This window comes from Oryctolagus cuniculus, chromosome 12 (genome assembly GCF_051225735.1).
Source record: "Oryctolagus cuniculus isolate XC-2025 breed Fujian yellow rabbit chromosome 12, ASM5122573v1, whole genome shotgun sequence".
Taxonomy (NCBI): domain Eukaryota; kingdom Metazoa; phylum Chordata; class Mammalia; order Lagomorpha; family Leporidae; genus Oryctolagus; species Oryctolagus cuniculus.
The window spans coordinates 111213571-111619886 of record NC_142878.1 but is presented as its reverse complement, the minus strand read 5'-3'; the positions used below and the strand labels follow the sequence as shown (position 1 = coordinate 111619886).

The window sequence follows — 406316 nt, the reverse complement described above, 5'->3', positions numbered from 1 at the left end:
TCTAAACTTGAACTTGGCTTCACATATGATCTCTTTGGTTCTGCTGGCACAGAACCAGGTAACCAGCGCGGACTCGTGCTCTGGCCTGTGAGGCCGTGAGCAGCTGACGCAGGTGTGGCCCGCTCACTCATCGTCCACCTCCCCCCTGCCCCCAGTTGCTCTCGCCTACCCCCATGCAGGACCACCCTGGAGCTCGGCCACCTGCGGCCATCCAGAGAGAACAGTGAGTGCTCAGCCTGCACCTGCTGCCCAGAGTAGGGGGAAGCCACTTGTCACGGGCCCAGGCAGCGTGGAGATGCGGAGGTTTCTGAGCCGGATGGGCCCATTGTCCATGTCCACTCCCACAGCAGCCACAGAGGACAGCAGACAGGTGAGGAAGAGGCGCAGGAGCCACGTGTGCCAAGAGGAGGGCATTCTTGGTCGTCTGGGAGACACGGTGCGTCTGTAACCTGACACGGAGTCCCCTCTGCCTGGGGGTCTGTAGTCCTCAGAACTCCCGGGGTCTGGCGGCCCCACAGAGGCCAGAGGGGTGGATGTGGGGATCCCGAGTGTGGGTGTGGGATCCTGAGTGCAGGTGTGGGATCCCTAGTATGAGTGTGGGATCCCGAGTGCGGGTGTAGGATCCTGAGTGTGGGTGTGGGATCCTGAGTGTGGGCGTGGGCAGAATGAGGAAGGGGAGTACCCCGTGATCCTTGACCATGGGGCCATGCAGGGAGAGGCAGCTCTTGAGGTACTGGAGCGGCCCCCCAGAGCTTCTCACTTCTCATTCAATGTCTTTCATCCTCACTGAGCAGTGCGTGGGGTCAGAGAGCACTCATGACGGCTGGCCCAGTGTGGACCCCTCGTGGGTTACAGGTGAGCTGCCGGCTTCGCGTGCAAAGTGAGAAACCACCCGACATGGGCCCTGCCTCTCTCGGATTGGCAGGCCGGGGCGAGACTTTCAGGAGAGGCACTGCCCGCCCCTCCCACACATGGGCTTGTTAGAACCATAGGAAAATGTCTGTTAACACTGCAGGAAGTGCAATGACTGAGCACCAGGGGAATGTTCTAGAACTCCAGGCCTGCAAGATGGAAGCTTTTCCTCACGTGCTTTAAAAGTCTTCGTCTCAGTGAGAAGCCTCAGGGGACGCGATGTGGAACGTGCCCCTTGTCTGTCCAGGGCGTGGAGCCCTGCAGTCGGGTGAGAAAGGTCGGCAGGTGGAGCCCAGAGGTGCCGTGGCCTGAGCGGGCGCAGGTCCAGGGACCCCACTGTGCTGAGGTGGGCAGCTCTGGCCCCGCGTCCTTCCCAGCTGTCCGGATGGAGGCGGCGTCTTCTCTCCTCAGAATCGAGGTTCCCAAAGTTCCAGTCCATGCAGCGTTTATGGGAGGTCTTCAGAGACGGCATTGGCCATGAAGCCCCCACCCCTGCCTGGCAGGCAGCACAGGGCCTGGAGCCCTGGCCGAGCCGTTCAGTGGCTGGACCTTCTGGGCACGTTCCAGGGCCGTGTGGTGCGGCTGTGCCCCTGTGCTCTGCTGCAAGGACGACCCCTCAGCCTCAGCCCGGCCACTCACCTCCCTCCCGTGCAAGATGGCGCAGCTTTCCCGGGCCATCCGTTTCGCACTGGTAGTGGTCTTCCCACCAGCACAGTCCCCCTGGTCATGGCCCTTACTATTCACAAAACTGGCCAATAGACGAATCAACCGCTCCTGACCACTGATCGCCATCCCTGCCCTCTGCCGCCCAGCTCCACTCCCCTCCCCCGCAGCCAGCCACGCGCGGCTGTGTCCTCAGGGTCTGCCCGTAGCTCACCCCCATCCTCTCTCGCCATCTCCCGCCCTGCCCACTTCTCCTTCCTCTCCCGTCCTCGTCTGTCACTCCCCGGCCTTCTTATCCGGCTCTGCCCACAAGCCTTGTCCTTACTCATGGTGGCCGCCAGGCTGCTGACCCCAGGACCTTGGTGCCCTCTCCTGGCATGATTTAAATTGCTGCCCAAGCGCTTCATACTGCCTGAAATTCTAATGGTTGGTATTTTCTTCTTATTTTTATTGAGTGCCTGTCTCTCAGGAAAACAGAATCTAAATCCCGTGGCAAGAATGCCGTCTCTCTTGTTCACAGATGAATCACCGGTGCCTGAAACAGGGCCTGGCACGTGGAATAGACCCGATAAATATTTGCCGAGTGAGTGAGAACTGAGCGCAGCTAGAACGTATTGTTTCTTCTGTGCCAGATACTGTGGCAAGGGCACGCTCTCGGCAGACTCTGCCCATGACCCTGAGGGAAGTTGGCTCTTGTTTTACCCAGTTGTGTAGCATATAACATGGCAGCGTGACAGGGCGAAGCCGCTGGCCTGCAGCCAGGAGCTTAGCAAGGGGTGCATGTGGCCTGAGCCCAGTCAGCGCTCAGTCCGAAGCCCGTGCCTGCCCTGGGGGTCCCCTGGGGGTCCCCTCCCACCCCGTGCCTGCCCTGGGGGTCACCTGGGGGTCCCCTCCCACCCCGTGCCTGCCCTGGGGGTCCCCTGGGGGTCCCTGCCCCGTGCCTGCCCTGGGGGTCATCTGGGGGTCCCCGCCCCATGCCTGCCCTGGGGGTCACCTGGGGGTCCCCTCCCGCCCTGTGCCTGCCCTGGGTATCACCTGGGGGTCCCCTCCCACCCCGTGCCTGCTCTGGGGGTCACCTGGGGGTCCCCGCCCCGTGCCTGCCCTGGGGGTCACCTGCAGATGTCTGTAAGCACTCTGGGGGGGTCCTGTATCCACAGAGGCTGGTGTTGGTGGGCAGCCATGCGAAGCCTGGGGAGTGACGTGCATGGGAGCCCTCAGCTCAGGATCTGCCTAAGGGGAAACCGAGGCGGCCTCCCTCTGGGCTGCACGGCCCGATGAACTTACCGCGCCAGCTGCAGCCCTGCACATCGCCATGCTGCAATGCGGGAGGGAATGACACTGTTGAGCTGGGCTCAGGGTGGTGGAGGGCCCAGCCACAGAGACTCCAGGTGAGCTCATCTGTATCCTGCACCTGGAAGAGAGCCCGGCTCCTGGCAGGGGTTCCGCCCACTGAGGCTCTTTTTTCTCTCTTGGGTTTGATTACGCAGTAAATACTGGTCGTGAAGTCATCTCAGGTGTGGAGTCGGTATTTGCCCGTCAGTCCTGTGGACCGCTGAGCATGTCCTCCAGGGGAGCAGGTGCACGTGGGACTCGGCCTTCTCTCCTTGAGGCACAGGGCGTTGCACCTGCCATGCTGACTCCAGACAAGGGCCCGTCCCAGGCGGGGGCGACCGTGACCTCCAGCGTCTCCCTCGCAGCACGGACACTGCAGCCCCTCACTGCCAGGTAGGACCCCGGGTCTCTCGAGGATAAGACGGGAGCCACACAGCCTCCAGTGGGCGCCCTGACGTCCCAGAGAGGAGTCCACCTGCGGCTTGTGGGTCAAGGTCCTGAACGCAGGCATCCTGGTGCCCACTCTGCAAGGGTCGGCGAGAGCACTGTGTTCCGTGCACCCCTGGGACTCCTGAGCAAGGCCCAGGGCACCACCCACGCTCTTTCCCTTCTCAGCACAGTGTTTCTGTAAGGAACACACCTCCAGGGTGGAATTTTGGGAGCGATTCCTAGATGATTTCCAGAGGAGCCCTAGCAACCAGGGCAAAAACCTTCTCTTTCCCTGTGCAGGGACGTGCGCTGCCTGTCTCTGTCCCATGCAGGGGTCAGGCTCAGCAAGTACTCAGGGGTCACTTGGCTGGGCACAGGGAGGGCGGTGGGAAGGAACCAGCACAACACCTGTGCAGAGATTGCATGCTTAGGGATCAGAGACAGAGCGAGGTCTACACTGGTTTCCTGAGCAAGCAGCTTGCCCCCTCCCCCCAGCCCCCTCCTGGCAAACGTGGGGCCAGGGACATGCAGGGCCACCCACGCTCTGGGCAGAGGCACTGTGGGGAAGCTGGTAGCCATGTCTCGGGCTACAGTCAGATAATCCAGTCAGCTACAGTTCTGTGCCCGTGTTGCAGACCAGACCCAGGAGTCCTGCCCGGTGGCTCCTGGGAGCCAGGCCACAGTGCCCGTCCAGGGAACCGAGTTGTTCTCCAGGAAGCAACCAGATCCCAAGCTGGTTATGTTCAGGTCAGATCCACCCTCCCAGGTCTAGGCAGACAAAGCCGGCCCGAAGGATCAAAACCAGCTGTTCAGGGCAGACCGTGCTGGCTGGGGCCGGGGGTGGGGGCGCGGGGTCCAGCAGGGGACGCTGCTGTCCTCGGGGGAAAGCAGAGCAAAGATTCTAAGAGCAAGCCACTCTCAGGTCGCGTTTGTCAGAGCGGGCCGTTCACACAGCGTCCAATCAGTTCTAACTTCAGTGGCTTCACCTTTGATGACTAAAACCAGTTTGGGCCAGCTCAAACCAGTCAATCTGGGAACACTGCCGGACGGCTTTAAGAATATGTTATTAGCTTTTCATTCTTTGATTTTTTTTATTTTTTAAAAAGATTTATGTTGATTTATTTGAAAGGCAGAATTACAGAGAGGGAGAGAGACCTTTCATCCATGGGTTCACTCCTCAAATGATGGCAACAGCTGGGGCGGGGCCAGGCTGAAGCCAGGAGCCGGGAGCTTCATCCGGGGCCCAAGCACGTGGGCCGTGTTGCACTGCTTCCCCAAGTGCGTTAGCAGGCAGCTGGACGGATCCAGAAGCAGAACAACCGAGACACAAAGGGGACACACAGGGCACGCCAGCCTCGCAGGCCCACTGTGCCCCTGTGAGCTTACTTTTAAGGAGAAAGCATTTTTTGTTTTTAAACTATTTTTTCTTTATTCTATTTGTAGTATTCAAAGCACTTGTACTTTTCCTCCCTCCCTCCCTTCCATCCTTCCTTCTTCCCTTCCCCTCTCTGAGAGAGAGGGGTGTGGGGAGAGGAATCCTCCATCCTTCCCAGATGCTTGCACAGACAGGGCTGGGCGGGGCTGCAGCCAGGAGCTGGAGCCGGGAGCTCAGTCTTGGGCTCTCATGTGGGTGACAAGGGTCCAAATGCTTGGGCCATCCTCTGCTGCCTTCTCAGGTGCATTAGCAGGGAGCAAGACTGGAAGAGGAGCAGGCAAGACTCAGGCACTCCCATACGGGATTCAGTTCTTGCCACATACCAGCCCCTACTTGTATATTTTTATAACTCCAAGGTAAAACCTAGGCTGCTTCAGCACACAACCTGTAATGCTCATTGGCTTGGAGATTACTCTTGGCATGAAAAATAATTCTTGCACTGTTGACTGTCCTCTGAGTTTTGATCAAATTGGGGCAAGTGTCTGCCAAAAATAATTTTTCTCCTCAGGTACCTAGAGATGAACTTCCTTTGGTCCAGGTGCTGCCCTTTCTCACCACTGTGTTTGGGAACCTCTTTGTCCACAGGGAAATGCCCTGGTGTTGGTCACCTCATGGAGCAGAGCTTTGCAGTGGTCAGCACTGCTCCAGGCTACCCAAAGCAGGTGACCTACAGACACTGTTAGTGCCTTGAGTGAGTCCACATCTGGTCACTGTCACAGAACACCTGAGAAAGGCTATTACAGAGACACAGTGCACCTGTGTTGGTCTACATCTTGATACTGTCACAGAACACCCAGGCAGGCTACTACAGAGACACATTTGGTGCACCTGCAATGGGCTACATCTTGTTACTGTACCAGAATCCCCTAGGCAGGCTACTGTGAAGAACAGAGGTTTGCTTGGTTCGCAGTTCTGGCGATGGCCCCCACTGCTGCGGGCTGTGAGGTGGTGCAGGGCATCATGTGGCAGGGGAAGGCAGTGTTGTACCCCCCACCTTTCCTGTACAGCCTCGGAGAGTCGGCCATGAGGGCTCCTCTCTAATCCTAGTCACCTCCTGAGGTGCCATGTCCCCTCCAAACATCTTGGCTGGGTGCATTTCAGCACATGAACCCCTGGGGACACAAACCACACCCAGTGCAGTGCTACGAGCAGGTTGCTGCGCAGGGCCCAGGTGCACACCTGTGCAGCTACAGACCTCTCTGACCCACCCCCCATGAAGCCCCCTGCCCTACAGAAGACTCAAGACGCTGGCAAAGAAAAAGCTGGGATCCACCCCCTCACCAACCCCTAAGGAAACCTAAACCTGTGAAAATGTGTTTCCCTCCCTATCTGCAATACACTGCTGACTTTTAACAAAGGAAAGACAAGGAAAAGACAAAAGGGCCCCAGGCCTGTGTGCTGCTCTGCTCCCCACACAGGCCACGGGTCAGCGTGATCAGCGCTTTCCCCTGTGTGCTGGTGGCCGCTCCCGCTGGGTCAGGAGCAGCGTGCGCCTTTGTCTCCACGCTTGTTCTTGTTCTGTTTGTTCTCTGCCCGACCCGGTCCCCTTCATCCGTCCTCCGGAGAGCTCCTGTGACAGCAGGGCGGCCACACTGCCAGCAGGCCCAAGGGACACAGCCAGCCCAGGCACCACCGCACTCCCAGGCTGCGGGCAGGTGAAGCCGTCTGTCCAGTTCCCCACTGGCCAGGAGCGGGTGTCAGGTCAGCTCTGCAGAGGCAGACGCTGCGGGCTCAGCGGGGCTAAGACGTGGGCAGAGCCCGCGTAACCCAGCTGCCCTCCTGCTCTGAGGCATTCTGCCCCTGAAGGGTGGCACGGGGCGGGGCTCACAGAGACAGCACTGAGCCCACGTCACACCCTGCGCGTCCCGCGCGCTCACGGCTTTTCTGGACCTCCAGCTCGTCACTGAGTAAGAGGATGCTCTTGATTCTTTCACCTCCGGAACTCCGGGGTCTTACACAGAGAAGGAGGCCTTAGGCAGAAGCTGGCCGGGGACACCGGTCCTGTCGCTTCGGGGCTGACAGCAGGTTCAGGGGCAGCGAGCCTGGAGCCACGCCAGGGCCAGCCGCAGGGGCGCGCATCCTCCCGGATCAGGGAGCGCGGCTGCTCTGCCAGTGTGTCCCGGGGACCAGGGACACGGGCGGGCAGCTTTGGAGGCCGGGGTGAGGCCCGGGGTTGCACGGTGCTTCTCGGCATCACAGGAAGTGAGGGGGACGCTGTTCAAACACAGCTCGAGACCCAAAGAAGCTGCATATTTCTCCGCGCGTGTCATCCGTCCCCAGATGGGTGCCAACGGCTGCTGCTGCTCCCTGAAGCGGAGTTTCTGAGCGACTCCTAGAAGTGGGGCTGCAGGGGGCTTCAGGGAGGAGGCGACCCACCCCTGTCCCTCCAGCAGGTATGATGACCGCCTTCCCATTTGGCCTGGTGGGGTGGCTGGGGGCCTGACTGCCTCCTGACTGTACAGAACTGCCCCCCACAGCCAGCAAAAGTTCCCACCCTCCTGGACACATTCAGGACACACAGAGAAACGAAGACACTGGCCGCGTCCCAGCACAGTGCGGTGCGGCGTGCGGTCAGGGCTGGGCCAGGCCAGCTGGGCCTCACAGCCCGGGCCCACAGGCTTCATACAGAAGTGGTAGCGGGTGGCGGCCGCTGGGTATTTGGCCACGCCGAATCTCTGAATGCAATCCATGACAGCGGGTTCACTGGAGGAGGAGAAGGCCACGGAGGCCGAGGTGACAGCAATTTCAGGCACAGCAGGAGCCGATTAGCTTCCCACAGAAGGACGGCTTCCCGCTGGGCCCCTGCCCCTGGCTGTCTTGGAGACTCCGAGTGCCGGTCACAGACGGAGAGCAGCGCTGAGCAGTGAGGCGGAGACGTGTGTGCCTGGGAGGGACAGGCGGGGAGGCCGACCCGGGGCAGCGCTTCCCACCAATGCTCGGTTTTATTTTGCACTTGTTTCATGACAAGACAACACAGGGTGATGCTTCCTTGTTACCTGTTCCCCCCCAGCCCCCCAATCAAGAAGGCACTGTTTTTTTTCTTCTCCCGTGGGAAGGCACACATCTACTCCTGTCATCTACTCTGCTCCACCTGCCCGAAACAGACACGGCCGCAAGCTGCCCCCCACCCCACTTCTTCTACGCTATGAACCCTGGAACTCTTGCAAACCCAGCACCCAGGGGCCCTGGGCCAGCCAGAATGGAGCTTCTGAGCCCACGGGGGTGTCAAATGATGGGCAGCCATGCCTGGAGGTCTGCACGGTCGAGCCCCAGCCGAGCCCAGCCTGGCTTCCTGCCTTTCTCGGATTGTGAGCCGTCCCCATACAGCCTCCTTATTCTGCCTTTGCGAGTGGCCTTTTCTGTCCCCTTCCACTTAGGGTGAGTCTCCTCCCCCTCCTCCAAGTCCCTTGCGGGTGCTGCCCATGAGCGCAGGGTGCACAGGGACCGAGGGACCGCTCGGTCACGCTGGAGAGAGGCGCTTCCCACAGACGGTCCCAGTCCTGGCCACCCCGCTGCTCCGGCAGGGGGGTGCAGCCCGCGGTGTCCTCCTCCTGGCTCCCTCCGCTCCAGGGCCCTGCAGAGAAGCGGCTGAGATCCCTGCGATGCCTCCTGGCCCTGGGCATCACCACTTTCCGAGAGGGAAAAGCAGAATGATTTGAATATTTGGGATTCCAGACCTGGTGCTGTACCAGGTAGCAGGAGCTCTCCTATCTCCAGACAGGATGTGGGGTGAGAGTGGCTGACCCGAGGGTGAAGATTAGCTGACCGGAGACTCCCGGGCCGTCCATCCAAACCGCCTTCCCCGCGTCCTCAGAGCTGGGGCTGCGGAAGCATCTCTAGCCTGGCTGTGGGCTCCAGGTCAGGTGGGGGGGGGGTCCCAGGCTGGGCTCGGGAACTGAACTGGTGGCCAACACCTTGGACTCCCTGGCTAGGGAAGAAAGAGCCCGGTGAAGGAGGCTGGGGAGGGTGGTGGTGGGGGTTGTCCCAGGTCCACAGGAACAGCTGAAAGTGACACAAGAAGCCCATAGCATCTGCTCACTGTGTTTCCTTGATTCCTTAGTGACCACCCACTGGGCATGAGCTTGCAATACCTCTGAGGTCCACTGATGACTTGCACAGCCAAGAGAGTGACAGGGACGCTTGCACCGGCCCTGGCACGCGGGGAGCCCCGGCTGAGGGCTGGGGGTGTGTGTCTGCGCCCTCCCCAGCAGAGTCAAGGCAAGGCGGGGCTTTCCTTTGCAGCCGGGACACAGCCCCCTGAAACGCCATTAGGAGGAAGACACTAGCGTCTGTCAAGACCTTAGTGTTTTTCGAAGCGCGGTGTTTGGAATTCTAGCCCCGAGCCATGTCCTGTTAGAGGAAGGATTCACGGGTCAGAGAACCTGGCAAAGCCACAGCATCCGGCCCCTCCCGGGAAAACTCGGTGCTCATGGGAAAAGTGAGGCAGCACCTCCCGTGCTGCCTTCTGGGACCCCAGGAAGTCACTCCCGGTATTTGCTGTTCATTCGCCGAACATCTGGGACACTGAGCTCCAGCCCGGCGCCGTGGCACAGCGGCAGTGGCAGGCTCTGTGGGTGTGGCTCCAGGCTGAGGGCAGACTTGGTGGGGTGGGGCTGTGACAGCTGGTGCTTACCAGGACTGTCCTACACACTTGACAGAGGGTATTTTTAGGTCTTTGTGGGTCATCATTGAGCCACCTCCAGGGCCAGTGCCGAGTCAGGGGGCTGGGAGTTGTCCCTGTGGATGCAAAGCTGGCACCCCGTCCCTGGACACTGTGTATGTGTCCGGGAGACACCTGGGCCAGGCCACCACGGACGGCCCTGGGCAGATCCCAGGCACCCACTCTGGGCTGCTTACTATGCACACGCGGGCCAAGCCCTGCTGGTCTGTGTTGCACCCCCATTGAAATCTCAGGGGCTAAAAGGTTGCTCCTTCAGCACAGTGAATACATGTGATACAAATATCTCTGTGCTTGCAATGAGCGGGGCTCCATCCCATCATGCAAGGTGACGTCGAGAAGAAGGCTGATGGTGGCAGCTCAGGTGACCTCTAAGGCTAAAAATGCAGCGCCCCCTGCAGGGGCCCTGTCTTCCCTAGAGGGGCCGGCAGACACTCCCCACCCGCTGTGTGTCCCAGGAACGCCCTAGGTCCTCGTTAGGGTCACAGAGCCCACTGGTGGCGACAGAGCGGTGGCCCAGCGTGGTTCAGCTCCGCCGTGTGCCTTGATGTCCTCCGCTGCAGCTGTGCCGCCGACGCTGTGGAGCCACGGCAAAAACGGTCCAGGTCGCTCTGTGGGCTGTGCGCAGAAAAGCATTGAAACAGCAAGCCGGAGGGGGGCCAGAAGCAGCTCTGAAGGCCAGTCTGGGGCGGGCGGCAGGCCTGGCCAGCAGCCACTGGGCTTCGGCTGTGCAGGACGCCGGCATCAGAGAAGGTGGAGACCAGAAGCTCATTCTGTGAGAGCAGAGCAGGTGAAGCTGCTGCCTGGAGTCCCGACTGCCCACTTCCCATCCAGCTCCCTGCTGACGTGCCTCGAAAAGCAGCGCAGACGGCCCAAGGCCTGGGAACCCTGCCACCCACGTGGGGGACCCAGATGAAGCTCCTGGCTTCGCCTGGCCCAGCCGCTGGCAGTTGAGGCCATTTGGGGAGTGAACCAGCTGATGGAAGATCTCTGTAACTCTGCCTCAAAGAAAAAAAACAATTCTTTGTATTATGTCTGTAACTTTAAAGTCTAAAATCAGTGCAAAAAAACAAACAAACAAAAAACCTCACAGCACGTGCCAAGCCCCGTGCAGGTGAGCTCGCCTGGCCCTGTGAGCCCCAGCTCCACAGAGTGCACTCCTACCCGGTCCGTACCCGCCCCCAGCAGGGTGGCTTCCATCGACCACGCACCCCGACCTCCGCATCCCTCTCCCAGCCTCAGGGACCCCTGCCCACTTATCCTCACCTCCCAACGCAAGTCGTATCCCGCATGCATGGAACCCATCAGTGCTGTAGAAACGCGTTCTGTAAGTTTCGCTTTTTCTAACGGTGTGGTCCAAGGCATGTCACCTAAGTGGTTTCATTCAGCGGCACGCGCCTCCTGGGGGCTCACCGACCCTGGGGGCGCGCAATGATTCTCCCAGGTTGAGCCGCTCCAAATGCCAGCCTGGAGACGAGACCGCAGCGCCCTCTCCCGGGGTGCCGCCTTCCCTCCGGCGAACCTTTCCCTTTCTTTCGCCCGGCCCCGGGCGAGGCTAGGCGTGGGTCCCACCTATGCACCTGCCTGGCACGCACTCGGAACGCCTCTCATCACCAGGTCGGCCTGGTGCGGCGAGGATGGGGGCGTCTTCTTGTCGTCCCCGCCAGGGGGCGCAAGCGGGGCCCGGGGGCGGGGCTCGGGGCGGGGCCGGGCGCCCTCGGATCGCGAACCCGAGCCCGAGCCGCCCGCAGCCCGACGCTGACCGGGGCGCTGGGCTGCCGGCGGCGGGGACCACGCGCGGCGCGGAGGCGGCCCCGGACGCGGACGCCAGGTGAGCCGACGGCGTGCCCCGGCCTGCGCTCTGCGCCCCCTCGCTGCGCGGGGCGGGGGAGGGGGGTGTGTCCGGGCGCCCCTTCTCCCTCCTGCCGGTCCCCGGAGTCTGGCTGCGTCCCGGCTCCGGCCCTCGCCCCTGCAACCCCGGACTCGGACGAAGCCCCCGGCTGGGGGTGGCGGTGCCTTGTGCCGTCCCGGGGCCTAAGAGGAACGGCGGAGCGCGCCCCCCAGCTCCTGCGCCCTCGCCTGGCGTGCCCGCGCCCTGGCCCCTGCGCCGGAGCCTCGCCTTCACTCCGCCGGGGGCCGGGAGCGGGTGGGTCCCGGCCCGCGCGGCTGCAGCGCCGCGGCCTGGGCCCTCGGACCCGCGCGCGCGCGTGTGTGCGGCCGCCGAGCCGCTGCGCGCGGCGGCCCCCGGAGCCCGAGCGCGGGACGAGCGCCTCCCCGGCTCGGACCTGCGTGCGGCTGCTTGGCGCGCTTTGCCGAACGGGCTTTGGCACAGCTCGCTCACCTTGGCGCTTTACAGATGTGCGAGTGAAGTTTATATATATATATTTGGAATAACATCAGCGCTGACTTGGGAAAGGCAAGTCCGCGCGCTCTTGGGCCTGCCTAGCCTCAGTCTGTTGGGTCTCGTGGTTTTTAATTTTAAATTTTTATTTTTTATTTTTTTAAGTCCGTGCGCTCCTTCCAGGGCCGCTGTTCCAGCGGTGCTCGCCTCCGCCTCGCCCCTGGCGGGCAGAGCAACTGAAGCCTTGGGCCCCGCTGGATGCCCGCTGGGATGCCCAGCGCGCGCAGTGGCCGCCGGAGCGAGGTCCTGGCTTCCAAGCGGATGCAGCCGGGCACCGCGATCCTCCGTGGTGGCGGGTCCTGCGCATCTGCGCTGCAGAGAGGGTCCTTGCGGGGGGTGGGGGTGGGGTGCCCTACCCAGTGAGGCAAACATTTAAAAAATGTGATTTAAAATGCAGCACGACTCAGTTCCTATAGATTTTTGTTGGCACCGAAGTTAAATTCCTTTGGAAAACAACAGGAACAAAAAATCCTAGCCCCAAAATTAATGCGAAGGAGCAGATGGGAGGCGGGGGACGGTCGCCGGGAGCCTCTGCAGGGCTGGGCCGTGGAGTCTGGGTGATGGCAGGACCCCCGGGTGGCCGCACCTGCTGCACAGTGCCTCCTGCCCGCTGAGGAGATGTTCTGGCTGGCAGCCGAGTGTGGGGTTGGGGTGAAGGTCAGGGCTGCAGATTCTGACTTGGAAGCGTGTGTGGCTGGCTGTTGCCACCTGGCTCCCTGTCCCCTACACGTCTCTCTCCAGCCCATTCCAGTGCCCCAGCAGCCCCGTCCCGGGCCCCCACGTTTATAGCTCATTCATCACAAAGTCCTTTCCACATTCTTCTGTGATGTCTCCGGGAATTATTTCCCTGTCTCTGCTCCCTCTGCCCCCCCGCCCCCCTTAAGCCCTGTCCAGATTACAGTAATCATCTCTCCTCCCCGACTCCTGGCCAGGAGTGGCTGGCTTGATTTTAATCCATCATCGTTCATGCTGACAGATTAATATTCCTCAGGTTCTGATTTCACCGCGTCATTCCTCTCCAGAAGTCACAATGGCGCCCCGGTATTCACTTCCATTTAACTTCTCTAGAACGTGTTCTGGGAGCGGGACTCCGAGTGCCAGGGACTGGCGCTGCGTGCCGGGGCTTCCACCGTGATGGGTGCAGGGTGCGTGCGCGCGCACAGCACACCCAGGACACGGACGAGGGAGAAGTTCATTCTGTGTGGGAGGAGCCAGGACAGAGCTGGGCTTGGGTGCCCCAGGAGGGGTTCAAGGACATGGGTGGGCTTGGGGACTGGGGTTGGGGGGGGGCGCCGATACCAGGCAGAGGGTGGAGAAGGTGCGGGAGGGAGGTGCCTGCGCCAGGACCCTCCTTTCTCTGGGCATCGGGACCGTTTGGTAATGCTGGTTGCTTTGCTGGTTGTTCCTTGCCTGGCACCTTCGTCTGCCCACTCAGCCACCTTGTCCTGGAGTGGGCTGCCCCCTGCTCTCCCTCCCTGTCCGCCGCTCCGCTGCGTGCTGTACACCCGTGTGTCCTCCTGGCTCAGCCTGCAGGCGCCCCAGTGGACAAGCCTCCATCCTGGAGTCCTGGCCGCCAAGCCTCGCAGACTCCCCCTGGGCCTCTCCCCTGCCCAGGCAGCGGAGACTTGGAACCAGGTGACCGTCTCCCTCCTCACCTCCCCCACCCTTCCTCTTGCTTTCTGTGATGCAGGATTGCCGTGTTTCACTACCGGGGGGCCGAGGCGCAGAGAGAAAGGGTGCCTGTGTTGAGAGAGCGTGCGCTCTGAGAATGATGACTCAGACTTTTCTGCTGGGAGCTGGCGCGTGCATGACCCAGCGTAGGTTTGGGACAGACCCCGGCTGCCGGATGCTTCCCCACGTACATCTCCCCCACCCCGGGTCCCGTTCTCCCTCCTCCTGGCCTGCACAGCCCCTGTCCTGTGCTGGTGTCCCGGCCTCCCTCTGGCCTGGGCCAGTGAGCGCTGGTTGTGCAGTGGCAGGTGCCGCTGGCTGTGTGTTCCTTCACTCCCTGGTACCCCACACCCTGTGACAGAGACGTGGCTGCGCGCTGGGCTGACTCAGGCTGTGCGCCAGGGTCTCAGGAGCCCGTCCGTAAGTCGGTGTTATTTTCTGAGTCCAGTTCCTTGCTGGAAGGCAGAGTTGGGCTCTGGAGGAGGAAGTGCAGATGCTGGGGTGAGGCAGGGCTCCTGTGACATTCCTGTGAATGCAGGTGCGTGGACGCACCTGCTCTGACCCTGCGTGGCCCCTTCCATCTTGGCCTTGGCTTTGACTCCAAGGAGTGAGTGGACCGAGCATGGGGGCTGAGGCCAGGAGCAGAATCCTCCGTGGGTCAGGGGGTCTGAGAGCCCCTGCTCCTGACCCTGACTGCTCAGGGCCCCAGCCCCGCCTCGGCCTCGCTGTGCCTTCCTCAGGACTTGAACAGGTGCTTCGAGGGGAGGAGGGAGGGTTCCAGGGCCCCAGGTGCCAGGAGTAAGAAATGTCCCCTCCTCAAATGAGGAGGAAGTCATAGGAGAGCCCAGCCCCCTCCCTGAGTGAGGCTGGGTTGGGGAAAGAAGCCCTTCAAAGAGCAGGCCGTGGGCCCCGCCCATCCCAGCCTCAGTTTCCTTCTGTCACTCAAAGCCTGGAGGGCTGGTGTGGGGACCAGTGCAGGAGTCAGCTGGGCACTGGGCCAAGCCTGGGAGGTAGGAGCCCAGCGTCACTTCCTGTCCATCTGTGCTCAGAGCTGTGTGGGTACCCAGTGTCACGTGTGTCCCATGTGTGCTCTGAGCCTGGTGGCTGTCACTCCCTGTCCCATCTGTGCTCTGAGCCTGTGGGTACCCAGTGTCACTCCTTGCCCCTTCAGTCCTGTGTGCCTGGTGGGTACCCAGTGTCACTCCCTGTCCCATCTGTGCTCTGAGCTTGGTGGTTGTCACTCCCTGTCCCATGTGTACTGTGTGCCTGGTGAGTACCTGCTGTCACTTCCTGTCCCGTCTGTGCTCTGAGCTGGGTGAGTGCCCAGTGTCACTTCCTGTCCCATGTGTACTATGTGCCTGGTGGTGCCTGGTGTCACTTCCTGTCCCATCTGTGCTCTGAGTCTGGTGGGTGCCTGGTGTCACTTCCTGTCCCATGTGTGTGCTCTGAGACTGGTGGTACCCAGGGCCACTTCCTGTCTTATCAGTCCTGTGTGCCCAGTGGTGCCTGTTGTCACTTCCTGGCCCATCTGTGCTCTGAGCCTGGTGTCACTTCCTGTCCCGTCTGTACTGTGTACCTTGGTGGGTACCCGGTGTCACTTCCTGTCCCGTCTGTACCGTGTACCTGGTGGGTACCCGGTGTCACTTCCTGTCCCGTCTGTACCGTGTACCTGGTGGGTACCCGGTGTCACTTCCTGTCCCGTCTGTACCGTGTACCTGGTGGGTGTCCTGAAGGCAGCTCGTGCTCCAGGTCTGTGTTCTGGAAGTCTGTGTAGGATCACAGGCCCTGAGGGCCAGTGCGCAGTGTGTGTGTCAAGGGCTGAGTGATGTAACCTCATCTCCAAACCAGGACCCCCACCCCTCAGCTGTGCTGTGCCAGTAACAACGCATTCCCCACCCCAGGGTCCCCTTCTGTCTCCCCCCACATCGAGCCTGTAGGGCAGAGTGCAGCCGTCCCCTGTGTTCAAGTCGGCTGTCCTGAGAAGGTGGTCCCGTCTCTGCCTTTGCCCTGTGCCGGGTCTTCTGGCCCAGCGTCCGTCTCTTCCTGCCGCCTCTTGGCAGCGGATCACCCGTGCCTCCCAGGCCGAGTGTGCCTGAGCCTGCTCCGCCGGACGGGGCCCGCGGCCGTGAGCCAGACTTGTGCTGCCGCGTCCTGTCTCAGAAGGGTGGCAGCGCGCGGCCGGCCCCGTCCTCCCGGACCTTGGCCGGCTGCCCGAGGCCCGGCCAGCAGCGAGGGCCGGGGACTCATGGCTGCCCATCTGATCTGCTGCCAGGGGAGTAGAGGGCAGCCCGGGCTCCAGTCCTGACCTGCTCCAGGTGGGCTTGGAATGCTCCCAGCTCGGGTAGGGATTAGGGCCTGAAAGGAGAGGAAATGAGATGTTAACCCTTCGGGCCGGCCAGCCCCGTCTGTCTTACCAGGAGAGGGCAGAGGGTTCACTTCTCTGAGGGGGGTGGGGTGGGTACAGGGGCCGCACACCCTCTCTCTGGGGAGGCTTCTGCAAGTGACCAGGTCCTGGCCGCTGTCCTGGTCCCCTGGGATGGAGCGCCTCTGACTGCGTGGCGCAGCCGCCTGGCCGTGGGGTGGGTGGGGCCTCCCCCTCTCCCAGGTCAGGCTACAGTGTGCCCCTGACCCCGCTGGCCGAGGTCTTGACCTCAGGTTGCTTGCTGAATGGTGGTGAAGCTGAGGACCCGCCGCAGCCCCTGCCCACCGTGGGACCTCCTGCAGGCCCGGCGGCTGTCCCCAGGGCTGCAGGTCTTTCTGCACTGGCTGTGACCCAGCAGCCCCAAGAGCAGGGCCCGGGGGTGGACGCAGCCTGGCTGGGACACCGCCCCGCTCCGCCACTCTCTGGGTTCCTCTGCGCTCCGTTGCCTCGCCCGTGATTGGGGCTGACCATAGTTCCCTCTGCCCTGCCCTGGGAGCTGGCAGGGGGCCTGGCCACCCCGAGAAGAGGAGGCTGCCTGTGGGTTCTACCAGGAGCCCGGGGCATGGGTGCGTCTCCATGGCGGAGGTCCATTGCAGGCTGCACACTGGCCGCACCGCCCTTCCCTGCCTGGTGTTAGCCGTGTGTTGCTCAGGCCCGGCAGGGTGCTCCAGGAATTTGTGGGCAATGGAGCTGAAAGATGGGTTTGTTGAGCTCTGAGCGTGGTGTTTTCATTAGGCGAGGTTTCCATGAGCATTTTGGAGACCTGTCGTGGGTGTCGGAGTGAGGATCCAATGTTTGAGTTCCAAGTCATCTGACTCCACTGGCAGACCGCTTAGTGAGAGCCTGGGCGACAACCTCTCTCTCTCTCTCTCTCTCTCCCTCTCATCTGCAAACACACGTGCATAAAATACCCACAGCACTGGGCGGAGCTGTCTTCTCCTAGGCACCCATTTGTGTTTTCTTGTTAGATTTACTTATTGTTTATTTGAAAGGCAGAGTGTCAGACACAGAGGCACGCACACACACACACACACACACACACACAGAGGTCTTCCATCCACTGGTTCAGTCCCCAAATGGCTGCCACAGCCAGGGCTGGGCTGGGCCAAAGGCAGGAGCCAGGAGCTCCAGCTGGGTGTCCCACACGGGTGGCCAGAGCCTGGGCACTGGGCTGCCATCCGCTGCCTTCCCAGGTGCGTTGGCAGGGAGCTGGATGGGAAGTGAAGCAGCCGGATCTGGAACGGGTGCTCGGATGCTGGCGTCACCAGTGGTGGCGGAATCCACTGAGCCATAACGCCACCCACCTGCTTATGTTTTTTATGTAGCTTGTACACATTTGCCTGCCAAATACAATTTTGTGCAACCATCTCCCTGCTGTGGGCTGCAGCTTGGACTCCTGCTGCGGGGCTGTGTGCAGCCTTCATTTCCCTATCTGTGAAATGGGCTTGTACCTTCTGTGATGGAGGGGGCGGCATGTGGATGTGTTCACTCCCATGAGGACAGGAAGGGCCCCCGCATCCCGGCAGCCCCCGTGTTGGACGGCCTCTGGTGATTCAGATCTCCTCATGGGATGAACGGGCCGGGGTCCGTGCACTTGGCGCCCCTGTGGGGTCTCACTCCCACATCGTCCTGTCCCTGGCCCTTGGGGCTCCCTCCTGCGTTGCCCGCAGGTCACGCGCCACAGAGTGTTCTGCTCTTGGTGTTTGCTCAGCCAGCGGCGGCTGTGACGGAAGAGGTGGAGGCTTGGGGTTGGCTCGCTGGCTGGGCTTGGCTGACCCTTGGTCCAGATGCTTGCAGTGTTGGACATCGTTTTAAATGATAGGAAGAATGATTATTAAAATATCACAGTCATTCCAGAACTCCCGTATAGTGTTCCCACAGGGCCTAATTCACAAGTCCTCTCAAAACATCGTGGGTGGAGCTGGCGCTGTGGTGCAGTGGGGTAACACCCTGGCCTGAAGCACTGGCATCCCATACGGGCACTGGTTCGAGACCCCGCTGCTCCACTTCCGATCCAGCTCTCTGCTATGGCCTGGGAAAGCAGTGGAAGATGGCCCAAGTGCTTGGCCCCTGCACCTTCGTGGGAGACCTGGAAGAAGCTCCTGGCTCCTGGCTTCAGCCTGGCTCAGCCCTGGCCGTTGTGGCCAATTGGGGAGTGAACCAGCGGATGGAATCTCTCTCTCCTTCTCCCTTTGTAGCTCTTTCAAATAAAGAAATAAGATCGTTAAAAAAAGCAAAAGATCGTGGCTGTTTGTTAGCCTGGGTGGCACGACACAGATGATTACTTAACGCAGATTGTGACTAAGTGGTCGCTCTAATGAATGAAAACGTTTAAGTCTTGCTGTTTAAAGATCCGGGGTCCACCGGCCTCATTAACGCAGTGGCCTCTGTGTCTGCAGCTTCCATCTCCCCCAACTGTGGGGCGAGATTATTTGGAAAACAACCCAAACATGGCATCCGTACTGAGCACGTGCAGAATCCCCCCTCGTCCTCCCCCAGACAGCACCGAGAGCGGACGATGCAGGCGGCCTGACCCCTCTGCGCGCTCCACCCTGGCCGCCCTCCGTGGTCTCCCCCATCTCGGGCTGACATAGGCCCCTTCCCTCGTGAGACGCCCGTCTGGGGAGCTTAGCTGTGGAAAGTGAGGGTGCGATGAGGGGCCGCCAAGCTGACGCGGGGGTGACGTGGGCTGTGCGCACACGCGGCGCCGGGGTTCCTGGGTCTGCCCTGTGCACAGGCTGAGCCCCGTTCTGAAGTCGTCGTTGCGGTTTTTCCACACGCAGTGGCGTCACTGCCCTTTCAAACAGAAACAGAAACAGACGTCAGAGAGCAGCTTCCCTCCCGGTCACCAGCTCTCCCCTTGCTGTGCAGAGTCTGCCGCCCAGAGCCAGGCCGAGGGCCCAGGGCCCAGGACGGCGCCGCCAGCTGGGTGCAGACCCCGCTCGCCAGCCGGGAGCCGGGAGCCGGGCGCCTGGCCTGCCGGCTGCTCTGCCATCCAGGGCTCCTGGGTGTGTCTTGGTTTGGGGGATTGCAGCGGTCAGGAAGCCAGGCCGCCTCCAGGTGGACGCTCCGTAGTCTGAGGGAGCGGGTACTGCTGCAGGGGTGTGGAGCACAGTTTGTGTTGTCCAGGGGTGCAGTAGCTGCGTGAGTCTCTGTCCCCGAGTCTGGCTGGCTGGCCAAGCAGGCGAGGCTGTCCTTTGGCCGCTTGGAGTTTCCATGATTGCACTGGGTGGGCGGGCCTGGCACCCTCCCCGCGTGCTGGGGGCTCCCAGGTCTGTGGGGCAGTGGTCTTGGAGCCAAAAGCATGGGTGTCGAGTGGTGACTTTGCCACTGTCCCCCAGTCCTCACTGGGTCTGCGTTCCCAAGTGGGGACCACAGGGTGTCCCAGGGCCTGTTCCTCAGCTGGGCTGTGGGGGCGATGGACGTCCACTCAGCTCCGTGGACAGGGAGGGAGGACCTGTTGGTGTGGAGCCACATAGGCGCAGTCACAGGGCATCCAGGAGCCGGGACTCCCACTCCTGCCAGAAGCAGTGGTGGCCCCTCCCCCGTGGGTGTGTCCACGGAGGTGGAGTTCTGGCCATCGAGCCCCGCCCCCACCCCGCCTGGCTGGGGAAGCAGTGCAGGGAGGGGTTCGAGGAGCCCCAGATGCCCAGTTTGCATTGGGAAATCACCTACTCGTGAGAACCAGGAGGAGCTCAGAGTGCAGGGCAGGCCGACCCCGTGACCCCGTGACCCTGGTGACCCCGGTGAGGACCATCCCACCGAGGTTTCACAGACGCTTGCGTGGTGGCCGTGCCTGTGATCAGAGGCACAGAGAACCTCAGCCAAGAAATGGACAACACCGAGAGCCAGAGTGGACAGTTCAGTGGATTTTTTAAAAAGATTGTACTTATTTATTTGAAAGGCAGCATTACAGAGAGGCAGAGGCAGAGAGAGAGGGAGGTCTTCCATCCGCTGGTTCACTCCCCAGATGGCTACAACAGCCGGAGCTGAGCCAATCCAAAGCCAGGAGCCAGGAGCTTCTTCTGGGTCTCCCATGCAGGTGCAGGGGCCCAAGGACTTGGGCCATCCTCCACTGCTATCCCAGGCCACAGCAGAGAGCTGGATCGGAAGTGGCGCAGCTGGGACTTGAACCAGTGCCCATATGGGATGCCAGCACCGCAGGCGGAGGGAGGCTCTGCCCGCTACCCCGCAGTGCTGGCCCCCAACGTCAGTGTAATTTTTAAAAAATTTTGTTGGGGCTTCTGGCGCTGTGGCACAGTGGGTTAAGCTGCCACCTGTGGTGCCGGCATCCCATATCAGAATGCCGGTTGGAGTCCTGGCTGCTCTGCTTCTGATCCAGCTCCCTGCCAGTGTGCGGGGGAAGGCAGTAGGTGATGACCCAAGTACTTGGGATCCTGCCCCCGTGAGGGAGACCTGGCGGCAGTCTGGCCCAACCCATCTGGGGAGTGAACCAGCAGATAGAATCTCAATCTCTCTCTGTCTCTCTCTGTCTGTCTCTGTCTCTGTCTCTAGAAAAGGGATTATTGGACAATTGTGTGTACTTAAAATTGATGCTATGATTTCTGAACACGTGTGAAATAGTTATGCCTAGCTATGAGCCCGTCCTGAAACACTCAGGTTCCATAGTGAGAATGCCTGGCGTTTCTTCTCAGTGGCGCTGGCATTAACTGCCTTCACCGTGCCAAGTGGCAGGTGACGTGTGACGTGCCCCTGCAGTCTGCCCCTGGGACCCCCGTCTGCCGCCCGCCCCCAGCACCATGGTCCCCTCTGTCCCGTGATGTGTTGTTACATTTTCACAGTGTCATAGTTTTAGGTTGCACACACAGGCGCCAGCGTGCGGGCTTTGTGGCCGTGCCTTAGTGTGCGTTGGCCGGTTCCATTCACGCTTTCGCCGGGACAGGGCTCCTGGCCTGGGGAGGCAGCCCGTGGACACACAGGCTGGCACCCTGCCTCGTCTGTTGTGGGCGGGGCAGCAGTGAGCGTGGGGGTTCCAGATCTTGGGTAAGTCCTCCAGGGTGGGGTGTGAGTCCCGTGGCAGCTCTGTGTGTAGCTGCTTGAAGAGCTCTGTCCAGTGAGGGGCCAGCCTTGTGGTGCAGTGGGTAAGCGATCACCTGCAGTACCAGCATCCCACATGGGCGCCGGGTCATGTGCCGCCTGCCCTGCTTCCAAGCCAGCTCCCTGCTTATGCCCTGGGAAAGCAGTGGAAGATGACCCACGTCCTTGGGCCCTGCACCGCATGGGAGACCCAGAAGAGGCTCCTGGCTCCTGGCTTTGGCCTGGCCCAGCCCTGGCCATTGCAGACATTTGGGGAGTGAACCAGTGCATGGAAATCTCTTTCTCTTTCTCTCTTTCTTTCTCTGTCTCTTTCTCTTTCCCCCTCTCGAGAGTAGCCTGAGTTTGCATCCCCCTGTGATTTGGCGCTGAGCGTGTTCCCTGCGTCTGTCGGCTTCTCCACGTCTTCCTTCGAGAAACGTCTGTCAGGTCCCCTGCCCGCTCTTGCCTGGGGGTTTCGTTGTCCTGCTCTTGAGTCTCTCCTCGAGTGTTTGGGACGTCAGCCCTCACTGGTCGTTGGATCCACGCGTCCTCTCCCAGGCTGTGCGCCTCAGCCCTCACTGGTCGTTGGATCCACGCGTCCTCTCCCAGGCTGTGCGCTGTGCCTCTGCCCTGCTGACTGCTCGCTTTGCTCTACAGAAGTTTTTTGCTTTGCTGTGATCCCGTGTGACTGCATTCTGTGTCTGTTGCTTGCACATTTGGGGTCCAGAACAAAATAGTTTTGCCCCAGACAGTGCTGTGTGCTGCTTTCCTATGTGCTTTTCTGTGGTTTTACCCTTTCCGTTCTTAGGTCTAAGACTTTAACCCTAAGTGGAAATTTCAGAACTGAACATGCAATAAGTAACTGAATTCTCAGTGGGTGGATTACCGAGCAGAGACGAGACGAGAGGGTAGAGTCGTTGCATGAGGAGGTGAAGCAGTAGAAATGCCTTAGCCAGCCCAGCAGAGAGGACGAGGACGGAGACGGGGCCTGAGGGACTCCGTTTAGGGTCCCGAGGAGCAGAGAGGTCTGGGGGCATCAGCCTGCCCCACTTCCCGGCTTCCGTGGCCAGATGGTTAGGATGGTGTAGTGTTGGATGGAGGGGCAGCAGGTTGGCCACTGGAACAGGAGTCTAGGTTCATCTGATTTTTCAATTTTTTTAAATAAAAGATTCATTTTATTTTGAAAGTCACACACACACACACACACATAGATCTTCCACTTGCTGGTTCACTCCCAAATGGCCACAATGGCCAGCACTGGACCAAGCCGAAGCCAGGAGCCAGGAGCTTCGTCTAGGTCTCCCGTGTGGGTGGCAGGGGTCCAAGCACCTGGGCCATCATCTGCTGCTTTTCCCAGGGCATTAGCGGGGAGCTGAATTGGAAGTGGAGCCGTTGAGACTTGAACTGGCGGCCATATGGGATGCCGGCATCTCAGTGGTGGCTTTACCTGCTATGCCACAATGCTGGCCTCTCATCTGATTTTTGATAAAGTGTATGAAGGTACTTTGAAAAGCTCCCGGAAAAATGGAATTAAGGTACATTTATTTTGGGGGCCAAAAAAAATCTGGAATCCAGGCATAGTTTTTTCATAATACACGTTTTCTGTGAACTTTTGAAGGCCCTTTGCGTGCATGGGTCCCGGAACCGTTTGCATCCAAATGCACCCATCGTGTACTGTCATGCCGCAGGAGCTCCTTGCAGCGCCGGGTGCAGGATCCGAGCAGTCCCCTCCCGGCTGCAGATGTTGGGTGAAGCTGGCGAGAGGACGTGGCCGTGGCGCTCGCAGGAGGGCTGCGAGGAGCCGGGTTCCAGAGTCGCCGGGGCCGCGCCTGTGCTGCAGGCTGGGCGGCTGCTGCTCTGCTGCTCCTGGGGGGGCGAGGGGGCAGCACTTGTGTGGGGGCGGGTCTCGACACCTGGGTGGGAGATCGACAGGGCAGAAGGCACCTAGGACCAGAACACAGTGGGTTGCTGGGGGCCTGTGTCTGAGTTAGAGGCGGAACCAGTGGGGGCACACCGGGGAGAGAGCAGCCGAGTGGGGCCACAGCCCAAGTGCCCTTCAGTGTCCTTGCAGACATTCCGGATCTGGCGCCGGCGGGCTGTTTCCTGTTACACTCTTCATCACGCTCCGAGTTCTGCTCTCCGCACTCAGGCCTGGGCAGGGGACTGTCAGGGAGGTGGCAGGGCGTCCCTGTCACTCACCCGCCTAGCAGCTCGCACACCGGCCAGAGCCGCAGGGCAATGCAGGTGATTCACAAGCTCCCAGCGCAGAGTGCGGCGCTGACCCCCAGTGGCTGAGGCACACGGGGCCAGGGTGCGTCCCCGCGGAGCAGGTGCCTGGGAAGAGAGGAATGTCCTGGACTCTAGGTTGGAGCTAACCCAGAGCGAAGTGGGCAGAGCTGGCCAGTCAGATGCCCTGCGGGCAGGGACCCTGGCTTCAGCCTGCATGCTGGCCACCAGGCTGATTTTCTCCTGAAGCGAGCACAGGTGTGTGGTCAGGAGACCCCGAGGCAGGCTAATGTCCCAGGAGGATGAGCCATCGGCAGAGGGCAGCAACCTACCTCCCAGCCTCAGTTTCCTTCTCTATAAAATGGGCACAGCAGTGGCCGCTGCCTCGGAGAGCTGCCTTTGTGATTTGATTTAAAAAGTTAGCAAAACTTTTCAGCTTTATTGTATTTATTTGAAAGGCAAGATGTCAGAGAAGGAGAGAGAAAAGGATCTTATGTCTTCTGGTTCATTTCGCAAATAACCTCATAGTCTGGGGCTGGGCCAGGCTGAGGCCAGGAGCTCCATCCGGGTCTCCCAGGTGCCTGGCAGGGGCCCAAGTCCTTGGAGCATCATCTGCTGCGTCCCAGGTGCGGTAGCAGGCAAAGCGGAGCGTCAGGGCGCAGACCAGTCTCGTACAGGACGCCGACGCCACCAGCCGCAGCTTAACCCACTGTGCCACAGGTCGGCCCCGGACAGTGTCAGCTCAGTGGGTCAGTATGTGGTGTACACGTAGTGGGTGTTACCTTTTAAACCCCTGGTTCTAACTTCCTCTCTAATTAGCTGCCGCACCTTCTACAAAAAACCTTCTTACAAGGAGTCGTCACAAAATTTATGGAGAATGCATATGATGAGGAAAAAAACAGTGGATTTTAAATAATTTTTTCTGCTTTTTTTAAACAAGATTTATTTATTTATTTGAAAGGCAGAGTTACAGAGAGAGGGGGAGAGACAGAAATAGAGATTTGGCCGCTGGTTCTCTTCCCCAAATGGCCACAACAACCAGGGCTGGGCCAGGCTAAAACCAGGAGCCTGGAGCTTCCTCCAGGTCTCCCGCATGGGCTCAGGAGCCTAAGCACTTGGGTCATCCTCCGCTGCTTTCCCAGGCACTGAGCAGGGAGCGGGATCAGAAGTGGAGCAGCCGGGACTCGAACTGGTGCCCGTGTGGGATGCCGGCGCTGCAGGCGGTGGTTTTACTCGCTAAGGCTACTACGCCAGCCTTTAAAATTGATCTTGAACATTGCTGAGGAGATGCTTATGATTTCAAGTGAAAAAAAAAAGCAAACTAAAGTTGAACGTGCAGTTTCGTTTTGGTAGAAACAGCGTGTGTAAAACGCGCAGATGGCGTGTGTAAGCATCACACATGGAAAACAGCAGCCAGATGTGGCTCGGGAGACAGTGAGCTGCCACATGTCTTCCTGCAGTCTTCTGTGCTTTGCAGATCTCCCCGGTGGGCGCCCGCAGTTTCATGGCGAGATCCCCTCACCGTCCCAGAATGCACACCGCCTTTGCTCGGCTCCCATCAGCGCGAGTCCTGCGTGGCTCTCTCTGTGGAGTGGACACCGTGCTTGGCTGCGTGCATTTGTTCCTTTGCTGTGGGCGCACCTGGCGCTCCTTCCGCTCCCAGCACACCTGTGCACGTGTCAGGTACACGGATGGAGCGAGAGCCCGTGTGTGGGTGCACCTGGCGCTCCTTCTGCTCCCAGCACTCCTGTACACGTGCACAGGTACACGGACGGAGTGAGAGCCCGTGTGTGGGCGCACCTGGAGCATCTTCTGCTCCCAGCACTCCTGTGCACGTGTCAGGTACACGGATGGAGCGAGAGCCCGTGTGTGGGTGCACCTGGCGCTCCTTCTGCTCCCAGTACACCTGTGCACGTGTCCGGTACACGGATGGAGCGAGAGCCCGTCTGCTGGGGGGAGGGAGGGAAGGAGGCCTGGGCCTCTGTTGCCGTCTGGCCATGGGTGCTTGCGTCCAGCCAGGGTGGCCGGAGGAGCCTGTGTTGGCGTTGGAATGAGATGGATCCGCGTCCTGAGATGGATCCCGAGGCTGGGCAGCTCATCAGAGCGCCTCCGTCCCCCACTCGGCTCAGCTGTGCTTGTCTGGTCTTCCCTCCTTTGATGGTCATAAGCCGGGATCACAGACTGCCCTGGGCAGAGGGCACGCCCACCACTGAGTCCATGGGTTGAAAGGCTGCACTGGGGCCCTGGCTGTCTCTCCCCTCGGCAGGTCGTCTGTGTCCCAGTGCCGCTGTTTCTCTGGGGGATGTGGGAGTGGGGTGGGCGATGTCATCTTCGGTGTTTATTTCAGGAACAGTGAGCAGCTTCTGCTGCAGAGTCAAATTGCCGTTCAGATGCCCGGCTGGGCGACAGTGCAACCCAGGCAAGGAGGGTGGGAGGCCCTGCTGTCGTCTGCGACACCTGCGGCTGAGCTGGCGCCATGAGGATAGATGCCAATTGTTTTTTAAAAAAGATTTATTTATTTGTTTGAAAGACAGAGTTACAGAGAGGATGAGGCAGAGAGAGAGAGGGAGAGAGAGAGAAAGAGAAAGAGAGAGAGAGAGAGAGAGAGAGAGTTAGTTTTCCATCCAATGGTTCACTCTCCAAATGGCCTCAATGGCCAGAGCTGGGCTGATCTGAAGCCAGGAGCCAGGAGCTTCTTCTAGGTCTCCCACGCAGGTGCAGGGGCCCAAGGACTTGGGCCTTCTTGCACTGCTTTCCCAGGCCATAAGAGAGAGCTGGATCGGAGGTGGAGCAGCTGGGACTTGAACCGGCGTGCATATGGGATGCGGGCACTGCAGGCAGAGGCTTTACCCATTGTGCCATAGTGCCGCCCAGATGTCAGGTTTTTATTTTGTTTTTAATAATTTTGGTTATCTAGTTTGTTTATTTGAGAGACAGAGAAGAGCAGAGAGGTCCCACCCACTGGTTCACTCCCCAAATGCCTGCAACAGCCAGGAACTCCGCCCAGGGCTCCCATGTGGGTGGCAGGGCTCAGCAACTTGAGCCCTCACCTGTGGCCTCCCAGGGTGCACCTTAGCAGGAAGCTGGGGTTGGAAGCAGCGTCGGGACTCGCAGCAGGCACTCTAGTGGGAGGCAGGCATCTCCGTGCTACACCAACACCCTGAGGAAGAGGTCCCTGTTGCGAGGGAGGAGGAGACGCTGGGACAGCTGCCAGGTCAGAGGTCAGCATCCCGCGGCGTCACGGGAGAGACCAACCCGGGCCTGTCAGATGCCGTGAGTCCGTTAGCCCTTGGCCCGGACCTGGGGAAGCGACGGGGCTTCCTCTAGCACTTTTTGCGCTTTTCGTCTGCAGAACTGTGTCGTCCCAGCTGGGAAAGCCCATGCAGGGAAGCTGGAACAGGCGGCTCGTTGCCTCCTGCATCTGCCTGCCTGATCGTTCTCCCCCGAATGTTTGCCCTGGTTACCTGGGCAACGTTTTCCAGGACTGGAAACAAAGATGGAGCGCACCCATGTTAATGACCTTGAAAGTGATGCAACAGCCGTGGAAATCCTTGACTAATCTGTGCTGATTACCTAATTTCCTCAGGTGAGGGAGGAGGCCACGCCGGCTCAGACAGCTTGGGCTTGTTGCTGGATCACATGCTTGTGGTTCCCTGCGTGGGGAGAGACGAGGCAAGGTGGGGCTCTGAGGCGCCCGGGCAGAGACCCTGAGCCCAGCACCCGTGGGGAACCTGGCAGCGCTGCCCCCAGCACGGTGAGCAGGCAGCTCCCCCGGTCCTCCATGCCCAGGGCAGCGTCTCCTGCATGGCTGCGTTGATTGACAGCTGCCCCAGAGGCCCTGGGGTTGGACCCTCCGTGGAGCAGCACCCACGGGCACTGTTCCTGGGTCGGGGTTTCTCCATGTCTCCTGAGCGCAGCAGAGGCGGATGGAGACAGACGAGAGCCAGCCCTGCCGTGTGAAGGCGGAAGTCCGAAGGCTGTGCACCTGTTTGTCCAGCTGTGTGAGCAGCCGCCTGGTGCGCCTGCATGGAGGGGTGGCGCCCGGTGCCTGTGGAGGGGAGGAGCAGAAGCGCCCCACCCCCACCGCAGCCCTCGCAGGCTGACTCCCCATGCCCGTGGGCCCTCAGCCCATTCCCGTGGGGCCTGGTTTGTGGCAGCACCTGCACCCCGAGAGCCACTTCCTGCACTTTCTTCCCCTGCCCTCGGTGATGGGAGACAGAGGGTGCTTGGAATCCTGAAGCTGGGAGCCTGTGTCGCCATCCCCGTGTCTACAAGCAGTGAGAATGTCCAGCGTGGGTGGGAGTGGGCAGGCCCCTGAGAAGAAGGTGGGGCCAGGAGGGCATGCGGGGGTGCAGGGGCTGCCTGGTCAGGGCCCCAGGGGCGGCTTTCCCAGGGTCTGGCGCTTCCATGTCCGTCCACAGCAGGTGCGGCTGGGGCTGGCTTCAGCCGGGCACTGCCTGCTCCGACACCTCTGGCCCTGTGTGCGGCTGGTGAGTCACTTCCCTCCTCCGGGGCAGCAGCTCCTGTTTGCCAGGGTGGGTGCTTACAGTGTAGGAGGGAGGCAGAGGGCAGCTGCCCGCCTGCCTGAGGGAGGAGGCGGAGCTGGCGCCCCTTGGGCCTGTCTGAGTCTGGGTGTGAGAGGCCGAGCAGGCTCTTCTCTTGGGAGTCAGCTGGGGTCTTCCGTGAGGGGTGGGCAGCAGAGGCCTTGTCCCTCAGGGCCCGGTGTCACCCACTCTGCCCTCCGCACTGCCCTCAGTTCCCCAGAGCCAAAGTCACGCCCTTAGCGCTTCCCTTCCTGCGTCTGTCTGCTGGGGTGGCCTTTGGTGCCTCTTCCTCTCCCCTCGCCCGTCACTCACCGTGTTCTGGGGACTCGGCGCCTCTCCCATGCCCTGGGCCCTGCCCCTGCCCGCTTCCTCCGTGGGTCCCCCGATCTCTCCCTCTGCCCAGGGCACTCTCCACGGAGCCCGGGACCCGGGCTGCTCTCCCCACCGTTGTATTCGATGCTGTGCAGCAGGACCGCTGCGTGCTCTGGGTGTGGCCAGTGCCCAGATCAGGTCTCAGTGGACGCCCAGGGCCCCTCCCGCAGCCTGCCTGCACCTGGCCGACAGGTGTGGGGTCTGCCCTGCACCAAGTCCCTCGGGTCGCAGTGTGCCGACACCGCTGGGTGGCTCTTTGGTCACCGGTGAAGGCAGACGCCCAAAGCTGCGTCCTGTCTTCTCTGTGTCACCCGACCAGTCCTCCATGGCCATTCCCCATCTCAGATCCACGCGGACCTGCTGAGCCCACACTGATCTCGATGACATGGCTCTCCCTGTGGGCTGGGGCCCCATGTCTCATTCCCCGCCCCAGCTGGACTGTGGGGGCCCAGCCGGCACGGACTGCCCCTTGCCCTGAAGTCTCAGACGCCCCGAGATGTCCTGAGCCTTCATTGGCCTTCCTCCCGGGGATCCCAGCCCAGCCGCCGGCCCAGAGCTGCGTGTTGGGGTCCTCAGCCCCCTGGGGGCAGTTTCTTGAGGACAGGTGCTTCGTCTTCTGCTGGCCATGACCCGTGGACTCTGGGTTCCATCCCCTGCGAGTGACTCGTCCCATTCTGTGGCTCCGCTCCCGCACCCTCGTCTTGTCACCCCAGCTCTCTCTCCCAGGAACGGAGGGCTGGGAATTCAGAGCCGCCGGCCCCAGCAAACCCTGCCTCCATCCCTGGGACCCCGTGCACCTGCGTGTGCTGGCTTTTCAGAACTCACCCTGCTGCTGCCTGTGTGTGCCGGGTCTTTGTGTCCCTTCCTGGGAAGGCTGAGGGCGGACCCGCCGTGGCTGAGTCCCCCGTGAGCCGTGGAGCTGGGTCTCTGTGCGGCTCTGCCTCACGCCAGCTGCCCTGGGCACGGGGTCTGACACCTTCCATGGGCAGGCCCTGTGCGGTGTCCCGAGGACTTGTCGCATGCTCATGTTTCAGCCGCGGAAACTCTGCCAGCCGTTAACCGGGCTCTGACATTTTTGTCTTCATATCTTCCATTTGCTCACTTCTGGTTCCACTGACCTGGTTGGAATCTAGAATCTTCTCCATGCAGAGATGCTAAAAATAGCCCTGCTCTTTCCTGTAGGCGTCGACACCGCTCGGGACCACAGAGCATCGGCAGCACCTCCCAGGAGCCCGGCTTGCCGGGGACGCGGCATCATGGTCTCCCGCTTCACGAGGGCTCTCAGGTGGGTGAGCAGTTGAAAGAGAAGGTGCAAGAGTAAGAAAGTGGATATCTGTGTTTGACTGTTTCGATTCTTAAAAAATTATTTGAAGGCAGAACAAAAGGGAGCGAGAGACACACACATACACGTACACACAGAGAGATCGTCCATCCGTTGGTTCTCTCGCCCAATGGCTGCAACAGCCAGGGCTGGGCCAGGCTGAAGCCAGGAGCCTGGAACTCCATCCGGGTCTCCCAGGTGGGTGGCAGGAACTTGGTTACTTGGGCCCCCATCTGCTGTTTCCTGGTGCCTGAGCAGAAATGCTGGATTGGAAGTGGAGCAGCTGGGACTCAAACCCAGGCTCTGCGATCTGGGACGCGGGCGTCCTACGTGGAGGCTTAACCTGCTGTGCCACAACGCACCGTCTTCAAATGCTCTTCAAAAAGTTGACCCGAAGTCTGGAAAGAGGAGGAAGCAGGTTTTGCTCAGAGTTGCATCGTTGGAGCCGGCTTGTAGGGTAGCCTCCCCTGCCCCGTAACTGTCCAGCAGCCCAAGGCCGGGAGTGCCCAGTGAAGGCGGCGTGCTCCGTAAGGGGTGAGCAGGACAGGGCCATGTGGGACTGCCCAGCCAGGCCGGGAGCCCTCCCCGCTCGGGCCCACGCCAGGCGCATGCCTGGGTAGAGTGTGTGTGTGTGTGTGTGTGTGTGCATGTGTGTGGAGTTGCCTAGGGAACCTGAAACAAGCAGATGCCTACAGGCTTACAGTCCCAAGACACACCCACAGCCACGGGTCTTCACCTGTGGCGTGCACACAGCGTGTCCGGTCCGAGCGGACTCCAAGGGGCTCCAGGAAAATGGTGACGATCGTGTCAGTTTGCCGGTGCTCAGCAGGTCTGGGGGTCGAGGCATAGGCTTTGCTGCTGTTGTTTGTTATTTTTGTTTTTTCCATTACGTGTTTTCCACGAGTTACCAGAGAGGGTGGGAGAGGCTTGGTTCTGTGGCCTCCTGTGGCCTGTGTGACCCAGTCACTCCGGGATCAGCCTAGGTGGTGTCTGGGGCACTCCCGAGGGAAGGCATTGTGCCTAATGTGAGTGAGTGTGTGTGCATTTCCATTTTCATGTATTTGTTATTTTTTAAAAGTGATTTATTTATTTGAAAATCAGAGGCACAGACAGAGAGGGACAGACAGACAGACACACACACACACACACACACACACACAGAGATCTTCCATCTGCTGGCTCACTCCCTAGGTGGCCACAATGGCCAGTACTGGGCCAGGCAGGAGCCAGGAGCTTCATCTGGGTCTCCCATGTGGGTGCAGGGGCCCAAACACTTGGGCCATCGGCTGCTGCTTTTTCCAGGCCATTAGCAGGGAGCTGGATCAGAAGTGGAGTGGCAGGGTCTTGAACTGGTGCCCGTATGGGGTGCCGGTGTCGTAGGTGGTAGCCTTACCTGGTACGTCACAACGCCAGCCCCCGGTTTGTGTGTTTCTGAACCGTGACGTACCAAAGAGTTGAAGAGCCAATTCTGGATATGAAAGCTGTGGAAGCTTTGAAACTCTTACAAGACCAGTGAGGGCAATGAGGGCGGCGGCAGCTGGCCCCGTGGGTCCCCTCCAGAGCATGTGGTTGGGCACTAGGACCCGATGGGAGACCTGGTCAGAACGGGATGGCTGCAGCCCCAGAGTCCCGGGGACCCTCAGAGCCCAGCGGGGTTTCTTGGGAGAAGTCGCTGCACACAGCTTTCCCGTGGTGCCCTGTGTCCCAGCTGCCGCCTGCTGCTCACCGGGACATCTCCCCAGGAGCCCTGCTGCCCACACGTGGGAAAGAGAAGTGGGAATTTGGGGAGTGGGAGATCCCCAGGCAATCGACTGGGGGTTTCTGTGCAATCCTGTTTTCCTAAACCGGGCTCACCCACGCACCAGTGTGCGTCTGGTTCCAGGGCCCCGTGAGTGTTTTTCAGCCGCAAACCAAACACGCTGTCTGCAGTGTTTGGTTGGTTGGCTGTTTGTGTAAATGCTTCTCCAACTGCTCTGGGGCAGAGGGCCCCAAGAGCAAGAGGTCTTGGACCTCACTGGTGGACGAGAAGTGCATGCGCACACACACACACACACACACACACACGGATGTCGGAAGTGCGTGCACACACACACACGCACACACACAGATGTCGGAAGTGCACACACACACAGACGTCGGAAGTGCATGCACACACACACACAGATGTCGGAAGTGCACACACACACAGACGTCGGAAGTGCATGCACACACACACAGACACACACAGACGTCAGAAGTGCACACACACACAGATGTCGGAAGTGCATGCACACACACACAGACACACACAGACGTCAGAAGTGCACACACACACAGACGTCGGAAGTGCATGCACACACACACAGACACACAGACGTCAGAAGTGCACACACACACAGACGTCGGAAGTGCATGCACACACACAGACGTCGGAAGTGCACACACACGCACACACACAGACGTCGGAAGTGCATGCACACACACAGACGTCGGAAGTGCACACACACGCACACACACAGATGTCGGAAGTGCACACACACACAGACGTCGGAAGTGCACACACATGCACTCACACAGACATCGGAAGTGCACACACACACACAGATGTCGGAAGTGCACACACACGCACACACACAGATGTCGGAAGTGCACACACACAGATGTCGGAAGTGCACACACACACAGACGTCGGAAGTGCACACACACGCACACACACAGATGTCGGAAGTGCATGCACACACACACAGATGTCGGAAGTGCACACACACACAGACGTCGGAAGTGCACACACACACATGCACTACACACAGACGTCGGAAGTGCACACACACACAGACGTCGGAAGTGCACACACACGCACACACACAGATGTCAGAAGTGCACACACACACAGACGTCGGAAGTGCACACACATGCACTCACACAGACGTCGGAAGTGCACACACACACAGACGTCGGAAGTGCACACACACACAGACGTCGGAAGTGCACACACATGCACTCACACAGACGTCGGAAGTGCACGCACACATACACACAGACGTCAGAAGTGCATGCACACACACACACTCAACACAAAGACGTCAGAAGTGCATGCACACACACACAGATGTCGGAAGTGCACACACACACACAGACGTCGGAAGTGCACACACACACACAGACGTCGGAAGTGCACGCACACATACACACAGACGTCAGAAGTGCATGCACACACACACACTCAACACAAAGACGTCAGAAGTGCATGCACACACACACAGATGTCGGAAGTGCACACACACACACAGACGTCGGAAGTGCACACACACACACAGACGTCGGAAGTGCATGCACACACACACACTCAACACAAAGACGTCGGAAGTGCACACACACACAGACGTCGGAAGTGCACACACACACATGCACTACACACAGACGTCGGAAGTGCACACACACACAGACGTCGGAAGTGCACACACATGCACTCACACAGACGTCGGAAGTGCACGCACACATACACACAGACGTCAGAAGTGCATGCACACACACACACTCAACACAAAGACGTCAGAAGTGCATGCACACACACACAGATGTCGGAAGTGCACACACACACACAGACGTCGGAAGTGCACACACACACACAGACGTCGGAAGTGCACGCACACATACACACAGACGTCAGAAGTGCATGCACACACACACACTCAACACAAAGACGTCAGAAGTGCATGCACACACACACAGATGTCGGAAGTGCACACACACACACAGACGTCGGAAGTGCACACACACACACAGACGTCGGAAGTGCATGCACACACACACACTCAACACAAAGACGTCGGAAGTGCACACACACACAGACGTCGGAAGTGCACACACACACATGCACTACACACAGACGTCGGAAGTGCACACACATGCACTCACACAGACGTCGGAAGTGCACACACACACAGACGTCGGAAGTGCACACACACACAGACGTCGGAAGTGCACACACATGCACTCACACAGACGTCGGAAGTGCACGCACACATACACACAGACGTCAGAAGTGCATGCACACACACACACTCAACACAAAGACGTCGGAAGTGCATGCACACACACACACTCAACACAAAGACGTCGGAAGTGCACACACACACAGACGTCGGAAGTGCACACACACACATGCACTACACACAGACGTCGGAAGTGCACACACACGCACACACACAGACGTCGGAAGTGCACACACACGCACACACACAGATGTCAGAAGTGCATGCACACACACGCACACACAGACGTTGGAAGTGCATGCACACACACACGCACACACACACAGACGTTGGAAAATGCACTGCAGAGGGTTCACAAAGTGGACATTCCATTGTCTCTAACAGTTACTCTGGGGTTCTGCGTGTCGCCCTGGAGAGACACAGAGCCGCTGCCCTTTGTTGAGAGGCTGGAGGGGCCTGTGTGCTCACCCGGCGTGGGGGCTGGGGAGGGGCTCTGGGGCAGGGAGAGTCACGGGGGAACCCAGGAGCTGTGGGCACAGTCAGGTTGGCCCCTCAGTGGCCCTGGTCGGTGGGTTGTCCTTGAACCTTGGGCACCGTGAAAAATGCAGGGCAGATGAAATATTTTTTGGATTGAGCGATAACCCAAGGCTAGATCAATGGGAAGGCCAAGGCTAGACCATTGGGTAGGCCAAAGCTAGATGAAAGTGTAAGCCAAGGGTAGACTAGTGGGTAGACCAAGGCTAGATGAAAGTGTAGGCCAAGGCTAGACCAAAGGGTAGGCCACGGTTAGACCAAGGCATGCTTGCTACCATTACAAATTATTGAGTGAGAGCTTTTGAGGAGACACGTGTATTGTTAGGGATGGTGGTTTCACAGCTCTTACGGAGGCGAGCTCTGGGTCTTCTTATAGGCTTGACAGGTGGCTGGCCCTGGGTCACGAGTCTGGTTTCGGTCATAGAAAAAGTAACATTTTTCATTTCCTTGGTAGACCTCACTCAAATGTGATCACTTTAACGTCTGCAGCTCTGCCGTTCTTTTGTTTTTTTTAAAGACTTATTTTATTTATTTGAAAGGCAGAGTGGAGGTGGGGGGGGGAGAGGGAGAGAGAGGGAGAGAGAGAGAGAACGCCCCAAGCATAGACTGCACAGGTGCACAGGTGCCTGAAGGGAGCGAATGGGAATCGCTCCGTGGAGAACCCTGTGATGGCCCAGAAGGGCCCAGTTCATGTCCCTGTGCAGGGATGAGCAAGTGGGGAAGGAGGGAGAGGCCAGGCCTGGACCCTGTGGTCTGACACCTGTTGGTGCTCATCAGGTGGGGCATCTGGCTCGCACACCACTGCCCGCTGATGCTTGGTCAATACGTGTGGGACGCGGAGTGAATCCCTCCACAGTGGTCAGTGCAGAAGTGACCGGCTCTGAGTTCTATCTTTCTGAGCAGGGTGCCGTAGTTCATTGCTGAAGTGGGCCAGGGCGTGGCCTCACATGCACTCTGCACGCATACCTTGAACACTTCATTCGTAGCTTTAAACGCATGCACATCCGCGTACCAAGGTTTTAACATGGGGTGGAGGGAGTTCCTCCGCACACGGCCGGATGGCATGTCTCCTCCACGCAGCACTCCCACACGGCCCTGTCTGGGGGTTCCCCGTGGGCTGTTCACGAGTGCAGTGATCTGCAGACACAGCCGTTCTAGGTAGCTGTTTGTGCCACCATCACCTGCAGTTGTCTCGACCATGCCTTAATCTGCAGCAGTTTTTAGATTTCCCCTTGGCTGCCTGCCTCCTGTGAGCCTTCCGCGGGTGTGCGGCTCTGCTTCTGTAGCGACATCCAACATGGTCCCTTGCTTGTAGGCCCCTAGTTCTTGTTGGGCTTGGGTGTGAATAGAATGTTGGGTGTTTTTACAGAGCGACAGCAACAGGTGTGGGCAGGCCAGCAAGAGTTGTCGTCAGGGATAGTGGGAGTGTGCAGAGCCCCATCTTTCTGCTTTCTCAGGCCATAGCAGAGAGCTGGATCGGAAGTGGAGCAGCTGGGACTCGAACTGGCACCCATATGGGATGCTGGCACTGCAGGTGGCAGCTTTACCTGTTATTCCACAATGCCAGCCCCACAGCTTTGATTTTTCTCTGTGCCTGGCACAGCCAGCCTGTCCCTGTCACTGACTCCTTGCTGGAACATTCAGCACCCAATTTGGGCTCAGTGGAGTTAAGGTGTGATTGCAGGTGCTGTGTACACTGTGCCTCTGAGGGGTGAGAAGCTACTCCTATGTGAACTGTCCCCAGGGGACCATCTCGCTCTTCCGGCTCCTCTGTGTCTCCACAGGGAGACTGCCTGGGAAATACTGCTGTGGTACAGGCAGGCTGTGCCCACTGCTGTCCCAGCTGGGGGTGGAGGAGCCGTGCCCACTGCTGTCCTCTCTGGGGATGGAGCAGCCGTGCCCACTGCTGTCCCAGCTGGGGATGGAGGAGCCGTGCCCACTGCTGTCCCAGCTGGGGATGGAGGAGCCGTGCCCACTGCTGTCCCAGCTGGGGACGGAGCAGCCGTGCCCACTGCTGTCCTAGCTGGGGGTGGAGGAGCCGTGCCCACTGCTGTCCTAGCTGGGGGTGGAGGAGCCGTGCCCACTGCTGTCCCAGCTGGGGATGGAGGAGCCGTGCCCACTGCTGTCCTAGCTGAGGATGGAGGAGCCATGCCCACTGCTGTCCCGGCTGGGGGTGGAGCAGCCGTGCCCACTGCTGTCCTAGCTGGGGATGGAGGAGCCGTGCCCACTGTGCCCCTCCCTGGGGGTGGAGGAGCCGTGCCCATTGCACACTTGCCCTAGAAAGTACCTTTCCCAGGAAGGGGAACTGGCTGACCGGTGCTCTGCGGGACGATGCTCACGGGTCCCGGGAGGAAGCTACGAGAATACGTGTGTGGTTCCAAGGGTGCGTTTACATGCGTGCAGGCCAGGCGAGGCTTCCCCTGAGCCTGCGTGGTCTGGCCAAGTTGTGCTTCACTGTCAGTGCCAAGGCCAAGGCAGACCGGGTTATGAGGACGCAGGCTCCTAGGTGGAGCAGGCCAGAGACGGGCCTGGTGCCCGTTGGGTTCAGAACACCCCCAGGGTCCAAGCACCATGAGCCTCTGCGTGTACCATGTGGTCCTTCCTCGTGTGGTGTTCTCGCTGGGGCCTCTGGCCTGATGGAGGCCACTTAGGTGCAGCATCGTGCCTCTGCAGAAGCAGGGAAGAGGACAGATGGTGTGTTTTAAAAGCGTAGGGTTTATGCGATCCGCTTCGTTTTGAAGGTCAGAATTCCTCTTGTGAGGCTGTCTTTTTCTTAGCGGCCCCCCGAGGAAGGAGGAACGCTGCACTGAATCGGCAAAATGCAGGCTCGGCGGGAGTTTCTTCTCCGCAGGCCACGCGGGTGGGGAGGTCGCTGCGGCCCTGAGACTGTGGCCCTGGCTGAGCTTGCTGTGGTCTTATCCGCGCCAGGTTGCTCCCGGAGCCTCTCCCGGTGCAGGTGTGGCCTTCACAGTGAAGGTTGCACAGAGGCTGGGACAGGGGGGTGCATGGGCAGCAGAGGGGAGTCCTAGGCCCCAAGTCTGCTCTGTGTGCGTGCTCTCGTGGCCCCAGGCTGGGCAGGGATGCCCCGGGTGTGGGTGCGGGGAGCGAGGCATGTGCACGAGCAGACAGGGTGTCCCGATCAGGATGTGTGCGGGGTGGTGAGCTCAGCCTGGCAGGCGCTCAGTGCTTGCGGTCCGTGTTGCTCTGACTGCTGCCCCTGCAGAGCAGAGCACAGGTCACGACTAAGGGTTCATCCTGGAAGGAGTTCTCCCGGGCACCCGGGGCAGTTCAGCTTCCCCAGGGCTAGGTGGAGGGAAGCAGCGTTTCCACATTGGAACTGACGTGTGGCAGGTGTAGGACACGATGGAAGTGTGAGGTAGGGATGTGGTGCTAAGTAATGTGTGAGGCAGCTGTGTGGCCATACGTGTCACGTGTGGCAGGTTGTGACACTAGATGTAACCTGTGTGGCAGGCGTGTGACACTAGATATAACCTGTGTGGCATGTGTGTGGCACTGGTTGTAACGTGGGAGGCAGCTGTGCAGCACTACATGTGTCTGGCAGCTGTGTGGCCATACATGTCACGTGTGAGCAGGTGTGCAGCACTACATGTGTCTGGCAGCTGTGTGACCATATGTGTCACGTGTGAGCAGGAGTGCAGCACTACATGTGTCTGGCAGCTGTGTGGCCATACGTGTCACGTGTGAGCAGGTGTGCAGCACTACATGTGTCTGACAGCTGTGTGACCATATGTGTCACGTGTGAGCAGGTGTGCAGCACTACATGTGTCTGGCAGCTGTGTGGCCATATGTGTCACGTGTGGGCAGGTGTGCAGCACTACATGTGTCTGGCAGCTGTGTGGCCATACGTGTCATGCGTGAGCAGGTGTGCAGCACTACATGTGTCTGGCAGCTGTGTGACCATACGTGTTGCATGTGAGCAGGTGTTCAGCACTACATGTGTCTGGCAGCTGTGTGGCCATACATGTCACGTGTGGCAGGTGTGCAGCACTACATGTGTCTGGCAGCTGTGTGGCCATACATGTCACGTGTGAGCAGGTGTGCAGCACTACATGTGTCTGGCAGCTGTGTGACCATATGTGTCACGTGTGAGCAGGAGTGCAGCACTACATGTGTCTGGCAGCTGTGTGGCCATACGTGTCACGTGTGAGCAGGTGTGCAGCACTACATGTGTCTGACAGCTGTGTGACCATATGTGTCACGTGTGAGCAGGTGTGCAGCACTACATGTGTCTGGCAGCTGTGTGGCCATATGTGTCACGTGTGGGCAGGTGTGCAGCACTACATGTGTCTGGCAGCTGTGTGGCCATACGTGTCATGCGTGAGCAGGTGTGCAGCACTACATGTGTCTGGCAGCTGTGTGACCATACGTGTTGCATGTGAGCAGGTGTGCAGCACTACATGTGTCTGGCAGCTGTGTGGCCATATGTGTCACGTGTGGCAGGTGTGCAGCACTACATGTGTCTGGCAGCTGTGTGGCCATATGTGTCACGTGTGGCAGGTGTGCAGCACTACATGTGTCTGGCAGCTGTGTGACCATACGTGTTGCATGTGAGCAGGTGTGCAGCACTACATGTGTCTGGCAACTGTGTGATCATACATGTCACATGTGGCAGGAGTGCAGCACTACATGTGTCTGGCAGCTGTGTGACCATATGTGTCATGTGTGAGCAGGAGTGCAGCACTACATGTGTCTGGCAGCTGTGTGGCCATATGTGTCACGTGTGGCAGGTGTGCAGCACTACATGTGTCTGGCAGCTGTGTGGCCATATGTGTCATGTGTGAGCAGGTGTTCAGCACTACATGTGTCTGGCAGCTGTGTGGCCATACATGTCACGTGTGGCAGGTGTGCAGCACTACATGTGTCTGGCAGCTGTGTGGCCATATGTGTCACGTGTGAGCAGGTGTTCAGCACTACATGTGTCTGGCAGCTGTGTGACCATACGTGTCACGTGTGGCAGGTGTGCGGCACTACATGTATCTGACAGCTGTGTGACAAGAGCCACCATCACACGGTGTGTCCGCCTCCTCACGTGAGTCCTATGAGGGTGCATGTAGTGAGGGACACGTGGCAGTGATGTGTGTGGGACACATGTGGCAGTGATGTGTGTGGGAGGGACACATGTGGCAGTGATGTGTGTGGGAGAGACCCATGTGGGAGGGACACATGTCAGACACATATGTGGGAGGGACACACCTGAAGGACATGTGTGGCAATGGTGTGTGTGGGAGAGACCCATGTGGGAGGGACACGTGTGAGGGACACATGTGGCAGTGGTGTGTGTGGCAGTGACATGCGTGGCAGTGTCATGCATGGGAGGGAGCTGCATGGAGGAAGTAGGTGCTGTGAAGGAGGAGAGGCGGGCAGAAGAGAGGACATGGTTCAGGTCGGGTCAGGTGGGCCTGGGGAGACCGGAGCCCTGAGGACCACGGAGCAAATCTGGCAGCCCGGCGTGCAGGTGCTGAGGTCGGTAGCCTCCCGGCCTGCTGCCAGGCCACCTGGGGTGCTCAGTTCCGCAGTGCTGCTTCCCACGGCAGCACAGCGTGTGGGAGGCCGAGGGGACGCGTGCCTCCAGGCTGCCAGGTGTGAGCTTAACAAAACCACAGCGCTTGGCTTTCCTGGAAGGGGCTGGCCATGCCCACAGGGCTGTAGGCGACTCCCACCTGCAGGCCCCAGCTCCTGCCTGGGTCTCTGCATCTCCTCTGGCTTGCAGCAGTGGGGCAGGTTCCTCTGCACCCCTTTTACAGATGAGGAGACTGAGGCCGGGGGAGGTGGTGATCGGCCCGAGGCCCTGCAGCCAAGGAGCCGTGGTGCTGATGGAGGGCTGGGGACCTCGTTTCCTGCCAGGGCCTGTTTGGGTATGGATAGCATCACTCCTGGGCCGTGCGGAGTTACCGACTTAGAAATCAGCCTGCTGTAGTGTGGTTGGATTTTGAATCCCGCCTGAGGTTGCCTTGGCAGGGCCTGACCCAGTGATGTCCAGGCCTTCATGGGCACCCCAGGAAGAGGATAGACTGGGTCTGGCCAGGGCACTCGGGGGAAGCAGCCTCCTCTCCCAGCATTGTCCGGAGACCCTGCTGTCCTCAAGGCTCCTGCCCAGATGTGGGGGGACGGGTCTGGGGCAGCTTCTGTGGCCCCATGCCGGTTTGACCAACGGTGTCATTTTTAAGCTAAGCCCTCCAAAAGCATGTGTCACTGTGGGTGTCGGGGTAGGGTTACTGGTGCTGTCCTGGGCCGGCAGGCATCCGCGTCCGGGTTCTCCTCTCCTGCTGGTCCTTGGGGTATGTCCCCATCACGGAGGGTCTCCCGCGTGGCTGTGCCTGAGCTGCCTGGCCCCTGGCGGCCCCTGCCCCCAGCTCCTGCACAGCAGGGCAGAGGCCACGCATCTGCCTCGTGGGGGTGGCCTCTCCCTGGTGAGCAGCCTGCCTGGGTGGGGTTCTTCCTGGAGAGGCCGAGGCCAGCGTGCTGCCCTTGTTCCTGGGGAACAAGGAGCTCAAGAAATACTGGCGCTCCCTCCCGCCCACCCACCTCGTTCAGTGCCCCCAGCAGACACCCAGCCAGCTGGGTCTCCAAACACCAGCAAGCCCTCCAGGCGCGAACCAGGAATGATGCCCTCTGCATGGTGTGCGGAACCTCCCCCTGTCCTTCCCATAGGGTCCTGCCTGGCACCCCACCTCTCCAAGGACATCTCTGCCTTGCAAACTTCTGCCCTGGTCCAGCCCCCGTGCGACAGGTGGGAGGAGGTGTGGGCTGGAGCACCCACTGCAGGTCTACCCTAGGTCTGTGACGGCCGCTGTGGTCCCCAGCTCTGTGGCAGCCCACGCGTTTGCACCTCAGGACACGTGGGTCCCTGGGCTCCAGGTCTCATCACGTGCAGGCTCTCTAGGCCTGCTGGGGGCACCTGCTCATTAGCATCAACATGGGGTAGGGCGGGTCCTGGGATCTTCAGATGGGAGGGGGAAGCCTCAGATGTCTGTGGGCTCTCCTCCTCGTCACCCCTCCTGTGTCCTCCCTGGGTGGGGGCGATTTCATGTCTCTCAGTTGTGCTAGAGGCCTCAAAAAGTTTGAGAGCTGGGTGTTGTCTGCAGGATAAGATGCCGCCTAAGGGGCAGGTGTGGGGTGCAGCAGTCACATCTCCTCCTGGGCCTTGCATGATCCATGGAGGAGTATCCTGTGTGAGTCCCACTTCCGAGTCCAGCTTCCTGCTCATGCACACCCTGGAGGCTCGAGCAGTTGGGTCCCCACAACCCATGTGGCAGCCCCAGGTTGGACTCCAGCCTGGCCCCGTCCTGGCTGTTGTGGGCATTTGGGGAGTGAAGCAGCAGACGGAAAGTCTCTTCATCGGCCTGTTTCTCTGTCTCTTCCTCCCCGTCTTCCAAATTAAAATGAAAAAGAAATGAACATTTTAGAAGATGCTGATCGGGACACCACGTCCCCACATCCGAGTGCCTGGGTTCGCTTCCCGGCCCTGCTAATGCACACTCTGGGAAGCACCACTGACGGCCCGAGTAATTGGGTCCCTGCCGCCACCCGTGTGGGAGACCTGGACTGAGCGCTGGGCTCCCTGCTTGGCTTGGCTCAGTCCCAGCTGTTGTAGGTATTTGGGGAGTGAACCAGCAGAAGGGAGTTCTCTCTCTGCCTTTCAAAACCACCACAAACCAGATGTGGACTTCCGCATTCCTGAGGTTAGCTGTGGACAAAGGTCAGAAGCTGTGGGCCTCTTTGCAGGAGGCCCTCAGTAAGGCGCTGCTGATCGGAGGCCAGGTCTTAGGCAGCATCCGCTCACCTGAGCGGTCCTCCCGGAGCCTGGGGCGTGGCCGCTCCGGGAGCCAAAGTCACCCAGGGCCGCTCTGTGTGGCGCTGGGATCCCAAGGTCGCATGTCCTCTCCAGCACGCGCTGCTGTCCTGGGCCCGCTGCTCCCACCCACGCCGTCCCTGGATTTGGTGACAGGCCTCAGTCAGGGCTGGGGCCAGCAGGGCTCCACGCAGCTGTGCCACCCACGGGGGACCGTGGAGGGTGGAGGGGCAGTGACCATCACCCCCAGGACTTACTCTTGTCAAGCACAGGGGGTGGCCTGCCCTGTCTTCCCCTACCTACTCTCTAGCATCTGTTGCTGTCCCCACTCCCGGGGAGGGGGACTGGGCTCCTAGAGAATGATTGTCCTGACTTGGATGCCCTGTGGGGAAAGGTGTGGAGACGGCAGCCAGGTCTGTCCCGTGGCCAGTCCTCCACGCAACGGCCTCCTGTGGGTGACCAGCCCTCCACGTGATGGCCTCCTGTGGGTGACCAGCCCTCCATGTGACGGCCTCCTGTGGGGTCTCCACCATGTCTGTGCCGTGGCCAGCCCTCCATGTGACGGCCTCCTATGAATGGCCAGCCCTCCACGTGACGGCTTCCTGTGGGTGACCAGTCCTCCACATGACGGCCACCTGTGGGGTCTCCACCACGTCTGTCCCGTGGCCAGCCCTCCACATGACAGCCTCCTGTTGGGGCTCCACCACGTCTGTCCAGGGCTGGCTCGGACCCTTCTCCCGTGGTCGTGACTGGGCAGTGCGCCTCCTGCTGGGCGACACGCTCACGGCCCCGCCTGCTGTGCTTCCTCCTCAGAGTCCTGGGCTCCCTCCTGCTGCTTGGGCTCCCGCTCATCTGTTCGCAGCCCTCCACGGACCACAGAAAGGTAAGCGGCCGCCTAGAGCCGGCTCCTGCAGCCACCGCCAGTTCTGGGGGAGGGGGTGTACGGGGGCCACCTGGACAGTACCTTCCCATCCCGCCTTGGCCTTGGACTTAAAGATGAAGCTGTGCCCACAGTGAGGCTCTGCCCCGTGTCCCTGTAGAGCGGCAGCTGAGGCAAGGTTGGGAGCAGACTCCACAAAGGCCTGGGCAGGACTCAGAGAAGGCACTGTGCAAGGGGGCATCAGTGTGGAGTTTTGACCCCCTCCAAGGGTACCATCAAGGTCAAGGGGAGGGGTGGTGAGAGAAGAGAGCCCCTACAGGGGACTAAGGCCAGTGATTGCAGGACAGCCACTGCCAGTGGCAGTCAGGCAGGGAGGGGGGCAAGGAGGGGTCAGGGAGGGGGAACGTGGGCCCATCCTTCCTCCCACGCCCATCTCCTGTTGGGAACTCCCTTTGGCTGAACCCAACCAGGAGACAAAAGACAAGAAGCCTTGGCTCAGTCCCCACAGGCCACACTCCTGGGCCACTGGTTGAGGGGAGAAAGATGCAAAGGGCATTGGGAGGGGTGGGTACACAGTAGCCATGGTCCTCCTTGGCTGTGTGTGGGTTACAGCAGGGAACCGTCCAGCCCTGTGTAGGGCAAGTGCATAGCTCCAGCCATGGTGTCCCTGGGGCTGTGTGGGTCACAGCAGGGACTGTCCACCCGTGTGTAGGGCAGGTGCACAGCTCCAGCCATGTCCCCCTCGGGCTGTGTGGGTCACAGCAGGGACCATGCACCTGTGTATAGGGCAGGTGCCCAGCTCCAGCCATGTCCCCCTTGGGCTGTGTGGGGGTCACAGCAGGGACCGTCCACCTGTGTGTAGGGAAGGTGCACAGCTCCAGCCATGGTCCCCCTGGGGCTGTGTGGGTCACAGCAGGGACCGTCCACCTGTGTGTAGGGCAGGTGCACAGCTCCAGCCATGGTGTCCCTGGGGCTGTGTGGGTCACAGCAGGGACCGTCCACCTGTGTGTAGGGCAGGTGCACAGCTCCAGCCATGGTGTCCCTGGGGCTGTGTGGGTCACAGCAGGGACCGTGCACCTGTGTATAGGACAGGTGCACAGCCCCAGCCATGGTCCCCCTTGGGCTGTGTGGGTCACAGCAGGGACCGTGCACCCGTGTGTAGGGCAGGTGCACAGCTCCAGCCATGGTCCCCCTTGGGCTGTGTGGGTCACAGCAGGGACCGTCCAGCCCTGAGCCTCATGCTGACCTGCAGTGGGGCAGGTGCCTGAGCAGCGTTTCCTTAGACACAGATGCAGGAAGTGACTGAGTAGCCCCCACCTCACCGACTGCTACCCGGGAGCCCCTGGTGTCTCCCTGTGTGACATTCGGGCTCCCAGGAGGAAGGCAGAGGCTTGCTCCTCAGTGCGACAGAGTTGCTCAGGGCCAGAGAGGGGCGTCTGAGAAGAGAGGTGCGTGGCTTTGCCCACCCAGGGTCCTTCCTGGAAGGGTCTCTGCCTTCTCCTGTGATGGGTCTGTTTCTTGTGTTCCTGCCTCTTGGCCTGCATCCCCAGCTCAGCTGTCTGTTCTGTGAGTGTGGGGTCTTGCCGGTCCCACCATGCTCCCAGCTCCATGGCCTGCGAGTGGCAGGTGCACAGTGAAATGCTTGTTGATTGACTGGCAGATGGAATGCAAAGCCTGGCTGAGACCTGAGCATCATGTTGTTGGGTTTGCTTGGAGTTTTACACCTGGTCGCCTCACTGCATCACCGCGTCGCAGCACAGCAGGGACCGCTGCGGGTCTGTGCTGTGAAGTTGCATCATTTATTCACATCTGGAGGGATAGGGTCGTTGATCCCAATACCAGTTCCTCCTCCCGCCTGCTGCTGCTGTCCCCTCGCTCTGGTGGGTGCCATCATCGTAACTGAAGCTAATTCACAGGCGACCATTTTACTTTGCTCGCTCTCTCTCGCTCGCTCTCTCTCATTTTTCCAGCTGACCTGGATACGAACGCACAGCCTGGGATTGGTCCCCAGATGGGTTCCACCTTCCTCTTTCTTAAGGTGTTCTGAGAGGTGGAGGGAAGGGGGGTTTCTGAGCTGCTCTGAGTATCCTGTCCAGATGGTACCCCCTTTATCAAGCCAGTATTAAGAACTTTGCGGTAGAAAGAAAGGTCGAGTTTCATGTATTTGTGTGTGTGTGTGTGTTTATCCATTCCTTGACTTGGAGGATGTGCATTTGAGTGTGCCAGATACACGTGCGTTGGCTGCCAGTGTCACCGCTGTTTGCCCAGGAGGAGGGGGTGGGTGCACACTCTGGATGCCTCACCGGAGCTTGTGAGCCCCTGGCTGCCATCCGGGGCCTGTTCTGCAGCCCCTGGTGGCAGCACCGTGCCGGCGGCGATGGCATCCGTTCCTTCCTGCAAGGCCGGAAACTCAGCAGTGCTCATGAAAACCCGGGTCGGCCGCCTCTCTTCTAAGGGGCACTGTGAGCACTCTGGGGTTTTTCAGCCGCAAAGCCTACCGCAGTAACTGCTTCTGTGGCCTGAATGCAGAGGTAGGTGGTATGTAGGTGGCTGAGTGTGGCCCTGTTCCAGTACAGCTGATGTATAAGAACATCTGTTGAGCTAGGTGTGGCCGCCCTGTGCTGTGGACGGGCTAGGAGGGGCTTAGTCGTGTGCGTCTCTGGAGCTTGGTCTCCTCCTGGAAACGCAAAGAATTTGGGAGGGAAAAAAAAGTCCGTTTCTCCTGATCCGAGCACAAGACGTAGGGTTGCTATCACCTGTTTTCACGACTTAGAGAGATCAGGACTGAATTGTTGCCGACCCCAGCTCCTCTCCCCGTCTTCAGCAGCGAACCTTCAGCAGCGAGCAGCCGAAAGATTAGACCACCATGTTCAGTGAGTTCCCCAGGGACAGCGCCGTTAATCTGCGCGTGGCAGCCTCGTGTGTGTGTGTGCACAGGGCTGCCGAGGCTGGCTGCCGGCCCCTCTGACGGGCGTGCACAGGGCTGCATGATGGCTGCCGGGCGTGCGGATGCTGAGGCTGGCCGCTGGCCTCTCCCGACGGGCGTGCGGAAGCCGAGGCTGGCCGCTGGCCTCTCTGACGGGCGTGCGGAAGCCGAGGCTGGCCGCTGGCCTCTCTGACGGGCGTGCACAGGGCTGCCGAGGCTGGCCGCTGGCCTCTGTGACGGGCGTGCACAGGGCTGCCGAGGCTGGCCGCTGGCCTCTCTGACGGGCATGCGGATGCCGAGGCTGGCCGCTGGCCTCTGTGACGGGCGTGCACAGGGCTGCCGAGGCTGGCCGCTGGCCTCTCTGACGGCCATGGGGATGCCGAGACTGGCCGCTGGCCTCTCTGACGGTTGTGCGGATGCCGAGGCTGGCTGCGGGCCTCTCCGAGGAGCCTGTGGTGGACGCATTGTGTGTGCCACTTACTCTGCGGCGCAGGGGGCAGATGTGAATCCCGAGAGCACCGCGTTTCTGAGCCTGCTCCGGCGCTGGGCTGCGGCTCTGCCGGAACTACCCAATATAGTCGGAAGACAGGGTCCCGGCTGCGGAGCGTGAGTGGCTCTTTCCAGATGGTTCTATCCAGACGGGCTCCCCTTGCTCCTACAACACGCGTCACGGGAGCATTTGCTCAGCCTCCACCCACCCCTGCGACGTGGCAAATGATTGTATTTTAGAAGCTCCCTTGGTTTCACTCGTGGATAAGGTGAGACAAAGGGCAGGAAACCCTTGGCCGTCTTTAGCAGAAAGAGTAAGATACGCATGCGCGTAGGTTGCAGGCAGCTCTTCAGTGAAGGAGACCCTGCCGCCTGCCCAGCGCAGGTGCACTGGGTCCCTCCGCCCCTGCTCTACTCAGGAAGCGCTAGGAGGCTGCAGATGGACGGACAGACGTGGGCGTGACTCACAGCCGCTTAACTTCATTGGGGTTCATATTTTTATTAAGAACACGCATGTGTAGAGTTGGAAACGACAAGCAGGAAGTCAAGACTCCCCGCCAGGGCCGCCGGCCGAAGGGAACTCCAGCCTGTTATTTATAAACTTTCGAACAACGAGAGCAGTGACACTGCAGAGCGGGGAAGGGGCCGAAGGCTGTTTGTGCTGCTGGCCGATAAGCTGGTCTCAGGGCGGCGGGAGGGGCCTCCAGGCGGGTCAGAGCTGCCGCGGTGCCCTGCCCTGGAGCCGGGACTAAGGGTCCCTCGGCAGTGCCTGGCGGCTGGATGGGGATCGGACACCTGCATGGGAGCCAGGAGGAGCTTCAGGTTTCACAGAGCATCTCACGGCACCGCCGCTGCTCTGACGAAGAGGAAGGAACAGGGAGCCTTTGGGAGAGGCATTAGGGAATCTCTCGTGTGAAGTCGGCATGGCTTTCTTTTTAATTTTTTAAGATTTGGTTTATTTATTTGAAAGGAAGAGTTGGAGTAGGAGGGGGGAGAGGGGGATCTTCCATCCACTAGTTCACTCCAAAAGTGCCTGCTGCAGCCAGGGCTGGGCTGGGCTGGGCTGGAGCCTGGAACTCCATCTGGGTGTCTCATGTGGGTGGCAGGGACACGAGTACTGGGAGCATCTGCTGCTGCTTCCCAGGTGCCTCTCTCTCTCTCTCTCTCTCTCTCTTTTAAAGATTTATTTATTTTTTGAAAGGCAGAGTTAGAGAGAGAGAGAGAGGGAGGGAGGGAGGAAGAGGTCTTCCATCTGCTGGTTCACTCCCTAATTAGCCGCAATGGCCAGAGCTGGGCCGATCTGAAGCAGGAGCCAGGAGCTTCATCCAGGTCTCCCACGTGGGTGCAGGGGCCCAAGGACTTGGGCCATCTTCCACTGCTTTCCCAGGTCATAGCAGAGAGCTGGATTGGAAGTGGAGCAGCCAGGACTCAAACAGGTGCCCATCTGGGATGCCAGCACTGCAGGTGGTGGCTTTGCCCGCGGCGCCACAGCACTGGCCCCAGGTGCGTCTCTGGAGCTGAGCACTCAAGTGGCTCCTCTGCCCCTAGGTATTCATCACACAAGATGGACCACACAGCGGCCAAAACACGCACACAGCAGTGTTCATAGCAGCTCCATTTGCAGTTACCTCAAACTGGCAGCAAGAGAATGGGTGGATATAGTCTACATGAAGAATAAAAACAAATGAAACTGATGCTGGTATAATCATGAGAACAGCAAATGGAAATGTAAACCGATGCTGTCTCCAGGCTCACACCTGCAAGCACAGAGCACCACACAAGATAAGGGAAGGCGACGAGATTTGCCGTCCCACCTGAAACGCACACGACACAGTCGTCCTGCAGAACCCTGGGCTTGGGAACAGGAGCCCAGGGTCCCTCAGACGTGAACAGAATCCCAGGGTTTCCCCGCTTCCTGCCCTGAGAGGGTTTCCCGGCCGCAGTGCCGGGAGACGGGCACCAGGCAGCACCTCTGGGGCTCCTTGAGTTCAGAGGGCGCCTGGGTCAGCCAGGGCAGAGTCCCAGAGGGGAGAGGACGCGGCATGGTGCTGGTGAGCCCTTGCCTCTGAAGCCGGGGATGGGAACGGTGGAGAGAATGAAGGGAGCAGCACCTAGGGTGTGCGCAGGGCCAGGAGTGGTGACGCTTCCAGCAGCCGGAGCTCATGGTCACCACCCAGGAGCCGCCGAGGGGAGGACACGGCATGCTCCAGCCTCAGGCTGCGCCTGCGCTGCACCTGCCAACAAGTCCTAGACGCAACCATGGGAAGATGGAACCGCCTCTAAATTAGCCGTGTCCCAGGGCCAACCTGGGGGGGTAGGAGTACAGAGACCCAGGGTCAATGCAAGACGGCCAGCACTCAGAGGTTGCCAGGCAACATCGAGGCAGAAAGACAGAAACATTTTCTCAACAGGGAGAAGAAAAATCACCTGTGTCCAAGCAACTCAGAACTCGCCCATTTCAGAATTAATAAAATACTGTTAAAGGTTAGTAAAACTGTATTCCATACAGACACACAGTTCTGTAGAGCTTTGGGAAATATAAAAAAACCCAGAGATCAAACTGCCTGAGCTGTGCCCGTGGGGTTTGGGATGGAAGGTGGCTGGGGTGAGGTTGTTGGTGGACTAGAAGCTGGAGGAGAGAAGACACGTGAACATGAAGCTGTAATAATGGAAACTCTCCACAAGGAAGCACAGAAGGAAAAAAAAATTTTTTAAAGATTTTATGTATGTATTTGAGAGGCAGAGTTACAGACAGGAGAGAGGAGACAGAGAGATCTTCCATCTGCTGATTCATTTCCTAAATGGCCACAATGGCTGGAACTGAGCCTATCTGCAGCCGGGAGCCAGGAGCTTCCCCCTGGTCTTCCACGTGGGTGCAGGGGCCCAAGGGCTTGGGCCATCTTCCACTGCTTTCCCAGGCCACAGCAGAGAGCTGGATTGGAAATGGAGCAGCCGGGACTAGAACCCACACCCATATGGGATGCTGGTCTTGCAGGTGGAGACTTAGCCTACTGCGCCACAGTGCTGGTTCCAGAAAAGAGAAGTTTTAAAAGATGAACTGAACGTCAGTGAGCTCTGTGGACTCCCAGTGCCAGCAACGTGGAACAAATGGCCGGATGTCCTGTCATGGTCAAACTGCTTCCAACCAGCGATGGGCAGAAAAATGTAAAATTCGCTCGGGAGGAAAGACACCTTTTGTACACAGGGACAGAGGCTGGTATGACAGGTGAATCCTTGACTCTGTCACACGTGTGGGAGGTGCGGCCCCTTTAAAGTGCTGGAAGTTCAGCCATCAGCTTGGGTTCTTTCCAGATGAAGGTAGAATGAAGACGTCTCGAGACACAGATGCTGCACCACACCCGCCCCCGGAGCTGTCAAAGGGAGTTCAGAGGCAACACGGTCTGCACGAGGGAACCATGTGGGTCCATGTAGAAGGATTTTTCTGACTATTTAAATTTCTTTTAAATAAAAATCGCAATATGGGGGCCAACATTGTGGTATAGCCGGTAAAGTCACTACCTCTGATGGTGACATCCCATATGGGCACCTGTTTGATCTCAGGTGCTCCACTTCTGATCCAGCTCCCTGCTAATGCCCCTGGGAAAGCAGTGGAGGATGGCCCGAGTGCTTGGGCCCTTGTACCCAGATGGGAAACCTGGAAGAAACTCCTGGCTCCTGGCTTTGTCCCGGCCCAGCCCTGGCTGTTGTGCCCATCTGGGGAACGAAGCAGGGGATGGAAGATTGAGCTCTGTCTCTCCCTCTCTCTCTGTAACTCTGCCTTTCAAATAAATAAATATTGTTTAAAATATGCATATGAATCTGCAACAATGATTAGTAAAATATACGACAACAATGGCATAAGTTCCAGAAACGGTTGTAAGGTTCTTCTTATATGTAAAATGGTATTCTGTTATTTAAAGGAATGCTGTGATAAATTAAAAATGTAAGCTATAACCCCAAAGCAGCCACCAAAGTAACAGAGAATTTTAGCCCAAAATGCCAGAAAAAGAAAATAAAGCAGAATCCTAAAAGTACTCAGTTAAATGGGATAGATTCTCTGTGTGTATGTCAGGAACCTCAGTATCTAAGAAAACCATTTTCCCCAAATCAATCTATAGATTTGACACAATTCCAATAAAATACTGGGAAGTAGACATTTTTTGCAGGAATGGATAAATATTAAAAAATCCCTATCGAGGGGCAGGTGCTTGGTGTGGTGGTTGGGACACTGCTCGAGACGGCCACGTACCACATCAGAGTGCCTGGGCTTGAGCCGCTCCAGCTTCCTGCTAATGCACACCTCGGGAGGCAGCAGGTGATGGGAGCCCTGGACTGAGCGTCCAGCTCCTGGCTCGCCCAGCTGCTGTGGGGCATTTGGGGAGTGGACCAGCAGATGGGAGAGAGCAGTCTCCCCGTGTGAGATGGCTGTGTGCACCTGTGCCGAGAGACTGAGCGCGTCCCTGTGAGGTTGAGAACAGCTGCACACTGTTCTGCAGGATCCAGGAAGGACGCTTAGTCACCCACGCTGGAAAGTCAGACGGCAGGTTATGCTCTTGTGTGTCAAACACCCCGCAGAATCCACAAGAAGACTGTCAGCCCAGCAAAGCTGCAGGATCCAGAAATCAATGTGGAGAGTCAGTTGCCTGTGTGTACACTAAGTATGACCAATCTGAATGGGAAATTAGGGGAGCACTGCCATCCACAGTAACATCAGAGGGAGAAAAGTGCTTGGGAATTAACCAAGGAGGTAAAGACTTGAGCAGTGAAAGCATTAAAATGCTGCTGAGAGAAAAGAAAGAAGATACAGACAAACGTAAGACATCCCATGTTCATGGATGGCAAGACTTGATACTGTTAGGATGTCTGTATGTCTGTGCTACCCACAGTGACTCGTGCATGGATTGCTGCCCCTGTCGAAATCCCAATGACATTTTCTGTGGAGACAGGGAAAAAAAACTCCCTAAAGCTCAGGCGAAATTTTAGGAAACCCCAAGTTGCCAAAAATAATCTTGAAGAAGGGGAACAGGGGCTGGTGCTGTGGTGTTGTGGGTAAAGCCACTTCCTGCAGTGCTGGCATCCCATTGGACACCAGTTTGAGTCCTGGCTGCTCCACTTCCAATCCTGCTCTCTGCTGTGGCCTAGGAAAGCAGTAGAACATGACCCAAATCCTTGGGCCCTGCCCCACATGGGAGACCCAGAAGAAGCTCCTGGCTTCAGATCAGCCCAGGTCTGACTGTTGTGGCCATTTGGGGAGTGAACCAGCCGATCGAAGAACTCTCTCTCTCTGCTTCTCTGTAACTCTGCCTTTCAAATAAATAAATAATAAATCTTAAAAAAACCAATTTGCATTCCTGCCAACAGTGCATAAGATTGCTCTATAAAAAGGGGTGGGGGACAAAGCCGGAGGACTCACACTTTCTGGTATTAAAACTGACTACAAAGCCACAGTAACACAAAGAGTGTGGTACTTACAGAGAGACGGACATGTCAGTCAGCTGAATAAAAGACCCCAGACAACAGCTCTAGCATTTGTGGCCAATGATTTTGACCAAGGCCATTTGATGGGTAAGGGTAGTGTTTTTTTTTGTTTGTTTGTTTGTTTTAACAAATGATGCTGAGAAAATTAAATATCCACATATAAAAGAACGAAAGCCACTTGGGCCTCCTGCTTTCTACATCAGAGGGCATGGTCTGAGTCCAGGCTGCTCTGCTTCCAGGCCAGCTTCCTGCTAATGTGCACCCTGGGAGGCAGTGGGGATGGCTTGCATGGTTGTGTCCCTAGTGCCACTTGTCCTTGTCAGTATCCACCCCAGAACCACAGCGTGAGGGAAGTGGATCCCAGCAGGTGTCGGCCAGGGCGCTTTCTAATGAAAGATAGAACTGAGGAGCCACGGGCGTTTCTGCATACGAGGACTGGAGAAGGTGAGAGACCTCTGGCTGAGGCTGCCCGCATCTCCTGGATTCAGACCCAGCGGCAGGAAGATCCGCCTTGCTTCCATGAGGAGTGGAGCTGTAGGTTGCAACCCTCGCGGTGCTGCAGGAAGAAAACCACCTGTGTGTTTGACTTGGGAATAGTGAGGAAGACCTGGCCGTGAGGCTGCTTCTTTGTTGGGGTCCCGACTCCCCTCCAAATTGTAGATTTCCTCTCTGTGGGTAGGCAGCCCAGCAGGGAACACACAGCTCCACCCTTGCTTGCTGGCTCTGCACACCCTGCCCTTTGGGCTCTCTCTCTCTCTCTCTCTCTCTCTGTCTCTCTGTCTCTCTCTCTCTCCCCAGCCGGGCTGAGCCGCCTTGATGTGGCTCTCCATCCTCCCAGCTCGTGCAGTCTCCCAGGGCTACAGAAGGAAGCCCTGGCCGGCTCCCTCCCCTGCTATGGCTCCTTTTGCTAACGCTGTGTCTGCTGTGGGTCCCTCAGTCTCCAGACTGAACAGAGACGTGGACGACCTGGAGAAACGGGGCCTCATACTCCATGTCAGGACGCCCCGAGCCATGCTAAGGACCCTCAGAGGAGGCAGAGGCAGGCTCTGGGCCTCCAGTGGGGGAGCCTGCGAAGCGGGGGCCAGCACCCCACATTTTTCATACAAAAATGGAACGCGTTGAGGTTGGAGCGTTCCTGCTCTGTGACACCCTCTGCTCTGATTTCTTACTCTTTTTTTGGTATTTAATTGCTACTAAGTTTAGGGGCAAGAAATCTTTGTTTTTCTGTATGTAAATATTTCTTTTTTCTCCCAAGTATTTTGCTGTCTCACAGAAACAGGCCCACAGCGCACGAGTATAAATTCCTTCTTTGGAAGTTTACAGTCTCGTCTGTAACAGTATTTCAAAGTAAATGCAGCCTGAGTTTGTTTTTCTTGTCCGAACAAACTGTCCCTAATGTTTGTGCCTCAATCACAAGCAGAGAAGCCAGACTGGAAGAGTTCACGGTTCCGTGCGTTCCCACCTCAGCACAGTGACCCTGGGGCAGTCCATGGTTCTAGGAAAAAGGGTATTTTGCGGCTTTCATTTTTTTCTCCAAATCTCCATTCCCTCCCATGCCTATACACACAAAACTCAAACCATAAAAGGTATTTTTAAAATAACTCTTAAATTCCCCACTGTGTTCTTGTTCCAGGCCAGGATGCAGTCAGAACAAGGTTCTGAGAGACAGAGGACTTAGCACTTGGCCACGAATCTTAGTGTTTGGGCAAGAAATGGAGCCTGCTTGCTAAGGCCCACCTTCTCCCGGGAGGTGCGGTCTGATTCTTTAAGAAATAATGTCTCTTATTGTTTTTAATCTACTTGAAAGGCAGAGTGACAGTGAGAGGGAAAGCAAGAGAGGGAGAGAAGGGGGGTAATCTTCCATCCATGGGTTCACTCCCCAAATGCCAGCAATACACAGGGCTGTGCTAGGTTTGGATCGGGAGCTTAGAACGCCATCCAGTCTCCCACATGGGTGGCAGGGACCTGGGCCATCATCGGCCTCCCAGCATGCATTAGCAAGGAGCTGGATCAGAAGCGGAAGAGCTGCAACTCGGATGTGGGATGTGGGTGTTCCGAGTAACTGCCTAAACCACCTCTCCAACATGTCCACCCTTGATTCTTTATAAAAAGTTTTAAAAATGTATTTTTAGGGAGGGAGGGGGGAAGGAGGAAGGAGAGAGAGAGAGAGAGAGAGAGAGAGAGATGCCCCCGTCTGCTGGTTTCCTTTCTAAACACAGCAGGGCTGAAGCTGGGAACCTGGAACTCAATCCAGATGCCCCACGTGGGCAGCAGGGACCCAACTATTGAGCTAACACCTGCTGCCTCCTTTAGGCTGCGCATTAGCAGGAAACTAGAGTCAGAGGCCAGAGCTGGGATTCGAACCCAGGTCATCTGCTGTGGGGTACTGTTGTCTTAACTGTGAGGCTAAACCCCCTGCCCTGGAGGGTGGAGGAAGTATGCCAGCTGTGGGAGACGGGGTTGAATTCCTGGCTCCTGGCTGCAACGTGGCCCAGCCCTGGCCCTTGCAGGCATTTGGACGGTCAGCCAGTGCATGGGGGCTCTCTCTCTCTCTCTCTCTCTTTCTGCTTCTCAAATAAACTTTTTGTAAGTTCATGGAAAAAGGGAATTAAAGAGCAATTTCTGTTGCTGTAGTTGTTGCTTGTCGTTGCTGTGCCTAGGGCTGGCTCTGCTGTACAAGCCGGACACAAGCCCTGCTCATCAAAGCCGTCCCTTGGGCTGTCGCCGGCTCCTCTGTCCAGCCCCAGCTGCGGCCGGGTCTCAGCCTGGTGCTGTCGGGTTCTTTCCTGCAGGGCTGCCCTGTGCACTGTCAAGTGGCCAGCGGCCTCGCTGGTCTGTCTGCCGGTGACGACGACCGGGACGTCGCCAGGCATTGCTGGGCGTCCCTCAAGGCGGCCCCGTGGCCGCCCTGCTGTCCAGGGAGGCTGCTGGCCGCCTGCCCTCTCGTCAGGCTGGGGCTGCCTCCTTGTGAGTCGCACTGTGAGTGCCTCCTAAACCGTATGTGGGTCACTCGGCCTGCTCTAGACGGAGGTCTCCCTGGTGGAAGTGGACCCTCCTCTGCTGCAGAAAGCAGGAGGAGGGTCCCTCCCAGGGCTTCTGGGCCAGCTGCCCTCGAGACAGCCCAGCCTCGGCAGCTTCAGCATTTCGCCCTCCTCGCTGTAGAGAAGCCAGGGGCGCGTAGGGCTCTGGCTGTGTGGCCGGGGCACCATGGACTCCGGCCAGGTTTCTGCTGTCACCGCTGAGCTCTGCTGGGTAGCATGGACCCCATGTGTGCTGGGGGCGCGGGGGCGCTGACTCTCGGGCCAACACTTGTATCTGTGCAGCACGGATGAGGGGACACCTCAGGTTGGAGACAGTGAGTCCACTGCTCCCCTGTGGCTTCCAGCCTGGGCACCTGCCCGCTGTGCCCTCGCCCTGCCTGCCCGCAGCCTGCCCGGCTCGCAGAGGGCTTCTCCCGGCTGTGTTCTAAGCAGAGCCGGCTCCCGTGCTCCAGCCAGGTCCCTGACGGCTGCCCACTCGTCACTCTCCCCGCCGCACGAGGAAAGGGGCAGCTTTGCTTCTGTTCTGTTTTCCCGGCCGTGAGGTCCCGGCGGAGAGCCCTTGCCTCTGTTTCTTCCCTGGATTTGGGCTGCCCTGACAGACAAAGCTCATGGAGAGGTGTAAACTGGACTTCTAAAGTGGATTAAATCCTGAGGCCAGCTGCAGGTGTGTTCCCTGGGACAGCAAGTTGTCTGCTGAGACAGTGCAGGCTGCACAAAGCTACCCCTATTACGGGGCCCCATGGGAATCTTACTGCTGGGAACATTGTTCACAGTGTGTCAGCCACCAGGAGGTGTGGCAACTTTTTCCCATGACATCGAAAGACAGTGGTGTTGGGTCCTGACTCGGACCAAATCCCACGCACTGGGGCTGGCACTGTGGCGTAGAGGGTTAACCTCCTCCTGCGGTGCCAGCATCCCACGTGGGCATCGGTTCAAGTCCTAGCTGCTCCAGTTCTGATCTAGTTCTCTACTATGGCCTGGGAAAGCAGTAGAAGATGGCCCAGCACCTGTCCCACGTGGGAGACCTGGAGGAAGCTCCTGGCTCCTGGCTTTGGATTGACCCAGCTCCGGCTGTTGCAGCCATCTGGGGAGCAGACCAGTGGATGCAAGACCTATCTCTCTCTGTCTGTAACTCTGCTTCTCAAATAAATAAACCTGCAAAACAAACAAACAAACAGATAAACCACGGGTTACCTGAGTTCTCTTTCGCCTGCGCTGGCTTCCTTCTGCCAGGGTCCTGTGGCTCTTCCTTTAATATTCAACTTTGTATCAATACCCTGGCCTTCCAGAGGGTTGGCCCTGTAGTTTTGTTTTCTTTTTCTATCTTTCTTCAAACATTTATTTAATTGAAAGGCAGAGTTATAGGCCGGGGTTGCGGGGAGAGACAGAAAAAGAGGTCTTCCATCCTCTGGTTTACTTCCCAAATGGCCTTAACAGCCAGGGCTGGGCCAGGCTGAAGCTAGGAGCCAGGAGCTTCTTCTGGGTCTCCCACGTGAGTGCAGGGGCCCAAGGACTTGGACCATCTTCTGCTGCTTTCCCAGACCACAGCAGAGAGCTGGATCAGAAGTGGAGCAGCTGGGACTTGAAGCAGCGCCCATATGGGTTGCTGGCACCGCAGGCAGCGGCTTCACCTGCTACACCACAGTGCGGGCCCCTATTTTTGTGTTCTTTAACCACGCATCTTTAGGTAGCACTCGGAGAAGATGAAGGGCCTGGCACATCAGCGCGGGTGAAGTATGTTTGATCTTTGTGGTTGTTCCTGAGTGCCACAGAGAACATCCTGTCCTCTCCTTTGTTCTGCTCCGGTGCTCACGTGGGAAGCACACAGGACGCGGACACGTGGCCTGCGCAGGGCAGGCCTCCGGTTCAGTCTGGATTTGTTCTTGGACTTTGCTGGGATGTGTTTGCTGTAGGCGCCGGCCCCTCCTGACGAGGTGCAGGGCCTGGCCAGAGTCTGGGAACACAGGGGAGGGGACGGTGAGGACACCATGGTGGTGAGGTGGTGACAGCCGTGTGTCGCCCGCCTCTCCGTGCCATGCTGTGCTGTCTACAGTCTGTTTCCTGGCCCTGCAGTGACCTTCCGTGGCAGAAGCCACCACTGTACCCATGTCACAGATGCAAGGGAGCACCAAGAGAGGATCTCTAAGTTAGTGCTTAAAAGCCTGGCGTAATCACTCAGGGGGCTGCTTGAATAACTGGTTTAAAATGCAGTGTGGGCCGGTGCCATGGCTCACTTGGTTAATCCTTCACCTGTGGCGCTGGCATCCCATATGGGTGCCGGTTCTAGTCCCGGTTGCTCCTCTTCCAGTCCAGACCTCTGCTGTGGCCCAGGAGTGCAGTGGAGGATGGCCCAAGTGCTTGGGCCCTGCACCCGCATGGGAGACCAGGAGAAGCACCTGGCTCCTGGCTTCGGATCGGCATAGTTCCGGCTGTAGCAGCCATTTTGGGGGTGACCAACGGAGGGAAGACCTTTGTCTCTCTATCTCACTGTCTGTAACTCTACCTGTCAAATAAAAAAAAAATGCAGTGTGGAGAAAAATGGAGAGGTGGGGTCTTAGGGATGGGAAACGGCAAACAGGGAGCTGGAGCAAGGCTGGAGGTGTGCTCTGTGGCCGGCAGTGGGAGCCGTGTTCTGTGCAGGGTCCGGCTCTGGCTGGGGGAACTGTCCCACAGAGCAGCGACTTACGGGGCCCTTCATCAGGTTCACGGGAAGTGGAATGAGATGTTCGTTTTAGTGCAGAAAGTTCTCGAAATCCATGCATGGCGTTTGCTAATGCACGTTTTCCATCAGCTTTGTTTTTGAGAGGCTGAGAGATGGAAACCGAGACCCCGAGAAAGAGAGGGACAGACAGACAGCTCCCAGCCTCTCCCCAGGTGCCCTGAACAGCAGAGGCAGGGCTGCGGCTGAAGCCTGGAGCTGGCTGCTCAGTCTGCGTCCCCCACATGCGGCTGGGACCCGACCACTTGACCATCAGCACTGCCTCCCAGGTGCACGGACGATTAGCAGGAAGCTGGAGCCAGCAGCCAGAGCTGGGATTCAAATCCAGACGCTGCAGGATGGGACACGGGACCCCGACAGGTGTCTCAACCCCACATCCCTCTCACAGTTCTAGTGGCCGCTGAGTTACCTAAGACTCCCCCCCCCCCCCCCCGCCCCTGCAGCTGGATGGGCAGTCCCGCCCCCAAGTGGCTGTTTGCGTGACTTTGAGTTCAAGCTCCCAAGGGCAAGTTAGCAGGGCTGGCAGGGCCCGAGGTACTGGGTTCTCAGCCTTCAAGGCTGTATTCCCAGAGCCTCGCACAAGTCCCTTGACCCTGTGACCTGTGCCCTGACCGTCAGATCCCGGGGAGAGAGCAGCGGTGAGTGAGACGGCAAGGTGTTTGGGGTAGGGCATCTGTGAGAACGGATGGGCACCTCTCCAGACAGAGCCTGAGTGCCCAGTCACTCAGAATGGGGGAAGCAAGGCTGCTTGGTTACATGGAGCGAATACGCCCGGCAGGCCAGGCAGGCGGCTCAGCAGAGCTGAGAACTTTGTTCAGACTGGGGTTCCTAAGGGGGTGGGTCCAGTTCTCTCTCCCCCCGCCCCCTTCTCCTCCAGGACAAAGCGGGTTTGCTGGGTATAAATTGGGAATTCCCCCCGGGTTTTACGACCCAGGGCTATCAGATGCCCACCTGGCGCAGGGCAGAGGAGCCTCCCCGGGGGCCTGCCTCGGAGGAAGGCTGTGAAGGTTTTCTTGCTCCGTGCCATCAGGCGGGGGAGAGGATCGTCCCGGGAGCTGCCCCAAGGGAAGGGCCGAGACCCCCTGGAACGCGGCAGGGCCTGGGCAGGACTTGGAACGGGAGGTCCTGGGCTGCAGCCGACGGAAGCCTGTGCAGGCACTGCCTGCCTCCGGCCCCGCTCTCTCACCCAGAGGCTGACTCTAACTTTCCACCTGCCATGTCCAGCCCCGTCCCCCAACCCAGCCGCGCAGCCTGGGGCAGCGGGGACACCAGCAAACGCCAGCCCCTCCCTGAGGTCAGGGGCTCTGTTGGACCAGGCCTCTGCCCCAGACCCTGGAATTCACGGCAGGCGGGCACAGAGGGTGGCAAACCAGAGGCAGAGGGTTTTCCACACGTGGGACACGCCTCGTGGACACGCAGCCTGTCCACCAGGGCGGGCAGCAGGATGGGAAGCCGGCTGGTGCCCTTTTTGTGCAAGCTGATGAGCTGGGTGCAGGGTGGGGGTTGCACTGAAACACCTGCCCACAGGTGAGTCCCGCCCCTTCTCCCGTGCTAAAGGCGGAGTGAGGACGAGCAGCCCCCCCCCCCCCCCCCCCGCTCAGCGCACGCGGGTGGCTGTCGGGTGTGTGCTCCCTGCTCTGGGGCTCTCTGGACCGACTGGTGCATCTGTCGTCCTTCTGCTGGGGCTACAAACAGGGCCGGAGAAGCTGCCGTGTGGCCAGGGGTGGCCGAGTGCCGCTGCTTTCCCGGCGCTGGACGCCGGCCGGTGCTCGCTGAGAAGCTGGATCCAAAGGCAGCGGCTTTGACAGCTCCCGGGCCGTGGAATTGGAGACAGATGCTCGGCTGGCTGCGAGTGGAGGTCAAGTTGTCAAACTGTGCAACCCGCTTTTCTCGTGCAAGGCCTCTCAAGCTTACATCAGCCCGAGTCCCTCATTCGTTTCTATTCTCGACCGTGAGCTAGGGCTGCTTTTGCCTCCCCTCTGCCCTCCAGGGCGTGGCTACGTCGACCTGCCACAAGGAGCCAGGTTCCTGGCATTTGACTTGTGGGCCTTGGTTTGCCGGGGAAGGTGCTGAGATGGGGCCGATGTCCTTGGGGCAGCGCTTGTGCTTGTCACTGACCGTGGCCCCTGCTCAGGCCTGTCGAGTGCTGAGAAGCTGGAAGGGGCGGGAGCTTGGGTGTGGGCAGGGGAAGAGCCCGCCCGCCTGGGCTGAGGTCAGCATGGGAGGGCGAGGACCAGGAGGGGAGGAGGCTGCAGCGGGAGCCTCGGACCTGGTGTGGCCGGGGTCTGCAGGCACAGAGTGGGCCTGGGACGTGGGGAGACAGGTGTGGGGGTGCGGCAGCAGGTGGGACTCCCGCCTGCCACACCCTGGGGGCTGGCGTGGGCAGCCCAGGTGACCAAGGAGCTCCCAGGCCCCCGTCCATGTCCCCTCGCCCCCTGCTGCCCACCGCCCCGTGGATGGAGGCCGTCCAGCGGTGCTTGTCTAGCTCCTCGGCTGAGTCTGCACATGGCACCAGGGTTCCCTGCACACAGCGCTAGAACCCCCACACTGCACACGGCACCAGGGCTGTCATACTGCACACGGTACCGGGGCTCCCACACTGCACAGGGCACTGGGGCCCCTGTACTGCACATGGCACCGGGGCTCCCGCACTGCACACGGTACCAGGGCTCCCACACTGCACACGGCACCTGGGCTTGCACACCACCAGGGCCCCTACACTGCACCCGGTACCGGGGTCCCCACACTGCACGTGGCACCAAGGCTCCCGCAGTGCACATGGTACTGGGGCTCCCCCACTGCACACGGCACCGGGGCTCCCACTCTGTACATGGCACCAAAGCTCCCGCACTGCACACGGTACTGAGGCTCCCACACTGCACGTGGCACCAAGGCTCCCGCACTGCACATGGCACCAGGGCCCCCGCACTGCACACGGCACCGGGGCCCCTGCACTGCACACGGCACTGGGGCTCCCACACTGCACGTGGCACCAAGGCTCCCGCACTGCACATGGCACCGGGGCCCCCGCACTGCACACGGCACCAAGGCTCCTGCACTGCACACAGCACCGGGGCCCCCGCACTGCACACGGCACTGGGGCCCCCACACTGCACACGGCACCAAAGCTCCTGCACTGCACACGGTACCGGGGCCCCCACACTGCACACGGTACCAGGGCCCCCACACTGCACACGGTACCGGGGCCTTCACACTGCACATGGCACCAGGGCTCCCACACTGCACACGGCACCTGGGCTTGCACACCACCAGGGCCCCCACACTGCACATGGTACCGGGGCCCTCACACTGCATGTGGCACCAAGGCTTCCGCAGTGCACATGGTACTGGGGCTCCCACACTGCACATGGCACCAAGGCTCCCGCACTGCACACGGTACTGGGGCTCCCACACTGCACATGGCACCAAGGCTCTTGCACTGCACACGGTACTGGGGCTCCCACACTGCACACGGCACCAGGGTCCCCACACTGCACACAGCACCGGGGCCCCCGCACTGCACACGGCACTGGGGCCCCCACACTGCACATGGCACCGGGGCCCCCGCACTGCACACGGCACTGGGGCCCCCACACTGCACATGGCACCGGGGCCCCCGCACTGCACACGGCACCAGGGCCCCCTCACTGCACACGGCACCAAGGCCCCCACTCTGCACATGGCACCGGGGCCCCTGCACTGCACATGGCACCGGGGCCCCCACTCTGCACACGGCACCAGGGCCCCTGCACTGCACACGGCACGGCCAGGCAGCTGCTCTGGTGTCCAGGTTTATCTGAGCGGATGCCTGCAGCCGCAGTCGACAGCAAGGATGCATTTCGCAGAGTGCGCAGTCAGGACCAGGCGGGGTCCTCTGGGCCCCCGGGGAGTTCCTGTGCGCCGCGTGTGAGGCCGCCTGCCCCTGGAATCAGAGCAGCGGGGCCCCACGGGCGCAGCCCCTCGGTGCCTTTGATCTCCTGCCTGCTTCTTTCTCCTCCTTTCCTGTTTTCTTTTCTTCAACTGAAATCATGGAGGGCCCAGCCCGGGCCACGCCCTGAGCCAGAGGCTGTCATTTCCTTGTCCCCAGGCAGCCCAGTGGCGTGTGATCCGAGTGGCAGGTGAAGGTCGGGAAGGCTGAGAACAGCCGGAGAGGCTGCCTGTGTGTGCTGAGCTGTGCAGGGCTCAGAGCCGGTGGCTGTCGACGGAAGGAAACATCGCAGGGGCAGTGGCCCTAGCTGGGGGCACCCAGGCCTGGCTCAGCCGGGTGCTACCTGAGCACTGCCTGCAAAGACTGGGTGGGTGGGTGCTGGTGCAGTGCCCTGCCTGCAGACTGGGTGGGTGGGTGGGTGCTGGTGGGGCCCTGGCGTCGGGAGGCTTTTTCCCAGTGGGCAGGTCTCAGCCTGGGCTGGGGCGCTCACGGACTGCAGTCTGTGCTCCAGAGGCCATGACAGGCTCAGAGACGTGAAGCCAGGGCGGCCCCTTCCAGCCACCCCTCCGCCCAGCCTGGGCATTGTCATCAGCTGATCCCTGTGCTGTCCCGGCACAGGGCTCCTCTGCCTCTCTGCAGCCCACCAGTGCCAGTCAGACGGGGGCAGCTCACAGCCCACCAGTCCACCAGTGCCAGTCAGACGGGGGCGGCTCAGCCCACCAGCGCCAGTCAGACGGGGTGGCTCACAGCCCACCAGTGCCAGTCAGATGGGGGCGGCTCAGCCCACCAGCGCCAGTCAGATGGGGGCAGCTCACAGCCCACCAGCGCCAGTCAGATGGGGGCAGCTCACAGCCCACCAGTGCCAGTCAGACGGGGGCAGCTCACAGCCCACCAGTCCACCAGTGCCAGTCAGACGGGGGCGGCTCAGCCCACCAGCGCCAGTCAGACGGGGTGGCTCACAGCCCACCAGTGCCAGTCAGATGGGGGTGGCTCAGCCCACCAGTGCCAGTCAGACAGGGGTGGCTCAGCCCACCAGCGCCAGTCAGACAGGGGTGGCTCACAGCCCACCAGTGCCAGTCAGACGGGGGTGGCTCAGCCCACCAGCGTCAGTCAGACGGGGCGGCTCACAGCCCACCAGCGCCAGTCAGACGGGGGCGGCTCACAGCCCACCAGCGCCAGTCGGACGGGGGCGGCTCACAGCCCACCAGTGCCAGTCGGACGGGGGCGGCTCACAGCCCACCAGCGCCAGTCAGACAGGGGCGGCTCAGCCCACCAGCGCCAGTCAGGCCTCTTGACCAGCAAGGAAGCCAGGGCTTAGCTCTGTCGAGCGGCCCACTGGGGACACTGAGCTTGTAAGTGGCGGCACCGGCACCGGCGCCGGCATCGAGGACCAGCTGCTTCTGCAGCCCAGGCTACGTTGTTGGGAGGAGGAGTGCTCCACTATGAACCCGAGATCCGAACTAGGAGAGAGATTGCTGGGGAACCAGAAGACGGGGTGACTGCCAGGCGTGGGTGCAGTGACCCACAGAGCGTGAAAATCAGTGCACCTGTGGAGAGACGGTGGCGCGGCCGCCAGCTGTGCCTTGGGCCCATGGAGGAAGTGACCTGGAGGGGTCGGGGAGGAGCGTGGAGCTGAGGGTCAGTGGCCCTCAGGATGGCGGCAGGGCCGCCAGGTGGGCCCTGTGGGTCGCGCTCCGTGGCTTCTCTGCTGGTGGAACCCGAGCGTGGATGAGCAGGCATGAGGGAGCGAGGAGGCATCTCACATCCAGGGTAGACGCTGGAGGGGACCAGACGAGGGACAGGGACACAGGAGCGGGGGAGACGGCGTCGGAAGCCAGTGTGGGAGCTGGTCCCGGCGGTGGCAGACACCGAGGCTCAGGTCCCCACGGGAACTCTGGCGGGTGCCGTCAGATATGCACACACCCAGGGGATGCATCCACGGGTCTGGGGTGGAGAAGGCTGAGTTCCTGCTCTTGAAGCTTTCCTCGGACAGACTGGAGCCAAGACGCAGCCGTCACAGTGAGCTCGGGGCCTCCGCCTCCTCCTCCGAGCTGGGCACCGTCACTCCTGGCTCAGGGCTGGTGCTGGGAGCGGAGCTGTGGCGCGTGGAGCCCTCCACACCCGCAGAGTTTAATGCCCAGGGGCTAGAGCAGAGACAGGCACTGGCTGTGAACCCTGCCTTCTTCGGGAGTGGGTCCCCCACACCCCCCCTTTCTGCAGCATCACATGACTTCCAAAGGATCTCCTGCTTCTAGAAGCTTCCATCCCCAGTGTGCTTTTCGGCCCAGCTGTTTCACCAGGTCTCGCTCTGTCCCCCCAGAATCCCTGGCCACACCACAGGGAGGCCCCTGGTGAACTCTGTGGTTAAGGCGGCTCAGCTTGCTGCTCCGTGGGCCGACTGGGCAGGCCTTTGTCCTCCTGGGGCCGCTGGGAAAATGGCTGCACCTGCTGGGACCTGGAGATGGGGAGTGGTCATGGGGTGCTGGCACCGTGTGAGACCGGGACGTGGACGGCAGGTGGATGCCGCCCAGGGGAAAGCTGGTGAGGCCAACACGAGCTGGACGTGGTGATGGGGAAAGAGATCTCAGCAGGGGTGGGGAAAGGCCCCGTGGTGTGGCCCTTGAGGCAGCATGGAAAGCCTGCCCCGACGCCCCTCCGTCCCCTCCGTCCGCAGCCCCTCCTGGCACGCGGCTCTGCTGCGGTCCTTTGGGGTGGGTCTGATCCAAGTCCATGTCCAGGGCACTGGGGATCCCAGGGTGTCAGGCTGGTGGGACCTCTAGGCTCACCTGTCTCTCTCTGTTTCCCCCTCTCCCTCAGTGCACCACAGGGGTGTTAGCGTCACTTCCTAGGGTGGCTTTCTTTCTTTTTCTTTCTTTCTTTTTTTTTTTGACAGGCAAAGTTAGACAGTGAGAGAGAGAGAGACAGAGAGAAAGGTCTTCCTTCCATTGGTTTACCCCCCAAATGGCTGCTACAGCTGGTGCTGCGCCGACCCAAAGCCAGGAGCCAGGTGTCTCTCCTGGTCTCCCATGGGGTGCAGGGCCCAAGGACTTGGGCCATCCTCCACTGCACTCCTGGGCCACCTCTCTTGGTCTCCCATGGGGTGCAGGGCCCAAGGACTTGGGCCATCCTCCACTGCACTCCCGGGCCACAGCAGAGAGCTGGCCTGGAAGAGGGGCAACCAGGACAGAATCCAGCGCCCAACTGGGACTAGAACCCGGGTGCTGGCACCACAGGCAGAGGATTAGTCCAGTGAGCCGGCCTCCCAGGGTAGCTTTCAACACAGAGGCAGTCTTGTCTTGCCTCGATCTCCCTGCCTGTTGACTGTGTCTGCCTGGGAGGTGGCCCCCGAATCCAGGTATGCTGCTGAGCTATGTGGGCTCCGAGTGGAGTGAGCTTCTCCGGCCGGGCCGCCCGCTGTAGGGGTGGCCCCTGAGCCTTGGGATAAAAGTTCACGTCTGTCCCGTGTAGTGCAGGGCCAGCCTCCAGTGCCTCGTGAGCCAGAGCCACATTCCTTTCTCCCAGCTGGCCGTGGCTTAACCTCAGCAGTAGCAAGTTGAAGCCACTGGCCTGAGAGGTCCTTCTATGAATAGATTCCCTGGGAATCCCCTGCTGTATAATTTTATTCCAGGCCTTGTTCAAAAACAGCCCACGTCGCCATCCACCAGTGGTGGATCAAGAAGCAAACTGGCCTCAAGGACTCTGCACAGGCGCCATGGGAGGCCGGCCAGCCTCAGCTCAGGCCCCGCATGCACCCCACATTCCTGTCCCCCAGCCTTCCCTTGGGGGTGTTTGCTGGCTCCTGCTTCCCCACCCTCCTCTCAGCCCCATGCCAGCGCCCTCGGGGCCTACATCCCTAGAGTCCTCTCCTCTGCACCTCCGACTGGGCTCTGCAGAGGAGACAGCCCAGAGCCGTGGAGGATGTCTGTGGGCCACTGAGGAACAGATTTCTCTTGCTCGGTGCTTTGAACATGGGGGGCCAGCAGTGCGCCCTTGCCACAAGTGTCCTTGGACATGGCCCAGAGCCCCGTGCTGGGCACAGCTGCCCCTGGCTGCCCCCATCGTTCAGGAAGCAGCAGCAACAGCAGTGGCAGGTTTCCCAGAAGCCTTTGGACCCCTCGCCAGGTTTCTCCTTCAGTCAGGAGGCTCACAGGCAGCTCCCCGGGGGCGGGGCTGCCTTCCCGGGCACCCCCACATTCCTGGGGCTGCGTGCGTCTCTGTCATTCCTGCCTGTGTTTTTGCAGCCAGAGGCCGCACCCCTGCTTCCGCCCGCTGCTCACCCGGTCCCTGCTTTCCCAGGCTGGCCAGTCTGGGCCTCTCCAGCTGTCGGTGAAGTCCTGTGGGTTCTGGCTGCTGCGGGACCTGGCTTCTCCCTGGCTGTGTCACGTTAGCACTGAGTCCTGGTGACAGCATCACGTTAGTGACGGCAGCGTGACCAGGGACCCTGAAGTGCCCGAATCCTGCCCGTGGGATCCCCAGGACCTCCTGGAGAGACTCCCGGAACAGCGGCGGGTGGAAGTAGGGTGTGTCTGGTGTGAACCTGTCAGCTGAGTTCTAAACATCAGGTGTTGGAGCGTCTTCTGTTTGCAAAAACCAAGTAATGTTTCCCTGTGACAGTTTGGAGGTAAAATCCCTAGGAGCCGCACGGTGGTTTTTGGTGGAACCTGCAGGCTTTTGTGGGCCTAAGCCATTGTTTATGATCAGCAAAGCACAGGCCTGCACCTGTGTCCCGCTGGTGGCGGCTCTGCTCCCTCGAACCGCTCCTTATGACCAAGAAAGACGACGTAGTGGAGAAGCAGCAGTCTGGAAACACCCAGTGACGCCCAACGCACAGGTGCATCGAAGGCCAAGTGCAATGGATAGCCTGGACTTGAGGCTTTGTAAATGGCGCCTCTGTCTCCTTCCAGCCCGAGGCAGTGGAAACCTCACGTGGCTGTGAACAGGGAAGTGAAGGAGAAAGGGCGGCGATGGGCCAGGCCTCGAACCCTTGCCTGTTAGCCCCTGGCCCGTGGGGGCAGGGCGGGGCTGGAGTGCACAGGCCCAGGGCGTGGAGTGAACGGCCGTGCGGGTGCCCTCCAGGACTTGGGAGAACAGGTCTGTCCAGGCAGAACCTCCGCCCGCACCGTGGGCCTCGCGCGTGATCCGCTGCGAGCGCTGGAAATAGCTGTGGTTTTCACGCAGCGACATTTCCTCCTTGGGGACTCCTGCCCCCAGTCCAGCTTCAACACCTGCTCACCGGGCCCCAGGACGGCTTCCAGGTTCTTCCTCGTCCAGCGGAGCGAGTGTTTGCTTTTGCACTGGCCTTGTCACGGGCTGTAAGCTGCTGGCTCTGAGAGCAGTTCTTGGCCCCGAGCCAGCGTGACCGGGATCGTTGAGTGAGCCCAAGGGTGTGGCGCACGTGGACCACGTGGGTATGGTCGGGTGGGCAGGAAGGGGCACTTGGCTCCTTGCCTGAGCATGGCGGGGGGGCAGCAGCCTTGTGTGCAGGTGCCCAGGGCCAGCAGCTTCAGATCCAGCCCGCAACAATGGCTGCCAGGCACCCCTTGTTCTCGTTCCAGAAACGACGCTAGGAGCTCCCGGATTGGCTTTCGCGGGTGGTCTGGGCTGTGGGTTTCTCTTGGTAGAAGTAATTTCCCCAGATTTTCTCTTTTAAACGAGACCACTGCTGAGCCACCCCAGAAAGAAAACTCGGCCTTGTGAACTCTAGGAAGGAACTGTGTAACCACCCCAGTCTGTTTTTCTTTTTTTTTTTTTAACATGTATGTATTTATCAGAGAGGGAGCCATCTCCCACACGCTGGTTTTCCGCCCAAATGCCTGCAACAGCCAGGGCTGCGCTGGACTGAAGCCATGAGCTCAGAACTCAGTCCAGGTACCTGAGCCTCCGCCGCTGCCTCCCTGTGTCTGCGTCAGCACGGAGCTGGGGTCGAGCGCAGCTGGGACTTGAACCCACGTATTCCACCGTGGGGTGCAGGCATCTTACCTGTAGGCTCAGTTCTGGCTCCTTCTGCAGACTATTCTAGCTGAGGCCTGGTGACTGTTCTGTCTCTGAAGAAGTGCTTCTGACCAGTCCAGGGCAGGGCATCTCCAGGGTGCCCCACCCCCGATAGCCAAGTGCACATGCACACGCACACAGCAGGTGCGCACACAGCCCACAGAAGGCTCAAAGCTGCCTTGAATCCATTGTCAAACCCACACTCACCAAAATGTGTCATCACATTTCGAAATGTAACCAGTTCTTATAATCTTAAAATTTTTATTTATTTACTTCATTTATTTGAGGGGCAGAGAGAGAGAGAGAGAGAGGGAGTGAGCACCTGCCTGCTGGTTCCCTCCCCTAATGCCTGCAATGATTGAGGCTGGGCCAGGCTGAAGCGAGGTGCCAGGAACTCCATCTAGGTCTCCTATGTGGGAGGCAAGGACCCCACTACTTGAGCCATTCCAGTTTTCTCCCAGGATTCACAGCAGTAGGAAGCTGGATCAGAAGCAGAGCTGACTCATACAAGAGACTTTGATAAGGGATGCAATCACCATGTTTTGAGTGACTTAATAGCAGGAAAAGGTTCCGTCATCTCATACTCTTAAAAAAAAAAAAACAATGCTTGAGAAAATTGGAGTTTGGGAAGACGCCTGCTGTGCCCTGATGCACTGCTCCACCCAGTAGTGGGCAGCTCCTCCTCCTGTGACAGGGAGGTCTGAGTGTCAGTCCTGGTAGCTGCACTTCCTAGAGCTGGCCTTGGGCAGGGGCCACTGCCCCCACCTGGCAGGTGCAGGCTTTGGACGGCCACAGAGCACCTGCTGTGTGCCAGGTTCTGCTGTGTGGCTAGGAACAGAGCCCAGCGAGAGACGCAGGGTCCTTGAAGTGTGAAATGAGGGAGGGACCGACAGGAAAACGGAGGCTTTAGACTGAAAGTCACCACGCAGAGAAGGACACGTGGCAGTGTGGTTGTGAGTGTGCGGCCATGGGGGGGTGACCCAGTGAATGGAAGATCTTTCTCTCTCTCATTGTCTCTCCCTCTGTCTCTGTGACTCTTTCAAATAAATAAATAAATCTTAAAGAAAAGAACCCAAGAACAGCACAAGTAGATGAAGTTTCAAGATAGCAGCTTTGGTGTCGTGAGCGGGCAGGAGCCAGGCTGGGTCCACCTGAGTCCACCTGCGGCCTCGCCTGTACCTGCCATTTGCTCTACTCCACCCTGGAGGAAGGCTCTCGCTCACCTTTCTCTAGGGAGAGTCTGATCCCAGCGGCTCCCTGGGGAGCGCTGACTGCCAGCTGGGTGCTCATGGCCGCAGCAGCAGGCTGCACTCAGGCCTGGAAGCCCCCCGTGTGTCCCGAGTGTTCCTCGTTATCCTCACCACCCTGCTCGGCCTGGGATGGATGCAGATGGGCGGGGCTGCTGTTGAGAGTGCAGGGCCGAGGGGATGATGCCGGCGCCCGGTTGTGCCCTGGGATTCCTTCTAGTGAGGAGCTCAGTCCAGTCCGGTTTCCCTGTGGCTGAGAATGGAAGAGCCAGGCCACCTCAGAAGCAGGTGTTCCAGGCACACGCAGCCTGGTGGCTCCCTCTGGCCCGCCCTGCCTGGGCCCTGCCTCTGAGTGTCGTGGACAGCACTCAGGTCTCCTTTGCCCTGCGGGTCAGAAAGGCCTCCTGTGCTTGGAGCTTCTTCCTGCTGTGACACATGGGGGGCCTGGCTGTACCCTGGGGTCCTGGCTGCTGGTGTGGGACTTGAAGCAGGCAGTGGCAAGGGCCAGAAGCCCGGACCCAGGAGAAATGAGGGCGCTGGGGGGCTCGGCCCCACCACGTGCAGCTGGACGTGCAGCCGGCTCGTTTCCCTGGAAGCTAAGGTCAGAGCCGCAGATTGACGGCCTATGTCGCGTAGGGAGTGCAGCTGTGGCGTCCCATCCAGAGCTCCCTGACACACCTGCCCTCTCCTCCCTCTCCCCCACACCCTGCCCGTCTGCTGCTGCACCTGTGGATTCCCAGCAGGCACCGCTCCGCAGAGCCACCAGCTTTGGTAGGTATCATTCCACGAATCCTCGCCGGGCTGCTGGCAGAGGAGTTGGCTTCAACTTGAGTGGCAGAAGCAGAAGGGACAGGACTTGGGGAGTGGAGGAAGTGGCAGCCTGGGGCGGGGGGTGGAGTCCACACCCTGAGGGTCCGCTCTGTTTAACCCTTTCTTCCCCAAGTCTCAGCGGCCTGAGGCTGGGACATTGGCTGTGCAGTTCTGCACTAGTTCACGCCGAGGGGCAGGGCTAGGGGCCACTTGGGGGACAGCGTCAGTGTGGACACAGGCGAGTGGGGCCACTTGGGGGACAGCGTCAGTGTGGACACAGGCAATGGGATGCATCCCTGGCCCTGCAGGGTCCAGGGTCACGGGCATCCTCCCCACGTGTCCTGGTTGTTCCCACTCCCACCTGCTCGCAGCTTTCCACAGCCAAGCCCTCTGCCGCCACCACACAGATATATTTTCACTTGATTTTCTGCAGCTAAAACCAAACCCAGGCTTCCCAGCTACCCTTAGAGCATGACGCAGGAATTTCTCCCCTGGCCTGTGGCTCCTGTTGTAGGCTGAGCAGGAGGCAGATTCAGTTTTGTCGGGAGAGAATCAGAAGCCACGAGTCTTATGTGATTCCACATCAGTCCGGAAACCAAAGGTGTTGGAACACCACGAGCTGTGCCTGGCTGTGCTGGTGCCACCCTGTGCCAAGCACCTCCCAGCCCCCACAGTCGGGTCTGAATGGCTCTGCCTTTAATCTGTTTACTTAATGAGCAAGCAGCGCTGTAACTGTGAGTGAAATTTGTTAAATCACGAGGCGGCTTACCCGGCCCCGCCTCGGGGATGGACCGTGCGTTCTCCTTGCTCCAGCCTGTTCCTGCATGTTCTGTGATCCCGGTGCAGCCACGCTGAAGTTGCATTACCAGGCTGCTTGCGTACTGTGCTGTGTCACTCACGACGGCGATGCACGGTGGGGTCGTTAGACCCTCGCTCACGTTTCCGTCCGTCTTGCTGAGTCAGCTATGTGTGCTCAGCCCTAGGTTGGGATGGAAGCTCACCGGCTCTGTGGCCAGCGGTGCACCTGGTGAGCCCAGCGCATCCCCGGGAGTCGTGGCTCTCTGCTTACTCTGCCCATGGTCAGGGACGGCCCCTGCACGACTGCTCCAGCCCTGGGTGCCCCTGGTCCTCAGGCTTCTGCCAGGTCTGGACCACCCTCCCAGCCTCTGTGACCCTGGGAGCAGGGCCGTCACAGCTGCTCCAGCGTTATCTTGGTCACTTCTTCACGAGGATGTAATAGTTCCTGCAGCCCTGGTTCTTCGCTGTAAGCAACAGAAGCTAACATGGGCCTCAGGGGGTTTGTGGAACGACCCTGGACAGAGGTGGGCAGGAGGCTGCGGGGCGCACACAGCATTCAGAGCTGCGCCGCCGTCACAGGAGCCGAGGACACCGGGTTGTTTTGTCCCTTTGCTGCGTGTTCAGAATCCAGGGAGGAGGGGTCTTGCTGGCCTGGCCACCTTGTGAAGCCGAGCGTCAGCCAGGGGTCCCTGAAGCGTACTCCCTGCACTTTGCACAGTGTGGAGAGTGACCCCTCCAGGACCCAAGGAGAGGGGCGTGGTGACAGGGCCGCCCCATGGGCGCATCTGCCCGTGGGTGTACATGTCACAGCACGCTTGCTCTCGGTGGTAACCAGTACTTCTGTGATCTGGTCCCAGCATTGTCGGTTACGGCGTCCAGTTCCCAAACCAGTCTCTGGGGGGTGGGTTTCAGTCCCCCTCCCCGTGCCATCCCCATCTCCACCCTCACACAGCCCGGCCCTGTGCTGTGGGAAGTGACGCCCAGCCTCTGTGGCTTCTCTAAGGGCTGTGCCTGTGTCCTGCTCTGGCTCTCGCCCCTTGGTGACAGCTTAGACGTTGAGCAGATTTTAAGTGAGGGGGTTCGTGAAGGCTTGGAGGATTGCATCCAAAATATACAAAGTACTCCTGGACTCCCACCCCCGAGGGAAGGCCACAGCGTGGAGTCTGTGTACGTGTACAGGCGGCCCTGGGATTCTGTCATCTGTCCCCTCGTTAAATGAGATGCTGATGTGCAGAGAGCCGCGAGCTCTCTGTGCTAAGCAAAGGGCAGTTGTTATTGGTGTTGAGGGCTACGCCTCTGCCGATCGGCGTGGCATTGGGCACGTGGCTGGCCAGGGAAGGTGGCAGCTGGCGGGCGAGCGGTGTGGCCTCATTGTACCTGCTTTCCCGTTCCTGCTGCCTGTGCTATTACGGAGAGCTTTCTGTTCCAGCTTTCAGCCCAGTAGCCCATGGCTGGGTGCCTTGGGTCTCGTTAGCTAAGCTCGTAGGAGGGCGCTTCAGAAAGTTTGTGGAAGAGTGGCCTTGAAAGGTCAGCGCATCTTGCTGTGAGCTTTTTTGAAGTCCTTGCATTTTTTCATGATATGTAAATTCTGTGAATTTTCAGGATATGTGAATTCTGTAAAGTCCCCGAGGATTCCCCGCCTGGGTATATTCGTGGGTGTCTGGGGTGTTCCAGGTTTCGTTGTTGAAGGGAGCAGGTTGCAAACCTCTAAACCTGTGCATGCACAGCTCCACGCGTGGTTCTGAGCGCGTCTGTCTGGGAGCGGCAGAGGCAGAGCTGAGCTGGGGGCCTGCACTTGAAGCTGATGGGCCCTGCAGAGCCCCCTAGGAGCAGCCACCAGCCCCGTTCAGGTCCCCGGGCAGGAAGCGAGCTCGCCCGTTGATACTGCCGACTTTGTCGTCTTTGCCAGTCTGGGTATGACGTAGAGTTGTGGTGCTTGTTATCTGGTGTTTGTGTTACTCTGTGATGTCATTTGTTTTGCAATACACCACTCAGCGCAGGTTTCCATTACAAAATACATTGAGCCTGGCGGCCTCAGCAACAGGAATCCGTTGCTCACAGCCCTGGAGTCCGGGGATTCCAAGGCCGAGGTGCCAGCTGGTGGGGCTCCCTGGGAGAGCTGTGTCCCTGCTCTTTGGCAGGGGCGTCCCTTCTTGGGCACCACCTCCAAGTGCGATGCTGCCAGGGCTTTCTGGGTGTCGTGGGTGTTGGGGGGAGGGGCAGGATGCCCCGGGTTGGAGAGGGGGCTTGGGGATGTCGTTTGCCCATGTCCCCAGCTGGGATGTACCGTGTATGGGACCTGGTCTTGTCACAGCACCCTTGCCGGGTTCAGACTGTGGAGTTAGAGGTGCGTGCTGCACGGGTGGGTGGCCTCGGAAGGAGTGGGCTGCGCAGGTGGGCGTGTACAAGTTCACCTACCCACGATGCATGTCCAGCGGCAGCCGCAGCTCAGCCCAGCCCTCAGCAGGCCTCCCACTGCTGAGCCACGCCGGACTGGCTTCGTCTTGGTCCCAGACAGCTCCCAGACAGACATGTCCATCTTTGGTTTCTCCTTTGCCACCGACTGACAGCGGTCCTGTTGGTTAGTGCTAATGCAGGCACGTTCTGTCTCAGAGCCCTAAACGGTCTCCCCAGGCTTCCTCCCCAGAAGACCCTCGCCTGCCGGCAGAGCAGGCGCAGGTGGTGACGTGGCCAGGACGGCGAGTGGCGCAGGCCAGAGGCTGACTCACAGCTGGAGGCTGCCCCCGACCATCCTCCCCTTGTTTTCCCTTCGATTTGTTTTTCCTTTCTCTGTTTTTCTCCTTCCTTTCTGTTTTTCCAGTTTTCCTCTGTTCCTGGCCGGGCGCTCTAAAAACACGACTCTGGAGCCTGCGGTTGGACTCCCGCCCAGGGGACCCAGATGGAATTTCAAGTCACTGCCCGTAGCTCAGCTCCCACTGAGAGAGTTCTTGCGACTACAGCAGGGGGGATGTGGCTTTGTGTTTTCTGTCCTCACTTCGGCAGCAGGAGGCTGGACTCAGGGTGGGATTAGCTGTAGGAAGGGATTTGCAGTGTAGCTGTGTGTCTAACCCACACGCGACAGCTGTGTCCCCGTGCTCTGCAGAGCAAGAGCAGGAGCAGGCGGGCGTCCCCAGACGGGACCGAAACTCATGCTTCCGTCTTTGGTCGTCTACGCAGATCTCCTGCCACCAGAACGCCACCCCGGGTGAGCTGGTTTCTCCTCAGTCTGCGCTTCCCTTTGCCACCAATAGCGTGAGCAGAGACGGCCTGTGAAGTGGAAGCAGGGGTCCCGGAGCCGGGGCGGCTCAATCTGGTGCTGTCGCTGCCTCTTGCTGGCCTGAGACCACACAGGCTCTGTCTACTCCCTGTGGCAGGAGCAAAATAACACCCCCACACACACCCAGGATGGCCGGGCAGGTGGGCAGAGGGGCGCTGGGGAGTGTGGCTAGTGCCAGCTCTCCCCCTGCCGCCCAGGAGCCAGTCCACGTGCACCTGTGCCCTCAGAAGGCACAGCCAGCCACAGTTCTTCCTCGTCCTGGCACATGTGAGGTGGTCAGGCTGCCGGAGAGGGGCCCTGGGACAGCAGGGACATCTTCCCTCAGGATTTCCGAGCCCCACGGTCCAGACCCGGTGTGGCCAGGCCCGTGTCACTTCCAGCCTCTTTCAGCTTCCGGCGGCTGCGTGGCTGCGGTCTCTGCCCTGGCGACCCCGTGGCCCTCTCCGCATGTGCACCTGTTCTTTGGGGCCTCACGAGGACTCGGCCATCAGATTCAAGGCAGCCCCCTCCATGCCTGCTCTGCCAGTTTGGGGTTAATGAGCCAGGGCATGTTGAGGAGGAGGAGGAACAAAGGCCTGAGTTTTGTTTGGTTGTTTTGTTTTTTGGATCAGCAGGCAAAATGCCCCTCTCCTGGTGCCTGGCCCAGTGAGATGAGCTGAGTGCACCTGCTCACCAGGCTGTGCTGTGCCCACGCCCCAGCTGCCCTGCCAGGGGTCACCACACCCTCCCCCTCTCTTCCCACTCTCACCCACTCCTGCAGGCTGGCCCAGTATCACCTGGCACTCACCTGGCTCAGCTCAGGGCCCCCACTGACTTCAGCCTGCAGGGGTCCCTACACCTCTGGTGTGAGAGCCCGCAGCCATCTTTTACCTGTCTTGCCTCAGGGACTCCCTGAGCCTTCCAGAACCCAAGTGAAGCTGCAGAGGTTGTCCAGAGACCAGTGCATGAGCACTGGGGTGTGGTGGGAGCAAGGTGGCTTCAATCAACAAGGCCATGGCTGTGGGGTGACTGCCTCCCTGGGGCCCCGGGCCATCCCAAGACCGCAGCCCTGGCTGCTGGAGACAACAGCTGCTGCTCCTGGTGACCTGGGTGCCCTCTGAGCCCTGAGCCTTGGCCATCAGTGGCCACAGCAGCAGGTGCAGCAGACCGGTCTCTCTGTTCACCCATGCAGAGGGGAGGTGACCCTGGGTGATCTCGCTGCCCAGGGCACTGTGGGGCTGGAAGGAGAGCACCACGCTACAAGGCTTTTGTGCTCCGGGCGGGGCTGTGCTATGGAGAACAGTGTTGCGTGTCAGATGTAGCCTGTGGTTCTTTGAAAACCCTGCATTCTAAGGAAAGTGATAAAGTCGTTCAGGAACCCACAGGTAAGGACACCCCTGGAGAGCAGCTGGAAGCTGGGGAGTGGGGAGTACTAGAACCTGGGGTTGCACCCTGCTGCCGCCGCGGGATTGGACGGATGCCTGTCTCTGAGGCTGCTCCTTCTGGGTGTGAGACTGGCTGGCAGTGAGCAGCGCTGCTGTGTTGACGCGAGCTGACAGGTGTCGGCTGCCATTGAGAGTTGCCGCTTAATGACAGCTGTGAGCGTGACTGCCCAGGAGGGGCAGCCAGGCCCTGAGAGGAGCCACAGATGCTGCCCAGCACATGGTGGCCGCCGCACAGGGCTTGGTGTGCAGGTGCAGGCTCTGCCGGTCCAGGCCACTGGTGTGGATGGAGGCTGCTTTGCTCCAGGTCCTCAGGGGCCCAGCCCAGGCTGCAGCTGGAGCTGAGAGCAGGTCCCCGCAGGGCAGGGGACACACACCCCTGCTCTGTGTCTGCACCACGGCTCTCTGGGAAAGGAGGCAATCGGTTGGTAACACTGCAGAGTGGACAGGACTTTTAACTTCCTGACACTTTAACCTCTGTGAATTTCCCGTGGAAGCCGGAAATGATGGTTTTAGCTTCTCACACATGTTTATTCAGCTCTGAGCCTGTGCACTCAATAACCTAACTCAAGTGTCCCTGCACCCTGTGGGGTAGCGACCTGCCTGTCCCCAAACACAAGGGACCTCGGAGAGGCCCAGACAACCCCCTCTCCTTGCTGGAATTGGGGCGGGGTAGACCCCAACCCACCTGGCCCTCCTGGAACCTTCACCTTGAAAGGGAAGTCTGACCGGAAGTAAGGGCTGTTCAAGGCTGTGAGGCACAAAGGCCGAGCAGTGTCGGTCCACCCTGCTCTGCTTGTGGAGCACATGGGCCCGGCCCAGAGCCGGGGTGGCACGGAGCAGCCTTGGGTCCCTAATGGCCTCTGTCTCTGCAGGTCCCGCAGCGGATGGCCGCGGCGGCTGAGGCCGCCCCAGAGGACAGCGGCGGCGCCCCGGGCGTGTGGGGAGCCTGGGGTCCCTGGTCCGCCTGCTCGCGCAGTTGCAGCGGCGGCGTGAAGGAGCAGACGCGGCCCTGCCTGCCCAGCCTGGCCCACGCCCCGACGCGTGCCTTCGCGGGCCGCGTGCTGTCGGCCGTGCGCACCTCAGTGCCGCTGCACCGGAGCCGCCAGGAGCTGCGCGCCGCGCCCGGCCCCGACTCCGGCCGCCAGGGACCCGCCGCGCTGCGAGGCAGCCGGCACTCGCAGGCCCCGCGCGGCGGCGGAGCCCCAGCAGAAAGAAGGTACGCGCCCCAGCCCGATGCACCTGCCCTGTGCCTGCGTCCCGCCCGCGCCGCTGCGCCTGCGTGGAGCCCCCTCTGCCTCTGTCCAGTGCCACTGCGCATGCCCGGCGCTCCTACACCTGCACCCCTACCCCTGCCCTTGGCCGCTGTGCCAGCCCTGAGTCCCCGGCGTCTCTACCCGCCCTCTGCCCCGCCCTTGCCTGTGCAGGTGTGCCTGTTCCGCGCCCCTGCCCCTGCCTCAGATGCGCTGCCTCTGCTGGGTGGCGAGGACTCTTGCCACCTATAGCCCCTTTTATCTTGTTTTATTTTGCTTTAAAAGCTTGGTTCCACTTCATCTGCGGATCTGAACACTCTTCAAAGCGACGCTAATTATGAGACACGTTCGGTGTCACCAGGGAAGGGTGTAAGTGGTGGTGGTGGGGGCCTTGTTTCCAGCGCTGGCCTGGCCACAGGCTGTGTGGGGCTGAGCTGACGACACAGGAGGCAGAGCTGTCTGACCCGAGGGCTGTAGAGGTTGCTAGACTTTGGGTAAAGGTGAGTGCAGTCTTGGGTGGGTTCCAGTACCCATGAGCTTTTCTGGAAAGTTCCTCCAGAGTATTTGCGTGCACACTGTTATGAAGATGTGTTTTTTTCTTCTATTTTATTTATTTATTTTTTGACAGGCAGAGTGGACAGTGAGAGAGAGAGAGAGACAGAGAGAAAGGTCTTCCTTTTGCCATTGGTTCACCCTCCAATGGCCGCCGTGGCCGGCACGCTGCGGCCCCGGTGCACTGCGCTGATCCAATGGCAGGAGCCAGGTGCTTATCCTGGTCTCCCATGGGGTGCAGGGCCCAAGCACTTGGGCCATCCTTCACTGTACTCCCGGGCCACAGCAGAGAGCTGGCCTGGAAGAGGGGCAACCGGGACAGAATCTGGTGCCCCGACCGGGACTAGAACCTGGTGTGCCGGCGCCGCTAGGCGGAGGGTTAGCCTAGTGAGCCACGGTGCTGGCCTTTTTCTTCTTCTTTTTTTTTTTTTTATAATCAAGAAAAATACACCCTAGAAATGGCTCCAGAATAGCAGGTGCAGCTCTGGGAGGTGTGAATGTGTGAGCAGGGAGTTCCACAGAAGCAGGAACGTGGGCTGAGAGGGCTCCCCAACGGGTGCCACGAGGGCTCCACGCAGCATTGCCTGTCGGGTCCCTGGTGGGCTCTGAGGAAATCCTTGTCAGAAAAGCAGTAGGAAACAAGGGATACAGAGGACACAGAGAGCCAGGGACACGCCCCGTGCTTGAAGGATACTTGCGTGAGTGTCCGGCCAGGGTCATGCCTGTCCCGAGTGAGGGGCTGCCTCACCCTCGTGTCCAGGTGCAGTTGCGCCACGCTGCCGCACACCTGTCCACTGCACCGGTGGACGGAAGAGAGGAGGAGAGAACAGGGAACTCCAGGGCCTGGCAGGAAGGGTGAAGAGAGAGGCCAGCGGGCAGGGGTGCGGCTGTGTTCTCCTCCTCCTGCGTGGCGAGCCAAGCACCCCAGTCGGCCCGGGCTGGGGCTTCTGCTTCTCCTCCTGTGGCTGGACGTGTGTTTTCCCCATCACCCCAGCCACAGCACTGCAGCCTTCAATTCAGAGCTGTGCCAGTGTTAGGGAGGGAGTCCGGGCATATTCCACAGATTAATGGTATTCTGGCCATGGCATGGAGGCACCCGTAACCAAGCGCATTGTCGCTTCTGCAGTGAGACGAATGGATGAGTGATCACGCCCAGTAGGATTAAAAAAAAAAAGCCATGAATAGCCTTATGTCCGTTAAGGTCAGCTTTACTGCCCAGTGAGTTTTGCAACCAAACTGACAAAAGCGTGGAAACAAAAGGAAAGAGAAGAACCTGGTGATTGATGACAGCTCAGTCTTGGGAATGCCTGTTCTGCGGGGGGACCTCACGCCGTGCACCGGTAGCTCTGTGCTAACATCGTCCTTGCTTTAGCAGTGAGGGGCTGGAGCCCCAGAGAGGTGGCCTCACTGGCCCAACGCCACACAGTCGGGATTCAGACACAGGTGGTCATGGCTCTGGGTGTCCCCCGAGGAACGTGGGGGGCCTAGGTGGTAGCAGAACTGTCTGGAGACCCTGGGAAAGCTGGGATTTGAAGGTGGTGCAGCGGCTCTCAGGTCCCGGCCAGCGCCAGCGTAGGCAGGGCAGGGGCAGGTGGCACTAGTGGTGAGAGCGTGGGAGAGCCACCGGAGGACGAGGCTCCCATTCCAGCCCCTGCTCTGGGACAGCTGGACATTTTTCCCCTCGCTTATTGACAAGGGGCCAGTTACTGTTTACTGTGCAGTTCCTACAAGTCTTTATCCCTGTCCTGGCAATTTGACAGTTTCGGGTGAAGCGATCCAAATACCAGCCTGGGAGGCCTGTGCTTGGACATATGTCCTGTTTCCGGCGGAGGGACCTCACTCACACTTTCTGTGGCCCCATCATTAAGACCTTGCACGGCGGATTAGACCCCAAGAAGCAGTGTCAGCGTGTTCTCCGCATGGCTGTCTGCCTCTCTCTGTTTCTCTTTGAGGTCTGATGCAAGGGCTGTTGGTGTTCGGATGTCTGAGAGAGATGAACTTGCTGTGCTCATGCGCTAGTCAGCTAGCAGGTGATGCTGTTTGACCTTCCTAAGCTTTGCAACTGACCACGTAATTGCAGTCAGCTAATGAGTGGAAGCATTCCACCTTCCAGCTAGGATTTATGGAGCTTCACTACATGGTCAGACTCTGGGATAAATATGTGGGACTCGAGGCTCTTCCTAGCAGTGTGGCGAAGCTGTTTGTAAACTGACGGTTATGTTTTTAAGCCTAAGAATCGATTCTGCATGGTCATAGGTGCAAGCTTGGTGTAACAGGCACCAGCTGGCCTGCTCCGCTGTAGGAGCTGGGGGTTGGATCCAAGTGGAGCAGAGGGTTCCAGCCTTGGCTGACCGCAGGAATCCTTTGCCCTTATTTTAGGGATTCTGCCATCCATGTAACACCCCACACCAACAGTAGCCTCTGGGGTTCTCCCTCAGACAATGGTGGGATCCCAGTCCAGCCAAGTTTGGGGGCCCCTGGTCTTTACAGCCTCAGGTTCCCATAGAAAGAAATGTTGGGGTTGGATACTGGTTGGTAGGGTTTCCCAACTTTGGTGAGCATGTTTCGGGATCTCTCAGGTGGGCATGCACTGGAATCTCCGACAGCACATGTGTGTCAGGGTCTCTTGCAGCGGGTTAGAGCGGCCAAGGTCCCCATCTCTACCCTGCCCAGGGGGATCCTGGTTTGGAGGCTGTGGATGTGTCCCAGGTAGTCTGTTTTACTTGGAAAATTTTAAATTTTCATTTTCTTATGACGGAGAGTGGGGACTGAGCACACTCCCACTGCTGGTTCACTCAAACGCCTGTAGTGCCTGCGGCTGGCAGGCCAAAGCTGGGCGCTCCATGTGGGTCTGCCACTGCCACCTCCCAGGGAGTGCAGTAGCAGGAAGCTGGGCTGCGAGGGGGTCCTTTCACCTGCAACATGAGCATCACCGTCCTGACCTGTGTGGGGCACCTGTGTCACTCCCTATACGAATGACAAACTCCAGAGCAGAGGGCAAATGTCTTCTTCAGGGACAGGCAAGGCAGGCCACATGGTCAGTGTAGACCCAGCTCTGCACTGCTTCCCACTCTCTCGTGCCTGCCCCTCCAGAAAAAGTTAAAGGTAACACTTGCTCATGAAGCCAAACTAGATAAACCAACACCTCTTTATGTGATATGGAAAAGGAAATCTTTCTGGACTCTTAATCCCAAAGCTTTTATGATACATAACCACTCTGAAACTGGCTGTACCATGGGCTCCAATTTCTTGTGGGGAGCTTTTAAGGCCACCTCAGAAACTCAGGGCTTCATTGACAGAGGCAACTCAGGCATTACTTTGTGTTTTTTTTTTGTTTGTTTGTTTGTTTGTTTTTACAGGCAGAGTGGACAGTGAGAGAGAGCGAGACAGAGAGAAAGGTCTTCCTTTGCCGTTGGTTCACCCTCCAATGGCTGCTGCAGCCGGCGCGCTGCGGCCCCGGTGCACCGCGCTGATCCGATGGCAGGAGCCAGGTGCTTCTCCTGGTCTCCCATGGGGTGCAGGGCCCAAGCACTTGGGCCATCCTCCACTGCCTTCCCTGGCCACAGCAGAGAGCTGGCCTGGAAGAGGGGCAACCAGGACAGAATCCGGCGCCCCAACTGGGACTAGAACCCGGTGTGCCGCTGCCACAAGGCAGAGGATTAGCCTATTGAGCCATGGCGCTGGCCTGTTTTTACTTTTTTTTTTTTTAAAGACTTATTTTATTTATTTGAAAGACAGAGTTACAGAGAGAGGTAGAGACCCAGAGAGAGGTCTTCCATCCACTGGTTCACTCCCCAGATGGCTGCAATGGCTGCAGCTGTGCTGATCCAAAGCCAAGATTCAGAAGCTCCTTCTGAGTTCAGGGGCCCAAGGACTTGGGTCGTCTTCCGCTGCTTTCCCAGGCCATTAGCAGGGAGCTGGATCAGAAGTGGAGCAGCTGGGACTCAAACCAATGCCCAACTGCACTCACTGCGCCACAGTGCCAGCTTCTTGATTCTGTTTTTTTTTTTTTTTTCAAAATATTTGTTTATTTTTTTGAAAGACAGAGTTATAGAAAGGTAGAAGCAGAGAGAGAGACAGAGAGACAGAGACAGAAAGAGAAACAGAGAGAGAGAGAGAGAGTCTTCCATTGCTGGTTCACTCCCCAGTTGGCCACACCAGAGCTGGGACAATCTGAAGCCAGGATCCAGGAGCTTCTTCCAGATCTCCCATGAGGGTGCAGGGGCCCAAGGACTTGGGTCATCTCTACTGCTTTCCAGGCCATAGCAGAGAGCTGGATCGGAAGAGGAGCAGCCGGGACTTGAACTGGTGCCCATATGGGATGCTGGCACTGTAGGTGGTGGCTTTACCCGCTATGCCAGCCCCTTGATTCTGTTTTACGTGCATCTGATAGCCACCTGGTGCAGTGTGGTGGGAGTTCTTCCCCGGGGATGAACACAGGCTGCTGTGGACTTGGGTTGGTGCCGTGGCCAGGACACCCCCTAGAAGGGTGGGACTGCACTGTGGGGTTGCGGGTGGCTGGGATTTGGTGGCACAGAGCAGCAGTGAGGCTTTGTTCCTTATCCTCGCAGGCCAAGCTAGAGGGGTGGATGAGGCAGACAGGCAAACCGCCAACACATCCGAGTCCCAGTACCCAGGGCTCTGCTGGAAGCAAGGCCCGGGTGTGGGAAGAGAGGAGAGAGGAAGACGGAGCAGCCAGGGAAAGCGCCACGAGGAAGCACAGGGGGATAACTTTAAGGGGAAGGACTTTAGCTGAGCCTGGGTGAGGAGGGCGCTTCCCGGGGCAAGCCGCCAGGGCCACCCAGACCTCAAGGCATAAAGGGCCTGTCACAGTCTGAGGCTGTCAATGGTCCCAGGGGCTCAGTGAAGGCTGCCGATGAGAGAGTGACCTCAGGAGACAGGGAGTGACCCCAGGAGAAAGGGAGTGACCCCGGGAGACAGGGAGTGACCCCAGGACACAGGGAGTGACCCCGGAAGACAAGGAGTGACCCCGGGAGACAGGGAGTGACCCCAGGACACAGGGAGTGACCCCAGGAGACAGGGAGTGACCCCGGGAGACAGGGAGTGATCCTGGGAGACAGGGAGTGACCCCAGGACACAGGGAGTGACCCCAGGAGACAAGGAGTGAGCCCGGGAGACGGGGAGTGACCCCGGGAGACAGAGAGTGACCCCAGGACACAGGGAGTGACCCCAGGAGACAGGGAGTGACCCCGGGAGACAAGGAGTGACCCCGGGACACAGGGAGTGACCCCGGAAGACAAGGAGTGACCCCAGGACACAGGGAGTGACCCCAGAAGACAGGGAGTGACCCCAGGAGACAAGGAGTGAGCCCGGGAGACAGGGAGTGACCCCGGGAGACAGGGAGTGACCCAGGACACAGGGAGTGACCCTGGGAGACAGGGAGTGATCCTGGGAGACAGGGAGTGACCCCGGGACACAGGGAGTGACCCCAGGAGACAAGGAGTGACCCCAGAAGACAGGGAGTGAGCCCGGGAGACAGAGAGTGACCCCAGGACACAGGGAGTGACCCCAGGAGACAGGGAGTGACCCCGGGAGACAAGGAGTGACCCTGGGACACAGGGAGTGACCCCGGAAGACAAGGAGTGACCCCAGAAGACAGGGAGTGACCCCGGGAGACAGAGAGTGACCCCGGGAGACAGGGAGTAAGCACAGGACACAGGGAGTGACCCCGGGACACAGGGAGTGACCCCAGGACACAGGGAGTGACCCCAGACACAGGGAGTGACCTCAGGAGACAGGGAGTGACCCCGGGAGTCAGGGAGTGACCCCGGGAGACAGGGAGTGACCCCAGGACACAGGGAGTGACCCCAGACACAGGGAGTGACCCCGGGAGACAGGGAGTGACCCCGGGAGACAGGGAGTGAGCACAGGCTGCTTTGGGGATCAGACCAGAAGCCTTTTGAGAAAGCTCATTGCTGAGAGTGTGGTGGCTGGCGTTGCTGTTTAAAGTGAGGGTGCGCAGTGCATCGTCCACTCGTGCTCCCCGATCGATGCCCTGCGAGTGCTGAACGTTTGGCCGTGGCACCAGTGCCCATCCACGTCAGTCTGGGAAGGTGGGATGCCTGGTGGGGGCTGATGCTGCTCCCGTGGTTTGGTTCAGGTGCACAGGGGGACCTCAGAACCTAGTGGAACTACATGGTCGATGCATTCCCGTGCCGACCCCCCCCCCCAAAAAAAAAGATTGAAATCATCACTGAGCAGTCTTCCAGGGACATGCATGTGACGATAAACTACGTGTGGATTTCAAAGTTTTCCCACCAAAGTGAACTTACCTTTTAATTCTGTTTTCTACACCCATTTGGCGTGCCCTTGGGTTAGGTTGCTGGAACCCTTACCAGGAGTTTCATTGCTTAGCGACCTCAGATGTGTTCTCTGGGGTCGTCAGGGCTGTGTGCCTCTCGGGAAGGGGCAACACCCCACCCTGCCTTGGTGTTCTCTTGACCTGACAGTGAGGCTGGAGACAGCCGATGCCTGGGGAGCTGATGCAGAGGGCACAGCTGTGAATCCCAGGCCGGGGCTCCTTCCCCTGCCCTCCGGAGTACTTTGATCCCATGATGGTCAAAGACAAGTGTCCTGTTCTGTCGTAGTCACCGAGGTCTCTCGCCTCGTCCTGATGAGTGATGGGGCCCAGTGTTCGTTCTGAGTGTTCCCCGCGTCGTTCCTGCCAGCCATGCGGTGGAAGGAGACCGAGGGGTGGAGACGCAGCCCCCAGGCGCCTGCTCTCAGATGCACGGGATTGTTTTGCTGCTGACTTCGCAGCTCTCTCCACCCCATCTGCAGACGTGTCTCGTGGTGTGCGTTCCTCCTCGGGGTCTTTCGCCCAACTGCCCTGCTAGTGCTGCTCTGGCCCAGCTGGCGGGAATCCGGGGCCAGAAGGGAGCAGACCCCACCTCCCAGCTGCACGCATTGCCAGCAGGGTGGCCCACGGGGACCCCACAATGTAGCCCATAAAACCCGAGTACTTTTATGTCCTCTGTGTACCACCCAGGCCTCTTGTGGGGGTCAGAGAGGTGACACCTGTGAAAGTACTGGGCCGAGCCGTAAGACTCCGCTCGGGAAGCATGCTTGATCCTTACCCTCACTGATGACCCGTGTCCCTGTCTGTCATTTCTCGCATGCGTGCAAGGCCCTGCAGGAGGTTCCTGAAATGAGGAGTTGAAAGGTGAGTGAAATCCACCCATTCTTTCCTTCCATCATGCATGTTTCCCGTGAACATTCTGAAGACTGCGCATGCGTGTCTGTGCACATCTGTGCGCTGTGCGCTGTGTGTGTGTGTGTGTGTTTTCTTTGAAAGCTTCCAAGTTTCGAATCTCAAGCAGATGGAGTGCGTGGTGTTTACCCACCAATTCCCGCCTCCCTGGGGCACTGTCCGGGTGGCCGTGGGGATCATTTGTTTGCTCAGCTCCTCCCTCCCCTTCCTCGTTGTGGGAGGCCCTTGCGTCTCCTCATGAATGGTTGGGAGCAATGTGTTACTTCTGTCCCGAAGGCCGCTGGAGCCACGGAGGCTCCTTACGATGCCGGAGAGGCAAACTTGGTGTTAGTTACGCCGCATGAAGCCACGTGTGATTTCCCAGCCCTCCATGCTAGTAGGGGAGCCTTGCTCCCCTCCGGGCGGGGGCGGAAGCCACGTGGCAGGGGGAGGGGCCGCCTTTGGTGTCCTGGCACGCTGGAAGGGTGGTGGGGAAAGCAGCGCCCTGGATCTGCGTTCTCCACGCTCCTGGTGTCTCCCGCGCCCCCCGGGAGGAAGTTGAGTCTGAGGCGGGAGTTGCAGAACCCCAAGCTGTCTGGCGTGGCACCGCCTGCTGATGCCATCCGGAGAAGTGGTTTTGTGTGCTCCAGTCCCTCTCGGAAACCCTGGCCGTTCCTGGGAGGGCGTTTGTTGGGGGAGCCTGGGCCGCTGGTTTGTGCGCTTCTGCCTGGAGGTTAGCAAAGCCTGCAGCCAGATGGAGGCTCCGGCGCAGCGCTGCCCTCAGACGGGGCTGCAGAGGGCCTTGCTCGTTCCCGCGGCATTCTGTACTTCGTTCAGTGCGAGGTATTTCATTAGTCATCAGAACAAAGAGCGCATCGACCCCTGACAGCAGCACAGCCTGGAACCCTCTCCAAGCCATCCATGCCTCTGGCTCTGCGCGGGGTTGGGGGGCGGGCATGATGGCTGTGGACATGTGGATCCCAGAAGGGGTCTCACGCTCATGCTGGGACCCTCCCTCGCGCCTGCTGGCGGCCGCGATGCCCTTGTCTGCACGTGGGTGGGGTTTGCAGAGTGCAGTGCACAGTCCGAGGCTCTGGACTAAACTTCCTGGCATTCGTGTGCGTTAACCAACCCTATTGGCCCTTTCCTGATGGGCAGGGTCCCGCGCGTGAGGCACTCGGCAGGCACCTGAGAGTGTGGCCCCGAGCCACCGGGCTTCAGCCTTCACTCCCGCTCGAGTGCCCAGGTCAGGCCCGGCCCTCGGCGCGCGTCTGGTCCTCTTGGTAGCCCGCAGTGCCGTTCGTGGGTCCTGACCACAGCAGCCAGGCCTCGCCTTTCCCTCCATGACTGGAGCACGGCTCGTCTGTGTCGGTGCCGAGAGCTTTTCCGTCCTGGCTTTGGGGGTGAACGGTCGTTCCCCCAGTCCCTCTTCACTCGCAGCAGCCCATGCCTGAGACCCTCCGTGGACGGGGGCTTGGTGTGTGGGCGAGGCGTTGCCTGCCGCTGCTTGGCTGAGCATGAGCCCGCCGTGCACCTGCTGCGCCGAATCCGTTCATGCATGCCGACTAGCCACACTGCCAGTCACTGCGTCAGGCTCAGGCGTAAGGTGGGAGCAGCCACCTGCTCTGCGGTGACAGGTGCAGAGCACTTGGCAGGGGTGGTCGGGGCGGCTGCCTGCATGCCGAGAGGGCTGTTTCGGCACCACGCTAGCCGCCCCTGGGGACCGAGTCAGGCCCTGGAGCCGCCCCTCCTTCTGCGCTTGGCTGTGTGCACAGATTTGCCCTGGAGTGCTTCCTCGGAGGCGGGGAAGACGGCCACGCATCATTCTTCCCACACGGTCATCCCCCTGCGTGTTTCCTGTTTACGACAGAGAGAAATGTCGTGGTGGCGGGGTGGTAGGCGGGTGCCAGGAAAGGGTGGCCCAGGACGGAGCACAAGAGGCAGCTAAGGAAGGGAGAAATCCCGCTGGTTCCTCCGTAAGAGCTCAGGGACTGTGGGCTTGTTAGACCCATCGCCGCTCTGCTGGTGATGAAGCCAGCAGCCTCTTCCCAGCCTTTCAGGCACGGCTGTCTCTGCCGTGGTCCTCACGTGTTGGGGTGGGGATGGGAGGCCCACAGCTCTGACCTGTCAGGTCCTCGCTGTTGTCAGGTGTCAGTCACTGGACGATGGCTCCGGGAGGCTGGCATTGCCATCCCTGTGTCCCTGGCGCACAGGAGACATGGAATGACACCCCTGGGACCACACAGTAGCATGCGGCTACTCTGGTCAGTCTGATGGATACCTGGGCATCGCCTGCCGTCCCCTCTGCCCCTCGCTCTCTTCCCCTCCGGGTCTTCAGGCAGGAAATAGGGCAGGACAGCCCTCTCCTTTGCTCGCCCACTGATCCCTGCTGTCTCGAACGCCCACTCACCCATCCCGTGGCTGGAACGAGGCCCCACTGAACAGGCACCTGGGTGATCCCAGGGGCCAGGCCCGCTGCAGGGTGCAGCAGCGTGAGTGTGGGGGCCCTGTCCTGGAGACCCTGGCCAGACCTGGTCCTAGGAGAGGAGAGAGGGCTGGAGATGCGCCCAGGTTCCTCCCGAGGTCTGGCTACAGATCTCTGCGAGGTTGCCCTGCATTTTATTTTGGGATATGGGTCTGGGGGCCCCATGGTGAGTGGGTCACTGAGGGTGGGGCCTTCCTGGACCTTGGGTTCCTGATGCACAAGGGACTTTACCCTTGGAGTTGCCCCACAACCACCCTTCCGCTCCTGTTGCTTGGGGTCCTCACCTCCTGACTCTTTCCCTTCTCCTTGGTCAGGACAAATCTGTGGCTGCCCCCATGTCTCTGGAAGCCAGTGGGATCCTTTTTCCTGAGGGCTCAGAGCAAAGCAGTCGGCTGCCTCTTCCAGCCAGCCCTTGGCCGCACGGCGCCAGCGGCAGCTACACCTGCAGCTCCACGTGCACGGTGTGTGCCTCGCGGTGGGCTCCGGGGCAGCTCTCCTTCCATCAGCATTGTGTTCTCTTCCCTAGACCATCGGCGCTTTGCTTCTTGGAGTAGACACCACGTACAGTACTGCCCGGAGCAGCCCTGGCAGGGCTCCTGGCTCTCCTGAGTTTCTGGGGTGGTGTCTGCACCCCACCAGACCAGCGGCAGCTGCTTCTGTGAGCTTCACACTCAGCACCCTTGCTCTCCTGGGCAGGCCTCATGATGCACCAGGGCACATGTTAGCAGCCAGGGCTCTCGGTCTGCACAAGGCTGCAGCTGCCTTCTGAACAGCCCTGGGTCTAGGCTCCCTGAACACCCCGCCACTCACACAGACCCCCATTCTCCTTCATGAGGGTCTGTCTGCAGGGTCACTGGCCCCGACCCAATCCCACCAGCTGCCTTCGCTTCCCGCCCAGGTGTGGGGGCTGCTGATGGGGACCTGGGCCGTTTTGCCTCTGCAGCAGCGGGCTTTATGCACCCTTTGGCAGTTAAGTGCTGGTCCCCCAGGTGCGCTATTTCAGCATTCACACAGTGCCTCTGTGTCGGACCCCAGTCTGTCCCCCAGGCGTGAGAAACGCCCTGGAGAGCCGAGACTGGCGAGCCAGCCAGGCCTTTCCTGCACGCTGAGCCCAGCTCCAGTGCCGCCACCTCGGCGGAGGGGTGCAAGCAGCCTCCCCCACTCCCTGCCGCCATGGAGCACTGACCACGTGTGTGTGGGTGGGAAGCACAGGACGAGCCAGCGTGAACATGGCCAACAACTCAGAAACTTCTTGTACACATGAAAGAGCAGCTGGTTTTGATGCAATTCTTTTTTGAATCCTGTGCAAGTTTTTTCATAGCATATACTGTTCTTCAGCTTTCAAAGCCCCCTTGTATGCGGGGATTTCAGTTATTCTTTTACACCAAAATGCACCCAGCTTTTAATTCTGCTTCCCATGAACGTTTAGAGATGTCCTCTCAGTGGGCCTGGAAGTGCAGGTGCATGGGAGGCAGGGAGGAAGAAGGGAAGGTGGGATGCCAGCTGGGGCCTTGGTGCCCAGGAGCCTCCGGCCCCTGGGACAGGGCTGTGTCTGGGGGTTCCTGCAGGGTGGAATCTGGAGAGAGAGACTGAGCCCCGATACACACCGAGCCCTCTGGCTGTGAGCTTCGGTTTCCAGGCATAGGTGAGCCTTTCGGTGTTGGGGACACCTGGGCTGCGCTCAGCAGGTCAACGCAGTGGAGACAGAAGCGCAGGGCCTGCGAGGTTCCGCCCTGGCTCCCCGGCAGGCAGGGACGCTGCTGGCTGTGTTGGTCACCACGGACAGAACCACTGCCCTTCCCTGCAGCCTGCGTGGCCCTGGTGTTCCGCTCTCGGAAGCTTCCTCCTGGGCTGGGGGCTTCCCGCTGCAGGGCAGGGGTGCGCCGTGGGCTGCTCCGTCTCTCAGAGCCCTTCCCACTCCCTGGCGGTGCCCAGTGGTGGGGGCCTCAGCCCACACACAGGCAGGGATGGTGGAGAGTTGGTACCCAGCCCCAGGTGTGCGTGTGTGAGTGTGTGACGGCCCACTGGGTTTCTTGTCTTCTGCATTCTCACGGGAGAGCCTCGCCCCTGCTTCTTAGGGTCTCCCCTGCCCCGTGCATTTAAAACACTGAGCACAGAGCAGCTTGGTGTGTGGCTTTGTAATATCACGGTTGTATCTTGAAAACCTGTGCACACGCACACACACACACACAAACCGAACGCTTTCTTCATGTTGAACCGAAGGCTGAGGAGGGACAGGCGACTCCACCTGTCAGCCGGCCCCTGGGGGCTCTCCATGTCTGGAGTTCCACTTGCGTCCATGCAGAGGGGCACCCTGCATGTCCACGCAGCTGTAGATCTATGTGCTTTTTCCATTTTTTTTCCTCTTTATTTTTTAAAAAGCTATTTATTTATTTGAAAGGTAGAGTGACGGAGGGAGAGACAGATCTCACATTTCCTGGCTTGCTCCCCAATAGCCACCATCTGGGTCTCCCACATGGGTGCCAAGAGCTTGGGGGCCATCTTTTGCTGCTTTCTCAGGCGCGTAGGCAGGGAGCTGGACCGGAAGCGGAGCGGCCGGGACTCAGCAGTGCTCCGATACGGGGTGCCGGTGGCTCAGGCGGAGGTTTAACCGCCACACTCGCTGACCCCTCTTTCTTTTTGTGCAAGTATAAATAGAGGATTCTGTTTAGTCTCCAGTGTGCTTTCTAAATCCGTGTGCCCCCATCTGGCCGTGGCTCCCCCCGACAAAGCAGAAAGTCCCTCTGTTCCTGGGACGTCTGCTGCTTCCACCCCCAGGCCTGACTTCTGCTGAGGGCCTGGAGGCTTCTCCTACTCTGCCTTTGTCTGGACAGGTGGCCGGGGCCCCAGCGCCACCCCAGCCGAGACGCCCCCGACCTGGGTCCTGGACGGGGTCCCAGCGCCACCCCAGCCGAGACGCCCCCGACCTGGGTCCTGGCCGGGGTCCCAGCGCCACCCCAGCTGTGACGCCCCCGACCTGGGTCCTGGCCGGGGCCCCAATGCCACCCCAGCCGAGACTCCCCCGACCTGGTCCTGGCCGGGGTCCCAGCGCCACCCCAGCTGAGACTCCTCCGTCCGCGCCCCAGACCTTGGGTCCTGACCGACAGCGCCCGCTTCCCCAAGGAAGGGCAGTCTCTTGCCGACCTTTGCATCTGTTATCTTCAGGGTCCTTCCAGCACCCTGAGGAGAAGCGATTGCCAGGGGCCAGGGGTGCGCGGGGCTGGATCCTCCAGATATCGTCTTCCTGGGCGGACACTTGGCCTCAGGACACTGACCACAGACACCTGACCACAGAACACTGACCACAGACGTGTGACCACAGGATGGGTGGCCACTGACACCTGACCACAGACGTGTGACCACAGGATGGGTGGCCACAGGATGGGTGGCCACTGACACCTGACCGCAGGATGGGGTGACCACAGGATGGGTGGCCACTGACACCTGACCACAGAGGCGTGACCACAGGATGGGTGGCCACTGACACCTGACCACAGACGTGTGACCACAGGACGGGGTGACCATGGACACCTGACCACAGGATGGGGTGAACACAGACACCTGACCACAGGATGGGTGACCACGGATACCTGACCACAGTATACCTGACATGTGACCACAGATGTGTGATCACAGTTGTGCCACCACAGGACACCTGACCACAGGACATGTGACCACAGGATGGGTGACCACAGCATGCCTGACCACAGATATGTGACTATAGGACGTGTCACCAAAAGATGGGTGACCACAGATGTGTGACCACAGGATGTGTGACCAGAGGACATGTGACCAACCACAAGACATGACCACAGGATGGGTGACAGCAGCATGCGTGACCACAGGAGGCTTGATTATAGAACCTGACTCTGTGCCACCTTCCTCCCTTGCTGGGCTCCTGTCCTGGGGGCCCTCAGGCTGTCCCCTGTGTTGGCTGCTGTGGCCCATGGGTGGCTCCTATTGGCACAGCTGAGAGGGAGGGGCGCTCTCACCAAGCCTTGACTGGGTTCTCGGGGGAGCCAGGTGGAAACCAACGTGGGGAGTCTGCAAGTCCAAGCAGCCTGGGTGGCTCTGGGCCCTGCCCGCCTGCCTGGAGCACCCTTGACCTCTGCATTCCTCCCTGCTGTGGGAACAAAAGCCGGGCCTCTGTTTGTTCTCCAGGTGTTGATGCCAGGAGGGAGGTGGCCCTCGGGGCCCCGCTGTCACCTGGGAGCCTGCTAGAAATGCCAATTCCCAGGCCCCACCCCAGCTCCTCGCAGGTGCAGGCCCAGAGCCTGCAGTGCTGAGTGTTCCAGGAGATTCCGACCCCGCCGTGAGACAGAGGCGGGGAAGCGCCGTGAGGCTGGGCTGCAGTGCAGGCATGTGCAGCTCTGCGGGGGCCCAGGACTGCTGGGTCACGGCCGTGTGGTTTTCACAGGGCCACCAAGCTAGAGGTGTTGGGGACATGGGCCTGATGTGCGGGAGGGGGGAGGCAGGAGAGAGCAGTGGGGGAGTGGGCAGGGCAGGGCCACGCGGAGGGAGCTCAGGTGTGGTGTCTGTGTTGAATCGCCACGCTGAGTGTCCGGCGTCCAGTGCCCGGCTGGCAGCCAGCCTAGGACAGGGACAGGTGCTGCCACAGGCGTCCTCTCCGGAAACAGCAGCTTCCGCGGGCCCTGTTGGGTGAACTGGGGCTGGAACCCTCACCGTAGACGCTTGTCCTTGAGCAACACAGGGGCGTGGGGGGTGGGGGGCAGGGCTGTGCCTTTGTCTGGCATGGAAAAATCACGGGTAAGGGCTTCTCACCCCCACCCGCAGCCCGCCTCTACCCCATCCAGTTTGTCGAGTGTGGCTGGAGCAGACTATGGAGAACAAATGACAAAATCTGCTCCAGGGGGCCGGTGGTGTGGGCTAGTCGGTTAAACTGCCGCCGGTGACACCTGCATCCCATGTGGGTGCTGATTCGAGTCCCGCTGCTCCACTTTAGATCCAGCACCCAGCTAACACACCTGGGAAAGCAGCAGAGGCTGGCCCAAGTGCTTGGGCCCCAGCACCCATGTGGGAGACCCAGAAGAAGCTCCTGGCTCCTGACTTCAGCCTGGCCTAACCCTGGCTGGGAGTGAACCAGTGGATGGAAGGAATCTCCCTTTCTCTGAAACTCTGCCTGTCAAACAAATGAATATTTAAAAAAATCGGCTTCAGACTTAGCCCCATCAGCAGCCCAGCTGGGGCTCCATAACCAAGTTCCTCCTGCTCTCATTTTAAAGAAAAATCAGTTTTATTGAGATAGTTTGCTCGCCTTGTCCAAGTCCACGACCCAGGAGCTTCTGAGCATTCCTGAGGTGTGTGTCCACCCCATGTCTATTTAGAGAACATTTTCCTCTTCTCCCAGAAGGAGACCCTCGGTCTCAGCAGTCGCCCCGCGCCCCCCGCCCCAGCACGTCCCTGCCTCTGGGCTGTTTCTGCAGATGTAGTCCCTGGGCTGTGTCTGAGTTCCTTCATGTGGCTCATCCCCTGTCTGCCAGCCCCCATCCCCAAACCCGATGGTGATACTCTGTATGCCTGCTCCCTGTGCTGGTTGGTTGATGGACAGATGGGTTTCTACCTTTGGCCTGTCGTGGGCGGGGCTTGTTGGAAATGTGGCGCCTCGGCCGGCCCAGGCCCTCTGAGCCGGGGCCTCCCTGCCCTGTCCCATCAGGGAGGACCCTGGAACTCCCTCTCAGCTTTCAGGAGGTCCTCCACGGCCTGCGAGTGACACTGTAGCCCAGGCAGGGACCCTGGCAGCCCCACGTGCACCTGCTTAGGCTGAGCTAACTGCGTCACGGAGTCCCCATTGTTCACAGGGCCCCTGCTGTTGGCCAGATTGAGAAATCCTACAGCAAGACCCGCCCCTGAGCGTTGGCTCTCAAAGCCAGGCTGCTAAGGAGGAGGAGAGCCAGCGGCAGGGATGTCTGTGCTTAGCTGTGCTCCCGGAACTTCTGTGCCGCAGGAAGCAGGTCGTCAGCGTCTCCCTCGATGGCGTTATTAACGCGCACATTTTAATGGGGCCTTCCTGGACGCCTTCCCAAGTTGATGCAAGTACAGAACGAGTCACCCTGAACTCTGGAAAGCATAGTCAGTCTCAGGGACCTTGGGGGCCATTCACCCGACTCAGTCGTTTTACACACAAGTCTGAGGTCGCCTCTCGGCGCGGGAGCCCCGGGGTGGGGGACAGCTGGCCGCACTCCCTCTGTGAGGTTCCCCAGAGGTAGCCTCTCGGCGCGGGACCCCCGGGGTGGGGGACAGCTGGCCACACTCCCTCTGTGAGGTTCCCCAGAGGTCGCCTCTCGGTGCGGGACCCCCAGGGTGGGGGACAGCTGGCCGCACCCCCTCCGGGAGGTTCCCCAGAGGTCGCCTCTCAGCGTGGGACCCCCGGGGTGGGGGACAGCTGGCCGCACCCCTCCGGGAGGTTCCCCAGGTTGCGCTTGCTGGGAGGCGGGCCTCGGCCTCAGCGGCACTGCTGCCCTGGCTGACTCCCTCTCGGGAAAAGCTGTCCGGTGCGGGTGGTAGTGGGAACAGGGTTTGCAGTACTAGGCGTGGTTGAATAACCGGAAAGTAAAAGCCAGTGGGCAGGTGTCTGTGGTTCACGTTACACTCTTACCTCTGTATTTCTTCAAGATCCCCTCTGTGACTTCCGGCCCCCTACACAAATGCCGGACTCTGCGGTCAGAACCCCTGGCCGACCTCGGCTTCCTGTCCCCGCCCCCACGGTCATCGCTGCGCATGCCCTGTGGGCGCCCCTGTTTGCTTGCGCCCTCTGTGGAACCCCTGTCCATTCCAGCCTGCGTGCTGCTCCCTCCCTCCCAGGCCCACTGCAGGCCCCCCAAGCTTTGGGTCCTTCCTGGCCTACACCGGAGCTTTTGGGTTACCGGGAAAGCCACTGACTGCATCTCCCCTGTGTGTGTCTCTCTAGGGGCAGGACGCACGGCGCCATCGGCCCCGGCAGGTACGGCTACGGCAAGGCCCCGTACATCTTCCCGCTGCAGATGGACTCCACGCAGCACCCACCGCAGAGGCTGCGGAGACAGAGGCCCCCTTCCGGCCAGGCCAGGGCCCAGGCCGCGGCGGCTCCTGGGCCTGCCTATGGCCCAGCGCCCCAGCAGGGCCCCCAGCATGCGCCTGGCTACCACGGTGCCCGCAGCCCTCACTTCGGGCTGCAGGCCTCCGAGGCCTCCAGCTACCAGCTGCCTTTGACCCAGGACCAGGGCTTCCCTGCGGCTTCAAGTCTCTTCCAAAGCCCAGACACGAGCAGCAGCCATGCCGCGGGGGCCCCTGGCACAGCTCAGAGCTTCCTGCAGCCTCCCCGCTCCACCGCCATCTCCTGCATCGGCGCCTACCGGCAGTACAAGCTGTGCAACACCAAGGTGAGTGCCGCCCACGGCGTCCTGTGGCGTCCCGTGGCGCAGGGGTCGTGGCCACGTTTGCGCCTTGTCTCTTCTTCCTTCCCGCTCCACGCTCCCGCGTATTCTCCCCGCAGCGGCTGCTGTTTTGTAAGGGTAGTGCTCCAGCAGCTCAGGCGTAGCCTGTTGCATCGCTGGCCCACAGTCGCTCAGCGTCCGTGGGAAACTGTCGCTCCCCGTCTTCGTGGAGGAACGACACAGGACCCTGCGCTGTTCTTTCGTCTGCTCGGCCCTCCCCGGGTTTGCTGCTGGTTCTTCCCGGGTTGGCTACTGTCCCTTCCACCTCCGTGGAAGGGCGGTTCCCCCTGCCACATTCCCCACTTCCGCAGGGGAGCGGCACACCGCCGGCCAGCTCTCTCGGGGGCTGCTCAGATGTTCCCCTTAGATGTTCCTGGTGCATGTTGTCTCTCTCCTCCTTTTTTTTTTTTTTTTTTTTTTTTTTGACAGGCAGAGTGGACAGTGAGAGAGAGAGACAGAGAGAAAGGTCTTCCTTTGCCGTTGGTTCACCCTCCAATGGCTGCCGCGGCCGGCGCGCTGCGGCCGGCGCACCGCGCTGATCTGATGACAGGAGCCAGGAGCCAGGTGCTTTTCCTGGTCTCCCATGGGGTGCAGGGCCCAAGCACCTGGGCCATCCTCCACTGCACTCCCTGGCCACAGCAGAGGGCTGGCCTGGAAGAGGGGCAACCGGGACAGAATCCGGCGCCCCAACCGGGACTAGAACCCGGTGTGCCGGCGCTGCTAGGCGGAGGATTAGCCTAGTGAGCCGCGGCGCCGGCCTCTCTCCTCCTTTATAGTCCTCTTCCACCAATCCCAACTCTGCTACCCACACGCTGAGTACGCTGCTCTCCTCCAATCAGGAGCAAGTCCTACAGTTTATTGGCTGAACTGGAGGCAGCTGTGTAGAAGCTGTTTTCTTCTCTCCCAGCGCCATATTGTGGGAGAGCAGATGCATAGAATAAGTCTTAATTCCAGTAACAGTATAGTCCGAGTTGCTCCCAGTTGCTCCCCACAGATCCCCCTTTCTTTTTATTTTTTGGCATTGATACGCGCCTGTCTTCGGTGTCCCGCGGCACACACTCTGCTCTGCTTGCTAGAGTTGCCACAGGTTCTTACAAGTCCTATCAATCAGGCAAACCGAATCCGGGTCCTCTCTTCGCCATGTTGTGAGGAGGTTTTTAGGCGCTGATGCGTGCCTGTGTTCGGTGCCCTGCAGCGCATGCTCTGCTCTGCCTGCAGGTGCTTACAAGCCCTATCAGGCAAACCGAATCCAAGCCTTCTCATTGCCATATTGTGGGGAGGCTTATTGGTGTTGATTCGTGCCTATCTTCGGTGACCTGCAGCTCATACTCTGGTCGAGCCGCCTGTTGGTGCTTACCGCCTTACTAATCAGGCAGACCGAATCCAAGGTATTGTGGGGAGACTTATTGATGTTAATTCGTGCCTGTCTTTGGTGACCTGTGGCACATAAGCTGCTAGCCACCCGCAGGTGCTCACCGCCTCACTAATCAGGCAGACCGAATCCAAGCTCTCTCATTGCCATGTTGTGGGGTGACTTATTGGTATTGATAACGTGCCTGTCTTCGGTGACCTGTGGCACATAAGCTGCTAGCCACCCGCAGGTGCTCACCGCCTTCCTAATCAGGCAGACCGAATCCAAGCTCTCTCATTGCTGTGTTGTGGGGAGGCCTTTCTATTTCTCTATTTCTCTATCTCCGGGCATTCCTATTTCTCCTGTTTTACTTCTATCTACCAGCATTCCTATTTCTCTCATTTTACTTCTAAACTTCTGTTTCTCTTATCCCTGCGGCTTCCCGGCGCCCGCCCCGAGGCTGCTTCTCGGCGACTTCCCGGCTCTGAGCCGCTCGGCTTCGCATGCACACTCCGCGGTCTCGCACTAGCCCAGCGTTCCCTATCTACTTGTGCCCCGCACGCTCTCTCTGCGCGCGGCGGCTTCCGCGAGTCACACAGCGTAGCTTACGTCTCTGCCACTAGCATTCAATCTAAGTTCCCCGGGCTAACCTGGCGAATTCAACCCAGCTCACGTTTCCGCCCCACGATTTGGCTTCCCGTCCTTTGCTCCCCGGGCTAATCAGACGGATTCCATCCTGGCTTACGTTTCCGCTTCTGGTTTTAACTTTTCGCCCCTTATTCCCGGGCTAACTTGAGAATCCCAAAGTGGCTTTCGTCTCCGCCTCGGCCTGCCCCCCGCGGCTTCAATTTCCCTAACATTTTTCTCTACCCGGTATGTTTCCCCAAGCTTTCTTCCAACAATATTCCTCCCTCATTTCTCCTGGCTTCTCCCCACAGTCCGTATCCAAGTCTGTTTGTTCTAGCTTTCACTTTCGCTTTTGACCTTAGAGATTTCTCCCAGCTTCCCCCCGTAGTGCGTATCCGAGTCTATGCCTAGGCTTTCAATAGCTTTTTCCGGCACCTTTTTCGTCCGGCTTTTCCCTAGGCTGTTTGCTAGTCTCTCTCTCCGAAATTTTCCCGTTTCTTCCCTCCTAAGTTTCCTATCCGTCCTAGGTTTCCTATCCGAGTCACGGCACCATTATGTCGCTCCCCCTCTTCGTGGAGGAACGACACTAAGCCCTGCCTAGGCTTCATATCCGAGTCACGGCACCATTATGTCGCTCCCCCTCTTCGTGGAGGAACGACACAGGACCCTGCGCTGTTCTTTCGTCTGCTCGGCCCTTCCCGGGTTTGCTGCTGGTTCTTCCCGGGTTGGCTACTGTCCCTTCCACCTCCGTGGAAGGGCGGTTCCCCCTGCCACTTTCCCCACTTCCGCAGGGGAGTGGCACACCGCCGGCCGGCTCTCTCGGGGGCTGCTCAGATGTTCCCCTTAGATGTTCCCCTTAGAATTTCCTGGTGCATGCCGTCTCTCTCCTCCTTTATAGTCCTCCTCTGCCAATCCCAACTCGGCTGCCCACACGCCGAGTACACTGCTCTCCTCCAATCAGGAGCAAGTCCTACAGTTTATTGGCTGAACTGGAGGCAGCTGTGTAGAAGCTGTTTTCTTCTCTCCCAGCGCCATATTGTGGGAGAGCAGATGCATAGAATAAGTCTTAATTCCAGTAACTTAGTCTAGTCCGAGTTGCTCCCAGTTGCTCCCCACAGGAAACCCTGGGTATCGGCAGTGTTTATCCCCCATCCCTGCTCACTGGATCCAGGCTCCATAGCGGATGGAGGGTGGCCACTGCTCACTGGATCCAGGCTCTGTAGCGGATGGAGGGTGGCCACTGGTCACTGGATCCAGGCTCCGTAGTGGATGGAGGGTGGCCCTCTGGTGCTGCGAAGGAAGTGGGTGCTTCAGGAGGAGCAGCCCTGTGAGTTTCCAGGTGAAAAACGTCAGGTGTTGAGAAGAAGGGGGCAGTGCAGCCTGAGGATCCGGCTTCAGAGCAGCAGCTGTTGTACCCCCTGTGAGGCTGGTCGGCTTTCTCAGCACCTGTGTCTGTACCGCCATGGACAGGAGAACACGGCCAAGCTGGGTGCACCTGTGTCTGTACCGCCATGGACAGGAGAACACGGCCAAGCTGGGTGCACCTGTGTCTGTACCGCCATGGGCAGGAGAACACGGCCAAGCTGCGTGCACCTGTGTGTGTGCCACTGTGGGCAGAACAGGCCATGCTGGGTGCACCTGCTGGGTACACCTGTGTGTCTACCACTGTGGGCAGGACAGGCCATGCTGGATGCACCTGCTGGGTGCACCTGTGTGTCTACCACTGTGGGCAGAACAGGCCAAGCTGGGTGCAGCTGTGTCTGCTGCACTGTGGACAGAACACGGCGTGCTGGGTGCACCTGTGTGTCTACCACTGTGGGCAGGACAAGCCATGCTGGGTGCACCTGTGTGTGTGCCACTGTGGGCAGGACAGGCCATGCTGGGTGCACCTGCTGGGTACACCTGTGTGTCTACCACTGTGGGCAGAACAGGCCAAGCTGGGTGCAGCTGTGTCTGCTGCACTGTGGACAGAACACGGCGTGCTGGGTGCACCTGTGTCTGCTGGGGGCTGGTGCCTCACACATTCATTGATTTCCTCCCCTGCGTCTTGGTGACACCGGCCGGCCTCCCAGACTCCTCTCCCTGACCTCCTGAGCCCTCCTCCACCTCGGCCTGCTGCCGTTCTCTGCACGTTTGGAAGCCGCAAAGGGAAGCTGAGTCCCCAGCCCAGGCCCTCAAGGCCAGTGAGTCTCGGAGCACCTTGTGAGCACCTTGTGGACTGTGCAAGGGGCCAGATGTCGTTCTAGAAATACTGGCAGGCTGTGCAGGGAGCCAGTGTTTGCTCACTAGCAGCTCAGACAGCCGCGTGCCCTGTTCTCTTCCTGGCTCCAGCGTCTTGCAGCTGAGCACTCTGGGAGGCAGTGGCAACAGCTTCGAGTGCTTGGGTTCCTGCCACCCATGTGGGAGACCGGCATCGAGGTCTCGGTTCCTTGTTCCAGCCATGTGGGCATTTGGGGAGTGAACTACTGGATGGGGCGCTCTCTCCCTCTCCCTCTCTCTCTTCTTCCCTCCCCAAAATAAATATAATTAAAACGTTTAAAGGCTATGTATAATGAGAAAGGAATGAGAGAACGTGAAGAGGTTAAATTTGCAAGCTGCTACATTTTTCATTAATAATTTAATCTGCTTCAGGACGCCGTTACTCAGTAACAGCACAGCTGTTACATATTAGCTTCAATTTCCTCATTAAAAATATATTTCCTGCCATGGAGCCACAGAATGACTCAGTTTGTGATCTGAATGGTTGCTCTGAACGGATTCCCCCGGCGGCCACTCCAGGAGTCACAGCTTGTTTCTGAAGCAGTCCCTGGCGCATCGTTGAGTGTCCCATAAGGGACCAGGGCTGTGGAGTATGGGCGGGACCACCACCGGGTAGTCTGCCTCTTGGGGCTGCTGTGAGACCAGAGCGTGCTTTGTAGATCAGAAAATGAGAAATTCCCTGTGTCCCTGATCAAACTTGGCCCCTGTTCTTGACTGTCTGCTGCTGCTGTTTTGAAGTGAAATTCAGTGTTGATATTACTTATTTGCAATGCAGAGAAACATCTTCCATCCGCTGGTTCACTCCCCAAATGCCCACAATATTGGCTCAGGCCAAAAACGGGAGTCAGGAACTCCCTCCAGGTCTCCTGTGTGGGTGGCAGGGGCGCAGGTGCTTGAAGCCATCACTGCTGCCTCCCAGGGTGCACGTTAGCAGGAAGCCGGATAGGGAGTAGAGCTGGACTTGAGCCCAGGCTCCATGACGCAGGATGATCGCAACCCTCGCAGCAAACACCCATCCCAGAGTCTGTCCCTTTAATGTGGCATGCACTCTCCCGTTGCCTAGCATAGCTCTGCAATGGGAGATCGAGTGAATCACAGAGATGGGGAAAGAGGGCGTTTGGCACACGTGGGCTGATGCCTGCTCAGCGCTTCTCGCTCGGATGCCTGCTCGGGCGTGCGCTGTGTGCCAGCCGTGGGAGCTGCCGCTGCTTCGGGGCACGTGAGCCCCGGCACCACCGAGCAGTGTGGGTTGTGAGGGATCTCAGGAACCCCTCGTGGTCTCGGCACATCTTCTGACGTCTTCGAAGCTGGTAGACCAAGGTCTTCACACAGGGCAGAGGCTGAGTGTGGGCACAGGACACCCAGGGCCCGTCCCCTCTCTGCACTGTGACACCTGAGCCCTGGTGTGAAGACATCGGCCCTTTCCCTCCTGTGGTCGTGGCCAGGAGTGTACCTCGGGCCACACGCGTGAATCCTCTCATGCTGCCTCCCACGGGACGGGGGCTTCGGCCCCTCCTCGGTTGGGTGGTCCCAGGCGGGGAGGGGCACACAGATGCGGCAGATGGCGGTCCACACAGCTGTGTTTATGACAGCAAAAGCAGTGAATAAACACAGCAGAGGGAGAGGAAGGCGGGGCCCGTGCCCGGGAAGCCAGCTTCTGACACTGCGCTGGTGTAGAGCGCTCGGTTCTAAGGGCGTGTGTGTGTGTGTGTGTGTGTGTGTGTCTTCAGAAAGCGCCCAGGAAATGAGTATTAAGAAAGCAATGCACGGATTTCCAGTTTTCCTGCACCAAAGTAAACCCACCATCCGGTTCCCTATTCCACGCACTGTTTCCTGAAGTCCCCCGGTGAGGTGCGGAACGTGAGGGCTGATCTGGATCGGGGCAGGTGTGCTGCAGGCTGAGTCTCTTCACCGGTCGCCGTGCTGGGTGCTGAGGCCCTGGCCGAGGAGGGCAGCCTGGGGCAGGGGTCTCAGGGACTGCGGTGCCTGCTAGGGGGTCAGGAACCTTCTTTCTCCCCCCGATCCACTCGCAGTCATTACAGCCTCCACGAGGGGGTTGTCTTTTACCTCTCTCGGCATGTTAAGAATGGCACGCGGGCCTTGCACACCAATCCTGTGGCAGATGGGCGTGTGAGAAACGCTTCTGTAGACAGCGAGAAGTCAGCGGTTCTCACCAGCTGGCTGCACCGGGTGTGGACCCGCAGGTGGCATGGGACGGCCACTTGGCTTGAGTCGAGGAGGAGGCTCACCTGGCTGCACACCCACACCCACCCCAGGAGCTGGCACTGACACCTGGGCAGTTCCCTTTGCACCTGCACACGTCAAGGTGGCTGATCTGAGCCTCTTCCGGCGAGCGTTCGAGTGCTGACTCACAGCCTCCGTGGCTCCAAGTCCCCTTTGTTCTAGGGGTAGCTGCGATTGATAGGCTGTTCCCTTTATCCAGCAAGCAGACAAGGTTGCTGAGCCATCCACCCGAGGCTTTTGCTTGGGGCCCACAGGCACAGCACGGACCCTGACTGAATGAGTGGGGAACCTGGAGGTTGGGGCAGGCTCCTGCCCTGAGAGGCTGGGAGCCCCGTGGGGCGGCTGGTTGGCGGGTGGACTCAGGAGCCGGCCCGGCACAGGCCACACAGGGCGCCACGCCTGCTGCAGAGGCTCTTGGATGCCCTGGACTGTGCAGAGGGTGGTTGTCCCCGTGAGGCTGGGGGCAGCGGGCGGTTTAGGGAGAGGAAGTTGTGAGTCCTGGAGACCCTGTGAGCTGTTGTCAGGTCCCAGGAGCAAGAAGTTGAGGCTCCCCTCTCCTGCCGGGAGCAGCAGTGCCTGGGGAGAGGCAGGGACCCTCCGGACGCCAGGGGTGCTCTCGGTGTGGCTCCCAGCAGGAGGTGCGGGGGAGGGGGAGAACAGTGAGGGTTAGCCCGAGGTCACGCAGGGCTGCCAGGGCAGTAGTGGCCCAGCACCCCCAGGGTGGGGCAAAGGCGTGCAGTCCAGCGCTCTGCTCTCTGGGGCTGGAGACACCAGGACCCCCTCGCCCCCTGTCCAGACTCCTCCCTGCATTCCTGCAGCTGCCCCTCAGCCGTCCTGCTCAGGTCTGGGGACTCAGCCTAGGGCCCTTCTCCGGGGGCGGGCTGGGGGCTGCTGGGGGAGGCATGGGGCAGGGAAGCGAGCTGGACCCGGAGTTGAGGCTGAGCACATTTAGCGTGAGGGCTGGGAAGCTCCCCAGCTGGAGCAGCTGTCCGGCTGCTGTGAGCACCGCCGAGTTCTGGCGGCTGCGGTTCTCCTCGACGGCCCCATGGTGCAGGGCTGGCTGCTTGCGTGGGCTCGTCCCGCCTCCGAGGGAGCGCAGCTGGCGGGAAGATGGGGCTGCAGCCTCAGCCTGGCCTGGCTTGCTGAGACTGGAGGAGCAGCTGACGGCTTCCTGACTGGGGGGAGGGGGGTGCTGGTCAGTGGTTGTCATCAGAATCCAGGCCACTTGTGCAAGGTGCAAAAGTTTGCTGGGACTGTGGGGCCGGTTACTGCCTGGCTGGCGTGGCGTCCGGCTGGGGCCCAGCCAAAGGAGCCCTTATCCTGAGCTTGTCACCACCCTCCTTATCTGGGCACCACAGCCTTCTGCTGTCCCTCTGTTCATGGAAAGTTTTCTCGCTGACTTTTCCACACACACGAGGGCACTTCACAGAGTCCATGGAAAAGCAGAATTACAAGACAAGTTTATTTTTAAAACGGTGCAGGGAAGTTTGCAGTCTGTGTTTTAAAAGGACATTCAAAACGTTCTTGGAAAATATGTGTTATCTTAAAAATAGGTGTGAATATCAAACTTTTTGTACCAAAATGATTGTTTAATTCCATTTTCTATGTAGTTTTTTTTTTTAAATTTATTTATTTATTTGAAAGAGTTACAGAGAGAGGCGGAGAGGGAGAGGGAGATTTTCATCTCCTGGTTCACTCCCTAGATGGCCGCAGCAGTGGGCTTGGGCTGGGGCTGGACCAGGCAGACACCGGGAGCCGGGAAGTCCAGCCAGGTCTCCCACCTGGGTGCAGGGCCCCAGTGCTAGGGCCATCTTCTGCTTTCCCCGGTGTGTTAGCGGGGAGCTGGATTGGACTGGAGCAGCGGGGATGTTCTGATGTGGGATGCTAGCAGTGGGCAGTGGCTTAACCCGCCGTGTGCCACGCCCGTCCTCCGTGCGCTTTCTGAAACAATCTCGTGCGTGTGTGAATCAGAGCTGTCACAGCTGTCACTTTCCACAGTGACTGGAGTTGTGCCAGTGCATGGTGAGGGCTCTCAGAGTGGCGGGGGCAGGTGCAGTGGGTCGCTTCCGTCTTCAGTCTCTGCCGCCCGGCTCTCCTGCGCCTTACACGCTGTCCTGCTCCCTGCTTCCTGGGAGATCAGCCCCGGGTCTCTCCATCGACGGCTCGCACTGAGAGAGGAAGAGGTGTCTGCTGTCCTCCACCCTGCTGACCCCTGCTGGCCCCAGTTTTATCTCAGTTTTCCTCTGGCAGCACGTGGGAGGTTGTTTGTTTCCTTGATTCCTCACTGCTGGGAGGACCGGTGCGCTAAGCAGACACTTGCTGATTCCTCTGTGATTTCAGGGTCCTGGTTATTTCTCTCACCTGGTGCAAGAGGCAGTCACAGCAGGTTCTTCTCTTCGTCCTTGTACGTACGTCACGGTGCCCGACCCATGGACATGAGTGCTTGCCTTGAGGGAGTCCCCCACGCCCTCCCGGGAGTGGAGGGCAGAGCTGGAGTCGCACACCTGGGAGTGCGGTGTGCACAGGTGCTCTGAGCGAGCAGGAAGCACCTCTCCGGGGGAGGCTGTGGGTGTCTCGCAGGTGGACAGAGCAGTGCTGGGCAAGTGAGGTCCTCAGACGCGTGCCGAGCCCTGACCTGATGCTCTGGACTCCCAGCTGGAGAATCGGGAGAGGTGACCGGAGGGTTTCTGTGGGCCTGGGCTTGTGTGGTGTGACGTGGAGGGGGAGACAGCGGGTATGGATCTCGCGCTGGGCACCGCGTGAGAACCCTGGGTCCACGGCTGTGTGGCGCCTGCCCGGCTGGGAAGAGAAAGGCTGGGAGCGCGTGACCGCGAGCTGGAGAACGTAACATTGCTGCGAGTCGAGTCCTCGCGACCATTCCTGGGGCCTACTGTTCAGATGTCGTTCAGGCTGCAGGTGTGCTCCAGGTCACACAGCCACGTTGTCACCGCGGGGCAGGGATGTTGGCTGGGTTTCTGTTTTTAGAAAGTGCTGTTCCCTGGTGATGTCCAGTACATCGTGCGTTGCTATGGGAACTGATCTTTGCCTGGAAGCCAGGGTGATGCAGAGGATAAAGAATGCGTGTCTGAAGGGTCCCCACCTTCTTCCCGGGGAGGTGGGGAGTCGTCCATTCCGCGCAGGTGAGTGCGTGGTGCCCTCCTGAACAGCGAGGCCAGGCACAGCTGGCTGTCATCACTCGTCAGCTGCAGCTGGCGCCATGACTGTGTGGCTCTTTGTGGCCTGACGCCTGTCTGTGTGGAGCTTCGAGTCTTGCTCATGGTGCTTTCTAAGGACTGGGCCGGTTGTGCTCTCTCACACCTGGATTTCTCCTCCACTGAGAGCCAGGGAAGGGGCCCCGGAAGGCAGCTCGTCTCCCAGGGCGTCTCCGTTGGTCCCCTCCTGAGTGGCCCTGGACTCTCCCCATGTGGCTTTTCTGCCGACTCGGTTTTCATGTCTGTGCTGGTGGAAGGTGTCCGTGGTGTGCCGGAGACGTGCCCCGGGCTAGCTTGCTGTATAATCCACAGAGAGGCACGGGTGCGCCTGACCTCGGGAAGCAGCAGGTATAAGGGAAGTTCAACTTCAGAGAATGTTGGGCGGAGAGCGGAGTGTGTACAGAGGAGAGCGTGACAAGTCCTAATGTACCATCCACACCAGACGCGAAACAGCATTGTGGATGTGGTTCCGTCCTTGTTCCGGAGCTCTCGGCTCGGCTAGCCGCCGCCAGACCTGACCTTGGCCTCCAGGCCCTCCTGTCCAAGGATGCAGCACTCACCAACATTGCATCCCCACAGTCACCAGGGGCCCCGGTGCACAGTTGCTGGCATGGGATCCACACCCAGTGTGTGCAGTAAGAAGTCCTGACTCGCTGCTTGCTTGGCCCACTGAATTTTTCTGCTGCTTCAGTTTCCTCATCTGTAAGATGGGTATAGTGGTGATTGTGAAGAATAAACGAGATCCTATATGTAAGTCACGTGGCGGGGTGCCTGCTTACCTGTGCCTGTCACCACCAGCGTCACCGTCATCACCATGGCCCTTCCTGTGCCAGGATGCTGTCCCAGTCACTCCCATGGCTGGTCCCGGGGGCTCTTGGGTTTCTCTCAAGGAGAGGAAGCTGCCTCTGGCTGCAGCTCACCGGGCATCCTGAGTCGCTGGTGGCCACAGACAGGGCCACACCCACCTTCTGGGCACCTCGTTGCCTCCTGCTGTCCCCCCCACCATTTGCCGAGTGCCGGGGCTGCCTGACACCTGCCCCTGCTGTGTGGGTCAGGTGCCGCACCGAGCCCTCCTGCCTCAGGGGGTACCTGGGCCAGGCTCAGGATACAAAGAACTTGTAGGCAGCCAGAGAATGGGGTGTCCTGCCCGAGGTCTTGTGACCAGCTGGCACGGCAGGAGTGTTCGCGTGTAAGAGCACCAGGCATTAGCCAGCCACGGAAGCACAGGACGATGAGCTGCGAGCAGGCAGGCCTCTGCTCCAGGAAGATGTCTGTACCGACGAGTTGTCACTTTATTATGGAGATGCTGCGTATTGCACAAAAAATAGACAACACAGATTCCTAAAAAATTGTGGAGAGAAGGTTTCTACAACTCTGCCTTTCATGCTTCTGAGTCTCTGTCTACACGAGGCATGCATGCACATGCACGCACACACATGTACAAAGTACACACGAACACAAACGTACGCACATATGTGCACACACGTGTGCATTGTATACTTTGCCCAGGGAGAGAAGGGGTTAAGCACACTGGCTCCGTCTTTGTGGTCTGCAGCTTCCAGCTCTGGCAGCTGCACAGGTTCACCAAGGGCGGCTTCTGGCCAGAGGCCTCACGTAGGGCTGGTGATGGGAGGCCTGGGAGGCTCAGCTGTCAGGAAAACCTGCAGCTCAGAGCTGAGCCGTCAGCATCTCAGAGTCCCCTGGGCAAGCCCTGCCGTCTGTCCAGGCCTCAGTTTCTCCATCTGTAAACGGAGGGGCTGGGTTTGCTCTCTGCTGCTGCAGCTCTCGGTAGCTGCGGGTTGAATAGTCTGGAGTGAGACTGAAGATTGGGCATGGCCCCTGATTGTCCCTGCACAGCCTGGTGAAGGCTGGCAGCTGTGCAGTCCCCAGGAGAGAGTTCAAGCATGTGTCCCTGGGCCCTCACCCCAGCCGCCTCCTGGGCTGAGGCCCGAGAATTTATTTGGGAGGCAGAAAAACACACACACACACACATACCCCTTCCATCAGCTAGTTCACTCCTCAAATGCCCAAAATAGCCAGGGCTAGGCCAGGCAAAGCCAAGAGCCAGGAACCCAACCCAGGTCTCCCATGCGGGTGGCAGGGGCACAAATACTTGAGCCATCACCTGGCGCCTCTCAGAGCTGCACTAACAGGAAGCTGGAGTCAGCAGCCAAAGCTGGGACTGATGTGAGACGCAGGCGTCTCTGCTGCTAGCTCACCAACCGTGCCCCACCCCCAGAACCTGTGTCTTTGACCACCCCGTTCTCAAAGCCAGGTTTGGGCCCGGCTGCAGGGCTGGCAGCTTCTCCACAGTGCTCCACTGGCCACACCCTAATTGGATTTAGCCCTGGCAGGAGGGTGTGGACAGCACTCCCCAACCCCATGCAGGAGACAGCTGGTGTGGCTGGGAGCCTGTGGGGGCCCAGCCCCAGGACACCCAGCAGCCCGGCTTCTGGAGCCCTGGGAGATGGCTCCCTGCTGTCGCCATCCCGCAGGCAGCAGAGCTGGGGCCGCCTGCCTGTCTGCCCCGGCGCTTTCTCCCTGCTGGCTTCTGTCACGTTCTGCCTCACACGGCGGCTTCTTGCTCCATGTGGTTTGGCTCAAGCATGCGAGGGCTCCGACCACCCTGGGCTTGTCCTGGGGACACGAGAGGCCTCTCCCTCCCCTGCGCCGTGTCCTTCCTCCTCTGTTCCTCTGATGCATCCGGGAGATTGCCGCAGGAATCCCCGAGGACTTGGCGCTGTCATAGCAGTGTGCTCTGGAGGCTTTTTTTTTTTTTTTACACTCGGAGCTTTTTTAATGCGTAAGGAGCTGGGTTCCCTTTCCCACGCCAGCACGACGCAGCTGGAAAAGCTACAACATCAGGGCTGGTGTTGTGGTGCAGCGGGTGAAGCTGCCTCCCGCAACGCTGGCATCCCACATGGGCACCAGTTCCTATGCCGGCTGCCCAACTTCTGATCCAGCTCCCTGCTAATCCACCTGGGAAAGCAGCAGAAGAGGGCCCAAGTCCACGGGCCCCTGCCATGCACCTGGGAGACCTGGATGAAGCTCCTGGCTTCAGCTTAACCGAGCCCTGGCCGTTGCAGCCATCTGGGGAGTGAACCAGTAGCTGGAAGATTCTGTCTCTCCCTAACTCTGCCTTTCATATGAAATAAATAAATATGTTTTTTAAAAATAAAAGTTGTGTCATGCTGTATCCACAATGTGGACTAGAGATTCTGATCCTAATCCTTTATATATATATATATATATATATATATATATATATATATATATATATACATAGACAGGCAGAGTGGACAGTGAGAGAGAGAGACAGAGAGAAAGGTCTTCCTTTGCCGTTGGTTCACCCTCCAATGGCCGCCGCGGCTGGCACGCTGTGGCCGGCGCACCTCGCTGATCTGATGGCAGGAGCCAGGTGCTTCTCCTGGTCTCCCATGGGGTGCAGGGCCCAAGCACCTGGGCCATCCTCCACTGCACTCCTGGGCCATAGCAGAGAGCTGGCCTGGAAGAGGGGCAACGGGGACAGAATCCGGTGCCCCGACCGGGACTAGAACCTGGTGTGCTGGCGCTGCAAGGCGGAGGATTAGCCTACTGAGCTGCAGCGCCGGCCATATATTTTTATACTGATGTTTGCCCACATTATTCTATGTAACGCTTGCAAGAATGAAACCAGAGGGGGGAACCCTGCATGTTCTCTGCATCGTCTCACAATCAGCATCCCCTGCAGACTCGATCCCCAGAGCATCACCCCATCTCACTGAACCGCGACCCTCGGGGGCCCAGGGTGCGCGTTTCTAGAAGGATCTCCGGGGAGATTCTTTGTACACTGAAGGGCGTGCCCCTGCTGCAGAGGCTGCGTGGAGTGAGGAGTCAGATGCCATGGGAGGAACAGGCGGGGCAGCTGGAGGGGGCGCAGCCCAGTGTGTCGGGCCAGTGGCCTTTGGATGTTCTCTGTGGACAGTGAGCCCGGGAGCTCGTGCAGTGCTGTGCCCGGGGGCCTGCATTTAAAATCGCTGATCACAAGGCTTCAGGAACCTGGCTTGGGTGCGGGAGGGCTCCTGCCTTCCCCAGCCAGTGCCCGGAGAAGCATGGGCACTAACTCGTGTCTCCTATCTGCTCCGCCCGCCAGGTGTGTCCAGAAAGCAGCAGGAGCATCCGGGAGGTGCAGTGCGCGTCCTACAACAACAAGCCGTTCATGGGCCGGTTTTACGAGTGGGAGCCGTTCGCAGAAGGTAAGGACCCACCTGGCCCTGCCTAGGAACTGTTCAAGGCCGGTCTCCCACCTGCTGGCGGCAGGGCTGTGGTCGCCGGTGCAGTGTGCACAAGGGACAAAATCCGATCCTGAGGCAGGGGGAGCTTGCAGGGGTCATCACGAGAGGCCGCCTAGCTACCTGGACAGCGGGTGGGTAAGGGGAGGATGGACACAAAGAAGCGACGTGCGGGTGGGCAGTGGGTGGGGCTTCTGGGCAGTGGGCGGGGTGATGGGCGGGGCTCCAGGAAGCAGTGGAGCCAGGCTGGAGGATGGAGTGCCCTCTCCTTGGCTCAACTGCGACCAGAGCCGTGTGGGGTGCGGACTCAGAGCTGGTGGCATTCACACGTGGGGGCCTCGCGTGCAGCTTCACAGGACAGGAGGCGTGGGTGGACCTTGTCCCCATCGTCCACCACGGTGGAGGATCCAGTGCCGCGCCTGTGCCCCTAAGACCCAGAGGACTGTGTGGTGTTTCACTGAGTCGGGTCTGAGTCCTCTCTCTCCCATCACGGAGGACACAGGCTCACAGGCAGTGCTGGGACAGGCATGGGGGTGGCTCCTGTTGGCTGCAGGGGAGGAGTCTAGTTGCCTTTGAGGGACCAGAGAGGAGCCCGTCCAGCCCTTGGGAGCCCCATGTGGGCAGCCACCGGGCAGCTGTTGCTGGGAGTGACACAGGTGGGCCTGGAGCAATGTGCCGGTGCTGGGTGTGGAGGGAGAGTGGGGAGAGGGCTCGGTCCTCAGCCCCTGACTGCGCCGCAGGTCACTGCTGGGCAGCCACACGAAGGCCCCGGCCCCGGGGAGGGTGGGCGCCTGCGCCGTGAATTGGATGCAGGGTTGGTTCTGTCGAGGCGTTTTTCCCGGGGAATGGGTGGGTGGGTGAGGAGGAGGTAGCCTGCAGTTTCTGCTAGACTGTCAGCTATCTCAGAGTCGTGAGGAGCTGACTTGCTGGCCAGTCGGCACAGCAGAGCCAGCAGGAGCCGTGTGCAGAGGCCTGTGAGCTGACGGGGTGCAGATGGGAGGCCTGGGAGGGTGAGCCAGGAGGGAGGCTCTGGTTGTCCCGCGAGAGCTTGGCTCCGAGTTTTCCATTCTTACAGGCCTTGTGCTGGACCCGGGGGGCCCTACTGGGGCCCTAGAGCAGAAGAGGGGCGTGATGGGAATGCCGAGGGGCGTGATGGGAATGCCGAGGGGGGCAGTCTCGGCGCTGTGCTGGTGCCTGCCACTTTGCTGTTGCTCGTAGGTCGTGGTTTCATCAGCTGCAGGGAGGGGACACGGCCTCTCGGCCCTGCTTCTGTGACTCTCCCACAAGTCTCGGGATTTCAAAACACAATTTTTTTGACTTATTTATTTGGAAGGCAGAGTTTACGGAGAGAAAGGAAGAGACAGAGAAATCCTCTATCTCCTGGTTCAGTCCCCAGTTAATTGGAGCTGGACTGCTCCACAGCCAGGAGCCAGGAGCTTCCTTAGGTCGCCCACGTGGGTACAGGGGTCCAAGGACTTGGGCCATCCTCCACTGCTTTCCCAGGAGTATTAGCAGGGAGCTGGATGCAGAGTGGAGCAGCCGGGACTAGAACCAGTGCCCATATGGGATGCCAGCATTGCAGTTGGTGGCTTTACCCACCACGGCACAGCGCTGGCCCCAGTACACATGTTTGAGAAGGCACCGAGTGACCCAGGGCACCTGCTGCGTCCGCCCACCTTATGTCCTTCCTGGAGCGTCGAACTTGACCCTGAGTGCAACAGGGTCCCAGCTTAGTTGTGTTGGGTTCATCCTGGAATCTTGAAGGCCTGTGTTCATCACAGGGACAGAGACACACAGGTGGGCGCCCAGCCATGAGGGCAGGGGCTGGGGTGATGCACCTGACTCCCAGTAGCCTGAGGAAGATGCAGGAGGGGTCCTCACCTGGAGCCCCCAGAGTGGCAGGACCCTGCTGGCATCTCACACGTCAGCAGCCTCCACAGCCCTGCGAGCAAATTCCTGAGGTTTTCGGCCGCCTGTCCCTGGTGTTTGTCATAGCAGGGGCAGGGCCGGGCTGGGTTGAGCTACGCCTGTGTGCACAGTTCAGGAAGGGTGTTGGCCTGGGCAGGGCAGCTGTTACCTGGGAGAATGGAGACAGCATCCAGGGTGAGCAGCTGCCTCGCAGGTCAGCGCCTCTACAAGGCCCTGGTTCTTGGCCCCCATTACCCAATGGAGTCACTGGAGAACCTTCTAGACAAACTCCTGCCCAGGCCCAACCGTCAGCGATTGAGATTGAGTTGGCATGGGGTGCAGCCTGGGCACTGGGGTTGCCAGGTGATGTGGCAGCAGCCAGACAGAGGACCCCTAACCCCAGGGGGAGGCAGGGTCCCAGGAGCAGTGGTGCCTCTCACCTGAGTCCTGGGTGACGTAGAGACCACGAACTCTTCTGTGATGTCAGAACAGCTGTACCTGTCAGTTGGTCGGAGCCGTGTCCTGCTTTGTTGTGATTTCCGGGGAGAGGAGGAACTGTGCACTGCCGCACAGCCACCCTGTGCCCCACGCGTGCCCCTATGGCCTGGGGAGCTGGCCCTGCACTCCCAGACCCTGTCTGCACCGGGAGGTCCTCCCCGGCTGGCCGCTGCTGTCCAGGGCCTCAGCAGCAGGTCCCTGCAGGTCTGATGCCGGCAGAGAGAACCTCGTGCTTCTGGCCTCACTTGTTGCACACCTTGGTGGCAGGCACGTCTGGTGTGTGAGGGGCTCTGCCCTTCCTGGTCCTCCCCTGCTCCTCGTGTGTGAGGGACTTGAGCTCAGCTTTGGAAAAGTTGCTTTCCATTGGTGGAGTGGTGGTGGTGGTGGTGGGGTTGACACCTGAGTTAAAGAGAGAATGATAATAGTGGAATAGTGGAAGAATAAGCTCCCCCAAACCCATCCATGAATTTCAGTGGATTGTGGTTGGTGCCATAAACCAGCCTTTTCAAAAAATAACGCCACCCAGATGATGGGAAGTGATTGGAGAGTGTTGTTCATTGGTGGATGCATGGATCAGAACTCTGGGTTCTGACGTGACAGAAACCCAAACCACATACATCCACGGAGACAAGAAAGGTGTTTTGTTGGTTGGGTTGTGGGCTGGGACTGGGGGCTCTGATGTGGCTATAGTCCTCTTTCTGTGTCTCTCTGTCTCACGCATGTACAATTCTTTGCCTTCCTGGTTGGGCAGGTGAGTGGTCTTCCCTGGCTGTGAGCTCGTGGCTGTGTTGGGAATGACCACTGACTCCATCTTCTTTGGTGTTGTGGTCCCTGCCCCCACGACTGTACCCTTCTTGGAAGTATTCTCTGCAGACGTGGTGGGGGTGCACTCTGGAGCAGGGTAGGCCCTGACCACTGGGGCACTCAGAGGCCGCGTGAGGACCCTGCTGGGGAGACCACCTGTGAACAGGATGCGCCAGGCAGTGGCTGTAGGGGTTGCCATGGCTGCCTTCAGAAGCTGGCAGGACGCAAGGAAAGCTGTCTCCCTGGGGACCTGGGGCCCGGCCCTACCGGTGCCCGATGTCACACCTCTTTCCTGTCTACACCTCCCAGCTTATGTCACAGTTTTGGCAGCTGTTGGAGACCACAGCGCCTGGTGCTGGACTTGGTTGTGGCAGTCTTGTCTGGGATCACGTTCCCATCTCTGGGTGGAAGTTCGGGGCAGTGGGTGCCTAGGCTAGCTCAGGTCGTGTGAGGACTTGGGGACACACGTCATAGGAAGTGGAGACAGAGCCGTGGGGACCAGGATGGAAATCTGGGTATGCTCCCTGACTACAAGCCCCCAGCATCCTTAATGAGCCAATGAGAACCCTGGGGTTTTACAAAGTAAAGAAAATACATAGTAGAGAAATCAACTGTGCTGTCCATTGTGTCCCTAGACAACTCAGCATACTTTTTTTTAAGGTTTATTTTATTTGTTTGAAAGCCAGAGTTATAGAAAGAAGGACGTCTTCCATCCGCTGGTTCACTCCCCAAATGGCCCCAATAGCCAGGGCCTGGGCCAGACCAAATCCAGGAGCCAGGAGCTTTATCCAGGTCTCCCACATGGGTGCAGGGGCCTCAGGACTTGGGCCATCTGCTGCTACTTTCCCAGGTGCATTAGCAGGGAGCTGGATCAGAAGTGGAGCAGCCTGGACTTGAACTGGCGCCCATACAGGATCCTGGCGCTGCAGGCAGTGACATCACCGAACGCCAGTTTCATCTGTTGTCCCACAGTGGTGGTCCCAGCAGACTTTTGACGCAGCCACTGGTGCAGGTGCTCATCACTGGTCCAGGAGGGCAGAGGGAGCCGCTGGCGGGGAGTGGAGGGCAGAGGGAGCCGCCGGTGGGGAGCAGGCTGGGTTTAAAGCCTTCCCTGTGCTGCTGGGGTTGCTGGGTGTCCTCTTTCCTGCTAAAGAACCCCCAGACCGACCGAGGGGAGGAAGCACAGCGAATGTTCCTGTAGGTGTTGTTGCTGCTGGAGGCTGGAGTGTACATCGTTGGGTCTGGGATGGCTTTATAGGAACACTCTTGTTTCAATGCTGATGTGGGACAAATTAGTTGAGTCTCTCCCCCGGGGCCAGCGTTGTGGCACAGCAGGTGAAGCTGCCCTTTGTGATGCCAGCATCCCATATCGGAGCACTGGTTCGAGTCCTGGCTGCTCTGTTTCTACCCCAGCTCCCTGCGAATGCACCCGTTCATGCCATGTGCAGGGCCGCGGCTCAGCTCGCACCTCCCCTGCAGGAAGGAGCAGGGACCAGTGAGTCGTGCGTGGGTCCTTGGAGCCTCTGCCACAGTTGGTGCCTGCGGGTTCTGCTCAGCCGTCATTGGGGTCACAGGTCACACCTTCCTGTGTGCTGAGGAGGAGGAGAGGTGGAGTGACTGTGCCGGCCCCGTGACTGGCAGGTGCATGCCTCCCAGGCCCAGGTGAGCTCTGTTAGGTCGTCAGAGGCGCTGTCCAGCCTTTGATAGCCGCGTGGATCCAGTTCTGCCCAGTGTCAGTGCTGATGCCGGGTGCTCCGCCATCCAGCACTCTGCCCCAAAGCAGAATGATAGGATATCCTGGAGTGATAGAATCTTCCAGAATGAAGGAACATACTGGATCATGACTGGCCTGTGTTGTACAGTACAGATGGTCCCCAACATCCATGGGCCCCACAAGAGGTTGAAGATGCCGATGCTGCAGCTCAGGAAGACGCCCTGGGGCTGCAGACCCCTCTTTAAAGCATCTCACGGTGAGACAGCAGGCAGAGGCTCCGCCGTGAGACAGGCAGGGCAGCCCCAGGGCTGGGGAGGGCGCCAGGAGTTCACAGAGGAGGGCGATTGCTGATGTCGGTGAAGGTGGACGTTGCAGTTGCTCAGGTTCCTCTGACTCCACAAGGAGCATCGTGGGCTGAGTGTCTGTGCCCTCCAGTGTTCTCCCGTTGGAGCCCTGCCCCCACACACCATGGGGTTGCTGGGACATAGCGGTGAATGAGGTCATTGCACGGACAGAGCCCTGGTCTGCCCACATTCGATGGATGAGGTCATCGGATGGACGGAGCCCTGGTCTGCCCACATTCGATGGATGAGGTCATTACATGGACAGAGCCCTGGTCTGCCCACATTTGATGGATGAGGTCATCGGATGGATGGAGCCCTGGTCTGCCCACATTCGATGGATGAGGTCATCGCATGGACGGAGCCCTGGTCTGGTCACATTCGATGGATGAGGTCATTGCACGACAGAGCCCTGGTCTGCCCACATTCAATGGATGAGGTCATTGCATGGACAGAACCTTGGTCTAGTCATATTCAATGGATGAGGTCATTGTGTGGACAGAATCCTAGTCTAGGCACATTCGATGGATGAGGTCATTGCATGGATGGAGCCCTGGTCTGCCCACATTCGATGGATGAGGTCATCGCACGGATGGAGCCCTGGTCTGGTTGCATTCGATGGATGAGGTCATTGCGTGGACAGAGTCCTGGTCTACCCACATTTGATGGATGAGGTCATCGCATGGACGGAGCCCTGGTCTGCCCACATTCGATGGATGAGGTCATCGCACGGATGGAGCCCTGGTCTGGTTGCATTCGATGGATGAGGTCATTGCATGGACAGAGTCCTGGTCTGCCCACATTGGATGGATGAGGTCATCGCATGGATGGAGCCCTGGTCTAGGCGCATTCGATGGATGAGGTCATCGCATGGATGGAGCCCTGGTCTGCCCACATTTGATGGATGAGGTCATCGCATGGACGGAGCCCTGGTCTGCCCACATTCGTGTCCTTGCAAGGAGAGGAGCAGACCCCAGAGCACCCAGTGCTGCATGAGGTTGAGGAGGAGGCCTGGAGGGAGAGAAGGCTCTGGATGACTGTAGGCTGCTTTCCCTTTGAAAAGTTGCCATGGAGAAGGCACTTCTGGGCGTTTGCTGAGTTTCAGGGGAAAGAGATGGGCTTGTGGCGTGCAGCTGGCTGGCCACCGAGAACGCAGCCTGACTCCGTGGAGCAGCGGTGGCAGAGGAAACACACAGGTAGGCCTCCCCCAGGGTCTGCACTGCAGCTCCTCGCCAGGTGTGTCAGAAGGCTCTTCCCCAAGCATTGTCACTCAAAAAGACGGACTGAAAATTGTCAATGGCCCCTTTGTTCACGACAGCTGCAGACTGGAAGCAGCCCAAGTGCCCATCAGCGGGAGGTTAAGTCGGCAGCGTGTGCTGCATTCAGACAGCGGAGCAGAGTGAAAGGCGAGCGCCTGGTTGTGTGTGAAGGAGCCCAGATGAATCGCGGAAGCATCCTGCCAGGCAACATGGGCCACATAGAAGGGTACAGACTGTTGGGTTCCACTTAGGTGCTGCTGTGGGGCAGGGAAAACGGGCTCCGGGATCGGAGTCAGAGCGGCGCTGCCTATGCCGAAGGGAGGGGTGGCTGGAAAGGGGCATTGTGGACCCTGCTGGAATATGGGGCCTTTGGCTTGACGGAACATTCTGGAATATGGGGCCTTTGGCTTGACGGAACATTCTGGAATATGGGGCCTTTGGCATGATGGAACGTTCTGGAATATGGGGCCTTCTGGAATGACGGAACATTCTGGAATGGTGAGACCTTTGGCATGATAGAATGATCTGAAATGAGAATATCCTGGAATGATGGGGCCTTCTAGAATGATGGAACATTCCAGAATTATGGGACCCTTGGAGTAACAGAATGTTCTGGAATGATGGGACATACGGGATCATGACTGGTGTATGTTGTTGCTCAGTGTATACAGCTGTCAAAAATCCATGGACCAGCGGCCGGCCCAGTGGTGTAGTGGGCTAAGTGTCGGCATCCTGTATGGGTGCTGGTTCGAGTTCCAGCTGCTCCACTTCCAGTCCAGCTCCCTGGTACAGCCTGGGAAAGCAGCAGAGTTCTTGTTCTTGGGCCCCTGCACCCATGTGGGAGATCAGGAAGAAGCTCTTGGCTCCTGGCTTCAGATTGGCCCAGCTCCAGCCATCGTGGCCATTTGGGGAGTGAACCAATGGATGGAAGACCTCTCTCTCTCTCTCTGTCCCTCCTTCCTCCCTCCCCCTCCGCCTCTGCCTCTCTCTGACTCTGCTTCTCTGTAACTCTTCCTTTCAATAAATGATCTTTAGAACAAAACAGAATCCGAGGACCAGCACAGTTATGATCTGAGCATTTTATTGTGCGTAAATTAGACTTTTGGAAACTCGTTATTTGTGCTCTGCCTCTATTCCTGACGGTGAGGCCTGGGGCCAGAGTGACCAGTTTATTGCGTGGTCTCCCTTCAGCGTGGCGTCTGACCACTAGAGGCAGAACGGAGGGAGCAGGGGCTGAGCGGGCGCCGGCCGTGGTGGGAAACACAGACACAGAGGGCAGGAGGGGTCTGGTCCGGGAGCTGCAGGACTTCTGTGCCTCTTGTCCCCTGCTCCCCGTCTTCCTGGGCTCTGGCAGCCCCCTTGCCACGGAGGCTTCGGTGTGTGCACCACCACCGGACACGCCTGCTTCTGCGTGGCTGTCTGGCTGAGGAGCGGGGAGCACGTGGGCGGAGAAGCCCTCGCACCAACACGGGTCTTCTCACCAGGCAGCGCAGGGAGCGGAGCGGGAGGGATGGAGGTCACAGTGGCTCCTGCTGTGGCGTGTGCGACGCCTGCGCCAGCAGTGCCTGTGCTGGCACCAGGGTTGCTGGCATTCTGGGTGATGAGCAGGGAAGCCCCGGGCTGTATTTCCGCATCGGGTAAGGAGATTGGTCTAAATGGGCGTAAGTGTAAGGATTTGCAGCCGAGCATAGAACTCAGGCCTATTGCAGAATAGCAAATAATGCGGCGTGAGGCCCACCCCTGTCATTGCTGTCTCCCCAGAGCTCAGCTTTCTGCGGAGCCCACCTGGCTCTGCCCTGCCGGGCGGCTGTGAAAATGCTCATACAGCCTTGCCCAGTGTGTGACGTTCCTGTTGCAGATCGGACAGCCCACACTGGGTCAGGGCACGGGGCTCGAGGAGGAGGGTACCTAGGCACAGCCCCACGAGCTGAGGGCGTCAGCGGCCACAGAAGTGACCCACCCACGTATCAAGCCAGGACGGATTCATTGCCTTTCTCACATGGAAACACACCACCCCAGGAAACACTGGGCCTCTGTCAGAATCGTGGGCAGCTCAGTCCCCCAGCCCTGAGCAGAGGTCCCCGCACTGTCCCCTGGTGAGGACCTGTCCTGTTGCACCTTGCACAGAAGTCCAGAAATTAGCACCTGGCCCGCAGGGGTGGGATCTGCAGAGTCAGGGTTTAAGGCTAGACCATGGTGGTGCCTGAGTGCCATTTGCCTTTGCATATTTCTCAAAGGCCTTCCCCTCCCCACAAGCCCCTCCCCAAGCTGTCTGTCTACACTTCTCAGACCTCACCATGGGGACTTGTCGCAAAGAATTAAAGGGGACGTCTGTTGTGTGCCTGTTGTCCGAGGGCGAGCTGGGGAGAGACTGGGCATCCCTGCTTCTCCTGGGTAGGATTTGCCTCTTCACGTTCATAGGGTGCCACGCAGGTCTGCCCTGGGGTGACTATTTTCTGGCTCCTCTTTGGAGCCACGTGCAACGTGCTGTCATCCTGACTGTTCTCTGTGGCATTCAGCACACAGGCCATGACAGGCTCCTTTGCCTGTGCCAGCCCTGCTGGAGCCTGGCTCTGCTGTGCTGGGCTTGGGAACAAGCAGTGTCTCTGGGGTTGATTGGTGATGTCTTGTTTGGCCATAGGAAGGGCACTGCCTCTGTCGCATCTCTGCTTTATGGAGTTCAGTTGTTCACCATAAAAAAGATTTATTTATTCATTTGAAAGCCAGGAACCAGGAGCTCCGTTTGGGTTTCCCACATGTGTGCAAGGGGCCCAAGCACTTGGGCCATCTTCTACTGCTTTCCCAGCCTGTTAGCAGGGAGCTGGATCAGAAGTGGAGCAGCTGGGACTCATCCGGCATCTGTATGGGATGCTGGCATCGCAGGTGACAGCTTAACCTGCTGGCCATAGCACCTGCCTGTAGGTTTCAGTCTGGAATCATGGCTACACAGGGGCCGTGAATTCTGCTAGTTGTCTGGAACTTGTTATGAACCGGGGTGATTCCTCAACGTTCACAGAGTTTGCCAAGCACTGCTGCCGATGCCTGCGATAAAGCTTCTGACTTCTAAAGGACAGATGTGGGTGGCACGCCATTGTTCCTTGTCCCAACATGTTCCTACCTGAAGTTCAATAAAAATCAAACAACACTGTGTCTTTGATTGTAATTTTCCAAGAGAAGGCTTTGGATGGCTGTGATGGTCAGGAGCAGGCCCTGTTTTCTGGGATACTCCTTTAAGGTCAGGATTCTCTCACGGGAGCAGGCGTTTAGCCTAGTGATTAAGACTGGTTAGGATACCAGCGTCCCACATTAGAGTACCAGGGCTGGATTCCAGCTTTGGCTCCTGACTTCACCTTCCTGCTAACGTGCACCCTGGGACACAGCAGGTTATGACCGTAGTAGGTGGGTCCTTGTCACCCACATGGGAAACCTGGTGGGAATTCCTGGCTTCTGGCTTTGGCCTGACCCAGCCCTGGCCATTGTGGGTATCTAGGGGTGTGAACCAGTGAGTGCGAGCTCTGTCTTGTCTATTTATCTCAATGTCTCTGTTAGTTACATCGTTTTAAAAAAATGCTGTGCTAGGGGCTGGCACTGTGACGTAGTGGGTGAAGCCGCTGCCTGCAACGCCAGCATCCCACATGGGCGCTGGTTCGAGTCCCGGCTGCTCCACTTCTGATCCAGCTCCCTGCTAGTGCACCTGGAAAAGCAGCAGAAGACGGCCCAAGTGTTTGGGTCACTGCACTCAAGTGGGAGACCCAGAAGAAGCTCCTGGCTTCAGTCTGGCCCAGCCCCAGCCATTGTAGCCATTTGGGGAGTGAGCCAGCTAATGGAAGACCTCTCTCTCTCTCTCTCTCTCTCTCTCTCTCTCTGTGTGTGTGTATCTGTCTCTCCCTCTCTTTCTCTGTAACTTTTTCCAATAAATAAGATAAATCTTTAAAAATAAATCAAGTGCTGTTCCATCCAACACACACAGAGGAAAATCAGTTTCCATCACGGGCTGACGTCTCCATCATCGCTGGGCTTTGCCCTGCGTTCGGGTTGCACTTCCAGGCTGCATTGGAGGCTGCGTCCACTGCAGTTAAATGACACAGAGGTGGCAGCCCGTGACTCGTGTGTGAGCTACTCTGCTTCCAAACGCCGCCCGTCCACACGCAGATGGGGGCAGTGCTTGCCGGGTGCTGAGGTCATGCGTGCTGTCACCACACCCGACAGCCGAGACACAGGCTTCACCAGCAGCGAGGTCCTTGCCAAACACTTTGTAACTGAGCACGTCGGAGTGCGTTCTTCCCGACCAGGACTAGCTCTGGGTCATTTCACCCGGAACGAGGAAGCCTGTGCCCTCACACCGTCTCTGTCCCCCGGGAGGTGCCCTCACACCGTCTGTCCCCTGGGAGGCACCCTCACACTGTCTCTGTCTCCCCAGGAGGCACCCTCACACCGTCTGTCCCCTGGGAGGCACCCTCACACTGTCTCTGTCTCCCCAGGAGGCACCCTCACACCGTCTGTCCCCCGGGAGGCGCCCTCACACCGTCTGTCTCCCCGGGAGGCACCCTCACACCGTCTTTGTCTCCCCGGGAGGCACCCTCACACCGTCTGTCTCCCCGGGAGGCACCCTCACACCGTCTGTCCCCCGGGAGGCGCCCTCACACCGTCTGTCTCCCCGGGAGGCACCCTCACACCGTCTCTGTCTCCCCGGGAGGCACCCTCACACCGTCTGTCCCCCAGGAGGCGCCCTCACACCGTCTGTCTCCCCGGGAGGCACCCTCACACCGTCTGTCTCCCCGGGAGGCACCCTCACACCGTCTGTCTCCCCGGGAGGCACCCTCACACCGTCTGTCCCCCCGGGAGGCGCCCTCACACCGTCTGTCTCCCCGGGAGGCACCCTCACACCGTCTGTCTCCCCGGGAGGCGCCCTCACACCGTCTGTCTCCCCGGGAGGCGCCCTCACACCGTCTGTCCCCCCGGGAGGCGCCCTCACACTGTCTGTCTCCCCGGGAGGCGCCCTCACACCGTCTGTCTGCCCTGGGAGGCGCCCTCACACCGTCTCTGTCCCCCGGGAGGTGCCCTCACACCGTCTGTCCCCCCGGGAGTCACCAGCGCTTTCTGCTTCCCTTCCATCCCGTGTCCTGTGACCATCGCTGCGGCACCGAGTCCCTCTCATCCCCCCTTCCCTCAATGCTGCCGTGGTGTCCTTGTGGGACACACACACACACACACACACACATACCTTTGCGACGCCTTTGTGGGACACAGTTGGCTCGGATGCCACCCCTGCCCTGTGGGCCAGCAGGAGCCGTCATGGTGGCTGCGTGGTGCATTTTCTCGGGTTCAGCAGCGCCCTGCAGAGGGTCCGCTCAGCTTCCCCTCCGTGGTTCCGTCCTGACTTTGGGGTTGCCAGACACGCGCAGGCACCCCGTCACTGCTCGCTGTCTGACTTTGTGTACAAATATCCACTGGGTTGTTTTTCAGCGGCTCAGAAGTCAAACAGTGAGAGGCCCCCTGGGAATTCTGCTTTTGAACCCGGTGTGCGCAGCTGATCCGTCTCTGGAACTCGCTGCTGGCCGCTTGGCGGCGGAGGCTGGCGGGTGATCTCCTGGCGGGATGGGGTGCTTCCGACCCGGAGAGCCTGAAACCGCAGGGCGGCCGGCAGGTGCCGAAGCTGCCAGGTGCACGCCCGTCCCCAGTGTGGTGAGGCCAGGAGTCAACAAGAGCTGGCAGGGTGGCGCAGATTTCGCACGGCTATTGGATTGATTTATTTTGGCTTCGCAGCTCTGTCAAGTGAGCCGATGTTTGTTGGGCTGAGTTGCAGTTGGTCCAGGGGATTGAGTTGAAGTCTGGATGCGACCCAGGACACGGCTTCCATCTCATCACGCTGTGGCAAATGATGCTGATTTTTTAGATTGAGCAGCCCATTGAAAATAGGTCTTGTTTAGACAGGACGCTGGGGTTTTCGGTCTGGGTGCATCGGTAACTGTTAGAGGCTACCTGTGCCGTGGTCCTGGCCTGCCAGCCAGTAGTCACCAAAGAGTAGGGCTTTGGCATTCCCATCAATCTGTCTGACCTGAAGGTCTTCCACCCACAGAGGCTGGGCTGGGGCAAGAGCAAAGCCAGTAGCTGGGAACTCCATCCAGGTCTCCCCCGAGGGTGGCAGGGGCCCAGTTACCTGAGCCATCGCCTGCTGCCTCCCAGGGTCTGCAGCAGCAGGAAGCTGGGATCAGCAGTCGGAGCTGTGACTCGAACCCCAGGCTAGGCCCTTAGAGATGGGACATGAGCAGCGCTTGGCCATGAGGCCAGAGCGTCGCCCCTGAGTGAGGTCTTGATGCCAAATATCAGGAAAAGAAAGCAGATGAGATGCGTGCAGCCCGGGTTGCGTCTGTGCTGAGGGTCATGCCACGGCTCTCCTTGCCTGCAGTAGCTTGGCCCCTGTCCAGCCAGCGTGTGATATTGGCGGTTCCCCGCCCTTCATAAGACCCCATCAATCAGTCCCGACACCGTGCCCTCTGCCCGGTCACCGTGTTTGTTCAAGCCGGCTTCGGGGGTTGTATAAATAGTGTTAGCAACCTGCCCTCCCGCCCCGGTGATAAATGGCGCCTCTTAAGACCCTTCGGCATGTTTGTTCTCAGAACGGGAAGGAGTCGAGCCTGACATTCGTGGCCGTGTCTGCCTCCCTCTGCGTGTGCTCACGTGGCCTCTCCAGGGAGGGGGCGTGGGGGGACCGCTGGGGGATCTGGTGTCCAGGGCCTCCTCTGCCTTTCTCGTGCCGTGTGCTGCCACGTGTCACCTGGCAAGAGCGGGGGAGGGGAGGGGACTGCCGGATGGAGCACATACAGGAGGGCGCTTCAGGGTCTGTGGGAAATGCAAAGAAAAGAAAAGCTAGGGGCTGGCGCTGTGGCACAGCGGGTAAGGCTTCTGCCTGCAATGCCGGCTTCCCATATGGGCGCAGGTTCATATCTTGGCTGCTCCACTTCCAGTCCAGCTCCCTGCTAATGTGCCTGGGAAAGCAGTGGAAGATGGCCCAAGTGCTTGGGCCCCTGCACCAGTGTGGAAGGCCTGCAGGAAGCTCCTGGCGCCTGGCTCTGACCTGGCCCAGCCCTGGTTGTTGAAACCATTTGGGGAATGAACCAGCTTACGGAAGATTCTCTCTCTCTCTCTCTTTCTTCAGGTCTGATTTTCAAGTAAAAATATCGCGCAAGAAAAGAAACAAGCTTATTGGTGCACAGACTCTGATATCTTGTCTGTGAGGGGTTTCAGGAAGTTACCGGCTAGTGCATGTTAAGAAAACACTATGCATGAGCTGCAACTCATGCAACTGTGCACGTTGCCAGCACTCAAAAATAAACTTAGCTTTCATTGCATTTTTCCCTCGATCTTTTAAAGCCCCTTGTGTTTTTCCCAAAGCCTGCTAAGGGGAGCAGGGCAGGAGAGGGCGGCCTGGGAGTGTGGGACCCAGCCACAGGGGGCCTCAGCGGGGCGGCTGTGGAAATTGGATTGCATGGTGTAGGCGATGGCGAGCTCCTGGGGTCTGGTGGCGGAGGGGACGCGATGGGAGTCAGGCTACAGGAAGGCTCCTGCGGCAGCAGAACATTGCGGACCCAGTGCAGAACAGGAGGAGCACGAGTGATGCCTAACTTGAAGATCTAGTGGTTGCCTATTCAGATAGGTCCCGAGAAGGGTGCGCTGGATGTCTTGCAATGAGAGCGTCAGGGTGCCCTGCACCCCTCCCCCCGCCCAGCTCCTCCTTTCCTCTCCCTGTCTTCCCTGGCCTTTCTTTATTTTTTTAATTATTTATCTATTTGAGAGGCAGAGTTATAGGCAGAAGGGGAGGGAGGGAGGGAGGGAGAGAGAGAGAGGGAGGGAAAGGAGAGAGAAGACTTCGATCTGCTGGCTCACTCCCCAGATGGCCGCAATGGCCAGAGCTGGGCTGATCTGAAGCCAAGAGCCAGGAGCTTCTTCCAGGTCTCTCATGCGGGTGCAGGAGCCCAAGCACTTGGGCCATCTTCTGCTGCTTTCCCAGGCCATAGCAGAGAGCTGGATCAGAAGTGGAGCAGCCGGGGCTTGAACCAGCGCCCATATGGGATGCTGTTGCCGAGGGCGGAGGCTTAGCCTGCCATGCTACGGCGCCGGCCTCCCTGGCCTTTCTTTTCCACGCCTGCTACCCGACCTGCTCTTCCCTTTCCCTTCTTCCTCCCCTCTCACTGGCTCGCACACACTCTGCCTGTCACCTGTGTCTTTCCCGGTTGGTGGTGTTTGCAGGGTGGGGTCGGAGCCCACCTGGAGTTGAGAGTCCAGGGCAGGCTTTAGGCGGTTGCCACCCCCAGGGCTCCGGCCTGGTGTGCCAGCAGTGGCTGCGTTCTGCGATGGACAGCGATGGCATTGCCACTGTCACATGAGGCACAGGTGTGTGGAATGAGTGGCCCAGTGCTGTGGCCCGTGTTTTCACAGTCACACTTTCTAGGCGTGGGTGGGACACCTGCATCCCCCCTTGGGCACCTGGGTTCGAGTTCCAGCTCTGGCTCTGGACCCCGCTAATTGTGCACCCCGCGAGGCAGCAGTGATGGCCCAAGTGCCTGGGTCCCTGCCACCCACGTGGGAGACCCAGATGGAGCTCCAGGCTCCTGGCTTCAGCCTGACCCAGTCCCAGCTGTTGGGGCATTTGGGGAATGAATCAGTGGATGAGATATTTCTCCATCTGTTTGTGTGTGTCTCTCTCTCCCTTCCTCTCAAATAGATTAAAAAAAAAAAAAAAAAGGAGGCCAGGGTGCGGGATTCCTGTGGCTCCCACGCATGGGCCCCCGCTTCTGCCCCACCATCAGCTGCCGTGTGCAGACCTGGGTGTCCATATTTTCAACTCGCAGCTTTGCACACGGTGAGCCCCGAGGGCCTGTGGCACACAACCGTGCCGAGACAGCCATCTGAAAAGTCCATTGCCCTTGACGTTTTGGGGGAGGGGCTGTTCAGCTCTGCTGTCCTCTGCTCATTTGTGCACTGGCAACGGGGCTCGTGAATTCATTCACGAATCGTTTTGTGTCCGGGAAACCCGGCTGTCAAGTGAGAGATGACATTCAGTGAAAACGTTAATTCACAGCGTGTGTGTGAGGCCGTGAGCAGGAAACACACACACACACACACACACACACACACTGCTCCATGGAAATGTGATTCAGGGGAAAGCTGGGCGCCTCTGTAAACCTCTTTGTATTCGGGAATCTGGGAATTCGAGCAGGTTCCGGATGTACGCCTCGGGAATGTTAGGGCCTGCCGTAAATCCAAATTTACAAAACAGATTGTTGAGTGACTGCAGATTGCTGAGCGATGCTGCGTGCTACCCAGCGGTTACCGCACGCTTCCTCTAGAGAGGCCTCTGTAAAGGCATGGTGAGTGTGGGTGCGTGTGTCCTGGTTGAGTGTGGGTGCGTGTGTCCCATGTTGAGTGTGAGTGTGTGTCCCATGTTGAGTGTGAATGTGTGTCCTGGATTGAGTGTGGGTGCGTGTCCTGTGTTGAGTGTGGGTGCGTGTGTCCTGGGTTGAGTGTGGGTATGTGTGTCCCAGGTTGAGTGTGGGGGTGTGTGTCCCATGTTGAGTGTGAGTGTGTGTCCTGGATTGAGTGTGGGTGAGTGCCCCGTGTTGAGTGTGAGTGTGTGTCCTGGATTGAGTGTGGGTGTGTGTCCTGTGTTGAGTGTGGACATGTGTCCTGTGTTGAGTGTGTGTCCCGTGATGAGTGTGGGTGCGTGTCCCGTGTTGAGTGTGTGTGTCCCGTGTTGAGTGTGTGTGTGTGGCCCGTGTTGAGTGTGTGCCCCGTGTTGAGTGTGGGTGCGTGTCCCATGTTGAGTGTGTGTGTCCCATGTTGAGTGTGGGTGTGTGTCCTGTGTTGAGTGTGGCACATGTCCTGTGTTGCATGTGGACATGTGTCCTGTGTTGAGTGCAGATGCCCCTCCCTGTAGCACTGGGAAATCACATGATCTTTGCTCCATTTGCATCTGAGGCGCTTGCTCACTCATCAGATTCATTTTGCCTTACGGGTGGTGGTGAAGTTCCGAAGCAGAGGCCGGGGTTTGTTTGCTTGTCACGTGTTCCCGTGCCTGGGTGTGGGCCCTGGAGGAGCCGCGGAAATCCAGACTCTGCCATTTACTGTGCTGGGGCTGTCGGCCTCCACTCCCCATCTGTAAAATGGGAATACTTGCCGAGTGTTGGCTGGGATGTGACTGTTAGTGATGCTGTTCTTTTTGTCAGTCCCAAAGGGGAGGTCAGTTAACTTCAGGTGTGAAGGGCTTTATTTCCAGAGCACCGTTTCCATGTGATTTGTCGTGTTTTGGTTTTGCCTTCTGTGGGGCTGTTGCATGTTTTCCAGTGTGAGTAAATGTTTGGCCTCCAACTCAGCCACTGGTGTCCAGCAATGTCGGCGACCCTGCCTTGATCCAGCGCCTGTATGAAAAGTATCTTAAAGGTCCGCGGGTTGATTCCCCTGTCCAGCTGTTCCATAGCCTGGTGCTGCCGGGGAGAAGTAGAAAAAGGGAGGGAGGATGGTGCTGTGGTGTAGGCTGCTCCTTGTGACGCCAGCTTCCCCTTACAGAGCGCTGGTTCAAGTTCTGTCCACTCCACTTTGCATCAGCTTCCTGCCACGGCGTGTGGAAAGGCCGTGGAGGGTGGCCCGAGTGCTTGGGCCCCTGCACCCATGTGGGAGACCCTGATGGAGCTCCTGACTCCTGGCATTGGCTTGGCCTAGCCCAGGCTGCTGCTGCCATTTGGAGAGTGAGCAAGTGGATGGAAGATTGTGTGTGTGTGTGTGTGTGTGTGTGTGTCTCCCCCTCTCTCTGTAGCTCTGCCTTTCACATAAATAAATAAATATTTTTTATAAAAAGTAGGAAGGAAAGCAGAAGTAAAAGGGAAGACAGGAAGAAGAGCCCAGTGAGGATCCCCACATTTGTGGCAGTCCCCAGGCACCCCAGGCTCTCAGGGCAGCCGCTAGACCCCATCCCACGCGCATTTGTCATTAATCTCAAAGTGGACGCAGAATTCAGGCCCTGGATTCCAACGCCTGTAAAAAGGCTTCAGCTAACCAAGGGTCGAGGATATGCTTGTGTCTTTCCAGAGAATGTGGGACAGCCCATTTGGGTACCAGCCAGAAACATCAGGCCTGCAACTGACAGCCAGAACCAGCTGAACAAGACAGAGTCCGCCTTGTTAGCGGAAGCACCTGCCCTGTCATCCTACCAGGAGAAACTGCCCATAGCCACATCCGCTACTACTTTATACCCCACTAACTCTGGTCAGCCACTCAAACGGCCCACAGCCTGTGTGTGGTCACGCCATTCCTGATTACCATTGTTCCTCATTCCTACCCCTGTCTGAGCAAGCAATCCTGTGGACTCTCGTTTTGAGTGCTGGTTAGTCGACGACGGGTAAGATCCCCTGGGGGACAACCTAAGACAGGCACAGCCACGTACGGAGACCACATGGAAACGGGGTCAACAATGGTATGGCCAAGAATCAGCTTCCTGTTGCTCAAAAGTAAACGAAAAGGAGGAAATATGGTGGAATGAGAAGGCCGTGCCAAGGTGGCCGCTGGCAGTGGAGCCTGACCAACAACAGGCTGTGATTGGATGGCTTCGGAAACTGCCTGGCAACAGGCTGTGATTGGTTAGGACATAGACTGCCCCTCGACCAGATTGGCTGCCTTGGCTATGTAAACTGCTGTTCCAACTGAAATAAATGAGTCTGCGGGCTGCTCCCCTCAAGCCTGCTTTCACCCGACCCCTGAGGTCTGTGTGGTGACTCTGCGCCTCTTGCCCCCACCACGCTCCTCCTCTCAGAACGAATCCACCTCAGCACAGGCACGTGTCACCTTTCTGTCACTGGGCGCGTGGCGGTGAGTGTGCTCGAGAGTGGACATTGCCTGGACTTCCCCACTCCTGCTCACTTGTCCAAGTCCCCTCTAATCTTCAGAGCCACCCCAAGCCTGCCAGATCCACAGAGCTCCCCCTGCCGCCACCGAGCCGCCTTACCTTGCCCTGTCTTCCTCCTGAGTTCAACTCCTCGGCCGGGCCCTCCCAGCACCCGAGCCCGTGCTGAGTGGGGACAGCAGCCAGGTGACAAGCCTGAGCCCAGGAGCTCCAGTGCGGGGCTGGAGTCCATCTGTAAGTGTCACACCATTTCCTGCCAGCAGCCCTTGAGTTAGGCGGTCAGATGCTTCGAACAGCCGCATTGCCCATGATTATGGGGTCAAGCTCATGGGTCTGGTGGGAGAACCTGGGCTCCCCGAACCTGCCCTGCTTCTGCTTGTCATTGCTTTGTGTTAACGTGGCTTCTACACTAGTCCTAAGATCCCCACTGGCAGCAGCCTCTGCGGGCCGTGACGCAGGCCGCCACTCCCTGTGCATTGGGGCTGGTGCTGGGCTCTGTTGCAGGAGCACCTTGCTGCATGCCGAGGACACGGCTGTAAGTGGGCGCCGCTGTGGGGGCTGGGGTCCATCTGTAAGTGGGCGCCGCTGTGGGGGCTGGGGTCCATCTGTAAGTGGGCACCACTGTGGGGGCTGGGGTCCATCTGTAAGTGGGTGCCGCTGTGGGGGTTGGGGTCCATCTGTAAGTGGGTGCCGCTGTGGGGGCTGGGGTCCATCTGTAAGTGGGTGCCATTGTGGGGTTGGGGTCCATCTGTAAGTGGGCACCACTGTGGGGGCTTGGGTCCATCTGTAAGTGGGTGCCGCTGTGGGGGTTGGGGTCCATCTGTAAGTGGGTGCCGCTGTGGGGGCTGGGGTCCATCTGTAAGTGGGTGCCGCTGTGGGGGCTGGGATCCATCTGTAAGTGGGCACCACTGTGGGGGCTGGGATCCATCTGTAAGTGTGCGCCGCTTGGGGGCTGAGGTCCATCTGTAAGTGGGTGCCGCTGTGGGGGCTGGGGTCCATCTGTAAGTGGGCGCCGCTGTGGGGGCTGGGGTCCATCTGTAAGTGGGCGCCGCTGTGGGGGCTGGGGTCCATCTGTAAGTGGGCGCCGCTGTGGGGGCTGGGGTCCATCTGTAAGTGGGCGCCGCTGTGGGGGCTGGGGTCCATCTGTAAGTGGGCGCCGCTGTGGGGGCTGGGGTCCATCTGTAAGTGGGCACCGCTGTGGGGGCTGGGGTCCATCTGTAAGTGGGCGCCGCTGTGGGTGCTGGGGTCCATCTGTAAGTGGGCGCCACTGTGGGGGCTGAGGTCCATCTATAAGTGGGTGCCACTGTGGGGGCTGGGGTCCATCTGGGTTTAGCAGCCGAGCCCCTACACTCGTCACAAAGGCTGCCTGTCAGTCGGGGCAGGGATTTTTTTGGATTTTCTTTTCTAAACCTGGACTTCTGTGTCTTGGCAGCACGGCCGGGGCTGCCAGGTTGGGGTGAGCTCACTCTGCTCGGAGCCCAGTGCCGGACGTTGCATGTGCGGACTCTGGGTGGGAAGGGGCACTCCCTGTGTCCTGCTCAGGCCCCTCAGGGGTCTCGGCAGTGTCTGCGGTCTGAGCAGCACTGGGCTGGATCAGCGCCGTCGTGTTCTGCTCAGTCCAGAGCTGTGGTGCTGCCGCCGCCTTTTCTCAAGTGCCCTCGGCCACAGACTCATGAGAAACTGGGCACGTGCCCCAGGCCACACCAGGAACGTGTCTGTGGCCTCATCGATGCGCGTGGGGTCTCCCTGTGCACGGCGGCACACACGCGTGATGCTGGTAGAAAATATGCCTTTGGGTGACGGCTGTGGGGCGTTCCACAGGTGCAGCTGTGGGGCGTGCAGCACTCGCGAGGGCAGCTTCCCCAGCCCGTAGCTGCCGTGTGTCCTGGAGGTTAGCATCAGGACAGACTCAGCCGAGTCAGTGTGGGGCGCTGCACAGCGAGGAGTGGCCCAGACCCTCCCCAGAGCCAGAGCCGGGGTGTTCCTGCTGCACTGCCAGGTGCCTGCTACCTCACTGTCTCTCCTCCATCGGCGCTGTGACCCTGAGTCTGCGCTTGGTGGCCTGAGGGTCCTTGAGGGTCCCTGGGAATCAGACTCGTGTCCAACAGCAGTGGAAAGACCATCAGCCTGTTATCCCACCATGCTTTTCTGTGAGCCTGCACGATGTGGGGTTGTACCCATTGCCCCATCTGTAATAAGCATATGGGACCATATCAGTGCTTGAACAGTCCTCCCTGATAGGTGTGAGATATTTTTAATTCATTTATTTGAAAGGCAGAGTTACAGAGAGGCCGAGGTAGAGAGAGAGAGAGAATTTCCATCCACTGGTTCACTCCCGAGATGGCTGCAATGGCTAGAACTGGGCCGATCTGAAGCCCAGAGCTTCATCCAGGTCTCCCAGGTGGGTGCAGGGGCCCAAGCACCTGGGCCATCTTCCACTGCTTTCCCAGGCCATAGCAAAGAGAGCTGATCAGAAGAGGAGCAGCAGGGACTTGAACCGGCGCCCATATGGGAAGCCGGCACTGCAGGTGGTAGCTTTACCCAGTAAGCCACAGTGCCAGCTCCTGAGAATATTTTTTTAAAGGATTTATGTATTTATTTGAAAGGCGGAGTTAGAGAGAGAGAGAGATAAAGAGATCTTCCATCTGCTGGTTCACTCCCCAGATGGCCACAGTGGCCAGAGCTGGACCAGTCTGAAGCCAGGGGCCAGGAGCTTCTTCCGGGTCTCCTTCATGGGTAGCAGGCTCATCTTCCGCTGCTTTTCCCAGGCCACTAGCGGGGAGCTGCATCAGAAGTGGAGCAGCCAGGACAGGAATCTGCACCCATGTGGGATGTCTTTTCTCAAGTGGTGGCTTTACCCACTGTGCCACAGTGACGGCCCCACGGAGATTCTGAGGCGTAGATGCTGGAGGACCAGACAGTCCCAGACGCTTCTGGAGAAAACCATCCAGTCACGTACGGGGAAGAGACACGGGGATTTGTTTTCAGGAACAACCTGAGTCAGCTGGAGGCTGGGAGTCAGAGAAGGTTTTCTTTTATATTTTTATTTTTTAATGATTTATTTATTTATTTGAGAAGCAGAGTTGCAGACAGTGAGAGGGAGAGACAGAGAGAAAGGGCTTCCTTCTGTTAGTTCACTCCCCAGATGGCCACAATGGCCAGAGCTGTGTGATCTGAAGCCAGGAGCCAGGAGCTTCCTCCCAGTCTCCCACATGGGTGCAGGGGCCCAAGCACTTGGGCCATCTTCCACTGCTTTCTCAGGCCATAGCAAAGAGAGCTGGATCAGAAGAGGAGCAGCAGGGACTAGAACCGGCGCCCATATGGGATGCCGGCACTGCAGGCAGAGGATTAACCTACTGTGCCACAGTGCTGGCCCCAGAAGGCTTTCTTCTAGAATAGCCTTGGAGCAGCAGAGAGGACCCTATGTGTGGACAGTGGCCATGGCCATGTCTGAGCTGAGGACCAAACCCTGCCCCCAGGGGTCTAGGGTCTCACTGTGGCTGGGTGCGAAGACCCTCACTTTGGACTGCTAGGTTGGGTGCAGCTGTTTGGGATAAGCTTGACTGGTGGATGTTGAGCGGTGTTTAAGAGTAAATGGCATGGCCAGTGCCGTGGCTCACATGGCTAATCCTCCGCCTGCAGCGCTGGCACCCTGGGTCTAGTCCCAGTTGGGGCGCTGGATTCTGTCCTGGTTGCTCCTCTCCCAGTCCAGCTCTCTGCTGTGGCCTGGGAAGGCAGTGGAGGATGGCCCAAGTGCTTGGGCCCTGCACCCGCATGGGAGACCAGGAGGAAGCACCTGGCTCCTGGCTCAGATAGGCGCAGCACCAGCCGTAGCGGCCATTTGCGGGGTGAACCCATGGAAGGTAGACCTTTCTCTCTGTCTCTCTCACTGTCTAACTCTGCCTGTCAAAAAAAAAAAAAATGACTTGTATGGCTGAGGGCTAACACAGGTCCTAAAGTCAGCTTGGAGAACATGGACTCCTTGCCTCTTTGGGATAACAGGTGGTCCAGGGTGTGTGACACGGGGGCATGTGACTGCTGACCTGCTGCCCCCTCTCCCCTCCCTTTTCCATGCAGTGGGGAGGGGCTCTGCCTCAGGGACCCAGGCTGAGAGAGACCCTGGCCGTGCCGGTGTGAGTCCTTGCGGGAGGCTCAGCTTTCCAAGGAGCTGATGGCCGCTGCCGAGCGAGTGTGGCGCGTCTGTGCACCAGTCAGTGAGGCAGTGGCTCTGCGTCCCTGGGCACCTGTTTGACTCCGAAAACAGGTGGACCTTGGTCTGCAGTAGGAACAGAGGCTCCCCAGAGTGCGGGGTTGTAGCCCAGGGCGTGGGCAGACACAGCACAGCCCTGCTCCTGGCCCAGGGGCTCCTGAGCTGGCTGGAGTGCGGGTTCCGTGAGCTGCCTGATGTCCTTTACCCGTGTTTCCTGCCACGTCTCCCGGGAGCGGGTTCAGCGCATGCAGAGAGCAGTAGGTGCTGCTCAAAGCCTTGGCTGCCACTGCTCTGAAAGTCTCTCCCAAACCCAAGGGTCATTTGCGCGTCGTCGGTTTAGATTTTCCCCTTCTTGGTCCTGTTAGTGCCTTTGGGGTATCCATGACTACCGGCAGATGAGGGTCCTTCTAAAACAGGGTCTTGGGGCCAGCATTGTGTTGCAGCAGAGAAAGCCGCGGCCTGCAGTGGCAGCATCCCCTGTGGGTGCTGGTTGGAGTCCTGGCTGCTCCACTTCCGACTCAGCTCCCTGCAGTTGGGCCTGGGAAAGCAGCAGCAGATGCCCAAGTCCCTGGGCCCCTGTACCCACATGGGAGACCCAGATGCAGCTCTGGGAAGTGAGCCCACAGTGGAAGATCTCTCCAGTCTTTTTGAAAGAATAAAATGCAGTCTTGTTGGTAGTGACAGCCAGCACTTGCGTGAGCTCTTACCTGCCAAGACGGAGCTCGATACCTTGGAATTAGATTGATGCCAGGCTCTGGTGGCTGTGAAGGCCGGGTGAGGCTTTGGTGCCTAACCTAGAGACTTTGTGACCGCGCAGACGCCTGTTTGGGCCGTGCCACAGCAAGTAGCTACCTTTGGGTTCTGCTTGCAGAGCTACTGGATACGTGTAAGCGGCCTTGTCATCGAGTGCTGCGGTGGGTTTGTCCCACCCCCGCCCCCGGCCCCGCCCCCGCCCCCGCCCCCGCCCCAGCCGCCCCACGTTCACACCGTAATTACACCGCCGCGATCCGGCTCCAAGATCTGCTTCCCTTTTGTTGATCTTTTGTAAAATCAAATTTTACTTATGAACACGTGCGTGTAATTTAGAAATCAAATAGTCTTACAAGGCTTCTAATGAAAACAGTATTCCCACGCCCTCCCCAGAGGGAGCCCTGGCCCCTTCTTGGGCTGTTGGTTCGGGTGCCAGCTCTGTGTTTGCAGACACAGCGAGTGCTCCTGGCTAACTCCAGGACGGTCCCACGCACTCGGCCTCGGGTGCCCTGCCTCGTCTCCGCACCCTCCTAGCCGAGTTTCTGCGTGGCCGTTGTGTCTGTTGTTAAGATGGTGGGACACCGCACGATGCTTCCCTCTCAAGTCCCCACAGTTCTTTCCAGATCATTCCGTGTATCCGTGGGATCCAGGTTTCTGCCGAGAGGCAGGACCCGGGGTGTGCATGGCAGTCATGCGTTGGAAGGCAAGGGCTCACGGGGTGCGGAGGCTGCCGTGGGCGGGCCCCAGGCCTGGGAGTGCAGCCCCATGCCCATGTGAGCTCCTGTGGCAAAGCTGCAGACGGAGCACAGCTTGCTATGTGCAGGCCTCCGCCGAGTAGATGAGGCCCCCACGCACGCTGGGGAGGGCCGTGTTCTGCCCTTGGTCACTGACCCCGCGGGCGCTTCTGCCCAGGAGCACCGGGACAGAGCTGTGCTTGCCTGAGCGTCTGGGCACCGTGACCCGGTCTGGTGGATGCCCACAGTCAGGATGCTGCTCCGATGCCTGCGTGACACCTGTCAGCTTTCCCCGTTGCTTAGTGCATGCATGACCTGCCCTTGGCACGTCGCCTTTCCCTGGGGTCCACAGGCCCTTGGTCTCCCACCTCTGCTGCGTCTAGGCTGGGCTGTGCCGTGGCGGTGGCCCCCGTCTGCCACGGCCTGGGCCCTCTGCATTCTTGGTTCCTTCTCCTCCTTGCTGCAGCTCATCTCCCAGGGGCTGCCGGCGGAAGAATGTCGGGGAACAGTTTTCTTTCTCCTTTGCACATCTGAGAAGCACGTCTATGGGGGTGGCTATTGGGGCACAGTGGGCTGCTCCCGCCAGGGAAGGCAGCCTGGCCTCTCCCGCGTGGGGAGGTGAGCATGCAGCCGCTGCTGGGGGCCCTCGCCTCTGCCTCGGCTGCCTGAGCCTGCAGCCCCCCTCGGCTTCCCCGCTGTCCACTTTGGGGGCTCCTGGTGGCCTGTCTGCATGAGGCCGCTTGGGGTCTCCCGCACGACACCCACCACGTCCAGCACGGCCCCGGTGCCTCCCAGGTCTCATTGCTGTTCTATGGCTCGACAGTGCCCTCCGCCTAGCGCCCGAGTTGGCAGGTTGGCAGCCTGGGTTGCTGGCATCTTCCATGTGTAGATGTCTCCAGACTTTCTTCTTTGTGCTCTGGGGTAAATTGTGCGCGCGCGCGTGTGTGTGTGTGTGTGTGTGTTTTAAGGTTCATTTTTTTATTTGAAAGAGTTAGGGAGGGAGGGAGAGACAGAGACAGAGACAGAGACAGAGATGTCTTCCATCTGCTGGTTCACTTTCCAAGTGGTCACAATGGCCAGGGCTAGGCCAGGGCTTGGCCAGGCTGCAGCCAGTAGCCAGAGGTTTTTCTGAGTCTCCTGCAGGGGTGCAGCGGCCCAAGCACTTGGACCATCTTCTGCTGCTTTCCCAAGGGCATTAGCAGGGAGCTGGATTGGAGGCGGAGCAGCTGGGACTCCAGCCAGCCCCCGTGTGGGATGCTGGTGTCACAGGCGGCAGCTCCACCAAACACCAGCCCCAGTAAAGATGTTCTGATTCCTTACCCGGCAGCTGAGCGGGGTTTGGGGAAAGGAGGAGAGCCCGGGGGTGGGGCACTCCTCCAAGTTTCCCTGGAGGTGAACATCCGTGGTCTGCCTTGGGGCCTGGGAGGTGAGAGGGGAGTGTGCCCCTCCCCAGTGGCTGCCTGGGGTCCTGGCTGGGGGAGGGCGGGCAGCTGTGGGTCATGCCACGTGGGCCTCCCTTGTTTGGGGCGTTGTGCTTATGCCCTCCGCTTCCCCTCGTGGTCTCCCAGCCCATGTCCTCTCTCCTCCGACCCCTTCTGCCCCCGTGTGGCTCCCGCTGCTGTGTGAAGCTGTGTCTGCAGCCAGCGCCCCGCGCCTCTCTGAGCTCGAGCCCACACTGCAAGCTTGTCGTTCTGTCTTCCTTTAAAGTGGCCCCTGGCACACGGTACCTGGGAGACCAGCCGCCCCGGGAGCAAGGGCAGCCAGGCCCCCCAGGTCGGGGCAGAACGGGGCTAAGCGAGCAGGGTTGGCCGCCGACCTCCGCGATCGCGAGCCCTGGAGACCCGCCTAGGTAGGTTCGGAGCAGTGTTTACATTTTTCCTTCTTGGCCTCACTGCCCCCGTCCTGACCCAAGCAGCCCGGCTCCCTGCCACATCAGATCTGCCGTGACCCACCCTGCATCTTGCCGCCCTCGCCTGGGGCCGGCCCTCGCGTCTCGGGCTCCCTGATTAGTCGGTAATGTAAACGCCTGGCCCCAAATGTATGGGCTGGGTTTATGCAAGGCCCAAACAGCTAGGGAACATTCCTCCTAGATGGAAGGCAGATTCCTGTCCGTGGGCCGTGGTTTCCTGCTGAGATATGTTACAGGATGCTCTGCATTCTCTGGGTGTTGTCATAACACCACGCCCAGGCCCGCGTTCGGGGCCTCGTCGCTGGCTGCTGGAAGCTCATGCGTTGTTCTCAGTCTGCGGTTTCCATTTCTGTACAAAGTGCAGCCCTGGCTCCTTCTTACCCGCCGTGATGACCCTGGGAGCTGGGATCCAGCCAGAGCTGGGGGCCACGTGTGGGCTGGAGGTGATGTAGGGGGTGTAGCCTTGAGATAAACAGATGGGGCTGCACGTCTGTGGTTTCGGCTGGGGCAGGAATGAGAGATCATCTGGAAGCTTCTCTGGCCTGGTTACTGCTCGTCTACCTGTCTGGCTCTGCAGCCGTTGAGAAGGTGGCGCTAAATCCTCATTTTCAGATGAGTGAAAAACGAGAGGAGGGAGCCGGCACTGTGGCGTAGTGGGTAAAGCCACTACCTGTGGCGTCGGCGTCCCCTGTGGCCACTGGTTCTTGTCCGGCTGCTCCACTTCCGATTCAGCTCCCTGCTAATGTGCCTGGGGAAGCAGCAGAAGGCGGCCCAAGTGCTTGGGCCCCTGCCCCCCACGTCAGAGTCCAGAGTGGAGCTCCTGGCTCCTGGCTTCAGCCTGGCCCAGCCCCAGCCATTGCGGCCGTCTGTGGAATGTGTGAACTCCAGTTCTCACTTTGCCCTGAGCAGCAGTGACCACGTGTTTCATGTCTCCGTAGATTTGCCTCTTGTGGACCTGTCACGCAGACAGAATCACGCAAGGTGTGTTCTCTTGCATGTGGCTTCTTTTTGAGGCGCATTAGTGTTGTAGCGTGTGTCAGCAGGTCCTCATGGGGCGGGCGCTGTGGGCAGCGGGTTGAGCCACAACCCATATTGGAGTGCCAGTTTGAATCCTGGCTGCTCCACTTCCTATGATGTTTCCTGCTAATGCCCCTAGGAAGGCAGCAGAAGATGGCCCAAGTGCTTGGACCCCTGCCACCCTCAGGGGAGACCAGGATGGAGTTGTAGGCTCCTGGCTTCTGCCTGGCCCAGCCCAACCCAGCCATTGCAGCCATTTGGCAAGTGAGCCAGCGAGTGGAGGACCTTTCCTTCTCTGTGTCTGTCTGTCTCTCTCTCTGTCACTCTGCCTTTCAGATACTAAATAAATAAGTAAACTTTACAAAGCAGAGTTTAGTTATCTAGGCTTTAGGGAAAAGCAGCAGGTGGCTGGCCACACTGTGCGCTCGGGAGCACCCCAGGGCACGGTGGGCGGCGTCCTGTCTGCCCACTCATCAGTGATCGGCATTGGTTGTGGCCGATGGGCAGAGCAGACAGTGAACAATGCTACTGAAAATATTCCCAGACAGATTTTTATGAGGAGGTCTGTTTTCATCTCTCTCAGGGTGAAATTGCGAGGTCACAGGGTGACGCAATGGTTGGGGCCAAGCCAGACCGAGGCCAGGAGCTTCATTCTAGTCTCCCATGAGGAGCAAGCAGGAGAAGGTCGCCCGGTGCTTGGGCCCCTGCACCTGTGCAGGAGATGTGGCAGAGGCTCCTGGCTCCTGGCTTTGGCAGGCGCAGCTCCGGCTGTTGTGGCCATTTGGGGAGTGAACCAGTGGATGGAAGACCTCTCTCTGCTTTTGTTCTCCCTCTCTGTAACCCTGCCTTTCAAATAAATAAATCTTTTTTAAAACTCCAAAGCCCCATTTCTGGGATGTCTGAAAGCACCATATTCCCTTAAGTCATTTGTAGAGAAGTCTCGCTGTTGTTTACTGGTGCGTGCGTGAGTGTGTATGTGTGTGTGTGGTGGCTTTACCTGCTACACCACAGTGCCAACCCCAGCCTAACAGCCTTTGACAGTGGATTGTTCTTTGGCAAATTAAGCAACATTATAGATAGTGTGATCTCAGTTTTTGCTAAAAAGTTCAATAACGAGAGGGCTGGCTTTGTGGGGTAGCAGATAAAGCTGCTCCCTGTGATGCCAGCATGCCATGTGGGCCGTGGCTCAAGTCCCAGCTGCTCTGCTTCCAATCCAGCTCCCTGCGTGTGGCCTGGGAAAGCAGCTTGGGTCCCTGCACTCACTTGGGAGGTCTGGAGGAAGCTCCTGGCCCCTGGCTTTGGCCTGGCCCAGCCCTGGCTTTGCTGCCATTGGGAGAGTGAGCCAGCAGCTGGAAGATCTCTTGTTCTCGCCCTCTCTCTGCCCCTGCCTCTCTCTCTCTCTGTGACTCTGCCTCTCAAATAAACATATAAACCTTAAAAAACGAAAAAGACGATGACCCGATGATCGTATTGCTGTCACATTTCTTGCTCATACGTGTGTGTAGTGTGAGAAAACCAATTCTGCCTCAGTAGATATTTTACCATCCCGTCCTACTGCACCCTCCAGAGTGGAATCCACCAGCAGTGACCACAGGTAGCAGTGTAGACAAGTCAGCTTCACCGAACTCATGGAAACTCGAGTTGAAAGATGAGCTTAGGAGTGGGCATTTACACATGGGAGCTGCAGGCTTCCATCCGGCTCTGGCTCCTGACTCCAGTTTCTGCCAGTGCAGACCGGGGAGCAGCAGTGGTTCCCTGTGTCCCACGTGGGAGACAGCGATACTGCTCCTGGCTCCTGGCTCTGGTCCCAGCCCAACCCCAGCTGTTGTGGGCATTTGTAGAGCAAATAAGCAGGTGGGAGATCTCTCTCTCTCTTTCTCTCTCTCCCCCTTCTCTTTCTGCCTCCTGAATACATAAATGAACAATAACAAAAGATATGTTGGCCTTTCTCTTCCTGCTGTCATGTTAGCTACCTTGCGGGGAGTCAATGGCTCCCCTTTGTGTCTGGAGTCAACAGCTCTGAGACTGGGAAGTCTGCAGACACCCTGAGCCGCCACCCGCTGCTTCTGTGCCTCTTCAGCTGCCGCCTGTGGGTCCCACATGCTGGGGACTTTGTCTGCCCCACACTCTCCGCTTTGCTCCCTGAGTGTCCTGAAGCAGGGGGACGGGCTCCCGGGACTTTCCGTGGTATGGGATTCCCCATCTTTATGACTCACCAGGATCTTGAAGAGGTGAGTGTGCAAGTGAAAGGAGAGACAGGAGAGACAGGACATGGAAACTGTTCCTCTGCAAAGTGCTGCCAGACTAACCCGGAATCTGGTGCCATCCTCTCTCACTAAAGACACTGATGACAGCGTGCAGAAGCCGTGTTCAAGATGGGATGGATCACTCTGAAGAAGTCATTGGATGATGCTCTCAGTAGAAGACATGGACTTGTGCCAGGGAAAAGCATCAGAGTTTGAGGATCGTGTGATGATTGCATTTGACGACCTGGCTGTGTACTTTAGCTGGGAGGAGTGGCAGCACATGAACAAAGCTCAGAAAATCCTGTACAGGGATGTGATGCTGGAGACCTACAGCAGCCTGTTCTCCCTGGGGCACTGCATTACCAAACCTGACTTAATCTTCAAGTTGGAGCAAGGAGAAGAGCCATGGATGGTGGACGAATGCTTGCATCAGAGTCTTTCAGGAATTCAAAAAAATCAAAGTTCCAAAGAATTTGAACTTTGATATTTCCATTTGGGTTCCTGGAAATGTCAAAGGATATATGTCTCTCATCTTGGAGAGACACCAGCTAATCAGTCAGGCTATTTGGGTTATATTACAGTTCTAACAGGTCTCACCCCATGGAGAGCCACCAGCAGAGACACTCTGGAGACCTCTCACAGAGATCACTCTGCAGCCTGTGTGTACAGCAGCCTGAAGTGCCAAACCCAGACCCAGTCTCTGAAAGCTGACCCTCTACAAACCAACTTCAGCACCTTTCCCTGAACAAGGCATTCATAGAAAGATCCTCTTCAGATAACCTACAGCTTAGATGGAAGGGACCTTACAAGGTGCTACTGAACATGACTACCTCAGTAAAATTAGGATTAAACATCTACCTCTCAAGTCCTCACAGGTGTACTCAAAAGACATGCCTGATTATTCCTGTAAGCCAGAGATCTTAACCAAAAAGAAAAATAAAGCCTTTGCTTTCCTCACATCAAGAGTGCTGCACCTGAAGGCAGGCATGGTGTACCTGCCTCTTTTGATTCTGTTATTAATAATAAAGCTCCTAATGTGTTTTTCTATTATAAAAAAAAAAGATATGTTGGTGCAGAAGTCCAGAGATGCATGCATAGTTTTATTTGTAACATGCATTTATATTTTTTAAGATTTATTTATTTATTTGAAAGTTAGAGTTATGGAGAGAGAGAGATCTTCTATCCACTAGTTCACAAACGCCGCAACAGTAGGGACTGGGCCAGGCTGAAGCCATGAACCTGGAGCTTTTTCCAGGTCTCCCATGCATGTGCAGGGGCCCAGACACTTGGGCCATCTTCCACTGCTTTCCCAGGCCGTTAGCAGGGAGTTGGACAAGAAGTGGAGCAGCTGAGACTCGAACTTGCGCCCATATGGGATGCCAACAATGCAGGTGGAGGCTTTACCTGCTATACTACAGTGCCGTCCCCCACTGTAGTTTTTGAAGATCTCTCTTGAATGCTCTCTTCTCCCCAGAAGGGAACGCAGGAGGATGGTCAGTCGAGAAGGCGAGGTGGACGTCAGGCCAATCAGAAGTTACAAAGGAAAACGTGGGCAGAGTAGGAAGTGGCAGACAGCTTCAGAGATTCGGAGCAGGTGCCCATCGAGGGCCCGTGGTGTCATCGGAGCGTCCCACGGAGTGGGTGCGAGGAGACTTTGTGTTTGTCTATGTGTCCAGGAAGTGTGGTTTCCTTTGAGATGAACCTGATCGGAAGCGGGGGACCTGTTATGTCATCCTGTGTCTGTTACGTCATCCTGTGTCTGTTATGTCATCCTGTGTCTGTTACGTCATCCTGTGTCTGTTATGTCATCCTGTGTCTGTTACGTCATCCTGTGTCTGTTACGTCATCCTGTGTCTGTTATGTCATCCTGTGTCTGGAGACCACCAGCAGCAGCAGCAGGCCCTGGCTCCTCTCGCTGCAGAGGTGGCCTGCGTCTGCTTCTCCTCCACCTCTGAACCCGGCTCTGCCCTGCCTGTCTCGGTCTGGGCCGCTGCAGGTGCCCTCCCACCTGGCCTTCTTGCTTTCACTCCCACCAGCCCCTCCCCGGGACCCTGCTCCTCGCAGCCCCACAGCTGTCACTAAAACCTGCTTCCAGTCCTCTGCTGTGCACCTGCTGCACTTAGGAAAGATGTCAGGCACCTCCCTCTGGAGTCCATTCCTGTGCTCGTTTGCGGTACTGAAATGAGACCGGCAGGCGTGCTCGAGAGGTGGCTGAGATGAACTGAGGCTTGGCTCGTGAGCCAGGAGGGGGCGTGGCCCCGTAACTTGTGTCACATGGCTGCAGAGCAGGCATCACCACCACTTGGTTGCAGCGAGCCTTGGTGCAGAATTAGTTTCTAAATAACCAGCACAGCTCCTGGAGCGGGTTTAACAGTGACACGGTAGACTTCAGTGAACGGAATTGTTAACTTTTCCAAGCAGCGCTGTAACCGAGTATAATTTGTAGGTTCCCGTTTCCAAAGATGGCAGACTACAGATGGAAGCTTTTACATGCACTCCTGGCTTAAACCCATGGTTTACCAGGGCGTGCTTATCCCGAAGATCGGGATCAAACGCAAGCCCCTGAGGGTAAAGGGCTCTGTGATCTGGCCCCACCCCAGGGTGACCCCAGGACGTGGAGCGTGTTGGTGACACTGTGCGACCCCACCCCAGGGTGACCCCGGGACATGGAGCCCCACCACAGGGTGACCCCGGGACGTGGAACGTGTTGGTGACACTGTGCGGCCCACCCCAGGGTGACCCCGGGACGTGGAGCGTGTTGGTGACACTGTGTGACCCCGGGACGTGGAGTGTGTTGGTGACACTGTGTAACCCTACCCCAGGGTGACCCCGGGACGTGGAGCATGTTGGTGACACTGTGCGGCCCACCCCAGGGTGACCCCAGGATGTGGAACGTGTTGGTGACACTATGTGACCCCACCCCAGGGTGACCCCGGGACGTGGAGCGTGTTGGTGACACCGTGCGACCCCACCCCAGGATGACCCCGGGACGTGGAGCCCCACCCCAGGGTGACCCCGGGACGTGGAGCGTGTTGGTGACACTGTGCGGCCCACCCCAGGGTGATCCCGGGACGTGGAGCGTGTTGGTGACACTGTGTGACCCCGGGACATGGAGCGTGTTGGTGACACTGTGTGACCCCGGGACGTGGAGTGTGTTGGTGACACTGTGTGACCCCGGGACGTGGAGCGTGTTGGTGACACTGTGCTCTGTGTTGGTGACGCTGTGCTCTGGGGTGTGCTTGTGCTCCCAGCTGGGCCTTGGCTGCCTGCCTCACCCTGCTCGTCCCTGGCGACACAGCTGGCCTCTGTGTGGGCCCCACCTGTGTGCAGCTGTGATGGCCCTGCCTGGGCTCAAAGCTGCTCTGTGTCCTCATGGACGTGAACCTGGTCTCCACCTTCCCATAGCCCCTTTGCCTTACCCAGCGGGCAGTGCAGGAGCGCTGGTCCAGGTGGGTGGGGAGCCAAGGCCTGCCTGTCACTCCGCTGTGGCCACCTGAGGCAGGCTCCCCGCACCAGGCCAGATAGGAAGCAGAGTGGGAGGCAGGAGGAGGCTGCCCGGCCCTAGCACCATCCTCTGGGGCCCCTCCAGCCCCGCCTCCCGCAGCTCACGGATGTGCTCTTCTGTCCCCTGCACAGAGCCTGCTTGTTGCTGAGGCCTGGGCAGGGGTTGGGGCTGGCCCTTTAAGACTCAGGGCTCAGCCAGCGCCTCCCCTGCCCGGGCAGCGAAGGAGGACCTGGCCGCTTTGGCTTCAGGAGGTGGAGGTTTGGGGACGTGGGATGCGCCCTGGGGACACAGCAGACGACATTACAGGCCTCATTCTTAGGTTTCACTGTGATGTGACGGAAGTGGCCCCCGCCACTCTCCCAGCTGCAGGAGCCCCCCGGCTCCTGGCTTTGGCCTGGCCCAGTCTTGGCTATTGCAGACATTTGGGAAATGAAGCAGAGATGAGAGGTCTCTGTCTCTTTCCGAGTCTCTGCTTTTATCTAAAAGGGGGGAAATGCTCTTTGTTAATACCCCAGAGTTGATACTAGAGCTTCCAATAGATTTTAAAGGCATTATTTGAGACAGATAGATGGAGCTACAGGCCACCTTCTCAAGGTTGGGGCCAGGTCAGAGGTGGAGCCGGGAGCCACAGTCCTGAGAACTCAGTCCAGTGCTCCCATGTCGGGGCGGGGAACCCCACTATCTGAGCCGTCGTCTCTGCCTCCCAGGGTTCCAGGAGCAGGAAGCTGGAGTCAGGAGCTGCAGCCAAAGGCGGGACCCAGGGGCTCTGAAGTAGAACGTGTGTGGGCATCTCAGCTGCCAGGCCAAACACCTGCCCCCGTGCTTTTTCCTTGTAAGATTCATTTGTTTGAAAGGCAGAGTTACAGAGGAGGGAGGGGAAGAGAGAGGGAGAGAGAGAGATCTTCCACCTGCTGGTTCACTTCCCAAATGACCGCAACAGCTGGGGCTGGACTGGGCCAAAGCCAAGAGCTTCTTCCAGGTCTCCCATGTGGGTGCAGGGGCCCAAGCACTTGGACCATCTTCCACTGCTTTCCCAGGCCATTAGCTGGGAGCTGGATAGCATGTAGAGCATCTAGGATTTGAACTAGCACCCATACTGGATGCCAGCACTGCAGGTGGAGGCTTCACCCACTGTGCCACAACGCCAGACTCCCCCTCCCCAACCGCCCCAGTGGTTTTTTTAAGAGTGAAAGATCAGTGTGCAGGAGGGAGATAGAAGCCGAGAGCTTACAGGTTGAGTTACCTGTTCTATGAAGTCGGACTAGGGAGTACGGAGTTGTGAGACCGTAAAAGGCCTTTGCTTAACCTTGGGAAACGGGAAAGGCCTGCAGCAGAACTGGGCTTCTGCGTCTCCAGCAGCGGTGGCCCCGTGAGGGTGTCAGAGGGACAGTGAGGCCTGCTGCAAACCCTGGAGCCAGCTCCGCCCCTGGAGCCAGGGGGCCCCTGCCAGGTCTGCGCGTGAGCCGCAGGTGTCCTGGGGCTGGGAGGGTCCCCTGCGCTGCGATGGTGTCGGGTCACCTTCACTGACCTTTCCCGCCAGCCTGCTGCTGCGTGTGCACCGTGCCCTCCCTCTGCTGCATGTGCACCGTGCCCTCCCTCTGCTGCGTGTGCACCGTGCCCTCCCTCTGCTGTTGCATCAGCTGTCAGGGCATTTTGAGGTTGAACAGAGGGAAGTTATGGCGTCTGAGGGGAGGCCGTGGAACCACGGGCAGCGCCCCCAGCGTTACTCCGCCTGATGCTCCCCTCTGCAGTGATAAAGTGGGTGTTAGGGCCCCGAGCCCCCTGAGCTGTCGGTTAGGAGTGATTCACACAGTGACCTGGTGGTTGATCTGGGCCCCCAGGGCCGCAGACGCACCAGGGAAGCCGCTTCTTTGCACCTGCAGGGCAGGTGATGTGATGGTGAGTGGCGTGGCCCTGCAGTGCAGGTGATGTGATGGTGAGAGGTGTGGCCGTCGGCTACCAGCTGGACCAGGTGGTCGCTGAGCCCCGTGACCTGCTACGACCCTTCAGCATTCTCTGTGAACCAGGGTGGCGACCAGTGCCTGGTGCTGAGCATGGTGCGCACCACTGGACGCAGCGGCACGGCTGTGTCTCAGGGAGCTTGGTGCGTGCTTCGCAGCCCTCACTCCCGGGCTGTGGCTCCCAAGTGCTCCTGACACCACGGTGTCCTGAGGCTGCCGGGCTTCTCCTGGCGTCGTCCTCCGCCTGCTCCCAGGCTGCCCCCCAGAGGCCGGGTCCCCGGCCTTGCTGACTGTTTCCGTCGACTTTTGTCCTGTGAGGGGGACTGATGGCTTCCGCCGCGCCTGATCTTTGTTTTGAGTGGAACAAGTGCACGCTGGCAAGTGCCGGCTTCAGAATCGCCATGGCAGCGGCTGTGTGGCCTCAGTGTGGTGCTGTGCACAGATAACCTCATTATCTTGCCCTGGCTGCCCCACGGGATCGGGGGTGTCGTCGGCAAACTCGGAATGGCGGAAAGAGGCTTGGAGGGGCGCAGTGACTGCCGGGGACTCACCTGTGGTGCTGTATTTGGTGGCTCTGTGTGTGTGTGTACAGATTTACTTATTTATTTATTTGAAACTCAGAGAGAGGAAGAGACACAGGGAGAGAGGTCTTCCATCCACTGGTTCACTCCCCAGGTGGCTGCAGTGGCCAAAGCCAGGAGTCAGGAGCTTCTTGCAGGTCTCCCACGTGAGTGCAGGGGCCCACGCACCTGGGCCCCTTTCCACTGCTTTCCCCAGGCCATTGGCAGGGAGCTGGGTCGGAAGCGGAGGAGCCAGGTGTGAACCGCAGGGCTGCAGTCACCTCACTCCCGTGGTGGCTCCAGCACCCAGTATGGGGCCTGGCTCACCGTGAGGGGGAAGAGAGATGGAAGGACGTGCAGGGGAGGGAGGAGGCAAGGAAGGGAGTGAGCGACTGCGTGAGAGCCCCGGCACGATGGAGGTGTTTGTTGGAACTCAGTGGCCTCCTGGACTGAGGGTGAGGGGAGCAGTGCTGCGTGGGGCTTGCCTCGGCACAGCCACCCCGAGCCCCCTGCTGTGGGCAGGGGACCCCGCCCCTTGCTTTCCAGGGGCAGAAACCTGGGCTTGAACCTGGGCGGTCCCCTCAGCTCCTGGTGCTGAGCCCCGGACTCCGGCCGGAACATCTCGGGGCGTCTGTGAAGGCACATGGACGGAGGTTAGGACTGAAATCCACGAGCTTCTTCCTGCCTGTCCAGATCTGCCACTTGGGTGGACAGCGGATGGACACGTGGCCCTGCCCCCCCAGACACAGGGACCTCACAGCACCCCCCCCACCGCTGACCTCACCCCGCCAAGTGCTTCGTCAGCAGATGCAGCCTTTGGCAGGTGCTCACGGTCTGTGACCCTCCCTGCTGTCACTGTCACGAAAGGAAGTGGTGAGACTGGGAACTGTCTCCGTGGAGGGGCCACTTCCTGCTCACACTGGTGCTGGGTGCAGGTGGAGGGCAGAGGATTTGGGGAGCGTGGAGCTCTGTGCTCCTCATCTGCCTGGGCTCCCTGGTGGAAGCTCTGGGGACAAGCTCCCCAGGAGGGAAGTGAGCCAGAGAGAAAGCCGAGAGCGGGGACGACGGCCCGAGCCAGCACGGGATGGGGCAGGATCTGTGGCCAGGGGATGCGCGGAGACAGCAGGCAGCGGCGGTGCAGTCGGGATGGGGTGGGGGTGGGGTGGCGTGGGCACGCGGGGGAGTGGGGTTGGTTCTGCGGCCCCTCCCCCTGGGCCGGTTGAGAGGTGGATCTGAATGGGAGGAGCCTGTCCTGTGGTCACGAGGCTTGGGTCCTGGGTGCAGGCTCCTGGAGTGGGAGTCCTCTGGGGAGAGGCGAGTTCTGGGAGGCTGTGAGGTCACTGGTGGGCAGGGGCTGCTTGTGGAGATGCAGATAGAGCCAAGGGCAGACTGTCCCCCCCGCCCAGTGCTCAGCATGTGTCCCCCCTAGTGCTCATCAGGTGTCCCCCCATGTCCTCATGTGTCCCCCAGTCCTCATCATGTGTCCCCCCCCAGTCCTCATGTGTCCCCCTAGTGCTCATCAGGTGTCCCCCCCCAGTCCTCATCATGTGTCCCCCCCAGTCCTCATGTGTCCCCCTAGTGCTCATCAGGTGTCCCCCCCAGTCCTCATGTGTCCCCAAGTATTCATCATGTGTCCCCCCAGTCCTCATCATGTGTCCCCCAGTCCTCATCATGTGTCCCCCCAGTCCTCATCATGTGTCCCCTCCAGTCCTCATCAGGTGTCCCCTCTGGTCCTCATTTGTCCCCCCCACCAGTCCTCAGGTGTCCCCCTAGTGCTCATCAGGTGTCCCTTCCGGTCCTCATGTGTCCCCTCCAGTCCTCATCATGTGTCCTCCCCAGTCCTCATGTGTCCCCCTAGTGCTCATCATGTGTCCCCCAGTCCTCATCATGTGTCCTCCAGTCCTCATCAGGTGTCCCCTCTGGTCCTCTTGTGTCCCCCCACCAGTCCTCATGTGTCCCCTCCAGTCCTCATCATGTGTCCCCCAGTCCTCATCATGTGTCCCCTCCAGTCCTCATCAGGTGTCCCCTCTGGTCCTCTTGTGTCCCCCCACCAGTCCTCAGGTGTCCCCTCCAGTCCTCATCACACGTCACCTCATCCTTTCCAGTGCGCCAGGTCTCAGGAACCCAGCAAGCTGGCATCAGCTTTCAAAAGTGTGGGACTCCCGGTGCTGATGCCTTGACTTCAGGGGGACCAGGAAACCCCCTTAAGCCACACCGAGTCCTAGGATGTGGAGGTCTCTCCCTCTCAGTTCTCTTCCAGCCCCCACACATTGCTGTGTTTTGAAAGTCAAGGGCAATAGCAGTTCTTAAGCTACGCTAGCCTTTGGGTGGGCATCCGGCTTAGATAAAGACACTCGCTCCCCACATTGGAGGGCTCCAGCCCCAGCTCTGCTCCTGGCTCCAGCTTGCTGCCGATGGGCACCCTGTGGGGCAGCCCCGACGGCTCATGCACATGGGTCCCTGTCCTCACAGAGACCTGGCTTTGCCCTGGCCCAGCCCTGGCTATGGCAGCTGTTTGGGGAACAAGTCAGTGCATGGGTGATCTCTCTCTCGCTGTCATATATAAATGAGAAGTTGATAACATTCTTCTCTTTGCTTTTGCATTGATTTGATTCCATCTTTTCACTGGTGGGGAGGCCACGTGGGTTGCCGTGTACCACGGTCAGATGAGAGTTCTTTTGAAAATAACCTCTAAAGCATTGAAACAACTAGAGCCCCTGCTGAAGGTTACAGCCGGCCTGTCACAACCCCAAATCCATGATTCCTCGTTTTGCGGCTGGCTGGGTAGAAGGCTTGTTTGGCTGCGACGGCTGGAGCTGGGCTGATGGGGCTGAGAGCTCCGACTCTGCGCTCTGCTCGTTGGAGGTGCTGTGTGGCCCCTCCTGGGGCGCGTGCGTCCTCTCCCCACAGCGTTTCGAATCGTAATCCAAGAATGGAAGTAAAGAAGTTACTACACAGGCAGAGCTACGCGAGGGAGCGAGCGTGCAGCCCAGCACGGCCGCGTTCCTGAGATGCTGGGACGTCAAGCGGGGATTTTTTCTAAGTTAAAATATTTAACTGGAAAACATCTGGAAAAACCCAAGATGTGTTAAAGCAACAAGCGGGCTAATGCGAGAACCTTAGAATAGTACAGTCAGTTTGATGTGGGCCAAGCAATGCGCTTTGTTAAAGCCCTGAATAATGGCTAAAACAAAAAAATCCAGCGTCCACGACCGCAAACACTAACCAAAGTCAAACTAAAGGAAGAACTTGGAACTGAGAAAGATGCAAACAGACTTTGTCCTGTGTCTGTGGGGCAAGTGAAGTGGCAAGCAGGCTGGGCGCGCGTGCAGTGCACCGACGTGCACCTGATGGTACTTCTAGGACCTGCTGCAGTGGAACTCACGCCCGGCGGGCACTGGTGCTCCGTAGGGACTTTGGGGGAAATGTCCCAGCCCCGATGGCTCCAGGACGCGGCTCTCACGTGGCAGACAGTGGGTGGCCGTGGCTGTGGACAGGTGTGGCCCTTGCTGCAGATGCTTTGTTTATCAGAACTGTGCAGAAGAAGAGACAGGCCAGAATGACCAGTGGGGTTTGTTGGGCCTCTGTGACTCGCTCCTGGTTCATTTCCCAAGCGTGTTAGGAGTCCATGGTTTGTTCTGTGACTGGTGATCCCACAGCTCCGGGATGTAAGGCAGCAGTGCGTGCCACGCTGGTCGCCTCAGAAGGTTGCTGCAAGGCAGGATCTGCCCTCTCTGGGTCTGCGTCTCCCCTGGGGCTTCCTGGTGCGCGGTGCTGGAGGATGCACTGCCAGGGGTCTTGCTCACGGGACTGGCCCTGGTGGAGGCCACAGTTCCACTTTGTTTAGGGACTTGGGCTTCTGGGGGAGGGGTTGCCCTGGGACCAGCCCCCCATGGATACACTGGAGGGAGCTGACCACCACAACCAGAGCTAGAGGTCATTATGAGAGACCCCCATCTGTGCCATGGCTGGCTGTGGGGGAGGAGGAAGTCCAAGAAACAGAGAAGTGGTGGCAGCTTGGGGCAGGGCTGGCTAAGGGTCAGTCCCCTCCTGCCCTGTGGACCTGGGGTGACTTGGGAAGTTGGCGAGGCAGCAAGGAGCGCAGAGCCGGACAGCCTGCAATGAGGAAGGGGAAGCTGCTCTTCAGGTGCCCTGGGCACTGGTACAGAGCTGCGTGCTGGCCTGCTTCTGGAGTGGCCACCTGGGTGGAGGCTACGTCGTGGCAGATCCTTACACGTGTGTGTGCCCTGGTGGGAGGAGCAAGCTGGGGAGGGGAAGGGAGGCTGGAGTGGCTGTCTTCAGGGCTCCCTCGCACAGACACTTCTGCCGTTCAGTTCAGGGAGTGTGGAGTGGATGACAAGGCCCTTCTGTCCCACCCCAAGGGCTGCCCCACCATGGGCCAGCTCCCCGAGGTGCCTCGCTCATGTCTCCATGAGGTTCAGTGCCACAGATGCCCGTTTCTGGACCATGGTTCTCTGCAGGGCCACAGATAAACGGTGGCTGAGACGTTTCACCTGCTGAGAACAAATGCCTGCTGGCGTTGAGAGTGCACGCAGTGTAGCCAGTGTCACACCGTGCACAGCCAGCTTCCGTAACAGTCATAACCTGTGTAGCTGTCATCCATGTGAGTGAGAGGAACTCATTTCTACAGTCGTTTGTGTGACCAGCCATGACTGAAAGCATGGGTTCCGGATTTTACTTGTTACATGTGACCTTGCCACACACTCCTCAGATGTGTCCAGGAGCCACTGCCCTCCCCTGGGAGAGTCCAAGCCTCCTCCGTAGCCTCACTGCTGTCGCTGCTTTCCTGCCAGTTCCAAGGCTGGCATTTTGCCCTTCGCCCCTCGCTCGGTGGCCCCGAGGCGCCACCCAGAGCCAGCCAGTCCCGAGGCTGCTGCTGGTAGCCAGGGGCAGCCCAGGGCTGATCGTGTCTGCAGAGCTCACAGCCCGGTGGGGAGGGAAGCAGCGGGTGAAGGCAGGAAGAGCTGCAGGGAACACCCACCCACGGGCTGCTCGGAGGGGCTGCAGTGGGGGTGTCCAAGCCCAGCCCTCCTGGAAAACGCGGTTAGGCACCAGGTCACGTGATTCGGGATTGGCACAGACTTCCGTTTCCCAGCTGATACTGGCCACACAGGATTTTTTTTTCATAACCTGCTGTGGTTGGGGCTTGGTGGGCGGATCCAAGCCCAGGAGAAGCTGAGCTGGATGGAGCCCAGTCGAATCAGGTATGGCACCAATTAAAGGAGAAAGTCCCCAGGGTCACCAGAGGGTTTGCTCAGGGGACATGGCAGGTTCACGATGACTTCCAAGCCGGAAAGAAATTAAGACTTCTACTGGGAACTGTTTGCTTCTCAGCACTGAGTAACTAATGATATGCGTGTAAAACGCATTAGGGCAGAGCCTCTAACGATCTCCGCCTGTGTGATGACCGCTGCGTTCTGGAAGGGCACGGACATCTGCGTAATAATTCCCGTGTCACTGTCTGTGGGGCTGCCAGCCAGGCTTAGCCTGTGGGGTGCAGCCCGGGGCGGACGGCGTGGGAGGAAGAAAAATGTGGTTTGAACCCGGAGTCAAGCACTAGTGTGACCTGGGGAAAGCGATCCAGCTTCCCCAAGCTTCCTGTTTCTGTTCCACGGTGGGGGACGGGAGCCGTCTGCCTCCTGCAGGTCCTCGGCTCTCAGTGAGCGGGCGCAGGCCCCATGCAGACGTCAGCTGCTGGGCCTCAGTGAACACGCGGTGCGTGGTGGATGGTGGTGATGGTGGTGATGCAGTGGTGATGGTACTGCTGCTGCTGGTGGTGATGTGGAAGACTGTCATGGTAGAGGTGGGTGTGATGGGGTGATGATGGTGATACTGAGGACTGGGATGACGGGTGGATGGTGGTGATGGTGGTCATGTAGTGGTGATGTTAAAGGTTGTTGTGGTAGAGGTGGTGGTGGTGGGTGATGATGGTGATACTGAGGACTGAGATGACGGCTGGATGGTGGTGATGGTGGTGATGCAGTGGTGATGTGGGAGACTGTTGTGGTAGAGGTGGTGGTGATGGGGTGATGATGGTGATACTGAAGACTGGGATGATGGGTGGATGGTGGTGATGCAGTGGTGATGTGGGAGACTGTTGTGGTAGAGGTGGTGGTGGTGGGTGATGATGGTGATACTGAAGACTGGGATGACGGGTGGATGGTGGTGATGGTGGTGATGCAGTGGTGATGTGGAAGGTTGTTGTGGTAGAGGTGGTGGTGATGGGTGATGATGGTGATACTGAAGACTGGGATGACGGGTGGATGGTGGTGATGGTGGTGATGCAGTGGTGATGTGGAAGGTTGTTGTGGTAGAGGTGGTGGTGATGGGTGATGATGGTGATACTGAAGACTGGGATGACGGGTGGATGGTGGTGATGGTGGTGATGCAGTGGTGATGTGGAAGGTTGTTGTGGTAGAGGTGGTGGTGATGGGGTGATGATGGTGATCCTGAAGACTGGGATTGTGGGGAGCAACTGAGACTAGACTAAGTTATTGGAATTAAGACTTATTCTATGCATCTGCTCTCCCACAATATGGTGCTGAGAGAAAGAGACCAAACAACCTCTACGCAGCTGCCTCATCAGTTTGACAAGCTGCAGGAGCTGATCCTGCTCCTGATTGGAGGAGAGCAGCGTGCTCGGCGTGTGGGTAGCAGAGTTGGGATTGGTGGAAGAGGACTATAAAGGAGGAGAGAGACAACATGCACCAGGAACATCCGGATAACATCTGAGCAGCCCCCGAGAGAGCCGGCCGGCGATGTGCCGCTCCTCCGCGGAAGTGGGGAAAGTGGCAGGGGGAGCCGCCCCTCCACGGAGGTGGAAGGTCGGCAGCCAACCCGGGAAGGACCAGCAGCAAACCCGGGAAGGGCTGAACAGACAAAAGAACAGCGCAGGGTCCTGTGTCGTTCCCCCGCGAATGGGGGAGCGACAGGGATGACGGGTGGATGGTGGTGGTGATGGTGATGCAGTGATGATGTTGAAGTGCTGCTGGGGTGATGATATTGTAGATTGTTGTGATGGGGTGGGGGGTGATATTGATGATTTTGATGATAGTGATGACGGTGGTGGTGGAAGATTGTGATGATAGTAGTGATGATGGTGTTGATGATGGTGATATTGAAGACTGATGCTAGGGGTGGACGTGGTGATGATGGTGGTGATGAGAGTGATGATTATGATGGTAGTGATGATGGTGGGGTAGTGATATTGAAGATTGTGTTGGTAGTGATGGTGGGGTGATGATGGTGATAATGATACTGGTGATTATGACAGTGATGTTAGGGGTGGTGATGATGGAGTGATGGTGGTAGTGATGATGGGTGATGGTGGTGGTGGTAGGAGTGATGATGCTTATATTGAAGATTGTGATGGTGGGGGTAGTAGGGGTGGTGATGATATTGATTTTGATGGTAGTGATGATGGAGTGGATGGTGGTGCTGTTGAAGGTTGTGATGGTAGTGATGGTGGGGTGATGATGGTGATAGTGATGGTTATGGTGGTGGTATGATACTGATGATTGTGACGATGGTGATGATAAGGGTGTGGGTGGTGGTGATACTGAGGATTATGATGGTGGTGATGGTGGGGTGGTGGTGGTGAGAATGGTTGTGATGATATTGATTATGATGGTAGTGATGACGGTGATGGTGGTGATACTGTGATGTTGATTATGGTTGTGGTGGTGATGGTGGTACTGATTGACGATGGTGATGATAAGGGTGTTGGTGGTGGTGATACTGAGGATTATGATGGTGGTGATGGTAGGGTGGTGGTGGTGAGAATGATTGTGATGATATTGATTATGATGGTAGTGATGACAGGGGTGATGGTGATGGTGGTGATAGTGTGATGATGATGATGTTGATGGTTATCATGGTGGTGATGATGATACTGATTGACGATGGTGATGATAAGGGTGTGGGTGGTGGTGATACTGAGGATTATGATGGTGGTGATGGTGGGGTGGTGGTGGTGAGAATGGTTGTGATGATATTGATTATGATGGTAGTGATGACGGGTGATGGTGATGGTGGTGATAGTGTGATGATGATGATGTTGATGGTTCTCATGGTGGTGATGATGGTACTGATTGTGACGATGGTGATGATAAGGGTGTTGGTGGTGGTGATACTGAGGATTATGGTGCTAGTGATGGTGGGGTGATGGTGGTGATGGTGATGATGGTAATTGGGTACTTACGCTGCTGCTGCTGAGGATGATGGTGGTCATCATGGTGATGGTGGTGGTGATCATGAGGAAATGGTGATGGTGAAGACAGTGGGAGGTGGTGATGGTGACAGTGGTGGTGGGAGTGTGGAAATCCATGGAGTGATGATGCCTGCTGAGATGTGGTGGCAGTGGGAGAATGTGGGTGACAGGAGACTTTGCAGCAGTGCAGGGAGAGAACGGGTGAGGGCTGGCAGACCCAGAGCTGTGCTTTGTCCCCAGTCCTCCCTGGCCCTGTGCTGTGGAGTCCCAGTGAGCCCTGGCCTCCCCACAGGTTGTGTGGTGACCACGGGAAGTAGAATGTGTGAAGGCAGCTGGTGGTGGGCAGGCGGTGAGGGCGTGACCAAGATGGGGCATTCGGCAGATGGCCCGAGCAGGCCAACAGAGCACCGTCTTCCACCCTCTCTCCTAACAGTTCGCTGCAGCCTTTCTCCCCTGTGAGACAGTCCCATAGTCGTGGGAGGGTCCACACTGTCCTCCTTCCCAGCTCTCTCCACGGCTCTGGCCAGCCTCAGCCTGCTCCCGGCAGGCTCTGGTACCTCCCTCAGGAAGCCTTCCTGACTGATCTGACCCACCTGTAGCATCCTTGCTGGGACTCTGAGCTACAGAATTTGCAAAGCCAACTCTGTTGCTGTATCATGTTTGAGTATGTGTAGCACTTATTTTCTTTTTGTTAAAATTAATTAATTTATTTGAAAGGTAGAGTTACAGAGAGAGAGGTCTTCCATCTCAGGGGTCACTCCCCAAATGGCTGCAACAGCCAGGACTGCGCCAATCCAAAGCCAGGCGCTTCTTCCTGGTCTCCCATGCAGATCCAGGGGCCCAAGGACTTGGGCCATCTTCCACTGCTTTCCCAGGCCGTAGCAGAGAGCTGGATCGGAAGTGGAGTAGCTGGGTCTTGAAACGGCGCCCTTAGGGGATCCAGGCACTGGAGGCGGTGGCTTTACCCGCTGTGCCACAGCACCAGCCCCTGCACTTATTTTCTGTACGAACGTTTCATCATGTCTGTCTTGTCTCCACGATGAATTACAGCTCGGTGAAGCCAAGAATTATATTTAATTTCTAAGACTCATCTCTGTCCTTTTTCCCATTCCCTCCCCTCCCCTGCCTCTACTGCCCAGGGCTGAGCATGCAACTGTGTTCAACCAAGAAAGCTGAACTTGGATTCCTTTCTCATAAATCTTGCTTTTTCTCTTGCCTTTTTTTCCCTCACTGCACTCTCCTTATCATGGGTCTTCAAATATACACAAGTAAAACCTTGTATGTTTTTGTACTCAGTGACCCGCTTGTGAAAACAAATTTGCTGCAGCATGAGACGCGAGACTCACCTTGGAATGCATTCCTTCAGCCTGCGGGAGAATGGTGATTTCTTAATGCAAATGAACTTACTCTAGCAACCATGGCCTCTGCCCACAAAGTCCTTGAGACAAGGAGTGGGACAAAAGCAAGAGCCGGGTGGGCGTTGTGGCACAGGGGATTAAGCTGCCACTCGGGGCACACAAAGCCTACATCAGAGTGCCTGGGTTTGAGTCCCGGCTCTGCCCTGATTCCGGCTTCCTGCTGGGAGGCAGCAGGGGAGGCTCATGTACTTGGGCCCCTGCCACCACCTGGGAGACCCAGATGCAGTTCCTGCTCCAGGCTCTGCCTGCCGCAGCCATACTGCTGTGGGCATCTGGGGAGTGAATCAGTGGGTACGCGTTCTCTCTCCCCCTCTTCCTCTCTCTCTATTGCCCTGTCGTTCAAATAAATAAATAGATCTTTTTTTAAAAAAAAAGGCAAAGCTGCTGTCAGTGGTGTGTGTTCTCCTGTCCCACATCTGGGGGGTGGCCAGGGCCTCATTCTGCTGGGAGACCCCTGGAGACGCCTCTGCCAGTGGCCGGCAGTGTGGCTGGGTGGTTGCCTTTCTGTTTTTGCTTTTTAATTCAGTCTTGAGTGATATGAACAAGCCCTGTATGGATGACCTGGGGGTCTGGGTCTGCCTTTCATGGGGTGACTCGGCGAAACCCTTTCGTCCACTTCCCACAGGCGTCAGTGGCCGTGCGCGGGGGCAATGGTGTGGGAAAGGGGCAGCGTCCTTGTGTTTTTCTTGTAGCTTTGCTCTGTCCCCTGCCTACCCGCGGTCAGCTCAGGCCTGGCAGGTCCCTGCCTCCTGTTCACTCACTGCTTGTTCAGCCACGCTGCTGCTGAATCAGTACTTATCAGGTGGGCCAGGTGCAGGTCCTGGCTCTGAGATGGGACAGCGACTCACACCCATAACGCCCTCGGCCCTGGGAGCCAAAGGAGACCCGGCTAGAGCCCACTTGCAGTTGGAATGTTGTGCAGACTCTGGACCTTGGAGGAAGTGCACTTTCCATGGCTTCGGAGATGCGCGGAATCCAGCACCTGCCACTGCTCACTGGAGACGTGCGTCTGGCAGATTTCAGCCCCGTGGCATGGCAGAGGAAGGCTACGGCCCTTGGCAGTGTCCCAGCTGCTGGGCTCACCTGTGCCCTGGGCCTGGTGGAGCCAGGGAGCGCCAGGATGCACTCTGTGGGCCTTGGACGATGCAAACCAATGGCTCCTGGACCACAGGATCAAGGGCCTACTCCTGACCAGCCGTTTGCCTTATTTCACTGAGGGCAGAGCTGGGACAACTCCATCTGACCTGTCTCGTGCCAATGCCCGCCGCCTCTGCCACAGTGTAGATGAAAATCAGCGAGAAGCTCAGAGACTCCTGGCTTTCCTGACAGGGTGCATCCGTCCCCACGAGAGGGGGACAGAGCCGGCTGCCCCATGCTGCAGGGCAGAGGTCGGCCAGGGCTGGAGTCTCTGCAAGGGCAGAGGTGCTTCCTGGACAGTCAGGTAGACCAGCGAGGTCTCGACCAGACGGAAGTTCAAGTTGGAGAGAAAGGTGGTGGCCTCCCAGCAACCCACGGTGCTTGGGACTTCTAGAAGATTCTGTCAGGGAACCCTGCTTACAGAAGCCCTGGGACTTCTTTCTGCCTCTGTAACTCGCCTTGAAGAGTTCCTGGAGCTGAAGGCAGGTTCAGTGCAGTGGGCGGGAAGGCTGAGCCGTGTGGGTTTCCGTGTAGCTCTGCATGGGCAGGTGTACCTGGGTGACAACGGCAGCTCTGTGCCCACAGTTCAGGTGGCCCTGCCTTCCGGGTCCTGGACAGCTCACGGTGAGACAGGGGAAGCTGCCCACCTGGCGGGCTGTGGGAGCAGTGAACTGGGCTGGCCTGTGCACAGCAGGGCCAGCACACAGGAAATGCTTGTCAGTGTCACGGTCATTGCTGTGGTGTTGTTAGCGTCCTGCATGGCCTCTGGGTGTGCCCGTTTGAGTGGCCCAGACACAGTGTGACCGTTCTCAACCCTGCCTTCATCTCCAAGTTCATCTGTGTGAGTCTCACTGCCCGCGTGCTTTGGAAAGCTCCCGTGGGAATTACTTGAGGTCAGGTGAGGGAAGCACCCGGGGCACAGCAGGTGTTCACTAAAGACGACTCATGGAGTAGGGCCCTGTCACTGCCAGGAGAGGAAGCGCTGCAGCGAGGCCGACTCAGCGGAAATCCAGGAGTGGGAGAGCGTTTGGCGCAGTGGCTCAGTCTCCACATCGGTCGCCCGCATCCTGTGTCTGGTTCAAGTCCTGCCCCCTACCTTCTGATCCAGCTTCCCACAGATATGCACCCTGGGAGGCAGCAGCAGGGCCCCTGCTGTCCCTGTGGGAGACTCAGGTGGAGCTCCAGGGTCCTGGTTCGGCCTGGCATTTGGAGGAAGAATCAGCAGCTGCAAGACTTCTCTCCGTCTTTCAAATAAGCACGAGAACAAATGAATTAATGGCATTTCACAACAAGAAAACCCGGGCTCCAGTTTCTACTGTGCAGCGGAAGCAGCATCAGACTCCTGGGGTCACCGTGAGCATCAGACGACAGAGTGCAGTAAAGCAGTGGGCACAGCACCTGGCACGCAGACGCACCCCTGTAGCCAGCGGCCCTTCCTGCCCACCTCCCGGTGTGCCAGGACCCAATGGGAGGCCACAGTCCCCTGCTGCCCACCTTGTGGACCCCTCTGTGGTTTGTTTTCACTCCCTCCTGACTCTGCTGCCACTGCCACTGGTCCATTGCTCGGTTGCTTGCCAGGAGTAAGAGGGAGCAGCTAGGTGGGTAAGAAACCTCCCATAAAGCAGACGTCAGGTGACAGGGCTTGACACTGCGTGTGCTGCCCCACGGTGTGTGCCCCGCGGGGAGAGCTGAGTCCTGTGGCAGCAGGGATGTCGGTCCCCCTTCTAGGCTGCAGTGTTTGGTTCCCCTGAGGTCCGGAGTGGGCGTCTCCCCCACCTCCCAGGCTCAGAGGGCGGAGTCTGGCTGTGATGGTGATGGAGGAGGTATGGTCGCCCTTCCTCAGGCTCCTCCTCCCAGAGGACAGCAGCTCTGAAATCTCCAGCGGGGAGTAGGTGGAGTGGAGGTGGCTGTGGACGTGGGATGCCTGGTTTGCTCTGAAGGCAACTCCGGGCGCAGGCGCCAGGGTCTGTGGGAAGAAACGTGGTTGCATTTGAACTCCGTGTTTGGGGAGACCTGGAGGCAGAAGGCTTTTCCTACCCTCTGGGTGACACCAGGCTGGGCCTTGTCCCTGAACCGTGGTGAGGCTAGGGGACATTCTGTCTGTCACAGGTTTCCAAGGAGCAGGTGCCCAGGCGGGGTCCAGCGTGCAAGGGTTTTGTCTGCAGGAACCAGGAGGCAGGAACCAGGTCTGAGCTTGAAGGAGAAAGGGGGCAGGGTTGGGGGGAGGCATCAGGGTTGCTGAGGAAGGTCAGCAGGGCCATCATGAGGTCCTCAGGCCAGGCCAGCTGTTGGAGGAATCCCAGGCCTCTGAGCACTTGCCCCTGAGAACAGCAGGGGCCAGCGAAGTGCAGGGCCGGAGCTGCCAGCCCTGGGAACAGTGCAAAGGGTCTACATTCTCACCAGTGCCACAGGTCCCCGCACTGCAGGGGGAGGGCGGCTCTGTGGGCCAGAGACAAGAGACAGGCACTCTGAGGATGGTGTCTGCATGTGCATGGGTGCCTGGTGCAGGAGCAGCAGGCCAGGGGCAGGGAGCAGTCAGCAAGGAGAGAACTCTGCTCAGGGGCTCCAGGTCTCTCCCGAGTGCGACCCTGCTGCCGCCCGGCAGGTCGGCAGCCTGCACCCCCCGTTCCAGTCTGTGATGTCAGCTTTGGCTGACCCTGCTGCTGTCAGAAGGTGGAGGCAGGGGGGATGCAGGTGGCGTCTGTCCTGCTGCAGCTGTGGCACCTGTGCGTCCCTGCCCGCTGTCACTCAGGACCCTGCAATGAACCTGCTGGCTTGGGGTCCGGTCTAGCTCTCTGTATTCTATTGGAGGTTGGAGGTCCCTTCTCCAGATCTCCCCCAAAGACAGTGCTGCCGTGGGGTGACAGCGAGGGACAGAGTGAGCAGGGGGATGAGGTAGTAGCACTTGGGCATGGGCTGGAGAAACGGGTGTGGGGCAGGTGTGCCGTGGTGTGAATGGCTCTTCCCACAAGGGAGCTTCCCTTCTCTGCAGCCTGTGGGCTGGGAGGCCCTGGGCAGCCACAGCCAGGGGCTGGCTTCGAGACGGAGCTTGTGTTCTGTGGGGTGGGTTCCGGGCAGCCCGGGGCCCCTGCGGCTGGGCTTGCACAATGGGTGCGCTGTGGGAGCAGAGAGCTGCCTGTCAAACTCCCCAACAGCTGCCGCCTCCCTCGGGCCGTGTCTGATGTGGGAGCCCCGCAGACATCAGCGTCTCCCCCTCTGCGGGCTCTAATTAGGCCAGGAGCCTTGTCCTTCTGGACAGGAACAATGTGCATTGGCATGGCTGACAGCTGGCATGGTGCAGAGCCACACATGTCAGAGGCGTTCCCGCGGCATCAGCGTGGGGGCTTGCAGTTTTCCCAGGAATCGGCCAGACTGAGGGGTGAGCAGCCGCACCGGCTTTGGGGATGTTTTGAGTCTTTGGCTCATACTTTATCCAATGGCCAAGAATGGCAATATTTGCAGAAAGACTGCCCCCCCCCCCTTTTTTAATTTGGAAGACACAGTTACAGAGAAAGGGAGATTTTCTCTCTGCTGGTTCACTCCCCAAATGGCTGCAATATCCAGGGCTGGGTCAGACTGAAGCCAGGTGCTTCTTCTGGGTCTCTCACGTGGGTGCAGGGCCCCAAGCACTTAGGCCATCGTCCACTGCTTTCCCAGGCCATTAGCAGGGAGCTGGATTGAAAGAGGAGCAGCCGGGACTCGAACCGGCGCCCATATGGGATGCTGAAGCTGCAGATGGCGGCTTTACCCGCTGCGCTACAGCGCTGGTGCCACCAGCAGATAACAGACTTTCTGCGGAGTCCACAGATGGTGTGGCTTCTGCTGTCTCCCTCCCTCCACTCCTTTATCCCCTTCAATCACTTACTGGCAACTGAATCTGTGCCACGCGTGTGGAATTCCACGGTGAGCGAGAGGCGGCCTCCGCCCTCGGGAAGCTGCCCCCCCCCCCCCAGCCTGATGTTGCATTGTGGAGTAGATGACAGTGCTGAGAGCACGCTGTCCTGGAATTCACGGGACGGCATGGCGTGGTAACCCACAGCCAGCAGACAGGAAGCCGGCGCCTCTGCGGCTCTTTCCGCAGCGCCGGCCAGCGTGGGCCCTCGGGGACCGCTCTGTCTCAGGACGTGGAAAGCAGAAGCACACCCTCCTTTCTGCCGTGCATGATAAAGGACTTCTTGAGATTCCAGGGTTAGGGGGCCACGCTCCCTGGCTGCAGACCCTTACTCCAGGAGGTGAACCGGTGCAGCCTCTGTGCGCGCCCTGGTCGTTAGCAGGGTCCACGTGCGTGTGACCGTGGGGCTCACTTCCTGGGTGCTCACCAAACACCCAGCGGATGTGGCCGCCCTGGGGGAGCACGAGGAGGCCGCTTCATGCACCGTCATGGGGGAGAGGGGCGTGGCACCCAGGCTGCTGCCTCTGCGGGGGCAGGCTGTAGCGGGGGCAGGGCTGGGGTGGCTCAGTCGGCTGCGGTCCTGGGGCGGCGACGCTCCTGGCAGTAGCTGTGTGGGGAGACTTGGGCTGTGCTTGTCTGTGAGGCTTGCGGGATCCACAGGTGAGTCTGGGAACCCGGTCCCATGAGTACACGAGATCATAAAGTGAGGGGATCAGAGCAGGGCGCACTGAGGGGTGTGGCATGGATCACGCGAGTGAGGGGACATGGAGCACGTGAAGGACGGGACACGGAGCATGTGAGGGACAGGACACGACACACGTGAGGGACATGACATGGAACACGTGAGGGACGGGACACGGCACACATGAGGGATGGGACATGGAGCACGTGAGGGATGGGACACGGCACACGTGAGGGATGGGACATGGAGCACGTGAGGGATGGGAACGAGCACATGAGGGATGTGACACGGCGCACATGAGGGATGTGACACGGCACACGTGAGGGACGGGACATGGAGCACATGAGGGACGGGACATGGAACACGTGAGGGACAGGACATGGCACACATGAAGGATGTGACACGGCACACGTGAGGGATGGGACATGGAGCACGTGAGGGATGGGACATGGAACACGTGAGGGACAGGTCATGGAGCACATGAGGGACGGGACATGGAGCACGTGAGGGACAGGACATGGCACACATGAGGGATGTGACAAGGCACACGTGAGGGACGGGACACGGAACACGTGAGGGATGGGACACGAGCACGTGAGGGACGGGACATGGAGCACGTGAGGGATGGGACATGGCACACATGAGGGATGGGACATGGAGCACGTGAGGGATGGGACATGAGCACATGAGGGACAGGACACGGCACACGTGAAGGACGGGACATGGAGCACGTGAGGGACGGGTTGGAGCATGTGAGACTGGACATGGAGCACGTGAGGGATGGGACATGGCACACATGAGGGATGGGACATGGAGCACGTGAGGGATGGGACATGGAGCACATGAGGGACGGGACACGGCACACGTGAAGGACGGGACATGGAGCACGTGAGGGACGGGTTGGAGCATGTGAGACTGGACATGGAGCACGTGAGGGATGGGACACGGAGCACATGAGGGATGGGACACGGAGCACGTGAGGGACATGACATGGAGCACGTGAGGGACGGGTTGGAGCACGTGAAGGACGGGACATGGAGCACGTGAGGGATGGGACATGGAGCACGTGAGGGATGGGTCATGGAGCACATGAGGGACAGGACACAGCACACATGAGGGACGGGACACAGAGCATGTGAGGGACAGAACACGACACACGTGAGGGACAGGACATGGAGCACTTGAGGGATGGGATATAGCACATGTGAGGAACATGACACAGCACACACAAGGAATGTGACATGGTACACATGAGGGATGTGGCACGGCACACATGAGGGATGGGACATGGCACACATGAGGGAAGGGACATGGCACACATGAGGGATGGGACATGGAGCATGTGAGGGATGGGACATGGCACACATGACAGATATGACATGGCACACATAAGACATGACATGGTACACGTGAGGGATGGGACATGGCATACCTGAGGGATGTTACATGGCGCACATAAGGGGTGTAGCACGGAGCACGTCAGGGACGTGTCATGGTACATATGAGGAACATGACATGGCACACATGAAGGATGGGACACGGTACATGAGGGGTGGGACACGGCACATATGAGGGACGTGACATGGAACATGTGAGGGACGGGGCATGGCACCTGTGAGGAACACGACATGGTACGTTGGGAACATGACATGGCACACATGAGGGATGTGACATGAGGCATGTGAGGGCTGTGACACTGTACATGTGAGGGACGTGACATGGCACCTCTGAGGAACACGACATGTACATTGGGAACACGACATGGAGTATGTGAGGGCCGTGGCGCGGTGCATGTGGGGGTGTGGCATCTGAGGGGTGTGGCGTGGCACATGTCAAGGATGCTGCACGTGTGGTAGGCCCAGAACAATCCCAAGTGCTGTGCTTGGGGCCTTTGGAGAGGGGGGTGCTGCGCAGAAACAACTTCCTGCTCTGGGTCTTGAAACAAATACACCCTCAGAAAAAGCCAAAACAAACAAAAATCCCCAAAACCCACGCTCCGTGTTGTTGCTGCTGTTTGGGGCAGGATCCATGGTGCAAGGTTTCACGTGGTGTCACCAAGCCCAGCTGGAGGCCTCGCTGGGAACATTGTGGGGCTGACTGAGACTCCCTGGGAGGAGGCTACTGGGATTGATTGGTGATGTCTGTCCCAGACCAAGGAGAGCAGGAGACGTGTGCGCTGCACTTCGACCAGCTGTACCTACACTAAGGGGCCTGAGGCATGCGTCCTCCATGAGGGTGAGCGGCTGGCGTCTCAGCACTGGCGCTGCTGTCGCCACAGCAAACTGGCTGTTTGTCTTCTAAGGTGAGGTCAGTGAGTCCACAGAGGGCGGTAGGGTAGGTGGGTGAGTGAGTGTGTGTGTCTGTGTCTATGTCAGTGTCTGTGTCAGTGTGTGTGTGAGCACTGAGCAGGTGCCAGGGTCCCGCCCCCTGGGTCGCCCCTCCTGCATAGGGCAGGGTATGTGTATCTGTGTCTGTGTGTGTGTGAGCTCTGAGCAGGTACCGGGATCCCACCCCCCCAGGGTTGTGCCTCCTGCGTGGGGCAGGGTGTGTGTGTGTGTGTGTGTGTGTGAGCACTGAGCAGGTGCCGGGGTCCCTCCCTCTGGGGTCATCCCTCCTGCGTGGGGTAGGGTGTGTGTGTCTCTCTGTGTTTGAGCACTGAGCGGGTGCCGGGGTCCCTCCCCCTGGGGTTGTCCCTCCTGCGTGGGGCAGGGTGTGTATGTGTGTGTGTGTGTGTGTGTGTGTGTCTCTGTGTTTGAACACTGAGCAGGTGCCAGGGTCCCATCCCCTGGGGTTGCCCCTCCTGCGTGGGGTAGGGTGTGTGTGTGTGTGTGTGTCTGTCTGTCTGTCTGTCTGTGTTTGAGCACTGAGCAGGTGTCGGGGTCCCTCCCCCTGGGGTTGTCCCTCCTGCGTGGGGCAGGGTGTGTGTGTGAGTGTCTCTGTGTGTGAGCACTGAGCAGGTGCCGGGGTCCCTCCCCCCGGGGTCGCCCCTCCTGCGTGGGGCAGGGGTGAGTGCATGCAGGGGTGGAGCCAGCCAGGAGCAGTAGGACTGCAGCAGTGCACAGGCAGCAGGAGCTCTGCCAGACCCAGTGGGGCACCTCTGTGTCTGTGACCCTGTGGGCAGTGGAGGAACCAAAGCCCTGGCTGCTCCGTCCATCCCCCAGAATGCCCCCCAAAACGTCTCATTCTGAGACCCTGTTAAACAGGGGAAGGGATTTAGATGCGTTGTTCTTTAGCTGTTAAAATGATGCATTATGGGGGCAGGCTAAGCCTCCCACTGGGATGCCCGCATTACCTGTGCCTGGGGTGCAAGTCCACCTCTTCTTCCCACCCAGCTCCCTGCTAATGTGCCTGGGAGGTGGCAGGTGCTGGCCCAAGTCCTTACGTTCCTGCCACCATGTCAGGGACTCAGATGCAGTTCCTGGCTCCTGGCTTTGCCTGACATAGCCTGGCTATCGGGGTTGTTTGGGAAGTGAACCTATAGATGCAAGATCTTTATTCCTCTGTCTTTGCCTCTGTCTCTGTCATTCTGCCTTTCAAATAAGTAATGTTCTGTAGTAATAATGAATTAGGGAGTGGGCCCTTGCAGCAGGTAGGGTACCACTGGGGACACCCGTATCCCGTATCAGATTCCCTGGGTCCAAGTCCCCTCAAGCTCCTAACCACTTTCTGCTAATGCAAACCATGGGAAGCAGCAGGTGATGGCTTAAGTAATTGGGTCCTTGGCATTATCATGGGAGACCTGGCTGGAGTTCTGGGCTCTCAGCTTGGCCTGGCACAGCCCTGGCTGTTGTGAGCATATGGGGAGTAAACCAGCAGATGGAAGATCTCTCTCGCTCTCGCTCTCGCTCTCTCTCTTTCTCTCTCTCTCTCTCTCTCTCTCTCTCTCTCTCTGCCTCCTTTTGAATTAAAAATTAATAATGTAGCTCCCCACCTTGGTCTGGGTGGAGCAGATCTGGGGCTACATGGCACAGTGCGAGGGGATGGATGACATACACAAGGGCCAAACTTTCATGGAAAAATGGAAATAAAAGGTGAACGTATTTCAGTGCAAAAATGTTGTTTGAAATCCATGCATTTTTTTATAACATACTTTTTTCAGGGATGTTTTATTAGTTTTAAATAATATTAATTTATTTGAAATGCAGAGTGATGAGAGGGAGAGATCTTCCATCTCCTGGTTCACTTGCAAGTTGCAACAGCTGGGGCTGGGCGAGGCTGAAGCCAGGAGTTGGGAGCTCCATGCTGTCTCCCAAGTACTTGAGCCATCATCCACTCCCTGGGCAGGTGTTAAGAGGGAGCTGGTACCGAGGCAGGGCGGCCACAGCTCTGAGCAGTGCTGGTACGGGTGCCAGCATTGCAGGCGGTGGCTTAACCCCTTGCACCACAACCCCATCCACTCCATGGATGTCTTCAAGACCCTTCATCTGCATGGATAGGATAAACTTATGTCTTACTCCATTTCCATGGACTTCTGGAAGTATATATATTAATACACAGTATTGCAAGTCTGTAGGATTTTGTTCTGTCATTCAGTGTCCATTTAAACGTGAGAGAAATTCACATTCAAGTTTTTGAAAAGCTGAAATTCCTAGTTGACAGTAAAGATACCTTGCCATCGGACGTTTAGGAAACCAACTAAGGTGGTCATTCAGGTGATTTCTTAAAGATCAGGATCTGGGAAGCTGGGATTGCCGACTTCAGGCTGTCCGCATCTGAGCGTGTTTCGAGATGCCACTAGTGAAAGAATTACTAGTGCTCATGGAATTTGACTTGGCCCATTGGGTTGAAATGTTACATTCCCACAAGATGTGCTTTCAACGCCCAACCTAACGATTCTCTGTTCCCAGGGGCAGTTCTGCCATCCAGGTCCACACACTTACACCTGTGCCTCAGGGAAGCTGAGGGTGTGGGGTGTGTGTGTGTGTGTGTGTGTGCACGCATGGCCAGCAGGTGCCTCTTTGGGTGAGGGCGGGGGATGATGAGGGCTGTGATGACCATGATGGTCCCAGGCTAGCAGGGGGTAGCTGTGCACATGGGCATGGGGCAGGTGGCTGCATTGTAGTCTGGGGAGAGCCAGGTGGAGCGGGCCCAGGAGTGACATGCAGGCCGAGAGCCACGGGCCAGGCCCTCTGTACTCAGTGTGCACCCAGGGAGGAAACAGCCCCATCTGCCCTGTGAGCTCAGCGTGGTTAGGGGATCGGGTGGCCTGGTGGGTGAGCCCTGCCCAGCACACTCTGCCACACAGCGCCACCCGTCTTTATGCGCTCCCAAGGGGCTTCAGCAGGCTGGAAGGTAGGAGTGGGGGTGGGGGAGAGCAGGCGCTGGCGCTGAGACTCCCAGGGGTGGTCCCCAAGGCTTGGGGGTTAGGAAAATTACTTCAGGGGCGCAAGTTTGTCTAGCCATAAAGTCGCCACTCAGGACATCCACATCCTGTATCAGAGGGGCCAGGTTCAAGTCCTGGTCCACTTCCAGTTCCCACTTAATCCTACCCTGACCCTGGGAGACAGCAGCGATGGCCCAGGTACTTGGGCCCCTGCCATCCATGTGGGAGACTGAGGTTGAGTTCCCAGCTCCTTCCTTCAGCCTGGGCCAGCCCAGCCCTGGCTGTTGCAAGCATTTGGGGAGTGAAATGGGAGATCTGTCTCTGTAGGCCTCCTCTCTCTCTCTGAGTGTACCACTTTGCCGTGTGAGACACCACTGGCTACACTCGCGGACTCACCTCTCTGGCTAAGCCACTCTGCCGTGTGGGTGACAACACACCACGGACTACACCCGCAGACTCACAGCTCTGAGGCCGTCACGAAGGCCGTGCCTTCGGCTCTGCAGTGAGCTTCTGTGACTTCAGACAGCGGCAGGTGCGGGGGAGCAGCTGACGGAGCAGCCGCAAGGGTGTCCTCCGCGCACCGGGACGGAGATGTGCTCTTGCGTTGAGCTGGCTCCCTCTTGCTGGGGTCTGGCCCGGAAGCCCAGATTCTTAGAAGGAAAAAGCTCTTGGGGAGCAGACGTGGGAAGTGGTGGGGAAGGGCTTCCGGCCGAACCCACGGAAGCAGCCTGGAAGGATGGGAATCTCCAGTGTGCTGCGGCCAGAAACCAGAGCCGGAGCCCCGAGGCCACCGCTGTGGAGCCCTCAGTTCCAGGGGCAGCCTTGGTTCCTACAGAGCAGGGGTGATGGGATCTGGGGGCCCTTGCAGCCCAGTGCACTTGCCCACAGCAGCCTGGCTGGCCTCCCTGGATCTTCTGCCCGAGTGGTCTTCTCACTCTCAGGGGGCTCTTCCTGCCATCTCACAGTGTTTATTAATGGTCTCCCACCCTGCCCCAGGGCCTCCTGTCCACACTTGGCCACCTGTCCCATGACATGGATCTCAGCACTCCCTGCCCGTGTCGCTGGGGAGGACCATCTCAGATGTACGGTGGAGTAGGCGTGGGGTGTAGCACTGAAGGCATGGATGGCCCGCACTGAAATCCCAGGGCCACCCCGTGAAGTTCTGTGTGACCTGGGGTACGTTCCCGTGCCTCGGTGTCCGGGTAGGTCAAATGGGAGTAGTGAGGCGGCCCCGCTTGGTGGGAGTGAGTAAAGGCACCGCGCTCAGCAGCTCTTCGGTTTTTTATTGATACTCATCAGAGTTTCCAGGCTCCCTGGCAGCCTCAGGAGCTTATTAGCACCTCATCAGCTGACGCGGGTCCCTGGCTGGACCCGGCTCTCCAAGGGCGGCGGCCAGCAAGGCGGGTTTGCCCTTCGCCGTGCTCCCGCTCCGGGTCTGTGCTTTGCTAGGATGGGTCAGAGCGAGCCCGTGCCTTGTCCCAGAGCTTTGCAGACCGAGGTGTGTTGGAGGGCCTGCAGCTCCCAGTGGAAGCCACGCTGGGTCAAGTGCACCACGTGCCCCCGAGGCACAAGGTCCATGCTGCCTGTCCCGCCTGAGCCTGGGGAAGCCACGCGGCGTCTGCCTATGCCCGTGAGCTCATCACCCTTGCCACAGCGCCTGCCCCTCCCCACGCTGTCCCTCGTAGGCTGGTGTCGGGGCCTAGGGAGGCTCAGATGCTGCTCCAGCAGCTTCCCTGGGGGTCACTTGAGAAGTGGGGTGGGGATGGGAGTCTACACTGGTCCCTGGAGCTCCTAAGGTGGCTGACGGCCACAGGGTTTCTGTCTGTCTCTCTGCTCTCTGTCTCTCTCTTCTGTTTTGCTTCCCAGCCCCCTCCCCTCTCTTTCTCTCCCTTGTTTATTTCCACTTGTTGGATGTTTGATTTATTTGAGAATAATAACCAATTTTTAGAGATTTATTTATTTATTTGAAAGCCAGAGTTAGAGAGAGAGAGGAAGAGGCAGAGATCTTCATCCGCTGGTTCACTCCCCAAATGGCTGCAATGGCCAGGGCTGGGCAAGGCAGAAGCCAGGAGCCAGGAGCTTCTTCCGGGTCTCCCATGTGTATGCAGGGGCCCAAGCACTTTCCACTGCTTTCCCAGGTGCATTAGCAGGGAGCTGGACTGGAAGTGGAGCAGCCAGGACTCAAACCGACACCCATATAGGCTACCGGCACCACAGACAGCGGCTTTACCTTCTGCATCACAGTGCTGGCCCTGAGAATAGTGACCCTATAAAACCCTAATAACTTTTTTCTAAAAGTAACCTGTACCCACTATAAAGATTCCAAACAACCCACTTGAGAGCCAAGAAGAGAGATAAAAACTGACCGCACCTCTGCCGCAGAGAGTTGCCTCTCCGGCTCCAGGCATCGCATGCTTGCCAATGGGGTGGTCCATCATTTGATGGACAGGCAGGTGGAGAAGCTGATCCATGGTTTGATTTATTATTTTATTTAATGAGAAAAGGCAGTGGGTGTAGTTTTGTAATATACGGGGCCAAACATTATGCAGCTGGTGAGAGCTTTCGGCTGTCCTAGGGGTCGGGGCAGGGGACCCCGTGTTCCCAGGGCTGCTGGGAAGAGGGGACAGCTGGGTTTATGGGGGAGCCCTGTGCTGGGTCGGGCCTGTTGAACTGTGCTGTGGACATGCGGACAGCCCCAGCTGGGGCAGCCTGGGGAGGGGGAGAAGCAGCGGCAACAGAGGTGCGGTGTTGGTTGGCCATGCCTGCTCTGCCCATACCCTCACTGGCCAGTTGTGTATACAAAAGACTCAGAGCAGCGACCACTCCACATGCTGGAAGCTTCCATTTCTAGAAGGTTCTGTTTCTAGAAGCTTCCGTTTCCAGGAGGTTCTGTTTCTAGAATCTTCCGTTTCCAGGAGGTTCTGTTTCTAGAAGCTTCCTTGGCTTTCTGGCCCTAGGACTTTTGTGCCTCTTGTTCCTGGGCTATCCTAACAAGGAGGGAAAATGAGGCCCAGCCCTGACTGCTAGCCCTGCCCTCTCTGCTGGTTTCTTGGGTGGCCTCAGACAAAGTGGCTTCCCACGGGTCTGGGGGCAGATGTCTGAGACCACTTCTCCTGTAGGCTCCGTGGAGATTGCCGGCCTGCCTGCCTGCCTCTCTCTTCCTCCAGCTCCCCACAGCCCAGCAGTGCTTAGCTTCCCTCTGTGTCCAGGTATCACGTGGCAATCCCCCTGGCGCCCACGATGCCTGGCCTTGGACTGGGGCCACTCCAAACTCAGAGGGGTCTTCATTGTGCTTTCAAAGACTCCATTTGCAAATAAGGCCACATGGGGCTCAGGGTTAGGACTTGGGTGTATTTTAGAGTCTCTCACGTGCACCTTACAGAGAAGCCCTAAGCTACCACTGGCCGCACACAGGCAGGGCACTCCTGTCCTCACAGCACCTGGCGTCATGCACTGGGTGAGGCTTTGGCTGTTTCTTGCCAGAAATGCTAATTTAGGAAAATGGTCAATTACAATTATGTGGGAGGTTTTCCCTGGGCTCAGGGTAGGGTCGTTATTTCATACTCTGAAAAAAATTGGGGCAGCACCAGCGCCAAGCTGCATCCTGTGTCCTGGGACCCCATGTGTGGTGGAATGAGAAGGCCATGCCAAGATGGCTGCTGGCAACAAAAACTGCCTGGCAACAGGTCGTGATTGGATGGCTTCAGAAACCACATGACAACAGAGCCTGCCTGGCAACAGGCTGTGATTGGATGGCTTCGGAAACTGCCTGGCCACAGGGTGTGATTGGTTAAGGCACAGACCACCCCTTGACTGGATTGGCTGCCTTGGCTATATAAGCTGCTGTAGCAACTGAAATAAATGAGTCTGCGGGCTGCTCACCTCTTGCCTGCTTTCACCTGACTCCTGGAGTCTGTGTGGTGACTCCGCGCCTCTTGCCCCCACCACACTCCTCCTCTTAGAACGAATCCACCTCAACACCCATGGGCACTGCTTTGGCACATACAGGTCAGGTTTAGCACACTCCACCTTGGCCACCAGAATCTTGGGGCCCTAGGAAGAGTCTAGAAAATGGTGTGGCATTGAGGTTGGTGCATGAAGTGTACCTCCCAGAGCTGCCCGGGTGGGAGGTGCCCTTCTGTGCTCACATGGGAGGGAGAGCCAGGGTTTCTGAGGATGGGTGTGGTCACGGGGCGGATTGTGGCGGGAAGTGTGCGGGTTTCAGGGGCAAACGTTCATGGCACAAATCAGGAGACAGAATCCAAAAGGGAAACTGTGTCCAGGTTTCTTGCTCTTATCCTCCATCCTTTCTTAGTCTATGATTTTATAGGAGATTTCTCATTTCTGTGTGGTGTGCTCTGTTTCGTTTCTGCATGCAGTTTTGTGTGTGTGCATATGAGCATGTCTGTGCATGTCTGAGCATGTGTGTATGTGTGCCCGTGCATGCATGTGCTTGTTTGTGCATCTGTGTGCGTGTGCATGTGGCATGTGTGTGCATATGTGCCTGCATCTGTGTGCATGAGTTTGAGCATGTGTGTGAGTCTGTGTGCCCATGCATGCATGTGTGTTCTTGAGTGCATATATGTGTGGTACATGTGTCTCGTGTGTGCATGCATGTGCATTTGTGCATATGTGTATGTGTGTATATATTGGGTGAGGGAGGGACTCACTGTGAGGAAGAAGTCAGACACCACAGGTGCCTTGTGGGTGCGGGGAGAGGGAGTAGAGCTGGTGTCAGGGCCATGGCAGGGCTGTGGTGGGAGACCGTGCTGAACCCCGTGGTCCTTCAGTCTCTCAAGTCTTTCAGGTAAACCGTTTGGGTTTGGTAGCTAATCACACAAGAGGAGTCTGCAGATGTCTCCAGCTTGAGGGCTTGGGGACTTAGCAGCTGCACGTGTCGGGTGTCTGGATGGCTTCTCTGAGTTTTAGGGGTGTTTCCCCACTTGCAGGCCGTCTCCAGGGCTGCGGGCTTGGCTCATCCCTGGCCAGGCTCTGTCCAGAGGAAGGCAGTGCACCTGCTCCCCCGGGGCTCAGTCTGCAGGGAAGGGCGTGCCTGAGACTTCCCCTGACAGAGCACTGGGCAGAAACAGGTGAATGTAGTTTTGCTTTTTTAAAGCTTGACGCTGGCTCCGACTAACAGAAAGGTTGAATCCCTGGACCAGGATTTCTTTGTGTTTTTAATAACTATTTGATAGTGCATTCCAGTGTGATTCCATACCCTACCCTACAAGTTCTTTCTCAGACAGAAGACAAAACAGCCCTCAGAATCGGGAAAGTTGGGCAGGCACTCTGTCAAGATGGCACAACCCACGCTGGAGTACCTGGCTTCAGGCACCAGCTCCAGACTCCAGACTCCTGCTAATGCGGACCCTGGGGGACCACAGCGATGGCTCAGTGGTTGGGTCCCTGCCACCACCACCCCCAGTGTGGGAGACCGGGATTGGCCATTGGGAGCATCTGGGGAATGAACCAGTGGACGAGCACTCTGTGTCTGTCTCTCAAGTAGCTAAGTGTTGGTACAGCTGTGGAAGCAGCCATGCAAACCCACATTCACACACATGGGAAAAGTGAGGAGGTGCGTGCTGACGAGTCACTGCCCTCTATTCCCCGACATCTGCATTCCCCGCTTCTCCCCAGCCCGTCTCCCGGGGCAGGTAGCCTGGTCAGAATCACTCGCTGCATGCAGTCTTTGGTTTCCTTCAACTTGGAGCCATTCCTGGGCTTTTCTTGACTTCCTGACCTTGACCTTGAGAAGGCTGTGGGCAGGTCCTCGGGTGGGTGTGTCTGCCGTTTGCTCAGGAGTTACAGATGTGCTGGTGTGTTCTCAGGGTGTCCCTCCTGGTGGTGCAGCCCTTACTCTGTCGTCAGTTACTGTCTGTGAACACGAGGGGCTCCCCGATACACCGTGGGCGGTGACCTGTGTTCCGCCGAGGCTCAGCGGCCCTCTCGTTGGCCAGCGAGAGCCTGTGTCTTCTGGGCGCACCTCCTCACTGTGCCATCCGAGGTATTCTGAGCTGCTTTACCCATCCTGGTCCTGGAATCAGCTGCCTTTCCAAGGAGGCTGGCTCATTCTGGTGGAGACGGGTGTTTAGAAGCCAAGATCTGGCAGTTGGTGTGCTTGTTGCCATTAGGGGCTCCTGCTACTGCCAGGTCCCTCGTGGGACAGAGCTGGGCAGTCCAGGGTGTGCCTGCCCATCTACACCTAGGCTGAGTTCTGTGTCTACCTATGCAGGTGTGGAGAGCAGTGAGACCACACCTGCCTCCACTCCAATCCGACATCGCAAGGTTCACGCTCTCCAAACTTGCAACACTCTTCCCTGGTGATGAGAAATCAGGCCCGGGATCTTCCATATGCAAGGCTGCTTTAGAAAGTTTGTGGAAAGGGGGATAAAGGATCATGATTTATTCTGGTGCGAGTGTTGCAATCCAGGCGTATTTTTTCCCATAAGATGCATTTTCCGTGATTGCTTTGAAAACCCCTGTGTTCAATTTTGGCTTGGCCATCCTCAATGTGGTCACTTTCCCAGGGCCACTGTCGATGCCCACTCGGTGCAGGGTCCCCATGCCCCGGAACAGGTCCTCAGGACCCAGCCCTTGGCATGGGGTCTCCTCCTCCCTGACTAATTCACAGAGAACCACCTGGAACTGCGGTCAGAATGAAGATCCCGCTTCAGTCCAGGTGGGCATGAGCCTCGGCATTTCCTGATTAGCCTCAATGGATGTCCTGATGCTGGTCTGTGGACCACACAGTGCCCTGCACGTCTGCAGGCTGGGGTAGAGTCTGACTCCAGAGGACCACACAGTGCCCCTGCACGTCTGCGAGGTGGGGTAGAGTCTCACTCCAGAGGACCACACAGTGCCCCTGCACGTCTGCGAGGTGGGGTAGAGTCTCACTCCAGAGGACCACACAGTGTCCCTGCACGTCTGCGAGGTGGGGTAGAGTCTCACTCCAGAGGACCACACAGTGTCCCTGCACGTCTGCAGGCTGGGGTAGAGTCTGACTCCAGAGGACCACACAGTGCCCTGCACGTCTGCAGGCTGGGGTAGAGTCTGACTCCAGAGGACCACACAGTGCCCTGCACGTCTGCGGGCTGGGGTAGTCTCACTCCAGAGGACCACAGTGCCCCTGCACGTCTGCGGGGTGGGGTAGTCTCACTCCAGAGGACCACAGTGCCCCTGCACGTCTGCGGGGTGGGGTAGTTTCACTCCCAGAAGACCACACAGTGCCCCTGCACGTCTGCGGGGTGGGGTAGTCTCACTCCCTGAGGACCACACAGTGCCCCTGCACGTCTGTGGGCTGGGGTAGAGTAGGACTCCAGAGGACCACACAGTGCCCTGCACGTCTGCGGCTGGGGTAGAGTCCTCAATCCAGAGGACCACAGTGCCCCTGCATGTCTGTGGGGTGGGGTAGTCTCACTCCAGAGGACCACACAGTGCCCTGCACGTCTGTGGGGTGGGGTAGTCTCACTCCAGAGGACCACACAGTGCCCTGCACATCTGCGGGGTGGGGTAGTCTCACTCCCAGAGGACCACACAGTGCCCCTGCACGTCTGCGGGGTGGGGTAGTCTCACTCCAGAGGACCACACAGTACCCCTGCACGTCTGTGGGCTGGGGTAGTCTCACTCCAGAGGACCACACAGTGCCCTGCACGTCTGCGGGCTGGGGTAGAGTCTGACTCCAGAGGACCACAGTGCCCTGCACGTCTGCGGGGTGGGGAAGTCTCACTCCCAGAGGACCACACAGTGCCCCTGCACATCTGCAGGGCTGGGGTAGTCTCACTCCCAGAGACGGCTGGGACTGCAGCAGATTCAGTCAAGGGCTGGGGACCTGGGGGAACCAGCAGCTCCCTGGCTCTGGAGTGGGTGGAAGATGGCAACCTGGGTTGAGAGGTAGCTCTGTTTCACCAAGGATACAGGGTTCCAGTCCGTGAGTGTTGGTGCAGTGTGCATGGTTTATGGAAGTGCTGACACATTGTCACTTAGATCACCTGAGAAGCAGCATGGTTGAGAACCCTTCTGTATTCTGTTGTAGCACATTTGTGGATGGCACGTTTGTGGTTAGCACTTTTGTAGTTAGCACGTTTGTGGGTAGTACATTTATGGTTAGCACTTTTGTAGTTAGCACATTTATAGGTAGCGCATTTGTGCTTAGCACACTTGTGGTTAGCACTTTCACAGTTAGCACATTTGTAGTTAGCACATTTGTGGTTAGCACTTTTGTAGTTAGCACATTTGTGATTACCACATTTGTAGTTAGCACATTTGTGGTCAGCACATTTATAGTTTGGCCTTGCCCAACTGGGGTGAAAGGTTTCCAGCCTTGAAGTTGCAGGAACTGCAAAGGCCTGAAAGAAAAGGGAATTGTGACTCCAAAACCAAGGTGGACAGATGGGCCTGGGAGCCACTCCTGTAGGCTATGCCCAGTTCTGCCCCTGAGTTTGTCCACATGGGCTCCCTAAAACATCCCGACGCGTTGCTTTCCCGCACTTGAAGGTGGGGTGCTGGTGCCTGGCCAGTGCCTCTTGGACGCCTCCACTTTGAAGTGCAGGCCCTCTCTGGGTCACCCAGGGCCTAGGCCTGGTCCCTGCCAGTGAGGGAAGAGCAGCAGGAAGGTTCCAGGGGCCCAGGGCTGCTGAACTGACCGGGGCCCTCCCCTCTGGCACAGGGGCAGGGGGCAGCTTCTGAGTGAGCGCGCTGTGACCCACGCCCTGTTTTCTCCATCTTCACCCCTGCAGCTGCGACCTCCCAGCATAGCTCCTGCTGCACTCCTTCCATTTCAGAGAAGCTGGGGAGAATGTCCAGGAGGCGTGAGATTTCCATGCAGGGTTAGGAGCGGGGCACCCAGGAGGCAGACGGGAGAAGGGCAGTGGTGTGTGGGTGAGGCGTGGCCACGTGGCTGCACCGCCCACTGCCCCGGGGAGCACTTTGATCACGTTTTGCGTTTTCACCTGCCAGTCTGCCTTGTGCAGGCTTTGCTTTCTTCCCAGCTGGGGGAGCCGCGACCTCTTATGGGAAATGCTTTCAGGGTCAGCCGAGCCCTGGGGTCCAGGTGAGAGGCCGGGCGCCGCCTGGGGTGGAGGGGAGCCAGCTCCCTCCACGGAAAACAGCCATGCGGGGACTGGAGAGCTGCCCGAGGCTTCACAGCTCCTCTGGGCCAAGAGCTGGGCCAAGCCTGTCTTTTCGCAGGACAGAGACCCAGGCCGGGCTGGGGAAGGGGCAGGGCCAGGCAGGTGCCTTGCAGAGCTGAGCTGTCCGCCGTCCAAATAGCACTTTGCTCAATGTCTTCTTCCAAACAGAGGGGAAGCGAAGTCCGCTTTGGGGGAAGGGCGCGTAGGGACGGCAGGTGCACGAGGTCACTGCAGAGTCTGCGGAAGCCCCGAGTGAAAAGCTACATTTGTCTTGATGTGAAATCCCTGCATGGCTTTCTCAGGGCGCGGAAGGACCCTCGGGCCCCAGACCCCTGCTGGCGGGTTCTGCCCTCCGAGCGCTATCTCTGCTGCCACCCTTGCTGCTCCCTCCCTGAAGGCAGACTGAGCAGCCCCTGCCTGGCCTGGAGAGCACGCCCGCACGCCCCTCCCCCTGCCCTGGGTGCTCACTGTCTGTGCTGAGCAGGTGGCAGGTTCTTGGCCACAGCGTTAGCCAGGGTCTTACCAGGACCCTCACCCAGGGAGTGGAGAAGGCAGTGGCCCGGCCCCTCCCTGGGCATGGGGTGCTTCCCCCTGCTGCCAGATTGGGCTGCTGGGATCCGAGCTCTTTGCCGCAGGTGCCTCCCAACTGACCCACGCCCCTGGAGTTGTCCCGACTGCCCTGTGGGCCGGTGGCGTCCCTAGTCAGACACCAGACAGTGCGTCCCATGCTTCTTGCCATGCGGCTTTTAACTCTCCGGGGAGAAATGGCCTGCCCACTTGTTTGTGGCAGGTGCATGATTCAGACGAGCACACGAGCGTTCGTCCCCAGCGGGGACACGCTCAGTGTCCTGGGGAAACGGTGCAGCTTCCAGGGCGGCCAGTCTGGCCTTCTGTCTCCAACAAGACGTGTGGCCGTCACCCGGGGTGGATTCAGTCCAGCCAAGAGCGAGCCCCAGGGGTCAACTACGGGCTGGAAGTGCTCGGCCTACGTGCTCCAGAGCCCGGAGGGCCCCAGCAGAGCCGCCTGAGAAGTGATGTGTTTCTTTCCCGTAGAAACAGCGAGTTTGTGTGCAGACTCTCCCAGACACAGGTGCTGCTGTGTGTGCAGGTCCCTTGTGATGGGGCGGAAAAGAGTGAGCCTCTGAAACCCAGGCGGAGCGGACCACTCTGTGTTTCCCACAGCTCTTACGGGAGCTGTATGGGCATGGAGAGGAGCCTGCACGCTGTTGATGTCCACCTCAGAGCACATTGATTGGAGTCTTCTGTAGCCTGTGATGGATGCAGAGGACAAACACTGTCCAGTCCGCAGGGGCTCAGACCCCAGGGGAGAGGAGCCAGCCATCGTCCCCAGGCTCCTGCCTGCTCTGAGTGAGGCTGATTCTCAGCTGCAGCTGTGGGCTGACAAAGGAAAGCCAAGTGTACAACTGAGTGGTGGAAGGGAACCGTGGGAGAAGGGAACAGCAAGAATGGCGCTCAGAGGCCCCGGGAGATGCTGCTGGTACCTTGCAGGCGGTGACTCTGGTTCCTGGGACGCCTCTGGCTTTTCTGAGCCCAGCACACGCAGCACCCCACGCACGCCCTGGGCACCCACAGAAGCAAAGCCGTGTTTCAGCCAGCAGCCAGGGAGAGGATAACTCTTCATGGGACAGGATGTGTCGGCTTGGTGCAGGCCAGGCGGTGTGGACACCAAATGAACACGCGTGTTGCTCAGCACACACATCCGTCTTCATGGAGTGACACCCAGGCCGCTCTGAGCCACCGGGGGGGACGCCTGCCCCCTGATGCCCTTGCCCGTCCTCCAGCGGCATTTTCTGAGTCATCACAGCTTCCTACACCGGAAGTCCCTGCCCTGGGCGGAGTCATGACCGGTGTGCAGGGGACCGGGGCACTCGGCAACCCTTCCCCAGTGTTCCATTCACAGGTGCAGGCCCGGGCAGGAGGGTCCCTTAGATAGCAGGGTCGTCGCTGGTGGTGTCCAGGAGGCAGCGTCCCCGCTGCATGGTGAAATCCCCACTTGTGCAGGTTGGAGGTGTGGCCTTGAGACAGGCTGTCCCGATGCCCCCCACCAGGCTGCCCCTGCGGGCCCTTTGTTGCTGTGAGCGCTTTACGTGGGGAATGTCGTGTGGGGCGTGGTTCCTAGGTCCTCCTCCTGGCAGGTGCCTTGGCTCCACCTGGAGTTGCTGGAATTCTAGGAGAGGCTGACCGGGCCACGTGCAGGGAGGGCAGACTCTGCTGCTTGCTGTGTAAGGTGGGTGCCAGCCGTGGCCTCTCGTGCCCGGCTCGCCCAGGGGCTCCTCCGCACGCTTCCAGATCTCATGGCTTCCAGATCTCATGGCTTCCTGAGCACGACATGCCTTCCTCCAGCTGGCTTGGGGTTTGCCTCTTGAGAGTGTGTCGTGCGCATGTGTGTGCAAGCCCACCTGTGCATCTGTGGCACATAGTGCACGTGTGTCGTGTTTGGATCCCCGGGAGCCAGGGTCAGGTGTGAAGGGGGTTCCAGGGCACAGAACCGACAGGGAGACCTGCGTGAGCCAGGCAGGGCTGGAGGTGTCGGCACGCAGCCTAAGGAGATGTGTGTGCCGTGACCAGGGTCCAGCTTAGCCCTGGTCCTCATCCCTCCACGCTGTGGCCATGGCCTGGGACATCTGCCCGCAAGGGCTCATGCAGATCGCGTCGTGCTCAGCGTGTGTGTGTGTGTGTGTGTGTGTGTACATGCGCACAGCTCCCAGCCAGCGCCGGCCCTCAGCGCGGGAGAGCAGGGCTGCGGCAGCCAGGAGCAGGCTGCCAGGTTTTGAGAAAGTCTCGGAGGCCCCGGGAAGCTGAGCCAGCCCCACGCCCCCTCCCGCCGGCTCAGAGCAAGGGCGGGGCGGCATGAAGGTCTTGGCAGAGCCCAGCGCGAGGATCCTGTTCCAGGGGCCAGCGGTGGAGACTGGGGAAGGATCGGGGAGAGGGAGTGAGAAAAGTCAGTGTGGCGAGAAATGGATTTTCCCCCTCCGCTGCCGGAAGATAATTGAGTTATGTTCTTTTGTAAAATAATCTGGGTTTTGAGGGTTTTTTTCCGTTCCCGGTCATACTAGCAACCGCGTTTCGGATCCTGGAGGAAAAAGTGCGCATGTCAGCCCCGTGCTGCGGGCCTACTGGATCCCGCGCACGCGGCCCGGATTCCCGGGGTGGGGCTCCCTGCGCAGAGGGGCGCTGGGGCCCTGCCCGGGGAGGGGTGGCCGCGCCCCCGTCCAGGTCCTGGCTGGGTTCCGCCACGCACTCCCAGGCGGTGCCCCGTCCCTCAGCCGCTCCCGGCCGCCCCCTCGCTGGGTGGCAGAGAGGCTGATGTTGGTGCCATTCTGCTCAGACCCTGGAGGAAGGCCGGGGCTCGGCCATGAGGCGACTTTGGCCTCCCTGCCTCCTCTGGCCGTGGCCGGGGTCCCACCCACGGGCCGTGCGATGGTTTAACTGGGAGTTCCCACGTCAGGGCTGCCCTCGCAGTGCAGCCTGTGCTGGCGTCAGCCTGGGAAAATTTTCTGACTGTCAGTTACTGCAGCGTGGGAAGATGGGCGGGCGCCATCCTCCGCCTGTTGCCCCCTGCTCACAGCCTGGCAGGCCCAGCAAGTGTGGGATTTGCCGGATCTCATACACTCACAGGCTGCCTCAACCTGCTTGCCTGCAGCGTTGCTGGCCAGCGTTGTGCCTCGGTTTCCCCTTCTGTGCCACGGGTGCAAAACAGCAGTTCCCTCTGGCTGCTGTGAGGGTTAACCGAAGTCATGCACAGTGGGTGCAAGGACTGGTGCTGCTCCACGCTCAGTTATGTGACCTGGCCCCGTCCCCTGCTCGGCATCGGCGTCCTGGTCAAGGTCCCCCTGCCTGCTTCCACGAGCCTCAGCTGCTTTCTGTGGGTGTAGCCATCATGAGATTGTCAGGAAAATGAAGAAAACTGCTCATGAGTTCTCGTAGCTCAGAGCTTGACATCACTGGAGACATAGCAGAGAAGAGTGGAAGGACCATTTTACCGTCACAAGGGTATGGAATGGCAGGTGCAGCCCTCGTGCTGTCCGTGGCTGGCTGTGGAACAATAGGCTTAGTCCTGTGCTGTCCGTGGCCGGCTGTGGAACTACAGGTGTGGTCCTGTGCCATCTGTGGCCGGCTGTGGAGCCATGAGCATGGTCCTGTGCCATCTGTGGCCGGCTGTGGAGCCATGGGTGATGTGGTCCTGTGCCATCCATGGCTGGCTGTGGAACTACAGGTGTGGTCCTGTGCTGTCCGTGGCTGGCTGTGGAACTACAGCTGTGGTCCTGTGCCGTCCGTGGCTGGCTGTGGAGCCACGGGCATGGTCCTGTGCCGACCATGGCTGGCTGTGGAACTACAGGTGGCCAGTCCTGTGCCATCCGTGGCTGGTTGTGGAGCCACAGGCATAGTCCTGTGCTGTCTGTGGCTGGCTGTACAGCGGCAAGTGCAGTCCTTGTTCCTGGTTTTGATTTAGCCCAGGTTGGCACAATTTCTCCATCTCAGGGGTTACTCTCTCCTTCGCATTTCCTTTCCCCCTGTGACTCACGCAGTTGGTCTCCAGGGCCTTGTCCCTGTCCAGGACAGTTCCAGGAGACCCAGAGGTTCCAGAAACAGTAAGAGCGACTGGCGTTGTGGCGTACCAGGGTAAGCCACCGCCTGGCATTCCACATAGACACTAGTTTTTAAATACCAACTGCTCTGCTTCCAATCCAGCTCCCTGCTCAATGTGCCTGGGAAAGCAACACACGATGACCCAAGGGCTTGCACCTCTGCCACCCATGTAGGAGACCTGGACGGAGTTACAGGCTCCCTCAGCTGGGACCAGCCCCAGTTGTCGTGGCCATTCGGGGCGTGAACCAGCAGATGGAAGATCTCTTTCTCTCCATCCCCCCCCCCCCCCCAGTAACTCTACCTTTCAAATCAATAAAATAAAAAAGCTTTTCTTTTTCTTTAAGACCGTCCTTCTTGGAGAACACAAGCATGTACTTAAGCTATCACTACACTGCCTGCTGCCTCCCTAGGACGTACATTACAGGAAGCTGGATTGGAAGCAGAAGGAGGCCTGAGACCAGGTGTTCAGCGATGGGAGGTGGACATCCCAAGTTCTGTGCCAGACGCACACCCGGGGGAAGAGTTTGGAAGGACTCTTAGCTGCTGGGCTTCTGGTCCCCAGCCCCCACCCTGACCACGATGGAGGACATTGCCCCCCTCATAGAAGACACATTGCCCACGAGAAAACAGACCAGAGTGTTGTTCAGGACCACGTCCACGCAGTATGAGAGATGTGAGGGCACGTTATTACAATAGGAGCGCCCTGGACCACGTCCACGCAGTGTGAGATGTGAGGGCACATTATTACAATAGGAGCGCCCTGGACCACGTCCACACGGTGTGAGATGTGAGGGCACATTATTACAGTAGGAGAGACCTGGACCACGTCCATGCGGTGTGAGATGTGAGGGCACATTATTACAATAGGAGAGACCTGGACCACGTCCACATGGTGTGAGATGTGATGGCACATTATTACAATAGGAGCGCCCTGGACCACGTCCACGCGGTGTGAGATGTGAGGGCACGCTATTACAGGAGGAGCGCCCTGGACCACGTCCACGCGGTGTGAGATGTGAGGGCACGTTATTACAATAGGAGCGCCCTGGACCACGTCCACGTGGTGTGAGATGTGAGGGCACATTATTACAGTAGGAGAGACCTGGACCACGTCCACGCGGTGTGAGATGTGAGGGCACATTATTACAATAGGAGAGACCTGGACCACGTCCACGCGGTGTGAGATGTGAGGGCACATTATTACAATAGGAGCGCCCTGGACCACGTCCACGCAGTGTGAGATGTGAGGGCATGCTATTACAGGAGGAGCGCCCTGGACCATGTCCACGCAGTGTGAGATGTGAGGGCACGCTATTACAGGAGGAGCGCCCTGGACCACGTCCACGCAGTGTGAGATGTGAGGGCACGTTATTACAATAGGAGAGACCTGGACCACCTCCACGCGGTGTGAGATGTGATGGCACATTATTACAATAGGAGCGCCCTGGACCACGTCCACGTGGTGTGAGGTGTGAGTGCACATTATTACAATAGGAGAGACCTGGACCACGTCCACGTGGTGTGAGATGTGAGGGCACATTATTACAATAGGAGCGCCCTGGACCACGTCCACACGGTGTGAGATGTGAGGGCACGCTATTACAGGAGGAGAGTTCTACCTCGGTTGTCATGAGACAGATGCAGCTGAAATGCCCTGCGGCACCATTTGTCACCACTCAGGACACGATTCGGAAGCCTGGAGTTGCCAGTGACAGGCAGGGCCTGGCTCCTCACACCTGGCAGGTGGAAGCATAATTTGGCCGTTTCGTCAGAGTCACAGATGCACGGGCTGTGGAACTGAACCCTGTGCTTCCTAGTCGGCAGCTGCTCTGGTATTTGGAGGAAGCTGGATGTAGGCATCACTCGTTGTAGCCTTGTTTATCACCACAAAGGGCTGGAAGCAGCCTCTACCCATCAGATAGATTCTATGCTGTCCACACAAAGCAGCGCTGTGCAGTCGTGAGAAAGGACTGAGAGAATTTCTATATATGCTGCCCTGGATGCGTGACCACAGGGAGTACTGGGTGAGCCAGAAAGAAGTGTGTGAGAAGGTGGATCAGTAAACACACACACACACACACACACACGCCCACACATGTGTAACTTGTGAATGTTGTGATGAGCAGTTGGGGCGAATTCTTCACCGTCAGCTCCTTTGTCCGATTCGACTTTTGAGCCATGTAAGCAACCACACCAGAAGCCCTGGGAGATCTTCCCCGTCTATGGTAGAGTGAAAAGTTCCCTGCTCCCCTGGTGAGGGAGGACAGGGAAAAACCCAGTCCTGTCTTCCCCACTTAAATTGAAAGAAAATAGGACAGAGCAGTCATGTGAAGTTTGCACTAAGCACAAAAGAGGGATCTTCAGAAAGTTCCATGGAAAATGTGTATTATGAATGAACTGTGTTCATTTGATTTGGGGTACCAAAATAAAATTAGCGTTCAATCCCATTTGTCCACGAACTTTGTGACACGCCTTCGTACGTGGAGACCCGACTTTATTTGATGGCATCTTGTATTTCTGTCTGTGTGCACTCAGTACTTCCCTGCACAGAATCATGAGCTCTGTAAAGGGTAAAGGTCGCATCCAGTTGTGAAGTGTGTTCTGTAGAAGGCCAGGTGGCCAGTATTCCGACTGTCCAGCTAGGCCGCTGACTGGTGAAAGCAGCCACAGGCCACGTTGTGGACGCGTGGACGCGGCTTGTTCCAAGGAGACTTGATTTGGAAATGAAAGCACGTTTGGCCCAGGGTCGCAGCTCTCTGGCCTTGGTGGAGTTCATTGTTTTGCTGTCAGCTCACTTCCCGCCTCTTCCTGCTGCTCCCTGGAGGGAAGCTGGTGTGGGAAGGTGCACCTGCGCTGGTAGGTGTGGATGTGCGCACTGTGCTCCCTGTGGGAGGGGTGTACTGGGAGTAGCTAGGATAGGACAGAACAGGATGGAACAGAACAGAGAACGGGATGGGATAGAATGGAGTGAAATAGAACAGAGTAGGATCAGGTAGAACAGGACAGGATAGCATAGAACAGGACAGAACATAGACCAGGATAGAACCCAGGGGAATAGAATAGAAGAGGATAGGACAGAACAGAGTAGCATAGAATGGGATGAGATAGAAGAAGACAGAGCAGGACAGGATGGAATGGAACAGGACAGAGCACAGCAGGATAGCATAGAACAGGACAGAATAAAATAGCACGTGGCAGGGTAGAAAGGGCTAGACCAGGCAGGACGGGCTAAGGTGAGACAGGGTAGGGACAGGTGGGCTAGCATGCACAGAGCAGAGGCGAGCAGGATCAGGTTCCGCAGAACAGGCGACTGGAATAGAACACAGTGGAACCTCACAATCTGGGGTGACTGGCAGGGGTCTCGGAGGCAGTGGGAAATGGGAAAGAACAATTTTTTTTAAAGATGGTAGTCAGGACTCACTTTCAGACGTCAAACCAACACGTGTCGGAGATTTTAGTTAACCGTTCGCCACCAGGGGCACAGGGAGATGTCTCAGCTGTTGCAGGAGAGGGTTGACAGGTCTCGGGGTGCCCAGGCTGGAAGGGGGTCACTGCCCACACACCGGTGGTGCCTCTGGCCAGCAGGGAGGGGAGCGCCTGCACCTCCAGGGCCACACCCCTTAGCATTCCTGCCCATTCCCTACGGTTTACAGGTTGTAAAGCACCACAGGTAGGTGCAGCTAAAGGCGCAGCCCTGTAGAACCGGGGCTTCAACAGTGGCTCAGAAAGGGTTCCTTAAGCGATGCTAAGGGGTCTGGAAAAAAGACACCGAAGTTGTTGCAAAGTTCTACACAACTCTGTCCAACAGAAGTTGCGCCCGGTGGATTCGTGTTTCAGTCTAGCTGGGAGGAGGTGGGGACAGGCCGCTGAGGAACTTTCTGGAACCTGTGCAGGAATAGCAGTAGGGCACCCTTGCCAGTCACCCTGGTGAGGACCAGGGTTTGGCCTGTGGGTGCAGTGGACGATTCCCAGGACCGTTGCAGGAGAGCAGTGAGGGGACGTAGACGTGCCCTGTGCGTAGTCCGGCTGGCTGCTGGCCCATTCCTGCAGCACTGGCAAGGTGGGGCCGGATTGCCCGTCTTTCCTGGGATGGCAGCCGCCTCACAGGCCCCTGAATGGAATGAGAGAGTGTGTTTCTTAGCAGTGAGCCCTGCACCTGGCCACAGCTCATTTCCCGTCTTCCACCGGGGCACTCGCCGGATGCCAGCTGAGCACCCTGGGCGGGTTCCCGTGCCTCCCCCAGCTTAGGTGTCTGTATCTGTTCGAATGCAGAAGACGACGCCCACCGTGTCTGCCTCACACAGCTGCTGGGGCGCAGACAGTGGTTCCGGGGAACACCAGTGTCCCTCTGTGGGTTCCGGAAGGCTGCGTGGAGGAGGCGACCCCCTGATCAAGCCTTGCTGCACGAGCAGACGTTTTCCATCGTCACCTACTTGTGGGCTGTGTGTGTTTGGAGCCGCTGGGTGGCCCTGGGTGGCTGCCTGTCTTGTGGCGAGGGCGTGCGCTGTGGGCAGGGGAGGTGGGGACCCACAGAGGGTTTGAGATGTGGGTCCTGAAAAGAGCAGACTGCGTGGGCGCCTGTGGTTATTTAACGTTCTTCCAGGCTGCAGGATTTGGGGGCAGCCCTGAGGAGACATTTTGACCCCTTGTCTGCCTCACAGTGAAAAGACCCCAGGAAACCCGGTGTCCTGGCACCTAAAAGACATCTCCCAGGTTTTCTGCTTCTCCCAGAAGTAACCTAAAAGGTCACTTATCAGCACGTTGGGAGTGACACCCCTCTTACACATCATTCACAGGAAAGTGGTTGGTTCTCAGAGAGCAAGGGGTGCTACGGCCGTGGGACTGGGCGTGGGGAGGACTGTGAATGGGCCTGACCAGCTGAGGGCCAGCTGGACCCAGCCAGCTCTCCCTCTGCCAGCCCTGGATTCTGGCCCTGCCCTCGGGAGCCGCCCCAGTCCCCTGGCCTGTCCCTCCCCGTCTCAGGGACAGCCTGGGGCAGCACAGGCTGCTGACCCTGCTGGGGGGCAGGGACGAGGCTTCCTCATGAGCTGTTCGTTCTGCTCCCCTGGGACTCCTTGGAGTCACAGAGCCTGAAGCCATTCTGTTTAATGAGGTCAGGCTTCCGAAAGCAGCCAGCAAATGGACAAGCCACTCGCAGGGTCCCCGGCCTCTCTCTCGCCATCTTCCCGAGAGCCATGTAGCAGGCCAGGGCCCCCCACGCCGGGGGCTGAGCATGCAGGAGGTCCCCTAGTGACTCCCCAAGGTGGCAAGGTCCCTCGGGTGCGCGACTTTCCAGGGCTGGCTCGCTCTGATTACCGGCTGCCCCCTCCCCCAAGCCCCATCCGGTGGAGCTCAGGGTGCACAGAGCGGGCAGAGGGAGAGGCCAGGGCTGTGCTGTGGCAAGAAGTCTTCCCGGAGGGGCTGGAGGTCCCTTCTTCTCTCGGGGATTCTTCTGTGAGTTCCTCTTACTAAAAATTATTGCATTTTATTTATTTGAAAGGTAGACAGAGAGCTAGAGAGACAGAGAACTCCCATCGGCTGATTTGCTCTACAAATGCCCACAGTAGCCAGGGCTGGGCCAGGCCCAAACGGGGAGTTGAGAACTCCATCCGGTCTCCCACATGGGTGGCAGGGACCCGAGTACCTGATCCATCACCTGCTGCCTCCAGTGTGCACGATAGCAGGAAGCTGGCCCTGAGACTTGAGCCCAGGCACTCTGAGGTAGAGTGCAAGTGTCCAAACTGGTGCCTTAAAAAAAGATTTATTTGTGTATTTGAATGTCTGAGTTAGAGAGCGAGAGATCGCCCATTCCCTGGTTCACTCCCCAAGTGGCCTCGATGGCCAGGGCTGAGCCAGGCTGAAGCCAGGCGCTTCATCCAGGGCTCCTACGTGAGTGCAGGGGCCCAAACCCTTGGGCCACCCCCTGATGCTTTTCCCAGGCAATTAGCAGGGAGCTGGATCAGAAGCGGAGCAGCCGGGACAGGAACGAACGTCCTTATGGGAAACAGCATCGCAGGCAGCAGCTTCACCTGCTTGGTCACAGTGTCTCTGGTCTCCACTGCGCACCAGACGCCCACTGCTGAGCCTGGGGATGCTGAACTTGTCCCTGACCCTCCTGCTGTGTCCCCCTGTGGACCGGTTGCCCAGCTGTTTATGCAGTGGTCACTCAGCACAGCTAGGACAGGACAGGGTGAGGTAGACAGTCTGAGCTCCCGTCCAGCTCTCCCAGCTTGGCTCAATCTGCTCTGTAGGAGACATGGTCATCTGCCATGACCAACCCATGACCATCCCCAGAACCGGGCCCTGATGGCCTCTGCGTGGCTGGTGCCACGGGAACATTGGACCTTAGATTCCGCAGGCAGGAATCCGACCCTGAGCTCTGTGTGACCACCGCATGTAGGGAGACGGAATCAAGACATCTGGTGGTCTCGGGGAGCCTCCCTTACCATGGAGGAGAAGGCCCCGCCCCCTCTCACCATGGAGGAGAAGGCCCCGCCCCTTTCACCATGGAGAAGGAGGCCCTGCCCCCTCTCACCATGGAGAAGGAGGCCCCGCCCCCTCTCACCATGGAGGGGAAGGCCCCGCCCCTTTCACCATGGAGAAGGAGGCCCTGCCCCCTCTCACCATGGAGAAGGAGGCCCCGCCCCCTCTCACCATGGAGGGGAAGGCCCCGCCCCTTTCACCATGGAGAAGGAGGCCCCGCCCCCTCTCACCATGGAGGGGAAGGCCCTGCCCTCTTCTTACTGGGGAAAGGTGGACACACCTCTCTCCAGAACAGTCCCATTTCTCAAAGCCATTCCATCCTCGGTGTGAGTCAGGGGTTCAGGGCTCATGTAGACGCTGAAACATCTCAATGAGTGGCTCCCGGCATCTGCACGTCTCTGCCCGGGACGACCCACTGCGACTGCAGGTGCGCAGCTTCCGGTTCCCTGAGCGTACCCCTCCTCCCAAGAGGGCTCCTTTCGGGGCGAAGAAAACTGAGAAGTCGGCCAGGGCATTCAGAGAGGGCTCGGGTGCAGCTGGAAGCCCTCTGAATAGTTGGTGATTTGTCTCAGCCAAGTCTTTTTTTTTTTTTTTTTTTTTTTTTTTTGACAGGCAGAGTGGACAGTGAGAGAGAGAGACAGAGAGAAAGGTCTTCCTTTTGCCGTTGGTTCACCCTCCAATGGCCGCCGCGGCCAGCGCACTGCGGCCGGCGCACCGCGCTGATCCGATGGCAGGAGCCAGGAGCCAGGTGCTTTTTTTTTTTTCCTGGTCTCCCATGGGGTGCAGGGCCCAAGCACCTGGGCCATCCTCCACTGCACTCCCTGGCCACAGCAGAGAGCTGGCCTGGAAGAGGGGCAACCGGGACAGAATCCGGCGCCCCGACCGGGACTAGAACCCGGTGTGCCGGCGCCGCTAGGCGGAGGATTAGCCTAGTGAGCCGTGGCGCTGGCCCTGTCTCAGCCAAGTCTTAGCCACAGGGACTGAGACCGATGTCTGTGCCCTGCAGGCTGGCGGATTGAAATAGGTCTTTATATTAATACCTTTATCCCTTTGCTGGGTGGGAAATCTCGCCCTGAGTGAGCTCCAGCTTGTAGAACGTGCATCGAGGGGACCCCGTGCCTGCTGTCTTCAGGGTGGTGCAGAGTTCAGTGGCCTCACTCAGGGTCTCACACACAGGGTCAGGCCTCGGCAGGGGCACATTAGAAGGGCTACAGCCTGGAGAGCTCATTTCCATGGAACACCTCAGCCTGCCTGAGCCCTACCTGCAGCTGTGGGCTCTCGGTAGGGCCCCGTCCAGCAGGGGTCCCTTCCAGGCCCCTGCGATCAGCGCTGGGTCTGCGCCCTGGAGGCTGAGGCAGGATGCCTGGGTTCTCAGCCTGCGCAGATGGCCATTCCGTGAACACAGTCCAGGCGGAGTCTCCAGGAGCCACCCTGCTTCTTAAGGCTCTGGGTTGCAGGTGGGCAGCTGGCCTTTCAGTCCATGCAGAGGGGCATCTTCCTGCAAGGGGACATTTCTGGACAAAGCTGCACACACGCAAAGGCTGCTGGTCCTTGGGAATTAAAAAAAAAAACCGCCGGCGCCACAGCTCACTAGGCTAATCCTCCGCCCGTGGCACTGGCATCCCAGGTTCTAGTCCTGGGGTCGGGGCACTGGATTCTGTCCTGGTTGCCCCTCTTCCAGGCCAGCTCTCTGCTGTGGCCCGGGAGTGCAGTGGAAGATGGCCCAAGTCCTTGGGCCCTGCACCTGCATGGGAGACCAGGAGGAAGCACCTGGCTCCTGGCTTCAGATCAGCGCAGCGTGCCAGCTGTAGCGGCCATTTTGGGGGATGAACCAAGGGAAGGAAGACCTTTCTCTCTGTCTCTGTCTCTCACTGTCTAACTCTGCCTGTCAAACAAACAAACAAACCACACATTGTTTCCAAAGTGCCAGAACTGCCAGTTTGCACTCCACGGTCTTGGAGGCAGTAGCCCTTCCCCGTGTCTGTGACAGGTGAGGTCCCAGGGCAGACTGGATGTGACTCCTCCCGCCCAGCGGAGCTGCACATAGCCTGGTGTGTGGACGGCTCCCAGGTGCTGCACGTGCGGCCCCAGGTTTGAGAAGGGCGACTTTGCAGGGGTGGTCAGATACCTTATTGTTCCATTCCTTTCCCTCTGGTGAGCATGCACCACACGTCAGGGAGAGGGGGATGGATGAGGGACAGAACGAGCCAGGGGCCTTGGTCACCCCTACCCTTCCGGAAATGACACATGCACGTCCCGGCTCTGTGTGTGAACACAGGGGTGCAGGATGACAAAGTTCATCTGGATTTGCAGGTCGGACAGTGGCTCGGGAAGGAGCCATGCTCCACCAAGTGCAGCGGCTGTGACCGGCTGCTTTGACCTCAGTACAGCCCTGGGCCTCTCCCCGGCTTCCTCGGAAGCTGCTTGCGGGAGACACCTGAGGGTGAGCCAGGCTGCCTGCAGGAGGGAGGTCAGCCCCCCAGGAGGTGCTGAGACGGCAGAGGAACACACCTGAGCGCCTCCGTGCAGAATGCTGTGTGGACACAGCTGTCACTCGGGCGAGAGACTGTTTGCAGATGGCGGCTCGGGCTGGGAGGGGTGCAGAGGCCAGGGCCTGTGGCTCTCTCTTCCCTGCCCACAGCTAGGTCCAAGCAGGTGTTCTGCAGGGGCTTCTGACAGCTCCCCTGGCCTGCAGCGGATGAGAAAAATCTGCACAGCTCCAGAGCTCAGCCAGAGCCAAACTCAGATCTCTTCAGCACCCTCTTTCTTTTCTCCGGCTCCAGTCTGGAGCCAGCATCGTGCCCCAGCAGGTCAAGCCACGGCTCACAGTGCCCACATCCCACATCATTAACCCCTCCCCCCATCCCTCCTCTCCATTCACTTATCGCGCAGGGCCGGCTGCAGTGCTTACAGTGAATGCCGACAGGTGCTGTGCCAGGAGTAACTCACACCGGCAAGGCTCTGCTCCCACAAGTCACAGGATGGAGTGGGCTCAGGGGTGCAGGTTAACAGGTGACTACCCTGCAGGGTAAAGGGTGGCAGAAGGAATGCACAGCCCCTCTAACCACAATGGCCATTCTGGGTTCCATCCAGATCGCCCGTGCGGGTAGCAGGGGCCCAAGTACTTGGACCAGCCCCCATCGGCTGCCTTGCAGAGTGTGTATTAACAGGGAGCTAGATGGAAGTGGAGCAACCAGGACTTGAATCAGGTGCGGAATGCCCACCCCTGTGTGGAACCCTTGTGTGAAGGTTCCTGATGCCGTGACTGCTCAGGGTGGAGAAACGCAGTGACTGATTAGTGATGTCTGCCATGGGTGCAGGCATGGGCAGTCCTCTGTTCCCTGTGCCCTCTCTGATCCGGAGCCTGTCCTGAACCCACATCTGCTGGGCCACATGAATGGGATGCGACAAGGGCCATGCAGGTCCAGAGGCATGATTGTGGCTTCTGTTCCAACCCCAGGACCCAGGCTCCCCTTCCTGTGTCCCAGTTGGTTCTATCCCAGGATCCTGGCCCGGTGGTGCCTGGACCTTTCCTCCCTGACCTGGTCTTGGTGGATGGCCTGCAGTCTCTTTTTTATATTTATTTATTTATTTGAGAGGCAGAATTACAGAGAGAGGGAGAGACAGAGAGAGAGAGGCCTTCTGTCCTTAGGGCACATTCTGGCCGACTTGTGGCTATGGGGACACGGAAGGGTCATTGCATCTGTCTCCACCATTCAGGGCTCTCCGGGGGGAAGGGGAGGATCCTCTCTCTGGGGTTTAGCTGGCTGTGGCCTCTGTGCTCAGGAGCTCTGGAGGCAGTGGATCCTTCTCCAGCCCTAAGAGGAGGGCAGCTTTCTGGTCGACCTGCAACTGCATCAAGTCTGAAGTCTGAAAGAGAAGCTGCCAGGGGACGAGAGGGTCCAGGTTCTCGTCTCCAACACATGGGAGGACTCAAGGGTGAGACACAGAGGAGGGCCAGCAGAGGACTAAGATGACCAGCACGGTGAGAGCCCACAGTCAGGGGGAGCAGAACCACTGGAGTGAGCATTGCCTGCCAGGCTCCGGCCATCCCCTCACCTGGTCTGGAGGCCCGGAGACTTCCAGGGATTTGGCAAAAGCTCATTTCCTGGCCTTTCAGGGAAACCTTGTGATGGCAGGTGCATGATGGGAATGGGAGTGTCAGCGTGGGCATTTTATGATGACGATATCATGGAAAGCTACAGGTCACCTCCGGCTCAGTCAGCAGCCGCGTGGATGTTCCCAGCCAGCGCTGGTTCAGGTTTTGGCCACAGGAGGCGCTGTAGAGGCAGCCCTGGAGACTGGAGGACCTGCACTTCCTGTGCTGTGGCTCTGATCCCTGCTGGCCCTGCGTCTGTAGGGGGCTGGGGGGCAGGGCTTCCTTCTGCTTCTGGGCCTTTGTCATCTGACCTCCTGAATGGCAGGACCTCAGAGCTCCCCAGCCTCCTGCTGTGCAGGTAAAGGGGGGAGCCCTGCACTTGCATGTTTATAGAAACCGCAGAGCCCCTCCCAGCTCCCAGGACAAGGGAAGGAGGAATATCCAGGAAGCTGAAAGGATGGAGAAGCCGCTATGGGCTCCCTGGGGACCCAGGGACCCTGTCCTGCAGGCTGTGGTGTTTCCCTGAGAGGGTTTACTGAGTGCTGGCTCAGCCAGGGTTGAATACAAACCAGCTCCACACAGCAGTGAGGGAGGAGCCCTCACAGCCCTGCCCTTGCGCCCACATGGTGTGGTTTTATTGACTTTAAACATGGGAGATGAAACAAAGTTACTGCGCGGCCCCAGAAAGGCACTCCCTGTAAACTGCTTAGGTCGTGGCCTCAAGCAGAGGGTCCCCCCACCAGGCTCAGGAGGAAGCAGAGGTGGAGGGAGACTGATGGCCGAGGCGCTGTGCAAGCTGTGGGAGAAAGAGCTTCAGTCAGGGACCCAGAGAAACGGGATGGAAACGGAGGTTTACAGCAGGACAGAGCTAACAGCGTGGGCGTAATGCAGTGAGTGGGGTGCTGCCAGGAGCGAGAGAGGCTGCACAGGTAGACACCCCCCCACTCCCCAATTCCCAGGACAGGGGGAGACCCTGGGGCACAGACTCCCTGCAGAGCCTTAAACAAACAGCGCTTTCGCTACAGGAAGCTGTCAGGGTCAGGGAGGTCCCTAATTCTCAGGGTGAGCTTTTCAAAGCATGGAAGAATTAGCCAGTTGTTTCCTTGCTTGGGGAGAACTTGGCAAAAAATCATTTGTTTTCTGAGCCTCCTGTTTGGACCCTGCAGGCAGCAGGGACCCCTTGGCCCTCATCAGTGCCTATTTGCATCACAGTGCAGGAGTCAGTGTTCCCTGTTTGTCCCTCTTCCTCCCCCTTGCGCCGCTCTGGGGGTCCCCGGCAGCCCTGGGCACAGGATCAAGTGCTTTCCACAGCTCCTGGGGGCTGGAGTGGCTGCTTGTGCGGGTGGCTGGAGCTGCCGGCCAGTACGCACTCACATTAAAAACCCAGCCGCGTGTGGCTGTGGACGGAGCCTGTGCTGTCCGGGTAATCCCATGTGTAACAGAAGCACATTTTGCAGATTCGCTCTCTGTCCAAACCAAAAGGTGCCCGGGCATCGGGGCTTGGGTAGGGATGAGCTGTGGGCAGATCAGAGGAGGGGAAGACTTCGTCGCTTGTTTATCTTCTTCGGGGTCTTTTTCCTACTTAGCGGACGCCCATTCGGGAAGCAGAAATGTGTTCTTGGAGATGGTTAGGCTGAGAGCACACTCCGGGAGGAGATGGGTAGGAGGTGGGCCCAGTGCCTGCCTCAGTTTCCCCCAGAAGCTCCCACCAGCTATGCAGACACAGCTTTCATGCCAGACTTCCTCCAGGGACTGTCACTTTAAAAAAGGGCTGTGGGAGGAAGGAAGGAAGAGAGACATCCTCTGGTTAATTGTGAGTGTGTACAGCAAGGGCTTGGAAGGCCCTGTGTGTTGTGGTCTGGTTAGGGAATCTCAGGCATGTGGCTTGGAATCCACGAGCCCCGCCCGGCCCCCGGGAGCCTCTCACGGCTTCTTCTCAGCCCTGGACTCCTTCTGCAGATCCTCAGGGTTCAAGCAGAGGTGACCGTCCCCTGGCCGGCCGGGAGACCCCTTGCTGCCTGCCAGCCCGGAATGTCTGGGTCATCTTCTGAGAGGCACAGGCATTTGCCACTTGGCGCTCGCACACCCAGCAGACCCGTCACCGTCACCCACACTCAGGGTGTCGCTCGTTTGCAGCACCACCCAGCCCTTAGCAAGGACCGAGTCTGCCCCGCTGCATGGAAACTGTCCCTCCAATGTGCAGTCCGTTTGCGTCTCTGACACTCACAAGGGCTGCGCTGTCCTTGGCCCCCCGGAACTGGGCGGTCTGCACACCTGACTTCCACGGGTGCCCATGACGAGAAGGAGGGTGTGTGTGGTGCGGGGGCCCTCGGGGTGCTGAAGGTGAGCGTGGGCCTTCAGTCGGCCTCGTTGGTTGGGCAGTGATGTCATCTGCGTCTCCAAGGACGGCTGTGTTTCTGTCTGAAGGGGTCTGTGTTGTTCAGCTTTTCCTCTCTGCCTGACTTCTGATGAAGACAGGAAGGCAGAGTCACAGAGAGAGGTCTTCCATCCACTGGTTCACTCCCCAACTGGCCACAGCAGCTGCAGCTGGGCCAGGCTGGAGCCAGGAGCCTGGCATTTCATCTGGGCCTCCCACATGGGTGCAGGGGCCCAAGCACTTGGGCCATCTCCCGCTGCTTTCCAGGCACATTGGTAGAGAGCTGGATAGGAAGTGGAGCCCCTGGGACTGGCACCAGTGCCCACACGGGATGCTGGCGTCGCAGGAGGCTGCTTTCCCCGCTGGGCCACAGTGCTGGCCCTGTTGTGACCATTTCTCGCGTGGAGTTCAGCAGTGTTGTGTGCACTCTCCGTGGGGCGTGAACCGTCTCCAGAGTATTTTCCTCCTGCAAAGCTGACACTGTCCACACCCACGGTGACTTCCAGCTCACCCCTCCCCCAGCAGCTGTCACTCTTTCGGCCCCTGCGAACCCGACACTCCATATACGGTCCCTGCAGTAGGGGTTCCTGTTGCTGTATGGGATGCTTGGAGCAGGCTAAGTTTGCAGAGAAAAGAGGTTCGTTTTGCTCACGGGGGCGGGGGCTGGAGGTCCAGGATCAGAACTGGATCAGGTGGGCCCATCTGTTTGGCCTTTGGTTGTGACTCAACCAGAGTGACAGCATTGCTCGCACATGTCACATGCCAAAAGGTGAGAGCCACGCTCTTCTGTGGTGGGCAGGTGAGGAGCGGAGGCTCCAATCCGCTCCCCGCTTGGGCGAGCGAGTTCCAGAAGCCGCCCAGCACAGTGCTGCCTGTTCCGGCCGCTCTCCTGAGGTAGCAGGCGCAGACACTGATCCGCTGGCGCCTCCCTGGCGGCTTCTGCCTTTGGCAGCGTAAAGTTTATGCAGTTGATGTTGCTACCACCAAGGACGTGCAGGTACGTCTCCCAGACTCTGCTTTTGGGACCGGCACGGTGGCATGCTGAGTTTTGCTTCCACATGGATTGTGGGCATCCCGTACTGGAGCGCCAGTTTGAGTCCCTGCTACTCTGCTACTGATCCAGCTCCCTGTTCATGTGCCTGGGGAAGCAGCCGCAGATGGACCAAATGCTTGGGTCCCTGCACCCATGTGAGAGACCTGGATGAAGCTCCTGGCTACTGGCTCCCGGCTTCAGCCTGGCCCAGCCCTGACCTTTGCAACCATTTGGGGAATGAACCAGCAGATGGAAGATGGATGGATGGATAGCTCTCTCTCTCTCTCTCCCTCCCCCACTCTGCTTTCAAATCTCTTATTAATAAAAAGACTCTACTTTTGCCTCCCTGGGGGTGTACATTGAGAAGTGGATTTGCCAGATCCCATGGTAATTCTATCTGATGTTTTGAGGAAGGGTCACTCTGATTTCCATGGCAGCCCCTACCGTTTTACAATCCTCTCCACAGTGTGCGGGGCTTCCACTTTCTCCGTGTTCTTGTCAATATTTGCTATTTTCTTTCTTGTTTTGTTTAAGATTTATTTATTATTTATTTGAAAGGCAGAGTTACAGAGAGTTGGATGCAGAGAGAGAGGTAGGTCTCCATTTGCTGGTTCACTCCCCAAATAGCAGCAATGGCTAGAGCTGGGCTGATCTGAAACTAGGAGCCAGGAGACTCTTCTGGGTCTCGCATGCAGGTGCAGGGGCCCAAGCACTTGGGCCATCTTCCACTGCTTTCCCAGGCTATAGCAGAGAGCTGGATCAGAAGTGGAGCAGCTGGGACTTGAACTGGTGCCCATATGGGATGCTGGCACTGTAGGTGGCTCCACCCGCTATGCCACAACTCCAGCCCCTTTTTTTCCTCTTTGATAGTATCCATCATATGTGAGGTGTTGGCTGCAAATTAGTTTATTTATTTTTTTTTTTTTTTTTTTTTTTGGTTTCTGTTTTTGAAATCTGAGAGGCAGAGAGACAGACAAGACAGGAGCGGTGCTCCACTGGCTGATCACTCCCCAGTCGCCTGCGACAGCTGGCACCAGGCCAGGACCAGGGCCAGAAGCCAGGAACCACATGGGAGCAAGGAGTCCAACCGCTTGAGCCGTCCCTGCTGCCTCCCAGGGTGTGCGTTCCCAGGAAGCTGGCGTCAGGAGCAGGGTTTGGACCGGAACCCGGCTGCTTAACAGGAGGCTAGGTGCCTGCTCCCGTATGCGTTCTGTTTTCAAGGGGAGAGAAAGCAGTCAAGCAGGGTGAACAGCAGCTCCTGACAACGTCTCAGCCAGGCGGGTGTTTGCCTTTACACGCCTGCTGTGGGAAGCCTAATGGAAGCACACAGCAGACAGCTTGCAGGACCGGGCTGAGAGCGTCAGCTGGTGCTGCGTTTCCTCTCTGCTGATGCAGCTCAGCTCGTTTTCCTGGGACCTTCCCCTTTAGGGGGAGCGTTTGTGTGGATTTACCCAGGCATGGAGACCAGGAGGGATTACAGAGAACTTGCAGGGAAGGCTGACTGATTTCTGAACCACGCGGAGGAGCCGGGGGAGGTGGGACTTCTCTTTACCCAAGTCTGCGGTGAATCCGTCCAGTCTGGCACCTCGTGTGTCCCCGTGTCTGCTTGTCCTGGAAAGACCTAGACCATCCTTGCTGCAAACCTGTGCTTGCCCTGCAAACCTCTCCCAGGCTGAGTTACCAGGAACTTTCTTGCAGCCTGATCTATATGATAGAGCCAGCAGGAAGTAGGTGACAGCGGGGACGACTCAGAAGGGTCACAACCTTTCTTCTCTTACCCATCGGGCGTGCAAAGAGATGTCTTCCTTTCTGGGTAGCTGTCGCTGGCCGGGTGTGTCCAGAGGAAAGTGGCTTGGGCTGTGGCTCCGTGGTCCAGTGGCAGGGAGCTCTCCTGGGGAGAGAGCTGGTGTCACAGGGGCGCCTGGCCGGGGCTGATGCATGAGACTTGTGCATGGGTGATGGCGGTGTTCCGGGGACCCCTGCCTCCCATCACACGGCCCTCACTGAGGCCAGCTGTGCTTGTTGGTGGGCACTTCTGCTGGAGACAAAGCAGAGGGAGTCGCCCTGGAGACCGGTGCTTGTCCGTGGCTGCTGGGCGGCTGCAGGAGACTCAGATCACCAGGAGGACCCGGTCACGCAGCAAAGCGTGCAGGTGGCTGTTTGCAGGAACCATAAGGACCGAGGAAGTCATGAGACCCTGCAGAGCGTCCCCAGGGTGGCTGCACTGAGTGGCTGGCGTCTCCGTGCAGCTGGGAAGCGGACGTCAGTGTGGCCACGCTTCTACCGTGATTATCAAGACAGTCAAAGGGGCTGGCAGCTCAGAGGCAGTGCCTTCCACGCCTCTTTACTGCCGAAGGGCAAGGCAAGAACTTCAAGGAAGGCTGCAGGCTGCGGGTGAGCCCGGCTTCCCCCCCCCCACCCCCAGGGCTGCTACCTCCCCAGAGAGGGGGACTCGTTCCAGCCTGCAGGCGCTATAAAGCTTCCGCCTCCCTGGGGTCTGCTCCCAGCGGGGAAGAAATGGACTTAACACTTAACCGAGTGCTGTGGTTTTCCAAGGAATTCACACGCCTTATAATACCCACTTGGACACACACGGAAAGCGTGGCTCACGGCGTGGCTCGCGGCGTGGATCGCGGCATGGTGTGTGGCAGTGCCAGGCCCCCTTTGCTCTTGATGCCTTTCTGTGGCTTCTCTGGGGCTTGGGATTGGGCGAAAGCTCCAAGCTTGTGCATCTTTGCTGTTCTCGAACACAGTTGCCTTGTGAAGCTCTCACGGACCCCAGAGAAGTCACAGACGTGGCCACAGCCAGTTCTGCTCAGTGTCCGGAGCTTGCGACAAGCCTACACCTGCACGGCCGCAGCCAGCTGCCCTGCGGTCAGGGAGCAGGCACTTTCCATGCAGCCTCTGAGCACACCCGGGGTTCTCCTTGCTGTCTTTGCCTGTCTGGCTCCCGAATCCTGCAGTATTCCGCTCCAGCCTGAGCTCCCCCTGAGCTGCCGGAGTGATGTCCTCGAGCCGCGCTGTGTGGCCCCAACCGGGACCCCCCTCCCCAGGGCTGCCTCTGCGAGGGAGCTTCTCACAGGACAAGCCCTCATTATCCTGGGGGACATTAGGCAGCGTCTGCGGGTGCAGTGGGGCAGTGGAGGGGAAGCCCGCTCGGGGTGTTCGTGCCCTGCACCCGTCTGAGCCTTTGGCAGGCGTGCTGGAGGCCGCCCTGCCTCTTTGCGGCTGCCGGCTGTGTGTATTTGGACAGGACGTGCTTTGCCTGCAGAGAGGCCTGAAAGAGATCTCTGAGCGCACAGCTGGGCCTGCCCGGTCCCTTCAGGGTCCCCGTTCCCAGCTCACGCAGCAGTGACCGCTTGTTGTGCTTGTCCATGGCCTCCGTGCCGAGTGGGCTCTCTGAGCCTCTGGGGAGGGGAGCACAGGGCTCCCCGGCTCTGGCAGAATCCCAGGGCAAAGAAAGGCCGGGCCCTGGGGCCCAGCCACTTCCTGGTGTCCTCTGTGTGTGTCCCGTCGTGCCTGTGCGGCTCCAGCTGCGCCTGGCTGCTGTCGGCTGTGGGGGACAGCCTCTGGGTGTGTGGGCCTGTGTCTGTTCAGGCCCCTGTGCTGAGCCGTGCCAATGAGCGTGCTGCTGCCGCTGAGCCGCTGGCGAAGCTGATTTTCATGTGCTGCCCTCGGCACAAGGGAGGCGAGAGGGCAGCCCCCCGGGGTCCCTTGCTGTGACCCTGAGCGGCTCCGAGCGCCTTTCTGAGCTGTGTTTTCTGTCTGTGAAGTTGGAAGCAGCTTAGCTGCTCCCTGAAGGGTGCGTCCTGCTCATGTTCTCCGAGGTGGTCACCCAGTCGGAGGGATGTGGAGCCAGCTAGAAAGGCAGGCCCTCTGTGGTCCGGCATACGACTGAGTCACGGAGAAAAATGGTCACGGAAAACCGAATTACCAGCCACGTTAGCTTTGGTGCAAGGGATTCTGACACCCATGCCATATGTGGGATCTTCAAAAAGCTCACGGAAAATGCATACTAGAAAAAAATATGCGCAGATTTCAAAAATAGTCTGCACCAAAATGAACTCGGCTTTTGGGGCCAGGCGTGGTGGCACAGCGGCTAAGCCACCGCTTGCGACATCCACGTCCCGTGTCAGTGTCTGGGTTTGAGTCTCAGCGTCACTGCTCGTCCTGACTCAGCTGCCTGCGGTCAGCAGGGAGTCCGCAGGTGGTGGCCCACGTACTCGGGTCCCTGGCACCTGTGCGAGACCCGCATGGACTTCCCGGCTGCTTCCTGGTGGGCATGTGGGGAGTGGATCTGCAGTTGGAAGAGTACCTCTCCCTCTCTCCCTCTCCCCCTCTCTCCTGCTCTCCCTCTCTCCCCCTCTCCCCCTCTCCCACTCTCCCTCTCTCTCTCTCTCTCTCTCTCTCTCTCTCTGTGTATCTGTCTGTCTCTGTCACTCTGCCTTTCAAATAAATAAAAATAAATAACAAATGATAAGCTCACCTCTCAATTTCATTTTTTCCACATTCTGATGTCCCCCAAACAAAATTAAAATTTCAGAATTATTTATTATAAGTCTCATGCATTATTTGTATGCTGTATGCTTTGTTTATGTGTTTTAAGTTAGCATTTGTTTTGAAAGGCAAAACTTCAGAGAGGGAAGGAGAGAGGGAGGGAGGGTAGGAGGAAGGGGGCGGGGGTGGGGGGAGAGAGGGAGAGAGAGGGAGAGAGAGGGAGAGAGAGGGAGAGAGAGGGAGAGAGAGAGAGAGAGAGAGAGAGAGATCTTATATCTGCGGGTTCATTCCCCAAATGGTTGCAACAGCTGGGGCTGTGCCAGGCGGAACCCAGGAGCCGGGAACTCCATCCAGGTCTCCCAAGGAGTGGCAGGGGGCAGGTACTTGGCCATCCTCTGCTGCCTCGCAGGTGCGTTGGCAGGAAGCGGAACTGGAAACACAGCAGCCAGCACTGGAAGTGGCATCAGTATGGATGGAGGTGTCCCAGGCAGCAGGTCAGCCTGCTGTGCCACAGCACCCGTCCCTAAGCCTGCTGTGCCACAGCACCCGTCCCTAAGCCTGCGGTGCCACAGCCCCCGTCCCCGAGGTTGTGCATTTGAAATCTCCAGCCGAGCATCCTGCACTTCATCTGGCAGCTGGGCTCTTAGAGGAGGGTCCTCTCCCGGTCACCTTCCTCTCTGCTGTCCAGCCACGCTGGACGGCGTCCACTCCTCCGTCTGCAAGGGGGTCTCTGCACAGCAGGTGCCATTGCCTGCAACACCTTCCTCGCTGCCTCCTCCCTCCCAGAACCAGCTCCCTTCTGCCCATTTCAGTTCTGGTCACTTGCTCGGCCAGACCCTTCCTGGCACCCTGGAGAGCTTCATTTTCTCTGCCCTGGGGAGCAGAGTCCCCCTGAGTGTCCAGGGCCGCGCGGGGCAGGTGGTGGTGTGAGGGTGGCCCAGGTGCAGAGAGCAGCGTTGCCGACACCTGCTTCAGGGTTGACCTTGGCACAGACAGTCTTCAGGCAGAGCAGAGCACAGGGCAGGTCACACTTCAAGATGGTTTACAAAGCCCCCAGATCAGAGCAGAGTCTCCATAATGAGCATTTTTTAGAAGATATGTTTATTCATTTGCTAGAGTTAGAGAGGGAGCGGGAAAACTTCCAGCTGCTGGTGTGCTCCCCAGATGGCCACAACAGCCGGAACTGGGCCCAGCCGAAGACAGGAGCTGCTTCTAGGACTCCCACATGGGTAGCAGGGACCCAAGTACCTCCGCTATCTACTGCTGCCCTTCCCAGACACATCAGTATGGAGCTGGATCGGAAGTGCAGCAGCTGGGACATGAACCGGTGCCAGTATGGGATACCAGTACTGTAGGTGGTGGCCTTACCCCCTACGCCACAATGCCGGCTCCTTCCATGAACATTTTGAAAAGTCCCCTATATAGTGTCAAAAGTTTTTGCACCAAAATAAACTTTCAGTTCTATTTTCCTTGAACTTTTTGAAGTACCCTGTTATACACATCCCAGTGTACACACACACATGCACAGATACCCATGTGCACCCAGGTACACGTGCAGATACATAACTACACACAAACCTACATGCACACACACATATGTGACAAACATGCACATGCAGAAATCCACACACGTCATACGGAACACACACACGTGTGCGTGCGTAGATGGATTCGTGTGATAACAGCCGGGGCTGGGAAGCCAGCCCTCCTCCTCCTCCTCTGGGTGCTCACTGCCTGTCGATGTTCTGCGTGTCCCGTGCCTCAGTTTCCCCGGCTTCTGCGACTCTGGGGGAGGGGGCTGTTTGTGCTGGAGTTCTTGGAGCCCCCGCAGCCCCAGCCGCACCGTTCTCCTGGAGGACGTGTGCACATGTGCCCTCCCACGGAGACAGAAGGACGCGTTCCCGGGCCGTGAGAAACCGGCCCTGACCCCCCGCTCCCCCTGCGGCTGCCAGGCTGCCGGCCGGCTCCTGACAGGACGGCTCTCAGACCTTTGTGTTTTGCTGAATACAGCGTTGTGAGATGGAACGCTCCGTGTCACACGGCTTGAAGGCTGGTGACAGCATTTGTGTGCTCTCGCTTTCCCGGCTTGTGGATTGGCTGTGACACGGGCGAGTGAGACGGCGCGGCGGGAATGGGCCGGGTCACGTAGGCGAGGTGGCCGGAGCCGGTTCCCGTGAGACCTCGTGGCTGGGCACTTCCCACTCCCGCTCCCTGTGCCGTCTGCAGCGGTGCTGAGAACACAGGCCAGCAAGACGGTTCGCTTTCTGCACAAGCACGGGGGTCTTGGGGGCTGGGACTGTTGGGCTGCTTTCCTGGCCTCATCTGGCGTCCATCACCTCTCTTGCTCTCCACGCCAGCTGCGAGGACTCGGTTGGCCCCGTGGACAGTCGTGTTCCTGGCCTCGGGTCTCTGCCCACCGTGCTGTCCTCCCTCCCCTGGCCGGCATGGTAACTGCCCACGTATCTGCCACAGTGTATCTGCCACAGTGTATCTGTCACAGTGTGTCTGCATCACTGTTTTGTAGACACCCGTCTTCTCCCTGAGACTCTGGTTGCGTGGGGGTTAAGGACCTGGTCTCTTGCTTGCCGTGCTGTAGGCACTTACTCAAGCAAGGACTAAGTCGGACTTCGCTCTGTAAACATCACCGTGTGCATGGATTCATAAGGACATGCACGGCGACTGTCCCAGGAGCAGAGGCTCTGATTAACTCTTAGACCCGAGCTTGACACATTGCCTGGCACACACAGGGGCCGGTTGCATTTGCTGGGTGGGTGAACCATGGACTAGCGTCCCCCTGCACGTGGGGCCGTGTGCAGTGCTGCCCGGGGCCACAGGGAGCTGGGTGGGTGAACCGTGGACTAGCGTCCCTCTGCATGTGGGGCCATGTGCAGTGCTGCCTGGGGCCGCAGGGAGCTGGGTGGGTGAACCGTGGACTAGCGTCCCTCTGCATGTGGGGCCATGTGCAGTGCTGCCCAGGGCCGCAGGGAGCTGGGTGGGTGAACCATGGACTAGCGTCCCCCTGCACGTGGGGCTGTGTGCAGTGCTGCCTGGGGCCGCAGGGAGCTGGGTGGGTGAACCGTGGACTAGCGTCCCCCTGCACGTGGGGCCGTGTGCAGTGCTGCCTGGGGCCTCAGGGAGCTGGGCTTCTGCTCAGAGGACAGAGTTAGCGGCTCAGTGGGGATGCTGGGAGTTGGAACTCCTTTTCTGAGTCTGGATTTAAATCCTTTTAGTGATGCCATTTTTGCAAGGTATTTTACTTCTCCAGGCCTCAGTTCCTTGTCTGTGAAATGGGATAATGGTAGCTGTGTGGATGATGTGAGCCCGTGCATACACAGCGTCTCACGCGGTGCTCACCTGCAGCCGTCTGGGGGGCGGGGGAGGTTGCTGGCAAAAGTGTGCTAGGTCTCCGCCCTGTGCCCAGCTGCAGGTTTGTGTAGGATGCTGAGTTAGGCCAGGGCAGGTATTTTCCAGGTGCGATGTCTGCGTGGTGGTGAGAAGCCCCGAGACCAGAGGGAGCCCCTGTGGCAGGAGCAGGTGGGTGGAGTCACACGTAGGGAGCCAGGAAGCCGTGGAATGGGGCTGCGGGGGGCTGAGTCCCAGGCATGAGGTGGTGGAGGGGAAGCTTGGAGCTCAAGGGCCTTGAAGGGTGACCTGAAGAAGGAAGTTGGGGCCACCAAGACCCACGAGGGGGACACCGGCCCTTCCAGCACAGGCTGCTGAGGGCCTGGGGCGGGCTGGGCCCGAGGCAGAGTGGGAGAGGAGAATCCAGGGTGACTGATGGCATCGCTTGTGTTGGGGTCGATGGTGGGGGTGACAGATTTCTGGGATGTTTGCTGCTACTGATGGACTCTTCTCTTGCGTGTGAAGAGGTGGAGCTGTGCCGTAGGAATGTGCCCGTGATTGGTGACCCCACAGGGGAGAGGTGGACGGCAGCCCCCGCCCCGCTCTGGGTGGCATCAGGGAACTGATGGGGAGGCTGGGGCAGGGGACAGGGGCCTGGCACAGAAGGAAACTGCGGCCGGCCGGGGAGTGAGACTGAGGCTTCCTCCACCTGACTGGTCGAGGGCTGCCCAGGAAGGGGGGGATGGAGCAGGATGGGGCTGGTGGGTGAGCCTGGGGGAGAGGCCTGCCTGGAGCACCACAGGGTTCCCGCCGGCAGCCCAGCTCAGCAGTGGTGTCCAGCGCAATGTGCAGGGGGCGGTGTGTGGCACGAACAAGGGCCATGCTCAGAGCTGAGCTGTGCTGCTTCCTGCCCGGCAGGGGGACAGGGCGATGAGCAAATCACTCAGCTTGCCCTGGCCTCCGTGTCCTCGTCCTCCATCCATGCCCGGTCGGCTGAGCCCGTTTACACAGAGACCTGGTGCCCAGCAGGTGCCCAGTGAGCTGCAGACGCGAAAACTGCAGAGGTGCATCCTGGCGAGGCCGCTGCGTCCAAAGGCGGACGCCGGCACGGATACCCGGCGAGGCCGCTGCGTCCAAAGGCGGACGCCGGCACGGATACCCGGCGAGGCCGCTGCGTCCAAAGGCGGACGCCGGCACAGATACCCGGCGAGGCCGCTGCGTCCAAAGGCGGATGCCGGCACAGATCAGTGCCCTTCCCAGAGTGCAGGCTGCGCCTGACCCCTGGAGAGGGGACGTCCCCCATGGCGCCAGGTCTCTGGTGGCCCTGGTCTGGACCAGCCTTGCGTTAGGGAAGCTGAGCATTGTTTGCCGGGGTGTCCGGCAGCGGCCTGCTGGCTGTGAGGTCCCCTTTTGCATCCTGGCTCAATCCACGTCCTCAAGGGGTGATTCTCCGTGTGGCTACTGGACACGTGGCTCCAGCAACGGCCGGAAGCTCAGAAGTGCAGATTCCCGGGGTGCACACCCCTGCTGCAGGAGGCGCTCCCGGGTGGGGAGCACGAGTGGGTGTTGAGAAGAATGTGACACTGTGCGGGCTGCAGCAGGGCTGTGTGTCCGTGAGGGTGAGGCTGGGAGGAGTCTGACATCCATGGGCACCAAGCCAGGGACTGCCAGGGCTTAGGAAACAGCCTTCCGTCGCTTCTGCTCCAGATGCCACCGCCTGCGAGACGCGGCAAGGTGCTGCGTGTTGTGGGTGCACTTGCAGTGTTGCGGGTGTGGGCGCCGGGCCTGGCTCAGCCGCGTGTGTCTGCCTTCAGCTCTCGTAGCGGAAGGCACTGCCCGCAGCTCCCTCCTCGCACGGGAAGAGCTCAGAACGAGACGGCCTCGCCGTCTTCTCTGCTGATTTTCTCAGATCGGTGTCTGATTGCAGAGACGAGTCGGGGCTCTTGCGAGCGCTCTCCTCGTTTTATTTTCCATAACTCTGTCCTTGAAAACGTGGTCTTGGCGAGGGGCTGCGGTGGGGGTGGGGGCGGTGATGCAGTTGAAATAGGAGTCATTGGAGTCCGATCCAGAATTCTGAATCCAAGGACAGACGGATCCTCTGCCGTAGACAAGGAGACGGCTCAGAGACAGCGTCCCACGCCGCCCTGGGCCTGGCTGCCCCTGGATCATTCGGGCCAGCCGCTAGGCTGCAGCTCCATGTCCACTGCTGCTCTGAGCACCCCCGTTTCTCGTCTGTGTCCCCCGGGCGTTCACACCACCCCTGTTTCTCCTCTGTTTCCCCCGGCGTTCACACTGTGGGCTGCAGCCACATGGTTCTCATTTGCTGTGCTTCCCTCATCGGCGTGTGTCGGCTAAAGCACCCCTCAGGCCCCGGGTTCGGAGCCGCCACGTTTATGAGGCTGATCTCCTGGAACCAGGGACACGGGCTGTTCCACCAGCATGTGGAAGCTGAGCCAGGAAGTGAGGGCTTCGGGGTGCACACGGGGCGACGCGGTGCAGCTGGAGCGGCCTGGGTGCCGTGTAGCCTCCAAGGACAGCCTGTACTTACACAGAGCTTCTTCCCCCACCAAAATTCTCCCCACTCGGAGCAGGCTGGTGGGCATGGGGGGTGCGTTTGCGGGGATGGTGGGCCTCCTGCCACCTCGTCCCTTCTGCCCTCTCCTGCTCAGTCTGGGTGGGCGCACAGCAGCAAAGCCCCCTGAACAGCAGACTCACCGCGGAGCAAGCTTGTCCTGTGTATTTTCTTGCCCAGTCATGCCAGCTTGCTAAAAAGACAACAAGGGGTGTTACGGCTTTGTGCTGGCTTTAAATAGAGATGGGGGCCACCGAGGTAGGAGGGGTCCATTTTTTTTTTAAAGATTTATTTGTTTATTTGAAAGTTGGAGTTACACAGAGAGAGGAGAGGCAGAGAGAGAGGTAGAGACAGAGAGAGAGGTCTTCCATCCACTGGTTCACTCCCCCGTTGGCTACAATGGCCAGAGCTGGGCCGATCTGAAGCCAGGAGCCAGGAGCTTCTTCCAGGTCTCCCACATGGGTGCAGGGGCCCAAGGACTTGGGCCATCTTCTGCTGCTTTTCCAGGCCACAGCAGAGAGCTGGGTCGGAAGTGGGGCAGCAGAGACTTAACTGGTGCACATATGGGATGCCGGTACTGCAGGCAATACCTTACCTGCTATGCCACAGCGCCAGCCCCAACAATGACCCAATTTAAAAACGGGCAAGGGCCTCAGGCAGACCCTTCCTCCAACCTGAGACACTCACGGCCAGCGAGCGCACAGAGCTGCTACACCAGCCATCGGGGACACGCACTCCAGGCCGCAGTGCCAGCCGCGAGAGCTGCATTTGTAAGCACCTGAATTGCTGGACTGATTTTTTAAAATTAATTTTGATGTTTAATCCAAGTCATACATGTTTACAGTTAATGGAATTAGTTCCCCAAAGCGTTCCCCTTGCTCATTGTTTGTTCCACTACAAGCAGACTTCGAAAATTCAAGGGAAACAGAACTGCAGGGTGAGTCCGCTGGGGTGCGAACAGCTGTGCGCTCCGTGAGCGGCTGTGTGTCCCCGTCCTTCTGGTGTCTGCGCCAACACGAGAGAGTTGCAGAAAGTTCACGGGAAGTGCGTGTCGAGAAGTCAGCACCTGATTCCAAGATCGTTTTTTCACCAAAATAAACTTACCTTTTCCCTCCATTTCCCACACGCTTTGTGAAGCAGGTGCCTGTGGTAGTTTCTGGGTTTTTCCGCTGACAGGTTTTCTGTTGAAGGTGAAATCTCAAGTCATATTTGTCCCCTCCCGGGCCTCACCTCCACGTGGCTGTCCCAGCCCACACCCGTGCAGCACCATCGTGGCGTGATCTGGGCTGGGGTCAGAACCACAGCTCCAGCCAGCACTGTGCGTGGGGCCCTGCCTTCCGTCCTGGGCAGGGACCTGGGCACCACTTGTATTGGGGTGCAGCCCCCATGAGGACTGTGGGAGGCAGGGAGGGGCAGAGGGAGGACTGGGACCCTCAGCTGGTCCCACAGAGGCTCTGCAGAGCTGCCCACCGGGTAGAAGGTGGGGGGTCCTTTGTACCCTCGTGGAGCTGTTATTCAAAGGGACTGACCCTAGAGAGAAGGCTTCACCTGGAGGCCGAGAGAAAGTTCTGGAAAGATAGGGCTGTGAGCGGATTCCCAGAGACTGGGAGGTCCCTGAGCGTCACACTGAAGCAGCGTCCATTGCACCTGTGCTGTGACCACTTTGCCTGCCCCACAGTCCTCCCCGGCTCTGGTCTTGTGTTCCTGTCACCCTGAGTCCATCACCCCCGTTAACCCAGGCTCCTCGAGGGCTTCCCCCAGTGACTTCACACCTCGAGATCGTAAACATCTTAAGATATGTTGCGGATCTTGTCCATTTCATCCTCCTGAAGAAGTCTCTTCTGGAACCTTCCAAGGCATCCCAGTCCTCCCCCAGCGTGCACACCTGTCCTGTCGGGACTCCTGTTGTAGGAGAGTTCCCGAGAAAAACTCCACCGCTTGCACGGTTTTGGGTGTGTTCACAGTCCTGTGGTCGTTGCCACTGTGCCATTTCAGAGAAAGCCCATGTCCCCGGGTGGGCTCACCACCACCCCACCCACCCCACCCCACGGCCCTGTAGGCTGCACTCTCTCTCTGCATGGGCTGGCCTCTTTGGGAAGTTCCTATAAAAGGAGTTACAGGATCTGTGCCTCTGAGGCCGGCTTCCCTCGCTGGGCGTGGTGCTCTCCTCACACATCCGCGCCACAGCAGGTGTCAGTATCCAGTCTCTCCACTGGCCAGCGGCGTCCCCTCATGTGGATATGTCATGGTCGTTTGTCCATGCGTCAGCCCAGGGACACGTCCTAGCTGTCATGAATACCTCTGCTATTAATACTCCATTAATACAGGTTCTGTGTAGACATGTGCAGCCTTGGTTCCAGCGGATGTACTAGAAGTGGAATTGTAGGGTTGTATGGTGACTCTGTTTTTAATGAATATTTTCAGGAATTATCCAGTGTTTTCCAAAGAGCCTGTCCTGTCAGCACACCACGGAGTTTGGTTTCTCTACGTCCTCACCAGTATTGTTGTCTTCATCTTCTCAGGACAGCCGTCCTAGTGGCTTCTCCCTGTGGACTTAGTTGCATTTCCCTGGCAGCTTCTCCTCTGCTTAGTGGCTGCTTGGGTATCTCTTGGAGAAATATCCGTCCAAACCCTTTGCCCATTTAAGAAATCGAGTTATGTTTTAATGTTGAGTCATATGAGTTCTTTGTAATTCTGGTTACAAGTCCTTTATCTAGTGTATATTTGTACAAAAATCTTGCCCCATTCTGAGCTGTCTTCAGCGGAGTACTGTGGTGAAATACAGTTTCTCTGTTCTCATGCTTTTGATGTCTTAGCATCTAAGAAACTGTTACAAACCTAAGATCATGAGGATTTGTGCTGACATGTTCTAAGAATGTCATGGTCTTGGTTCTTATATTTAGGCTGATCCATTCTGAGTGGGGGTATTTTGTCTATGGCGTGAGGTAGGGGACATTCGTTTGCATAGGTTAACTTGTTGCAGACTGCTCTTTTTTTGTTTTTAAAGATTTATTAATTTGAAAGAGTTACAGGGAGAGAGGGAGAGAGGTCTTCTACCCACTGGTTCATTTCCAAAGTGGCTGCAATGGCCAGGGCTGGGGGTCAGGGGCTTCTTCTGGGTCCCTCACATGGGTGGCAGGGGCCCAGGCACTTGGGCCATCCTCCACTGCTTTGCCCAGGTCATTAGCAGGGAGCTCACTTGGATGTGGAGAAAATAGGACACGGACCAGTGCCCCTTTGGTATGCTGGTGTCAAGTGCAGCAGGTTTACCTGATAGGCCACAATGCCAGCCCCAAGATCAGTCTTTCTGTAATGAAATTGTCTTGTCATAAAGGTAGGGATTTATTTCTGTACTTCCAGTTCTTTTCCCCTGGTCTCTGTGTCTAGCCTAATGTAACACCACACAGGCTGTGATTTTGTAGTCAGTTTTAAATCAGGAGGAGTGAGCCGCCTCATTTTGTTTTTCTCTTTCACAGTTGTTTGGGACACTCTTAGTCCCTTGCATATCCCTATGAATTTTAAGTTCAGCTTGGCAATTTCTGTCTGGCATTTTCATTAGGATTATGTCTAATGTGTATATCAATTTGGGGAGTTTACCAGCCTGACCTCAAATATCCAAGTGCATGAGTATGGAATCCCTTCCTTTCGTTTAAATCTTCCTGAATTTCTTTCAAACCACATTTTATAGTTTCAACGTAGAAATCCGTTGTTAAATTTATTTGTATGTATTTCATTATTTTTGATTATATTATAAATGGAATTGTTTTAATTTCATTTTTAGATTATTGATAGTGAATGGACATATAATGGATTTTTGCCTATTGATCTCATATCCTTATTACTTCACATATTTCTTGGAACGTAAATTTGGATTTTATAGATATAAGCGCTTATGTGCAAATGCAGGTCTTTTTTTTTTTTAGTTTTATTTATTTATTTGAAAGAGTTACACAGAGAGAGAAGGAGAGACAGAGAGAGAGGTCTTCCATCCGCTGGTTCACTCCTCAGTTGGCTCCACCTGCTGGAGCGACTCTGATCTGAAGCCAGGAGCCAGGAGCTTCCTTCAGGACTCCCACGTGGGTGCAGAGGCCCCAGGACTTAGGCCATCTTCCACTGCTTTCCCAGGCCACAGCAGGGAGCTGGATGGGAAGAGGAGCAGCCGGGACTCGAACCAGCACCCATATGGGATGCTGGCGCTTCAGGCGGTGGCTTTACCCGCTACACCACAGCGCCAGCCCCAAATGCAGGTCTTAAAAGTCTTTTTCACTCTGGACCTGTTTGTTTTTCCTGGCCTTCTTGTGCTGGGTACAAGTCTTTTATTTCTGTAAAATTCAGCATATGCCCCCTCTTCATTCCTGGATTTCAGGTCTTTGAGTCTGTTTTCTTGTATTCATGACCAGTCGATCCAGCAGGGGTGAGGGACGGACGGCTGATTACGGCCTGGAAATCATTCTATCCAGCCCTGCACGGCAGCCGGGGGCAGGACTGGATGATCAGTGAGCCCGTAGCAGGCTATGTTTAGGTGCACGATCTGCCCGTGGTGTTCTAAGTACCCAAACGGGCCTTGACAGTTCATCCGTCTTGTTGGTCTTTTCAAATAACCAACTTGTGGTTTCATTGGTTTTCTGTGTTCTCTGTCTATTCTCTACTTATTTCCAGCTTGCTTTTTGTTTTGCTGTTGGCTTTGGGTTTAGTTGACTGTTTATCCAGTATTTAAAATTTATGTATTTGAAAGGCAGAGAAAAGAAGGATAGACCAGGCGTCCGCTAGTTCATTCCCCAAATGGGCGGAAGCCAGGAGCCAGGAGCTCCAGCCAGGCCTCCCGCGTGGGTGGCAGGGGCCCTCACTGCCTGTGGGGCGCATTAGCCAGAAGCTAGAATTGGGCACGGAGGCCTGGCGCCACCCCAGCGCTCTGAGCAGGGGTGCGGACGTCCCGAGTGGGATCTTCGTGGCTGCCCCGACACCTGCCCCGGCACCTGCGTTCACGCTAAGAGTTAGTCCCACGCTCCTAGCCCGTGCTGGCTCCCCTTCTCTAGAACAGGGCTGCTTGGAAGACGGGACACACCGTGGCTCCTCCTGTTCAGGAGGTCTGAGCTTATGGCAATCCCAGGAGGTGCTGAGGGCCCGGGGCCTCCCTGAGCACCCGTGCAGGGGTCCGTCCCCCTCTCCCTCTACCCACCAGGGGGACTCAGGGCAGAGAAAGGTGGAGAAAGCCCCCCATGCCCCTCCCCTCCATGCTGTCTTACACCATGCCCTCTCCCCCCATCATGCTCCCCCTGCCCCCCAGTGCACCCCCTTCAGCCCTTTGCTCCCTTCCCCCACATTCCCCATCATCCACTGCGTTGGCACCGAGGCTGGGGAGTTCCGGAGGGGTAGCATTCTCTGGGGCTCTGTCCCTGCAAGTGGGCAGCCTCACCTGTCCTCAGGTGTGCAAAGGCCACCGAGAAGGAGCTCAGGACCACCCTCGGGCTGTTCACGTGCAGCCCACGGGAGACTGCGGAGCAGCCTGGTGTCTGGCCTCCTCCCCTGCACCCTCTCAGGGTGCCCGCACTGTGACAAAGACAGCGCTCCACCCCCACCCCACTGGAGGCAGGGGTCCATGGAGAGAGCCAGGCCCTGGGGGTCCTGGGAGGTGTCTGCCACGGACACTTGTCTTCCATAGCTGCCTCACACCTGCCGAGCGCCTGGAGCCCTTCAGAGAGCCCGGAGCTGGGAACAGAGGGGTTGGGGCCTTGGCAGGTGCAGTGAGAAGCCATCAGTAGGCTAGAGCCTGCCCCGGTCACTTCTGTCCTGCTGGGACTGTGAAGCCTGGAAACTGACTTGGTGGGGGGTGATCTCCAGGGAGGCTTCCGTCCTGTTGCTGTTTCATTTTCATCCACAGTCACCTCTTCTGTGGGGTGGCCAGGACCCCTGAGTGCTGAGTCAGAGCCCAGAGCACAGGGGAGGGGTCACCATTGCCTAGGATCCTCGCTGTTTCCTGGTAGCCCTTCGTAGTGGCTTAGGAGCCACAGGAAGTGCATTGCTGTGACAGGCAGGCCGGCCGGCAGCCACACCCGGGAAAGTGGGACGTGCCGTGTGGTCCAGTGATCTGTGTCTTAGACAGAGACGGGCCCCGGCGTTGGTCTCTGCTGAGCAGACATTGCTCTCGTGTCCAAAACCAGTTAAAGAACAAACAAATCAGTATGCACTTGGCTCGCCTTTCCCTTTGGGCGTGGCAATGCAGTGCATCTTGCTTGAAAATGGCTCTGCCTTACTTCGGAGGTGGCTATGCTGCTCTGAAGCTGCGATTAACTTAGCATTCGTGCCAGCTCTGCCTAAAGTGATGAAACCCAGAGGAAGACGGAGGCAGGGGAATGGGCCCAGCAGGGGGAGGGGAGGAGGAAGAAGGCCAGAAAGAGGCCAGTGCTCACTGTCTCCCTTCCGTCGTGTGTTCACTTGTCTCCCTTCCGTCGTGCCCTCTTGGGTTTATTGGGCAGTTGCCGTGCGCCTGGCTCTGTGCAGGCAAGTAAGTGAGCAGGTGAATGCTGCAAGAGAGGGTGGGCGGTGGGATTGGGACCCTCCGAAGGTGACCTTGTGACAGAAGCAGAGAATTGAGGGCCAGCCAACTGAGGGAAGGGCAGGTGGGCTGCACAGAGGAAGCACCTGTGGGAGTTGGGCGTGGACGGTGGGAAGAGAGACCATAAAGATAGGCGAGGCTCTTGAAAGCTGTGTCGTGCCTAAAGTGGTGGGAAAAGCCACTTAACTGTCTCATAATAGACGAATTATTGCAGGAAGCAGCGGTCATTTCAAAGAGCATGTTGGTGATAGGACATGGGTTTCTGTGTCTCTGAAAACCACAGAATGGGGCCAGCATTGAGGCTCAGCAGGTTAAGCCGCCACCTGGGACGCCAGCATGCTGTATGAGCAGCAGTTTGAGTCTTGTCTGTTCTGCTTCCTCCAGCTCCCAGCCAATGCACCTGGGAAAGCAGCGGATGATGGGCCAAGGGCCTGGGCTCCTGCCACCCATGTGGGAGACCCAGGCGGAGTTCTAGGCTCCTGGTTCAGCCTGGCCCATCTCTGGGTATTTGGGGAGTGAGCCAGCAGGTGGAAGATCTCCCTGTCTCTCTCTCTCTAACTCTGCCTTTCATGTAAATAAATCTTTTTTTTTTTTTTGGAACCATAAATTCTTTTTTTTTTATTTGACAGGTAGAGTTAGATAGTGAGAGAGAGACAGAGAGAAAGGTCTTCCTTCCGTTGGTTCACCCCCCAAATGGCTGCTACAGCTGGCACGCTGCGCTGATCTGAAGCCAGGAGCCAGGTGCTTCCTCCTGGTCTCCCATGAGGGTGCAGGGGCCCAAGCACTTGGGCCATCCTCCACTGCCCTCCCAGGCCACAGCAGAGAGCTGGACTGGAAGAGGAGCAACCGGGACTAGAATCGGTGCCCATACGGGATGCCGGCACCGCAGGTGGAGGATTAACCAAGTGAGCCACAGCACTGGCCCTCAAATAAATAAATCTTAAAAAAGCAGGGGTGGGGTGGTCTCCCTGGGTCCTCCCATGAAGTTCTCTGTGTGACAGGGGGTGAGGATGCAGCCCCCACTCCCCCCAGCCCCTCACCAGTACGGAGAGCCACTTCCAAGAGGTGTTTGGCCATGAGCTGTCCAGAACGGGCCGATCCAGAGAGGCAGAAGGCAGGCGGGAGCAGAGGGGGGCGTTGAGCAGGCTGCAGCCGTGTGAGTTCAGTGGCTCACCACGTCTGCACGCCGGCTGGAGTGGTTCCTGTTGCATTGCATGAACTGTGTCTGAAAAATAGGGGCTGGGTGTCACTCAGACCTCACGGCCGTTTCTTCTCCCCGCAGCAAAGGGCGACCGCAAGTGTGAGCTCAACTGCCAGGCCATCGGCTACCGCTTCTACGTCCGGCAAGCCGAGAAGGTCATCGATGGCACCCCCTGTGACCAGCACGGCACGGCCATCTGCGTGTCTGGGCAGTGCAAGGTAGGCGCCCAGGCTGGGCCCAGGTGGACTCTGGGGGTCTGGGCTGTGTTACTGGCTCTGCTGTCCTAGGTAGGAGCCCGGGCTGGGCCCAGGTGGACTCTGGGGGTCTGGGCTGTGATGCTGGCTCTGCTGTCCTAGGTAGGAGCCCGGGCTGGGCCCAGGTGGACTCTGGGGGTCTGGGCTGTGATGCAGCCTCTGCTGTCCTAGGTGGGAGCCCGGGCTGGGCCCAGGAGGACTCTGGGAGTCTGGGCTGTGATGCAGCCTCTGCTGTCCTAGGTAGGAGCCCGGGCTGGGCCCAGGTGGACTCTGGGGGTCTGGGCTGTGATGCTGGCTCTGCTCTATGCTGGGCCAGGTGGACTCTGGGAGTCTGGGCTGTGTTACTGGCTCTGCTGTCCTAGGTAGGAGCCCAGGCTGGGCCCAGTGGACTCTGGGAGTCTGGGCTGTGTTACTTACTGGCTCTGCTGTCCTAGGTAGGAGCCCGGGCTGGGCCCAGGAGGACTCTGGGAGTCTGGGCTGTGTTACTTACTGGCTCTGCTGTCCTAGGTAGGAGCCCAGGCTGGGCCCAGGTGGACTCTGGGAGTCTGGGCTGTGATGTTGGCTCTGTCATCCTAGGTAGGAGCCTGGGCTGGGCCCAGGTGGACTCTGGGGGTCTGGGCTGTGATGTTGGCTCTGCTGTCCCTGGTAGGAGCCCGGGCTGGGCCCAGGTGGACTCTGGGGGTCTGGGCTGTGATGCAGGCTCTACTGTCCTAGGTAGGAGCCCGGGCTGGGCCCAGGTGGACTCTGGGGGTCTGGGCTGTGATGCAGGCTCTACTGTCCTAGGTAGGAGCCCGGGCTGGGCCCAGGTGGACTCTGGGGGTCTGGGCTGCGATGCTGGCTCTGCTGTCCTAGGTAGGAGCCCGGGCTGGGCCCAGGTGGACTCTGGGAGTCTGGGCTGTGATGCAGCCTCTGCTGTCCTAGGTGGGAGCCCGGGCTGGGCCCAGGAGGACTCTGGGGGTCTGGGCTGCGATGTTGGCTCTGCTGTCCTAGGTGGGAGCCTCTCCTGCCTTGCATATCACCACATCCTGCTCCGGCCCTGCGGCTCTTAGGTGGTCTGTGTTGACTTCCCAAGGGTGGGCGTGGGGCTCGTCCTTTCCTACAAGGTGAGGGTTAGTGGACAGGGCCCTGCTGGCTGAGTCTCGAGGGGCGGGATGAGGGGCACTGAAGGGTGTGGAGCATCTTAGCCAGAGGAACACAGCTCGGTGCCATTTACACCAAGGTTGCGCTTCCCATGGGGAGCGACTCTGTGGCTTCAGCCTCCGTGGCCTATGCGGGGACCTCCCCGTCTGGGCTCTGCAGCCCCTGGGATGCTCAACCTGGGCAGAAAATCACCATTCAGTTAAAAAACAAAAAATCAAACAAACAGAACCCAGCAGTTCAGATGGGATGGTGCACCCCACAGCCTCGCTCATTTGTGTCGGGGTGCCTGCCTGTTTGCCTTGGGACGCCGTGTGGGCGGGGAGCCCGGCTGGGTTCTGTCACGGTCGGCTTCCAAGCTGTACTGCCTGAGAGTGGCCGGGCGCCTGGGCGTGTGAGCGCCCCTTCCCCCGCCGTTCTGAAGGAGGAGGTCCCCAGCAGGACACGGAGCACCCGCCAGAGCAGGAGGGACACGGTCAGGTTTCCAGGGACAGTTAGCAAGGGAGGACGGCCCTGAGCGGCCAGAGCCCACGGTCTCATTTCCCCAGTGCAGGTGCGTGCCGCAGGCACGTGAGCCAGTGCAAGGGTTGAAAACACAGCCCTGAAGCCCGCTGCCCGGTGCAGTGCCTTGTGGTCTGTGACTGCGGAGGTCGCTAGCACTCTCCATGAGCCTGCAAATCTGAGAGCCTGGGAGCCGGAGACTCATGCCTCGCCCCGCCAGCCAGGGCCCCCTTGGGGTGCGTGCAGCATCTGTTGGGGCTCTGCTGCCCGTGCAGGTATTCTGCGCCCCGGGGCTCGCCGTGCAAAGGTGTCCTTGCATGTGGTTTGCGTTCGTTTGTCGATGGGGCGTTGACTGTGGATTTGTGAGAGTCACGTTGTCTGTCTCGCCAGGGCTCTTGCTGTGCCGTGAGGCCAGGGGATGCCAACTCGGGTCTGGGGGTGCCTGAGAGTCTGTGCTGCTGACCTGACGCTGCTGGTCCCCACATCACACGTTGAGTAGCACGGCTTTGAGGGGCGTTTCGATTAGGAGACAGTGAGCAAACGATCCAGAATGCACACGCGGGGCAGGAGCTGCAGAAGGAAAAGGGGATGTGGGCTGGTTCCCAGGGAGGCGTGTTTCTTAGTGTCACACACAATGTTTCTTTATTTTAATTGATTTATTTATTTGAAAGGAAAAGCCACAGAGGGAAAAAAAGATCCTCTATTCTTTGGTTCACTCCCCAAACAGCCCCAGTGACAGGAGCTGAGCCCATCCAAAGCCAGGAGCCAGAAGCTTCTTCCGGGTCTCCCCCGTGGGTGCAGGGGTCCAAGCACCTGGGCCATCCACCACTGCTTTCCCAAGTGCACCAACAGGGAGCTGGATTGGAAGTGGAGCAGCCAGGACTAGAACCGGTGCCCATAGCAGGCGCCTCACCCACTAAGCCACAGCGCTGGCCCCTCACACAGAGTTGCAGGGCTGTGGCATGAAGGGCAGACGACCCTGCTGCAGGACACAGGTCCCGATGCCTGACTGACACACGTCATCCACACCGCAGGGCCAGGCGTTTGCAGATAATGCTGCCCAGAGGCTGAGGTTGGCATGTGCAGGGTGTGAGGGCTCCACAGGGCCCCGTGTCACAGGGACCACGTGGCCGGGCCCCTGCGCTTACTCCCTGGTCCCTGGTGCTCCGCTGCACCCATTGGCCCGCCCTCTGCATGGATCCCGCCCTCTGCATGGATCTGTTCCCCAGCAGTGGAGTTGGGCTTACTTTGCAGCTTTCTGAGGGTCACGTGTCCTTCCCTGAAGATTAGCTGATGACTCTGCTGCCCGGCTGGGGGCCCCGCAGAGCCGCCTCTCCCAGGGGTGTGTGTCTGCCCGACACGGAACAGCCAGCCCTGCCGCAGAGGTCCCTGAGCGGCGACAGGCACTAAGTAAGGACGTGATAGAAGCCCCCAGAAGGGTAGCCAGGAGGAGCTTGTGAGCCCCAGGCCCAAGCAGGGCAGGCCTGGCCACTCTACCCAGAGCCTGTGTCTGCCCAGTGGCTGCAGCTCCCTGTGCCCCGGACCCAGGAGCGGGGAGGGGCAGGTGGAGGGCAGATTCCCCAGGGCAGGCCCTGTGGAGGTGGGGGCCAGAGGGAGCGGGGTCCGTCTCCCCTCCTTCCGTACTGGGTGATTCGTGGTCTTCACAGGGTGGACCGGGGCACTTGTGCGGGTGCATCCTGGTCCTCGCAGATCCCGCATGTTCCTACCTCGCGAGATCGCTCAGGATAAAGGTGCAGGATTCGGGTTTTGTTTGTTGGTTTAGTTTTCTGGGGTCAGGAAGACTTGGGACTTCCGCCTGTGTTCCTGGGGATTTTGTTCACTTTTGCTGATGTTTAAAACTGTGGACACGGTCAGCTTGGCGGTTTTCCCTTTGTCAATGCTGGATTTTGCTTGGTGGAAATGCCTTCTCCGATTCGGAGTCGTGAAAGAATTCTGACTCCGGTCAGTCCTGCCGGTTCTGTGTTGATGTTTTTACTTGTTTCCCTTCCTCCACTCGGAGTGTACCCCAGTGTGTCTGATGAGGCGTGGGTTTTATAAGATTTATTTTGGTTTATTTGAGAGGCGGAGTGACAGAGAGAGAGAGAGGGAGGGAGGGAGGGAGAAAGGGAGGGAGGGAGGGAGGGAGGGAGGGAGGGAGGTCCAGTCTTCCACCCTCTGGTTCACTCCCAGATGGTGGCAGCAGCCAGGGCTGGGCCAGGCTGAAGCCAGCAGCCTGGAACCTCATCTGGGTTTCCCACGTGGGCGGCAGGTACTTGCTTTTCCCGGAACTTGAACCAGAACTTGCGCCAGCACTCTGATATGGGAAGCCGGCATCCCAGGTGGTGGCCTAACCCGCTGTGCCATGCCAGCCTGCAAGGCCTGGATCTGATTTCGCCTTTCCTCAGGGGGCTTCCAGTGGTGTCTGGAGCACAGCTGAGCGTGTACACCGAGTGCTGCTCCACTCTGTCGTACCCCCCGGGGACGCACACCCCGAGACAGCAGTGACAGCAGCCTCCCTCCTGCGTGGGTGCAGGGAAGCAAGCGCTGGGGCCATCCTCTGCTGCTTCCCCGGGCACCCTAGCAGGGAGCTGGTTTGGAAGAGGAACAGCTGGACCTGGACCAGCGCCCATGTGGGCTGTTGGCACTGCAGGCTGCGGCCTTACCCTCTGTGCCACTGCACCGGCCCCCGGCATTGAAGTCTTAATAGTGAGAGGGTTTCGTCCCAGACTCAGCATGGGAGGATTTGATGGGAAAAGCGAAACGATGCCGCCGCCCCCTGTGCCAACCCAGGCCTGCAGGTGCCGTCCCCGGCACTGCGGCTTCCTTTCGTTTCACGCGAACCACATCGGGTTTCTAGACGCTCATCAGCCTGTCTCCTGATGAACCAAACTTGGCCCGGGTGTTTCCACAATTCCCCGTGATGTCTGGACCACCTTCCTAACCGACCCCCACAGGTACCACGGGCAGAGGTCGCCTTCTTGGTCACTCTCAGCCCAAGGGGCGAGGGCCCTCCGTGGTTTCATCGCCAGGTAAAGAGGTTGTGACTCCGGAGAGCAGACTGCCCCCCCAACCACCCCCGGTGCAGCTCAGGGTGCCTCTGTCTCCTGCAGGGCAGTGACAGCCACCAGCAGGTGGCGCCAGCTCCCGGCAGCCTGACCTGAATACTTGGGGCACACAGTGGGGCTTCAAGCACGTAGTGAGGATCCAGCCCAGGGCTGGCACACCCACTGTGCTCCTGCATCTCTCCCTTGCACCGACCCGGGACCCCTGGGGGGAGGCAGGAGACCCTCTGATACTTCGCAAGTGGAAGTCTTGTAGCACAGCATCAGGTATGCGTGAGACTCAGTACTTGGTTTACAGGTCCTATAACACAGTATGTAGTACCTGTGAGACTCAGTACTTGGTTTACAGATCATGTAACAGTGTCAGGTACCCATGAGACTTAGTACTGCTCAGCATGGCATGAAGTACCCATGAGACTCAGTACTGGTTTTATAGATTGTATAACACAGCATAAAGTAACCATGACTTAGTACTTAACAGATTGTGTCACAGTGTCAAGTACCTATGAGACTTAGTACTTGCCTCACAGGTTGTGTAGCACAGTGTCAAGTTCCCGTGAGACTCAGTACTTGTCTCACAGGTTGTATAACACAGTGTCAGGTACCCGTGAGACTCAGTACTTGTCTCACAGGTTGTGTAGCACAGTGTCAGGTACCCATGAGACTTAGTACTTGTCTCACAGGTTGTGTAGCACAGTGTCAGGTACCCATGAGACACAGTACTTAGTTTGTATAGCACAGTGTCAAGTACCTGTGAGACTCAGTACTTGTCTCACAGGTTGTGTAGCACAGTGTCAGGTACCCATGAGACTCAGTACTTGTCTTACTGGTTGTGTAGCACAGTGTCAGATACCCATGAGACACAGTACTTAGTTTGTGTAGCACTGTGTCAAGCACCTGTGAGACTCAGTACTGGTCTTCCTGGTTGTGTAGCACAGTGTCAGGTACCCGTGAGACTCAGTACTTGTCTCACAGGTTGTGTAGCACAGTGTGAAGTACCTGTGAGACTCAGACTGGTCTTACTGGTTGTGTAGCACAGTGTGAAGTACCTGTGAGACTCACTATTTGTCTTACTGGTTGTGTAGCAGTGTCAGGTACCCATGAGACTCAGTACTTAGTTTGTGTTTGTGTAGCACAGTGTCAGGTACCCGTAAGACTCAGTACTTGTCTCACAGGTTGTGTAGCACAGTGTCAGGTACCCGTGAGACTCAGTACTTGTCTCACAGGTTGTGTAGCACAGTGTCAGGTACCCATGAGACACAGTACTTAGTTTGTGTAGCACAGTGTCAAGTACCTGTGAGACTCAGTACTGGTCTTACTGGTTGTGTAGCGTGGCATCAAGTGCCCAGATTTCATATTCTTGCTGTCTTCAGGAGGGCCAGCACTGGGCGATGGTGACACCTAGTGGTGGGAACTGGAATTGCATGCCCTCTCTGGCTCACACTAAAGGGAAGTTGAGTGGAAGTAAGGTGAGGGCAGGTTGCCCGGGAAGGTGACCCCTGCTTGAGGACGTGGACTGCAGCCACAGCGCTGGGCGGTACCAATGGCGATGCGGAGGAAGCTGCCGTTCACGGTCGGCTCAAACCCGCGCTCCTCGGGCTCCTGCAATCCAGGCGTGGCGTAAGGGCACCTGCCAGGCTCTGTGAGCAGGTGCCATGATTTCTCTGCTGTGGGCCACAGGTGCTGAGTCCACTGGGAGGGCTCCACGAGAGCCACGCGAGACATGGTTTGTGTGGAAGTCTGGCAGCAGGTGCCAGCTCTGCTCTCCCGGGGCCAGCTCTTCTGTCCCTGAGAGGTGACTGATCGTGGTCCCTGCTGGCTCCTGCATTCTCAGAGGTGTGTTGGCCTTTTGCGTTTCTTCTTAGCTCCCTTCCCTGGGCTGTGCAGAAGGCTCTGAGTTTGATGCCGTCTCCTTTGTCCGGTTCCGCAGTGCCTGTCCAGAGGAACTGCTGTGGCTGGGATAGAGTTCAGGTTCTCGCCTTTGACTTGGAGAAGTATCCTAAGTACAGGACAAATAGGACATGCAGCGTGATAAGGTTTATTTAGAAAGTGAGGGGAAGCCACAGGAACATGAGCTTTCTTCAGGGAGAGTGGCCAGGAAGGGGAAAGACGGACCTCTGTACCGTCCTTCCCTGGTCTGCGAGGGGAGAGAGAGAGAGCGCAAGTGAGCAAGCAAAGGTGCCCTCCCTTCACCAAGCTTCTTATCTGCTCCCAAAAGGGGAGTGGCTACATAGTCTGATTGACAGGGCTGAGAGGATTACATGGGGCAGCTGGAGGTGTGCCCTTGACTTCTCCCACATTGGAATGCGCTCAGCCTGTGAGAGAGCCACGTGTGCCCCCATTGTCCATCTCACCTCCGTTCATTGCAGCCAGGATCCGGCGTCAACCCAGCTGTCCATCGGCACACCTGGAATATTACTCAGCCATGAGAGAGTTCAGCTGGAACGGGCAGCTGGACACGGGGCGGCAGAGCCTCGATCTCCCATTTGTGGAACGCAATCTGGACAGACTGGAGACTCCCAGAGGCTGGGAGGGGCTGCAGGGAGGCTGGGCCTTGTGCTCGTTCCCTGTACATTGCTGTTCATCTGAAGTTGTGTTTCCAGAGATGGGGGTGCTGGGGCAGGCGTGGGGTACAGAGGGCTAGGCTTCTGCCTGGGGCTCCCGCATCCTGTCAGAGCGCCCAGGCTCCAGCGTCCTGTCAGAGCACCCGGGCTCCAGCTTCCCCGTCAGAGCCCGGGGCACCCACATCCCCGTCAGAGCGCCTGGGCACCCACATCCCCGTCAGAGCCCGGGGTACCCACATCCCCGTCAGAGCACCCGGGGTACCCACATCCCCGTCAGAGCGCCCGGGCTCCAGCATCCCCGTCAGAGCACCCGGGGTACCCACACCCCCGTCAGAGCCCGGGGTACCCACATCCCCGTCAGAGCGCCCGGGGCACCCACATCCCCGTCAGAGCACCCGGGGCACCCACATCCCCATCAGAGCACCCGGGGTACCCACACCCCCGTCAGAGCACCCGGGGTACCCACATCCCCATCAGAGCACCCGGGGTACCCACATCCCCGTCAGAGCGCCCGGGTACCCACATCCCCGTCAGAGCCCGGGGTACCCACATCCCCGTCAGAGCGCCCGGGGTACCCACATCCCCGTCAGAGCGCCCGGGGTACCCACATCCCCGTCAGAGCACCCGGGGCACCCACATCCCCATCAGAGCCCGGGGCACCCACATCCCCGTCAGAGCCCGGGGTACCCACATCCCCGTCAGAGCGCCCGGGGTACCCACATCCCCGTCAGAGCGCCCGGGGTACCCACATCCCCGTCAGAGCACCCGGGGCACCCACATCCCCATCAGAGCCCGGGGCACCCACATCCCCGTCAGAGCCCGGGGCACCCACATCCCCGTCAGAGCACCCGGGGCACCCACATCCCCGTCAGAGCGCCCGGGGCACCCACATCCCCGTCAGAGCGCCCGGGGTACCCACATCCCCATCAGAGCCCGGGGCACCCACATCCCCGTCAGAGCCCGGGGTACCCACATCCCCGTCAGAGCCCGGGGCACCCACATCCCCATCAGAGCACCCGGGGCACCCACATCCCCGTCAGAGCGCCCGGGGTACCCACATCCCCGTCAGAGCGCCCGGGGTACCCACATCCCCATCAGAGCCCGGGGCACCCACATCCCCGTCAGAGCCCGGGGTACCCACATCCCCGTCAGAGCCCGGGGTACCCACATCCCCGTCAGAGCCCGGGGCACCCACATCCCCGTCAGAGCCCGGGGCACCCACATCCCCGTCAGAGCCCGGGGTACCCACATCCCCGTCAGAGCACAGCCTCACTGCGGATGGTCTTGAGGCCCTGGACTTCTCTGCCAGGTCTCTGCAACCCCTCCTGCGTTCTGCGGGATTTATGCATGGCGGCTGCAGTTACAGCTGTGGCTCCTAGATGGCGCTCACACCCTGGCCTGGGACCCACCTGCTGGAAACCAACTTGTTCTTGAGGCAAGGCAGTGAGAGGTTACCTACAGGTGCCTCCAGGGGTGGTGAAGGGAGAGGGGGTGAGAGCTGGGCATGGGCAGGCTTCAGCGTCCCTGTGACTTCTGTTATTGGCACACAGCAGCCACCGGGCAGACCAGGAGAGAGGCTGAGTCGTACCTGCGTGTGTGCCTGGGGCTCCTAGCGATCCTGCCCCCAGTGACTACACACCCTGCCCCCGGAACTCTGTGTCCTGACCCCAGAGGGGGAGGGTTCATGTGAGAGTTAGGTAGGGGACGTGAACACGTAAGTTCCCGGGCTGGGACTGTGGTGAACTGCTGACCGCAGCGTCCAGTGGGTGCTGGGCTCTGCTTGCCCATGGTGGCACAGTGGCCTGGTGCTGGGGGTGAATTTTGGCTCTAGTCTGGATCCTGTCAGTCAGCTGCATGTGGGACTCCAGGGACAGCCAGCCCGCGGTTCTTCCCTCGTGCCTGGGTAAGGTCACTGCGGTGAGTCGGGTGTGTGTTCCTGTGGCCTCATACGGCCCCCTGACTGGTGCATTGCTGCGCCCAGGAGAAGGGGACACACCTGTCAGCCCTGGGGCAAGAGTGGTGCTGCAGCTGGCGGCTTCTCTCTTGCCCTCATCGTCACCCGAGGCTGTGCCAGCTCCCAGAGGGCAGGGGTGGAACGGAGCAGGGCCCAGCCTATGTCTAGGCCGAGAAGATGCCCATCCGCGCCCAGCTTCTGCATTGCCACAGACAAGCTCCTTCTGCTCTGTCCCTCAGTTTTCTCATCTGCAGAATGGGGGTAACAGTGCAGCACGGCGGGGCCGCAGGTGGAAACTGGTCACAGCGGAGTCTGCAGGCCAGGACCAGGGTGTGGCTCTGTTCCCTGCCGAGCTGAACTTGCCCCGTGAGCTGCCACTGGGCAGAGAGGTGTGGGGACCGGGCGAGGCGGCCTTTGGTCTTCTGGTTGGTTAAAGTTAGGCATCTTGGTTTAGAAGTCTCTCGCGACCAACAGGTCTCATATCCACCCACCCGCCTCGAGGTTCCTGAGCCTCCATCTTGCCCCTGTGTGCCGGGACAGTGTGGGGGAGGGGGCACCCACAGCACTGTGAGCCCAGGAAAGAGGGTTGGTCCCGTCTTTCCCTGCTGTATCTCCCAGCCCCCTGAGCCATAACTTGGTAGCCTGGTCTGTATTGTTTTTTTTTTTTTCCCCCAACTTATTTGAAAGGTAAACAGGCAGTGCGATCTTCCACCTCTCAAATGCCTGCGGTAGCCAGGGCTGAGCCAGGCCCATGCCAGGAGCCCGGGACTCAGCCTGGCAGAGACACAAGCCTGGGACGCATCGCTGGCCGCCTCCCACGGTGCACGGTAGCAGGAGGTGAAGTCAGAAGGGGACTGGACTCAAACCCAGGGCCCCGTGTTAGGATTGGTGCCCGTCCAAGAAGGAGTGCTGGCACTGACTGCTCACTGCCTCCCCCAGCCCCCCCACACCACTGGGAGCCCCCCCACCCACTGGGAGTCCCCCTCACACCCTCCCCCAGCACCCCCACCCTCTGAGAGCTCCCCCCCACTGGGAGCCCCCCTCACACCCTCCCCCAGCCCCCCCACACCACTGGGAGCCCCCCCAACCCACTGGGAGTCCCCCTCACACCCTCCCCCAGAACTCCCCCACTGGGAGTCCCCCCTCACACCCTCCCCCAGCCCCCCCACCCTCTGAGAGCTCCCCCCCACTGGGAGAACGCCCCTCTGGGAGAAGGCAAGAAAGGACCCCTCAGCAGACACCACGTGTGTCAGACCCATATCATGGCTTCGGGGACCATGGAGGGAGGCAGCTCTGGTGCCATGACCCGGTCACTTGTTTATTTTTATTTATTTATTTATTTATTTATTTATTTATTTTGACAGGCACAATGGATAGTGAGAGAGAGAGACAGAGAGAAAGGTCTTCCTTTTTGCCGTTGGTTCACCCTCCAATGGCCACCACAGCTGGCGTGCTGCGGCCGGCGCACCATGCTGATCCGAAGGTAGTAGCCAGGTGCTTCTCCTGGTCTCCCATGGGGTGCAGGGCCCTAGCACTTGGCCCTCCTCCACTGCACTCCCAGGCCACAGCAGAGAGCTGGCCTGGAAGAAGGGCAACTGGGAAAGAATCCGGCGCCCTGACCGGGACTAGAACCCGGTGTGCCGGCGCCGCAGGCGGAGGATTAGCCTAGTGAGCCGCGGCGCCGGCCCGGTCACTTGTTTAGAACCAAGTTCTAAACAGTCTATGCTCGGTGACTTTTGTGGGAATCTTGACTTTGAGTGACAGCTGTGAACTTGGGTGCCCTAAAAAATGAGAAATGAGTCAAACGGTGGTTGGCTGCTTGCTGGTGGCGGTGTGGTCCCAGGTGCCGGTGTTGGGGGTGTTGCCATGCAGACTGCAGGGGCCAGCTCTCCCGCGTCCTCGCTAGCTCGCCCCCTGCTGGCAGCTCCTGGAACTGACCATCCCTGGGCATCTCTGGGGACCCTGCTGTCCGCAGGCAGTGCCCGTCAGAGCGAAAGCAGCCCAGAAGAAACGGGCACTGAAGGTCATTCTCCCACTCTGCTCCTCTAAGAAGGGAGTTGGTTTGTTTTGTGTTTCAGGAATGAGCTCGGGGCTTCTACAAGACAAAGCAGTCTGTGCCATTGATAGAAGCACTGCGCTTTGCAGAAAAGCAGCGTGGGGTCAGCTGACCCTGCCGGTCCAGCAGCCTGGCTGCCCAAGGAAGAGGCGGCCTGACCCCTGTGCTGGCCCAGGCAGCCCGAGGCCCCACGTGTGACCCCTTCTCTGGGGAGCCTCTAATTTATAGCTAACGCCTGTTAAGCAAACAAGAGGGGGATAAAGGCCTGGTTCCTATTAGGGCAGCTTGCAGCAGAGTTCAAAGAGAAAACGTCCCCGGGCAAAGCACGGGTCGGGGATGCTGGGAGCCGGCCGACTCCATGGCTCTGCCGGCCCCTTCTGCCCGATGACAGTGCCTTCCAGAGGGACGGCGTGAGTGCGAATGCATCTCCGGACCAGCTACTGAGTCCCATCCCACAGCCGAGGGCTCAGGCTGGGAGAGAAGACGCCCCGATCTGGACCGGGCGGCTTTGATGTTTACCGTGAGCCCCTGTGGGCTGAGTAGAGGCTGGCTTTGCTCCCTGTGTGTCACCTGGAGCGTGGCATCCCACCGTGAGTCCCTAACCGGTTCATCCTGGCCCAGGCAGCATTTGCGTCTTGCATGTGCTCCGCCCCCCCACCCCCCCCAGCCTTGGGCCCTTCTAGGCTGGGTGGTTTCCATACCGAGGCAGAGACAGGACAACCAAACCAGCAGGGCCTGGGGACGGCAGCAGGTAGATGGTGCCACTGGCTCTTGCGCAGGTGTGGAGCGGGAGCCACGCCCCCACCACCACCTGGGTTCTCTGCAGGTCACCCCGGCACAGTCACAACCCCGCCCATGCTGCCTTGGGGTTCTTGCCACTGCTGTGAGATCTGCCTCGGCCCCAGGGCCTGTGCAGGGGTCACTGCTCGCTCCTGCCACGCACAGGGGGTCTTCTGTGACCTGCACCAAGCTCTGCAGCCATCACCCCACCTGCTCTTCTCCCCAAGGTGTCGCATCCACCCAGCCCCTCTCCCGCCCCGAGTGCAGGCCTGTGAGTGAGGGTCTCACCTCGGGGGCAGTGCCTGGCGCCCGCGTGCTGAGTGAGCAGCAGACCCGGGCGTGTGGCAGCAGCGGCTGGTCCTCCGGAGCTGTTCCCAGATGATGCCAGGTTTCCCCTGCCTCCAATAAATAAGCCGGAGGCGATCCCGTGCACGCGCCGTCTCGAGACGCTCCACCTCTCGCAGGTGCTGGGTTTGCTGCCTCAGTAACCGCGGAGGAATTGTTGGAATTGTCGGCATTGCTCGTTCACAGATGATAACACTGGGGCCCAGGAAAACCCAGTGACTTGTCAAAAACCGCATCTGCTTCGAGCAAGCATTTTATGATACATACGGGAGCAGGATGTGCGTGTCTGTTTTAACCTCATTAGTTAGTTGAGAGGCAGAGAGACGGAGACAGAGATAGACAGACTGTCCGTCTCTTGGGTTGTTCCCCACATGCTCACAACAGCCAGGGCTGGGCTGGGCCGAAGCCAGGAGCTGAGAATTCGCTCCGCGTCTCTTACAGGGACGGCAGGGATCCGTGAGCTTGAGCCGTCACCGCTGCCTCCCAGGTGTGTGCGACCAGCAGCAGAGCTGGGACTTGAACTCAGAGATGGGACGCGGGCGGCATCTTTACCCACTGTGCCAGACGCCTGCCCCTGTGGGGAACAAAGTGGAAATGTTCGCATTTTGTCTTTGGTTGTCTGGCAGTGTTATCACGGGCTCCTCGTGTTTCTAAACCTTAGCGTTCTTATCTGGAGAATGGGCCGACAGGTTGACAGGGCAGAGGCCAGACTTCTGGAGCCCGGAAGTCACCCAGGGCAGGAGGCACTCAGTGAGCCGTGGCCGCTGTGCCCCGGGCGCTCCCCAGGGGGAACGGCCTGCCCCCCTCGGGGCTCCTAAGCTCAAATCAGGAAAGGGGGCAGAAGCACCTCCTCAAGTTTAAGGCACAGCACACATGTCTCCCAAGCAGGTAACGTTCTGGTTTCAAGACGCTGTGACCTGGAGAGACCAATACCTGGGAGAAGAGGTGTCCTGCTCCTGTGTGGGTGTGGCTGCAAGATGGCTCCAGGCTTGCTATCACGGAAGGCAGGCGTCCTGACTCTGGGAGGGTTCTGAAGCTTGTCTTAATCTTACACACACACACACACACACACATTTTTTAAAGATTTATTTATTTATTTGAAAGACAGAGTTACAGACAGAAAGAGTAGGTCTTCCATCCGCTGGTTCACTCTTCAGATGGCTGCAAAAGCAGGAGCTGGGCCAATCCAGAGCCAGGAGCCAGGGGCTTCTGCTGGTCTCCCAGGTGGGTGCAGGGGCCCAAGCACTTGGGCCATCTTCTGCTGCTCTGTCAGGTGCATTAGCAGGGAGCTGGATTGGAACTGGAGCAGCCAGGACTGAAACCGGTACCCATATGCGATACCACTGCTGCAGACGGTGGCTTTACCCACCATGCCATGGCGCTGGCCCCACACATAGGTTTTTAAATCCATATGAACTGTTTACAGACCTTGTCTGATACTCCTTTGCCACGGTGCCCATCACGAGCGTAAGCCACAGGCGCTGTCGTTGGCTGGAGGCACAGGTGCCCCTTCTCTGCTGGAATCCTGAGCTGTGCCAGCGCGAATGTCTCATGTCTGATCTCTCCTGAAAGCTCTTACTGGAAATACTCGGGGCTCGGAGCTGTGGGAACTGAGAGGTGCGCGTGGCACGGCTGTGTCGGGAGGCCTGGCCCTGCAGCCTGCTCGCTCTGTGTGTTACTATGTATCTGTATCTATCTATATATATATATAGATAGATAGATATGTTACAGTATATAGAGCAATGGAAGCGAAGATGTGCGTCTATTCAGGGGTTCTGTGTGACAGCTGAGGTTGTTCCGGAATTCTTTGTAAAGGTCATCCTGGTGTCTCTGAACTAGACAGCAGGGCTAGGGTACATGCAGAGTGCACAGTTGGCAAAAGTTTGTTTTGCACCAAAAATAAAGTTCATTGCATTTCCCGTGCACTTCCAGAGGGCCCTGTGCATTCCAGGCGGATGTGCGTGCCACAGTTAATTTCCTGGGCTCGTCCCCCTTGAAGCACCCCTCCATCCCGTCCCACACGGCCAGCTCAGCACCTCGGCTGCCCACTCTGCTTTCCCAAGGATCCCCTGAGAGGGCGGCTGAGAGGGAACTGCCCGGCCGGTTGTTCTGTGCTGACTGTGACCATGCCAGCAGGGGGATGAGTCACTCGTCAGCATTCGCAGGAATACAGGTGGATATGCGAGCAGAAGAGGAAACACAGGTTGGTGTATTATTTTTTTAGAACATGCCATTGGCTCTAGATAACCCTGGGAGTAGATTAAGTGACCTGGTATGGCAACTGAACATCACCCCCGTTCCCCTAAAATGAACATGGGGTGTGTCCCATTGAATCTGCCAGCAGGCTGGGCGGCCTGTGGGTGGATTTGCACAGTCTGGAAGCAGAAGCCGGTGTAGGCCCATGATCGCGCTGTCACTCTGCGGGAGCTTGGTCATCCTGGGCCGTGGGAAGACAGCGGGCACGTCCCCCGCTCCTGCTTTGTTGGCCTCTCTCTGCCCGGGCTTTTGAAAACAACACGCTGCCCATGGCCAGGTGTAGCCTTGTCCTTGTGTGAGGGAGCTGCAGAGGGGCCAGGATGACCAGAGTTCCTCCTAGGGGCTGCAACACCCACCTCCCTGCCGTAGAGAACTCTCCGAGCGCTGTTTCCAGCAGAGAACCTCAGGTCCTGTCGGGTTCAGGACTGACAGCTGCCAGGCCGCGTCGCGTTGTACGCAGCTGTGTTGAAAGAGCCGTTCCCTCCCTAGCGTCTGAAGTGGTGTTTGGTGCAAATCGAAAAGGCAGTCCAGAGAAGTCGAGGTCGGCCCTGCTTTCGACGATGGTTTCCACGCCGGGCTCCCTCCTCTGGTGAAGCCGTGGGCTGCTGCCCATTTTCTCTTCTCCCCCAGCATCTGCAGGGAGGCAGAGTTCCCTCCCATGGGGTCACCACCCTTTGTCAGCTTCAGCTTTGAATGCTGTGGCCGGGGTCGCCCGGCACAAAGCTCTGTGCGTTGCCAGGACAACGCCGATGGGCCGGAAGCCCCCTTGGTGCTGTCGAAACAAGAGCCGGAGCATCACGCAGCCGCCCACTGAGAAATTCACTTCTGCCTGGGTGCATGGTGGTGAAGACTCCCTCTGCCAGCGCCCTGGGTTGTAACACACTTCCCTGTGTCTGCCAGAGCCGCATTTACCGCCGGGCATCTCCTTGTCACGGGCCCTCACTTTGTTCCCCCTCTGGAGCAAAATCCGATGTGAAATCCCTGGGAACGTTTGAAAACCGCTCTCTGCACGGATCTCCTCCAGCTGGCGCGGGCTGAACACGCTTGCTTGCTGAGGCTTCTCCCAGAGGAGCCGGCACCCCCAGGCCGTCTGCGCCTGCAGGTCGTCTGCAACTCTGCTGCCTGCTCCCTTGAGTGGCAGGTGCCTGCGAACGCTGTCTACTGGCAAGGCAGTCGCTGGTCCAGACGTCTGAGCTGATGGAGTCCAGGGGTCTGTGTCTCCCCGGGGGTCTGCGTGTTGTGCTGCTGTAGCTAGAAGCAAGGATTGCCTTCGCTTGTTTTGCAGCCCTGTCCCTCTGACAGCTTGTCCTTGCTGCGATCGGCTGACGTGCTCGGGGTTTGTGGAAGGGAACGGCTGTCATTCCAGTACTTCGCAGGCCTGTGTTCGTGTTCCTGACTTGTTGAACTTACATCAAAGGCCTCGGACGCATCCCATCCAGTTGCTTCTCACGGGTCCCGCTCGTGGTTCCAGCCCAGTGCCGTCTTTTTGAAGTTCGCAACCGCGTTTGGATGCCGTCGTCTTGGTCTTTTGTGACATCTTCACATTTGATCCGAGTGCCTCACAGTGCCGAGGGACAGAACGGGCCCACGGCAGGGCTGGGTGCCAGGCGCAGGGCGCCACCCGCCTCTTCCCGCGGCTCCCTGGGGTGGGTCTCAGCCAGCTCGGAGTGGCCCCGATTATTCTGTCATCTGGTTCACATCTCGGCGGCGTGTCCACAAGAATTTCCTGGGAGTCCTTGCCAAATGCCCCGACCAATCAGTACATCTTGGGTTCTCAGATCCTTGGCTGTCGCTCCCGGGTCCGGATGGGACCGGTTTTTCCTGTGCCCCAGTACCTGAGCCCCAGACCCCTGATCAGGTGGCGAAGGAAATGCCAGTTCACATGATGTGTCTGTTGTCCCTTGCCCCGCCCCCTTAGCGCCAGGGGTGCCTCGTCGCTTGTCCTGTAACCCTGGGTGGCTCCAGGTTCCCTAAGTCCGAACCGGCTGCTGCTTCCAGCTCTCCTGGCTCCTGCCCCTGCCCTTCTAATCCTCGTGTGCTCACCACCAAGCTTCCACACTCGGCTTCATACGCGTTCTTAACTCCAGTCACCAAGCAGTTGATGCCCAGATGTTGGGCCTGCACAAGATAGCCCCATTGCACTTGAGTGCCCTTTGTGCATCCCGCACAGCTGCCCCCCAAACAAGTGTCCAGCCGGCTCTGCTGCCTGCAGACCGAGGCCTCCCCACCGCCCCGGCCATCCACGGTCATCCCAAACTGTGGCCTCCAGCAGAGTAGGAGGGGACAGCGCCACCTCTCGGTTCTCCATCACACCCTTATGTAGCAGTCAAAAAAAGGGCACGTTGAATGCCTCCCAAAGTAAGCAAAGTCTGTACTAACTTCCCGTTCTCGTGGCGAGTGAGCCGCACAGCACGGGATTCGGGCTCCCTGCTTGCCCCTGGATGCGAGGAGACCTCAGCCGCTGACAGCCCTGGGGAGGAGGGGCTGCGTCCGGTCATTTTCAAGTGCGTCAGTCTCTTCTCACATTCGCCTTGAAGAAACGGGGTCTCCCCCGGAGGGCATCTGCTGTGAGGGACCCAGCCCTCAGTGAACAGCGTGGGCAGGGGCCCTCCTGGTGTCGGCCGGGACTCCAGGGTTTGCCACTTGGGCTGCCGTTACTGTGCCAGGGCACGGGGCCGAGAAAGACCGCGTTTCCACGCTGGCCCCGCTGCCTGGGAGCAGCGGGAGTCCTTCCTCCGTGCTAAAGCGAGACGATGGATTTATGCTGTTTCTCCCCTCCGGCCTCTCCTCGGCTCCGGTGCAGGGAGCCCACAGGAAGGAGGCCTCGGCGATTTGAAAGCCGAGTGACTTGCGTTTCAATCCCAGATTTACGTCTGCTCGGCGGGCTGTGCCCGGCTGCCGCCGTGCCTGCGTGGGCACCGGCATCCCCAAGGCACCCGCTGTGCCGTCGGATTCGTCTCCACTGCAGGGAAGGGATTTGTCTCCGGTCACGTCCCCGCGGTGGCTTTGTCGCTCTCTTAACTTGGGAAGCACCCGATGTCACTGCGGAGAGGGGGAGGGGACGCTTCGGGCGCCTTGTGTGGGTGTCTCCAGCATGGCCAGCAAGAGACGCCCACCCTCGGTGTCCCGGGGGCTGTGTTCTGGGGCGGCCTCCCCAGAACGCCATCAGAGGCAGCTTTAACCAGCCGCTGGCCGTGGTCCGTGCACTGGTTCAGCACTCACTCCACTCCCTTCTTTCTGGTTCTGTTGGCCTCCATTTTAGCTATAATAGAATAAAAAAACAGTAATGGTAACAGTGATCTTTAAGAGTTTATTCCCATCTCCTCTTACAGAAGCCTGGGAATGAAGTGTCCAGAGCCATTGTGGCGTTCATGGTCTCAGACCCTTGTCTCATTCCCACATGTTCGCCTCCTGGTCTCAGGATTGTCTGCTTATCCAAAGTAACTGCTGTTGCTCCGGCCATTACCTATGCATTCCAGCTGGTGGGAAGGGCAGCACCCTCCCCTGAAGACTGCCCCCCAGAGCCACGCACACCAGCTCTGTCTGCGCTGTCTTTGCCAGAACTTGGCCATGCTAGGGAGGCTGGGAAAGGCAGTCTTCATTCTGGAGGGGCCCTGTTCCCAGGTATACCCCAGGGGTTCTGGGGCAGTCAGAAGACCCTGTCGCACCTGTAGCACTGCCCACCCACCCTTTTCTTGCCCCCAACTGGCTCGTGGGGAGGCTCCCTCCCGGTCTCACACTTGACCTAAGACCTTGCCTGAGTCTTTTCTCAGACGCCAGCAGCTCACATCCAACGATCACTCAGCTGACAACCCTGTTTCCCCGTACTGCTAACTCCTCAGTGTCCCATGTCTCCCGGGCGCTGGGCGAGGGGAGATCCTGGTCTGTCCAGCTGCGTGGCCCACAGGCACACACACCACAGCAGCAGTGGGCTCAGGTGGCAAACTCAGCCCCTCCTGGGGGAGAAGGCGGGAAACCGGGGTCTGGTTGTCTCCCCGACCCGTGACTTCCACCACACCAGCCTCCCTCCCTGAGGTCCCTCTCCGGGCTGTCTCCCTGGGCACCCGACACCCGCGGGCTCCCGATCAGTGTCGGTGTGATGGGGGCGCAGCACACGAGCAGTCCTGGGACGGAGACGCACACAGGATGCAGGCGTCCCAGTGTGGAAGACACGCGGGAGAGGCCTGAGCTGCGGCTCGCCGGGCACGGGGAGGAGGAAGAGGCGGGTGAGCTGCAGGGCGAGAGACCAGCCTGTGGCACATGGTAGAGGCAGGGGGCAGACTCACGCGGTCCTTACGGCAACCGTGGCTATTACCGTAGAGCCGCCTTTTTCTGTTTTCTCTAGAAGTAAGTTTTTTTTTTTTTTTTTTGAAAGGCAGAGTTACAGAGAAAGAGGGAGAGAGAGAGAGAGAAAGAAAAGATCTTCCATCCGCAGGTTCACTCTCCAGATGGCCACACAACGGCCACAGCTGGGCCAGGCTGAAGCCAGGAGCCTGGAGTTCCATCCAGGTCTCCCACGTGGGTGCAGGGCCCAAGAACTTGGGCCGTCTTCTGCTTTCCCAGGTGCATCAGCAGGGAGCTGGATTGGAAGTGGAGCAGCCGGGACTTGAACCAGCACCTGTACGGGGTGCAGGCGCCGCAGGCGGTGGTTATACCCGCTGTGCCACAACGCCGGCCCCTAGAAGTTTCTTGGTCACCAGCTGTTTGTCAGAGGTCGGAGCTGGGTTCTAGACTGACAAGCTGCAGCCAAAGCGCGTGGCCCGGGTGCCGTGTTTGCTGGGTTCTCCCGCTGCCTTCCCCGGAGGGGAGGAGACTGCGCCGCGGGGACTTGCTGCAGGCCCCAGAGCTTGCGAGCGCTTGGGTCAGGATTTAACTCAGCCTGCGGGCCGGGTTTATTCAAGGTGTGCAGACTTTCTGAGCTTGCCCTCTGGTTCTCCTTGTGGGACTTTTCTGCTAAGCAGAGGCAAAATGCAGAAGGTTTGCTGGTTTCTGGAGCCCCTGGATCCGGGTAGCTCGCAGGCTCCTGCACCTCCCTGCCCTACTATATGGCAGCCCACTGCGTGTGGGGGCTCAGAACCCCCTGGGGGCAGCTGGTAAAGGGCCTGGGGCGAGTGCGTCCTCACAGGGCACTCTGAGATGGCACTGTGCACACGCTCCCCTGTGTGGTCTGACAGCAGGTGGCCCCTCTGAGGCCCTGCAGTCCCCACTCGCTGCCCCTTGCCTGGCCTGTCCCCGGTCACAGGTGCTTCTGCCGTGGCATCGGGTGGGTGGGACAGGGCAAGCCCTGGAGCTGCTGATGCCTCTGCTTCCGTATCTGTGACATGGAAGCAGGATTCAAATGAGACGGTGCAGACAGTGCCCCAAGGGTCCTGGCAGGGGGTTGAAGGCAGTCCTGGCCAGCCTGTGTGCCTGTGTCCTCTGTCCACATCACAGGGTCACTGTGAAGAGTCGGCGCTTAGGGAGAGCTGCCTGGCACACCTCGGGTCTTTAGCAAGTGCCTGCTGGTACGGTCACCAGTCACTGACCTTGACCGTCATGGGGTGACCTTGCTGAGACCTGTGGGGGCCCGCCCGGCCTGGGGCCCCTTCCAGGAACATCGGCTTTCTGAACTTAGCCACGGCGGAGGAGCCCATGCGTGCGAGCTGTTCCGTGCGACCCTGGCGAGGGGACCCCAGCTGGGCGGGGAATCGGGTTGCAGATGCCCCCTGCTGGCCAGGTCTGTTTGGCATCCTGCATTTTCAGGTTTTTTATTTTTTAAACATGTTCTGATGATGCCCAGAGTTTTTGCACTTTTTTTTTTTAATTATATTTCTCTAAGGAGTGGAGCAGCAGAGAGAGCAAGACACGGAAAGCCTCCATCTGCTGCCCCGCTGCCACGCCACCCAGCTGGGCACCGCTCGTCTCAGCCCCTCTGTGCCCGGCGCACTCAGTGCTCTGAGTCCGCACACCCTCTGGATGCCCCGTGGCAGCCGCTCCAGGGTGTCCTACAGGTCTCAAGGCCCAGCGCTGTTCTCCCGCTCCGCGCCTGCGCGAGGCGTGGCAGACCCCCCCCCCCCCCCCGGGAGCTGCTGTGCCAGACTGGGGGCCCCGGCTTCCAGCCATCCCGGGGGTGATGCAGGTCCCTGGTGGTGCTTTGTGGTACAGTGAGGGCCCCGCCGTTGTGTCTGGAGGAGGGGGCAGGACACGCACTCCCGCCTGCCTGTGGCACCCACAGCCCAGACAGTGCTGGTCACTAAGGAAGCACGTAGTTCAGAACAGGGGCCTTGCTTACAAAGGAGCGTTTCAGGCCAGAGCCTGGGTTCCGGGCGCTGGGAAGAGGCAAGGGCCCCCAGCAGCCGCTGCCCTGGCCGAGATGCAGAGCCAGCCGCAGGGGAGGCTGGGAGCCGGTGTGGAGGCTAGAGGTGGCCGTGCTGCCCAGCCCTGGCACTGTGTTCCTTCTCCTGCTGCCGTGTCTGCTCTGGGGTTGCTGGGGTGGTGGCTGGCCGGGGACGGTCAGTGGAGGGACACCCGGTAGTCACGTGGGCCATGTGGACCACACAGCGTGGAGAGCATCCCGGCTCTCTCCAGCCACGCTCTCATCAGTGTGCTCCGTTTCCCGTGATGAGCACCAACTGAGAGCAGCCAAGCCAGGAGGGGTTTACTCGGTGTCCTAAGATGTCGCCGCCGCTGGGGCCTTTCTCCCAGGGCTGCTGCACCTCCTGCAGAAAGACGGGTGGCAAGGCAGGCAGGGCTGCAGCTGCCCGCAGCGACCGCCCCGGCAGAGCTCCACCCGCAGCCTCGGCCAGAGCAGCTGAGTGGCCGTCACTGGTGCACAGGGAGTGGGGAGCGGGAGGATTGCAGGAGACCTCGAAGGGAAGGGGCTTGAGAACGGGCGTGGAGACTGCCAACTGGCAGTGTCTCACACGTGAGGCGTCCACAACACCGGCGCAGACGGAGAGGAGAGGGTGGCAGGGTCCCTCATGCTGGCTCCACGGCACCAGGGACCCCAGTTACCCAGTTCTTCCTCGTTTCATTTACCTTCTTCTTCTTTAATTTGAGATGGAGAGACACAGAGAGTGAGAAGGCTCCCACCTGGTTCACTCCTCGAGTGCCCACAAGGCCAGGGCTGGGCCAGAGCCGAAGCCAGACGATGGGGACGCGGCTCAGGTCTCCACTGTGCACGGCAGGGACTGAACCAGTGCCGCCGTCGCTGCGGCCTCCTGGGTCTGAATTAGCAGGAGGCTGGCGTCGGGAGCCAGGGCCGGGCTCCCAGCCCACGTGCTCTGAGCTGGGCGCAGGTGTCCCAGCCTGGTGTCCTGTCACCGCTCGGCCACACGCCTGCTCCCTGGTGACCTTGTTCCTGAACCTTCCAGAACCTGGGACGTGTGGATGCTTTGCACCTCGCTGGGGTTTTAATCTGCATGCATTGGCACCGTCGTGGATAATCAGTGTCTGCCGCACGGGGGGGCATTCAGCTGCGGCATGGATGTTTTATTTCAGCAGGAGTGGCGGCGCGTCCACTGGGTCGGTGCTGAGACAGCGTCTGCGGGCAGTCAGCTTAGGGAAGGACAGGGAGCCTGCCCAGCCTCGCTGTCTTCTCCGAGGAGTGGAGACAGACCTCCCTGCCTGGCCCCCGCCCCCCATTGAGAGCAGCTCCCAGGTGTATGCGTGCACCTGCGTGGGGTGTGCTCACAGCCAGGCCAGCAGACGGCTTGTCTGAGCCCGAGCGTCCTCAGGGCTTGGGATGCAGGAGGAGACTTCTGGAACACTTTCCTGTGAAATTCCTGATGTGCTGCCTGCTCCGCTGATTTCCCCGGCGGCACCGGCACCGTTTAATCAGGAGGAGGCTGTGCTGCGTTCCCAGGAGTGACGTCAGCGGAGTGAACTGGCCACACGGCTCTTCCCACGTTGTTTGTCCCACGAGAGAGGGTCCCTGATTTGTCCAGATTTACCCTGGAGGAGCCGAGGTTTGGAAGGACCTGTGCTTTGTCCAAGATTGCACAGCGCCTGGCTTTTCCTGGGGCAGGGCGTCTCTGCTTTCTCTGATCAGGGTGAAAGGTAGTATTTTCAACACAAACCTTTCCTCTCGTCCTCCCTCCCTCCTCCAGAGACAGACAGACAGACAGACAGAGAAAGAGAGAGAGAGAGAGAGAGAGTGAGAGAGAAAGAGAGAGCGATCTTCCATCTGCTAGTTTACTCCCCAAATGGCCATAATAGCCAAGTCTGGGCCAGGCCAAAATCAGGAGCCTGGAATCGCATCGTGGTCTCCTACATGGGTGCAGGGGCCCAAGGACTTGGGCCATCTTCTGCTGCTTTCCCAGGTGCATCAGCAGGGAGCTGGATGGGAGGTGGAGCAGCCAAGACTGAAACCAGCGCCCATGTGGGCTGCTAGTGTGGCGGGCAGCGGCCTTACCCACTGTGCCACAGCAATGGCCCAGGCGTGTGGATTTTCCCGCACAGGGCAGAGGTCGTGTGAGTTGAGTGAGAACAGTGCCTGTGAGGACGGAGCCTGGGCCACAGCTCGCTCTCTGTGATGCTGCCCCCTCCCCCACCCCCTGGCTGCCTCGTTCTTGCCGAGTTCCTTTTCTGGTTTGCGTTTTGATTTCTTTCCTGGTCTTTTCGTCTCCATATGTTTCACGTGGGGCCTCCGAAGCTGTTGCGCCGGGCCTCTCTTGCCCACAGCACGCAGATCCCTGTGTTGTGAGTGCCCACGCCTGCTGCCCACACGCTTTGTCCGTCGGCAGTGTGAGCTGTTCTGCGCAAGCCCTTTTCACAGACAGACCCCCGGCTCGCAGCCCCACAGCGACACCTGGGCGGATCCCGCAGAGCCACACCTCGTGTTCATTTCTAAGCTTTAATTTTTTTAAAGATTTCTTTATTTTTATTTAAAAGAGTTACAGAGAGAGAGAGAGATCTTCCATCCACAGGTTCACTCCCCAAATGGCTGCAACGGCCAGGGCTGGGCCAGGAGCTTCCGCTGGGTCTCACACACAGGTGCAGGGGCCCAAGCACTTGGACCACCTTCCAGTGCTTGCCCAGGTGCGTTAGCAGGGAGCTGGATCAGAAGTGGAGCAGCCGGGACTCAAACCCGTGCCCTTATGGGATGCCAGCCTTGCAGGTGACAGCTTAACCCGCTGCACCACAGCACCAGCCCCCACTTTTAAGTTTAGAAGACGCTAAATCGAGCAGCTCCCATCAGCTCCTAAAGCATCCGGCTTTGTGCTGAGAAGGGCGGGCAGGTCTGGCCCCCTGCCAGTGAGGGAAGCAGCCAGTGACCGTCTTGGTCTGCACAGTGTTCCAGTTGCATTCAGGCCTCAGCCCTGCAGGGTTTGTCCGGGCCGGCGCCGCAGGCTGACCTTCCACTCTGTGCCAGCACAACACCCAGCTGAGCGTTTCCCTCATGTGCGTTTCCCTCGTGGAGCCTCTCTGTGCGTTTGGAGAGGGACTAAGGGCTTTTGGCGTCAGGCCATGCTCCCGTGGCCAGCAGGAAGGTCCCCTGCTTTCCTGGGCGCCGGACGAGGGGCTCTTGCTGACGCCTGCAGAACGGTGAGCCCCCCACCCCCCTGTGGACACCGTACTCCTAAAGACAGGCAGACCTCTTGGCTGCTAAATCTCGTGACCTGTTCTGAGGCTCAGTGGGCGCAAAGGGTCCTGGGAGTTTCTTACTCCTTGTAACCGGCATGAAGCTATCAGCCGGGCAGCAGGGCTGTGGAACAGCTGGTGTGTGACACCTGCCATTCCTCGTGCTCTGTGCAGGCTCAGGCCGACGCTCATCCCAGGTCCTGGTGGCCGTCGGCCCCTCTGGAAGGGGGCCTGCCTGTCCACCTGTCCACTCGTTCCTTCGGGGCCTTCAGAAATACAGGGAAGATGCCTGAAAGTGACCCCTGGGCATTTAACTTTCTCACTGTTGTAGCTGGGATCTTTTCTTCCAGCGTATCTTCCATCTGTTTCTGGTTTACAGATTTGAAAGCTGTTGGTTCTTTTTTCTTTTATTTACTTATTTATTTGAGAGAGTTAGAGAGAGGGAGAGACAGAGAGAAGTCCTCCATCCATTCACTCTCCAAATGGCTGCTGGGCCAGGACCTTGGAACCTCCTCCGGTCTCCTGCGTAGGTGGCAGGGGCCCAAGCACTGGGCCATCCTCCGCTGCTTTCCCAGGCGCGTTAGCAGGGAGCTGGGCTGCAAGTGGAGCAGCCGGGACCTGAACTGGTGCTCACTGGAGATGCCAGCATTTCGGGCTTTGGCATCTGAGAGGAAACTGTGGCTGGCTCTTGTCCCCATTTCATAGCTGGGTAAACAGAGGGTCCGGGCAGCCTGTGGCACTTGAGAAAGTGTGTGGTTCAGCAGGTGCTTGTCCTGGTGTTACGTCACCTGTGTCCCACCAGAGCGCCGGACTTGCGTCCCGACTCCACTCCCGACACAGCTTCCTGCTGATGGGCGCTCTGGCCGGCGGCGGGCGCTGGCTCAGGTGCTGATGGGCGCTCTGGCCGGCGGTGGGCGCTGGCTCGGGCGCTGGCTCAGGTGCTGATAGGCGCTCTGGCCGGTGGCGGGCGCTGGCTCAGGCGCTGGCTCAGGTGCTGATGGGCGCTCTGGCCGGCAGCGGGCGCTGGCTCAGGTGCTGATGGGCGCTCTGGCCGGCGGCGGGCGCTGGCTCAGGTGCTGGGGTCCCTGTCCCGTGTAGGAGACCCCGACTATGTCCCAGCTTCCAGCTTTGGCCCAGCCCCAGCTCAGCCACTGTGGGCCTTCGGGGAGAGAACCAGCAGGTGGGAGATGGCTGCCCTGTCACGCCCCCGTCTCCGCCTCCTGTCACGCCCCCGTCTCCGCCTCCGCCTCTCAAGTCAACAAAACCTCGTGAAGGTCGTGGAAAACACAATTAGCAGATAAGCTTATTCTGGTGACTCCCCCCAGAAACGGAACCCTTGCAGTGAGGGGTTGTTCAAACAGCTCTTGGAAAACGCGTGCGCCAGAAAAACTGGGCATGGATTTCAAAATAGATTTTGCAGCACAATGAGCGCATCTTTCACGTGCAGCATCCACGGGTTCTGTGAAGTCCCCTCCAGTGGGCGAGTCGGCTTCAGCCTTCCCCAGGGTCTCTCCCTCTCCCCACGGTGCACAGAGCATGCCCGGCTTGCCGATGGGCGTGTCCTCTGTCCACCCAGGGGACAGCTGTGTGCGTCCCGGGCACACGCTGGGGGCTCCATTCTGCTGCTGGGCTCGGCCAGGCGTGCTCCACCGGTGAGAGTCGCCACTGGGGTCTCGAGAGGGGAGGGCCATTGCTATCGTCGTGGCTGGAGAGAGGAGGCTCAGAGCCGTCGCACGCCACCGCTGCGTCCTCCACAGCCTGGGCCTTGAACTTGCTGTGTTCCGTGTGGCTCCCAGCGGCCCTGGGTGACCCAGCCTGACTGCTGCCATGGAGCTAAGGGGCTCTGTTTTTAGGGAATCATGCACCCACCAGGGGGTGTTTGAATTACGCTTGGGCCTTGGCAGGTGGACAGGCCTTGGCAGGTGGACTGTTTTTCCTTCCGTGCCTGCTGTTTGTGTTAGCAGACTGAGCTCACTGGAAGGGGGAAACCTTTTGTTTAAATCACAACCCAGTAGGCAAACCCCAACATTCTCTCTAAAAAAGGTTGGGGGAACTACTTGTGTCACAAGAAGCCAGAGAAGAAGGCACCCCAAAGACACAAAAGCGTGTTGTAAACCGGCCCGTTCGGGGCTGGGGAACGATTTATGCGCCCTGATGAGGTGCCTGCCCCGTCTGAGGGGCCAGCACCTTCCCAGCTACTGCTGCACTGACCTGGCCCCGGCGAGAGGGCGAAGCCGAGGAAGTGTGCCCGGTTCCTCGCTTTTCAGAAGGCAGAGGTGCTTCACTCGCAGCTTGGGCTTCCTGGAACGGCAGGGATGCCGGCAGCTCGCAGTGCCCGCGTGGTAGCCCACCCCACCCCGCCTTGCTTTCTCGCCGCTGTGAACTTGAATCGCTGGGCTATTTCTGAGGGTGCTGACAGAGGCAGTGAGCATCTGTGCTCCTCTGCCTTTTTGTTCTGTCACCCTCAATGTGCACCTTTCCTCCCGGCTACCTCAGGGCCCAAGGTGGCTGCTGGAGCTCCTGCCAACTGAAGCACAGCCTCGTCTGCAAGATGAAGGAAGGGGAAACAGGCAGGAGGTCCACTGCTGACTGTTCCCTGTGAGGGATCTTTCCCAGAAACGCTCCCTGCAGCTTCCACTGACATCACAGTGGACACCCCCTTGATACACGGAAGCGTAGGGGCTGTGGTTGTTTGTCCGGGAACGTTGACCCACAGGATGAAGCTGGGGCTTTCCCTCGAAGAGGGGAAAAGGCGTGGGGAGTGGTTTGGGGTCTGCCTGGGGCGCGGCCCCGCCCGCTTTGCACAAAGGTGCTTGCCAGACAGCATCGCCCTGCCGTGAGAGCAGGGTGCACAGCTCAGGAGGGGGTTCAGGCGTGTGCTGCCGGGGGGTGTCCCCCTGTGTGCCATGCACAGCTCAGAAGGGGGTTCAGGGCGCGTGCTGCAGGGGGGTGTCCCCCTGTGTGCCGTGCACAGCTCAGGAGGGGGTTCAGGCATGTGCTGCAGGGGGTGTCCCCCTGTGTGCCATGCACAGCTCAGAAGGGGGTTCAGGCGTGTGCTGCAGGGGGTGTCCGCCTGTGTGCCATGCACAGCTCAGGAGGGGGTTCAGGGCGCGTGCGGCCGGGGGTGTCCCCCTGTATGCAGTGCACAGCTCAGAAGGGGGTTCAGGGTGTGTGCTGCAGGGGGTGTCCGCCTGTGTGCCATGCACAGCTCAGGAGGGGGTTCAGGGCGCGTGCGGCCGGGGGTGTCCCCCTGTGTGCCGTGCACAGCTCAGAAGGGGGTTCAGGCGTGTGCTGCAGGGGGGTGTCCCCCTGTGTACCATGCATAGCTCAGAAGGGGGTTCAGGGCGCGTGCAGCCGGGGGTGTCCCCCTGTATGCCGTGCACAGCTCAGAAGGGGGTTCAGGCGTGTGCTGCAGGGGGGTGTCCGCCTGTGTGCCGTGCACAGCTCAGGAGGGGGTTCAGGGCGCGTGCGGCCGGAGGTGTCCGCCTGTGTGCCGTGCACAGCTCAGGAGGGGGTTCAGGGCACGTGCGGCCGGGGGTGGCCGCCTGTGTGCAGTGCGCAGCTCAGGGGGGGGTTCAGGGCGCGTGCTGCCAGGGGTGTCCGCCTGTGTGCGGTTATGCAGCTCAGAAGGGGGTTCAGGGTGTGTGCTGCCAGGGGGGTCTGTCTGTGTGCAGTGCACAGCTCAGGAGGGGGTTCAGGGCGCGTGCTGCCGGGGGTGTCCGCCTGTGTGCAGTGCGCAGCTCAGGCGGGGGTTCAGGGTGTGTGCTGCCGGGCGTGTCCGCCTGTGTGCGGTTATGCAGCTCAGAAGGGGGTTCAGGGTGTGTGCTGCCGGGGGTGGCCGCCTGTGTGCGGTTATGCAGCTCAGAAGGGGGTTCAGGGCTTGTGCTGCCGGGGGTGGCCGCCTGTGTGCGGTGCGCAGCTCAGGAGGGGGTTCAGGGCGTGTGCTGCCGGGGGGTCCGCCTGTGTGCCGTGCACAGCTCAGAAGGGGGTTCAGGGCGTGTGCAGTGTGGGGTGTCCGCCTGTGTGCAGTGCGCAGCTCAGGAGGGGGTTCAGGGCGCGTGCTGCCGGGAGTGTCCACCTGTGTGCGGTTATGCAGCTCAGAAGGGGGTTCAGGGCGCGTGCGGCCGGGGGGTGTCTGCCTGTGTGCTGTGCACAGCTCAAAAGGGGTTCAGGGCACGTGCTGCCAAGAGATGTCCGCCTGTGTGCGGTTATGCAGCTCAGAAGGGGGTTCAGGGCACGTGCAGCGGGGGGGGGGGGGCGGTCTGCCTATGTCTGGTGTGCAGCTCAGAAGGGGTTCAGGGCACGTGCGGTCAGGGTTGTCTGCCTGTCTATAAGATAGCGCACACGTGTGTGAGTTACACGCAAGCGCAGGCTTGGAGGGACTCGGGGCGGCGTGCCCACGCCGCTGCTGCTTTCCGTCTGCAGAGGAAGTTCAGTGTCCCTGGTTAAGATGCCCGCAGCCCACACCGCGGTGCCTGGCTTGGGAGCTGGCTCTGGCTGCTGAAGCAGGCCTGGCAGGGGGCAGTGATGGCACAGGCAGCTGGGTCCCTGCCACCCATCTGAGGCCTGGACGGAGCTCCCGGCTCCTGGCTGCAGCCCAGCGCAGCCCAGGTCTGGCCGTGCGTCTCCGTGCCCGTACCTTTCTTCCTGTTGATCCACACGAGCCGTCCGTCCTGCCTCCCCACATCGGGCTCTCCAGGTTTCTCCTGATGAGTGTTTACTGTCACGGTGTCCCTGCTCGGGGAATTAGAATATCGCCTTGGGCTCCTCCACCGCCGTGCTGGCCCATGCAGTGGCGCTTGCAAAGCGGGAGAGTAAGCACTGTGGGTGAAAAGGCCATGCGAGGAGAAGCAGTCCCATCCCGGGGGACGCTCGGGTGGTCCCCATGCCTTCCTGAGGGCTGCGGCGTGAAGCCCCGTGAGCTGGTGCTGGACGTCCGACACGCGCGCTTAGTGCTTCAGTGACCGTGAGCGCAGACGGCCCTGCCTCTGCGTTACAGAGCCGGGGACAGCATTAGGGCCCCCAACGCTCTCTCTAATCAGCCAGCGGCCAGCCGTCAGCCACGCCGCGCCGTAATTCATCATTCTTAGTGCGGAGCAGCTCCCGCCGCCCGAGCGAGCGGATTATTTTGCACCTAATTAAAGCGTGGGCGACATTTCAGGGCGGCTGCAAGCGGAGACGCGCGGAGCCTTCCTGCTGTGTGCGAGCCCCTGGCCTGTGCCCTGGAACAGTGGGTGTTTTTCCATCCAGTCGCTCCTCTGGGTCTGCAGCGCCGTCCGTAGAGCAGCGGGGGGGACAGCTTCGATGGTTTCCCGGTCCAGCTGTCCCGCCTCGCACCTTGTTCTGCTCCCACCCCAGTCCCCAGCAGAGCCCCTCCATGCTGCCTCGCCCCTGCACCACGAAAGGCTGTGCCCCTCTGGTTGCCAACCTCTGGCACCCTGTGCACGTTGGGTCGGTGACTGGGGGGTGCGGTGCTGCCGCGGGGCGTGGGTCACACAGCGCTGCCCTGTCCCTCTCCCCGCTCATCATTTGGCTCATGAACCCTCTGCTGTGGCCTCAGCCCCGTCCCCAGCACTGCTGTCTCCCTTGCCTCTCCCCTCCCACCCGCTCTGGGCAGCACAGCCCCGTCCTGAGTGGCGCCCCTCCCTCCCAGCCAGCACCTCAGGACTGCAGCTCTGAGCACCCAGGGCCCGTGCTGGCTGCAGCCAAGCGCTCGCTGGCCCTGTAGCATCACTCAGGACACCACGGCCTCCGTCTCCACCCGTTTAACCTCCAAGCACTTCCAGGGCTGTATTTAGATGTCTTTGTTCCTTGGCACAATTTTTTGTTTCAATTGTGCTAAAACACACACACACACACACACACACACACATACCCAGAACGTACAAGTCCCCTCTTGGTCATCTTTGAGCGTCCCAACCTGCGGTGTTAACCGTGTTCAGGTCGTGTGTGGCAGCGGCCGGAATGTCATCCCACAGCACGGGGACCCTCGTGGCCCCGCCCCTCCTGTGCCCGGCCCTGGGCACCACCACTCCACTCGCTGTGCCTGAGTCTGGCCACTTTCCGTACCACCTGTGAGTGTGTCACGCGGTCCCTGTGGTGTGTGACCGGCTTATTCGGTGTACGTGGTGTCTGCAAGCCTGGCCCACATTGCAGCACGTGGTGGTGTCGCCTGCTTCCCTTTTTTTGGAAATTTATTTATTTATTTGAAAGAGAGACAGCGAGGGAGAGGGAGATCTTCCATCCATTGGTTCACTCTCCAGTGGCCTCAGTGGCCAGGCTGGGCCAGGCTGAAGCCAGGAGGCAGGAGCTTCTTCCAGGTCTCCCATATGGGTGCAGGGGCCCAAGGAGTTGGGCCATCTTCTACTGCTTTCCCAGGCCACAGCAGGGAGCTGGATTGCAAGTGGAGCAGCTAAGACTTGAACCGGCGCTCGTATGGGAGGCTGGTGTCACAGACTGTGCTGCATTGCCAGCCCCATTGCCTGCTTTTTTAAGACAGAATACTTCCTGGTATGAACGCTGTCATGTTTTCTTTATTTTTGTCCATCTGTCAGTGAGCTGTGGGGTTGCTCCCACGTGTCAGCTGGGGCGGCCATGCTGCTGTGGGCACGGCTGTGGGGACACATTTTGAGACTTGCGTTCAGCTCTTTTGCACAGACACCCAAACTAGGGCTCCTGGGTCACAGGCAGCTCTGCGTTGAGCTGTTCGGGACCTGCCCTGTGGCTTTCCATAGCGTCTGCACCACCCCACTGTTGTATACCCTGCCCCCTGCAGCTGTCCGGCACCTGCTGATTGCCTCCTGTTTGCATTCTGCTGCCTCGGCCATCCGCTCAGCGGCCGGGGACGTCACACTGCAGCCTGGAGAGCGTGTCCCCGATGGTTGGTGTGGCGCAGCTTTGTGCGCTCGCTGGCCGTGAGTATCTCAGGTTGGAAGAAGGGTCTGCCTGAGTCCCTTGCCCGTTTTTAAATTGGGTCATTGTTGGGGCCGGCGCAGTGGAGTAGCAGCTAAGGCGCTGCCTGTAGTACCGGCATCCCATATAGGCATCGGTTCACGTCCCGGCTGCTCCACTTCTTTTTTTTTTTTTTTTTTTAATTTATTTTTTATTTATTTATTTTTTTTTGACAGGCAGAGTGGACAGTGAGAGAGAGAGAGAGAGACAGAGAGAAAGGTCTTCCTTTGCCGTTGGTTCACCCTCCAATGGCCGCCGCGGCCAGCGCACTGCGGCCGGCGCACCGCGCTGATCCGATGGCAGGAGCCAGGAGCCAGGTGCTTTTCCTGGTCTCCCATGGGGTGCAGGGCCCAAGCGCCTGGGCCATCCTCCACTGCACTCCCTGGCCACAGCAGAGAGCTGGCCTGGAAGAGGGGCAACCGGGACAGAATCCAGCGCCCCAACCGGGACTAGAACCCGGTGTGCCGGCGCCGCTAGGCGGAGGATTAGCCTAGTGAGCTGCGGCGCCGGCCCCGGCTGCTCCACTTCTGATCCAGCTCTCTGCTATTGCCTGGGATAGCAGTAGAAGATGACCCAAGTCCCTGGGTCCCTGCACCCACGTGGGAGACCCAGAAGAAGCTCCTGGCTCCAGATCGGTGCAGCACCAGCCATTGCAGCCACCTGGGGAGTGAACCATCAGATGGAAGAATCTCTCTCTCTCTCTCTCTCTCTCTGCCTCTGCTTCTGCCTCTGCCTCTCTGTAACTCTACCATTCAAATAAAAAAAAAATCTTTAAAAATTAATTAATTAATAATTAGGCCGTTGCTGCTGCTGATCGCTCCTGCCAGTCACACCATTCTGCCGGTTGTGTTTTTGCCGAGCAGAAGTTGCTAAGCTGGGTGCAGTCTTGGTTGTCTGTTTTGGCTTCTGCTGCCTGGGCTGTTGGTGCCATAGGTGAGGGTCCTTGCCAAATCTGCCAGCCTGGAGCGTTTCCCCTTGGTCTTCCTCCTGGACTCCAGGGCTTGGGCTCAGGGCTGTGGCCCAGGCTTGGTGAACTGTGCAGGTGGTCTGATGTCATGCTCCCGCGTGTGGAAGTCCAGCTCTCTTGCACCGTTTGCTCCAGGAGGCTGTCCCCGCCCTGCCCACGGCGCCGGCCCCTTGTGGAAGCCACCGATCAGTCACGTGAGGGTCCGTCTCTGGGCTCTTGTTCTGCCCCGTGCACCTGCCTGTCCATACGGTCTGCTGCACTCTTTTTTGGTGATGGCAGCTTTGTAATGTGTTCTCCAGCCAGGAAGTGTGAGGCCTCCAGCTTTGTTGTCCTGGTTGTTTTCTTTTAAAGATTTTATTTAGGGGCCAGCACCGGAGTTTTTTTTTTTAAGATTTTATTTAGGGGTTAAAATTATAAAATCTTTTTTTAAAGATTTTATTTAGGGGTTAAAGCCCTGGCCTGAAGCGCCTGCATCCCATATGGACGTGAGTTCTAGTCCCGGCTGCTCCTCTTCTGATCCAGCTCTCTGCTATGGCCTGGGAAGGCGGTGGAAGATGGCCCAAGTCCTTGGGCCCCTGCACCCACATGGGAGACTGGGAAGAAGCTCCTGGCTCCTGATTGGTGCAGCTCCAGCGATTGCAGCCAATTGGGGAGTGAACCAGAGGATGGAAGACCTCTCTCTCTGCCTTTACCTCTCTCTGTAACTCTGTCTTTCAAATAAATAAATCTTAAAAAAAGATTTTATTTATTTGTTTATTTGAAAGGCAGAGTTACAGATAAGAAAGGAGGAACAGAGAGAGAGAGAATCTTCTGTCCAGTGGTTCACTCCCTAAATGGCCATAAAAGCTGGTACAAAGCCAGGCTGAAGCAAGGAGCCAGGAGCTTCACCCACATCGCCTCCATGTGTGCAGGGGCCGAAGCACTTGAGCCATCTTCCACTGCCTTCCCAGGCCATTAGCAGGGAGCTGGATCGGAAGTGGAGCAGCCGGGACTTGAACTGGTGCCCCTGTGGGATGCTGCTGTCGCGGGCAGTGAGTGGTTTAACCGGGTGTGCCACACCCCGCATTTTTAAAAAGATTTTATCCCAGCTTTGTCCTTTTTGCTCAGCATTATTTTCTCGTCGGTGCCCTTTTGTGGTTACAAATGAATTTCCACATGACTTTTGCCATTTCTGCAAAAACAGTGCGGCTGGGATTCTGGCGGGAAGCACGCGGGCCGCAGAGATCCCCGTGGGCGTTGTGATGCCTGTTACATTAACAAAATAAGACGCCTCCGATGACAAAAGGGTCTGGGGGAAGAGCGACAAAACTCAGAGCGGCGTGGTTCTGTGGGGAGCAATCCGGACTGGACTGAGTTGCTGGAGTTGGGACTTGTTCTATGCATCTGCTCTCCCACAATGTGGCGCTGGGAGAGAAGTAAACAGCTTCCGCACAGCTGCCTCCAGTTCAACTAATAAACTGTAGGACTTGCTCCTGATTGGAGAGCAGCGTACTCGGCGTGTGGGCAGCCGAGTTGGGATTGGCGGAGGAGGACTATAAAGGAGGAGAGAGACGGCATGCACCAGGAACATCTAAGGGGAACATCTAAGGGAACACCTGTGCAGCCCCCGAGAAAGCCGGCCGGCGGTGTGCCGCTCCCCTGCGGAAGTGGGGAATGCGGCCAGGGGGAACTGCCCTTCCACGGAGGTGGAAGGGATAGTAGCCAACCCGGGAAGAACCAGCAGCAAACCCGGGGAGGGCCGAGCAGACGAAAGAACAGCGCAGGGTCCTGTGTTGCTCCTCCACGAAGAGGGGGAGCGACAGGTTCCGTTTGGTTTTAGAGGAGGTAGGAAGAAAGGAAGCAGTCACCAGGAGACCACACTGTGCACGGCGCGCAGCGGCCTCCACGCGAGGGCTCCGCGAGACGGCCTGGGAGGGCGCCTGGCGCAAGCCGGAGGCTTCAGGACTCCTGCACCAGGAGAAGCTGGCTGGGACTTCCGCTTGTCCGGAACTTTGTGAAGCCCCCAGGGCACGACTGTTCCTCCCTGAACTTTGTGAAGCCCCCAGGGCACGAGTGTTCCGTGGAATAAACTTAGGGGGCAGGATGTGCGTCCACACTTTGCAGACACAGAGACTCGTGCTCGGCAACCCTCGCGTGCACGGTCCTGCGGCCGCTGACCCCGCCCAAGTGGGTTTGTCTGACGTCCCAGGCCGAGTAGTGCTCATCCTCTCCCTGGTCTGCACTCCGTGCCCCTCCCCTCCACCTGCTCTCCCTGGTCTGCCCTCCCTTCCCCTCCCCTCCCCTCCACCTGCTCTCCCTGGTCTGCCCTCCCTTCCCCTCCCCTCCCCTCCACCTGCTCTCCCTGGTCTGCCCTCCCCTCCCCTCCCCTCCACCTGCTCTCCCTGGTCTGCCTTCCTCACCCCTCCCCTCCCCTCCACCTGCTCTCCCTGGTCCGCCCTCCCTTCCCCTCCCCTGCCCTCCACCTGCTCTCCCTGGTCTGCCCTCCCCTCCCCTCCCCTCCCCTCCACCTGCTCTCCCTGGTCTGCCCTCCTCACCCCTCCCCTCCCCTCCACCTGCTCTCCCTGGTCCGCCCTCCCTTCCCCTCCCCTGCCCTCCACCTGCTCTCCCTGGTCTGCCGTCCCCTCCCCTCCCCTCCCCTCCCCTCCACCTGCTCTCCCTGGTCTGCCCTCCTCACCCCTCCCCTCCCCTCCCCTCCACCTGCTCTCCCTGGTCTGCCCTCCCCTCCACTCGCTCTCCCTGGTCTGCACTCCCCTCCACCTGCTCTCCTTGGTCTGCCCTCCCCTCCACCTGCTCTCCCTGGTCTGCCCTCCCCTCCACCTGCTCTCCCTGGTCTGCCCTCCCCTCCACTCGCTCTCCCTGGTCTGCACTCCCCTCCACCTGCTCTCCTTGGTCTGCCCTCCCCTCCACCTGCTCTCCCTGGTCTGCCCTCCCCTCCACTTGCTCTCCCTGGTCCGCCCTCCCTGCCCCTCCCCTGCCCTCCACCTGCTCTCCTTGGTCTGCCCTCCTCTTCCCTCCCCTCCACCTGCTCTCCCTGGTCTGCACTCCCCATCCTTCCCCTCCCCTCCACCTGCTCTCCCTGGTCCGCCCTCCCCGCCCCTCCCCTGCCTTGGCATGCACCCTAGTGCTCTCCCATTCGGGTGTCAGCGTCAGCTGCCTTCATGTCCAGGCTAGGTAAGCACAAGGTCACTGGGCGACGGCCTCCTCGTGTGGGGGGCTGGCCTAGTGGAAGGGGCCTGGCCCTGTGACCTCTGACCTTAACAGCTCACACTTGAAGCCTGGCTCTGTCTGAAAGATGCACCTGACACCTGAGGCCCCGTGAACCCCCAGGCCCACGGCTGTTCTGGGGCCACGGAGCCACCACCCAGCTTCTCCTTGCTCCCTCTCCTGTGTGTGACAAAATTCCTCCTCCGAGGAGGGTGCACAGCCTGCAGAGTGCCCCCGCCTTAACTGTGCTCCAGATCTGCCCAGGAATGCGGGACTCGTTGCCATGTGAAGCTGAGAATGAGACCTCTGACAGTGATTGATTTTAGAAATAAAGTAGAACTAATCCACGATACCGATCTCATACAGAAATAGTTTCATAAAACCCAGAACAGCTGTGGGAACTGGACCTTAATTAGAGCCTCATTGTGCAGGGATCAGCGGCTCGGTCGTCAGAGGGGACGGAGTAGCCGGAAGCCAGGGAGCCGGAACGGGCACGTCCCTGTGTCCCGGGTCCCACCTGTGTGGAGACGCTCGTCTGGGGTCCTGGGCCGGCCGGTCCACCGGGCGTTTGGAAACGCATCTCAGTGCCTTCTCTGTGCCGGGGGCATTAGCCGCGAGCCCCTGCGTTCTCACAATCAGGGTGGGGAAGGATGGAAGCAGTGGGTGTTTTCTTGTAGGAAATGGCCTGGAGGCCACCACGGGTCACACGGGAAAGGAACTCGGTGCTTAGAGAACAAGGGCAAAGGGTGTTTCAACAACACAACGTGTACTGCAGCTTTCCACGTTGTAGTGGCTGTCCCACCACAGCAAGGGATCACAGGCGCCGAGAAACGCAGGGCTGGGAGCGAAGTGTGACAGAGTCGCGGCAGCTGACTTAGGACTGGCGAGTCCGGTGCTGGTCTGCTTCCTCTCTGACCAGAGCACGGGTGCTCCACGGGGAGGCGAGGCCTCAGCGCCTGTCCGTTTTCAGACAGAGCCAAGTACAAGATGTTCCCGATGAGAGCTGGCGAGAGAGGACAAATCATTTCATAAAGACGACTCTGAGAAATGGCCCCAAATCGCCAGGCTGCTCGGTGCTGGCTCCCTGTGCCACTGCCCAGCCACAGGAGTGCCATAGCAGGGGCATCCAGAGCCCCTGACTCACAGGGTTGCCTTGTGAGCGTGGGGAGCTTGCACAGCATGTCAGACACTGCACGCGTGTGTGGTGTTACACATGTGCACACAGCAAGCTTCCAAAAGGCTGTGGAAGACAGAATTGAAAAGACACAATTGTGCAGGTGAGGGGTCTCCCAAAGTTTTTGGCGCCCAAATGACCTCATCTTTGAATCCTGTCTCCCATGAACGGTTTGAAGCCCTGTTGTACATGACAGTAAGTTGAGTCACACACACGGGTGAGGTCGCATGAGCCTGCACAGGGTTCAGGACGCCGTGGGCTGTGGTGTGGTGTTCTGCGGATGCCACAGGGTAGGCACATCTGGGAGCCACGGAGGTGAGTTCCTGCGGCCGATCTAGCCAGGGAGAGACGCCGCCCCCGGGGAGGCAGCTGGGCTGCGCAGAAATCCGAGAGAGGCTGCCCCAGGCAGCAGCCTGCACCTGCCGAGCCATCCCTGATGGGGGGTCCCTAGCATTCCCGAGCTTGGGGGCTGGAGCTCAGCGGTGCCCACGGGGCCCAGCCCGGCCAGCCTGGAGGGTTCCCGCAAGTCCAGCGGATAGCTTTACACGATGATTTCAGGCACAGAACCAAGTTTCACGGTTAGAATTTTCCTCTCGTGCGCTGTGTCAGCACTGCGAAAGCTTTCGGTTTTGGAACACTGCAGACTTGGGGTTTTGGATTAGGGATGCTCAGCCTGTGTGACTCCGTCCTGGGAGAAATCCTAGGGAATTAAATTAATTACTGATTCAATGCTGTTAATCTGATTCCTGAAGAATATCGCCAAAGCCCCTTCTCAAACAGGCACCAAATCTTCCGAGACCCCCTCAGGTTGCGGTGTTTAAATTGTTCTCAGTCCACAGAGCAGTAACCAGACTCTGAGCAGGAGGAGACAACGAGAAGAGATTGAGGGGAGGGAGGGCTGTCCCCGGGTGAGGGTGTGCTGTCCCCGGGTGGGGGTGTGCTGTCCCCGGGTGCTGTCCCCGGGTGGGGGTGTGCTGTCCCTGGGTGAGGGTATGCTGTCCCCGGGTGGGGGTGTGCCGTCCCCGGGTGAGGGTGTGCCGTCCCCGGGTGGGGGCGTGCCGCCCCCGGGTGGGGGCGTGCCGTCCCCGGGTGAGGGTGTGCCGTCCCCGGGTGGGGGAGGGCCGTCCCCGGGTGGGGTGTGCTGCCCCCGGGTGCTGTCCCAGGTGGGGGTGTGCTGCCCCCGGGTGCTGTCCCCGGGTGGGGGAGGGCCGTCCCTGGGTGGGGGTGGGGGTGTGCTGGCTGGCAGCTGCTCCTCCCTTCCACATCCAGGTTCAGACTCCCATCTCATCTCCAGTATGTAACACGTGTTCACAACGAGCTGCTTGTAAGCTTTATTCCCATGAAGCTTAGAGGGACAGGCAGATAAGCCATCAGACTGGCTGGTGTCGGGAGGGAGCCATCAGACTGGCTGGTGTCGGGAGGGAGCCGTCAGACTGGCTGGTGTCGGGAGGGAGCCATCAGACTGGCTGGGGTCAGGAGGAAGCCGTCAGACTGGCTGGCGTTAGGAGGAAGCCATTAGACTGGTTGGTGCTAGGAGGGAGCCATCAGTCTGGCTGGTGTTAGGAGGGAGCCATCAGTCTGGCTGGCATCAGGAGGGAGCCGTCAGACTGGCTGGCGTCAGGAGGGAGCCATCAGACTGGCTGGCGTCAGGAGAAAGCCATCAGACTGGCTGGTGCTAGGAGGAAGCCGTCAGACTGGCTGGTGTCGGGAGGGAGCCATCAGACTGGCTGGTGTTAGGAGGAAGCCATCAGACTGGTTGGTGCTAGGAGGGGGCCATCAGACTGGCTGGCGTCAGGAGGGAGCCATCAGACTGGCTGGTGTGAAGGGGCCCGGGCTGGGTGCTCTCTGAGTGGACGCCCAGTGCCACCTGTGCACCAGCAGTCTCCTTCATGGCCTCCCCTCTGTGGTGGGCAGGGGAGCTGCTCCACCCCAGCACGACTCCCGCAGGGGCACGGTTCCTGTCACCTGCTTCTCGGAAGGTCAGGCTTTGGAGAAATGCCCTTGCTTGGCTCTGCTCCCTGTCTTCCATGTCTTCCTGCCACGTTCCTCCTCACGCTCTGATGTGTGCCTGGCTCGGGTCCCCAGGGGGGCGTCCCCCAGCACCCTGGGTGTCCCCCTGGCTGTCCCATGTCTCCCTGAGCTCCTCGCCGTGTCTGGGGTGGGCAGCAGGTTACACAACAGAGAGCTTGTGTCCAGAAACAAGGAACATCAGTGTTAGTGATGAGACGAGCCGTCCAGTATAATGGGCAGAAGGTTCAGTTCACACTCAGCCAGTTCACACTCAGGGGAAATTGGTGAGAGGTTGTAATCGTGGGAGACACACTCAGCAACACAGGGAGCAAACTGCTGACTCAGCCCGGCGTGGGGGAGCCCGGAAGCGCTGAGTCGATCCAGAGGAGCTGAGCACAAGGCCTGATCCCCTCCAGGACCGCCCCTGCCTTGGTGGCAGAGAGCGGAAAGGCGCCTCGGTTTAAGGAAATGGGTGAGAAGCCAGGAGCCAGGCGCTCCATCCAGGTCTCCCACGTGGACGCAGGGCCCAAGGACCTGCACCAGCTTCCACTGCTTTCCCAGGAGCACTAACAGGGAGCTGGCTCAGAAGTGGAGCAGCTGGGACTCCAGCCGGTGCCTATACGGGACGCCTGCACTGCAGATGGCGGGCTAACCCGCTGCGCCACGGCGCCAGCCCCGGCGGTGAGCATACAAGCAGGTGCCCTGTCTGCTGCGTATGTAACATAGCACCCCCAGGTACTCTGAGGCCGTCTGACCACACCCATGTGTGTGACCACCTGTGTGAGCTGTTCCCTGCGCTTTACTGCTTCAACGTCTGGGCTTCTGGTGGCTTCAGTGTGTCCTCCAGGAAAGTCCTAGAAGTGGGAACTCCAGGTCAAAAGGTAGTCAAATTTTCTTGTAAAAATCGTGTCCCTGGTAGGGCTGAGGTTTAGCCCGGCAGTTAGGACGGCCCGAGTCGTACCTACAAACACTTTCCGTGAAGCTCTTACTCCCGATTCCAGCCTTCTGCTAAGGTAGACCCTGGAAGGCAGCTCCAGTGCTTCGGTCCCGGCCTCCCGCCTGGGAGACCCGGATTGAATTCCTGCCTCCTGGTCAGCCCGTCCATTCTGGGCCTTTGGGGAGTGCACCAGCTGGGGCCCGCTAGCTCGCTCTCTCACTCAAATGAATAAAATAATTTATGAGAAGTCTGTGGTTTGCAGTCTGACCGGCAGCGAGGAGTGTGCTACGTCGGGTGCCGTCACCCCTGCACTGCCCCGTCCCTGGCTGGGCCTGCCCTCCTTCTGCAGAGACAGAACCTTGTCAGGATGGGAAATCGGCCGTGTGGTTGTCTGGCCTCCTCCTCCTTGCGATGCCCAATGCCTTTTTGGAACCTGTTTGTTTGAAGTGGAAAACGGTTCCTGTAGGAGATGTAATTGACGTTTGAATGCCGCCAGGGAGCTGCTGAGAGCCCTGCGCCTGGGGTCCCGGCACCTTGGTTTCAGGCTGACCGTGCTGGCAGCCCTACGACCCTGCTTGGGTCCCGGCGCCCCCGTGGCCACGGATCATCCAGCTGCCCTGTGAAGCCTTCCTCAGCTCGCGGGGGCGAAGAGTCCGGCTCTGCAGGTCTGGATTCTGCGTCTCAGTGAGGTAATAAATGGTGCCTGGCTCCAGCGTCTCCCGGCTGCCTCGGGCTGGGAAGCGGCTTTTCCAGGAGTGGTCCCGTTGCCGGAAGGTGGGTGTGGATGTGCACCCTGGCCGAGTTTCAGGGCACGCTCTGGCCAGGTCCTGGCCGCTTTTGCAAGGCCTCTGTGGATGTCATGCCTGAGAGTTGCTGTCCACTCACCCAGGGCAGACCTGCCGTCAGGGACCACCCGGGGCTTCGGCACAGAAGCAGGGTGGCCGCAGCCTGGCAGTGAGCACTCATCCGGGATCTCTGTGAGCCCATTAGAGGGCCCCGCGGTGGTGTCCTGGGGAAGCAGGCGGGGCTGAGGACGGCGAGGAGAAAATCTAGAAAGAGGAGAACCCTGTGCCCGGGTTGTCACCAGCACTCTGCCACCCCGGGTCCCCAGCAACAGGCGTGCAGGTGCCAGTGACCTGGTTACGTCCGCAGCGAACTGAGAACGCGGCTTGAAATACCCCAGATCGCTGCTTCCTGGGCGGGCGTTCCTGCCTCCCTTCTTTCTGTCTTGTTTCTCCATGATGGCACCTGACGAGGTCTCCCGCTCCTTAGGCTCCCAGCTGCAGCAGCTAATCGCCATCCTTGGCCCATCTTTAGTGCTGGGCATTTGCAAAACCCGGTCTACGCTGCTGTCGTTCGCAATCTGCCGTCACAACGTACGCCACCTCTGTGTCTCTGTGTCCAGCTCATACGACGGTGGAGCTTATATTTGTTTTTTTTAAATACAAGCATATGTCGGGAAGTTCTTGGAAAATGGAATTAAAGGATGCATTTATTTGGGGGGAATTATATGAAATCCCCTCACGGCTTTTCAGCATACACGTGTCCATAAATTTTTTAAATTATTTGAGAGGCAGAGAGAGAGAGACGGAGATCCCTACCACTGGTCTGTTTCACTCCCTCAGATGCCCCCAACAGCAGACTGTCAAAGGCAGCAGCCAGAGGCTCAGTCCACACCTCCCATGTGGGTGGGGGATGCACCTCTCGAGCCATCCCTGCTGCCCCCTGGAGGCGAATCCAGGCACTCTGATGTGGAACACGGGCAATTTTTAAAAATATTTTATTTTGTTTGTTTGAAAGGCAGAGTGGGGGGAGGGGGGGAGAGAGAGAGAGAGCGAGAGAGAGAGAGATTACATCTGCTGGTTCACTCCCCTAAAGGGCCACAACGACCTGGCCAAGGCCAGGCTGAAGCCAGGAGCCAGGAGCTCCTTCTGGGTCTCCCACGTGGGTGCAGGGCCCCAGCACTTGGGTCATCTGCTGCTGCTTTCCCAGGTGCATTAGCCGGGACTGGCCAATAGCAGTGGCTCTCTGATACGGGAAGCCAGTGTCCCAAGCAGCACCTTAACCCACTCGACCACCGAGCCAGTCCCTCACTCTCTTGTTCTGCACAATGCGGCAGCAGGTGTTGCCAGCTTGATGTACTGTGTGAAGTTCTGCTACATATCATATGGCTTACATAGAGCTGTGTCCGGTCCCCGTTACCGTTCTGGTACACGTACTCCGAGAAATTAAGAGGAAGTAACATTTTGAAACAGCTGGCTCAGAACTCAGCCTGTTTCATGTGCTAGTTAGCTGCTTTGGCTGGTGGATTCCACCTTGGGCAGTGCCTGTGAGGACTCTGTGGCCAGTGGCCCCCGTGTTGAGCAGTGCCCGTGGGGACTCTGTGGCCAGTGGCCCCCATGTTGGGCGGTGCCTGTGGGGACTCTGTGATCAGTGGCCCCCGTGTTGAGCAGTGCCCGTGGGGACTCTGTGGCCAGCGGCCCCCATGTTGGGCGGTGCCTGTGGGGACTCTGTGGCCAGTGGCCCCTGTGTTGAGCAGTGCCCGTGGGGACTCTGTGGCCAGTGGCCCCCATGTTGGGCGGTGCCTGTGGGGATTCTATGATCAGTGGCCCCTGTGTTGGGCAGTGCCTGTGAGGACTCTGTGGCCGGTGGCCCCCATGTTGGGCGGTGCCCATGAGGACTCTGTGATCAGTGGCCCCCGTGTTGGGCGGTGCCCATGAGGACTCCGTGATCAGTGGCCTCTGTGTTGGGCAGTGCCTGTGGGGACTCTATGATCAGTGGCCTCTGTGTTGGGCGGTGCCCATGGGGACTCTGTGATCAGTGGCCTCTGTGTTGGGCAGTGCCTGTGGGGACTCTGTGGCCAGCGGCCCCCATGTTGGGCGGTGCCCGTGGAGACTCTATGATCAGTGGCCCCCGTGTTGGGCGGTGCCCGTGGGGACTCTGCGGCCAGCGGCCCCCACATTGGACAGGGTCATTGGGCGCTCTCTCTCGTAGCACAGTGTTCCACTGCTCAGCTCTGCCTGCGGCTTGCCCAGGGCACCCAAAACAGAACACATTGTGCCCACAGCTAAGTGATAGATGGTGAGATTGGCAGAAGAGCTGTGAATTAACTTAGGAAGTGCCAGAGAAAGTGTCGGAGGAAGGTGTCTTCCACTGACCCTGGGCCAAGGAAGCAGCAGCGCAGGCAGAAGCACCTGGGCTTGGGTCGGGAACTCGCTCCGGTGCCCCAGGCTGCCTCCGTCTCCTGGGCTGGGTTCCATGCTGGGCTGGGTCCCTTCTCGCCATGTCTGCTGCTCCCAGCCCCGTCTCTGGTCTCCTCCTTCCCCCAGGTCCCCTGTGCCCGGGGCCGCACCCCCTCCCTGCCCCTCCGTCCTCCCTCTCCGCCAGCGTCATGCTCTCCCAGCCAGACCGCCCCCCCCCCAGATTGCACACCCACTAGGATTTGGGTTGACTTTCGTAAATTCTCCCTCAGTGACAGCAGATGCAGCCCTAGGACATCCACGGTTGTACCGCAAGAAGAGCTCCGTGGAGATGTCCAGCCACCCCTGGCCAGCCCTGCCCAGAGGGACACTGGTGTCCCAGCCTCAGCTTACCTGCGACCTTCCCCTGCTTCCTCAAACCCCGCCCTGCTCCCTGGGGGGACCACACAGAACGCCCGCCCCGCCCCACGCCTCACCCACAGCTGGCAGAGGGAAGCTCTGAGCCGGCCTGTGTTTGCTTTGTTCAGACCGCGAGGCAGTCGCACACCCCTCCCCTCAGCAGCCTCGGCTGCTTTCTGGAACAGGTGCACAGCTGTGAATAAGCTGGAAGCCACTTCTGTTAAAACAGGGTGGGCCAGAGCACAGGTGGCTGGGAGCCTCCCACCCTCCCCCGGGGAGGGGCGTGGCTACCATGGGGATGCCCGTGCGCTTCCTAAAGGGCGAGGATTGGAACACACCCAGCCCTTCCCTATCAGGGGCCCAAGACAGGAGCACAAGGAAGCCACACGTCCACGAGCCCTCCGACAGGTGCGGGCTGCCTGGGCCCGCACGTGCCTCATCCGATAGGCCCTTCTCTGGGGGCACTAAGTGGGAGGTTTCCTTATTCTTCCAGAAAAAGTTGGGGGTGCTGCCGGGGTAGGGGGTTGGAGGAGACCCCCTCCCAGACACGCCCTGTGCTGCTCTGCTCTGAAAGGAAGTCCTTGGGTGAGAGGCCTCGCTCCTGGACACTAGATCGTGCTGCAGTGGGGCCAGGTTAAAGCCCTGGTCGGCAGACTGTCATCCTAGAAGGGCGCCGGTTCGAATCTTGGCTGCTCCACTTCCGATCTAGCTCCCTGCTAATGCACCTGGGAAAGCAGTGGAAGATGACCCAAATGCTTGGGCCCCTGCATCCACATGGGAGACCCGGATGAAGCTCCTGGCTTAGTCCTGGCCCAGCCCTGGCTCTTGCAGCCATTCGAAGACGATGGAAGACCTCTGTCTCTGTGTCTCTCCTATAAAAAATTAATAATTAAAAAAAAAAGACAGTGACCGCAGAGACTATCAGTGTGTCCTTGAGACACACTGTGTCCAAGGAGTGTGTGTGGCGGGTACTCCTTGGTCTCTCCTCACAGCCCTGGTCCCCTGTGACTCAGCGGAAGGAGTTTGAGTCTCAAGAGAGGGAAATACTTCACCGTGGGCCACACAGTCGATGATTGGCAGAGCTCAGGGTCAAACCCGGCTCTGAGCAGTGCACCCCAGTGTGCTGTAACTGAGGGTAGCTGAGGGCCGGGTGCCGCTCCAGGCTCAGAGTTCCACGGTCCACTGGAGAGGGAAGACATTGGGTGGTTTCAGATGTGGGTGGAATCAAGCCTCAGTGAGGCTGGGGAGAGAAGCCAGCCCTGCATGGTGTGAGGGATCCAGGATCCAGGGTACAGACACAGCCAGCAGAGGGAACAGCAGGTGCCAAGGCCCTGGGGTGAGAGCGAGGGCACAAAGTCCAGTGCTGCTGTGTAGCCATGGAGGGCAGATGTGTGGATGGGCTCTAGGTTCTGTTTCAAGTCTAAGGGACCCCGCCAAGGGGCCCCAGGCAGGAGTGTGTGATCAGGGCTACACTCTGGTTTTTCTGCAAGGGGTTGGGGTGTAGAGGGACGAGGGGACATCAGTGCAGGGTGGAGGCTCTCGGAGGAGGGAGACGGTGCTTTGGGAATGGCAGAGGGCGAGGAAGGGAAGTGAGGGCTTTGCAGCACACCTGCGGTGTCAGGAGGGGGCCCCACGGGCGGAGGTGGCACGGCGGGCACTCAGAGCCGCTGCAGCACGGGAGGTGGGACACGGGGTGACGGCTGGCTTTCCTCCAGCGCGCTCTGTCTGTCCGGCTGTCTAGTAAGCGTGGTTGTCTGCCCAGCAGCCCCGCTGGCACATCCTGCTAACGGAACCAAGACAGAGCAACGTGGGCATGTGGTGGCAGGATTGGGGATGACGCAGGCTGGAGTGGACAGGTTTGGGGTGGTCTGACAGGTCCCAGAGTGGCCTCTCTGGGGAGGGGCCGCTCTTCCTGGGGCTTCCGTGGGGCGGGGTCCAGGATACCTCCCCCTTGCTTTCTTAGGCAGCTTGTGGGTGGGGCCGGTGTCATCCAACCCCGTCGGTGTCTCAGCACCTTAGGGTGGGGACTCTCCCACTTGGGAACAGTGAGAGTGTTAAGGAACCCCGCCATGTCGTGGGCTGTGTGCGTGCGTCACTGCTGCAGGAACTGGTCTCCCGTGTCAGCGGCTGTGCTGGCCTCCCACTCCTGACAACTCCCTGAGCACTGGCCAGGTCACATCACTCACGCGAGGACCGGGGAGCGGACCTGGGACCACACAGAGCACCTGGCACAGAGGCTGCGCCTGCACTCTGTTGCAGGGGGGAGCATGTGGCGGTGGCAGGGGCTGCTCCCAAGAAGTCTTTCTGAGCCCAGAAAATGAGTGGGGCTGGCGTCTGGTGCAGTGGTGAGGACGCCTCTTGGGAAGCCCTGGGTTTGAGCCCTGGCTCCGCCCCGTGTTCCAACTTCCTGCTGACGGACACTGTGGGAAGTAACAAGTGATGGCCCCAGTGCCTGGGCTCCTGTCACCCACGTGGGAGACACTCCACCTGGGAGTGGAGTTCAGGCTCCCGGCTTCAGCCTGGCCCAGCCTTGGCTGTTGGGGCTTTTGGGGAGTTAACCAGTAGGTGGAAGATTCTCTCTTTCTCTCTCTCTCTCGCTCTCTCACTCTCGCTCTCGCTCTGTCACTCTCTTTGTCGCTCTGTCACTCTGTCTCTCTTTGTGTCTCTGTGTGTTTCAAATAAAATGAAAAGCAAATACATTAAGAATTTTGAAAAAGAGCTGGGTGCAGTAACACAGAGTTGGAGAAGAGCTGTCGGGAGTGAGCGCTCCAGTTCTTGCTTCCGTAAGTGCGCTGACTTTACCACTTTAAGACATCAGGAGACCGACCCCAGGATCACGCTGGACCTGAAAGTGAGGGGGGTGTAGAGAGAACAGGCTGGGAGATGGGAGCTGCCCGGGGGCAGAGAGGAAGCAATCATGTGCAGCTAACCCGCCCCAGTGTGCCTAGGGTAAAAGTCGCTCTACTCCAGTACCAGCTCTGCCTTCCCCTGTCACTTCGTAAAGACCCAGAAAGCTGTCCCTTCCCAACGGAGGAAAAAGCGGTGGATTCCACATCGCTCTGGAAAGCTCTTTCCACTCTCCGTGATCCTAAAAGAAAACAAACGTGCAAGGTGTTTTTCTTGAAAAGCAATCATTTAAATAAATGGAACGAGATTCTTGAGGCTTCGTGTTTCACGGACTCGGTTTCGCCGCTTTACCAAGTTTATTGTGTTTTACTTTGGTGGGTGGACGGCCAGGGGCTCCGTTTTCCTGGGCTCCGTGACCGAGCAGGGTGACTGTGGATCATGCTTCTGTGTTTCTCCAGATGGCAAATGCTTGGGCTTCTAGGACACGGACGCTGTGGACGCTGTAGTCGGGGCAGTGGGTCTGTGCTGGGTGGACGGACAGATGGACGGCCGTGGGTATGGGGTGGCCTGTCAGCTTGTTCTCAGTCCCTCTTACATCTCCAAAGGGAACTGGTTACCTGTGAGTCGGTTTGTTTCCTTGGACTCCCCAGGTGGGTCAGATTTGGTATCACTGAATGTTCCTCTGAGATCCTGGCAGCGAAAGGCCACGCAGAAGACATCCATGCGTTTGTTTTAGGAACCTGCATTCAGCACCTACGGTGTTCCAGACTCTGGGCACCCAGCACCTACAGTGTTCCAGACTCCGGGCACCCAGCACCTACGGTGTTCCAGACTCCGGGCACCCAGCTCCTACGGTGTTCCAGACTCCGGGCACCCAGCACCTACGGTGTTCCAGACTCCGGGCACCCAGCACCTACGGTGTTCCAGACTCGGGCACCCAAGATGAGTACGAGGGGTTGGCGCTGTGGCACAGCTGCTGAATCACCACCCGTGTCGCCAGCACCTCCTGTGAGCGCCGGTTCCAGTCCTGGCTGCTCCACTTCCGATCCAGCTCCTTGCCAATGCACCTGGGAAGGCAGCAGAAGATGGCCCAAGTGCTTGGGTCTCTGCCACCCACATGGGAGACCCGGATGGAGTTCCAGGTTTCTTTTCTTTCTTTTTTTTTTTTTTCTTTTTTGACAGGCAGAGTGGACAGTGAGGGAGAGAGAGAGAGACAGAAAGAAAGGTCTTCCTTTTGCCGTTGGTTCACCCTCCAATGGCCACCGCAGCCGCACCGCGCTGATCCGATGGCAGGAGCCAGGTACTTATCCTGGTCTCCCATGGGGTGCAGGGCCCAATTACTTGGGCCATCCTCCACTGTCTTCCCGGGCCACAGCAGAGAGCTGGCCTGGAAGAGGGGCAACCGGGACAGAATCCAGCGCCCTGACCGGGACTAGAACCCGGTGTGCCGGCGCCGCAAGGCAGAGGATTAGCCTAGTGAGCCGCGGCGCCGGCCTCCAGGTTTCTGACTCTGGTCTGACGGAGCCCTGGTCAGTGCGAACATTTGGGGAGTGAACCACCTGAATCCCTGTTTCTCTCCCTCTGTGTCTTTGTGAAATAAAATGAAAAGATTACCCATCATGTCTTGCTGCAACGCCAAGGTGGAAGCAAACTCAAAACTGCCACCCACGCCCTGGGGCACCGTCCTGGACACAGATGAAGACAGCTCTCATGAAGGAAGGTGTGGGGTTAGGAGTGGGGACGAGGGAGGTCCAAGCCGCAGGCCTCTGCAGGAGCGTGCAGTGGTCAGTGGGCATTCGTGGTCCAGCGTGCCGACCATTACACCACGGAACCCCACTTCTGCTGGGCGTCCAGCGGCGCGAAGCTGCTTCTCCCTGCCGGGAACAGATGTATTCTGATGCCTGGCTTCCTGGTGCCACTTCTGGGTGTGTGACGGTCACGGGCCATGTGCGCAGCACACATCTGCTGACGGGGGCCATGGGAGAGATGGGGGTTGGGGTGGGGGAGGTGCCTTCCTGTGGCCTCCTGAAAGCTGGGCACTGAACACCTCTGGGGCTCTGCGTGGGACAGGGCAGGCCCCGGGGCAGGGTTTATGGCTGCCCACCTTTGCACGCTGCCCGGCCCGGGAGTGGGTTTCATGGAGCATCCTTCCAGCAACTTTTAAGACTTCCCGAAACACAGGAGGGCAGTTGAGGCCTTCCAGCTGCCCCGCTGCTAGCGATGGCCACACACTGCTGCCCCCAGGATGCGTGACGGGACCATGTCTGGCAGGGTAGGGCACCCCATCCCTCCTTTCTTCCCTCCCTCCCCCATCCAAAGGGACCACATGGCTGAGCGCCCCCTGCTCAAAACTACAGTTGGCACCAACACGGCAGTTTTGCCACAGTGAGGGAGCAGGGAGCATGCACGCTGTTTCCTGGGTGCCATCTCTTATAGACAGGCCTCGGGACAGCAGCAGACATGAGGAGCAGACGCACGGCAGACACCCGGAAGTAGCAGCTCTGTCATCAAGCCCTGGCCGTGGAGAACCAAGCCTGTGTTCTCGGAGAGACGTAGCCGAGGGCTGGGGAGGGCTTCCCGGACCCGTGCCTGTTCCCTGCAGACGTGTGGGTCTCAGACCCCTGTGGAGCGGGGACGGTGCCGTGATGAATTGCCGGCGACTTGCTCCAGGTTTCATTTTGCTCTGATTCATTGCCCGCTCCAGGGACCCCGAAAGTCTCTGTGTCTGGGCTTCACTTCCTGGTGGTTCCCAGAGAGAAATGAGCCTGGATTCCGGGGAATGTAGATTTCTTCCAACCAGCAGCCGGCTTCCAGGCTCCCTGCAAAGGACTCCTAAGCCTGCAAGCATTTCCCCTCTTAAATCACACGTCGCTGGCACCGGCCGAGGGTTTTCAGCCCTTTCCTGCTTGCCGGGAGACAGTGGCTGGACAGTCTGCCGCGGTCTTGGCAGTTTTATTGGCTGCTCTTAGGATCAGGTTAGTGATTCTTTTTTTTCAAGTGAAGACCGGTTTTGTCTGTTCCTTACAACGATTTCCTCACTTCCACGGGGGAACCGCGAGGCTGTCTCCCTTGGCCGAGGGAAGGGAGCTGTGTCTCGCTTGTGCGCACCTGTCCTGGCCTTATTTCCGGTTGGGTGATGGGAGTCCCCAGGGCTAGTGATGGCGTGGTGCGGATTTGATCTGCGCGTGGCATTTATTTTTGCCTCGGCCCGGAATCCGTTCTCTCCTGATGGCTTTCGGGAGGGTGCTCTGCTAAGGGAGTCTGGAGCGCGGCACAGAACGAGGCACGTTTCACCGTGTAGGAGGCAGCGTCGCGCTAAGGCAGCTGTGACAGGCACTGGAGCTTGCGTGTGCTCCAGACTCTGCTGAGGTGGTGGTTAGCCTAGGGGTTAGACCCCCACACACACACACACTGGGACGCCTGCGTCGCATATCAGAGTGCCTGGATTAGAGTCCCGCTGTGCCCCCAGTTCCTGCTTCCTGCTCGTGCGCCCTGGGAGGCAGCAGGTGACGGCTGAAGGATTTCCATCCACAGGGGAGAGAGACCTGCCCCAGCCTGGCCAGCCCTGGCTGCTGTGGGTATCTGGGGAGAGTGAGCCAGCAGTTGGAAGACCTGTCTTTGCAGAAAAAGAAAAGAAAAGAAAGAAAGAAAAGCTGACGTTAAAACATCATCTCCAAAGCAGGCGCATCAGGAACAGGGGCTCGGGGTCGTCCGGGAGTGGGGCGAAGGCCCCCATGACGAAGCCCCTTTGCCCTTCCGCCTCCCCCTGGGTGTGCACTCGCTGATCCTGGACTCCCAGCCTCCACTGCTGCGAGAAGTAACGCCCTGGTCTCTCAGGAACCCCGTGCAGGCCCTCTGCTCCAGCAGCACAGATGGGCAGGCATGGGCTGCAGCACGCCCTGGATGTGGGACAAGCACGTGGTCAGGGCAGGAGGCGGCGCTGCTGTAGCACAGGGCGTCGTGTGACAGTGGCAGTGGGAAGGCCAGGCTGCCTCCTGACTGTTAGTGCCCTGCAAATGCTACAGATGCTGGGGAACACGCACACTGAGGCCATGACCTGTCGGTCTGCTCCCAGGCATGCCCATGGGGCTCCCACACCCCACCACGGGGCTCCCAGCATGTCATGGGGCTCCCACACCCCACCACGGGGCTCATGGCCACGCCATGGGGCGCCCACGCCCCACCACAGGGCTCCCGGCCATGCCATGGGGCTCCCACACCCCACCACGGGGCTCCCAGCATGTCATGGGGCGCCCACGCCCCACCACGGGGCTCCCAGCATGTCATGCACCATGGGGCTCCCAGCATGTCATGGGGCTCCCACACCCCACCACGGGGCTCCCAGCATGCCATGGGGCTCCCACGTCCCACCACAGGGCTCCCGGCCATGCCATGGGGCTCCCACACCCCACCACGGGGCTCCCAGCATGTCATGGGGCTCCTACACCCCACCACGGGGCTCCCAGCATGTCATGGGGCACCCACACCCCACCACGGGGCTCCCAGCATGTCATGCACCATGGGGCTCCCAGCATGTCATGGGGCTCCCACACCCCACCACGGGGCTCATGGCCACGCCATGGGGCGCCCACGCCCCACCACAGGGCTCCCGGCCATGCCATGGGGCTCCCACACCCCACCACGGGGCTCCCAGCATGTCATGGGGCGCCCACGCCCCACCACGGGGCTCCCAGCATGTCATGCACCATGGGGCTCCCAGCATGTCATGGGGCTCCCACACCCCACCACGGGGCTCCCAGCATGCCATGGGGCTCCCACGTCCCACCACAGGGCTCCCAGCCATGCCATGGGGCTCCCACACCCCACCACGGGGCTCCCAGCATGTCATGGGGCTCCCACGCCCCACCACAGGGCTCCCGGCCATGCCATGGGGCTCCCACACCCCACCACGGGGCTCCCAGCATGTCATGGGGCTCCCACACCCCACCACGGGGCTCCCAGCATGCCATGGGGCTCCCACACCCCACCACGGGGCTCCCAGCATGTCATGGGGCTCCCACACCCCACCATGGGGCTCCCGGCCATGTCATGGGGCTCCCACGCCCCACCACAGGGCTCCCGGCCATGCCATGGGGCTCCCACACCCCACCACAGGGCTCCCGGCCACGCCGTGGGGCGCCCACGTCCCACCACAGGGCTCCCAGCCATGCCATGGGGCTCCCACACCCCACCACAGGGCTCCCGGCCACGCCGTGGGGTGCCCACGTCCCACCACAGGGCTCCCAGCCATGCCATGGGGCTCCCACACCCCACCACGGGGCTCCCAGCATGTCATGGGGCTCCCACGCCCCACCACAGGGCTCCTGGCCACGCCATGGGGCGCCCACACCCCACCACGGGGCTCCCAGCATGTCATGGGGCGCCCACGCCCCACCACAGGGCTCCCAGCCATGCCATGGGGCTCCCACACCCCACCACAGGGCTCCTGGCCACGCCATGGGGCGTCCACACCCCACCACGGGGCTCCCAGCATGTCATGGGGCGCCCACGCCCCACCACAGGGCTCCCAGCATGCCATGGGGCTCCCACACCCCACCACGGGGCTCCCAGCATGTCATGGGGCGCCCACGCCCCACCACAGGGCTCCCAGCCATGCCACGGGGCGCCCATGCCCCACCACAGGGCTCCCAGCCATGCCATGGGGTTCCCACACCCCACCACAGGGCTCCCGGCCATGCCACGGGGCGCCCATGCCCCACCACGGGGCTCCCAGCCACGCCATGGGGCGCCCATGCCCCACCACGGGGCTCCCAGCATGCCATGGGGCTCCCACACCCCACCACGGGGCTCCCGGCCATGCCATGGGGCTCCCAGCCACACCCGGGGCACCACGCCCCGCCACGCTGTGCGTGCTGCTTACTGTTCTCTGGGGCATTCCATTCCGGTGTTGCTGCTTCTGCCTGTTGCCGCCATTTGGACTCTGTTGACCCCACCCATGCTGTGGCTCACGGACCTTACCTGATGCACCCTAGCTGTGAGTGAGCTAGGACCCTTTTCCTTAGCTTGCCAAAGTGGGTGTAATTGGAAACCACAGAAGCCCGAAAGCTGGCAGGGAGGCAGGGAGGGGTGGGGCGGGGGTGGAGTAGGGAGCAGCTGAGTTGGAGATGCCGCACCCTGCACTTTCTGGGTTCAGATCAGGGTCGGAGTCACATGCACTCACCCGTGCGTCCTGGGCAGGTGATGGTAGAGGGCCCCCTGCCCCGGAGTCTGTGGGGGCCATGGCCCTGAGCAACTCAGGAGCTGCCACTCGGGGGCTTTGCCAGCGACTCTGGCTTCTGGGCACCCTGGGGAGCCCTGCCTTGCAGAGCGCCCAGGCTGAGGAGGTCTGCAACCTTGGCAGATCCATCACTCGAGGGGAGCCCAGCCCCCTTGCCTGAAAATGGAAATAAAACGCCTTCCCTCGTCATTATTGAAATGATGAGGGCCATGTCTGGCAGGCAACACATGGAGCAGGTGCACCTGACACAGGGCAGCCACAGCGACCGTGTATGACAATGCACCCATGCCCCGCCCGCCAGACTTCACTCACACCACACCCAGGCTGTGTCTGCCATCCGAGGGAGCCTCACCTGCTGGAACAGCCACTTCACCTGGCCCAGGAAGCCTGGTGAGACGGGAGACGTCAGACTTCCTCCGTTTCTGACCACACTTGACCTTCTCCTGAGTGTGGCGGCACCACCTCACTCTTTGTTACCGTGGGAAAGCAAATTTCATGACTGCTTGAGAACGAACACTAGGGTTAATCTATTCAAAATCTGCCTGCGTATTGACCATAGACGTACGAAGCACCGCTCTCCTTCAGCCACAAAAAAAAAAAAAAAAAGTCTATTTGGTTTTCTCCTGCCGGTTGCAGCTGAAAGCTGGGGGTTAGTGATTAACCCCGTTTATCTTGTTTTAGATTAAACATTCCTGAGGCCAGGTGCTGGCTTCAGAAGGGGGAGCTTAGTGAAGGTGGGAGAAATAAAGCTACGGTTTTCTTTAGTTTTCTTAAATCGTTGGCAATTCCGGAGTTAGGAAACTTCGAAAACCTTTCAACGTCGGACGTTTCCCACGTGCTTTTGCTTTCTTTACTGAAAATGACTCTCCTTTCGCCGGGGTTTGGCTTGATCAGGCACAGGCTCGGGGGCTCCAGTGGGTTCTGCCTGCCCCATCAGCCCAGACCCGGCACTGTAAATGTTAAACAACACGCACCCTTTCTTAATGACCGCGTTGGCTGGTGGTGGCTTAGTCATCCAGTGGGCGTGGTCTGTCTGTCACTCACGTGCACCCCAGGCTCTCTCATGCATGTCCTTCAGAGACTTCATTGATGTTTTCTGGCCACTTCCAGCCACTGCCACAGCCTTCCTCTTCTTCAGGTGTTTCTTACTGGGCGCAGAAATGAAAGGAACAGGTTCCAGAGGGAGCTGGGGACACCCACAGGGCTGGTGCGAGCTGCCAGGGGTGGTCTCCGTGGCATGGGGAACATGGTGGCTGAGTTCAGCAGGAGGAGGTTGACCACAATCAGACACCGCCCCCCACCCCCGCAAGGTAAAGCTGCTACCTGCAGTGCCAGCATCCCTTATGGGCGCTAGTTTGAGTCCTGGCAGCTCCATTCCTGACCCGGCTCCCTGGGGAAAGCAGTGGAAGATGGCCTAAGTGCTTGGGCCCCTGCATCCACATGAGAGACCTGGAAGAAGCTCCTGGCTCCTGGCTTTGGCCTGGCCTAGCCCTGGGCATTGCAGCCATCTGAGGAGTGAACCAGGGGATGAAAGATCTCTCTCTTTCTCTCCCTCTCTCTAATTCTGAATTTCTAATAAATAAAAATCTTTAAAAATAAAAGAATCAGGTCCCCTCCCCCACCCCATCTGGGTTGCTGGGGTTCCTGCTTTAGTAGCTCCAGGCCCAGGAGGGCGAGAGAGAACCGGAGATGGAGCAGGCGAGTTAGGTGCCTGGGGAGGAGGGGGTGGCCTGGACCTGTGGGGACAGTTCCGGTGGACGGAAGTGGATGGATTTGAGACACGGTTCAGAAACGGCGAGTACGGCTCATCTGCCCCCCGCGGCCGGGGGCTGGGCTGTGGTCCGAGCCCCTGCCATGTCGCTGACTGGCATGTGGTCACTGGTGAGTCCCTCACTCCTGCAGGCCGAGGACCCTCGCCGTCCCCTGGGCAGACGCTGCGTCCGTGGACTCTGGGCACAGTGGCAGGTGGCACACAGAAGTGCTCATTAGACACGCCCGTTGCTCCCCTTGGCTCAAGGCCAGGGAGGGGTCGCCTTCAGCTTAGCCGTCACCTCCCCAGCTCTGTGCTCCTGACACCGAGTGCCTCGGATGATCCCCAGCTGCCAAATCAGAGGCACGGAAAGCGGGCGGGAGAGCCCGGATCTGGGGGTGGTGACCAGGTCTGCGTCTGGCCCATCCCCGCGTGGCCCAGATGGCGTCCCTGAGTGGCGTCACCGTGCCCCCTCCTGCGTCTGCTCTCCAGCTCGCTTGCATTCGGCCATTCAGCTCCTGGTCCAGGGTGCGTGTCTGCAGTTAAAATAAGAGCCCGCGTGGTGTTCAGAGCAAGCAGGGTCACGTGGGCGGGCTGTTCCAGGCTGTTCTGCCGTGAGCAGCAGTGCAGACGTCCCCTGGAACCCTGGGCCCAGAGGGAGCACCCAGGACGACCCAGGAAGGGGCCAGCCAAGGCAGCACCGTGGCCATGGGATGATTTAACGTTTATCACGGTTTGTCCAAGTCCAAGTCTTCTGCCAGGACGTCTGGTGCTATCCATTTATGATACATTCAGACGTTGGACAAATCTGTTACCACACACACCAGGTCATTGCCAATCCCCCCGCCCGGTAAGTGATAATCCTCCGTGTTCAAAGTGGAAAGCTAGCTTCGCTCCATTGGGTAAAGCAGCAGCGGAGGCAGAGTGTGTGTAGGACGCTTACGGACAACCAGGACCGTGGGCCCCTGTTGCTGTCCCACAGGGCATGTCTCTCAGCCCTGCTGTGAGCACTGGAAGTCCTCCATTCCCACGGAGATTTAACCCCGTGGCTTATGGTGTCCAATGGCCGAGGCGTCGCGCCTGCCAGTGTGCGAGCCTGGGCTGCCCGAGTGCTCGGAAGCAGGTGCCAGCTGGGGCTGTGGTGCACCTGCGGGCTGACTCAGGAGACCCCTCCGCGTCCACCCAGGAAGTCCCTGCTCTGATTTCTGTCGCTGGAGGCTGGCCTGCTCTGGACATTTCCAGTAAGTGCAATGCTGAGCCCGTGGTCTTCTGTGACTCAGTGTCGTATGTGCCAGGCCATCGCCCTGTAACGGGAACCTCTGCTCGCTTCCACGTGGTGTTCCCTGGTATGGGTGGACCACGTTTTCTTTCCCACCCGTCCGGCCGTAGATGTCTGAGCTGTGCCCGCTTTTTGGCTCCTGTGAACAGCGCTGCTCTGAACATCTGTGCACACATGTGCACGAGGACGTGCGCTGTAGGGTCTGCCCCCAGCATGGCGTTGCTGTGCCAGGTGACTCTGCACTGAAATCCGCGGCACAGCTGCCAGGCTGGGTTCCCAGGCGGCCGTGCCATTTTCCGTGACCACCGAGCAGGCCTGAGAGCTCAGCTGCCTCCAAACCCCAGCCGTCCCCTGCTGGTGTCTCTGGCTGGTGGGAGGAAGGGGGTCTTGCTGTGACTCTGATTTGCATTCCCCTGGTGAGCCTTGCATCCCGTGTCTTTTCCTGTGCTTATCGTGTGCCTTTTTTTTTTTTTCTTTTTTTTTTCTTTTTTTTTTTTTTTTTTTTGAGGACTGAGTATTCAGACCCTTCGCCTGGTTTTACTGGGCTGTCTCTTTATCCTTAAGCCGAAGGGACTGTGCTCTGGCTGGGCGTCCTCGGCATGCACGTCGTGTACGGATGTCACCCCCAACTCTCGGGTTCCCTTCCCGCTGTCTGCAGGGTGCCGTTGAGCAGCACGGAAGTCTAATCTTGGTGAAACCCCCGTGTCTCTTGGGCCACTGCTGTCACACCTGCGAAGCCGTCACTCTGCCCAAGGACATGAAGAGTTCTCTCCTGAGTGCTGAGCTTTGAGCGCCTATGTTTAGCTGTGTCTGCTCGTGTGTCCAGCAGCTTCTGGAACAAATACACACACAACACACAGAGTTGCTGTCTTCCAGTACTGGAGGTCCAGTGTCCAGTCGGGGTCTCGGCAGGGCTACAGCCCTCGAGGGGGCTCCAGGGAAGGGCCCCGCCCTTGCTGCCTCTCCAGCCCCCAAGGCTGCCCAGGCTCCCAGGCTCCCTGCTCCCCTTCATCCTTCAAGCCAGAAGGGCAGGCGATCCCCTGCCCGACTCTCCCTCACTCAGAGACCCTTGTTGCTCCCCGGGACCACCTGGATCATCCAGGACCCTCTTCCTGCTCCACCGGTCCCTCTGTGCCTCCATCCCCTTTGCCGTGTCACATGACTGTTCAGGATACAGGTGTCACGGTGGCGGCTAACCTGCAGCCCCACGCCGCTTACCCAAAGAACACCTGTTACTGTGGTCACGGTGACGTCATCAGTCTATGGTGCGTTTTGAGTCGCGGCTTGTGTGTGGTGTGAGGTAGAGAGCCCCTTCTTCCATTCACACAGATGCCCACTGTGCCAGTGACCTCTGTGGAACGGCCTCTGGGCTAACGTGTGGCTGGGCCAGCTGCAGCACGCATGCGATGCTGGCCCTGTGGGTGGATGCAGTTCCCCTCCGCACACCCCATCGCAGGTAGGAACGCCCTGTGTCTGAACATCATGTCCGGCCTTTCCCCACTCAGGCCGTCTTTGTCTGATGTGTGAGTTTGGTTTTCCTCTGCGAGGTCGTGGACATGAGCCCTTTTCCATTGTGTATTCCAGAAATTCCTTTGACCTCTTCCCTTCTTTCCAGCACTCTCTCCAGGCTCTCATACCTCTGGATGGCCACCATCAGGGCTCGCTGCTGTCACTGCCCCCACGCTAGTCTCCCCTCCGCCCCGCCCCCACCTCACCCCCAGCCCTTTCTCTGTATAGCAGTGGCCTTGGCAAAGTGCACATCTGGTCCTGTGGCTGCTGGCCCTGCCCTAATAGACCCTCACTGGGAAAGCCTCCCTTTGTCCTCGGCCCTCTTGCTCACCACCTTCATGTGCACCTGCTCCCTGCACTCACCAGGAGAGCCGCCGCAGCCCCGGCACAGGCCAGTCCCCCGCCCCCAGCAGGCCAGACCGCTGTGCCAGCCACAGGCATTTCTACCTGCAGCCCTAAATGGGCTTCGTCAGCCTTGGCCTCCTGCACCAGGCAGTGAGCGCCACAGAGCCCAGACTCGCGTGACGAGGACTGATGGTCTCAGCAAACGAACGAGCAAAATGCATTCGCTGCTGTACATGTGAGTTTTAACTCTGTGCGAGGCATTTTCATCTTGCAGAAATGGAACCATAGATCCAGATAGAGAAACATTTTCTCCTGACTTGGGCCTTCTTGAGACTCTGCTTCAAATCCTTTCCCAGCCGGCGCCGTGGGGTAGCAGGTACAGCCACTGCCTGCGATGCAGGCACCAGTGCATGTGCCAGCTGCTCCTCTTCCAGTCCAGCTCCCTGCTAGTGAGCATCTCACCGGCATTGTCTCTGATCCTGCTCCTGCCTCTGTGTCGGAGCCCTGAACCCTGAGCCCGCGAGGTGCCCAGCCTTTCGGCACGGCTGCCCTGCCGATGGCCGGGGCCGTGGAGGCAGCACCCTGTGCCGAGGGTCCCATGATCCCCCTGGTCCTGGAGGGAGAGTGGAGAGCCGTCTTCTCTGCATTGCGTGCCCCTCCCCTCCCTGGCTGCTGCCTGGCTCTGTGGTCCCGGACACCTGCACCTGCCAGCCCCGTCTGACGGCAGTGCCTTCTCCACCGAGGCCTCTCCCACTGATTCCTCACAACGCAGGTGTATTCAAACACAGGGATGCTTTGAACAGTTCAGCCACACGGCGCACACCCCTGTGGAGGAGCCGAGCTTGTCTGTTCTGTGCAGGAAGCAAGTTATCTGCCGTGGGGTCACTGTTTGTGAGAAAGACAGAAACGTGGTCTCAGACTTTCAGCATTTATTGTTTTCCAACATTTCCCCCACTCCTGTTTTTCCTCTCGAGAGCACCCAGAAGTGTGGTTGGAATCTGCACTTCCTGGAGCGAGGCACCTGCTGGGTACCTTTCCTTTCCCATCTCTGCTTCCTGGCCTGCGGGGGCCCCATGGAAGCTCCCTCCTCTCTTCAGGAGGGAGGTGTTGCAAGGACCCCTTTGGCATCTGTTCCCTTATTCAGCCCTGCACGAGGCAGGCATTGTGCTGAGTCCCAGGGACACACGGAGGACACAGCCCGTCCTCCTGGGCTCCCTCCCGCTCTCTGCTGGTGAAGGCAGACCAGCGTTAACCCTTACAGTGCAGTGTGCTTGGCGGAGGTCGTCCGAGGGTGTGTGCTGGTGGAGTGGGGTGCCGCCCTCGGCAGGGTGGGGAGCCTGGTGCCGCAGAACTCCTGGAATACATGGTGCCCGTGGGATCACCGGGAGAGCCAGGGATTGGTGTGCGTCCATTTAGGTGGTAGTGGTACCGCTCTTTGATTTCAGTTCACCTGTCGAACAGCAGTGCGTGCACGTGTCTGATGGTGCACTGAGCATCAAAGGACATACAGAGGTGCCATGTGACAGAAATACAACACAGCTTAAAATGTTTCTAGTAGCCCCATTCAAAGATTGAAACACACAAATGAACTTGACTTCCAGGCTGTATTTTTATTTAACCGGACGTACTGAAGACGGATGCTGTCTTTTCAGCATTTAATCAGCATAGACATACATTAATGAGATACTTCACTTTTTTTTTAGTATCAAGTCTTCCAGTTGACACAGTGTATACCACAGGGAAGGCTGGTTGCGGTTTGTGGGCGCCCTGTGAGGGTGGGCGGCTCCTCTCTGAGCACAGATGCACAACAGAGCAGTGAGTTTCCCTCCCATTTCTGCCCTGAGGCTACTCACTCCCCTCCCTGGAGGCGGCCCGAGTCAGGAGTTCCAGTGTGGTGGCAACATACCAACAGTCACACAAACACGTTGCACAGGTAACTGGGCGGTGGTCACACCGTTGCACACCTTCTTTCCTTCTTCCCAAAAAACAATAAGTCCTGCCGATGCTCTGTAGCATCGCTTAGGAAGAAGCCTTCAGTTTTTCTCTTGTAAAAATTGCTCTTTATGGGTATAAATAGATCATCCAGTGAGCAGTTATTGGTGAATATTTAGGTGGTTCCCTGTGTTTGGTGTTCATGAACAAGTTGAGCTTAGTTTTATTAAGATTTGTTTATTCAGCCGGCGCCGTGGCTCAATAGGCTAATCCTCCACCTTGCGGCGCCGGCACACCGGGTTCTAGTCCCGGTTGGGGCGCCGGATTCTGTCCCGGTTGCCCCTCTTCCAGGCCAGCCCTCTGCTGTGGCCAGGGAGTGCAGTGGAGGATGGCCCAGGTGCTTGGGCCCTGCACCCCATGGGAGACCAGGAAAAGCACCTGGATCCTGGCTCCTGCCATCGGATCAGCGCGGTGCGCCGGCTGCAGCGGCGGCCATTGGAGGGTGAACCAACGGCAAAGGAAGACCTTTCTCTCTGTCTCTCTCTCTCACTGTCCACTCTGCCTGTCAAAAAAAAAAAAAAAAAAAAGATTTGTTTATTCATTTGAAAAGCAGAGCAACAGCGGGAGAGGGGGACAAAGAGGGAGAGAGAGAGAGAGAGAGAGGAGAGAGGGAGAGAGAGAGGGACAGAGAGGGAGAGAGAGAGAGAGAGGGAAAGAGAGAGAGGGAGAGAGAGGGAGAGAGAGAGAGAGAGGGAGAGAGAGAGAGAGAGGGAGAGAGAGGGAGAGAGGGAGAGAGAGGGAGAGAGGGGGGGGGAGAGAGAGGGAGAGGGAGAGAGAGGGAGAGAGGGAGAGAGAGGGAGAGAGAGAGAGAGGGAAAGAGAGAGAGGGAGAGAGAGAGGGAGAGAGAGACAGAGAGGGAAAGAGAGAGGGACAGAGAGGGAGAGAGAGACAGAGAGGGAAAGAGAGAGGGAGAGAGGGAAAGAGGGAGAGGGAGAGAGAGGGAGAGGGAGAGGGGGAGAGAGAGAGAGGGAGAGGGGGAGAGAGAGAGAGAGGGATGGGGGAGAGAGAGAGAAAGAGGGAGAGGGAGAGAGGTGGAAAGGGAGAGAGCGCTTATTTGCTGATTCACTCCCCAAATAAACACAGCAGCCAGAGCCGGACGCGGAGCTCCGTCCTGGTCTCCCGTGTGGGCAGCAGGGACCCACGTCCCTGAGCCATCACCTGCTGCCTCCCAGGCGCATCGGCAGGAAGAGGGAGAAGCAGAGACGGGACTTGAAGCAGGCACTCTGATGTGAGAGACGGGTGTCCCCGATGGCACCACGACCCCGCCCCAAGCTTAGTCACCGCGCCGAGGCAAAGAGCAAGAGTCACTACCTCCACGAAGGTGGGGCTCAGGCACGGAGCACAGGCACGCGTGGCCCTGGGGAGGATCCCTTGTGGCCAAAGGTGATGGGGAAGGAGGCGGGAAGGCAGACGGCCTGACATTGGCATTGAGGGTTCCGTCGCTGACGGGGGCCTGTGGAGAGACCCTCAGAAGCAGAGGAGTGCAGGCGATGGGTGTGATAAACAGGCGAGGACGGATGAGTGAACTCCGAGTAAACCTCCGGAGGCACGAGGGAGACGGAAAACCACGACGAGAGCAGCACAGGCCGCTGCTGCAAGCCAGACGTCCAGATGGATGCTGGGACCAGCGAGGGACACGTTAGGGGCAGATGGGCATTTGCATAGCCTCAGAGCCTCTCCTCCCAAGTGGTCAGCAGATGCTCTCACTCTGTCTGCGTGCCCTGAATCCCGCTGGGCTCACGATGCGCCCCTAACCGACAGGATACGGCGGGCAGGGTGGACAGCCGCTGACCTGGAGACAGGCAGACGCCTCTGTCCCGACTGTTCCAGGTTAACATCCCAGTGATGGCCGTGGTGTAGGAGGCCACCCCCCAACCCAGTGCCTCTCCCTGCTCATCAGAACAATCTAAATGGGGGGGGGGGGCATTCGGGAAACTCCCTGGCCAGTCGTCTTCCAGAATGTCATGGTCACACAGCAGAAGAAGGAAGGCACAGGAAGAAGGCTGGGGAAGGGAGCTGGGAGGAGAAGGGACCCAAACACAGAGGTCCCCATGGAAGGTCAAGAGGAGAAGGCAGTTGGCTGGGCCGGAGCAATGGCAGCTGCAATGTGGGGCAGAGACTGGCCAGGAGGTCGGTTAGACCTGGTGACATTTCGGGGAGGAAGCCGGGGGTGAGAGGACCTGACACGACACCCTGTGTTCACCCTCCAGGAATTCAATAGGTGGTGAGGTCATTCACTGGCTGGAGGAGACCGGGTTTGCTAGTTCTGCTTTGGACTTGCTGACTTTGCACATCGGCAGCTGGCTCTGGGGGCCTGCACATCGGGAGGAGGTGGCCCACGGAGGGTGGACAGAGAAATGGCGCAGGGTCCGGGACACAGACGGACTGGCTCAGGGCGCAGCAGGAGCCTCGGCCAGCACTGGAGAAGCAGTGACAGTGCGGCGCTGTCTCCCCGAGCTGGCTATGGGGGCAGCTGCCGGGACCAGCGCACTAGCCTGCCCCCCCCACCCCCGCCGTGTGACCGTGTGGTGTCACAAAGCCTCGGCCAGGAACACGGGAGACGCCACCTGAGAAGTCCCTACCGTGGCGCCGGCCTCCTTGTACTAGAAGAACGCTGGCCATCCGAGGCCACGAGAGGCGGGAGGGCGGAGTCCTGGCCATCTTGGTGAAGGAGTGGCTGGCGGGAGGGCGAGAACCTGCACTGGCGCCTGGGAATGTGGCTCGTCCCAAGTGGTGGCAAGGAAGTGGGGACATTGGACTTGCGGAAACTGGGTGTGGCCGCTGTGGGAACAAGTTAGAGAATGACCGTGCGTCCTGCAGCTCCACTCCTAGCTTATTTCCCGGGTGGTGGAGAGCAGGGCTCTCTGATCTTGCACACCCGCGTTCACAGCATCCAGAGATGGGCAGGTGCACGTGTCCTCCGACACATGGGGCAGGCCCCAGGGTGGACCGTTATTCAGCCCTGACGAGGAGCAGAGGAGCAGAGTCTTGATTCACACAGCAGTGTAGACGAGACACACTCTACACTGGAGATAGCGTGCTGCATCCCAGGATGCACGTGGCTCATCGCACTGACACCAAGCCCCTGGAATCACACATCGCAGAGACACCAAGTCCCTGGAATCACACATCGCAGAGACACCAAACCCCTGGAATCACACATCGCACTGACCCCAAGCCCCTGGAATCACGCATCGCAGAGACACCAAGCCCCTGGAATCACGCATCGCACTGACACCAAGCCCCTGGAATCACGCATCGCAGAGACACCAAACCCCTGGAATCACGCATCGCAGAGACACCAAGCCCCTGGAATCACGCATCGCAGAGACACCAAGCCCCTGGAATCACGCATCGCACTGACACCAAGCCCCTGGAATCACGCATCGCACTGACACCAAGTCCCTGGAATCACGCATCGCACTGACACCAAGCCCCTGGAATCACACATCGCAGAGACACCAAGCCCCTGGAATCACGCATCGCACTGACACCAAGCCCCTGGAATCATGCATCGCAGAGACACCAAACCCCTGGAATCACGCATCGCAGAGACACCAAGCCCCTGGAATCACGCATCGCAGAGACACCAAGTCCCTGGAATCACGCATCGCAGAGACACCAAACCCCTGGAATCACACATCGCAGAGACACCAAGCCCCTGGAATCACGCATCGCAGAGACACCAAACCCCTGGAATCACGCATCACACTGACACCAAGCCCCTGGAATGACACAGCGCAGAGGCACCAAGCCCCTGGAATCACGCATCGCAGAGACAAAGCAGCCTAGGAGGGTGCCTGGCTGGAGGAGCAACCGTTCAGTGAGCACGGTGCTCGTGGTGGGGTACAGGGAGTACTACGGAGGAATGATGAATGCAGAAAGATCCTCCTTCGTATTTGTGACGTGGAAGCCACCGTGAGCGTTTGTAGTGCAGCCAAAAAGACGCAAGTCAGATGGCGGAGGATTTGGAGGGCACTCACAGACGTTTCTGGACCAGGGACCAAGTCTGGCTTTGTACCTGTTCTCACAAGTAAAGTTTTATTAAAATGCATCCATTGCTATGTGTTTTGCCTATGCCTGTTCATGTAAATAAAGTTTTATTGGAACGTAGCTGTGGCCATCCATGTATGGTGCCTGTGCCTGATCTTATAAAGTTTTATTGGAACACACCATGGCCGTCCATGTATGGTGCCTGTGCCTGTTCTTATAAAGTTTTATTGGAACATAGCTGTGGCCGTCCATGTTTGGTGCCTGTGCCTGATCTTATAAAGTTTTATTGGAACACACCATGGCCATCCATGTATGGTGCCTGTGCCTGTTCTTATAAAGTTTTATTGGAACATACCATGGCCATCCATGTATGGTGCCTGTGCCTGTTCTTATAAAGTTTTATTGGAACACACCATGGCCGTTCATGTATGGTGCCTGTGCCTGTTCTTATAAAGTTTTATTGGAACATAGCTGTGGCCGTCCATGTATGGTGCCTGTGCCTGTTCTTATAAAGTTTTATTGGAACACACCATGGCCGTCCTGAGCATTGCCTGTGGCTGCCCTTGTACCACAAGGTCAGAGTTGTGTCTCTGCCACAGCAGCCTGTGGCCTGCAGAACTGAAAACATGCACCACCGGCCCTTTGCAGAGACCCCCAGCCCCTGCCTGGACGGCAGCCCCAGTCTTCTGAGAGTGCTGGTTTGTGAAGTCATTCCCCGGGGGCTGCATTGTGGCTCAGTGGGTTAGACCACCGTTTGCAACACCAGCCTCCCGTATCAGAGCGCTGGTTCCCGTGCCCTCTGCTCGGCTTCCAGTCCAGCTTCCTGCTAATAGACCTGGGAAGGCTGCAGAAGGTGGCCCAAGTGCTTGGGTCCCTGCCACCCACGCAGGAGCCCCTGGCGGAATTCCAGGCTCTTGGCATCAGCCTGGCCTAGCCCCAGCTGTTGCAGCCATTTGGGAAAGAGCAAACGATGGAAGATTCTCTCTCTCTCTGTCTTTCTAATAAATAAAGATAAATACGTTTAAAGAGAATGCTGAGTTTTCAGGGCAGTAGACAGAGGGCTCGTTCAGCTGAGCAGCGTGCAGACCCTGTGCTGGGCAGTGGTGACGATGAGGGAGGGAGGAAGGCGAGGGAGAGAAGAAGCCCCCTCCCTCCTTTCCTTCTCTGACGGGAGACCTTGTCCTCGCCACCCCTTCCTCCTTGCCCAGCCAGAAGACGGGACTGCAGCTCCCGCCCGCACACACCAGCAGCCAGTGAATTGCCGTGTGGCTGCAGACTGCTTGTGGCTGTAACGTCCCCTCGTTACTGCGGGGAAATGCTCATAACCTGAGGCTTGGCGAGTCTGATTAATTCCCTCTCTGGGACGGAGTGCCGATGTTTGTTTGAGATCAAAGAGGAGGCCTGTATCTTTGTAGCAGTCGCCCTGTGCTGCACACTCTGCTGGTGTTCTGTGTGCACGTGACCTCACTGATAATCCGGGCGCTCCCCTTTTGAAGGGGAAGAGCATCTGGGGCCCACGGGGGTGAAGACTCACCCTGAGTCCCGCCCTGGGGTTTGAACCGACGCCTGCCTGATTGCAGGACCCTGCTGTGTCCACGGCAGCCTCGGTGCCTGCACCCTGACCCATCCCCTGGGAGTGGCCCCAGTGGTTTCCAGGCAGAGGCTGATCATTCGGGGAATGGGGGTGTCTCAGTCCGTCCCGCACCTGACCCTGGCTTTGTCAGGGTGAGGACAGCCACTCCAGATGCTCTGTCGTGCTGGCTCCAGCTCTGGTCTCCAAACTGCCGCCCGTGCCCCTTGTGCGCCTGAGCTCCACTCTGCTGTCAAGCCGGACCTACCCAGACTCGCTCTCCGATTTCTCTACGACCACCCAGCGTTTTATTGCACTCTACCAGCAGCACGGACACCTGGGAATGCTTGTTCCCGGCTTTGCCACTCACTTTCCCACCATCCGCAGTCCTCCTCATGTGCGTGGGTGGGCAGGGGGACCTCAGATCCACCCACGTGGGCTCCCTTCCCCTTCCCCTTCAAGCTGCCCTGGACAATGCCACCCGCCCGTGACTGCCAAGACTTCTGCAGCCATCAGCTCAGAACGAAGAGGGCACTCAGTTCCCCCACCACCCAACCCTTGACCACGGCCCAGAGAGGGTCGGCCGCCTGCCCAGGGGTGCACAGGCCCTGGCCCAGGCAGCACCCCATCTCCCAGCTCCCAGCCTGCAGCTCGTGCTTCCTGGCCTCGGCTCGCGGCGTGGGGAGTGCGTACCTTGGAGCCCGGCTCGTGAATGAGACCAGATGCACGGCTCCCATTGATCGTTCCTGGCCCTCCCCCTTTTCTGCTTTCTGTTAAAGGCAGCCCCCCAGCTCCCAGCTGGCCGCTGTCCCCTCCCCTAGCCGGAGACGTTATTACATGAAGAGATCAGCTTACAGGCTGCTGCACAGCCCAGGCTGAGCAGGGAGCGCCGGGCAGCGCGGTGCGGGCGGGCCGGGGGAGCGGTGGTGCCTGTCGGAACTCCGGGGCTGGGCTCCCGGGACGCAAGTGCATCTGCTAGCTGTTAGCGCTTGGCAGACCGAGCACCCCTCCAGGGTGGTTCTGACTTGGGGTAATGATGTTTGTCAGCTGCCTGATCCTAACCTTGCTGCGCGCTCAGACAGCAGTCGCCACGAGACCTGGGGGAGAGGTAAGCCCAAAGGGGGTCTCTGGTCGGAAGCTGTGCTTGTGTCGGCGGGGCGGTGCGTCTTCCCTCTGCCGTGGCATGGGGTTTTGTGGGGTGCAGAGAGCAGTGCGTGATCGCCCTTACTTCTTGGATGTGCCTTGAGCCTTTTCCTGTACAAAGGCGTCTTTCTGAAGACTCCCGTGACACCTGAAGTCTCGTGCCGTCGCCACTCCGGGGAGTCCTCGCGGCCCTGGAGACAGATGCCTGCCGCAGCTGCAAAAATGTGGCTTGTCCCATTCCCCAGAGGGACTGTCAGCCCATCAGGGTCAGGGTCTCTCCCCAGGGCTGCAGAGACACTGTGCCTGCTGCTGCCGGGGGCTTTGCCTCTCTGTCCTGCCTTTGCCCCTGCTCCAACACACTTAGGAAGATCTGCGTGTGCTCAGTGCTGTCTCGGGTTGAAGAGGGACAGTGACAGGCAGCAGCACTGGGCGTGTGCCCAGACCCGCGTACAGAGGGCTCACGGACGGCGCGTTCTGGCTGGCTGAGCTCGCGTGTTTGCTGGATCGCCGATGCTTCCGGGAGCCTGGGAGGGGTGATCCCGGGTGTGGGAGGGGGAGGCCCCTCCATGTCCCACCCTCACCTGTGGCCCAGCTGTGACTGCCTCGCGGCCTCCCCTTCGACGGGAGGTCTTAGACTGTGACGCCCAAATCCATCTCCCTCTCTGAAAAGCCCAGTGAAAAGTGTTATCGCCTCCAAAGGCCACGGAGGCCACTTCACAGCTGTGCCTTTTGTTGGGCTCAGGGACCCTGTGGGCTCTGAGGCCAGACGCCAGTGGCTGTCCCTTTTCAGGGACAAGGAGGGCAGGGGGACAGCCAGGGGTCGCCACGGCCAACGCTGCGAGGCTGGCTGAGGTTCCCCACAGCCGTGTCCCAGACGCGCCTGCAGCCAGGGGCTGGGCGGGCTGCAGGTTGTCGCCCTTGGCGACCGCGTGGTCGTCTGCTCCACCGAGGCTTTCTGGGCCGGGAGCAGGGAGCTGTGGACCCTGAGCGGCTGATGGGTGGCTGCTGCTGGCCGCGGAAAGTGGGCCACTGCCCCCTAGCTGTGGCCACGGTTCACAGCTTCCCTGGTGATTTCCTGCTGTGAGAATGACAAATGGGCTGACCTCGACCTCCCTCAGCAGGGAGCACTTGAGCAGGCGAGGGGCGGGCTCCGGCGCGTGGTGTGGGGGGCCCCGTGCTGAGCAGAGCCTCCAGCCGCTGTGGAACGTGGGTGCCCCAGCATGTGTTACGTGCACCCTGCTGCACCTGGCCGTCAGCAGAGCAGTGGAGACACAGAAGGGGGCTGACGGGGCTCACACACAGCCCCCCCCAGGGTTGCAGCCTGTGTGTGGCAGCCGTGGAGATGCCTGCTCCGCCGTGCTCCCCCCGGGCTGCCTGCGACTCCTTTCTTCTCTCTGGCCCTCCGCCTGTGTGCATGTGTGTGTGTGTGTATGTGTGTGTGTGTGCACATGCCCGCGGCTCCTCTCTTCTCTCTGGCCCTCCGCCTGTGTGCGTGTGTGTGTGTGTGCGTGTGTGTGTGTGTGTGTGCGCATGCCCGCGGCTCCTGAATGGCCCCTGCCCCTGGGGAATTGTACAAGGACACTTCTCCCTGCTGCTGGAAATGCGGTGATGGGGGAGGGAGCGGCCCCCTCCCTCCCTAAAAAGAGCGTGGGTTATGCAGAGTGCTGAAGAATGTGGTGTTTATTTGTTATAGGAGCTCCGTTTTTTGCGGCTGTGTGGCTTGCTAAACTCACCCGTACTCAGAGAGCGTCACCCTCGGTCACTATAGCTTTCTGGCCTCCTCCCGCATGCTCTCCCGCAGGTTTTAATCATCGTGCCTTTGCAAAGGAAGGGAGGCTCCGTGCACCCAGGGTGCTCGGCTGCCTGTGTCCTTGGGTGGGAGCAGCAGTTCACAGAGCAGGTTTCTGGGGTGCAGGCTCCTTGCAGAGGTGTATGGGCCAGCAGGTGGCCAGGGGCACTGTGAGAAGCCCAAGCTGTGGACACACGGCCCAACTGCCTCGTGTTCATTGTCTGACTGCCAGAACCCTAAACCAAGACACCCTGCAGTCCTGGGAGGCCTCTGACTTGGCGGGGTTAGGACCCCCCACACCCCACGTGCACTGGCACAGGTAGATGCATCCTGGAGAGGCGGAAAGGATATGAAGTTAGTTTGGACTGAGGGTGCACTTGTTGGCGTGGGCAGGGTGCCAGGCACCGGTTTCTTTGCAAGATGCAGCAGACAGGAGGGCGGAAGGGGGGTTGCGTTTTCCACTCTGAACGTGGAGCTCAGTTTGTCACACAGGACCCAGCTGTTGCGTATTGGTGGGGGTGCAGGAGGGAAGTGCAAGAGGGCCAGCTGGGGACCACGGAGCCCCCCGAGAAAGGATCCACGGACCCCCCGAGAAAGGATCCACGGAGCCCCCCAAGAAAGGATTCACGAGCCCTCCGAGAAAGGATCCACAGAGCCCCCGAGAAAGGATCCACGGACCCCCCGAGAAAGGATCCACGAGCCCCCTGAGAAAGGATCCCCGGACCCCCTGAGAAAGGATCCACGGACCCCCGAGAAAGGATCTCCCCGAGAAAGGATCCATGAGCCCCCCGAGAAAGGATCAGCGTGGTGTTTCTTTGATTCTGATGGGGCAGTGGGGCAGGACTCGGTGCGTTGGCTGCTGAATCCCAGGCTTTATCAGAGTGCGTTTTGTGTGCGGCTCCAGCCTCGGTTCAGTGCGGTCAGAGACACCTCTGGGCACCACCGTTCTGAAGTGTGACCTGCTCAGAAGCCGCTAGCGGCAGCTGGGCTGCTCCCCAGGTGCCTGCTGATAAGGGTGGCTCTGCAGGTGCTCAGGAAGGGCCAGCAGGTGCCTGGGGAGTGGGACAAGTGAGGGGCAGAGCCTGTGTGAAGCACGGCCCCCTGTAGAACGCAGTGGCGAGTTCTGGGTACATCACTGGGGAGGGGCGTGAGAAAGACGTGGAGGAGGAGGGGGTGGAGGGGTGGGGCAGGTGCTGCCAACCAGGGGAGCGTGTTAGAGGCTCAGGGCCTGGGACCCCGAGGCACCCGTAGCAACATTCCAGGCACCCAGAAGGAAAGCAGGTGTCAGGAGAGACCTCAGAGTCTGCACAGTGGTGGGGGAGGGGTGCAGGGGACCCTCCCCAAGGCCATGTCCTGGACCTGTGTGAAGGAGAGCAGTTGGGCCTACATGTTGACCTATCCGGTGAAAGACGGAGGAGGCCGTTCCAGGCAGAGAGAGAACATCTCCAGGGCCCCGGAAGGAAGGGAGGACGCGGCATGTTCCCGAAACAAGGCCTGGCCGGGCTGACGGAGGCACACAGGCGGGGGCGTGGCCCCTGGGCCCAGCTTTCCTCCGTGACTCTCGAAGTTCTGGAGATTCCGTGTCTACGGCCACAGGTGGTCTTTGTGTGACTTCTTCCTGTAACCTGGTAGCGAAGCTGGTTGGATGTGGTAAGGCTAAGTGAGCTCAGGGGTGAGTGTGGAGCTGCCAGGCCGGTCGTGGGAGCCCTGGGAGGTGCAGATGCGGGGAGGGGCGGGCTCACTCAGCCCCTCCTCCTGCCCCCCTCTCTGATACGGGGTGTAAGAAGCCAGCGGTGGGGCCCCCAGCTCACGATGCAAGACCTGGAGTCTCCGGCCTGCCACGTTGCCCCGTGCGACTTTGGCTGCTGCTGTGTGACTCTGTGCCGACGACGGCTGTGGTGAAAACAAATTCAAGCCGGAAACCGAGAGAACAGAGAAGTCTGTCTTTCCCCTGACTCCCTCCCCCATGCAGCCCAGTAGCAGGTTAGCATCTGTCCTGGACCGTCCCTGCATGCCGGCCAACACGGCGAGTGTGCGTGTGCGCATGAGTCTGTGCGAGTGTGAGGAGAGTGTGTGCACATGCGTGTGTCTGTGCTGTGTGTGTACATGCCTGCATTTCTGTGCATGTGTGTGAGTCCGTGTGTTTGCATAGGCTGTGAGTTCATGTGTGTTTCTGTGTGTGCATATGTGTGTCTGTGACTTTGTGTATGAGTCTGTGTGTGTGAGTTGGTGTGCATATGTGTGCATATGTGTGCATCTGTGCTTGTATGTTTTTTAGTTTGGTGCATGTCTTTGAGTCTTTGTATGTGGTCTGTGAATTTGTGTGTGTGCATGCATCCATGAGTTTCTGTGTATTTCTGTATGCATCTGTGTGTTTCTCTGAGTTTGTGCGTGCTGTGTGTATGAGTCTTGAGTGTGTTCCTGTGCTTTGTGTGCATGTGCGTGTGTGAGTGTGTGTGAGTCTGAATGAGTTTCTGGGCTTTGTGTGCATGCCTGTGTGTCTGTGGTGTGTGTGCATGCCTGTGTGTCTGTGGTGTGTGAATGTGTGTGAGTGAGTTTGAGTGTATTTCTGTAGTTTGTGTGTGTCTGTGGTTTGTGTGTGTGCATGTGTGAGTGTGAGTGTATGAATCTGTGTTTGTGGTTTGAGTGTGTGTGTGTGTCTGTGTTTCTGTGGTTTGTGTGTGTGCATGGGTATCTGTGTGTATGAATCTGATGTGTTTCTGTTTTGCATGCATATGTTCTGTGGTTTTTGTATGGATGTGTGAGTGTGTGTGTATGTGTGTTTCTGTGGTTTGTGTGTGTCCCGACTTGCAGATAAGAGCGTTTTTTTCTTGCCCGACCCCTGCTCTCTGTGCTGCCCCTGTTGTCTCACGGCAGTCACGGTGGCTTCCAGAACATGGTGCAGAGAGGGCAGCAGAAGCCGTGGCCTGTCTCCCCCGGCTGCGCTGGGGACGCGGCTGCTGTGTCGTCAGCAAGTGTGACAGCTGCCGAGAGCTGAGGTGGATCCATAGGACCAGTCACCACCTGCTTTTTCAGTTTGTGTCAAGACCAGGTGTGGAGTTCTGCAAGCGTAACGCGCCTCCGTCAGAGGGCCGCCTGGCGTGTGCTTCCACGCGCTCGGGCAGCGAGGGGCAGCACAGACTTCTAGCTGCTACACCGTCTTTGTGTGCTTACGCCCCATTTTCTCACTCAGGAGGGTTTGTTCATTCAGTTTGAGCTTGATTTCTCCTACGAGTGCTTTCATTTTTTCGTCTTGTTAGATGAGTTACGGACTCGTGGCTGTCTTTGATGGTGCTGGACCAGGGTTGCGATCGTTTTGTGAAATAGTTCGAAAGTCTCTCACTTTTCCTGTGCTTTGAAACTGTTCAGACAGCAGCAGAAGTGGGAATTCAGTCCCCAAACCAGCAGCCCTTTGGTGGAGGGTTGAATACCTTTTGTTTCGATGCCTATCCTTACCATTTCTTTTGTTTCCAAGGAGCGTAACATAGCGTGGTCCTTGCAGACAAGTTGGTGGAGATAGGGATGGAGAGACAAGGTGTCTTTCCCATGAGCCGTCTGGAGGCCCCTTGTGCACAAGAGAAAATTCACAGGTGCAAGCAAGTGCAGAAGCCACCCACCCCACCCACGAGCCCAGCCCCAGCCTGGGAAGCCCACGTCCCCATGCCCACTGCCCACTGCCTCTCCCAGCAGCAGCCGTCACCCTGCTTGTCAGGGTGCGCACTTCAGGGCTTTGCTTTATCCGCTCATCACATCTGAGTGTCTCCAAGGAATAGAGCGTTTGGCTTTGTTTGGTTCTGAGTTGTGCAAACATGTTTTCTTGATTTTTTAAAATCCAGCATGATCACACATGCAGCTGGGATTCATTTGTTCTCAGTATTCTGCCAGGAAACGTGTCATCTTTGTCCTGTTGGTGGAGGTATGGGTGCTCTCAAGGTGGTCCCCCCTCCACACACATGCTGTGAACATGGAAGGCGTCTCCTTACGCAGGCATGCACGGATCCCCTCAGGGGACGTCCCCAGGAGTTGAGTTCCTGGGGTGGAGAGCGAGCGCTTTCTTAACTCTGGGGAACATCACCCAGTGCCCACAGCGTTCCCGGCGGCTTGGTTTCCTCCAGCAGGTGCACAGATTCTCTGTGGTTTATCTCATCAGAAGGGTTCAGCTTGACTGACATCTTGGGTCTGCAGTGGCATCAGTGTGTATTGACTCGCATTTCTCTGATGGTCAGCTGTGTCCAGACCCCTCGAGCTTCCTCATCTGCGAGAGGCCTGTTCCTATTTATTTCCTGGTTTGAAATTCTGTTCTTGGCTTTTTCTCTGCAATTAAGGAGCTATTTCTGTGTGGTGAAATTGAATCCTTTCCCTGCGATTCTGTGTAATGTTCTCTGCAGCTTGCACCCCTATTTAAAACGTTGCTCACTATCCTTGCTAATGAGCACTCTGCCAAGCAGGACTTGGGTCCCTGGAACTCACATGAGAGACCTGGATTGAGTCATCTCCAGCTCTGGGGGCCGTGGCGGGTGTGAACCACAGATGGGAGATCTCTCTCTTACATTCTCTCTGCCTTTCAGTTAAATAACGAGTAGATAAAACATAGCTACAAAGAAGTCCTTGGTTTTAACTTATTTGAATTTTTCAGTTGTCTTTGTGTTAACAGTTTCTATTTCTAATGCAAGAAATTTTTTTGAGATTTGTTTATTTGAAAGAGTGACAGAGGGAGAGAGGGGGATAGTGAGAGAGAGACAGAGAGAGAAAGAGAGATCCTCCATTGCTAGTTCACGCCTCAGATGACCACAATGACCAGGCCGGGCCAGGCAAAGCCAGGAACTCAACTTCCTCTGGGTCTCCCACGTGCGTGCAGGGCCCAAGCACTTGGGCATTAGTAGGGAGTTGAACTGGTGCCCTGGTGGGGGATGTTGGTGCTGCAAGTGGTGGCTTAATCCGCTATGCCTCATCGCCAGCCCACAGTTTGGAAATTATTGACCACAAGTTTGTAGATGTGTTCTCCTGCAGGGCTGTCTGACATTGTTGAAGTGCAGCAGTTCGCCTGGAAGTTTTGGTACACTTACAACCTGTTTTCCTGTGTAGCATGACTAAGGGGTCTCCTTATTACTGCCATGTGGGGTATCACTTGTCGCAGGACTGTGAGTGAGTAGCTTCCGGGTTTCCTGTGGGCTGGGCAGGTCTTTCTGGCGGCTCCCGCTGGCCGTTTCTCTGCCCCTGACAAGGATCACAGCCTCCTCATGATTACAGCTTGGTAGTAAGTCTCCCCACATTAGTCATATTTGGGGGAAGGTCATTCTCCCTTGTTTTCAAAATGTGAAGTTTTTCCATCAATTTTCACTGAAAAATCCCTTATGAGTGCTGATCAGAATTGCATTGAATCTGTAGTTCAGTCTGAGAAGGCTGATGTCATTCGTATATGGAGCCGTTATATCCCTGGACAGAGTATACACTTGACATTGGTTTAGGTCCTCTTTGAGGCTTTAAAATAGTGTTAAGATGTTCTAAGTAAAAACTTTGCACATGTTTAAAATCTGTTCATAGCTACATTGTTATGTTTCTGTTATTGTAAATTATATGTGTATTTTTAAAGCTTTATTTTATTTATTTGAAAGAGTTACAGAGAAAGGTAGAGACAGAGAGGTCTTCCATCCTCTGGTTCACTCCCCAGATGGCTGCAATAGCTGGAGCTATGCTGATCTGAAGCCAGGAGCCAGGAGCTTTTTCCGGGTCTCCCACATGGGTGCAGGGATCCAAGCACTTGGGTCATCTTCTACTGCTTTCCCAGGTCATAGCAGAGAGCTGGATCAGAAGAAGAGCAGCCGGGACTAGACCTGGCGTCCATATGGCATGTCGGCACTGCAGGCCAGGGTTTTAACCTTCTGTGCCACAACGCCAGCCCCTATGTATATTTTTAATTGATTTTCTTTCTTTTTGTCGCTAATGCTTAGAAATGCAGGCAATTTTATATCTAAGCTTTGCTAAACTCATATTAATTTAAATTAATTTTATATAGGAGCTTTTGTTATTTCTAAGTATGTAATCATGTTATATGTGAATAATAGCCATTTTAATGTTTTTGTTTTTTTGTTATTACACCTTTTGTTTTCAACATTTGCCCTGCCTGGGACCTCCACTAAAGCTTGGATACATGATGTGTTATTTTGTTCCTGATCTAAAGAAAACACCTCTAATATTTTGCCATTAAGTGTAAGGTTTGCTCTAAAGTGGTTGTCATGCATTTTATCAGTTTGACAAACTCTGTTCTATTCTTAATCCACCAAGAGTTTTATTTTTCAATCATGAATGAGTGACAGATTTTAATCTACTTTTGCTGAATATTGAGGTAGTCATTTGGCTTCCATGCTGTAATCTGTCACTGTGATAAGTTTTACACATTGGTTTTGTAATGTTAAACCATCCTTGCATTCCAGGGATGAGCCTAAATGGTTAAATTTCCATTCATTTTATTCCATATGTTTTTATTAAATCACTTTGATAGGGTGGGTGTTTGGCACAGCACTTGGGACACCCACATCCCCTATCAGAGTATCTGGTTCCGGTTCCTCTTCAGCTTCCAACGCAGCATCCTGCTAATGTGCACCCCGGGAAGCAGCAGGCGATGGCTGAGATAGTTGGGTCCCTGCCCCCTGTGTAGGAGACTCAGATGGAATTCTGGCCTCCTGGCTTCAGCCTGACCAGCCCCAGCTGTTGCAGACACTCGGGAGTGAACCAGTGGACGGGAGCTCTGTGTCTAACTCTGTTTCCTCACCTTTCAATTAAATAGAAATTAATCATTACAACATATGACTATTTTTAACAATGCTTTAAACATTTCTGTTCTGGATTGGACTACAAATTATTTTCACAGTATCCTTTCTGACTTTGTTGTAAGGCTTTACCAGTTTTAGAAATGCATTTCAGAAGTGTTGCCTTGTTTTCTAATTTCCGGAAGCTTTGACTTAAAATTATTACAGTCTGTTCCTAGAAATCACCTGATGGCAAGGCCTGGTGTCTTCCCCCACGCACACCCCAGGGTGAAACTGTGAACCACAGCTGGATTTAGGTAACGGCTGTAGACAGCTGAAGCCTTCCTCTTTCCTCTCGGACGGTGTGTGGCAGCTCTGTGTGCCAAGAGTGTGTCCATTGCCTCTGCCCTTTCCAGTTCGTTCACAGAACGGTGTCCATCATCCCCAGGTACCCACAACCTCCGGACACGCCCCATCATTAAAGATGGTCATTGTCTTTGTAATACAACTTGTGTTCCAACTCTTTGTCTTGGCATAGGGTATTTTTTTCATTGTTTTGTTTTAAGTATTTTTAGAAGTACTTATTCATTGTTTTCTTTATTTGAAACACTGAGTGACACAGAGAGAGATCTTCCATCTGCTGGTTCACTCTTCAACACGTGGGGCTGGACCAGGCTAAAGCCAGGAACCAGGGACTCCATCTGGGCCTCCCAGGTGGGTGGCACAGACTGGAGTACCTGAGCTAGAACCTGCTGCCTGCCAGGTGCATTGGCAGGAAGCTGGATTGGAAGCAGAAGCAGGTGGATCCGCGTACTCCAGTGGGAATGTGGCCATTTCAAGTGGCAGCCCCACCTGCTCGGTCACAACACCCACGCTAAGTAGTTCTTAAAAATTCTCCTGATATATTCTGATTCATGCATTACTTAATCAAACTTTGGAGAGTGTAAAGATGTGAATTTTTCTCTCAAGTTCATTTCTGACTTTTTAGTGTTTATTTATTTTCATCTACTTGGCAGGGAGGAAGAGTGGGGAGACTAGCCCTCCATCCAGTGGTTCACTCCCCCAAATGCCTTCAGTAGCTAGGGCTGGGCCAGAACAAAGCCAGGAGCCCAGAAAGCCACCTGGGTCTCCCACATGGCGAGCAGAGGCCCAAGCACTTGGGCCCTCATCTGCTGCCTCCCCAGGTGCATCAGCAGGGAGCTGAATCAGTAGCAGAGTGGCCGGGACCTGGCCTGGCACTCCAGTGTGGGACATGGACGTCCTAAGCAGTCACACACACACATGCACACGCACATGCCCCTGACTTGCTATCTTGTGCTCAGAGAACCTGGCATCTGTGACACAGATTCCTGAGACTTGGTGGATAGCTTATAAAGATTCCGAGTGTCACTTACCAGAAAAGAAATCAAAATTCTTGATTGTTGAGAGTGTGGGTCTTTTTTTCAAATTTTTTAAAAATATTTTCATTGACACATGCTAACTGTGCGTGCTTCCTGGTGCGCCATGTGCTCTTCCGATACATGTCTGCAGTGTGGCACTACCAGATCAGAGTCACAGGCCTATCCGGCCCCTCAGATAGTCACTGCTCTGTGTCGGGAACTTTGAAATCCCCCCCCTCAGCTGTTTGGAAATAGCCATGAGGTACAGTCGGCTATGGTCACCCTACGAGCTACAGTGCGTCATACTTTCCTCCTGCGCCCCAGCCACCCTCTCCCCCCTCCCTCCTCCTTGCCCCACCCTGTGAGACCAACCTCCTTAGCTTCCCCAACAAGCAGGTGTGAGTGGTCTTCTACAATTCTGTACAAAGGGATGGATTTTTTATGCATGGATTGCAACAATTTTTGGTGCCAAAATAAACATCTTTTAGTTCCATTTTTCCACGATGGTTTTTATGTTAAAGATTTATTTTTTATTTATTTGAAAGGCAAAGTTACAAAGAGAGAGAATCTTTCATCCCTAGTTCACTCCCCAGATAGCCTTAATGGCTGAACTCTCCGGGTGGATACACTGACCCAAGCACTTGGGCCATCTTTCACTGCTTTCCCAGGCACATTAGCAGGGAGCTGGATGGGAAGTGGAGCAGCGGGGACTCGAACCAGCACCTGTGTGGGATGCCTTTGTCACAGGTGGCAGCTTTAGCCGCTACGCCACAGCACCGGCTGCTCCCCAGCCTTTGTGAATTGTCCTCCTCCTCGTCTTTTGCTCCTGGCTTATCTTGCTGAGCACGTGGTCCTGCAGCTGCACACGGTTGTAATAGGAGGAGCGTGCGCACACCCCTGGTATCTTCCCTGTCGTTCATGGACTCCACGGGAGCAGAACTGTGGCTCAGCGGAGGCTGCAGGCTGAGCGGTCCGTGATCCCGCTGCCTTTCCTGACCCTGCATCTGGGTCCTGTCTCGGCTACCCAGGCAGGCGTGCTGGAGCTGGCCCGCACCCCGCCATGTGGCAGCCCTGTCCTCCCCGGGTGTGGGTGACCCGCCCTTGCTGCACGGCTTCCCACCCCTGCCCCTTGCCCCATACTCGGAGCCACCTCTGCCAAGCTTGGTTCTGGCGGCCCCTTGCCAACGTAAACTCTCTGGTATCCAGAAAATCCTTGGGGTCTTTCCCCGGGTTACACCCCTGCTTGGGGCATGCGTTTTCCTGCCCTGGGCAGGGGGCTCTGGGAGGGAGGCAGGAGAGCAGATCTTTGCTCAGGCTGCCAGCGCACAGATTTCTATAGTCTCTTCCTCTTTCCCTTAGTCTCCCCGCACGCGTCTGTGTGGCAGGCCGTTCTTACAGCTCTCTCGTTCCTCTTCTGTAAAGCAGGGATCGTAATACTGTTTTCTTGAATGATCAGTGAGGAACAGAACGAAACAGTGCAGGACCGCCTGTGGCACCTCCCTTAGCTGCGTGCGCGCCGTCTATGGCTGCCGCTGTGCGGCAAGTCTGGTCACCCTCAGCTCCCACAAATTCCTGTTTCCACTTCTTGAGACAACTGTTGGCCAACAAACTTGCATGCCTGAATTTTTAAAATAATGTATTTTGGGGCTGGCACTATGGCATAGTGGGCTAAGCCTCCGCCTGCAGCGCCAGCATCCCATATGGGCGCCGGTTTGAGCCCCAGCTGCTCCTCTTATGATCCAGCTCTCTGCTATGGTCTGGGAAAGTAGTAGAAGATGGCCCAAGTCCTTGGGCCCCTGCACCCACGTGGGAGACCAGGAGGAAGCTCCTGGCTCCTGGCTTCAGATCGGTGCAGCTTTGGCCATTGAGGTCATTTGGAGAATGAACCAAAGGATGGAAGACCTCTCTCTCTTCCTTTCCCTCCCTCCCTCTCCCTCTCTATCTGTAACTCTACCTCTCAAATATATAAATAAATAAATCTTTAAAAAAAAAATCACAGATTTTATGACTGGAATTGTTGGCTTCAAACTAGTGCAACCATTGAGTCTTTTTTTTTTTTTCTTGCCTTTTTTCTTATACCGGGGCTTTGGCATAAAGACTCAATGAGAACATTTCTCCTTTAAAAATCATTTTTTAACCTAAAAAAAGCCCTATTTGCAGCTTCAGCATATTATAGAAATGCATTTACTTTAGCGTAGAGAGTTAATGTGAACTGACAGAGGAATGCTGAGATTCCAAGCCAGGCGCTTTTAGGGCAGGAAATGAGTAACTGATGTAGAAGACAGAATGCTGGGTGCTGGGATGTGCGAGGATCTGGGTTTCCCGCCTTCCGGGAGCATCCCGAGTCCGTGCGGGAGGCTGGGCTGACCCCGGCACACCGGGTGCGGAGGCTGTGCTGGCCCTTCAGGGAGTGCAGCTTTGTAAAGAACTCAGACCCGCTGCCTACTTCAGTGAGCACCAGCAGAGGGCCTGAAGGGTGCATGGGACTCCTTGGAGAAAGGTCCTGGTCCTGGAGCTACAGGGGTGAAGGCCACTGCATGTGGGCCAAGGCACAGGCGCCTGAGACACCAGCTTGGGACCAGAACGTCAGGCTGTGCCAAGGGAAGGTGATGGAGAAGACGCCTTGTCCACGCTGGCGTTTCACACTCAAATAAAGGATTGAGCTGTTTTATTGTCAGCAGAGACACCAAGCTTTTAAAGTGCCCCCTGGGTCCAGCGTTGGGACACAGTGGGTTAAGCCACTGCTTACGAAGCTGCTATCCCATATCAGAGCACCTGTTCTGATCCTGGCTGCTCGTTTCTGATCGAGCTCCCTGCTAACACACCTGCGAGGCAGTGGATGACAGCCAAGTGCTTGGGCCCCTGCACCCACGCGGGAGATCTGGATGGGGTTCCAGCCTCCTGGCTTCAACCTGGCCCAGTTCCAGCCATTGCAGCCATTGGGGGAGTGAACCAGGAGATGGACCATCTCTCTCTCTCTCTCTCTCTGTCTCTCTGTCTCTCATTCTCTCTGTGTGACTCTGCCTTTCAAATAAATAGATCTTTAAAATATTAAAACACCCTTTGGAACCATCCTTCCATCTGTACTGGACACACGCGTGTGATATGTGTGCCTCATCCGTGTAATCTCCATCATTTGTTTCTTCTGTTTGGGTTCTCGTACCCCTCAGGAGCGCGAGAAGTCATTCAGATGAAAGGGTTTCCTAGACGTGCCCCACCTTACAACCCTCTGAATCGAGGAGTGACCAGACGGCAGGTGCTTGGCACGAGCCCCTGAGTGATGGCGATGCCATTGGCAGGGGAGTGGGGGAGCCCCTGGGCCATGAGACACAGATCTGTGGTGGGGTGATGGCCATTCTTGCTATCACTGAGATGGGGGCTGTGTTACCGTCACAGCGCCTTAGTGAAGACTGAGGAGGTGGGGCACGGCGGTGTCTGGTGCAGAGCAGGTGCCCAGTGCGTGGCTGCTGCTGCTGCTTTCAAGATCTGTCCAGAGGTGGAGAGACACAGAGAGATGGGCCATTCTCTGGCTCACTCCCCAAATGGCAGTGATGGCCATGGCAGGCCAAAGCCAGGAGCCAGGCACTCCCTCACACAGGTGCAGGGGCCTAAGCACTTGGACCATCTTCTGCTGCTTTCCCAGGCCGTTAGCAGGGAGCTGGATCAGAAGTGGAGCAGCCGGGACTAGAACTGGTGCTCCTATGGGATGCTGGCTCTGCAGGCAGCAGTTAAGCTGCTGAGCTACACCGTCGGCCCCGTTGTTATTTTTTATTAATGATGAGATGACACGAGGGGCGGGCCAAGCAGTTAAGACACCCTTGTGACACATCAGAGTACCTGGGTTCCTTGCCCAGTTCTGATCCCAACCCGAGCTTCCTGCTAATTCAGAACCTGGAAGGCAGCAGGTGATGGCCCAGGTGGCTGCGCCCCTGCTCCCGATGTGGGAGGCTCGGCTGGGGTCCTGGCTGCTGGCCTCATTCCCGCACAGCTCTGCGATTGAAGGCGTTTGGGGAGTGAACGGATGGATGGGATCTCCTCTCTCTCTTTCTCTCTCCCCAACCCTATCACTGTGCCTTTCAAATAAATCAGTGAATCATTTAAAAAGATAGGAGACTGGTTTAGCAATGTAAACTTTTAAGAGTGTCTGATTCTCAGTTCTCCGTTCCAGCTCCTAATTCCAGGCTTGTCGGCTCTTCCAGGTTCAGATGCTGTGGGAATCTGGGGAGTGAACCACTGGGTGGGAAATTTGGGATGTGTGTGTTTCTTTCTGTCTGTCTAAAAGAAAAGGGCACATTTATTTTGGTGCCAAAAGATTTTGAAAGCCACGCCTAAGTTTTTGCACACTGTGCCTTTTCGATGAACTTTCTCAGCCAGCAGACAAGGCCCTGCCTACTCGCTGTAGCTTTCCCGGAGGTGGAGCAGAAAGGATGTGGCGACACGTCCGTCTTCCCCGCTCTGCCGCTGCCCTCCCGAGTCCCACCTCCTCCAGGTGGGGGGAGATTCACGGATGTGGGCGCAGACCACGCCTCGAGCGTCCCCATTGTCTGGCCTCGCGTTACAGGGATAGCGTTGAGCGGGATGTCCCAGTGCAGGACAGGAGTGACCCGCAGAGCTCAGCCCCAGGCCTGTTGGTCTCTTTGTGTCCAGGGATCAGCAGTGCCCACCAAGCATTCCTCAGAAGCTGCTCATCCGTGAACGCTTCCTTCTCGGAGGAATTTAAAGCAACTTGACAAAGTGGGTGCATGTGATGTACAAGAAGACAAATTAGGAAAAGGAAGCTTGGGTGGAAAGAAATTCGACATAAATAAGGCTGTGTAAAAACAACCCATGCTCTGGGGGCAGGCGTTCTGGTGTCATGGGCAAAGCTACCGCCTGCATCCCATGAGGGCGCGGGTTCAAGTCCTGGCTGCTCCATTTCAGATCCAGCTCTCTGTTAATGCACTTGGAAAAGCTCAAGTGCTTGGGCCCCTGCACCCACATGGCAGAGCTGGGAGAAGCTCCTGGCTTCAACCTGGCCAAACCCTGGCTGTTGTGGCCATTTGGGTGGCAGGGACCTAAACCCTTGGGCCGTCTTCCACTGATTTTCCTGGGCCATTAGCAGGGAGATGGATTGGAAGTGGAGCAGCTGGGACAGGAACCAGTGCCCATATGGGATGCCGGCATCTCAGGCCAAGCACTTAACACACTAGGCCACTGCACTGGCCCCAATAGCTCTCTTGTTAAAACAAAAAAAAAGCAGCACTCTTCTGAGTGCAGGGATCTGCGGTGGCGTCTCGGGTCCTGAGCCGCCGGCCGATTGTGTGAAAGGACTTTCCCGGGGGGTAGGGGCCACGTGACAAGTCCCCGTGCCCAGATAAATAATCCCTGTCCTCGGCGTTCGGCCCCATGTCTGTCTCTGGCACCCTTTGCCGAAAGGTTTCTGTCTTGAATCAAACAGAAATGTTTAGCAAATCCCAAGAAATTCCTCGTCTAATGGAAAAAAGAGCTCCCCGGCTTATATTTCATCATGCGATTTCCATGTTCCCGGCGCGCGCAAAGGCCGGGTCGCCCACCAGATCCCCAGATGTCTGGCAGGCATTGCGGAAAACGCCGTGCTGAGGACCCCGGGGGCTGGATCCTGCTGGGGTCCCAGGACGGGGAGGGGGCTTGGCCCTACTCTGCAGGAAAGCCCAGCTCTGGTGTGCACACAGCTGCCCTTCCCAGCATCCTCCTCATTTCTCTGTGTGGCTCGGCTGCCTTCCTGGTGCCGGGAGATGCCACCCCCACTGGGGTTGGCCGCACAGACCTGCTCTAGCCAGCTCGCCTGGCAGCCATGCGCCCGCCCACCCTCTCTCTCTCTCTCTCTCTCTCTCTCTTTCTCTCTCTCTCTCGTGGACATTTTCTTTCTTCTGACATCTTAGAAGAATGGGTGTTTCTGCTTCATGTCTCTGCGTACCCTAACCTGGTCTCCCTGCTAAAACGTTGGGCAGTGTCAAGTGGGCACCCCGAACCCCCAGATAGGAGTGTTAGGACTTTGCTGGCAGCCCAGAACCTAGCAGGTATCTGACACCCACAGGGCCGCGTGTTCATTGTCCCAGAGAATGCCAGCAGGCAAGGCCAAGGGTGGCGCCAGGCAGCCAGCCTGGGAGTCTGGACCCTGTGAAAGCAGAGGGTGCGGGAGGGGCGTGCCTGAGAGTCGGTGATTTTAGAGCCAAGGACGCAGCAAGCTTGATTTTTTTGGCCATGAGCAGCAACACGGATGTGGCTTTTGACAGGGGACTGACTGCAGGAACCCCTCGGTTGAGGAATATTCCAGGCCTTTCCAAACTTGAATCTCTGCCATGAGGGTTACCTGGTTTCCATCTCACCAACGAGCCCCCTCCCCCCCCCAGCGCCCCTGTGAGGTAGGTCAGCCCCCGTCACGATGGGTTTAACGCACAAGTAATTCCTCCGATCCAAAAAGCTGCTCTCCAGGGGTTGGGATCTGATTTCCCTCTACAACGCGCCCCATTCACACCCTGGGGGCCTGTGGTGAGGCGGGGGCTACTGAGTGCGCCTGCTCTGCTGTCAGCCCCGCTAGCTGTGCAGTGTCGCCTTGTCCCCAGCCCCTCCTGGGTGCCCGGAAGGAGCGAAGTGCCTAAGAATTGTGGGAGCAAGGAGGAAGAGGACGGAAGTCCTTCGAGAATGTTCCGCAGAGAACCCCACATCGGAGGGCATCAACAGAAGAGAGGAAGCTGGACAGCACAGAACGTGTCTCGCTCACGACCGTGTCCCCGCGCCCTGGCACACGGTGGGCACTCTTCAGCCTTTATTAAGCACCGACAGTATAGCGGCTCCATAGTCAGCACCCGCAGGGGTCCTGCGTGTCGAAGCTCGCGTGACAAGCCCGGCAGATGATGTGATCGTCGGAGCAAGATGAGGTTCGGAAACACCGAGCCGTGCTTCCAGGTCACACAGTCTCAGGCAAGCTGGGGCTTGCCCATGTGGACCCTCGTGGGGCCAGAACCGGCCTCTGGACCTCCTGCCCCGAAGGACTTCGTCCTGCCTGAGTCTGAACCCCTGGCTCCCTGCACGTTGCCGGATGTCCCTGTGCTGTCCCCCTCGTCTCCCTGACCCTCGGTTTGCAGAGCTGGTGAGAGAGCAGACGGAGCAGACGCTGGAGCCAGGAGCAGTGGCAGAGAGGGCCGCGTGAGCGTGACAGTGACACAGTAGCAAGCATGGGCACTCAGGGACAGGAAGTGACTGCTGGCCGTGGGCCACAACGTCAAAGGGGGAGCCTCTGAAGAGCCAGGCTCACCCGTGCCTTTGTGGCTGACTGGGCACCAACTGACAGAAGGTAGCTTCCTTCCTGTGTCTGGTGGTGATGGCTACACCAGGGCAGAGTGTGCTGACCACGGGACCACACCTCCCACCCTACACCAGGCCAGCCAGGCTCGCTCCTGCCACGGCCTCCTGCTCCATGATGGCTACACCAGGGCAGAGTGGGCTGACCGCAGGACCACACCTCCCACCCTCCTCCAGGCCAGCCAGGCTCGCTCCTGCCACGGCCTCCTGCTCCATGATGGCTACACCAGGGCAGAGTGGGCTGACCGCAGGACCACACCTCCCACCCTCCTCCAGGCCAGCCAGGCTCGCTCCTGCCACAGCCTCCTGCTCCATGATGGCTACACCAAGGGGACAGAGTGTGCTGACCGCGGGACCACACCTCCCACCCTCCCCCAGGCCAGCCAGGCTCGCTCCTGCCACGGCCTCCTGCTCCAAGATTCTGAGCAGAGGTGTGGCAGACCCCCTGGCTGTTCCGAGGAGGGGCGGCTACATCGCATCACCATCGCATCACCACAGTGGCAGACAGACAGACACATGCAAGTGCAGCCACTTTCGTCACCCCCACGGTGGCCCCCTGAAGCTGATACAAGCTGGTCCGTTTCCCCGGACGTCCTGAAGGAAGCTGCAGACAGGCCCCGGCCCCTGTCCACAGGGAAGGGCCAGGGAACCGGCCTGTGCAGCTCACTGTTGTGTTTGCCACCCGCACGTGGTGCAGGGCATTGCCGGGTTTCTATCGCGCTGTGGGAGGTGGCCTTAGCCCAGGGTGGGCACACCTGGGCGTCTCGGGGGCTGGGCTTCTGTTAGTCATCCGGGTTTTGTGACTCCTGAAACTCAAGGTTTCTCTCTCCAAGTCGTCTCCTGGGAAGTTTAAAGATGACTGTGACCTGCTGCCAACAGAAGACCTGGGATGTGTGTTTTGGTCCTGATTTCAGTAATGACTTTCTGTTGTTATTATTCTTTTCACAGATCTCCCTGTTGCCTTAATTTTTATATTTTTTTTTTTTGCATTGTGTACTTTAGTAAGTACTTCAATAAGTTTAGTTTTTGAATGCAGTAGATGAGAGGTGAAACCACTGGATGACTGGGTGGGACTCAGAAGTGCACTGGAATCAGGACGTCTGTCTGTCTGTCTGCCTGCCTGCCTCTAGTATGTCAGAGTGGAGGGTCTCCATCGGGCTGAAGTCCATACGTGGAGACTGCAGTGGCATTAGATTCCACTAGGGGGTGCCCCTCCTGTCTTCTCCAAAATGGATCCCCCCAGTGTATGCACTCTGCAGAGGGCTGGGGTGGGGGTGTTGTGAGTACCCCTGCAGAGCATCAAACACGTACCCCTGTAATAGGGACGGACCTGCAAGTCCTTGACTGTGGGTGAGGAAAGCCGTTTGTGATCCAGCACCTGCCTGCAGGGTGCCGTCTTCCACTGCTTTCCCCGGCCACAGCAGAGCTGGGTCGGAAGTGGAGCAGCCGGGACTCAAACCTGTGCCCATATGGGATGCCGGTGCTGCATGCCAGGGCTCTAACCCACTGCACCACACAGCACCGGCCCCCATAAATATTTTAAAACCTTCTTTTATGAAGTGCTGATAAGAATCAGATGGTATAGAGCCGGTACCGTGGCTCACTTGGTTAATCTTCCGCCTGCAGGGCCGGCATCCCATATGGGCGCTGGGTTCTAGTCCCAGTTGCTCCTCTTCCAGTCCAGCTCTCTGCTGTGGCCCAGGAAGGCAGTGGAGGATGGCCCAAGTGCTTGGGCCCTGCACCTACATGGGAGACCAGGAGGAAGCACCTGGCTCCTGGCTTCGGATCGGCGCAGCGCTGGCTGTAGCGGCCATTGGGGGGTGAACCAACAGAAAAAAGGAAGACCTTTCTCTCTGTCTCTCTCTCTCTCACTGTCTATAACTCTACCTGTCAAAAAAAAAAAAAAAGAATTAGATAGTAAATGCCCTGTTTCTGGTTAGAAAGAAAAGTTCTTCCTTGGCCATAAAGGTGGACAAATCCATGGAGCCTTCAGGTTCTTTTTGGAAATGTTGGCCCACAAGAGCCAAACTTCTGAAGCCGTGTGGTTGAGAGGGGGCAGCAGTGCAGCCCTGTTTTGTGGTGGGCGCACTCGCATCAGCAGGTGATTGTGACGATAAGGGGTGAATCAACAACCCAGAGTCTACTTCTGCCTTTGTTTACTGTGAAGCTGTTGTGCAGGGGCTCTGTGATAATGCACAGTGGCCCCCGCAGTCCTGATGCGTCCGCTCTCCTCCTCGTGGGGAGCAGGATGGCCTGCACCCTTTGACCTTGGCTGCCGGGGCCTCGAGTTCAGATTTATGCCTGTCAGAACCCTTGACGCTGGCCCTTCCTCCGCCTCCTCATTCCTGCTGTCTTCACGACGTGGTGACGTCTTTCGTTGTAGCCCCTCCCGAGCCTCCGTGGAGCGGCGTGCAGATACATTGAAGCTACGCAGGCATCTGGAGCGCCCTCGTCCACGAGGCGTGTGCTGGGGGCATCCTCACCAAAACTCTCTCACGCCTTCTAAAATGTCTGTCTTACTCAGAAGTGTCTCTCCTGTTTCCCGGACATGAAACTCTTTCACAGGAGGACTTGGTTTCTGTGTTGTTTGAAACCTTCGCCGTCTCTGGATCCGAGCCAGGATGTGGGATGGGCTCCGTGGGCCAGGCTCAGTGGGACGGGTTCAGTGGAGCAGACTCTGGGATGGGCTCCGTGGGGCGGGCTCTGTGGGATGGGCTCAGTGGGCCAGGCTCAGTGGGGTCACTCGGAGGGGTGGGCTCAGTGGGGCAGGCTCCGTGGGGTGAGTTCAGTGGGGCTCACTCAGAGGGGTGGGCTCAGTGGGGTCACTCAGAGGGATGGGCTCAGTGGGGTCGCTCACAGGGGTGGGCTCCGTGGGGTCGCTCAGAGGGGTGGGCTCAGTGGGGTTGCTCACAGGGGTGGGCTCAGTGGGGTCGCTCAGAGGGGTGGGCTCAGTGGTGCTTGTTCAGGGGGATGGGCTCAGTGGGCTCACTCAGAGGGGTGGGTTCAGTGGGGTCACTCAGAGGGGTGGGCTCCATGGGGCGGACTCAGTGGGGTGAGTTCAGTGGTGCTCGCTCAGGGGGATGGGCTCCATGGGGTCGCTCAGAGGGGTGGGCTCAGTGGGGTCACTCAGAGGGGTGGGTTCAGTGGGGTTGCTCAGGGGGATGGGCCAGTGGGCTCACTCAGAGGGGTGGGCTCTGTGGGGCGGGCTCCGTGGGGTGGGCTCAGTGGTGCTTGTTCAGGGGGATGGGCTCCGTGGGGTCACTCAGAAGGGTGGGCTCAGTGGGGCTTTCTCACTGCTGCTCACACCGTGGCGCTTACTTGCTGTGGCTCACGTGGGAAGCCCGCCGTGGTGCTTACTTGCTGTGGCTCACATGGGAAGCCCGCAGTCTGTGTGCCTGGAGTCAGAGCAGCCTTCCTCAGAGCGAAGCTGGTCATGGGCGCCTGGGACGCTAACCTCCCTCCCCTGGCCTCTGGCAGGGTGGCCCTGGTCCAGTGAAGGGCTTTACAGTTGCAAAGGGGGAAGGGCAGAGACTTGGGAGGTGGTGAGGTAGAAATGTCGGGCACTAGGGGAACTCTGGGGAGGAAGATACTCCACACAGGGTCGGTCAGGGGCTCGCACTTCTGGTTGGAACCAGGGAATTCCTGAGCCCCCCCCCCCCCCCGCCACATCCCTGCTCCGGTGCACGGGCTGCCCTGGTGTTCCTGGGCTGGGCTGGGCTGGCACGCCTGGTGGCCTTGTGTGCCCAGGCAGTGGTCTGGCTGCCCAGTATGAGGCCTGCCCACCTACCCTGCAGGGGTGATGTCACATGTGCTCCGCCCATGGATTGCTTTTGACTTTTGAGTTTTCTGAAATTAACGGCTGGAGTATGGAAACTCAGGATCACCCGTGTTTGCAACTTCACTGGGTCTTAAGTGTGCAGAAGGTGGCGGCCTGAGAGTAAACAGCCGTGCGGTGATCTGAGCCAGACAGAGGGAACGCCTGGCCAGGCTGAGCTGCAGCACCAGACCCGGGAGTGGAGGTGTGGAGACCTTCCTCTGTTGTCACATATCCAGGTGTTGTTTAATCTTCGGACTGCACTGTGACTTTGTTTCCCTATGAATTTAGTCGTCACTGTATTTACAATTCACAGTAAGTTGCCTTTCTAAGTTGGGGAGGAGCTGAGTCCGGAGAAAGGGGCGTCACTCTCCATTTCCTTCTTGCTCCCCCAATGTCGGCGCCGTAGGAGTGCCCAGTGCCCACAGTCACCTTGCCCATGGTCAGCTGGCAGGGCGAGAGAGGGGCCCCAGACAGGCTGGGCGCCCCGACTGGGTACTCACCTGTTCCCAGGGCAAGCCGCCTGCCAGAGGCTGTGATTTCCGGGAAGACCGGGCACCGGAAACCCCTCTGGGCAGGTGAGACTCCAGGGGCACGGAAAGCAAGTGAGTGGACGGTGCTGAGAGCTGGGCGGATTGCACTGCCCTTCTCAGCCTCAGCCAGTCCAGCCGGGAAGTGACCTCCCTCGGACTGTAGTGGCCACTGCTGGACTTTGCAGGTGTCCACCCCGGGACACTGCTCAAAGCGGGCCTAATCCCTCCCCGCCCCCCAGCTCCTGGGGTAGATTTCTCACCCTCACTGTCAGTGTGCTGCAGCCACTGTGGTTAGGGAGGTAAAGTGACAGCCGTGGGAGACCCCCCTGTAAAGGCAGGGGAGCCTGGCGAGCGAGTGAGCCTGCAGAGCACCCTGGGGACTGGAGGCGCCTTGCGCCTTGTTCTGCCCCGTTGCTCAGAGTCTGAGGAACGTCCTTCACCTGGGGTTCCTTAGCCCCTGCCGTGGCATTGATGACATAATGACAGCATAATGACACCCTTCATTCCCGACCCGTGCTTCCCCAAGGCAGGTTGAGGAGAACAGAACAGGTGCAGTGTGTCAGAGGCGGGCAGTGAGGAGCATGGGCTCTGTGTTGCAGAAATTCCATGGAGGGGCCGGCGCTGTGGCTCACTAGGCTAATCCTCCACCTTGCAGCGCTGGCACACCGGGTTCTAGTCCCGGTCAGGGCGCCGGATTCTGTCCTGGTTGCTCTTCTTCCAGGCCAACTCTCTGCTGTGGCCAGGGAGTGCAGTGGAGGATGGCCCAAGTGCTTGGGCCCTGCACCCCATGGGAGACCAGGAGAAGTACCTGGTTCCTGCCATTGGATCAGCGCGGTGCGCCGGCTGCAGTGCACCAGCCGCGGCAGCTATTGGAGGGTGAACCAATGGCAAAAGAAGGCCTTTCTCTCTGTCTCTCTCACTGTCCACTCTGCCTGTCAAAAAAAAAATAATAAAAATAAATAAATAAAAAATAAATAAAAAAAATTCCATGGAGGGAATATTTAGGTGACGTGTGAGCTAAACTTTTATTAATTTTAAAAGGCAAAGGGACACAGACACACACACACACACACACACACACACATCCAACCCACTGGTTCACTCCCTGTCGCTCCCCCTCTTCGTGGAGGAACGACACTAAGCCCTGCCTAGGCTTCATATCCGAGTCACGGCACCATTATGTTGCTCCCCCTCTTCGTGGAGGAGCAACACTAAACCCTGCGCTGTTCTTTCATCTGCTCGGCCCTCCCCGGGTTTGCTGCTGGTTCTTCCCGGGTTGGCTACTATCCCTTCCACCTCCGTGGAAGGGCAGTTCCCCCTGGCCGCATTCCCCACTTCCGCAGGGGAGCGGCACACCGCCGGCCGGCTTTCTCGGGGGCTGCACGGGTTCCCTTAGATGTTCCCCATAGATGTTCCTGGTGCATGCCGTCTCTCTCCTCCTTTATAGTCCTCCTCCGCCAATCCCAACTCGGCTGCCCACACGCCGAGTACGCTGCTCTCCAATCAGGAGCAAGTCCTACAGTTTATTGGTTGAACTGGAGGCAGCTGTGCGGAAGCTGTTTACTTCTCTCCCAGCGCCATATTGTGGGAGAGCAGATGCATAGAATAAGTCTTAATTCCAGTAACTTAGTCTAGTCCGAGCTGCTCCCCACAGATCCCCCTTTCTTTTTATTTTTTTTTTTTTTTTGGCGTTGATACGCGCCTGTCTTCGGTGTCCCGCAGCACACACTCTGCTCTACTTGCTAGAGTTGCCACAGGCTCTTACAAGTCCTATCCATCAGGAAAACCGAATCCGGGTCCTCTCTTCGCCATTGTGAGGAGGTTTTTAGGCGCTGATGCGTGCCTGTGTTCGGTGCCCTGCAGCGCATGCTCTGCTCTGCTAGAACTGCCTGCAGGTGTTTACAAAACCTATCAGGCAAACCGAATCCAAGCCTTCTCATTGCCGTATTGTGGGGGAGACTTATTAGTGTTGGTTTGTGCCTATCTTCGGTGACCTGCAGCTCATACTCTGGTCGAGCTGCTTGCTGGCGCTTACCGCCTTAAATCAGGCAGACCGAATCCAAGCTTAATATTGTTGTATTGTGGGGAAGCCTTACTGATGTTAATTCGTGCCTGTCTTCGGTGACCTGCGGCGCATAAGCTGCTAGCTGCCCGCAGGTGCTCATCGCCTCACTTGATTAGGCAGACCGAATCCAAGCTCTCACATTGCAGTGTTGTAGGGAGGCCTTTTTATTTCTCTATTTCTCTATCTCCGGGCATTCCTATTTCTCCCATTTTACTTCTGTCTGCCAACGTTCCTATTTCTCTCACTTTACTTCTAAAACTTCTGTTTCTCTTATCCCCGCGGCTTCCCGGCACCTCGCCCCGCCGGCGGGTTCCCGGCTCTGCGCCGCTTCAGCCCGCGTGCCTCTCTCATCTGCGCAGCTTCCCGGCTTTGCGCGGCTCGGCTTCGCGCGCTCCGCGGTCTCCACGCTTAACCCTTTCGCGTCTGAACCACGGCCTACGCCAGCGTTCCCTATCTATTCACGCCCCGTGCTCTCTCTGCACGCGGCGGCTTCCGCGAGTAACACAGCGTAGCTTGCGTCTCCACCACTAGCATTCAATCCAAGTTCCCCGGGCTAGCCTGGCGAATTCAACCCAGCGTACGTCTCCGCCCCACGATTTGGCTTCCCGTCCTTTGCTCCCCGGGCTAATCAGACGGATCCCAATCTGGCTTGCGTCTCAGCTTCTGGTTTCAACTTTTCGCCCCCTATTCCCGGGCTGACTTGAGAATCCCAAAGTGGCTTTCGTGTCCGCCTTGGCCTGCCCCCCGTGGCTTCAATTTCCCTAACATTTTTCTCTACCCGGTATGTTTCCCCAAGCTTTCCTCCAACAATATTCCTCCCTCATTTCTCCTGGCCTCTCCCCACAGTCCGCGTCCGAGTCTGTTTGTTCTAGCTTTCACTTTCGCTTTCGCCCTTAGAGATTTCTCCCAGCTTCCCCCCGTAGTCCGTAGCCGAGTCTATGCCTAGGCTTTCAATAGCTTCTTCCGGCACCCTTTTCGTCCGGCTTTTCCCTAGGCTGTTTGCTAGTCTCTCTCTCCGGTATTTTCCCTAGGCTGTTTGCTAGTCTCTCTCTCTGATATTTTCCCAATTCTTCCCGTTTCTTCCCTCCTAAGTTTCATATCCGTCCTAGGTTTCCTATCCGAGCTAGGTTTCCTATCCGAGTCACGGCACCATTATGTCGCTCCCCCTCTTCGTGGAGGAACGACACTAAGCCCTGCCTAGGCTTCATATCCGAGTCACGGCACCATTATGTCGCTCCCCCTCTTCGTGGAGGAGCAACACTAAACCCTGCGCTGTTCTTTCATCTGCTCGGCCCTCCCCGGGTTTGCTGCTGGTTCTTCCCGGGTTGGCTACTATCCCTTCCACCTCCGTGGAAGGGCAGTTCCCCCTGGCCGCATTCCCCACTTCCGCAGGGGAGCGGCACACCGCCGGCCGGCTTTCTCGGGGGCTGCACGGGTTCCCTTAGATGTTCCCCATAGATGTTCCTGGTGCATGCCGTCTCTCTCCTCCTTTATAGTCCTCCTCCGCCAATCCCAACTCGGCTGCCCACACGCCGAGTACGCTGCTCTCCAATCAGGAGCAAGTCCTACAGTTTATTGGTTGAACTGGAGGCAGCTGTGCGGAAGCTGTTTACTTCTCTCCCAGCGCCATATTGTGGGAGAGCAGATGCATAGAATAAGTCTTAATTCCAGTAACTTAGTCTAGTCCGAGCTGCTCCCCACAACTCCCCAAATACAAATGCCCACCAAAGCCAGGAGCCAGGAACTCAATTCAGGACTCCCACAGAGATGGAGGGGGCCCAAGCGCTGCCCAGCTTTGGTGCAATGCTGGCCTCACCGTAGCTTCCTGCATAGACCTGATTTGCCTGCATTGCAGTATTGCTGGTTGCCATTTGAATAGACCTCTCCCTCCTGGCCGTAAGGTTTCTGCAGAGAAACCTACTGATGATATGTGAGGATTTCCTGTGTGTGATGAGCTTCTCATGGACATTGAAAGTTCTCTCTTTGTCTTTGAGTTTTGACAACTTGGTTACAACGAGTCACAGTAAAGACAGTGTTCTGGCTTTGGGCATCCTGGGTCTGATGTTGAATTTCCTCTTCAGATTTGGGGATTTCCTGTTTTATTTCTTTAAGTCGGGCTTTCCCCTTTTTCTTTCTCCAGTCTTCGTGGTTCATCCATAATATACACACAAGGATACTTCAGAAATTCATGGACTAATGTGTTGTGAAAAAAAATCTGTGCACAGATTTAAAAAAAAAACAAACTCATCTTCTAATGCCACTATTCCACAGACTTAAAGAAGTGCCCTCAGATTGGCTCACCTGTTCCGTACTTCCTAGTCTTTCCTCTCTCCATTCCTTTTGGTCTTCCAGCTAGATTATTTCAAGTGACGAAGCTGTTAGTTCACAGATTCTTTTGCATGCTTGAGTCTGATGTGGAAGCTCTTCACTGATGTTTTCCTTTTCAGTCATGGCATTGTTCAGCTCCCGGATTTCATTTGCGTTCTTATTCGAGGTTTATATTTCTTATCAAGCTTCTAACTGTGTGTTGTTTTCCTGGTTTCATCTGGTTGTCTGTCCATGTCTTGCAGCTTGTTGAGCTTATTTGACACAATCGTTTTGATTGCTTTGCCAGGCAGTTTGGGGGTGTCCATTTCTAAGGGGAGGTGCTGGTGCGCTGTCAGTCTCCTCTGATGGGCCGTGCAGGCTTGCAGTAGTGTCTGTGCATTCGTCAGAGCGGGCACTTCTTCCAGTAACTTCACAGACGCTTCTAGAGTGCAAAGACCTCCCACATGGTGATGGGGCTGCTTCTGGGATTGTGGTTGAGCAGAGCCGGAACCAGCTCCACAGTCAGGTCCCTGATTGGCAGACCTGACACCAGGGGTGTACACAGGTGTGGCTCCCGCTGAGTTCCTGGATGAGCTCCCGTAGGGCCCCTGGTGGGCAGGACCTCATCTGGACCATAGCAGAGAGAAACAGACCACACCATGAGATGGCTTCAGGGACCACAGTCAGGTCCCTGATTGGCAGATCTGCCACCAGCGGTGTACACAGGTGTGGCTCCTGCCAGGTTCCTGGATGAGCTCCCGTAGGGCCCCTGGTGGGCAGGACCTCATCTGGACCGTAGCAGAGAGAAACAGACCACACCATGAGATGGCTTCAGGGACCACAGTCAGGTCCATGACTGGCAGGCCTGGCACCAGGGGTGTACACAGGTGTGGCTCCTGCCAGGTTCCTGGATGAGCTCCCGTGGGGCCCCTGGTGGGCAGGACCTCATCTGGACCGTAGCAGAGAGAAACAGACCACACCATGAGATGGCTTCAGGGACCACAGTCAGGTCCGTGACTGGCAGACCTGTCACCAGGGGTGTTCGTGGATGTGGCTCCCGCCAGGTGCCTTTGGTGGGTCCCTGGGTGGACAGAGCTCCCCTGTATTTCAGCTGCACAGGACTGGAGCTGGGTCACGGGGCTGCTTCTGAGACAGCACTTAGGTCTGCACGGGCCGGGCGGTGTTGCCAGGGCCGTGGATTCGGATCCCCTGGGCCCCTCAGTGGAAGCAGTTGTTGGTGACAGGGCTATGGACAAGTGGACCTGGGCCCTCAGGGAGACGTTCTGCTTGGCATTCACAGCTGGGTCAGTGGTTGGAAAGCCTCCTGTCAGCACACAGCCCGCCCTCCCAAGGCCTCCACCATGGGTTTCTCTTCTGCGTCTCTAAGCAGGAACTCACTCTGACAGATTCTGTGACCAGCTGTGCAGACGGGTCACCCAGGGTGACCTCTCATTCAACACAGCCTAAGCATGGAGGGAAAGCTGTCTCATTCACAGCCCTTGGGTTTCTCAGGGCAGATACAGCAGCAGGGATCATTCTAGAACCTTCCAGCCACACTGCTCTACGTTTCCCTCACGGAACCCTGGCCCATACCAGAGCAGGGAGTCTGGGTGCATTCTAGAACCTTCCAGCCACACTGTTGTAAGTTTCTCTGGTGGAACTCATGTCCACAGCAGAGGCATGGAGTATGAGCATTGTTCTAGACCCTTCCAACCACACTGCCGTAAGGTTCCCTGTGGAGCCCATGCCCACTGCGGGAGAGGCCCTGTGGGGGAGGGGAAGATAGAAACTTTACATAGGAACAAACCCTCCCCCACCCTGCAGTTTTCAAAGCCCTTCCACAGCTGAGATCTCATTTTCCCTTTAAAAAACAGTTTTGCCACATTTTCCTCGTAAGTGGGAGGAATCTGAAACTCAGAGAACTAAAAACACAGGGCCCAGTTTGAAGAAGCGGAGGAACAAGCAGAGTGGGGTCCGGGGAGGGGAGGCCTGTGCGACGTCGGCTGCTGATGCTGACCCTGGGTGGCTGAGTCATGGAGACCCCGTGAGAAACATCAGACTCCCAGCAAGCCCAGCCCCGAGGAGTGCACACGTGTGTGCGGGGTGTGTGCAGTGGTGCTGCTCGCGGCACTGGTTGTAACCGCGCTCGTTGGAAACACTCTCTGTGCCCGTTCTCAGGAGAATAGATAAATGCGGTGTGCGTTATGTGTGTAATGAAGTCCAGAGGCTCACTTTAGAAAACAAAAACACCAACAAAATCAGAGCCACATGTGTCTTCACAGACCAAAAAACAAACAAACAAAAACATCAAAGGTAAAAAAAAAAAGTTTCTGAATTATCAGCACATTATTCTGTTATTTATAGGAACCTTTTAAGATATGCAAAACATGCTATGCATTATTTATGGACCTACAGCCCTTGGTAGAAACAGAAATGATAGAAGTCAAGTTGAGGGTAGTGGTGGTGGACGATGGAGGAGAGGGGCAGGGGCAGGAAGACCGTGGATCCTGAGCTGTGGGGCACCGCCTTGAGGCCTTGTGGACCTGGACTGGACAGTGACAAGAGCAGGCCATGGATGTGGCATCACCAACATACTACCCGTAACAGTGGTGTGTGGTAACATCTGCACACTACTAATAACAGTGACTCTGTGTGTGTCTGTGTGTGTGACTGTGTGTGTGTGTCTGTGTGTGTGTGACGGTGTCATCAGCACACTACCAGTAACAGTGACATGTGGGATCACCAGTACACTACCGTAACAGCGACATATGGCATGACATAATCCATTGACACACTGCCCATAACAGTGATGAGTGTATGTGTGTGTGTGATGACATCCACATGCTGTAACAGTGACGTGTGATGACATCATCCACACACTGTAACACTGACGAGCGTATGATGACATCATCCATACCTGTAACAGTGACGAGTGTGTGATGACATCATCCATACCTGTAACAGTGATGAGTGTGTGATGACATCATCCACACACTGTAACAGTGATGAGCGTGTGATGACATCATCCACACACTGTAACAGTGACGAGCGTGTGATGACATCATCCACACACTGTAACAGTGATGAGCATGTGATGACACATCCACACACTGTAACAGTGACGAGCGTGTGACGACATCATCCATACCTGTAACAGTGACGAGTGTGATGACATCATCCATACCTGTAACAGTGATGAGCGTGTGATGACATCATCCATACCTGTAACAGTGATGAGTATGTGATGACATCATCTGTACCTGTAACAGTGACAAGTGTGTGATGACATCATCCACACACTCCTATAACAGTGATGAGCATGTGATGACATCATCCACACACTGTAACAGTGACGAGCGTATGATGACATCCATACCTGTAACAGTGATGAGCGTGTGATGACATCATCCATACCTGTAACAGTGACGAGCGTGTGATGACATCATCCGTACCTGTAACAGTGACGAGTGTGTGATGACATCACCCACACACTGTAACAGTGACGTTTGTGCTGGTCATCAGCACATGTTGCAGATTGACAGAACTCTCACAATAGAAAAGCGCCTCCTCTATAGTTGTCCTGTCACTTTATTGTCACAAAATACACGGGAAGGTTGTTTACTATTGACCTTGGAAACCTAAAATTAATGGTCGTGGGGGGGTGGGCATTGGCGTAGCGGTTAAGATTGCGTAGCCCATGTTGGAGTGCCTAGACTGGAGTCCCGGCTCAGCTCCCCTTCCAGCTTCCTGCTAATGCAGACCCTGAGAGGTAGCATTGAGGGCTCAAGTACTCGGGTCGCTGCCACCCATGTGCAGGGCCTGGATTGAGTTCCTGGTCTCAGACCTGGCCCAGCCCCAGCCATTGTAGGCCTTTGGGGAGTGAACCAGTGGGTGGGAGTTTCTGTCTCTCTCTCTCCCCACTCTGCCTCTCAGAAAAGAATGTGAATACAATTTTTTAACAGAAAACTTAACCTTGCTTAAGCCCTGGCAGTGGAGTAGAGTGGCATCCCCGGCTTCCTTGGTCTGTCAGAGCTGGCGTGTTGGGTCTACCTTTGGTCCCAGCCGAAGTATCCGTCTTTAAGTCCTGTTCTGTTTCCGTTCATGCGTGTCACACACGTGTGACAGGTGGCATGAGGACGGAGTGTCAGACATGGTCAGCTCTCCGTCCTCTCACTCACTGCCGTCTCCCAGGGGAAGGAGCCGGGCACCGCAGGCTTGTACACTGGACACGTGGCGAGTTCCCACGTGCGAGAGATGGCCCCGGCAGGGCTACCGTGAGCCGTCACTGCTGGGCCCCTGCTGTCTGCGCTTTAGGAGGTATCCTGGGCTGTGGGGCAGAGAGCAGGGTGCTGTATCTCCCCACAGCGCCCCCTGCAAGGCAGCAGCAGATGGGCAGAGAGCAGGGCGCTGTATCGCCCCATGGCGCCCCCTGCAGGGCAGCAGCAGATGGGCAGAGAGCAGGGCGCTGTGTCGCCCCACGGCGCCCCCTGCAAGACAACAGCAGATGGGCAGAGAGCAGGGCGCTGTGTCACCCCACGGCGCCGCCTGCCCTGTGAGCTCTGCGGGTTGATGGCACGGGGTCCCTCTATCAGACGAGGGTGGGGGAAGCTGTGTGCCTGGCCCTGCACGTGCTGTTTGTTTCACGTTTCCCACAGGAGCCACGTCCTCCCGGGTGATCAGGTTCTGCTCTGCAGAGCGGGAACAGCGTGTGGCAGGGGTGGCTCTCCCAGCAGGTGTCTGGGAAACTGTGTGTCCATCGGCTTTCAGAGAAACACTGGGGACACCGCCTGGCCTATCCTGGAAGGACTCTGGGCGTGGAGGGGATGAGGTCCGGGTTCAGAGCTGGGCGCGCGTCCTGCACGCCCGTGACCACGCCCACCTCCTGCCCCTGAGGTCAGCAGGAGCAGCACACTCGTATAGAGGTTGCTTCCCTCCCCCAGGGGGGGTGCAGCTAAGTCTGAAGCTCACGCCGCCCTGGAAAGCGTCAGACAAACCTCAGTGCGGTGGAGAAGTGAGCAGAGCTGCCTCCCTGTCCTCCCCAGTCCCCGCCCCACAGCAGGACCTCAGCGCCCCTGTGCACCTGCCCGTGCCCGGCTTCTCTGACTGCCTGAGACAGAGGCTGTTTAAAGCCCCCCAGAAAGGGCCCAGGCAGGGCTGATGGCCATGGGCTCCAGGGGTGCAGGCCCAGCACAGCATGGCGGCTGCCTTCTGCCCCCAGGTGCTGCCCTCAGCCCCTCCTGCTGCCCACCTCCCCCAGACCTTCTGGCTGGGACTCTGTCCCTCTGTGAGCCAGTGTCTGTGCCTGACCCTGGTGACCAGGAGGATATCTGGTATCCCCAAAGCCAAGAGGCCCACCCTGCCTTACGGGGACGCCTTCTGCCTCCACCCTGGAGTCGCCCCAGCTTCCCTGGCATTGGCGTCCGACGTGGGGAGGCCACAGCCCAGGCCGCTCATCCTCCCACCTCCATTTGCCCAGTGAGCAGTAACCCACTTCCGTCCACAGCCAGGCTTGCGTGCTGTGCTGGAGAGAGAAGCAGGCCAGGTCGGTCTGGACCGGAAGACGCACAGAGCACGGGCAGAGTGAGTGTGTAGCGAGCGGGTCTGCCTTGGAGAAGCTGTAGCGGAAGAGGTGGCTCTGAGCTGGGTGTCCACGGCCGCGCAGGCTCTGAGAGTCCCAGGGTGGGGACCGAGGCGGGTGGGTGGCTCTGAGAGGTTGGCACAGGGGACTTAGGTGGGTGGTACAAATCCCGCAGGTGAGGAAGGGGGGGGGGTGCTGGGAGGCCTGCCTGGTGCCTGGGCAAGGTCCCGAGGACATGGGTCTCCCCGCAGTGGCTGGGGGAGGTGGCCCGGGTTTGCATGGAGGCCGCAGGGTGAAGTCAGGACATGGGTCTCCCCGCAGTGGCTGGGGGAGGTGGCCCGGGTTTGCATGGAGGCCGCAGGGTGAAGTCAGGACATGGGTCTCCCCGCAGTGGCTGGGGAGGTGGCCCGGGTATGCATGGAGGCCGCAGGGTGAAGTCAGGACATGGGTCTCCCTGCAGTGGCTGGGGAGGTGGCCCGGGTATGCATGGAGGCCGCAGGGTGAAGTCAGGACGTGGGTCTCCCCGCAGTGGCTGGGGAGGTGGCCCGGGTTTGCATGGAGGCCGCAGGGTGAAGTCAGGAAGTGGGTCCCCCGTCTGAACTCATCGCTGGTTTTCTTTCCCAGCAGAGGGCCGGCTTCATAGGAGGGTTCCAAGTCACCGCAGGCACGTCCTTGAGGTGTCTTCCATGACATGTGTTCTCGGTGGGCCCGTGGTGGCTGTGGCCGTGGTGGCTTGTGACTGTGGCGGGGGGGGGGGGGGGGGGCTGGGGGGATGCACAAAGCACATGTGACTTTCCAGGACTGGCGCCGAGTGTGCTGCCCGCTGAGGTCGGGTCTGAAGTCTCAGTCATGACATCAGCGTGGTCGCCCGTCGCCTGCTCCGTGCTTCCCAAGCACACAGTCATTCCCAGAGACTGTCTTGTAGGAGAGAGCGAGGCTTCTTCCATGCCCCAGCGGCAGCTGTGGGTTCCCCCAGAGCAGGTTTCCAGTGGCCCCCAAGAGCAGTGGGTGGAGGAACAGGTACAGAGGGAGGTTCCCAGGGAGTCAGAGCGAGAGACGAGGCGCTTGTCCATGGCCACACAGCCTCTGCTTTGCCAGCCTCTGTGATTCGATCCTAGGGGCCACCCCCAAACCCAGTCCAGTCCACCGCCGGAACTCTGCCGTCCGTACAACGGCGCCACGCGGGGCTGCTCTGGGGGGTCAAGGACAAGTCTTTGGCTCTCGGGGCTCCGGGGCTTGTCCCTTGCAGGAGCTCGCTGGAGTTCAGCATTTCCCAGTGTTGAGGAGCCTGGCTTGGATGAAGCCCCTCAGACCCACGGTGGCCCCACCATGGTCACGATGGAGCCACTTCGGCTGGCTTCTTCCTCCTCTGCCCGCTGGGGTCCCAGTCCCCAGCCTTCCGGGGAGGGAGGACAGAGCCTGCGGAAGCAGACGCAGACGGCAGGACGCCCAGGCTGGGGGGCCCTGGGCTGACCTCGGCCCTCCTGGCTTGGAACGCGGTTGTAGGGGAGCTGCCGCCAGAGGGGTCGCGAACGGGGAAAGGCGGCCAGGGGACGTGGAAGCCGCAGCTTTAGGGGCGTGGGGGGCTGGGTGCAGCGAAGGGGAAACCATAGCTCCACCAAAGTCTTCCACTCGATTTCACTGTTCGCTCCCCTCCCAGACTGTTTGCGTGGAAGCTTAGCTTTGAAGTCGTTTTCTTGGCGTATTGCTCCGACAATATCTTTCTTTTCATCTCACTTTCGGGCAGAACCGTGGAGTGTTTAGATTCTCTGTGACTCGCGGCGTCAGATTTCCCAAACACTTGGGTATTCTTTCCTGGGCGTTACCCAGAGCTGCCTCTGTGGCATGGGGAAGACTGGAAAAGCAGCGGATCGAACCGACCCTTGGCGCCCCCCGCGGCTGGGATGTGCTTTGCACATGTTCAGAGGTCCATGATGCTGCATTTGCGTCGCAGTCCCTGAGTGAGCGTCTGCAGTGAGCCAGGTGCTGGGCACCTGCTGATGTGCAAACCACGCAGGCGCAGCGCGGTCGGAGCTGGGCGAGGGGGAGTGTGTTGGGCAGACGCGGGGAGGGCGGGAGGGGTCAGCGGGCTCCCCAGAGCCGTTCACTTTGTAGCATGGACCTTGACGGGCAGCTGAGACAGGGGCGTGGCAATGAGCTGGACGTGCCTTCCCGGCCGAAGGCACTGTCGTGGGAAGCAAGGGCCGCAGGTGCCCGAGCCGGGGCGTGGTTGAGAGCTCAGATGAGGCTCCACAGGGACTTGGAAGGTCAGACAGCTCACGTCCCCAGGCCAAGGGCTTGACCTGGGCTCTGTAGGCAGTGCGGGGTGAGAGGGTGAGGCCGGAGGAAGCCGCGGTGCCCCAGGGCTGCTCAGGCGGGTGCGCGTCTCGGGCTGAGACCCAGAGCGGCACTTTCCCTTCAGGCTCTGGAACGGGACAGCGAGTTCCCCCTGTGCGCCCTGAACCCAAGAGTGGCTCTGCCGAGTGCCGCGTTCCGGGCCGAGGTCCTTGGGGCTCCGTGCTTCGTGCAGGAACCAGAGAAGCCGGGCTGTTCTGAGCACGCGCGTTGTGTTCAGGGCGCCCGGAGAATGAGGATCCTCCAGGGAAAGCCCTGTGTCCTAACCCTCACCCTGCACGGCCCCTGCTGTGTGCTTCACGCACACACGCATGCACGCAAGGCGTGGCCCAGCCTTTGGAGTGGGCAGTGTAGAAGAGGGATGGTGTGAGCTGTTCAATCAGCCGCTGCCCATCCTTCCTAGTGACCCGTGCCCTGCGTGTGCGTGCTGTCTGGTGGGTGGCGGCCGTGTCAGGGCTGCGCCAGGCTGAGGCTGGGCTCTGGAGACTCACTCTGGGTCTCCCTTGTGAGCGGCAGGGATCCGGCTCCTTGAGCCATCACCGACTGCTCCCAGAATCCACAGAACCAGGATGCTGGAGCCGGGAATGGACCCCAGACCCCCTGATGTGGGACGTGGCTGTCTAACTGGCCAGACGCCCACCTTGGCCTCACTGGTCCATTCTCTGCCTGCAGTGGAAAGTGGAAGGCAAGGACATTTCCCCCAGGCCGCCTCTCGTGAATGGCGGTGCCCAGCAGGGGCCGGGCTGGGAGGACTCGGAGCTTCCTCCTGTTTCTTCATTGTCCATCATTGTGGGCACCGGGCTCCTCTGGGAGGGGTTGGGGAGGGTGACAGATCGTCTGAGAGCCTCGTCACCGTAGCTTCTGTGGCAGATTGAGGGCCACGGACTATGGAAGTGATCTCCCAGAAATGACACACTGCGCACCGAGACTGTCCCTGTCACGGGTCAGAGGCGGGACCAGGCAGGGCTGCGGCTGTCCCCGTCACGGGTCAGAGGCGGGATCAGGCAGGGCTGCGGCTGTCCCCGTCACGGGTCAGAGGCGGGATCAGGCAGGGCTGCGGCTGTCCCCGTCACGGGTCAGAGGCAGGACCAGGCAGGGCTGCAGCTGTCCCAGTCACGGGTCAGAGGCGGGATCAGGCAGGGCTGCGGCTGTCCCCGTCACGGGTCAGAGGCGGGATCAGCAGGGCTGCGGCTGTCCCCGTCACGGGTCAGAGGCGGGATCAGGCAGGGCTGCGGCTGTTCCCGTCACGGGTCAGAGGCAGGACCAGGCAGGGCTGCGGCTGTCCCCGTCACAGGTCAGAGGCGGGATCAGCAGGGCTGCGGCTGTCCCCGTCACGGGTCAGAGGCAGGACCAGGCAGGGCTGCGGCTGTCCCCGTCACAGGTCAGAGGCGGGATCAGCAGGGCTGCGGCTGTCCCCGTCACGGGTCAGAGGCGGGACCAGGCAGGGCTGCGGCTGTCCCCGTCACGGGTCAGAGGCGGGATCAGCAGGGCTGCGGCTGTCCCCGTCACGGGTCAGAGGCGGGACCAGGCAGGGCTGCGGCTGTCCCCGTCACAGGTCAGAGGCGGGATCAGCAGGGCTGCGGCTGTCCCTGTCACGGGTCAGAGGCGGGACCAGGCAGGGCTGCGGCTGTCCCCGTCACAGGTCAGAGGCGGGATCAGCAGGGCTGCGGCTGTCCCTGTCACATGCCAGAGGCAGGAACAGGCAGGGCTGTGGCTGTCCCCATCACGTGTCAGAGGCGGGATCAGGCAGTGCTCGGGATAGCATGGCCTTGGGAATGTGTAGGAGGAAAAGAAACAACGCTCCAGACCCCTGGCTTTGGATCAGCACAGCTCCAGTCATTGCGGCCAATTGGGGAGTGAACCAGTGGATGGAAGACCTCTCTCTCTCTCTCTCCCTCTCTCGCTCTCTCGCTCTCTACCTCTACCTCTACCTCTACCTCTCTCTGTGGAACTGTGACTTTCAAATAAATACATAAATATTTGGGAAAAAAAAGAATGCATGGACAATTCTGGGGACCCAGATGCCCTGCCAGGCCCCGGCGGCAGTGTGGGCAGGGAGGGCCGGCTGGCCTGGGCTTGGGGCCTCTGAGGGAGGCACAAAGAGAGCCTCCTTGTCACCGCTGCACACAGACCCGAGGGCCAGGCTCAACCTGGGTGCGGAAGTCCCACACGGGGAGGTGACGGCAGAAAGCCTGTGTCATTACGGGAGCCAGCTTGGCTGTCCAGAGAGTGAGTGCTGATGGGAAGGCCACTGACAGGACCATTCAGGGCAAGGATGGATGGCGTACATGGTGACAAGGAGCTGAGAGGCGACAGGGCAGGCTGACACGAGAGCAGGAGACCGCCCTCCTGCACGCACTCACCGGCCGCTGAACACGCCTGCACTGCGCAGCCCTGGGGGTTCCAATCTGAGGGAGGTACTGTGCCCATGTGTGCCAGGGTGCCCGGGGGTGGCAGAGGCACACAGGGGAGGCAGAGTCCCTCCTTCCCCGCCCTGAGTCTTGGGGAAGTGTGGATTCGAGCCCAGCACATAGGGCTTAGCCGGTGTGTGTGGAGGGACAGGTGGAAGTGCCCAGCACCCACAGGCCCAGGGCTGCTGGACCAGTGCAGAAGGTTCTGGAAGTGGAAGACGTTCCAGCTTGGACCAGCCCGGAAGCTGCGAGTGAGCAGAGAACCAGGTGTTAGCACCAGTGAGAGCCATGTCAGCTGCTCAGGGGGTGGGGTGGGGGGCACGGGGCCTGGGATGCACCTGCAGGCCAGCAGGCCCTTGGTCACCATCCCCTGTTCTTGGTGTAGTTGTGGTCTTTCAGTGTCTTCATGTATTTATTTGTTTGAGAGGGAGAGAGAGAGAGAGAGAGAGAGAGAATTTCCGTCCTCTGGTTCACTCCCCAGATGTCCACAACAGATAGGGCTGGGCCAGGAACTCCATCCAGGTCTCCCGTGTGGACGATGGGGACCCAACAGCTTGAGCCTGCAGCTTTGCCTCCAGGATGCACATTGGCAGGAAGCTGAAGTCAGGAGTGGGAGCCGGGAGTCCAGTCAGGCACTCTGACATGGGGCTTGTGCATCTTAACTGCAAGGCCAGTGCCTGATCCTGAGCTTTCAGGGTTTTTTAAATTATTTTTAAGGATTTATATATGTATTTGAAAGGCAGAGTTACAGAGGCAGAGTCAGAAAGAGAAAGAGCAGTCTTCCATCCACTGGGTCACTCTCCAAATGGCTGCAACAGCCAGAGCTAGGCCAATCTGAAGCCAGGAGCCAGGAGCTTCCTCTGGGTCTCCCATGTGGGCACAGGGGCCCAAGGACTTGGGCCATCTTCTACTGCTTTCCCAGACCACAGCAGAGAGCTGGACTGGAAGTGGAGCAGCCGAGACTGCCGGTTCACGGCGCCCGCATGGGATGCCGGCGCTGCAGGTGGGGCTCCCACCCACCACACCACAGCATCATTTGAAGCAGTGTGTAATGTGGCATCGTGTGTGGTGCAGTGCTGAGCCATTTTCCCCTTCTGTTGTGGTTCAGTTGCTGCCAGGTTTATGTCAGTGCAGGTGCGAATACTTGAGTGTCAACCCCTGGGCTTGGCTTTGTGTGGTGCCATTGGCATCCATCCCCTTGGTTGCACCTGCTGTCTCTTGAGTGCTGTCTGGACTCAGTGTCTTTCAGAAAATCTGTGCAATCGGTGTTTGCTCACGTACTCCCTCCTAGTGAGCAGTATCGTTTAACATCTGATAGCTTTTCATCTTTGTGATAGTCTCATGAAAGAAGTGTCACCCCCAATTTGCAGATGAGGCTGTGAGGCCAGCAGAGTCTTTGGCCCTGACTGACAGGAGTGGGGCACAGAGACACTGAACTGTGTCACGTTCTCCATGGGCAGGTGACGGAGCCCAGTGAGGAGCTTCTTGGGTTTTGTTTCATAACAGACATTGCTCATTTACTTAATGGGCTGTGTTCTCTTTTCTTTCTTTTAAAAAACATTTTAAAACTTATTTTTTATTGACTTGGAAGGCAGAGATCTCCCATCTGCTGGGTCACTCTCCAAAGGCTTGCAACAGCCAAGGTGGGTCAGGCCAAAGCCAGGTCTCCCACGTGACTGTCAGGGACCCAGGCATGCACATTAGCAGGAAGCTGGATCAGAAGTGGAGCCAGGACTCAGACCCAAATAATCTGCTGCAGAGCACATCAATCACACACAACCCTTCCCCTACCTAAAGACCAAGGGAAGCAAGCAGGCCCACATGTTACAGCGATGACCACTCTGTGCCTCCGAGGGGCTCGAGCTGCAGAGGGAGGCTGTGTGCCCTTGTTCACCCCCATGCAGGCCCCTCCTCTGCATGGCACCTCTGCAGGTCTCTCCAGGTGTGGGATCAGCCCCACCAGTGGCTCAGGGGCGTCGGGGGAAATGACCTTGTGGTGGGAGCAGACCAGATGCTCTGCCAGCCGGGCCAGGGAGAACAGTGGAGGAGCCACCAATAGCCTGAGTGAGAGCCCAGGTCAGGGACGTGCAGATGGGACTGAAGCGCGAGGAGCAGTCTGGAACACCTGGGTCCCAGGGGTCCTGGCTGGGGCAGTAAAGGGAGGGTAAGGGGTTCTAAATTTGTTGGAAGATCAGACAAGGTCAAGTCTTGGGAGCTTTGAGCTGAGCATAAGCTGAGAAGCCAGACTGCCCGTGTGGGAGTCCCAGGAGCATGGGGTCATTTGAAAGCCAGCCCCCTCGGCCAGTGCTCTGGAAATGGGCAGCCCTCACAGCCTCAGGGCACTGCAGCTCTGGAGTCAGGGAGGGGCTGGGAGGCCTAGGAGTGGCCTAGGCCTGTGAAATGGGGTCATGAATGGCCGATTTCTCTGTGTTTGCGTTACTGTGATCACCAGAGGCAAATGAAAGCCTTGAGTAGGATGGGCTCACAGTTTCAGCCAGTCACTAGCCTTGAGATGGAGGCCAGGAACTGAAGGGTCTCCGAAAACGACGATTTCAGAAGAAAACGGTCGCACCAGGGGGGAGGATCTGGAATTCAAGGAGCAGGTACAGGAAGCCAGGTGGTGTGCCTCCCAGGCTCCGAGAGATTGCTTGCATTGTCAGTGACCCTAACGCCCCAGGCTGTTGTCAGGGCAACACCAAGAAGGGGCTGGGTCCATGGCCGCAGCTGTTGGCAGAGGAGAGAGCAGTAGGCACTGCTCAGACTCACGGGGTGGCTGTGGGGCTGGAGTTGACGCCGTCCAGCCTCTCATGTCTGCTGTGCCTTCTAAATTGGACCATGGGCAGGCCCACGCTCAAAACCTCAGAACAAGACCACTTCCAGCGGGCTGATGTGCTTCAGAAGCCCAACCCAGAGAACCCCGGGGGTGACGAGGACGAGCGCCGCTTCCTCGGGTTCCTGGGGCTGCAGGCAGGGGGAGGCAGCACACGCATCCGTGTGCCTCGGTCATTGTTCTGCCGGGAGGGACCTCACTTGGTCACATGTTAACCAGGGCAGGGTTTCCTGGAGCTGTCATCATCTTCATTAAAGTTGGCCTCGTGCATTTCCCTTTGCTCCCGGCCACAGTCAGGGTCGTGGCTCTGGCATCAGCAGAACTGGGGAAGAGCAGCTGTCCTCAAAGTGTGTCCCGGGGGCCTGCCCGGGGAAGAGTCCTCTGTGGCCTGCACTCTGTGTGGCCTTGGAGAGGGCGCAGGGCCTGCTGACACCGTAAGGACGGAAGAAATTTCACTTTTATATGGTTCAGCATTTCCTAAGCTTGTCCTCACCTGTTTTTGTTTCAACGTTAACATTTTTTTTAAGCCTCACGGATTCAGAGTCACTTCTGGAATTTGGAGATGAGATTTGACATGAGTAGGACTAGAGTTTACTCATTTATCAATTGCCAGTAAATCCTCAGCCAGAAGATACCTATGGAGCCATGTCTCTGTCCACCCTCTCCTTCTTACCTAGAGCCGCCCATTTGCACAGCTCTCTGTGTCCACCCTGCAAAACTGGCCTGCCCACGTTTCCTTCCTGCTTTGTGAGCCCAGGTCCAGCAGCGCACGTGCCTTGGAAGGACCCTCCTGTGCACGCCCAGGGCCATGTGCCATCAGAAGAGCTGACCATGCAGAGCGCGCACAGGCTCTCAGCCGGGCCAGGCTGAGTGGAAAGCAGTGTGGGGTCGGGCCTGGCCGGATTCCCACATGGGCTGGCTTTGTGTACATGCAGCCGACGGGACTCTGCCATCTCTCAGCGCCCATCCCAGAGTGGGCAGCCGTGCCACCATCACCCCTGAGGACCCTGGCCACTTCCCAGTCAGCAGATCCAGCCACGGCCACAGCTTTGTGTCTCAACCCCTTGGAGCCACCCTGAAAGTGCTCTGGGCTTCTCCGCATTCTCCCTGCACTCCTGGGGTTGGCCACACAGTCTCTGTTTTCTAGCTGGGAAGTTCCCATGCGTTTGCCTCCTCTTGTCCCCCGGCCGTCTGTCAGCCATTCTCCCAGCTCTGAGTCTGTTAATGCCGTGGGCAGAGAAGCAGAGAAGCAAAAACGAACCTGTCGACTGTCCCCACACTTTTGTCTCCCCCATGAGGGCTTCAGGGATTATGGGGTCAGCAGGGATCTTGGACGGGGGGGCTTCCAGACCACTGCGGGGTATTGGCCTGCTGGTACGCAAGGCAGCAGAGATGTTGGGGCCGAATGGGCATCTGGAGCACCAGAAGGCGGGGCCTGGGCCCTGCTGTCTCGGTTCCCGATCTGCCAGCCCTGGAAGAGCTGCCGAGACCCATTCTCCCAGCTGTTGGTTGAGTTGCTCTGAGGACTAAACCAGATTAGGAGGGAGCAGGCACTCGGGCAGCAGGTGAGGGGCCTGCCTCCCATATTGGAGCACCTGGGTTCAATTCCTGGCTCCGCTTCACATCCCAGCTCCCTGCTAATGGGCACCCGAGAGGCAGCGGGGGAAGGCTCAAGCTAGGGTCCCTGCCAACCATGCAGGCAACTCAGAGGGAGTTTGGAGCTCCTAGCCTGAGCCTGGCCCAGCCCCGGATCATTGCAGACATTTGAGGAGCTCGCTGTCTGCCCATCTGCCTGTCTCTTTCCTTCCCTCTCCCTTTCTCTCTCTCCCTGTCTTTCGATAAATAAAAACTTCTAAAACCCCACATCCCACTGTAGCTGGCATCAGCAGAAATGTGGGGTCCTCAGCAGTCCTGGTCCCCTGAGTTTGGTGCTACTCGGGCCATGTCGTGTGCCGTCACGGGCAACGTCATTTGAGAAGGGCTCGGATAAACTGACGCACCCCGGGAGGATTCCTACAAAAGAGTGCAGGTGACAGAGAGCCTGGTGTGAGCCGTCAGAAAGTGGGTTGGTGGGGTGGGGGGTGGGGTTTCAGAGGGAGGAAGAGGCGCCCACAGGATCTGCAGAGCCCTGGAAGTGTTGGCAAGCTCTGGGACTGCGGGAGCGGGAGGCAGGGGCATGCAGTCCTCCATAGTAAGGAATAATTTCCAGTAACAGGAGGTGCAGAGAGGCCCCTCGGTGCAGCCGTGCAGCCATGGAAGGAACCTGTTCAGGGGAGCTGCAGGGGGTCTCCACCTGCACACAACCATGGCCCCGTCATGTCAGTCACCTTCCAGAAACCTCTCCTGATCAGGGTCGTGGTGCCACAGCCCCTGGCAACTCCATTCACCTGGGACAGGGACCTGAAGGACTTGAGGGAGACACTCACCTGTCGCCCCCAACTGGAGCTGCTTGGAAGTGTGGGGAGACAGTTGGTAACCTAACCAGAGAGCTGATGCACAGGTATCGTGGGGCATCACGGCCAGCGTCAGCACCGTTCCCAGGGACAGACCAGCTCACGTGAGCTCCACCCTGACACTGTCCAGTTCCTCTCCTCCTGGTATTTATTTTTAAGATTTATTTATTGATAGAGCTACACACAGAGAGGAAGAGAGGGAGAATCTTCCATCCACTGGTTCACTCCCCAAATGACCACACAGGCCGAAGCCAGGAGCTTCATCCAGGTCTCCCACGTGGGTGCAGGGGCCCAAGCACTTGGGCTGTCTTCTCTGCTTTTCCAGACACATTAGCAGGGAGCTGGGTTGGAAGTGGAGCAGCCAGGACTGGAACTGGAGCCCGTATGGGATGCTGGCATCACAGACAGCGGCTTTACCTGCTGTGCCACAGCGCCGGCCCCCTGTGGTTTATAGAACCTTCAATAACAACCCTCTGCCTTTTATGTAAACTCAGACCCAGGGCAGAAATCAAGGCCCGGAAGTAGGCAAAAGCAAACTGCAATCATTTTTCTTAGGTTCTTTTAGTTGAGCCCTGTTCCGCCGTGGCGCAGACATAGTTCCGTTTCTCTGGTGTGATTTCTCAGGCTGCCCCTTTGTGTCTTCCTTTCGTCCCCTTTCCCCTGTAAGAATGTACGTACCTCAGACTTGCTCAGGACCCTGTTAACATCGCACATTTTGTATTCTGGGGCCAGTGGAGTCTTGGGGCTCCTGCCTTGAAGCACTAACTGAATTCTGGGAGCCAAATCTGGGTCCCAAACATTTGGCTCTGGTTTCCAGGCAGCAGTGGAAGGAGGGATTGATATGCAGGTGCGGGGGGGGGGGGGGCGCAAAGCTGGTCTTAAAACCACAGGTGCTGTTACTTCAGGACCCTGGGGGCCGGGAACCAAATGCAGCAGCCCTCCCTCTGCCCCCCGGGCGAAACAAAGGCCGTAAAAGGTCTCCCCACCCCCACCCCACCAGTGCGGCATCTCTGCTGAGCTGTCTCTTGCGCTGGAGTTGGTGACTATTTAATAACACTCACAGCTTCTAAATTGCTAACACTTGGGGAACAAGGCAGTGTAGACAAGACCCAACGATGAAAACAGCGCATGCTGGCATTCCTTTGTGGCTGTTTATCTTTTTGCTCAAAGAAGCCATTGACCAGCTCCTCCATGGCTGGCGGGAGCTGCTGTCCAAAGACCCCAAGACTGTCAGCAAACACCCCTGAATGGCAAAGGATCCCAGTGTCCCCCCACTCTGGTCCTGTCTGCGGACACCTCAGAATGACAGGGGTCCCAGTGTCCCCTCTCTGGTCCTAGCCCAAGGCAGGAAACTTGTTAGAGATCTGATGTCAAGAGGTATCCCAAGCAGTCTTTTGAAAAAACTTACAGTGCTTGTTTTACCCCGGTTAAGCTTTGGTAAAATCCTGCTCTTAACCTAGTGCTGTGGGAGGCGGGATTATTTAGACGTGGGAACAGTTGTGAACTGACGGGTGAAGCTGAAGAGACAGGGGCCCCTTTCTTGTAAAGTTGAAAATGTGCAGCCGTAAAAGCCAGCAGCTGCCCGGTGAGCGAAGGCCATGCCCATGCGCTGCAAGTTTTTAAATGAAATAGAAGCACAGTGACGGGTGAGCCTGGCTCCGCCCCCAGCGGGTGGGGAGGGGGTGGGTACCAAAGGGCCCTCGGCCTCCTGGATGGCACTGTGCTTCCTCGAAATAGAAGCTGTGAACAGCCACATCCAACATTTACTTTGGATGTTCTTGTCTTCTTAGAGAAAGAGAGCACCCTCATTTGCTGGGTTAATGCTCTAAAACATACAACTTCTCATACAGGGCCATGCCCAAACCAGGAGCCAGGAACTCCGTCCGGATCTCCCACGTGGGTGGCAGGGGCCAAAGGACTTGAGCCATCGCCTGCTGCCTCCCGAGATGCATTGGCAGGAAGCTGGAGGCAGGAATGGGACCTGACACCCTGCTGTGCGATGTGGGTATCTTAGCCTGTGTCCTAGCCGCTGGGCTACACACTCGGCCCTTGGGGGTGTTCTGTGCGCTTCTCTGCATCTTTACATGTTTGCCAAGTGCAAGATGAAACAAACCGGGCTTGAGACAGAAAGGCTGGAAGCACGGTCGAGCTGCCAGGAGGGTGTCTCCCTGAGCCCGTAGTGTCTGGGGTGCGGCTGGGGCGTCACAGGCTCAGCCTCCGGAGAGGACAGACGCGCCAGCAGAGTTCTGACTGCGGGGACTCCCTACTTGCTTTGGAGCTGCCTGCCCCTACGCTTCCACGAATGCTTGATGGTGAACGACCTACATCCTGGTCACATCCTAGTTGCATGGCACAGTGGTGTTTTTGTTTTTTAAAGATTTATTTATTTGAAAGTCAGAATGACAGAGAGAGAGAGAGAGAGAGAGAGAGAGAGATTGATTGATTCCCTTTGCTGGTTCACTCCCCTAATGGTCACAACAGCTGGAGCTGGGCCAAGCTAAAGCCTGGAGCCAGGAACTCCATCTGGGTCTCCCACATAGGTGACAGGGACGTTAAGTATTTGAGCCATCACTTGCTGCCTTCCAAGGTGCATATTAGCAGGCACTCAGATATGAGCTGGGGCCTCCCGAGCAGTGACTTACCTGCCACACCAAATGCCCACCCGTTTTTTTCACATTTTAACATCAGGATGTCACTTACAGTGAGTGGTAGCTTGGGTTGCTGTGGAATAGGGTGTATAATTAAATGCATGAGAGGCACCGGTAATAAGCACCACTAAATCACAGATTTCTACAGGAAAAAAATGTGCTGTCAAAATATGGACTACAAACCAGAGCATGCAGCCCTGTAACTTGAGTAGAGATTGTTACATAGAAAACAAGCAGCCCCCTCCCCTGGTGGGGGGGCTTCTGGAGCAGGTGTAGGTGTCCTGGATGGAGGAGGGACCGACCTGGATGTCCCCAAAGTTTCCTTTCAGCCCTGAGGTGCTGAGACACTGACTGGTTAGTTGTCTTGTGCACTCATTCAGTGACTGTAAAGCATTCAAGAAAAAAATAGAAGGTGGTGCCTGGGAATGACATAGCAACATTGTACCATTTAAATAATTGCATACATTTCTCTCGGGTGGTTACCTTGTTGCTATTCTGGATTAGCTGAGTATAACTAAGGCTGTCAGATAGTGGCTACTTTCAAACAAACATGTTAGGGCACTAAAGCTGCACAGGGACTAATTCCCTATCTGTTGATGGCTTCAAGCCCCTGGAGTGGGGCCAGGGAGCGTGCAGCCTGTGAGCCAGGTAAGGCTCAGGAGATCATTCATTCTGGCCCTGCCCACAGCAACCACGGGCGGGGCTCCAACTTCAAGAATAAACCTCTGGCAGGCTCATTCAGTGGATCATTTTGTATGGCCCACGGATATTGTTGCAAATATCCCAAACACCCTTGGCAGCCAAAAAGGTCCCCCACCCCTGCTTGGAGTCTGAGAGCTGGTTCGCTGGGAAACAAAGCATTATTATCTGTGCTCTGGCCACCCGGAACCTCCACGTTCACGCTGGCCGGGACCTGGAGGAGACCCTGCTTCCTTGTGACTGTTAACGATGTGCAATGTGCGTGGTTGTGGAGCTTAGCTGCAGAGAAAGGAGTCCTAGCTGCTTGCAGATAGCCTGAGCCTGGGTTTGTGCAGCCTTCCCGGTGGTCCTGACGCCATATCCTTGGCTGAGAACTGGTGTGGTTTTGAACCTGACCGTCTCAGGAGCAAGGCCCACGGCGGTGGTGCCGCTGACCTGGGAGGAGCTGCCTGGAGAGAGAGCCCCAGTGCCACAATCTGGGATCAGTTAGGCACGGGGCTGGGCGTGAGGCCTGGCTTTGATTTCTGGGTTCCCCTAATTGCCAGGAGAAAGCTCACTTTATCACATGTGCCATGAATTTGTCGGTCTGAAGGAATTCATCAAAATGCTATTCCTATAAACACTGTTATTGATTCATGCTTTCTGAAGGCATGCAGTTTCTGAGTGGGTCCTATTTGGGAGTCAGAGCAATTACTTACAAAAGCTGCTAGATAGTTTCTGTCAAGTCTAATTAAACCTCTTGTGCAGGGAGATGAATTTTTTTTAAGATTTATTTTATTTGTTTGAAAGGCAGAGTTACAGAGAGAGGCAGAGGCGGAGAGAGAAAAGTCTTCCATCTACTGGCTCACTTCCCAAATGGCCACAATGGCCAGGGCTGGCCCAGTCCAAACCCAGGAGCCAGGAGCTTCTTCCAGGTCTCCCACACAGGTGCAGGGGCCCAACACATGGGCCATCTTCTACTGCTCTCCCAGACCATAGCAGAGAGCTGGATCAGAAGTGGAGCAGCCAGGACTCAAACCTGGGCCCATATGGGATGCCAGTGCTGCGGGAGGCGGCCTCACCTGCTGCACCACAGCGCCAGCCCCTGGCAGGGAGACTTCGAAAGACTATGAACTGGTGACGGCGGGTACCATGCCCCAGATGTCACACACAGGCTGTAATCTGCACCAGCAGGAGTCACTCGAGGCATCCATGCCTTGAATCCGGAAGCCCCCCGCCTCTGCTCAGGTGCATGCCAGATGTCCCCAGGCCCATGGTGGCTCACTGTCCTCACGCGCATTCTTTGTAAGTGGCATTCACCTTCCTGACAGTTCTAAATCTTCTCCCCATCCGAGGCGGCTGCCCTGTTCTGTGCTGCCCCCCTCTCCGTATGTTTCAACGATGCAGGAAGTACGCAGCCAGCCCTGTAGGGAGTCCTGGGGAAGAGCACGATATGAGGGAGTCACCTCCTGGTTCTGAAACCCCAGGGGAAGCTAGAACTTGGAAGATGCCTTCAACCACATGGAATGGGAGTCCTTGGGGGGCTAGCAGGGCCAGAGGAGGTGCAGGACAGGGCTTGCGGTGGAGGGGTGACAGCAGCTGTGCCCCCGTAGGAAGTCGCGGTCATCCGGGTCTCAGAATTTGAGGGGAGGGTGTGGCAGTGAGAGCCCTCCGCGAAGGATTCACTGGCTGGCGGTGGGTGGGTTGGAGGGAGAGCGGTGGGGAGGGGGAATCAGCGTCGGGAGGCGCTGCTCTGTGCTCATCTCCCTGTCAGTCTGGCACAGGTGGCCAGAGCCGCAGCAGCCCGCACATCAGGTGGTTGGTGCAGTCGCTGAACTAAACCTCTCCATGGACGGTGCTGTTCAGTCCTGCCAGCAGCCCATGGCAGAACACTTGTGCCAGAGTAACACCCGTCCCAGCGTAACACCCGTCCCAGAGTACACTCGTCCCAGAGTAACATGCTACCTGCCACAATTAAAGCCACGCTTGACCCACCGTTGCCTGTCCTGGGGAGTTCCCTGCACCTCCTCCCAGAAGCCCTCCGTGAGTCCTACCTTAAAGGAAACTCAAAAGGTCACTTGAATCCCGTTTTTTGCAGATATAAACCCTGCGATTTAGCAAAAGGTACATGATTTCCCACCCTAGTAATTGGTAGGGCGAGGATCTTGACCTAAGCCATCGGATCCCTGAGCCCAGGCTGTGACCCCAGGGACCTGGGAAATGAGAACCAGCCGGTACTGCGTGCTTGGTGCCATACAAGCCTCGTGGCTTCTTAAAGTAGCTAGGACCAGTGTTGATCGGGAGAGGCTAAAACCTGATCAGTCAAGCAAGCCCCACAGGGTGAACCAGCTCATTACCCACGTCGGGGTGGCAGGGTGGGCTCCCCCGAAGATTGCCAAGGTTCCCCGGAGGGCGGGCTCAGCCACCGCACCCGTGCGAGAACAACAGAGCAGCGGTGACCGATACTGATCTGTGCGGGACACTGCGGCCAGAGGCCCCTACAGAGTGGGTCCAGGCCCTCCCTTCCTCCATCAGTGGCAGTGGACACAGCCACCCCCGGGAGGAGGAGGGGACCCTGTGAGGGGAAGCTCAGCCGTGGGTTCCCCGTGTTGATCCCGGGCAGCCACATGATGCAAGAACGTACTAGACTGTGAATTACCCACTCGCTTTGCATAAACTCTGCGCGCTACACTTGGGGGACCCTTTCCCTTTCAAGAACCCTTGGCTGGGGGGAAGACATCAGTGAGCTTGTGGTGTGGCCCTTTCCCAGTGTACATGGTAGCCTCAGCTCCTGGGGACAGTGTGGAAGGCATTTGTGTGGCTTAATTGAAACCCTGTGTTTTGGACCAGCTTGGTGTTAACGTGCAAATCCAGCCCTGTTTTCACAGCTGCCCTCTCTTTTACGGTGCCGTGTTCCAGTGGAAGTGAGTCTGGCGTTCTTGCCTTAACGAAAGAAAGGTTGGTCGTGGACTGCCATCGTTGGCCCTGGGGTCCAGCTCACACGAGAGCACTTGAGCAAGCAGGTGGCAAGTGGAAAGATGCGTTTGCTGTAAATGCAGGAAAACTTTAGGTCCTCGCATGCAGTCTTTAAAAAGTTCATGAAAATGCAGTTTACGAAAAAGCAAACCAAGCTGTGCATGTGCCCTGCCGTGCATCTGGGGAGCGTGGCTGAGAACTAAGTAACGTGGAAGCTGACCCCCTTGGGACTGAGGCCTGGCGGTGTGGCGCCCTTGGCGTTGGAGGAGCTCCCTAGAAAGAGACTACCAGGGCCACAGTCTGGGCTCGGTGGTGCACAGGGCTGGGCATGAGGCCTGGGTTTGGTGTCTGGGTTTCCGGACTGCATCACACGTGCCAGATTCGGTGTCTGGAGGGAGATCCAAGCAGACGAATTGCTTTCAGCCATTGAGAACCCGTTTCCTGACAGTCCGGGTCTCGGGAAGAAAAAGCCTCAGAGGAGGCAGGCAGTGTCGTCCAGAGCTGGGAAGGGAGATGGAGCTGGAGAAAGTCTGTGCCCGGATGACGGGGCAGAACAGGAGGACGTGGGGCAGAGTGGGGAGGGAGAGACGGGGCCTGGGACAGGGGACCCTTGAGGTCCGTGCGTCTGCAGCCTCTTGTTTTCATTCCCACGTGCATTACTGTTAGGTGGCGGTAGCCCTTGTGTCCATCCTGACGGACAGCACGTGAGCACTTGCAGAGAAGAGCCCGTGTCTTTTCTGCGTCCGCGTGATGAGCGTGAATCAGCCGCCATATCCCCGGCACCGTGGGAGATGCTAGGAGTGCAGTGGGAGGAAGACTGGAAGTCCGGAGCAGGAGGTGGGGGCTGCCGGACTTCATGCTGCCAGAAGAGGCACAGGAGCTGCTGCCTGCGTCCTGCTGGGACATCCCGTGGTGTGAGGGTGGGCGTCGTTTGCAGGGTCCTGTGCTGTCCAGAGGAGGCGGGCAGCACTTTGGTGCAAAGCAAGCAGAGATTTCCCAGGTGAGCCGCGAGTCTCCCCTGGAGGGAGGAGTTTACCTTTGTGGGAGTCCTGGACAGCGGGCAGTGTGTGCTCTTTGGGGACTGAGAGTGGCTCTTGAGAAAGTCGCTGGGGAGCCCGTGAGGGAAGCTTGTGACAGCCACGCTTCCCAGGCGAGAAAGCGGAGAGGCCCCTGTGTCCGCGCGTGGCTGGGAGCCCAGCTGGGCCCCCGGCTGCTGCTGGGCTGGTGGTGCCCGCAGGGAGCTGGGACTGTAGCAGGCACGCGCAACGCAGAGGTGAACAAGGCGCTGTATCGTCCAGCCAGTGGGTCTCCCCCCAGCTGTTGTCGCCGGCTTCGGTTCTGTGTCCACTCACAGCCTCCCTGGCCTGGAGCCTGAGACCCTGCCTGCTCACGCCAGCTGGCCCGGCACGGACACAGGTGCTGCAGCGGGGCAGCCAGAACGGCAGAGGCTCCAGCCGCCTGAGCAGAGGAGCGTGGACTTGCCAGGCAATGAGTGCCTTGCGCCCCGGCCAGCCGGACCGACTGGCTTCACATGGCCAGCCCTGCCCCCACGGGAACCATGGCAAACTGTGCCACAGCCAGACCTTGTCGCATAGGGCACTGTTTGCCCTGGAAGGACTGGCATTGTGGGTGCTGCTCTGAGATGGCCAAAGCCTTGCCCAGTGGTCGCTCTGCCCGTGTTCCTCTGTCTTCCTGGCCACACTCAGACCTACCCTCTCTGTCTTTCTCAGCTTGCACGGCTCCTAGGCTGGGCCAGGCTGACAAAGCCAGCTCCAGAGGGCACAAGGCGTGCCACGGTTCTCAGGCCCTGCTCCTGGGGACGCTGCTGGAGTCGCCCTCTCTTCCTACAGCCTCACCCCCCCACCCTGCTCTGCACCTGCTCTGTCGCAGCCTCCCCCGCCCATCCCAGACAAACCTGTGCCTTCCTCTGGTCTGTGTGACCTCGGCTCCTCCCGTCATTCTGCCCACAGAGCGGGACAGCCAGGCCTCGGTGTGCCAGAGGCTCATCTCTGGGACCCCGGGTGGCCCCTTTGCCGCCACGAGCCCTGCCCACCCACGGTAGCCAGCTTCCCTCGTCCTACCTCAAGTCGGACTCTCTCCATCCTTTCTACTTTCCATACCTCACACGTACGCCTCTGTAAGCCGGCTCTCAGTCAGGTTCTACTAAGATGTGTTGTTGTCTAAGCACTGGGCGGTTCCCCCAGTGAAAAAGAGTAGATGCAGAGATCAAAAGGAGAGTCCCTGTGTTACTCAGTGTGAGCTGTCTTAAGGGTGCCTTGACCAGGCGCCGTGCAGCATGTGTGGGAGGCAAGGTGTGCCACACTGGGGTGGGCAGGGGTGCCACACTGGGGCGGGCAGGGGCAGGGGTCCCACCCTGGTGCAGGCAGGGGGCAGGGGTCCCACACTGGGGTAGGCAGGGGGCAGGGGTCCCACACTGGTGCAGGCAGGGGCAGGGGTCCCACACTGGTGCAGGCAGGGGGTAGGGGTCCCACACTGGTGCAGGCAGGGGGTAGGGGTCCCACACTGGGGCAGGCAGGGGGCAGGGGTCCCACACTGGGGCAGGCAGGGATTTCACACTGGTGCAGGCAGGGGCAGGGGTCCCACACTGAGGCAGGGGCAGGGGTCCCACCCTGGTGCAGGGAACAGGCAGGGGTCCCACCCTGGTGCAGGGGACAGGCAGGAATCCCACCCTGGGGCAGGGGACAGGCAGGAATCCCACACTGGGGCAGGGGACAGGCAGGGGTCCCACACTGGGGCAGGGGACAGGCAGGGGTCCCACACTGGGGCAGGGGACAGGCAGGGGTCCCACACTGGTGCAGGCAGGGGTCCCATACTGGTGCAGGAGTCCCACACTGGGGCAGGGGCAGGGGTGCCACGTTGGTACAGGGCCATCCCACTGTCTCAGCACCACCTTTGGTCTTTAATCTGAGCCATGCTGGGCAGGGTCCAGCTCACTCTGAAAATCCACTTTGTGACTAAAACATGTGTGGAGCCTTGGACGGACGTTTGTTTACATTTTACCCCAATTCCAGGCTCTTGTTTCATGCCATGCTTTCCGCGAGAACTTTCCTGTGTAATTGAAGAGGTGTGGGTGCTCAGAGTGCGGCTGTGGCTGGAGAGCTGTGTGCAGTGCCCCCACCCTGTCTGGAGACAGAGCAGGCTTCCCCCTGCTGTGACCCTCACAGGGTCGTTTCTGGGACAGCGGCGACAGCCCAGGGTGCCTCAGGACCAGAGAGTCTCGCTGAGACCCTCCGCGCCAGCGCCTGGGGGCAGAGCGTGTCTGAGCACACGCGTGTCCAGCTCTGTAGCAGCCCCATCCACGTGTCCCCCCTGTGACCCTTTGTTAGGGGCCGTCCTGTGCATGGTGGTGTGGGGGGGTGTTCACAGCACAGCCCAGGGCTCTGCGTCTCAGGTTGTAGAGGGACCCTCCCCCCAGCAGCACCCACACAGTCAAGTTCCCCCAAAGCGTCCGCCAGCAAGGTCACCTGTGGGTTCCATTGATCACAAGGGCCAGGTCCACGCAGACCAAGCATGTCACGGTCTTGGGGGAGGCACACGCATGGCCAGCCCCCGGCGTGATCCTGGTGCACACTCAGCATTGGGAAAGAGGGACAGTTTCATGGCCTCTGTGACAGAGGGGCAGGGGCCGTGGGCACCTCCGTGTCCTTGGCAGAAGCTGGTAGAGAATGCCAGGAATGGCACAGCCTCCGACCCTGTGCCCTCACTGCCTCGATGGAGAGCAGTCTTGTCCTTCTACATTTTTGTTTTCATTTTATTTGAAAAGCAGAAAGAGAGAGAGAGAGAGAGTGCTCCCATCTGCCAGGTGGTGGGTTCCTGCAGGTGGATTCCCGGGGAAATAGCCTGGCCCTTTAGCACAGCACGGATAGGAGAGGCGCAGAGTCGGGCGGAGGCAGCGGAGTGGACCTGAGGCTTAGCAGGCAGCCCTGCTTGGCTGCTGCTTTCAGTAACTGAGACTGGGAAAGGCCTGCAGCCACGTTGGCTGGGCCCCTGCTGAGCCGCCGGTGTCCAGTGTGGACAGAGGCCTGTGTGTGCCCAAGAGAGGGAGAAGCGCGGGGTGTGTCCAGGTCGGGTTCCTGGCTTCCTGCGTCCCGAGCTCCAGAGCTCCAGCCACCTGTGCTGTTACTTCTGCTGTGGCTTGGGGGTGGCCCCAGCAGGGCTCTGTTCTTGGGCCTGCCTCTCCCTAGCACCTAGATCGCGGAGAAGTGAGACACGGACCTTCCCGCACCTCGGTATTCCCGTCTGTAAAAGGAGGCGACTGAGGGTCCCTGTCTCAGCAGGCGAGGGAATTGAGTGAGCGAATCTGTGGATGGCGCCGAGTTCAAGGAGGCGACCGAGGGTCCCTGTCTCAGCAGGCGAGGGAATTGAGTGAGCGAATCTGGATGGCGCCGAGTCCCTGCTGAGCTCCAAGTACGTGCTGCTACAAGCTGTGGGGTTGTGAGCCCCAACAGCCAGCAGCTCAGGAAGGCCGATCAGCCTTGGGACTGTTTTTTGGGAGTCCAGGCTCCCCCTGCCATCCCTACTGGCACTGCTCGAGATCTGAGTCCCAGCATCCCCCTGGGGCATCCTCTCCCCACGTGTCACTAGGGTCCTGTAGCACCTGCCTCCCAGGTGGCCCCTCTGCAGTTGCTAGGGTCATGTGACACCTCCTTAAAATTCCAGAAGGCACTGTAGCCCGCAGCTGGAATGCAAAGGCCACACGGCCAGAACCCCCGTCTCCAGCCACCACTCTGGTGCCCCGTGCTGGGGATGTGAGTCTGGCTCCCATGGCAGAGGGTGTGGCTGGCTCCCTTGGCCTGTGTGTGTGTGTGTGTGTGGGTGGGTGGGTGGGTGTGCTCATGGCACTGCAGGTGCGGCTCAGTGACCCCTCCTGTCCAGTTTATGTCTTGGGCTGAGTGTGGGCCTGCTTCCCCCCGGTTAGCTTCTAAGGTCTGAGTCTCGTTTTCCCAGCAAGCGCTCTAAGTGACTGGAGACAGTGCCTGGCCCCAGTTCATTTCTTCTCCCTTCCTCTTCATTAGAAGGCTACACCAACAGGCCACGTGCACCGTGCTCCCTGCCGGCCAGAGCCCGCTGAGCCAGGGAGGCGGAACGCTCAGCTCTTTGGGCTCTGGCCTGGGCTTGTGCCGTGGCAGGTGCCTGGCGGAGGCCGTGATGCCGCTGCCTTCTTCACGGGAGTCCAGATGAGACAGGACAGAAAAGAGGACACAAAGGAGGGAGAGGAGTCGGGCCTTTCAGATTCTTGTTCTGCGTCAGCCCCAGACCCGCTGCGATGGCCGGTCTGATGGCGGAGGGCGAGCCGTGGCTCGGAGGCTGTAAAGGCAGGTCTGACGGGGGCGGCAGCACGTGAGTCAGAAGCAGCGTTTCCTACGAAGGACGTCTGTTGAGCGCTTGGATGGCAGCCGTGGGGGTGTGTGTGTCGGTTGCTAACGCCTTCCGGGCAGTGTGATTTCCTGTGGATTACAGTTCTCAGTGAGTGTGAACTCAGCTGTTTGCCTGCATTAGACTGGGAGGGCAGTGAGAGAAAGGGAGGCCGGGGTGGCGTGGTGGGTAGGGCAGGGGCCGTGGCAGCAGGGGCGCCTGGTGCTCCTGCTCTGCTGTTCCCAGCCCCCTGGCCTGCGGGCAGGCACTCGGTCACCCACCCCTGCATTTCCGTTTTGCCCCCGCCCCCATCAGAGGAAAGAATGGCCGTGGCCACAGACTGGGCTGCAGTGTGGGATGGCTAAGTCAGCAGTGACCAGGACGGAGGTTCCTCAAGCTCCGTGAGACGCCCCCCACCCCCCAGGGGACCCCTCACCATGGGAGGGAGCACGGACAGGAGGGCAGGAGGAGTGACGGAAGCTCAGTGGAGCTGAGGAGCTGGCTCTGGGGGCCCAGAGGGCGGGCAGGCGGCCGTGGCTCACGGAGAGGGGAGACCCTTGCAGGCACAAACACCCGGTGAGGCTGCAGGTTCGGCGCTGGTCACAGCTTCCTTTTCCCCTGCTCTGATGAGTGGCTGCTTAAGAGCCTTTGCACAGATGGGAACTGGGTCCGGCAGGTGCTCAGCTGGCAGCGGTGAGCTGGCCTTGTTTGCACACAAAAGCCTGATCCTCTTACGTCAGGTGGCCGGCCGTGTGCTGCAGCCTGTGGCCTTGTGCTCCCAGCGTTCCGTGCTGTTCTCTGCAGACACGCTTTGCTTGCGTTCACAGCGATCAAGGTCATATTTGCAGCTCTCACAGCTGGCACTGCTGTTAACTGGCTGTGGGGAGTGCAGGCCGCCTCTTTCTGGGAGGTAACTTGGAGGAAAGATGAGCCCCAGGGCCCCTGTGGCGGCCACCTTGACTGGCAGGCTTCTGCAAAGAGGGACAAAAAGACTTTCAGGGAACCAGCCCCATTCTCTGCCCAGCGAGGGGGTTGCTGGGTGGGGACCTGCACACAGGGCTTTGTCTGAGGCACCCGAGAATGAAAAGCTGGGGGGGGGGGGGGCAGTGGCATGAGGCATCCTGCAGGCTGCAGCTCCCCCCTCCCCCAGGACTCAGCAGGGAGCTGACCAGAGCACATCTCCCCCACCCCCGCCCCCACTCCCACCCCGCCTCTCTCTGTAAAGGAAACAGTCTTCTAGTTACCAAATGCTCTGTGAGTCACGACTCACACCATGCAGTACGAAGATTGCCGGTATCAAAGGCCGGCGCTGTGGCGCAGGGGTAAAGCCGCCGTCTGCAGCACCCGCAGCCCACACGGGCACCAGTTTCCGTCCCGGCTGCTCCACTTCCCATGCCTCTCCCTGCTAATGCACCTGTGAGGGAGCTGCTCGACTCCCGTTTTACAGATGAGGAAGCTGAGGCATTGCAAGTGTCGCCGGCTTGCCCAGGACCACCAAGCTGTCAGATGCAGGCTGAGCAGGGTCCACCACGTCGCTCCTGCTCTCACCAGAGTTCTCCTGGCACAACCAGACGCTTGGGGGCAACAGAGAAGCCACATTCTGTTGTGTGGCCTCCATGGACATGTTCAGCCTCTCTGTGGGGAAGGGAGGGAGGGAGAGAGAGAGAGAGAGAGAGAAACTTCCATCCGCTGGTTCACTCCCCAAATGGCCACGATGGCCAGATCTGGGCTGATCTGAAGCCAGAAGCCAGGAGGATAAGTCTGAACCCTTGAAGATCCAGACCAAACGTGAAAATCATACGCTACATAAATGATACGCTACATACAGAATCAGCAGGTGGCATTCTGCAGCTGTTAACAAAGAAAGGAACCTTGCTGAGCAGTTTCTGCTACTCGATTGCACATTTTGTTCTTGGTGTGTGCGTTGTGGCAGAGCAGGTTAAGCCAGTACTTAGACTGTCCACGTCAGAAATTATAGGAGTGCCTGGGATGAAGTGTAGCCTCCAGTTTCCTGCTCGTGCACACCCGGGAGGCAGCAAGTGACGGCTGAGGTGCGTGAGTCACTGCCAACTACGTAGGAGCCCTTGCTGCCGTTCTGGGCCCCTCCCTGGCTTCGGCTTAGCCCAGCCCCGGCTGTTATAGACATTTGGGAAGTGAACCAGTGGATGGAAGATCAATCTCTCTCTTTATCTTTTTCAGGGAGGATGGGAGATCACTCTACCTTTATTTTTTAAAACATGTATTTATTTAAAGCCAGAATTATGCATAGAGAGCGAGCTTCCATCTACTGGCTACCCCTCAAATGGCTACAACAGCCATGCCTGGGCTAGGCCAAAGCCAGGAGCTAGGAACTCCATCCAGGTCTCCCTCATGGGTACAGGGGCCCTTGGGCCATCTTCCATGCCTTCCCAGGTACATGAGCAGGGAGCTGAATCAGAAGTGGAGCAGCCGGGACTGGAACCAGCACCCATATAGGATGCCAGCAGTAGAGGTGGTGGCTTAACCCACTGTGCCACAACACCGGCCTCTGTCACTCTGCTTTTCAAATAAATAAAATAATTAATGACCTATAAAAAATAGTAATATTTGGTTCCCAAGACATCCGACTGAAGACACATCGACACAGCAGCACACTGTGCGGAGGAAGGAAGGACTTCAGGACATCCAGAACGAGGGATTCGTGGTCCAGTCCTTCATTCTGGCATGACATTCTGCGTAGTTTTTTGGCTGTTCCTTTAAGAATATAACCAGAGGGCCGGCGCCGGGGCTCACTGGGTTAATCCTCCGCCTGCGGCGCCGGCATCCCATGTGGGCACAGGGTTCTAGTCCCGGTTGCTCCTCTTCCAGGCCAGCTCTCTGCTGTGGCCCGGGAGGGCAGTGGAGGATGGCCCAGGTGCTTGGGCCCCTGCACCCACATGGGAGACCAGGAGAAGCACCTGGCTCCTGGCTTCAGATCGGCACAGCACCGGCCGTAGCGGCCATTTGGGGAGTGAACCAATGGAAGGAAGACCTTTCTGTCTCTCTCTCTGTCTATAACTCTACCTGTCAAATAAAAATAAAAAAAAAAAAAAAAAAAAGAAAGAATGTAACCAGAAGCTCTGACTCACTGGGAATCGGCTTTGTTACGCTTGAGACAAATTTGACCAATTGTCGGTGGCCGAACACAAGGGCCTCTTCCCACCCACATCCACAGAGGGAGGCAGGGCCAAGATCGTCAGAGCCCCCCCCCCGGCCCCCACCCTAGCAGCCACTGTCCCACCTGAGCTCCAAGGTTCCAGGAACCTCTGGCAGAGGAGGGCAGGCTGGAGAGAGGGTCCCAGGAATGCGCTGCTTCCATGTGGAAGTGACAGGTGCCACGCCCCTCACGTCCCATTGGCCAGAACTCTTCATGTGGCCACACCTCCTCCAGCAGGCTAGGGAGTCACAGTCTGTCTGCACCCAGAAGTCAGAGCAGCAGACCCCAAGTGATGTCTTCCCCTTACTTAACGTGGACGGATCAGTGCCTTCGTTGGTTTGGGAAACTGGTTTTGAAACAAACCCTGGTGGCCTGCATGGGGGAGGCAGGTGTCACTCAGGAGTGACATGCACAGACACTGATGGGTTTCAAGGCCCTTCTGCAATAAAGATCCAAAATGCGCGAAGCCACAGAGTGGCACTCCGCCCGGATCAGGCCGTGGTTTCCTCACGCCTCACGTGGATCGGGAGTCTCGCTGGGCTCGGGACCCAGAGGAGTGCAGCTCCGAGAGGACCAGAGCCTGGCGCTGTGAGAGTTCTGTGCTCGAGGGACTCTGCTGGGGCCGTCGCAGGCATCTGGGCAGTGAAGGAGCAGATGAGCTCTCTCTCTCTCTCTCTAGCTCTCGCTGTTGCTCTCTCTAGCTCTTGCTCTTGCTCTTGCTCTCTCTCCCCCTCTCCCTCCCCCTCTCCCTCCCCCTCTCCCTCTCCCTCTCCCTCTCCCTCCCTCCCCACTCCATCTTGCTGCTCCTCAAATTCTTGTCCTTACGATCTTTATTTTACGGTGCTGTGTTAGGATGGGCTGGACGATGACAGATGACCCATTGGGTAAAAGCCTGGGAAAACTGGCCAGTCGGGCGAATTCAGGGTCAGTTTGTCCTCATTCAAAGTAAGACCTGCTGTAACTCCGTGAGGCGCAAGGCGTCCTAGAGCGTGCCTTTGCTGACCGTTCACGAGAGGCAGGTCAGGTTGGTGCTTCTGCAGCCGCCAGGATGGGGACACGTTTGAACAGCGATGCACGGTGAAGCTCCGGAGCGGGCTGGGCAGCCCAACTGGGTTGTTTTTGGCAGGAAGGCTGCGGTAAGACAGGCGTACAGCGTGGTTGAGGACCTACGATGAGGGGTGTGGTGTCCACTGTAGTTCACTTTGGCATAAAGTATGGCTGAGAGTGTGTTACTCTCATCACAGTTGTGCTTTGAGAATGCTTTAGAAACATGAAAAATTGTAATCTAAATGAAATACAAAAATATTATGGGGGCTACGTCGGGGCGGCTTGGAAGCCCCCGGCCTGTCTCGTTCAGTAGATGCATCAATTTCCAGACCCCAGGGACCTGTGCAGGTCTCAGAAGGAATCAGCAGCACCCAGTTCACACCGTGGTGAGAATAGCCTGGGGCGAACCCCATGATTCTGCGTCTGCGTCTTCCCCGAGATGCTGTAACCGCAGCACCTGGTGTCTGGTGGGAACCCTTGCCAGTAACCCTGGGTTCACTGTGCTGAACCTCCCCTTCGCTCTTCCTGGGCCGCTTTGTTTGCATCTGTGTTTTATTTTTGCTGCCGCCCGTGCAGGTGACAACTCTGCTCTTCAACAGCAGGAAGAGTCCCTGGCTCCTCCAACTCATGCCAACCACGGCAACAGCCAAACTTGCAAGGAAATCTAAACTGATGCGAGGGCAGGCACTTCCAGTGTTCGAGTGGACACTGTCCAGCGGCCTGACTCCTTCTCCGGCTCAGGGGGACGCGTGGCCACTCGTGGGACCCCCTGGGGCCTTAGCATCTCCGAGTCGGGGTTCACGCCCGCCCTCCCCTCCTGTTAAGCTGTTGATCCGTAGCCTTCCCTGCCCAGCTCCTGAAGGGCACAGGCTTTTCTCCCATCATAATCCAGAAACACGAGTTGGACAAATTGAAGATTTGTGGGCCTCAGAGAGGGTGACCCTAGGTATCCAAAGGGGGCGCTCCTGGGCTGCAAACAGACCCAAAGGAAAGACAGGCTCCGTGACCATCCCGTCCTGGAAGGCTCAGCGTGCCATGACTGCACCAGAGAACATTCAGGAAGCCTGAAGCAGATGGAGCCAGCAGACAGCACAGGCACTGGCTAAGGGAATTTACAGCCCTGGGCCCTTGGGTTTGCAGTGGGAGAAACGCCTTGGTCCTGCCCTCTTAGTGCCAGGGGGAAGGCAGACCTGTCGTGAGCGGGTAAGGGAGAGCTCAAAGCTTTCTCGTGAGCCTGAACGGGGCAGGGGGAGGAGGTTCAAGACAGGACCAAGGCGAGTCCTCTCCATGACCCTGCGCCCCCAGAACCCTCTGCCCGCCTCCCTGCACTGCCCAGCCCAGGGTGCATGACTTCTTTTCTCCTTGATCAGAATGCTCGTCAGGGGATGGCACTGTGGCATAGGGGATGAAGCCACTGCCTGTAGCGCCAGCACCCCTGTGGGCACTGGTTCAAGTCTCAGCTGTTCCACTTCCAATCCAGCTCCCTGCGAATGTACCTGGGAAAGCAGTGGAACATGGCCCACATGCTTGGGCCTCTGGCCCCATGTGGGAGACCCAGAAGAAACTCCTGGCTCTGGCCTGGCCTACTCCTGGCCTTTGTGGCTATCTGGGGAGTGAACCAGCAGGTGGAAGACTCTCTCCCTCTCTCAAACATATCAATTTTGAAAATCTTTGAAAGAAACACTCATCAGAGTCCCACCCCAGTAGGTACTTAACACAGACCAGCGCCCTCTCCCTCACTTGGGTGTTCCTGATGCTCGGAGCACCTCGCAGACCGCTCGGGAGAGCAGGAGCCTTTCTCGGGGCGCTGGGAGGGGAGAGCATTGTCAGGAACACTGAGCTTCGCCTCTCTCTGCCCTGGGCTTGGGTGCTTTCTGATCTAAGGCGGGCCCCCCCTCTGGGGGAGGAGTGCTCCGCCTGCCACTCCAGCCGCGTTCCTGGAAGCACACACAGCCCACCCTCCTGTGAGTAACGTTTCATAGCAGCTGCGGCCCAAGCTGGGAGTGGATGTCGTTCGCTGGGGTTCCTGTGACTCTGCCCCTCTGTCGTCTTTTGCCTGACTTGAAACAAAACCCAAGATTGCTGAGTTGCTTTTCTGGGTCAGGGGCTTCTTACAAATGCCCACCGCCTTTATCATCCCACCACCAACCCAGGGAACGTAGAAGTGATGATTCATGGTCAGTGTCGCTAGTTATAGGTGCTTTCATGTTGGCGAAGGATTCTTTTTTTTTTTTTTTTTTTTGAGATTTATTAATTTGGCCGGCGCCGCGGCTCACTAGGCTAATCCTCCACCTTGCGGCGCCGGCACACCGGGTTCTAGTCCCGGTCGGGGCACCAGATTCTGTCCCAGTTGCCCCTCTTCCAGGCCAGCTCTCTGCTGTGGCCCGGGAGTGCAGTGGAGGATGGCCCGAGTGCTTGGGCCCTGCACCCCATGGGAGACCAGGAGAAACACCTGGCTCCCGCCATCGGATCAGCGCGGTGTGCCAGCCACGGCGGCCATTGGAGGGTGAACCAATGGCAAAGGAAGACCTTTCTCTCTGTCTCTCTCTCTCACTGTCCACTCTGCCTGTCAAAAAAAAAAAAAAGATTTATTAATTTGAAAGGCAGAATTACAGAGACAAAGAGAGAGATCTTCCCTCTACTGACATCTACACCCTAGGTGGCCACAACAGCCAGGCACGGGCCAGGCCAAAGCCGGGAGCCTGGAACTCCTTCCGGGTCGCCCACGTGGGTGCAGGAGCTCAAGCACTTGGACCATATTCCACTGCTTTCCCAGGAGCATTAGCAGGCAGCTGTGTGGGAAGAGGAGCAGCTGGGACTGGAACCAACGCCCATATGAGATGCCTTTGTCACTGGCGTGGCTTTACCCACTGCGCCACCACACAGGCCCTTAGCAAAGTGTTTTTGCTTTCAAAGCGCAGGACGTGAGCCCAATTCCACTGTGCCTGCTTTCTCCCAGTTGTCTCCACCTGAGGGGAGGCTCAGCCCCGCAGCCCAGGCCGTCCTCCCCACCTGGAAACAGGGTCTCAGGTACAGGCCTGGGGGCAGCAATCCGTTGTGTAGTGACAGGTGACATCAGGCAGCCTTTGGAGCCTGAGACTGACCCGATGACAGCTGCATCTCGGGAAGATAAATTTCACAGCCACATGCAGGATAGATTAGCTGTAACGCGGCGTTCAACCTCGCTCGCTCTCACACATCTGGGGGCTTGATTTAAAAGCTCGTAAATACAATCTGGGTTTTGGACAAGGGGCTGGTGAAAGTGAAGAGTTGCAGGCTCCCACGGAAGAAGGTGAAGGATCGTGTTCATCCGACCGGCTTGCGGGTCAGGGATATTTATGGCCCAAGTGCACGTGGTCGGGCCGGCGCCTTGGAAGTCGTGTGCCGGCACCGGCTCCGCCACTGGCCTCCTTTGGGTCAGACTCGGCGAGAGAAGGGAAGCGTTTGCCTGCAGGCAGAGTGCTCATCTGGCTACCACCTGAGTGGCCGCAGCGGAGCTCGTGGTTCCCAGCCATCCTCAGAACACGCGCCGTGGAACCAAGTGCAAATACCCCAGCCAGATTTCTTCCTCGTGAGAATGCCCGGACGCCATGTCTGTATTTCTCGGAGACAAAGATTCATCCAGAATGCATCTCTGGTTAGAAGACAGCGTCCGAAGGAATCGTTCTTATTGAATTTCTTAGTCATCTTAGCCCCAAAGAGCCAGCCTTGGACCTGGGAAATGCTATCTCCCGGGGAACTTCATGTTTTGCCTTGAGCCCTAAATGTCTCCCAGCGTGGTAAACCAGCAGTTTACATTCCCGGAGACAAACGAGGAGAACAGATTGTGTTGCAGTGCATCGTGCAGGGCCCAGGAATCCGTCGGTGGGGAGGTGACATCAGAGTTCCCTGCCGTGGGCTGGACGAGCACCCCCTGGGGCTTGTGGGTGCTGGGAAACTGGAGCTGTGGGAGGAGCTGAGATGATCCACTTGGTCTCTGCGGGCGCCAGCCAGCAATGGGGAGAAGAACCCCCGGACGAGGGCCCTGCCTGTCCCTCACTCTGACCTCCACCAGGCCCTTCCCCTCCAACCCGAGAGGGACTTCCACATCTGGGGAGCCTGTGTAGCCAGCAGAGAAAGGGGGGGCGTGGGAAGCAGGCGGCCCCCGCCTCTGCATGAGCTGTGATTTTCTATCTTCTCTGGGCTTGGGAAGCGGCACCTTGCTACAACTGGGGTAGGATTCCTGTACCCCGAGGTTGGCAGCATAAGCCAGGATAACACCGGTCAGGTGCCGAGCACCCAGGGAAGTGCACCGACCTTGGCGGCCGCCACACACTAGTACCTGTACACTCCCTACAGCTCTGCCTACGATTTGTCCAGGGCTGTGAGCCGGCATGCCCAAGCCATCGAGCCCATTCTGGCTCGGTCTCTGAAGTTTTCAGCTTCGGGGGCTTTTCTGTGGTCGGGTTGCTCAGGGGCAGGTCCCTGCAGGAAGCAGAGGCAGCCTCAGGCAGAAGGAAGAGGCGCCCTGTCTCCAGCCCCTCCTCTGCGCCGGCCTACACCGGGAGTTTCCTCTGCATGTGTAGTTTAAGCCGCGTGGAGGTGGGTGAACCATACTGTAGTGACCTGGAATTAGAGGCAAGGAACCTCAAGCTTACTCTATGACGCCCCCTGCAGGCATCAGGTGCACCAGCACTGGTCTCCAGCAGACAGCCCTGGGCAAGAAGGATACTGTTAGGCACACCAGGGACGTGGGAGAGAAGTCTTTGTTTCAGGTTAGGGGAATGTCGAGGGGCTTAAAGGGGTCCGCACTAGGGAATCTAAGGGCAGGATAAAGGCATAACCTGGGCAGGGAGGGAGGGGGAAGAGCTTCCAAGAGACGCGGAGGCTGGGAGCAGAGGGCTTACATCACGGCAGATTCAAGGACAGTCCTGAGCAGTCAAGCAAGCAGACCGTCCGGCCTCCGGGGTCACCAGGCAAGCAGGGTCTATCATGTCCCCTCTGGGACTCAGTTCCCTCAGAGGTAAAGCAGGAGGCTGGGGCTTCTGCAGAGCCAGACAGCCTCAGTTTCCCTGAGAGAGAGGCTACTGGACAACTCAGAAAAATCTCAGAGTCTGCCCAGCCACCTGCTCACTGGCGAGAGCTGTGCACATGCGTGAAAGGCTCACGTGGTGCTGCAGGGGCCTTCTCTGCCCCTGGTGGCAGGGGCGGCTCGGACAAGCTCCAGTTCACATACAAGAGAGGAGGGAGGCTGGCGCCGCGGCTCACTTGGCTAATCCTCCACCTGCGGCACCGGCACCCCAGGTTCTAGTCCCGGTCGGGGCGCTGGGTACTAGTCCCGGTTGCTCCTCTTCCAGTCCAGCTCTCTGCTGTGGCCCGGGAGGGCAGCAGAGGATGGCCCAAGTGCTTGGGCCCTGCATCCGCTTGGGAAACTGGGAGGAAGCACCGGCTCCTGGCTTCAGATCGGCGCAGCGCTGGCCTTAGCGGCCATTAGGGAGTGAACCAACGGAAGCAAGACTTTTCTCTCTGTCTCTCTCTCACTGTCTATAACTCACTCTGTCTCTCTCTCTCATTGTCTGCCTGTTTAAAAAAAAAAAAAAAGAGAGAGAGAGTGAGGGAGCCACCTGCCCTGGAGCCCGCAAAGAGGAGCCATGTCTCCAGGTTCAGAACATTCTGGATTATCGCACCTGCTCTGTAGCCATTTTCAGGTGGCAGTGCCAGTGAGTCGGAAGCCAGGTGAGGGGTGACTTCCAACACCCAGGGGGAAGACAGATGGGCCCTCTGGGGCTGCCCCATGTTGGTGTCTGGTTCTGCTGGAACAGCCGCGGCCCTCGTTTCCTGGTGCAGCGCTCAGTGACGCCAGTGTACCGGGGCACTTCCCACACCTGGACGTGCACGGGGCCGCCCCGGGACACTGCTAAGGCACAGACTCAGCCAGCCGGCCTGGGATTTCTGGAACCCTTCAGACAACAGCCTCGCCGCTGCTCCGTGGACCACACCTTGAGTAGCCCCAGGCTCGGAGAGCTTGAAATCCTGCCTGTGGTTCTTCGTTTAAATGACCACTAGCGGAGGCATCTGAAATGCACTTTAGAAGGCTTCCTCTCTAAAATACCTGCAGTAAAAATGGTAGCAGAGGACACTGCGGGCAAGGAGGGCAGGGGAGGGAGTTAGGATGCCCACGCTCAGGGAGGGAGTCGGGTGACTGGACTCTGCGACGGCTGCCCCGTGGGGCTCCTGCCTGGACAACACTGTACCCTCCAGGTGCCAGCCCGGGAACCCCGTCTCCTCACGCCTCCCCAGCCCGGGAACCCCATCTCCTCACGCCTCCCCCAGCCCGGGAACCCCGTCTCCTCATGCCTCCCCCAGCCCGGGAACCCCGTCTCCTCATGCCTCCTGCAGCTCTGGAACCCCCATCTCCTTATGCCTCCCCCAGCCCGGGAACCCCGTCTCCTTATGCCTCCCCCAGCCCGGGAACCCCGTCTCCTCATGCCTCCCCCAGCCCGGGAACCCCGTCTCCTTATGCCTCCCCCAGCCCGGGAACCCCGTCTCCTCATGCCTCCCCCAGCCCGGGAACCCCGTCTCCTCATGCCTCCCCCAGCCCGGGAACCCCGTCTCCTTATGCCTCCCCCAGCCCGGGAACCCCGTCTCCTCATGCCTCCCCCAGCCCGGGAACCCCGTCTCCTCATGCCTCCCCCAGCCCGGGAACCCCATCTCCTTATGCCTCCCCCAGCCTGGGAACCCCATCTCCTCATGCCTCCTGCAGCTCTGGAACCCCGTCTCCTCACACCTCCCCCAGGTGCCAGCCCGGGAACCCCATCTCCTCACGCCTCCCCCGGCCCCGCCAGCCCAGGAACCCCGTCTCCTCTCACCTCCCCAGGCCCCAGCAGCCCGCCAGCCTCTGTCCAGGGGTCATTCCTCCAGCGACACATGCTCTGCCCGGACCTGGCTCCAGCACCACCACTGTGGCCTCCACGCTGCTGCACTTCCTTAGCCTTGCATCCCTGCGCCTGCAGGCCTCTGACACCACCCCCTCAGGAGTCCAGGATTCAGGCCCCCAGTCGTGGTACCCCCAGCATTGCAGCTCGGTTATGTGGGGTTTTGAACCTTCTCTTGGACAGTCTGGAAGTGCACGGCCTGAGCCTTCTGCTGTGTGTGAACCGTTCCATCAAGACATGCTAAGACACGAAATCTCATTGTACCATTGGCCGTTCCCCCGCGTCCCCGGCGTCTGCCTTCCCGTGGGATCCCTGTTGTCTCTCAGCTGTCCTGGGGTTCCGTGGGAAGCTCCCAAGGGCACCAAGAGCTGCAGACCAGGCCAGTGATTCTTCCCCTGGGGACATCTGGGGACCTGGCCAGTTCTGTTTCTCTCACCTTACATGTGGGGACTGCGCTGTTTAGAAGCTGCAGACCACAATGGTAGCCTGTGATGACTCGGTACTTTCTGCTGTATAATCAAGTCCCACGTGCCACAAAGTACTAGGTGATGGGGTGCAAGGTGAGAGTCACTGGGATGACACGGAAGCCTCTCCCTGGGCCACAGCACCAGCTACAAGCACACTCTGCCCATCCCCCTCTCGACGCAACATGTATTAGTTAAAACACACGAAGGTGCTGGCACTGTGGTGTAGTAGGTTAAGCCTCTGCCTGTGAAGCCGTCACCCTATATGGGCTCTGGTTCATGTCCTGGCTGCTCCTCTTCTGATCTAGCTCTCTGCTTATGGTCTAGAAAAGCAGTGGAAGATGGACCAACTGCCTGGGCCCCTATACCCATGTGGGAGACCAGAAGAAGCTCCTGGCTCCTGGCTTTGGATCAGCTCAGCCCCAGCCATTGCAGCCATTTGGGGAGTGAACAGTGCATGGAAGACCTTTCTCTGTCTCTCCCTCTCTCTGTAACACTGCCCCTCAAATAAATAAATAAAATCTTAAAAGTACAGAGACGTGTGTCAGTTTGAGTGTCTGTCCTGCAGTGTAGACCAGGAGCTGGCAAGTGTGTGTGTGTGTTCATTTTCTGTAAAAGGTCAGATCATAAATATTTGAGGCTCTTAGACCGCACTGTCTGTACCACTGCTACTTGGCCCTGCAGACGTCAGGTAAACAGGGTGTGCCTGTCCCAATAAATCTTTATTGACACAAGACACCATGTTGCCCGTGGCTAGGGGCTGGCTCAGGAAGCTGTTGGTGAATTATATCTGGGGTCAGCCGCGCAGGCCTTGGGGTGCCAGGAGATGTCGTTGAGGTCACAGCTGCGGCAGAGGGCAGGGAGCATCGGAGGTCGCGTAACCACTCCCTGTGTTGAGCTTTGGGATTGTCTCCCGCTCTTGGTGTTAATAGCACGCGGTGAGCTTCTGCGTACAGCCTGTTGGCCCCAGATCCTGCAAGAAGGCGGCACTGGGTCAGGCGGCCTCCACCCTCAGATTGCGGTGCGGCGGGGTGGTGCTGGTCTGCGTTCCCAGCAGTATGACAGCAGGCGTCTGCCACGGGCAGAGAGCTTCCTTCTGCCGCGTTGTGAAGGAGCGCTGGCATCCTTGTGTTTCCAAGTATTGGCCCGCTGCAGGTGTAGGCGAGTTGGTAGGAGCTACAATGCCTTGCGTGCTCTCCCGTGCCCGTGGGGATGGGGATGGAGGTGTTCTGTGCACCTGCGGGAGCCACCTCGGCAGCCGCGTGCCTGCGGAGCTCTCCCAGGAACATGTTTCCTATCAGGGAAGTAGAACCCCCCCCCACACACACACACCCAGTCTGCTTGCCCTGCACCGCCCGCCCCCCGGGGAGGTCCCTGTGACACAGCTGCTTGCTGGGACCGTCACGCGAATCGCTCACATCCTGCAGGAAACCTCGTGGGCGTGCGTTTGGGCACACAGCTGGGGGTGCTTTCTTGAGCCGTTTCTCTGACGATGGCTTGCGGCCAGTCCAGTTGTCCTGCAGCGCATTGCAAAGCTCATTGGAGAAATACCTCTTGTCCCACAAGAGGTGGCCTGACGTCACCTGCGCAGCCACATGCGTCACGGCAACCACCCAGGCTGGGAAAGCCATGCCACCGCCTGCCCCAGGCCCTGGCTCCTGCAGAGGGCCTCACCAGCAGGAGTGCAGTGGGCCCACCCAGGTGGGGAGGAGGAGGATGGGGGCGGAGCAACCCTGGCGTAGGGGGCTCTGTCGCCCACCTGTCCCTGGAGCTGTCAAAAGTGCCCTGTTGGCCAGCACCGTGGCTCACTAGGCTAATCCTCCACCTGCGGCACCGGCACCCCGGGTTCTAGTCCCAGTTGCTCCTCTTCCAGTCCAGCTCTCTGCTGTGGCCCGGGAAGGCAGTGGAGGATGGCCCAAGTGCTTGGGCCCTGCACCCGCATGGGAGACCGGGAAGAAGCACCTGGCTCCTGGCTTCGGATCAGTGCAGCACACAGGCCATGGCAGCCATTAGGGGCGTGAACCAATGGAAGGAAGACCTTTCTCTCTGTCTCTCTCTCACTGTCTAACTCTGCCTGTCAGAAAATTAAATAAATAAATAAATAAAATAAAATAAAGTGCCCTGTCTGCCATGACCCCACCCGCCCTGAGCGGGGCCTGAGGATGGAAGTACTGTCGTCCCGACTTTGTTCACGCTCAAGAAAACTCATGTGCCCCGTTTATGGGAGGGCCCCCTTGGCCTTCCTGCTCTCCCCCAGGCACAGCTCACTGCTGGTTGCCGGTCGGGGAGGGGAGTGGGGGATGAGCAGCCGTGCTGGGCCCCTTCCTGGAGGGCCTCTGTGGGCATGGGCGGCTGGGTGTCAGGTGGGTGCAGGTCAGGGCTCACGGGAGTGGAGGGCACGAGGCCACTGGCCAGGGCAGGGAGTGGGCACTGAGGAGCTGTTGCTATGGGCTGGCACGCTCTGGGGAGTAGGAAGCAAGAGTGGTGCCTGCAGAGAGTGTGTCAGTCAGAAACGTGGACAGCAGCCAGGAAATCCAGGCCCTTTTGATGCCTGGGCACACCGTGGGCAGCACACACCTCGGCAGCTCTCGTCCAGCTGTTGGCGTTTCTGGTCCTTGCGCCGTCTTCCCCTCCTCCTGCCTGGGGAAGGGCTGAGGGGGTCGCCGTGCTCCTCCAGAGCCACGCGTACCCACGGAGACTCAGAGGCCAAACAGTGCCCTGTGGCGGAATTAGCACCCGCACTTTAGGACAGAAGACAAGAGACAGAGCCTGACTTCCAGTGCAGGACGTTCTGGCTTTGCCGGGCAGTGCCACCGCCCAGGATACAGAAACACATCTGTAGCCTCAGTTCCTCCCTGTTCTTTCTCCTGAGCTTGGACCATCCCCGAACACGGGCCCCCACCCCACCCAGTCCTGCCCAGCACAGGTGCTCCGCGGAAGGGAATCAGACCTTGCTCACCGGTGGGTGGGTGGGAGGCAGGGGGCAGGGGCAGCCTAGCCCTGCCAGCAGGTTCCCTGCAGAACCTTCTCCCTCCTGCCCCGCACCTCTGATCTGGGCTGCAAGGGTCTCTCCTGCCTCCCTACAGAGCATCGGCTGTGACGACTTCCTGGACTCCGACAAGGTGGTGGACAAATGTGGGGTGTGCGGCGGAGACAACTCGGGCTGCCAGGTGGTGTCTGGCGTGTTCAAGCGGCCGCTCACCAGCCTGGGCTACCACCGCGTGCTGGAGATTCCGCAGGGAGCCACGAAAATCAACATCACCGAGATGCACAAGAGCAACAACTACCTGGGTAAGGGCCCTCCCCCGCAGCACGGGCGGCGGGCGCGTGGTGGAGACGGTTACGCAGGTAAGTCTTGCAGCTTAGTGCTTGATAGCCACACGCCTCAACCTGTCTTTGCTCCACCTGAGAGAAGAGAGCTGTGATGTAAGTGGTGGCTCTGAGATGGGAGTGGCTCTGGGCAAAGCCGGGACACGCACCCGTCTCTGTTTGTTGGGATGAAGATGGCCAGGGCAAGGGCAGTGACCCATCTGCACCTGCACGCGCCCTGCAGTCCACCCAGCAGCCATTCGTCTCTTGCTGCTCTGGCTGCCGTGGGGCAGGGCTCTGCCTGCATAGCAGGTGTGCTTTCGGAGAGCTGCACCCACTTAGCAGTCCTCTGGAGCAGTGTCCACAGCGAGAGGCCACGTTGCCCTCCTGGGGATCTCCGTCGACTGTGTGCGTTCCATCTGAGGCGAGCCAGTCCCGTGATGAGTCAGTTGTGCTATGTTGCTCTCAGACTCAGCGTAACGCCTGTGCTAATCTGTTAACAAAGTAGCATGAGGGGCTGTTGCTTAGTCATTCATAAGCAGCCAGATTGGATTTTCTTATCTTAGACTGACAGTGTCCCTTGTGCTCTTAACGGTGCACTTGTGTCCTTGAACCCACACAACAGCCCTGGGGCATGAGAGCCGCTCCCCTCCCCACCCTGCAGCTGGCCAGACGGGCACAGAGAGGGCACTCGGCTTGCCACGGTCACACAGGAAGGCAGATAGTGCAGCTCCAGGCACGGCAGCCAATCAGAGCGGACATCACCTCTCAGAGCCCAGTCCCTCTGGGTCACTGTTGGCCACACAGCCATCAAGGGCTACAGGAGCACCCCCCTGGGAGATGGCTTCAGACCCCGAGGGCCCCCGTTCTGCATCTCTGCCTGCTACGGTTCCCTTCCCTGGGTTTCGTTGGGCCGGAGGAGGAAGAGACGGCAAATGCAGCTGAGAGACAAACCCATTTACAGCAGAAAACGGTTTAGCAGCTCTGGCAGAGCCGGGGGCCACCCGAGCAGCAGGAAGCCAGTCCTCACTGAGTTGTGGTTCCGTGTTATTTTCACTAGAATAAAAAAAACAGCAGCCTCTGTGCTTCCTCCTTTCCTTTCTCCTCTGTGAGATCACATCTCCGCAAGCGCACTGGCTCCCAGGACCGAAAACGATATGTTTGCAGCGTGCTCATGCGGAGACCCCACCGCTGCCGGCAGCGCCAGTCTTCACCAGCTCTGCTGTGTTTGTAGTCAGCTTTCCCCAGCTGCGGATCGCCCTGTTCCATAGCAGCTCCCGCCCTCTGCCTCCCACGCATAACACGGAGGTGGTGGCAAGGGCCCCACTGTGTCGTTGGGCAGGTGGCTTCTTGTGGGGGGGGCCTGACCATATCAGAGGTCATGAGAAGCCATAGGATGGCAGATCCACACCAGGAGGAAGATGGCCCTCTCCTTCTCCATGTGACGGAGAGGACACGGAGGGAGGACAGGAGCTACGGGAGGGGCTCAGAAAGTCCGGTTCGTGCGAGGCTTCATCAAGGCCAGGCGGTCCCAGCACGGGCAGGGGAAAGCAAGGGTGGGAAAGCAGGCTGGGGTGCAGGGAGGCCCCCCGAGAGATCTCCATGGCTTTGTCTCCTGCGTGTAAGCCACCCGCGATCTGCTTATTACACCCAAGATACAGGTCACAGACCGTAAGAGCCAGCCTCCTGCAGTGTGCCCTGGCCGGGAGTGACCTTGGTCTTGTCCCAGGTGGTCTCTCTGCCTGACCCACTCTGGCTGCTGAGTGCCCTGCTCTGTGAGGCCTGTGTATTCTGAAAATTAATTTGCATACAGTTGCTGGGGGGAGCTGTGCCAAGGTGTGAGAGCACAGGTGCCTCGGGCTGCTTTTGAACTTGGCCTTTGTTCCTTTGTATTTGACTCTCTGGGCAAGGAAAGGGGCTCACCGTGTGGCCTCTGAGCAAAGCTGCAGACAGGGTGACCTTTGGGGGGGCACCTGTTCCAGGAGTGCCTAAGATTGCGTGGGATGTCGATTCGTCTGGTTTTTAGGTTGGAAACTAACGAAACTGCAGAAGCCAGCTCGGGGTGTCTGTTCCTTTAACTGTGTTTGCATACGTAGACTGATGAGTGGGTCCTAGCTTCCTAGGGCTCTTTTCTTTAGTGGAAAAGATATTGGAAGCCCTGTCTCTTTTGTAAGCTCTGAATTCTCCATTCGTGTGTAAATTATTCTGATCCGCACTATCTGGGGGGAAACCTCCATCTAATTTCATTAAATTGACTGACAGTTCTTATTACTTGCTTTTTCCTTAACAGTAAGATGTTGTGAAATTGTTTGGGTTGAAATATCAAAATCTGGCACAGCTGAGGCAGTTCGGTTTGCTGATGTCCTTGTGCTGCAGTTAAGAAATCAGACATAAAAGCACACCAAGCAGAAGTCAACTGTGGGGACCTGTGCTGCCTGCCAGCACGCTGCATTGTCTGGGGCCGGAGACTTGGAGAGGACTTCCAAGATCTGCAAGCTTTTAAAAATGAACTGGCGATGCATTTTCTGACAAGCATGTTTCCAAGAAAGCTTTAAACAATAATAAGGATCAGTGTTTAGGAAGCCAAGGAGAGTCACGGCTCATGCACCCTGGTAGACTTTGATGGAGTGCTGGGGCCGCTTTCCCTGTGGGAGAGCTTAAGTCACCTGGCGCCTTCCTTTTGTGTGACAGTTCCAGAAATTTTATTTTCCGCGCACATGGAAATTTTTTTTTTTAAAGATGTGTTTATTTATTTGAAAGGCAGAGTTACAGAGAGACAGGAAGAGACAGAGAGAGAGCTTCCATCTGCTGGTTCACTTCCAAATGGCTGCAATGGCCAGGGCTGGGCCAGGCAGAAGCCAGGAGCTTCATGTATGTGGGTCTTCCACATGGGTACAGGGGCCCAAGCACTTGGGCCATCGTCCACTGCTTTTCCCAGGCCATTCGCAGGGAGCTGGATCTAGAGTGGAGCAGCCAGGACTCGAACTGGCACCCACATGGATACCAGCATCAAAGGTGGCATCTTTGCCCACCACACCACAACATGGACCCCGGCATTGTAAAACTTTTAAGCAATACAAATTAGAACAAAGAGATTCAGTGCTTTGTTCTTGATCAACTGCTTTGAAATGTGAACACAGAGTTAAGTAACAACTTCTACAACCATGAAGTATTCTCCAGTCTTTTCTAAAAGTGCAAATATTTTCTTTAAAAAAAAAAAGTTTCATTTATTCAAAAGGCACAATAACAGAGAGGGAGAGATCTTCTGTCCACTGCTTCACTCCCCAAATGCCCCCCCAACAGCCAGAGCTGGACCAGGCTGAAGTCAGGAGCCCAGAACTCCATCCAGATCTCCCACGTGGGTGGCAGGGACCCAAATACTTGAGCCAGCGCCTGCTGCCTCTCAGGGTGTGCATCAGCAGGAAGCCAGATCAGAAGCAGAGGGGCTGGGCACTCATCTGGGATACAGGGTTTCCACAGTGACATCTTAACACTGTGCCAAACATCGCCTCTGCTTATTTTAAACTCGATATTAGGTCCATCTGTAGTTACTTATGTGTGGCATGAGGTAGGACTGTAACCTGATTTTTTTCAAATAGGCACAATTGTGCTGATGCAGGGTATTATACTTCCCCCACTATTTTTTTTTAGTGTTCAATTTTTTTGTTTTTTTCCCAAATGAACATTTTATTTAAGAAGTACAGAAGTACAGATTTCATAAGTACAACTTTAGGAATATAGTGATTCTTCCCACCATACTCACCCTGCCACTCCTACTCCCACCCTACCTCCTCTTCCCTCTCCCATTCCCAGTCCCGTTTTCGATTAATATTCATTTTTAATTAACTTTATACACAGAAGACCAACTCTATGCTAAGTAAAGATTTCAGCAATTTACACACACACACACACACACACAAAGAAAAAACCTGTTTGAAAACAAGTTTTACAGTTAATTCTCATAATACAAGTCATTGAGAATAGAAGTCCTGCATGGGGAGTAAGTGCACAGTGACTCCTGCTGTTAATTTAACAATTAACACTCTTATGTATGATGTCAGTGATCACCCGAGGCTCTTGTCATGAGCTGCCAAGGCTATGGAAGCCTTTCGAATCCACAGACTCTGTCAGTTTGTAGACAAGGCCATAAGCAAAGTGGAAGTTCTCTCCTCTCTTCAGAGAAAGGTGCCTCCTTCTTTGATGGCCACTTCTTTCCACTGGGGTCTCACTCACAGAGATCCTTCATATAGGATTTTTTTTTCCACATTGTCTTACCTTTCCATGCCTGAAATGCTATCATGGGCTTTTCAGGCAGATCAGAATGCCTTAAGGGCTGATTCTGAGGTCAAAGTGTTACTGAAGGCAATTGTCATTCTAGGAGTCTACTGTGTAGACTGCTTCCCATGTTGGAACATTCTCTCCTTTTTAATTCTATTATTGTTGCCAGATACTTGACCTTATTTATATGATCCCTTTAACACTTAATCATATCTATATGATCACTTTAACACTTAAGATGGCATTTTTATCACCCAGCTTAATGGGATTTGGTATCCTAGCAAGTTTTTAAACTGTACCCTGGGAAGTAAGTCCATAGGACTGTATGCAGAACTATACAGCTCTACAGTTACAAACTTCCTCCTCCGTCTCTTATTCCCACTCTTATTTTTTTTTTATTTTCACTACCATATAGAATTGCATCATATGAATATACTGCAGTGTGTTTATCCATTCTTTTGTGATGGACATGCATGTTGTTTCCATCACAAAAGTGTTTCAATGAATGTCTTTTGTATCTGTCTTCTTGGGGACATAGATGAGAGAATTTCTCTGGAGTTCTTCATCTTCAATTAAGTATTTTTAGATAGAGTTTAAAAATTGTGCCTGTGATTTCTTTTTCACAAGCAAAGGAACTATGGCTCATCAGTTCCAATGTCTTCAATATCAATATTGTTTGTGACTTTCTAAACATTTGCGGTGAAACTCTTGAGCATTAAAAGCACGATCTGGGGGAGTAGGTGTTGTGGTACAGCCTGCATCCAGTATCGGAGTGCCAGGGATCCAATTCTGCCTCCACTTATCAGAGTGCCTAGGTTTGAGTCTCACTTCCTATGCTTATCCAGCTTCCTGCTGATGCTCACTTGGGAGGCTGCAGATGATGGCTCAACAACTTGGGCCCCCGCCACCCATGTGGAAACCCAGATGGAGTTCTAGGCTCCTAGCTTTGGTCTGACTCAGTCCAAGCTGTTGTGGGCATTTGGGAAGTGATCCAGGGGAAGGAAAATATTTCCCCCTGCCCCCACCTCTGTCACTCTTTCAAATAAATAAAAATAAATAAATAACATTTTTTAAAAATCACAATTTGGTTGAAGTAATGAGCTCATGACAACAAATACTAGTATTATTAATTTTGTATTCCCTTTTAATTTTCACACACTGCTTTCTGTAGATAGAAGGATAGAATCTGACCTTCAATCACTTAGCATACCACTTTTATACCACGCATAAAAAATGATCTGATTGATCATTATACTTCAAAGGTTTTTGAGCTGTGTCACAACAGTTGTAAGGAATGAATGTCTTTTCAAACTCGGACTGTTTTGTTATTTCTTCTTGGGAAATAAGACTCTTATTTTTTAATGAGATCTATTTTCAACTGACTTTACACACATATGATTAACTCTATGTTAAGTACAGAGTTCAACAAATAGTATGAAGAAGGAAAAACAACTGTTCCTTGACAGTCAACACAGGGGCTGTTCAAGTCATTGCTTCTCAAAGTATTGATTTCACTTCTACAGATTTCCTTTTAGGTTCTCTATTAGTTATCACAGGTCAGGGAGACCATATGGTATCTGTCCCTTTGGGACTGGCTTATTTCACTAAGTATGATGTTTTCCAGATCCATCCATTTCATTTTTCACTGCTGTGTAATATTCCATAGAGTACATATTCCATAATTTCTTTATCCAATTGACAGGCATTTAGGTTGATTCCATGACTTAGCTATAGTGAATTGAGCTGCAATAAACATGGGGGTACAGATAACTCTTTTATTTGCTGATTTCATTTCCCGTGGGTAAATTCCCAGGAGTGGGATGGCTGGGTTGTATGGTAGGTCCATAATCAGATTTCTGAGGCATCTCCATACTGTGTTCTATAGTGGCTTGACCAATTTACATTCCCGCCAGCAGTGGATTAGGGTACCTTTTCCCCACATCCTCACCAGCATTTGTAATTTCTTGATTTCTGTATGAAAACCATTCTAACTGGGGTGAGGTGAGACCTCGTTGTGGTTTTGATTTGCATTTCCCTGACAGCTAGTGATCCTGAGCAGTTTTTCATGTGTCTGTTGGACATTTGGATTTCCTCTTTTTTTTATTTTTATTTTTTATTTTTTTGAAAGGCAGAGTGGACAGTGAGAGAGAGAGAGACAGAGAGAAAGGTCTTCCTTTGCCGTTGGTTCACCCTCCAGTAGCCGCCGCGGCCGGCGCACCGCGCTGATCCGATGGCAGGAGCCAGGTGCTTTTCCTGGTCTCCCATGGGGTGCAGGGCCCAAGCACTTGGGCCATCCTCCACTGCACTCCCTGGCCACAGCAGAGAGCTGGCCTGGAAGAGGGGCAACCAGGACAGAATCCGGCACCCCAACCGGGACTAGAACCCGGTGTGCCGGCGCCGCTAGGCGGAGGATTAGCCTAGTGAGCCGCGGATTTCCTCTTTTGAAAAATGTCTGTTTAAGTCCTTTGCCCATTTCAAAACTAGAATGTTTGTTTTGTTGTTGTGGAGTTTCTTGATATCTTTATATATTCTGGTTATTAACCCTTTATCAGTTGTGTAGTTTGCAAATAATTTCCATCAGTTGCCTCTTCAAATCCTGACTGTTTCTTTTGCTGTACAGAAGCTTCTCAATTTGATGTAATCCCACTTGTTAATTTTGGCTCTAATTGCCTGTTCTTCTGGGGTTTTTTCCAAGAAGTGTTGGCCTGTGCCAACGTCTTCCAGGGTTTTCCCAATGCTCTCTAATAATTTGATGGTATCAGGTCATAGATTTAGGTTTTTAATCCATGTTGAGTGGATTTCTATATCAGGTGTAAAGTAGGGGTCCTGCTTCATACTTCTGCATGTGGAAATCCAATTTTCCCAACACCATTTGTTGAAGAGGCAGTCCTAGCTCCAGGCATTGGTTTTAGCTCCTTGGCCAAATATAAGTTGATTGTAGATGCATGGATTGATTCCTGGTATTTCTATTCTGTTCCATTGGTCTATCCATCTGTTTTTGTACCAGTACCAGGCTGTTTTGATTATAACTTCCTTACAATATGTCTTGAAATCTGGTATTATGATGCCTTCAGTTCTGTTTTTGTTGTACAAGATTGCTTTGGCTATTCGAGGTCTCCTGTGCCTCCATATGAATTTCAGCATCATTTTTCCCATGTCTGAGAAGAATGTCTTTGGTATTTTGTTTGGTATCTCATTGAATCTGTAAATTGCTTTCGGAAGAAAGGACATTTTGATAATACTGTTTCTTCTAATCCATGAACATGGGAGATTTTTGCATTTTTTGTATCTTCTCTTATTTCTTTCTTTAATGTTTTGTAATTCTCATTGTAGAGATCTTTGACATCCTTGGTTAAATTTATTTCAAGGTATTTGATTTTTTGGTAGCTATTGTGAATGGGATTAATCTTAGAAGTTCTTTCTCAGCCATGGCATTGTCTGTGTATACAAAGGCTGCTGATTTTTGTGTATTGATTTTATATCCTGCTACTTTACCACACTTTTCTATGTGTTCCAATATAATAGTCTCTCTCGCTCGCTCTCTTTTTTTTTTTTTTTTTTTTTTGACAGGCAGAGTTAGACAGTGAGAGAGAGACAGAGAGAAAGGTCTTCGTTCCATTGGTTCACCCCCCAAATGCCCGTTGCACTGTGCTGATCCAAAGCCAGGAGCCAGGTGCTTCCTCCTGGTCTCCCATGCAGGTGCAGGACTCAAGGACTTGGGCCATCCTCCACTGCACTCCTGGGCCACAGCAGAGAGCTGGCCTGGAAAAGGGGCAACCGGGACAGAACCTGGCGCCCTGACCGGGACTAGAACCCGGTGTGCCGGCGCCGCAAGGCGGAGGATTCGCCTAGTGAGCCATGGTGCCGGCTGGTTTTTGTTCTTAAATTTATTATTGTGATGTGTCACATTGAATGATTTGCGAATGTTGAACCATCCTTACATACCAGGGATAAGTCCCACTTGGTCTGGGTGAATGATCTCTCTGATGTGTTGTTGGATTCAATTGGCTAGAATTTTTTCTTGAGGATTTTTGCTTTGCAGGGTGTAGTATTCTGGGTTGACAGTTTTTTCTCTTAAGACTTGGAATATATCTAACCATTCTCTCCTAGCCTGTAGGGTTTCTGATAAGAAGTCTGCTGTGAGTCTAATTGGAGATCCTCTGAGAGTAATCCGATGTTTCTCTCTTGCACATTTTAGAATCTTTTCTGTATGCTTTACTGTGGAGAGTTTGATTAAAATGTGCCATGGTAATGATCTTTTCTGGTCATCTCTATTAGGAGTTCTGTGTGCTTCCTGTACTTGGATGACCATTTCTTCCTCCAAAGTAGGGAATTTTTCTGTTATTATTTCACTTAAAAGGATTCCTGACAGTGTTTTTTAGTTTTCTAATTTCTTCTTGTGTTTGGTCTGACTGTGTAATTTTCTGTGCTTTGTCTTCTAAGTCGGATATTCTTTCTTCTGCTGCACCAATTGTGTTGTTAAGGCTTTTCACCGTGTTCTTTATTTGTTCTATTGAATTCTTCATTTCCAAGATTTGATTTTGCTTTCTTTTTAAGTTCTCAATTTCGTGGGTGAAATCTGATTTTATGTCATGTATGGATTTCATTAGTTTGTGCTTTTGATTCTGAATACTTCTAATAATCCTATGATCAGTTTTTTGAATTCCATTTCTGGCGTTTCTTCAGCCTCATCATCTTCACAGTCTAGTACTGAAGTGCTGTGTTCTTTTGGGGGCCTCATGTTGTCTTCCTTATTCTTGTTTTTGAACTGGTGCATTTGTTATTCAGCATTTGTGGAAATATCTGTTGATTTCTTTGTTTTTCACTGTGGCAGCTTTTATCTCTGGACTGTGTATGGATTAGTGGAATGTCTGCTTTCAGGGAGAACCTAGACACACGTGTAGACGTGGCCAAGGAGCTCTGTTCAGTGCTCCAGGGTGAAGCGCGTGTCTGAGGTGACGCCCCCAGGTTTGGCATGGTAAATCTCCTCTTTTTTTTTTTTTTATCAGAGTGGGGTTTGTTCTTGTCTGTTGGTGTGGACTCAGCTGAACTCCTCTCCTCAAAGGAGACCAGTGCCGGGCGCTGGCCCAGTGGGTGTATTATTCATCTGCTCTGCCACAAGGACCACACGCAGGATCTGTGCCGTCCTCAGTGGGAGCTCAGATTCCCCAGCAGTGTCCCTCGCCAGGGAACCAGGGAGCCCTGCATGTGAGGAGCCTCCCACAGTGACTGCCCAGAGTCCCAGCCACACCCCGAGTTCTCCCACGCAGCCTCAATGTTTTCACAGTCCCGGCACACATGCCTCCCACAGCCAGGAGCACCTGGCCCCCTGTCAAAACTATGCAATCGGCTGGTGCCGCAGCTCAATAGGCTAATCCTCTGCCTGTGGCAACAGCACCCCGAGTTCTAGTCCCGGTCGGGGCACCGGATTCTGTCCCGGTTGCCCCTCTTCCAGGCCAGCTCTCTGCTGTGGCACGGGAGGGCAGTGGAGGATGGCCCAAGTGCTTGGGCTCTGCACCCGCGTGGGAGACCAGGAGGAAGCACCTGGCTCCTGGCTTCGGATCAGCGCTGCTAGCACCGGCCATAGCGGCAATTTGGGGGGTGAACCAACAGAAGGAAGACGTTTCTCTCTCTCTCTCTCTCACTGTCTAACTCTGCCTGTCCAAAAAAAAGAGTCCCAGCATCTCAACCACTAGGCCAGATGCCAGCAGTTTTTCAACCAGGCTTTCTCAAGGCCAGCATTGTGTGCAGCAGGTGCAGCTGTCACTTGGCGATGCCAGCGTCCTGTATCAGAGCACTGGTTCGTGTCCCAGCTGCTCCATGTCTGATCCAGCTCCTGCTCATGCCCCTGGGAGAGCAGTAGAGGATGGCCCAAGTGCCTGGGCTCCAGCCACCCTTGTGGGAGACCCAGATGGAGTTCCTGGCTCCTGGATTCAGGCAGGGGCAACCTTAACTCTGTGGCCATTTGGGGACAGAGCCAGCAGATAGAAGATCTCTTTCTGGGCCGGCGCCGCGGCTCACTAGGCTAATCCTCCGCCTGCAGCACCGGCACCCCGGGTTCTAGTCCCTGTTGGGGTGCCGGCTCTGTCCCAGTTGCTCCTCTTCCAGTCCAGCTCTCTGCTGTGGCCCGGGAGTGCAGTGGAGGATCTCTTTCTGAATCTTCCTGTGTGTGTCTCTCTGCCCCTCACATACATTAAAAAAAAATAAATCTTTCAAAAGGAAGCAGAAGCCAGCCTGGTCTCACTGCCTGTCGGGTGAGCAAAGCTGGCTGGTACTCAGGTGTGCACTCGGGGAGAGGCCCTGACCCCGACTGCAGGCCATCAGCAGGCAGAGTAGACCCTGTTCTCCCCTTCACTCATTCTTTGTCCAAGTTGAATTCCTCAGTTTTCAGTTACCCCTAACAAATCATACGTCTGCCGAGTTTCTAGAATTGCTGTGAGGAGACCCACATTAACCGCTGGTCTGGTTTTATGTGAGTGAAGTGGGAACGTGTTCACCGGAGGAAAAGAATCCAGAGAGCTGGCTTCAGGGTTGTACTAATGGATACCCACGTGGTCGGCAGCCTCTCCTTACAAAATCCCGCTTTGCTAAGGCTAAGGTGGAATTTGTTTTAATCTCTGTTTATCTTCATGTCATCTGAAAGGCAGAGAGACAGCGATAGTTGGAAAGGTCTTCTACTCACTCATTCACTCCTCAAATGCCCACGGCAGCCAGTGCTGGGCCAGACTGAAGCCAGCAGCCTGGAACTCAATCTGAGTCTCCCACGTGGGTGGCAGGGGCCCACGTCCATGAGCCGTCACCTGCTGCCTCCCAGGGTGTGCATCAGCAGGAAGCTGGATCGGAAGCAGAGGGGCCGGCGCTTGGACAGGCTCTCTGATATGAGATACTGAGTTCCAAACAGCAACTTCACCGTGCCGCCACAACACCTGCCCCAAACGCGGTATTTTAAGGGAAGTCTGTGGTGACCGGTGTCACTGGCAAGAGGACACAGTGTATCACTTCTCAGGCATTTCAGTACCCGCAGCAGGTTTGCTGGAAAGATTAATACTCAGAAAGCACTCAGCGTTGGGCTGGCACAAGGTACTTACTCTGCAGGAGCCACATGGTATCGGACAGGACTTACTTGTTCCTGTCCTATGAGCCAGTCCAGTGTTCTAGGTCCACGTCCTTGTGCCTTGAGACTTTGGACCATGGCCGCCTTCCCAGAAGCAAGCTACCTTTTTCTCTAGGCATACCAGTGAGACCAGAGTTTATTTCTGGTGTTGAACCAGACGGATCGGGGACTGTTTGGATGCATTTGGTAAATGTGAGGTCCTCTCCTCGTGTTCGTGACCTTGAAGGGCCGGAGTAACTATGTTTCGAAAAAGTGTCTCCATTCGGAGAGGCAGGCCCGACTTCCCAGAAAAGCAGCTTACTTTGGGGAAACCGAAAGTTACCACGGAACAGCTTGCTAGCGTTCACCATATAAGGAAACCTCCTGGGTCCGAACCAATCAGGAACAACCACGTTTGATCAGGAAGTGCCAGGGGTGACCCCAGCCAATCCACTGTTCCCCCACACCCCTCGATGATGTAACTGGGGCTTTAAAAGAGGCCCCCAAGCACGGCTCAGGGCCTTCATCTGCCCTTCCGCTACGCGGTTGAGTAGACGGGGTCCCTGCTGCAGCTTATACTTCCGAAATAAACCTTGCTCTTGCATTTCGGCCCCAAGACAGAGACAGGTGCAGTAGGAAGCCGAGCACTGCTGGGTCTTAAGATCTGAGAAAGGGGTGAGGACCGGGCTTGTATGAGTTCTGCTTTCAGTCTGAATGCTGATTTTTGAGATCTGTGGGTCTCCTGTTTCTAAAGATTTTTATTTATTATGAAAGCCTGAGCTACAGAGAGAGAGAGAGATCTGACACCTGCTGGCTCACTCCCCAGACCTCGTGACGGCCAGAGCTGAGCCAGGCTAAAGCCAGGAGCCCGGAGCTTCATCCCACATAGGTGGCAGGGATCCAAGTACTTGGGCCATTTTCCGCTGCATTTCCCACACCACCAGCAGGGAGATGGATCGGAAGTGGAGCAGCCAGAACTCAAACTGGTGCCCATATGGGATGCTGGCATTGCAGGTGGCAGCTTTACCCACTGCGCCACAGCGCCGGCCCCAATGTGTGGGTCTTTAAGATGTTCAACTGTTTGTCAGAGACGCCGAGAGCAGTGAGGTTTTGGTGGTGAGCAGGTGAGAGTCACAGACCTTCGGCAGTGTGCAGCAGAGAAAGGGGTGAAGGCCTGGCTCAGCCCAAGGTCGCGATGGACCGGCATACTCCACTACAGTTCAGGGAATGAAGCTGTTCTTCCCCAAGCTCAAGTGAAAAACAGACACCTGTCAGACGGCCCGGCCGTGGGCCAGCGTCACCTGTCAGACGGCCCGGCCGTGGGCCAGCGTCACCTGTCAGACGGCCCGGCCGTGGGCCAGCGTCACCTGTCAGACGGCCCGGCCGTGGGCCAGCGTCACCTGTCAGACGGCCCGGCCGTGGGCCAGCGTCACCTGTCAGACGGCCCGGCCGTGGGCCAGCGTCACCTGTCAGACGGCCCGGCCGTGGGCCAGCGTCACCTGTCAGACGGCCCGGCCGTGGGCCAGCGTCACCTGTCAGACGGCCCGGCCGTGGGCCAGCGTCACCTGTCAGACGGCCCGGCCGTGGGCCAGCGTCACCTGTCAGACGGCCCGGCCGTGGGCCAGCGTCACCTGTCAGACGGCCCGGCCGTGGGCCAGCGTCACCTGTCAGACGACCCTGCCGTGGGCCAGCGTCACCTGTTAGATGACCCTGCCGTGGGCCAGCGTCACCTGTTAGATGAGCCGCTGCAGTCCCAGGGCCTCAGTGGGTGAGCTCTCACAGCCACACAGCCTTTGCTCAGAGGGAGAAGGAGAACCTTGGTGCTGCAGATGCCTCCCGGTCTCCCCTCTGCCAGTCCCCTGCCCCGGCCATCGGCACCAGCTCTGTAAGAACTTGGTAGAAGTGGCTGAAGGTAGCATATGGCATTTTGCATCTAACATTTTTGGAAGAATCCACAGTTTCTAACATTCACCTGGGGCATAGCATAAAATGAGAACGTTGGTTATTTTCCTGCACTTTTCCAATGCAGTCTGTTTGAATAATAGGTTTAGTTCTCGTTGGAATATTTGGAATGTGTTGGGTCCTCACCTTTAGCTTAGGTCTGTCTCATGCCCCCTTCTCTTGTGGATCTTTTAAGATTTGTTTATTGGCCGGCGCTGCAGCTCACTAGGCTAATCCTCCGCCTGCAGCACTGGCATCCAGGATTCTAGACCCGGTTGGGGCACCGGATTCTGTCCTGATTGCTTCTCTTCCAGTCCAGCTCTCTGCTGTGGCCTGGGAGTGCAGTGGAGGATGGCCCAGGTCCTTGGGCCCTGCACCCCATGGGAGACCAGGAGAAGCACCTGGCTCCTGGCTTCAGATCGGCGCAATGTGCCAGCCGTAGCGGCCACTTGGGGGGGTGACCCAACGAAAAAAGGAAGACCTTTCTCTCTGTCTCTCTGTCTCTCTCTCTCTCACTGTCTAACTCTTCCTGTCCAAAAAAAAAAAAAATATATTTGTTTATTGTGAATAAATAAATAAATAGAGATCTCCCATCCACTGGTTCACTCCTCAAATGACCTCAACAGCCAGGTCTGGGCCAAGAGCCAGGAACTCCATCCTCGTCTCCTATATGGGTACAAGGACCCAAGGACTTGGGTCATCTTCTACTGCTTTCCCAGGTACGTTGGCAGGAAGCTGGATCAGAAGTGGAACAGCTGGGGCTGGCACTGTGGCAAAGCGGGTAGAGCCGCCACCTGCAGTGCCGGCATCCCATATGGGTGCCGGCTTGAGTCCTGGCTGCTCCACTTCCGATCCAGCTCTCTGCTGAGGCCTGGGAAAGCAGTGGAGGATGGCCCAAATGCTTGGGCCCCTGCACCCGCATGGGAGACCCGGAAGAAGCTCCTGGCTTAAAAATCTTACCCAAGACCCCAAATTCTATTATTTATATGAGTGAGATTTAATTGATATTTGCTAAAATTTGAAAACGTTACAAACTTTTTAAAAATAATAATAAACTCATTATATAAGTTTTTTTTTCCGTTGGTTCACCCCCCAAGTGGCTGCTACGGCCGGCGCGCTGTGCCGATCCGAAGCTAGGAGCCAGGTACTTGTCCTGGTCTCCCATGGGGTGCAGGCCCCAAGCACTTGGGCCATCCTCCACTGCACTCCTGGGCCACAGCAGAGAGCTGGCCTGGAAGAGGGGCAACCGGGACAGAATCCGGCACCCCGACCGGGACTAGAACCCGGTGTGCCAGCGCCGCAGGCAGAGGATTAGCCTAGTGAGCCATGGTGCCAGCCAGTTTTTTTTTTTTTTAATTAACCAATTCCCTTGGGGCCAGCATGGTGGCACAGTGGGTTAGGCCACCATTGGCCATGTCATACTGTATGAGCACCAGTTCAAGTCCTGGCTGCTCCACTTCTGATCCAGCTCCCTGCTAACCACAAGGAAGGCAGTGGAGGATGGCCCAAGATCATGGGATCTGGGCCGTCTGGAGTGGGAGGCCAGAGCAGGGCTTCGGGCGCCCCCCTGACCCCACTGTGTTCTAGGGGACAGGTGAAAGAGGGCGAGGATCACCACAGAAGGGGCCAAGACTGCACCCGTGGGACCCACGGGTCGTCCGTGTGTGCCCTCCTCGGCCACACTCTGACCGGCCGTTCGTCTCTAGAGGGACCAGGAAGGAGGCAGGATCTTGCTGGACATTGCTGCCAAGCACTCTGACTTCTCTGCGTCCGCCCAGATGTGCGCAGCCCAGGCTAGGGCGGCCGCCTGCCCGGAGCTACCCCCTTCCTCAGCGGCTTGGGCTGCGGTTGGGTGTTGTTCCGAGCCACCTGTCCTCATCCGGAGAGCGAGGGTAAGGGAACAGCAGAGGAGACCGCAGGACATGATGCTGCCCACACGGCCTCCTGGGAGAGGAAATGACAAGTTTGTTGTTTTGTTTAAAAAAAAAAAAAAAAAGCCTCGAAATGCCTGCATCGTTCTTCCCTGGCATTTTGGAAAACCCTGCTGAGCGCGGATTCGATTTTCTGCACCAAACTCTACACGCCTCTGAATCCCGTTTCCTGTGAACTGTGTGACAACCTTTGTATGAACGCACTCTGGGTTCTGTCACCAGGGAGGCAGAGAGGAGGGTGCAGCCGGCCAGGCATCCCTCCCAGGCAGGGCGGGTGGCCGTGTGTGTGTGGCAGGGTGGGGAGCGCATCTGTGGTGGGACGTTTCTCATTGCCACCAGAGGGGCACACAATCCAGAAAAATCCCTAGGCCAGAAGCCCCCTGTGGTGGGCACCCCCATGAGGTCCCCTCTGCAGAATCTGACCCTAGGATTCTCCGCAGAATATGGGTGTGGGCTGGAGGCGGGGCGAGGCAGCCAGTGGCCGGCAGGCCTCAGGGGAGGTGAGCAGGAGCTGCAGACCCCTTCAGAGAGCAGGGGAGCCACGTGAGCCGTGCTCGTGGTCCGTGGCGGTGTGGCCGAGCCATCAGCAATCCAAGCATTTCGGCCACTGCTGGTGACTTCACCCTTCCCGGAATGCCACAACCAAGTCCTCTGGTTCTGACTGTTTGCACGTCTCCTCTTTGGTTTGGTTTTGTTTTTCCCCTTGTAATCTATTCCACCCTAAAACACAGATTGAGGTCTGCCCAGTTTTTCTCTCTGTCCCCCCCACCCTGACGAGATGCGCTTCTCTGAAGACGTTTCCTAGCGATCTGGCATCTTTCAAGAGTTGGCTTTGGTCACCTCCTTTCTTTTCACCCGGGTGGGCTCTCCTGGAGATGGTGTTGGCCTTTGATCTGTCCAGCAAGCTGCCTGCAGTGCCCTTTCTCATGACTGAAATGTTGGTGGGAAAGAAGTGTGGCTTCGCACACAGCCGTGACGAAGCAGCTAAGCCTTGCTTCTGTTCCTCACACGGCGAAGGCACCTGCTCCCGAGCAAGAGCCCCACGAAGAACGGAGGATCAGCAGTGGCTTCCCACGTTCCCGGGTCCCAAGCAGACTTCAGGAATAGATCTTACATTTAAAAAAAAAGATCTAATTTATTTGAAAGAATTACAAAGAGAGGCCAGCACAGTGGCTCAATAGGCTAATCCTCCACCTGCGGCGCCGGCACACCGGGTTCTAGTCCCGGTCGGGGCACCGGATTCTGTCCCGGTTGCCCCTCTCTGCTGTGGCCAGGGAGTGCAGTGGAGGATGGCCCAAGTGCTTGGGCCCTGCACCCGCATGGGAGACCAGGAGAAGCACCTGGCTCCTGGCTTCGGAACAGCGTGGTGGACCGGCTGCAGCGTGCTGGCCACAGCGGCCATTGGGGGTGAACCAATGGAAAAAGGAAGACCTTTCTCTCTCTCTCTCTCTCACTGTCCACTCTGCCTATCCCAAAAAAAAAAAAAAAAAAAAAGAGAGAGAGAGAGAGAGAGAGAGGTCTTCCATTCGCTGGTTTACTCCCCAGATGGCCACAACAGCCAGGGCTGGACCAGGCTGAACCCCAGAGCCAGGAGCTTCCTCCAGTTCTCCCACATGGGTGCAGGGGCCCAAGCACTTGGGCCACCCACCCTCTGCCACTTTCCCAGGTGCATTAGCAGGGAGCTGGATCAGAAGTGGAGCAGTCGGGACTCCGGCCGGGCCCTGTGTGGGATGCAGGTGCGGCAGAGGTTGTCTTAACCCACAGCACTGCCTGGAGCTTAAGTTTTCAGAAGACTACCTGAAGCTCCTGTCTGAGGCGGTCCCCAGGCCACACGCCGCCCCCGGGACCACCACGCCCTCCCCCGAGAGCCAGCATGCCCCTGGAAACCAGGACAGCCAGAAGTGCACGTGCACGGGGCTGGAAACAGACAGCTGAGTGAGTCAGGAGCTGCAGTTTGCCGGCCCCTCCCGCTCCAGACCTGGCCCCACCCACTCCTCTTGTCTCTGCACATCCCACCCTCCAGAGAGCAGCCATCAGGCCAGAAAGCTGCTGTCTCTCCCACATGCACAGTTTAGGAAAGGAAGGGAAGCCGGAGCCACACCCTGCCTTGGAGGACAGGGCAGGTGCAGGTGTTGAAATCAGTGCAGCCGGGGGCAGGGGCAGTCCTGGCATGGGAAACCCCTGCTGCCACCTCGGGGCTTTGTGCCCTGCAGAGACCACCGTGGGGAAGGGACCAGGGGGCTGGCAGCCTCTCCCGTGGCCAGCACACGGCCCAGCTGTTAAGATGCCCATGTCGGAGGGCCTGGGTCCAGGTCCTGCCTCCCCTTCTGTCTCCAGGTTCCTTCCACCTGGAGGTAGCAGGTGGCTCAAGTACCTGGGCCCCTGCCACACAAATGGGAGACCCTGATGGAGCCCCCAGCTCCTTGCTTTGGCCTGGCCCAGCCCCAGCTGTTTCCTGTGTTTGAGGAGTGAACCAGCAGATAGTTGATATATTTCCACCACCCCAGCACCCCATCTCTCAATCAAACAAACAATTTTTCAAAAGATACAGCAGATGGGGCCGGTGCTGTGACGTAGCAGGTAAAGCCGCTGCCTGCGGTGCCAGCATCCCATATGGGCGCCAGTTCTAGTTCCGGCTGCTCCACTTCCGATCCAGCTCTCTGCCGTGTCCTGGGAAAGCAGTAGAAGATGCCCAAGTCCTCTGGGCCCCTGTGCTGGTGTTGGAGACTCAGAAGAAGCTCCTGGCTCCTGGCTTCGGATCGTCCCAGCTCCGGGCATTGCAGCCATTTGGAGAGTGAACCAGAAGATGGAGGACCTCTCTCTGTCTCTTTGTCTCTCTCTCTCTGTCTCCGCCTCTCTGTAACTCTACCTTCCAAATAAAAATTAAAATAAAAAAAGATACAGCAGGTGACGGGAGCGTGGCCTGTCCCCTCGCCCCGTCGTGGGTTCAGGCTGGCGTCTGGGAGTACAGACTGCACAGGACCTGACCTGCACCCAGGGCCGTGGACGTTCTGTCTGGGAACGGCCCAGCTGGGGGCTGGCATATTCTTCATAGCTCAGAACGTGCGTTTCGCATCTCTTATGCCTGCGGTTCTTCTGCTCCAGCTTTCGGAGCGAGGTTTCTGCAAATATTTCTATCCCCGAGGTTAGCCGTGTTGTTTGCCTCTGTTCTGTTAACGCTCTCTCTCTTAAACATAATATGGTTCGAGGTGACATGCCAAGAATGCAGTTAGACTCTTACTGAACTCGAGCTCAGCAGTTGCCCGAGGGTGAATCAAACACAGAAACCTGAAACCCACAACTGTGAGCCCAGAGGAGGTGGCTCAGGGCGTGTGTCAGGACATCACTGTGGGCTCAGGGCGTGTGCCAGGACATCATGGTGGGCTCAGGGCGTGTGTCAGGACATCACGGTGGGCTCAGGGCATGTGCCAGGACATCACGGTGGGCTCAGGGCGTGTGTCAGGACATTACATCATGGTGGGCTCAGGGCGTGTGTCAGGACATCACATCATGGTGGGCTCAGGGCGTGTGTCAGGACATCACATCATGGTGGGCTCAGGGCGTGTGTCAGGACATCACGGTGGGCTCAGGGCGTGTGTCAGGACATCACGGTGGGCTCAGGGCGTGTGCCAGGACATCACGGTGGGCTCAGGGCTTGTGCCAGGACATCATGGTGGGCTCAGGGCGTGTGCCAGGACATCACGGTGGGCTCAGGGCGTTGGCCAGGACATCACAGTGGGCTCAGGGCATGTGTCAGAACATCACTGTGGGCTCAGGGCGTGTGCCAGGACATCACGGTGGGCTCAGGGCGTGTGTCAGGACACCACATCATGATGGGCTCAGGGCTTGTGCCAGGACATCATGGTGGGCTCAGGGCGTGTGCCAGGACATCACGGTGGGCTCAGGGCGTTGGCCAGGACATCACAGTGGGCTCAGGGCGTGTGTCAGAACATCACTGTGGGCTCAGGGCGTGTGCCAGGACATCATGGTGGGCTCAGGGCGTGTGTCAGGACATCACGGTGGGCTCAGGGCGTGTGTCAGGACACCACATCATGATGGGCTCAGGGCTTGTGCCAGGACATCACGGTGGGCTCAGGGCGTGTGCCAGGACATCACGGTGGGCTCAGGGCGTGTGTCAGGGCATCACGGTGGGCTCAGGGCGTGTGCCAGGACATCACAGTGGGCTCAGGCGTGTGCCAGGACATCATGGTGGGCTCAGGGCGTGTGTCAGGACATCACATCATTGTGGGCTCAGGGCGTGTGCCAGGACATCATGGTGGGCTCAGGGCGTGTGTCAGGACATCACATCATGGTGGGCTCAGGGCGTGTGTCAGGACATCACATCATGGTGGGCTCAGGGCGTGTGCCAGGACATCATGGTGGGCTCAGGGCGTGTGCCAGGACATCACGGTGGGCTCAGGGCGTTGGCCAGGACATCACTGTGGGCTCAGGGCGTGTGCCAGGACATCACGGTGGGTTCAGGGCATGTGTCAGGACATCACATCATGGTGGGCTCAGGGTGTGTGTCAGGACATCACGGTGGGCTCAGGGCGTGTGCCAGGACATCATGGTGGGCTCAGGGCGTGTGTCAGGACATCACATCATGGTGGGCTCAGGGCGTTGGCCAGGACATCACGGTGGGCTCAGGGCGTGTGCCAGGACATCATGGTGGGCTCAGGGCGTGTGCCAGGACATCACGGTGGGCTCAGGGCGTGTGCCAGGACATCACAGTGGGCTCAGGGCGTGTGTCAGGACATTACATCATGGTGGGCTCAGGGCGTGTGTCAGGACATCACATCATGGTGGGCTCAGGGCGTGTGTCAGGACATCACATCATGGTGGGCTCAGGGCGTGTGTCAGGACATCACATCATGGTGGGCTCAGGGCGTGTGTCAGGACATCACGGTGGGCTCAGGGCGTGTGCCAGGATTCACGGTGGGCTCAGGGCGTGTGCCAGGACATCACGGTGGGCTCAGGGCATGTGTCAGGACATCACATCATGGTGGGCTCAGGGCGTGTGTCAGGACATCACTGTGGGCTCAGGGCGTGTGCCAGGACATCATGGTGGCTCAGGGCGTGTGTCAAGACATCACGGTGGGCTCAGGGCGTGTGTCAGGACATCACGGTGGGCTCAGGGCATGTGTCAGGACATCACATCATGGTGGGCTCAGGGCGTGTGTCAGGACATCACATCATGGTGGGCTCAGGGCGTGTGTCAGGACATCACGGTGGGCTCAGGGCGTGTGTCAGGACATCACGGTGGGCTCAGGGCGTGTGCCAGGACATCACGGTGGGCTCAGGGCTTGTGCCAGGACATCATGGTGGGCTCAGGGCGTGTGCCAGGACATCACGGTGGGCTCAGGGCGTTGGCCAGGACATCACAGTGGGCTCAGGGCATGTGTCAGAACATCACTGTGGGCTCAGGGCGTGTGCCAGGACATCACGGTGGGCTCAGGGCGTGTGTCAGGACACCACATCATGATGGGCTCAGGGCTTGTGCCAGGACATCATGGTGGGCTCAGGGCGTGTGCCAGGACATCACGGTGGGCTCAGGGCGTTGGCCAGGACATCACGGTGGGCTCAGGGCGTGTGCCAGGACATCACGGTGGGTTCAGGGCATGTGTCAGGACATCACATCATGGTGGGCTCAGGGTGTGTGTCAGGACATCACGGTGGGCTCAGGGCGTGTGCCAGGACATCATGGTGGGCTCAGGGCGTGTGCCAGGACATCACGGTGGGCTCAGGGCGTGTGTCAGGACATCACGGTGGGCTCAGGGCGTGTGCCAGGACATCATGGTGGGCTCAGGGCGTGTGCCAGGACATCACGGTGGGCTCAGGGCGTGTGCCAGGACATCACAGTGGGCTCAGGGCGTGTGTCAGGACATTACATCATGGTGGGCTCAGGGCGTGTGTCAGGACATCACATCATGGTGGGCTCAGGGCGTGTGTCAGGACATCACATCATGGTGGGCTCAGGGCGTGTGTCAGGACATCACATCATGGTGGGCTCAGGGCGTGTGTCAGGACATCACGGTGGGCTCAGGGCGTGTGCCAGGATTCACGGTGGGCTCAGGGCGTGTGCCAGGACATCACGGTGGGCTCAGGGCATGTGTCAGGACATCACATCATGGTGGGCTCAGGGCGTGTGTCAGGACATCACGGTGGGCTCAGGGCGTGTGCCAGGACATCATGGTGGGCTCAGGGCGTGTGTCAAGACATCACGGTGGGCTCAGGGCGTGTGTCAGGACATCACGGTGGGCTCAGGGCATGTGTCAGGACATCACATCATGGTGGGCTCAGGGCGTGTGTCAGGACATCACATCATGGTGGGCTCAGGGCGTGTGTCAGGACATCACGGTGGGCTCAGGGCGTGTGTCAGGACATCACGGTGGGCTCAGGGCGTGTGCCAGGACATCACGGTGGGCTCAGGGCTTGTGCCAGGACATCATGGTGGGCTCAGGGCGTGTGCCAGGACATCACGGTGGGCTCAGGGCGTTGGCCAGGACATCACAGTGGGCTCAGGGCATGTGTCAGAACATCACTGTGGGCTCAGGGCGTGTGCCAGGACATCACGGTGGGCTCAGGGCGTGTGTCAGGACACCACATCATGATGGGCTCAGGGCTTGTGCCAGGACATCATGGTGGGCTCAGGGCGTGTGCCAGGACATCACGGTGGGCTCAGGGCGTTGGCCAGGACATCACGGTGGGCTCAGGGCGTGTGCCAGGACATCACGGTGGGCTCAGGGCGTGTGTCAGGACATCACGGTGGGCTCAGGGCGTGTGCCAGGACATCATGGTGGGCTCAGGGCGTGTGCCAGGACATCACATCATGGTGGGCTCAGGGCGTGTGCCAGGACATCACGGTGGGCTCAGGGCGTGTGCCAGGACATCATGGTGGGCTCAGGGCGTGTGTCAGGACATCACGGTGGGCTCAGGGCGTGTGCCAGGATTCATGGTGGGCTCAGGCATGTGTCAGGACATCACGGTGGGCTCAGGGCATGTGTCAGGACATCACATCACGGTGGGCTCAGGGCGTGTGTCAGGACATCATGGTGGGCTCAGGGCGTGTGCCAGGACATCATGGTGGGCTCAGGGCGTGTGTCAAGACATCATGGTGGGCTCAGGGCGTGTGTCAGGACATCACGGTAGGCTCAGGGCGTGTGTCAGGACATCATGGTGGGCTCAGGACGTGTGCCAGGCATCACGGTAAGCTCAGGGCGTTCGTCAGGGCATCACGGTGGGCTCAGGGCGTGTGTCAGGGCATCCGGGTGGGCTCAGGGCATGTGCCAGGACATCACGGTGGGCTCAGGGCGTGTCACAGGACTTCACGGTGGGCTCAGGGCATGTGTCAGGACATCACATCATGGTGGGCTCAGGGCGTGTGCCAGTACATCACGGTGGGCTCAGGGCGTGTGTCAGGACATCTCGGTGGACAAGGACTTTAGAGGAGGCCCCACCACTCAGGCAGCAGAAACATTAAAAAAAAAAAAAAAAAAGTGACATCACATTCAAACAAGAAGTTTCTACACAGCAAAGGAGGCAGTCCACAGAGAGACTGGGAGAAGGTACTGGCAGCCGCTTCTGTGATGAAGGGCTAGCATGTGAGTTACATAAGGAACTCACCCTTCTCAGTGGCAAAAATGCACTCAAAGACGGCGCAAGGCCATTTAGCATGAGCAGCCTACAACAGGCAGACTCACAGAAGCACGGAGAGTCGAGTGGCTGGTGCAGGGGCCTGAGGCAAGCAGAAATGGGGCCGGGGATTAGGCAGAGGTCGTAGGGGGGTCCAGTAGTGAAGGCTGAGTGAGTGGCAGAGTCCACAATGGAAGGCTTACAGTTAACGATGCCGCACGTGCACTGCAGATCTGTGCCCTCAAGGCTGAGACTACTACTAGTGGTATTAATATAATAATCAGGGCAGGAGGGTGCATCCCGGGTGTGGCTGTGGTTATGGCATAGATCCTCTCATCCACACGCCCATGGGCGTGTGTGCATCAACATGTCCTGAAACTTATTTACATAGAGCATGTTTTGTGCCAACAAAGTTACTGACAGCTTGGGAAAATCTATTAGACCTGAGTTTTCCAGGTCAGGGTGAGTGAGAAGCATCAGTAGTTTTCCTGTATCTAAGCAGGAACCAGATAGAACATGCAGGTTTTTGGTTTTGTTTTTTTTTTTTGTTTGTTTGTTTTTTGTTTTTTTTGTTTTTTACAGGTAGAGTTACAGACCGTGAGAGAGAGAGAGAGACAGAGAGAGAGGTCTTCCATCTGATGGTTCACTCCCCAAATGGCCGCAATGGCCAGAGCTGCGCCAGTCCGAAGCCAGGAGCCAGGAGCCTCTTCCTGGTCTCCCATGCAGGTGCAGGGGCCCAAGCATTTGGGCATCCTCCACTGCTTTACTTCTTTTACGAGAAGTAAAGACTATGAACAAGTCATTCCCGGGGAAAAAACACCTGTGATCTAAAAACGCAAGGAGATCCTGGATTCCAGAGGCAATCAGTACAGCTCCGCCCGGTGTACTGTGCAGCTGCCCATCGTCTGTCTCTCAGCCACCTGCCATCTGAGCCATCCCCACTGCCATCCCCAGGTTCATGTCAACAGGGAGCTGGGGCTCGGGCAGAGTCCAGATTTGAACCCAGGCACGCCCATCCAGGCTGCGGGGTCGCGAGCAGCATCTTGGCCTGTGCACCAGATGCCCACCAGATGCTACCATGAGCCTTGAAGGCCGGCAGGTTGTGGACGGGGAGGAGCGGTGCAGAGGGCCCGGGGCGGGAGGCAGCCAGCTAACATCCCCGGGACCTGTGCAGGCGTGGGGCGGCCAAAATGGACGGCGTCCGGGAGTTTGGCAGTGACAAGGGGAGAGATGAGGGCTGCCAGGACTGAAGTGAGATGTGGCTTTTCTTGTGGTTTGTGAGACGATGCTGGATTTGCCCGTGGTTCCTGTGGGAGCTGGCAGAGGGAGGAGTGGGGCTCCCGGGGGGGGGGGGGGTTCTGCAGGGGGCTGCACACAGGAATTAAAGTGAGCGGCCAGGGGCAGCCAGAAGCCCCAACAGCCGGCTGGCTGGTCAGCCAGGAGGGCGGGGCTGAGGGAGGGTGACCCAAGAGGGCGGAGGATGAGAACGGGGGAGCCCAAGCCACAAGGCGCCATCAGAAGCACGGCTTTCTCCACTTGCCCTGGACTTCAGCACCCCGGCGTCTGGATCAAAGCTGCGTGTCAGCGCTGGACCTCCCAGGAGCACGGTGACGTGGCTCATGTGGACATAAGGCTCCTGGCCACTTCCTTTCTGGGGGTTCCTTGCTTAGCTGCAGCCCCGTCAGCCGCGTTCCTGCGTCTGTCCCGCCGTGGCGCTTTGCACCCCTCACACGGTCCTCCTCGTCTGGCACGGGCGACAGTCGTCAGAGCGCCGCCGAGCTCTGTGGCCTTGGGTGGGAGACACAGCTTGCAGCCCGGATCCCAGGCTCCCGAGGACTCCAGCCAACATTCCGGCTGGCTCTCAGCAAGAAGTGCCGTAATCAACTCCTAACCAAGCAAGCTAACATTTTGCTTGGGGGAAGGCATCGTTTTCCCAAACAAATGCCTTTCAAGTAAAGACAATTTCATGCCCGCTTTTTCCAGCGTGATCTTCTCCAGGGCTTGGGCGTAACCATCGTGTTGTGCAAGGGTGCGTTTGTGAAGCCTTGGAGAATCCGGTTTCTTCTGGTTTTCAGTCCTGCCCTGGGAGCTGGGCTGTGTTTAAGGAGGATGCCGTGGGGTCTTCAGGGAGTTCATAGAAAATGGAACTGGCCGGCGCCGCGGCTCACTAGGCTAATCCTCCGCCTGCGGCGCTGGCACCCCAGGTTCTAGTCCCGGTCGGGGCGCCGAATTCTGTCCCGGTTGCCCCTCTTCCAGGCCAGCTCTCTGCTGTGGCCTGGGAATGCAGTGGAGGATGGCCCAAGTGCTTGGGCCCTGCACCCACATGGGAGACCAGGAGGAAGCACCTGGCTCCTGGCTTTGGAACAGCGTGGTGCACTGGCTGCAGCGCACTGGCCGCAGCGGCCACTGGGGGGGCGAACCAACTGAAAAGGAAGACCTTTCTCTCTGTCTCTCTCTCTCACTGTCCACTCTGCCTGTCAAAAGAGAGAGAGAGAGAGAGAAAGAAAGAAAGAAAATGGAACTAAAAGATGCATTTATCCTGATGCAAAAAAAAAAAAATATTGAAATCCATGCCTTATTTTTCATAATGTATATTTTCACGAGCTTTTTGAACTTTTTGGATTTCAACTTTTGGGTACCAAAATAAATGCATCTTTTAATTTTTTTGTCCACTAACTTTTTGTTTGTTGTCATTTTTTAATGGTGTGAGAACTAATCATTTTTTTAAAAACCTTCTATTATTATTGTTTGTTTGAAAGGGATCTTCCTTCTAATGGTTCACTCCCCAAATGCCCACCACAGCTAGAACTGGGCCAAGCCAAAACTGGAAGTCAGGAACTCCATCTGGGACTCCCACGTGGGTGGTAGGGGCCCAAGGGCTTGAGCCATCACTGCTGCCTCCCAGGGTGTGCGTCAACAGGAAGCTGGTTTCAGAAGCAGAGCCAGGTCTCGAACCTGGGCCCTCTGATTCAGGATGTGGGTGTGCCGACACCTGCCTCTCTAATAACTTTTCAAAGTGCCTTCAAGGGCTAACTACAGGGTTAACCATGCTCCCTTCCATCTGGTCTGTTCAGAGTTGTGGGAGGCACGCTGGGCCTGGCTGGGTGTGGCAGCCTGGATGGCAGCAGAGCCGGCTGGGCTGCGCCAGGTGTGGCGGCTGCTTGGGACTGAGTCCCAGGGCTGGGGAAGGAGGTGGAGCAGGGGTTCTCATGGTGATGGTGAAAAGCACCAGCTTCAGGCTCCGCCACAGCCTGCAGTGCCAGCATCACATGTGGGCACCGGTTCGAGTCCCGGCTGCTTCATTTCCAATCCAGCTCCCTGCTATGGCCTGGGAAAGCAGTAGAAGATGGCCAAGTCCTTGGGCCTCTGCACCCACGTGGGAGACTTGGAAGAAGCTCCTGGCTCCTGGCTTCTGCCTGGCCCAGCCCTGGCCATTGAGGCCATTTGGGGAGCAAACCAGCAGATGGGAGATCAATTTCTCTTTCTTTCTCCCTCTCTCTATAACTCCACCTTTTAAACAAACAAATAAATAAATAAATCCGGCTTCTAGACAGCTGTGGTGCTGTTTTTGACTCCTTATTATCTGCATCTGAGTCAGCTCTGCCAGCCTCCCGCCCATGGACGTCAACTTTGTATTCAGTCTGAATCTCTGGGACTATGGACCTGGTAAGCAACATGAGGGCCACCAGACTTGTAGCCACCATCAGGGGCAGGGCTGAGGTGGGCACACAAAGGAGTCTGGAGTGGATACTGTGGAAGAGACTTTTTTTTTTTTTAAGTCAAAAAAGCAAATCAGAAACCTGAAGGATAATGAGGCCTCTCAGGCTGGGGGGCTTCGAAAGCTTCGGGAAATGCATTTTGTGAAAAACTTGTGCGCAGGTTCCAATATATTTTTGCACAAAAGGAAGTGAATCTTTTAACTACATTTTCCACACACCTTTGGAAGCCCCTGGCCTGGCCATGTGCAGGAAGAGGGACACCCTCCCCTCCCCAAAGTGAGCTGGAACCTGAGTTCTCGCCAAGTGCATTGCCGCTGCGGTTTGGTTGGTCCTTAGTATTTTTGGCCTCACCATGCATGGGATAGCCGTTCCCCCAAGGAGGTTTTAAAGTCACCATATAACTTCCTGCCAGCGTTTAGAGCTGTGCACCGTGGTCCCAGATCCCCGCCTGTGTTCGCAGAGCGCGTGGGTGGCCCTGGAGCACACAGAACAGCAGGGGCAGCCAGGGTGTGTCTCCACGGAGGGCCTGCCCCAGCCTGTGCGATATGCAGGCACGAGAGGTGGCCAAAGTGCCACACAGGTCCCTGGAAAGAGACGCGGGGGCCCTGGATGGCACCCCCAACCCTGCTGCCCACTAACTCTCTCTGCAGGAAAAGTGGCTGCCTCACCGGCGCACCAGCTCTGGCCTCAGGACAGTGGGAGTTGCAGCAAGGCAAATCCACGTGGCCACGCTGTAGAGTGTCGGGTGAGCCGTCTGCAGGCTCTGCCCACTGGCTTCTCTGGTTGTCATTAGGGCCCAGCCAGTGATCATAACCAGTGCCCAAACTCAGGGTGAGGGGGCAGCCCTGAGCTGTGGCATCTGTGTGGGGAAAATGTGGCTTTTGGTGTTGGGGCTGGGGACAGCCATGAGAGCAGCAGATGGAGGGCGTCCGAGTTTGCTGTCAGGTTCACTGCGCCCTGGGACATGGCCATGCTGTCCCTGCATTGCCGGAGGCACCTGGCTGGTCCACTGAGCATGGGCCCAGCTGGGCAGCAGGTGCAGGAGGAGGCGTGGAAGAGGGGCTGGGGTTTTTGGTGGAATGAAAAACTCTGGGAGGAAAGCAATACTGTCTTTGGATTTTTTTTTTTTAAGATTTATTTTATTTGAAAGAATTACAAAGAAAGGGAGGTCTTCCATCCACTGGTTCACTCCCACAACAGCCAGTGCTGAGCCAGGCTGAAGCAGGCTCCTGAAAGCAGAGCTGTGGCCACACTCTGACCAAGACCCTTCTGTGGCTCCGCAGGGCCAGGCATAGCCCTCCCCGTCTGTCCAAGTCCTCCCTGCACCCCCTGAAAGCAGAGCTGTGGCCACTCTGCCCAAGACCCTTCTGTGGCTCTGCAGGGCCAGGCATGGCCCTCACCCTCTGTCCAAATCCTCCCTCCACCCCCTGAAAGCAGAGCTGTGGCCACACTCTGACCAAGACCCTTCTGTGGCTCCGCAGGGCCAGGCATAGCCCTCCCCGTCTGTCCAAGTCCTCCCTGCACCACCAGCACCCAGGATCCCCTTTCTGCAGCCACACCAGGCTCTCTGCCGTCTCCCTGCCATATTCAGCACCTGGGGCTCTGCCTGGGGCCTGCCTGGTGAGCCCCCCACCCTGCCGTCCCTGCTCAGAGACCCTCTCATGCCCTGAAGCAGCTGCCAGCCTCCATGTGCACCTGCGGCTGGCACCAGCCACCCCACATCGGGGACTGGATCCCCCTTTGCCATCCCCGGCACTTGCCTGCCCAGCTTGTCTTCGTCCTTCAGCCACAGATGAAACCTGTCTCTTCCCACATAGCGGAGGGTTCATAGCACAAAGTTCCTCAAAGTCAGGATTCAAAGGAAAGCTGGGGACAGAGTCGATCAGCTGTTGCAGTGTCTGAACGAACCAGCCGTAGCCGTCTTAGCTCTAACTGTGGGGCTTCCCTCTGCTCCAGCCTCTTGAGCCCAGAATGGGCAGAACCAAGAGGGAGCCCGCCGCCTTCTCAGACACGCTCTCACTCCCAGGCCAAATCGTGCTGCAGAAAATCCACTCAAGGGGGCCGGTGCTGTGGCAAAGTGGGTTAAGCCACCACCTGCACTGCTGGCATCCCATATGGGTGCTGGTTTGAGTCCTAGCTGCTCCACATCTGATCCAGCTCTCTGCTAGTGTGCCTGGGAAAGCAGCAGAGGATGGCCCAAGTGCTTGGGCCCCTGCACCCACATGGAAGGTCCACATAAAGATTCCGGCTCCTGGCTTCGACTTCGCCCAGTGTAGACTCTCAAGGCCATTTGGAGAGTGAAGCAGTGGATGGATGATCTCTCTGTCTATCTCCCCTGCCCCGTGACTCTGCATTTCAAATAAAATAAATCTTCAAAAAGAAAATCCATTCAAACTCGCAGTGCCAGAGTGCTTCTGAACCTAGAGGTTGCAGTGAGTGTGCATGCATGTGTGTGTGTGCATGTACGTGTGTGCGTGTGCGTGGACAACAGAGGCCGATTTGGACACTGGGTCAGGCCGTAGCTGAGCTGCACTGGAAGTACTTGCTTCTCCCTAACGAAATCTTCACGCCTCCCTGCACGTGTCTGCCTGTTGATCGGGGGAGGGGAAGGCGTCGATGAACGCGGAGTTCTGACATGGACTGGCAAGGCAGCCATGCCCTCCAAGGACGGCGCTTGAAATTCCTAAAGTCACCGAAGGGAACAAAGGGAAAGAACTCTGTGGGGATGCGGCCATGAAGATAGGTTTGGAAAGTGATTTTTGCGATACTGGGTTACAGCAGGCGAGGCCCTGTGTCGGTGACAATGTAGTGGAGAATTGTTACATATCGGCTCCTTGCAAAACAGCAGAAGGCTCTGAGCTCCCCCTGGGGGCGAAGAGCAGGAAGTGCATACAGATGATGCCAGCTCAGCGCGGGTTCACACAGGGGTCTTTAACTTTATCCTAGCGTGGAAGCAGGACCGTGGGCATGGGCAGTTCAGCATCTAGGCTTTTCCTGAGCTGGTGGTACACGGCACAGTCCTCTCGTGGCTGAGCCGCACCCTCCCTCCCCTGTCAGCTGCAGGGGTGAGCTTGGGATGAGGGTGAAAACACGAGATAGCCAAACAGCATGTGAGACGTCCGGAGCGCCTGAGACTCTCCGTGGAGCCCTGAGGTGTCAGGTAGGGCAGGGGAGATCTTCGGTATAGCACTGGGGTGTCCAGCGCATCCTCACTCACCGAGCCTTGTCTGACGCTGTTGCCGACAGCAGGCTGCTAAGTGTGGTGAGCATGTGTTACTCCAGCCCAACTAACCCAGGATATTTGTGGGTTCCGGGAGCCAGTGCGTTTACCCCGTGACAGTATTTTCAGCTTTTTTTAAAATATCTATTTATTTGAGAGACAGAGTTACAGAGAGAGAGAGAGAAGCGAGGTAAATCTTCCGTCCGCTGGCTCACTCCCCAAATGGCCACAATGGCCAGAGTTGGGCCAATCCGAAGCCAGGAGCCAGGAACGTCCTCTGGGTCTCCTATGTGGGTGCAGGAACCTGAGGACTTGGGCCCTCTTCCACTGCTTTCCCAGGCCATAGCAGAGAGCTGGATCGGAAGTGGAGCAGCTGGGTCTCGAACCGGTGCCCGTATGGGATGCTGGCACTGCAGGCTGAGGCTTGACCTACTACACCACAGCGCCGGCCCCATTAGCTTCAGCTTTGATGGGCTCATCACGCACAAGTTTCTGCAGCTGAATCCCATCTCAGGCTGTGCAGATGAGCAGAGCGTGCTGAGGCTCCCCTGGGTCCCCGCCCGGTGAGGTCTTCTGAAGTCCCTGCGGGAACAGAGCTGGTGGCCACACCAGGCCCCGACGTCCGGTGGCGTCCTGCTGGCGCTGGCATGGTCTGCCGCTTGGGAGGAACTGAACCTCCAGTTCCAGAAGGAAGAAGCAGCTGTGTGGTCCCAGCCGCTGCCTGATGTGCACTTTCTTTGCTGGGTCTGGAGACAAGCGGCTGGGACACGTGTGTGAGGGTGGGGACCTGTGGCTGTGGGCTGTGTCTGTATGGGTGCTGGAGGAAGCCGTCTTGGGTACAGATGAGGAAGAGGGAAGCTGAGCAGAGCACCCTGTGAGCGGAGAGAGGCCAGCCTGGTCTCTGGGAGCTGGAGCTGGCTGTGGTGGGCGGGGCCCGGAAAGCACCTGCACCCATTCGGTGGAGCTCGACCGGGGGGAGGGGGAACGGAGATGCCGAGTGGACTGCTCTGCAGAACTGGGGTCCTTGATTAAAAAAAAGCAGCCCCAAGTCTGCCCCTGCTCTGTCTCTGCCTTGACCCTGCTCTGCCACAAACTGGACCTGACAGCTGGGGATTCGGAGCCCCACAGCTGGCACGCCCAGAGCCACAGCGAGTGGCCGGCCATGCATGGGGCCCCAGGGGGCTGGGGACCTCTGCCCTCTGACCCTGCAGGCCCATGGCTGAAAATGGCCGAAGGTCAAAAGAGCCTGCCTGTCCCGTGACACCTGCTGAGCAATGCGGCGAAGGTGGGGTCTGGGATTGGAACGGGGGACAAGCTGAGCTGCCGGTCCATGGTCACTGAAGCAGCTGGTGGTCCCTGGGCCATCACCGGCTCTCGATGCTCCTGCTTCCGGGTGAATTTGTGATCCTAGAGAGTGAGATCGTAGGGCACGGTGCGAGGAGGGTGCAAAGAGCAGCAGCCATGGCTGTGTCCGCACCCTCGGCACAGGCGCTCGGCACAGGTACCCCATCTCAGGGGCATCAAGGTGCACCTGCGTCTGAGGGATCTTCTCAATGTTGGGGCAGTAGGGAGGGGTGGGGATTGTGGCAGCAGGGCCTGCAGCCCCTCCCCTGTACCCCCCGGGAACCCTGCCTCCCGCACCCCCACCAGTGCCGTGGGAGGGAAGCGGAGCCGGTGCTGACAGAAGCTGCGACTCCCACTTCTTTTTTTTTTTTTTTTTTTTTTTTTTGACAGGCAGAGTGGACAGTGAGAGAGAGAGAAAGAGAGAAAGGTCTTCCTTTGCCGTTGGTTCACCCTCCAATGGCCGCCGCGTCCAGCGCGCTGCGGCCGGCGCACCGCGCTGATCCGGTGGCAGGAGCCAGGAGCCAGGAGCCAGGTGCTTTTCCTGGTCTCCCATGGGGTGCAGGGCCCAAGCACCTGGGCCATCCTCCACTGCACTCCCTGGCCACAGCAGAGGGCTGGCCTGGAAGAGGGGCAACCGGGACAGAATCCAGCGCCCCAACCGGGACTAGAACCCGGTGTGCCGGCGCCGCTAGGTGGAGGATTAGCCTAGTGAGCCGCGGCGCCGGCGACTCCCACTTCTTATGTGAACTCTGTCTCTGAATTCTTCCATCTAGGCTCATTGATGAAGGCGTGCAGCATAGCAGAGTGTGTCCCTGGCCCTCCTCCTCTTCTTCCTCCTCTTCCTCCCAGGCCTTCCCCTCCTCCTCCTTGTCTCCTACATGCTTTTCCCCCAAGCCCTGCAACCCTTCCTCCTGTGCTAAGTTCACGTGGTGGAGGATGGGAGGGGTTGATGGTGATGTGCAGGCCACGGGCACGTGCCGTGGGTGCCAGGCTTGGCACAGGACACCCAGTGGATCCTGCCGAGGGCCGGGGCAAGTGGGTGAATGAGCCAGCACACCAGGGTGGGGGCAGGGGCTGGTCTACCCTCCCGTGCACACGCTGAGTTTCTCGCTTTTCCTCGCTCCAGCCCTGCGCAGTCGCTCCGGCCGATCCATCATCAACGGGAACTGGGCCATCGACCGGCCCGGGAAATACGAGGGCGGAGGGACCATGTTCACCTACAAGCGTCCCAATGAGATATCCAGCACAGCCGGAGAGTCCTTCCTGGCCGACGGCCCCACCAACGAGATCTTGGATGTCTACGTGAGTCTGGCTGCTTCTGCGGGCTTGGTATCTCGTAGCTTCCAAAGGTGCAGCCTTAGAACGAGGAAGCAAGGGAGCATTGCTCAGGGCACACGCACACACACACACACACACACACGCACTCCTGGTTGGCATTGACTCTTACATGACTTATGGGCTTGCCATTTGCTTCTCCCAACCTGACGCCTGGGAGGCACTGATTAGCCTCAGTTTAAGGACCCAGTGGAACGGATGGCGCTTGCCGAGCCAGAGCAGGGGCAGAGCCCAGGCCCCCTCCCAGCTCCCCCTCCCAGTGTGCTAGTTTGATAAAGCAAGGCCTCTCCAGGCTGGACTACAAGGAATGGAGAAAGGGGGGCTCTGGGGTGCTCAGCAGTCACTGGGAGGGGCTTCCTGCAAGCCCCCACATCCTCACTCCTGTAGGAGGTTGAGAGAGGTCCTTGATTTTAAAAGAAGCTGCTGGAACCAGCCTCCTTAAGAGATCAGAGAACAAAGGGTGACCAGAAGTCGACGCTGAAAATTACGTGTGGGTGAACCCCAGGGCTCACCTGTGAGTACACGGAGGGGCTTCCTAAAGCTCCCCGGGGAAATGGAAGCGAGATAGAAGTTTCTCTTGGTGACCACGTGTTGGAATCGGCATGTCGTGTTTTGGATAACATGCATTCCCCCGGAGCCATGTACTGCAGAATTTTTTTTTGCACCCAAATGAGCGTATCTTTTGATTGCACGTTTGCATGACTGAAGCCCTGCCTCGCCCAGGGTTTCCCATCCGTTCTGTATCAAACTGTGGTGCACGTAGCCTGAGCGGTGCCCGGGCTCCGGAAGCCTCGTGGCTACACCGTGGTTACTTCTCCAGCTCTGTGGTTCTGTGTCCACTCCTCTTGTGCCTGCTGGAAGGGAGGTGACAAAGGAAGCATTGTCAGATTTACTATGGAGCTTTTCTTTTTAAGTCTATCCAGTTAGTTGGTTGAATCTGGGTTAATTCTGAACAGTGTTGCAGGGGGGAAACCCCAGATTCCCAGCTTGTCGGTCACGCCTGGGTGGTCTAGGAACTAGGAACGGCGGCCAGCGGTGATGTCATGAACAGAACAAGGTTTGTGCATGGAGAGGGAGGCTCAGCGCCAGCCTCTGGCCAGGTTCCGGTCGTGCGGTGTGGGGAGGAGGGGTGGTTAGGTGCTGGCCGCGGGAGCTGGGGCCGCTCTCGGCGCTGCAAGGGCTGACGGGGCTCTGGAGTATGAAGTCCTGCGGTGTCTGGGCCTGCCTTCCGGGGTGGCTTTGTCACGGGGACTCGGTCATAAGTGAGGAGAGGACAAGAGACAAGGAATCAGTAGGAGGGCGGATCCAGGGCCCCGGGGACTCAGGGTCACTCCCAGACCCTCGCAGCCGGGAGAGACCACCGCCTTCTCCAGACGGAGCAGCTGGGGGGAGTTGGCCAGGGTGCACAGCCGTCCCAGGAGAGCAGAGCCACCTGCGGTGAGGCGTCAGAACCGGGCAGTGTCTCCTTGTCCAGGCCCCTGCTCTGCAGAGCCCATCCCATCACCCCCACCCCAGCAAAACTGAGAGCCCGAACAGCTCTGGGCCCCCAGGCGAGGCGGATGGAGTGGGACCTGAGCTGCTCACGCCGCTCCCGGATGTGCTGTGGGCGCCCCAAGTCAGGACTTCGGTGCCCCACCCGGCGGCCAGCCTTTGGCCATCGGCTCCTGAGAGAATGGGACGCAGGCAGCCTGGTGTGCCCCCTGCTTGTCTTCCTGGCCCCGTGTCTTTGTGGTGATGGGGCTTTCTAGGGAAGAGAAGGGAGGGACCCAGAGAGGACCAGGCCCACGCTGAGGCCCTGTCCCGGAGGCTCAGTGCCGCCACCTGGTGTCCGTCAGCCGCTGCTGCAGGGTAGACCCACTTCCTCTCCCCGGGGGAGCTCTGGGCAGAATCTTAGCCCAGGTACAGGCTCTGCTGCCGTCTTCCCGGCCCGGCTCCCAGCCTCCTTCTCTTCCTTCGTCAACAAAGCCTGATTCAGCCGTTCTGCCCCAGGTCCACGGCATCCCTGGACGGGAGTCCGCCCAACTCCCTTACCCACTGGGCCACTCGTACCTGGAGACCCAGGCCAGCAGGAGGGGCGCGGCGGGCGCGTGTGCAGGGGGCGGTAACGGTGGCTTTTGTGTGCAGATGATCCACCAGCAGCCCAACCCCGGCGTGCACTACGAGTATGTCATCCGGGGCACCAACGCCATCGGCCCGGAGATGCCACCACTCAGGAGATCGGGTAAGCCCCACTTGCCCCCTCTCGTCCACTGTCCAGGCAGAGCCTCTGTCACGGGCCCGGTCAGTGGCCTCAGCTCTCAGACACCTGTGGGCACCATCTCCCTGCACCTCATGACTGCCCTCTGCTAGCTGACTTTGGGGCCACCTGCACCCTATAGGTGGGCCTGGGCTTAAGTCCAGCTTTGCTCCTGGCTCCAGCTGCCTGCTGATACAGGCCCTGGGAGGCAGCAGGTGATGGCTCACGAGGTTGGGGCCCTGCCACCCCCACATGGGAGACCTGTGTGTGGAGTTCCTGGCTTCAGCTCCCCAGCCCAGGCCGTGGAGTTTGAGAAGGGTCTTTCCGTTCCTCCCCCGCAGAGGGTCAGGGTCGCAGGCTGTCCCGACTGCGCAGCCTCCATGGCCGGGAGCGAGTGGTTCCTGTCCACGTGGCTCTGCCATCGCGAGTGGAGCTCTCGGTCTCTCTCTCGGTGGCCTTGCCTGGTTTTCCTGCCGAGACACTTCTCTTTTCCTTTCGAGTTGTCAGCAGCTTTGCAAGCACTAGGGACCCCCATGTCTGCTCCCTCGGGGTCCCCCACAGAGGCCGTGTCCCCTCCCAACCCCATCTCCACACTGACCTCTCTGCCTCGGCACCTGCCCCTCCCAGGGCAGCCCTTCAACGGCCAGCTGGTGACAGACGGCAGGAGCCAGGACGAGGGGGAGCAGGAGCGGAGCGAGGAGACGGAGGACGTGGGCAGCCCCAACAGCCCGGTGCCCCCAGCGCCGCAGCCGCCGCGGCGGAGCCCGGGCCACAGGTGGAAGCAGCTGGGGGTGACGGAGTGCTCAGCCACCTGCGGGAAAGGTGAGCCTGCCCGTGGGACGGGGTCCCTGCAGGAGCCCGAGAGAGGGGCGTGGAGGACGTAGCCAGCTCCGCCTCCCCCGGAGCCTGCTGGGAGCTGGCCCTGCGTGTACAGGTCGGCGCTGGAGATCTGCTGGCAGCGTGACTTGTTAGCAAGAGGACGCAGGCAGAACCGGGGTGGGCAGTGGCACCTGCGCCGGGCCCAGGTGTGCCGCCCCCACGGCCCCTCCCCCCCGAGCAGAGCTGCCCCGAGTGCTCTCACTTCTCCCTGCACCTGCTCTTGGGGAGAGGTTGCTATGGAAACAGGGAAGCTGGACGCTGCACCCCGCCCCTCCCCGGGTGTCTGCAAACTGAAACGCCAGCGCGTGCAGCCCGGGTCTGCAGCTCTTTTGCTCTTTCCTGTGGGAGACTTGGTCTGAGCGTGCAGGATTCTGCAGGTGGAAGATGTCTCGGGGCTGCACCTACAGGTCTCCCCTGGGAGCCCTAGCTGGGTGGCTTTGGGAGCAGGGTCCGGCCTTGGGCTCCCCCTAGAGGCTGAGGCTCTTCCTCCCTGGGACTCTGCAGTGGTGACTGGGTGCTGGGGTGTGGCTTCTCAGGGGTTGTGTTGGGCCACATGCAGGGGCCGTGCACTGGGAGTCACCAGGATGCAGCTCTGGGCCCCGCCTCGGCCCCCTTGAAGCTGCCCCCAGGGCGGCGATGGCACGGATGTGCAGGGTGTGGGGGCAGTAGAGGGAGCAGGCATGCCGTCCCCACACAGTTCCCAGCCCATGGCAGTGTCTGGCTGTGTGAGTCGCTCCTGGGCCCTACCAGAAAGCCTGCGGGGAACCAGCTTCCTAAGGGGGAAAGGGGTTGTGTAACTCACAGTTTTGGAGGCCAAGCTCAGCATCAGGCAGTCCCCCAGCCCCCACCCCAGGTTACCCTGCACTGAGCGTGGCAGTGGTGGTGCAGGGAGAGCAGGCAGAGGGAGGCTCCCCTGGCGAGCAGAGCGGCCAGGCCCACCTCCCCTGGGCGAGGCCCTCTCCCCACGTCCACCCTCCTACTGCCGTGGCCTTGCGTTGTTTGGTATTGCATGCCTGCGCGCGTCCAGGATCCGCGTCTCGTTCAGGCCACAGTCCCAGCTCCGCCATGCTCGGCCCGGGGCCATTCCCCCGGGGCCCCCTCGTTGGCAGCCCAGGCCCCCACCATCTGAGACCCTCGTGGCAGCACCCCTCCTCATGCAAATGCTTTCCGCCTCCCCTCGTCGTCAGCTGGGCATCCGTGAGTGGCCCCTGCACGATACAGGGGCTGTCCAGCCCTGTGTCCAGCTCTCGGCTTGGCTCGGCTGCTCCCTGCCTTCCAAGGGGACGTCTCCATCTCTTCTCTGCTGCTTCCTTCGCCTCACTCCACGTAAAGGCCTCTGACCTGCGTGCTCTCCCCAGAGCTCACGGACTCACCCGTGGCTCCCTCTTCTAGCGTGGCAGACTTGTGTTCTAGCCCACAGGCCACGCCCAGGCCAGCGGCAGCTGCCCTCAGCTCCCTGCTGCTGCCCCCTAGCGATGCAGGAGTGATGCACGTGGACGTGGGGGGACAGTGTCCTTGCTGCCGACGCTCACACTCACCCCCAGCGAGAAACCGCAGCAGTCGGTGGAGGCGAGAACGGCTGGCCCGGTCAGGGAGACAGAGACACTGTGGTTCCACTCCTCGGTTCATTCCCGTGGGGCTGGAGCAGGGACAGTGCCTACAGAGGTGGCGAAGTGAGACAGGGAGGGGGCCGGCAGCGGCCATGTGCCAGGCACGTGGTTCCTGTGCCCTGCAGCTGAAAACACGGGATTTCCCCTTTGGGAGGTGCCACGCGGCTGGGACAAAGCTTTCCAGTCCAGGAGCAAGTGGGCAGGCCACAGCCACGCACTCCGGATCGCCCACAAGGACCTCTGGGCAGCTCTGCAAGCCTGGGCAATGGGGAGGAGGGGTGAGGGTTGCGCCCTGTCCACCCTCTCCAAGTGAGGTTTCTTCTGCCTGCCAAGTCGGGCAGTGACACCTCAGTGCTGCCACCAGGCGGCAGCAGAGAACAGCAGGTAGAACTGGAGCCGCTTTTTTCCCCACCGTATTGAGAACCAGAAATTCCACCCAAATTCCATCCTTTTACACCTGGTTAAGCCCATGCAACTAGCCTGCGTGTTTGAAGGACAAAACTGAGGCAGTATTTTTTTAGCAAAACAACATAAACCAGTACTATCAGGCCTCTGCGAACATTCTTCAAACATTTGTTGACAATTGCTGCTCCACTGGGTGTTAGGGTCACACACGTGGAGACCCTGTGCTGCCTCAGGGCAGGGCCACTCGTCCTCTCAGGTAACAGCAGTGCCCCGTCAGGGCCTTCTGGGGAATGTGTTAGGAAGGGAAGCTGTTCCTGCCCTTCCAGAATGTTCTTCCTGCTTCCACGTGGCTGTCTCCAAAATGCGCCTGGACAGTGGTCAGTTTGTCCATAAGGCACTTCTCTCTCAGTGAGTGAGCTGGGCAGCCCCCTCAACGTGTGCGTGTGCACATTTGTCTAACACATATGCACACACATCTACTCAACACATGTGTGCACACATGTCCAACAGATGCACACACCTGCCCACCACGCCTGTGCCCACACCTGTCTAACACGTATGCACACAGCTGCCCACCACGCCTGTGCCCACACCTAACATGTATGCACACACCTGCCCACCATGCCTGTGCCACACCTGCCCACCACATGTGTGCTTTGCCTGCGTAAGCCATCCCTTCCTCAGGACGCCCTCTCTGTGATGCCTCTGGAAACCTTGGCGGAGCGCCCGTTTGTGCTGGTGCTAGCATCACCCTGCCCCGCATTCTCTCCTTTGTCACCTCGAGCTCTGACGGAAAGCGTTCCGTCTAGCTGAGAGCACGTTCAGGCCAGGTGGCAGGTAGCGTGTCAGCTTTCTGAGGGGGGGCTGAGCCCGATCCGTGCACCTGCAGTTCTAGCAAAGCTCTGGGGAGCTGCACACCTGCCACGGCTGTGGAGAGGGCACTGTGGGTGTGGGTTTCAACACAGTAGCACCAAAATAAACCCATCTCTGATTCAGTTTCCCACGAGCTTTTTGGGGTGTCCTTGTATAAAAACTCAAGAACAAAAGGGAGTGAGAGTGTATTGTGTGAGGGGATGTGAATGTGTGCATGAATACGTGCATGTATGTGTTGCATGTTCATGTGTGTGCACTGTGTGCACGTCCATGTGTTGTATCTGTGCATGTTTAGCTCGTATGTTGTATCTGTATGTGAGTGCATATGTTGTATGTGTGAGTAAATGTGTGTGTGCTTGTGTTGTGCATGTGTGTATGTCTGTGTGTGAGCTCATGTGTTGTATCTGTGCATGTTTAGCTCATGTATTGCATCTGCATGTGTGTACATATGTTGCATGCATGAGTGTGTTATGTGTGTGTTGTGTCTGCATGAGTGAGCTCATGTGTTGTACCTATGTGAGTGCATGTGTTGCATGAGTGAATACACGTGTGTGTGCTTGGGTTGTGAATGTGTGTATGTGTGCGTGTGTGAGCTCATGTGCTGTATCTCTGTGAGTGCATATGTTGTGTACATGAGTGCATGTGTGTGTGGCTGTGTTGTGCGTGTGTGAGCTCATGTGTGGTGTCTGTGTGAGTGCATATGTTGTGTACATGAGTGCGTGTGTGTGTGGCTGTGTTGTGAATGTATGTGTGTGCGTGAGTGGGCTCATGTGTTGCTCATGTGTGGTGTCTGTGTGAGTGCATATGTTGTGTACATGAGTGCGTGTGTGTGTGGCTGTGTTGTGAATGTATGTGTGTGCGTGAGTGGGCTCATCTGTTGCATCTGTGTGTGAGCACATATGTCATCTGCATGAGCGTGTGTGTGTTGTCTGTGTGCATGCGTGGTACCTGTGTATGAGCGCACCTGTTAGTGTGTGCATGTCTGTGTGTGTGCTGTATCTGTGCAAGTGCATGTGTGTATGTTGTGTCTGAGTGTGTGTGAGTGCATATGTTGCGTCTGTGCCTGTATGTGTGAGCTCATGCATGGTATCTGAGTGTGTGTGAGTGCAGATTTTGTGAGTGTGTGTGAGTGCATTGTCTCTGTGTGCATGTATATGAATGCATCGTGTGTTGTGTGAATGTGTATATGTTGTCTCTGTGCATGTTTTGTGTCTGAGCATGAATGTGTTATTCCTGTGTAAGTGCGAATGTTGTATGTTAGTGCATGTGTGTGTGCAGGCAAATGTGTGTTATGTTTATTGTGTGTGCATATGCTGTCTCTGCACGTTCTGTCTCTGCACAAGTGTGTGTGAGAGTATATCTGTGAGTGAGTGTGGATGTGTGTGCATGTATGTGCATGTGTACTGTGTACTTCTGTGTACTGTGTGTGCATGTTGTCAGTGTGTGTGCCTGTGTTGTGTCTGTGTGTGTGAGCTTATGTGTGGTGTCTGTGAGTGCAGATGTGTGCGTGTGTATATGCATGTGTGTGTGCTGTGTGTGCCTGTATTGTGTGTGTGTTACATCTGTGTGTGTGTGAGCTCATGTGTGGTGTCTGTGAGTGCAGGTGTGTGTGTGTATACTGTGAGTATGTGTGCCTGTGTCGGGTGTATCTGTGTGCATGTGAGCTCATGTGTGGTGTCTGTGAGTGCAGGTGTGCGTGTGTATGCACACATCGTGTGTGGTGTGTGAGTGTGTATACTGTCAGTATGTGTGCCTGTGTCATGTGTATCTGTGTGTGTGTGAGCTCATGTGTGGTGTCTGTGAGTGCAGGTGTGTGTGTGTATACGCACGCATCGTGTGTGCTGTGTGAGTGTGTATGCTGTCAGTATGTGTGCCTGTGTCATGTGTATCCGTGTGCATGTGAGCTCATGTGTGGTGTCTGTGTGTGTGCTGTGTGTGTATACTGTGAGTATGTGTGCCTGTGTTGTGTGTATCTGTGCATGTGAGCTCATGTGTGGTGTCTGTGAGTGCAGGTGTGTGTGTATACGCACGCGTTGTGTGTGCTGTGTGAGTGTGTATACTGTCAGTATGTGTGCCTGTGTCCTGTGTATCTGTGTGCATGTGAGCTCATGTGTGGTGTCTGTGAGTGCAGGTGTGTGTGTATGCACGCATCGTGTGTGCTGTGTGAGTGTGTATACTGTGAGTATGTGTGCCTGTGTCATGTGTATCTGTGTGCATGTGAGCTCATGTGTGGTGTCTGTGTGTGTGCTGTGTGTGTATACTGTGAGTATGTGTGCCTGTGTTGTGTGTATCTGTGCATGTGAGCTCATGTGTGGTGTCTGTGAGTGCAGGTGTGTGTGTATACGCACACATCGTGTGTGCTGTTGAGTGTGTATGCTGTCAGTATGTGTGCCTGTGTCGTGTGTATCTGTGTGCATGTGAGCTCATGTGTGGTGTCTGTGAGTGCAGGGGTGTGTGTGTGTGTATACTGTGAGTATGTGTGCTTGTGTCGTGTGTATCTGTGTGCATGTGAGCTCATGTGTGGTGTCTGTGAGTGCAGGTGTGTGTATACGCACACATCGTGTGTGCTGTTGAGTGTGTATGCTGTCAGTATGTGTGCCTGTGTCGTGTGTATCCGTGTGCATGTGAGCTCATGTGTGGTGTCTGTGTGTGTGCTGTGTGAGTGTGTATATGCACACATCGTGTGTGCTGTGTGTGTATATTGTCAGTATGTGTGCCTGTGTCATGTGTATCTGTGTATGTGAGCTCATGTGTGGTGTCTGTGAGTGCAGGTGTGTGTGTGTGTATATGCACGCATCGTGTGTGCTGTGTGTGTATACTGTCAGTATGTGTGCCTGAGTCATGTGTATCTGTGCATGTGAGCTCATGTGTGGTGTCTGTGAGTGCAGGTGTGTGTGTGTATATGCATGCATCGTGTGTGTGAGTGTGTATACTGTCAGTATGTGTGCCTGTGTCGTGTGTATCTGTGTGCATGTGAGCTCATGTGTGGTGTCTGTGAGTGCAGGTGTGTGCTTGTATATGCACACATCGTGTGTGCTGTGTGTGTGCGTCATCTCTGTGTGCGTGAGGTGCCCTCCCGTCCTGTGCCTCCCCGCCTTCCTCTGCTCAGCCTACACGTGGGCAGCGGTGGCGGGTCCCTCACACGCTGCCCTGGCCCTGCAGGATCACGGTCACCCATTTTCCGCTGTGTGCACAGAAGCACGCAGGAGGAGGTCCCCGAGAGCTACTGCGACGCCAGCGTGAAGCCGAGCCCCGAGGCCGAGCCGTGCAACATCTTCCCCTGCCCGGCCTTGTAAGTCGGCCTCCCTGACCCCTCGAGCTGCTGTCATTCAGCTGTTAGACCCCAGTGGGACCTGGGGCCCCAAGGCTCCGCGACATCACCGCCAGCCCCAGAAAAACCGAGCAACCAGGCGCTGGAACCCAAATCCTGAATGGGTTCCAAACTGGCTTCAAGCTGGCCTCTGCAGTTCTAGTTTTCCTGGATAAAATCATTCCCTCCTCCCCAGCATTCGTAGGGCTTAAACAGCAGGCATGTGTCCCAGCTGTCCTCCCCGCCTGCCCCCCACACCCTGCAGACTTTAGATCCCTAGAGGTTCAGGGCTGCAGGAGGGATAGGCTCAGCCTCCCACCCTAACCCCGTCCCAGTCCACACACACACTGAGGCTGGCTGTCTCCCTTGTCCCTTCCCGAGCCAGCTGGGACATCGGCGAGTGGTCGCAGTGCAGCAAGACCTGTGGCCTAGGCACGCAGCACCGGCAGGTGCTGTGCCGCCAGGTGTATGCCAACCGCAGCCTCACCGTGCAGCCCTACCGGTGCCAGCACCTGGAGCGGCCTGAGACCGCCAGCACATGCCAGCTCCAGATCTGCAGCGAGTGGCACATCCGGGCCGACTGGACCTCGGTATGCAGCGCGCAGGCGGGCGGGCAGGCGGGTGGCGGCAGAGACCTGAGCTCCCTGGGAGGGGCCCCGTGCCCAGGTTCCACGTCAGTCCCCTGGGCACACCAGCTGCTCCATGGAGTCGCCCACCACACCCACCTCAGGTGTCAGGCTTGGTGACAGCCACCCCCCGACCCCACCCCCAGTTCCACCTCCACGCATGAGAGGTGGCAGAGCCAAGACCCCAGAGGAACAAGCAGGCAGGGCGTGGTCACAGGCCCTGCGGCCGCTGACGCGGCGGCTGCCGCCCGTGTTTCAGTGCTCGGTGCCCTGCGGCGTGGGGCAGAGGACCCGCGACGTGAAGTGCATGAGCAACCTCGGGGACGTGGTTGCCGACGAGGAGTGCAACGTGAAGCTGCGGCCCAGCGACATCGAGAACTGCGACATGGGGCCCTGCGCCAGGAGCTGGTTCCTCACCGAGTGGAGCGAGCGGGTGAGCGTGGGCGCACGGGTGCAGCGGGGCCGGGGCGGGCCCTGAGCGGGCAGATCCCGTCGTGCGGTGCGGCTGGTGTCTGTGTGGCCCGGGTGCCGGCCCGGCCCTCGCCTCCTCCTTCCTGTTGTGTGGCACGCAAGGGGAGAGGGAGTCACACCCCCAGGCATGTGCGTACGCCAGGTGCTGCAGGATGCCGAGGGACATTCGCTGGCCCCAGATGCAGGTGAGGTACAGTGAGCTGATTTTGGGGTTTGGAACGCAGTGAGGGCCAAGATCGTACTGGCTTTGACGAGAGATTTCAAACAGCAGGGGTCTCACAGTGTGAACACCGAATCAGACGTGGCTGAAACCAGACCTTTAGGTCTGGAATATTCCAGTCGCCACAGAAGGGAGTTTTTCAACCTAAGGGCCCGAGGCATCGTCCAGATTGCCGACAACAATGCGGATAGAGCAAAAGTTGGGGAAAGCGCACGTGGAAGCCCGTGAGGGAGGAAAACGCCCCTGTACCTCTTGGGTTCTTGAGCTGGGGCCTGTGAATTAAAGCAACAAAACATTAAACTGGAAGAGAGCATGGGAATGTAGCAGAGCGTGAGACCGCTCACTGCCCAGTGCCCAGCACAGGCGTGCTCCTGTGTCTCATCACCGTGCCTCCCTCTACCTGTGCGAGACCCTGCGGTATGTGTATGCAATGGAACATTACTCAGTCCTGAAAAAGGACAGGAGCTTGCCATTAACCCCAACGTGGCTGAGCCAGGAGGGCATTGTACTCGGTGAGGTAACCAGACGCAGAAAGAAAAGCATTGCATGGTCTCACGTACACGTGGAAGACTCATGTTGTTGATTTGAAAGACGTAGTGACAAAAAGGGAAAGACAGAGAGAGATCTTCCATCTGCTGTTTTGCTCCCCAAATGGCCTGCACAGCCAAAGCTAGGAGCCTGAAACTCCATCGGGGTCACCCACACAGGGGGGCAGGGGCCCACGCGCTTGGGCCATGTTCTGCTGCCTCCCCAGGCACAGTACAGGGGGCTGGACCAGCAGTGGAGCAGCAGGGCTCAGATGGAAGCCCACATGGGATGCCGGCACTGCAGTGCAGTCTTAACCTGCTACGCCACGGAGCTGGCCTCCGTTGAGTTCATTTTTAAAAGAGGACCCAGGAGCCTCTGAAGTGGGCTTTGGCCGTGCACTTCCAGGATGAGGAGGGCCCAAGTGTGCATGCATCTGTGCAGCTGGCCCCACAGGCTCGCTCCTGGGGGTGTGCGGACCTGAGAGAGACTGGAGATAATCCCAGGGCACTGGGCCTCACCAAGGAGGACTGGGGGTCCTGGTGCCAGGCCTGGGGAAGGCGTGGGTGAGGCTGCCGCAGCACTAGACTGAAGCCCGTCTGACAGCCTGTCCTGTCCCGCAGTGCTCGGCGGAGTGCGGGGCTGGAGTGCGGACACGCTCGGTGGTGTGCATGGCCAGCCACGTCAGCAGCCTGCCCCTGGAGGGCTGTGGGGACAACCGGCCAGCCGAGGCCACCCCGTGTGATAATGGGCCCTGCACGGGCAAGGTGGAGTGGTTCGCGGGCAGCTGGAGCCAGGTGAGTGTGCCTTGTCCCGTGTCCCCGCCCTGAATCCCTGCTGTGCCCTGGCTGCTCACAACCCTGGAGGGAAGCTGCACCCATGCCGGGAGCTTTGTCCGGGTGGCAGGAGCCGTGGAGCACCACAGTGGGCGCCTCTGGGCACTGCGGCGGCTCCAAGGGGCCAGACAGGCCGCCCTGCCCACAGCTGGCAGCTGCCCTTGCAGGGTTTCCTGGTCCGTGAAGCAGGGGCGATGGCGGTGTCTCAGGAGGCTGCTTCCAGAGGCAGTGAAATCACACCCGCAGGGGGGCAGAGGCCCTGACACGCAGGAAATGCCCGTCGTAGCTGCGTGACGTGTGTGTAGCGTGCTAGTCGTAGCTGTGTGGCACACAGGAAACACGCCAGGCAGAGCTGTGTGGCACACAGGAAACACGCCAGGCAGAGCTGTGTGGCCCACAGGAAACACACCAGGCAGAGCTGTGTGGCCCACAGGAAACACGCCAGGCAGAGCTGTGTGGCACACAGGAAACACGCCAGGCAGAGCTGTGTGGCACACAGGAAACACGCCAGGCAGAGCTGTGTGACCCACAGGAAACGCGCCAGGCGGAGCTGTGTGACCCACAGGAAACGCGCCAGGCGGAGCTGTGTGACCCACAGGAAACGCGCCAGGCAGAGCTGTGTGGCACACAGGAAAGACGCCAGCCGTGACTGCAGTGGCCCACATGAAACACACCAGGCGGAGCTGTGTGGCCCACAGGAAACACGCCAGAGCTGTGTGACCCACAGGAAACACGCCAGGCGGAGCTGTGTGGCACACATGAAACACGCCAGGCGGAGCTGTGTGACCCACAGGAAACACGCCAGGCAGAGCTGTGTGGCCCACAGGAAACACGCCAGGCAGAGCTGTGTGGCCCACGTGAAACGCGCCAGCCGTGACTGCAGTGTGCTCTCCTGGGTACAAACTCTGTGTGCAGACACACGCCCTGCTTGAAGAGCAGATGAGGCCGAATACCTGGGCGGAGCTGCTCGGCTGGCCCGCTAGTTCTGTCCGCGCTGCTCCAGTGGATGCCTTTAAGAGCACGCGGGAGAACCTGTGCCCGCCGCCTGCCCCACCCAGCACCTCGGTATGCCATGTGGTCCTCACGGCCTCGGGTCCCGGGGCCGCCTGGGACTTTGCGGCTGCTGATCCTGGCACAGGCAGTCAGGACCTCGGCCCCATACAGAATTTTCTTCCTTTCGCGTAGCTTTAAAAACAGACTGCGAAAAGAACAGGCTGCCTTGTACGTAGATGCAAGCCCTCAGCACAGCCATTTGGCCACATCTGGGGCCGTTGAAAGTTCTCATCTGCCTTCACCCAGTCGCCTTCCTCCCGGGTAGTCCACGCAAGTAACGAGCAGAGGCACAGGCGTCTCCAGCAGAGCTGTCTGGGGTCCATCCTGCCTCAGAGAGAGCGGAGCCGCAGCAGGGAGCGAGCAGGTGGCCGGGGGAAGAGGAAGGGTGTGAGCCCCGGGGATTTCATGTCCGCAGCATAAAGCTGGTTTTTTGTTAGGTTCACACCACCTGTCGCGCACAGCACTGCAGGGAGGGTGCGAGTCCTGCCCGTGCCACTGTGAGCAGCAAAGCCTCCCCTGTGGTGACGGATCCCAGCCTTTCCTGGGTTCTCCGGCCTGGGCGGGTGCTCAGTCTCCCCAGCCTGCTCCCTCTCCCGAGTGTGACCGTCGCAGCTTCCCGGGCTGTGTGCCAGGGGCTCGCCAGGGCCCGGCGGGGAGCAGGGACTCCATAAACTGCAGCTCCCTTCTCCCCGGGTCTGTGAGGCCACACACAGCATGACCCAGGGTGACTGGGCACCCAGCTGGCCACCGCCTGGGATCTGCCCCTAGAGGCTGCCCCCCCACGCCTGGGGCATGAGGAGCACCGTGAAAGTGCGTGCACTTCATAAAGTGGCCGTGCCTGACTCCAGGGAGACCCCAGGCCCGACTGGGGAGTGGGGAGCTGGGGGCATCTGCAGGGGCTTGAGGAGTGCAGGCAGGGGAGGCCCCAGCCCCACCCACCTCAGAGCTCAGGGGTCTCAGAGTTCCCAGCTGAAGACCAGGGTCACCAGGTGCCAGGCTGTGCCCTGCCCCCAGGGGGGCTGAACTCCCAAGCCCAGGCAAGAGTGCCCAAGTCACAGGATCTTAGGTGGGTAACTTTGAACCTGACCCCCTTTTTTTTTTGTTTTAGTCTCATATTGGTAGCAAAGTGCTTAGGGCCTAAACCCCCAACAGAACTTGGAGGTGGCTGCACATGGGACACTGCACATGGGACAGAGATTACACAAATATCCACGAAAAACAGACAGGAGAGCCCTGGGTGGCACTGCACCCGGATCCCTGGAGCCACTGTGGGGAGCACCCATGCCTTCAGGCCAGTGTGGCTGCCACCCGTGGAGAGTCATCTGGCTGCTGTACTGGGGTCGGCTGCCCCCTTCCCAAGCAAGCTCAGGAACCGAGCGCTCCGAGACCGTGAGCGTCTGTGTCTGCTAGGTTTAGAAACAAGGGTCTCTGTCGCTCCCCCATTCGCGGAGGAACGACACTAGACCCTGCGCTGTTCTTTTGTCTGCTCGGCCCTCCCCGGGTTTGCTGCTGGTCCTTCCCGGGTTGGCTGCCGATCCTTCCACCTCCGTGGAAGGGCGGCTCCCCCTGCCACTTTCCCCACTTTCGCGGAGGAGCGGCACACCGCCGGCAGGCTCTCTCGGGGGCTGCTCAGATGTTATCCGGATGTTCCTGGTGCATGTTGTCTCTCTCCTCCTTTATAGCCCTCTTCCACCAATCCCAACTCTGCTACCCACACGCCGAGTACGCTGCTCTCCTCCAATCAGGAGCAAGATCAGCTCCTGCAGCTTGTCAAGTTGGTGAGAGGCAGCTGCATAGAAGCTGTTTACTCCTCTCCCAGCGCCATATTGTGGGAGAGCAGATGCATAGAATAAGTCTTAAGTCCAGTAACTTAGTCTAGTCCGAGTTGCTCCCCACAGGTCTCATTGCCGTCTGAGATGGCCAGGGCATAACAGCGTGGGCAGGGTTTGCGTCTGGATGCTAGAGCCCACTAGCACTCCCAGCCCAGGAATTCGATGTTTCCCCCAAGACAATGAAATATGGCCTGCTTGAAGTCTTCAACGTTAGCAGGTATCAGAATGTGAAAGTAAGGGTCCCTTCCAAGCACATTTGAATTGGAGCTGGCACCATCAACACCCCACAGGCCTGGTCACAGGGACTCCTCCAGGGAGGGATATGTAGCCCAGGGGTGGACACGTGACCCAGGGGGTGGACACGTGACCCAGGGGGTAGACACAGGGCCCAAGCTAAGCCAAGCAGGGTGCATCCCCTGGGACTTTTCTTGCGGGTTTAAAGGAAGAGCTTCCCCGGGAAGGTGTGAGCTCAGGGGCTGACCATGGCCACAGTCAGGCTTCAGAGAAAGCCCTCCCAGGAGAGGGACCCCTGCGTCCAGGGAGAGGCCGAGACAAGGGAGTTTCTGACTTTGGGTCTTTCCGAGTCCTCCAAGAAAGGGAGGCCTTTGCTTGTTGCTCTTCCCAGCCCCCTGGACCTGACCAGAAGTGTGTCAGGCCTGGGGGTCTCTCTGGAGGCGGGGCCACCAGGTCCTCACCCCCGAGCCAGGGCCCGGGACGGTGCCTCCTTCTCTGTCAGTTCTGGTTCTCCTTGTCCCTCGCTTGTCGTAGACTGGGATCTTCAGTGTCTCCAGCTGTCAGACCTGTGGGTCTGCACCTGATTCTCTCCAACACTGTCAGTCTCATCCCAGCTTGTATCTCTGGCCCACAGAGCCAACTCTCCAGGGGCAGAAACACGCGTGACTGCATGGGACAACTTTCTCACCACACTGTCACCTCTCGTTCTCTGTGCTCTCCTCCATCTGTGATTTGCTTACTCCATCTGACTTCTCATTGATTTTCAACACATGGTTTATCTGTCGACTTCTTTCTCAAACTTCCCGGTTTTAAGTCTTTACTATGCAGCACTATTTTGTCTTATTTTTACTCGACCAACAAATCTGTTTTTTAGGGGTCAAATTTTAATCGTTGACATTTATTGTCATCACTTATGTATTCCAACTTCCCCTTGACATCTCGTTTTGTGTTCTTGGTTCTTTCCTCTTTGTTCCACACACTCACATTGATCAGGTTTTCTTCTTTGTCTTTAATTTTTATTTATTTTCATTTTATTTGAATAGCAAAAAGAGAGAAAGAGCTTCTATCTTTACGTCCCAAATGCCTACAACTCTTAGAGCTTGGCCAGGCTAAAACCAAGAGCCCAGCACTCAGCCTGGATCTCCAGTTTGGTGGCAGGGACTCCGTCCTCTCCCAGGGTCTGGAAGCAGGCTGAGCCTGGAACCACCCCAGGCTCTCTGATACCTGATGCCAGCGTCCCATTGCGCGCTGCCCCGGTCAGGCCTTCTCGAGCCCATTCTTCCCTCCAACATTTTGGAAGTTATAAGTCCTGTTTTTATTCTGGGGATAACACTCAAGTGTCTAACATAGAGTGATGTGCCTGTCGGTGTCACGTTATGAGAAGCCGCATCCTCCCTGGGGGAAAACAGCTCCTCTTTCCTCCAGGGACTGACGTCGACCGGCCTGGCAGAGGGGTTAATGGCAGCCGCAGCTGTGGCGCTAAGTGGGTCACAGGAGCCGGCAGGTCTCAACCCAAGCTTGGAAACAGAGGCTGGGCGCCAGGGCCCCCGTTCCTGCTGCTTCGCAGGGGAGGGGACCCCCGTCTGGGTTCTGCTTCCCAGCTCTGTGCGCTCGGGGCACCGTAACAGCGCCTCCATCCACAGGGGCGCGTGCGTTAGGGGCACTGCCCTGCCCCCACCCGCTCCAGGGACCAGCGGCTGACACCAGCATGGCGGTGCTGAGACTCTGGAGAGGTGGCTGGCGAGCGTGTCCCGTGGCGGGTGAGGGGACGGGCGAGCAGCGTCCCAACTCCCTGGGTCCTGGGGGCCGTGGGTCCCTGCTTCCGGTCCCCGCTTCCGGTCCCCTCGGGGGTCTCCCCGGAACGACCGGAAGAGGCTGTGACGTCAGCGCGCACGCGCATGCGCAGCGCCGCCAGCCTGGCAGTCCTCCGTGACGCGGCTTCCCTCCCGCCTGGTTCAGTGCTCGGTGGAGTGCGGCCCGGGGACGCAGCAGAGGGAGGTCATCTGCGTGAGGAAGAACGTGGGCAGCTTCGAGGTGCTGGAGCCCTTCGCGTGCTCCTTCCTGGAGCGGCCCGCGAGCCGGCAGGCCTGCCACCTCAAGCCGTGTGGCGCCACGTGGTTCAGCACCGAGTGGAGCGTGGTGAGTGTGCGCCCGCCCTGGGGCCGCGGGGGAGGCCTCGGGCTTGGACTCGGCCAGCGCTGTGGGTCACAGCAGCTGCGGCCCCCTTAGGACACCCGCAGCCCGACTCGCAGTGCCTGGGTTCGAGCCCCGGCTCCGGCCGCTGTGCACGCTGGGAGGCACAAGTGCTTGGGCCCTGCCGCCCGTGCGGGAGACCCGGGTGGCTTCCCAGGCTCCTGGCTTCAGCCTGGCTCTGCCCCGGCTGTTGTGGGTGGAAGATGTGTCTGGGTCTCTCTCTGCCTTGCAGGTTAAAAAAAAAAAAAAAAGAATGAGGAAATGCGGGGTTTTCTAGGCTTCATCCTGACCGAGGCGTTTGCATGTTAAGGGTGTACTTATTTAAAGGCAGAGTGACTTGCCAGGCTGCTGCAGGTCCCGGGACAGCGAGCGCCCTGGGAGGGAGCCCTCGGCGTGCTCAGAGGCCTGTGAGATTCACGAGCCGTGAAGAACGCGGGGAGCTGAGTGGCTGTGCGGCAGCGGGAGGGGCTGTAGCGAATCTTAGGCGTGACGAGTGGCCTTGTAGTTCCCAGAGCCCTTGTCTTCAGGGGCTGCGAGATACTCTGCATGTTGTGCCGTGATGGCCAGACTGGCTCCCCCGCGGAGCGCTGTGGGAAGGGCAGAGGTGGCAGGCAGTGAGCGCTGATGCCGGGTGCTCGGGCGGTGTTCCGCCCCTCCGGGGGTGCTGAGCAGAAGCCCCGCGTGGAAGGCTGACTCGCTGCCTTGTTCCCGCCCAGTGCTCCAAGAGCTGCCAGGGTGGCTTTCGGGTCCGGGAAGTGCGGTGCCTGTCGGACAACATGACCCTGAGCGACCGCTGCGACCCTCAGTTGAAACCAGAAGAGAGAGAGACCTGTAACCCCCAGGACTGCGTCCCTGAAGTTGGTAAGTGGGACTCTCTCTCTCGGAGAAAATACTCCACTTCCTTACGCTCTGCTGGAGTTCCGTTTCGGGAGTCCATCCAGGGCTCTCTGTGACCTTGAGTGTCGTCGTGGCTATCGGGGACAGAGTCCTCCTGGAATGGCAAGCTTCACAGTTGAGGGAGACTGCCCGTGGCACCGGCGGTACCCTGGCCACGCGTCCAGAGACTCCACTGTGAGTCCAGGAGGATGGTGGTGCTGGCAGGTGGGTGCTGCCGCCCCGAGGCGGAAGTGCACCGTCCCAGCTTTTAACTGCAGATTCAAGCTGATGTCAGCGGGGCCATGGGAGGGTCAGCTGTGACCCGAGCAGCAGCTGGCAGAGAAAGGCCAGCGGGAAAAGCCAAGAACTGGGGCAGACACTGGACGAGGGGGCGTCCTAACCAGCGGGCACATGAGCCTGCAATTCAGCCTGCTCCCTGGCGGAAGGCACTGGTGAGTGGCGGGGGGCGAGACCCCTAGTGGGCTGCAGGTCACGAGGACGGGCCACGGCGGCAGCCGTGGCAGCAGCGGGAGGTGCAGGGTGTGGAGCTGCATCTCCAAGCACGCTGGGTGCCCAGGCCCACCTCAGGGCTGCTCAGGATGGTGGCCAGGCTCCGTCAGGGCCGTCTGTGAAGACTGATGTTCTGAGCCTGTTGGTTAGGCTCCATCTCATTCGCACAGCACCTGTTTATTCACCGTGGCAGTGCATCAGAGCAGACAGATCCCCTATTAGTAGGCACCCCATGCAGATTCCACCCTGAGTAGGCCAAACTGAAGGTTTTAGGTCCCTCTCCCTCACCGCAAGATGGTGCCACTCCCAGGGGCTTTGTAAACCAGCAGTTGCAGCAAACAGTGCAGAGGCAGCCCTGCTCAAGAGCAAGCTAGAAATGTCAGCTCTGTAGGCAGAAAATTAGGAGCACAGGAGACACGCAGAAAAGCAGCAGATGAGAAGTGGAGAGAAGGAACCCTGCTCCGGCACGGGAGAGCGTGGGCGTGGAGCCAGGGACCAGCAGGCTGGGGAGATGGCATGCTGTTCTGCAGTGGGGGCAGAGTGCTGAGGGCCTGGCCTTCCCGTGTCTCTGAGCCAGTGATAAGCACAGACACTGAGCTGGGAGGGCGCTGGCAGAGTCACGGAATACTGAAACGGACTCGTGTGTGCAAGGTATGGCAGCGCTGATAAAGGTGGAAAGTTAGGTGGGAAGGCAGAGGCTTCTGTTGTCGTGAGACAAGCACAGACCCTTAAAAAAGAAAGCAAGGCCTTCAGCATTTCCCGCTGTGCTACCTACAGCGTGAGTGGAGGAAGGCTCCTGCTTGGAAGACACACAGCAGAAATGGCGGAGAAGGTACCCAAGGAGTCTTCAGGGTGTCCGTGGAAAACGTGTATTGTGGAAAGCGGCATGGATTGAAAAAAGTTTTTTGCCCCAAATATAAACTTCTAATTCAGTTTTCCACAGAAGTGTTTGAAGTTCCCTATAACCCAGCCCCAGAAGCCCGATGCCTGCTGCTGGGTGTGAGAACATCATAGCCTCTGCCCTTTGAGCATACCAAGACTGGGGTGGGAAAGAAGGAAGGAGAGAGGAAGAGAAAAGCGAAGACCTCCGAGAGATGCGTGAAGCACATAGGAGGATGTGTTAACAGTCAGTGCGAGACGGAGGCCGAGGGGCAGACGCTGAGACAGGCCCACGGCAGTCTTGACGCCACAGAAGGGCTCATTCCCGGTCGCTGAAACCTCATTCAGATTCGGATCACAGACCGTTACTTAGACTCTGCAGAGGCACATCGCAGCGCAGCACTGCAAAGAAACCTGCAGGTGGAGATGCTTGTGGACAACCAGGATGGTCAGAGCCGCCAGCTCCCTGGGCTGCACGCCGGCTTCAGTCCCAGCTCACGCGGGCACACGTGCCAGGGGTTCTCACTCACGGATGCGGTGCAGGTGCCCTCAGCCCTCGGTTTCCGTCATCTGTGTTTGTCTTTGGTGTCTTTTCAAGGGGGAGAACACTGTTTTTCTTCCAGTCCAGTGAAATCCAGTGAAGGCAAGAAGGGAAGGCACAGGAGTAACGCAGTGGAAGGTGTGAGCAGAGCCCCGGCCTCCCTTCATAGGGCTCTCAGAGTCGCACACGGGAGCGGAAGTTCTGAGCGCGCTCAGGCCCCACGCCAGGGTCAGGAAAGCACAGGTGCATCCCACGGGGTTGGGAAAGAAGGCTCAGCTGTGTGTGTGGATGGCGGCACTGGAGAAGGAGGCGCTGTGTGAGCGCACAAGAAACGCATGCCGCATCCGCCTTTTGGAATCTGCTCAGATCGTTAGCACTGATTTTATCCCGAAGAGTCACTGCTGATCACCTTAGAATTGATAACTTAGAATCAGATGTCATTGGTGTAGGTGATAGTTAGATTCCTAATGTATACATTACCCACTCAGAAAAAAAAAAATTTTTTTTTTTTGACAGGCAGAGTGGACAGTGGGAGAGAGAGAGAGAAAGGTCTTCCTTTGCCGTTGGTTCACCCTCCAATGGCCGGCGCGCTGTGGCCCGCGCGCCACGCTGATCCGATGGCAGGAGCCAGGTGCTTCTCCTGGTCTCCCATGGGGTGCAGGGCCCAAGCACTTGGGCCATCCTCCACTGCACTCCCTGGCCACAGCAGAGAGCTGGCCTGGAAGAGGGGCAACCAGGACAGAATCCGGCGCCCCGACCCGGACTAGAACCCGGTGTGCCAGCGCCACTAGGCGGAGGATTAGCCTAGTGAGCCGCGGCGCCGGCCACACTCAGAAAATTTTTTGAAGAAGGGATCAGTTTTACAAAAGATAAGCGGTGACAGGGCTGACATTATGGCATAGCAAGTTAAGCCGCCGTGTGTGATGGCAGCATCCCATGTGAGTGGCCGTTCAAGTCTCGGCTGCTCCACTTCCGGTCCGGCTCCCTGCTAATGTACTGGCAAGGCAGCAAAGTGGCCCAAGTCCTTGGGCCCCTGCACCTACATAGAAACCTGGATGTGGCTCCTGGCTTTGTCCTGGCTTGGCCTTTGATATTGCAGCCATTTGGGGAGTGAACTAACAGGCAGAAGCTCTCCCTCCTCCCCTGACTTCTCTCCCTCTCTGTATCTCCCTCTGTAACCCTAGATTTCAAATAAATAAATCTTTCTCTTTGAAAAAAGTGAGAGGAGCAAACCTAACAGCACAAGCTCAGGAAATGCTGTGCCTAAAAGTACCAGAAATGCAAAATTAAAAATAACCAGAGTTCCATTTTCTTTATAAGCTTGGCAGGCTTTTTCAAAATGAGATGTGCACTGTTGGCAGTCAGGGACAGGGCAAGTTCCAGCTTGCAACTTGGTGTAATCTTTTCTAGCGCGTTTGTGGTGTCAGGGTACGAGGGTGATCCCCACTCAGTAACAGGTGCTTTCAGAAACGAGCAGAAGCCACACGTGTACAAAGACCAGGGCTCAGATAGAAGCAAGACAGTGAATCAGATAATTTCTTGTAACTTGGAAATGACTGATTAACGGTAAGGCAGTGCTTAGGACAGAACACATGTGGTGTGTTCCTCATTCCTACCCCATCTGAGCAAGCACTCCTGTGGTCTCCTGTTTTGAGTGCTGGTTAGTCAATGACGGGTAAGATCCCCTGGGGGACAACCTAAGACAGGCACAGCCGCGTACGGAGACCACATGGAAACGGGGTCAACAATGGTATAGCCAAGAATCATGCCTCCCCTTGTTCAAAAATTAACGGAAAAGGGGAAATGTGGTGGAATGAGAAGGCCGTGCCAGGATGGCCGCTGGCAGCAGGCTGCGATTGGATGCAGTGAAACGTATTTCTGAGCCGGTGGCTGAGGGCTACACTGTCAGCCCTTTCCACGATTGAGCTCTGTTCCAGCCATGTCCGTCAGAATCCAGACAGTTTTTATGGGAAAATCGGACTGTGAAGTTTAGAGAGAGAAGCCCAAGCGAAGAGCCAGGAACAGCCAAGGCGGTTCTCTTGGCCTGTCGCTCCCCCTCTTCGTGGAGGAACGACACAGGACCCTGCGCTGTTCTTTTGTCTGCTCGGCCCTCCCCGGGTTTGCTGCTGGTTCTTTCCAGGTTGGCTACCGTCCTTCCACCTCCGTGGAGGGGCAGGCCCCCTGCCACTTTCCCCACTTCCGCGGGGGAGCGGCACACCGCCGGCCGGCTCTCTCGGGGGCTGCACAGGTGTTCCTTCAGGTAGATGTTCCTGGTGCATGTTGTCTCTCTCCTCCTTTATAGTCCTCTTCCACCAATCCCAACTCTGCTACCCACACGCCGAGTACGCTGCTCTCCTCCAATCAGGAACAGGTCCTGCTGCTTATTGGTTGAACTGGAGGCAGCTGTGTAGAAGCTGTTTACTCCTCTCCCAGCGCCATATTGTGGGAGAGCAGATGCATAGAATAAGTCTTAAGTCCAGTAACTTAGTCTAGTCCGAGTTGCTCCCCACATTGTCCCAGCGGTTATTTATGTGTTCTCCTCTACTCGAAGGCAGAGCATTTGAACAGAGGGACAGAGTGATGTGCCTGAGCGAGTGCTGACGGGGGAGCACCACACACTGGAAACGTTGGAGTCCTTGATTGCCGGCGGTGGAGGGTGGCTCATGGCCTAAAGATCTCCCCACCCCCAACGTCCAAAGCAACAAAGTTTATGTAGGCAAAAACCACAATATTGGGGCAAAGATATGGTTACTAGGGTCACACTGACCTAAGGCCTATGCAAAAACTAGTATCAGTTATAATCTTGACAACCTTAACCTAAAGCTTATGTGAAACTAATATCAGTTACAATCTTGACAACACAAATTGCAATCTTAACAATTCCGATTATAATCTTGACATTAATCCAGGTATTGGCCTAAATCATATGTGGGACATAGACAAATTACACTCATTAATCCAGGTGCAGCCTGTCATTTTTTTTAAGTCTACCTTTTTTTTTTTTTTTTTTAAGATTTATTTTATTTATTTGAAAGAGTTAGAGAGGTGGAGACAAAGAGGTCTTCCATCCGCTGGTTCACTCCCCAGATGGCTACAATTGGCTGGAGCTGTGCCGATCCGAAGCCTGGAGCCAGGAGCTTCTTCCAGGTCTCCCACGCAGGTGCAGGGGCCCAAGGACTTGAGCCATCTTCTACTGCTTTCCCGGGCCTTAGCAGAGAGCTGGATTGGAAGTGGAGCAGCCAGGATTTGAACCAGTGCCCACATGGGATGCCGGCACTGCAGGCGGTGGCTTTGCCTGTTGTGCCGCAGTGCCGGCCCCAGCCTGTTTTTACGCGTGAGCGATCATGGGAGGGAGTTTCTGCTCTGCCCCGTGGGATGCGGTGTGCTGTCAGGTCATTGTTTCAGGCCAGAGTCTCGCAGTGTGCAGTGCCTTCTCAAGAGGGAACGCTGGGTGCTAAAATGGAGTTGCTACTCTCACGGTGTTACTTCAAGAGGAGAGACCCCGCATCCTCTAGTTCACGGCCCAAGTACCTGTGACAGCCAAGGTTTAGCCCGACCAGGCCAAAGCCGGCAGCCTGCAACTCTTATTCGGGTCTCCATGTGGTGGCAGGGGCCCAAGTACTTGAGCTGTGACCTGCTGCCTCTAGGGCGAGCATTAGCAGGAAGCTGGAATTGGAAGTAGAGGCGGGACTCGGCCCAGGCACTCTGGTGTCAAGTGCAGGTGCCCCACGTGCTGGGCCGCATTCCCGCCCTGTCCACGGTGATGTTGAGGACTTACCTCCACAGACAACACTGGCGCAGGAATAGATGGACACAGTGAGCCATCGGCAGCGTTGGGAACCTGTGGGAATGAGCCGTGAGATAAATGACCACCCAAATTGTGTATCAGAAGAGGAGAAATGAAAATAAGCCCGGTAAACCCGAATCTCTCGCTCGTGTCACGCACATGCACCCATGCCTGGTGGGCCAAGGAAGTAAATGTGAAGAGGAACTTTAAAGCTTGTACAGAGAATATAAGGACATTTGTTTTTTATTTCAGAGTAGGAAAGGATTTCTTAAACAAGAATCTCAAACTAGGAAGAAAAATGTTATGATGGCAATTGTTAAAATATAAAATCCCTGTTTATCAAACCGTGACATAAAGAACGTGATAAGAAAATCACAGGTTTGGGGAAGGTGTTTGCTGCACACACAACAGGGGATCAGATCCTTTATATGAGGAATTTAAAGGTGTACTTTTTATTTATGTGAAAGACAGAGGGAGAGAAGGAGAAAGATCTTCCATCTACTGGTTCACTCCCCAGACGGCTGCCATGGTTCGAGCTGGGCCAGTCCAAAGCCAGAAGTCAGGAGCTTCTTCCAAGTCTCCCCCATGGGTGCAGGGGCCCAGTGACTCGAGCCATCTTCCACTGCTTTCCCAGGCACCTTACAAAGCTGGATTGGAAGGGAGAGCCAGGACTCAAGCCGGCGCCCATACAGGACGCTGGTGCTGCAGATGTCAGCTTACCTCGCCACACCCCAGTGCCAGCCCCTTAAATGGCAAATTACATACAAGAGTCTTCAAAAAGCTGGTGGGAAAAGCATGTTATGAAAAGATTGTGTGTGGATTTCAGGATTTTTTGCACCAAAACGTGCTTACCTTTTCATTCAGTTTTCCATGATCTGTAAAGTATCTTGTATGATGACACATTGGCCCTCACCTGGAAGTCATTTCTCACTCACTAGACCAGCAAAAAACAAAGCAGACGGAAGGGGCTTCCGCTCCACAGAGAGGCAGTGACTTCAGCGTCTGCGGCACACGGGGTTCTAGTCCCAGTCGGGGCGCCGGATTCTGTCCCGGTTGCCCCTCTTCCAGGCCAGCTCTCTGCTGTGGCCAGGGAGTGCAGTGGAGGATGGCCCAAGTGCTTGGGCCCTGCACCCCATGGGAGACCAGGAGAAGCACCTGGCTCCTGCCATCGGATCAGCGCGGTGCGGCGGCCATTGGAGGGTGAACCAACGGCAAAAAGGAAGACCTTTCTCTCTGTCTCTCTCTCTCACTGTCCACTCTGCCTGTCAAAAAAAAAAAAAAAAAAAAAAAAGTGGATCAGTAAATGGGCTGACACGGGGATTCTAGGAGGAGGGGAGAAGAGTTGCCTAGGGCTTGCATGCAGCTCGACAGAATCGCTCAAGTTCAACATCGAGCAGCCTGCTGGGGAGTGTTTGCAATGCGTGGCTCTCATTTCTGAGCTTCACTACCACCAAAGTAGGCAGAATGTTTGGAGGTAACCAGCCGGGCCCTGTGCCTGTGTCTTCCATGTTTCTTCCTGGCGCTGACCATTGGACACAGTTCATTAAAATATTGTCCGTGGTCTTCAGGGAGGCCATGGAACAGGTGTGTGAAGGGTTTTTTGCACAAGGTAAAATTACCTTCATTCTGCTTCTCCATGAGGCCCCTTGGTGCCTAATTCCATTGTGATGTTTAGGAAAGGGGCGCACTGTTGGCAAGCTCCCACCCAAGACAGCGGTGATGAGGCGCCGGAGGCGGGGAGGAGACGGCCGCCCCAGGCACGGCTGGCTCCCCTCTGCCGGCCGGTGGCGGCCAGCGTGCTCAGGCTCGGCTCTGCTCTCTTGCTGCAGATGAGAACTGCAAGGACCAGTACTACAACTGCAACGTGGTGGTGCAGGCACGCCTCTGCGTCTACAGCTACTACGAGACCGCCTGCTGCGCCTCCTGCACCCGCGGGGCCCAGCGGCAGGCCGGCGTCCTGGGGAGCAGATGACCCCGCTGGCCCAGAGCCCTGACGGCCAGCTCTGGCGCCACCTTGTCCTCAGTGAAGCATGCATAGGGCCCCCAGGAGCCTGTGCGCAGCATGCTCTAAGCCACCACGGTCCCTGCGGTGTCCACCCTGTGCTCTGTCAACCCCTCCCTGCCTTTGGGCCTGGACCAGCCCATGATGCTCTCGGAAAACCATGCAGAGGGACGCGCCCGCCACTCTCGCCCAGACCCCATCCCGGCACTTCCTGAGCTGGCAGAAGGGCCAGGTCATGCCTCACCCACGCTCCTGGTCTTCAGCACCCCTGCAGGTGGGAGGAGGCGGTGCTTGTCCAGAGCCCGCCCTGCTCGGCCTCGTTGCCCGCTTCCCTCTGCACTTCAGCCCGGCTGTGCCCCGCCGTGCCAGGGCGTTGCGCTGTCTTTCTGCCTTGAGACGCAAGCAGCTCGTGTTGACCCCACGCTTCAGTGTTGAGTAGGTGCCTCAGAGAGTAGCCCTTGAGCCACTCACAGCTCCCAGAATGGGAGCAGGCACAGATAATCACCCCATCTTACTGACCAGGAAACTGAGGCCCAACTCAGGTATTGCCCTGTCAGGTGGAGTCACCCGTTCAGTGGTGCCCCCCGCCAAGGTGAACACTGGTGCCCTCCTCCCACTCCTCTCCAGGGCCTGCCCCGAGGCTGCAGGTGTGCGTTCAGAAACCTGCAAAATGCCCCTCCCACAGACAAAGCCCAGGCCTTTGAATGCCTTCCTCAGGTCACAGGTCAAGGCCCAGGTGTGTCTGCAGGTGCCTTCAGCTCCGTCCTCAGCCTTGAACTCCACCACGGAACAGGCTGGACCTTGGCCCTCCACCCCTGTCCGTCCCTGTCCCTGTCTTTTTGGTTTGGTTTCTGGATTTCCCTCTGGAGCCCACCCCAGGCCAGGAGCCCCCTGCCTACCCAGCTGTGGCAGAGGCAGCCGTCTGCCTTCCGAGGCATCCTGAGTCCCGGGCCTGGCTGCTGAACTTGGCCTTCTCTTCTGGAGAGCCCGGGCGCTCCCTCCCTGTGCATGCATGCCACCCAGACTCAGCTGATAGCTGAAGGAGACCAGCAGGGCTCCTTCCACCTCCCCCTCCCCAGCCATCTCGGGGAGTTTGTCCTGCGCGTGGCCACTCTCAGATCTCACTGAACACGTCAGTCGCGAGGGGGATGGAGGGCTGTGTGGCGTTCTGTCTAGGATGGGGAACAGGCAGCGTGGGTGGGGAGAAGAGGAAACGGCTGGCTCTGGCTGAACTTCGAGAGGTTCCCGGCCGTCTCTGCTGTTTGGCTGGGGCCTGGGTGGCTGCGGGTCCTGTCCCCCAGAGCCGCCGTGACCCGGGTGGGCCCTGAGTATCACCTGCTGGTTCTGCTCTGGGACCGTGCCCCTCCCGTGAGTGTCAGGAGCAGGAAACGGCAGTCCTGTGCATGTGGAGGGCGGGTCCATGGGCTGCCCTTGGCGCTTGCTCGTCCCCAGAGGTTCCCGACCTCTGGAGCAGGGGTTTTACTGCTCTGCCGAGTAGAGTTTGCGGACCTCTTCGTTTCCTAGGTCAGCAGCTCATTGCCTTTCTTCCGGCACAGCGCCTTCGGCCAGGGTCTGGGTGTCCCAGCAAGGGCTCTCCTAGCGTGGGGCACGGCTGCATTTCTTCTCCCGCCTTAGCAGGCACGTGTCCTGCCCACCCCCTCCCATCACCGCCATCTGCTCTCTCCCTGCGATCTCGGCCTGCCTGTGCTTCGGAGGTGGAATCTCACGGTTTCCGTACTCCTCCCCCACCCACCATGTACTGGAGCGCCTGAGTCCCTGCTGAGTTTTAAATTAAAGCTGGTGTGTTTTTCCTCACAAAAATCAGCAAAGCTCCAACCAAGAATGGCTTGGGTTTTTAATTCTCTCGATTGCCAGAGGAAACTGTGCCTCTTACAGCCATGTGCGTTCCATTCACCCGCTCACACCCAGGACTGACTGCCAGGGCTCCGTGCCAGGAAGGGGTAGCCTGAGCGCTAGGGGCATCCCATACCCGCAGCACACAAGCTGGTGCAGGAGCAGATGCAGGTGCGCCCCCCTCCCGTCCCCCCGCAGGAGCCACACGGGACGGGCCTTGGCTCACCGTCCTGTGCCTGTCTTCTCTGGCGGGGGCTCTGCAGGTTCCCGTTCCTTCCTTGGGTGTGGATCGCCTGCTTAGTCTGCGTGGCTCCTTCCCTTGCAGAAGTGTGGCCTTGGGAGGGTGAGAGGAGCGATGCGGCTGCACTGACTTGTTGCTGTGGGGCAGGGACAGGAACCTGGCAGCTTCCCCAGCTGCTGTCCATTTTTCCAATAATGCAGCCTAACACATTAGAGTGGGAACAGAGGTGTCCCAGTGTGGTAGAGATGGGCATAGGGGTAGTGACAGGAAACGGGGCTTGCCTCTAACAGGCAAAGGCACCTGTGACACCCTCGCAGAGGTCGGCCAGTGTGGCCCTCGCTGTGCAAAACACCTCCGCTAGGAGTCAGACGGGAGGTTCTGTCCAAACATGCATGAGAAAATGGGGTTAAAGAATGAGGCTATTTTTGGGCAAAAAGTATTTGGCAATCAGTATATACCCAGCTCCATTTTTCCATGAGCGTTTTGAAGTCATCTTGAAGATGCCACTGAGTTCCTGTCGCCAGCTCCAAGTTCCCGCTCCCATCCAGCCTCGTCACACCCAGTGCGGGGCCCCTCCCCAGCAGGTTGGGGTCATGGGTGGCCTGTTGGGGTTGTCCACCAGGGGGAGGCAGAGCGTAGCCGGCCTCCGGTGCCTTGTGTGCTGTCTGCATCCTGAGCTCTGTTCTGAGGGTGATGGGGGGCGGGGGGCTTGCATGGTGCACCAAGGGGCTGGAAACATCAGCCACAGCCCTTCACCCCGTGAGAAGAGAGCCGCCCAGTGCCGCCTGCCTGGGCGCTGTGATAACTTATTGTGCTGTGTAAATACAAGGTGTTTATAGAAATTGTAATCTGGGCTCTATCTACAGAACGAGTCGCTACACAAAAATAGTTCTATCCTTTAGAATATGTTGACTGTAAAGTATTTATTTCCATCCACGACCCACACGCACACGGATCGCCGGCTCCCGCTAAGCCAGCGCCAGCGTGCGCCGTGTAGCCACACGGCAAGATCCTGAGCTGCCCACTGACCCGCGTCTCCTTTGCCGTGGTACATTCACTGGTGTCCGAGGAGCTGCAGGGCAGGCGCTGCGGTGTATGGGTAAAAGGCAGCCTGGCTCTTCTCGGCAGTTTAAAGTGGCAACTATTTTTGTGTATGACTAATTTATTTGTATTATTGTAAAAATGCAATAAATGCGCCAAAAGACTGGCTTTGTCGGTACCTTCTGCTGGCTGTGGCCTGGCCTGTGTTGCTGGTTGCCCGGCTGCTCGGGCCAGGGGCTATGGGACTCTGGTAGCTGTGGGTGCCATGTGGGTTGTTGGGCACTGTGAGGACAGGGTGTGCACGCTGTGAGTGGGCCTGGACCTTGACCTTGGACTGGAACTGCCCCAGCAGCTGAGAGAAGACACGGGTGGTGTGTGTGTGTGCGCACGTGTGCCCCCAGGACCACGCCACACATCCCATGTGTGTGTTTCTTCAGCCTTTCTCCAGGTGGTCGCCATGGGCACACGGATCCAGGGCCCACTCTGCTGGGCTGGGGTGGCTGATTTTAACAACAAAGTGGACGGAATCTCTCGACATCTTGGGGCAGGGTAACGGGAGATAGGGGCCAGTTCCTGGTGCCCCCTCAGTCGTTCTCGCTGAGAGGTCTGGTGCAGCACCTGTGGGCTGTGACTTGGTCCTGTGCAGCATCTCATCTGTAGCTCCCAGCAATGTCTTAGGCTCAGCTGCCACTTCCTGTCCCTCCCACACACGCCTGCAAAATCAAGTCCCCAGTTAATCTCTCAGTTGTTGGCCTATAAAGGTCATGGTTTTCACCATTCCCAAGTGCAGTGCAGTGGTCCTTGGCGTGGTCACTCCCCGACTGCACTTAGTCTTTAACCAGTTGTGCAGGTGCTCCGAGAGCTCACAGCAGACAGCCATAAGAGATAAGTAGAACTTGCAGTTCAATTTTAAACCTTTACGTATTCAAGTTGATAATGGACTTGAAAAGAAGGGAGAGATGCAGAGATCTTCAACCCACTGGTTCATTCTCCATTTGGGCCAGCCCAAAGCCAGGGGTCAGGGCTCCATTCAAGTCTCCCACCTGGGTGGCAGGGCCCCAGGTACTCAGCCGTCCTCT

At 58.2% G+C, this 406316-nt stretch overlaps 1 protein-coding gene across 2 annotated transcripts; it reads left to right on the top strand.

The window, feature by feature from the left end:
• The first annotated feature begins 11161 nt into the window (after positions 1 to 11161).
• THSD4 (thrombospondin type 1 domain containing 4) lies at positions 11162 to 405415 on the top strand. Of its 2 annotated transcripts, XM_070054744.2 has the most exons (18): positions 11162 to 11280; positions 29305 to 29407; positions 42578 to 42647; positions 75645 to 75988; positions 93198 to 93648; positions 107528 to 107630; positions 209641 to 209777; positions 343488 to 343692; positions 375995 to 376170; positions 378328 to 378424; positions 379067 to 379261; positions 385369 to 385498; positions 385902 to 386106; positions 386402 to 386575; positions 387982 to 388155; positions 393273 to 393452; positions 394223 to 394367; positions 401929 to 405415. In XM_070054744.2, the coding sequence occupies exons 2-18, from the start codon at positions 29379 to 29381 to the stop codon at positions 402069 to 402071; spliced, it is 2958 nt and encodes a 985-aa protein (XP_069910845.2). In that variant the 5' UTR covers positions 11162 to 11280; positions 29305 to 29378; the 3' UTR covers positions 402072 to 405415. The 2 variants fall into 2 exon arrangements, with proteins under 2 accessions (XP_069910845.2, XP_051677733.3); XM_051821773.3 differs by lacking the exons at positions 11162 to 11280; positions 29305 to 29407; positions 42578 to 42647; ... (2 more) ...; positions 107528 to 107630; positions 209641 to 209777 and adding an exon at positions 275322 to 275502.
• The last annotated feature ends 901 nt before the right edge of the window (positions 405416 to 406316 follow it).

Excerpts from the sequence above, each read along its gene's own strand:
- THSD4 (XM_070054744.2), top strand. The coding sequence starts at position 29,379 with ATGGTCTCCCGCTTCACGAGGGCTCTCAG. Across the intron at positions 29,408-42,577 it reads CGCTTCACGAGGGCTCTCAG|AGTCCTGGGCTCCCTCCTGC; the intron begins GTGGGTGAGCAG and ends CTTCCTCCTCAG. Across the intron at positions 42,648-75,644 it reads CCTCCACGGACCACAGAAAG|GTCCCGCAGCGGATGGCCGC; the intron begins GTAAGCGGCCGC and ends CTGTCTCTGCAG.